Raw genomic sequence first — 576,716 nt, forward strand, 5'->3', positions numbered from 1 at the left:
TTTGGTACTCTCTTTCCTCTTGGTCTAGTCACTAATTTACCGCCTGGTGATGTCACCAGGCAGGCCAAAACTTGATCCCACCAAAACAGGCTGAAATTTCACACGTTCTTTTCAAACAGTTCTTACACTAAAAGGGCATTACTGTATTTTTCCAACCTCATAACGTGGACATGTAACTTTTTTGACAGCACTGGCCCTTTAAGAGATCTTTTCAAGTGGAGATCTCTGTGGTATAGCAAATATTGTCTATTATATCGACAAGATAGACATGTGACCGCTCTAACAATGGAAATACATGTCCTCAAATATGAAAGGTAGGCTGGAGAAGGCGAGATCAGATGGGACCATTCTAGCCAATGAGAGGGCAGATACGCATGTAGCAGGCTATAGAGATAGATAGAAGACTTATCTTTGTATCTGTGCCATTATAGAATCTATGACAAGACTGGCAGTGCCATTGAGGCCATATCTATTTTAAAGTAGTCAATTTTCTTCTTCTTCATTGGCTGATTGCTCCCAACTCATTGCTCCCACCCAGTTGACTACTTTAAAATGGTGGAAGTAGGGTGCCCGCATGTCCCAGATTGTGTAGGTCATTTTGGCGCTTTGTCCCACAACCAAATAAGGTTGATTGTCTCGTATTTCATTCAGACATTGCAACCTGTCTCTTGCAGTCACGTTGCGCTTCTGAAAATATGTATATCATAAGGATGTGGTACTGGTGATGTTAAACACTTCTCCAATAATTGTTGAGATCTGATATTTTGCGCAAGACAAGACGTAGGCCAATGACAAGCCTATAGTCAACCAATCCCATTTCTCAAATAATTTTTGGATAAATTCCAGCTAAACTTATAGAGGTCAGTTTGGCCTAACTACTTACAAAAAGTGAGCTTCAGACGAATAGCTACAAAAGTCAGTAAATAGCCGTGTTAGACTGAATGGTAATTTTGTCAAACTTGTGAGGCTCTCCATGCTCATTAGTTGCTCATTCAACATACTGTATTTGGTGCTACTTCATCAATCCCATAAAATAATTCTCCCTTAACTGTTTTACATTCCCTGAGACCAACCAAAATTGTTTTTCTTGGCCACATGTTCCCAGATTTTCATAAAACAGCCACTCGTTGTCTGTCGTTTCTGCATCACCAAATTTTGTGCAAGGCAAAAGAGTAGGCTAGGTTTGCTTCAATTAGCTAGTTGGGTGTAGCGGGAGCAGGGGAGTAGTCCTGGAATAGTGCTGCCAGAGTGCTGCCATTTTGATTTCAGGTTGGAACACAACAAAATGTGGAATAAGTCAAGGGGTATGAATACTTTTTGAAGGCACTGTATTGTATCTCTACGACAACAGGTACACTTCAGATATGTAGAATAATTTTTCAAAGATGCAGAAATGCTACATGCGTCCACTTATATCATAACAGCCTCACCATTACAAAACTTCTATTTGATCAAATAAGCCTCACATAGCAAATTATCAATTAAATATTTTGTTGACCAAATTCGACACCCAAGGTGTCAAAACATGTGAGGTTCTTTCATTGGAATTATATTGAATTCTGCCCATATCACGATAAATCACATTACACATAATGTTCAAAGCCTGAGACTCCGAGACCATTGAATGCTTTTTAAGTGACGTGAAATCTGTAGCCTATCTCCGCTGCAGTGCATCACAGCAATGAACAGTGCCTTACACATTAAAGCACGGCTGTTTTGGTAATGAATATAGGCTATAAGATAGTTAGGGTAATTCACCTATTATAAACAGCCTATGTGAATGCAGCCGTACACACATCTGTCTTACCAAAATAATGCAAACTAAATGCTAAAAGTAGCTGCCTAGTTATTCCTGCATACAAACAAGAATACTGAATAGCAGTTTGGCTTACAATACTGACACAACTGCTAACGCAAACAGAACAAAACATTGGTACTAAGTAGGCCTAGTAAACAAAATATCAGATCGATAAAGGCAAGGCACTATCTATATTTAGGCTAGTTACATTAACAGTAAACAAATGCAGTACACAAAAGGGGAATGGAGATCCAAAAACCCAAAACATGGCCTACAGTCTACTACAGTGAGATGCAGCCATGCACAGCTGTCTTGACAAATAAATAGGCTTATAGGTCAGCTTCAATCGTGGAAAATCATGCCACTCTTGACTTCAGCAACAAGTTGTGTTGTGTAATATACATATATACATACACACACTAGTTTCATTAAATAGTACCCGCAAAACACCAGTCTCAACGTCAACAGTGAAGAGGCGACTCCGGGATGCTGACCTTCTAGGCAGAGTTGAAAAAAAAAATACATATCTCAGACTGGCCAATAAATAGAAAAGATTAAGATGGGCAAAAGAACACAGACACTGGACAGAAGAACTCTGCCTAGAAGGCCAGCATCCCGGAGTCGCCTCTTCACTGTTGACGTATTTAATGAAGCTACCAGTTGAGGACTTGTGAGGAGTCTGTTTCTCAAACTAGACACTCTAATGTACTTGTCCTCTTGCTCAGTTGTGCACTGGGGCCTCCCACTCCGCTGTTCTGTGTGGTTTTCTAATGATCAATTAGCCTTTTAATATGATAAACTTGGATTAGCTATCACAAAGTGCCATTGGAACACAGGAGTGATGGTTACAGATAATGGGCCTCTGTACGCTTATGTAGATATTCCATAAAAGATCTGCCGTTTCCAGCTACAATAGTCATTTACAACATTAACAATGTCTACACTGTATTTCTGATCAATTTGATGTTATTTTAATGGACATAAAATGTGCTTTTCTTTCAAAAACAAGGACATTTCTAAGTGACCCCAAACTTTTGAACAGTAGTGTATATATATATATATATATATATATATATATATATATATATATATATATACACTAGCAGTTGTGTCAGTATTTGATGAAACATTGCATTTGGCCTTACTGCTATTAGCCCATAAAAATGCATTGAATAACAGATTCATACATTGAAAAACAGATCTGTCCTATATCTGAGATATATAAAAATAGATCAGGAAAATATTTAACACAACAATTTGGGCACTAAACTACTTCCATATGTAACAGTATAGCTTCCGTCCCTCTCCTCGCCCCGAACCAGGGACCCTCTGCACACATCGGCAACAGCCACCCTCGAAGTATCGTTACCCATCGCTCCACAAAAGCCGCGGCCCTTGCAGAGCAAGGGGAACAACTACTTCAAGGTCTCAGAGCGAGTGACGTCACCAATTGAAACGCTATTAGCGAGCACCCCGCTAACTAGCTAGCCATTTCACATTGGTTACACATATACACTAAATGTATAAAACATTAGGGAACACCTGCTCTTTCCATGACAGACTGACCAGGTGAATCCAGATGAAAGCTATGGTCCCTTATTGATGTCACCTGTTAAATGAATTTCAATGTAGATTAAGGGGAGGAGAGATGTTAAAGAAGGAAGCCTTGAGACAATTGAGACATGGATTATGTATGTGTGCCAGTCAGAGGGCAAATGGGCAAGACAAATTATTTAAGTGCCTTTGAACGAGGTATGGTAGTAGGTGCCAGACACACTGGTTTGAGCGTGTCAAGAACTGCAACGCTGGTGGGTGTTTCACGCTCAATAGTTTCCCGTGTGTATCAAGAATGGTCCACCACCCAAAGGACATCCAGCCAACCTGATACAAATGTGGGAAGCATTGGAGTCAACATGGGCCAGCATCCATGTTCCACGCTTTTGACACCTTGTAGAGTTCATGCCCGACGAATTGAGGCTGTTCTGAGGGCAAAAGGGGGTGAAACTCAATATTAGAAAGGTATTCCTAATGCTTTGAACAGTCATTGTAGACTTCCATAAATTATTTAAACTGGTACCTTCAGACGAGTCCTGTGAGGCTTGTGGGCGTCCTATTAGTGTGTAGCCCAAACTATTCAGACGCTACAGACAGAAGTTGGCAGATCGGTGGTGCCGACTTCAGACGCTTGTGGAGAACACCATCATGTTCGCGAGAGTCTCATCTTTCCATTCAGTGGTCATATTAGTTTTTAGGCCAAACCAGTCGGATGCTACAGACGTTTTTGGGAGAAGACAGATTTCCGGGATGTCTTAAGGTTCCCCAAATGCGGAAGACCATTGGTGGCTTCAGACGCAGCCCGTACAAAAAAATCTGATCTATAGCTCAAACAGACAGATTTTGATGGGAATTGTTTTATTATTCTAATTCGATTTTTCCACAGGCGCTTGGCCATGGACTCTAGAGGGACAAAGCCAGCCTACCATAAACATGTTTCCAAGTTCCATTAACAACCACGAAAACCAATAGGCTACCAAGAAAACCATAATAGAATATATCTATTTCTATGATTTAACATACCGATATGTAGTAATACCCATGGGGCGTCATTTTGGTTCTTGCATTGGAATTATGTTGAATTCTGCTTTATCACGCTATGCCACAATAAACATAAAAGTTCAAATGCAGAGACCATTGTGTGTTTTTTACCAAGAAGACATCGGTTGGCGCGAAACCTCCGCTTCGCTCTATCAGCACCATGGACATTGCCCTATACAATAAAGCAAGGCCATTGAAAGCCAGCCTAGGTTATGGAAGTAATTTTGCCATTACATTCCACTAAACTAAAGGGCAGCTCAGAAAAGCTGAAGATGGATTTTAAAGAACTGATTGGGTCACTGCTTGACACCAACAAATGCCCCATAATATCTGGCCCTCTGCCCTACCTAAATTGTGGCATTGAACATTTCAGCAGACATATAGCTCTCCATAACTGTCTACAAGACTATTGCAGCTCTGTGGATGTAACATTTATTGACAATTTTGAAACCTTCTGGAAACAAAGCTCGTTTTATAAGGGGGATGGGTTCCACCCAAATCATTTGGGTTCCTGGATCCTTTCACAGCATTATAAGGCTGTGTTGAGACAATGATTTATCATGACCCAAGCCCAGCTCAGTTAATCCCTACCATTGTGTCACTGAGTTGTCAAAATGCTTCAGCAAATGTACATTATCTCAGGGCCGTTGGAAGACACAATGTAAGTAACCTAATGTATGTCCCTCGAACTGCCCTGAATGCCTCTGCTGATCCCATAGTTATTGTATGCAGTGATCATGTGCCTATGAACCAGAGTTATACTGTTAGCACTGAGGTGGTGTGCCCTAGTAGAAAGTCCACTGTGTGCATTTCTCCCTGCACTAACATGAATAACATGAGCATGTCTTCTTCTGCTAAGCTTCCCAGTAAATCAGTGAAAACAATCAAGCATCCAAGAAAAGTGCTAAAAATAGCCCACATTAACATATGTGGCTTAAGAAAAAAAGTTAATGAAGTCAATAACTTGCTAGTAACAGATTACATTCATATTCTGATCTCTGAAACTCACTTAGATAATTCATTTGATGATACAGTGGTAGCAATACATGGTTATAACAGCTACAGAAAATACAGAAATGCCAATGGGGGCGGTGATGCAGTCTATATTCAGAACCACATTCCTGTAAAGCTTAGAGAGGATCTCATGTTAAATACTGTTAAAGTAATATGGGTACAGGTTCATCTGCCTCACCTAAAGTTCATTCTTGTGGGAAGCTGCTATAGACCACCAAGTGCTAACAGTCAGTATCTAGATAATATGTGTGAAATGCTTGATAATGTATGTGATATCAACAGAGGTATATTTTCTGCGTGATTTAAATATTGACTGGCTTTCATCAAGCTGCCCACTCAAGAAAAATCTTCAAACTGTAACCAGTGCCTGCAACCTGGTTCAGGTTATCAGTCAACCTACCAGGGTAGTTACAAACAGCAGAGGAATGAAATCATCAACATGTATTGATCACATCTTTACTATTGCTGCAGAAATTTGCTTTAAAGCAGTATCCAAATTCATTATATGTAGTGATCACAATATAGTAGCCATATCTAGGAAAACCAAAGTTCCAAAGGCTGGGCCTAATATAGTGTATAAGAGGTCATACAATACGTTTTGTAGTGATTCTTATGTTGATGATGTAAACAATATTTACTGGTCTGTGGTGTGTAATTAGAAGCAACCGCACTTGACACATTTATGAAATTGATTATTCCAGTTACTAATAAGCATGCACCCATTAAGAAAATTACTGAAAAAACTGATAAATCCTCTTGGATTGATGAGGAATTGAAAAATTGTATAGTTGAGAGGGATGAGGCAAAAGGTATGGCAAGTAAGTCTGGCAGCACAACCGATCGGCAAACATACTGCAAATTGAGAAATCCTCTGACTAAACTGAATTAAAAAAATAAGAAACTATAACATGAAACAAAGATAAATGATCTAAAGAATGATAGTAAAAAGCTTTGGAGCACTTTAAATGAAATGTTGGGAAAAAAAGGCAAACTGAGCTCCATCATTCATTGAATCAGATGGCTCATTCATCACAAAACCCACTGACATTGCCAACTACTTCAATTATTTTTTCATTGGCAAGACTAGCAAACTTAAGCAGGACATGCCAGAAGCAAATCCTGACACTACACATCAAAGTACAGTTGAAGTCGGAAGTTTACATACACCTTAGCCAAATACATTTAAACTCAGTTTTTCACAATTCCTGACATTTAATCCTAGTAACAATTCCCTGTCTTAGGTCAGTTAGGATCAACACTTTATTTTAAGAATGTGAAATGTCAGAATAATAGTAGAGAGAATGATTTATTTCAGCTTTTATTTCTTTCATCACATTCCCAGTGGGTCAGAAGTTTACATACACTCAATTAGTATTTGGTAGCATTGCCTTTAAATTGTTTAACTTGGGTCAAACGTTTTAGGTAGCCTTCCACAAGCTTCCCACAATAAGTTGGGTGACTTTTGGCCCATTCCTCCTGACAGAGCTGGTGTAACTGAGTCATGTTTGTAGACCTCCTTGCTCTCACACACTTTTTCAGTTCTGCCCACAAATTTTCTATAGGATCGAGGTCAGGGCTTTGTGATGGCCACTCCAATACCTTGACTTTGTTGTCCTTAAGACATTTTGCCACAACTTTGGAAGTATGCTTGGGGTCATTGTCCATTTGGAAGACCCATTTGCGTCCAAGCTTTAACTTCCTGACTGATGTCTTGAGATGTTGCTTCAATATATCCACATAATTTTCCTACCTCATGATGCCATCTATTTTGTGTAGTGCACCAGTCCCTCCTGCAGCAAAGCACCCCCACAACATGATGCTGCCACCCCCGTGCTTCACGGTTGGGATGGTGTTCTTCAGCTTGCAAGCGTCCCCCTTTTTCCTCCAAACATAACGATGATCATTATGGCCAAACAGTTCTATTTTTGTTTCATCAGACCAAACGATATTTCTCCAAAAAGTACGGTCTTTGTCCCCATGTGCAGTTGCAAACCGTAGTCTGGCTTTTCTATGGCGGATTTGGAAGCAGTGGCTTCTTCCTTGCTGAGCGGCCTTTCAGGTTATGTCGATATAATACTTGTTTTACTGTGGATATAAATGCTTTTGTACCAGTTTCCTCCAGCATCTTCACAAGGTCCTTTGCTGTTGTTCTGGGATTGATTTGCACTTTTTGCACCAAAGTACGTTCATCTCTAGGAGACAGAACGCATCTCCTTCCTGTGCGGTATGATGGCTGCGTGGTCCCATGGTGTTTATACTTGCGTACTATTGTTTGTACAGATGAACGTGGTACCTTCAGGCATTTGGAAATTGCTCCCAAGGATGAACCAGACTTGTGGAGGTCTACAATTTATTTTCTGACGTCTTGGCTGATTTCTTTTAATTTTCCCATGATGTCAAGCAAATTGAGTTTGAGCACTGAGTTTGAAGGTAGGCCTTGAAATACATCCACAGGTACACCTCCAATTGACTCAAATGATGTAAATTAACCTATTAAAAGCTTCTAAAGCCATGACATCATTTTCTGAAATTTCAAAGCTGTTTAAAGGCACAGTCAATGTAGTGTATGTAAACTTCTGACCCACTGGAATTGTTATACAGTGAATTTTAAGTGAAATAATCTATCTGTAAACAATTGTTGGAAAAATTACTTGTGTTATGCACAAAGTAGATGTCCTAACCGACTTGCCAAAACTATAGTTTGTTAACAAGAAATTTGTGGAGTGATTGAAAAATGAGTTTTAATGACTCCAACCTAAGTGTATGTAAACTTCCGATTTCAATGGTATGTTCTTCAGCTTTAGTAAATTAACTTAGACACTGCATTTGCTTAGTAGTAGCAGCATGTATGATTTTTTTGGGGGGGATACATTTTCTACGCTACACATAATCAAAAGACCCCCTGTAGAGGTAACCTCCCTCTGTGTGTGTGCGTGCTGTAGATCAACAAGGGGGACTATGAAGGTGAGGTGAAAATCTTCAGGAGCAGTGAGGTGCAGCAGAAGGCCCGAGAGATGATAGAGGAGCTGGTGGCCGGAGACAAAAGTCCCGGGTTTTCTGCAGCAGTAAAACCCACTTAAACCACTGTGAAAGGGAGAGAGCACTGAGTGGGATACTGTATACTGTTTGTTTATACTCTTTAACTATAGCTTTTTGATAATGGCTTCAGTATAAAGTTTTGATGGGCATTTCACCAACATCACATATTTTACTGAATCAAGTCGGTGTTCTTACAGTATAGATTTCTGTGAAGCTTTTCATTGTCTGCCTTCCATTGAAGCTTTCCCTGCTGTAACTAAGCTCCTGAATTGTCAGAGTTTCTCTGTGTGTGCTTTGTATTCTCTCTCAGGACCTGGGAGAGGTGTTAGATTTGGGGGTGGAGCAGGTGGAGGACTTGGGGGTGGAGGAGGTGGGTGTGGTGGGGGAGGCAGGAGCGGCTCCAAGTGGTAAAATTGTGGCCTGCAGGTGTCTGTGGATGAAAATCCTCCACAGGCTATAGACTGGAACTCCATGACGGAGAACCAGCAGAAATACGAGGAGATGAAGTGGCAGACACGCACAATAAGATGTCAACTAACTGACAACTGTTGCTCCACTCGATTATCCTGTGTTCTTACACGGCAGTATTCTGATTGGAGTTCTTAGTGTCTGAAAGAATATTGTTTTGGGACCCCTTGCAGATCTCTGCTCTTAAATTAGGATTTCAAAATTGAGTCAGAGACTGTAGCCATTTGGGGTGAAGATAACTTATAGGCATGCAAGTTGGGGATGAGGCCTTCATTTTGGGAGGTATATTTATTGTCCAGCAGAGGATGCTGTTTATCTATCCTACTTCCCTTTCTGAGTTAGATTTTCTGCTCAGTAAAATGTTTATCAGGTAATAACTCTTCTGTGGTTTGGTACCAACCAACATTAAACTAAAGTCACTATATTCCTGTCTAGTTATACACTCTCTTCCTGTAGGAAAGCAAATAACGATATCTTATTGTACACGACCTGAAGGATGGAGAAAGGGAGAAGCGTCCCATTCCCAACCCTGCAACCACCTTCGACAAAGCCTTCCATCCAACCTCACCACTAAAACCTTACTGTTGTTTGTGTACAACTTTTGTATCGGTCAACTTCTTCCGTGACAACAACACTGTTGATCGCCATTTCTTCCCCATGACTGTTATTTAAAGACTACAATGTCTGGTTCAATATAAATGTTTTTACCTGAATCAGCCATTTCCTCATCGACTGATTCATTTTCAGAGTCAGAGAGAGTCAGCATGGCATGAGCTTCCTCCAGAAATTGGAGAGCAGTAGCAACACTTTTGCAGTTCTTCATGATATCATTCAATAAAGCTACGGAAGAAAGGATTATCTATCTACACATACTGAGCAGCTCCTGTTATAGACAGAAGCATGCTACATGGCAGACCAATCCGAACTCATCTCTCAGCATGTCCAGCCCATCCATTATCTCAGCCAATCATGGCTAGAGGTAAGGTTCCTGGCTTTTTCCGTGGCTAAACCAACTAGGCTCGTAATTTAACAATTTTATTCATATTTAAGATGACATACAAGTTTTTTATTAAGGCACATGAAAGTTCAGAAGGCATTTCTTCCAAAAAAACGCATTTTGATTAAAAAAAATCTTTACGTTCAAATGCCTCTCCTGTGAAGTAGTGAAGTGCGACATACGGCTAGTTTCCTGAAACGAGTCACAAATGCATTCCTCGTTTATTCAAGTAATTCTTTGATTGACCATACGTTCATAATTGAGCAGGTCTATTGGTGAATATTATTTACACTACATATAGTTTATGCTTGGGTTCCACCTTGACATCCCTGGTCTACTTGACTCAATAACTTAATGCTAGAAATTGGTCGCCAGGATAAGCTATTTGAATCTAGCCTCTTAATAATTGCATGGCATTGCAAGATGGACACATGTTCGTTATAGTCATACTGAGAGGTGATGCAAGGCTCGCTACCTTGACTAGATCCTCAGAGAAGCACGCCTGTTGAATTTATTCACATAATAATGGAGTCAGATTGATTCATGTAGATTATTATTACTAAACATAATTTTCATTCAATTACATAATTGTGATCGCTCATCCTCAGTCGATGGGGATTTCCATCAAACTACAGACTCACTTCATACCCCTCAAGTTGGAGCATGATGGTTAAGATCGTTGAGGGAGGAACTACCCTACACACTTACAACATCAAACAGAAACCCTGGAAAAGGAGGGGAGAAGAACTGAACAGAGTTGCTATACAAAAAGAGGGTTTGATTGTTTCTATCAGTTATTGGGTCAGTTAGGTAAATGTATCTGGGGAATAATCGTGGTCTTGTCAAATCTTTGGACAAACCCACAAAACTGCAACCTTGAGGGCAGATGTAAACTATGGGTCAAAAGTTTTAGAACACCTACTCAGTCAAGGGTTTTTCTTTATTTTTACTATTTTCTACATTGTAGAATAATAGTGAAGACAACAAAACTATGAAACAACACATATGGAATCATGAAGTAAGCAAAAAAGTGTTAAACAAATCAAAATATATATTATATATTTGAGATTCTTTAAAGTAGCCACCCTTTGCCTTGATGACAGCTTTGCACACTCTTGGCATTCTCTCAACCAGCTTCATGAGGTAGTCACCTAGAATCAAATCAAATCAAATAACATTTATTTATATAGCCCTTCGTACATCAGCTGATATCTCAAAGTGCTGTACAGAAACCCAGCCTAAAACCCCAAACAGCAAGCAATGCATGTGAAAGAAGCACGGTGGCTAGGAAAAACTCCCTAGGAAGAACTCCTTAGAAAGGCAAAAATCTAGGAAGAAACCTAGAGAGGAACCTGGCTATGAGGGGTGGCCAGTCCTCTTCTGGCTGTGCCGGGTGGATATTATAACAGAACATGGTCAAGATGTTAAAATGTTCATAAATGACCAGCATGGTCAAATAATAATAATCATAGTAGTTGTCGAGGGTGCAACAAGCACGTCCGGTGAACAGGTCAGGGTTCCATAGCCGCAGGCAGAACAGTTGAAACTGGAGCAGCAGCACGGCCAGGTGGACTGGGGACAGCAAGGAGTCATCATGCCAGGTAGTCCTGAGGCATGGTCCTAGGGCTCAGGTCCTCCGAGAGAAAGACAGAAAGAGAGAAAGAGAGAATTAGAGAGAGCATATTTAAATTCACACACTCATGACGACGGACACAGGAACGGAAGACCCAGAGTTACCTCTGCTGCAGAGGATAAGTTCATTAGAGTTACCAGCCTCAGAAATGGCAGCCCAAATAATTGCTTCACAGAGTTCAAATAACAGACACATCTCAACATCAACTGTTCAGAGGAGACTGTGTGAATCAGGCCTTCATGGTTTAATTGCTGCAAAGAAACCACTAGTAAAGGACACCAATAAGAAGAGACTTGATTGGGTCAAGAAAAATGAGCAATGGACATTAGACTGAAGTCCAAATGGGAGATTTTTGGTTCCAACCGCCATGTCCTTGTGAGACGCGGTGTGGGTGAACGGATGATCTCCGCATGTGTATTTCCCACCATAAAGCTTGGAGGAGGAGGTTTGATGGTGTGGGGGTGCTTTGCTGGTGATACTGTCTGTGATTTATTTTGAATTCAAGGCACACTTAACCAGCATGGCTACCACAGCATTCTGCAGCGATACGCCATCAAATCTGGTTTGCGATTAGTGGGTCTATCATCTGTTTTTCAACAGACCAATGACCCAACACACCTCCAGGCTGTGTAATGTCTATTTGACCAAGAAGGAGAGTGATGGAGTGCCTCATCAGATGACCTGGCCTCCACAATCCCCCGACCTCAACCAAATTGAGATGGTTTGGGATGAGTTCGGAGTGAAGGAAAAGCATCCGACAAGTGCTCAGCATACGTGGGAACTCCTTCAAGACTGTTGGAAAAGCATTCCAGGTGAAGCTGGTTGAGAGAATGCCAAGAGTGTGCAAAGCTGTCATCAAGGCAAAGGGTGGCTGTTTGAAGAATATCAAATATAAAATATATTTTTTTTGGTTACTACATGATTCCATATGTGTTATTTCATAGTTTTGATATCTTCCCTATTATTCTACAACGAAATATAGTACAAATAAAGAAAAACCCTTGAATGAGTAGGTGTTCTCAAACTTTTGACCCGTAGTGTATACATATTTTTTGATGGGTACATTCCAGTTTATAATTTCCCCCAAGATATAAAAACACAAGGGATGAAGAAATAATAATAATACTTCCCAGTTATGTCTCCTTCCTCCGAAAGTGTGTACTTGTTACCTGTACTTTACTGATCTAAAAGGAAATGTCTTGTATAAGAAATATGTTGGAAACACTCTTTCCCATGCCTCCACAAATCCAATGCGTTTATATTTGTAGGAAATGTATTATTCTTTTTTTAAATTTCACCTTTATTTAACCAGGTAGGCCAGTTGAGAACAAGTTCTCATTTACAACTGCGACCTGGCAAAGATAAAGCAAATGCAGTGCGACAAAAGCAACAACACAGAGTTACACATGGGATAAACAAACGTACAGTAAATAACACAATAGAAAAATCTGTATAGAGTGTGTGAAAAATGAAGTAAGGAGGTAAGGCAATAAATAGGCCATAGTGGAGAAGTAATTACAATTTAACAGTTAACACTGGAGTGATAGATGTGCAGATGTGCAAGTGGTGTGGAAAAGTGCAGATAAACAAAAACAAATATGGGATGAGGTAGGTAGTTGGTTGGATGGATGGATGGGCTATTTACAGATGGTCTGTGTACAGCTGCAGCAATCGGTAAGCTCCTCTGACAGCTGATGCTTAAAGTTAGTGAGGGAGATATAAGTCTCCAACTTCAGTGATTTTTGCAATTCGTTCCAGTCATTGGCAGCAGAGAACTGGAAGGAAAGGCGGCCAAAGCAGGTGTTGGTTTTGGGGATGACCAGTGAAACATACATGCTGGAGCGCGTGCTACGGGTGGGTGTTGCTATGGTCACCAGTGAGCTGAAATAAGGCGGAGCTTTACCTAGCAAAGACTTATAGATGACCTGGAGCCAGTGGGTTTGGCGATGAATATGTAGCGAGGACCAGCCAACGAGAGCATACAGGTCGCAGTGTTGGGTAGTAAATGGGGCATTGGTGACAAAATGGATGGCACTGTGATGGACTGCATCCAGTTTTCTGGGTAGAGTGTTGGAGGCTATTTTGTAAATGACATCGCCGAAGTCAAGGATCGGTAGGATAGTCAGTTTTACGAGGGTATGTTTAACAGCATGAGTGAAGGAGGCTTTGTTGTGAAATAGGAAGCTGATTCTAGATTTAATTTTAGATTGGAGATGCTTAATATGAATCTGGAAGGAGAGTTTACAGTCTAGCCAGGTATTTATAGTTGTCCACATATTCTAAGTCAGAACCATCCAGAGTAGTGATGCTAGTCGGGTGGGCGGGTGTGGGCAGCGATCGGTTGAAGAGCATGCATTTCGTTTTACTAACATTTAAGAGCAGTTGGAGGCCACGGAAGGAGTGTTGTATGGCATTGAAGCTCGTTTGGAGGTTGGTTAATACAGTCTCAAAAGATGGGCCAGATGTATACAGAATGGTGTTGTCTGCGTAGAGGTGGATCAAAGAATCACCCGCAACAAGAGTGACATCATTGATATATACAGAGAAAAGAGTCTTCCCGAGAATTGAACCCTGTGGCACCCCCATAGAGATTGCCAGAGGTCCAGACAACAGGCCCTCCGATTTGACACACTGAACTCTATCTGAGAAGTAGTTGGTGAACCAGGTGAGGTAGTCATTAATGAAACCAAGGCTGTTGAGTCTGCTGATAAGAATACGGTGATTGACAGAGTCGAAAGCCTTGGCCAGGTTAATGAAGAAGGCTGCACAGTACTGTCTTTTATCAATGGCGGTTATGATATCGTTTAGGACCTTGAGCGTGGCTGAGGTGCACCCGTGACCAGCTCGGAAACCGGATTGCATAGCAGAGGATGATATCTATGACGGTGCCCATGTTTACGGATTTGGGGTTGTACCTGGTAGGTTCATTGATAATTTGTGTGAGATTTGTGTGAGATTAAGGGCATCAGTAATGAATGAATGTAGTGAACGTAGTGAACGAATGCACAATTCAGGATCATTGTTTGTCACGATACCATCATTTTGACTTTGATACCCATACCAGGTTTATTATTGCGATACTTGTTACCTAAACGATATTTGATACCAGATCCATACCATCTGCAAAAAAATTATGCGCATTTGCCGAAGTCACAGAATAACCTTTGGGCATCTTTTGAGTATTTGTCGTACTTTCTGTGAAGTTCTAAAAAAGATGGTGAATAAATGAAGATGTCCCATTCAGGCGGTTTACGATTGATAAAACAAAAGGTCAATTCGGTCTGCTTAATGGGGTGGATGTCCAATAGACGTGTTGGTTTTTTAGCAACAAAACCAATGCGTGCACAGCTATGGAGCAAAACAGATGGGTTTGGCTTAGATTGTTGGGAACATGTAAGCTATATTTCCTCTCCAATGTTTATTTAAAACATAGGAAACAATTGTGCAAATGTATTTATCAAATACATCTGTTGTATAGCACACTGTATTACTTATACAACTAACATAAGGACAGGAGTAGAAACTAACGTGGGCATTGTTTAATGAGCTTCACAGGAAAAACATTACAAGCATTCCAATGTATGTAAGCAGGGGAGTGTTACAGGTGCCCTAAAGGGCCAAACTAGAATATCAACACACAACATATTCCTCCCCCTTTACTTTTTATGCCTCATAAGGAAAAAGCAAATATTCACTGTTTTGCATATTATTTTATTTTTAACATAACAGTTCTCTTAATTTCTGAACTAGGGAAAGAGGGTAGATTGCCTCAGTTCCCAGACTTAACCCTGCGGTGTATTCTGCCCCAATGTTGGTGGATAGTCTGAACTAAATATTCAACTTTTCAGGGGGTAGTCTTTCTCTTGCAGGGTAATAACGACGTACAGGTGAGTTTACAGTCACATTGTCTCTGAGTCTGATTGATGATGGTGTATGCCCAGACTGGGGTGCAACAGCACCCTGAGTAGGCACTCTGGCTGGTTCAGGTGAGTCTGGAGCACTTTCCACATTTGTAGGTTGATGCAGTGGGTGTTCAGGTGATGACTCATAGTCATGGTAGGTCTCCAGTAGCTGATCTTGGTTTGTCACTTGAGTCATCTCTGAGGTTGGTTCCTGGCAACAGTTGATCTACGTGTCTCCTCCAGATGATGTTTTCCGGTGTGTGAACTGTGTAGGACACAGGTCCTGTTTGTGCGACCGCTGTTGCTGGTATCAACTTTGGACCTTTGCAGTAGTTCTGAGCAAGAACTCTTTCTCCAGCTCTAAAGCTTCTGTCTTTTGCTTGCTCTGTCTCTCCACCTGTGCTCTCTGTTGTGTCTGTATGACCTGTTTAATCATTGGAGGTCTCAGGAGGTCGAGTCGTGTGCGAAGCTGTCTTTTCATCATGGCTGACGCGGGTGCCACTTTGTTTGTAGTGTGGGGAGTGTTTCTGTAGATCAACAGGAAGGTGTTTAGTCGCCTATTGAGGGAGCCGTTCCGTTGTGATGATTTTAAAGCTTGCTTCATCGTTTGGACAAATCTTTCAGCTTGGCCGTTCATTGCAGGGTGATACGGGGCTGACTTGATGTGCTAAATTTCATTCCATTCCATTAATGACCGGAATTCTTCAGACACCAGTTGGGGGCCATTATTGCTAACGAGTTGCGTTGGCAATCCGAAGCGACTGAAGATTAACCGTAGTTCTTCCATGGTTCTCTCCACTGAGGTGCTCTTCATCACTGTGACCTCAGGCCATTTGATGTGTGCATAAACTACGACTAAGAACATACGATCCTCCAGTGGGCCTGCGTAGTGTTTGTGGACTCGCTGCCAAGGCTCCTCTGGGAAGTCCCATGGGTGTAGTGGCACTAGCTGAGGCATGTTCCTCATCTTTTGACATGCAGAACATGACCTGGCTTTGTCTTCGATAGCTGCGTCCAAACCTGGCCACCAAAAGTAGCTGCATGCAATCTCCTTCATTCGCACAATGCCACAGTGCCCTGAATGGGGTTCTTCAAGCACCTGCCTTCTCAGTGGCGGCGGTATGATGACTCGAAAGCCCCATAGCAAGCATTCAGACTGAGCTCGCTTCTCCTCACTAGGTAAGGTTTTAGGCTGTTCGACAGCTCTCCTCCTTTCCAACGAGTGACAATGTCCACAACCTCAGACATCACTGGATCAGTGTGGGTGAACTTTTTCACTTGGACAGATATAATTGGGGCGTAAGGGAAGCCTTGAGAGGCCATCAGCATTGTAGTGCTGCTCAGACATTCTGTACTTGATATCATACTGGTAAGCAGATAACAATAATGCCCATCGCTGCATGCGGCTGGCTGCAAGTGAGGGAATGTTGGTGTGGGAACCAAAGATGCAGGTGAGGGGTCTATGGTCCGTCAGCAGTGTGAATCGTCGGCCAAACAGAACTGATGACATTTCTTAACTCCAAACACGATGGCGAGTGCTCCACGCTCTAACTGTGCATAATTGCTCTTGGCTTTACCTAAGGTCCATGATGCGAAAGCAATTGGCCTTTCTTCATCTGATGGCATGATGTGTGAGACCCCAGCACCAACGCCATAAGGCAATGCATCACATGTCAACTGTAATGGCAAGTTGGGGTTGAAGTGGGTTAGGGCCTTTAACTGGGCTAAGGCTGTTTTCTCATTTTCTTGAAGGCCTCCTCACACCAATTTGTCCACTTCCACTGTTTGGTTTTGTTCAAAAGTTCATGCAGTGGCTTTGACATGTTAGCTAGGTTTGGCACAAACTTTGCATAGTATGTCAGTAGTCCTAAGAATAATCTCAGCTGACTCATGTTCTGTGGGGATGGAACTTCCGCGACGGCCTTCACCTTCGATGGCGCCTTATGGAGCCCCGAACTGTCGATGACGTAGCCCAGGTACTCAACAGAGGGCCAGAAAAGCTTGCATTTGTCCTTCCGGACCCTCAGACCGTACTCCTCAAGTCTCTGTAGTGTAGTGTTCAGGTTTCTCAGGTGCTCCTGCTTGTCTTTGCCGGTGATGAGTAGATCATCGAAGTAACATTGGACCCCAGTGAGCCCGCTCAGTGTCTGGTCCATAGCTCTCTGAACCAAGGCCGGAGCTGAGGTGATTCCAAAAGGAGGCCTCCGGGAACCTGTATAGTCCTTTGTGAGTCATTATGGTCAACAGTTCTTATGACTCTTGGTCCACATGCATCTGTAGATAGACTTAATGTCAGGCCTATCTTACTGAATTTCTGTCCTCCAGCTAAACCTTAAAAGAGGTTGTCAATGAGGGGTAATGGATATTTTTCAGCAGTCAAGACTGGGTTAATGGTGACTTTGAAATCACCACAGAGTCTGAGTGATCCATATTTTTTATGACTGGAACAACGGGTGTAGCCCATTCACTGGATCCAATACTCCACTCTCGACTAATCTGTTTAGCTCCGTTTCAACTTTTGGTTTTATGGCATATGGGACAGGTCTAGCTTTGAAGCATTTTCGCTTGCTGTCTGGTTTCACAGTCAGTTTAACTGTTATGTCCTTCATACTGCCAAGTTCTCCTTTGAACACATCCACATGTTTCCTCAATATTTTTTTTACTCTCAGTCAAAAGGCGTTTCTGAATTGCCTCGCTGCGCATGCCACACACTAACCTATCACGTATAGTGTCGCTCAGTGATCACCCAAATTCAGTGTTCAGATATCTGTTTCAATACAGCCATAAACTGTGAGATTGACTCCCCCTCCTCTTGATTTCTCTCATGAAACCTGAATCTCTCTGCGATTATCAGTGGTTTGTGAGAATAATTCCCTTTTAAAGTAGCCACAATTTCATCATATGATTTATCAACAGGTTTTTCAGGCGTTACTAGGCTGCGCAGCAGATTGAATGTTTTTCCTCCCATAACAGTCAAAAATGTTGGTACAACTACTTCTGCTTTAATTCCATTTGCCAACACAAAGTACTCAAAATGATCCGCGTAAGAACTCCATTGTTCCACAGATTCATCAAATGTTCCTTTACTTCCAACCATTGCAGACATTTCTGATGTATTATTCTTCTTTCTCACACTTTCAGACGGTCCCTTACTCACAGACCCTTTTTTTATTAAATGTTTTCCCACTCACAGTGAATTCACTGTCTCCTGAAGCGAAACTCTTCCTATCCCTTGAGGCTCTTGTTACTGTGACATCAGAAGCTAGCTAGCGTCCCTCGACTGGTTAGAACTCCACGTTTTCTTTGCTTCTTTTCTACATTCTCTGCTTAAGATAAGGAGCACAAATGTGAGAACGTTTCTTCCTCGTCGCTAGTTTTGTTGTGTAGCACACTATATTACTTATACAACTAATATAAGGACAGGACATGAGACTGGAGTAGAAACTAACGTGGGCATTGTTTAATGCATTTTACAGGAAAAACATTACAAGCATTCCAATGTATGTAAGGGCACCTGTGCCCTAAAGTGTTACAGGTGCCCTAAAGGGACAAACCAGAATATCAATACACAACAACATCCTTACGATTGTTGGTTAGCTAGCGAATTTGAGCCATATTAGTATTGACATGAAATTTGTCAAAACACCTCAAAACAAGACATTGTATCAAGAAGAAGATGAAACGAGCCACTTATGATACCCCATATATCAGTTTCTTGTCATCTACTTACATAGTTTTTGTGACATTGTCTGCTGACAGGTGTGGTTCGGTTGGTAGAGCATGGCACTTGCAATGCCAGGATTGTGGGTTCCATTCCTACGAGGGACCAGTACAAATGAAAATGTATGTGTTCACTATTGTAAGTCGATCTGGATAAGAGTGTCTGCTAAATTATAAAAAATGTGTAATAAACGTAACCCATCTATAGGCACCTATGCATTAGCAGCTGGGTCTGGTCTGCTTAGTTTATTGACTGTATATGAACCAGAGTATGTGAGCTGAGTGTGCCCAATTTGGCTGGAGCGTCGGCCTTCTCGCCCGCACCAGTAGCACTCACTTCACAAGCTCAGGGCATGCTCGGCCCAGCATGCATTCGTAGTCTACTTGTGTGCTGCTTTAGCCCCTTGCTTGTGCTACTGTCATGGAATTCGCTAAATATTTCATAAAGAAACTGATAAAACTCACAGGTGCTAAATCAAGGTAACTTACAAAGATGAGGACCAATAGCAAGAGAGGAAATGCGGTGATTTAGTGCCCACAACTAAAGAATCACACTATGCCAAAAGCATGCTATGTGCACATGCTAAAAAAAAGGAACAAGGTGGGTAGATAACTGTGTCATTGTAGCAAAGTATGTATTAAAAGTTCTATTATCTATACAATAGGACCACATTTTTGCATATTCTCACTTTCAAGGAGATTTCCGTTTTGATTTGGTTATTTTGCCTAAAAACCTTTAGGCCTACCTATAGAAAAATACAAAAACAACTGCATCTCTGCCCAGCCTGGCAAGAGTGGCCAAAAGGGTGTTTATCATCCCAGTAGCTCTGCAAGTGTGGAGAGGATATTTTCTGCTGCTAGCCGGCCCTCCAGGCACCATCGTATGAGCCTGAAACCAGACTGGCCAAACTCATGTTTCTAAAAATGCATTCTAAAAATGAATTCAAAGGCACTAATAAGTAATTTTTCATTTGATTTGTATTTAATTCTAACTAAGTCACATCCTATATGCGCAATTTATAGACTATAATGATTTAATTCAACTAAATGTTGTTTAAAAATGCTGAACGCTTTTTGTCCCTTCGAGCCTATTGTGTCACACTCGCAAATGCTTCACAATGTATTTCTTTGTAGGCTATAGCCTTGAAATGATTAAAATAATATAGACTAGATAATTCATTATCATTCCTTCTTAGGCTCCCTGTCTGGCTCCTGACCTATTTATAGTGTTTATATGCTGTTTAATATAACATGTAGCCTATTTGAAATGATGTTCGCTTCTTACATTCACCTTTTCATGTTTATTCAAATACTTAAAAAACAATTGGTAGGTCCATGCAGTCACAAAAATAGATGGGTGTTGGTGTTTTTTCCTGTGAGCATAGAGCAGTTTTTAGCTGAGCAGTAGGAAAGCAAACCGAGCACCGGAATGGTGCGCAAGCACCCCTGGATTTCCAACCTCTCAACTCTGCTCACATGCTCTGATATGAACCAGAAAGAAATGGGGGAGTGCGATGTTTCACTTCAGTCTTTGGTTCTTGCGTGGATGTAATGGTAGGCTGGAGTATGTTTACATGCACACTAATAATTTAATATTAAACAGATTGTGCAATAGTCGTGTAAACACCTTACTCTGTTTATCTTAATCGGCATAAAGTCAAAATCTAAGTAAACATACGCCGATTAAAATAACTGGTTTTCTTAGCAATCTTTCAAGTTATTAGGACAGTAAACACCTTAATCAGTGTTTCAGCAGTTTATTTGATCTGTGCATGTGCTAGCACCAGCCGACCGAGCCTCCCTCTTTAGCGTGAGTGAAGGGAGTTCGGGACTGAATGTATGCGTTAGAAGTAGTTTTCACATTCATACTTTATATTTCCGAACTCAGAATCAAATATGCTTCCAAAAATAGCATGTTTTCTGTGGTAGAATGTTTATTTTGATTGGCGATTTTCTGCATTTATCAGGTATTTATCAATGCCATCAGATAGCCTTTTCAGATGTGTCCATGTAATCAGGATTATTAGGGGAATCGTTTTTCTTGCAAAGCATGTAAACAATTAATGAAAACTATTACAGTGCATTCGGAAAGTATTCAGACCCCGTGACTTTTTCCACATTTTGTTACAGCCTTATTCTAAAATGGATAAAATATTTTTTTCCTCATCAATCTACACACAATACCCCATAATGACAAAGCCGCACGGCCAAACTGAGAATGGCCTTGGTCAGGGAGGTGAACAAGAACCCGATGGTCACTGACAGAGCTCCAGAGTTCCTCTGTGGAGATGGGGAACTATCTCTGCAACACTCCACCAATCAGGTCTTTATGGTAAAATGGCCATATGGAAGCCACTTAAAAGTGGCCATATTTTTTTTATTTATAAATTTGCTAAAATGTCTAAAAACCTGTTTTTGCTTTGTCATTATGGGGTATTGTGTGTAGATTGATGAGGGGGAAAATAAAAACAATTTAATTCATTTTAGAATAAGGTGGTAACGTAACAAAATGTGGAAAAATTCAAGGGGTCTGAATATTTTCCGAATGCAGTGTATATTAGTCTGACTATCCACAATAATCACATTATTGTGTGCATATAACTGTTCAATGTAGCTGATGGGGTGGTGGCACTTGACTTCTGTAGTTAAAATAAGAGAAACCAATAATGAGATGTGGGCATTTAGCCTAAAATCCTTCTGCAAAACCATATATTGGTCTTTTATTTATTATTTTATTATTTATCCCCATTAGCTGTTGCGAAAGCAGCAGCTACTCCTTCTGGGATCCACACAAAACATAAAACATGGCATGATAATAAACAATAACAGCTCAAGGACAGAACTGCATACATTTAAAAATGAGACTCAGAGCATACAACGGTAGCTAGCTAGCTGTACACCGGTAGACAGTGTCCTTTGGCACCGCCTGTCGGGCATGGTTTTCCCGCAGTTCTGTTAATGACGTTGAAGGCAGTTGTTCGGCAGGCGGGAGCGAAGGACACTGTGCTAGCTTAGCCAGCTAGTCCTAAGGAGGACTCTGGTAAACAGCAAGCAGGAGGTGGAGGTGACACCATGTGCTAACTATCAAGCTAGCTGGTACACAGTGTTACCCTCGTCTCCCGTCTTCTGTGCTAGATGGAGGTAGGGATGACCGGTAGACAGTTTTTCTGTGCGCTGGCAAGGATGACTCCGGTAGGCGGGGGCAAAAAAACAAAAATAATACTTTTATATCCCTTTTGACCCACATTCAAAACTGTCACACAAGCATGAAGATGTCGTGCTCCAGCCGAGGGGGTGCATTCATGAAGGAACCAAAGGGATGTTCGGGGGGGGGGGATGGAATGCCCACATGCAGGAACGCCACAAATTGCGGGCTGCAGTTGCACACTTTTGATCGATTTGGCTACAGTAGCCTAGACCAATGCTAGGTGTCTTTTTGTAGAGCTGACTTTTTGTAGACCACTAACAGTAACCTATTGCTAATTTGCTACTATGTTCACTATTGGAAGTTTACTTTTGTAAATAAATCACTTTCCCTAAAATAAATAAACTCAGTGAGTGGATTGATGGGCGCTTCTTTTTGCTAGTCTGCACTCTGGACAGCTTGCATGTGCCGTGCGAAGCGTGGTGGTGCATAAATGAATGGAAAACTGCGACAGAGCATCTCAATGTCAAACTAGAACACCAAATGCGCTGAGACGTTTCTGGCCTGGTTGACATATTACTAGACAGAATTGATCCTCTAAGTCATTACGCGACATGAGACACATTTGATAGAAGTACCGAAAGTAACTAAATTGTAGTACCAAACCATTTTTTTATGTTCGAGTATCAAAAAATTACAGAAGTATACTGTGCATAACTAGGAGAAAGGAGATGTTATTGGGACACACCCTTTGAAGCTCAATGAAGGATATTTCGTGAGAAAGCTTTCTGCCTGTAATGACTCATAGCTTCCTGTTATCTGTGGTTATATCTATTATGCTGACTACACTTCCTGCACCTAACATCAGTAAGGGCAGCATGCACCCATTCTGTGATGCCTGGGTTGGCATTGACAAGGTCTTTATTCTGAGATACAAGATTTAGTTTTAACAATAAACCCACTACCCATTACACTGTAACTCCCATGTTGTCAGTGTCATTCCCATGCTGATGACAGTTGTGTCCCTCTGTCCCAGTCTCAGGCCTGGCCTGTGTCACTGAAAGGAGATGACCTGATTGCGATCGCCCAGACAGGCACAGGGAAGACCCTGGCCTACCTGGCTTCATCCACATGGATCCGCAGTCTGTGTGAGTTTACCACCATTTAAAAAATAAAAAAAATATTCAACCTTTATTTAGCAAGGCAAGTCAGTTAAGAATACATTTTTTATTTACAATGACGGCCTACCCCGGAAAATGCTGGGCCAATTGTGCGCCACCCTATGGGACTCCCAATCACAACTGGATGTGATACAGCCTGGATTTGAACCAGGGACTGTAGTGACACCTCTTGCACTGAGATGTAGTGCCTTAGACCGCTGCCCACTCGGGAGCCCATACTGGTGTAATTTCAATCCATTGCTCAATCCAAAATTGACCTCTACCCCTTATGTTCTCGTTTAGTTCGGAGAGAATGGTATAGACATTTGCTGTATTTCTTACACTTATTGTATGTGTGCCCACAGAAAAAGAGATAAGCGGGACGGCCCTGGTATGCTGGTTCTGACTCCCGCTAGAGAACTGGCTCTACAGATTAAGTCAGAGTGCCTCAAGAACAGTTACAAGGGCTTTAAATGGTACCATACATACTACTAATGCACTATACAACTAGGGCTTTAACAAGTACCACATCCAAACTACTGTAATAACCTTATGCAACAAAACTTCTTCAAGGGATCAAATATATACAATGATCGTGGTGTGTCTGTATGTGAGTTCCTCTGTCCAGTGTCTGTGTTCATTTTCCCATCTTAATCTTTTCTTTTTATTGGCCAGTCTGAGATAAGGCTTTTTTTTACAACTCTGCCTAGAAAGCCAGCATCCAGGAGTCGCCTCTTCACGGTTGACGTTGAGACGTGTTTTGCGGGTACTATTTAATGAAGCTGCCAGTTGAGGACTTGTGAGGCGTTTGTTTCTCAAACTAGACAATTTAATGTACTTGTCCTCTTGCTCAGTTGTGCATCGGGGCCTCCCACTCATCTTTCTATTCTGGTTAGAGCCAGTTTGCGCTGTTCTGTGAAGGGATTAATACACAGCATTGTACGAGATCTTCAGTTTCTTGGCAATTTCTGAAGGTACCACATTCATCTGTACAAACAATAGTACGCAACTATAAACACCATGGGACCACGCAGCTGTCATACCACTCAGGAAGGAGACACATTCTGTCTCCTAGAGATGAACGTACTTTGGTGCGAAAAGTGCAAATCAATCCCAGAACAACAGCAAAGGACCTTGTGAAGATGCTGGAGGAAACAGGTACAAAAGTATCTACATCCAGAGTAAAAACGAGTCCTATATCGACATAACCTGAAAGGCTGCTCAGCAAGGAAGAAGCCACTGCTCCGAAACCGCCAAGCCAGACTACGGTTTGCAACTGCACATGGGTACAAAGATTGTATTTTTTTGAGAAATGTCCTCTGGTCTGATGAAACAAAAATAGAACTGTTTGGCCATAATGACCATTGTTATGTTTGGAGGAAAATGGGGGAGGCTTGCAAGCCGAAGAACACCATCCCAACCGTGAAGCACGGGGGTGGCAGCATCATGTTGTGGGGGGGCTTTGCTGCAGGAGGGACTGGTGCACTTCACAAAATAGATGGCATCATGAGGATGGGAAATTATGTGGATATATTGAAGCCCTGTATACCATCTTCTGTATGCATTAAGAAGGAAAGAAATTCCACAAATTAACTTTTAACAAGGCACACCTGTTAATTATAATGCATTCCAGGTGACTACCTCATGAAGCTGGTTGAGAGAATGCCAAGAGTGTGCAAAGCTGTTATCAAGGCAAAGGGTGGCTGCTTTGAAGAATCTCAAATATAAATTATTTTTGATTTGTTTAACACTTTTTTGGTTACTACATGATTCCATATGTGTTATTTCATTGTTTTATGCCTTCACTATTATACTACAATGCAGAAATTAGTGAAAATAAAGAAAAACCCTTGAATGTGTAGGTGTATCTAAACTTTTGACTCATGCTGTATATACTGTATATATATTTCCTCCAAATTCCTTACAATCTGTGTGTGTCGCTTCATTGGCCTGGGCTATTGTTTGTTTGAATTCAGACCAGATTGATCTCAGTTTGTCAGTGTCAGAGTAGCCACTCGTTTCAGTCATTTGTGTGGTATTAAAAAAGATTCAGGCAATGTCTTCTGTAGTGTAAATGAGGTAGAATTGCATGAAATATGTTTTTAAAATACATGTTTTTTCCCGGAACCTGATAAAAAAAGAAATCCCCACGTGTGGAAATCCTAAAAATGCCTCTGCTCAACTGTAGCCTGTACTACATAACACATGTTATTATGGCTTTACTATATAGGGGCATTTTCTTCAAAAGTACATTTACCACGCATGGAATTGCATCTTGGTGGACAGATTTGTTTACAGAAAATTATAGTGTGCGGGGGTCGGGGGATTGAGGGGGGAGGTATGTAAAGACCTAGAGTGGGATTCAATCCAATTGAGGATTTATATGAATTGTAGGTTTTAAAGGCAATTTCCGACTGAGCTGGCATACGCAGCATTTACTGTGAATGGGATTCCGCGCACGAGGGACAATTGCCTTTAAAGACCCAGTGCAGTCCAATCTTGATTTTAATGTGTTTTATATATATTTCCACACTATGAGGTTGGAGAAATTGTGAAAATGATGAACATTCCCTTTTAGTGTAACAGCTTATTGAAAAGGGCGCCTGAAATTTCATCCTGTTTAGGTGGGATGGGTTTTTTTTGCCTGCCTGATCCGCCCCCTTTTTTCAATTTTCGCCTAAAATGACATACCCAAATCTAACTGCATGGCCCTGAAGCAAGGATATGCATATTCTTGATACCATTTGAAAGGAAACACTTTGAAGTTTTTGGAAATGCGAAAGGAATGTAGGAGAATATAACACATTAGATCTGGTAAAAGATGATACAAAGAAAAACAAAAACTTTTTTTGTATTTTTTTGTACCATCATCTTTGAAATGCAAGATAAAGGGCATAATGAGGCGCAATTTAGACTTTGGCCACTAGATGGCAGCACCATATGCGCAAAGTTGTAGAGTTATCCAGTGAAATCTTGCATATATATAAAAAATGTTGTATCAAGACTGCCCAAATGTGCCTAATTGGTTAATTCATACATTTTCAAGTTCATAATTGTTAATAATTCTACAACTCATCCAGAACGCCGCAGCCCGTCTGGTGTTCAACCTTCCCAAGTTCTCTCACGTCACCCCGCTCCTCCGCTTTCTCCACTGGCTTCCAGTTGAAGCTCGCATCCGCTACAAGACCATGGTGATTGCCTACGGAGCTGTGAAGGGAACGGCACCTCCATACCTTCAGGCTCTGATCAGGCCCTACACCCAAACAAGGGCACTGCGTTCATCCACCTCTGGCCTGCTGGCCCCCTACCTCTGAGGAAGCACAGTTCCCGCTCAGCCCAGTCAAAACTGTTCGCTGCTCTGGCACCCCAATGGTGGAACAAGCTCCCTCACGACGCCAGGACAGCGGAGTCAGTCACCACCTTCCGGAGACACCTGAAACCCCACCTCTTTAAGGAATACCTAGGATAGGATAAAGTAATCCTTCTAACCCCCCCCCCATTAAAAGATTTGATACACTATTGTAAAGTGGTTGTTCCACTAGATATCATAAGGTGAATGCACCAATTTGTAAGTCGCTCTGGATAAGAGCGTCTGCTAAATGACTTAAATGTAAATGTAAATGTAAATAATTGTGTACTCTCCTCAAACAATAATATGGCATTCTTTCACTCTAATAGCTACTGTAAATTGGACATTGCAGATATATTAACAAGAATTTAAGCTTTCTGCCCGTATCAGATATGTCTATGTCCTGGGATTTTTGTTTTGTTTCTTACAACCTCATGCTAATCACATTAGCCTACGTTAGCTCAACCGTCCTGTGGACAGGACACCTTTCCTGAAGAAGTTTTAAAGGCAATTTCTGACAGCTGGCATATAGAGTGTTTACTGTGAATGGGATCCCGCGCACGAGGGACAATTGCCTTTAAAGTGCAGTCAAAACGTGATTTTACTGTGTTTTATATATATTTCCACACTACGAGTCTGGAATAATAGTGAAATTGTGAAAATAATGATAATTCCCTTTCAGTGTAACAGTTTATTGAAAAGGCCGCCTGAAATTTCAGCCTGTTTAGGTGGGATGGGGTTTTGGCCTGCCTGATGTCATCACTAGGATGTGCCAATAAGAGCTAGTTTTCAGTTTTCCCCTCCACACTCAGACCAATCCCAGATAATCCTAGCAAAATTCTAGTTTGAGAAATTGCTCTTTGCTAAGATTATTACTTTTTTGGGACCATTTTAATGGAAAACAATCACATTAAGGTATTTAATTGTTATCCAGAATTTTTTTAATATTGAGATAAAAATGACTGCATTGGACCTTTTACGAGCTGCAGTGCTTATAACCCACTATCAGATTGGATTTGCTAGATATGGCTCGGGAAACATACCTCAATCCTGGGATAAGAAATATGTTTTCCCTCCGAATTGTCCGATAATCCCAACTGTTACACGGAGAAGAATGAGCAACTGCTACATGGAGCCTCAGGACAAAGTTCTAATCTTCATAGGCAAGAATATAGTGTTGCACAACATGACACCTAGCAAGACATTAAGAGGAAACTATACATTTATTCCTTGCCCAATTCAAGAGGCACTTCATGTAAATCTGACCGAATTAGATAGGTAAACATTGGATAGGTGTAAAGGATATACAGTATATGGTAGTAGCTCTAAATTTCTGATAGGTTGTTGACTTTTCACAATGGCTAAGGGGGTAGGAGTCTTAACCGTGGCAGAGTGCCATGGCAGAAACACAACATGATGTGTGAACCAAGGACAAGGGAATAATCAAAACGGCAGAGACATGCCAAGTCATCATTTTAGCATTTCCTGTGTCTGAGTCAGGCACTCATTATATGGCTCAAACAAATATCAACTTGACTGCCTTTGGCTTGGATTAGACAATTGCATGTCCCAATGAACATTTGCAGGAAAACGAAACTTATCTCTCAGTCCTACCACCCGCCTCGCCCTTTCCATTCCAGTGCCACTCCCCATGTAGCAGAGACAAAGAGAAAGATGAGGATAGATAGAGAGATTATAGTTTCGATTTGTGTAATCATGTGTATAATCATGTAATCATGTTTGTAATCATGTAATTGTCACGAGTGCTGTCTTTGAATTCCCTGTCAGAAATTAGCAAAAACTCACATACATTTGATACTGCCATCCCACATTGTTTATGAAAATGTATAACACTCCAAAATATACCGTAACCCTAAAGATCTTTATTTATTAAATGCATTTTAAGTTATGAATGCATTTTAAGCTATGATTAATGAAAACATTCTTGGCAAATGCTTTTGCTTTCGTCCATATTTTAATTGTGAACTTGAACAAAACAATAAACAGGTGAAACTGAAACAAACGTGACGTTCTGGGGCTGCTCACACACAGCTGCACAAAAACAAGATCCCACAAAAACACAGGGAAAAACAGGCTGCCTAAGTATGGCTTCCAATCAGAGACAACGATAGACAGCTGCCTGATATGAAACCATACCTGGCCAAAACATAGAAAACAAAACATAGAATGCCCACCCACCTGTCACACCCTGACCTAACTAAACAGAGAAAACACAGCTCTCCTAGGTCAGAGCGTGACAGTAATCATGTCCTTAGTTCTCTGGTTGAGGTATGTTTGTCATGGGTTAGCTTTTTGTGATAGTTTTGTGCTTTGCCTTTGATTTTAAATTGAACCTTGATTTATTTGCGTGTGAAATAAAACAAATTTAAAAAAATTATTTGCATAGGCTCACAGAGGGAAGTCAAGTCTCAGTAAGCTCTGCTAAACAGGTGTATTAGTTTATGGTCTGGCATGAGGCAAAGGGTAAGTGTACCTATTAAGCCCACATACCCATTAAGACCATTTCAATATTTGGATTCAAAGAAAAAAATAAGAAATATTTAATGTTTCAAGCAGTTCATGTGGTTTTCTAAGCCGATCAGATGTTTTATTATTAAGTTATTAACAGTTATGTGTAAGTTCCTACTAGTGGCCAATTTCAAAGTTGCAAAAACACTCTCAGATAAACACATTTTCCAGATATAACTAAATATATCTGGAAAATGTGTTTATCTGAGAGTGTTTTTGCAACTTTGAAATTGGCCACTAGTAGGAACTGTCAAATTAAGAGATTAGTGTGTTGATTTATGCACATGATAACATACTACATGGGAATTCATTACTATTGCTTGCCAATTGAAAATATGGGCTTCTCATGCTAGAAGTTGTACCATATGTTACAGTCAATACAGTAGCAACATAACTTGGTGAATCACAACAATATGGCTGAGGCATGGCATGGGAGCCTGCCGAGCCAACCGATGCTTGTGAGTTTCTCAAGCCAGCTGAGGCATGGGAGCCTGACGAGCCAGCTGAGGCATCCCCGGTTGCTTCGGCAGCAGGACCCAACGTCACCAACAAAAAACAAAAACTCCCTGATGCTTCCAATTGTGGTGTCTGCATTCTGTAATGGTTCCATAACAACAGACACTGGGAGACGGAAAGCAAGTACAGGGTGAGGATTTAATAATAAATAGACATGAAACTAAACAAGAACAGCATCTGGACAAGAGAAACTAAACAACATCAATGCAGACAGGGGAATGAAACTGAAGAAGTGACAGATATAGGGGAAGCAATCAATGATGTGATGGAGTCCAGGTGAGTCCGATGAAGCGCTGGTGCACGTAACGATAGTGACAGGTGTGCGTAATGATGACCAACCTGGCGACCTCGAGCACCAGAGAGGGGGAGTGGGAGCAGACATGACAAAAAGCACCCTCTTTATATAGAATGCAAATGGAAATATATAAATATTGTTCAATATTATCATATTGTAATATATAGTTTATATTTATACCCCAGACCATTGGTTTCCTAATATTTTATGAGTAAACTTTGCTATTATTTGTTTTTACCATAAATCCTTGCTGTTACTGAGGAGTAACATGGAAGTGAATTCTACTTCCAAGATGAAGGATTGTCGCATTTTTCACACATATTGTCTACACATATTGTCACATATCTTGTCTATCTTTAAGTAGACAGATAATTCTATGGGAGTCTCTGGGATTTAGCAGTCATGGAAATAAAAGTTCTGAAAACATGATGCCTCACTATTTTAAAAAAAAGATGGAGAACAAGCTATACGATGAAAAATAGTGTAGGCAAACTTCACGCTGCTAACTAAATAGTGTGTTACAAAATGTTGCCAGAAGTTTGCAAATGTTTGCCACACGTGGTGAATCTGCAGAAAACCTTTGGCAACAATAATATTTATTGCCACAAGTGCCAAACAGTTCACCAGAGGTTTTTTTCTGGCAAACAATTCTCTTAAGAATCTTTTTGAATCTGTGGCAAACCTGTGGCAACAATATTTATTGCCACTAGTGTCAAACAGTTTACCAGAAGACGTTTCTAACCAATGACAAGAAATCACGGGGATTAGAGAAATCTGTAGGAAAATGGAAACCAAATTATCTAGCTAGCTACCTACCAAAGTTGTCCGGTGAGTGTCTAACTTATTAATTAAACTACCTAATACACTTTCAAATTGTGTTAGCTAATTCATGCCTAGTTAGCAATGTCATGTTTTATGGCATAGAGTGAAACACATTTTGTTGATACCAGTTTCAATCTGTCAGCGCCACTGACTGGCTAGCGCTTAGTTCGCTGTCTAGCGCTAACGTTGGCTATCATATTTTTGCACAACTAATGTGATAGCTAGCTAGGTAACTAATGATTTGCCTAAACACAGGTGAATACGTTGCTGTCTTTTAATAGCATGTCAGTATGGTAGTGTCACTGGTCAGTAGCACAACAGCTAAGGTAGAAACAATATGAGCTGACTTGACATCAAAACAAAACGTAACTTGCAGATGGATACCCTACTCGTGCTCTTGGAAGAGGTTGTATTGGGAGGAGGATGTATCAACACCCTGGAAAGATGTTTATGGCAGTGGTGTAAAGTACTTAAGTAAAAATACTTTAAAGTACTACTTAATACATTTTTTGTACTTTACTATTTATAGTTTTGACAACTTTTACTTTTACTTCACTACATTCCTAAAGAAAATGAAGTATTTTTTACCCCATACATTCCCCTGGCACCCAAAAGTACTCGTTACATTTTGGATGCTTAGTAGGACAGAAATTGACCATTTCACGCACATCCCTGGTCATCTCTACTGTCTCTGATCTGGCTAAACACTAAACACAAATGGTTTGTTTCTGAATGATGTCTGAGTGTTGGAGTGTGCCCCTGGCTATCCTTACATTTTAAAAACACAAACAATTGTGCCATCTGGTTTGCTCAATATAAGGAATTTTAAATGATTAATAATTTTACTTTTGATACTTTAGTACATTTTTGCAATTGCATTTACTTTTGATACTCAAGTATATTTAAAACCAAATACCTTTAGACTTTTACTCAAGTAGTAAGTTACTGGGTGACTTTCACTCTTACATTTCCTATTTAAGGTATTTTTACTTTTACTCAAGTATGACAATTGGGTACTTTTTCCACCACTGGTTTGTGGTGCACTCACTCATAACACTTTTTCTAGTGATAAATTAGTGTCATCTTCAAGCTTGATAAGGTAAGCAAATGCAGAAATCGTTCTCATAAATATAGCCCACACATTCATTCTTTGTAACAATTAGATATTTCATTGCTTTAAACTAGTAGCTAGCTCATCTTGATCATGTGTTGTTCCTTCTCTCTTTCTAGAAAGCAAAAAGAACGGTTGAGGCCTTCAATCAAACTGAGAACAGTGAAATATGTGTGCACTAGGTCAAGACTTCTTACATGCATGGTAAGTTATCAATAATACATTTTGGAAAAATAATATGAATTGTCATATTAGGCATAATAACTAAATGTTATGTTGTTTTTCTTCCACCCAGGCCTTATACACCTGAGTCAGGAAGAAGAGACAACAAGTAGACAACTGTCTCTTAAAGATGCAGAAATCGCTCTGGCATTTCCTGGTTACTAAAATTCTAATAGTTTGCCTAATTTCAGTTTATGTGACAAAACAAGCACGTATAGTGTAGAGAATCATTGTACCATCTCAACCACTGTGAAATATATTTTCCATAACCAAAAATATTGCATTTTCAGCTGTTTGAAGCTGGTGTACAAGCCTGAAAGTAAGAAGCAAAAAATAAACTTAAGAACGGGAAGCGTAGAAATAGCGCACATAGAACAGATCTACCACGTCCTAGACTTGCTTTCAATGAAAATGACAGATCTATAACTCACATTTCCTTTCGAATTTGGTCAGATTGCCCCAAAAGTTACATATTGCAGCTTTAATGATGAAGTCCCCAGTCTAGATTGAATATCATTATCAGTTTGAATCAGTTGTGTTGAGGCTTGGCTGTAGAAAAATCTTGTATACTGTGGCTCTCTATGAACAGTTGGCCACACATTTCAAGGTCGATTTACTAGGCCTAAGTCCCAGTTTATGCTAGATACATTGTTTGTTTAAATAGCATTCATACAAGTGAAACATTGTTTCCTTGCTGAAAGATATATAGAATGCCAGTTTCAGTGGGAAGCATAGCAACATCAAGGAAACTACAGTTGAAGTCAGAAGTTTACATACACCTTAGCCAAATACATTTAAACTCAGTTTTTCACAATTCCTGACAATTAATCCTAGTAATAATTCCCTTTCTGAGGTCAGTTAGGACTACCACTTTTATTTTAAGAATGTGAAATGTCAGAATAATAGTAGAGAGAATGATTTATTTCAGCTTTTATTTCTTTCATCACATTCCCAGTGGGTCAGAAGTTTACATACACTCAATTAGTATTTGGTAGCATTGTCTTTAAAATGTTTAACTTGTGTCAAACGTTTCAGGTAGTCTTCCACAAGCTTCCCACAATAAGTTGAGTGGATTTTGGTCCATTCCTCCTGACAGAGCTGGTGTAACTGAGTTAGGTTTGTAGGCCTGCTTGCTCACACACGCTTTTCAGTTCTGCCCACAAATTTTCTATAGGATGAGGTCAGGGCTTTGTGATGGCCACTCCAATACCTTGACTTTGTTGTCCTTAAGCCATTTTCCACAAATTTGGAAGTATGCTTGGGGTCATTGTCGATTTGGAAGACCCATTTGCGACCAAGCTTTAACTTCCTGACTGATGACTTGAGATGTTGCTTCAATATATCCACATAATTTTCCTACACAATGAAGCCATCTATTTTGTGAAGTGCACCAGTCCCTCCTGCAGCAAAGCACCCCCACAACATGATGCTGCCCCCCCCCGTGCTTCACGGTTGGGATGGTGTTCTTCGGCTTGCAAGCCGCCCATTTTTCCTCCAAACATAACGATGGTCATTATGGCCAAACAGTTCTATTTTTGTTTCATCAGACCAGAGCACATTTCTCCAAAAAGTACGATATTTGTCCCCATGTGCAGTTGCAAACCGTAGTCTGGCTTTTTTATGGCAGCTTCGGAGCAGTGGATTCTTCCTTGCTAAGCGGCCTGTCAGGTTATGTCGATATAGGACTCATTTTACTGTGGATATAGATACTTTTGTACCGGTTTCCTCCAGCATCTTCACAAGGTCCTTTGCTGTTGTTCTGGGATTGATTTGCACTTTTCGCACCAAAGTACGTTCATCTCTAGGAGACAGAACGTGTCTCCTTCCTGAGCGGTATGACAGCTGTGTGGTCCCATGGTGTTTATACTTGCATACTATTATTTGTACAGATGAACGTGGTACCTTCAGGCGTTTGGAAATCGCTCCCAAGGATGAACCAGACTTGTGGAGGTCTACAATTTATTTTCTGAGGTCTTGGCTGATTTCTTTTGATTTTCCCATGATGTCAAGCAAAGAGGCACTGAGTTTGAAGGTAGGCCTTGAAATACATCCACAGATACACCTCCAATTGACTCAAATGATGTCAATTAGCCTATCAGAAGCTTCTAAATGTAACAAGGTTGGTTATGTTTACACTTGCCTCTAAAGAAAGGCGTATTTAATGTTCAAGCATTCTTATTAGTTGGTTCAATTTCGATGACAATAAGGCGTGTTGTGATTAGCCCCGCTTGCAGATAGGTGGAGATCACGAACGTCAGGTCTCCCCAGTATGAAACTGTGATGCAAGGGGTAGGTCACGTTCTGAATACTGTTTTCTATTTTACAATGTGTACAGGTTTGCTGTACATTGCTTATTTATACATGTGTGGGTATATGGTACCTGTTAGGGATTGAGGGGCATTCTGGGATGTGCTTTGGTATATGATTGCTGTATATAAGTGTGTTAGCTAGCATGCTGGTCACATAAGTCCACTGCTAACACAGTTGTTTTCATGCTACAGATTTTACCATCGACAGCCATCAACATCATCAAGCCCTGCACAACTAACGTGCTGTTTCCTATTTAACAACAGCAGATAATAAATAATGCTCAACTGGGACCACTGGCCGGCTCCCCTATCTCCACTGGGATTCTCTGCCTCTGACCCTATTACGGGGCTGAGTCACTGGTTTACTAGTGCTCTTCCATGCCATCTCTAGGAAGGGTGCATCACGTCGTGCCAGGCTTTTTTGCATTATACTCGACTTGAGTGGGTTGAGTCACTGACGTGATCTTCCTGTCCGGTCTTGCTCCCCCTCAGGCTCATGCGGTGGAAGAGATCTTCATGGGCTATAATCAGCTTTTTCTCAGGGTAGTAAGTTGGTGGTCTGTTGATATCCCTCTAGTAGTGTGGGGGCTGTGGTTTGGCAAAGTGGGTAGGGTTATATCCTGCCTGGTTGGATGGGACCACAATGTCCCCCAACCACCCCTGTCTCAGCCTCCAGTATCTATGCTGCAATAGTCTATGTGCCGGGGGGCTTGGGGGCAGTCTGTTATACCTGGTGTAATTATCCTGTCTTATCTGGTGTCCTTTGTGAATTTAAGTATGCTACCTCTAATTCTCTCCCTCCTCTCCCGGAGGACCTGAGCCCTCGGACCATGCCTCAGGACTACCTGGCCTGATGACTCCTGGCTGTCCCTAGTCCACCTGGTTGTGCTGCTGCTCCAGTTTCAACTGTTCTGCCTGCGGCTATGGAACCCTGACCTGTTCACCGGAAGTGCTACCTTTCCCGGACCTGCTGTTTTCTCCCTCTCCCTCTCACCCTTTCCCTCCCCCCTCTCTCTTTCTCTCTACCGCACCTGGTGTCTCGACCTCTGAATGCTTGGCTATGAAAAGCCAACTGACATTTACTCCTGAGGTGCTGACCTGTTGCACTCTCTACAACCACTGTGGTTATTATTTGACCCTGCTGGTCATCTATGGATGTTTGAACATCTTGAAGAACAATCTGGCCTTAATGGCCATGTACTCTTTTAATCTCCACGTAGATACAACATTTCAATGTTGTTAACACACTGTAACCAAAAACCTGATCAAATTTGCAGAAAACAGTAGAATGTTCGCCACAAGTTTCCCAGAATTGTTTGCCAGAAGTTCACAAGTCGCCGCAAATTTGCCACAACAGTTTGCCATAAAACTACTTTGCATATGAAAATATGAGCTTGCAGCAAATTTGCCTAAGGTTTGCCACAACTGTTTGTCAGAAGCCTGATATTTTGGTAAGGGCATTACTGGAGACGTAAGCAGAATATTGTTTATGACCACACAAATGACCAAAATGACAGGCTACTCTGACACTGACAAACAATCGTGGTTTTAGCTATAGGCTATTGTTACAGAAACAGTAGGCTAGAGCTATCCAACCCTGTTCTTGGAGAGTTAACTTCCTGTAGGTTTGCATTCCAGCCCCAGTTGTAACTAACTTGATACAGCTTACAGTGCCTTGCAAAAGTTTTCATCCCCCTTGGTGTTTTCCCTATTTTATTGCATTACAACCTGTAATTTAAATTGATTTTTATTTGGATTTCATGTAATGGACATACACAAAATAGTCCAAATAGGTGAAGTGAAATGAAAAAAATACTTGTTTCAAAAAATTCTAAAAAATTAAAAATGGAAAAGTGGTGCTATGAAGCCCCTACATAAGATCTGGGGCAACCAATTACATTCAGAAGTCACATAATTAGTTAAATAAAGTCCACCTGTGTGCAATCTAAGTGTCACATGATCTGTCACATGATCTCAGTATATATATACACCTGTTCTGAAAGGCCCCAGAGTCTGCCACACCACTAAGCAAGGGACACCACCAAGCAAGCGGCGCCATGAAGACTAAGGAGCTCTCCAAACAGATCAGGGTTGGGTTATAAAAACATATCCTGAAACTTTGAACATCCCACGGAGCACCATTAAATCCATTATTAAAAAATGGAAAGAATATTGCACCACAACAAACCTGCCAAGAGAGGGCCGCCCACCAAAACTCACGGACCAGGCAAGGAGGGCATTAATCAGAGATGCAGCAAAGCGACCAAAGAAAACCCTGAAGGAGCTGCAAAGCTCCACATCGGAGATTGGAGTATCTGTCAATAGGACCACTTTAAGCCGTACACTCCACAGAGCTGGGCTTTACGGAAGAGAAAAAAAAACATTGCTTGAAAAAAGCCTTTACAGACAGAAAAAAAGCCATTGCTTAAAGAAAAAAATAAGCAAACACGTTTGGTGTTTGCTAAAAGGCATGTAGGAGACTCCCCAAACATATGGAAGAAGGTACTCTGGTCAGATGAGACTAAAATTGAGCTTTTGGCCATCAAGGAAAACACTATATCTGGTATAAACCCAACACCTCTCATCACCCCGAGAACACCATCCCCACATTGAAGTTGGCATGTTTGTGTAAATCAAATGATACAACCCCCCATAAAATCTATTGAATTTCAGGTTGTAAGGAAACAAAATAGGAAAAATGCCAAGAGGGCAAGCCACTGTATTTGTAAGGTAAAAATAAAATCTGTGTTCCGGGGAAATCTTGACACCATAGGAGTTACTTCTCAATTAGACTGTTCTAAGATTATTATTTTTTTACTTTGTCAGAATTACATGGCCAGTATTGAATAGAGGAGAATCTGAGCCAATTTTGAGTGCTTGAGAGACGGTTTTACAACCGGAGTATACAGCATTGGTTTCATCAAATGTGTACCCATATCAACTGCGTGTCGGCCCTTTTGCGGTTATACATGAGTGCCAGTAGAAAGTTATTTTAGGACACCGGACATGACAATGACATTAATACATGCTAATAGCTAAATAGGTAACTAGCGAGATAACCAGTCAAACTACACAATATGTTTTGAATTGGCTATCTAGTTAGTCTTGTATATTATTATTCACCCTGGTCTCAGAGCATTTCATATTATTCTGTATGTAAATCCGAGACACTCCATTTAGTATGATGTTACTTTTCATATGGTATGTATTATTTTGTGGATGTCCATCACCCATTTTGTATGATATGTTACAAATTACAATTAAAATGATATGTTACGAATTAGCAAAATGTACAATGTGGTACAATTTGCAAAAACGTACAATATGTTACAGAATTGCTAAACGTATGATATGTTACGAATTCTAGCAAGCTGTCTAGGTGGCTAACATTAGCTAGGCAATGGTTAGGGGTTAAGGTTAAGATTACGTTTAGGAGTTAGGTTAAAGTATTAAGGTTAGGGGAGAGGTTAGCTAACATGCTAAGCAGTTGAAAAGTACGAAAAAAAAGTAGTAAGCAGTTGAAGAGTTGCTAATTAGCTAAAATGCTAAGTGTTTTTGTGTTGCTAGACGTTCGTATTATACGCCAACCACCCTTGTGTTAATCTAAGTATCATAATACATTTTCAAAAAGCATCAAAATCCATCAGTTTAAGGTAGAGATATCATTTTTTTGCATGGGCTGCGTCTCAATCCACCACACCCACCTATGTCGGCCTTTCACATCTGCTACGGAAGGTGGCCGAGCTACAGCAGCCTTAGCTTGTGCGAGCCAAAATGTCTCGTAGGGCAGGAGCCTATCTCCTGTTTCAGTATCATGAGGCAGCTTAAAACTTCTCTGGGATATGTGGGTACCACCTCAACAACAGCCAGTGAAATTGCAGGGTGCCAAATTCAAAACAACAGAAATCTGATGATTAAAATTCCTCAAACATACAAGTATTATACACCATTTTAAAGATAAACTTCTTGTTAATCCAGCCACAGTGTCTGATTTCAAAAAGGCTTTACTGCGAAAGCATACCATATGATTATGTTAGGTCAGCGCCTAGTCACAAAAAAACATACAGCCATTTTCCAGCCAAAGAGAGGAGTCACAAAAAGCATAAATAGAGATAAAATTAATCACTAACCTTTGATGAGCTTCATCAGATGGCACTCATAGGACTTCCTGTTACACAATACATGTATGTTTTGTTCGATAAAGTTCATATTTATATCAAAAAATCTCCGTTTACATTGGCGCGTTATGTTCAGTAATGTTTTGCCTACAAAACTTCCGGTGATTTTGCAGAGAGCCACATCAATTTACAGAAATACTCATCATAAACGTTGATGAAAGATACAAGTGTTATGCATAGGATTATAGATAAACTTCTCCTTAATGCAACCGCTGTGTCAGATTTCAAAAAAGCTTTACGGTGAAAGCACACCATGCGATAATCTGAGTACAGCGCTCAGCCACCAAAACAAGCCATACAATTGCCCGCCATGTTGTGGAGTCAACAAAAGTCAGAAATAGTGTTATAAATATTCACTTACCTTTGATAATCTTCATCGGAATGCACTCCCAGGAATCCAAGTTCCACAAGAAATGTTTGTTTTGTTCGATAAAGTTAATCTTTATGTCCAAATACCTCCTTTTTGTTTGCGCGTTTAGTTCACTATTCCAAATGCACAAGGCATGGGCACTAAGTCCAGACGAAAAGTCAAAAAAGTTTCATTACAGTTCATTACAGTTTGTAGAAACATGTCAAACGATGTATAGAATCAATCTTTAGGATGTTTTTATCATAATTCTTCAATAATATTCCAACCGGACAATTATTTTGTCTTTAGAAATGAAAGGGAATGGCGCTCGTGCTCACGGCCACGCGTGCATGACTAAACTAAAGGCTAGTCCACTGGTTCAAACAGCTCTTATTTGCTCTCCTTTTGCAATAGAAGCCAGAAACAACGTTCTAAAGACTGCTGACATCTAGTGGAAGCCTTAGGAAGTGCAATATGACCAAATTTACACTGTATATTGGATAGGCAATCACTTGAAAAACTACAACCTCAGATTTCCCACTTCCTGGTTGGATTTTTCTCAGGTTTTCACCTGCCATATGAGTTCTGTTATACTCACAGACATCATTCAAACAGTTTTAGAAACTTCAGAGTGTTTTCTATCCAAATCTACTAATAATATGCATATCTTAGCTCCTGAGCCTGAGTAGCAGGCAGTTTACTCTGGGCATGCTTTTCATCCGAACGTGAAAATACTGCCCCCAGCCCAAAGAGGTTATTAATGTACAACTACACCCCCTAGCTAGTCTATCACAGGGCCTTACCTCCAATCTAGCTCCATGCCAAGCAAAGACACATCAGGTCTCATTTTTACAGTCTTTGGTATGACTCAGGCAGGGATTGAACTCACAAACTTCCCATCACAGAGTGGACACTCAACCACAAGGCCACTGAGTTGTCAAACTATGAAACATCCCAAAAATCAGTCTTCTCACAAAAACTATTATGACCACTCTAAGGGAAGACTCTCACGAACACGTTTTACTCTACAGCCCTCACAAATTTCTAAAAACCTGTTTTTGCTTTGTCATTATGGGGAATTGTGTGTAGATTTATGAGATAAAAAAAAACAATTTAACCCATTTTAGAATAAGGTTGTAATGTAACAAAATGTGGAAAAAGTAAAGCGGTCTGAATACTTTCCTGAATGCACTGTAACCCAAACAAACAAATGGAAGTATGGAGGTAGTTTTGTGCCAACAAAAATAAGGGATTAAATATGTGTCGCAAAAAATAAAGTACCTTAGCTTTCTTATATCTCCTAGATATAGGACAGACGTTTAAAAACCTTATTCTTTATGATACATTTTTGATTGTATTTTTTGCCATTTATGAATGTGAATGTTATTCAATGTGTTTCTATGGGCTATAGAAGTAAAGGCCAAATTCAATATTTTATCCCCCAAAAAATATATATTTTTTATACCTAAAGGAGTCCTAAAATTCTAAATCCTTATACCAACGTAACATATCATATTAATTGAGCTGTCCCAGATTTGATGTCCCGGATTCAGGTTTACTATGTTAAGTTTAGTCTATGAGACCAGGCTGCATTATTTTACCTGCCGTCGAAATATTTCTATTGCATTCTCTGTCCTGGATTTGTTTCCCGGATTCAGCTTTACTATATTACGTCTAGTCTTTGAGACCAGGCTGCATTATTTTACCTGCCGTCGAAATGTCTATTTCGCTCTCGCTTGCTCTATATCCTCTGGCTACGGCCCATTGGCACACGCAGTTGATGCACACACCATGAGTTTTCCAGGATTTTAATTGCTAACCAAAAAATTGCTATAGGCAAATAAATCGCTAACTCGCAATGATATCAACAAACGTGCACACTGTCATCTCAAAAACGCTGCATGATTGAAATAACGCGTGTGCCTGTCAATGCAGGCCTACAATAATTATACTGCAGAAATTGGGATGACAGAGTGCAACACATTGCATCCGGAGGTCACTGATTCAATTCTGATCGGAGTAGCATAATTGTTTGATTTTGTGATTTGTGCCTGAATTTTTGTACTTATCCATTCTGACAACTTATATCTATATTCTTCTTGTTCGACCTTTTTTTTACTTGCAGACAAGCATTAATGTCGAGTCCTAATAACCATCATATAGAAGTAAACTTTGAGTTGTGTGGGCCTCCCACTATGCAGTTTATTAGGCTACATATGAAATACGTTACAATGAACTTCACAGGGTGGTTAAAGTGCACGGTGATGAGCTTGATGTTCCTTTCCAATAAATATCGAGGGTCTTATTCTGGTGACATGTTGATCAATACCTGGCTGCCGTTTGACAAATACAATCTCCCTCTTGTCCATATTAATCTCATCATGTGGGGAGTGAGAGACAGAGGAGAGTCTAACTGGAAGTTCTAACCCACAACAGGTACACACACACCTGCCTATTGAACAGGTTAAGCATACATGTGTGAAGAAAAGGCTAGTCCTTTGGGTTCACAGAGATAAGAAAGACATCTTTGCCATTATGTATTCTGTTTTATTAAAAAGTAGGGTATTTCACACATGCACATTGCAATTTATTGGTATGCAGCTGAAAACACCTCTGCCCTCAGGCTTTAAATTCCAATGCATGGCTAATAATAAACTTGGGTGAACAAAAGCTGAACAGAAATACAAATATTGGGTAAACAGAGAGGCACCTGCAATGTGTTCACATCACACACACACACACACACACACACACACACACACACACACACACACACACACACACACACACACACACACACACACACACACACACACACACACACACACACACTCTCTCTCTCTCTCTCTGTTAGACAGTTTGAGTCAAAGAGAATGACCGTGGTTACAAAAATTATAGCTGGAGTTTCCCAGCATGCACCTGGACCAACTGTCACACAGTCAGTTTCTAACAACTCAACACAGCAAAACGTACACCAGGGAAAATCTGTTTCTTCCTCCTGGTTTGGCCAAGACAGACACACAGGTGGACAAATACTCTGCAAGGAATAGATGGTGTTGACATCCTGAGTAGGTAGAATTGAGTATGAAATAATTTTTAAGCGATTTAATTTTTTTTAATGGAAAATCCTCACTGAAAGCTCATGTTAGCTCCTAGTGCTAAAACTACTCATATTTTGTGGTTTAGAGTCCAATATCCCTTTGCCAATTGTCTTACGAATCTGTAATTTCTTTCCTCGGAAGAGGAAGAAGCAACTTACAACTTCCATGCTGGAACCTCCAGTGTTCAGCCTTTTTTTGTGTTGCACATTTTAATGTTTTTTTTTTTAATTGAACAATTAATAGTGTTGTACTGAGTTTGTTAACCTTTTACTGCAGTGGGCAAAATGTAGGGTCACACATAGTGATTCTTGGTAGTCTTAAACAAATATACTTTGAAACAAAAGTATGCACCTCAAACCTGGTTATGGGCTTAAAAAAAGACGCCTGTACCGTGTCAGATACAGAGTTGAGATGTATACATTTTTTACTTTGCATCCCAATATTACACTTATATACATCACAGAAGACTGAAATATAGCAAAACTGTTTGACATAGAAACTCCAGATTTTTGTTGGGTTTTAAAAAAAAATGATTAATAACATTCCACCCATGAGGCCTAAGAGTGCGCTTTTGGTCATTGACTGCAGGAAAGGGCTACATTACCTTTTATAATTTGTTGGAGGAGCAGTTGGCTCTCATTCAAAACTCTTCAAGTAAGATCTGAATTAAATTAAACTTCTGACTCCTCTGCTCTTCAATTCCTCCTGCCTATGCCTTTGCTTTAAGAATAGACAACATTATGCGACCACCACTGTACTCCACTTATGCCTATTGGGCCTCTGGGTGAGTCACTAAGGGGAGGTGATCGAGGTAGTCCCGACTGACTTGTGGAAAATGGGGAAACCATTGTTGCGTTCCTCCTCGATGCGCCGGGCTAGTAACTGACAGCTCTTGCGGTCATGGCTGGAGCTCAGTAGATTGTGTGAGGGGATAAAGAAGTTGGGGAGCATGCCATCTTTCAGGTGGACCTCAAAGTCCTCCAGCAGCTGCTGGAAGCAGAGTCCCAGCTGGGCCGCCTCCCAGTCGCTGTCCTTGGTCCTGGAGCAGCAGGCGTGAAGCAGGGTGGTCTTGGCGTGGTAGGAACAGAACTTGGACAGACTAGGGTTCTCTGCCTTCAGCAAGCCCAACAGGTGCTTCAGAAGCTTCAGACAGTCCTTCCTGAAGCAAGAAAACGGCAAGTCTAAGGCACACATGATAATACACAATTTATCAAAGGAAATGGGTTTAATGACACGTTCATAAAATGTGTAAATTCATACAACTAGGAAAAATCCACTTGATCGTTATGACTACAGTTTTCATGTTTGTAGATTTTATTCTATAGTAGGCTTACCTGCAGCAGCGAGTCCCGCTGGCCTCGCAGCAGGTCTTCTGGGAGCCATGATTTGTTAGGATACTCTTCTCCACATGCGAGAATGAGATGCGCCATACGTCTGTAGGTAACAGGACAAGAAAAACACATTTAGGAAACTCAGAAAAAGTACATAGCTACATGCCACTTCCCCTTTCTCTGGAAAGGGGGGAAGCAGTGCTGAATTTTTTTTGACACCTATAGGTGTCTTCTAATACAGGACTAGTAAAGGCCCTAATTTTGTGAGAAAAATATTTTATTCAACAATTTCAAAACGTTTTGTTTGGAGGGGGGGGTTACTGCAGGCATCCTGGTCGCCCTATGCTTTGCAACTGTCATTCATGAAGAAATCACAAATGAAAGTGATAGTTTTATTCAAGATGTGTTAGCTTTAATAGTGTTGACTTAATGTTTACAAAAAGGTTACCTCTAGCGCAGACACCTTCCCGTTCCACCGTGCCCTTTCCCTCGTACTTCGGAACGAGGTAGTACCCCTTAAACTTTTGTTCTTTCTTCACTTTGGTCCCGAGCCAGATGTCTATTTTGTCTATGCCTCCTTGGGTGAAAGGGGGCCAGCTCGAGCGGACCTCAAGCCCCAGAACAATGTCCAGTGAGATAGGGACCGTTCCCGTCCCGTTTATCAGTAAGGTCACCGCCGGGCAACCCTTCTTTTTCTTATCCAACTCCACATCTTGATAGAAGTATGGAAATAAGAAACATTTAATTAACAAATGTTTTGCATACATACGCTACATTACAGGCATTTGGGAAGCGCGCGCTACAGCCGTACACACCTTTGAGTATCTTCACACACTTTTTAACCTCGTTTCTGAACTCCGTAAGCATTCCACTGGCAGATATTGTGTTGTCTTCATCTAGAAAGCGATCCAACGAGTGTTTTCCTCGTTTGAACGTCACGCTGTAAAACGCCCCATCATCCCCAAACGCCCGAATGTTCACCCGCTCGACAGGCACAGTCAACATCACGTCAAATTCGTCGGGATTAGAAATCTATATTGATGAAAAGATCGTCAAACATTAGTGAAGCATGAACGAGTATTGGGTCACACTGGTGATGTATGATTGAATTCAATTAATAACCCACCTTTAAATTCTCGTAGTAACTTCCAGTGCGCAGAGCATTTACATCTTTGAAGCATTCTGTACACTTTTTCATGTGGTCCATTATACGCTTTACCATGTCATTGACAATACTTGCTGATTCCGATTTCTGTTTCTTCTTAATCGTCAATTGATCAATGGTTGTAAACAGGATCTTATTCGGATTTGAGTCAACGCTGTGACCTTTTTTGACCATCCTTGATCCGGTTTTAACTTCTACGCACTTCTGTGGCACAAGTGCCTTTTCCTCAGTTGTGAGCTTAGGCTGCTTAAGTTCCTTAGTTTTCTTGGGTTTGTTTTCATCAGTGATCTGTTGCGTTTCCTTCTTAGTGTCTTTCACTGGTTCCTTTGGAGGTTGCCGGGCACTCTTGGCCCGAACCGGATTCTTGGCATGCGCTGGTTCCGGACTCTTTGCGCGCACGCTTTGTGGTTTCCCTCGGCCGCTCATTGTAGTAAGTATGATCGTGATGTGACAGCGACGAGTTAAACTGTCTTCTATGCTAGCTAAATGATACAATCTTCACTGTTTCCGTGTGATGAAAAGTGAATGTGAACACTCCCCTTTCTACATACAGCATCCGTTCATCGCCGTCTTGTGTCGAAAGCTATTGAGACAGAGTAAACTAAAGCACATGCACGCCCACCTCTCACTTGTGTCATGTATGATTTCCCTGAAATGTGCTATTGTCAGGTAAATGACGTGATAGATGCTTGTCGCTCCAAATCCCTATCTTCCATCGAGTAAGTTAATGGACTTTACTTTCAGTATGATAGCGATAAATATGTAACTTTTACTCTTTTACTCTTACATGAATTAACTATATTACTAAACTAGGGCAAATGACTACCCTAAACCAGTTAAACAAGTATAATATATCTCTTGAGATATCCATGAACCCCAGAGGGGATCTTCAGGTCATCAGACTGTTAAACAGTCATCTCTACCCTGGACCATAGAGACTGCTGCCCTATCAACCTGGTCTCAGAGCATTTTGTGTTATTCTGTACGTAAATCTGAGACGCTCTATTTAGTGCCATATGTTACATTTTGTATGGTATGCATTAATTTGTGGATGTCCATCATCCATTTCTCAAATTATATGTAATGAATTTGTATGATATGTTACGAATTTGCAAAACGTACAATATGTTACAAATTTGCAAAACGTAGAATATGTTACGAATGTGCAAAACTAATGATATGTTATGAATTCAAATATGTTGTGGCTAATGTTAGCTAGGTGGCTAGATTGCTAATGCTAACGTTAGCTAGCTGGCTAGCATTAGGAGTTAGGGGTTAGGGTTAAGGTTAGGGTTACCCAGCTAGCAATGAGTAATTGGCCCAGAAGAGGCCCTCTTCCGGGGGACCGGAACTTATTGAATCGGCCCGGAATCAGGTGTCGGACTCGGCCCGGAATCAAAATGAATGACTGCCCAGAATTTCCGTCTACCAGAATTCAGCCGACTTTGCCGGCATCTTACCAGAATACCCCCAGAAGCGGCCTGATGCAAATTGAAATAAATGTGTACAAAATTACCTGATTTATTCATTTAAAATATTACTATTATACATTTTATACATACAAATTATACCCATCCACAAAAAAACATTTTGTGTCGGAGGAAACGCCATACACCTGGTGACCGCGTCAGCGTTCAAGCACCTGGCCCACCACAGGAGTCGCTACAGCGCGATGGGACAAGGACATCCCGGACGGCCAAACCTTCCCCTAACCCAGACGACACTGGGCCAATTGTGCATCGCCTCACGGGTCTCTCGGTCACAGTCAGCACGGGTCTCGAACCAGCATCTGTAGAAACGCAGTTTGCACTGCGATGCAGTGTCTTAGACCAATGCGCCACTCGGGAAGTTCCACCAACAAAGTTTTTAATGCTTATCAATTCCCTTACACAAAGTAACAAAATACTAAAATACTACACAGATCTCTTAAAGAATTTCATTTAAATGTTAATTGTATTTTTTGATCACTGAAACAATGAGGAAAATATGGAAAAATAAATAAATAATGAAATGTTAATTATATAAAGCAGCCCGTGTAATCATCTGCCAGAGAGTAGCCCCAATCGGTCCGAGCCCCAAGTAATAAATTTGGACCGGATAACTCACACCGGAATTGGCCCGAGCACCAAGTAATATATAGATTTGGGCCAGATAACTCTCACCGGAATCGGCCCAAGCCCCAAGTAATAGATTTGGGCCAGAGAACTCACACCGGAATTGGCCCGAGCACCAAGTAATATATAGATTTTGGCCAGATAACTCACACCGGAAGCAGCCCGAGCATGCTAGCCATAAGTAATACTGCCGATGGCGGCCCAGACTCGGGCCACATGACGTCGGCCGAGTCTGACTCTCAGCCGAGTGCCCCGACTCTCAGTCGGAATCAGCCCAGATCCACTGTGCTAGCTGGGTAAGGTTAGGAGTTAGGTTAAACGGTTAAGGTTAGAGTTAGAGTTAGCTAAAAGAGTTAAGGGTTAGCGAACATTCTAAGTAGTTGCAAAGTAGCTAAAAAGTAGCAATTAGTTGAAAAGTTGCTAATTAGCTAAAATGCTCAAGTTGGCCAAGATGATATTCAAACACACAACCTTTGGGTTGCTAGAAGTTCGCATTATATGCCTGTCCATCCACCATGACCAACCACCCTCCTTTTGTTTTTGCCTTAAATAATGTTCTGTCTTATGTAACCATACCAAACTTAACATAACATACTAATTTGAGTGTCCCGGATTACATTTAATGTTACTTCTAGTCCACAGGAGGTTGGTGGCATCTTAATTGGGCAGGACGGGCACGTAGTAATGGCTGGTGTTTAATGCCATTCACTCTGTTTCAGCCATTATTATGAGCTGTCCTCCCCTCAGCAGCCTCCACTGTTCTAGTCTATAAGAACAGGCTGTCCTATAGACAGTGAGCTTCAAAAGTATTGGGACAGTCAGTGACACATAATTGTTTTTTTTGTCTCTGTACTCCAGCACTTTGGCTCATTCTATATAACTACTGCTGTACACACCTTTTCTATTCATATAGGGGAGAGGGGGGTATTTTGAGCCATTTTTTACATTCAGCATCACTACTTCAAAGGAAATATAGTATTCTTTCTAACAAAGATATCTACATATATTTCAGAATGTTGTGAATCCTTGGAAATAATCAGAATTTATGCAAACATAACAGCTTTGAAAAGATAGCTTGTCCAAAAAAAAGTGGTCTCTTGGCACAACTTACCCCAGGTGTGGGGTAAGTTGAGCATAGGGACAGGATAAATTGAGCAGCCTTGGGATAAGTGGGTGATGGTGTCCTGTGACAGTGGGCGATGGTGCAGGTACAATGGCAAGAAAAAGTATGTGAACCCTTTGGAATTACCTGGATTTCTGCATAAATTAGTCATAAAATTTGATCTGATCTTCATCTAAGTCACAATAATAGACAAACACAGTGTGCTTAAACTAATAACACACAAATTGTTGTATTTTTCTTGTCTATATTGAATACATCATTTAAACATTCACAGTGTAGGTTGGAAAAAGTATGTGAACCCCTAAGCTAATTGGAGTCAGGAATCAGCTAACCTGGAGTCCAATCAATGAGACGAGATTGGAGATGTTGGTTAGAGCTGCCCTGCCCTGTACGAAACACTCAACATTTGAGTTTGCTATTCACAAGAAGCATTACCTGATGTGAACCATGCCTTGAACAAAAGAGATCTCAGAAGACCTCATTTTAAATTAAGAACTGTTGAGTTGCATAAAGCTGGAAAGGGTTACAAAAGTATCTCTAAAAGCCTTGATGTTCATCAGTCCACGGTAAGACAAATTGTCTCTAAATGGAGAAAGTTCAGCACTGTTGCTACTCTCCCTAGGAGTGGCCGTCCTGCAAAGATGACTGCAAGAGCACGGCGCAGAATGCTCAATGAGGTTAAGAAGAATCCTAGAGTGTCAGCTAAAGACTTACAGAAATCTCTGTAACACGCTAACATCTCTGTTGACGAGTCTACGATACGTAAAACACTAAACAAGAATGATGTTCATGGGAGGACACCATGGAAGAAACCACTGCTGTCCAAAAAAAATCATTGCTGCTCATCTGAAGTTCGCAAAAGAGCACCTGGATGTTCCACAGTGCTTCTGGCAAAATATTCTGTGGACAGATTAAACTAAAGTTGAGTTGTTTGAAAGGAACACACAACACTATGTGTGGAGAAAAAAAAAGCACAGCACACCAACATCAAAACCTCATCCCAACTGTAAAGTATGGTGGAGGGAGCATCATGGTTTGGGGCTGCTTTGCTGCCTCAGGGCCTGAACAGCTTGCTATCGTCGACGAGAAAATGAATTCCCAATTTTATCAAGACATTTTGCAGGAGAATGTAAGGCTATCTGTCTACCAATTGAAGCTCAACAGAAGTTGGGTGATGCAACAGGACAATGACCCAAAACACAGAACTAAATCGACAACAGAATGTCTTCAACAGAAGAAAATACACCTTTTGGAGTGGCCCAGTCAGAGTCCTGACCTCAACCCGATTTAAAATGCTGTGGCATGACCTCGAGAGCGGTTCACACCAGACATCCTAAGAATATTGCTGAACTGAAACAGTTTTGTAAAGAAGAATGGTCCAAAATTCCTCCTGACCGTTGTGCACCTCTGATCCACAACTACAGAAAACTTTGGTTGAGGTTATTGCTGCCAAAGGAGGGTTAACCAGTTATTAAATCCAAGGGTTCACATACTTTTCCCACCCTACACTGTGAATGTTACACGGGGTGTTCAATAAAGACATGAAAACGTATAATTGTTTGTGTTTCATTAGTTTAAGCAGACTGTGTTTGTCTATTATTGTGACTTAGATGAAGATCAGATCAAATTTTATGACCAATTTATGCAGAAATTCAGGTAATTCCAAAGGGTTCACATACTTTTTCTTGCCACTGTAGGTCAAAGTTTAATTCATGGAATGGGAGTGTGGTATATTGTATATCTTAAATTTATGCCTACATTCAGATATACAGTGCCTTCAGACTTTTTCCCCATTTTGTTGTGTTATAGCCTGAATTTAAAATGCATTAAATGTAGATATTTTTTGTCACTGGCCTAGACACAATACCCCATAATGTCAGTGGAATTATGTTTTTCGAAATGTTTACAAATTCATAAAAAATGTAAAGTTGAAATGTCTTGAGTCAGTACGTATTCATCCCTTTGTTATGGCAAGCCTAAATAACTTCAAGAGTAAAAATGTGTATAACAAGTCCAATAGTAAGTTGCATGGTCTCACTCTGTGTGCAATAATAGTGTTTAACATGATTTTTAATGACTACCTCATCTCTGTACCCCGCACATACAGTTAGCTGTAAGTTCCCTCAGTCGAGCAGTGAATTTGAAACACAGATTCAACCACAAAGACCAGGGAGGTTTTCCAGTGCTTCGCAAAGAAGGGCACCTATTGGTCAGTAGATGGGTAAAAATAAAAAAATCAGATATTGAATATCCCTTTGAGCATGGTGAAGTTATTAATTACACTTTGGATAGTGTATTAATACACCCAGTCACTACAGCGATACAGGTGTCCTTCCTAACACAGTTGCCGGAAAGGAAGGAAACCGCTCAGGGATTTCACCATGAGGCCAATGGTGACTTTAAAATAGTGACAAAGTTTAATTGCTGTGATAGGAGAAACTGAGAATGGATGAAAAACATTGTAGTTACTCCACAATACTATCCTAATTGACAGAGTGAAAAGAAGGTAACCTGTACAGAATACAAATATTCCAAAAATGCATCCTGTTGGCAACAAGGCGCTAAGCTAATACTACAAAAAATGTACTGGCCTGAAGATTCTTGGTATCTTTAGCAAGCGCAGCCTCCATGTCATCAGATAAAACTGTGTGTGCCTCTGCTACTCTATCATAGCCTCTCTTTCGCACAGATCCTCTTTCCTTTTTGTCAGTGTACCTCTTCTGTGTTATCCAGTCTATTTTTTCATACCTTGCTGCTGCTCGATTGGACTTCTTCCCTACTCTCACTTCCTTGACTGCCTCTCTCAAGAACCTCACTGGGGGGGGTAGACCCCTGCTTGTTTGATGTTTGTATACAAGGGGCATGATGATGTCTGCTTTGTAACAATAAAAATGCACTTAAGTTCATATGCATGACACATTGCGAAAATACCATGCATATTACTCATAAAACGGACTACATGTACTCATAATTTGTATGGGGTATGGTGACCATTGGCTCAATTTACCCCTTGGCTATTGGCTCAACCTACCCATAGGCAAAAACACATAGCTACAAGGATGCACTTTCATGCTGGGTTAAGGAACTCATATTGTAGCTTATAGAGACCCCAACTGATGTATAAAACAATCTTAAAAATATGTACTTTGGTTTCGATACAAGCATGAAACCTATACAGTGTCTTGCAAAAGTATTCATCCCCCTTGGCGTTTTTCCTATTTTGTTGCATTACAACCTGTAATTTAAATTTATTTTATTTGGATTTCATGTAATGGACATACACAAAAAAGTCCAAATAGGTGAAGTGAAATGATAAAAAAATAACTTGTTTCCAAATATATATATATATATATATATATATATATTTTTTAAACAGAAAAGTGGTGCATGCATATGTATTACCCCCTTTTCTATGAACCCCTTAAATAAGATCTGGTGCAACTAATTACATTCATTTGTCACATAATTAGTTTAAAAAAAGTCCACCTGTGTGTAATCTAAGTGTCACATGATTTGTCACATGATCTCAGTATATATACACCTGTTCTGAAAGGCCCCTGAGCCTGCCACACCACTAAGCAAGGGGCACCACCAAGCTAGCGGCACCATGAAGACCAAGGAGCTCTCCAAACAGGTCAGGGACAAAGTTGATGGAGAAGTACAGATCAGGGTTGGGTTATAAAAAAATATCAGAAACTTTGAACATCCCACGGAGCACCATGAAATCCATTATTAAAAAATAAATATGAATATGGCACCACAACAAACCTGCCAAGAGAGGGCCGCCCACCAAAACTCACGGACCAGGCAAGGACGACATTAATCAGAGAAGCAACAAAGAGACCAAAGAGCTGCAAAGCTCCACAGCGGAGATTGGAGCATCTGTCTATGGGATCACTTTAAGCCGTACACTCCACAGAGCTGGGCTTTACGAAAGAGTGGCCAGAAAAAAAGCCATTGCTTAAAGAAAAAAATAAGCAAACACGTTTGGTGTTCGCCAAAAGGCATGTGGGAGACTCCCCAAACATATGGAAGAAGGTACTCTGGTCAATGAGACTAAAATGTAGCTTTTTGGTCATCAAGGAAAACGCTATGTCTGACCCAAACCCAACACCTCTCATCACCCCGAGATTACCATCCTCACAGTGAAGCATGGTGGTGGCAGCATCATGCTGTGGGGATGTTTTTAATCGGCAGGGACTGGGAAACTGGTCAGAATTGAAGGAATGATGGATGGCGCTAAATACATGGAAATTCTTGTGTGAAACCAGTTTCAGTCTTCCAGAGATTTGAGACTGGGACAGAAGTTCACCTTCCAGCAGGACAATGACCCTAAGGATACTGCTAAAGCAACACTTGAGTTGTTTAAGGGAAAACATTAAAATGTCTTGGAATGACCTAGTCAAAGCCCAGACCTCAATCCAATTGATAATCTGTGGTATGACTTAAAGATTGCGGTACACCAGCGGAACCCATCCAACTTGAAGGAGCTGGAGCAGTTTTGCCTTGAAGAATGGGCAAGAATCCCAGTGGCTAGACGTGCCAAGCTTATATAGACATAGCCCAAGAGACTTGCAGCTGTAATTGGTGTAAAAGGTGGCTCTACAAAGTATTGACTTTGGGGGAGTGAATAGTTATGCACGCTCAAGTTTTCAGTCTTTTTGTCTTATTTCTTGTTTGTTTCACAATAAAAAATATTTTGCATCTTCAAAGTGGTTGGCATGTTGTGTAAATCAAATGATACAAACCCCCCAAAAATCTATTTTAATTCCAGGTTGCAAGGCAACAAAATAGGAAAAATGCCAAGGGTGGTGAATACTTTTGCAAGCCACTGTAACACAATACATTTATTTGACTGTGAAAATCAGTTTTTTGGACCTAACTTGCTTACCACTTTTTCGATGTGGTTTCTTCCTTCAGACACCATGTATATAGCCTCGCTATTGTTATCTTACTGCTTCTGTTTAATTATTTTTTTACTTTCATTTTCAATTTTTTACTTATCTATTTTTACTTAACACTATTTTTTCTTAAAACATTGTTGGTTAAGGGCTTGTAAGTAAGCATTTCACTGTAAGGTCTACACCTGTTGTATTCAGTGCATGTGACAAATCAAATTTGATTTGAAGATGACATCTTCCTTAATATTTGGTCAAGATTCATTTTGTGTATGGTTTCCTAGAAAAAGGTGGTGGCTCAAGTAACCCTTCGGCTCAAATTACTTCACTCCCCTACTGTCCATTCTGTCTATACACACCATTCAAATACATTCTGTATATATTTACATTCTGGTTCTGACATTGCACGTTCTGATATTGCTCAACCTGATGTCTTTATTCATTTTTTATTGTGTGTATTGTTATTGTATTGCTAGATATTGCTGCATTGTCGGAGTGAGAAACAAGCATTTTGTGCACCTGCGATTACATCTGCAAAAACTGTGTACGTGAACGTTCTGGTTGGTTGAAACATCTTTAATGTCATGAACAGGGCTTCTGCCATCTTGAACAGAGTAAGATGTAACAGCTTCTGCCAATTAAAACATTTTCCAGTGCAAAGTTAACAAAACGCCAATTAAAAGTGCTTGGAGAGTCAACAATTGGTCTGCTCAGTATGCCTAGAGTGAGACAAATGTAAAATGTTTAGCTTTTTTGTTTACTTTAAAGCTATAATAAAACATACACTTAACTTTTCTCAAATGTTCTACTTATAAGAGTTTTAAGTTGTATTACCATAGGCTGCTATAAAGCACCAGGTAGTTTACAAACAAACACTTAAAGCAAGACAACAGACTGTGTGAAGAGTGAGTTATAACTGCGCCCCTCTATGGTTAAAATATCTCACACGGGGGACATGGTCATTCACTTATTTAACAGTACACGTTTAAAACTAGCAATGTGCTATTACAACGTAAATACATATGAATCTAGCCACTTTGAAATGGGAGTAAGAACAAACACTGTCTTAAGGACTAGGCTTATCTTTTTCTTTCCTTCTGATACTTTTGCGATGCATTGTGATTATTAACCAGTCCTTGACTATGGAGTTGAAGCAGCCAATAGGGGGGTGGGGTTGGGTGACCACTGTCCTGCCATGGGTGACTCTGGAGTCGGCAGCGCAGCACAACATTCATTTGGTCTTCTGGGCCTTCTGGGCGGACTTGGTGACCTTGCCAGTGGAGGGAGCTTTCTTCTCCACACCCTTGATCACCCCGACTGCCACTGTCTGGCGCATGTCACGCACTGCAAAACGACCTGCAGAGAGAGAGAGCGAGCGAGAGAGAGAGAGAGAGGATGTCAGATCAATGGTAACTTCAAGGGAGAGTGGAATGATTTTCAAAGAATTCCAACCAGGCCCAAGAGAACTACTACCCAACAATACTCACCCAGTGGAGGGTACTCAGAGAAGCTCTCCACACACATGGGCTTCCCCGGGACCATATCCACAATGGCGGCATCCCCAGACTTCAGGGCCTTGGGGTTGTCCTCCAGTTTCTTGCCTGAGCGACGGTCAATCTTCTCCTTGAGCTCAGCAAACTTGCAAGCGATGTGGGCGGTGTGGCAGTCCAGCACCGGGGCATAGCCAGCACTGATCTGACCAGGGTGGTTCAGGATGATCACCTAAAGGAGGGAACATCAGACACAGTTAACATGGTTGTTCTGTCAACACCTGTATCAGCACTGATGTGGTAACCATGACATTCAATGTTGGCCCCTTTTCTGCCAAAAATAGTTCCCCACAGCTCATCACACTGTGCCACAAATATATATCTGTGAGAAAGAGAAATATGGGATATTAATAGTAACTATTAAGCTGTATCATCGCCACAAATACTTTTATCCATGTGATCAACTTGTAAGTCGCTCTGGATAAGAGCGTCTGCTAAATGACTTAAATGTAAATGTAAATGTAATCATTACTGTGTATCATACTTAAACATAATAATTATTTGTAGTTGTATGACTTTTGGTTCTATGGTTTTTACACCTCTACAGTAGTTTGTGTGTGTGTGTGTGTGTGTGTGTGTCTGGCCCTGCCCACCTGAGCAGTGAAGACGGCTGCCTCCATTGGGGGGTCGTTCTTGCTGTCTCCGGCCACGTTGCCACGGCGAATGTCTTTGACGGACACGTTCTTGACGTTGAAGCCCACATTGTCTCCGGGCATTGCTTCGGTCAAAGCCTCGTGGTGCATCTCCACAGACTTCACTTCGGTTGTCACGTTAACAGGGGCAAAGGTCACCACCATGCCTGGCTTGATCATACCCGTCTCCACACGGCCCACGGGCACTGTGCCAATTCCTGAGTGAGAGAGGATAAGAAAGTGAGCGTGACAGATGTATCATCATTATGGATGGACAGCCTCTAGGGTGGGTGTGATGCTCACCTCCAATCTTGTAGACATCCTGCAGGGGCAGGCGGAGGGGCTTGTCGGTGGGGCGGGATGGGGGCTGGATGGCATCCAGAGCTTCCAGCAGGGTGGTCCCGGACGAACTGCCATCCTTCCTGGTGATCTTCCATCCCTTAAACCAGGTCATCTGAGCATGCAGGAGACAGGAGTTAGCAGTATGTTCAAAGCAAAGTTATGAAGTGTGCTGTGCTAAACATTGACGTACTTTCTTCAAATTAAAGTGGAGAGCAGATTATATTACATATCGTCATAGATGGCTCACTGTGGTTGCAACGCTATCCTAGAATAATGACCAAAAATAACAAGAAATGCGCTTTAGTTTTGTGCTTACGTACGTTAGGACTGGCCTCTAGCATGTTGTCTCCGTTCCAACCAGAGATGGGAACAAAGGCTACCATATCCGGGCTGTAGCCGATCTTCTTGATGTAGGTGCTGACTTCCTTCACAATCTCCTCATAGCGCTTCTGGCTGTAGTTGGGCTCAGTGGAGTCCATCTTATTGATTCCCACGATCAGCTGCTTGACCCCCAGGGTGTAGGCTAGGAGGGCATGCTCGCGGGTCTGCCCGTTCTTTGAGATGCCCGCCTCGAATTCACCCACGCCGGCCGCCACGATCAGCACTGCACAGTCTGCCTGTAAACACCAGAACATGGGAATAATGCATACAATAAGTTTTCAAAAAAGTCATATGCTACGAAGGCACTTTACGACTACTGAAGTTGTCTGGGGTTATAGTACAGCTATAAGCTAACCTTGAAAACCAAAGCTGCAAGTTTAATAATAGACTTCCAGTCCCTGCAAGTGAAGACCTGGCAATTGTCTGTGTGTAAGGAAAGACTGTCATTGTGGTTCAGACCTGGGAGGTTCCAGTAATCATGTTCTTGATGAAGTCCCTGTGTCCGGGAGCATCGATAATGGTGACGTAGTACCTGCTGGTCTCAAACTTCCACAGTGAGATGTCAATGGTAATGCCACGTTCCCTCTCTGCCTTCAGCTTGTCCAGCACCCAGGCATACTTAAAGGATCCCTTCCCCATCTGAGAAAAACACACATCACTGGTTATAAACATGTTACTGAGGAGTAACATGGTAGTGAATTTTACTCCCAAGATGAAGGATTGTCGCATTTTTGACACATATTGTTAATATCATGTCTATCTTTAAGTAGCCTATAAAGATGATTGGATAATACAATATAACAGCAGTCTACAAACCCTTTTCATAACACGTCGGCTAACAGAAGAACGGACTATCAAGAGTTGATTGCAAAGTACAGTACGAACTCCTACTCACCTCAGCAGCCTCCTTCTCAAACTTCTCGATGGTCCTCTTGTCAATGCCACCGCACTTGTAGATCAGGTGGCCAGTGGTGGTGGACTTTCCAGAGTCCACGTGGCCGATCACCACAATGTTGATGTGAAGCTTTTCCTTGCCCATGGTCAAAGTGACAGTGAGAGAGTCTGCAAACGGAAAACGCAGCACGGTCAATGGATCTTAAGGGATTTCCTTGGCAAAAACACAGCAGGGAATAGATTGAATTATAGCACAAGGACACTACAACTGACTTGCCATTGCGTAACAGCCCCAGCAGCTACTGCCTCAGTATAACTTCTAAGGGCAAGCACAGTTTACACACACACAAACAATTTCACATATTTGTCACCACGAGACAAATAAGCAATCACTTAATGTCAGCAAATTGGGCATCACGTCAGTGGGCACAGAATTGTGTCAAGCTCAAGACACACTGACAGTTTCTTCCCTCGCCTCACATCCCTCCACATACCTCTCTTCTTCCACTTAGCAGGCCAGCTAGTTATCCCTCCTTTCCTCTGCCACCACAGCTCAGCTCAGTAATGAGACATTGAGACGATCAGATCTTATGTCACTGAATATCCTCCGCATTCCGTATCAATTTGCTAACTATAGCCTCACAGATAGTCCTCCATTTTGTCATGATCCTTGCCATTGGAAGTGCAGCAGCCATTTCTGAAGCCAGACAACTGCATTGGATGCATGCACAGGTTAAATGAAGGGGAATAACGTGTCAACAATTTCTGGCTTTACTAGGGCAGTAGTGTGGATTCCTTTTCATTGACTTACAACATGATAATGACAGATAAACAAGATCATCACAAATTCACCTAATTTTGCAATTGCCACAATCAACACCCTAGGTTATTTATTTATGACATAACATTTCATTAACTGAGTAATGTATGGAAATTGTTACAGTAGCCAGTTCTGCAAGATTATCTATGTGCACTGGGAGCTGATACCAGATATAATCACAACTGACAGTTATTTTTACTATAAAATTCTGGTAGCTTTGCAATAGTTTATTTTTCTTTGCAATAGTTTTTTTTCTCCACTGTTCATTTTCCTTTGCTGTCCATGTATTAAAGAATAGGTGACTAGAAAACGGGGGCGTGTGCTACAATTAGCAGCGCGACCAGATAATTCGAAGGAAGTCTAGGGGATTTATCAGGCTTTTCGAGCTCTCCTTCTGCCTCTGCCGCCATGTTCTCATCCCTCTGTTTACTGGAATAGACTATCTATGCGCATTAGCGGCCGACTGTCGGCTTCCAGCGTCAATACAATATTCACACGCACACAAACATTACGGACAACAATATTATAAGGACACATTGAAAATAGAAAAAGATAATTCAATCATTCGCCATTTACAGTATTGCATTTGAGAGCAATTTATCAAAGGGTGAAATATTATCGGGAACTGTTGCCTACCTGCTCAAACGACAGTCAAGTTCGGTGCTGAATGAAAGACCGTGTGTAACGAGATGCTGATCCGCTTATATCCCAGACAGTAGGGAGTTATGCAATTGCGCTCAATTCTCATGCCCCCTCCTAGACCGTTCTAGACAGAGCATCAGAGCAAGGGAACGAGTAGATGAGGCACACTCAACTCCGTTTTCTTACATTGAGCCACAGTTGAGTGATGATAACAGGTCCCGCGTTTTGCTAGCGACAACATTGAGCCGCCATCAGTCCATACTTGTAAAAATTGTAATTATGAAAACTCCTACCTGTACCTATGTTTGTCCTGTACAACCGCAGTCTTCCGCGTGGTGCTGAAATTCATACTTTTTATAAACACTTTTATCGAATACAACTCCTGACTTTTTCCTCATTTGTATTGCTCAACTTAATTTGAATTCGTCAATGAAAGTGTATTTTTCCTCAATTAGGGAACGAGCGATTAGGGATATAATCCGTACAAGTATTTTTTTAGATAAATAATAATTGTGTATAAACTAAATAAGGTCCTATAAATAAGACCGACCCTATAACATATGCATGGACTCCTGAACATGAGGTCCTGCTATGGAAGTAAATTAGAGACATAATGTATTGTGTAGGCATGTAAAGTATGACTTGCACATGTAAAATATGAGTTGCACCTGTAAAATCAGTTTTGTAGTTTCAAAAAATATTTGCAAACATGTAAATTATTTTGAGAATAAATGCAGCAAAACTCGCAAACACGTAACGTGATGTGTGAAAAAATACAACACTTGCAAACATGTAACTTGATATGTGAATAAATTCAATACGAGTTGCATGCATGCAACTCGATTTGAGAATGAATGCAACTCATTTACAACAATTGCAACTGGTGAATCTTCTGTTTCGTAAGAGCTGCTCTGCAAGCAAGTGTACCACATGGGGATGTGTGAAACGTACTCCTCAGCGGGCAGTGTCCCCACTAGCGCAAGCGAATAGCTAGCTTTTCATACTGTATATAAGACGCTTCAGGAGGGCGGTCACATGTGCTAGCGAGGCAGAGGTCCCGAGTTCTCGCCAGGTATGGACCAAATCGGAAGTGGAACCACTGATCAGTGGTGTAAAGTATTTAAGTAAAAATACTTTAAAGTATTACTTAAGTCGTTTTTTGGGGTATCTGTACCTTACTATTTATATTGTTAACAACTTTTACTTTTACTTCACTACATTCCGAAAGAAAATATTGTACTTGTTACTCCATAAACGATTTTTCTTTTGAAAAAACCCTAATGTTAAAAAAAGGATACAATAATGAGATGTATCCACCAATCCAAAGAAAGGATATGTGGGAGCTAGACAACACGCTGTGCCGCTTTGTGGACAAACGACTCTCATTGTTAGGGTGGAGAGACATGTATCTTGTCAGTATATCCATAATCTTTGGTGGTACTCGCTAACATGCTAACCAGACCGGACACGTCACGTGCACGAGCGTCACAAAATAAATTTAGAAATCCATGTTATTCAATTATTGCACCCACACTGCTCTCGCGCGCCAACGAGCGTCTGCGTTGCCAAGGGCTAAAATATAATTATTTTCTATTTGGGTCGCAGATCGCGCTGAAAGTCCTGCCTCTCCCATCTCCTCATTGGTTTATAGAAGCAGGTACCGTGCCATCTTCTCATTGATTATACCCATGTGGGTGATTGAAAGACGAACTGTTTTGGTCGTTGTGGTAATACTATGAAAGTTTAGATGCGATCAACATATAAGTTCAAAGATGAAAAAGTCTGGAAGGAGGAGAGATGACTAGAAACGATTCGGTTGGCTGTTTTATGTGTGGATTAATTGTCGGAGTAGAGGACCTTGTGCATTTCAGGTAAAATAACAACTCAATGTTTATATCCCAGGACAAATTAGCTAGCAACAGCAAGCTAGCTAAATAGGACAAATTAGCTAGCAAGTGCAAGCTAACTAGCTAAATTGCCATACATGTTTAGTGCTTTTTGACCTGTCCCCAAATTAATGTAATTGGTTCAAAGTTTGTTTTGATATTTTAACCTGCGTGTCGTGATCGCGTTTGGTGTGGGGGGACAAAATAAATGTATGCACGATAGCGCACGATGGCGCAGCGTGCAGCCGGTTTGGGTTCCATGTAAGTAAGCAGCATGACGTGCGGTGCCTAGTAACTCGGATCTACAGTTGCGCTCAGCGGCTGTTAATAACAAGTGTCAAGTCTGTCACTCAACCATGAACTGAATTTACTTGCGGTGTTTGTATAATGATTCCTAAAGAAACAAACAAGTAATTCATTGATTGTAAATGTTAATTACACATTAACAATCTCTCTAAAAAGTTAATATCAAATCATGTCCTTGAACAAGTAAACGTCAATTCGGCCTCTATGCAAGGAGTGTGATTTTGATTGTTTGTTGAGTATTTTCTCAACAGCCTTTGTGAAAGTGAGCGACCCGGCCCTACGTATTTCACTGGTTTGGTTTGTGACTCACTGACATCGCCGCTGGTTAGAGGGGAATAAGGCAGTCCAAGAGTTAACACACATACATAACTTTTATTCACACACATGTGGGTATATACATGGGTATGGTTCTGTAAAGGTACAGAAACAGAGAGATAATTAATATACACATGGAAAGCAATGAATAGAGCAGGATGAATGTCTGCATATGAAATGGGCTAAAACAGTGAATAAAAAAATGGAAGAGAACTGCAATAGCACAATAGGTAAGGACTGTCTCTAATAACCAGGTATTAAATAATAGTATAATAATAACAACAGCAGAGTTAATGTAAACATCTTACCTAATACTATACAAGGCTATACAAATGGGAAACATAAATAGCAAGCATTACACTAAAAGGTAATAATAGCCAATACTAATAAGAACTTCAGCATATAACATTGTAATAGCTACGTAGTGCTATACAAAGCCAAGCTAAACAACAATAATAATTTACTCAAGCATCCCATGAACATACTGTATGTCCACCCACAATCACAGACCGGAATACCACGTTAAGGTACAGTGTGGCAATATTTACTCCGTTTTGAGAGTGTGGGTCAGGCTGGCTAGCCAATCAGGACCTGGAGAGACTGCATGGCTAGAGAATGCACAGGGGTGAGACACATGGCTATTGTCTGATTGGCTGAAGCCATGAGCTGGAGGAGACGTGATCTCTCACTTGAGGGGGAGAAAGGGCGAGGAAGGAGGATGGGTGAGAGTCATTCAGCAAGGCTCCAGCCAGACATAAACAACAACACACACGCTGGAAATTAGTCCCACAGCACCCTCGGCAGGGACATTCTGTAACACTTGCTCAAAAAAAACTGAAGAATGAATCATTTGGGGTGCTGCTGTTCGAACTATACTGTGGTTATCGCCCTCATGGCAGTCAGGCAAAATCTTACAAAAAATATTGCAGTCACAGTGCAGTAAAACTGAATTACACTACAGTATAACTGCAGTTAGAGGGCAGTATAACTGTAGTATGCTGGAAATACTGTGTCCAAAATAACACACTTTTTTTTACTGCAGTAATTTTCCAGTGTAACTACAGTTACAGTTATTCTGCAAGTACTGCTTCCAAAATACCACAGTCGACTGCAGTTACTGCACTTTTACTGCAGTTTCAATACAAAAAAAGATTGCAGTTATGGTAGTACATTCCGCAAGTAGTCATTCAAAATCTTGTCCGGTTGCTGCCACAACTAGACCTTGTTTCAAATGTAACAAGAAATAATCTTATTTTTATGTCTAGCCATCAACAAATGTACATTGTTTAAAGCACAATTTTACATGTCTCAGTCACAAATGACATCCCTAATAAGCCCTTTATGCTGCACGACTTCAGGATTTTTGGAGTCGACTCCAACCAGGAGTTGACTCTTGCTCGACTCCCCAAACACTTGGAAACATGCCTATCTATGCCTGGTGGTGGCCCTTCCATCTCTCTCTCTCCCTCGCTAGCTCTCTCTTTCTTTGCTGTGAAAGATGCAAGAGTTTGTGTTCTCAAAGTATACTATGGAAATGAGTTTCCTCCTTTCAAAAATACAGAATCGTAGAAGTCTTGATACCCAGAAATAGGAGTCGACGGGCAAGGACTGGTGGAATCAATTCTTTAGGAGGCGACTCCCCACCACTACCCTTGTGTTGAACGAAAAGTGAATAAGAGGCTTGTAGCATCAATACTCTTTCTTCGCCGGTAGGCGGTCCTGTGTGCTCTGGGCATTACTTACTCAAATTAAGGAAATAAGTCGAGAGATTTGTTATTTTCAGTAGGCTAAAGTACTTAAGTAAAAATACTACTTAAGTCGGTTTTTGGGGTATCTGTACTTTTACTTAACTATTCGTATTTTTGAAAACTTGTACTTTTACTTCACTACATTCCTAAAGAAAATATCATACTTTTTACTCTATACATTTTCCCTGATACCCAAAAGTACTAGTTACATTTTGAATGCTTAGCAGGACAGGAAAATGGTCCAATTCATACACTGGTCATTCCTGGTCATCCCTACTGCCTCTGGTCTGGAGGACTCACTAAACACAAATGCTTTGTTTGTAAATTATGTCTGCATATTGTAGTGTGCCCCTGGCTTCCATAAATTAAATAAATATTTAAAAAGTGTTCGGTCCGGTTTGCCTAATATAAGCAATTAGAAATTATTTACACTTTAACTTTTGATAATTAAGTATATTTTTGCAATTACATTTACTTTTGATACTTAAGTATATTTAAAACCAAATACTTCAAGTAGTACTTTACTGGGTGACTTTCACTTGAGTAATTTTCTATTAAGGTAGCTTTACTTTTACTCAAGTGTGACAATTAGGTACTGTTTCCACCACCGGTTCATCTCACTGAATGAGTCGAAAAGAGCTGTGTCAGTAAAAAGAGCTGAACTTCCCAACCCTATGTGCTTCTTCCACTTGTGTACAGACTCATTCAAGGGTTTTTCTTTATTTTTACTATTTTCTACATTGTAGAATAAGAGTGAAGACATCAAAACTATGAAATAACACATATGGAATCATGTAGCAACCAAAAAAGTGTTAAACATATCAAAATATATTTTATATTTGAGATTCTTCAAAGTAGCCACCACTTTGCCTTGATGACAGCTTTGCACACTCTTGGCATTCTCTCAACCAGCTTCATGAGGTAGTCACCTGGAATGCATTTCAAATAACAATTAACAGTGTGCCTTGTGAAAAGTTAATTTGTGGAATTTCTTTCCTTCTTAATGCATTTGAGCCAATCAGTTATGTTGTGACAAGGTAGGGTTGGTATACAGAAGATAGCCATATTTGGTAAAAGACCAAGTCCATATTATGGCAAGAACAGCTCAAATAAACAAAGAGAAATGACAGTCCATCATTACTTTAAGACATGAAAGTCAGTCAATATGCATTGCATTTTATCGATGGAAATTTGAATGCAACAGAGATACCGTGAAGAGATCCTGAGGCCCAGTGTTGTGCCATTCATCCCCCGCCATCACCTCATGTTTCAGCATGATAATGCACAGCCCCATGCCGCAAGGATCTGTACAGAATTCCTGGAAGGTGAACATTTCCCAGTTTTTTCATAGCTTGCATATTCAGACGTCACCCATTGAGCATGTTTAAGATGCTCTGGATTGACATGTACGACAGAGTGTTCCAGTTCCCGCCAATATCCAGCAACTTCGCACAGCCATTGAAGAGGAGTGGGACAACATTCCACAGGCCACAATCAACAGCTTGATCATGAGGCAAATGGTGGTCACACCAGATACTGAGTGGTTTTCTGATCCACGTCCCTACCTTTTTTTAAGGTATCTGTGACTGACAGATGCATATCTGTATTCCCAGTCATGTGAAATCTATATAAACGTCTAATGAATTTATTTCAATTTACTGATTTCCTTATATGAACTGTAACTCAGTAAAATCTTTTAAATTGTTACATTTATATTTTCGTTTAGTATAAAAGTATTGTGTAATATTTGTTAAACGCATTTCCAACGTTTTCAGTCTGCCAGATTATCTGTGCCAGTATGTTTAACAACCTAGTGTCAAGTCTTTGTGTCAACAGTAAATCGATTTATTTTAATGAAAACTTTCTAAATGATGCAAATGTTTCTCGCTCAATTTCTCTGCTCAGCGATACAATCACTTAGACCTCACTACAGTGTCCAAAAAATTATTGAGCCAAACGTAAAGAATGTGTTGTGTTTTGTATAGTACTCACTGGTTGTGGCCTTGCTTCCTGACCAGTCTCTTCATGGCAGTCTACCCTTTTGTCTACGACTTGCACTACTTCTTCTCCAAGCTGCATATCATTAGCGTGGCTGCCGGCCACTACCATCCTCTACTTCATCATGATCGTGGTGCTCATATTCTTTCTCTTCACTGTCAACGCAGTGCCACACTACACAAGCCTAGACTCTGTAACAGGTTTTTGCAGAGGAACTCAAACAAATCTCCTGATTTTCACTTTAACAAACACAGTGCTGTAGCTTTTGTCAGTCTTTGGCAGATTCATCGGCTGTTTCCAGCTATCCCCTCTCAATAGGAATTTAATCTGCCTTTAATAAATGTACATTTGTGGAATAGCGAGCCAAGCCAGTTGAAAATGTTGATGTTTTTGGTGTCTGTGTGCTCCTGAAGTGCTGTGATCCTGTGTGCGCTTTCATTAGTTTAGTGTTTTTATTAATTTATTACTGGTACCCTCCTACCTGAGCGGCATGAGGCCTGTGTGGTGTCACACTGTTAAAATCATCCCAGTGTGGAGATGAAACATTTGCGTGTTGCCAAGCCACATGCTCTAAGTCCTCTCTGCTCTACCTAGGTGTTTAAATGGGCTGATGTGGATACAGTAATACTAATACAGAGATAACCATTGTAAATTTATTTTTTCCTCTTTAATGCTTTTTGCCTTATGACATTGTTTTTACCACTTCAATGCCCTTAAAAAATCTCTTAAGGATCTGACCCTTTAAAAAAAATGTTTTTGCCTCAAATGACATACCCAAATGTACCTGCCTGTAGCTCAGGACCTGAAGCAAGACACAGCAGGGGTTCAAACTGTAGAACCCAGTTCCTACATTTGAATATAAAAATTGATTTTATCAAACAAAACTATACTACATTTTATCTCTGGGACCATCAGGATGACAAATCAGAGCAAGATTACTGAATGTAAGTACATTGTTTACCTTCAGAGGTGAATGTATCAAACCAGTTACCGTGATTAAAAGTTTGTTGTTGTGCACTCTCCTCAAACAATAGCATGGTATTGTTTTCACTGTAATAGCTACTGTAAATTGGACATTTCAATTAAATTAACAATAATTCAAGCTTTCTGCCCATATAAGACATGTCCATGTCGTGAAACTTTGGCTGTTACTTACAACGTCATTCTAGTCACATTAGTGCACGTTAGCAACAACCGTCCCGGTATAGGGACACCGATCCCTTAGAGATTTAAATCTGTAGTCTGAAACATATGCATACATGCCATCAAAGTATCCACACCCCTTGACTTTTCCACATTTTGGAATGTTACAGACAGAATTTAGAATGGTTTTACGTTGAGAGTTTGTGTCACTGGCCTACACACAATACCCCATAATGTCAAAGTGGAATTATGTTTTTCGAAACGTTTACAAAGTAATAAAAAATGTAAAATTGAAATGTCTTGAGTAAATAAGTATTCAACCCTTTGTTATGTCAAGCCTAATTAAGTTAAGGAGTAAACATTTTCTTAACAAGTCACATAATATGTTGCATGGACTCACTCGGCATGCAATAATAGTGTTTAATTACACATTGGATAGTGTATCAATACACCCAGTCACCACAAAGATACAGACGTCCTTCCTTACTCAGTTGCCGGAAAGGAAGGAAACCGCTCAGGGATTTCACTATGAGGCCAATGGTGACTTTAAAACAGTTACAGAGTTTAACGGCAGTGATAGGAAGAGGATGGATCAACTGAGGATGGATCAACAACATTGTAGTTACTCCTCAATACTAACCTAATTTACAGAGTGAAAAGAAGGAAGCCTGCTCTGAATAAAAATATTCCATAACATGCAGTCTGTTTGCAACAAGGCATTAAAGTAAAACGGCCAAAAAATGTGGCAAAGCAATTCACTTTTTGTCCTGAATACAAAGTATTATGTTAGGTTAAGTCAAATACTGACACATTACTGAGTACCACTCTCCATATTTTCAAGCATAGTGGTGGCTGCATCATGTTATTGGTATGTTTGTAATTATTAAGGACTGGGGAGTTTTTCAGGATAAAAAAATAAACGGAATAGAGAGTTAGCTCTATTGTGCTAAATCTCTATTCCGTTTAGTCTGCTTTCCACCAGACACAGGGAGATGAATTCACCTTTCAGCAGAACAGTAACCTAAAAAACAAGGCATATCTACACTGGGGTTGCTTACCAAAAAGACAGTGAATGTTCCTGAGTGGTTGAGTTACAGTTTTGACTTAAATCTACTTGAAAATCTATGGCAAGACCTGAAAATGGTTTCCTATAAATTAACAACAATCAATTTGACAGAGCTTGAAGAATTTTGAAAAGAATAATAGGCAAATTAGTTTGCACAATCAGGTGTGGAAAGCTCTTAGATACAGTACTTACCCAGAAAGACTCAGAAACCCAGAAAGACCGCTACCAAAGTTGCTTCTACAAAGTATTTACTCAGGGGTGTGAATACTTATGTAAATGAGTTGATGCTGGAGCCATGGGTCAGTGAGACATGGGTGCCAGCCCACGTAAATGGAAACAGAAAAGTCAGTGTATTTTAAAATATATGATCACATATTTGAATAACATTTATAAATCTCACACCCCCCCATAACATGGATATGTATTTTCATCATGTACTCAGAAAAAAAGTCCATTCATTTATTGTTATGAAATGTGTTCCACAAACTTTTTTTTTTACATGGCATATAATTATTTTAATTTTAGTGTTAGGCAACTTTATGACTACTTTGTCTTATCTTTGTTTGTACTGTAGATGTTGCCATCTCATTTTGAGATTAGATTGAGATGTCACATCGACTTTTGTTGTCACACCCTGATCTGTTTCACCTGTCTTTGTACTTGTCTCCACCCCCCTCCAGGTGTCGTCCATCTTCCCCATTATATTTATACCTGTGTTCCCTGTTTGTCTGTTGCCAGTTCGTTTTGTTCATCAGGCCTACCAGCGTTTTTACCCTTGGTCCTGTCGGTTTCTAATTCCTGTTTTTTAGTTTTCCAGGTTTTGACCATTCTGAGCTTGCCTGCCTGCCGTTCTGTACCTTGTCACACTGGATTATTGACCTCTGCCTGCCCTGACCTCTGCCTGCCGTTCGGTACTTTTTGGACTCTGATCTGGATTAATGACCTCTGCCTGCCCTTGACCTGTTGATTTGCCTGCCCACTGTTCTAATAATACACTTTTGTTACCTCAACACTGTTTGCATCTGGGTCTTCCCGGAAACGTGATAATTGTAGGTTTATAATTTGTAATGTACAAGTTTTGAAAACGTACAGATATCTAAGTATGAATATTTATTTTTAGCAAACTATAGTTGTGGCTGCCCATAAGATTATGGAATCACATTGTATTTATAAAACATGGTTTAGATATTGTTGTAATCAATGACTGTATATGGTTGTAATCAACTATTTTGAGTCCTCCAAAGATTTCCATTGGGAATTGTTTATGCCCGTTGCAACCAGCAATTACCAATGGAAATCTTTGGAGGACTCAACCCAAAATAATAGCAGTTTACGTCCCCCCTCCCCTCAACAACACTCAAAGAAGACGCCTGTGACAATAATAACCTTTCTCCTACCCTTTTTTCTTTGTTATCTTAAACAGGTATGTGGTGTACAAAAGCACATTGTCTATAGAAAATGTTAGTGATACTTACCTTTAATGTTTAAATTGTCAAGTTTAAATGTGTAAATTGTTAGTATTCAGACCCCAAACTTTTTCCAGGTTTTGTTACGTTACAGCCTTATTATACAATGGATTACATAAAAAATGTTCCTCATCAATCTACACACAATACCCCCATAATGACAAAGTGAAAACTGTTTTTTTTATTTTTTTGCAAATTTATAGCAAAACAAAAACAGAAATACCTTATTTACATAGTTACTCAGACCCTTTGCTATCAGACTCAAATGAGCTCAGTTGCATCCTGTTTCCATTGATCATCCTTGATATTTCTACAACTTGTTTGGAGTCCACCTGTGATAAATTCAATTGATTGGACATCATTTGAAAAGGCACACACCTGTCTAATTAAGGTCCCACAGTTGCAATGCATGTCAGTGCAAAAACCAAGCCATGAGGTCGAAGGAATTGTCCGTAGAGCTCCGAGACAGGATTGTGTCCAGGGACAGGTCTAAGAAAGGGTACCAAAATATTCTGCAACATTGAAGGTCCCCAGAAACACAGTGATCTCAATCATTCTTAAATTGAAGAAGTTTGGGACCACCAAGACTCTTCCTAGAGTTGGCCGCCCGGCAAAACTGAGCAATCGGGGGAGAAGGGCCTTGGTCAGGGAGGTGACCAAGAACCCGATGGTCACTCTGTGGAGATGGGAAAACCTTCCAGAAAGACTCTGCAGTCTCCACCAATCAGGCCTTTATAGTAGTGGCCAAACGGAAGCCACTCCTCAGTGAAAAGGCACATGACAGCCCACTTGGAGTTTGCCAAAAGGCACCTAAAGACTCAGACCATGAGACACAAGATTCTCTGGTCTGAAGAAACCAAGATTCAACTCTTTGGCCTGAATGCCAAGCGTCACGTCTGGGGGAAACCTAGCACCATCCCCACAGTGAAGCATAGGGGTGGCAGCATCATGCTGTGGGGATGTTTTTCCATCGGCAGGGACTGGAACGCTGGTCAGAATTGAAGAAATGATGGAAGGCGCTAAATACATGGAAATCCTTGAGGGAAACCTGTTTCAGTCTTCCAGAGATTTGAGACTGGGATGGAGGTTCACCTTCCAGCAGGACAATGACCTTAAGCATACTTCTAAAGCAACACTCGAGTGGTTTAAGGAAAAACATTAAAATGTATTGAAATGGCCAAGTCAAAGCCCAGCCCTCAATCCAATTGAGAATGTGTGGTATGACTTAAAGATTGCTGTACACCAGCAGAACCCATTCAACTTGAAGGAGTTGGATCAGTTTTGCCTTGAAGAATGGGCAAAAATCCCACTGGCTAGATGTGCCAAGCTTATAGAGACATACCCCAAGAGACTTGCAGCTGTAATTGGTGTAAAAGGTGGTTCTACAAAGTATTGACTTTGGGGGAGTTAATAGTTATGTACGCTCAAGTATTCAGTTTTTTTGTCTTATTTCATGTTTGTTTCACAATAAAAAATATTTGCATCTTCAAAGTGGCAGGCATGTTGTGTAAATCAAACGATACAAACCCCCCAAAATATATTTTAATTCCAAGTTGTAAGGCAACAACATAGGACAATTGCCAAGGGAGGTGAATACTTTCGCAAGCCACTGTAAATGTTATATTTCAGTTTTCTTTCCTTCAAAATTTTTTAAAAATGCTCATTTTGCTTTGTAATTATGCGATATGTAGATTGATGAGGGAAAAAGGGTATTTAATCAATTTTAGAATAAGGCTGTAATGTAACAACATTTGGAAAACGTCAAGGGGTCTGAATAATTTCTGAATGCACTGTATACATATACATACATTTTTTACACTTTAAAAACGTTTTTTTAGTCATTTAGCAGACGCTCTTATCCAGAGCGACTTTTTTTTTTGTACTGGCCCCCGTGGGAATCGAACCCACAACCCTGGCATTGCACACACCATGCTGGCACACACACACACACACACACACACACACACACACACACACACACACACACACACACACACACACACACACACACACACACACAGTTGAAGTCAGAAGTTTACATACACCTTAGCCAAATACATTTAAACTCAGTTTTTTGCAATTCCTGACATTTAATCCTAGTAACAATAACCTGTCTTAGGTCAGTTAGGATCACCACTTTATTTTAAGAATGTGAAATGTCAGAATAATAGTAGAGAGAATGATACATTTCAGATTTTATTTCTTTCATCACATTCCCAGTGGGTCAGTTGTTTACATACACTCTAAGTATTTGGTAGCATTGCCTTTAAATTGTTTAACTTGGGTCAAACGTTTCAGGTAGCCTTCCACAAGCTTCCCACAATAAGTTGGGTGAATTTTTGCCTATTCCTCCTGACAGAGCTGGTGTTACTGAGTCAGGTTTGTAGGCCTACTTGCTCACACGCTTTTTCAGTTCTGCCCACAAATTTTCTATAGGATTGAGGTCAGGGCTTTGTGATGGCCACTCCAATACCTTGACTTTGTTGTCCTTAAGCCATTTTAACACAACTTTGGAAGTATGCTTGGGGTCATTGTCCTTTTGGAAGACCCATTTGCGACCAAGCTTTAACTTCCTGACTGATATCTTGAGATTGCTTCAATATATCCACATAATTTTCCTTGCCTCATGAAGACATCTATTTTGTGAAGTGCACCAGTCCCTCCTGCAGCAAAGCACCCCCACAACATGTTGCTGCCACCCCCATGCTTCACGGTTGGGATGGTGTTCTTCGGCTTGCAAGCCTCCCCCTTTTTCCTCCAAACATAACGATGGTCATTATGGCCAAACAGTTCTATTTTTGTTTCATCAGACCAGAGGACATTTCTCCAAAAAGTACAATCTTTGTACCCATGTGCAGTTGCAAACTGTAGTCTGGCTTTTTATGGCGGTTTTGGAGCAGTGGCTTCTTCCATTGCCGAGCGGCCTTTCAGGTTATGTCGTTACAGGACTCGTTTTACAGTGGATATAGATACTTTTGTACCTGTTTCCTCCAGCATCTTCACAAGGTCCTACCTATGCTGTTGTTCTGGGATTGATTTGCACTTTTCGCACCAAAGTACATTCATCTCTAGGAGACAGAACGCGTCTCCTTCCTGAGCGGTATGACGGCTGCGTGGTCCAATGGTGTTTATACTTGAGTACTATTGTTTGTACAGATGAACGTGATAACTTCAGGGGTTTGGAAATTGCTCCCAAGGATGAACCAGACTTGTGGAGGTCTACAATTTGGCTGATTTATTTTGATTTTCCCATGATGTCAAGCAAAGAGGGACTGAGTTTGAAGGTAGGCCATAATTTTAACATAACATAATTTTCTGGAGTTGTCCAAGCTGTTTAAAGGCACAGTCAACTTAGTGTATGTAAACGTCTGACCCACTGGAATTGTGATACATTGAATTATATGTGAAATAATTTGTAAACAATTGTTGGAAAAATTAACTGTGTCATGCACAAAGTAGATGTCTTAACCGACTCACCAAAACTATTGTTTGTTAACAATACATTTGTGGAGTGGTTGAAAAACAAGTTTTAATGGCTACAACCTAAGTGTATGTAAACTTCCGACTTCAATTGTATCTGCATGTCCAGGTCTTATATTTAGCCTCATAGCGAAGTGTTTTATCATTTTTCTTTTCAGGACAACCAGAGCTACACGTAGAATACAAAACAAGTTGACATAAATCGATGTATTCATGAGTTTTATTGACAAATGTCAATAAAAAAATAAGGCATGCCAAAGCAAAACCTGTTTAAAATGATACCAGCAGATAATATATGAGGCTAACCAACCTCCTTTGTTTTTTCTGACATGAAATTGTTTAGTGCAAATCCATCCCTTGTATCGTAGGTACATTATTGTATTTGAAAATAAGGAGCTGACAATTTGTAGGGTAATTGAAAATGTCGAAAAGGATCTTGGGGCGCGTAATTGTACCTTATTTGCTGAGAATGATTTGAGAGTACAAGGTCAATGGCATGGAGGAGGATTGCAGAGATTGCTGATGTTGAAGTTAGGTGAAGAGAGCTTTGCACAATTTTTGCAAGTCAAAACCACAATTTCCTTAACCTAAAGTACCCAGTACTTGTAGGCCAATGTATTTTACAGGAAGTGAGCTATAAATCATCCATATCAAGACACAGGTATAATGAAAGAGCCATAAGATATGATATATGAGAATCATGATGTTAAGATATCATAATTAAATTGGTAGCATTTGACATGGGAAATTCATACCCAGTGTTTCATTTACAATGTTGTGTGTTACTGGTGATTTCTACCCTTTGGTGGGCAAATTTAATAAAAATTAGTCAACACATTCACAAATATTGGCCTTGATCAGTTTTGAGGTTTAGATTGATTGAGTTTCATAGCTAGCTAACAGAACAAGCAAACATTGTTGTGCAAATCTCTCTTCACCCACCAACACTCTCTGCAATCTTCCTCCATGCCATTGACCTTCTGATTTTGTCTCTGTATTCTAGCAAAGCGAGATCATATAGAATTGGAAAACCAGACACAGCAATGATTGGCTTTCCTCCATCTTTTTTGGTCTTGCTTGCCCGGAACTAATGGCAGGTGGAACGGTTTCATGAACGGAAGTTTTTCAAGCACATTTGCTCCTCACCTGAAGAGTCTTACCAGTCGGTGCCATGCAAAAAGCTAGCTATTCGCTGGTGCAGTGGGGACACTTCAGGCTGAAGATAAGTTTTACACATCCCCATGTGCTATACCTGCATGCAGAGCACTTTTTTTTTTCACCTACAAAACTTTTGCCAGAGGTCAGTTGCTAAATTAGTGATACAACTATTGAGTGTGCAGATTCAAAATCGGCAAATGTAGTTCTGCTTCACAGAAGGTTAATCAGTCGCAAGTTTAGTGAATGAGTTGCATACATTCTGAAATTGAGTTGCATGCTTGCAAATCTTATAGAATTTATTCACATATCAAGTGACATGTTTGCAAGTGTTGTTGTATTTATTTCCACGTCACGTTGCGTGCTTGCGAGTTGCATTTATTCTCAAAAGCAGGAAATGTTCTTTTACATTATTAAAGACGCTCAGCATCATTGCAAAAATTTGTAGAAAATGATGATATTAGCTATAAAACGCACATTTTCCTCTCAGCCTCATGGCAAAATGTGTAGAATATCATGAAATTAGCTATAAAACAGAACATTTTTCTCTTTGACCCATGGTAACATTTGGAGAATTGTTGGAAGTTAGCTGCCCCCCCCAAAAAATCCTAAATTATTATTTTAAAAAAAATTGAGGGGGGGCTGCAAAACTGCAGTACGCCAGTGGGTCCAGCAATATAAATCAAATTGAATTAGTCACATGCGCCGAATACAACAGGTATTCAGTGAAATGCTTACTTACGAGCCCCTAACCGACAGTGCAGTTTCAAAAAATACTGATAAGAATAAGAGATAAAAGTAACAAGTAATTAAAGAGCAGCAGTAAAAAATAACAATATATACAGGGGGGTGCCGATCCTGAGTCAATGTGCGGGGGCACCAGTTAGTTGAGGTAGTATACCAGGCAGTGATGCAACCAGTCAGGATGCTCTCGATGGTGCAGCTGTAGAAACTTTTGAGGATCTGAGGACCCATGCCAAATCTTTTCAGTCTCCTGAGGGGGAATAGGTTTTGTCGTGCCCGCTTCACGACTGTCATGGTGTGCTTGGACCATGTTAGTCTGTTGGTGATGTGGGCACTAAGGAACTTGAAGCTCTCAATGTGCTCCACTGCAGCCCCGTCGATGAGAATGGGGGCGTGCTTGGTCCTATTTTTCCTGTAGTCCACAATCATCTCCTTTGTCTTGATCACGTTGAGGGAGAGGTTGTTGTCCTGGCACCACACGGCCAGGTCTCTGACCTCCTTCCTATAGGCTGTCTCGTTGTTGTCGGTGATCAGGCCTACCACTGTTGTGTCATCTGCAAATTTAATGAGGTTGTTGTCCTGGCACCACACGGCCAGGTCTCTGACCTCCTTCCTATAGGCTGTCTCGTTGTTGTCGGTGATCAGGCCTACCACTGTTGTGTCATCTGCAAATTTAATGATGGTGTTGGAGTCGTGCCTGTTCGTGCAGTCATGAGTGACCCCTGAGGGGCCCTGTGTTGAAGATCAGCATGGCGGATATGTTGTTACCTACCCTTACCACCTGGGGGCGGCCCGTCAGGAAGTCCAGGATCCAGTTGCAGAGGGAGGTGTTTAGTCCCAGGGTCCTTAGCTTATTGATGAGCTTTGAGGGCACTATGGTGTTGAACGCTGAGCTGTAGTCAATGAATAGCATTCTCACATAGGTGTTCCTTTTGTCCAGGTGGGAAAGGTTAGTGTGGAGTGCAATAGAGACTGCATCATCTGTGGATCTGTCGGGGCGGTATGCAAGTTGGAGTGGGTCTAGGGTTTCTGGGATGATGGTGTTGATGTGAGCCATGACTAGCCTTTCAAAGCACTTCATGGCTACAGACGTGAGTGCTACGGGTCGGTAGTCATTTTTGCAGGTTACCTTAGTGTTCTTGAGCACAGGCACTATGGTGGTCTGCTTAAAACATGTTGGTATTACAGACTCAGACAGGGAGAGGTTGAAAATGTCAGTGAAGACACTTGCTAGTTTGTCAGCGCATGTTCGCAGTACACGTCCTGGTAATCCGTCTGGCCCTGCGGCCTTGGGAATGTTGACCTGTCTAAAGGTCTTACTCACATCGGCTGGGGAGAGCTTGTTCACACAGTCTTCCGGTACAGCTGGTGCTCTCATGCCTGTTCGGTGTTATTTGCCTCGAAGCGAGCATAAAAGTAGTTTAGCTCTTCTGGTAGGCTCGTGTCACTGGGCAGCTCTCAGCTGTGCTTCCCTTTGTAGTCTGTAATGGTTTGCAGGCCCTGCCACATCCGACGAGCGTCAGAGCCGGTGTAGTACGACTCGATCTTAGTCCTGTATTGATGCTTTGCTTGTTTGAGGGTTCATCGGAGGGCATAGTGGGATTTCTTATAAACTTCCGGGTTAGAGTCCCACTCCTTGAAAGCGGCAGCTCTAGCCTTTAGCTCAGTGCAGATGCTGCTTGTAATCCATGGTTGGGGTATGTACGTACGGTCACTGTGGGGAAGATGCCATTGATGCACTTATTGATGAATCCAATGACAGATGTGGTGTACTCCTCAATGCCATTGGAGGAATCCGGAACATATTCCAGTCTGTGCTAGCAAAACAGTCTTGTAGCTTAGCATCTTCTTCATCTGACCATTTTTTTATTGATCTAGTCACTGGTGCTTCCTGCTTTAATTTTTGCTTGTAAGCCGGAATCAGGAGGATGGAATTATGGTCAGATTTGCCAAATGGAGGGCGAGGGAGAGCTTTGTATGCATCTCTGTGTGTGGAGTATAGGTGGTCCAGAGTTATTTTCCCTCTGGTTGCACATTTAACATAGAAATTTGGTAAAACTGATTTAAGTTTCCCTGCATTAAAGTCCCCGGCTACTAGGAGCGCCGCTTCTGGTTGAGTGTTTCCTTGTTTGCTTATGGCGGAATACAGCTCATTCAATACTATCTTAGTGCCAGGCTCTGACTGTGGTGGTATGTAAACAGCTACAAAGAATACAGATGAAAACTCTCTCGGTAGGTAATGTGGTCTACAGCTTATCATAAGAAACTCTCCTCAGGCGAGCAATAGCTCGAGACTTCCTTAGATATTGCGCACCAGCTGTTGTTTACAAAAATACATAGACCGCCGCCCCTTGTCTTACCAGACACCGCTGTTCTATCCTGCCGTACATCGTATAACCAGCCAGCTGTATATTGATATTGTCGTCTTTTAGCCACGACTCCGTGAAGCATAAGATGTTAGTTTTTAAAGTCCCGTTGGTAGTTTAATCTACCCAATAACTCGTCCATTTTATTGTCCAAAGATTGCATGTTTGCTTGCAGAATTGAGGGGAGTGGGGGTTTATTCGATCGCCTCCGACTCCTCAGAAGGCAGCCTGCCCTCCGGCCTCTCTTTCTCCGCCTCCTCTTCACTCAGATCACTGGGGTCGGGGCCTGTTCCCGAGGGAGACGTATATCCTTCGCCTTGGGCTCGTCAGAGTCGTGAAAGAAGAAAAAGGGTTCTGCTAGTCTGTGGTGAGTAATCGCAGTCCTGATGTCTAGAAGTTATTTTCGGTCAGAAGAGATGGTAGCGGCAACATTATGTACAAAAATAGTAAAACAATAAGTTACAACGCAGATAAAAGAACAAAAAAAACTATCGGTTGGGTGCACGTAAAACGTCTGCCTTCTGCTCCGGCGCCATCTTAGCCTATAGGACTGTTCTCCATGTTTTGCACAGCAGGTACATGAGAAAAAATTATAGCCACACCCTGGTTGGCTTTAGAATTACCCCAAATGAACCACTACCTGCTGTCAGTGAGTTTGTGTAATTAAGGGCTAAATGAAGAGTCAAGACCATGCATATTCAATACGATTTCATTAAAATGTTTTATTAAGGCTTCCCGAGTGGCGCAGCAGTCTAAGGCACTGCATTGCTAGATGCATCACTACATATCAAGGTTCGACCCCGGGCTGTGTCACAGACAGCTGTAACAGGGACACCCATGAGGCGGGGCACAATTGGCCCAGCGTCGTCTGGGTTAGGGGAGGGTTTGTCCGACCAGGATGTCCTTGTCCCATGATGCTGTAGCGACTCCTGTGGTGGGCCGGGCACATGCACACTGACACGGTCGCCAGTTGGACGGCGTTTCCTCCGACACATTGGTGTGGCTGACTTCGGAGTTAAGCAAGTCAGTGTATCAAGAAGCAGTGCGGTTTGGCAGGGTCGTGTTTCGGAGGACACAACGCTCTCGACCTTCACCTCTCCTGAGTCCGTACGGGAGTTGCAGCGATGGGACAAAACTAACTACCAATTGGATATCATGAAAAAGGGGTAAAAAGTAGCAATTAATAATTACAATTATAAACTACAACAAAAAAACGATATCAATAAAAACTTTTACATTGGTCATTGACTGAAATAAATGGTTTAATAATGTGCTGTTCTTTATTTTGCTTTTTCTTTCTAAAAGATCAAGCGTCAAATTCAACCTGGTATGCCAATATTCAAATTTAAATTCATTTTCCACATTGATTACTTTGAGGTGTATAAAGCTTATTCAGAAACTGACCATAAGGTCTCTCAGAAATATAAAAAGTACAGTTCCTTAAGGTGGGGGAAACAGCCTGTGCAATAAATGTCAGCCTCACATAAAGAAAACAAATTGGCCATAATAGTAACAATATACCATGATTAACATTGTATGTAGTGTGTAAAGAATGTTTGTGTTCAGAATATTATCTCATGAAAAAATTGAAACATTATCTAAAAAAAAATGTATTAAGTAGATAAGTCTCTTAAACTCCTTAATTGTAGTTGGACCAGCAAGTAAACATGAAACAATTGATCAGTAACAAAAAATGTTTTTATGACATTTGGATGGTAGACAGATTCACACAGGGAATACTGCTGTTTGTATCCGTTTTCTGTCACGTCTCAATTAGATGAGACACACTGGGTTGATGATGGTCATATTCCTATACACTCTAGCCCAGTAGTTCCCAACCGTTTTTGAACCGTTGCACACCTTGATGGGCAAAAAAACGAATCTGTGGCACGTCGTGGAAATTCTAACCAAAAGGAAGAGAGACTAGATTCTTCAAACATCTTTATTATAAGAATTGCAATTCTGGAGCAGTTAACAATCACTCAATTGTGCAGAGCTAAGAGCCCAATAAACAGAGTTGTGTCTCAGCTTATAGAAAAGTACAACCTCTGTCTACGTGGCAGTTAGTAGATGTGTGAGAACCTGGTGTGAACATAGCGTGAAAACAAGTAATAACACCAGTTTTGTTACTCTTTTCTAGGTGCTGCTGCTCAAGCTAGCTTCTGTTCTCTTCATATCTCCACAGAGTTGTGTCCTTCCTTGACAGATACCAAAAGAACAGGATGTACCAAAATTTAAATAAGGTTTTCTTTAAACTATTTTCATAGTTTCTTACTCATTATGGTTAATTTGTGTGTAAACCTTCAAGAGCGTCCCACAAATCTCCAATAGAAACAAAAACCATGTAGGCTAGCTCCAGTAAAACAGGTCTTACTTTTGAACAAAAAGGTCTAGAGACAAGTGGTTTTCTGCAATGTAAAATGTGCAACCACAGACACGAAGCCACTCCAGGTTCTTTTCTATGGCAGAGGCTGTGGTACCACTAAGCCTAATCAGACTTGCCTGTGCTAATGATTCTCACAGGCAAAGTAAAATTATACAAATTACTTTGCTTGTGATTTATGCCCCTCAAGTTATAAATGTAACAGATCCGTCGCACCAGACTTGAAACAACAATACAGATGTAACCATCTGTGCCATTTCATGTATTGTTCAGTGGATTGTCTTTGTAACGGCACTGGTGCTCAAGTCAAAATCCCACATTCATTCCACAGGTCACGTTTATATGTGAGTGTTTAAAAAAAATGTTCACCGGTTGAAAACCACTGTAGCCATCACTAAGACACAAGCGGAAGGGCAAAAAATGAGTTTCTCACAAGTAGAGAAACCCACCAGTGGGTGAACTGCACTTGGATTCTATCCTCTGAGATTGGGTTCTTTCAGTTGGCACTAACTGTGCTACATACAAGATCCTTAATTCATAGGGCTTGTTGTTGTTTTTTCCTCTGAGCATCTAGCGGAGGAAGCAACAAATGATGACTAAAAGTAGAAATGGTACTTGTCTGATGTCAGTCCATGCAAGACTTCATCAAGTGATTTTAGGCACAAGAGTCCAAAGTCCAGCGCAATCCCCTACCTGTCAACAAAGTAAAAAACTAAAGGGGTTATCATACCACACAAAAAGGCCTACATAAAGAGTAAAATCATTGATAATTGATTAAAAGAAATTCACTTATACCCATTATATTGGGTCCACTTAACAAAAATAACATACATTAAAATCTTAAAACGTTTTCTTTACAAGGCTGTTTTCCCAATAGCGTTGTGCGTAGAGCAGCTTGGTGAAGACTGACAGGAAACTGTGCCATGGCTGTGAGTTCATTTTGGTGCACCCTTTGTCCCCCTCAGTTGCCTTGGAATGGGGATTGTGGATGCTCAGTGTTGATCCTCGACTTGGCAAAACAGAGTGTAGAAAGCTGCTCCGAACAGGTTGATCCCAGTAGAGATGTAGGACACTGACTGCCACTCCTCTATAGTGTTCTACAATAGGAAGCATCTGTGAGCCCAATAAAGTAGGTTGAAGTTGCCCCTACCTAAACACTGGTCTAAGGTCAGTGTTGCCTTGTTCTCCGTAATACTAGTTAGGATTTGATGAGGGTATCTGGTAGGATTTGGATAGGATAGGATCAAAGGATAGGATTTTATGAGGGTATCTGATCCTAGATATGGGATAACTAGAAACTTCAACCTAGTCTCAGAGCATTTCGTATTATTATATATGTAAATCTGAGACACTCCATTTAGTATGATATGTTGCGTTTCGTATGATATGTATTAATTTGTGGATGTCCATCACCCATTTCGTATGATATGTTACGAATTACAATTCGTATTATGTTTTACGAATTTGCTAAATGTATCATATATGTTACAAATTCTAGCTAGGTGGCTAATATTAGCTAGCTGGCCAACATTAGCAAGGCTAGGGGTATGTTTAGAAGTTAGGTAAAAGGGTTAAGGTTAGGCAGGGCATAAAATTTACTTTTTGATCCACCAGCTACTGTGGCAGGTAGATAAAAAAAATCTACCAGCTCCAATATGATTTTTTTCACTCAAATTACACCAAAAAAACAGATGAGCATCCTACTTTGTAATGTTTCTGAAACAATAAATGTATTACTAGTAAGAAGTAATGTGGTACAGTATATTGTTTAATGAAATTATTTGTGACCCAAGTTTTTTAATCAAAATATCACAGATGAGATGACAATTTTTTTTTTTTTACTATAAATGTGATTACTATTTTTATAAAAAAAATGCAAGTGAAACGCTCACACTGTGGTGCCCTGACCACCCGCCAAAGTGGCTGGTGAAATAGACATTTTACCCGCCAATGCCAAAATCTACCTGCATTTGTCAGGTGTTAATTTTAGGCCCTGAGATTAGGGGAAGGGTTAGCTAACATGCTAAGTAGTTGCAAAGTTGCTAAACAGTAGTAAGTAGCTGAAAAGTTGCTAATTAGCTAAAATGCTGAAGTTGTCCGTGATGACATTCGAACTCGAAACCTGCCATCCACCATACTTTAGTTTTTGCCTTAAGTAACCATCTGTCTAATGTAACCATACCAAACGTAACATATCATACTAATTTGAGTGTCCCAGATTTATGTTTACTATGTTACGTCTAGTCTATGAGACCAGGCTGGCAACTTCTACCTGCATCCTCATTCATGTATGTGGGCAGCAGGGTGAGTAGCGTGTAGAAGGTCCAGTGGTAGGAGAAGTGAGCCAGCACTATGACCCACAGCGGCATGGACTTCCAAGATGGACCCCCAGGGGATGTGGTCCCGTCAGAGAGATCTGAACAAAAGAACATCAAACATGGCCATCTTAAAATAACACTAGACTTGCACATGTGAAATGTCACTTATCACAGGCTTATTTGAGGGTGGCTGAGAAAAGCACTTTGTGGATGTTTGGCTAGAAACACCTTTTTTTTTTTTAAATGTCTCAATGTCTGCCAAGTGTTGCATAACAAATGTGAAGTAAAAATAGAATAAAAGTTATGTGACCGCAGTAAAAGGGTTGCATATAACAGTGTTCATAAAAAGGCAGTCAGTTCCTCCTGTTGAGATTGCTGTCGCACCAAATAGTGTGCCAGTTTACACTGCTACTGTACTGAGGACAAAAAAAACCACAAAAAGCTGTACATAACTTCAGTGCGTATATGACCACTGTATTCTATATTTATGTACTTAATGTTCATGAGCCTGACACAACCATAGTCTGCCACTTTACAAAGAGATTGGGCCTTAGAGATAAAGATCAGACACTACAATTCCCAGCTGCTTTTGCAACATACCGCCTTACTCAGGGTAGAAGTGATGTAGAGTCTCTCCTGTTCTGAGATCCGCAGGTGTGTGCTTGGAGTGTTACTGACAAGGAGAGCCCACAGGATGAACCATACAATCCCCACAATACCTAAACACACACAGTCAAATAATGCACTAATGGTCAAACTGTACGTTTCTCTGGATAAGAGCATCTGCTGAATGACTAAAATGTAAACACACACACGGACGGACATGCCGCACAAGCTTTTCTTGTGACATGGACTTAAATTCCCCCCAATCATATTTCCCACCAAGTGTTTTCCCCTTTATGTTCCCTAAAAAAGGAATGCATCAAGGAAACCGTGTCTGTATTCATTGTAAGCATGAACAAAGACAAAACTGTACAAAGCCGACACTACGGAAAACCTGTGTGAAATGGGTCAAATGCTGAAACGTTCAGTTTCACATCTTCTCTGTTTCAAACTCTCTGCCGGCCTTACCAAATATATAAAAGACCCAGGTCCAGTCGAGGTAGAAGCAGATCTGACCAGACAGGGGAAGGGTGACCACTGTACCCAGCTGAGCACCTGGACAGAGGAGTTTTTTTATTAAGTTGCCATGTGAAGAAAATCACATCAACTTAAAAGGTGCAATATGCAGGAATCGCGCTGCCATTTCCTGGTTGCTAAGATTCTAATGGTTCGCCTAATTTCAGTTTATGTGACAAAACAAGTAGTGTAGAGAATCATTGTACCATCAAAACCGCTGTGAAATATCTTTTCAATAACCAAAAATATTGTATTGTCAGCTGGTGTACAAAACAAAAAGTAAAAGATGCAAAAACTAAACTTACATTCTGACCACACCACTCATGTCGCATGCGTGAGCGTTGCAAAATAAATGTACACATACGTTAGTCAATCATTGCACCCACACTGCTCGTGAGCGTCTGCGTAGCCAGGCGCTAAAATTGAACTTGGTTCTATTTGTGACGCTTGACGCTCTGCAAGTCCCGCCTCTCCCATCTCCTCATTGGTTTGTAAGAGCATATACCCACGTGGGTCATTGAAAAATGAACTGAGGTCCACACTCCAGTCCAGTTGGTGGTGGTAATGCTCCTTAAAGTTGGTTGCCAACTGCCATATAAAGTCCAAAGAAGAAGAAGAAGACTGAAGGAGGAGAGATTACTAGAATCTAACTTTTATCTGTGAATTAATTGTCAGAGTAGAGGACCTTGTGCATTTCAGTTAAAATAACATGGTGCACGTATGAGCGTTCTGGTCAGCCTCCTTTGGGCGCCTTGTCTTCCAGTTCTCTGCTGCCAATTACTGGAACAAAATGCAAAAATCACTGAAGCTGGAGACTCATATCTCCCTCACTAACTTTAAGCACCAGCTGTCAGAGCAGCTCACAGATCACTGCACCTGTATATAGCCCATCTGTAAATAGCCCATCCAACTACCTCATCCCCATACTGTTATTTATTTTGCTCCTTTGCACCCCAGTATCTCTACTTGCACACTCATCTTCTGCACATCTATCATGCCAGTGTTTAATTGCTATATTGTAATTATTTCGCCACTATGGCCTATTTATTGCCTTTACCTCCCTTATCCTACCTCATTTGCACACACTGTATATAGACTTTTTCTGTTGTATTATTGACTGTGTTTGTTTATTCCATGTGCAACTCTGTGTTGTTGTTTGTGTCGCACTGCTTTGCTTTATCTTGGCCAGGTCGCAGTTGTAAATGAGAACTTGTTCTCATCTAGTCTACCTGGTTAAATAAAGGTGAAAAAAAATAAAAATAAATGTTAAGCACGGGAAGCATAGAAATAGCACACATAACAGACTTGCTTTCAATGAGAATGACAGATCTATAATTCACATTTCTATGTGAATTTGGTCAGGTCGCCCAAAAAGTTACATATTGTAACTTTAAGAAAAATAATATGCTACACATGCAAACATGAGTGAGTCCCCAGAATAAGAAATGTATGTGCAGGGTGGGTTAGGTGTGCAATACCAGTGTAAGCAATGGTGAGCAATCGGCTCCTCTCCATTGGTGGGGCCCAAGAAGCCCACATGGCGGGAAACGTCAGTCCCTGGTTGACAAAAATATCCCTGGGTTACGACTGGGCACAGACTCAGGACACACTGAGAAGTAATCTGATTAACATGGCAAAGGAACCACACATTTTTTTAATATGTAATTAAGAGGTCATACAGATGCTATAGTGTGAGTTCTCATGAGTACTTAACAGAGCTTATAGCAGTCTTGTGTGTGTATACACACACACACACACACACACACACACACACTACCTCTCCGATGCCCTCTAGCACTCTGACAGCGATGAGGTAACCTGCGCCCAGGTCGGCAGCCATGGGGGTGAGGAGGGTGAAGATTACAGTTCCCAGGATTCCTAGGCCCAGCAGCCATTTGGCCACATACCGTAAATTCCGGACTATAAACCGCAACTTTTTTCCCAAACTTTGAACCTCGCGGCTTAAACAATGACGCGGCTCATATATGGATTTTTCCCGCTTTCAATTTTTTTTTCTAAAAAAAAAACACATTCTGTGATGTGCTCAGTTTTTTGGCGGCATGAAGCTTTCATTAGACCAATGAAATTGCCGAACAGGTTAAGGTCAAACAACTTTTTTGTTTACTGTTTAGATTAAATCGAGCGCTCTCAAACTTCCCATCATTCTGATTACGGTAGTCATTTTGTCACCCTCATCATGGCAAAGACACGGAGAAATGCATATGATGCAGCTTTCAAGTTGAAGGCGATTGATCTGGCTGTTGGAAAAGGAAATAGAGCTGCTGCACGGGAGCTTGGTCTTAATGAGTCGATGATAAGACGTTGGAAACAGCAGCGTGAGGAATTGACTCAGTGCAAAAAGACAACTAAAGCTTACTGCTAATTATTATTTTTTTGTTACAAGCCGTGTTTCGTTAAAGCCTATTTATTTTTGTTACAAGCCATGTTTCGTTAAAGCCTGTGTAAAGTTCATTTGTTTCAATGTACCGGAAGGAACCTGCGGCTTATAGACATGTGCGGCTTATTTATGTTCAAAATATATATATTCTTTTTAATTCAGTGGGTGCGGGCTTATATTCAGGTGCGCTTAATAGTCTGGAAATTACGGTACTTGCTTGCCAGGTAGCCCCCTGGGATCTGAGTCAGGATGTAGCCGAAGAAGAAGGAGCCCAGGATCCAGCCCTGGGTCTCAGAGTCCCAGTCGTACACACTGGCCTGGCAGACACACACACAAACACACAGACAATCCTTAGTCTGTCTGGCCAGAGCAAACAAGAGAGTCAACACAGATACGGTTGCTTATCATGTGGTGTTGTGATTAAGCGTCACAATCACAGTGAGGTGTGTAATGTGTGCAGTCATAGTGGTTGCAGTATTACATTATTTCTCACAATGTGGTTGTGTTTGGGGCAAGCAGTGCTGGGGCTGGTGATACTCACAGTGTGGTTGTGCTTGGGGCTGCCGCTGGCGTCTGTGTTGTTAAGCATGTCAACCATGGCAACGCTGAGGTTGACCCTAAGGGCATAAGTCACAAAGAAACCATAACAGGAGAGCAGGGACAGACCGTACCTCGACGAGCAGCATGCAGGGGCTGAAGGAGAGAGGGAGGGGAGAGATAGAAGGAGAGAGTGGAGGGAGACCAGAGAAACAGAGAGAGTTGTAAGATGCTGTAACCCGTTGGAAATGGACCAGGCACAGTAAAATATCACAATAATCAATTATTATTAAAATATGCTGTATTGTCACATACACCTAATGTTGATCATAGAGGACAGCTACAGTGTTAGTATCTTTTTTCCTTCACAATATTCTACAGCATCTCTCTTTTTTTAGTACCATTAACTATGGCTAAGAGCTGTTTATGAGACTGAAGGTTGTTATTGTTGAATCATGGCATCCTTTTATAACCCAAAGCATTCCTCTAGAACAGAAGCTCATTTAATGCAACCTGACAACTATTCCTCCCATGACCACTATTCAGAATGAATATGGCTGTGGGAATGAAATGGTGTCTCGTGTCTGTCTACCATGGGGGATCTAAACCAGGAACCTGAGGGTAAGTTGAGACCTGCAACTCAGAGTGAAGGGGATGGCTCCCTGTTCATTTAAATTGTTAGACCTATAGGCTACCTCTCACAGTCAGTTCAGGGCCAGGTCTAAAATAAATATTTGACAGCTGAATATGGTAGTATTGGTAAATAGTGCATAGGCAACAAATGCATGGCAAACCAGTTAAAAAAATGTGTTGTTTTAAAATAGACATGCAAGAATTGAAAATGACAGTTTGTTCTACAACCCATGGCACAAACAAACTGCTGGCCAGAAGAGAATGCAAAACATGAGACAGTGGAGAAATATTTAACAGTGATGGTAGGCCTACTAACAGTGGCACTGACTGACTACACAAAGCTGGCAGGGTGGTTGGTTAGCTAAAAGGTGAGACTGTGTCCCCCATATTCAACTGCTGTTCATATGGTAGACTGCTTGTAGACCCTAGCCCTGTTTGGGAAACACTGGATTAGGCTAAACCCGCCACTAACACAATTATATCAAGACGACAACTTTATAAACAAACGGGGCGACGTCCAGACATTGACATACTAAGCCTAACATGATGACTATGACAAGTCAGATATCCATTTCCACAATACACTTGAGTTTAATCACCATATGTAATTTAGGCTAGTTCTTGAACTCAATATGCCTGTAAAGGACATTTTCTTTGTGCATCTTATCTTTGGTGTCATAAACAACCCTTGGTTCCTACCTATATCTGGTCAAGAGATGGGGGAGGGGGGCGGCCCTCCGGAGGAACATTGTTAGAACGCCCCAGAATATGTTCTTTAAGTTAAAATAGGAGACAGAGCCAGTCACATGTAGGAACCTATCCAATGAATCATGTTGATGTAGGTTCAGATAGCAGTATATTAGGCTCTATGTAAGGAATTCCCTTTTGGGAGCGCACTTCAGACCGGTACTTATGCATCTAAGTTTAACTGTGACCTCGCCAACTTGCTGACAATCAAGTGTGACACATTTAATATTTCCGCAACATGCCTAATCAATCAATATTGAAAACTTTTCTGGGTTCTGCCCAGAAAAAAACTTTAATACCTTTTTACAGATTGACAAATTGGATGTGTAAAGGGTGGTAGATTCCTTCTTGCTAGCTCCACTTTGCTACAGGAGAAGCGTAGCCCCAGTACACTAATCAACCTTATTTTGTAGACATAAATCGATTTCTGGGGCTAACGGGAGGCAGAGTCAAGGAGGGGGAAAGAACACATCTGACTTAAATTTTGCTTGTTTAATAATAATTCTGAGTTTTTTCCCCTATTCAGAGAAATCTGTTTTTGAAGTTGTTGGTTTTATGGCCCATCCTGCATCCTGATATTACCAGCTTCTGACCACTAGATGTTGCTGTTCCTGCAATTAGGTGATTATTTTTTTTTAAAGTCCCCCCTTGTTATAGGAATAGTTCACCCACATTACATTTGTCTAACCTTGTAAAAGTGGCCAGTTAAACAAAACCAAAGCATGGGTTGCTGTTATACCTGGTCCATAGACTGCTTACAGCAGGGGTTCTTCAACTTTTTCAGCCTGGGACCCAAATGAAAAAGTCTGTGTTTTCCTGGGACCCAAAGCTTAGGAAAATATGCAACTATATGTAAATATCAGTACATTGCCCTTATGCCTAAAAATACAAATGCAATATAGACAAAAACAAACAATGAAATACCCATAAATATATTTTAAAGTTTATTTTTCCCAATTAAAAACACTCTTACATACCTGTCTAGGTTGGAACTGTTGCTGTTAAAATACAATAAATAATTTCATTCTAAACTGGACTAATTGATCACATCACACAAATGTATAACAGAACACACACACAGGCTTTTTGATCGTGCAACCCTAATTAACAGTACAGATTTAAAAAAATTCAGGCCTACTGTACATCTTACTGTTGATATTAGTGTTGATAGAAAGTTCCTGTTAAAATACAATACATATTATTTATTCTGAACTGGAATAAATTGATTGATCACATCACACAGATATAGACCAGAAAACACACACACAGTCCTAATGAGAGGTGTATGGCTGGTTGAAGTTTTCAACAAGCATGTCTATTTTGGGCTCAGGTTTTGACAGTGCAACACTGAGGTCATGATGACCTGCTGTAGATGAGCAACCCAGAACTGTGTGAGTGGGCTGCCATCCTGTTAGAATGTAACAGATTATTTTATTATAGGGAGAGCCCCCTAGTGGAGCTCTCTGGTACTTATAAAGACTGCACGGAAACAGGAAGTAGTCGTTTCTGCACGCAGAGAAGCGGCTAAAAACAACGCTACGGTGCAGTTCTTTCAGTGCAGCCATTTCTTGTCACGCTTCAGTCTCGGAAAATATTTGTTTCTAAGTTCGATTGAAGCATATTGCTACTGATGATATTGTTATTGGTAGAATTGCTTACTTATCAATGTTAGTTGGTTGCATTTACTCACGCAAATTGCCTTGCCTTTCATGTATGCCGTCAGCTATATTAGTTTGCTCGTGTGTCATGTAAACGAATTGTAAAACATAATACTGTCGTTTTGTTACTGTTTCTAGTGTAATATGCTTTGTTATTGTACGGAGGTGTTTGCACATCATTAGAGTAATGAAAGGAGTTGGCTAGTTGCTACTCATAATTGTCTATCTGGTTTGGCATCATGCCAGATGCATAAATACAAAGCATGTGCCAAGGTACCATGCAACTTCAACTTGAAATGTATAATGTACAGCTACAGTATGTCGATGTGAATTGATTACTAAAGTATATTATTGTTTCACAACAAACGCTTTCAATATATTCATTCAAGAAAAGTCACGCCTTGGGAGTTTATTGAAGACTCAGTTGTTAGCTATCTGTCTAGTTTTGAATGAGAACACACTTCCAGGCCAGAAAAGTGAGTATGTTTGCCTCAAAAAGCATCTTGCTTCAATCAGTTTATTCCAGTTCAGAATAAAATTAATTGTATTTTAACAGCAACAGTTCCAACATAGACATGTTTTCAACAATAATTTCTACAGTAAGATGTACAGTAGAATTTTTCATCAGAGAAACTTACATCTACTATGAGAGAGTACTCCCTTATTTCTGCTTATCATCACCTGTTATAAAATGACAACAATGCCTTGCTAGTTTACTTTTCCACTTTCGAAGCACTGTTTCCTGAAGCATTCTGCCCTGTTCTGAAATAACTCCCTGGGTTTACCGTCGCGTTGTGGATGTTTGGTCAGGACGTGTCGTTTTATTCATTTGTTCGTCCGCACAAAGCACACTGTGGGCGCTCCTCGTTATTTCTCAAAGTTTGTATGAAGGGGACAGAATGTCATCACTGTATTTGTGTGTCATGACAATTGAGCTCAGTCAGTGTCCAGCATGAATCAATTTCATGACAGCGGTGAGTGGGATTGACAAGTCAGTGGCTAACAGGGCATCGTCTGCTGCTGAATGACAGCGATGCAGCGTGTGGGTCGATGAGTGATCTTAAGGAAAACTTCCTAAAAAAGATCAGGGAAACCGCAAAGCACACGCGTCTTCCTCTCGCACTGGCGCAGCTGTCAAACTGAGCAGCTAAGCAGAGAGCCCACTTCATCTCTGCTGCTTACCTCATGTCAATATAAAAGTCCACTACAAGTTAGTCCTTTTTTGTTCACATATGGCGCACATGTAGGACTTTAATTTTGACAAGAAGTAAGCAGAGAGGAAGTGGGTCTACAGCAGGCCCACATTTGGAAAGTATGTTTAATAATAAGATCCTTTAGATATTTTGTGTCAAATTCCCCCCCCCCCGTCATAATGACCAACTGTCCTGCCCATCGTCACAGTAAGTTGCAATGGACTTGTATTTTACGTCTAGCTTCCCACGGGCTGTTTTTGTGCAACCCAATTGAAAGCAACACTAGTGTATGTAAATACACCCGCGTTGCTAAAATAACATTGCTAACATCACCTAGCACCAGGCTACTTCATCAGAGCCTTGGGTAAGAAAAGTTTGGAGGCACCTATGTAGCCTCGCAGGGGAGTGTCCCACTAGCCATGCCAATAATAAATGTCAATAATAGCAAATGGACATGGGCTGATCAAATAATCAGTCGATCCAAAAGGCCTTAATAAACAGCTACAGTGCATTCGGAAAGTATTCAGACTCCTTGACCTTTTCCACTTTGTTACGTTACAACCTTATTCTAAAATTGAATAAATAGGTATTTTTCCCCCTCATCAATCTACAGGATGGGGAGCGTCGCTGCACAGCTATTTTCAGATCTCTCCAGAGATGTTCGATCGGGTTCAAGTCCGGGCTCTGGCTGGGCCACTCAAGGACATTCAGAGACTTGTCCCGAAGCCCCTCCTGCGTTGTCTTGGCTGTGCGCCTAGGGTTGTTGTCCTGTTGAAAGGTGAACCTTCGCCCCAGTCTGAGGTCCTGAGCTCTATGGAGCAGGTTTTCTTCAAGGATCTCTCTGTACTTTGCTCTATTTAATCTTTCCCTCGATCCTGACTAGTCTCCCAGTCCCTGCCGCTGAAAAACATCCCCATGGCATGATGCTGCCACCACCATGCTTCACTGTACAGATGGTGACAGGTTTCCTCCAGACGTGACACTTGGCATTCAGGCCAAGGAGTTCAATCTTGGTTTCATCAGACCAGAGAATCTTGTTTCTCATTGTCTGAGAATCCTTTAGGTGCCTTTTGTGAAACTCAAAGTGGGCTGTAATGTGCCTTTTACCGAGGAGTGGCTTCCGTCTGGCTACTCTACCATAAAGGCCTGATTGGTGGAGTGCTGCAAAGATGGTTGTCCTTCTGGAAGGTTCTCCCATCTCCACAGAGGAACTCTGGAGCTCTGTCAGAGTGACCATTGGGTTCTTGGTCTCCTCCCTGAGTAAGGCCCTTCTCCCACGATTGCTCAGTTTGGCCGGGCGGCCAGCTCTAGGTTGTTCCAAACTTCTTCCATTTAAGAATGATGGAGGCCACTGTGTTCTTGGGGGCCGTCAATGCTGCAGAAATGTTTTGTTACCCTTTTCCAGATCTGACACAAATCCTGTCTTGGCGCTCTACGGACAATTCCTCCGACCTCATGGCTTGGTCTTTGCTCTGACATGCACTGTCAACTGTGGGACCTTACATAGACAGGTGTGTGCCTTTCCGAATCATGTCCCATTAATTGAATTTAGCACAGGTGGACTCCAATGAAGTTGTAGAAACATCAAGGATGATCAATGGAAACAGGATGCAGCTGAGTTCTACTTTGAGTCTCATTGCAAAGGGTTTGAATACTTTTTTAGTTTCCAATAAATGTACAAACATTTTTAAAAACCTGTTTGCACTTTGTCATTATGGGGTATTGTGTGTAGATTGAAAAGTAAATAATTTAATCCATTTTAGAATAAAGCTGTAACAAAATGTGGAAAAAGTCAAGGTCTGAACAGTGCCGGTTCTAGACCATTTCAACTGGGGGGGCCAAGCTGGGGCCAGTTGTACTGTTAGAGGGGCCAGTTACATTAGACATTGTTGTCATATTGTTTTCTTCACTGCATTGCAGGCATTAGCAGGCAAAAGACCATGTTCATAATCATTAGTGTTCCTTGTTGCCACTGTCTAATAACGGATGTAAAAAACAAACGATAGCAAAAATTTGTTATGTAAAAATGATTTCATACTCCACATTTAGGGGGTCCAAAATTGTTGTCACAGGGGCACTGCCCCCCCCCAGAACCACCCCTGGGTCTGAATACGTTCCCGAATGCACTGGATCTTTCTATTTTTCTTGCAAATGCTTTTTTGGTTTGTTAATTTCTCTTTTTGTTATTATTCAAGTGGAATGTTTGTGTAGGACTCTAGATTATTAACTTGTTTGATCAGCCCATGTCCACAAGCTATTAACGAAGTCCCTCAGTAGAGCACCAGCATGGGGTGTATTCACTAGGAACCAAACTGAATGAAATGGGTAGGGACCTACCTGAATTTGAAACTGTTGTTTTCGATGCAAATCGCAACTGTTTGAAACAGATTGGACTAATGATTACATCCCTGTGGTGCAATCGTTAGTCCAAACCGTAATAAATGGTAAACGTTTTGCATCGAAAACATGAGTTTCTATTGGACAAATTCAGGTAGGTCCCTTCACATTTTGTTCCATTTGTTTCAAAGTGACTATAGCCCTAGTACAGCAGGACACACCATTTTGGAATGTTCAGATAAAAGTATGTTAAGTAGAAAAAAACATGCCTCTCCAACATGTAAAACAAGTAATTATTTTAGCTCCATTTATAGCATTTCTATCTGCAATGTTCGACAACTGAACGTGGCGCAGATTCCCGTATTTATTTTTGCGCATTTGGGTATGCTTTCTTTCCATCAGCTGACTTTTGTCAATGAAGGGTTTGACAGTTTTGCAAGCAACAGAGGCATTCGTTGACTAACGTTACACACAGAATTTATCTGAGTAAATGTTTTGAAATTAGCTAGAAGCATAGTAGTGGGAAGTAGTTTGGGGTGTGGGGGGGTACGGGTACAAAAAATGATCTGCCTGCTACATCGGTCCGCCAATAGAGGAACAGTAAAGGCCCTGCCCTCACAAAAAAAAAAGTCAGTTTTGAAACTGCAGTAACTGCAGTCAACTAGTATTTTGGACGCTGTAATTGCAACATTCTGCAGTTATACTGCACTCTAACTACAGTTATACTACAGTGTACTGCAGTTATACTACAGCCTGACAGTATTTTTTTTTGCAAGAGTGAGCTACTTGTGAAAAAATTATTGAATAGTTTATTTTAATAAATGTTTTATATGAAAAACTTAATTCCGATTTTTCAGGGGGTGCCAGTGTGAAATTGGGTCAAGAAAAAGGCCTAGAATGCTCACTGTCCATCACAAAAGTTGCACGGTCACTTAGTTAACATATGCTCGTCATGCCTGTTATACGTTCTGCATTATTTTGATACGTAGATACATACTATTTCCATCGGAGGACAAAAAAAAACTTTCACCCACGCTAAATCATTGGTTGCTGTGAATAACAAAAATGGTTGCCATGCAGGCTCTTCTCACTTAGCCAACTAGTAAAGCTACAAACTCTACAACTGGAAGTGCAGGAAACGTGCCATTTGTCTGTTTTCATAGCTTTTCTATTGACATTTGATTGGATATAACCATTTTATTAATATTGTTTCATGATTTTGCCTGGATCAGAAAAGTTGATGTCTCGTTCGTGTACATCATTCTGACAGGAGCGAGGTCGAATTTCAAAAGTACTACATTGTTTACGAGGTCAGACAGGCAGTCAGCAAGGTTTATACAAACCACCACTGTTGGAAATCAAATGCTAGTGCAAGAGGCAATGTGTTAGTGTTAATAAATGTTTTATTGCTTTGCTTTTAACATTGGTTGCGTGTCAGAGATAGAATGTTGGTCGCATGTGTTTGTCAGTTAGCCCAGGGCTTTGGGATATAAGTGTGTATTAGGTCAGTGCTAAACCTTAGCCCAGGGGTAACAAATGGTTGTGTTAATACAGGCTAAGCTATTTCAGGGCCAGTCTAGCCTGGGGCAAAGATGAACGATGCAGTGTGAAAAGGCCTATTTAAAGGCTATTTAGAGAGTACAAAGTAAGATTGCTTCAAGCAGCTGTTCCAGCTTGCACTGACCTTTTTCAACTTTATCATCTTGTCGGCTGAGTAACAATGGTCGTTCTTGGTCATCGGTCTCCGATGCATATAGGTCCATTGCACATGACCATCAGAGTTAAATGTTTGTTGTATGGAAGTACGGCAACTACGGAGTTGTCATCCCATTCATTGCAGTCAGCATTGAATCACGAGAACTGAGCGGACGTTTTGAGGGGAACCCACTGAGGTATGAACCCGTGGCGAAATTTCTGCCTTGTTCATATGCTAGTCGGAACTAGGAAACTGACATTTCTGACTTACTAACTCGTTATAGTTTTACACTTGCTGCGTTCAACCAGTTAGCAAGTCGGGAATGTCCAAGTTTCCTAGTTCCGACTAGCACGTGAACGTGGCTTAGCTCCGGTAGAAAAGCGGTGGCAAATTGTATGAATATTCATGAGTCGCGAACCTGTCGGGTTGATTGAGCTTCTTGGGAGTGTGACGTCACTGACCCCTTACCAAAACATGCAGACCTTTTCTCTCGCTTCGGATCTGAAACCAGTACAGCAGTAACCACCAACTTCAGTGACAGTTAACATTTATATACAAATCAGAAATTCCAGTGCCCCAATAACATTGTCGCAGAGGGCTTGCTAGCTCAATAGTGTACAACTGCAGCCTACAATTCGGGCATTCCTGCATGCAGGCATTCCCCCCTCCCCTCATTCTCAAACATGTTACTGATGAGTTGTGAAGATAAAAAAAAGAATAATAATCATTTTGTAGTTGTATTCGCATTTGCAAACTTGTAAGTTAATATTTTTGAGCAATAATTGCATCTGTAAACCTACGCGTGTAAATTTTGCAGAGTTTGGGCAGTACTTCAGCGCCCGACCATAACAAATATTTGTAGATGTTCAAACCAGTGGCGCCGTTTAACCTGTTGGGGTGTAGGGGGCTGTATTTTCACGGCTGGATGAAAAACGTACCCAAATTAAACTGGTTACTACTCTGGCCCAGAAACTAGAATATGCATATTATTACTAGATATGGATAGAAAACACTAAAGTTTCTAAAACTGTTTGAATGGTGTCTGTGAGTATAACAGAACTCATACGGCAGGCAAAAACCTGAGAAAAATCCAACCAGGAAGTGGAAAGTCTGAGAATTGTAGTTCTTTTGATTCTCTATCGAAACTACAGTTTCTGTGGGGTCACGTTGCACTTCCTAAGGCTTCCATTGGCTGTCAACAGCCTTCAGAAAGTTATTTCAGCATTCTCCTGTCACTGGGCAGATAATAGGAGCTTAGTCAATCAGTGGACTGCCTGTGGACAAAGGGATTGGATATGTGCGATCCCGACAGCGTGCCCCTCCTTCTTTTTCTTCTTGAATGAATATGCTATTGTCCGGTAGGAATATTATGGCAATTTTACGTTGAAAATACCATAATGATTGATTTTAAACAGCGTTTGACATGCTTCTAAGTACGGTAATGGAACATTTTGACTGTCTCTGGTACCGCGCTCGCGCATTATGCCTTTGGATAAGTGATCTGTACGCACGAACAAAACGGAGGTATTTGGACATAAATATGGATTATTTCGAACAAAAACAACATTTATTGTGGAAGTAGCAGTCCTGGGAGTGCATTCTGACGAAGATCAGCAAAGGTAAGACAATATTTCTAATACTATTTCTGAGTTTACATTGCCCCGAACTTGGCGGGTGTCTGTATAGCTTGCTGTGATGGCGAGCTATGTACTCAGAATATTGAAAAATGTGCTTTCTCCGTAAAGCCATTTTAAAATCTGACACAGAGGTTGCATCCAGGAGTAGTCTATAATTCTTTAAATAATTGTTATATATTTGGTCAACGTTTATGATGAGTATTTTTGTAAATTGATGTGCACATTCATCGGGGGTTTTGGTGGGAATACATTTTCTGAACATCATGCGCCAATGTAAAATGCTGTTTTTGGATATAAATATGAACTTTATTGAACAAAACATACATGTATTGTGAAACATAATGTCCTAGGAGTGTCATCTGATGAAGATTGTGAAAGGTTAGTGCTTCATTTAGCTGTGTTTTGGGTTTTATTGACATGTCCTTGCTTGGAAAATGGCTGTGTGATTATTTTTGTCTATGTACTCTCCTGACATAATCTAATGTGTTGCTTTCGCTGTAAAGCCTTTTTGAAATCGGACAATGTGGTTACATCAAGGAGAAGTGTATCTTTAAAATGGTGTAAAATAGTTGTATGTTTGAGAAAGTTGAATTATGACATTTTGTTGTTTTGAATTTGCCGCCCTGATATTTCACTGGCTGTGTCCTGCAGGTGGGATGCTAGCGTCCCACGTAGCCCATAGAAGTTAAGAGGGAGGACTTTTTTTTAAGCGTATGGCCTTATTTCTATTACAGCATTTTGGATGACTCATTCATATTCCATTCACACAGCTCAATGTAACATTTATAGGTTTAGTCTACTACATGATACTCAAATTTTCCCTATACCCATCATGAGGTTGCTACAACAAAGGCCACGCATGAAAGTTTACAACGTAGGCGCACAGGTCGAGAGAAATTAGAGTAATCAAGGTGACAATCACACATTCATTACCGCCTTGCACATTATTTCCTGCATCTAGATGATCTACACTGCGTGCACAATTATTAGGCAAATTGTATTCCTCGGGATTAATTTTATTGTTGAACAAACACAATGCTCTCAGTCCATCCAAAATGTTATTGAACCTCAAACCTGAATGTTTAACAAAGGAAAAGTGAGTTTTGTGTTTTCAGGGAAATATATGGTGTGCACAATTATTAGGCAACTATTAGTGTGCACAATTATTAGGCAACTAAATTACAAAAATCATTTCTCAACTCACTTGTTTCTTCTCAATTTTTAGAGTAAGTGTAACAGATAAGTAACACAAAATGACAATTATATAACATTTTTGGCCTTTCAAAAATATTCAGTGACCAATATAGCCACCCTTATTTTCAATAACTGCCATGAGCCTTCCATCCATGGAGTCTGTCAGTTTCTTGATCTGTTCACAATCAATTTTTGCTGAAGCAGCAACCACAGCCTCCCAAATGCTGTTCAAAAAGGTGTATTGTCTTCCATCACTGTAAATCTCACGTTTGAGAAGGGCCCACAAGTTCTCAATAGGATTTAAGTCAGGTGAGGAAGGGGGCCAGGTCATTATTCAGGCATCTTTGAGGCCCTTGCTGGCTAGCCAAGCAGTGGAGTACTTGGATGCATGTGATGGAGCATTGTCCTGCATAAAGATCATGGCCTTCTAGAATGCTGAGGACTTCTTCCTGTACCACTGTTTGACGAAAGAATCTTCCAGAAACTGGCAGTTGGTTTGGGAGTTGAGTTTCAGTCCATCTTCAACCCGAAAAGGTCCAACTACCTCATCCTCAATGATAGCAGCCCATACCAGTACCTTCACCTTGCTGGCACCTGACTCAAAGTGTTGCCCTGTGTCCATTACTGATCCAGCCATGGGCCCATCCATTTGGTCCATCAAGAGTCACTTTCATTTCATCTGTCCATAAAACCTTCTGTCTTCAGGTATTTCTTTGCCCAATCTTGACGCTTCAACTTGTGAATCTTATTCAGTGGTGGTCTTGTTTCAGTCTTCTTGACCTTGGCCATGTCTCTGAGCAATTGACACCTTGTACTTCTGAACACTCCAGGTAGGTTGCAGTTCTGGAATACGGTGGCACTGGAGGATTATGGGTTCCTGGTAGTTTGATGTTTAATTCTTCTCAAGTCTTTTGCGCCTTTTCTTCCCCATGCGTTTTTTTGCGCCCCAGTTGACTATTCGCAAAACAAAATGTTTGAATGTCCGGTGGTCACACCTCAATAGTTTAGCTATTTAAAGAGTGTTGCATCCGTCTGAAAGGCATTTTACATTTTTGGCTTTTCAGTGTCAGTTAAATTTCTTTTTTGGCCCATTTTACCTGAGGTAATGAGGCTGCCTAATAATTATGCACACCTTGATATAAGGTGTTATTCACTTTCGCCACCCCTCCCTCATTTCACAAATACATATCACCTGAAAATGATTCAATCCAATAAGCATTCAAGTTTATATGGTTTGGAGTTCAAAAATGTGAATAGAAATAATGATAAGATCAGAATACTCACTTGCCCAATAATTGTGCACGTAGTGTAGGTTGTAATCATTAGGCCAACAGTTGCAAACAAGAGTTTCTATTGGACAAGTTCAAGTATGTTTATCCCAGTTGCGTTCCGTTTGCTTCTGTTAAAAAAAAAAAGTAAAAAAATCGGTAGGGCTGCCGTCTTATCGTCTCTTAACCAACCATGCTATTTTAGAAAAGAGCTTCTGGACATCAGAACTGGGATTACTCACCTCAAATTGGACAAGGAGTTCTTCAATGAGTCAGATGCGAGGGATATACTACGGACACCCAAGCAGGCCCAGATCCCCGTGATTCGCTGGAAAAGAAAATGTAGGTGTAGCAGAACAAGATCAGGATGCCTTGTGAGGATCAGGCGACAAGTGGCTAATCTGCCTTTGCCTTCCGTTCTGCTATCTAACGGTCAATCGGCAGAAAATAAATGGGACGAACTGAAAGCAAGTATACCCTACCAACGCGACATTAAAAACTAATATCTTATGTTTCAGAGTCGTGGCTGAATGACGACATTAAGAACATGCCGCTGGCGGGTTATACACTATCGGCAGGACAGAACAGCAGCCTCTGGTAAGACACGGGGCGGAGGCCTATGCATATTTGTAAACAATAGCTGGTACACGATATCTAAGGAAGTCTCAGGGTTATGCTCACCTGAGGTAGAGTATCTCATGATAAGCTGTAGACCACACTATCTACCTAGAGAGTTTATCTGTATTTTTCACAGCTGTCTACGTACCACCACAGATCGAAGCTGGCACTTAAACTCCACTCAATGAGCTGTACTCCGCCATAAGCAAACAGGAAAACGCTCATCCAGAGGCGGCGCTCCTAGTGGCCGGGGACTTTAATGCAGGGTAACTTAAAATCGGTTTTACCTCATTTCTAATCGGCATGTTAAATGTGCAACCAGCTGCCCAGTGACACGAGCGTACCAGACAAGCTAAATAACTTCTATGCTCTAGGCAAAGTGGCAAAGAAAAAGCCATATCTCAGACTGGCCAATAAAAATAAAAGATTAAGATGGGCAAAAGAACATAGACACTGGTCAAAGGAACTCTGCCTAGAAGGCCAGCATCCCAGAGTCGCCTCTTCACTGTTGACGTTGAGACTGGTGTTTTGCAGGTACTATTTAATGAAGCTGCCAGTTGAGAACTTGTGAGGCATCTGTTTCTCAAACTAGACACTAATGTATTTGTCCTCTTGCTCAGTTGTGCATCGGGGCCTCCCACTCATCTTTCTATTTTGGTTAGAGCCAGTTTGCGCTGTTCTGTGAAGGGTCTAGTACACAGCGTTGTACGAGATCTTCAGTTTCTTGGCAATTTCTCGCATGGAATAGCCTTCATTTCTGAGAACAAGAAAAGACTGATGAGTTTCAGAAGAAAGTTATTTGTTTCTGGACATTTTGAGCCTGTAATCAAACCCACAAATGCTGATGCTCCAGATACTCAACTAGTCTAAAGATGGCCAGTTTTATTGTTTCATTAATCAGAACAGTTTTCAGCTGTGCTAACATAATTGCAAAAGGGTTTTCTAATGATCAATTAGCCTTTTAAAATGATAAACTTGGTTTAGCTAACACAACGTGCCATTGGAACACAGGAGTGATGGTTGCTGATAATGGGCCTCTGTATGCCTATGTAGATAAAAAATAATAATATTCAGCCATTTCCAGCTACAATAGTCATTTACAACATGAACAATGTCTACACTATTTCTGATCAATTTGATGTTATTTTAAAATGGACAAAAGTCATTTTCTTTAAAAAACAAGGACATTTCTAAGAGTCTCTCTCTCACACACACACACACACTACAAAATATAGATGTAGCTTTGATAGATAGAGCTCTGATTACTATCAGAGCCACAAGAGCTCTGATAGTAATAACTTCCAAAGGACGTCCTCCAACCTATGTAAGTCTATGGAAGTGGGGTGAGAACCATGAGCCTCCTAGGTTTTGTATTGAAGTCAATGTACCCAGAGGACAGAAGCTAGCTGTCCTCCAGCCACACCATGATGCTACCCTACAGAGTGCTGCGGAGAATACTGTGTATCTTCATTGCAAAATAGTTTTATCAATTGGTGCCATTTTAATATATTTTGTATAGTTTTATCTAAAAAGCATAACTTTAATGTTTCCTCCCCTGGTCCTCCCCTTCCTCCTCTGAGGAACCGGCACTGGTTAATGAATAATCTTGCTTGCACGCCATCTCATGCCCTTTTGACTTTGAATAGGATTTGAAAATCAACAGAATGTCGGCCTAATTCCATCTCGCTCCATATGGCATAATTCCATCTCGCTCCATATGCTCCCACTGGGCTTCCTCTCTTCACCATATTTGGTGAGATGTGGGAATTCCAACCGGATGCTTCAGATTTATACATCTGGTGAAACATCGGACTCCTTGTTCTATCTGTAGCGCCATTGAGTCCATCTCTATTTTCAAGTAGTCAATTATCTTATTCTACTACTTCGGAGTTGGCAAACAAACTGAAACGGTGCACACTGCCACCTCGAGTGTTGTTTGAACAAGTATAAAAGCAAAAGGTTGTTGATTTACTGCTACCTGGAATGTTTGTTTTGAAGTATAATTCATTGGCTGATCCTTCCTGGTGACCTGGATGGAATTTTGTGATCCTTCCTTAACCTATATAAACGTCCCTTTTTCAGGACCCTGTCTTTCAAAGATAATTCATAAAAATTCAAATAACTTCACAGATCTTCATTGTAAAGGGTTTAAACACTGTTTCCCATGCTTGTTCAATGAACCATAAACAATTAACCTCTCTGGGGTATGTGGGACGCTAGCGTCCCACCCAATCTATTCAACATCCAGTGAAATAGCACGGCGGCAAATTCAAAACAACAAAAATCTCATAATTCAAATTTCTCAAACATACAACTATTATATCCCATTTTAAAGATACACTTCTCGTTAATCCAACCACATTGTCCGATTTCAAAAAGGCTTTACGGCGAAAGCATAACATTAGATTATGTTAGGACAGCACCTAAACAAGAAAAACCATACAGCCATTTTCCAAGCAAGGAGAGGCGTCACAAAAACCAGAAATACAGCTAAAATTAATCACTAACCTTTGATGATCTTCATCAGATGGCACTCATAGGACTTCATGTTACACAATACATGTATGTTTTGCTCGATAAAGTTCATATTTATATCCAACAACCCCATTTTACATTGGCGTGAAATGTTCAGAAATGTTTTGCCTCCCAAAACTTCCGGTGAATGAGCACATCAATTTACAGAAATACTCATCATAAACGTTGATAAAATATTAAACTGTTATTCAAAGAATTATAGATATACTTCTCCTTAATGCAACCGCTGTGTCAGATTTCAAAAAAACTTTACAGGGAAAGCACACTTTGCAATAATCTGAGTACAGCATTCAGACACGAAACCAAACCCGCCATTTTGTGGAGTCAACAAAACTCAGAAATAATATAAATATTCACTTACCTTTGATGATCTTTGTCGGAATGCACTCCCAGGAATCCCAGTTCCCCAATAAATGTTTATTTGTTTCGATAAAGTCGATATATAAGTCCAAATACCTCCTTTTTGTTTGCGCGTTTAGTCCACTACTCCAAATGCAGGAAAAGCGCACAAAATGTCACGACGAAAAGTCAAAAAAAGTTATATTTATGTTCGTAGAAACATGTCAAACGACGTATAGCATCAATCTTTAGGATGTTTTTTTTATCATAAATCTTCAGTAATATTCCAACCGGACAATTCCAATGTCTTCAAAAAAGAAAAGGAACACAGCTAACTCCCTCGTGAGTGTGCGCCACTGAGCTCATGTCATTTTCTCACTCATCTACTTCCAGGAGCTCTTATTCTCTCCCTATTCACAGTAGAAGCATGAACCAATGTTCTAAAGACTGTTGACATCTAGTGGAAGCCTTAGGAAGTGCAAAATGAACCCTAAGTCACTGTATACTGTATAGGCAATCACTTGAAAAACAACAAACCTCAGATTTCCACACTTCCAGGTAGGATGTTTCTCAGGTTTTTGCCTGCCATATGAGTTCTGTTATACTCACAGACATCATTCAAACAGTTTCAGAAACTTCAGAGTGTTTTCTATCAAAATCTACTAATACCATGCATACCCTACCTTCTGAGCCTGAGTAGCAGGCAGTTTACTACGGGCACACCTTTCATCCAGACGTCAAAATACTGCCCCCTACCCTAGAGAAGTTAATGAACATGCACCTATGGAACAGCTTATAGACGGTAGGCAATTGAAGTCACAGTTATGAAAACTAAGGACACTAAAAAGAGGCCTTTCTACAAACACCAAAAGAAAGATGCCCAGGGGTCCCTGCTCATCTGCGTGAACGTGCTTTAGGCATGCTGCAAGGAGGCATGAGGACTGCAGATGTGGCCAGAGCAATAAATTGCAATTTCCGTACAGTGAGACGCCTAAGACAGCGCTACAGGGAGAGAGGACAGACAGCCGATCATCCTCGCAGCAGCAGACCACGTGTAACACCTGCACAGGATCGGTACATTCGAACATCACACATGCGGGACAGGTACAGGATGGCAACAGCAACTGCCCGAGTTACACCCGGAATGCACATCAGTGCTCAGTCTGTCCGCAATAGGCTGAGAGAGGCTGGACTGAGGGCTTGAAGGCATGTTATAAGGCAGGTCCTCACCAGACATCACCAGCAACAACATCGCCTATGGGCACAAACCCACCGTCGCTGGACCAGACAGGACTGGCAAAAAGTGCTCTTCACTGACAAGTCGAAGTTTTATCTCACCAGGGGTGATGGTCGGATTCGCGTTTATCGTCGAAGGAATGAGCGTTACACCGAGGCCTGTACTCTGGAGCAGGATCGATTTGGAGGTGGAGGGTCCGTCATGGTCTGGGGCGGTGTGTCACAGCATCATCGGACTGAGCTTGTTGTCATTGGCAATCTCAACACTGTGTGTTACAGGGAAGACATCCTCCTCCCTCATGTGGTACCCTTCCTGCAGGCTCATCCTGACATGACCCTCCAGCATGACAATGCCACCAGCCATACTGCTCGTTCTGTGCGTGATTTCCTGCAAGACAGGAATGTCAGTGTTCTGCCATGGCCAGCGAAGAGCCCGAATCTCAATCCCATTGAGCACGTCTGCGACCTGTTGGATCGGAGGGTGAGGGCCAGGGCCATTCCCCCCCAGAAATGTCCGGGAACTTGCAGATGCCTTGGTGGAAGTGTGGGGTAACATCTCACAGTAAGAACTGGCAAATCTGCACTGCAGTACTTAATGCAGCTGGTGGCCACACCAGATACTGACTGTTATTTTTAATTTTGACCCCATCTTTGTTCAGGGACACATTATTCCACATGTCTGTGGAACTTGTTCAGTTTATGTCTCAGTTGTTGAATCTTATGTTCATACAAATGTTTACACATGTAAAGTTTGCTGAAAATAAATGCAGTTGACAGTGAGAGGAAGTTTTTTTTTTTGCTGAGTGTGTGTGTGTGTATATATATATATATATATACTGCTCAAAAAAAAGGGAACACTAAAATAACACATCCTAGATCTGAATGAATTAAATAATCTTATTAAATACTTTTTTCTTTACATAGTTGAATGTGCTGACAACAAAATCACACAAAAATAAATCAATGGAAATCCAATTTATCAACCCATGGAGGTCTTAAAGTGGAAAACCACACTACAGGCTGATCCAACTTTGATGTAATGTCCTTAAAACAAGTCAAAATGAGGCTCAGTAGTGTGTGTGGCCTCCACGTGCCTGTATGACCTCCCTACAACGCCTGGGCATGCTCCTGATGAGGTGGCGGATGGTCTCCTGAGGGATCTCCTCCCAGACCTGGACTAAAGCATCCGCCAACTCCTGGACAGTCTGTGGTGCAACGTGGCATTGGTGGATGGAGCGAGACATGATGTCCCAGATGTGCTCAATTGGATTCAGGTCTGGGGAACGGGCGGGCCAGTCAATAGCATCAATGCCTTCCTCTTGCAGGAACTGCTGACACACTCCAGCCACATGAGGTCTAGCATTGTCTTGAATTAGGAGGAACCCAGGGCCAACCGCACCAGCATATGGTCTCACAAGGGGTCTGAGGATCTCATCTCGGTACCTAATGGCAGTCAGGCTACCTCTGGCGAGCACATGGAGGGCTGTGCGGCCCCCCAAAGAAATGCCACCCCACACCATGACGGACCCACCGCCAAACCGGTCATGCTGGAGGATGTTGCAGGCAGCAGAACGTTCTCCACGGCGTCTCCAGACTGTCACGTCTGTCACGTGCTCAGTGTGAACCTGCTTTCATCTGTGAAGAGCACAGGGCGCCAGTGGCGAATTTGCCAATCTTGGTGTTCTCTGGCAAATGCCAAACGTCCTGCACGGTGTTGGGCTGTAAGCACAACCCCCACCTGTGGACGTCGGGCCCTAATACCACCCTCATTGAGTCTGTTTCTGACCGTTTGAGCAGACACATGCACATTTGTGGCCTGCTGGAGGTCATTTTGCAGGGCTCTGGCAGTGCTCCTCCTGCTCCTCCTTGCACAAAGGCGGAGGTAGCGGTCCTGCTGCTGGGTTGTTGCCCTCCTACGGCCTCCTCCATGTCTCCTGATGTACTGGCCTGTCTCCTGGTAGCGCCTCCATGCTCTGGACACTACGCTGACAGACACAGCAAACCTTCTTGCCACAGCTCGCATTGATGTGCCATCCTGGATGAGCTGCACTACCTGAGCCATTTGTGTGGGTTGTAGACTCCGTCTCATGCTACCACTAGAGTGAAAGCACCACTAGCATTCAAAAGTGACCAAAACATCAGCCAGGAAGCATAGGAACTGAGAAGTGGTCTGTGGTCACCACCTGCAGAACCACTCCTTTATTGGGGGTGTCTTGCTACTTGCCTATAATTTTCACCTGTTGTCTATTCCATTTGCACAACAGCATGTGAAATTTATTGTCAATCAGTGCTGCTTCCTAAGTGGACAGTTATATTTCACAGAAGTGTGATTGACTTGGAGTTACATTGTGTTGTTTAAGTGTTCCCTTTATTTTTTTGAGTAGTATATATATATATATATATATATATATATATATATATATATATATATATACACACACACACACAGTGCCTTGCGAAAGTATTCGGCCCCCTTGAACTTTGACCTTTTGCCACATTTCAGGCTTCAAACATAAAGATATAAAACTGTAATTGTTTGTGAAGAATCAACAACAAGTGGGACACAATTATGAAGTGGAACGAAATTTATTGGATATTTCAAACTTTTTTAACAAATAAACTGAAAAATTGGCCGTGCAAAATTATTCAGCCCCCTTAAGTTAATACTTTGTAGCACCACCTTTTGCTGCGATTACAGCTGTAAGTCGCTTGGGGTATGTCTCTATCAGTTTTGCACATCGAGAGACTGAAATTTTTGCCCATTCCTCCTTGCAAAACAGCTCGAGCTCAGTGAGGTTGGATGGAGAGCGTTTGTGAACAGCAGTTTTCAGTTCTTTCCACAGATTCTCGATTGGATTCAGGTCTGGACTTTGACTTGGCCATTCTAACACCTGGATATGTTTATTTGTGAACCATTCCATTGTAGATTTTGTTGGAAGACAAATCTCCGTCCCAGTCTCAGGTCTTTTGCAGACTCCATCAGGTTTTCTTCCAGAATGGTCCTGTATTTGGCTCCATCCATCTTCCCATCAATTTTAACCATCTTCCCTGCCCCTGCTGAAGAAAAGCAGGCCCAAACCATGATGCTGCCACCACCATGTTTGACAGTGGGGATGGTGGGTTCAGGGTGATGAGCTGTGTTGCTTTTACGCCAAACATAACGTTTTGCATTGTTGCCAAAAAGTTCGATTTTGGTTTCATCTGACCAGAGCACCTTCTTCCACATGTTTGGTGTGTATCCCAGGTGGCTAGTGGCAAACTTTAAACGACACTTTTTATGGATATCTTTAAGAAATGGCTTTCTTCTTGCCACTCTTCCATAAAGGTCCTATGGACAGAGTCTCCCACCTCAGCTGTAGATCTCTGCAGTTCATCCAGAGTGATCATGGGCCTCTTGGCTGCATCTCTGATCAGTCTTCTCCTTGTATGAGCTGAAAGTTTAGAGGGACGGCCAGGTCTTCGTAGATTTGCAGTGGTCTGATACTCCTTCCATTTCAATATTATCGCTTGCACAGTGCTCCTTGGGATGTTTAAAGCTTGGGAAATCTTTTTGTATCCAAATCCGACTTTAAACTTCTCCACAACAGTATCTCGGACCTGCCTGGTGTGTTCCTTGTTCTTCATGATGCTCTCTGCATATTTTAACGGACCTCTGAGACTATCACAGAGCAGGTGCATTTATACGGAGACTTGATTACACACAGGTGGATTCTATTTATCGTCATTAGTCATTTAGGTCAACATTGGATCATTCAGAGATCCTCACTGAACTTCTGGAGAGAGTTTGCTGCACTGAAAGTAAAGGGGCTGAATAATTTTGCACGGCCAATTTGTCAGTTTTTTATTTGTTAAAAAAGTTTGAAATATCCAATAAATTTCGTTCCACTTCATAATTGTGTCCCACTTGTTGTTGATTCTTTACAAAAAATGTATGTCCAAATAACACCAAGTACTTAGCGTTCATTATGCTCCCACAAAACGTGGTGGGGGGAGTGTAAAATCACGCCGAAAAGCTAAAAAAACCTAGTAAATAATCTATTTATGTTCGTTCAAACATGTCAAATGTTGTTTAGCATTAATCTTTTGGTCCATTTTTAACATTAAACATCAGTAATATTTTCACACAACCTATCCTATGTCTAGATAAACAATGATGACAAACTCACGTTTCTCAGATTTATGCGCAGGCGGAAAAAAATGAAGTGATGACATGTCAACTTCCTTGGATTCTAATTTGCTCTCTGTTTATCATAGACGCTTCAAACAACTTTATAAAGATCGTTGACATCTAGTGGAAGCCGTAGGTGTTGCGAAATGAATCCTTTCTCACTATGGTATCTATAAAACAATGACACTAAATAGTACAGTCACAAAATTCACATTTTTTTTTGATCTATTTTTCACAGGTTTTTGCCTGCAATATGAGTTTTGTTATACTTACAGACACCATTCAAACTGTTTTAGAAAATTCTGAGTGTTTTCTATTCGAATGTGTTAATAATATGCATATCCTAGCTTCTGAGTTGGTGTAGGAGGCAGTTAAAAATGGGCACATATTTTTTTCAAAATGTCTCAATACTGCCCCCGAGCCCCAACAGGTTATTAACTACTTCAAAATGGTGAAACTGGCTTTTGGACACTAGAATCCTCTATTTTTATGATCAGATCAAACTTTAGGGATGAATTTGGTTGAGGTCATTCATTTCAATCAAAGAATGGGGAAAATCATCAAAAAAAGAAATTACTTAAAAAGATAGACTCAGCGGAGATAGAGATGAGTGAGATGCAACACTTTGCTCTCACAGCAACATAGTTTCTGCACGTGTGCACAGGTTTGCGTCAAGCTGTTCACAGCGTGGTAGCCAGGCACCAAAATAGCACAGAAGTTGAGCATCGCGAGTCAACACTTTTAGTTGTTGCGGCAATTGACCCACTATGCTGTTTATGCATCTACATCCTATCGCAGTCTACCTTTTAAATTACTTTTTTCTAATAGTTTGAAATGGATCAAAGCCTATTGGCTTGACACTGATGCTGACCCTAAAGGACCCAGCCAGCATTATAACTACACCTTTCTGTTGAATCAGTCTTACTGAAAACTTGTCGGAGTAGAAACTACAGTTCACACAAAACAGACTGTTTCCACTGCGTGAGGGTGTACTGTTCACACACACAACGGACCGATGGTAATTAGTCATGACCAAAATGTATTGAGTGCAAAATAATATCATTCAATGATGCACAGACAGCATAGGAACATAAGGACATGTCTTGTTGATCTGGGACAACTGCAATATGACAGACATGTAAAAAAGCCATATGTGAAAAATCCCAGCACAGATGCATATAAATACTAACATTTGTATCATCTAAAATATCTTGTTAAAGTAGCAATTGTATTACAGTACACGTCTATTAAAAAAAGGATAACACCTATAAAAAGTCCAAATAGTTTAATATATTTGAACTAACATAAGCTACATAGTTTTTCTAACAATAATGCTACTGCTTAACAACCATGCTCTGGCTACTCACAAACTTCTCTCAATCACATTTCCCCATTTCACTTTTTTTGTTGTCTCTCTTTCAGCACCAGCAATGCCCATGTTTACATTTCATAATGTAAACATTAAAGTACTGATATAATAGAATACAATGTTAACATTATCTGTGTTAAGTTAAAGAACAGACTGTATTTCATTAATGAGTCAGTTCTACTTCTCTTCTTTTTCCTTTCCCTTCTCTTTCCATCTTTTAAATCTGCACCCTCTCATACCCAACGCTAAAAATCTTACCAGTCAAGAGTCTCAGACCAGTTTGAGAATCGACACACCAAATTTCACAAGGCAACTTGGGCCTACTTTTAATATTTGTCAGTAGTACAATATTTCATGACCTTGTCGGCGATTTGACGCTGGTGCCGTAGACCAAGCCAGTCAATCACATATCTTCTGATCACACCAATTATTACAGGAGGGATGACCTCGATTAACTAAGTATTAGCTATGAGGGAAGTACAGTATCATATCTCCTGGATAATCATAAAAACATTAAGTTCATAATTTCATCACTGGCAGACATGCCTGCTCCTAACATTGTACTTTAACAAAGAAAAGCAATGCTATAATATAGAAATTCCATAAAAACACACAATGCAGTTTACCAGCAACTGCAACAAGTAATTCATAATAGAAGTATCACCCAGATATATTTTCTGTAAAGACTTGAAGGCTATTTTCTGCCTGAAGAGGAACATTTTCGGTCTGAAGAAAAAGTTAATGGACTGAACGAGTACATCACTAGATGGGAACCAAAGCAGATAAAAGTGAACCCTATCCACCGATCTGAGATCAGCTTTCCATTTACTTAATCCTATGCTTCACCACTAGGAGTGACAAACCAAAAACTGACCCTGAATCTGCACTTTGACACTTTTGGAATTGAACTGTCTGGCTGTGTCTGTAACAAGACTATTTCAAAACCTTTATCCATCTTTTATGAGAGTTGCATTTTCCCCTCACGTGTGCTCCTCGTGTGCCATGTCCCAAAAGTTCAAAAATAGAGCTGCAAAATAACCATCTGTCGCATTTCCTTCCCTCTTCCTCTCCTTTCCTCGTGTACTCAGACAAAGCTTTACGGTGAGGATTCCCTGCAAGACCGAAGAATCACCAAAAGGGGAAGTTTTTTGGGGGCTAAGCTCAGCATGATGCAGCTTAACCCAGTTAGGCCCAGTTCAGCCTAGCTCAGCCCAGTTACACACAGTTCAGCCCAGTTTTGTTGGGGTACAGTAAGAATGATGGTAGTCCAGATGGGGGTTTCAACTCTCCAGCCCTGTAGTCTCAGATGGATATGGAGTTGCCATTGTGCTGGTTGGGGGGTAGACTGAGGCTGAGACTGGGACTGAGACCCAGGTTGAGGTTGGGCTGGGGGTCAGAAGGGGTAAAGGCCACACAATTAAGGTTGGGCTCAGATTCTTTGGTAAGTGTGATGTCATTGAGGTTGGACTGGGGTTCAAACGAGGTTGCGGCCAGGTCATTGAGGTTAGCCACCCGACAGAAGACAAAGTGAAAAGGTGCGGCCTGGGGTCGACTGTGGAGCTCAGCTTTGATCTTCTGGGGGTGTGTGTCGGGGGCTAGCTGCTGGCATGAGCCCTCAGTGAGCAGGATTAGGGCGTAATTCTCAGGGTCGGGAACTTTAAACTTGTAGGCGCAGATCTGGCAGATTTCTTCAGTGGTGGCATAGGGCTGCACCTGCAGAGTTTTGGCTGTGCAACCGCTGTCCAGCTCCTGGATCGCTACCCGCAGGTAGTTCTGAGAAAATTTAGAAAGATACGGTTGTTTAGCAGATGCATTTATTCAGGGACTTAGAGTTAAGCATCCAGTGTGTGTGTGTGTGTGTGTGTGTGTGTGTATTACCTGGAAGTCATTGACGGAGGGCGCACTGTGCTGGGTGGTGCGGCGACAGTGCCACTGGCGGAGTGTATTGCATGTTTCAGAGCTGAGTACACGAGCTGCTTGCTCCTCTTGGAAGTTCCTAATGAGGGACATGGCTCCGTACGCACTGGTCAGGTAGTATCCACCTGGAACAAGACAGGAGAGAGGAGGGTCAAACATCTCTGCAGCCTGACACTGCTACAACAGCGGTCAATGACAATCGATATTTCGTTTATTTGAACGTTACAATTTACAATAAAATGAAAGGGAAAGTTTAGGAAGCCAGGAAATGCATGTAAAGCAGATAGATGTGTGCTGTACCTTCTCCATGCAGCAGAGAAGGATCCAGAACCTCCATCATGTAGAGGATCTCGTTGTCTAGTTGAGGCATGTCACACTGGGCCAACACATAGGTCAGCATGGGCAGGAAGTCATCTGCCCCATACAGACAACCTGAGACACACACACACAGCATTGGTATTAGCTGTCATCAAGAAGGTGAGGTCTTGCAGGTGAATCAAAGCTGGGACTGAGAGACAGAAAAACAGCTTCCATCTCAAGGCCATCAGACTTAAATAGCCATCACTAGCCGGCCTCCTCCACCCAGCACCCTGCCCTTAGTCACTTTCACTAGCCGCCAACCACCCGATAACTCAACCCTGCACCTTAGAGGCTGCTGCTTTATGTACGTAGACATGGGATCATTGGTCACTTTAATAGTGTTTACATACTGTTTTACTCATTTCATACCATCTTACTGTATTCTAGTCAATGCCATCCTATTCAACTATTGCTGTGTATATATAAACACTATTCTATCCTACGTATTCTACAGATATACTAAATATTCTATCCAAATACTGTCCATAATGTCTATATATCACACACATATACACATTTATACTCCGGACTCTGACATTGCTCGTCCTAATATTTCTTAAATCCATTATTTTACACTACTGCACTGTTGGAGCTAGGATCACAAGCATTTTGCTACACCCGAAATAACATCTGCTAAACCTGTGTATGCGACCAATAAAATGTGATTTGAGAGTCGGTGTGTGTGTATGCGCATGCATCTACACTGAGTTTACAAACACTAGGAACACCTTCCTAATATTGAGTTGCACCCAGCCCCCTTTTGCCCTCAGAACAGCCTCAATTTGTTGGGCATGGACTATACAAGGTGTCGAAAACGTTCCACAGGGATGCTGGTTCATGTTGACTCCAATACTTCCCACAGTTGTGTAAAGTTGGCTGGATGTCCTTTGGGTGATGGACCATTGACACATTTGGGAAACTGTTGAGCTGTAAAAACCCAGCAGCGTTACAGTTCTTGACACTCAAACCCATGTGCCTGGCACCTACTACCATACCAGGTTCAAAGGCACTTCACCATCTGAATGGCACACATACACAATCCATGTCTCAAGGCTTGAAAATCCATCTTTAACCTGTCTCCTCCCCTTCACTGACTTGAAGTGGATTTAACAAGTGACATCAATAAGGGATCATAGCTTTCACCTGGTCAGACTCATGGAAAGAGCAGGTGTTCCTAATGTTTTGTACCCTCCGTGTACACTGTATGTGTGTATATACACACACACACACACACACACACATGTGATTGGTCTTGTTTATGCATACGCATGTTACTACGTACCTGATTTGTGCTCCATGATGGTATAGATGAGTTTACATACGCGCAGCAGCATGGTCACCTTCTTCTCAGGTGAATAGAGTTTACACATGGTGTGGAACTTGTGCCGGATTTTCTCTATGTTAACTGGATCTGGAGGGAAGGCGTTGGCCACGCCCATTTCATGGGGCTGCCGGGCCTTGGCCAATGAGAGGTTCTCCTTGAGCACCTGCCACGCCCCGTTGCGGACCTGGAACTCCTGGAGGGCCGCCGTCACCACACCTTTCAGGGGCTTCAGGACTATCTTATGCATGGCTTTTTCTAGGACATAGTCTGTATGGAGGAGAGAGGGAGAAAGAGACTATTATTTTTACAGCAAATACTGAAATGGCACCATCCATCTGTATGATTAATGAATTGCAGAAGTCTTACTCGATTCCTGGTTGCAGTAGGAGTGGGATTCAATCCATATCATGTCATAAAGACATTATGTAGACCTCAGCTTTACAAGCTTACTCAGAGACTGGCTAATAGGAGCCATGATATCATAATACACACAGGATAAATGCAGACAGGGAATCCAAACCACAGAGCTGAATAAGCCCCACAGAGAGAGATCGTACTGACTGTGCAGTTGAATGGGGCAAACTCAGCAGATTATACTGAAGACATCTGCAGACTGAGCCACAGCTTCCTCCAACACTGAATATTCAACTCGTTCCCTAATTCTCTCGACTCACTCAACACCCACTTTTCTTTCTTTCCTATCCCATCTGCCAGATTGTCAAAGGCGAGTCTCTGGTCCCAAGCATTTGTTATCTAAACTTCTCAAAAGTTATGACTCAGTCTCAGAATGTGCGCATCAACAAGTCCTTCTTCCTCGTTCCGTAAGTCAAGATCAGCAACACATTTCCTTGTAGGTGTTACATCACTGTATCATTATCAAAAGCATTGTTTAAAAAAAAATAGACTGATATTTTCCAGTAAGCAGTATAACTACCGAAACAGATTAAACCATTCTTGACACGTCACTGGCAATCAGACTTCAAAGCACAACTTGGATATTACCCTGTCATCTTTTATGAAGTCAGCCTCTCTCTGTCTCTGTCGCTTCCCTGTCTTTTCCATGCAGAGGTAGAGCACGTCTGGCATCCTATAGTTCTGTTAAAGTGGTTAAAAGCCCTGGAATGCAGTGCTAGCATTTCAAGACCTCAGGCCTGCAGTTGGGCTCAGCACATGAGTTTTCCAGTGGGAGCACATATGTACAGACACACGCAAGAAAAATCCCCTGTGGCCTTTGTTTTTGCATGCATGTTTTTCCACTTTCGCTGGACTTGGTCTTTAAACACTGTGCCTCCAGTTACTGTACCGGTACTGCTCATAACTCTGGTCATTAGCACTGTGGAATGTAATAACATGTAACCATGGAGTGGTTGCATGTAATCCTGTAGTGTAGGCCTACTAATGCAGTGGTTACACCGGCCTAACTGTATGGCTTATAGGCTATAGACATGCTAGATGTTGGGAGTGTGTGTGGGCATTAGTAGGGCTGGGAATTTCCAGGGACATCACAATATTATCACGATACTTAGGTGCCGATATGATATGAATTGCGATTCGATGCTGTGATTTTGAAGGTTCCAAACACATTGCTCACCATATGTCTGCTGCAGAGGGACAAGAGAGCCATGAGAAAACAAGTTTGATCAGTCAAAAAAAGTGCTGAAAATGAATCGGCTCCCTATTTAAAAAGAAGATGGAGAACAAGGTATGAAGGAAAATACTGGAGTTTCGGAACAGCCAACTGGCGTAAAAATAATATTGTGATAGTCAAAACTATACAATATATCGTCAAAAAATAATATCCCGATATGACTATATAGATTTTTCCCCCATCACTAGTCGGAGGTCAATGTGTGTAAACAGTATTGCTTCTATCTCTCTCCTCACCCCAACCTGGGCTTGAACCAGGGACCCTCTGCACACTGACAATAGTCACCCTCTTAAGCATAATTACCTATTGCTACACAAAATCTGTGTGAAGCAAGAGAAACAACTACTTCAAGGTCTCAGTGCGAGTGATGTCAACAATTGAAACGCTACTAGCGTGCACCGCTAACTAGCTAGCCATTTCACACCTGTCACACCTACAGTAAGTGATGAGTTGTATGGTGTGACAGAGGGGACAGAGACACAGAGGAGCAAGCCCACTTAGGAATGAGTTGGCGTCAGCCAAGGTCACGCACTTATTTATAGTTAGGCTACTTTCCAACCACACAAACATGCAGTTTGTACTATCTGAGAGGGCCCTTCCACTTCCAATAAACATCCTCCCTCGCCCCTAATCTCACTCAGAACATCCTCCCTGCACAGCTTCCGCGTGGACCTGAGTTATGTACTGTTATGTACAGGCAAGTAGACAAACAGGCAGACAGACAGAGCTGGAGAGGAGAAGTGAATCCATTCCCACATCCAACACTGATCGTGCCACCACAGTGACATATAGCCTCAATGTGCGTCACAGAGCAGCAAACACACACGGGCGCACACATGCAGCGCAAACATTCCATTTGGAATTGGGCAATAGCGTCTCCCTTCCGCAAACTTCTCACAAACAGAGCTTCAGAACATTATATTGCGCAACTTGGCACTGAGCATAGAAAATAAAGCAAATGAAGGGAAAAAAAACCTGCCGTGTGGGTTTAAGAGACAAGGGTCCTTATTCTCCCCCCCTCCTCCGCTCTCCATGCTCTTTCCTCACACACCCAGAGACACATGCGAGTGTTGAACACAAAAAGAGGGAGAGAAAAAGAGGGAGAGCTATTTAGGGGCATGCAATAAAGGTTTTATCTGTGATTGGAGGAGTGGGAGAGATTACTTCATTGTTGCTTACAGACGTACGAGATAGCAGACCCGTTCTCAGGGATGGCCAACCCTGGAGATTTTTGCAACTTACTTGTGGAATAATGTCCAAGGCTCTCTAAAATTAGATGAATTGGTGCCTATAGGGCAATTCAAAAGACTGATTGGGGACCTTTTTAGTGAAGAATGTTTTTTTGTAAGATTGTGTTTTGCTTTTCGTGTAATGGTGTATATATATTGATGTGTAGATTTGACACAGGACTCATCTCAGCCTGACTCTCTGTCAAAATAAAAAAGCTAAAAAATATATAATCCTAACCACAATGGCCAGCTCACACACACATGCGTACAGACTTGTGCACTGAGCTGCTCTCGCCCCGTCTATAGGCATACACAGTCTAGTCCAGTTCGTATATTTCCAGATCTGATCGTTTTTTAAATACTTTCTTTAGCTGTTTGGTTGTCTCAATGTCAACTAATTACCCATTTCAAAGATGACAATGGAACAACTTTGAAGTTCAATGTACATTTTTACTGTGACGTCTAGCAAATTAGCAATGGTTAATCAGCATCATGTCCAATAGTTGCAGAAATGTTGTAGAACAGTAAAAACGCACAAATTTGCACACACCCCTCCCCACTCACCAATTTGGTCCTCTGGGATGAGTGACTCGATGGGGGGGTCCAGCTCAGAACTCTGCCGTAGGTAGCTCTTCATCTGGGTGATGAAGTGGCGTAGCGTCTGCAGCAGCTCCAGCCCTGAGGCGTGGCACTGCCAGGCCTGGCAGCCCCCTCCCTCCTGCAAGAAGCTCAAGTAGTCCTGCACTAGGCAGCCAAAGTACGAGCCCTTATCCCTGGACAGCTCCAGGACTCTCCGTATGGCCCGTTTCTCAGGGGTTAGGAGAGAGCTGAACACCCCACTCATCTTACGGAAGTGGCCCCTGAGGGCCTGCTGGATGACCATGGCCCCGGCACTGGCTCGTCGTTTGGTGCGCAGCCCGGGAGGGGTGATGGTCAGGTCCTGGTCTTGGTCGTTCTCCATGCTCACACCAAAGACTGCTTCATCATCATCATCATCTTCCTCCATGCTGCTGTAGGGGTGGGTGAGGGGCAGCACCAGGTTATTGGTGGTGGGTGGGCTGGGTTCAGCGAGTGGGGGGAAGAAGCCCTGGGAGAAGTCTACTGAGTCAGTGGAGTCGTCGGTGGAAATGCTCATGTCGCTCAGGCGCTGGATGCTGTCCTCTTCTCTTCCGCCTCTTCCTCTTCTTCCACTTCCTCCTCCTTCCTCTCGGCAGGAGAGGGCTTGGTCTTGAGTGGACGGGCTGTTTCCCTCTGTGTTGTCATCGGGGGTGGTGGTGTTTCTCAGTGACCGCTTAGCCAGACTGAGAGCTATGGCATTCTCAATAGTCTGGTCATCGAGAGCAAGACGGCAGTCGACGTCGCTTGGGGAGGAGAGGGACAGGGGGATAGAGATGGGGGTACTGATGCTGCGCTTCTTGGGAGGGGAGGAGGAGAGGAAAGAGGAGGAGAGGAAAGATGAGGAAGGGCTGATGCTGAGAGAGGAGCCCAGGCGGGAGAGAAGGCCACTGCCCTTCCTCTCTCCCACCCTCTCCTTCTCTTTGGGGGGGTTGATCCAGGATATCTTCTCAGGCATGCTGCGCTGGCGTTGAGGGGAGGCAGGGCGACGGGGGGCACAGCAGGGAGGTGGGGGGGCGAGGAGGTGGCGGGAGGGAAACTCTGTTAGCCTGGCTCACGCTGCCACAGCTGTTATGATGCTGGGTGCTGTTGCCAGGGCTATCACTCTGAGGGCTGTCGCTATGGGGTTGAGGGCTGTCTTTAAGTCGCTCTGGGTTGCTGGTACAGTGCTGTTGTTGTACTTGTACAGTTGTAGCTGTACTGCTATTGTTTAGGTGCTGGGGGTTGTTGTTGTGGCTGGTGTAGGAGGGAAAGGTGTGGTTGCCACCCTCTGGGTGGTGAACCTTTAGGAAGAGGGGATTGATGAAGCAGAGAGCCCCGTTGGACTGGGTACACTTCAGCTGGGACGGGGTGCGGGTAACCAGGGGGGTGTAAACGGATCTCTGCCTCAGGCTAGGTGATTGGTCGTGGGTGGTTGTCCTGGGCAACGAGGAGAGAGAACTCCTCCTGCGGCACCGCTCAGAGTCCCAGAACCCTGCAGGAGAGAGAGAGAGAGAGAGAGAGAGAGGTTCAAACACTACAACAGCAACATTACTGTAACATAACACTAACATTACATTATCATCATGCCAATATTATTTCTATGTTGCCCTAACTCACAATAACATTACCGGTCAAACACTGCCAGAGTCAGCCTGATATTACACAACAGAAAAACATAAGGGTAACATGATACTGTAATATTAAACACGTTTAAGGGAGGGTTCAGGATTTTGTCAATGGCTCCCTTTATATACCTCCCCAGTATCAGATGAATTTGTGGATACCATTTTAATGTCTCTGTGTTCAGTTTGAAGGAAGTTGCTAACATGCTTTAGCGCAATGACGAAGTTTACAGGAACAGTCAGCATTGGCTCGGGAAACTACCTGTAACCTCCTTCATACTGGAGCAGATCAGTGGCGACCCGTCATTCAGGGCAGGTGGGGCTCGCCACTGATCTACTCCAGTATGAAGGAGACCATGTTTGTATGAGGCTTTATTAACTAAATTATTATTCTTTTTTTTTTACAAACTGATGACACATAATGCCAAAATAACATGAAAAACAGGCAACAACAAAAATTTAATATATTATTTATTATGTTATTTTGGCATTTATGTCACATATCAGCTTGCAAACAATGTAATTAATTTTTTAATCATCGAGTTAAAAACATGGTCACTTTCTTGCTTTCTTAAGGTAGCTCCAAAATGCAGGTGTTTCAGCCTAGCTCAAGTGCTTTCGGTGGTGGTGCAGCCAGCAGAAGATACGGAGTGTAGGGGCTGGTAATGTTCTCTAGTTGCGCCGTGATTGGCTCAGTGTTCTGTCACTCATGGGGACCCTACACACCGCAAAATCCATTGGACATAAACATTACACAAGTTCGAAATTCCAAATTCAACAATGAGTGGTTTGGAAGGAATCAGTGGCTAACTGAAAGCATTGCAAATGCTATTCAGTGGAGTGGGTGTGTGGTCCAAATCTGAGTTTAAGGGTCTCTTTTCTAAGTTTAAAAGGATACACATTCAACATAGGCCTTGCTGTCAATCCAGCATGACTTCTGCCGCGTTCAAGACAACTGGAAACAAGGGGGGGGGAAACTAGCTCCGACTGGGAAAATACGTTTTGAATGGTCATCCACCTCGGGAATTGTAAGTCGGAAACTCAGGCCTCTTCCCAGAGCTCCGACCTGAAGATCACTGACGTTATGATTCGACCTCGTTTTTTCCCCGAGTTCCCAGTTGTCTTGAAAGCACCATAAATCCAGAGAACGCCAGACTTTGATAACAAAGTTTGATGACAACATTTGCCCACGAAGGACCTCCTGTGAGTCCTAAATATATTGTATGCTGCTGCATAAATGATGTAATATGCCAGGTAGATATGTATACTGTAGCTAAAACTGTAATACTAAGTGTATGTTGTGTCGTAAACTGTTAGTAGCCCATGTGCCTCACCCTAATAATTGACATGCTAAAATCTCCACTAGAGCAGATGCATACAAATGGAAAGGTATCGAGAAGTTAATCTGACTGGGGAAGTAGATAAATCCTGAACTATCCATTTTAAAAACGGAGGCTACAATAGCCTGATAATAACACTGATACAGCTAAGTTACTGAAAAAGTAGGCACAACAATGCCAATACACATCAACGTTACACCATCGAGTCAATTAAGCTACTGTTATCATACCACGTTACCAATGCCTATTACCTACGTCACATATTAATACGCGTTGAAAATAAATACAGCCATACCTGCATAATGCCAACACAGTAACGTTCCAATCAGTACGATATAACGTTAACCATAAAGGACTAACGGAGAACAGCGCTGGACACCACTGTACACAGACAGCAACTTCGCAACCAAAGCCATATACCAAACAATGATACTCTATGACAGAACTAAACCTACTGCTATACGAGACACGTCCAACTGAAGAGCTCATACAACAGTGCTGTACCAGACAGAGAAAACTCACTCTGTAGAACAATAAAATACACAAAGCCGTACCAGACACAGCCAAAGTCACATCACAATGTAAGAGCAAACATTGACTTACTGTACTCACAGAAGACAAAGACCAGCTCTGATTTTAGTTTACCGTAGTTTTAGTAGTGTGACAACTTTAGAGCACACTGCAGCCTCTGTCCAGCCTTGCTGTCGTGTCTCACACACACGGATTGTGTTATGACTCACACATGCTAATAAGTGCGTGGGGGCGGGCTGTCAACAGAGCATTCTCTCCTCCCCCAGTCACCCCCTCACTCAAAGTTTTTCCTACCCAACTCCTCCAGACTTCTTTTGCTTGACTGGTTTTCGTCATTAAGCAGCTCTTCCATTTTTGTTAATCAGTTAACTTTACAGTCCATTTTTGTGCCTTGTCAACAATAGCACAGTGGCATTTAATCTGATATTTCTTGTGTTCTGGAAAATATTGTTATTGATAAAAGTTTGAGAAGTCAGCAGCATAGCACGATGCATCCCAACGCTGGCAAGGATCTTTAGTTAAGCAGGGATGGATGGGAGACGAGAGGTGGTATTGAAGGGCCAGTAAAGGGCACTCTTTCCTCTGGCCTTAAAGGACAACTGCCCCTTAGAACCGATTTCTCTGGTTGTAAACAGCCTGTGTGGCATCGATATGAGTCAGAAACAATGTGTGTCAAAATTGACTACAAAGTGTAAATAGGATAATTTTGGTCATAAAGTCACATCCAAAATTTAGTTTGGCAAGTGAATGCATCATGATTTAAGGGGGTTATTTTAGATTACAATTATATCAACAATTCATGCCCCCTTTTGCCTATTAACACGTGGTGGAACCATGTTTTCTGGGAAAAGACTGGGGTCGTTTGCTTTGCATGGCCCGATGCCCTGGGTAGGCAGAGACCTCTCCTGAGGAAGACTAATGGAATGGTTTTAAAAGGAGCAAACCCACCTACCTGGCAAATCTGGCCATGCAAAACAAATTCTTTGGCAGTAGCTTCAAGTGCAATGCACATATTGATCGGAAAATAGTTATTCTAGTGAATATGGTCTTCCGTAAAGTTGTTCAATCATATGGCCAGGATCTGGATTACATCAAACTCAATCTCCACGTTTGAACGTGTATCTAGTGCCTGGTGTTGTTGATGACAGCGAGTTGTTTACACTAGCTACATTATTGGATAATGCTAGCGAGTTGCAAGGTGTTGGAGAACAAGTGTCTCATGAAACACATTCCAGACACTGGTTCTTGCCATCTTGGCATAACTGTGATTTGACAGAAATATTCACTAGCTAATATTAGATAGGCTGTTCAGGAATCTTATGGCTTGGGGGTAGAAGCTGTAGAGAAGCCTCTTGGACCTAGACTTGGTGTTCCGGTACCGCTTGCCGTGAGGTAGCAGAGAGAACAGTCTATGACTAGGGTGGCTGGAGTCTTTCCTCTGACACCGCCTGGTATAGAGGTCCGGGATTGCAGGAAGCTTGGCCCGGTTATGTACAGGGCCGCACACACTACCCTCTGTAGTGCCTTGCGGTCAAAGGCCGAGCAGTTGCCATACCAGGCAGTGATGCAACCCATCAGGATGCTCTCGATGGTGCAGCTGTAGAACATTTTGAGGTTCTGAGGACCCATGCCAAATCTTTTCAGTCTCCTGAGGGAAAATAGGTTTTGTCGTGCCCTCTTCACCGCTGTCTTGGTGTGCTTGGACCATATTAGTTTGTTGGTGATGTGGACGCCAATGAACTTGAAGCTCTCAACCTGCTCCACTACAGCCCCATCCATGAGAAGGGGGGGGCGTGCTCGGTCCTCCTTTTCCTGTAGTCCACAATCACCTCCTTTGTCTTGATCACATTGAGGGAGAGGTTGTTGTCCTTGCACCACACGGTCAGGTCTCAGACCTCCTCCTTATAGGCTGTCTCATAGTTGTCAGTGATCAGGCCTACCAGTGTTGTGTCATCAGCAAATTTAATGATGGTGTTGGAGTCGTGCCTGGCCTTGCAGTCATGAGTGATTTTAGCTTATTTGTTGTGATTGAATGGCAAATAAACAACCACGTGAAACCACACCCCGAAGACAACTCGTTTGCCTTCATTCATGGCCGCTTGCATTTCTTAATGAGCATTGATGAAAAAACGACGCCAAATCAAGAAGTGCAGTTCTCCGTTAAGATCAAATCCCAATGCCCCTGTTCTGAACATAAAATAATGTAGAAAGTCACTTGTCTTGGATGAAAATCACACATTCATCCCTAAAGTGTTAATAATAACTGTTGTCTGCGAGGAGTGAACTTGTTGCATCTAAAATCCTGTCTCGCAGGTTACACACCTGAGGCACTGGGAGGGTGTGGCCTAACGGGGAAACGTTCTGGTCTAAAAAACTGTCACCTGGGAAAATCTAGTTTGAGCTGAGGAATATGAGGCGAGTGAAACCTGAAATACAGGCAGATGATGACAGAGTGAATAAATACTGCCAAAGTTCAACATCATGGTAAAGAGAAATGTCTGCTTATGGTTCACTGCTTGAAAAACTTACTTATCAAGCATCTGCTAGTATGTCCAACAAATGTGCACTTCCTTTTCAATCATGCTCAACTTCTGCTGGTCTGTTAACCAGACAAATGGTTGAATAGACAGAATGAAAGAAAGTCTACTTTCTCTGAAGCATAGATAGACACAGCCCAACTGTATTGAAATCAGACCCACATCACGGGTACCGATCTAGACGTCAGAACTGAGCACTGGTGTCTTTTGTTATGTCCAAAGCCATATTTCATTGACGCGACATAGCCTACCTACACACGGCTCATAGAGCATGGTCACCTATATGAACGTCATTAAAACACATGTGAACCTTCAGTGACGCGCATCTACCTCAACACACACACACAAACCCAAGCATTGTTTAAGTCTCAATGCGGTCTCCTCACGTTAATCAGAGGGAAAAGCTACACAGTGGGCCTGTTGTGTGTGAAGATCACTCGAAACCACACCAAAGGAAGTATGTTATCAAATCAGTGTGTCACCAAGGCTAGTATAGGGCCTATACATTGGCTCTTTCAGAGGCAGTGCGACATTACAGCTTTGGCACAGAGAGAGCACATTGCACAGTGACTGAGTTAGAGGTCTAAGACCCCAGTGAGGCCTACTCGTGGTTCCAGGGCCCCAATGCTCCCCTCATCATGTGCCTAGCAGCCACTGATTTGGGGCTCAGAGAGGCATTATTCCTATGGGTGACACACAGAGCTTTGGGCTTTTACTAATTTAACTTGGAGAATGTGGTTAAATGTGATTTACAAGAACAGCCTAAGGAAGAACATTTGCTTGGTTTTAAACAGAACGTGGGATTAGACCTAAAGTACTCACAAGACTTTTCTAAAGCGACTACAGTCAACTAGCATGACCATCCAGCTACAGAGTGAGGCTACACTTTTAATATTCATGCTTCAGATATGCATTAAATCAATACAAATGTACAGTATCAGTCTAGTGGACATTCACCTGCTCCTAGCTTGGCCACCTCCTCCAAGTCTGTTGGCGTCCTGGCTGCAGAGATGGCTTCAGGAAGCTTTAGAGTGAATGGCAAGACATCCCTAAGAGAGAGGCAGACAGAGTCATTATGTGAGATGAATGAGAGAGATAGAAAGAGTGAATTAATCCCTGTCCCATCTAGCTATACACACACACAACCAGTCAAAAGTTTGGATGCACTTACTCATTCAAGGGTTTTTCTTTATATTTTACACATTGTAAAATAATAGTGAGATCATCAAAACTCTGAAATAACACATATGTAGTAACCAAAAAAAGTGTTAAACAAATCCAAATATATTTGAGATTCTTCAAAGTAGCCAGCCTGTGCCTTGACAGCTTTGCACACTTGGCATTCTCTCAACCAGCTTCATGAGGTAGTCACCTGGAATGCATTTCAATTAACAGGTGTGCCTTGTTAAAAGTTAATTTGTGAAATGTCTTTCCTTCTGAATGCGTTCGAGCCAATCAGTTGTGTTGTGACAAGGTGGGGTGGTATACAGAAGATAGCCCTATTTGGTAAAAGACCAAGTCCATATTATGCCAAGAACAGCTCAAATAAGCAAAGAGAAACAAAAGTCCATCATTACTTTAAGAAATGAAGGTCAGTCAACCTGGAACATTAAGAACTTTGAAAGTTTCTTCAAGTGCAGTCGCAAAAACCATCAAGCGCCATTGTAGTTAAAATCACTGGGGAAGCCAAGCCAGAAAAAGCCAAGCTAGACAATAAGAATTTAGGAAAGGGCCAATTTAAGCTAGCTAGCCACTGGAGGACAACACAACAAGCTGCCACAATAGGAGTGACGACAAATCCAAACTGGCTTCCCTTGACACTTTTTTGGTGCGCCAGGAAAATGTTAATTGCTTAACTTGGGTCAAATGTTTCAGGTAGCCTTCCACAAGCTTCCCACAATAAGTTGGGTGAATTCTGGCCCATTCCTCCTGACAGAGCTGGTGTAACTGAGTCAGGTTTGAAGGCATCCTTGCTCACACACGCTTTTTCAATTCTGCACTCACATTTATGGGATTGAGGTCAGGGCTTTGTGATGGCCACTCCAATACCTTGACTTTGTTGTCCTTAAGCCATTTTGACACAACTTTGGAAGTATGCTTGGAGTCATTGTCCATTTGGAAGACCCATTTGCGACCATGTCTTGAGATGTTGCTTCAATATATCCACATAATTTTTCTTCCTCATGAAGCCATCTATTTTGTGAAGTGCACCAGTCCCTCCTGCAGCAAAGCACCCCACAACATGATGCTGCCACCCCCATGCTTCACGGTTGGGATGGTGTTCTTCGGCTTGCAAGCTTCCCCCTTTTTCCTCCAAACAATAACAATGGTCATTATGGCCAAACAGTTCTATTTTTCTTTTTCATCTGACCCTATGACATTTCTCTAAAAAAGTAAAAATCTTTGTCCTCATGTGCAGTTGCAAACTGTAGTCTGGCTTTTTATGGCGGTTTTGGAGCAGTGGCTTCTTCCTTGCTGAGCGGCCTTTCAGGTTATGTTGATATAGGACTCATTTTACAGTGGATATAGATACTTTTGTACCGGTTTCCTCCAGCATCTTCACAAGGTCCTTTGCTGTGGTTCTGGGATTCATTTGCACATTTCGCACCAAAGTAAGTTCATCTCTAGGAGACAGAGCGGTATGACTGCTGCGTGGTCCCATGGTGTTTGTACAGATGAACGTGGTACCTTCAGGGGTTTGGAAATTGCTCCCAAGGATGAACCAGACTTGTGGAGGTCTACAATTTGTTTTCTGAGGTCTTGGCTGATTTCTTTTGATTTTCCCATGATGTCAAGCAAAGAGGCACTGAGTTTGACGGTAGGCCTTGAAATACATCCACAGGTACACCTCCAATTGACTCAAATTATGTCAATTAGCCTATCAGAAGCTTCTAAAGCCATGACTGTTTAAAGGCACAGTCAACTCAGTGTACGTAAACTTCTGACCAACTGGAATTGTGATACAGTGAATTATAAGTGAAATAATCTGTCTGTAAACAATTGTTGGAAAAATTACCTGTGTCATGCACAAAGTAGATGTCCTAACCGACTTGCCAAAACTATAGTTTGTCAACAACAAATTTGTGGAGTGGTTGAAAAACGAGTTTTAATGACTCCAACCTAAGTGTATGTAAACTTCCGACTTCAACTGTAGATGGCCTACACATACAGAGACAGAGGGGCGCTGTTTCACTCACTCGAATGCTTTCTCCGATGAGATACTGTACATTCAGCCTCTTGCGAATGTAAGGAAAATCATGAAATACAGAGAGATGAAAAATGCATGTTTTTTTCTTGGTACATTTTTGCGAGAAGCCTGGCTTCCCTTGGCATCCATGAATACACGCCACTGAGTTAATTAACAGGTTTCTGTGCTGAAATAGCTGAAATATTTGCTTAAGTGAAAACAACAACTCCCTTCTGCCCAGTGTCCCATATAGTTTGACTTCATTTCTCTCATAAATTGGATTTCTCTGTAGAAAAACAGCATTTTGGTCTCACAAAAAACCCAAACAAAATGTAGTTAAATTAATTGAACCGTTGGTCAATTAGTTGTTTAATAACCCCCCCCCCCCCCCTCCAAATAATTGCTCAACAATAGTAATTGGAATTGTTATAGTGCAGACTAGAATGACAATGATAGTTTGAAGAAAACAGTGTAATAGTCTCATATAACATGAACTGATGAGGTGGCCAGTAAATGCTATTCTCTGAACTTCAACTGATTCAGGTTCTTTCAGTACCCTCTGGGCTCCATGTGTTTGTCTTCAAAAGGAATAGGTGATTTATAGCTGGGATGAGAAAGGGACAGTTCTTGGGGTGGGGTGTATGTGTGTGTGTGTTACCTGCTGATGCAGCAGAAAGCCACAAGATGAAACAGGTCTGCAAAGCTGAGGCCCGATCCCTCCAAGGAGAATGCTGTGGAGAAATGTATATTTAAGGAACCGTGAGACATTTCCATAGGCTATTCCCATAAATCAGAACAGCAATATTCCTAGATGAGAGAAGGAGTGATGTTTTCACTTGGGAACTACAGTGACATACCATACACACACAAGTTGCATTATCACAAGTAGTTAACTTATCACTGTTTCCCAATGTTATTCATTTCATTATGGTCTTCTGAGACACAACTTAATAGAAAAACTATTGCTCCCACGTTTGGGTCACTCTACTAAGACAACAGGGTACACATCTGGTGCCTTGCTGGTTCATTTGCCAAGGCATGAAGAGCCAGACACAAAGGCAACTGCATACAACAAGTCTTTAATAACCCATAAACGTGTCCCAGATCTGGAAAAAAGGGATGGACGGAGAGAGAGAAAGAAAAAAAAAGTACATTTTAATAGAGATTGGGGTATGCCGGATGTGATAGAGATGTAAGGAAAGAAAGAGGCAGAGAGAGTGAGGGAGGGGGAGAGAATGTGTATTTACATTTAAGAGGGGAAATTGGGGAAGTGGGTTAAATCCAGACAGCAGGCCAGCGAGCAGTCCTCATCTGTTACCTGAACTCCATTACTAATGCTTAACTTGGACGAATTCTGAGCTTGAGAAGAGCAACAGGATGTCAAAGTCTGCTGTGTAATGTCAAAACATTATGTCCACATTTCCATAAAAGTACTCTACATTTGCACATTTCTAGCCTGGATACTTGACTCTTGCTGCATCAAACAGTACTCAAGTTAGCGGGGGAAAAAAACAAAAAAAAGAACTTAAGATCAGCATCTACACTGAACAAAAATATAAACACAACATGGAACAATTTCAAAGCTTTTAATGAGTTACAGAGTTCATATAAGGAAATCAGTCAATTGAAATAAATAAATGCCTTAATCAATGGATTTCACAAGACGATCCCGCCGGTTGGATGTACTGCCAAATTATCTAAAACAACATTGGAAGCAGCTTATGATAGAGAAATTAACAATCAATTCTCCGGCAACAACCCTGGTGGACATTCTTGCAGTCAGCAGGCCAATTGCACGCTCCCTCATGCCGTTTAATCAGCTTCTTGATAGCCACACCTGTCAGGTGGATGGATTATCTTGGCAAAGAAAAAAAATGCTCAATAACAGGAATATAAACAAATGTGTGCACAAAATGTGAGAGAAATAAGCTTTTTGTGCATACGGAAAATTTCAGGGATTTTTTATTTCAGCTCATGAAACTACCACTTTACATTTTGCGTTTATATTTTTGTTCAGCATATATTTGGACAATGTCACTACTCTCCAACATGATTGTTCCATGGCTAAACAACGCCCAGTTAGCTGCCTATCTCAGTGAAGCTTTTTGCAGGAGAGATGCGTGTGTTTTCCAGGCATTTGCCTACGCCTAGTACAACCATTTACATATAATCGGAGAGCAAGCCGCAACAGGCCATCACACGTACCAGGCTGCATCACATTAAGAAACCATACAAAGTACCTGGTCAGCCATTTTCTGGGACAACACACCCAACAAATAGTTTTAATCAGATTGTTCTATTCAACCCAAGATCATCAAAAGAGAGGCAGCTATATAAAGCCTGGTTTCAGAGTGAATCTTTGTGTGACTTAACTGCATAACACATAAATACGTTCACTAAGGAAGTATTGGGAAATAGGCTTGGGGAAACACCTAGTGCTCTCTGCATCGACCTCAGAGTAGAGAGAGAAGAGAATAATGTTGAGGCCCAGGTAGAGAAACACCACATACTGTACTGTGACAGAAGCACATCAACACTGGTGTTGATTTAGAAGGGAGGAAAACCCGAGGGGAAATTAGAGCAAAAGGGATATAATAGATTAAAATAGAATATTCAAATAATCAGAGGAAAAATAAATGTGTGTTGAGACGCTTATAATAACAGGTCTACGGGGGATATATTTGGATGATAAAGATCCCTAATAGATAGGAATTGGTAGACCATGTGCTTACTGTATTGACACTCCTTCACAGGGAAATCTTTGAAGGGTGTCTCAGAGTCCTGGTCCATCCGCAGAGAGATCACCTTCCTCTGCAGGGTAGTCGACTTTCTCACCAGAAACGTCTGCAGCCAGGGGGGGGAAAAAGCCCATTGAGAAGCACAGACATCAATAAAACCGTTGAAATTGAAAAATCAGACACTTCTGAAGTATGTGTCTCATTTAGTCCTCCATTGTGTGAGATTGTAAGGGTGTCTGTGTATTGTGAGGTTGTTGCATAAATAGGAGCTTCATTTTTATTTAACCAGAAAAAGAAACCCTTGAGGTTAGAAACCTTTTTGTGAGAGGGGCCTGGCAAGGAAGTAGTCAGTGTGTACACGCAACACAAGAGCACAATACATTAAAAACAGTCACGATAGTTATTTTCCTCTATCAGAGCTTTAAACTCAGCAAGCGATACCCTCTCCTCCAGTTTTAAAGTATTTAGACAAAAGGAGAATTATAGGAACATTTATTTTTCCAATTTCATCCTGGCCTTAGGTACTGTGAAAGATAGTAGCAGCTGTTTGTGATGACCTTGTGAGGATCACAGATAAGTAGGAAATACTCCAAGCACTGCTTTGCACACAAAGATGTACCAGTGCATCAGCATTCTCATAGGAAGAGAGGGACACTTCACCATGTCATATACACTGAGTGTACAAAACATTCGGAACACCTCCTTAATATTGGGTGGAACCCTCTTTTGCCCTCAGAGCAACCTCAATTTGTCAGGGCATGGACTCCACAAGGTGTGGAAAGCGTTCCACAGTGATGCTGGCCCATGTTAACTCCAATGCTTCCCACAGTTGTGTCAAGTTGGCTGGATGTCATTTTGGCGGTGGACCATTCTTGATACAGACGGGAAACTGTTGAGCGTGAAAAACCCAGCAGCGTTGCAGTTGTTGACACACTCAAATCGGTGCACTGGCACCAACTACCATACCCCGTTCAAAGGCACTTCAATATTTTGTCTTGCCCATTCACCCTCTAAATGGCACACATACACAATCCATGTCTCAATTGTCGAGGTTTGAAAATCCTTCTTTAACCTGTCTACTTTTCTTCAACTAGGGGGCGTCAGGTAGCCTAGTGGTTAGAGCGTTGGGCCAGTAACCAAAAGGTTGCTGGATCGAATCCCCGAGCTGACAATGTAAAATAAATCTGTTGTTCTACCCCTGAACAAGGCAGTTAACCCACTTCATTGTAAATAAGAATTTGTTCTTAACTGGCTTGCCTGGTTAAATTTAAAAGAATCTACACTGACTGAAGTGGATTTAACAGGTGACATCAATAAAGGATCATATATTTTACCTGGATAATCTATGTCATGGAAAGAGCATGTGTTCCAAATGTTTTTTTACACTCAGTGGTTCTGAGTTCTGGGGGACGCAAGGGTTCGGCAGGGGCCAGTGATAGTGTCCAGTATCTTATGGGTGCTACTCTATGGAAAAGGGGAGACTCATGAACATGATGGTTTTACCGTTTTGCTCTACGACCCCCACAACTGTCACGGGACTCGTCTGAAGGCAACACGGTAATGGTTAAACATTTTATGGAAGTATGAAGGTAGTTTTGTGGCAAAAAAAAAAAAATGTTAAAATGTGTGTCCAAAAAAAAAAACATTATTTCCTGAGCTTTCTTACATCTCCAAGATATAGGACAGACACTTCAAAACCTTGATTCATTTTTTTACATGTATTAATGTGTTATTCAATGCATTTCTATGGGCTATAGTAGTGAAGGCCAAAAAGGCCACATTCAATATTTTTATGATGCCTACAGGGGTCCTAGAATTCAAAATCAGATAGCTAAATGATCCATGGTATGACCTTAAAAATAATTCCATATGTTAGCTTAGTAGAACATGAATTGGGTCCTGTGACTAGGTGAGTGCATCTGGTCTCACCCCAGTGGGCTGTGGTTGCAGTTTGCATGTGGCTTCTGCCCGGCTCAGTCCCAGCTGCAGCCACACAGTGTGCGTTTGCACCAGCCTGTCCAGCACACTCATCCTTCTACGCAAAGAGTCGTAGCCTGAATCCTTAACTCCAGCAAGCCCCGCCATCACGCCAACACAGGAAGGAGCCTGTAGGAATAGACCTCGCACCTGCCCATCTAGCCTGAGAGGGGGAGAAAGACCAAATTAGAAATATACAATTTAAATCCTCTATATGTTTACTGATAGTGATATCTAACGTACAGACACATACATGCACACACAGAGAACTATGCACAAACACAAGTGCACACAAACACAAAAAACTAGAACGTAATGGATCAGCATGAGAACCAAAAAGTATCATTGAGTTGAATCAGTTACAAATGGATTTCAAAACTGAGAATAGCATAATAGCCCAGGAGGTTCAGTATTTCAGTGTAAAACATGTACCCAATTAAATGACTCAACGCAAGCACGCCCACCGAGGCCTTTATCCGTCACCACTCATACTTCTTCAGACATAGGTGCTTTTTTCAATTCCACAGAAACTGCTTTAACATCATATCAGGGCAGAACAGACCCGCTAGCACCACTGATATTTACTAATCACCATTGGTGTGAATATTTAACAATCTTCATATGAGGCTCATTAGGGTATATTATACACTGTGTACAAAACATTAGGACCACCTGCTGTTTCCATGACAGACTGACCAGGTGAATGCTATGATCCCTTATTGATGTCACTTGATGAATCCACTTCAATCCTTATAGATCAGGGGTGTCAAACTCAATCAGGGCATACTGGTGAAAAATTTTTGCAGGCTAGACATAGCCCATTATGTTTGTTTTTACAAAAACATGTGCGTACAACTGCGTGCCATACTGGTCATTGCTTAATTTGAAAAAATATGGCCCTTTATAATGTCCATAGGACATAGGCTGCTGTGTATATAGCATTTTAATGGAAGAGATGGAGACCCGCACACTAGAAAAATAGGAATAAATCTATATAGCATTAACATATTAAAACAAAATAAGAAGCACTCAAAATGTGTTGTAGTTGAGTAGCCAGCCAAGGCTAGTGCTCAAATGTCGCTGTAATAGGTCTACATAATTCTCATTTGCATAGCGTTTTGTTGCAGGGTTTGTTTTTTGGTTATTCATTGTCACGCTTTAAAAACCGAAGTTTGCAACATTTTAGTAGCCTAGCTAGGACTGTGGTATATGTCTGTAAATTTTTCTACAGATGCGAGCTGTAACCAGGACACACGAAAGCAGCGCAATTGACGTTGAATTCACCGATGCAGGCTGTAAATTCATAACGTGGAGGACTCAACTGTTGACTCACTTAAACTCGCGTGTGTCCTATTTTCCATTAGTAGTAATGTATACCTACAGTGAGGGAAAAACGTATTTGATCCCCTGCTGATTTTGTATGTTTGCCCACTGACAAAGAAATTATCAGTCTATAATTTTAATGGTAGGTTTATTTGAACAGTGAGAGACAGAAAACAACCCGTAATCTAATCTACACAAACATGCTTGGTGTTCACTTTGGAAATCCCTGATACTCTATCCACCTTTCCCTCTGACATCTCTTCAACACAATGACATTGTGAAACTCAGCTACCTAAATGACCAGAGCACACTATCCCCACTTGCTGGTGGAGACAGGGAACTACAGAACACCAATCATCTTTACTCACTGGCACTCATCATCATGATCCTCAAATCATGCTCAAACATCCAGTAACAATGAATTCAACATCTGTTGTTAACACACACTTACCCCTGTAGTATTACAGGCTCTGGATCTCCCTCTGCTTGCTCAGCCTTTTGCACCATCTCCTTCTTCAGAGTCCCGATCTCCCAGACAAACGAGTCGATCAGCTATACCACAGAAAGACGAGACGATTAGTGACGAGGGATAGAGGGCGTAAGAGCCAAACAAGTTGAGAATGTGTGTGTATAGTTCATGTATTTTCGTGTGAGACAACTTTGCACTCATTCCTGCAGACTCAGGAGCTGGGAAAATTGTCACCTCTAGGGCTGTCCATGACCCCCCCAAAAAATATTTGTCGACTGAGTCGTCTGATGCTTTAAGTGCACCGTTTGATTAAATAAGACACACAAATAACCCAAGAGGGAGCCCGACAGCAATTGATTTAGAAATGAGAAGTGCTCCTGAGTAGAATGGAGCCTCCTTTTACTGCGACAGAATGTACAGGAAATTGTGTACAGTGCAATATGCATGTCCAATATAAAAGAAACAATTGGATTTAAGCAGATTGGCCACACTAAGTGACGCTCCTCAGTGTAAACTCTGTGGATTTGGAAACTAGAAGTGCTCCTGAGTAGAATGGGCCCTTCTTTTACTGCAACACAATTGTACCAGTCCACACGAGGGGGTTAAAGGGAGTTTAGCCCCCTCAGTTTTTTCCCATATATAATTAATGGGCATCTGGCAAGAAATCACATTTATTTGTCGGTGATTGTGGACATTATTGAGTTCCTTGTTTCAAACCAGCAACCACTGAGGGGGACATTGGAAGCAACAGAGTCAAGAGGCGCAGTGGATTTTTTTGTTGTCTATGATGGAATATACTCTTTGAAAAGACAAGGAACTTGCCAATGTGTTTAGCACCATACTCCACAATGCCACAAACACGTTACACGATATTCAAAATGAAATCATAGGGCTCACGAGTGAGACTGTCACTGAAGAAAGAGTTAAAGATATTGGAGTCTTAGTACACATTGAAGGTAGACGGGACTAAGGATCCTAATGGATGTGAAAATAGGAGAGCCATGACTTTGTATATGTGAAAAAGGTTTAGTGCTCCCGAGTGGCGCAGCGGTGTAAGGCACTGCATATCAGTGCTAGAGGCATTACTACAGACCCTGGTTCGATTCCAGGCTGTATCACAACCGGCTGTGATTGGGAGTCCCACAGGGCAGAGCACAATTGGCCCAGCGTTGTCCGGGTTAGGTCCAGCTAGGCCGTCATTGTAAATAAGAATTTGTTCTTAACTGACTTGCCTAGTTAAATAAACAGGTAAAAAAATTAAACCGCTGGCTGGATCATTATATACACTTGAGTACGAATGGGTGGCATATTCTCAAATACCTCTTTGTGTATGAGTCCGGATAATTAACAACGGACTGAGTCAGGCTGAAGAATGTATACTCCCTAGTCTCAAAGCTTCTCCTGACTGATAAGTAGACCAGGAGATGCGTGGAGGAGTACCAAAGGTTCCGTACTCGGGCTGGGATGATAACACCACCTGCCTAGCCACAGAGATGCATTGTGCAGCCTAGACTCTAGAGGGGGAGGTATTGTCTGGGAAGAGGGTACAAACGGAGGTTATAAACATATGTGCGTGTATAATCATACTTTGTCTTTGCAGCTGTTTGACCTAGTGTGATTTAATACATCTAGCTGGAGCTTTCTTCAGAGTCTGACTGGAATTTGTCCCAGAATCTTAGAACCTAACACTGATGACCTGGAATAAAATAAACATTTGAGCACAGGCCATTGTCTCTAGTTCATATTGTTTTTATAATGCTAACAATTTAGCAACGTGACTGAATGTTTGAAAATTGACGTTAGAATTATGCCTTAAAATCTATTTACTGGACGGATCAGCTTCTCACATAAGCTTTTAAAATCAACAGGTTAGTGGTTAAAAATCTATGATTCTGGGGGTTAATTACCTTATGTCAAGCTGTTGGAAATGTGATAAACATAATGAGTATGCCGTTTGTGACGAGAATAAAGACAGTTATTTTATCAAGACATGACAAGGACAGCTGGTAGGGCTAAGCATGAAAAGTCATTGAAAATTCCCATGAAAGTGAGATGAGAAAATGATGGTTGGTATAGCTTGGGTGATCCATTTTAGTCCAATTAATATTGTAAGGCAAAATATTGTGATGTTGATGCATGGTTCATTTTCATTAATTTCAAACCTATAGTATTAATTATTCAGATCGACACATGAAATTATGGTTGATAGTACATTTGTTGAAAGAGCCTTTATTACAGCATAGCAAAGATTTAAAAAAAAGCAGTTGTGAAACTGTTTTATCCGACATGTTGCGGTTGCATGAGGGTTGGAGAACACTAAATCAGTAGGCTATTAAACAAACACTCAAACAGGCAACAGAAGCAGGATCTGTCTTATTTCTGTAGATACAGTGCCTTCAGACAGTATTCACACCCCTTGACTTTTTCCACATTTTGTGTTCTTACAGCATACATTTTTATTTTGATGACATTTTTATTTTGTGTCACTGGCCTACTGTAACGCCTGTCATATAGAGGGAACCAAGGCGCAGCGTGTTGAGTGCTCATAATTATTTTTATTTAAACTCAGAACACTAAAGAAAATAACAAAGAGAAAACGATCAGCTCACAGTTCTGTTAGGTACTGAAGACTACACAGGATACAACTAAACAGAAAGCAACTGCCCACAAACACACTAGAAAAAACCCCCAACATAAATATGATCTCCAATTAGAGACAACGCGAACCAGCTGCCTCTAATTGGAGATCATCCCAAAAACCTCCAACATAGAAATAGAATACTAGAACAAAACATAGAAATAGAAAACATAGACAAACCACCCAAAACACCCACTGTCACGCCCTGACCTACTCTACTATAGAAAATGACATCTTACTAGGGTCAGGACGTGGCACCTACACACACACACACAATTCCATGTCAACGTGGAATTATGTTTACAAATTAAGAAAAAATGAAAAAGTGAAGTGTCTTGAGTCTTAAGTATTCAACCCCTTTGTTATGACAAACCTAAATACGTTCAGACGAAAAGATTTGCTTAACAAATCACATAATAAGTTGCATGACTCAGTGTGCAATAGTGTTTTACCAATTTTTTTGAATGACTACCATATCTCTGTACCCCACACATACAATTATCTGTAAAGTCTTTCAGTCCAGCATTGAATTTCAAAACAGAGATTCAACCAAAGACCAGGGATGTTTTCCAAATGCCTCGCAAAGAAGGGCACCTACTAGTAGATCGGTTAAATCTTTTTTAATTTTTTAAAGCAGACATTGAATATCCCTTTGAGCATGGTGACGTTATTAATTACACTTTGGATGGTGTATCACCCAGTCACTACAAAGATACAGGCGTCCTTCCTAACTCAGTTGCCGGAGAGGAAGAAAACCGCTCAGGGATTTCACCATGAGGCCAATAGTGACTTTAAAAATAGTTACAGTTTAATGACTGTGATAGGGGAAAACTGTGGATGGATCAACAACATTGTAGTTACTCCGCAATACTAACCTAAATGACAGAGTGAAAAGAAGGAAGCCTGTACAGAATTCAAATACTCCAAAACATGCATGCTGTTTCGAATAAGGCACTAAAGTAAAACTGCAAAAATCTAGGTCCTGAATACAAAGCTTTATGTTTGGAGCAAATCCAACACGTCACTTGAGTACCACTTCATATTTACAAGCATGGTGGTGGCTACATCATGTTATGCTTGTCATCAGCAAGGACTAGGGAGTTTAGGATGAAAAGAAGCAGAAGAGCTAAGCACAGGCAAAATCTGAGAGGAAAACCTGGTTCAGTCTGCTTTCCAACATATACTTGGTGACAAATTCAAATATACACTGGAGTTGCTTACCAAGATGACATTGAATATTCCTGAGTGGCCTAGTTACAGTTTTGACTTAAATCTGCTTGAAAATCTATGACAAGACTTCAAAATGGCTACCTAGCATTAATCAACAACCAGGTTGACTGAGCTTGAAGAATTTAAAAAAGAATAAAGTGCAAATATTGTACAATCCAGGTGTGCAAAGCTCTTAGTGACTTATCCTGAAAGACTAAGTTGTAATCACTGCCAAATGTGATTTTAACATGTATTGACTCAGGGGGTTGAAATCTTTTTATTTTTTAATTCCACTTTGAAAGAGTATTTTGTGTAGAGCATTGACAAAATATTACGATTAAATCCATTTGAATTCCACTTGGTAAAACTAAATGTGGAGAAAGTCAAGGGGTGTGAATACTTTCTGAAGGCAATGTATATCCACCAGTCGACTAAATGGGGTCAGCCCTAGTCACCTCCCAGTGTGTGTCAGAGGAGGCTGGTGAGAAGAGCTATAGGAGTAAGGGCTCATTGTAAAGGCTGGAATTGAATAAATTGAACAGTATCAAACAAACAAAAAATATGCAAACCACATGTTTCACTGTTCCATTTCATCAATTGACCCTGTATAACCATTTAACTGCATCCTTTTCTGTCACTGTAGTAGAAATATCCAATCAGGACAACTTAACACAGTTAATACACAACCAGCAATGGAATTTAGGTTACTCAACGTACAGGCATATTGCCATATTTTGACCATAAAATTATTCACAGAAGAGCCACTTCCCCTTTACTGACTGACCAAGACTACAAGGAAAGAGAAACAGAAAAGAAAAGCAAGACAAAATGCCCACTAAGACAACAAACCAGATGAGAAGCCAGACTCGCATAACATCCTCTAACCTAAAACATCTAACGCTGATACTAAAGTTAACTAGGAGAAATAAACAGCCATGCAAAACAAAGACCAAACCAGTAATCTTGAGTGGTGCAGTAGTCTAAGGCTCTGCATCTCAGTGCTTGAGGCGTCACTACAGACACCTTGGTTCGAATCCAGGCTGTATCACAACTGGCCGTGATTGGGAGTCCCATAGGGCGGCGCACAGGTCGTCCGGGTTGGGCTGGTGTAGGCCTTCATTGTAAATAAGAATTTGTTCTTAACCGACTTGCCTTGTTAAATAAAAACATCTCCAGAAGAGGTCACTGTTTCAAACACGAACATAATGAACCTAGCGGATTTCACACCACTGTGAAATCTGACTGGACTCACACACAACCAGAGCCCATCCTAGCACCAGAGTCTATGCTCCTACAGTGCCTTTTCATTTCACTACTACTCACAGGGTTGTTATAGTCTAACCCTAACTGAACCCCAGTCAGCAAACCACACGCATGCAAGCTCTCACGAACACAGGCAATGAAAACACACACAGCAGTGGGTCTGCCTGTCCCTCTCCAGTTTACTGCCAAGACACAGCCAGAAAAGCAAACTGACGATGTAGCTTTAACCCTAGAATCCAAAAGGGACTGCTAAATAACCACATTCTCCATGCATAAACTACTGTACATCAGCTATTCTAGTGAATTACTTACAATAGTTCACTATAATCAGTACAGTGTAAATCTCTGCTTACCTTGAAAGTGTAAAAAAATAATAGGTAAAATAAGCAAAAGTCTAACATCATTAGTAAAGAAATAAGACCCCAGTTTGCCAGCAGTCACCTCTGGGTTTTTTCATTTCATGTGAGGCGATAAATGTCTTCCTGTAAATCAAGTGATGCGATTGCTCAATTACATATCCACGAATGTGCATGGACACACTCACGAGCACGAGTGTCACTTGTTCCAAGGCCAGTTTTAGAATAGATGTTATGCAACTAGGTTCAGCTGCTATAGCGCAGGGTAGAGGGATTCAAACTATTTAAAGAACATCGTGAAAACCACAATTCTAAGAGTTTCCAAGAGCACAGCAAATTCCTTTCCTCCTGCACTAGGCAGCAGTTATACAGGAAGACAGTCAGTATGACACATTTACCAGGAGTTCTGCAACTAGCCTCCATGTTGGCAACAAATGCCCCATATGAGATCAGTAAAACTTGCATCCACACGTCGAATGAGATGTTTGAGATTTTAAAGGACAGTGAACTTGCATTCTCCATCAGTATTTCATTGTTTTTCCAATGACGGATACTGTGTGAAATGAAAGGGAGACCGAGAGAAGGGATAAACAAAGTAGGGCCAGCATGTGCCGGGATTCGTACGTACACAGGCGGTAGAATCGAACATGTGCAGGGGGTTGTGGCCTTAACAAGATCACCACTCAGGCACTCCAATGAGTTATTAAAAATCAAGGGTAAAAAGTACAGTTCCGCACTGTCATGCAGGAATCGCCAGGGACCTCCGATATGTATTGCCATCCCGTGGCTTTTACCAAATACCCCGGTATACCGCTTGAGCCTAGTGCGATGGGAACTGAGAGAAATGGAGTGACACATTCAGTACATGATGCCAGCTGGGTGTTGATAGATTACATTTGGTTGCTGCCACAGACATTCTAGCTGTAGGCCAATTCCATACTAGCATGGCTGAAAAATATTTTGGGTATCTCAGATTGTTCTGGCAATTCTCATATTACAATTCCATTGGGGGGAATTTGTTTAACATGTTTAAAATCATGATGAAAATGGCCATTTTAGGCCCTTTTTTTTACCTATACATACTTCCTGTCAAACCCTACGATCCATACATGGTACAGACATCTTGGTGTCATTATACTGAATATTCAGTGGGCTCTAAAATGGAGCATGGCTATATTCCGAAATAAATTTCACATGAACATATTCAACATTAAATATATTAATCTGAAAACTACAGTTTTTGATTACTACACAACTCCGCCAGGCCTTTATAGCCTATCGCCTACAACACAGAAAATAATGGTTGCGATAACTGAACTTTGATTTTAATTAAGTGGGGAAAATAACCGTTTTTCGATTAGGGATATTTCTTAACGTTAAGGATCCCAACTTTGTTTAAACGTTTTAATATTTAAACTTTCACAGCCCTAATTGGAACAATATAACATTTCCAGTGGGCTCTCTGCTACTTTTGTAGAAATTATACATTTTAATACATAGAAATGTACATTATAGATCATTAACCAATCACAGCACTCCAGTAGGATTGCACATTTCGCCAATCACCAGCAGAGGGAGATCCCTTTTATTTTCTTAGCATTATTCGAGGTCTGACAATACCGCATCTTTCAGTTGTCATTTTCTGCAAATAAATGCTCCAAATGACAATATTTTTATTCTGAATTTTGTGAGAAATGTTGTCAGTAGTTTATAGAATAAAAAAAATTAAAAAAAATGTTTTACCCAAACACATACTTAGAAATAGTAAAACCAGAGAAACTGATAATTTCACAGTGGTCTCAATTTTTTCCAGAGCTGTATATTTAGCTTCACTGTCCAAATACATATGGTAAGGACTGAATATAGCCTTCCATCTTTCTATTAGTCTGTGAAGCCACATGAACAGGAACTGATTGATGACTGGATTGATAAGACTCAGGTTGAAGTCAGACAGATTTCTGGAATTTCAGTCTGAAGTGGACCTAGTGTTCCTATTCCCTATTCCCATTTCCTAATTCTCCTCTCTATTCTCATCTCCCCTCTCCTTTCCTCTTGTTGACCCCTCATCCCCCATTCCTGCTATCAAACATCAGCCTTACAGTAACTCATATTGAATGCACAACCCTATCATAGCTTTGATTTACTATCTGAATTGAATGGCTTCAAAGTGTGAGCAATTGACTGGTCTCAAAATAGAGAGGGTGTGTTCTATGGACATACAGTTCATTAGAGAGTAACCTATTACCCTCCCATTCAGAGTTAGGATATATAAAGAGTTGATTTGGAATCAGTAGATATTCTACCCCTCTTCACAAACACTGACGATTGGTTTGGTGGTAGTGTGGAGTGTGCAGGTCTATAATTAGTTAGTGTGGTGGTGGTGTGGAGTGTGCAGGTCTATAATTAACTAGTGAGCTAGAGGCTCACTAGCTAAGCAGGTCCCAGCACATAACCAACCAACAGACCTATTGAAAGAGGCTCTTCACTGAGTTCACAGCTTAAATGTGGTTGATGTCGTTATTACAGAGAGATAGAGGCTCGAACCCACAACTCAGACTAATTATGGTAAACAGTGAGGGCTCAGCCACAGCTATAATGTAGGGTATATATCATAAATCTGTTGCATGGACTTTGAGAGGCAACAATGAAAGAACATGGGGACTTTTTAATTTCAATAACCTAACTAACCCCAACTTCCTCAAATAAGTATCAGTTGATTAACTTAACAGACAAAACTAGAACAGGCCGTTACAGACACAGATGGACATACTGACAACGACAGAACAAAAACCACAAGGACAGTTTAAAGAAGGCTCCTCCCCATCTCCCTCTTCTGCCTGCCCCCCCCCATAATTCATATTCTCCCTCATTAACTCCTCCCTCCCTCCCACCATACCTTGAAGAACCTCCCTTTCTTCTCCTCACTGTGTTCAATGACTGAGCAGATGGACATGCTATCCTCCTGTCCTTCGTCGTGCCTGTCTCTGTGGGGGAGAAAACAGAATGTAATTCTCAGTCCTGTAGGCTACACTCCAGTACTGTCTAGTAGTTAGTATATTCCAGTAAAGCCAAGTTCAACACAATATAACCCAGAATTATTATTTTTGAATGCAAAGATAAATACATTTTCGCTCTTCTCACTAATGGCAAATGATTGCATCTTGTTATTATATTTAGCTAGGCCTACCTGTTCTTTTCTTATGAATAAGAGGTATCCTATTTACCATTTGCATAAGGCTACTACTAGGCTACTTTTGCCTTCTTGCAATGCAAGATCTCAACCACTAGAAAACGTGTGTGTGCATGGTCTAAGCATGTTTTGGAGCATATTTTGTGCATATACAATGTTTAGAAATGAAATGCCAGCTCTCCAGCCCAGAGAGAGCAGGCATGAGAATGAAACATCATCACTGTGTCTATCTGAAAGGACTACAGTCCCTCGGTCTACATTGATGTACTATATTGTAACTGTAGGAGACTACTTCAGTCTCAGACCTGTCTATTTAATTGTAACTGCTAGTGGCTACTGTTAGGGGTTAGTAGGTGAAAGGGTAGCTTTACTTTTTTGGGGAAACCAGGACAAACACATGCAGCTCAGGCCCTACCCAGACTAGCTTTGATCTGATAGCCAGGACTAGGGCTGTATAAACATTCTCTGACTTTCTCACACACATCCACACTCTCGCTCAGATGCTGGTCTGTGACCAGACGCCTGTTGTCAATCATTGCATGCTGCTGTATGGACTCTCCAGTTTCTGGGACAGAAAACCCTCCCTGAAAAAACAAGATTATATTTCCATGTTATGGTGCATTGCTCAGGAAATACCAGAGGAGTGAGAGAAAGGGGAAGAGGAAGTTTGGTTTGAAGGTATTTGAAGGCATTTCCTAAAAAGCACCAACAGCCAGTGAGAGATTTGACCCAATTCTTAAATTTTTCTGTCTCTGATGTTGTTGCTGCCCTGAAACATCCCCATGTTTGTCCATCTTGTCACACACACATGGTAAAAACACACACTGCAAAGGGACGGGCAAACAGGAAAGCTCCTGCGGCTGACATTTTAGGCAAAATAAACTCTACAGTAACAAATGTAATCACTGACTCAAAGCCCTGCATGGGTATAAATAAATGACCAACTGAACAGAATGAAGTAAAAAACAAAACAGGCCTAAAGTTTTTCTAGGTTACGTAACAATGTCAGGAAAAAACAACCCTAGTTATAGCAAAACACAATTCACTGCCAGGGTTGGTGTCAATTCAGAAGTGAATCAAATAATGGAAAATAAATGGCACTTATTATTGATTGCTAGTGTTGACGGCATCAAAGGTAGGAACCTACACTGAGTATACCAAACATTAGGAACACCTAACATTGAGTTGCACCCACTTTTGCCCTAAGAACAGCTTCAATTCATTAGGACATGGACTCTACAAATGTCTCGAAAGCGTTCCACAGGGATGCTAGCCCATGTTGACTCCAATGGGTGGTGGACCATTCTTGATACACACGGGAAAACTGTTGAGCGTGGAAAACCCAGCAACATTTTTAGTAATGGCGCAGAAGGGGATGGCTGCCATTTTACTGGAGCCTAACCAATTGTGCTATCCTGTGTGTTTTTTTTTTGCATTGTTTGTAACTTGTTTTTGTACAATGTTTTTGCCACCGTCTAATGACCGAAAAGAGTTTCTGGCCATCAGAATAGTGATTACTCACCTTGGACTGGACAAATCATTTTTCTTTAACGAATCAGAGGCAAAAGATTTACATCTCCTCCCAGGACCAAATCCCCATCATTGGCATGAAGAGGAGACACCGATACAGGGGGCACAGATCCGGGTGCTTGGTGAGAATTCGTCGGCGAGTGGATAATCCACCTTTACCATCTGTCCTACTGGGAAACGTGCAATCACTGGATGAGCTCCATCGGAGTCTATCCTACCAATGGGACATTAAACTGTAATATCTTATGTTTCACCGAGTCGTGGCTGAACGAGGAAATGGATAATACACAGTTGGCTGGTTTTTGCATGCATTGGAAAGATAGAACAGCAACCTCCGGTAAGACAAGGGGTGGTGGTCTGTGTCTATTTGTCAACAACAGCTGGTGCTCAATCTAATATTAAGGAAGTCTTGAGGTCTTGCTCACCTGAGGTGGAGTGCCTCATGAAAAGCTGTAGACCACAATATTTACCTGGAGTTTATCTATATTTTTTGTAGCTGTCTATTTACCGATGCAGGCACTCAGACCGCACACAACGAGCTGTATAAGGCCATAAGCAAACAAGAGTTTTGCTAGCACAGAATGGAATACGTTCCGGGATTCATCCGATGGCATTGAGGAGTATATCACATCCGTCACCAGCTTCATCAGTAAGTGCATCGATGACACTGTCCCCACAGTGACCGTACGTACATATCCCAACCAGAAGCCATGGATTACAGGCAACATCTGAACTGAGCTAAAGTGTAGAGCTACCGCTTTCATGGAGCGGACACTAATCCGGATGCTTATAAGAAATCCCACTATGCCCTCAATCAAACCATCAAACCGGCAAAGTGTCAATACAGGACTAAGATTAAATCGTACTACACCAGCTCTGACGCTCGTCGGATGTGGCAGGGTTTGAAAACTATAACGGATTACAAAGGGAAACCCAGCCGCAAGCTACACACTGACGTGAGCCTACCAGACAAGCTAACTGCCTTCTCCGCTCACGTCGAGGCAAGCAAAATTGAACCATGCATGAGAGCACCAGCTGTTCCGGATGACTGTGTGATCACACTCTCCGTAGCCAATGTGAGTAAGACCATTAAACACGTCAACATTGAGATGGATTACCAGGACGTGTACTCCAAGCATGCGCTGACCAACTGGCAAGTGTCTTCACTAACATTTTCAACCTCTCCCTGACCAAGTCTGTAATACCTACATATTTCAAGCAGACCACCATAGTCCCTGTGCCCAAGAACACCAAAGTAACCTGCTTTCAATATACTTTGTATCCCTCATTTACTCAAGTGTTTCCATTATTTTGGCAGTTACCTGTATATGATGTCCTCTATAAATAAAACTGGAAATAAAGCAACAATGGGTGAATTCTGGATAACTATTGTGTGTTGGAGTGTCAACGCTTGGGGCCAAATGTGGCTCCCTCAAAAAGACACATTCAGCCTGTTTCCACTTGGATTAGGTGTGTGTCCCTGCTTGCATAGGAGGTCACAGCCACTAAGACTCATATGAATCACACACACACACAGATTGACAAGAGGGAGTTATCCTAAAACAGTGGTTGCCCCTTCTAAATTTCTAAAGACAGTACCAGCTATCAAAGCATCCCACCTAACACCCAACTCCCTGCACTTCTCTCAACACTGCAAACTGCTGAGCTCTGCATCTTCAGCTGTATTTCAGTAGGGTTGGATAAAAAATCTGTCCCCACCAAATTATGAACTGACTTGTTTTCTTGCTCTGACAGCAACAGATTTCCTACATTGCATCTACAGTAGTAGTTAGTTGTGGCTAGCAGACAGATGGGTGAGGTGAATGACTACAGGTTTATTGGCAGTACTGTTGTCATGGCTTGTTATGATAGGCTTTATGCCAAACTCTATATGACAGCATTTATGGCTACTATTCTCCCTCTCAATCAGAGCCAAATCCTAACTTGATATTCGAGTGTGAAACTCCAACTTCTGACCAAGTCTACCATAAAGAGCATTTTTTTTGTAGTAGTATATCTCCTAGGCTTTCTGTGGTTAGAGTCTGAAGTGATTACAAACATTTCTCTATTGGTGATCTGTACGCAACCACAGCAGACTTCTGGGGGAAGAAACTGACAGGTAAAAGAAAACTACAGCCAATTACAATATGGTAATGGGGAGAAATCCTGCCTTGGACAGTAAAATTCAGCTGACTGTGCATGGAAGCTTTGAACACAGGGAATCTGCAAGTCTGTAAAGGAGAGAAGGGGAAAACAAACTACTGGCTAAGTAATGAACTGCCAGTCTTGGCACACTTCTTCAAATTCTAACATGTGACTGAAGTTCCACGTAACACCAGTTACTAATCTTAAACATATTTCAGAGCATACTGGAAAACTGGAAGCTTAGTATGTATATGTAATTAAGAAAAAAGGTAACTTTTGCTGGAAACGTTTGAAATGATTGTGGTAAAATAATGAAAACAGGTTTTGAATCTAGTTTGGAAATCTACAGGGTGACAGCTACCAAGTCAAGATAATTTTAAAATCAGAAACTGAAATGGTTGAACACTAGAACACAGGTAATGCAGAAATTGAACCACTCGTTAGATCAAACACTCAACTGAAGGCTTATCAGTGAGTCCCTCTTATGACTCAACCTACTGAACAGAAAGCAAACCTCCCAGTACTGAGTCACAATGAGCTTGCACCTGTATAACTCCTTGTATTCTCCATGCTTATTCTGGGTTCACTTTGTGAATTAAGTTGCATCTAGGCGTTCCGCTAGCCAATATCCAATGGAACAGCGTGGCACGAAATACAAAAACCTCAAATATGCAATAATTTCAATTTTTCAAACATATGACTATTTTACACCATTTTAAAGATAAGACTCTCGTTAATCTAACCACATCGTCCGATTTCAAAAAGGCTTTACAGCGAAAGCAAAACATTAGATTATGTTACGAGAGTACATAGACCAAAATAATCACACAGCCATCTTCCAAGCAAGCATATATGTCACAAAAACCCAAAACACAGCTAAATGAAGCACTAACCTTTGATGATCTTCATCAGATGACACTCCTAGGACATTATGTTATACAATATATGCATGTTTTGTTCAATCAAGTTCATATTTATATCAAAAAACAGCTTTTTACATTGGCGTGTGATGTTCAGAACATGCATTCCCACTGAAAACTTCTGGTGAATTTACTAAATTACTCATCATAAACGTTGACAAAATACATAACAATTATTTTAAGAATTATAGATACAGAACTCCTTTATGCAATCGCTATGTCAGATTTTAAAATAGCTTTTTGGGGAAAGCACATTTTGCAATATTCTGAGTACATAGCTCAGCCATCACGGCTAGCTATTTTGACACCCACCAAGTTCGGGGCACACTAAACTCAGAATTGGTATTAGAAAAATTGTATTACCTTTGCTGATCTTTGTCAGAATGCACTCCCAGGACTGCTACTTCCACAAGAAATGTTGATTTTGTTCCAAATAATCCATAGTTATGTCCAAATACCTCCGTTTTGTTCGTGCGTTCAGGTCACTATCCAAAGGGTAACGCGCGAGCGCATTTCGAGACAAAAAAATTCAAAATGTTCCATTACTGTACTTAGAAGCATGTCAAACGCTGTTTAAAATCCATTTTTATGGTATTTTTCTCGTAAAATAGCGATAATATTCCAACCGGACAATAGTGTATTCATTCAAAGAGGGAAAGAAAAAAAACAGTGTGCTCGCGTGAACGCGCATATCCAATCTCTTTGTCACCAGGCAGACCACTGAGAAACTGAGCTACTATACTCTGCCCAGAGACAGGAGACACCTCAATCCGCTTTCTGAAGGCTTTAGGGAGCCAATGGAAGCCTTAGAAAGTGCTACGTAACCTCACAGATACTGTAGTTTCGATAGAGAATCAAAAGAAGAACTACAAATTCTCAGACAGGCCACTTCCTGCTTGGAATTTTCTCAGGTTTTTGCCTGCCATATGAGTTCTGTTATACTCACAGACACCATTCAAACAGTTTTAGAAACTTGAGTGTTTTCTATCCAAATCTGCTAATAATATGCATATTCTCATTTCTGGGCAAGAGTAGTAACCAGTTTAAATCGGGTACGTTTTTTTGCCCCCTATAGCGAAGAGGATAAAACACATATAATCACTTGGAGGCGATTTAGAGGGTAAATTGTGATAAGTACACACAATATCTATATTCTATTTCTATGATAAGTAAAAGTTGGTTAGAGCTTTCTTAGGACTATGTCTTCATACATCTTATCATAAAGGCCCACTACAGTAGGCCTACTTCAATATTCCAATGTACAGTAGGCTATAGACAATCCAGCCATGGTTAATAGCAACATACAGTAATGAGAGTCCCTTTTCCCTAGAGTGAATTGCAAAGAATATAAGTGAGCACATGGAGTAGGCTACTGTTTAAATTTACGTTTACAATATCACCATCCCTGACCGAAGAGTCTCGTCGCTCGCTACATTGTATTTCTCGATCGAAGCTGAGACACTGGGCAACAGGTGTTGAATAAGCTATAGCCAGGGTTGGCTAGGTTAGGCCTACTCTCTAAATGTAATACAGTTGCTAGTTATCTGTCCAAAATTGTAAATCAGTGATGTCACTTTTCAACCTGTTCTCAGAGCATTTTGTATTATTCTGTATGTAAATCCGAGACACTCCATTTAGTATGTTACATTTCGTATGGTATGCATTCATTTGTGGATGTCCGTCACCCAATTCGTATATGTTACGGATTACAATTCGTATTATATGTTATGAATTTGCTAAACTTATGATATATTACAAACGGGTATGACAAAACATTTATCTTTACATTGGTAACCAGTTTATAATAGCAATAAGGAACCTCAGGTGTGTGGTATATGGCCAATATACCACTACTAAGAGCTGTATCCAGGCACTCCATGTTGTGTTGCACATAAGAACAGCCCTTAGCCATGGAATATAGGCCATATACCTTACCCCCGCATGGCTTATTGCTTAATTCTAGCTAGGTGGCAAGCATTAGCTAGCTGGCTAATGTTAGCTTTAGGGGTTAGGGTTAATGGGTTAGGTAAGAGGGTTAAGGTTAGGGGAAGGGTTAGCTAACATGCTAAGTAGTTGCAAAGTAGCAAGTAGTTGAAAAGTTGCTAATTAGCTCAAATTAGCTAAAATTGTCCATGATAAAATTCAAACTCGCATCCTTTGGGTTGCTAGATGTTCCCATTACACACCCAACCAACCACTCTACTTTTTGCCTTTAAGTAACCATTTGTCTTATGTAACCATAGCAAACGTTACATATCACACTAACTAGACTGTCCCAGATTTGCTTTACTATGTTACCTCTAATCTGATACCAGGCTGCACTTTAGGATTACCCAAACTAAGTAAAAATCTGAATACTTTTGGATGACTTTCCCCTTAAGAGGCATTAGAAGAAGACAAAAATTATCCTTGAAACGCATTTGGTGTGTCATCATAGTGGTCTGTAACTTGTGGTCAGACTCATTTAGGTGGAACAAATTTAAATGTGCTTCTTTTTTAAATGCTGAATTGAATGTCATTGCAAAAACAGAAAGGTGTCAATGTATTTTTAAATAAAAAATGTTTAAATTGAAAAGTAATCCATTAAGTAATGTCGTTTTTCAAAAGTATTTGTAATCGGATGTTTTTATTATAGCTGCTAACTGTTTACTTACTGTTTCTTTGTAACGTTAATTAGATTACATGTAACTGAATGTAATCAGTTACTAGCGAAATAATGTTTGAGATATTCAGTTTCCATCCAAAAAGGAGGATAAGTGGGAAGTATTTTCTTTAGACTAAAATAACTGGCGACATAAATACATAGGGCCTATTATCATACTTTCTAAATATGCCGTTTATGATTTACGGACAGGCTTGCTGGCATGGAAATTGAGAAATAAATTGAGAAAAGTTCTATCGGCAATGCTGCAAACTGTCAACACAATGAAAACGTACCTCTTTCAAACGTACCCAGTCGGCAGTATTGAGCTCCTAAACCGACAGCTCTGATGTATGTTTATAATTGCCTGCCATTGTGAAGTAATAAGTCACGTTTGTGTCATTCAAATGATGGAGTATTCATAGTTCGTCGTAGAAAGTTTGCGCTAGTTCCTGTCTTTCCTTCCTCCACAGTCCAAAGCGTGCATTCGACATCTCTAGCAACAGCTGGAGAACTGAAGTAAAATCAGTGCTTTCCAGTGGCGGTTCTAGACCATTTCAACTGGGGGGGCCAAGCTGAGGCCAGTTGTACTGTTAGAGGGGCCAATTACATTAGACGTTATTGTTGTCATATCGTTTTCTTCACTGCATTAGCAGGCAATAGACCATGTTCACATTTTGTATGTGTGCGCAAGCGTGTAACTTGCGGGGGATTGGGTGGTCATGACCCCCTCCAATATTAGAGACAGGTCAGTTTGACCTCCTCAATAATATACCAAGATAAACATATCCCGCTGTAAAGCGCCTGGCAGCTTCTGGCTTTCTGTGTCTTCTTACGCTACACAGTTCTACTAAATTCATCATTTTATGATTGGATCCGCCCGCTGTCAATTATGCTTTTGGTTTGTGAAGGGAAAAAAGTTAAGCAAGGCTATGGAGAATGGAGAAACTCACAATATCTCCTCTCTTTCTCTCTTCTTAACAAACCCTCTAATCTGTGAGAAAACATGGAACAAATAAAATAGTACCGTCAAAATGAACATAGAATATTTATAGCCACGAATAAGAATGATGGAGAAAATTATATTTTATCAAATGGAGAATTTTTCTATTGCAAAGTGAAGAAATGCGCATCTTGTGTGTAAACACTATTTCTCAAAACGAGTGATAATTGATAACGGTTATATTGGGCTCAATTTGGAGAGTTCAAATACAACTATGGTAGTGAACCTTAAAATATATAATTTCTAGTAGGCTACAGAATTAGAGAAAGGTTGTTTCTATTAACCTCAGGCAGTCTGCTCTAGCAAGCCTGTTTCTCTCCCCAGTCAGAGGCAGTGGCTGTCTCCCCAACCTGGACTCAGGGGTAGACGTAACATAATAAAAGTAAATCCAGGGAACTCCAATTAGTAGATATATTATGTTTTGTATGGTATTAATTTGTGGATGTCCATCATCCTTTTCGGATGAAATGTTACAAATTATAATTTGTACATTATGTTACGAATTGCAATTCGTACAATATGTTATGAATTTGTAAAACGCATGATTAGTTACGAATTCCAATTTGTTGTGATTAAAGGTAGCTAGCTATGTGGCTAATGCTAATGTTAGCTAGGTAACAAACGTTAGCTAGGCTAGGGGTTAGGGTCAAGGTTAGGATTTAGGTTAAAGGTTTAAGGTTAGGGCTAAGTAGTTGCAAAGTAGCTGAAAAGTAATAAGTAGTTGCAAAGTTACTAAATATACAAACAAAAATATAAAAGCAACATGTAAAGTGTTCTTCCTATCTTTCATGAGCTGAAATAAAAGATCCCAGAAATGCTCCATAAGCACTAAAAGTGTATTCCTCTGAAATTGTATGCACAAATTTGTTTATGTCCCTGTTAGTGAGCATTTCTCCTTTGCCAAGATATTCCATTCACCTGACAGGTGTGGAATATCAAGAAGCTGATTAAACAGTATGATCATTACACAGGTGCACCTCGTGCTGGGACAATAAAAGGACACTCTAAAGTGTGCCGTTTTGTCACACAACACAATGCCACAGATGTCTCAAGTTTTGAGGGAGTGTGCAATTGGCATGCTGGCTACAGGAATGTCCACCAGAGCTGTTGCTAGATAATTTAATGTTAATTTCTCTACCATAAGCTGCTACCAACACCATTTTAGAGAATTTGGCAGTACGTCCAACCGGCCTCACAACAGCAGGCCACGTGTAACAACACCAGCCCAGGAACTCCACATCTAGCTTCTTCACCTGTGGGATCATCTGAGTCGAGCCACCCGGACAGCTGATGAAACTGTGGGTTTGCATATATTTTATATTTGAGATTCTTCAAAGTAGCCTTGATGACAGCTTTGAACACTCTTGGCATTCTCACAAACAGCTTCATGAGGTGATCACCTGGAATACATTTAAATTAACAGGTGTGCCTTCCTTAAAGTTAATTTGTGGAATTTCTTTCCTTCTTAATGCATTTGAGCCAATCCGTTGTGTTGTGACAAGGTGGGGGGTACGCAGAAGATGGTCTATTAACAAATAGGGCTAAGCCTATATTATGGCAAGAACAGCTCAAATAAGCAAACAGAAATGACAGTCCATCATTACTTTAAGACATGGCCAGTCATTACAGAAAATTTCAAGAACTTAAGTGCAGTCGCAAAAACCATCAAGCACTATGATGGAACTGGCTCTCATTAGGACCACCACAGGAATGGAAGACCCAGAGATACCTCTGCTGCAGTGGATAAGTTCATTAGAGTTAACAGCCTCCGAAATTGCAGGCCAAATAAATGCTTCACAGAGTTAAAGTAACAGACCTCTCAACATCAGCTGTTCAGACCTTCATGGTCGAAATGCTGAAAAGAAACCACAACTAAAGGACACCAATAATAAGAAGAGACTTGCTTGGGCCAAGAAACACAAGCAATGGACATTAGACCGGTGGAAATTTGTCCTTTGGTCTGGAGTCCAAATTCGAGATTTTTGGTTTCAACCGCCGTGTCTTTGTGAGACGCAGTGTGGATGAACGGATGATCTCTGCATGTGTGGTTCCCACCGTGAAGCATGGAGGAGGAGGTGTTATGGTGCTTTGGTGACACTGTGTGTGATTTATTTAGAATTTAAGGCACACTTAACCAGCATGGCTACCACAGCATTCTGCAGCAATACGCTATCCCATCTGGTTTGGGCTTAGTGGGACTATCATTTGTTTTTCAACAGGAAAATGACACAACACACCTCCAGGCTGTGTAACGGCTATTTGACCAAGAAGGAGAGTGATAGAGTGCTGCATCAGATTACCACAATCACCCGACCTCAACCAAATTGAGATGGTTTAGGATGAGTCGGATCGCAGAGTGAAGGAAAAGCAGCCAAGAAGTGCTCAGCATACACCTTAGCCAAATACATTTAAACTCCGTTTTTCACAATTCCTGACATTTAATCCGAGTAGAAATTCCCTGTCTTAGGTCAGTCAGGATCACCAATTATTTTAAGAATGTGAAAAGTCAGAATAATAGTAGAGAGAATGATTTATTTCAGCTTTTATTTCTTTCATCACATTCCCAATGGGTCAGAAGTATACATACACTCAAGTAGTATTTGGTAGCATTGCCTTTAAATTGTTTAACTTGGGTCAAACGTTTCAGGTAGCCTTCAACAAGCTTCCCACAATAAGTTGAGTGAATTTTGGCCCATTCCTCCTGACAGAGCTGGTGTAACTGAGTCAGGCCCTGCAGTGCCTAGCTCCACTCCTATTCCCCAGGCGCTCTCTTTTGATGACTTCTGTAACCGCAATAGCCTTGGTTTCATACGAAGTCTCCTCCCTAAGTTTGTTTTATTCACTGCTTTAGCACACTCTGATAACCCGGATGTCTTAGCTGTGTCTGAATCCTGGCTTAGGAAGACCACCAAAAACTCTGAAATCTCCATGCCTAACTGCAACATTTTCAGACAAGATAGAACGGCCAAAATGGGCGGTGTTGCAATCTACTGCAGAGATAGCCTGCAGAGTTCTGTCCTACTATCCAGGTCTGTACCCAAACAATTTGAACTTCTTCTTCTAAAAATCCACCTCTCTAAAAACAAGTCTCTCATCGTTGCTGCCTGCTATAGACCACCCTCTGCCCCCAGCTGTGCTCTGGACACAATATGTGAACTGATTGCCCCCATCTATCTTCAGAGCTCGTGCTGCTAGGTGACCTAAACTGGGACATGCTTAACACCCCAGCCATCCTACAATCTGAGCTTGATGCCCTCAATCTCACACAAATTATCAATGAACCTACCAGGTACCACCCCAAAGCCGTAAACACGGGCACCCTCATAGATATCCTCCTAACCAATTTGCCCTCTAAATACACCTCTGCTGTTTTCAACCAAGACAGAGCTGCCTCATTACCTGCATCCGTAATGGGTCAGCGGTCAAACTACCTCCACTCATCACTGTCAAACACTCCCTGAAACACTTCAGCAAGCAGGCCTTTGTAATCAACCTGGCCCGGGTATCCTGGAAGGACATTGACCTCATCCCTTCAGTAAAGGAGCCTGGTTATTTTTTTAAAATGCCTTCCTCACCATCGTAAATAAGCATGCCCCATTCAAGAAATTTAGAACCAGGAACAGATATAGCCCTTGGTTCTCTCCAGACCTGACTGCCCTTAACCAACACAAAAACATCCTGTGGCGTTCTTAGCATCGAACAGCCCCCGTGATATGCAACTTTTCAGGGAAGTTAGAAACCAATATACACAGGCAGTTAGAAAAGCCAAGGCTAGCTTTTTCAAGCAGAAATTTGCATCCTGCAACACAAACTCAAAAAAGTTCTGGGACACTGTAAAGTCCATGGAGAATAAGAGCACCTCCTCCCAGCTGCCCACTGCACTGAGGATAGGAAACTCTGTCACCACCGATAAATCCACTATAATTGAACATTTCAATAAGCATTTTTCTACAGCTGGCCATGCTTTCCACCTGGCTACCCCTACCCCGGTCAACAGCACTGCACCCCCACAGCAACTCGCCCAAGCCTTCCCCATTTCTCCTTCTCCCAAATCCAGTCAGCTGATGTTCTGAAAGAGCTGCAAAATCTGGACCCCTACAAATGAGCCGGGCTAGACAATCTGGACCCTTTCTTTCTAAAATTATCTGCCGAAATTGTTGCAACCGCTATTACTAGCCTGTTCAACCTCTATTTCGTGTCGTCTGAGATTCCCAAAGATTGGAAAGCAGCTGCAGTCATCCCCCTCTTCAAAGGGGGGGACACTCTTGACCCAAACTGCTACAGACCTATATCTATCCTACCCTGCCTCTCTAAAGTCTTCGAAAGCCAAGTCAACAAACAGATTACCGACCATTTCGAATCCCACCGCACCTTCTCCGCTATGCAATCTGGTTTCAGAGCTGGTCATGGGTGCACCTCAGCCACGCTCAAGGTCCTAAATGATATCTTAACCGCCATCGATAAGAAACAATACTGTGCAGCCGTATTCATTGACCTGGCCAAGGCTTTCGATTCTGTCAATCACCACATCCTCATCGGCAGACTAAACAGCCTTGGTTTCTCAAATGATTGCCACGCCTGGTTCACCAACTACTTCTCTGATAGAGTTCAGTGTGTCAAATCGGAGGGCCTGTTGTCTGGGCCTCTGGCAGTCTATGGGGGTGTCACAGGGTTCAATTCTTGGGCCGACTCTTTTCTCTGTATACATCAATGATGTCGCTCTTGCTGCTGGTGAGTCTCTGATCCACCTCTACGCAGACGACACCATTCTGTATACTTCTGGCCCTTCTTTGGACACTGTATTAACAACCCTCCAGACGAGCTTCAATGCCATACAACTCTCCTTCCGTGGTCTCCAACTGCTCTTAAATACAAGTAAAACTAAATGCATGCTCTTCAACCGATCGCTGCCTGCACCTGCCCGCCCGTCCAGCATCACTACTCTGGACGGTTCTGACTTAGAATATGTGGACAACTACAAATACCTAGGTGTCTGGTTAGACTGTAAACTCTCCTTCCAGATTCACATCAAACATCTCCAATCCAAAGTTAAATCTAGAATTGACTTCCTATTTCACAACAAAGCATCTTTCACTCATGCTGCCAAACATACCCTCGTAAAACTGACCATCCTACCGATCCTTGACGATGTAATTTACAAAATAGCCTCCAATACCCAACTCAATAAGTAGAAAGAGTAGGAAGGGAAGCGCTGCTGAGGTACACAATAGTACATTTTGGTAGACAGAAGGTGCTCTTTGGTAAAAGGGGTGAATTTGTCATCAAAATAAAGGAGAACCAAGGCACTCTTCATATAATTAATTAAAATGCCTTTATTTGTATGGCATGTTCAATAAAAACAAGGTTTTTAAAAAATCCGACGCATTTCGGCTGCAAGGCCTTCGTCAGGGAGTACAAAGAAATAATACAATGTCCTCTTTTGAACAGCTTTTCCAATTAGCCCTAATTTGAAGAGGGAGTGGTTACAAAATTGATTGGACACACCTAGTAAGCAAAACTATACACATTACAAAGTGAAACATTGTGCCATCACAAAAAAATACAACTGCAAGCTAGAAGCACCAGAACACCCAGAAAGGTATTTCCAACCCCAAACATGACTGGGAGAAGTGTCAAGAACAAGAAAGCAATATATTCCATAGTACACTAGAACACAACAAAACATGAACAACAACAGTCTAAACATAGCTGAGGGCAATTGAGCAAAATGACCACTAGATGACAGCAAATGGACCTATCACAACCCTACAGGAATGGTGAGAAATCCATACCTTCATTTAAACCAGGGTATTTAGTGGCCTGTAGTTTGTAAATCCAAAAACGTTCCCTTTGGTTAAGTGTTTAAGACGGTCCCCTTTTCTAACAGAGGCCGGAATATGAACAATACCCATACCTTGTAGAGAGGCAGGGTTGCCATGGTGTAAGGACTTGTAGTGCCTTGCAATGGGGTAGTCTTCATTGGAGTTGTATTTTTTTGTGATGGCTGTTCAAAAGAGGACATTGTATTATTTCTTTGTACTCCCTGATGAAGGCCATGCTGCCGAAACGCGTTATTTTTATTGAACATGCCATACAAATAAAGGCATTTTAATTAATTATATGAAGAGTGCCTTGGTCCTCCTTTCTTTTTGATGACCCTACTCAATAAACTGGATGCAGTCTATCACAGTGCCATGCGTTTTGTCACCAAAGCCCCATATACTACCCACCACAGCGACCTGTACGCTCTTGTTGGCTGGCCCTCGCTTCATACTCGTTGCCAATCCCACTGGCTCCAGGTCATCTACAAGACCCTGCTAGGTAAAGTTCCCCTTTAACTCAGCTCGCTGGTCACCATAGCAGCACCCACCTGTAGCACGCGCTCCAGCAGGTATATCTCTCTGGTCACCCCCAAAACCAATTCCTCCTTCGGCCGCCTCTCCTTCCAGTTCTCTGCTGCCAATGACTGGAACGAACTACAAAAATCTCTAAAACTGGAAACACTTATCTCCCTCACTAGCTTTTAGCACCAGCTGTCAGAGCAGCTCACAGATCACTGCAGCTGTACATAGCCCATCTATAATTTAGCCCAAACAACTACCTATTCCGCTACTGCATTTATTTATTTTGCTCCTTTGCACCCGATTATTTATATTTCTACTTTGCACTTTCTTCCACTGCAAATCTACCATTCCAGTGTTTTACTTGCTATATTGTATTTACTTTGCCACCATGGCCTTTTTTGCCTTTACCTCCCTTATCTCACCTCATTTGCTCACTTTGTATATAGACTTATTTTTCTACTATATTATTGACTGTATGTTTGTTTTACTCCATGTGTAACTTTGTGTTGTTGTATGTGTCAAACTGCTTGCTTTATCTTGGCCAGGTCGCAATTGTAAATGAGAACTTGTTCTCAACTTGCCTACCTGGTTAAATAAAGGTGAAATAAATAAATAAAAAGGTTTGTAGGCCTCCTTGCTTGCACACACTTTTCCAGTTCTGCCCACAAATGTTCAATAGGATTGAGGTCAGGGCTTTGTGATGGCCACTCCAATACCTTGACTTTGTTGTCCTTAAGCCATTTTAACACAACTTTGGAAGTATGCTTTGGGTCATTGTCCATTTGGAAGACACATTTGCGACCAAGCTTTAATTTCCTGACTGATGTCTTGAGATGTTGTTTCAATATATCCACATAATTTTCCTTGCCTCATGATGCCATTTATTTTGTGAAGTGCACCAGTCCCTCCTGCAGCAAAGCACCCCCACAACACAATGCTGCCACCCCCGTGCTTCACGGTTGGGATGGTGTTCTATGGCCTCCCCCTTTTTCCTCCAAACATAACGATGGTCATTATGGCCAAACAGTTCTATTTTTGTTTCATCAGACCAGAGGACATTTCTCCAAAAAGTACGATATTCATCCCCATGTGCAGTTGCAAACCATAGTCTGGCTTTTTATGGTGATTTTGTAGCAGCGGCTTCTTCCTTGCTGAGCAGCCTTTCAGGTTATGTCGATATCGGACTCGTTTTACTGTGGATATAGATACTTTTGTACCCATTTCCTCCATCTTCAAACCAAAGTACGTTTGTCTCTATTAAACAGAACGCATCTCCTTCCTGAGCGGTATGACGGCTGCGTGGTCCCATGGTGTTTATACTTGCGTACTATTGTTTGTACAGATGAGCGTGGTAACTTCAGGCATTTGGAAATTGCTCCCAAGGATGAACCAGACTTGTGGAGGTCTACACTTTTTTGTCCTGAGGTCTTGGCTGATTTATTTTGATTTTCCCATGATGTCAAGCAAAGAGGCACTGAGTTTGAAGGTAGGCCTTGAAATACATCCACAGGTACACCTCCAATTGACTCAAATGATGTCAATTAGCCTATCAGAAGCTTCTAAAGCCATGACATTTTCTGGAATTTTCCAAGCTGTTTAAAGGCACAGTGAACTTAGTGTATGTAAACTTCTGACCCACTGGAATTGTGACACAATGAATACGTGAAATAGTCTGTAAACAATTGTTGGAAAAAGTACTTGTGTCATGCACAAAGTAGATGTCCTAACAGACTTGCCAAAACTATAAAAATATAAAACTATAGTTTGTTAACAAGAAATTTGATGAGTGGTTGAAAAACGAGTGTTAATGTCTCCAACCTAAGTGTATGTAAACTTCCGATTTCAACTGTATGTTGGAACTCCTTAAAGACTGTTGGAAAAGCATTCCAGGTGAAGCTAGTTGAGAGAATGTCAAGAGTGTGCAAAGCTGTCATCAAGGCAAAGGGTGGCTATTTGAAGAATCCCAAATATAAAATATATTTTTATTTGTTTAACACTTTTTTGGTTGCTACATGATTCCAAATGTATTATTTCATAGTTTTGATGTCTTCACTATTATTCTACAATGTAGAAAATATTACAAATAAAGAAAAACCTTTGAATGGGTATTGTAGGTGTTATAAAACTTTTGAACGGTAGTGTATTGACCAAATTATAAGTTTTGGATGTATTTTCCCTTCAAAATTCACCAGTAGCAACCAAAAACACAGCTATTTCTTAAAAAAAATGCCTTTGTGTGTGCGTTTCTCAGTGCCCAGCAGAAACCATACCTGAATCAATGATGTCAGTGAGCTATAACAGTTTGGGCTGGTACCCCAATTACACATTTTTTCATTACAAAACAAGGAAACAGAAATGAATGAGAAATATGTATTTACAAATATCAATTTATGGACATTTACAATGTATGATGGTTGTCACAAGAAATAAGCTTATATGGACATTACTTTTTAACATATAGTAAATTGCTTTCGTGTCTTCAACATTCACTCACTCATAGTTATATATAGGAAAAACAATGTGCAGAAAGATGTCATCTGAATGACACGGAAGCCTGCGTCCTCGTAAGTATGAAAACATCAGACCTACTACAAACTGCAATGTTCATGGCCTATATTAACAGCCAAATTGATCAGAAATACAGTGGAGACATAGTTAATGTTGTAAATGACTATTGTAGCTGGAAACTGCTGATTTTTAATAGAATATCTACTTTTTCTTTGCAACTCTGTTTAGAAGGCCAGCGTCCTGGAGTCGCCTCTTCACTGTTGACGTTGAGACTGGTGTTTTGTGGGTACTATTTAATGAAGCTGCCAGTTGAGGACTTGTGAGGTGTCTGTTTCTCAAACTAGACACTAATGTACTTGTCCTCTTGCTCAGTTGTGCACCAGGGCCTCCCACTCCTCTTATGGTTAGAGCCAGTTTGCGCTGTTCTGTGAAGGGAGTAGTACACAGCGTTGTACGAGATCTTCAGTTTCTTGCCAATTTCTCACATGGAATAGCCTTCATTTCTCAGAACATGAATAGACTGACAAGTTTCAGAAGAAAAACATTTGTTTCTGGCCATTTCGACCCTGTAATCGAACCCACAAATGCTGATGCTCCAGATACTCAACTAGTCTAAAGAAGGCCAGTTTTATTGCTTCTTTAAATCAACCCAACAGTTTTCAGCTGTGCTAACATAATTGCAAAAGGGTTTTCTAATGATCAATTAGCCTTTTAAAATGCTAAACTTGGATTAGCTAACATATTGTGCCATTGGAACACAGGAGTGCTGATAATGGGCCTGCTGAAGTGCTGATAATGGGCCTCTGTACGCCTATGTTGATATTCCATTCAAAATCAGCCGTTTCCAGCTACAATAGTCATTTACAACATTAACAATGTCTACACAGTATTTCTGATCAATTTGATGTTATTTTAAATGGACAAAAAAGGTGCTTTTTCAAAAACAAGGACATTTCTATGTGACCCCAAACTTTTGAATGGTAGTGTATATTTAGCCATAATCTCATTAGTGGGGTAAAAAAAATCTGCCGGAAAGCTTTCTAATCAGTACGTTCAAAGCATTAACTGCAATAAACAACTTTTATCAACAGGTTTTGCAGCAGTATTTGGTTTGAATTACTCTGGGATAAACATCCAACCACACCTGACAGATCTGTGATGTGAGGAGCGTCATGGGATGTGTCTCTATTGGAGACTATACATTGTGGGCATCATTTTGAGAACTGTGTGAGAAACTGGACTTTGAGGATACATCTTCAATTTACATCAGGGGTGTCAAACTCATTCCATGTTGTGCCTAGTGTCTGCGGGTTTTTATTATTTATTTTCAATTAATACCTAGAAAACCAGGTGACTGAAGTTATTTACTAATTAGTGACCTTGATTCATCAATCAAGTACAAGGGAGGAGTGAAAACCCGCAGACACTCTACCCTCCGTGGAATGAGTTTGGCACGTGATTTACATCATTGCATGATTTATGTAGGGGTCCAAGTTACTTGAGCAGATCACAGGTTTGGCCCTGTATGAAGTAACATGGGCCAAACAGCATGTATTCACATTCAAATAGCATTTATTTTTTGCAATGTAACAAACTTAGGAAATAATACTAAAATGTTAAACAATATAATATATTTAGTAAGCTGATTGTGAGTTACTGTGGATGTGTAGGCTGATGTGTAGGCAGACCTACACATTCCTTTGGACACAGGAAGTCACCAGGTGGTTTATAATGCCGTCGACCACTCCCTCCCTGTCTGAACGGGGCGAACCGCAGCCACTTCTTCACCACGTCTGCAAACTGGTGATGTGTGGCCTCTTTGCCCACTGGGGTTCTTTTCAGAGCACCTACCGTGATAGAGAAGTAGTGAGGTCAGTGCTGCATCCCAATTCACTTCAGTGGTTTACTTTCCAAATGTCTATGGAGACTGATCTTCCGCATGATCCATCTAGCTAGCCATGCATCCCGCTCTCCAACCCTAACAGTACGTGTAAGATATGATACCGGTACTTACAAAAGAGAACCCCTTGGAGGCGGGTGTTTCTGAAGCTCCTTTTCTGGCCTCGGCCCACCCAGTTGAGCTCAGAGCCCACAGCAAAAGATAGCACTGCCTGCATGAGCCTTCGCACCGCATCATCAAACGTGGCCCCACCCATTCGTGACAGGTGAGACACCTGTCATAGATAGACACATACACCATTTATAACACAATCACTTCCCATTATTTAGCAGTATTATACTACAACAGTAGGTAGTGTGCTTGTCGCTGGTTCAAGCCTTTGCGGGTCACTCGGTCCACCTACCATTCTCTTCTGTGCTCCTGCATCCTCCAGGTGCCTCTCTGTGTCATCTAGCTGCTCCATGGTCCTCAGTGGGATGTCAATGTCTAGAGCCTCCACCTCTTCCTCTACCACCGGAAAGCTCTGGCCCTGAACCCTGGCCTGCATCTGCCTCAAAACGCCCCACTGTCTCTGCTGCTCCTCCTTAATCTCCACCAGCAGGGAGATGATTTTACGCTGGGCAGCCGTCTCTGAGGAACAGTGGATAGAAACTGATTTAGGATGACACAGGGTCAAGGTAGGGGCCAATTCCATACAATGGAGGAAACCTATTCCCCCTCAGGAGACAAAAGATTTGGCATGGGTCCTCAGATCCTCAAAAGGTTCTACAACTGCACCATCGAGAGCATACTGACTGGTTGCATCACTGCCTGGTATGGCAACTGCTCGGCCTCCGACTGCAAGGCACTACAGCGGGCAGTGCGTACGGCCCAGTACATCACTGTGGCCAAGCTTCCTGCCATCCAGGACCTCTATACCAGGCAGTGTCCAAGGAAGGCCCTAAAAATAGTTAAACTCCAGCTACCCTAGTCATAGACTTCTACCCCCAAGCCAAATGACCCCTGAACATTAAATCAAATGGCTACCCAGACTATTTGCATTGCCCCCCCACCCCCTCTTTTACACCGCCGCTACTCTGTTATTATCTATGCATAGTCACTTTAATAACTCTACCTACATGTACATACTACCTCAATTACCACAACTAACCGGTGCCCCCGCACATTGACTCTGTACCGGTACCCCCTGTATATAGTCTCGCTATTGTTATTTCACTGCTGCTCTTTAATTACTTGTTCCTTTATTTCTTATTCATAGTTTTTAAACTGCATTGTTGGTTAGGGGCTTGTAAGTAAGCATTTCACACCTGTTGTATTCAGCGTATGTGACTAATACAATTTTATTTGATTACAGCATAGGGACTATTAATTTCAGCTGGAGACTATAAAACATGTTTTTTTTCTACGAAGATGTTTCTTATTTTCAAGGAAGTGTCCTTTTCTTGAGAATTGGAGAGAAAAAAGAATTGGAATTTTGTTGATTTGTCGTATTTTGTGTCACATTTTGGAACAGTGACAGGCCTAACTGTAGTCATTTTCCCCATCAATCTAAAACAGCGAGTGAGTGTCATTGGCTACTGTAACTCTTCAGCCAATTAGAAATGTAGCCTGGGGTACTATGTTTCTCCTGAGAATCTGATTGGTCACACAACTGAATCATTCCTGGGATTCTTTGTTTTTTTCCCGATAGTTGTTACTTCCAAGAAAATACAAAACAAAGTAGGAAATTAACTTTAAAAACATAACTATAGTTAATCAGGCAAGGGTAAAACGTTACCTGCTGATGATGAGGTGCCTGGGATCGCCAACTTTTCCCCAACACCACCCGTGCTAAATGTTGCACTCAGTGACTCAACGTCAAAGTTTACATCTGTGCGTCTTGGAATATCATACTTGGGAACATCCTCCGAGCGTCTCGAGACATGTTCCGCAAGATGGTTCATTTCGTCGGACACAGCTGATAGTCTCTGTTGGAGTGTTTCTAGTGCTATGTCTGCCATGTGTTTGTTGACCAAACCTTCCATTCGTCGCTGCATCGACCAGCTAGAAGTATCTCCATTATTATGCTCCATAAATATCTCAACCTGTCGATCTCCTAAACGTGAGTTTTAACCAACAAAAACCTTTCTACAATGTCTTTACTGTCTTTCTAGGTAAACGCAAATATTGACCTGCGAGGAAAAAAAGCGGAAGTGGTTATCAAGCAGTCCACAGCCAGCGCATGATATCACGTTGCAACAACGTCACTGTAATGTTGCGAGAACATTGGGAAGGCCAGAAGAACTACAATTCCCACCGCAACAATAAACATATTCCTTTCCCACGGGTTGACTGCATATTTATCTTGAAAGTTTTTAGTTCATGGAAAGATGCCAATTAGCATGTATGCTGAATGTAACCATAACAGTAACCATAACAGTAACATTGTAGCCCGCTGATAGAAATTGTTACATTGTAGGCTACATTTGATGTATTTGACATTTGATTTAACTTTAACTAACACAATGTGGTGATCATCAAGGTTCCAACATTTCAAGTATAATTTTTTTTGTGCCAGCTGTGAGTGATTTGGAACCTTCAAGGGAATGGTCTTCGCCTTTCAAAGTGTGTTGCACTATGCTGTTAAACATGATGACTGATTTGCGCCTACATGTCGACTGAAATATATGATCTCAAAGATGGGAGGAGGAGAGAGCACGTGGGACCATAGAGATAGAGGACTCATCTTTGTATCTGTGCCATTATTTTAATAAAAAAATAAAATCACCATTATTTAACCAGGTAGGCTAGTTGAGAACAAGTTCTCATTTACATCTGCGACCTGGCCAAGAATAAAGCAAAGCAGTTCGACACATACAACAACACAGAGTTACACATGGAATAAACAAACATACGGTCAATAATACAGTAGAAAAAGTATATATACAGTGTGTGCAAATGAGGTAAGATAAGGGAGGTAAAGCAATAAATAGGCCATGGTGGCGAAGTAATTACAATATACCAATTAAACACTGGAGTGATTGATGTGCAGAAGATGAATGTGCAAGTAGTGATACTTAGGTGCAAAGTGGGTAGTATATGGGGCTTTGGGGACAAAACGGATGGCACTGTGATAGACTGCATCCAATCTGTTGAATAGAGTGTTGGAGGCTATTTTGTAAATGACATCGCCGAGGATCGGTAGTATGGGCCCATGTTGTCACAGACGCTATGCAATCTGGTTTCGGAGCTGGTCATGGGTGCACCTCAGCCACGCTCAAGGTCCTAAACAATATCATAACCGCCATTGATAAGAGACATTACTGTGCAGCCGTATTCATCGACCTGGCCAGGGCATTCTTATCGGCAGACAAAACAGCATTGGTTTCTCAAATGACTGCCTCGCCTGGTTCACCAACTACTTCTCTGATAGAGTTCAATGTGTCAAATCGGATGGGCTGTTGTCCAGGCCTCTGGTTGTCTCTGTGGGGGTGCCACAGGGTTCAATTCTTGGGCCGACTCTCTTCTCTGTATACGCTCTTGCTGCTGGTGATTCTCTGACCCACTTCTACGCAGACGACACCATTCTGTATACTTCTGGCCCTTCTTTGGACACTGTATTAACAACCCTCCAGACGAGCTTCAATGCCATACAACTCTCCTTCCGTGGCCTCCAACTGCTCTTAAATACAAGTAAAACTAAATGCATGCTCTTCAACCGATCGCTGCCTGCACCTGCCCGCCCATCCAGCATCACTACTCTGGACGGTTCTGACTTAGAATATGTGGACAACTACAAATACCTAGGTGTCTGGTTAGACTGTAAGCTCTCCTTCCAGACTCACATCAAACATCTCCAATCCAAATTTAAATCTAGAATTGGCTTCCTATTTTGCAACAAAATTACCTTCATTCATGCTGCCAAACATACCCTCGTAAAACTGACCATCCTACCGATCCTCGACCTCGGCGATGTCATTTACAAAATAGCCTCCAATACCCTACTCAATAAACTGGATGCAGTCTATCACAGTGCCATCCGTTTTGTCACCAAAGCCCCATATACTACCCACCACTGCGACCTGTACGCTCTTGTTGGCTGGCCCTCGCTTCATACTCGTCGCCAAACCCACTGGCTCCAGGTCATCTACAAGACCCTGCTAGGTAAAGTTCCTCCTTATCTCTGCTCACTGGTCACCATAGCAGCACCCACCTGTAGCACGCACTCCAGCAGGTATATCTCTCTGGTCACCCCCAAAGCCAGTTCCTCCTTTGGCCGTTCTCTCCTTCCAGTTCTCTCCTGCCAATGCCTGGAATGAACTGCAAAAATCACTGAAGTTGGAGACTCATATCTCCCTCACTAACTTTAAGCACCAGCTGTCAGAGCAGCTCACAGATCACTGCACCTGTACCTAGCCCATCTATAATTTAGCCCAAACAACTACCTATTCCCCTACTGCATTTATTTATTTATTTATTTTTGCTCCTTTGCACCCCATTATTTATATTTCTACTTTGCACTTTCTTCCACTACAAATCTACCATTCCAGTGTTTTACTTGCTATATTGTATTTACTTTGCCACCATGGCCTTTTTTGCCTTTACCTCCCTTATCTCACCTCATTTGCTCACATTGTATATAGACTTATTTTTCTACTGTTTTATTGACTGTATGTTTGTTTTACTCCATGTGTAACTCTGTGTTGTTGTATGTGTCGAACTGCTTTGCTTTATCTTGGCCAGGTTGCAATTGTAAATGAGAACTTGTTGTCAACTTGCCTACCTGGTTAAATAAAGGTGAAATAAAAAAATAAAAATAAAATGATAGTCAGGAAGTTAAAGCTTGGTCGCAAATTGGTCTTCCAAATGGACAATGACCCCAAGCGTACTTCCAAAGTTGTAGCAAAATTGCTTAAGGACAACAAAGTCAAGGTATTAGAGTGGCCATCACAAAGTCCTGACCTCAATCCTATAGAAGATTTGTGGGCAGAACTGAAAAAGCGTGTGTGAGCAAAGAGGCCTACACACCTGACACAGTTACACCAGCTCTGTCAGGAGGAATGGGCCAAAATTCACCCAACTTATTGTGGGAAGGTTGTGGAAGGCTATCCGAAACGTTTGACCCAAGTTAAACAATTTAAAGGCAATGCTACCAAATACTAATTGAGTGTATGTAAACTTCTGCCCCTCTGGGAATGTGTTGAAAGCAATAAAACCTGAAATAAATCATTCTCTCTACTATTATTCTGATATTTCACATTCTTAAAATAAAGTGGTGATCCTAACTGACCTAAGACAGATAATTTTTACTAGGATTAAATGTCAGGAATTGTAAAAAACTGAGTTTAAATGTATTTGGCTATGGTGTATGTAAACTTCTGACTTCAACTGTACATGCTCTGCTCTTGCTTATCAAATTTCTCTCGCTACTGCAGCATCGCGTTCGGATCTGTACGTGTCCTTCCAGACAAGTCAGTTAGAATTTCACATACCTGAGACCCGTAACAATCAGATCCGACCCAGACCTGTGACATTTTTTTGAAATCTGATATTGACCAGATGGGTATTTGAGTACAGGTAGATTCCTGAAGATCTCTACTATCAAGTATAAAAATGGAAAACCGTACTTCAGTAGCTCAGAACGTGAAACTGATTAGAGTAACATGGCGTTTGAAGGAGTTGAAGAGAGACAGAGGATGATGTTTAATAAAATGAAGGAGAGGATTTGGAGCTGCATGGTGTGGAGTTTGATGTCTGTGAAGAGCAGGAAGAAGGAAATGATGACAAAGATGATTCTGGCCCAGTGGGAATGTGATTTTATAAAAAATGTTTGAGAGAATGTTTCCTTGCCTTCAGGCTGATTCAGATTTGGTGTCAGGTTGGGTGGAGAAGAGTTTGGGGACTGTTGAGTTGTTGAAAGTAATTTGAAGTGAACTCGTGATGAGCAGCCACACCACACCAACTGCCCTGGGACATGAACTGTGACTTGCTTTGCTGTTCGGATCAGGGCGCTGTTGACAGGAGTGATAACTGGGGTTGCATGTTGAAACAGAGAAGACACTGTCTGTCCTGCTGAGTTTTGATGCAGAGGCTTATGGTCATGTTGCAGCCGTGTGTAGGAGGAAGATTCCTAGATGTGAGAAGTGTGCATAAGACTGTGTAGTATCGGTGGAAAAAGTTGTGAGTGTTAACTGTAGGAGTACCCATGGTGCTGGAGATCAGAAGTGTCCGGTGAGAGAAAGGCAGGTTGAGGTTGCCAGGGTTATAGTAGTACAGAAAGTGTTGTACGCTGAGGGACTGAAGACAGTAGTAGAAGAACATGGGTCCAGGGCGAGGGATCCTAAGAGGCTCCCATGGAGTAGGCATAGGCATATAGAGAGTGATAGGAATAACATGTGCTTCAGTAAGGTTGGTTTCTTAGTGTTCATTGCCATGGCTATCAACTGTTCCGCAGAACTGGAACGTAAATCACAGAAAAATGATGTGGTGGCAGCAGCAGACAAGTACTTGAGTGTATAAGATTGAGTTACAAGGTGTGTTGAATGATAGTGTCCCGTCCTCCTAGGCTGCCGGCCTGGTGTAGGATCAGATAGGGTAGTGGAATCGTAGTGACGTTTTAATGGGTGTAGGATTAGTTGGTAGGGTAACTTTTCTTCCCTTTTACCTGTCCTCTTTCCCTTCGCTTTTTTTTGTCACAACATGTGATGAATTAACACTCCAGGACAACAGGCGGAAGCACAGGGCTAGATTAGAGAAATTGATGAATAGGGAGGCCGTGACTGACCTCACACTCCAGCACGTAGGTGGCGGTGTATGCACCTTTTAGTTGGTTGCGATCCACCAATACAAATCTAAAAAAGAAGATGGAGTGGGATGTTTCGCTTCCTTTTCTGTCTCTGGCTCAAGCAGCTCATAGAACAAAGGAATGTTTTGAGGCAAAGAGGGTATGAGCCATAAAGATCCTATTAAATTACTTGAGTTCCAGAATGGGGTCAAAATGCCAGCCCTACTCAGAGGTAATAATAAGGAATTCCCCTCGAACGCACCCAGAAATTGGGGAAAACAAAAAATTTTCCCATTGACCCCCAGTGGAAAAGAGCCAACTTGGACGTAGATTTTTTTGTTATACAGAAATAACAAAAAATGCCGAAAAGCTGCTGTGTTTGTTCAAAAATACCGACCTACGGTTCGCAATGCTCCGACTTAGGGAAATATAGCCTGAAAGAAGAGCCCTATGGCTTCAGACTATTCAGCGTGGGAGAGTGGGAAATTGTGGAGACCCGATTTCCAAGTAGGCTACATGCAGGGGCGGAAATCCCGGGGGGGACGGGGGGGACACGACCCCCCCATCCTGGGAAAAATATGATTTGTCCCCCCCAATATATCACTGAAACATAACTATGTAATTTAAATAATATTAATAATACGCAATGAAAGCAATTGTGCTGATTATAGACACTTAATAGCGCGTTTTTAAGTTTCAAAAGATTGCGACCCCCCCGCCCTTTGCCTCACAATGGTTTGATCCACTACCAGTTCCTTAGTTTGCACGTAACTGCCGTGAGGTTCATCCAGTCAATCGCGCACACACACACTAGCTGAATATGCAGAGCTAGCGCGCAAATATTAACTATTAAGCTAGCTAGTACCTATTCCATTTATGTGGCCTCGTCAAAGATGGAATCTTTGCTATCGTCAATGTATTCCAAGATCAGCATGCATGTAAGTTAGTGCTTCAAAGTCCCTGTGATAAGGTTAGCGATAAACTGAACAGAACTACACTCTCTTCTACCATTGTTTTAAATATATTTAATGGTCTTGTTGCGAAAGCTAAATTGTCGCAAGGGAACTTTTATTTATTTATTTTATTTTACCTTTATTTAACCCGGGTAGCAAAGATTATAGCAAACACCACTGAATTGGTGCTCGCTAGCTTTGCAAATTCAGCTATTGTTGGAAGCCAGCCAATATGAAGCAAACAATTAAAATTACAAAAGGTTGCAGCATATGTTGTGTAAATGGTGAACTCATACAGCTGTCAACTCTTGTCACTGCAATCCGTTTCACATTTGCTAGCTACCTTTTAGAACGAAGCCCATATAGAATGATAGAAGATAAGATGATAGAAGCCCATCTCCCACTGTAAATAACCTACATACTGTGTGTGTGTAGCCAGCCAGGTAGAAAAATGGCAGAAAAAAGACGGACATCAGAGTATTTTTCAGTACACCAAAACGCAAAGTAAGAACCCTAGTAGCCTAATATCTCAGACTAGTTGATGAAATGTTCATAAGAAAGAAGTGAAATTCTAATGGAAATGTTTCACAATGATGTCATTAGGCAGAGCAGGCAACAGATGGCACACAGACAGCAGAGTTGGGGACAGATATGCAGGGACAGACTGGCAGAGACAGGGAGTCTCAGGTAAGTTTGTTGAGTCTTTGTTTGGCAACATTATGAAAGGTTCTCAATTTTTTTAACTTGTAAAATAGGAACATAATTGGAAAATGCCATGGATACCCCCACTCTCAACTTAAACTGGTGACTGAACTAAGATTTGTTAAAGGCAATGGTATTGCTGTTGTGATTAGTTGTGTAGTTTTGGGTACCGGTAGTTAGGAGTACGGCAAACACCTTATTTCTTTGGTTCCTCAATATACATTTACCATATTACAATGTAGGCTATGTGTTACAGCACTACTTTTGGTGTCCCCCTCAGGAATTGCTCTTGAGAAAATTTAATGTAATTGTCCCCTCCAAAGATGATATCAGATTTTCGCCCCTGGCTACATGTAGCTATGTGTGTGGAAAACATTTCATCACAGGTAAGACATTTAACTTGTTAAGTATAGTCAGTTTGTCACTCCACTTACTACTGTTAGTGGCATCTGTTTAGTCCGTTTATTTTGTGTTGTTGGTCTTGGCTAGCTTATGTTCTGGTCGGTAGCTAACTAGCACAAACTCTCACGTGGATGCTATCACCATCATGAAAACGGGCATGAGGAAAGCCCTACAATATTAAGTTTTTCTAAGTAGTGAGAATGTTCGGGAATAGGCAATGTTGAAAAATAATCTTTAGGAATGTTCTTAAATGTAGTTTTGTAATTGACTTTAACAAGCAGACAACAAGAACATTGTGTTTGAAAATGGTCACATTTTTGCTGTGAGCCAATGGGGTGACCATGGGTTGTTTCCCCCAAAGGCGGGCGGGGCCACAACGTTCTATTTAATATCGACTGTGCAATGTTCCTTCTAAAAGCCAATTTATTCTTGATCTGAAAATGTGGTCGAAGGCGCCATATGGATGGATATGCAGTAGCTCCGCATTGACATGATTGGTTGACGGTAGGTGAGTGTGGGAGGTCCTGTATTATTCAAACTCACTTCCTTGACAACGCTCTGCTGCGCAGCTCAACAGCTCTGCGCTGCGCCGCCAAGCCAAAGAAGTATGAATACCCTGATTTCTGCAGAGGCCATATCAGTGCAGTAACTGTTGACGACTGTGGTATTTTGGACCCAATAAATGCAGTGTACTGAGTGTAAGATGCTGACAGATATGGTAGCTCTGCTTCTAGCTCCTAAGCAACTTTGCAGTATTTTGTTTTTTTTGTGTGTTATTTCTTACATTATTAGCCCAGAATTTTTTGGGTGATATTACATACAGTGGGAAAGAACTTTTGGATATCAGAGCGGCGGTAACTCGCCAGCATTACGACCAGAAATACGACTTTTGTAACGTTCGTCGTAAGGAGTGGACCAAAATGCAGCGGGTATATTTATCATCTTCTTATTTATTGAAGAAAAACACTTAAACAAAACAAACGATGAAACCAGTCCAATAAGGGGCACAGACTATACTGGAAACAACCACCCACAAAACACAAGAGAAAACTAACCCAACTAAATATGGCCTCCAATTAGAGGCAACAACAACCAGCTGCTTCTAATTGGAGGTCGTACCAAAACCAACATAGAAATAGAAAAACTAGATAAACACATAGAAATAGAAAATGTAGAACATAAACCAAAAAACCCGAACCACACAAAACAAACACCCCCTGCCATGCCCTGACCAAACTACAATAACAAATAACCCCTTTACTGGTCAGGACGTGACAACTTTCCTGAATTTAATCCTTTGTTCGTACCCCCAGGGCAATTTAACTTATTCCAGAGGCTGCTCCAAAACACCGCTGGCTGAGAAGAGGTATTCAGAGTGCTTCTAGTCCGACTCACACCATCCAACACTTCCGAGTATATTACACGCTAATGTTCAGTCTCTGGATAATAAAGTAGACGAGCTCAGGGCAAGGATCTCCTTCCAGAGAGACATTAGGGATTTTAACATACTCTTTTTCATGGAAACATGGCTCTCTTGGGAATACAGATTTTAACAAAGCAAATTTGAGGAAACGCCACCGAAGTACTACCAACACATTGACTGTAATACTCACGCTGGTAAAACATTGGACCACTGCTACTCAACTTTTCGAAATGCCTACAAGGCCCTCCCCCGCCCTCCCTTCTGCAAATCTTATCACGACTCCATTTTTCTCCTCCATTCCTATAAGCAGAAACTCAAACAGGAAGTACCCATGCTAAGGTCTATTCAACGCTGGTCTGACCAATCGGAATTCATGCTTCAAGATTGTTTTGATCATGTGGACTGGGATATGTTCTAGGTAGCCTCTGAGAATAACAGTGACAAATACACAGATACAGTGATTGAGTTCATCAGGAAGTGTATAGGAAATGTTGTACCCACGTTGACTATTATAACCTACCCAAACTAGAACCCGTGGATAGATGGCAGCATTCGCGCAAAACTGAAAGCGCAAACCATCGCATTTAACCATGGCAAGGTGACTGGGAATATGGCCGGATACAAACAGGGTAGTTATTCCCTACGTAAGGCAATCAAAAAGGCAAAATGTCAGTACAAAGTGGAGTTGCAATTCAACGGCTCAGACACAAGACGTATGTGACAGGGTCTACAGACAATCATGGACTACAAAGGGAAAACCAGCCACGTCTCGGACACCAACGACTTGCTTCCGGACAAGCTAAATACCTTCACCCGCTTTGAGGATAACACAGTGCCAATGACAAGGCCCGCTACCAAGGACTGTGGGCTTTCCTTCTCTGTGGCCGACGTAAGACATTTAAGCATGTTAACCCTTGCAAGGCTGCCGGCACAGATGGCATCCCTAGCCGCATCCTCAGCGCATGCGCAGATCAGCTGGCTGGAGTGTTTACGGACATATTCAGTCTCTCCCTATCCCAGTCTGCTGTCCCCACTTGCTTCAAGATCTCAACCATTGTTCCTGTACCCAAGAAAGCAAAGGTAACTGAACTAAATGACTATCGCCCATAGCACTCACTTCTGTCATCATGAAGTGCTTTGAGAGGCTAGTTAAGGATCATATCACCTCTACCTTACCTGACACCCTAAACCCACTTCAATTTGCTTACCGGCCCAATACATCCACAGACAATGTATTCACCATCGCACTGCACACTGCCCTATCCCATCTGGATAAGAGGAATAACTATGCAAGAATGCTGTTCATTGACTATGGCTCAGCATTCAACACCATAGTACCTCCAAGCTCATCATTAAGCTCGGGGCCCCGGGTCTGAACCCCACCCTGTGCAACTAGGTCCTGGACTTTTTGACGGGCCGCCCCCAGGTGGTGAAGGTAGGAAACAGCACCTCCACTTTGCTGATCCTCAACACGGGCCCCACAAGTGTGCGTGCTTATCGCCCTCCTGTACTCCCTATTCACCCATGACTGCGTGGCCGCGCACGCCTCCAACTCAATCATCACGTTTTCAGACGACACAACAGTAGTAGGCCTGATTACCAACAATGGTGAGACAACCTGCAGGGAGGAGGTGAGGGCTCTGGGAGAGGTCTGCCAGGAAAACAACCTCTCACTCAATGTCAACAAAACAAAGGAGCTGATTGTGAACTTCAGGAAACAGCAGAGGGAGCACGCCCGTATCCACATCGACGGGACTGCAGTGGAGAAGGTGGAAAGCTTCAATTTCCTCCGCGGACACATCAGTGACGATCTGAAATGGTCCACCCAAAAAGACAGTGTGGTGAAGGCGCAACAGGGCCCAGTTGCACAGGGCAGGGTTCAGACCCAGGGCCCCAAGCTTAATGATGAGCTTGGAGGGTACTATGGTGTTGGATGTTGAGCTGTAGTCAATGAACAGCCCCTCTTCAACTTCAGGAGGCTGAAGAAATTTGAGAACATCCTGTCGGGCTGTATCACCACCTGGTGTGTGAACTTCACCAGCTGCAGGGCTCTCCAGAGGGTGGTGCAGTCTTCTTAACCCATCACTGGGGGCAAACTATCTGCCCTCCAGGACACCTACAGCATCTGATGCACCTGTCCAATCAATTTCATTTATCACATGTGGACTCTAATCAAGTTGTAGAAACATCTCAAGGATGATCAATGGAAACAGGATGAACCTGAGCTAAATGTCGAGTCTCATAGCAAAGAGTCTGAATACTTATGTAAATAAATAAAGTATTTCCATTTTCTTTATTTTTTATAAATTAGCATTTTCGCTTCGTCATGTTGGGGTATTGTGTATAGATCGATGAGGAAAAACACAAATGTAATACATTTTAGAATAAATAAAATAAAATCAAATGTATTTATATAGGCCTTCTTACATCAGCTGATATCTCAAAGTGCTGTACAGAAACCCAGCCTAAAACCCCAAACAGCAAGTAATGCAGGTGTAGAAGCACGGTGGCAAGGAAAAACTCCCTAGGAAGGCCAAAACCTAGGAAGAAACCTAGAGAGGAACCAGGCTATGAGGGGTGGCCAGTCCTCTTCTGGCTGTGCCGGGTGGAGATTATAACAGAACATGGCCAAGATGTTCAAATGTTCATAAATGACCAGCATGGTCAAATAATAATAATCACAGTAGTTGTCGAGGGTGCAACAAGTCAGCACCTCGAGTAAATGTCAGTTGGCTTTTCATAGCCGATCATTGAGAGTATCTCTACTGCTCCTGCTGTCTCTAGAGAGTTGAAAACAGCAGGTCTGGGACAGGTAGCACGTCCGGTGAACAGGTCAGAGTTCCATAGCCGCAGGCAGAACAGTTGAAACTGGAGCAGCAGCTCGGCCAGGTGGACTGGGGACAGCAAGGAGTCATCATGCCAGGTAGTCCTGAGGCATGGTCCTAGGGCTCAAGTCCTCCAAGAGAGAGAAAAAAAGAAAGAAAGAGAGAATTAGAGAGAGCATACTTAAATTCACACAGGACACCGGATAAGACAGGAGAAATACTCCAGATATAACAGACTGACCCTAGCCCCCCGACACACAAACTACTGCAGCATAAATACTGGAGGCTGAGACAGGAGGGGTCAGGAGACACTGTGGCCCCATCCGATGATACCCCCGGACAGGGCAAAACAGGCAGGATATAACCCCACCCACTTTGCCAAAGCACAGCCCCCACACCACTAGAGGGATATCTTCATTCACCAACTTACCATCCTGAGACAAGGCCGAGTATAGCCCACAAAGATCTCCGCCACGTCACAACCCAAGGGGGGGCGCCAACCCAGACAGGAAGACCACGTCAATGACTCAACCCACTCAAGTGACGCACCCCTCCTAGGGACGGCATGGAAGAACACAAGTAAGCCAGTGACTCAGCCGCTGTAATAGGGTTAGAGGCAGAGAATCCCAGTGGAGAGAGGGGAACCGCCCAGGCAGAGACAGCAAGAGATGAGTCTTCAGTAAAGACTTAAAGGTTGAGACCGAGTCTGCGTCTCTCACATGGGTAGGCAGAGCGTTCCATAAAAATGGAGCTCTATAGGAGAAAGCCCTGCCTCCAGCTGTTTGCTTAGAAATTCTAGGGACATTTAGGAGGCCTGCGTCTTGTGACCGTAGCGTACGTGTAGGTATGTACGGCAGGACCAAATCGTAAAGATGGGTAGGAGCAAGCCCATGTAATGCTTTGTAGGTTAGCAGTAAAACCTTGAAATCAGCCCTTGCCTTAACAGGAAGCCAGTGTAGGGAGGCTAGCACTGGAGTAATATGATCAATTTTTTGGGTTCTAGTCAGGATTCTAGCAGCCATATTTAGTACTAACTGAAGTTTATTTAGTGCTTTATCCGGGTAGCCGGAAAGTAGAGCATTGCAGTAGTCCAACCTAGAAGTAACAAAAGCATGGATACATTTTTCTGCATCATTTTTGGACAGAAAGTTTCTGATTTTTGCAATTTTACGTAGATGGAAAAAAGCTGTCCTTGAAACAGTCTTGATATGTTCTTCAAAAGAGAGAGCAGGGTCCAGAGTAACGCCGAGGTCCTTCACAGTTTTATTTGAGACGACTGTACAACCATCAAGATTAATTGTCATATTCAACAGAAGATATCTATGTTTCTTGGGACCTAGAACAAGCATCTCTGTTTTGTCTGAGTTTAAAAGTAGAAAGTTTGCAGCCATCCACTTCCTTATGTCTGAAACACAGGCTTCTAGCGAGGGCAATTTTGGGGCTTCACCATGTTTCATTGAAATGTACAGCTGTGTGTCATCCGCATAGCAGTGAAATGTAACATTATGTTTTTGAATGACATCCCCAAGAGGTAAAATATGTAGTGAAAACAATAGTGGTCCTAAAACGGAACCTTGAGGAACACCGAAATGTACAGTTGATTTATCAGAGGACAAACCATTCACAGAGACAAACTGATATCTTTCCGACAGATAAGATCTAAACCAGGCCAGAACTTGTCCGTGTAGACCAATTTGGGTTTCCAATCTCTCCAAAAGAATGTGGTGATCGATGGTATCAAAAGCAGCACTAAGATCTAGGAGCACGAGGACAGATGCAGAGCCTCGGTCTGATGCCATTAAAAGGTCATTTACCACCTTCACAAGTGCAGTCTCAGTGCTATGATGGGGTCTAAAACCAGACTGAAGAATTTCGTATACATTGTTTGTCTTTAGGAAGGCAGTGAGTTGCTGCGCAACAGCTTTTTCTAAAATTTTTGAAAGGAATAGAAGATTCGATATAGGCCGATAGTTTTTCATATTTTCTGGGTCAAGATTTGGCTTTTTCAAGAGAGGCTTTATTACTGCCACTTTTAGTGAGTTTGGTACTCATCCGGTGGATAGAGAGCCGTTTATTATGTTCAACATAGGAGGGCCAAGCACAGGAAGCAGCTCTTTCAGTAGTTTAGATGGAATAGGGTCCAGTATGCAGCTTGAAGGTTTAGAGGCCATGATTATTTTCATCATTGTGTCAAGAGATATAGTACTAAAACACTTTAGTGTCTCCCTTGATCCTAGGTCATGGCAGAGTTGTGCAGACTCAAGACAACGGAGCTTTTGAGGAATACGCAGATTTAATGAGGAGTCCGTAATTAGCTTTCTAATGATCATGATCTTTTCCTCAAAGAAGTTCATGAATTTATTACTGCTGAAGTGAAAGCCATCCTCTCTTGGGGAATGCTGCTTTTTAGTTAGCTTTGCGACAGTATCAAAAATATATTTTGGATTGTTCTTATTTTCCTCAATTAAGTTGGAAATATAGGATGATCGAGCAGCAGTGAGGGCTCTTCTATACTGCGCAGTACTGTCTTTCCAAGCTAGTCGGAAGACTTCCAGTTTGGTGTGGCGCCATTTCCGTTCCAATTTTCTGGAAGCTTGCTTCAGAGCTCCTGTATTTTTTGTATACCAGGGAGCTAGTTTCTTATGACAAATGTTTTTAGTTTTTAGGGGTGCAACTGCATCTAGGGTATAGTGCAAGGTTAAATTGAGTTCCTCAGTTAGGTGGTTAATTTATTTTTGACCTCTGACGTCCTTGGATAGGCAGAGGGAGTCTGGAAGGGCATCAAGGAATCTTGTCTGAGAATTTATAGCACGAGTTTTGATGCTCCTTGGTTGGGGTCTGGGAAGATTATTTGTTGCGATTGCAAACGTAATAATAAGGCTGTAACGTAACAAAGTGGAAAAAGTCAAGGGGTCTGAATACTGTAAATTCCCACTGTGCCCAATGTAAAATGCATTGTGAATTGTTGTATTACTGAATAAAACGGAGATGCACTCAGACCAGCCTTTGATTGAACTTACGTTATCTACATTACTTTAGTTGGCTGCTTTGAGCAAAACTTGAATGCAATATAACCTTTTCTAGGAGTCTGTCTGTCTATGATCTGTATTCATTTTTGTTTTTCAACAATGTCACCTACAGGCAGGGATGACTGGGGCCTTCAGCAAGTAAGACACTGTAAGACACTGGGTAAGAAAGAATTTGAACATCACAGTTATAAATTCCCACTGTGCCCTCTATAAAATGCAATTTGAATTGTTGTACTACTGAATGAAACTGAGATGCACTCAGACCAGCCTTTGTGATTGAACTTACATTACTTTAGTTTGCTGCTTTGAGCAAAACTTATATGTAATATAACCTATTCTGGGTGCGTTGTGTGTGTATGAACTATGTGACAGGAGGAGCAATATGAGTCTGAGGTCGTCACGTTGATGGGGATGGTGATGGAGGCTTTGGTGGTCCACACAACGAAGAAGCAGGGGTCCCTTCTAGGGATGTGGAGCTGACCTGGTGCCAGTAAAGATGGTCTTTATGGAGGCTGTAAGACCTTCCCTCCTTGATATAGAAATGCTTCGACTTTGCTTCCTCTTCAATGGTAAGGTTTCTTGCACCATAGGGACACTTGACCACCACCACTGCTGCTATGATGCCCACCAGACCATCCAATGAGGCACCCAGGATCCCAGACCTTGTGACCCAAAACCCTGACTCCTGCACATCCATCCCTGTACCCATTTGAATGCCTTGATGCCCTGCTCTTTTATCAGTGCCCCACATTACCAACAACACTTTATTCAATGACTGATCTGAGGACCCTTTTTAGCAGTGATAGAGTAACGCGCTTGGCCCGAACCACTGCTCCATAATTGCTCTCTCCTCATGATGTGCCATTTGGGGTTGGTGCACTGTCCTGTTAGCGTATAGCCTACTGCTCCTCCACTGACAGCAACATGCCAGCCAGGATGCCTGCATGCCCCAGGTGCCCTTGTTTTTTAACAATATCCGGTACAGACAGGGAGGGTAGCGGTTGTTCTGGCTCAGGTTCAAAGAAACATGCCGTTCCACTGAACCTGCCCCGGAGTCAGTTCCTTAGCCAAGATCCTCCTCTGTGGGCTCTCGGGAAAGAGGGTTGTAGTCTTCGGCCAGGTACAGGTCTTCCACTGACTGCACCTGGTTGGGCACGGCTGGCTTCCTCCACTCACATTCCACATCCGTATGGCTGATATGAACTGCCAAAATAGGCTGCATGGCTACATTCATGAGCTCCACGGAGGCATTCGCATGTGGTAGAGAGAATCCCCTGGTCACCTATAGAGACCTGCCTAGAGGAAGGATTTCGCTACACTTGCATTAACATCTGTTAACCATGTATATGTGACCAATAACATTTCATTTGATTCGATTTTTTTTAAGGAAAAATCCACCCAAAACCACTCATTCCTTTAATTTACAGTGTTAAATAACACTAATATGTAAAAACAATATATTTGGTGAACACATGTTTTATTTTGGCTTCATAATAAGGTTGGTAGCAACATGGAAAATCATTGTGGAAATCTGTTGCTCAAGTCGACTACAAAATCCACAATGCAATGCTCTCTCATGGGCTTGCTGGCTGGCTAGCTTTGAGCTAGCTAGCAAGCAAATGTAACCATACACAATAAAAAAACACAATATCAGCATGTAAAGTAGATAGTTAGTGCAGTTTCTTTTGGAAATTTTCGGGCTATCAATTTAGAAGTCTACAATCTCACCATGTTCCACCTGCAGATCGATGTGCGTCACAGAATGGAGTCTAGTATTTGCAAGGCAGATATACTTTTGAGGAGATGGGAATCGTTGCCCATGCTCGTCAATGGACCGCGCGGTGCATTCTGGGAAATGGAATTGTAACATGCTTTCGTGGAAAATTGGCACGTTCCTCGACATACTTTGAGAAGGGAGTGCATGACGATTAGCTTAGCAACCGCGTGATACAGCATGAAAATGTGAACGTGATTGGTCTACAGTCTGCTGGATGGGGCGTTATACGTTCCTTCATTCACGCTCCTTCATTTATCTCCTTTCTATAATATCTCTGGAAACAGCACCATGCAATGCACCCTGGACTGAACAGGCAGACAAATATGAAAAATGTGCTAGACACTATTAAATTACACATTTCTCGAGTTAGGTACAGTCGTGGCCAAAAGTTTTGAGAATGACACAAATGTTAATTTCCACAAAGTTTGCTGCTTCAGTGTCTTTAGATATTTTTGTCAGGTGTTACTATGGAATACTGAAGTATAATTACAAGCATTTCATAAGTGTCAAAGGCTTTTACTGACAATTACATAAAGTTGATGCAAAGAGTCAATATTTGCAGTGTTGACCCTTCCCCTCTGCAATCCGCCCTGGCATGCTGTCAATTAACTTCTGGGCCACATCCTGACTGATGGCAGCCCATTCTTGCATAATCAATGCTTGGAGTTTGTCAGAATTTGTGGGTTTTTGTTTGTCCACACGCCTCTTGAGGATTGACCACAAGTTCTCAATGGGATTAAGGTCTGGGGAGTTTCCTGGCCATGGACCCAAAATATCGATGTTTTGTTCCCCGAGCCACTTAGTTATCACTTTTGCCTAATGGCAAGGTGCTCCATCATGCTGGAAAAGGCATTGTTCGTCACCAAACTGTTCCTGGATTGTTGGGAGAAGTTGCTCTCGGAGGATGTGTTGATACCATTTATTCATGGCTGTGTTCTTAGGCAAAATTGTGAGTGAGCCCACTCCCTTGGCTGAGAAGCAACATGAATGGTCTCAGGATGCTTTACTGTTGGCATGACACAGGACTGATGGTAGCGCTCACCTTGTCTTCTCTGGACAAGCTTTTTTCCGGATGCCCCAAACAATCGGAAAGGGGATTCATCAGAGAAAATGACATTACCCCAGTCCTCAGCAGTCCAATCCCTGTACCTTTTGCAGAATATCAGTCTGTCCCTGATGTTTTTCCCTGGAGAGAAGTGGCTTCTTTGCTGCCCTTCTTGACACCAGGCCATCCTCCAAAAGTCTTCTCCTCACTGTGCGTGCAGATTCACTCACACCTGCCTGCTGCCATTCCATGTGTTTCCTTGCAGGTAACCATGGTTGAAAGAGAAAGAACAATGATTCCATGCACCAACCTCCTTTTGAAGCTTCCAGTCTGTTATTCGAACTCAATCAGCATGACAGAGTGATCTCCAGCCTTGTCGTCGTCAACACTCACACCTGTGTTAACGAGAGAATCATTGACATGATGTCAGCTGGTCCTTTTGTGGCAGGGCTGAAATGCAGTGGAAATGTTTTTGGGGGATTCAGTTCATTTGCATGGCAAAGAAAGACTTTGCAATTAATTGCAATTCATCTGATCACTCTTCATAACATTCTGGAGTATATGCAAATTGCCATCATACAAACTGAGGCAGCAAACTTTTGGCCATGACTGTATATCAAATAAATATGATCAGTGGCTCATTTGAGAGAAGACGTCCTCCCGAATTATGACATCGGCCAGTATTGAAATATGACATGTATGATAGACGTTTTTGCAAACTGAAAGTTGTATTCCTATTAACTTCGAGTGCAGTGAGAGCAACTTTATCACGGTACTTCGTCATACCGGATGGATTTCTGCCTGCTTGAACTCCAATAACTCAGATACACATGACAACATGAAATGACCCAGGAAATCGATAAAACATTATTCAGATATCCACAAAAACAATATAATATGAAAAATGGGTTAACCTTTCCTTTAAGTGCCACATGCCTTTCAGTGCAACACCTTGAAATGCGTTAGTTGTAAGAAATGTGCTATTTAAAATAGCTTGATTTGATTGACATTATAGCTGTTGAATATTTAATAAACTGTAATTTTCATGAGGACAAGTGCAGCTTTTCCATTAACTTTTAATTGATAACTTGGGATTTTATCACTTGACATATCAATCATATAGTGGGAAGGAGGCTATAAATCAAAACTATGAATGCGTGTACCACTCCGAATAAATAAATACTGTGCCTTTGAAGATTTGTCTCTGGTCATGAAACTACTGTACAGGCTGGTTGTTTTAACAAAGTCAATTCTGAATGTCAATAGATTTTTTGATTCGTTCTCATCAATGACAACATTCTAGAGCTGAGTTATCATTCATCGAAGTATGGTATCTGGGGTAATCTGGTTCATGATTATATAATTAAGGGGGCCTTTCCTTGTAGAATGTTGATAGCTGTATAGAACACATTGATTGCTAAGATGCTCAAACTTAATAGCTATACTTACCGACACAGGATAAACTTTATCTCTCATGCTGGCCCTGACCAAACCGGTAAGTCGCCCGTCACTATAGCTGCACTGCTGTCCAGACTTATAGTGGTCTTCTCCCCTTTTAAGGCTCTTATGCTCATCCTTGAAAAATGCCATGAGGTCTGAAATAGACACCGAAGTTGAAATACTGTACAAACAATTATCTAGGCTATTTTTTTATCTACTGCTCTGCTAACTAGTTAGCTTGTGTAGTCTGTGGCTAGCTAAAACAGGGGACGTAAGAAGTTAATGGATTGGACATAGGAGGTCTCTGATTGCGCTAGTAAACCCTAATAATGTAAACCCTGCCCATTTCTACAAGTTATCTTCTTACAATGTGATTTTAAACCTAACCTTAACCACACTGCTAACCTTATGCCTAACCTTGAATGAAGAGCAAAAAGCAACAACAAAAAAATCATAAATGTTTATGATGGCCAATTTTTACTTTGGCTGTGGTAACTAGTCAACACCGTTTTGCCTTTTGTTGAAACGCATATCTGCCCTCTCACTGGCTAGAATGGTCCACCTGATCTTGCCTCCTCGATACTATAGGCCGACAGTTTGTCAAAATTGATTTAGGAGAATGAACGTAGCAGGATAGAAAAATTAGGTTAAATTTAGGAAAAGGGTTAGCTAAAATCATCTTTATCCTATCAAGACATGACCGTGTGGGGGTAGCCTGCAACATTGTTTTTCAGCATTATGAGAGTCTGATAGCATTTTTGTAGAATAATGTCAAGAGCAGGCCAGAGTGAGCTGCATGGTCACTCTCTCTGCTAATTTGCCATGTGCATGTGCTCCAACAATTGTGAATGCCCAATATAATGCCACAACATTTACACAATAAAGGGGCAGTATGTGTTGTGAAATTAGACAGATAATTGACTAATGAAAATACCGGTTTAGTGAGTATCTCTGTTTCACATTCTCTTTCTCCTCTCTTTAATTTCACATCTAAAGTTACGTTATAGACTTTATGATAAAAGCTTTTCTGGTGGTAGTGTGGAAAGCAACACAAGGATACATGCATTACCTTAAGCAAATATACTTTATTTATGCGGAAGTACCAAAAGTATTCTAAATTACATCTGAAACACCGGCACACAAAGTAAACCATTCTGTTTTGATCTCCCTGTTCCGGAGGCATACTTCAGGTTATTTGATTAACATTACATCATCAAACTCAGCAATCCTATCAGAAACAACATGCAGTCATCTAGGAGGTCCAGTTCAACAGCCAAGTTTAGTGCCATCTTTAATATATATAATTCTGATTCGAATTACATTATAATTACCATAAATAATGTATTATATTAAAATATATCCATGCGAGTTAACAAAGAACAAGGTGATATCAAAATCTCAAACACAACACAACAAAGGACTAAGGAGGGTACCAAGGGGGACCTAAGATCATATTTATGAAAATATATTGAACAAATATACAGATTAAGACAAAATATATAAATACATGTATGTATATATGTACATCAGCAATATATCACCATGTGAACTTCACAAATTATTAAAATATTCCTTTCTTCAAGACCGCTCACCTGCAGATATGAGTCTTGGTGATAGTTTGGTGAATTTCAAGCACATGGTGGTAGAGCAGTTGAGGGGAGAACAGCTCATAATAATGGTCGGAATGGCGCAAATGGAATGACATCAAACAGATGGAAACCATGTTTGATATGTGATACCATTCCACCAATTCTGCCCCAGCCATTACCACGAGCCCGTCCTCCCCAATGAAGGTGCCACCAACCTCCTGTGTTGTATAGTACCTGTTTTCAGATCATAATCCTCATCAAACCAGGGACAAATGAACAGCAACATGACATCTGACCATATTTGTCAATGGTATTATGGCTAAGGATGAATATGTCACTGGTTAACATTTCAGTTAGATGTGCCACTGAAGATATCTTTTCAACTTAATGTATTGAATGCTGCATGGGGATATTTGTATGATAACGGCCAATTAAAACAAGTTAGGAGTCTTTGACTTATAGGCTTGGTAGATATGTCGATAAGTCACTTTTCATATCAAGCTTCCAGTGCAGACTTCTGTTAACCACTTAGTTTTAGTCTGCCCTACAATATACATTTTACTCTCTTGACAGAGGGATGTGCAACTGTACATACCATCTAGAAGTGTGCCTTCAATCAAACGAAAAGAAACAACATATTTACATTGTAAAGCTCATCATTATTGCATTATAAATGATTCTACATTTTAAAAACCGTTTTCCTTTGACATTAGAGTTGTGCTCCGTCTCTACTCATTTCCCAAGACAAATAAATATATGAACAAAAACAAACGATAAACATTCTTCAAAATAAATGCAACCCTAATACTTTGTACATTGAGACTTTTTTTAAAATCATAACTTATGTATTTGAGATATTGTGTTATTGGTCCATAAAATGAGTGTTCACAAGATGTCATTCAGAGCACTTTGTAAAGCAAGTTTTTCTCTCCAATAAATGTGTGTTATTTGCATTTATGAAAAAAACCTAGGAGATGAAAAAGCGTTGTTTTTACAGATAGTGTTAGGGCTCTATTCAATCTGTAAAACTTGAAGTGTTACAGATTCCGCAAGAGAAATGTAAAAGTAATTCCCGATTGAGTCAGACTATATGCAGCGTTTACCGTTTAATGTAAACTCTGCTGAAGCGGGAACATTGCCTTTAAATTTCAATCCCGCTTTAAAACTGAACTTCCGCGATGCGGATTGAATAGAGCCCTTAGTCTGCTGTGTGTTTACAGTGGTGTGATAAATATATTTTTTTAAAGGTGCGATGGTGTTACTAACATAGCAAACGTTCAATCAACGCCGACTGGTTGGCTTGCCTTGAACAAGTGTCCTAGAATCCCCTGCATGTCTACAGATTACGTATGATATAATCCCTAAAACTAAAGGCGTAAAGGACATAAGAACTGATTTAAATCTAGCACAACCTACCATCTGGACAAATCTAAACATTGTGCATTACAAAAAACGAATTACCGCAGCTCAACCAACACAAGGTCAGCATAAGTTCAGATGCTTTATTTAAAGTGCAGCACTACCTCTATGAATCATAACACTGGGAGTACTCATTAGTACAGAAATGCCTAAATTCCTCTGTGTGTCGGTGGAACAGGAAATCCATCCTTTACACAGGAAGTCCATCTAGGCAATGTACATTTGGTAAAAGTTACTTGGAACAAGAAAAAGTATGTAGGAATCCAATATTGTGCTGTAGTTCATGGTTGTGCCGCTATGTGGCAGCACATATTCTCTTGAGCTCCATGTGTGGGAAAAAAGGAGTTTACTGTTTCACAAAGCTTGCTTCATTTTACCAGATTGCCATAATAATCAGCAAGTAGAGACACTCATTGTCATTGAAACAGAGACCGTCTCCCACCTTGGACAGACACCACATATAATATACTTCAGTGCAGTCTCACTGAATAGGTTTGACTTTGCTAAGGATGCATTTTCTTCTGTAAATTGTGACGATCTAAATCAAGTCCATCATAGAGTAAATGCTCAGAATACCTTTAGTAGAGATTCCTCTTTTGCCAAGTCGAAAGGATGTTTCCCCTAAAAGTGACTTTAGACTGGAGTCTCATAACATGCCAAGGGCTGTTGGTGTCACTAAGCTCTACAGACAGTATCTCCAAAATTAGCTAATCGTCGAGGCCAATGCAGGTTGGTTTGGATTTAAAATAGATAATGTTCAATAAATTAATAAATAGAATATCTGCCTGCATGTATTTACAAAGCGGAAAACATTTCATTTAATATTGTTCAAACAACACTATTCCAGTACACATTATAGACTTGTATCAGACCGGCTTTCATCAAAGCCAGTTAGCAGCTAATAAACATATTACATCATAAATTGTCATCAAGATCACACGGTAGAATATAATGCAGTTTCAGACACCTTTACAAAAATCCTAAACAAATAAAAATCTTCACATCAAAGTAGGCAGTAGTCGACAAAAATTGCTTTGTTCACGAGTCCTGTGTGAAAGCTTTTTACAAGTCAGTTTGTGCTCCTGCATGTGTGCCCAGTTTGTCTCCTCTCCTCTTTAAACCACACACACGCTACTCCCTATTGCACTGACCATAAAGAAAATAATAATAATACAAATATCTGAGGTGCAGACAGATCCCTCCCAAGCCGGACCATCTCCTGGAGAGAGGGGGCGGGAGGACGGGGAGGAGAAAGAGAAGGGAGAGTGAGAACTGGGTCTCAGCGGTCTCTGCAGGTGGGCAGGTTGACGAAGGTGAAGACGTTGTACTCAATGAGGATGGAGAAGCAGAGAAAGATGCAGTACATGAGCAGACACACCAGGCCCAAACGACGGTCCAGTTTCCACCCATTCAGATGTACCCCCAGGACCTAAGAGAGCGAGGGAAGAGATTAAGGAATTACATTTATGGTTGCTCTACTCAAATGTTATTCTGCATAGACGGTAAAATACAATACACAAGTATATTTTATTCTTTAAAATCTTAGACATATACATGGAATGACTCACTGTGAGGAACACAGACCCCAACAGAAGTCCCACAGAGAAGATGAGCCCTTTGCTGTTCAGTTTAATCTAAGAGAAGAAAGGTTTAAACAGGCACAGAAGAAGTTAAACCATGGGGTTGGGAACTGATTTACAACACTTTTGCACCAGTATAAAGTGTACACCTGCTATTTCCAGAAGAGAATAATAGTTTCAAAAACACAAGTTACACCACCAAATGATTATATGGTCTTATGCCAGCTCTTTTTTTGGGGGGCCCTTTTGAAATGTATACAGTATCCATAAGCTGTTCTCTGTATGGTGCATTCGGAAAGTATTCCCCTTTACCTTTTCCACATTTTGTTACGTTACAGCCTATAGCTGCTTCATCGAGAGCATCCTGACTGGTTGCATCACTGCCTGGTATTGCAACTGCTCGGCCTCTGACCGCAAGCCAAAAAAGAGGGTAGTTCGTATGGCCCAGTACATCACAGCTTCCTGCCATCCAGGACCTCTATACCAGGCGGTGTAGAGGTAAATGGTCAAAGACTCCAGCCATCCTAGTCATAGACTGTTCTCTCTGCTACCGCATGGCAAGCGGTACCAGAGCGCCAAGTCTAGGTCCAAAAGGCTTCTTAACAGCTTCTACCCCCAATCCATAAGACTCCTGAACAGCTAATCAGATGGCTACCCAGACTATTTGCATTGTCCCCCCCCTCCCTCTTTTATGCTACTGTTTATCACTTTGACTCTACCTACATGTACATATTACCTCAATTACTCTGTACCGGTACTCCCTGTACATAGCCTTGCTACTGTTATTTCACTGCTGCTCTCAATTATTTTGATTTTTACTTAACACAAATTTTTCTTAACTATGTTGTTGGTTAAGAGCTTGTAAGTAAGTGTTTCACTGTAAGGTCTACACCCGTTGTGTTTGATGCATGTGACAAATAATACTTGATTTGATTTATTCCAAAATGGGTCAAATGTAATTTTTTTTCTCATTAATCAACACACAGTACCCCATAATGACAAAGCGAAAACAGGTTTTTAAAAATGTATGTAAATGTATTAAATATAAAATAGTATTCAGACTCTTTGCTATGAGACTCGAAATTGAGCTCAGGTGCATCCTGTTTCCATTGATCATACTTTGATCATACTATGTTTCTACAGCTTGATGGGAGTCCACCTGTGGTAAATTCAATTGACTGGACATGATTTGGAAAGGCACACACCTGTCTATATAAGGTCCCACAGTTAACAGTGCATGTCAGAGCAAAAACCAAGCCATGAGGTCGAAGGAATTGTCTGTAGAGCTCCGAGACAGGATTGTGTTGAGGCACTATCTGGGGAAGGGTACCAAAACATTTCTGCAGCATTGAAGGTCCCCAAGAACACAGTGGACTCCATCATTCTTAAATGGAAAAAGTTGGAACCACTAAGACTCTTCCTAGAGCTGGCCATATGGCCAAACTGAGCAATCGGGGGAGAAGAGCCTGGTCAGGGAGGTGACCAAGAACCCAATGGTCACTCTGACAGAGCTCCAGAGTTACTCTGTGGAGATGGGAGAACCTTCCAGAAGCACAACCATCTCTTCAGCCCTCCACCAATCAGGCCTTTATGGTAGAGTGGCCAGACGGAAGCCACTCCTCAGTAAAAGGCACATGACAGCCCGATTGGAGTTTGCCAAAAGGCACCTAATTGCCAAAAGGCACCTAAAGACTCTCAGACCTTGAGAAACAAGATTCTCTGGTCTGATGAAACCAAGATTGAACTCTTTTTGGGCTAAATGTCAAGCGTCATGTCTGGAGGAAACCTGGCACCATCCCTACGGTTTAGCATGGTGGTGGCAGCATCATGCGGTGGGGATGTTTTTCAGGGGCTGGGACTGGGACACTAGTCGGGATCGAGGGAAAGATGAACAGAGCAAAGTACAGAGAGATCCTTGATGAAAACCTGCTCCAGAGCGCTCAGGACCTCAGACTGTGGCGAAGGTTCACCTTCCAACATGACAACGACCATAAGCACACAACCAAGACAATGCAGGAGTGGCTTCAGGACAAGTCTCTGAATGTCTTTGACTGGCCCAGCCAGGGCCCGGACTAGAACCTGATCGGACATCTCTGGAGAGACCTGTGCAGTGACGCTCCCCATCCAACCTGACAGAGCTTGAGAGGATCTGCAAAGAAGAATGGGAGGAACTCCCCAAATACAGGTGTGCCAAGCTTGTATTGTCATACCCAAGAAGACTCGAGGCTGTAATCACTGCCAAAGTAAAGGCGCTGAATACTAATGTAAATGTGATATTTCCCCCCCCAAAAATGTATATAAATTTGCAAAAATGTATAAAAAACTTTTTTTTGCTTCGTCATTATGGGGTATTGTGTGGAGATTGATGGGGAAAAAATGATGTAATCAATTTTAGAATAAGGCCGTAACGTAACAAAATGTGGAAAAAGTCAACTGCTTCTACACCTGTATTGCTTGCTGTTTGGGGTTTTAGGCTGGGTTTCTGTACAGCACTCTGTGACATCAGCTGATGTAATAAGGGCTTTATAAATACATTTGATTGAAGGGGTCTGAATACTTTCTGAATGCACTGTATCTCACTCCTACATTAGCCCCCAATACACAGCTCAATTCCCTAACACACAGTCAAAGCCTTCATTGAGAATAATCATGTAACACGCCACACTACAAAAGCAGCAAGGCAGCAAAGCTTGTCTGTCTGCTCCTGGGAACAGATTAATGTAGGCATTCCTTCACGGCCACAGCACCCCGACGTGTGTTTTATCTAGTGTGATTCAGGCACACTGGGCTACAGGTGCACTCAACGCTGTATTTCTCTTGGACTGCTGACAGCTACTTTTCTCCTATTTCTTTCAGATGTTAGGACCCAATCACATGTCAAACTGGAATATATATGTTTATCTACAGTGATCACAAATAACAGATGCTCCAATGGCTACGTAAACATGTCATGACACTGACTAATACTGTACATAAACATACATAACATTGGTGCCATTTGACAGGAGCAGAGAGGGCTCTGGACAGAAGATCAATTGTGTCATCTCTCACAATAAAAAGCAACATCAATATTACCTTCACAGAATAGGCCTATCACGTATACGTTTCAGATGTCAGTTTTTATTGTGCATTTCTGATGGAGGTTTACTAAAGACCTTTCACAGCCAGGGTTAGGAGAAACAGTGTTTGTTACTTACATACGAGCCGTAGTTGATGGCCAGAGTCTGCAGTGCCCAGGGAAGGCCCAGTCCAATAAGGATATCAAACACATTACTGCCTATAGAGTTCGAAACAGCCATGTCCCCAAAACCTGAGAGACACAGCAAGAGGGAGCATGAGAGGGACAAAGAGAAAGGGATGGAAACAGGGAGAGAGAAGAAAAAGAGGAGATGCAAAGAAAGAGAGGGAGAGAGAAAGAGAAATCAATAGACTGAGATGTTGGTCAACATCGGTAACATCAATAAAGAATTCTGACTTGCTGAGGTAATCAGGTCGCCACAAACAACAAATACAACAACCACAAACAGACTGTCATGGAATGTGTTTCCATTTCTCTCTCTCAGACTCTGATACATTTTTGAAAGGGGAGCGATAATTAACACATAAAATAAATGGATGGAGGAAGGCGCCACGCTGGGTTCTCTTCAGTCCACCCGTCCCCGTCACTTCCACACGACTCAGTCACAGAGACAGATGACAACCTCTCCCCTCTTCCTCATCTCATCTCTCTATCGCCCTTCTCTCTGTTGACCATGTACACAGAGTGTGGAGCTCTTTGATTCCTGTGTGTGTTCATAGGGTGGGGGAGCAGCAGGGCAAACAGCACTGGAAAAATGGCACCGTTTTCATGCTCCTAACCAACTGTGCTATTTTGTTCGTTTTTTTGTGCCGACAACGTTGTCCCCACAGTGACTGTACGTACATATCCCAACCAGAAGCCATGGATTACAGGCACCATCCACATCGAGCTAAAGGCTAGAGCTGCCGCTTTCAAGGAGCGGGACACTAATCCGGACGCTTCTAAGAAATTACGCTATGCCCTCAGACGAACCTACTACACCGGCTTTGACGCTCGTCGGATGTGGCAGGGCTTGAAAACTATTACGGACTACAAAAGGAAACCCAGACGTGAGCTGCCCAGTGACACGAGCCTACCAGACGAGCTAAATGCTTTTTATGATTGCTTCGAGGCAAGCAACACTGAAGCATGCACGAGAGCACCAGCTGTTATGGACGACTGCATGATAACGCTCTCGGTAGCCGATGTGAGCAAGACCTTTAAACAGGTCAACATTTACAAAGCCGCGGGGCCAGACGGATTACCAGGATGTGTATTTAAAGCATGCGCGGACCAACTGGCTTCTCCCTGACTAAGTCTGTAGTACCTACATGTTTCAAGCAGACCACCATAGTCCCTGTGCCCAAGGAAGCGAAGGTAACCTGCCTAAATGATTACCGCCCCGTAGCACTCATCGGTAGCCATGATGTGCTTTGAAAGGCTGGTAATGGCTCACATCAACAGCATCCTCCCGGATACCCTAGACCCACTCTAAGTCGCATACCGCCCCAACAGATCCACAGATGACGCAATCTCAATCGTACTCCACACTGCCCTTTCCCACCTGGACAAAAGGAACACCTATATGAGATTGCTGTTCATTGACTACAGCTCACCGTTCAACACTATATTGCCCACGAAGATCCTGGGACTAAACATCTCCCTCTGCAACTGGAGCCTGGACTTCCCGATGGGCCGCCCCCAGGTGGTAAGGGTAGGCAACAACACGTCTGCCACGCTGATCCTCAACACTGGGGCCCCTCAGTGGTGTGTACTTAGTCCCCTCCTGTACTCCCTGTTCACCCACGACTGCGTGGCCAAACATGACTCCAACACCATCATTAAGTTTGCTGATGATCACCGACAATGATGAGACAGCCTGTAGGGAGGAGGTCAGAGACCTGACAGTGTGGTGTCAGGACAACAACCACTCTTTCAATGTGAGCAAGACAAAGGAGCTGATCGTGGAGTACAGGAACAGGTGGGCCGAACAGTCCCCCATTAACATCGACAGGGCTGTGGTGGATCAGGTCGAGAGTTTCAAGTTACTTGGTGTCCACATCACCAACGAACTATCATGGTCCAAACATACTAAGACAGTCGTGAAGAGAGCATGACAACACCTTTTCCCCCTCGGGAGACTGAAAAGATTTGGCATGGGACCCCAGATCCTCAAAAGGTTCTACAGCTGCACCATCGAGAGTATCCTGACCGGTTGCATCACCGCCTGGTATGGCAACTGCTCGGCATCTGACCATAAGGCACTACAGAGAGTAGTCACAGGGGCCAAGCTTCCTGCCATCCAGGACCTATATAATAGGCGGTGTCAGATGAAAGGCCAAAAAATGTAGGCTCCTGTCTCCCAGGTCATAGACTGTTTTCTCTGCTACCGCATGGCAAGCGGTACCGGAGCCCCAAGTCTAGGACCAAAAGGCTCCTTAACAGCTTCTAACCCAAGCCATAAGACTGCTGAACAATTAATCAAATGGCCACCGGACTATTTACATTGACCCCCCCCCCTCCATTCATTTTGTACACTGCTGCTACTCGCTGTTTATTATCTATGCATAGTCACTTCACCTCTCCCTACATGTACAAATTACCTCTGTCACGTCCTGACCATAGTAAGTTGTTATTTTCCATGGTAGAGTAGGTCAGGGCGTGACAGGGGGGTTTACTAGTTTAGTTTTTCTGTGTTATGTTCAAGTTTTGTATTTCTATGTTGGGTTGTTCTAGTTTTGTATTTCTATGTTGGGCTGTGTTTGGGATGATCTCCAATTAGAGGCAGCTGGTCATCGTTGTCTCTAATTGGAGGTCATATTTAAGTTGGTGTTTGTCCCACCTGGGTTTGTGGGAGATTAATTTTGAGTTGTGTATGTTTTACCTCTGCGTCACGGTTTGTTGTTTTTTGTCATTCAGTTTATTTATGTATTGCATAGTTTCACAGTATAAATAAAATGTGAAACGACACACACGCTGCACTTTGGTCCGCTCATTCCTACAACCGTGACAACCTCGAGTAATCTGTACCCCCACACGGTACCGGTGCCCCCTGTATATAGCCTCGTTATTGTTATTTTATGTTGTTACTTTTTATAATTTTTAGTTTTTTGTTTATTTGGTAAATATTTTCTTAACTCTTCTTGAACTGCACTGTTGGTACGGTAAGGTCTACACTTATTGTATTCGGCACATGTGACAAATGAAGTTTGATTTGATTTTGATTCGGTAGAGAAAGTACTCTGTGTGTCCTCACCTTGCCGTGCAACTATAAGACTGGCCATGCAGTCAGGGACACTGGTGCCAGCTGCCAGGAAGGTGATGCCCATGATGACGTCGGGGATACCCAGAGTAAATCCGATCACTGTCACCTGAAGGGAAGAGACACACACACATCAGTGAGTTTATTTTTTATTAATTCTCCCCAATTTCGTGGTATCCAATTGGTAGTCACAATCTTGTCCCATCGCTGCAACTCATGTACGGATTTGGCAGAGGTGAAGGTCGAGAGCCATGCGTCCTCCGATACACAAACCAACCGAGCCACGCTGATTCTTGACCCGGAAGCCAGCCGCACCAATGTGTCGGAGGAAACACTGTACACCCGGCGACCGTGTCAACGTGCACTGCGCCCGGCCCGCCACAGGAGTCGCTAGAGCGCGATGGGACAAGAACATCCCTGCCGGCCAAACCCTCCCCTAACCCGGTCGACACTGGGCCAATTGTGCGCTGCCCCATGGGTTTCCCGGTCGCGGCCGGTTGCGACAGAGCCTGGACTTGAACCAGGATCTCTAGTGGCACAGCTAGCACTGTGATGCAGTGCCTTAGACCACTGCGCCACTTGGGAGGCGTCAGTGTTGTATGCGTGTGTGTGTGTGTGTGTGTGTGTGTGTGTGCGTGCGTGTGTCCTCACCATCCAGACCATGACATAGGAAAAACCAGCAATCCAGAGGGTGGAAGTGACGAAGGAGACCATGAACCATCTCTCCCAGAGAGTGTTGGCACAGTTAGGTACCGTGAAGAACAACAGCAGGCACAGAGGCCAGGCCAACAGCCACTTGATCTTATTACAGCACCCAGCTAGAGAAAGAGATGGAGGGAGAAGGAAAGAAGAAGAGATGCAGTTTCAATTTGTGTTCTTTGCTGGATTTACATTAATTGATGTTTTTATTGAGGAAATCTAAAAATACCTTTAGGCGAGTGATGACCATCACAATAAAGAGAGCTCAGAGAGACTGAACATTTTTGAAACCCTGTAATGTTATATTGGTTTTTACCTGGGGCGTGAAAGGGCACGAAAGGTCCCTCCCCTACGTCCTCCTCCTCTTCATCGTTCTCATTATTCTCATTGTCTTCGTTCTCGTTTTCCGTCTCGTTGCCGGCCTCCACATCTCCCCTGTCGTCCTCTCCATGGTGACCACGGCGACCTTTGACTCCCTTCTCAGGCCCGCCCAGTCCGTTCTCCAGGCCCCGCCTACTGCCGACCTTTACTGTGACCTCTGAGTCTCCGTTACTGAACGGCCGGGTGCTAATCAGACGCTGTCTCTTCACAAATACATGCATACGCACATGTCATATGCTGTACAAAGATTTTCAAAATAAGTATGCTGTAAGAATACAGTTTATTCACACAGCAAACAGAAACACGACCACGTGTGCAGAAGGCATGTGTGGTCATACCTCAGTGATGAGCATGCGTGAGGCCATGGAGAGGCGTGTGCGAGGGGAGAAGTGGCTGGTGATCATGATCCTCATGCCGGCTTCAGAGAAGGACAGTTGGTGGGGGTAGGCTGACAGCAACTCATCTACCATCAACACTGACTGCTTTCTGTGGAAGTTAGCTACAGGAGACACACAGAGAGCGAGAGAGAGACGTGAGCGATGTGAGAGAGAGAGATGAGACAAACACACACAGACACATGTATGGCAGAACGGTCAGACCGTACTTTTCTTCAGCAGGACAGCGCTGGCATCACAGTTGTCATCCAGGTCAGCGTTACTGGCTGTGCCGTTCCCCAGGCTGGACGAGTTCTTCTTCCGCCTCTCCAGGAAATGCACAATGTTGGAGTTAAACCTATACACATAAAGGAACAAGAGTTAAACCTAGACAAAGAGGGACAGTACAAGGCTGTGGATACAATTTCATACCTCTACTCAGGATACATGAAATGGTTTTGAAGTGTGTTTGTGTGTGGTATTGATGGTTTCAGACACAGACTTACTTCATTATCAAAATATAGCCGAAATACATCAGAACCAGTGTCAGAGACTCCCACCTGGAACACAAATCAAGAGGGATTCAATTGAAGCTGATTTTTAACAGCTCTACAACACAACACAGGTGTATGTGCTGTATACATAAGAAACTGAAAGCCATACTTACCATGAAACCTTTTCATCATATATGAACTGTAAGGAGACAAAGAAGAATGACACTGAACACTTTGAAGAATGATTGGAAGTACAGTATTAGCTTTTGGGGTTCACTTTTCTCTGATGTAAACATTAGTATATGGATCCACTCTGTAGATACACCATCTGATCAGCAGGAGGCAACACACTAAGGCCCACTTCAATGGTTTGCAATGGTCAGGCTCCACTCACCACTATAAGAGCAGTGATGGACAGGGTGTAGTACATAGAGTCTCTCATAAGAGACCAACGAGACAGATGCACTGCCTGAGAGAGAGAGAGAGAAGGGGAGAGAGGAACGGTCTGTAAGAGTGGAAGAGCCAACATTTCACCCCCATGTATTCATCCCTTCCTGTGTGTGTGTCTGTGTCTGTGTAAGCCAAGGTACAGAAACCTACCTGGCCAGCAAATATTCCACACACTCCAATGATGCAGAGGATATTGAAGACAGCTGAGCCCACGATCGTGCCCACCCCCACATCCCCTTTAGTGATGAACACACCTGCACAGAGACAGTGAAAAGACAGAACACCCATGGGTTATACAATGGTTAGGAATGGAGGGCTACACACTTATATATGTAAACTATTGACATGGTTAACATATACAGTATGTATACAGTTTTTTAAAATATTTTTTTATTTCACCTTTATTTAACCAGGTAGGCCAGTTGAGAACAAGTTCTCATTTACAACTGCGACCTGGCCAAGATAAAGCAAAGCAGTGTGACAAAAACAACAACACAGAGTTACACATGGGATAAACAAACGTACAGTCAATAACACAATAGAAAAATATATGTACAGTGTGTGCAAATGTAGTAAGATTAGGGAGGTAAGGCAATAAATAGGCTACAGTGGCGAAATAATTACAATTTAGCATTAATACTGGAGTGATAGATGTGCAGATGATGATGTGCAAGTAGACATACTGGGGTGCAAAAGAGCAACAACAAAAAAATAACAATATGGGGATGAGGTAGTTGGGTGGGCTATTTACAGATGGGCTGTGCACAGGTGCAGTGATCGGTAAGCTGCTCTGAGTTATATTGTATATCACTGTCACTCATTAAAAATAAAGGGTTTTTGTCACATACACCAGATAGGTGCAGTTTTACAGGGTCAGCCATAGTAGTACAGAGCCCCTGGAGCAAATTAGAGTTTCGTGCCTTGCTCAAGAGCACACCAACAGATTTTTGGTATTTGAACCAGTGACCATTTCAAATCAAATCAAACTTTATTTGTCACATTCGTCGAATACAACAAGTGTAGACCTTACCGTGAAATGCTTACTTACAAGCCCTTAACCAACAGTGCAGTTCAAGAAGAGTTAAGAAAATATTTACCAAATAAACAAAAGTAAAAAAAAATAAAATAAGTAACACAATAACAAGACTATATACAGGCGGTACCGGTACTGAGTCAGTGTGCGGGGGTACAGGTTAGAGGTAATTTGTACATGTAGGTAGGAGTGAAGTGACTATGTATAGATAATAAACAATGAGTAGCAACAGTGTACAAAACAAAGGGGGGGGGGGGGGGGGGTCAATGTAATAGTCCGGTGGAATTGTAATTGTTCAGCAGTCTTATGGCTTGGGGGTAGAAGCTGTTAAGGAGCCTTTTGGTCCTAGACTTGGCACTCTGGTACCGCATGCCGTGCGGTAGCATAGAAAACAGTCTATAACTTGGGTGTCTCTGACAATTTTATGGGCTTTCCTCTGACACCGCCTATTATATAGGCCCTGGATTGCAGGAAGCTTGGCCCCAGTGATGCACTATCGTCTGTAGTGCCTTACAATCAGATGCCAAGCAGTTGCCATACCAGGCGGTGATGCAACTGGTCAGGATGCTCTCGATGGTGCAGCTGTAGAACTTTTTGAGTATCTGGGGACCCATGCCAAATCTCCTGAGGGGGAAAAGGTGTTGTCGTGCCCTCTTCATGACTGTCTTGGTGGGTTTGGACCATGATAGCTCGTTGGTGATGTGGACACCAAGGAACTTGAAACTCTCGACCCGCTCCACTACAACCCTGTTGATGTTAATGGGGGCCTGTTCGGCCACCTTTTCCTGTACTCCACGATCAGCTCCTTTGTCTTGCTCACATTGAGGGAGAGGTTGTTGTCCTGGCACCACACTGCCAGGTCTCTGACCTTCCTATATGCAGTCCCATCGTTGTCAGTGATCAGGCCTACCACTGTTGTGTCGTCAGCAAACTAAATGATGGTGTTGGAGTCGTGTTTGGCCACGCAGTCGTGGGTGAACAGGGAGTATAGGATTAAGTACACAGCCCTGAGGGGCCCCAGTGTTGAGGAGCAGCGTGGCAGACGTTGTTGTCTACCCTTACCACCTGGGGCGGTCCGTCAGGATGTCCAGGATCCAGTTACAGAGGGAGGTGTTTAGTCCCAGGGTCCTTAGCTTAGTGATTAGCTTCGTGGGCACTGGTGTTGAATGCTGAGCTGTAGTCAATGAACAGCATTCTCATATAGGTGTTCCTTATGTCCAGGTGGGAAAGGGCAGTGTGGAGTACGATTGAGATTGCATCATCTGTGGATCTATTGGGGCGGTATGTGAATTGGAGTGGGTCTAGGGTATCCGGGAGGATGCTGTTGATGTGAGCCATGACCAGCCTTTCAAAGATCTTCATGGCTCCCGACGTGAGTGCTATGTGGCAGTAATCATTTAGGCAGGTTACCTTCACTTCCTTGGGCACAGGGACTATGGTGGTCTGCTTGAAACATGTAGGTATTACACTCAGTCAAGGAAAGGTTGAAAATATCAGTGAAGACACTTGCCAGTTGGTCCGCGCATGCTCGCAGTACACTTAGTACTCGCGTTAAGCCGTCTGGCCCCGCGGCTTTGTGAATGTTGATCTGTTTAAAGGTCTTGCTCACATCGGCTACCGAGGGCATTATCACGCAGTCATCCAGAACAGCTGGTGCTCTCGTGCATGCTTCACTGTTGCTTGCCTCGAAGCGAGCATAAAAGGCATTTAACTCATCTGGTAGGCTCGCGTCACTGGGCAGCTCGCGTCTTGGTTTCCCTTTGTAGTCCATAAGAGTTTTCAAGCCCTGCCACATCCGAGGAGCGTCAATTTTAATCCTATATTGACGCCTTGCTTGTTTGATGGATCGTCTGATGGCATAGCGTGATTTCATAAAGGAGTCCGGATTAGTGTCCCACTCCTTGAAAGCGGCAGCTCTAGCCATTAGCTCGATGTGGATGTTGCCTGTAATCCATGGCTTCTGGTTGGGATATGTACATACGGTCACTGTGGGGACGATGTCGTCAATGCACTTATTGATGAAGCCGATGACTGAGGTGGTATACTCCTCAATGCCATTGGATGAATCCCGGAACATATTCCAGTTTGTGCTAGCGAAACAGTCCTGTAGCGTAGCATCCGCGTCATCTGACCACTTCCATATTGAGCGAGTCACTGGTAATTCCTGCTTTAGTTTTTGCTTGTAAGCAGGAATCAGGAGGATAGAATTATGGTCAGATTTGCCAAATGGAAGGCGGGGGAGAGCTTTGTATGCATCTCCGTGTGTGGAGTAAAGGTGGTCTAGAGTTTTTTTTCCTCTGGGTGCATATGTGACATAATGGTAAAAAATTGGTAAAACAGATTTACGTTTGCCTGTATTAAAGTCCCCGGCCACTACGAGCGCCGCTTCTGGGTGAGCATTTTCTTGTTTGATTATGGCCTTATAGAGTTGTTTGAGTGCGGTCTTAGTGGCAGCATCGGTTTGTTTTGGTAAATAGACAGCTACGAAAAATATAGATGAGAATTCTCTTGGTAGATAGTGTGGTCTACAGCTTATCATAAGGTACTCTACCTCAGGCGAGCAATACCTCGAGAATTCTTTAATATTAGACATCGCGCACCAGCAGTTTTGACAAAAAGACACATACCCCCACCCCTCGTTTTACCAGACGTAGCTTCTCTGTTCTGCCGGTGCATTGAAAACCCCTCCAGCTCTATATTATTTGTGTCGTTGTTCAGCCACTACTCGGTGAAACATAAGATATTACAGTTCTTAATGTCCCGTTGGTAGGATAAACGTAATCGTAGGTCATCAATTGTATGTTCCAATGATTGCATGTTAGCAAGTAGAATTGATGGCAGTGGGAGTTTCCTCGCTCGCCTACGGATTCTCAAAAGACAGCCTGATCTTCGTCCTCTTTTCTTCTGTCTTTTCTTCACGCAAATGACGGGGATCGAAGCTTGTTCCCGTGAGAGCAGTATATATTTCTTGTCGGACTCGTTAAAGGAAAACGCTTCTTCCAGTTCGTGGTGAGTAATCCCAGTTCTGATGTCAAGAAGTTATTTTCGGTCATAAGAGACGGTAGCAGCAACATTATGTACAAGATAAGTAAAATAAATGACGCAAAAAAATGAACAAAATAGCACAATTGGTTATGGCATGTAAAACGTCAACCATCCTCTTCGGCGCCATCTTAACTCATTTGAACTGGGTATTGGCCCAACCTTCTAACCACTATGCTATATGCCGACCTAAGACATAAAATATAGTGGGCCTGCTAACAAAGTAATGAAAAAGGTATCCAGCTGGGCACACCATGTCATTTCAATGTGGACATTTGGATGATATTTGGTTGATCAATAAGATTTCAACCTGTATTCACCCACTCAAAAAGACAGCCAGAACTTTATTGAATTATGAATGTGTTATCACTATGCTTTCAACCATCTAAATGCAAAACAAAGTTCAAATGGGAATACAATGTCAGATATTTTGTATTTATACCACAGCATTGTTGAATACTCATTTCTGATTGGTTAGAAGGGCATTCTAGAATGGACAATAAAACCAGATAATGGGACAGGTGAAATAGATATCGGGACACCTTGCAGTCATGATGCAATATGCGCCTACACACCTAGACCCTACTTACTACAAAGTTACAGAAAGCTAAACCAACAACCACACAAACCAAAATTGGATACATTGTAAACACAGGTCCAATGAGGAAAAAATTAACGAACAGCTAGCTAGCTAGCATTGATTTGTTTTTGCAGAGATGTATTTTTTTGGAACATCTGATGACCTAATTTGGTGAGTGATGACCATGAATTTCTCTGGTGCCTATGTTGCAGTCATGACGCAAGTAGCACTATGCTGTCAAATCCTCCTACATGTTTCTAGTTTGACAAGATGTTTTCAGCAACTGGTATTTTTTAATTTGGTTGTGAAATTGGCAGGTTTTCTAGCAACAAACTTTTCAGCTAGCTTCTAGCCTAGTGTTTGATATGCAATGCAATCTTCTTTTAATGACGGGCCAAGTGTCCTGGCGAGCTTTTCTATCTATGCCAGGCAAAATCAGTCATCATCAGCTCATTGTTATGGATGTATCCAAATGATTGTCAATAGAAAACAGCTTAAACATACGCAAATTCTGCGAATGTTGTTATTCTGGCTACAGAGGTCGTGACTGTGTTAGCCGTAGCTAGTTGACCAGCTAGCAAGCAAGGGACAAGAACATTGCCAGCGAGCATGGAAACAGAATATATACAGTACATTCAGAAAGTTTTCAGACCCCATGACTCTTCACACATTTTATTGTTACAGCCTTATTCTAAAATGTATTAAATAGTCCCCCCCCCCCTCATCAATCTACACACAATACCCCATAATGACAAAACAAAAATAGGTTTTCAAAAATGTTTTGAAATGTATAAAAAAATGCAATATCACATTTACATAAGTATTCAGACCCTTTACTCAGTACTGGAACAGGTCTTTCCAGAGATGTTCGTTCGGGATCAAGTCCAGGCTCTGGCTGGGCCACTCAAGAACATTCAGAGACTTGTCCCGAAGCCACTCCTGTGTTGACTTGGCTGTGTGCTTAGAGTCATTGTCCTGTTGGAAGGTGAACCTTCGCCCCAGTCTGAGGTCCTGAGTGCTCTGGAGCAGGTTTTCATTAAGGACCTCTCTGTACATCTTTCCCTCAATTCGGACTAGTCTCCCAGTCCCTGCTGCTGAAAAACATCCCCACAGCATGATACTGCCACCACCATGCTTCACCGTAAGGATGGTGCCAGGTTTCCTCCAGGCGTGACGCTTGGCATTCAGGCCAAAGAGTTCCATCTTGGTTTCACATTACCAGAGAATCTTGTTTCTCATGGTCTGAGAGTCCTTTAGGTGCCTTTTGGTAAACTCCAAGCGGACTGTCATGTGCCTTTTACTGAGGAATGGCTTCCGTCTGGTCAATCTACCATAAAGGCCTGGTTGGTGGAGTGCTGCAGAGATGGTTGTCCTTCTGGAAGGTTCTCCCATCTCCACAGAGGAACTCTGGAGGTCTGTCAGATTGACCATCAGGTTCTTGGTCACCTTCCTGACCAAGGCCCTTCTCCCCCGATTGGTCAGTTTGGCCGGGCGGCCAGCTCTAGGAAAATTCTTGGTGGTTCCAAACTTCTTCCATTTAACTTCTCGAGATCGATGTCCCTTCCATGGGACGGTTGAGCTAACGTAGGCTAATGCGATTAGAATGAGGTTGTAAGTAACAAGAAAATTTCCCAGGACATAGACATATCTGATATTGTCAGAAAGCCTAAATTCTTGTTAATCTAACTGCACTGTCCAATTTACAGTAGCTATTACAGTGAAATAATACCATGCTATTGTTTGAGGACCGTGCACAATTTTGAACATGAAAAGTTATTAATAAACAAATTGGGCACATTTGGGCAGTCTTGATACATGATTTTGAACAGAAATGCAATGGTTCATTGGATCAGTCTAAAACTTTGCACATACACTGATGCCATCTAGTGGCCAACATCTAAATTGCAGCTGGGCTGGAATAATACATTATGGCCTTTCTCTTGCATTTCAAAGATGTTGGTACAAAAAAATACAAAAGAACGCTTGTTTTTTCTTTGTATTATCTTTTACCAGATCTATTGTGTTATATTCTTCTACATTCCTTTCACATTTCCACAAACTTCAAAGTGTTTCATTTTAAATGGTTCCAAGAATATGCATATCCTTGATTCAGGGCCTGAGTTACAGGAAGTTAGATTTCAGTATGTTCTTTTAGGCGAAAATTGAAAAAAGGGGCGTATCCTTAAGAGGTTTTAAGAATGATAGAGGCTACTGTGTTCTTGGGGACCTCCAATGCTGCAGACATTTTAAGTTTGAATAAATACTGTTACATTAGTTTGTAAAATAGGCCTAACTTTAGGCTATATACTGTATTACAAAAGTAGAATGATAGAAGCCACCCTTCTTATGTAAATAAGGTATTTCCTTTTTTATTTGTAATACATTTCCAAAAATGTCTAAAAACCTGTTTTCGCTTTGTCATTATGGGGTATTGTGTGTAGAATGATGAGGAAAATAATACATTTTCATGAATTTCATCAAGGCTGTAATGTAACAAAATGTGTAAAAAGTCAAGAGGTCTGAATACTTTCCGAATGCACTGTGGAACGAACAACTGGTTCTCGTCCATAAATATTGAACTTATCGAACGAAAGACTGGGTCGCGTCTCTAGCAACCAAAAGATGATGACATCTCTTATAAATGACATCTCTTCTAAAAATATCCCCAAAATTGTTTTGGTTTGTAAATGTGTGCATTAGTATTGTTGTTTTTTGGCAACTTTGGTATAAGTGGAATAAACACCTCCGTTCTGTACTGTACATGAGCTGAGCAAAGGGGCTTGGCTCAGCCTCGTCCTGCTGCCTCGTCCATTATTTCCAAAGAATGTATAGAATGTCAGTGTTTATCCCTTACTTATACAACACTTTAATGTGTTATCACTGTGCTTCATCTAACAGCACAACCCCAAAATAAAAAAAAATGCCACATACACCCCAGCTACAATGAAATAAGTTGTTTTACAGGGTCAACCATAGTAGTATGGCATCCCTGGAGCAAATTAGAGCTTTCTGCCTTGCTCAAGGGCACGTCGACAGATTTTTCACCTTTTGGTTACTGGCCAAACACTCTAACCGCTAGGCTACCTGCCACCCTACATCACCCTACATGTCCTACACCCTAAATGACCTGGATTGCAGTTGAGATTACATTAAAAGTACATAGTGCAAGTTATCAATGCTGTTCCAAGATTCTGCACAGATTATTATAGCAATTGTGAAGATATCCACAGACCTGCAACCTTTACATGCCATCTTGAACATGCACGCTTTCTATGAATACATAAGTCTCATAGCAAAGGGTCTGAATTCTTATGTAAATAAGGTATTTCCTTCTTTTTTTAAATAAAAAAATGTGTTATACATTATATTGAATTGTGTTTGGTTGACAACGCTTCCAAATATCAACGTTTAAAGTACATTTAATGCTTGGATAGTTTCATCTGAGCCACTGGTTTAATCCTATTCTTAAATTTTTATTTTTGGTTTCGTTGGAGACGTGAATCCAACATATTATTTCTTAACTTGTCAACAAGTTAATAGGCTGTTTACTGTATTGAAGATGTTATATTGAATTGTGTTTGGTTGCCAACTTGTAAGTCGCTCTGGATAAGAGCGTCTGCTAAATGACTTAAATGTAAATGTCAACGAAACCAAATATCAACATTTGAAGAAGATGTATCTTTTGTGAGTTTATTAGTGGCACTTTACATAAAATTTGATTTAGTGCTATTCTTTAACTTAGATTTTTTGGTTGAGATGTAGACCAAAGATGGAGATCCAACCTATGATTAACTTGAAGATTACATTTGAAATCAACCAAAGTTTGAAATCCAAGGCCTATATATATGTATTGTCTATTTTCAGTTTCTGATCATGTACAGTATATAGCGTTGAAGATCTGATGTTGTTCCAAAGATAAAAATTCAACATAGACAAACCCTGTATAAAATATGTTGAAAATTGGTTACAATGATGACATAATCCTGTAGTTGAAATTTCACCCTCAAAACAACAGTTGATTACTTTTTTCCAAACCAATGTATTTTCCATGTAGATTCCACGTCACAATATGTTGACAAATGACGTTGAAAAAAACATTGATTCAATCAGTTTGTGCCAAGTGGAATGTGTCTAATAAATGACAAAGATGTGTCCATCCGTGTGTCTGTACATGTCTCACCGATAACAGAGGTGAAGAGTTCAGGAGCTGAACTGCCGGCTGCCATGAAGGTTGCACCTGCCACATCCTCACTAAGATGTAGACGCTGAAAGAGAGAGACAGAGAGAGCGAGAGAGAGAGAGAGAGAGACAGAGACAGAGAGTAGAAAGCACATCTTGAAAAGAAGAATTGTGTCCTTGAAATTCCAAATGAATTGACCCCGACCCTGCTACAGAATAGTGTATAACCTTCTTACCTCGCATATCTTCTCCAGAGAGGGAACAAAGTAGTCGTCACACACCAGAGCCAGTGCATAGAACATGTACATGGCCTACAGAGGAGTAGCACAAAACAAAAACAAAAACATACCCATGCATGAACAAACTTGGTGATCTCTGCAGTGTTCTGGAACCTTGAGTTTCTTCATGTGATGCACATATAGTCTCCCTTAGTTCAATGTGTCTGTCTTTTGCGCGAAAGTATCCTAAGCCAAGACACTCTCTGTGCCAGTGGCCTCGTATGTCAGCTAAGCCTCTGTCCAACATCTAGCACCCCAGCCAGCCAGAGATAAAAACAATCCTGCTTTTAAATGTATGGTCAGTGCATCACACAGTCAGTGGCAGGTAGCGTGGCAAAAGTGTATGTATAGTAGAGTGTGTGTACAGGTGTGTGTTGGTGTGTGTGTTGAGGGGTTGGACACTCACAAACAGGACGTGTAGGGCCACCGCTCCCTCTGTGCGCTCCTGGTTGGTGAACAGGTCTGTGGGGAACTCATGTAACGCTGGAGAGAAAACACACACACACACATATATTACTAAACAGGGAGAAACACAGTCTCATTTAGTGCAGCAGAGACACGTGCACTGGCACAACCATATACAGTCTATTTGAGTGACAGGACCTAAAAATAGCCTTGCCATGATTGCGTGTTTGTTTGTGTGTATTTGTGAGTGGAGCAGTGTGTGTGCATGCGTGGTGATGGCTGCTCAATGTGCGGTGACATTCTCACTCTGAACACCCAAGAGGTTGTGTGAGTCAGCCAGCTTCAGTCTGTCCTCAGTGCCCAAACACAACACAGCCATCTCAACTCATAGGAATTGACAAGGCCCCAGAGAGAGAGAGAGAGAGAGAGAGAGTGAGAGAGAGACAGAGGGGGGATGAGAAGAGAGAGAGCGAGCAAGAGAAAGCGAGAGAGAGAGAGTGGAGAGCGGGATGAGTGACAGAGAGAGCCAAGCCATGTGTGGGAGACAAAACAAGGGAAATATGACCACATTTGAGAAAAGATGAAGGAACACAGATGTACACTACCGTTCAAAAGTTTGGGATCACTTAGAAAGGTCCATTTTTTGTCCATTACAATAACATCAAATTGATCAGAAATACAGTGTAGACTATGTTAATGTTGTAAATGACTATTGTAGCTGGAAACAGCAGATTTTTTTATGGAATATCTACATAGGCGTACAGAGGCCCATTATCAGCAACCATCACTCCTGTGTTCCAATGGGGCACATCGTGTTAGCTAATCCAAGTTTATAATAAAAGGCTAATTGATCATTAGAAAACCCTTTTGCAATTGTGTTAGCACAGCTGAAAACTGTGGTCCTGATTAAAGTTAGCAATAAAACTGGCCTTCTTTAGACTAGTTGAGTATCTGGAGCATCAGCATTTGGGGGTTCAATTACAGGCTCAAAATGGCCAGAAACAAAGAACTTTCTTCTGAAACTCATCAGTATATTCTTGTTCTGAGAAATGAAGGCTATTCCATGCAAGAAATTGCCAAGAAACTGAAGATCTCATACAACGTTGTGTATTATTCGATTCACAGAACAGGGCAAACTGGCTCGAACCACAATAGAAAGAATGGGAGGCCCCGGTGCACAACTGAGCAAGAAGACAAGTACATTACAGTGTCTAGTTTGAGAATCAGATGCCTCACAAGTTCTCAACTGGCAGTTTCATTAAATAGTACCCGCAAAACACCAGTCTCAACATCAACAGTGAAGAGGCGACTCCGGGATGCTGGCCTTCTAGGCAGAGTTGCAAATAAAAACCCATATCTCATAATGGCCAATAAAAATTAAAGATTAAGATAGGCAAAAGAACACAGACACTGGACAGAGGAACTGGCTCTAACCAGTGTTCGTTGTCCGTAGCTTATGCCTGCACATACCATAACCCCACCGCTACCATGGGGCATTATGCTCACAACGTTGACATCAGCAAACCGCTCGCCCACACGACACCAAACACGCTGGGATTCATCCAGCGTGCCAGTGGCCATCGAAGGTGAGCATTTGCTCACTGAAGTCGGTTACGACAAACTGCAGTCAGGTCAAGACCCTGGTGAGGACAACGAGCACGCAGATGAGCTTCCCTGAGACGTTTCTGACAGTTTGTGCAGAAACTCTGGTTGTGCAAACCCACAGTTTCATCAACTGTCCGGGTGGCTGGTCTCAGAAGTTCCCGCAGGTGAAGAAGCTGGATGTGGAGGTCCTGGGCTGGCGTAGTTACACTTGGCCTGCGGTTGTGAGGCGGTTGGGCGTACTGCCAAATTCTCTAAAAGGATGTTGGAGGCGGCTTATAGTAGAGAAATTAACATTCAATTCTCTGGTAACAGCTCTGGTGGACATTCCTGCAGTCAGCATGCCAATTGCACGCTCCCTCAAAACTTGAGACGTCTGTGGCATTGTGTTGTGTGACAAAACTGCACATTTTAGAGTGGCCTTTTATTGCTCCCAGCACAAGGTGCACCTGTGTAATGATCATGCTGTTTAATCAGCTTTTTCTTTAAATCCCCCCCCCCAAAAAATGAGAGTATTTATTGAATATTCTAAACATACAATATACTTGCAGTGAAGCTGCTCAATAACGACATCATACCAGTCATCCAACAGATTCCCATTCAGAGCGACACACAGAAGCATCCAAGGTCAATGCCCTGCTCAAGGGTATGTTGACCGCTCTACCACCAGGCCAAAAAACGTGAACCCGAACCCTCCAAGATCCTCCCCACAGTTCCCCAATAGCTGTCCCTCAACCATTCAAGACCCCTCCCACAGTCCCCCCCCGGAAGAAAAAATAATAATAATAAAATGAATTCCATTCCCCACCCCCCAATGCACCAACAACCAAGAGAATGAACTAAAGAGAAAAAAGGAAAAGACAGAAGAAAACATCAGCTTCTTGATATGCCACACCTGTCAGGTGGATGGATTATCTTGGCAAAGGAGAAATGCTCACTAACAGGGATGTAAACAAATGTGTGCACATCATTTGAGAGAAAAGCTTTTTGTGCATATGGAAGATTTCTGGGATATTTCAGCTCATGAAACATGGGACCAACACATTACATGTTACGTTTATATTTTTGTTCAGTATAGCTTCATTCTTGTGTATTTTATTCTTCTTGTGTTACTATTTTTAACTGCATTTTTGGGAAGGCCTCATACTTAAGCATTTCATGGTAAAGTCTACACCTGTTGTATTCGGGCCATGTGACAAATAAAATTAGGTTGATCCCTCCCTTCCTACCACCATAAGTGCAGTACAGACACATTCTCCCAGTAGGCAACACACCGGAATGCATTTTACACAGTGGCTCTGCAGCCAAAGCAAGCAGACCCAGGGCTATTGTCCACTCTGTACCCAGTGCTGCCTACTCTTATCTAGGGTAACCACTCAGGGACCCACTCATCCAACCAACCCTGCTGCCAACAGCACAACTAACAAGTATGGCTTCACTACTCAGAACTCCACACACAAACACACAGACATATACAAAGGCACACACACATGGTGCGAGTCATTACAAATACTTCAACCACACGCCAACCAGAAAAAACAAACCAACAAATAACTATATCAACAACAACAAAACAAGATGATTAGATAAGCAAAATAGCAATCTCCATCAATAAAGAGAGGGCTTTTCTGCTGGAGTTCACTTCAGCTTATTTCAGTTCAGTGATTCTTGGTAGTGGCGAGGGTTGGGGTCCTTATTTGTCCATGAATCAACTGAATAAAGTCATTTTGGGGCATCTTTTACCATGTCTTAAAACACATAACAGAGGATCAAGCTCTATCCAGTATGATATTTTGCTCTTTGTTTTGAAGCAGTATGAAAGCATACAGTGCATTCAGAAAGTATTCAGACCCCTTCCCTTTTTCCGCATTTTGTTACGTTACAGCCAAAGTGGATTAAATAAAAAATTACCCTCATCAATCTACATTTACATTTACATTTACATTTAAGTCATTTAGCAGACGCTCTTATCCAGAGCGACTTACAAATTGGTGCATTCACCTTATGATATCCAGTGGAACAACCACTTTACAATAGTGCATCTAAATCTTTTAAGGGGGGGGTTAGAAGTATTACTTTATCCTATCCTAGGTATTCCTTAAAGAGGTGGGGTTTCAGGTGTCTCCGGAAGGTGGTGATTGACTCCGCTGTCCTGGCGTCGTGAGGGAGCTTGTTCCACCATTGGGGTGTCAGAGCAGCGAACAGTTTTGACTGGGCTGAGCGGGAACTGTGCTTCCTCAGAGATAGGGGGGCCAGCAGGCCAGAGGTGGATGAACGCAGTGCCCTTGTTTGGGTGTAGGGCCTGATCAGAGCCTGAAGGTATGGAGGTGCCGTTCCCTTCACAGCGCCGTAGGCAATCACCATGGTCTTGTAGCGGATGCGAGCTTCAACTGGAAGCCAGTGGAGAGAGCGGAGGAGCGGGGTGACGTGAGAGAACTTGGGAAGGTTGAACACCAGACGGGTTGCGGCGTTCTGGATGAGTTGTAGGGGTTTAATGGCACAGGCAGGGAGCCCAGCCAACAGCGAGTTGCAGTAATCCAGACGGGAGATGACAAGTGCCTGGATTAGGACCTGCGCCGCTTCCTGTGTGAGGCAGGGTCGTACTCTGCGAATGTTGTAGAGCATGAACCTACAGGATCGGGTCACCGCCTTGATGTTAGTGGACAACGACAGGGTGTTGTCCAGGATCACGCCAAGGTTCTTAGCACTCTGGGAGGAGGACACAAGGGAGTTGTCAACCGTGATGGCGAGATCATGGAACGGGCAGTCCTTCCCTGGGAGGAAGAGCAGCTCCGTCTTGCCGAGGTTCAGCTTGAGGTGGTGATCCGTCATCCACACTGATATGTCTGACAGACATGCAGAGATGCGATTCGCCGCCTGGTTATCAGAAGGGGGAAAGGAGAAGATTAATTGTGTGTCGTCTGCATAGCAATGATAGGAGAGACCATGTGAGGATATGACAGAGCCAAGTGACTTGGTGTATAGCGAGAATAGGAGAGGGCCTAGAACAGAGCCCTGGGGGACACCAGTGGTGAGAGCGCATGGTGCGGAGACAGATTCTCGCCACGCCACCTGGTAGGAGCGACCTGTCAGGTAGGACGCAATCCAAGCGTGGGCCGCGCCGGAGATGCCCAACTCGGAGAGGGTGGAGAGGAGGATCTGATGGTTCACAGTATCAAAGGCAGCAGATAGGTCTAGAAGGATGAGAGCAGAGGAGAGAGAGTTAGCTTTAGCAGTGCGGAGAGCCTCCGTGACACAGAGAAGAGCAGTCTCAGTTGAATGCCCTGTCTTGAAACCTGACTGATTAGGATCAAGAAGTTCATTCTGAGAGAGATAGCAGGAGAGCTGGCCAAGGACGGCACGTTCAAGAGTTTTGGAGAGTAAAGAAAGAAGGGATACTGGTCTGTAGTTGTTGACATCGGAGGGATCGAGTGTAGGTTTTTTCAGAAGGGGTGCAACTCTCGCTCTCTTGAAGACGGAAGGGACGTAGCCAGCGGTCAAGGATGAGTTGATGAGCCAGGTGAGGAAGGGGAGAAGGTCTACGGAAATGGTCTGGAGAAGAGAGGAGGGGATAGGGTCAAGTGGGCAGGTTGTTGGGCGGCCGGCCGTCACAAGACGCGAGATTTCATCTGGAGAGAGAGGGGAGAAAGAGGTCAAAGCACAGGGTAGGGCAGTGTGAGCAGGACCAGCGGTGTCGTTTGACTTAGCAAACGAGGATCGGATATCGTCAACCTTCTTTTCAAAATGGTTGACGAAGTCATCCGCAGAGAGGGAGGAGGATTCAGGAGGGAGGAGAAGGTAGCAAAGAGCTTCCTAGGGTTAGAGGCAGATGCTTGGAATTTAGAGTGGTAGAAAGTGGCTTTAGCAGCAGAGACAGAAGAGGAGAATGTAGAGAGGAGGGAGTGAAAGGATGCCAGGTCCGCAGGGAGGCGAGTTTTCCTCCATTTCCGCTCGGCTGCCCGGAGCCCTGTTCTGTGAGCTCGTAGTGAGTTGTCGAGCCACGGAGCAGGAGGGGAGGACCGAGCCGGCCTGGAGGATAGGGGACAGAGAAAATCAAAGGATGCAGAAAGGGAGGAGAGGAGGGTTGAGGAGGCAGAATCAGGAGATAGGTTGGAGAAGGTTTGAGCAGAGGGAAGAGATGATAGGATGGAAGAGGAGAGAGTAGCGGGAGAGAGAGAGCGAAGGTTGGGACGGCGCAATACCATCCGAGTAGGGGCAGAGTGAGAAGTGTTGGATAAGAGCAAGAGGGAAGAGGATACAAGGTAGTGGTCGGAGATTTGGAGGGGAGTTGCAATGAGATTAGTGGAAGAACAGCATCTAGTAAAGATGAGGTCAAGCGTATTGCCTGCCTTGTGAGTAGGGGGGGAAGGTGAGAGGGTGAGGTCAAAATAGGAGAGGAGTGGAAAGAAGGAGGCAGAGAGGAATGAGTCAAAGGTAGACGTGGGGAGGTTAAGTCACCCAGAACTGTGAGAGGTGAGCCATCCTCAGGAAAGGAACTTATCAAGGCGTCAAGCTCATTGATGAACTCTCCAAGGGAACCTGGAGGGCGATAAATGATAAGGATGTTAACCTGTTAGGGCTAGGGGGCAGTATTTGCACGGCTGGATAAAAAAATGTACCCGATTTAATCTGGTTACTAATCCTACCCAGTAACTAGAATATGCATATACTTATTATATATGGATAGAAAACACCCTAAAGTTTCTAAAACTGTTTGAATGGTGTCTGTGAGTATAACAGAACTCATTTGGCAGGCAAAACCCTGAGACATTTTCTGACAGGAAGTGGATACCTGATGTGTTGTATTACCTTTAAACCTATGCCATTGAAAAACACAGGGGCTGAGGAATATTTTGGCACTTCCTATTACTTCCACTAGATGTCACCAGCCTTTACAAAGTGTTTTGAGTCTTCTGGAGGGAGATCTGACCGAACAAGAGCCATGGAACGATGATGGCCCATTAGACACCTGGCGCGCGAGTTCATGTTGGGTACCCTCGTTCCAATACGTTATAAAAGAGAATGCATTCGTCCACCTTGAATATTATTCATGTTCTGGTTAAAAAAGGCCCTAATGATTTATGCTATACAACGTTTGACATGTTTGAACGAACGTAAATATATTTTTTCCCCTCGTTCATGAAGTGAAGTCCGGCGGGCTTAGATCATGTGCTAACAAGACGGAGATTTTTGGACATAAATGATGAGCTTTTTTGAACAAAACTACATTCGTTATGGACCTGTGATACCTGGAAGTGACATCTGATGAAGAGAATCAAAGGTAATGGATTATTTACATAGTATTTTCGATTTTAGATCTCCCCAACATGGCGGCTAGTCTGTATCGCAACGCGTATTTTTCTGGGCGCAGTGCTCAGATTATTGCAAAGTGTGATTTCCCAGTAAGGTTATTTTTAAATCTGGCAAGTTGATTGCGTTCAAGAGATGTAAATCTATAATTCTTTAAATGACAATATAATATTTTACCAATGTTTTCTAATTTTAATTATTTAATTTGTGGTGCTGACTTGAATGCCGGTTATTGGAGGGAAACGATTTCCTGAACATCAACGCCACAGTAAAACGCTGTTTTTGGATATAAATATGAACTTGATAGAACAAAAAATGCAGGCATTGTCTAACACAATGTCCTAGGAGTGTCATCTGTTGGAGATTGTAAAAGGTTAGTGCATAATTTTAGCTGATTTTATGGTTTTGGTGACGCCTGTCTTTGAATTGGCACAACATTACACACAACTCTTGTAAATGTACTGTCCTAACATACTCTAAATTTATGCTTTCGCCGTAAAACCTTTTTGAAATCGTAAAACGTGGTTAGATTAAGGAGATGTTTATCTTTCAAAGGGTGTAAAATAGTTGTATGTTTGAAAAATTTGAATTTTGACATTTATTTGGATTCAAATTTGCCGCTCTTGAAATGCACCTGCTGTTGATGGAGTGCACCACGGGTGGGACGCTTGCGTCCCACCTAGCCCATAGAGGTTAAGCTTGAAAGGGCTGGTAACTGTGACAGCATGGAATTCAAATGAGGAGATAGACAGATGGGTCAGGGGAGAAAGAGAGAATGTCCACTTGGGAGAGATGAGGATTCCAGTGCCACCACCCCGCTGGCTCGATGCTCTAGGGGTATGCGAGAACACGTCGGCAGACGAAGAGAGAGCAGTAGGAGTAGCAGTGTTATCTGTGGTAATCCATGTTTCCGTCAGCGCCAGGAAGTCTAGGGACTGGAGGGTAGCATAGGCTGAGATGAACTCAGCCTTGTTGGCTGCAGACCGGCAGTTCCAGAGGCTGCCGGAGACCTGGAACTCCACGTGGGTCGTGCGCGCTGGCACCACCAGGTTAGAGTGGCAGCGGCCACGCGGTGTGAAGCGTTTGTATGGCCTGTGCAGAGGGGAGAGAACAGGGATAGACAGACACATAGTTGACAAGCTACAGAAGTGTTGTTTCTTGTATTATTGTCTCTTGTGTCTTTAGAGAACTGTTTCACTTTGATATCCTTTTTCTTCTGTCCTGATTTTCTCTTTCTTTTCTTCTGTTAACTAGATATTCTTTGTTGTTCTTCGTTAGCTAGCTAGCTTCTTCCAAAAGAGTCCCTAGCAACTGCTTAGCAACTGGTAAACAATTCAGCTAGCTAAGATAACTACAATTTTATGAAAAATAGTTATTTTTCAAAAGCCTATCTTCTTTGTTTGTTGCTTGTTTTTTCTCCTATTCAGTCTTGCAGTTTTCGTTTGCTTTTTTCCGATGTACTTCACTCTAAAAACCATGTAAATTTCAATATTTGTAGGAGCTCATTTTTCAGCTGCTGCTGCTCAAATTGGAGTTCCGGAACAAAACAAAATCTACACACAATACCTGATAATGACTAAGCAAAAACAGTTAAAAATTTTTTGGGGCAATTAAATAAATGTATAAAAACAGAAATACTTCATTTACATAAGTATTCAGACCCTTTTATATGAGATTCGAAATTGAGCTCAGGTGCATCCTGTTACCATTTTTTTATTTTTTTTTTAATTTAACCTTCATTTAACTAGGCAAGTCAGTTAAAAACAAATTCTTATTTACAATGACGGCCTACCCCGGCCAAACCCTAACCCGGACGACGCTGGGCAAATTGTGCTCCGCCCTATGGGACTCCCTATCACGACTGGTTGTGATACAGCCTTGAATCAAACCAGGGTCTGTAGTGACGCCTCTTGCACTGAGATGTAGTGCCTTAGACCACTACGCCACTCGGGAGCCCCATTGATCATCCTTGAGATGTTTCTACAACTTGATTGGAGTCCACCTGTGGTAAATTCAATTGACTGGACATGATTTGGAAAGCCAGACACCTGTCTATATAAGGTCCCACAGTTGACAGTGCATGTCAGAGCAAAAACCAAGCCATGAGGTTGAAGGAATTGTCTGTAGCGCTCCGAGACAGGATTGGGTCAAGGCACAGATCTGGGGAAGGGTACCAAAACATTTCTGCAGCATTGAAGGTCCCCAAGAACACAGTGGCCTCCATCATTCTTAAATGGAAGAAGTTTGGAACCACCAAGACTCTTCCTAGAGCTGGGCGCCCTGCCAAACTGACCAATCGGGGGAGAAGTGCCTTGGTCAGTGAGGTGACCAAGAACCTGATGTTCACTCTGACCGAGCTCCAGAGTTCCTCTGTGGAGATGGGAGAACCTTCCAGAAGGACAACCATCTCTGCAGCACTCCACCAATCAGGCCTTTATGGTAGATTGGCCAAACAGAAGCCACTCCTCAGTAAAAGGCACATGACAGTGTAACGGCCGTCGTCAGAAAGAGACCAAGGTGCAGCGGAGGATGTGTGTTCATCTTAGAAATTTAATGAAACAAGAGAACACTTTACAAAAATAAACCAAAGACGACGGCAAAACAGTCCTGTCAGGAAAAACTCCAAACAGAAAACAATCACCCACAAACCCCAAAGGAAAAACAGGCTGCGTATGTATGACTCCCAATCAGCAACAACGAACTACAGCTGTTCCTGATTGGGAGCCACACACGGCCAACCAAAGAAACAAACCAACATAGAAAAATAAACATAGAACGCCCACCCATGTAACACCCTGGCCTAACCAAAATAGAGAACAAAAACCCCTCTCTGTGGCCAGGGCGTTACAGACAGCCCGTTTGGAGTTTGCCAAAAGGCATCTAAAGGACTCTCAGACCATGAGAAACAAGATTCTCTGGTCTGATGAAACAAAGATTGAACTCTTTGGCCTGAATGCCAAGCGTCACGTCTGGAGGAAACCTGGCACCATCATGCTGTGGGGATGTTTTTCAGCAGCAGGGACCGGGAGATTAGTCAGGATCAAGGGAAAGATTTTTTATTTTTTTATTTCACCTTTATTTAACCAGGTAGGCTAGTTGAGAACAAGTTCTCATTTGCAACTGCGACCTGGCCAAGATAAAGCGTAGCAATTCGACACATACAACAACACAGAGTTACACATGGAATAAACAAAACATACAGTCAATTATACAGTAGAACAAAAGAAAACAAAGTCTATATACAGTGAGTGCAAATGAGGTTAGTTAAGGCAATAAATAGGCCATGGTGGCGAAGTAATTACAATATAGCAATTAAACACTGGAATGGTAGATGTACAGAAGATGAATGTGCAAGTAGAGATACTGGGGTGCAAAGGAGCAAGATAAATAAATAAATACAATATGGAGATGAGGTAGGTAGATAGATGGGCTGTTTACAGATGGCCTATGTACAGGTGCAGTGACCTGTGAGCTGTTCTGACAGCTGGTGCTTAAAGCTAGTGAGGGAGATATGAGTGTCCAGCTTCAGAGATTTTTGCAGTTCGTTCCAGTCATTGGCAGCAGAGAACTGGAAGGAAAGGCGGCCAAAGCAGGAATTGGCTTTGGCCGTGACCAGTGAGCTATACCTGCTGGAGCGCATGCTACGAGTGGGTGCTGCTATCGTGACCAGTGAGCTGAGATAAGGCGGGGCTTTACCTAGCAGGGTCTTGTAGATAACCTGTAGCCAGTGGGTTTCGCGACGAGTATGAAGCGAGGGCCAACCAACGAAAGCGTACAGGTCACAATGGTGGGTAGTGTATGGGGCTTTGGTGACAAAACGGAGGGCACTGTGATAGACTGCATCCAGTTTGTTGAGTAGAGTGTTGGAGGCTATTTTATAGATGACATCACCGAAGTCGAGGATCGGTAGGATGGTCAGTTTTACGAGGGTGTGTTTGGCAGCATGAGTGAAGGATGCTTTGTTGCGATATAGGAAGCCGATTCTAGATTTAATTTTGGATTGGAGATGCTTAATGTGAGTCTACAGCACAGATGAAGGGAGTAAAGCATAGAGAGATCCTTAATGAAAACCAGATCCAGAGTGCCAGGAACTCAGACTGGGGCGAAGATTCACCTTCCAACAGTACAACGGCCCAAACTTGAACCTGAACGAACATCTCTGGAGAGACCTGAAATAGCTGTGCAGCGACGCTCCCCATCCAACCTGACAGAGCTTGAGAGGATCTGCAGAGAAACTCCCCAAATACAAGTGTGCCAAGCTTGTAGCGTCATACCCAAGAAGACGGAAGGCTGTAATCGTTGCCAAAGGTGTTTCAACAAAGTACTGAGTAAAGGGTCTGAAAAGTTATGTAAATTTCATATTTGATTTTTTTAAAATAAATTTGCAACAACAAAAAAACGTTTTGTTTTGTCATTATGGGGTATTGGGTGTAGATTGATGAGGGGAAAAAACAATTCAATCCATTTTAGAATAAGGCTGAAATGTAACAAAATGTGTAAAAAGTCAAGGGGTCTGAATACTTTCCGAATGTAATGTACACATACAGTGCCTTCAGAAAGTATTCATACCCCTTGTCTTATTCCACATTTTGTTGTGTTACAGCCTGAGTTCAAAATGTATTAAATATATTTTTATACCTACACACAATACCCCATAATGACAAAGTAAAAACATGTTTTTAGAGATTTTCCAAATCTATTGTAAATGAAAAACGGAAATCTAATTTACAAAGTCAATACTTTGTAGAAGCACCTTTGGTGGAGATTACAGCTTTGAGTCATCTTGGGTATGTCTGAATCAGCTTTGCACATCTGGGTTTGTGGATTTTCTCCCATTCTTCCTTGCAGATTTTCTCAAGCTCTGTTAAGTTAGATGGGGAGTGGCGGTGAACAGCAATCTTCAAGTCTTTCAACATATTTTGAAGTCTGGGCTTCTGTCCTTACCAGTCTCTGCATCTGAAAAACATCCCCATAGCATGATGCTGCCACCACCATGCTTCACAGTAGGGATTGTGTTAGACGGGTGATGAGCTGTGCCTGGTTTTCTCCGAACATAGCGATTTGCATTCAGGCCAAAGAGTTACATTTTGTCTCATCAGACCACAGAATATTTTGCCTCACGCTCTCAGAGTCTTTCACGTGCCTTTTTGCAAACTCCAGGTGTGCTGTCATGTGCCTTTTTCTCAGGAGTGGCTTCCATCTGGCCACTATCCCATAAAGCCCAGATTGGTGAAGTGCTGTAGAGACAGTTGTCCTTCTGACAGGTTCTCCCATCTCAACCAAGGAACACATATATCTTTTCAAAAAAACTACCGGTAGTTCCAAAACTTGACATCATATTTCTTTGTTGTCAATTCCAACCACACCGTGCCACGGGTATTCAGCCAATCAGCAGCAGCCACTGGTTTCCCAGTTAAGATTAAGCCTTAAGAGGTGTGAGTGTGAAGGGTTGGAGAGGAGAGGGGTGTGTGGAGGGCTGGAGAGGAGGAGGCCAGACTGACAGGTCATGCCAGCAGAGACACTCCTCAGCCTGGCATCGGGGGACACCCCTGCAGGAAGGACAAAGCTACACGTCCACATACATTACAGCAGTGTTTTCCAACTCCAGTCCTCAAGTACCCCCAACAGTACACCTTTTTGTTGTAGACCCAGACAAGCACACCTGATTCAACTTCTCAACTAATCATCAAGCCATCAATTAGTTACATAGGGTGAGCTAATCCGAGGCACAACAAAATTGTGCTGCACATTTTGGGGAAAATTCAGAGGTGGAAACTTTCCGTGGGAATTAACGGGAATATATGGGAATTAATGGAAATATATGCAAATTAATATTACTACCATTTAAATGTAGATGTGTTTTTTCCATTGGATATATTTACCATATCATAAGGAGACAGAAACATAAACCTTTTACCTTATCTTAAGTAGACATAATTGCAAATGATTAAATTTTTCCAGTACAAATTTTAAAGAAATATTTAGTTAAGAATTGAATTTCAATTAAATGAGTTGACTCTTCACATGGGATGATTTCACTGAACAACAAAAATAAGGGAATATTGAATGATCCCCAATGATCCATCGCATCTCCCAAAATGTTTTCAACATACATCTGTAAAATGATAGTCTAGAAACTAAAGCTTTGGTTGTCTTCCTCTCAGGCTTCCATGTCTTCTCCCTGGAACTCCTCAATGTTTACCTTTTGAACATCAGACTCTGAAGCCCCATCTTTACTGTCACTTTCCAACCTGGTTGAGGATGGCTCGTTGTCAGGCTCAAAAAGCTTCAAATTTGCCCGGATAGCCACCAATTTTTAAACCCTTGTATTGGTCAGCCTGTTGCGGGCTTTGATGTGTGTGTACCCAAAGAAGGACCAGTTGCGCTCTGAGGCGGCTGATGTTGGTGGGATTTGGAGGATGATGGAGGCAACAGGGGAAAGAGCCTCAGATCCACAAAGTCCCTTCCACCAGGTGGCTGATGAGATATGTTGGCACGACTGCCAAATTGCATCTCCATCCCAAATCCCTTGCATGGAAGTGTACTTCGCCAGACTGCCAAGAACCTTGCCCTCATCCAGGCTAAGGTGGCGAAACACGGTTGTGATGACACCATAGGCCTGGTTGATCTCTGCACCAGTCAGGATGTTCTTGCCAGCATACTTGGGGTCCAACAAGTACGCTGTGGCGTGATTGGGCTTCGGGCAGAAGTCTTCATGCTTTTTGATGTATTTCAGAACAGCAGTTTCCTCTGCTTGGAGCGACAGTGAAGTGGGCAGGGCAGTAAGGATATCTTCTCTTACATCTGCAAGCAGAATCTGAACATCAGACAGGATGGCATTGTCTCCCTCAATCTGTGCAATGGCTACTGCTATAGGTTTCAGGAGTTTCAGGCTGCTTACCACTCTCTCCCAAAATACATCATCCAGGAGGATCCTCTTGATGGAGCTGTCCATATTGGCAGACTGAGATATGGCCATTCTTGGAGAGACTCCTTCCCCTCCAGGAGACTGTCAAACATGATGTCAACACCACCCCAACGGGTGTTACTGGGCAGCTTCAATGTGGTGCTCTTATTCTCCTCACTTTGCTTGGTGAGATAGATTGCTGCTATAACTTGATGACCCTTCAAATACCTAACCATTTCCTTGCCTCTCTTGTAGAGTGTATCCATTGTTTTCAGTGCCATGATGTCCTTGAGGAGCAGATTCAACGCATGAGCAGCACAGCCAATGGGTGTGATCTGAGTGTAGGACTCCTCCACTTTAGACCAAGCAGCCTTCATGTTCGCAGCATTGTCTGTCACCAGTGCAAATACCTTCTGTGGTCCAAGGTCATTGATGACTGCTTCAGCACATCTGCAATGTAGAGACCGGTGTGTCTGTTGTCTATTGTGTCTGTGCTCTTGTAGAATACTGCTTGAGGGGTGGAGATGATGTAGTTAATTATTCCTTGCCCATGAACATTCGATCACCCATCAGAGATGATTGCAATACAGTCTGCTTTCTCTATGATTTGCTTGACCTTCATTTGAACTCTGTTGAACTCTGCACCTAGCAAATGAGTAGATAAAGCATGTCTGGTTGGAGGGGTGTATGCTGGGCGAAGAACATTCAGAAATCTCTTCAAATACACATTGGCTGTGAGCATCAGAGCTGAACCAGTTGCATACACAGCTCGATCAAGACATTCATCAGCATTTCTCTGACTACGTTCCTCCGTTGAGTAAACCAAAAAAACATGAGGACCATGAGCTGTTGCTATCGATAAGGTGTCTGATTCATCATTTTCACCTCGAAAGAAGTAGAGGGACTTTTGTCAGAGGTTGCTTGTTGTGATAGCTGAGGGAACTTTGTGCACTTGGCCAGATGATTCTGCATCTTTGCTGTATTCTTCACATATGATTTGGCACAATATTTGCAAATGTACACAGCTTTTCCTTCTACGTTAGCTGCAGTGAAATGGTTCCACACATCAGATAGTGCCCGTGGTATTTTCCTGTAAAGATTAGAAAAAATATTGTAAAGAAAACAACAAATACAATTCCATGTACAGATAAATAGTTAAGCAGTTAGATTATCCTTTGTAAGATAAATGAAACATGTATGGAAACAGTTGAATTAATACTCCTCTGTTTGCTGGCTCAAGCAAGCTAAAACCCACATGGTATCAAAAACTAACTTCAGAAATTGTTAACAAGTTAGAAAAAATATAAACACATTTTGCTGTAGGCTACTATTTACTAGTTAACCTGTTGGGGATAGGGGGCAGTATTTGCACGGCCGGATAAAAAATGTACCCGATTTAATCTAGTTACTACTCCTGCCCAGTAACCAGAATATGCATATAATTGTTTGATTTGGATAGAAAACAACCTAAAGTTTCTAAAACTGTTTGAATGGTGTCTGTGAGTATAACAGAACTCATTTGGCAGGCCAAAACCTGAGAAGATTCCAAACAGGAAGCGCACTCTCTATTTCTTGGCCTTCTTGATCATCTCTAACCAAAACAGGGGATCTTTGGCATAACGTGACATTTTCTAACGCTCCCATAGGCTCTCAGAAGGCGCCAGAACGATGAATGGTGACTTTGCAGGCCATGGCTGAAAAACAGTAGTGCATTTGGATAGTGGTCGATCTGAGAACAATGAGACTGAGGCGCGTGCACGAGCCGACACCATGTTTTTATTTTTTGGTCTTTGAACGAAAACAGGGTTTCCCGGTCGGAATATTATCGCTTTTTTACGAGAAAAATCGCATAAAAATTTATTTTAAACAGCGTTTGACATGCTTTGAAGTACGGTAATGGAATATTTTGACATTTTTTGTCACGAAACGCGTCGGGCGCGTCACCCTTCTTTACCCTTCAGATAGTGTCTTGAACGCACGAACAAAACGCCGCTATTTGGATATAACTATGGATTATTTGGAACCAAACCAATATTTGTTATTGAAGTAGAAGTCCTGGGAGTGCATTCTGACAAAGAACAGCAAAGGTAATCCAATTTTTCTTATAGTAATTCTGAGTTTGGTGAATACCACACTTGGTGGGTGTCAAAATAGCTAGCCTGTGATGGCCGGGCTATCTACTCAGAATATTGCAAAATGTGCTTTCACCGAAAAGCTATTTTAAAATCGGACATAGCGATTGCATAAAGGAGTTCTGTATCTATAATTCTTAAAATAATTGTTATGTTTTTTGTGAACGTTTATCGTGAGTAATTTAGTAAATTCACCGGAAGTGTTCGGTGGGAATGCTAGTCACATGCTAGACACATGCTAATGTAAAAAGCTGTTTTTTGATATAAATATGAACTTGATTGAACAAAACATGCATGTATTGTTTAACATAATGTCCTAGGAGTGTCATCTGATGAAGATCATCAAAGGTTAGTGCTGCATTTAGCTGTGGTTTTGGTTTTTGTGACATTATATGCTAGCTTGAAAAATGGGTGTCTGATTATTTCTGGCTGGGTACTCTGCTGACATAATCTAATGTTTTGCTTTCGTTGTAAAGCCTTTTTGAAATCGGACAGTGTGGTTAGATTAACGAGAGTCTTGTCTTTAAAATGGTGTAAAATAGTAATATGTTTGAGAAATTGAAGTAATAGCATTTCTAAGGTATTTGAATAACGCGCCACGGGATTCCACTGGCTGTTGAGTAGGTGGGACGCAAGCGTCCCACCTAGCCCATAGAGGTTAACAAAAAATCACGTATGTCATATAAAATATATCACCCCACCCAGTATTGTAATCAACACTTACCAGAAAGCATGTAGTCCTTCGCTCAGGCAGTGTAGTAGTGTGGGCTCAATAGCATCTCAGTAGTGTGCAAGATCTTGAGAATCAGCTGTACATGTGATGAAAGAATGCACTGTGCATGCGGAGGGTTGCTTTTCCATTGAATTAGGGATAATTTAACCAAAATATGCCACAAGACCTATAATTGCCTTATGTGTATCGCTAACTTTTTTGATGAATTTATGCATAATTCTCCAAATTCCCAGGCTTCACTTCCCATGGAAAATTTCCAGGAAATTTAGTGGAAAGTTTTCGAACCTTTGCAACCCTACTTGGGGTTACTCGAGGACTGCGGTTGGTAAACATACTACCAGTTAGAGACCGGCGACCCATGCCCCCTATGTGAAAAAGTGATATTGCTACCATGGGGATGAGGTCATTCATAGAGTAATCTCAGCATAGATTCTGTGAATATTCTGATGCCACACTAATAGCTTTGAGTGCTCTGTCCCTTATTTAGCCCTACACTAAAGTCTATTCCATGTTCTTTCTGATGGCTCAAAACAATATGCTTTTGGTTACATAAGCCATTGCTGGAAATACAAGTCATATACACCAAGTCACTTGGCTCTGTCATATCCTCACATGGTCTCTCCTATCATTGCTATGCAGACGACACACAATTAATCTTCTCCTTTCCCCCTTCTGATAACCAGGCGGCGAATCGCATCTCTGCATGTCTGTCAGACATATCAGTGTGGATGACGGATCACCAGCTCAAGCTGAACCTCGGCAAGACGGAGCTGCTCTTCCTCCCGGGGAAGGACTGCCCGTTCCATGATCTCGCCATCACGGTTGACAACTCCCTTGTGTCCTCCTCCCAGAGTGCTAAGAACCTTGGCGTGATCCTGGACAACACCCTGTCGTTCTCCACTAACATCAAGGCGGTGACCCGATCCTGTAGGTTCATGCTCTACAACATTCGCAGAGTACGACCCTGCCTCACACAGGAAGCGGCGCAGGTCCTAATCCAGGCACTTGTCATCTCCCGTCTGGATTACTGCAACTCGCTGTTGGCTGGGCTCCCTGCCTGTGCCATTAAACCCCTACAACTCATCCAGAACGCCGCAGCCCGTCTGGTGTTCAACCTTCCCAAGTTCTCTCACGTCACCCCGCTCCTCCGCTCTCTCCACTGGCTTCCAGTTGAAGCTCGCATCCGCTACAAGACCATGGTGATTGCCTACGGAGCTGTGAAGGGAACGGCACCTCCATACCTTCAGGCTCTGATCAGGCCCTACACCCAAACAAGGGCACTGCGTTCATCCACCACTGGCCTGCTGGCCCCCTACCTCTGAGGAAGCACAGTTCCCGCTCAGCCCAGTCAAAACTGTTCGCTGCTCTGGCACCCCAATGGTGGAACAAGCTCCCTCACGACGCCAGGACAGCGGAGTCAATCACCACCTTCCGGAGACACCTGAAACCCCACCTCTTTAAGGAATACCTAGGATAGGATAAAGTAATCCTTCTAACCCCCCCCCTTAAAATATTTAGATGCACTATTGTAAAGTGGTTGTTCCACTGGATATCATAAGGTGAATGCACCATTTTGTAAGTCGCTCTGGATAAGAGCGTCTGCTAAACGACTTAAATGTAAATGTAAATGTAAAATACATAATATACTACTGAACATAATGCAGAAGTCTGGATAAGTGCATTATTGCCATACTGGAAAAAGCGCGATCCTCTGTTATGGATTGGTAAAACTAAGAAGAATGACACAGTATTAGGACATCATAAGTGCTGTAAGGGGTGTTAGAGGAGCTACGGCTCTTGTAACTACTGTTAAAAAACGTTAAGTGGGTTAGAATACAAAATGGTTTTACTCAAAAGAACATTACACAACATATAAGTAAATTCTTGTGAAATTTGGTCAGCTTCCTTATTTAATTCTGGGTCCAAACATGTTAACAATTGGGATTTCTGTATGTGTGTGGTGCTAATTTTTCTCCATGTGACACTTGACAGTATGTGACCTTAAGATGACCTATCACCGCTGTGTATGACATCAAAGTGTGACCTAAGTGGATGGCGTGTTACCCATGAGACCCTCACACTCTGGCCACATCTGTCCCTTTAGGGCTTTGGTTGTTGTCATGACTTTGGTGGATGGTCATATCTCAGATGTACTCTATACATAACTTAGATACACAAAACAGGATGCTCTTTATTGTTTTTCTAATCTATTCAGTCTTAAGCCAAACCTGACACACACATAAGCACGCACCCATGCTTGTGCGCACACACACACACACACACACACAAATACACGCACGCATGTGCACGCACACGCACATACCTAAAATCCCTGACTTTTAAATCTGGACTGGATCAGGCAGGATTGACCTAGGCGCTCCGGGAGCTGTGATGGCTTGCTGGGGGCAGAGAGCTGCTGAGAAACAACAAAGACTTGACTACTCTCTCTCTCTGCTTACATAAGCATCACAATCATTACATAAGGCTGTGTGCTGGAGAGAGTGTAGGACGAGTCCTCCAAATCCTCTACATCATTAAAGAGATCTCAGATCTCAGGAGGGGCATTCTTTTGAGAGCAGTAGAAAAAAACACACTGAGTGCAGACAGACACCACACAACAGATGGTTTTCACCTGGCGGTGTAGTTTGTTTTCCTTTGTGATGGGAATATGGGAGTGTGTGTTGTTAGAGAGACAGCACTGAGCTTAGCTGTCTACATTCCAGAAGGCACATACACACACTGTTCACCTATTCATAGTTTCCTCCTTTCGCGTGAAGCACATTGGATTGCACTCGCTTAGTTTGAAATGTGCTATATGAGTACAGATTAACTTGATTGGCAGTTATGCACGCACGCACGCACATATCACAGTGGCATTGTAGCTCCAGTCTTGGGTCACACAGCTGCTTTCACCACAGCTGATGTTGTTGGTGGGACAGCTGGGAAATACAGTCTTCAACATGTATAAACACAACATTCTAATGCAGTGGTCACACACCTTTTCTGAGTCAAGATCACTTTCTGAGTCAAAATGCAAGTCAAGATCTACCGATCAGATTTTTTTTAAATCATGACTTAAAAAATGTAAGGCTATGCATCATTAAACAATTAAAAACAGTTATGTAGCAAGGAGGTATGTGCAGTAGGCTATAGGCCCAATACACTATCACTGCATATTAGCTATGCTTGAATTGCCCTGCCAATGTTGTTCTTCTCAGATCATTTTGAAATTTTATTTCAAAAATCAAGGTATATGATCACACTGGAAATAGATAATTTGTTGTATTACTTGTGAAGCACAGCTGAGTGAGAATAATAATTAGCTTCTTTTTTTTACTGGACTGATGGCCTGCACATCTGATGGTCAGACTGAGGGAAGTGAGGGAGGGAGCAGCAGTGAGGCTGCCTCTCACCCGACTCACCGTCCCTCCTCTCCCTTCCTCCGCTGAGAAAAGGGGACAGTCTTCCACAGTCTTCTGCCTCATGCACCAATTCATGTTGTTACTCCTATGACCAGAGAAAGCAAAATATTCCTCCATATTAAACCTTTGAGGTGTACGATCATATATTTGTGATCATTGTTGACTCGTGCCTGCAGCGTACCATCACAAATATGTGATTGGAACAGTAGCAACAGGACGTATGATGCAACAAATGCGTCTAAACAGCATTGTCTGAAAAGCATCAAAACAATGTTTTGTACTACTGGGAAATAAAGGTCTTCACAACTTTATGCCTCAATTTCACCTTTTATTGTAAAAGATAAATGCAAAACTTTATCATACAAACATCACACGGAACACATCCACAGCCAAACTCATTCCATAAACCAGTCTAAATAACAGGTTGTGCTGACAAAAAAACAAAACATAAGTTAGCCAGCTAACAGCTAGAGTTGTTTACAATGTACCACATCTCTTGTGAGTACAAGGGAGAAATGAAATATTATTTAGAAAAGAGATGCGTGTCAGCTAGCTAACAGCAGGTAAATTCTTTATGATGGCAGCCATCTTTGGTTATGTTAGACAAGAGAACTCCCTAATCCCAGAATGCCATTCACCATAAGACGCAAACAAACAAGGTCAAAGTCAAAAATAGCAGTGCCCATTGTCTGAAAAATATGAATTTAGTTTGGCCACTTTTCAGCATATTACAAATCTTTGATGTACTTGTTACAGTGTATACAAGAACCGGAGCACATTACTTAACAATGTGTTTACCATTTTTGACAAATCACAAAGCAAATAAAATGTTATCACCTCACAGATCATCACCCCAGATGTGGGGGAGGGTTCATTTAATTTGTGTTTTTTTTTTTAAGTCTATGGGGGGCAGAAATGGGGGAAGGTATCGTGGGGGGATATGATGCAGGAAATATTACTATGATGGGGGATTTATCAATAAATGGGGGGCAAACACAGGATAAGTTTATACGCTAAATAAAAAGAAAACCCCTGGAAAGGGCGGTCTGAGCTGGCAACCCTGTGGTACCATCCTTACAATCTGATGCTGCGTTCAAAACAACTGGGAACTCGATAAAAAAAAGCTCCATCTGGGAAAAATAGTTTTGAACGGTCCTCCAACTCAGAATTCCAACTCAGGAACTCAGGCCTCTTTCTAGAGGTTCGACCTTCCGACCTGAAGATCACTGACGTCATGATTTGACCTTGTATTTTTCAGAGTTCCCAGTTGTCTTGAAACCTTCAACCTTCAAAAAAGTATTTTACACCATTACAATCTATGCAGGATTCAGAACGCATGATTTGTCACCAGTACTTGAAAACGTGAATAAAACAGTAAATACATTACGATCCATATATACATACGGAATGCTACAATAGAAACAACAACACAATATACAGAAAATTAGGCAGTTTGATAGGAACGCACACATTTACAAAGTTATTATTTGTCTTAAGTCCAATTTGTAAGGAAAACAACATTGAAGGCAATGCGGGCGCTAGCCATAAAACGTGCTGAGGGAAAAACTTTGAACAATCCTGACTCGAGATGTGCAATGTCTTCATACTTGATCTGGGGAAACACTGGGGAAGTGTTTGGGCTCTGGTTGAAGAGAGAAGTTTCTCTGGCTCAGTAAAGCCTCAAACATAAATTGTCCGCAACAGTGAACTGGGCTACTTCTTATGTGAATTAATGAGGACGCGGAACACACCTTAATTCAAACTGTTGTTTAATAATTTTTTTATTAATAAAAAAACCTGTTATAAAATAATTTGAAATTGACAAGTTGAAACATAACCTATAGATAATTAGCAGGCAGCGTGCTTTGGTTTGAGGGCAGCACAGGTTAACTGTCCTGTTGCATAACAAGTATGTTACAGTCCCTGATGTCTCTCTGGAAGGAGATTTTCGCCCCGAGCTCATCTACTCGGCCTGAGCTCATCAGAGTGTGTAGCTTAATAACATTGTAAGCTGGAAAACACTCGGTTTGTTATCTTTGATTGAAACAAAACCGATATTCATTAAATACGAATAGAGGAGGAAGTGGGGGACTTCCGGCAATGGTGATGCTCTAACAAGACGCATCTGCGTAGAGTCCTCGAACTTTCAAACAATTTTAAGGCATTTTGACACGGTTTACCTGTTCGTTAACAGTGAGTTGGAAGTTACAATAGATGTTTTATCGCCAAAGCAAAAGATGCCCAATATGTCAAAACCTCAGATGAGGCATGGAAAAATGCCCCTCTCTTACAGCCCTCCTTCGGCCTCGGCGGATGCTACCTCGGAAGAAGCACTAGCATGGTTCAGAATGGAGATAGACAAGGGTATAACAAAAATCCAAGAGACACTTTCTGAACGCCTCAGCAAAATTAATGTACTGGTCGATAAACTCCACGAAGACCAGAAAGTCACAAAGGGACGAGTGATAAAGTTAGAAAAAGACCATGCTGACCACCAGGCTGCCATCCTGGATGTCCGCGAGGAAGTGGACCAAAAATACAAGAAGTTGGAGGACGCCATCTCTAAACTCGAGGAGAAATTTGATTATCATGAAAATTTCCAAAGGCGCTCGAATTTGAGACTTCAAGGTTTCCGAGAGGCCGTGGAGGGAAGAGACGCAATCTCCTTTCTACAGGAATGGATTCCCAAAATTCTGGATCTACCCCCTCCCGCACACCCACTGGAGATCGAGAGGGCCCATCTCACCCTACAGAGGCGGCTGCTTGGCCAGGTTGCACCCAGGGCATTTGTCATTAAATTTATACGGTACCAGGACATTGTTCGCATCCTCTCTGCTGCCCGAGCAAAGGGAGAGCTCAAGTACAGAGATGCCAGAATCATGATCTTTCCGGATCTTCCTCCCACACTACACAATAGGAGGATGGCTTTCTCCCCACTGAAGAGACTTCTGCTTCAGGCTGGCTTGGCATACGGCCTGCGCTACCCAGCGACTTTGTGGATCGAAACCAAGAATGGTGAGCGTACATTTGACTCTGTGAAGATGGCTGAAACATACATGAGGAAAGAACTCCATGACTTGTTCACGTCTACTACACCCCGAGGAACTGTCTTTTGAACTTGGATACAGTGGACAGTGAACTGTTAGCACATGAGGAAACAACAAAATTACTCATTGTAACGGTTGTCGTACGTAATGGACCAAGGCGCAGCGGGTTGAGTGCGCATCTTAACTTTATTTAAACACGTAATAAACAAAACAAGAAAACGATCGAACGAACAGTGTTGCAGGCTAACACACAGCAGTACAACAACAACTTCCCACAAAGGGACAGGTGAAACAGGGCTACCTAAGTATGACTCTCAATCAGCAACAACGATGTACAGCTGTTCCTGATTGAGAGCCATACCAGGCCAACACAAAGAAATACACAACATAGAAAACCATAGAAATACAAAACAAGAAAAACCCCGGAACACATAAATGAAACACCCCTCTTACATAAATACATATCCCATTAAACCCCGAACCACATAAAACAAATACCCCCTGCCACGTCCTGACCAAACTACAATAACCAATAACCCCTTATACTGGTCAGGACGTGACACTCATATGATCGACTGGCTGGCTGGCTGGATGGCCTGCTAGATGGCTAGCGGGATAATGATTGGCGAGGTAAAGTTGGATCATAGCTAATGTTGGCTGTGCTATTTAGGCAGCTCGCTAAGTTTACAAGGGTGTAGCTATAGCTACTATACATCCACACTATGCCAGGTAGTTACATTTTTGCTGTATACTTTTATTTTACGCAGAGAGGTCCAGTCGGGTTTGGTTAAATAGTTATGTGGCTTTTGACTGGGTTTCAAGACTAACTATGTTGTTTATATTACTTCAGGGAATTTTAGCTACTATTACGTTTGCTGTCTTGTTTATTGTTAGAGATATATGCTAGCATTAGTGATACTGAGACAGGGATAAGCTACTCACTGGCTGGCCGCCTAATTGCCAGCTAGCTGATAGCTTTACACTTGCGTATGTGCGTACATGTGTGTATATATAATATTTTTGGGGGGAGGGTGAACTCAGGAGGATGGTGATTGTTTAACTACTTGTCCCTATTTTATATTTGAGAGATGATAGTTATCGTCTGGTAAAGGTTTTCATTTATACATCATAGCTTGATGTCTTTTTTCCTGACCTGCGGGGATGCGTTTGTGGTCATCGCTTTTGTCGCCGCGAGGCACAGGGTTTGTGGTAGGGTCAGGGTATTAGCTCACGAGATGTTTACTACTTTATGCTTTCATAATTTCTTTTTATACACATTGTATACACTCAACGCAATTTTGTTTCTTTCCTTTTACCTATTTCTTATTTTCTTTAAAGATGTCGGTACCTAATAACTATACATTTATGACACTTAACATTAGGGGTACTAAATGCCCAGTCAAGCGCAAACGTATTCTGAATTATCTAAAGCAGCATAAGGTTGATATAGCTCTTCTTCAGGAGACACACCTGACTGACTCTGAGCATGATAAACTGAAGAGAGAGTGGGTGGGTCAAGTGTACTATTCATCTTTCACCTCTCGGGCAAGAGGGGTGGCCATACTCATTAATAAGCATTGCCCCTTTCAGATACAATCTCAGATTAAAGACAAAGGGGGTAGGTTTGCGATCATTCAAGGTTTCATTAACACTGAACCCATTACCATTGTGAATGTGTATGGTCCTAACCATTTGAATCCTACATTTTACCAAGACATCTTTTTGAAGTTAACGTGCCCATCATCAGGGATTTTAATGCCAGGGGATTTTAACTTGGTACTGGACCCTTCCAGTGATAGACCTTCCTCTAATAGTGTCAACCTCACACAGGCAGCTAAAATGTTAAAAGCAGAAATGAAACATTTTGGACTTGTAGAAGTGTGGAGATTTCACAACCAAAAGGTTAAAGAATACTCATTTTACTCCCCTGTCCATAATAGTTACTCTAGAATTGACTTATTTCTTATTCCTCCAGCCAAGGGAAGTTTAACTACTGGGTGTAAGTACTTACCAAGATGTATATCAGATCATTCTGCCCTGCTGGCTTCAGTGCCAGTCAGTAGAGCACAGCCACCCTCAAGAAAATGGAGGCTTGGCACATACTTACTAAATAATCCCACATTTGTAACATTTCTGAACACTCATTTTGACATATTTTTTAGCACCAATAACAACTCTGCCTCTCCTTTAATTTTATGGGAAGCTCTCCTTGTATATCTGAGGGGGTAAATCATATCCTTTAGTTCAGGTGCTCGTAAGATGTATAAGGCTCAAGTAGATTCGTTGGAGAATGAAATTAGAGATCTGGAAAATGAACATAGTGCAACATTTGATGACTCAACTCTACAAAAATTAGACTCAAAGCGATTGGAATATATCACTCTGACGACCCATAAAGCGGAAAATGCTCTCAGGAGAACAAAACAAAACCACTACGAACATGGAGATAAAGCAGGAAAGTTGCTTGCTTGGCAGATAAGACGAGAGGATTCTAGTAGTTATTAGCTCTATTAAGATACCCAATAACACAGTTGTTCACAATCCTGAGGAAATTAATCTAGTCTTCAGAGAGATTTATGAAACATTGTAAAAGTCTGAGGGGGTTGCCCCTGTCACAATGCAAACTCAATTTACAAACTTTAACTGATGAGGATAGAGAGCACTTGGAGAAAGAGATTACATCAGAGGAAATTAGGGAATCCATTTTCAACACTGCTGGGGGAAAATCACCAGGGTTAGACAGATTCCCTACTGAATTCTATCGATCCTTTTTACCCAAACTAATTGAGCCTCTTTGCAGTATGTTTAATTATGCCATAGAGACAGAAAAGCTCCCAGACACACTTGAACAGGCACTGATGACAGTTTTGTTAAAACCTGTGAAAGATCCTCTGCTTTGTGGGTCTTATAGGCCAATATCTCTATTGAATACTTCGTATAAGATTCTTGCAAAACTAAACTCTTAGACCTGTCACGACACCTACGGAAGGTGGCGCCCCTCCTCGCCCAAGCGGCGCCCGGCGGTCGTCGTCGCCGTCCTACTAGCTGCCATCGATTTATGTTTCACGTTCTGTTAGTTAGGCCTAGGTTAGTTGCGCACCTGTTTTGTGTTAGTTGTTAGTGGGGAGGGGTATTTAGGCTAGTTAGTTAGGTTTGTTGTTTGTGCGAGATTGTTCGTTGGTCAGGGTGTGTTTTTCATGTGGTTCTGTATGTTTGGAGTTACGCTATTCCTTTTGGGCTGCGTCCCTGGTTACGATCTTTTAAGGGTGGTGCGTTTCTTTTTGCACACCTTGCACTCCATACCTTGCATATTTTCCGTGTGGATATTTTATTAAATTCATTAACGGAATCTTTCTGTCTCCTGCGCCTGACTCTTCGGAATCCTCAAGCTATCCATTGTGACAAGACCGGATAAGGTTCTTCCGACTTGGTTGATATGACCAAACAGGCTTTGTAAGAAACCACTCATCTCCTGGTAATATCAGAAGATTATTTAATATTATGCATTATGTAGAGAATGACCAAGAATCTGTAGTGGCGGCTTCATTAGATGCGGAAAAAGCTTTTGACCGCATAGAATGGAACTACCTTTTTGAAGTTTTACAGAGGATGAATATTGGACCTAAGTATGTAGGTCTGATTAGATTACTGTACACATGTCCGGTAGCTCAGATCCTGACTAATGGAAACATTTCCTCACAGGTCTCTCTATCACGTGGCACAAGACAGGGTTGTCCCGCTACTTATTTCCCTCATTAAAATGCAAATCATTTTATAACATTTTTGACATGCGTTTTTCTGGATTGTTTTGTTGTTATTCTGTCTCTCACTGTTCAAATAAACCTACCATTAAAAGTACGTTCAAAATGTACAAAATCAGCCGGGGATCAAATACTTTTTTTCCTCACTGTACAGGTTAGGCATTATATTGCCACACAGCAGGGAGGTAGGATTCAGCCCATGGGTAAACCTAAAACTGATAAACTGTTGCTGGAAAGGAAAGGGGTAAAAGGTTTTTTCCTACATGTACTCTGGTCTTCAAGCTCTGTTGGGGAATGATGAACCTCTGAAAGCTTGCATGAAGTAGCAAGATGACCTTGGTCTCATTTTTGAGGATGAGAAATGGGGAAAGCTCTTTTTAGATGGTCAGTCATTGCAGCCAATAAATGCACAAAAATTATATGGAAGAGTGACACTCCGCCAAGCAAGCAGATGTGGCTAAAATAACTATCTTCCTATATTCCATCTGAAAAAATAACATACCATTTGCGTAATAAACCCTTTGAATTTACTGATGTCTGGGGGGACTTTCAGCAGTTTCTAGAGACGTCACCTTAGCTGCCTCATTACTACTTTCTTCATTAATGTATTATTATTATTTGTTTTTGTGATGAATAATTTATTTTCTATTATGGAATGTGAAGGTCATTCTGTTTCTTTTTTTGTTGTTAATCAGTGAAGATAATACCGGTTGTCACACCCTGACCTGAGAGAGACAGTTTATTTCTCTATGTTGTTAGGTCAGGGTGTGGGGTGGGCATTCTAGGTATGGTTTCCAATCAGAGGCAGCTGCCTATAGTTGTCTCTGATTGGGAACCATACTTAGACAGCCCTTGGGAACCATACTTAGGCAGCCCTTTTCCCTCCTTGAGTTGTGGGATCTTATTTTTGTACTGCTGTGTAAAGCCTGCAAGACGTGACGGTCGTGTTCCATTTGCTTATTATTTTGTTTAAGTGTTCAGAGTTCAAATAAATTCAAGATGAACACATACCACGCTGCACCTTGGTCCCCTCATTGCGACGGATGTTACAGAAGATCCCACCACCAAAGGACCAAGCAGCGTGCCCAGGAGGAGCAGGGATCCTGGGCTAGAGAGAAGAGAGAGTGGAGGACGTCCTGGACCTGGGAGGAGGTAATGGCAGGGGACAAGACCCTGCCATGGAAGCAGGTGGAGACGGTGCAAGCGGAACGGCGATGCTATGAGGAGCTAGCCCAACAACGGAAGCCCGAGAGGCAGCGGCAAAACATTTTTTTGGGGGGGGGCACACGGGGAGATTGGCGAAGTCGGGGTTGAGACCTGAGCCAACTCCCCGTGCTTACCGTGGGGAGCGAGTGAGTGTTCAGAGTTCAAATAAATTCAAGATGAACACATACCACGCTGCACCTTGGTTCCCTCATTGCGACGGTCGTTACACCGGTAGAGGGGAAGGAGGGTGTTCCTGTGTTGGGGAGGGAAGGGTTTGTGCCCCCATATAGCATGTAGCATGGTGTTTTTTGGAAGGAATAACGGGGCATTATCTGTGTCATATTTCGATGATTGTTAAATTATAAAAAAATAAATGCCAATAAATATATTCTACAAAAATAAAATACAGAACTTTTTGCATGGATTCCGCGATGCAGTTAGCTTTTAACAGCAAGGACCGCTATTTCTTGTCCCGGAATCCCGCTTAACAGACAGGTTTAAACCTGCTTGACAGAGACGCTAAGCTGATAGCCATCTAAGCTAACGTAGTTGGTACCAGATTAGTTTTGCAATGGAGCCCTCTTTGCCTGGAGAAATAAATGATCAGTTCCAGCACTGGATAAATAAATGAACGGTTCCAGCGCTGTAGGAGCTGTAACTATTACACACTGTTTTGGGACAAACCGGACCACTCGGAGTTCCAATGCGGCAATTGTTTACTTGCCGAGGATTATAGGCTTGAGGTGGCTTCATTGATCATGCAGGTCGCCTGCCTACGTAAGAAAAGAAAGAGTGGAATGTTTACATTTTCTACGCTGGTGGCTGGACGGCGTTCACGCTTGTTGCATGCATCTCCACCTTGTCGTTTGTCATTATCCGACTGGCCTGTGTTGCCCGGAGCTCCCCCTTCTGATAGCGGAGTCGAAGGAGCACAGCAAGAGGAGCAAGACAATCAACGATGGTCGCATGTTACGAGCCGTGGAAGCCGAAGACAGCGACTTCCCGCAAAGCAGTCTACACTCCAAACAAGTGGCCCAGAGAGGATACAAACAACAAATAGTTTTGCCGTCCTGGAGCCTGATCTTCCTGCACCTTCGTCGGGTGCCTGTGTCTGCGGCCCCAGTGCCTACAACTACGAATTCGGCGTCGACAACCTTCCGTCTCTGTTCTGGATCAAGCAGGGCTTCCCCATCTGTCGAAGGCCTACCGCAGGCGCTGGGAGCAACGGGCTCAAGTTATCCTGCCTCTCGCCTATCCATAAATGGTTCTCGGAATCCTGAGAAGAGTGGGAGTGGGCAGATTTCCTCGTCCTTCTCGCCAGCGGTGATTCTGGGCAGCTCCATGGTAAGAAATGTGACCGTTCCTGGTGCAAAAATAATGTCTTATCCCGGAGCTCAAATAAATGACATTACTAAGCTGCTCCCGAATGTACTACGCCAGGACATGGATATTGATTCTATCGTAGTCCATGTGGGTTTTAATGACATTATGAAGGGCAGTTCTGAAAAGTTTAAACTGGATTTTAAAGAGTTGATTGACTCTCTGCTAAACACTAACAAAAGACCCATCATATCTGGCCTGCTGCCATCTCTGAATCATGGCATTGAGCACTTTAGCAGGATTCTTTGTCTTCACAACTGGCTATGTGATTATTGCAGCTCATTGGGTGTAACTTTTGTTGACAATTTCGATACCTTTTGGAAACAAAACACGTTTTATAAGGAGGATGGGATCCACCCAAATCATTTTGGATCCTGGATCCTTTCACAGCACTATAAGGCTGCATTGAGACAATGACTTATCAATGACTCAAGCCTAGTTCAGCTATTCCCTAACATTGTGACGCAGAGTTGTCATAATGCTTCAGCAATTGTACATTACACCAGGGGCGTCAGTAGACACAATATAAGTAACCTAATTTATGTCCCTTTAACTGCCCTGAATGCCTCTACTGATCCTACAGCTATTGAATGCAGTAATCATGTGCCTATGAACCAGATTTATACTGTTAGCACTAAGTCGGTGTGCCCTAGGAGGAAGTCGACTGTGAGCAGCTCACCCTGCACTAACATAAAGAACATGAGCACATCTACTGCTGCTAAGCTTCCCAGTAAAGCAATGAAAGCAAGTAAGCACCCCAGAAGAAAAGTGCTTAATATAGCCCACGTTAAAATATGTAGCATAAGAAACAAGGTTCATGAAATCAGTAATTTGCTAGTAACATTTGACATTCATATTCTGATCTCTGAAACTCACTTAGATAATACCTTTGACGATACAGTGGTAGCAATACAAGGTTATAACATTCATAGAAATATAGAAATGCCAATGGTGGAGGTGTTGCTGTTTATATTCAGAACCACATTCCTGTAAAGATTAGAGAGGATCTCATGTTAAATACTGTTGAAGTAATATGGCTACAGGTTCTTCTGCCTCAACTAAAGCCCATTCTGGTGGGAAGCTGCTATAGACCACCAAGTGCTAACAGTCAGTATCTGGATAACATGTGTGAAATGCTTGATAATGTATGTGATATCAACAGAGAGGTATTTTTTCTGGGTGATTTAAATATTGACTGGCTTTCATCAAGCTGCCCACTCATCAAGCTGCCCACTATCAACAATGACAAGCCACTGACAATTTGGATGGAAAATTACTGAGCATAATAGTGGATGATATTGCCACTCCTATTTTCCACATCTTCAATTTAAGCCTACTAGAAAGTGTGTGCCCTAGAAAGTGTGTGGAGGGAAGCAAAAGTAATCCTGCTACCTAAGAATAGTAAAGCCCCCTTTACTGGCTCAAATAGCCGACCAATCAGCCTGTTACCAACCCTTAGTAAACTTTTGGAAAGAATTGTGTTTGACCAGATACAATGCTATTTTACAGTAAACAAATTGACAACAAACTTTCAACATGCTTATTGAGAAGGACATTCAACAAGCACATCACTGATGACTGATGATTGGCTGAGAGAAATTGATGATAAAAAGATTGGGGGGGCTGTTTTGTTAGACTTCAGTGTGGCCTTTGACATTATCGACCAGAGTCTGCTGCTGGCAAAACGTATGTGTTATGACTTTACACCCCCTGCTATATTGTGGATAAAGAGTTACCTGTCTAACAGAACACAGAGGGTGTTCTTTAATGGAAGCCTCTCTAACATAATCCAGGTAGAATCAGGAATTCGCCAAGGCAGCTTTCTAGGCTCTTTACTTTTTTCAATCTTTACCAATGAATTGCCACTGGCTTTGAGGAAAGCCAGAGTGTCTATGTATGCGGATGACTCAACACTATACATGTCAGCTACTACAGCGACTGAAAGGACTGCAACACTTAACAAAGAGTTGCAGTTAGTTTAAGAGTGGGTGGCAAGGAATAAGTTAGTCCTAAATATTTCTAAAACTAAAAGCATTGTATCTGAGACAAATAATTCACTAAACCCTAAACCTCAACTAAATCTTATAATAAATAATGTGGAAATTGAGCAAGTTGAGGTGACTAAACTGTTTGGAGTTACTCTGGATTGTAAACTGTCATGGTCAAAACATATTGATACAATAGTAGCTAAGATAGGGAGAAGTATGTCCATGATGAAGCGGTGCTCTACCTTTTTACCTTTATTTAACTAGGCAAGATAGTTAAGAACAAATTCTTATTTTCAATGACGGCCTAGGAACAGTGGGTTAACTGCCTTGTTCAGGGGCAAAACGACAGATTTTTAACTTGTCAGCTCAGGGATTCAATCTTGCAACCTTTCGGTTTCTAGAACAATGCTCTAACCACTAGGCTACCTGCCGCTACCTCCTTGACAGCACTGTCAACAAGGCAGGTCCTACAGGCCCTAGTTTTGTCTCACCTGTAATACTGTTCAGTCGTGTGGTCAGGTGCCACAAAAAAGGTAATTGGTTCAGAACAGGGCAGCACGGCTGGCCCTTGGATGTACACAGAGAGCTAATATTAATAATATGCATGTCAATCTCTCCTGGCTCAAAGTGGAGGAAAGTTTGACTTCATCACTGCTTGTATTCATGAGAGGTATTGACATGTTGAATGGACACACATGCATACCCCACAAGACATGCCACAAGAGGTCTCTTCACAGACTCCTAAGTCCAGAACAGACTATGGAAGGCGCACAGTACTAAATAGACCCATGACTACATGGAACTCTATTCCACATCAAGTAACTCATGCAAGCAGTAAAATTAGATTTAATAAACAGATAACAAAAAACACCTTATGGAACAGTGGGCACTGTGAAGTAAGACAAACATAGGCACAGACACATGCATACACACACACACACACGATAGCATACGCACTATATATACACGTACACATGGATTTTGTACTGTTTATATGTGCTAGTGGTGGAGTAGGGGCCTGAGGGCACACCGTCTGTGAATGTATTGTAATGTTTTTAAAATTGTATAAACTGCCTTAATTTTGCTGGACCCCAGTAGCCAAGGCAGCAGCTAATGGGGATCCATAATAAATACAAATACAAATGACATTTTGGAGCAGTGAGTGCATTCTGACATCACATGCATAAAAAAAACTCACGCTGACGCGATCGTTACAGATATTTGGAACTCACACTTGAAAAGGTTTAAAAAGACACAAGCCAGGCCCTCCCGAGTGGCGCAGCGGTCTACAGCACTACATCGAAGTGCTAGAGGCGTCACTGCAGACCCAGGTTCGATCCCAGGTTGTGTCGCAGCTGACCGTGACTGGGAGACCCATGAGGCGGCGCACAATTGGCCCAGTGTCGTCTGGGTTAGGGCAGGGTTTGGCCGGCCGGGATGTCCTTGTCCCATTGTGCGCCAGTGACTCCTTGTGGCGGTCTTGGTGCATGCTCGCTGACTTTGGCCGCCAGCTGTATGGTGTTTCTTCCGACACATTGGTGTAACTTTACTTATGTAAATAAGGTATTTCTGTTTTTTAACCGATATGTCTCGGAGCTCTACAGACAATTCCTTTGACCTCATGGCTGGGTTTTTATTTTGACATGTACTGTCAACTGTGGGACCTTACATAGACAGGTGTGTCTATGTAAGGGAGGGCCTGGCTTGTGTCGGGAGGGCCTGGCTTGTGTCTTTTTCAACCTTTTCAAGTGTGAGTTCCAAATTAGCTCAAAATTGAGCTCAGGTGCATTCTGTTTCCATTGATTATCCTTTCCAAATCATGTCCAATCAATTTAATTTACCACAGCTGGACGCCAAGGATAATCAAGGATAATCAATGGAAACAGCAGGCACCTGAGCTCAATTTTGAGTCTCATAGCAAAGGGTCTGAATACTTCTGTAAATAAATAATAAATAAGTAAATAAGGTATTTCTATTTGTCTCGGCGCTCTACCGACTAAAATTTCTAAAAACCTGTTTTCGCTTTGTCATTATGGGGTATTGTGTGTAGATTGATGAGGAAATTGTTTTATTTAATCCCTTTTAGAATAAGGTTGTAACGTAACACAATGTGGAAAAAGTCAAGGGGTCTAAACACTTTCTGAATTATCAACTTTGCTGTGCGTTCGAGGCTTCTATTTACAGTCTATGGCGCTAGGAATCTGTGCAGACACGGTGATCTTAGCTATCTGATTGACCAACAGAATGCCTATAAGTGCACTTGATTTGCTCTCTGGGCCTGTCGGGTAGGGGGATTTCTACCTTCAGACACATTAAATGGTTAAAAATGAGAACAATTTGCCTTCCCAGTGCTAGAGCTTCTGAATCAAGTGCACCTACCGCCAACAGCGTGAAACAAATAAAAAAATAGGAACACAATGCTTTATCATTGGGTTTTTACAGAAATGTTTGGTGATCGAATAGGAATGGGGTACCATTGCACTGGGGAGGGTTCTCTAGAATGAGGAAGTACAGAAGACGTGGCTGGAACACATTGCCTGAACAGATTGTAAGCTGTATCAGGAATATTTATCAAAATATTGCACTTCTCTGCCATTGCCATAAAAGGGGTCAGTTTCTTAGTCCTTTGGTTTGATGCCTTTTAAATGTATATATGAAAATAATAATTTTGTTGACAATTGAAGTATAAAAGCAATGAAAACATGTTGTGATGAAATCATAAGGAAGACTTACTGTTAACATTAAGGCCCAAAATTGACCATACAGCCTAAGTAATATTTTCTGTGGTAGCAGCTTGTATCAACTCCCTCTCTCGTGAAACAACGTTAAGATGGGCTTGCTCGACCTGGACAGCAGATCCTCGTTAAAGTCACCACAGACGATGATCTGTTCAGTGCCTTTAAAATATAACTATGGAAGGAGTGTGTGTTTGTGTGTACTGGTTTCAATGTGTTTGTGACTTCTTACCTGTAGAAAACAATAACTGTGGCACTTCAAACAGACTGAGGTAGCAGGGCTATTAATGCACCTTAGAGGTCTTCATGAATCCACCTGTACCCGAGCACCTGACACCCGATCCGGGACCCGAGCCGGTCCGGATCCAGAATTGTAAATAATGTCACGGGTCTGGGTCGGATGTGATATAATTGTCACGGATCTTGGGTACGTGTAATTTTAACAGACTTGTCCAGAAAGGCCTGTACATATCAGAACACGACTGCTGCAGTAGAGTATAATTTATGTTGCTGCTCTTGCTTTTCATGAGAGTTGAGTGTAGCGCTTGTTGTTGTTAGCCAATTATAAGTCATCAACGAGGCAATAGGAGACGGTCAATAGCTTCAAATTCCTCAGATTTCACATCTCAGAGAAGCGGAAATGGTCTAACCACACGGACACCGTGGTGAAGAAGGCACGACTGCGACTCTTCAACCTCAGGATGCTGAAGAAATTTGGCGTGTCCCCGAAGGCCCTCACAGTGATCTACAGGAGCAACATCGAGAGCATACTGTCGGGCTACATCACAGCCTGGTGTGGCAACTCTCCCACAAGGCGCTTCAGAGGGTGATACGTGCAGCCGAACGCACCAACTTTTTGGACCTCGTGAAGTCCTTTAATGCACAGTGAGACCAAATGTTGCTATGGTAACCAGGTAAGTGTCACCAACGAATTTACATGACAGTGGGCGGTTAGCTTAAAGGTTGAGTAAGTAAGAATGTTGTAATTACCACACATAACATTTTCTGATAGTGATTTATTGATACAAATGGCGCGTGCATGCAGTCAATCACATAACCTCTCAATGCCACTCTGAGCCATTCAGTGTTGTTGTTTATACAGTGGGGAGAACAAGTATTTGATACACTGCTGATTTTGCAGGTTTTCCTACTTACAAAGCATGTAGAGGTCTGTAATTCTTATCATAGGTACACTTCAACTGTGAGAGACGGAATCTAAAACAAAAATCCAGAAAATCACATTGTATGATTTTTAAGTAATTCATTTGCATTTTATTGCATGACATAAGTATTTGATACATCAGAAAAGCAGAACCTGTTAGGGATAGGGGGCAGTATTTTCACGGCCGGATAAAAAAACGTACCCGATTTAATCTGGTTATTACTCCTGCCCAGAAACTAGAATATGCATATAATTAGTAGATTTGGATAGAAAACACCCTAAAGTTTCTAAAACGGTTTGAATGGTGTCTGTGAGTATAACAGAACTCATATGGCAGGCCAAAACCTGAGAAGATTCTATATGGGAAGTGCCCTGTCTGACCATTTCTTGTCCTTCTATAGCCTCTTTATCGAAAATACAGGATCTCTGCTGTAACGTGACATTTTCTAAGGCTTTCATTGGCTCTCAGAAGGCGCCAGAACGTTGAATGATAGCTCTGCAGTCTCTGGGAGAGTGGTCCTTCTGAGAACAATGGCACTGGTGCGCGCGTGCATGTGACGACTCCATGTTTAACTTTCAGTGTTTGAATGGATACAACGTCTCCCGGTTGGAATATTATCGCTATTTTACGAGAAATATCGCATAAAAATTGATTTTAAACAGCGTTTGACATGCTTCGAAGTACGGTAATGGAATATTTTGAATTTTTTTGTCACGAAACGCACCGGCGCTTCACCCTTCGGATAGTGACTTGAATGCACGAACAAAGCGGAGCTATTTGGATATAACTATGGATTATTTGGAACCAAAACAACATTGGTTGTTGAAGTAGAAGTCCTGGGAGTGCATTCTGACGAAGAACAGCAAAGGTAATCCAATTTTTCTTATAGTAAATCTGAGTTTGGTGAGTGCCAAACTTGGTGGGTGTCAAAATAGCTAGCCGTGATGCACACACTGCTATCTACTCAGAATATTGCAAAATGTGCTTTCACCGAAAAGCTATTTTAAAATCGGACACCGCAATTGCATAAAGGAGTTCTGTATCTATAATTCTTAAAATAATTGCTATGTTTTTTGTCAACGTTTATCGTGAGTAATTTAGTAAATTCACCGGACGTTTTCGGTGGGTATGCTAGTTCTGAACAAAACATGCTAATGTAAAAAGCTGGTTTTTGATATAAATATGAACTTGATTGAACAAAACATGCATGTATTGTATAACATAATGTCCTAGGAGTGTCATCTGATGAAGATCATCAAAGGTTAGTGCTGCATTTAGCTGTGGTTTTGGTTTATGTGACATATATGCTAGCTTGAAAAATGGGTGTATGATTATTTCTGGCTGGGTACTCTCCTGACACAATCTAATGTTTTGCTTGCGTTGTAAAGCCTTTTTGAAATCGGACAATGTGGTTAGATAAAGGAGAGTCTTGTCTTTAAAATGGTGTAAAATAGTCATATGTTTGAAAAATTGAAGTTTTTGCATTTTTGAGGAATTTGTAATTCGCGCCACTTTATACCATTGGATATTGGTGAAGCGTTCCGCTAGCGGAATGTCTGTCCCTAACAGGTTAATATTTGGTACAGAAACCTTTGTTTGCAATTACAGAGATCACACGTTTCCTGTAGTTCTTGACCAGGTTTGTACACACTGCAGCAGGGATTTTGGCCAACTCCTCCATACAGACCTTCTCCAGATCCTTCAGGTTTCGGGGCTGTCGCTGGGCAATACGGACTTTCAGCTCCTTCCAAAGATTTTCTATTGGGTTCAGGTCTGGAGACTGGCTAGGCCACTCCAGGACCTTGAGATTCTTCTTACGGAGCCACTCTTTAGTTGCCCTGGCTGTGTGTTTTCATCTTCAATGCTCTTATTCAATGCTCTTACTGAGTCCTGGTCCTGCTGTTTGCTTTGATGAGTCCCAGTCTGGAGTGCAACGCCCCTTGCCATTTCCATCTGAGGCAGAGTGCTTCAAGTTGTTTCTGACAGAGGAGCTAGTGGGAGACATAGCAGAGACCAATCGCTATGCCTTGGAGCTACAGGAGAAGAGAGAGCCAGGAGTGGGAGGGACAACCACAATTAGTGAAATGTATACTGTCATGAAGTTGGCCTATTGGGGAGGTTTATGACCCCCATAAATACCTTCCCCCGTTTCTCTCTCTCTACTCTATAGAGTTGACTCTTGAAAAGCCCTTTGTTAACATAGAGAGTCTGGGAACATCAAAAGGTTGGGGAAAGGAACCATATTTCAGTAATCTAACCAGCTGAAAATATGCGTTGGTACTTAGAGAATATGATGTCAGATCAGTTGGCGTCTGAAACATTATTACTGATGATAGGACGACATAAACTCTATCTTGGAAAGTCTACACATTCTATCAGATTCACATGTAATTGTTGTGCAATTTAAATGTTTAAATATGAAACTATTTGTGAAAAGATGAAATGTAATTTTCGCTTCTAAAGGAGAGAATTGGTTGTCATAGTGTAAATTCTGCTCACTCAGAGGCCCCGCCCAATTGAACATACATTGGTTATAAACTATGAAACATGCCCTTCTCTTCACCACTATATAAACCCGTTGACGAAAATTCAACTTGGTGTTCCAAGGACGAGAGGACAGTGGTCCCCACGTTGAAAGGGCTAAGACAAGAACCTAACGAAATTAGCATCGAATTTCAACGTGAAGATGACGATCAACACGCCGAAAGGATGAATTTCGACATACCAGCCAGAATATAGCATGAGCTTAAAGTATGGCAACTTGGTGTGAACTTTGAACTCTTATTCAGTAAAGAAGTGATACCTCCTAGCCGACTGAGTTAGCCACAGCAACGGTAAACGTGGGCTCGGAGAGGATGGATAGAGTATCCATTCTACCACGCTCCAGTTCACCACTAGACATTCTTCAGAGGACAAGAGATCCATGCTGGACAACCCGGCCTTCTATCTACGACCAATCTACCGAAGCGCAGCTCAGAGTAAATATTTATTGCGTTTTCCTTTTTCAAATGGGCGGCTATTTAGATAAGATACTGTATTTACGATAGCATAGCTTCTCCCTTTGTTACTCAGTCTTCACACTCTTTCACTTAAACCCAACCCCCTTTCTTTGTGTAACCAGCCGTCATATCTGTTCCGTCCGCTAGAGACGTTTTCCTTCATGACAATTAGTATTCAATGTATGATCTATTCTGTGTACATGTAATTCTGTGTGATTATTTAGGTATTTAGTAAATAAATAATTAAACCAAATTTTGTATTGCTTATTCAACTTGTTAGCCAGGGTTCGTGAAGATAACAAGTATTTACAACTTTCAGAAGAGACTGAATATGGTGAGGATGAAATATTGACTGCTACTGATGTAAAAGATTACTAGGTCTTTAAGAGTTTATTTGGAAGATAACAGCTCTATAAACATTATTTCGTGGTGCCCCAACTTTCTAGTTAATTAAATTTACCTGATTAGCTTAATCAGGTAATATTAACTACAGAGAAATGATTTTATAGAATAGCATGTCATATCACTTAATCCGGCATAGCCAAAGACACAACAATACCTTCCTGGTGACAGTCCTTCTCATGCGGATAGTAAAGAAGAACTCCCTATGTTTGCAACTCCCTTCTTTGCCACCCTCTTTTCCCAAGACTGCATTTCATCAACAATGCTACTGCCATCCTAAACGACCCATTATACAAAATAAGAAATGTCAACAGCTGGTAGTAAAGTGGCATGACAAACGAGACATCCATGTCCTCTCCACTGTCCATACACCAACCATGTCGGCCACAGGGAAGGTGGACCACCTGATGGCAGAGAGAAAAATCTAACCAGACTGCATGCTTCACTATAACCTCACAATGGGGACAGTGGATAAGGCGGACATGATAAACAGCTTTGTGGAATGCACTCAGAAAACGACCAAGTGGTATAAGAAGACATTTTAAAGATTTTCCAGGGTAGCTTCAGAATACAACACGCCAATACTACAATTAGCATTGTTTTACAGAGCTAATAGAAGAATGTAACTAGCTACATAAGCATGATTGAATATAACACCATAAAGGTTATGAAATGAGTAACTTTACCTCGTGTGTCCGCGGTTATAAGGAATATACACAAAAATATTATGCTACAGTAGAAACGACATAACAGACATGCACAAACTATTATAACGTAATAAGGCACTTACTTTGATAGAAACGCACACATCTCCAAAGTTATTATTGGTAACGAAAACAACTATGACTGCGATGCAGGCAACAGACCGAAAATGTGAACACGTGTGTGCAGGACGGGAGATGAGCAAATGTCTGCAGACTTGATGTCACGCTCTGACCTAGGAGAGCTGTGTTTTCTCTGTTTAGTTAGGTCAGGGTGTGATAGGTGGGTGGGCATTCTATGTTGTGTTTTCTATGTTTTGGCTGGGTATGGTTTCCAATCAGAGGCAGCTGTCTATCGTTGTCTCTGATTGGAAGCCATACTTAGGCAGCCTGTTTTTCCCTTGGTTTTCCTGGGATCTTGTTTTTGTGCAGCTGTGTTTATTGCAGCCCCAGAACGTTACGTTTGTTTCTGTTTCACCTGTTTCTTGTTTTGTTCGGGTTCACTAAATAAATATGTGGAACTACCGGCAGGCAGCGCCTTGGCTGATTTATGACAGGGAATTCGAAGACAGCACTAGTGACAAATAATCACACCAAAAGAAAGCCAAGCAGTGTGCGCTCCACCAGGAAGACGAGCGGGACCAAGCAGTGTGGATCAGAGGTCTGGACCTGCGAAGAGATCCTGGATGGGGCAGGACCTTGGACAAGGCCGGGAGAGTATCGCCGCCCGCCGGAGGAGATAGAGGCAGCGAAGGTGGAACGGCGATACTGGGAAGAACGGCTAAGAGAGCTACAGGAGCCCGAGAGGCAGCGGCAAACATTTTTTTTGGGGGGGCACACGGGTAGATTGGCTAAGGCGGGTTTAAGACCTGAGCCAACTCCCCGTGCTTACCGTGGGGAGCGAGTGACTGTACAAGCACCTTGTTATGCGGTGGTGCGCACGGTGTCACCCATGTGCACTCACAGCCCGGTGCGCTCGGTGCAAGCTCCTCACCGTTGTCGTGCTAAGGTTGGCACTCAGCCAGCTTGGAGTATGCCCGCTCAGCATTCCTGCCCTCCAGTGCGCCTCCAGAGCCCAGTACGTCCTGTGCCTGCTTCGCGCACTCTCCCTCCAGTACGCCTCCATAGCCCAGTACGGCCGGTGCCTGCTTTGAGCACTCGGTCCTCAGTGCGTCTCCCCAGTCCGGTGAGACCTGTTCCAGCTCAACGAATAAAGCCTCCAGTGATAATCGATGGCCCGAAGCCTGTAGAGATGATCCATGGCACAAAGCCTCTAGTGATGATCCATGGCCCGGAGCCTGTAGAGATGGTCCATGGCACGAAACCTCGAGTGATGATCCATGGCGCGGAACCTGTAGAGATGATCCATGGCATGGAGCCTGCAGCAACGGTCCCTAGTCCGGAACCTATAATGACGCTTCCCAGTCCGGAGCCTCCGGCGACACTCCTCAGTCTGGAGCCTCCAACGACGCTCCCCAGTCCGGAGCCTCCAGCGATGCTCCCCAGTCCGGAGCCTCCAGCGATGCTCCCCAGTCCGGAGCCGCCAGCAACGCTCCTCAGTCCGGAGCCTCCAGCGACGCTCTCCAGTCCGGAGCCTCCAGAGATGCTTCCCATTCTGGAGCCTCCAGCGATGCTCCCCAGTCCGGAGCCTCGAGCGACGCTCTGCAGCCCAGAGTCTTCAACGGTGGTCTGCAGCCCAGAGTCTTCAACGGCGGTCTGCAGCCCAGAGTCTTCAACGGCGGTCTGCAGCCCAGAGTCTTCAATGGCGGTCTGCAGCTCAGAGTCTTCAACGGCGGTCTGCAGCCCAGAGTCTTCAGCGGCGGCCTTCAGCCCAGAGTCTTCTGCGGCGGTTGGCATTCCAGAGCCTCCAGCGATGATCCACGGTCTGGTTCCTCCGGACACACAGAAGCGGGGGGATCAGTGGGCGGGGGGATTGCTACGCCCGGAACCAGAGCCGCCGCCAATTATAGATGCCCACCCGGGCCCTCCCCAATAGGTTCAGGTATGCGGCCGGGAGTCCGCACCTTTGGGGGGGAGGGGGGGGTACTGTCATGCTCTGACCTAGGAGAGCTGTGTTACTGAAAGAGCTGCTTCCTGTGCTTGGCCCTCCTATGTTGAACATAATAAACGTCTCTCTATCCACCGGATGTGTACCAAGCTCACTAAAAGTGGCAGTAATAAAGCCTCTCTTGAAAAAGCCGAATCTTGACCCAGAAATTATAAAAAACTATCGGCCTATATCGAATCTTCCATTCCTCTCAAAAAAAATTTAAAAAGCTGTTGCACAGCAACTCACTGCCTTCCCGAAGACAAACAATGTATACGAAACACTTCAGTCTGGTTTTAGACCCCATCATAGCACTGAGACTGCACTTGTGAAGGTGGTAAATTACCTTTTAATGACATATGACCGAGGCTCTGCATCTGTCCTCGTGCTCCTAGATCTTAGTGCCGCTTTTGATACCATCAATCACCACATTCTTTTGGAGAGATTGGAAACCCAGATTGGTCTACATGGACAAGTTCTAGCCTGGTTTAGATCTTATCTGTCGGAAAGATATCAGTTTGTCTCTGTGAATAGTTTGTCCTCTGACAAATCAATTGTAAATTTCGGTGTTCCTCAAGGTTCCGTTTTAGGACCACTATTGTTTTCACTATATATTTTACCTCTTGGGGATGTCATTCGAAAACATAATGTTACATTTCACTGCTATGCGGACGACACACAGCTGTACATTTCAATGAAACATGGTGAAGCCCCAAAATTGCCCTCGCCTTGCCTGTGTTTCAGACATAAAGAAGTGGATGGCTGCAAACTTTCTACTTTTAAACTCGGACAAAACAGAGATGCTTGTTCTAGGTCCCAAGAAACAAAGAGATCTTCTGTTGAATCTGACAATTAATCTGGATGGTTGTACAGTCGTCTCAAATAAAACTGTGAAGGACCTCGGCGGTACTCTGGACCCTGATCTCTCTTTTGAAGAACATATCAAGACTGTTTCAAGGACAGCTTTTTTCCATCTACGTAACATTGCAAAAATCAGAAACTTTCTGTCCAAAAATGACGCAGAAAAATTAATCCATGCTTTTGTTACTTCTAGGCTGGACTACTGCAATGCTCTACTTTCTGGCTACCCGGATAAAGCACTAAACAAACTTCAGTTAGTGCTAAATACAGCTGCTAGAATCCTGACTAGAACCAAAAAATTTGATCATATTACTCCAGTGCTACACTGGCTTCCTGTTAAGGCAAGGGCTGATTTCAAGGTTTTACTGCTAACCTACAAAGCATTACATAGGCTTGCTCCTACCTATCTTTCCGATTTGGTCCTGCCGTACATACCTACACGTACGCTACGGTCACAAGACGCAGGCCTCCTAATTGTCCCTAGAATTTCTAAGCAAACGGCTGGAGGTAGGGCTTTCTCCTATAGAGCTCCATTTTTATGGAATGGTCTGCCTGCCAATGTGAGAGACGCAGACTCAGTCTCAACCTTTAAGTCTTTACTGAAGACTTATCTCTTCAGTAGGTCCTATGATTAAGTATTGTCTGGCCCAGGAGTGTGAAGGTGAACGGAAAGGCTGGAGCAATGAATCGCCCTTGCTGTCTCTGCCTTGCCGGTTCCCCTCTTTTCAATGGGATTCTCTGCCTCTAACCCTATTACAGGGGCTGAGTCACTGGCTTACTGGTGTACTTCCATGCCGTCCATGGGAGGGGTGCGTCACTTGAGTGGGTTGAGTCACTGACGTGGTCTTCCTGTCTGGGTTGGCGCCCCCCCCTTGGGTTGTGCCATGGCGGAGATAGTTGTGGGCTATACTCGGCCTTGTCTTAGGACGGTAAGTTGGTGGTTGGAGACATCCCTCTAGTGGTGTGGGGGCTGTGCTTTGGCAAAGTGGGTGGGGTTATATCCTGCCTGTTTGGCCCTGTCCGGGGGTATCATCGGATGGGGCCACAGTGTCTCCTGACCTCTCCCCTCTCCTGTCTCAGCCTCCAGTATTTATGCTGCAGTAGTTTGTGTGTCGGGGGGCTAGGGTCAGTCTGTTACATCTGGAATATTTCTCTTGTCTTATCCGGTGTCCTGTGTGAATTTAAATATGCTCTCTCTAATTCTCTCTTTCTCTCTTTCTGTCTTTCTCTCGGAGGACCTGAGCCCTAGGACCATGCCTCAGGACTACCTGGCATGATGACTCCTTACTGTTCCCAGTCCACCTGGCCGTGCTGCTGCTCCAGTTTCAACTGTTCTGCCTGCGGCTATGGAACCCTGACCTGTTCACCGGACGTGCTTGTTGCACCCTCGACAACTACTATGATTATTATTATTTGACCATGCTGGTCATTTATGAACATTTTAACATCTTGACCATGTTCTGTTATAATATCCACCCTGCACAGCCAGAAGAGGACTGGCCACCCCTCATAGCCTGGTTCCTCTCTAGGTTTCTTCCTAGGTTTTTGGCCTTTCTAGGGAGTTTTTCCTAGGGAGTTTTTCCTAGCCACCGTGCTTCTTTCACATGCATTGCTTGCTGTTGGGGGTTTTAGGCTGGGTTTCTGTACAGCATTTTGAGATATCAGCTGATGTACGAAGGGCTATATAAATAAATTTGATTTGATTTGATTTGTTTTCTCTGTTTAGTTAGGTCAGGGTGTGATAGGTGGCTGGGCATTCTATGTTGTGTTTTCTATGTTTTGGCCGGGTATGGTTTCCAATCAGAGGCAGCTGTCTATCGTTGTCTCTGATTGGAAGCCATACTTAGGCAGCCTGTTTTTCCCTTTGTTTTCGTTGGATGTTGTTTTTGTGCAGCTGTGTTTATTGCAGCCCCAGAACGTCACGTTTGTTTCTGTTTCACCTGTTTCTTGTTTTGTTCGGGTTCACTAAATAAATATGTGGAACTACCGGCATGCTGCGCCTTGGCTGATTTATGACAGGGAATTCGAAGACAGCACTCGTGAGACTTGAACTGCACAAACAATTGGGAAGTGTTTGGGGAATTTTGTCCAGGTCAGAAATGTCCAAAAAATAATTGGTCCGCAAAAGTAAAAATGACTACTTTTATGTGAATGAATGAGGCGGAACACACTTCAATTCAAAGTGTTCGTAGAAAATAAAAAAACTTGTTAGAAAATATTTTGAAATTGACAAGTTGAAAACAGCCTATAAATTAAAACAGGCCTTGGTTTGAGGGCGTTGCGGATTAAATGTACTGTTGCGTAACAATCACATTCTGGAATGGAGAGAACGTTCTAACGTCAGGTGCATCAAAAAACTCACCCTGGGGCGACCGTTAGAGATATTTGGAACTCACGCATGAAAGGGTTAAAACGTTGTCTCCCTCAGAGGGACGTGTTACTAGGCAACCCCACTACACTTGCCTTGGCAGGCCCGCCGTAGCTAAAGGCAGTATGAGAAACGTGCTAACAAACATTTTTGCTATGAAACTAACTAAATACTGCACACTGAACCACAAAACGTATTTGCTAGATTCACAATAGAGTTCTTATACAAAACAAGGAAAGTGAACTTCAAAATGTGATGCAGTTTTATTAGAATTTACAGCTGTTGTTAGTAAGTAATGAATCTGCTAGATTCTGACATGGACTGACATTGCTTTAAAGAAAGCGGTTGATGCAGTTACTAAAACAGCTCTACTTCTTCATTGATTGATTTCAGAATTGAAAAGCAGAGAAGTACAGGAAAATATCATACGCTCGAAATGTTTATCTATTTCGTTGGGAAAATGGTCAAAAGGGCAGTTGTTTCAAAAAGTTTGGATGAAAAGCAGTTAATGCGGTTACTAACACAGCTGTACCATTTGATTGGTAGAAGATATTTCTGTTATTTATTTGAATTGCAGGGAAATAGATGAAGATGTCATACTATCTAAGTTTTTGTCTGTCCTGTTATGATATTCGAAATTTCAGCTGTTTATAAAAAGTTTGAGGAAATGTCGTTGATGTGGTTACTGAAACAGCTGTATTGTTTGAACAGTGGAATATATTTTTGTTCTGATTTCAGATTTGAACAGCAGAGTAGAGGAAGATTCCAGATGCTCTAATTGTTGTTGGAAAAGTGGTCAAAGTAGTTGATTTGTGTCAAAAGTTACATTGTTTACAGGGAATAGAATAGAATGTTGGGAGTCATAATGTCACAATGAGCCCTTTAAAATGCTGAGGAAATCCTGTGAAAGTGGATGGAGGACAAAAAGAAGGACAAAAAGCTTAATAGTTTCAGAAGTATGTGGACACCCTTTCAAATTTGTGGATTTGGCTATGTATACAATCGAGCACACAGCCATACCATCTCCATAGACAAACATTGAATGGCCTTACTGTAGAATGGCCTTACTGAAGAGCTCACTGAATTTCAACGTGGCACCGTCATAGGATGCCAAGTTGGAAGCAACGTCAGCACAAGAACTGTTCGTCGAGAGCTTCACAAGCCAAAGATCACCATGCGCAATGCCAAGCGGCGGCTGCAGTGGTGTAAAGACTGCCACCATTGGACTGGAGCAGTGGAAACGCGTTCTCTGGAGTGGTGCATCACGCTTCACCATCTGGCAGTCTGAAGGACGAGTCTGGGTTTGGCGGATGCCAGAAGAACGCTACCTGCCCCAATACATAGTGGCAACTGTAAAGTTTGGTGGAGAAGGAATAATTGTCTAGGGCTGTTTTTCATGGTTCGGGTTAGGCCCATTATGGGAAATCTTAACGCTACAGCATATAATGACACTGTAGACGATTCTGTGCTTCCAACAGTTTGGGGAAGGCCCTTTCCTATTTCAGCATGACAATACCCCCGTGCACAAATCAAGGTCCATACAGAAATGGTTTGTTGAGATCGGTGTGGAAGAACTTGACTGGTCTGCACAAAGCCTGACCTCAACCCCATCAAACACCTTTGGGATGATTTGGAACGCCGACTGCGAGCCAGGCTTAATCGCCCAACATCAGTGTCCAACCTCAATAATGCTCTTGTGGCTGAATGAAAGCAAGTCCCCACAGCAATGTTCCAACATCTAGTGGAAAGCCTTCCCAGAAGAATGGAGGCTCTTATTGCAACAAAAGGGGACCAACTCCAAATTAATGCCCATGATTTTGGAATGAGATGTTTGATGCGCAGGTGTCCACATACTTTTGGCCATGTGGTCCTTATGCTCCCAGATGGGACAAGAGCGACCGCCAACAAAGAAATAACCAAGGTAATTGAACCAAGGCAGCGATGCCACACACACGCACACGTACACACACACGCACATGCACACAGTCACCCTCGAAAAGGGATCAAAGTCTCCCATCCTTTAAATTTCCCACCTCTCTCCATAGCGCTCCTGAAAACATGTGTAAATGGAAACATGTGGTTACACTTCACAAGAGCTTAAAAACAACTGGGTGGCATTACCTAATGTGTTGGACATGTATCTAATTGTGCAGAAAAAGGAAGAGGGGGGAAAAAAATGGGAAAGAGTGACTAAGTGAGTTTAGAGATGGTGTGGTCTAGTTGTGACATTAGGACATGAGCATGATCATCCCTCAGGAAAGGAATTAAATGAGAGTAAAGGGAAAAGGAGAGGAGAGGGGCAGCCACACAAGTTGAGTAGCTTCAGGCTCTACCACCCTGTAAAGTGCTCCTACAGTTTGAGTGTCTCCAACTATGAGCTGCAATTAGCACCAGGGGTGGTACTGAGAGGGGGTGAGATGGTTAATCTTAGCCCACCTCAGAGCTCCTCTGGCTGGGGTACTGATCTCTAGTGCTGAGCGATTATATATTTTTTTTCAGTATGGTTTTGGTTAGACTATTAAAAAAATAATCATGGTTTTCGATTTAAGTTTTGACAATTTTTAAACAATAAATGCACTATGCATTAGTGGGTTGAATGTTGTAACAACACAGAATAAAACAATTAATAAAAGTCCCATGATGATAGTGACTGACCATGCAATTTGGACTATTTTGTGTATGTCCATTACATGAAGTCCAAATAAAAATCAATTTAAATTACAGGTTGAAAATGCAACAAAATAGGAAAAACGCCAAGGGAGATTAATACTTTTGCAAGGCACTGTACCTCGGCATTCTTCTCTTTTCTCTCCCTCTCAGTTTCTTCCCCACACAGACTGGACAAGTAGGCATGCAATGGATTATGGTCATTGTAGTTAATTACAACATTTTCTAAACTATGTCATATATTGGTCTGTTGGAAACTTCAACTCCCAGACTACTATATTGCACAGTTCGGGCTTGATCTGATGTCTCTCTAGAGAAACTGCACAATATAGCTCACAGCAAAAACAATTTTAAAAATAAAGGAATTTAATCCATGTAGGTCAATTAGTTGTTTAAAAAACTAAAGAATAACCAACATTTCAGTTAATCACTCAGCACTATAACTGACATTTCGGTTAATCCCTCAGCACTACTGACCTCACACAACCCTGCTCATTAACTTAGCCATCCAGACCGCAGACCATGCTAAAACCAACACTCCTCAATTAGCTCCTGTCAATCATTTAGTCACTCATTCAATGCATTGGGTAGCTGTGTTTTGATATTTTTTACCCAGCTGAGTAACAGTGGTGTAAAGTACTTCATTCGTTTGGGGTATCTGTACTTTACTTTACTATTTATATTTTTGACAACTTATACTTTTACTTCACTACATTCCTAAAGAAAATAATTGACTTTTTACTGCATTACATTTTCCCTGACACCCAAAAGTACTCGTTACATTTTGAATGCTTAGCAGGACAGGAAAAGGGTCCAATTAATGCGCTTATCAAGAGAATAGCCCTGGTCATCCCTACTGCCTCTGATCTGGTGGACTCACTAAACACAAATGATTAGTTTGTAAATTATGTCTAAGTGTTGGAGTGTGGCCCTGGCTTTCCTCAAATAAATAAAAACAATAAAATGGCGCCATCTGGTTTGCTTAATATAAGGAATTTGAAATTATTTGTACTTTGACTTTTGATACTTAAGAATATTTTAGCAATTACATTTACTTTTGTTACTTAAGTATATTTAAAACCAAATACTTTTAGACTTTTAGCCAAGTAGTATTTTACTGGGTGACTTTCACTTTTACTTGAGTCATTTTCTATTAAGGTATCTTTACTTTTACTCAAGTATGACAATTGGATTCCTTTTCAACCACTACAGAGAAACAATGAATGTTAATCTCTCGTGTGAGATTTTAAAATAATATAATACCCATTTTCCTGAACTAATTAAAGCAAGTGAGTGATTCAGTTTTTTCCTTTTTATATTGTTTTGTTTGCATAATTAATTTCCTCATTGAGGATAACAACATTTGTGATCTAATCTAATGTACAATATCACAGGCTCAACAACATACTTATCTAATGTTCCACACTTATTATGATTCACTTTTCCACATCGTCCTCAATGGAACAGCTAACATCTAAATTAGAGTAGTGCGTCATATGATTTTTAACACAACCTCTCAGTCAATTATCAGCGTCTCCTTAGCGACAGGTTTACAGCACCAGACCGCTCCTGTGCCACAGCCTGAAATAGGCACTACTCCTCGTCGGAAGTTACAGCGTTCCGGTCTCCAAGGAGGCTTGTTCCCTAGAGACGTCATATTCATGGAAACGTGGCTATTTCTGACTCAGAGAAGGGAGAGGGCATAAATCATGCAACACAGGGATCAGGTCAGCAGCAGCGCACCAGGAGGGATGTGTGTGTGTGTGTCTGTGTACGTGTGTGTTTTAGAGAGAGAAAGAAATAGAGAGAGAGGGATTGAGTCTGTATCTGTGTGCACATGCTTGTGTGCGTGTGAAGAAACAAACCAAGCAGGGGGGAGAGAGGGAGAGCGACAGGAGAAGGCGCTGGGTTTGGTGGGACCATCAACCAGCGAAAGGTTACATGGTAATGCTGGCATTTAATCAGAACGCCTTCCAACGTGGGCAGAAAGAAATCAGGGTGCCAAGGTTGCTCCACTGACCCAGGCCAAAGGAACACAGTCGAAGAGCATAGTCTCACAAAGCGAGTCCCTGCTAAATCCTGTTGCTCCGTGGTGTGATGACAGGTATCTTCAGCAGTATTTCCCAAAGTTATTCCTAGGCAGGGCACACATGCCCCTGACAAAACATTATAGGATGCAAACCCCTATGTTTCAATGGACAATATTGACTTTGTCTTGATTGCATGATTTAGTTGTCTTTATTAGAATACATCGCTTTGGGTTTTCCTGCAGGTGAGTGACGTCACTAGCATACCAATGGTCTCTCTCTACGGAAGTCCCAACAGCCTAAGTAATGATAGAGGAAATACTGCTCTTTGATCTCAATCTACCTACATTCAGAATACTGTTTGCATAAATGTTTAATTGATACAATAGAATAATATGAGAGAGATCGAAATCAGAAGCGCAAGCCAATTCCAATTACGTTGTTTCAACGTAAGTTGTCAATGTATTGTGACGTGGAATCTATGGGGAAATACGTTGGATTCGAAAAAAGTAAACTGTTGTTTTGAGGGTGAAATTTTGAACCACATGATTATGTCATCATGGTAACCAAACTTCAACATAGACAAACCTTGTATAAAATATGTCTAATTTGTACCTTTAAAACAACGTCAGATTTTCCACGTTATATCCAATATCAGAAAAAAAATAGGCTGGGCAGCACCTCCTACTGGAGAATTGATCTATCTACAGCTACCCTTTGGTCTCCCGTCTAAAGGTTTTAACCAAGCCCTGTTTAGCTATGATGTCACTGACTTTGACCAATGTGCTCTCATGAGAATGATTATTGCGAGATCTCCACTTAAAAAATGAAATAGATTCACTGTTACTGTTGAAGTCATTCCAAAAGATGCAAATGAAATGTGACCATACTTTATCACTCAAGTATCATCAATGAGGCTATTTCGGCCTCTAGCATTTGCCAAGTCATCAACAGCATTTGTTTCAATTCAATCCAGAATTCAACTAAAAAAGACAATACAATAGGCTCTGGTTTATTTCAAATGTAATGATATTTAGTGATATTTAATTTTGTTTGATTGTCAAAGCAACCAATGAGGTAGAACGGCGCCGTAGGGGATGGCTGACGTTTTACGGGCTCCTAACCAACTGTGCTATTTTGTTAGTTTCTTCGCATTGTTTGTAACTTATTTTGTACATAAAGTTGCTGCTACCAACTCTTATGACCAAAAAGAGCTTCTGGTCATCAGAACAGCGATTACTCTGTCACATCTGCTCCCACTACGCCCTCTGGTGTCCATCCGATGTCGTCCTAACCTGCAGTATACCCTGTATCTCTCTCTCTCTCTCTCTCTCTCTCTCTCTCTCTCTCTCTCTCTCTCTCTCTCTCTCTCTCTCTCTCTCTCTCTCTCTCTCTCTCTCTCTCTCTCTCTCTCTCTCTCTCTCTCTCTCTCTCTCTCTCTCTCTCTCTCTCTCTCTCTCTCTCTCTCTCTCTCTCGGTGTGGTGGGAGACAGGTGTGCTGGAGTCAGAGCAGATCCCTACCAGCTGCAAATCGTCCCATAAATCAAGACCTCTACATATGCTCGTTCCTGCCACCTCCACTCTGCCAGATCGTAATCTCTGCTCAGTCAGTTGTTACCCTAGCCTTTTGTCAGTTCTCAAGATCCTATTGCCCTGCTGTGCTTGTTTCCCTGCCTTACACAGTTTTGTCCTCTTGTTGCAGTACCGCTCTGTCTCCTGTACCACATCTCACCACCAACCACCTTGCTCGGGACATCACTCAACACCACCACCTTGGATTCCCCTCAGGACATGTTTACCCTATTCAACTCAGTCAACTACAAACTCACTCTACACTTCGGGTTTTTCTGCAACTGGTCTGAGCTACCCCGGTTCTGCACTCCATATCTCTCTGTGTACAATAAACATTTTGGTTCATTCATCCCTGCTCCTGCATCTGTGTCCGCTCAGATGCAGAAGCAGGGAGTAATTTTTCCAACAATTGTTTACAGCCAGATTATTTCACTTACAATTCACTGTATCACTATTCCAGTGGGTCAGAAGTTTACATACACTAAGTTCACGGTGCCTTTAACCTCTTATGGCTAGGGGGCAGTATTTTCACGGCTGGATAAAAAACGTACCCGATTTAATCTGGTTACTAATCCTACCCAGTAACTAGAATATGCATATACTTATTATATATGGATAGAAAACACCCTAAAGTTTCTAAAACTGTTTGAATGGTGTCTGTGAGTATAGCAGAACTCAAATGGCAGGTCAAAACCTGAGAGATTCCTTTACAGGAAGTGGCCTGTCTGACCATTTCTGGAACTTCTTTGCCATCTCTATCTTTTACAAAGGATCTCTGCTCTAACGTGACACTTCCTACGTCGTCCATGGGCGCTCAGAGCCCGGGAAAAAACAGAATGTCGTCATCCCAGCCCCAGGCTGAAACACATTATCGCCTTTCTCAAGTGGCCGATCAAGGGACTGTGGGCTTAGGCGCGTGACCTGGCCGCCCCCGTCTTTGTGATTTTTTCCTCTGTTTGCCGAAAAGGAGATTCCCGGTCGGAATATTATCGCTTTTCTACGAGAAAAATGGCATAAAAATGGATTTTAAACAGCGGTTGACATGCTTCGAAGTACGGTAATGGAATATTTAGAATTTTTTTGTCACGGATTGCGCCGTGCGCACGACCCTTATTTACCATTTCGGATAGTGTCTGGGACGCACGAATAAAACGCCGCTATTCGGATATAACGATGGATTATTTTGGACCAAACCAACATTTGTTATTGAAGTGGCAGTCCTGGGAGTGCATTCTGACGAAGACAACAAAAGGTAATCAAACTTTTATAATAGTAAATGTGATATTGGTGAGTGCTAAACTTGCCGGGTGTCTAAATAGCTAGCCCGTGATGGCTGGGCTATGTACTTAGAATATTGCAAAATGTGCTTTCACCAAAAAGCTATTTTAAAATCGGACATATCGAGTGCATAGAGGAGTTCTGTATCTATAATTCTTAAAATAATTGTTATGCTTTTTGTGAACGTTTATCGTGAGTAATTTAATTAATAAATTGTTAGCAAATTCCTCCGGAGGTTTGCTGGGGGTATGCTAGTTCTGAACGTCACATGCTAATGTAAAAAGCTGTTTTTTGATATAAATATGAACTTGATTGAACAAAACATGCATGTATTGTATAACATAATGTCCTAGGTGTGTCATCTGATGAAGATCATCAAAGGTTAGTGCTGCATTTAGCTGTCTTCTGGGTTTTTGTGACATTATATGCTAGCTTGAAAAATGGGTGTCTGATTATTTCTGGCTTGGTACTCTGCTGACATAATCTAATGTTTTGCTTTCGCTGTAAAGCCTTTTTGAAATCGGACAGTGTGGTTAGATAAAGGAGAGTCTTGTCTTTAAAATGCTGTGAAATAGTCATATGTTTGAAAAATTGAAGTTTTTGTATTTTTGAGGAATTTGTAATTCGCGCCACGCCTATCATTGGATATTGGAGCAGGTGTTCCGCTAGCAGAACGTCTAGATGTAAGAGGTTAAACAGCTTGGAAAATTCCAGAAAATGATGTGATGGCTTTAGAAGCTTCTGATAGGCTAATTGACATCATTTGAGTCAATTGGAGGTGTACCTGTGGATGTATTTCAAGGCCTACCTTCAAACTCAGTGCCTCTTCTCCTTGACATCATGGGAAAATCAAAAGAAATCAGCCAAGACCTCAGAAAAAAAATTGTAGACCTCCACAAGTCTGGTTCATCCTTGGGAGCAATTTCCAAATGCCTGAAGGTACCACGTTCATCTGTACAAACAATAGTACGCAAGTATAAACACCATGGAACCACGCAGCTGTCATATCGCTCAGGAAGGAGATGCGTTCTGTCTCCTAGAGATGAACGTACTTTGGTGTGAAAAGAGCAAATCAATCCCAGAACAACAGCAAAGGACCTTTTGAAGTTGCTGGAGGGAACAGGTACCACAGTATCTATATCCACAGTAAAACGAGTCCTATGTTGACATAACCTGAAAGGCCGCTCAGCAAGGAAGAAGCCACTGCTCCAAAACCGCCATAAAAAAGCCAGAATATGGTTTGCAACTTCCCATGGGGACAAAGATTGTACTTTTGGAGAAATGTCCTCTGGTCTGATGAAACAGAAATAGAACTGTTTGGTCATAATGACCATCGTTATGTTTTGGGGGAAAAGGGCGATTCTTGCAAGCCGAAGAACACCATCCAAACCATGAAGGTGGCAGCATCATGTTGTGAGGGTGTTTGCTGCAGGAGGGACTGGTGCACTTCACAAAATAGATGGCATCATGAGGTAGGATGTGGATATATTGAAGCAACATCTCAACACATCAGTCAGGAAGTTAAAGGTTGGTCGCAAATGGGGCTTCCAAATGGACAATGACCCCAAGCATACTTCCAAAGTTGTGGCAAAATGGCTTAAGGACAACAAAGTCAAGGTATTGGAGTGGCCATCACAAAGCTCTGACCTCGATCCTATAGAAAATGTGTGGGCTGAACAGAAAAAGCGTGTGCAAGCAAGGAGGCCTACAAACCTGACTCAGTTACACCAGCTCTGTCAGGGGGAATGGGCTAAAATTCACCCAACTTATTGTGGGAAGCTTGTGGAACACTACCTGAAACATTTGACCCAAGTTAAACAATTTAAAGGTATTGCAACCAAATACTAATTGAGTGTATGTAAACTTCTGACCCACTGGGAATGTGATGAAAGAAATAAAAGCTGAAATAAATCATTCTCGCTACTATTATTCTGACATTTCACATTCTTAAAATGAAGTGGTGATCCTAACTGACCTAAGACAGGGAATTTTAACTAAGATTAAATGTCAGGAATTGTGAAAAACTGAGTTTAAATGTATTTGGCTAAGGTGTATGTAAACTTACGACTTCAACTGTACATATGATGAGTAATGAAAAATAAGTCAACATTATTAAAGTGGCCAGTGATGATTTCAAGTCTATGTACATAGGGCTGCAGCCTCTAATGTGCTAGTGATGGCTAGTCTGATGGCCTTGAGATAGAAGCTCTTTTTCAGTCTCTCGGTCCCAGCTTTGATACATCTGTGCTGACCTTGCCTTCTGGATGATTGTGCGGTGAACAGGCAGTGGCTCAGGCTACCTGGATAAAGCACTAAATAAACGTCAGTTAGTGCTAAATACGGCTGCTAGAGTCCTGACTAGAACCAAAAAATTTGATCATATTACTCCAGTGCTAGCCTCCCTACACTGGCTTCCCGTTAAGGCAAGGGCTGATTTTAAGGTTTTACTGCTAACCTACAAAGCATTACGTGGGCTTGCTCCTACCTATCTTTCCGATTTGGTCCTGCCGTACATACCTACACGTAAGCTATGGTCACAAGACGCAGGCCTCCTAATTGTCCCTAGAATTTCTAAGCAAACAGCTGGAGGCAGGGCTTTCTCCTATAGAGCTCCATTTTTATGGAATGGTCTGCCTACCCATGTGAGAGACGCAGACTTGGTCTCAACCTTTAAGTCTTTACTAAAGACTCATCTCTTCAATAGGTCCTATGATTGAGTGTAGTCTGGCCTAGGAGTGTGAAGGTGAATGGAAAGGCTCTGGAGCAATGAACCGCCCTTGCTGTCTCTCCCTTGCTGTCTCTGCCTCCCCTCTCTCCACTGGGATTCTCTGCCTCTAACCCTATTACAGGGGCTGAGTCACTGGTTTACTGGTGCTCTTCAATGCCGTCCCTAGGAGGGGTGCGTCACTTGAGTGGGTTGAGTCACTGACGTGGCGCCCCCCCCTTGGGTTGTGACGTGGCGGAGATCTTTGTGGGCTATACTCGGCCTTGTCTCAGGATGGTAAGTTGGTGGTTGAAGATATCCCTCTAGTGGTGTGGGGGCTGTGCTTTGGCAAAGTGGGTGGGGTTATATCCTGCCTGTTAGGCCCTGTCCGGGGGTATCATCGGATGGGGCCAAAGTGTCTCCTGACCCCTCCTGTCTCAGCCTCCAGTATTTATGCTGCAGTAGTTTATGTGTCGGGGGGCTAGGGTCAGTCTGTTATATCTGGAGTATTTCTCCTGTCTTATCCGGTGTCCTGTGTGAATTTAAGTATGCTCTCTCTAATTCTCTCTTTCTTTCTTTCTTTCTTTCTTTCTTTCTTTCTTTCTTTCTTTCTTTCTTTCTTTCTTTCTTTCTTTCTTTCTTTCTTTCTTTCTTTCTTTCTTTCTTTCTTTCTTTCTTTCTTTCTTTCTCTGTCTCGGAGGACCTGAGCCCTAGGACCATGCCTCAGGACTACCTGGCATGATGACTCCTTGCTGTCCCCAGTCCACCTGGCCGTGCTGCTGCTCCAGTTTCAACTGTTATGGAACCCTGACCTGTTCACCGGACGTGCTACCTGTCCCAGACCTGCTGTTTTCAACTCTCTGGAGACAGCAGGAGCGGTAGAGATACTCTCAATGATCGTCTATGAAAAGCCAACTGACATTTACTCTTGAGGTGCTGACTTCTTGCACCCTCGACAACTACTGTGATTATTATTATTTGACCATGCTGGTCATTTATGAACATTTGAACATCTTGGCCATGTTCTGTTATAATCTCCACCTGGCACAGCCAGAAGAGGACTGGCCACCCCTCATAGCCTGGTTCCTCTCTAGGTTTCTTCCTAGGTTTTAGCATTTCTAGGGAGTTTTTCCTAGCCACAGTGCTTCTACACCTGCATTGCTTGCTGTTTGGGCTTTTAGGCTGGGTTTGTGTACAGCACTTTGAGATATCAGCTGATGTAAGAAGGGCTATATAAATACATTTGATTTGATTTGTTGTCCTTGATTATCTTTTTGGCCTTCCTGTGACATCCGGTGCTGTAGGTGACCTGGAGGGCAGGTAGTTTGCCACCGGTGATGCGTTGGGCAGACTGCACCACCCTTTGGAGAGCTCTGTGGTTGTGGGCGGTGCAGTTGTCGTACCAGGCGGTGATACAGCGCCTTCTTCACCACACTGTCTGTGTGGGTGGACCATTTCAGTTTGTCAGTGATGTGTACGTCGACGAACATGAAGCTTTCCACCTTCTCCACTGCGGTCCCGTCGATGTGGATAGGGGGGTAATCCCTCTGCTGTTTCCTGAAGTCCACAATCAGCTCCTTTGTTTTGTTGACATTGGGTGACAGGTTATTTTCCTGGTGCCACACTCCCAGGGCCCTCACATCCTCCCTGTAGGCTGTCTCGTCATTATTGGTAATCAGAACAACAACTGTTGTGTCATCTGCAAATGTGATGATTGAGTTGAGGTGTGCGTGGCCTCGTAGTCATGGGTGAACAGGGAGTACAGGAGGGGGTTGAGCACGCATCCTTGTAAGCCCCCAATGTTGAGGATCAGCAAAGTGGAGGTGTTGTTTCCTTCACCACCTGGGGGCGGCCCGTCAGGAAGTCCAGGACCCAGTTGCACAGGGTGGGGTTCAGACCCAGCTATAGTCAATGAACAGCATTCTTACATAGGTATTCCTCTTGTCCAGATGGGATAAGGCAGTGTGCGCTGCGATGGTGATTGCATCGTCTGTGGATCTATTGGGGCGGTAAGCAAATTGAAGTGGGTCTAGGGTGTCAGGTAAGGTAGAGGTGATATGATCCTTGACTAGTCTCTCAAAGCACTTCAGGATGACAGAAGTGAGTGCTACGGGGTGATAGTCATTTAGTTCAGTTACCTTTGCTTTCTTGTGTACAGGAACAATGGTGGACATCTTGAAGCATGTGGGGACAGCAGACTGGGATAGGGAGAGATTGAATACATTCGTAAACACTCCAGCCAGCTGGTCTGGGCCGGCAGCCTTGCAAGGGTTAACACGCTTAAATGTCACAGAGAAGGAGTCATCACAGTCCTTGGTAGCGGGCTGTGTCGGTGGCACTGTGTTATCCTCAAAGCTGGCGAAGAAGGTGTTTAGCTTGTCCGGAAGCAAAACGTCAGTATCCGCGACATGGCTGGTTTTCCCTTTGTAGTCTGTGATTGTCTGTAGACCCTGCCACATACGTCTTGTGTCTGAGCTGTTGAATTGCAACTCCACTTTGTCTCTATACTACCGTTTTGCCTGTTTAATTGCCATACGAAGGGAATAACTACACTCTTTGTATTCGTCCATATTCCCAGTCACCTTGCCATGGTTAAATGCGATGGTACACGCTTTCAGTTTTACGTGAATGCTGCCATCTCTCCACGTTTTCTGGTTAGGGAAGGTTTCAATAGTCACAGTGGGTACATCTCCTACACACTTCCTGATAAACTCAGTCAACGTATCAGTGTATTCATCAATGTTATTCTCGGAGGCTACCCGGAACATATCCCAGTTTGTGATCAAAACAATCTTGAAGCATGGATTCCGATTGCTCAGACAAGCTTTGAATAGTCCTTAGCACAGGTACTTCCTGTTTGAGTTTTTGCCTATAGGAAGGGAGGAGCAAAATGGAGTCATGATCATATTGTCTGAAGGGAGGGCGGGGGAGGGCCTTGTAGGCATCCCGGGAAATTGGAGTAGCAGTGGTCGAGTGTTTTAGCAGCGCGAGTACTACAGTCAATGTGTTCATAGAACTTCGGTAGAGTTTTTCTCAAATTTGCTTTGTTAAAATCCCCAGCTACAATAAATGTACCCTCAGGACATGTGGTTTCCAGTTTGCATAATGTCCAGTGAAGTCCTTTGAGGGTCGTAGTAGTATCGGCTTGAGGGGTAATATACACGGCTGTGACTATAACATAATTCTCTTGGGAGGTAATGCGGTCGGCATTTGATTGTGAGGTATTCTAGGTCGGGTGAACAAAATAACTTGAATTCCTGTATGTTATCACAATCACACCATGAGTAGTTAATCATGAAACATACCCCCCCCCCCACCCCTTCTTCTTCCCAGAGTGATATTTATTCCTGTCTGCGTGATGAACTGAGAACCCAACTGGCTGTACAGACTCAGACAGTATATCCAGAGAGAGCCAGGTTTCTTGGAAACAGAGTATGTTACAATCCCTGATATCTCTCTGGAAGGAAATCCTCACCCTGAGCTCATCAACTTTATTATCCAGAGACTGAACATTAGCGAGTAATATACTCGGAAGCGGTGTGTGGTGTGTGCACCTCCTGAGTCAGACTAGAAGTCCACTCCTCTGCTGCGGGAGTTTTGGGTCAGCCTCTGGAATGAGTTCAATTGCACTGGGGGGTGCGAACAAAGGATCCGATTCGGGAAAGTCGTATTCCTGGTCGTAATGCTGGTAATGCTGGTGAGTTACCGCCGCTCTGATACCCAAATGTTCTTCCCGGCTGTATGTAATAACACAGAAAATGTTCTGGGCTAATAATGTGAGAAATAACACATTAAAAAAATACTGGAAAGTTTCTTAAGAGCTAGAAGCATGGCAGCCCTATCTGTTGGTGCCATTTTCCATCTGTTGGCACCATTTTCCATGTTCCACATCAACACCATCATTCTGGAAACCCTATACCCACTCCAATACGCATACCGCCCCAACAGATCCACAGATGACACAATCTCAATCTCTGATTCAGAGGGGTTGGGTTAAATGCAGAAAAGTTGAATTCATTCAGTTGTACAACTGACTAGGACTCCCCTTTCCCTTCAATCACACTCCACACTGCCCTTTCACACCTGGACAAAAGGAACACTTATGAGAGAATGCTGTTCATTGACTACAGCTCAGCGTTCAACACCATAGTGCCCACAACGCTCATCACTAAACTAAGGACCCTCAGAATAAACACCTCCCTCTGCAATTGGATCCTTGACTTCCTAACGGGCCGCCCCCAGGTGGTAAGGGTAAGCGCCAACACATCTGCCACGCTGATCCTCAACACCAGGTCTCCTCAGGGGTGTGTGCTTAGTTCACTACTGTACTCCCTGTTCACCCACGATTGCGTGGCCAAGCACGACTCCAACACCATCATTAAGTTTGCTGACGACACAACAGCGCTAGGCCTGATCACCGACAACAATGAGACAGCATATAGGGAGGAGGTCAGAGACCTGGCATTGTGGTGCCAGGACAACACCTTCTCCCTCAATGTGAGCAAGAGAAAGGAGATGATCGTGGACTACAGGAAAAGGAGGGCTCAACAGGCCCCCATTAACATTGACTGGGATGTAGTGGAGCGGGTCGAGAGTTTCAAGTTCCTCGGTGTCCACATAACCAACAAACTATCATAGTCCAAACACAACAAGTCAGTTGTGAAGAGGGCACGACAACACTTTTTCGCCTTAGGAGACTGAAAAGATTTGGCATGAGTCCCCAGATCTTCAAAAAGTTCTACAGCTGGCCAATCGAGAGCATCCTGACCTTTACATCACCGCCTGGTATGGCAACTGCTCGGCATCCGACGACAAAGCGCTTACAGAGGGTAGTGCATACGGCCCAATACATCACTGGGGCCAAGCTTCCTGCTATCCAGGACCTATATACTAGGTGGTGTCAGAGGAAGGCCTCCAGTCACCAAAGTCATAGACTGTTCCCTCTGCTACTGCACGGCAAGCGGTACCGGAGAGCCAAGTCTAGGACCAAAAGGCTCCTTAACAGCTTTTACCCCCAAGCCATAAGACTGCTGAACAATTCATCAAAATGGCCCCGCGGACTATTTACATTGACCCCCCCCTATTATCTATGCATAGTCACTTTACCTCTGCCTACATGTACAAATTACCTCTGTACCCCTGCACATTGTACCCCCGCACATTGACTCGGAACTGGTATATACAGTACCAGTCAAAAGTTTTAAATAGCACATATGGAATCATTTAGTAACCAAAAAATGTGTTAACTTGTTATGGATAGGGGGCAGTATTTTCACGGCCGGATAAAAAACGTACTAGATTTAATCTGATTATTACTCTTGCCCAGAAACTAGAATATGCATATAATTATTAGCTTTGGATAGAAAACACTCCAAAGTTTCTAAAACTGTTTGAATGGTGTCAGTGAGTATAACAGAACTCATTTGGAAGGCCAAAACCTGAGAAGATTCCTTACAGGAAGCAAATACAACCCATATTTATGTTAATTTATTTTCCCTTTTGTACTTCAACTATTTGCACATCATTGCAACACTGTATATAGACATAATATGATATTTGAAATGTATTTATTATTTTGGAACTTTTGTGAGTGTAATGTTTACTGTTAATTTTTATTGTTCAGTTCACTTTTGTTTATTATCTACTTCACTTGCTTTGGCAATGTTAACATATGTTTCCCATGCTAATAAAGCCCTTGAATTGAATTGAGAGAGAGAGAGAGAGAGAGAGAGGCAGACAGAGTGAGAGAGTGAGAGAGAAATATGTACTGTATCTGTGTCTGTGGCAGAGGTGTTATTCTGACGAGACTTTGTGTGTTGTGCTAACTTCTAGAAATAAGCATTCAGAAAACATCCTGAACACAAACATCTTATATTTATTTCCCTGTTATAGAGTAACTAACAGAAATCTCTCACTGTCTCCTGACCTATCCCCTCTCTACCGCGTAGCCCACTCACTAATTCATTGGAGAGAAGTGGGAGCATCAATAAACATGGTCTTGAGGAAACCACAAGCACCCCAATCAATCCCTGCAGTTTAAATATAGCACGCATAGTCCTTAGTGAATTAGCAACACACATGCACGCACACTCATGACATGATTTAATCAGCTCAAAATGGGCCTGGCTCGTTTGCAAGCCACTAGGAGCATTACATATCATTGATTATTAAGAGGCTACAGTTCTCTTCTGGGCAGAGGGTACAGGGCTTGGAGAGCTATGTTGGTTTTCACGGGGACATTTACAATGGAAATGAATGAATCCTAAGGGACTAAGAGTACATGTGATAGAGAGGAGGATGGAAGTGTGTGTACTAACGTGGATGGACATAGACACATACATACGTAACGCACGCGTAGCACATAATGCTAGCAATAATGCTGGCACATACAGACAACACACACACACACACACACACACACACACACACACACACACACACACACACACACACACACACACACACACACACACACACACACAGTGGGAGCAGGAAGAACAGTGTCCCCATAAGACTCAGTTCATAATTCAGAGGTGTTAATCATGAAGAATTGTTTTCATTTCAAATCATGTAGCTACAGTCCAACACTCCACTACAGCTGAGCCCTTGCAGCTCTAACCATACTGGTTAGAGAGATCACGATGTGCTGTGCAGTCAGCCCGTGTGTGTGTGTGTGTGTGTGTGTGTGTGTGTGTGTGTGTGTGTGTGTGTGTGTGTGTGTGTGTGTGTGTGTGTGTGTGTGTGTGTGTGTGTGTGTGTGTGTGTGTCGGTGTGTGTCGGTGTGTGTGTGTGTGAGACAGCGCATATACTCGGTTTTACTCGAAGAGAGCCTACAATAATTGAACAGGGTAAACCCATTTGAATTCAATCACATTTTGACAGCACCCCTTTTGACTTGAACACAACCTTCCATACATATTTGACCATTGCAGAAGTGCTCAGAAAATGACTATTTGGACCTGAATGCCAAAACATTCAAGAGATAAATGTACTTGTTTCAGGAAACTAGGCGTATGTCACGTGTCACTACTTCGATGGGCTGGACATGCCGAGAGATGAGTTTGGATTGGTCTGCCGTGTAGCACGCTTCTGCCTATAACATGAGCTGGTCAGTATGTGTAGGTAATCCTTTCTAATGCGGTTTTTTTGAAAGATATCACGTAGTAGTTCTTTAAGTGTTGCTCTCCACTTTCTGGAGGACTGAGTTTTGAAGTCAGTGGAATGCCCGGTGGAATTAAGAGTATGATAGCTAAGGAAATTGAGAAAATTCTGGAGTTTGATTGCAAATGTGCAGAGGGAGTCTAAAAGAGAACACACAGAAGGCTGTTGTATAAAACACCTGTCTCTCTGGATTACATCTTCAAACTAAGGGCAACCATGGCATCCGTGACAGAGAGGGAGAAGCGTCCATCCACGTATACGGGTAAGATAGTCTAGCTAGATACATATTCAGATATTATATGTTTAAAATTTTGTCAGAAAGTTGTTTTCATTTCAAGTTAAAGCATACTGTTAGCTACCTAGCTAACGTGAGCTGGCTGGCTCGCTAGCTAACATTACGTGTATGATATGTGTAGTAATATTATTCATATCTCAGATCCATTTGCATTGCTAGTTATAGCCTAATGTTACCTAGCTAACATTAAACCTGGTTGGTTAGCTACCTGCAGATTCATGCAGGGTAGTAATGTTATGAGTTGGGATTATGGTTAATTGTTTAGCTAGCTAGCCACATGTCTATACAAAAGACTCCACTATGGAACGAACCATTTCACTACATCTTCTGTGTCCTGTGCATGTGACAAATAAACGTAGATTTTATTTGATATAGTATATGTTTACCAGAGACGGTAATGTGAAGAACATGACCTGCACCAAAGTCAAATTAGGATATATTGTTAGGCCAACGAGACAGTGTCCAAGTCCTAAAATTCTCCAGTAGAATGCCTTACTTTTATTTTGTCACACTTACAACCGGCATAAGCTATTTTCTGTAATTGGCTCGCCATCTACTTGTAAATAATGATCTTGTTGTGAGTTTATCTTCCTGTAATAATGAAGACAAATTAGCTAAAGTGAAGACATTTTCAGCTATATGATATGGTCATTATTTGAACTGGCTAGCCAGCTAACTTAACATTAACTAGCTAGCTAACAAGCTAGAAACAAACCAAAACATTGTTTAGATAGTTGTTTTTCATTGCCTGATCTGCTAGATTGACATATACTAAATTCATTTTTAAACGTGTGGATTTATTGTTGTTAAAATACACTAGCAATGCTATTTTGGACCAGCAGGGTGCTGATGTCATGCAGCCTGTCGTTTTTGTGTTTATACTTTTTCATAATGACAATGACAAGTTTAATGTCGGACAACATCAGTCTTGAAATATTTGGTTGTTTAGTCTTGAAATCTTTGGTTGTTTAGTACATGGCCTTACATGTCAAGCCTTAAAGGGATGGGTGGGGCTAAGGCTGAAGAGGGTGTGAACGATGCTGAATGGGTGTAGACAAAGAAGAGCTCTCCATTAGGTTTACCAAAACATTCAAGGGCCTATTTTACATTATCTAAAGTTTTTGTGTTGTGCCCGCTATCGGTTGAGACACAACATGCTCTTGAATACAGGGTGGGTGTCATGTTTTGGCTGATAAATGTATTCAAATGGCAATCAAATCGAAACTTCAACTTTCAAATGGTACCACAAAGATGATACACACATCAGATCATTTTTACTTGAATGGGAATATATGTTGTTTTAAATTATACCATCAATCCTCCATAGGAAACCTATTTATATCATATACATATAGATAATAGAATAGACATGCCAATTTAAGTTGGCATTCTTCTTTGTGGTAGTAATTAGAAGTTAAAAGCTAAATTGCAATGTCTGAAGGGATAGGTCCATTCTATTAATTCTATTTCTATGATTGAAATCATAGATTTCTGTACTTTGTATTCAAGAGCATGTGTCTCAACCGATGGCGGGCATAACACAAAAACCTCAGATAATGTGAAATAGGGTCAAAGTTACAACATACGCGACTATGATTTGTTTTTACACGTTTTTAAATTGACGTTAAAGGTTTAAAAATGACAATCTACGTATTTTTTTTATAATTCAAGAAATAATAAAATAGTTTGACGACACTGTTTGTAAGCTTTGAAATGATATCAAACTCAACAGCTGATATTTTCCAGTGATGACGACATGGATGTATCATCGTATGGTGTGGTACGCAAAATAGGTCAACATTGAGCACCTTCATCTCCTGAATGTTTTGTCATTCAGGTCCAAAAAGTCACTTTCTGACTACTTATTCCATTGGCAAACATGTATGGAAAGCTTTGTTTAAATCAAAAGGGATACTGTCAAAAAGTGATTGAATTCAAATGGATTTACCCAATCTAGTTATGACAAAATCCTCTTTAGAAAACACGGTCAAACCAATAGATTATTCTTGACAACGAATGACATCACTAAGTAGGTCCTCCCTATACTATACCATTTGCTCTATTGTACTATAGCATTTGCACTCATACATTTCACATGACCATTAGGATAATCACTAAACCCATGCAAGTGCATAGTTAAATTAGATCTATATTAACAGATAATATTACATATGACATTTTATTCATTTTAGCAGACACTCTTATCCAGAGCGACTTACAGTAGGGAGTGCATACATTTGTGTATTTTTTTGTATTATTGCATAATAATAATCATATCTAATGTGCCTTTTAATCCATCCAGTCCCTCCCTACTCCCGTCCTCGGCTCTCTTAATGATGACATCATCCTAGCGTTGAACTTTGGTGTGTTGCGTAATCACAGTTGTCTGATCTGGCTACTTGGCACAGACGGTTTAAACAGAGCTGCGATGGTGATGACATTTTACTAGAACTGGTTGTCTTGGTAACGCACACGCAATGAACAAACGCTCGGGCGATTTGAAGGACAGGATCTTATAAGGGATATTGAAAATAACCTAAAATAGAAGAGGGGGAGAGGCACAGGGAGAGAGAGAGAAAGAGGGGGAGATGGAGAAAACAAGAGGGATGGACAGGTAGAGACTAATAGAGACATCTTCACAAGTACAGTACACCATGTCTTCAAATCCACAGATCCCTTTTCCTTTTTTCTTGGATCCTCTACCCTTTACAGTTCTACCTCCCTTCTGCAGTTGTGAGTTGCTGAAATGAAAACATCTGCCGTAGGAGAGACACATCTTCACAAGTACATGAACAGTACAGTATGTCTTAAAATGCACAGATCCCTAGGTAGAAGGTTAAGACAATCTAATACCTAACCACATCACACACAATTGAGACAAGCAAAGGGTCAAGCTGCAGTGCAGCGCCCCTGGATGGAGAGCATGTTGTGGGGATAAGGGTCTTGCTCAAGGGCTCAACGGTAGTGGAATATCTTTTAGGATGTGAACCCAGCTGCCCTCCTATTGCCAGAGAAATTCAGCCCTTTTTCCATTGCCTGGCCCGGGATCCGGCCACCCTTCAGATCCAACTCCTTAGCCGCTGGGCTACCTACCTATTAGAATCCTCTAGTCTTAACCTTCGTTATAGGGAGATCCCTTTTTCTTTTGTCTTGGGTCCTCTACCTTCTCCAGTTCTACCTCCCTTCTGCATTTGTGAGTTGCTAAAATGAAAAGGCCAGCATGGAGGTGGAATGTAAAAAGGAGAGGCCCGGCAAGAGGGAGAGATAGTGAATGCCAGGGTGCGTGAGTAACACACACACACAGCTGAGCACGTGCACAATTGGCACTCTGCAGTGGCGTGAGGGTCGTGTCCAGTAACTGATGTGCCAACACACACAAACACACACACACACACAAAAACACTGGATGGAGACTAGGGTCATGGCAGGTTGCCATGGTAACTGGAGGGGAATGAGGGGGTTGTTCAGTGCATCGGCCAAGCTGCCCGTGTGCATACCTGATGGGAGATGCTGACTCGTCTGAGCAAGGGAATAGAATATACTGTAGAGTCCTTAGATCAGTCACATACACACGCAAGCAGCACACGGCAATTTGAAGAAAAAGAAACTCAGAAGTCCTCTAAAGAGAGGGAGAGAGAGAGAAGGAGAGAAATAAAGAGCGTGTATAGGTCATTCTGACAAGAACATGTGTTAAAGATCAACAGACATAGAAATCCTGACCGAGTGTGGACAGACGCAGAAGAATAGATTGTGAGGGGGCCGTAATGTTCGACAGTGCAGGAACAGGTGTGTGTGTGTGTGAGGGGAGATGTATTGCTCTAGTTTAATAGCAGATCATGACCCTAATTAAGATCAAGATCCTAATTAGACACTCCTGTGGCCGAGATTTTTTTTCCAGATAACCTTGGTGTGTTGCCGGTATATAGGCCGAGGTCACATGATGCAATACACCTACCAGAGTGATGATGGATGTTTAATCATTAATACATGCATGAATCGGATAAATAACTACATTCAACAGCAGAGGCCTGAGCTGGTGTTCATGGGTGAAAAGCTTTATAGGAGACCTCTGCTGACCTCTTCTTGATATGTTAAAGGTGTCATCTGTTTCAGTATAGCAGCAGTTCCATTTGCCAAGACAAGAACGAACCCCCACTGTTTACAAACAAGTGCAGGGGCAAAACTTTGAACTGGATATGTAAATAGCAGATTGTTCACTTAATGTGGTGAGGTGTGTTGTGGGCAGTGGTTTTGGCTGCTCATACTCCAAATTTGATCTGTCTTATAAGCTCAAGGCTAGAGAAAACCAATATGTATGTCCATTTTACATGTACCTCTCTGGCTGTATTTGTGATGATTGTATATATATATATTTTGTTTTGTTTATTTGTTGCAATAAAACTACACACACACACACACACACACACACACACACACACACACACACACACACACACACCTCACAGTGACACATCTCATAATAGTTTGCCTTGCTTTCTGTCACTGTGCTGAGTAATATGAAATGTAAGCCTGATACATACGCACACACGCACACCCCTTAGGGGTTCTATCCCTCTACCTCACAGTGTAATGTGTATTTTAGCCAACGACAGCTAATAAAAGCTAACATAGTCATGTCAAACTCTGAAATGACACCTAACTAAGTGCCTTTTCCTTTGTTTTAGCTGTTTTGCATGACATTGACAGGCTATCCATATTAATGATGCTACTGTATGATCTCGCCTGGTCAGAAAAATGGCTAGCTGTCTCGTCCGACACAGTTCAAATCATATAAAATCACATTTTATTGGTCACACACACATGGTAAGCAGATGTTATTGCGAGTGTAGCGAAATGCTTGTGCTTCTAGTTCCGACAGTGCAGTAATATCTAACAAGTCATCTAACAATTCCACAACAACAACCTAATGCACACAAATCTAAGTAAAGGAATGGAATAAGAAAATGTATATATAAATATATGGATGAGCAATGACAGAGCAGCATAGGCAAGATCCAATAGATGGTATAAAATACAGCATATACATATGAGATGAATAATGCAAGATATGTAAACATTTTTAAAGTGGCATTATTATTAAAGTGGCAGGGGGAGATCAAATTCTTATTTTGCAACATTGTTGCAGAGGTCAGAGAGGCAAACAGCAAGGTTAATACAAACCGGTGCTGTTGCAAACTAAACTGACACTGGCAATTAGCCAATTGTTACTTTTATTTCAGTATTTCAGTGTGGAGTCAAATGAGGGTGTTATGTTTCATGAAGCCATTACAAAACTGTTGCTGACCTCTGTTGAATGCGCGTGATGGGCCGTGGCCTAAGAGGAGGTATGTACTGCATCTACATTAGTTAGAAGTCTTGGTGATTCAATAGTTAATCATTACATGACTTTTAAAATACTATCTATGTGTTTTGCTCAGGGTCTGGCAGTAACCCAACTATCAAAGGCAGAGGAGGTGCTCTTTCGGCTGCTGCTGCTGATGACAACAAGTTGTTCTTCTACATCATCATAATTATATGTCTGCATTTTGTCTTCATTTTAACTCATGTTTTAGCTCCTTTTTTCTTCTTCTCAGCAACCAGCCAGGCAGCAACTGTAGCCTACTGTTCCATAAAGAAGTCAGTCAGAGTCGGTACCAATGACTGGATACATGAATTGACAAAGCCCTCGATCATTTGACACGATTCATTCCTATGTGAAGACTCAATAGCGCATTGAAGTCAAACGAAGTCGGTTAAGATTGCGTCTTATTGAGACATAACATGCGCAATTTGAGCTACTCCAGAAAGTGACTTTGCAGGCTAGTTCAGTCCTGCCCCCTCTCATTGAGTAAGTCAAGTTGTAGGCCGACCGGGGTATGCAGGCTGCCATTAGCAACTAAATGATCCTTATAACTTCTGCATGCGATTATAAACGAATCGGTTCAAGGACATACATCTGATGTATTAGAAGCAATTATTGGTACTATGATTGACTTCAAATATACTTTTTTTTGTACAGGAAGATTGTCATTTTCCATTCACTATAATGTGGGATCCTGTTTTCTGCTAACAATGCCTGCAGTAACATGGTTGGTCTTGAACTTCCGTGGCTCCAATGAGAGGGGGCAGTCGTTCTCCCGTGGTTGGTACCAAGATTGTCGGCCATCATTCAAACAAAGAGATGCCTCCCTGGCCACCAGTGCATATTTCCAAACTATGTTTGCATATATATAGTGACAATAAAATCCCAAAATGATGCTGGTATTCTTTTGTCCATTATTTAATTGTTTATTATATTATATTCTTAGCTGGAAATATATTTACAAAAATGTATAGTAGTCATAATTCATAAATGGACCCATACAGGGTTCTATATGGAGCCAATGTTGGTTCAGTGAAGAAGAATCCTTGGGGTTCTATATTTTGGTTCAGTGAAGAACCCATAGGGTTCTGAACAAAGAACCTCATAAAAGGGTTCTACTGTATATAGAACTTTTAGGGGTTACATATATGAAGAAAGTAATAGAACCCTGTCTTTCTAGTCTAGTGGTTAGAGCGTTGGGCCAGTAACCGATAGGTTGCTGGATCAAATCCGAGCTGCCAAGGTAAGAATCTGTTGTTCTGCTCCTAGGTAGTTAAGCCACTGTTCCTCAGGTGCTGAAGACATGGAAGTTGATTATGACAGCCCCCTGCACAGCTCTGATTCAGAGGGGTTGGGTTTAATGTAGAAGACACATTTCAGTTCAAGGCATTCAGTTGTACAACTAAGTATTACTTTTTCCTTTCTAACAAGAAGCCAACTAGCACTGTTAGCATGCCCTGGCTATTCCAGTCAACACAGTAAGGACAGACACACAACATGCAATGGTAATGCACAATCAGATCATCCAGTTTGTAGTTTCTGCATGCTCTCTGTGTGTCTTTCCTGTCTCTTTTTATTTCCTGCTGGCGTGATTTCTTGCAGGATGTGATGCGATGGGAAGTGACATTGTAACCCCCCCCCACCCCCTTCCAGTCTGTGTCAGTGAAGTTTACCGGAGTAACAGGTTTGCCCAGGGCTAGGAGGAGACTGAGCAGACACACGAAACACACACACACACACACACACACACACACACACACACACACACACACACACACACACACACACACACACACACACACACACACACACACACGCACACACACGCACGCACACACACACACACACACACGCACATACACACACGCACGCGCACACACACACGCACATTTCCATGCTGGTACACACATAGCACAAGTACCTCCATCACTCCATTCTCTCACAGGGCCCTCTTCCTCAGAATCTCCTTTTCAGGGAGACTGAGTTTTTCACAGGGAATGGAAAGCCTAACTGGTGGGGGAAAACACATTGTTATGGGGGGATGCTGTGAGCAGAACATGACTTGTGTGCCTTTAAAACTGTGTTTGTTCTCTGTCAGATGCACCATGGGGAAGAAAACAAATACCTTTGTCCCACAGTCCCATGAATCATTAATAAAATACACTGAAAAAGAGGAGAACATTTGTGGAGAATTGTATCTCTGGCATTCATCTTTTAGTGAAAGTACACTACATGATCAAAAGTATGTGGCCACCTCATTCTCATTCCAAAATCATGGGCATTAAAATGGAGTTGGTCCCCCCTGTTGCTGCAGGGACTTGCTTCCATTCAGCCACAAGAGCATTAATGAGGGTGTGTTGGGTGATTAGGCCTGGCTCGCAGTCGGCATTCCAATTCTTCCCAAAGGTGTAAGATAGGGTTGCGGTCAGGGCTCTGTGCAGGCCAGTAAAGTTCTTCCACACCGATCTCGACAAATCATTTCTGTATGGACCTCACTTTGTGCACAAGGGCATTGTCATGCTGAATGCTGAAACAGGAAAGGGCCTTCTCCAAACTGTTGCCACATAGTTGGAAGCACGTCTAGAACGTCATTGTATGCTGTAGCATTAAGATTTCCCTTCACTGGAACTAAGGGCCCTAGACCGAACTATGAAAAACAGCCACAGGCCATTAATCCTCCTCCACCAAACTTTAGTTGGCACTATGCATTCGGGCAGGTAGCGTTCTCCTGGCATCCGCCAAACCCAGATTCTTCCGTCGGACTGCCAGATGGTGAAGCGTGATTAATCACTACAGAGAACGCATTTCCACTGCTCCAATGGTGGCGAGCTTTACACCACTGCAGCAGACGCATGGCATTGCGCATGGTGATCTTTGGCTTGTGTGCGGCTGCTCGACCATGGAAACCCATTTCATGAAGCTCCCGACGAATAGTTATTGTGCTGACGTTGCTTCCAGAGGCAGTTTAGAACTCAGTAGTGTAAATTGCAACAGAGGACAGACAATTTTTACGCGCTAGGCGCTTCAGCAAACTGGCGGTCCTGTTCTGTGAGCTTGTGTGGCCTCCCACTATGATGGTGCCACGTTGAAAGTCACTGAGCTCTTCAGTAAGGCCATTCTACTGCTAATGTTTGTCTACGGATATTGCATGGCTGTGTACTCGATTTTATATACCAATCAGCAACGGGTGAGGCTGAAAAAGCCGAATCCACTAATTTGAATGGGTGTCCACATACTTTTGTATATATAGTGTAGCTATAACACAGATACAGTTGAAGTCGGAAGTTTACATACACCTTAGCCAAATACATTTAAACTCAGTTTTTCACAATTCCTGACATTTAATCCTAGTAAAAATTCCCTGTCTTAGGTCAGTTAGGATCCCCACTTTATTTTAAGAATGTGAAATGTCAGAATAATAGTAGGGAGAATGATTTATTTCAGCTTTTATTTCTTTCATCACATTCCCAGTGGGTCAGAAGTTTACATACACTCAATTAGATTTTGGTAGCATTGCCTTTAAATTGTTTAACTTGGGTCAAACGTTTCAGGTAGCCTTCCACAAGCTTCCCACAATAAGTTGGGTGAATGTTGTCCCATTCCTCCTGACAGAGCTGGTGTAACTGAGTCAGGTTTGTAGGCCTCCTTGCTCACACACGCTTTTTCAGTTCTGCCCACAAATGTTCTATAGGATTGAGGTCAGGGCTTTGTGATGGCCACTCCAATACCTTGACGTTGTTGTCCTTAAGCCATTTTGCCACAACTTTGGAAGTTTGCTTGGGGTCATTGTCCATTTGGAAGCCCCGTTTGCGACCAAGCTTTAACTTCCTGACTGATGTGTTGAGATGTTGCTTCAATCTATCCACATCATTTTCATCCCTCATGATGCCATCTATTTTGTGAAGTGCACCAGTCCCTCCTGCAGCAAAGCACCCCCACAAAATGATGCTGCCAACCCCGTGCTTCACGGTTGGGATGGTGTTCTTCGGATTGCAAGCCTCCCCATTTTTCCTCCAAACGATGGTCAATATGGCCAAACAGTTCTATTTTTGTTTCATCAGACCAGAGCACATTTCTCCAAAAAGTACGATCTTTGTCCCCATGGGAAGTTGAAAACCGTAGTCTGGCTTTTTTATGGCAGTTTTGGAGCAGTGGCTTCTTCCTTGCTGAGCACCCTTTCAGGTTATGTCGATATAGGACTCGTTTTACTGTGGATATAGATACTTTTGTACCTGTTTCCTCCAGCATCTTCACAAGGTCCTTTGCTGTTGTTCTGGGATTGATTTGCACTTTTCACACCAAAGTACGTTCATCTCTAGGAGACAGAACTCTTTCCTGAGCGGTACGACAGCTGCGTGGTCCCATGGTGTTTATGCTTGCGTACTATTGTTTGTACAGATGAACATGGTACCTTCAGGTGTTTGGAAACTGCTCCCAAGGATGAACCAGACTTGTGGAGGTCTACATTTTTTTTCTGAGGTCTTGGCTGATTTCTTTTGATTTTCCCATGATGTCAAGCAAAGAGGCACTGAGTTTGAAGGTAGGCCTTGAAATACATCCACAGGTACACCTCCAATTGTCTCAAATTATGTAAATTAGGCTATCAGAAGCTTCTAAGCCATGACATAATTTTCGGGAATTTTCCAAGCTGTTTAAAGGCACAGTCAAATTAGTGTATGTAAACTTCTGACCCACTGGAATTGTGATATAGTGAATTATAAGTGAAATAATCTATCTGTAAACAATTGTTGGAAAAAGTACTTGTCATGCACAAAGTAGATGTCCTAACCGACTTGCCAAAACTATAGTTCGTTAACAAGAAATTTGTGGAGTGGTTGAAAAACGAGTTTTAATGACTCCAACCTAAATGTATGTAAACTTCCGAATTCAACTGTCTATACTGCTATAGGGAGTTGTGAGAAGAAAGGAATCTTTACTATACTATGAAAGTGAATGTGTCATTTTGATACTGCACACACCTTGGAGACACTTACCGTTTATGGTCATTTGAGAAGAAATGACAGTTAATTTTGTTTTGTCTCAATCATGTATTCTTGCTATGGACGTTGCCAGAGAAGGTTAAGTGCCTTCTACTATAGTCCAAGTTAATTCCATTGTAACAAGTATTGTAACAAGTTAATGTGTGCTGACTAACTGTCTTTAGTTTGGGGGGAATGATGTTAGCAGCTGTTAATGTGAAACTTGCAGCAAGGAAAGGACAAGTACACACACACACACACACACACACACACACACACACACGCGCACACACGCACACACACACACACACACACACACACACACACACACACACACACACACACACACACACACACACACACACACACACACACACACACACACACACACACACACACACACACTCAGAGAGGCATTCTAATGAGGTGTCTGCCTCTTTTTTGTTTGCAGTAAGTGAGGAGAGGAGAATCTAGGTGACGTAAACATGTTTATCTCTAATCTGAAAGACCACACTGAGATCCTGCATAATGAAGGAACGGTGGTGGGGGCTCTGTATGTTGTAGATGTCTGTGAGAGATGCTAGAGGAGAAAAGGGTGTCATTGATCAAGCCACTGTGAGGCCAATTACAGGGATACACAGCACAGAGCAGAGTCACTGCACAACTCTCTGAGAATCTAACATAGAGCCACTTCACACTTACTACACGTTTTGTAAAAATACAGTCGGCTACACATAATACTCAAATGTATACTTGGGTACTTGCTACGTCTCGACCACTACCTAGAGTGCGACATTCACCCGACAGTTGCCCACCTTGAAGCAGGAGGCAATCAGCTGTAAGGGAAAGTACTATGGCCCTCTGAAGAAGAGTCTGAGTAGCATGATGGCAAATAGTATTTTTCTTTTCAATTCACATTACCACCTGACCTTTACACAATTACATAATAATTGTGCCAGCCCTAGGTAAATAAAGTCAATTTTTTAAAAATACTTACATACAATACAATGGGTATCATAAGTATTGGATTTAAAAAAAAAACATTTTGTTGCTTTAAAAAGTCGGAATGAAATAGATTCAATTTCAAAAAAATCATTGATCTCCACAAAATACTGCATAACAATTACAAATGAATACAAATTAAATAACTAAAATATGGTAATTACATAAGTATTCACCCCCTTTGTTTAGGCAAGCCTAATTAGTTCAGGAGTCAAATTTTGTTTAACAAATCACATAATATGTTGGACTCACTCTGTCAAATAAGAGGGGTTGACATGATTTATTAATGACTACGCCTTCCTCTGTCCCCATTCATACAACATCTGTAAGATCCCTCATCTAAGTATTGAATTTCAAGCACAGATTCAACAATAAAGACGAGGGAACTATTCGAAAGCCTCATAAAGAAGGGCAGTGATTGTTAGATGGATAACAATAACAAATCAGACATTGAATATCTCGCTAAGCATCATCAAGTAAATCATTATTCTGTGGATGATGTATTAAACCACCCAGACACATCAGATTTATTTAGTCGTTTTTCTGAACTGAGCTGCAGGACAAGAAGGAAACTGCTCAGGGATGTCAGTTGTGTGTGTGTGTGTGTGTGTGTGTGTTAGCATTATGTGCTACGCATGCGTTACATCAGAGTTGGGCTCAATTCGAATTGAATGCAGTTAATTCAGGTGATATGATTTTTTATTTGTAATTTTATAAATACATTTTTTAGAATTTTTGTAAATAGCTTCTACTTTTCAGTTTATGGAGACGTCAATGAAAATAAATGCCCTTTTTTCGATGTTTGAATTGTAATTTAATTATTTTACTTCCTGAATTGACTGCCTTCAATTGGTGGGTGTTGTGAGGATATGCAGATATGTAAGCAGTATTCTAACTCTGACAACGGCACTCTGTGTGTTTGCATTGCATTGCCCGTGGGCGTGTGTTTGCATTGCCCGTGGGCGTGTGTGTGTTTTTCCGTGGGCGTGTGTGTTTTTCTGGGCCCTTGTATGTGTGAGGGTTTTCCATGTGGAATCCTGGGGCTTTATGAGACTGCATTCTGCCAAGCAATCTCTTGATCTCACTGTTAACACACCGCCTCCCAAAACTCGCCCTTGTCCTAGATACAACGCGCACACACACAAACCAAACCCACACCTAAGCCGAATGCGCGCACACACACACACACACACACACACACACACACACACACACACACACACACACACACACACACACACACACACACACACACACACGCACACACACATTCTCATATGCTCTAGACAGCTCTTTATCCTATTGCCTGCTTCCAACCCCTGCTCTATCTGAGTAAGTTATATGGGAGTTATATTTAGACAGAAATACTTAATAGCCTGTTTTCCGCTTAATCACGCTTTGCATCCTGAAACGCTGGAATTATTTTAATAGGGATTCTTCCTGCTTTCTGCACAAAAGAGCCCGTCTCATCTATCTCTCACCCCCTCTTGATCATTGTCTCTGTCTCTCTTCCTCTCTCATTCTCTCACTCCCTCTTGATCATTCTCCCCCCTTATCTCTCTAGCTCTCGCTCTCCTTTCCACTACTCCTCCAATCCAACATCCTTAAACATCTCTCAACTTGGGCCATTAGACCAGGCTATGTATGTATAGAAAGCGAGAGATCAGAGATTCATCATCACAGATTAATGTGGACGTCCATTCGCTTCATTAGTAATGATTACACATTGACGATGATCTCACAACATATCAGATCTCATTCTACTCACTGGATCCAGTCAAATGTCAATTCTCATTGAGTCTTTTATAGCTTGTGGCCTTATTCCTTCCAGAACTTTTTCAAGACCTCTGCAATCCACCCTGGCATGCTGTCAATTAACTTCTGGGCCACATCCTGACTGATGGCAGCCCATTCTTGCATAATCAATGCTTGGAGTTTGTCAGAATTTGTGGGTTTTTGTTTGTCCACCCGCCTCTTGAGGTTTGACCACAAGGTCTCAATGGGATTAAGGTCTGGGGCGTTTCCTGGCCATGGACCCAAAATATCGATGTTTTGTTCCCCGAGCCACTTAGTTATCACTTTTGCCTTATGGCAAGGTGCTCCATCATGCTGGAAAAGGCATTGTTCGTCACCAAACTGTTCGTGGATGGTTGGGAGAAGTTCCTCTCGGAGGATGTGATGGTACCATTCTTTATTCATGGCTGTGTTCTTAGGCAAAATTGTGAGTGAGCCCACTCTCTTGGCTGAGAAGCAACCCCACACATGAATGGTCTCAGGATGCTTTACTGTTGGCATGACACAGCACTGATGGTAGCACTCACCTTGTCTTCTCCGAACAAGCTTTTTTCCGGATGCCCCAAACAATCGGAAAGGGGATTCATCAGAGAAAATGACTTTACCCCAGTCCTCAGCAGTCCAATCCCTGTACCTTTTGCAGAATATCAGTCTGTCCCTGATGTTTTTCCTGGAGAGAAGTGGCTTCTTTGCTGCCCTTCTTGACACCAGGCCATCCTCCAAAAGTCTTCGCCTCACTGTGCGTGCAGATGCACTCACATCTGCCTGCTGCCATTCCTGAGCAAGCTCTGTACTGGTGGTGCCCCGATCCCGCAGCTGAATCAACTTTAGGAGACGGCCCTGGCGCTTGCTGGACTTTCTTGGGCGCCCTGAAGCCTTCTTCACAACAATTGAACCGCTCTCCTTGAAGTTCTTGATGATCCGATAAATGGTTGATTTAGGTGCAATCTTACTGGCAGCAATATCCTTGCCTGTGAAGCCCTTTTTGTATAAAGCAATGATTACGGCATGTGTTTCCTTGCAGGGAACCATTGTTGACAGAGGAAGAACAATGATTCCAAGCACCACCCTCCTTTTGAAGCTTCCAGTTTGTTATTCGAACTCAATCAGCATGACAGAGTGATCTCCAGCCTTGTCCTCGTCAACACTCACACCTGTGTTAACGAGAGAATCACTGACATGATGTCAGCTGGTCCTTTTGTGGCAGGGCTGAAATGCAGTGGAAATGTTTTTGGGGGATTCAGTTCATTTGCATGGCAAAGAGGGACTTTGCAATTAATTGCAATTCATCTGATCACTCTTCATAACATTCTGGAGTATATGCAAATTGCCATCATACAAACTGAGGCAGCGGACTTTGTGAAAAGTAATATTTGTGTCATTCTCAAAACTTTTGGCCACGACTGTACAGTAACAGACATATTCACGCACACATGCACACACACATACTCCGCCTGACTGCTTGACTGCCAGTGTGCGAGAGTTTTCCTGTGTGTCAGCTGTAGCCATGCTGACCGTGGGAATTGAAAGTGCTAATTGTTCAGGTCTTGTTTCCATTGACCCGTGTGGACATGGAGCATTAAAGGGAGATTTGTGTTACTCTGGACCTGATTCAGAATTTGGGTTTATTTTCAGTGTTATAGTCAAGGTTTTTGTCTATATTTTTTTCTATATTTGCTACATGAAACTGTCACTCAACGAAAAAACTGTTGAAAAAAATTCTAAGTGTCAAACGCATTCCTGTTGACTTGTAAGCATCAGCAATAAATGAATTCCATAGAGACTCATCTGATTGCAGGGCTCCCGAGTGGCGCAGCGGTATAAGGCACTGCATCTCAGAGCTAGAGGCATCACTACAGACCCTGGTTTGATTCCAGGCTGTATCACAACCGGCTGTGATTGGGAGTCCCATAGGGCAGTGCACAATTGGCCCAGTGTCGTCTGGGTTAGGGTTTGGCTGGTGTAGGCCATCATTGTAAATAAGAATTTGTTCTTAACTGACTTGCCTAGTTAAATAAAGGTAATAAAAAACAACAGATGGACAGGAGGCTATCAGCTGTAAAGCTCTACTTCTTGGGAAGGTACTATGGCCCTATGAAGAAGAGTCTGAGGAGCAGGATGGAGAAAGTGTTCTTCTTTTCAATTCACATTACAGCTTGACGGTTGCACAATTATACACACACAACTGACATCCCAGAGCAGTTTCCTTCTTGTCCTGCAGCTCAGTTCAGAAGGATGTCTAAATACATCTTTGAAGTGTCAGGGTGGTTTAATACATCATCCACAGCATAGTTATTAACTTGATGATGCTTAAAGAGATATTCAATGTCTGATTTGTTATTGTTATCCATCTAACAATCACTGCCCTTCTTTATGAGGCTTTCGAATAGTTCCCTCGTCTTTATTGTTGAATCTGTGCTTGAAATTCAATACTTAGATGAGGGATCTTACAGATGTTGTATGAATGGGGACAGAGGAAGGCGTAGTCATTAATAAATCATGTCAACCCCTCTTATTTCACAGAGTGAGTCCAACATATTATGTGATTTGTTAATCCAAATTTTACTCCTGAACTAATTAGGCTTGCCTAAACAAAGGGGTGAATACTTATGTAATTACCATATTTTAGTTATTTAATTTGTATTAATTTGTAATTCTTATGCAGTACTTTGTGTAGCTCAATGAAAAAAAATACAATTGAATCTATTTCATTCCGACTTTGTAAAGCAACAAAATGTAAAAAAAATCCAAGGGGGGTGAATAGTTATAATACCCACTGTATTGTATATAAGTATTGTATAATTGTGAAACCGTCAATTATGGACAATAACCGTGAACTTAAACAAATAATTGTCATAATAATCTTAATAAATTCATTTTAGGATAAGGGGGGGATTCAAATAGATATATTTTACCTAATAGTATTTTTTCTTTTTTAAATAAAGTGGGAAATGTTGATTATCATTTCATGAGCAGAAAGGCACAGCCAGGAGGAGAAGCTTAATTACCAAATGTTCTGAGCGGTTGAGATAGGGGTGTGTTGTATTCATTAGGTATGTTGAGGCACATTTTTAAAGATGCATTATGATGTATTACAAGCTCCAAACATTTTTCAAAAAAATGACAGTGATGACAATAACCATGGTAATTTGCATGACAATGAATCATTACCAAAAATTCCATAATCGTCACAGCCCTATCTGTAAGTCTATCCCTACCTGTCTGAATTTACAATCCCCCTTAATTTATTTTATTTCATCTCTACTCCAGTCTTCCCTATATCCTGCAGGAATCCCACATGGGACTCCCATGTATACTAATTCCAAAGCTTCAATTTGACTCCACTACAGAATTTCTCGCTTGGCCAATAGTTTCACCAACCTGGCAACCAAAAGTTGAATCACAACTTCAAAAGCGGGGCCTGCCCTACCTGGCTCAGTGCAGTTTTTGGACGGGGGGTCCAACAGAAGGTCTGTCTCGTTGTCCCAGGTCTCCTGTAGTAGCCTCCGACTCTCCCATCTGGCACCCTCCTCAGTAGTAAGGCTGGAGATGTCATAACCTGGGATGGAAAGATAGAGCATTGTTAAGAGTTAAAATTACACTGTAAGTTTTGCATACCATAAAAGAGTGGGCCACCAACAAAAATGTTAACAATGGAGCTAATGCTTTCCATGATAAACAACTGGATATATCTGTTGTGTGAGGCTAGATTGGAGCTGCAAGGCACACAGTTCATGGAATGTGTCACATAGGACACATAGCTCAGAGCTCACACAGAGCTCAGCCCAATTCGAATTATCAGATACCAGAACTCAGAAACTCAAATTCCAACCAATCCTAGCTTGGTATGTCAGAATAAGATGAGACACTGTAGTTATGAAATCATTAGGAGCGTTCCTACGACAACACAGTCAGCAGTGGAATGCTCCAGAGGCCCTGGGGTGATCATTCCGGCGGCTCATTCATCTGGGTCACCATGTCCTCAAGCCACCGCCTCCAATTCAACGCAGCTCCCAAGATGCAACAGGGCACGACATTACGATTTGGCGATGCCTGCTAATAATAGCCCTTACTATATTGATCAAAACCGGTAAAATCACAGCTTTGCTCGCCTGTCTACTGTAAATGTTGAGGAGCATGCGGATAGGATGAAGACACATCGACACTGAGCAGGGAACCTAGGAAGGGTCCATGTTGTGTGACTGTAATCATAGATTATGAATACAGATCCTATAAATAAATATAATGGAATATGTCTGTCCTTGTGTGTTTGTAAGACTGCAGAGAATTTCCTCTTTGTAGGACAATATTCTATTTTATGATCTGAAGTGTTTATTTCAACCTTGGCTACATCAGAAAGTCTCTCTCTCTCTCTCTCTCTCTCTCTCTCTCTCTCTCTCTCTCTCTCTCTCTCTCTCTCTCTCTCTCTCTCTCTCTCTCTCTTCCTCTCCTTTACTTCCCATACCAAAACACTGTAGAGGCTCTCTCTGTTTGAAGACACATGTCCCATTAGGCTGGACGACTGAGCACTGAACAGTCAGAGCTGACTTTACAGTGGGGGGAAAAGTATTTGATCCCCTGCTGATTTTGTGTGTTTGCCCACTGACAAAGAAATTATCAGTCTATCATTTTAATGTTAGGTTCATTTGAACAGTGAGAGACAGAATAACAACAAAAATATCGAGAAAAACGCATGTCAAAAATGTTATAAATTGATTAGCATTTTAATGAGGGAAGTAAGTATTTGACCCCCTCTCAATCAGAAAGATTTCTGGCTCCCAGGTGTCTTTTATACAGGTAACGAGCTGAGATTAGGAGCACACTCTTAAAGGGAGTGCTCCTAAGTGCAGCTTGATACCTGTATAAAAGACACCTGTCCACAGAAGCAATGAATCAATCAGATTCCAAACTCTCCACCATGGCCAAGACCAAAGAGCTCTCCAAGGGTGTCAGGGACAAGATTGTAGACCTTCACAAGGCTGGAATGGGCTACAAGACCATCGCCAAGAAGCTTGGTGAGAAGGTGACAACATTTGGTGCGATTATTCTCAAATGGAAGAAACACAAAAGAACTGTCAATCTCCCTCGGCCTGGGGCTCCATGCAAGATCTCAGCTCGTGGAGTTGCAATGATCATGAGAACGGTGAGGAATCAGCCCAGAACTACATGGGAGGATCTTGTCAATGATCTCAAGGCAGCTGGGACCATAGTCACCAAGAAAAAAATTGGTAACACACTTCGCCGTGAAGGACTGAAATCCTGCAGCACCCGCAAGGTCCCCCTGCTCAAGAATACATATACATGCCCGTCTGAAGTTTGCCAATGAACATCTGAATGATTCAGAGGACAACTGGTGAAAGTGTTGTGGTCAGATGAGACCAAAATGGAGCTCTTTGGCATCAACTCAACTCGCCGTGTTTGGAGGAGGAGGAATGCTGCCTATGAACTCAAGAACACCATCTCCACCGTCAAACATGGAGGTGGAAACATTATGCTTTGGGGGTGTTTTTCTGCTAAGGGGACAGGACAACTTCACCACATCATTTGACGGGGCCATGTACTGTCAAATCTTGGGTGAGAACCTCCTTCCCTCAGCAAGGGCAGTGAAAATGGGTCGTGGATGGGTATTCCAGCATGACAATGACCCAAAACACACGGCCAAGGCAACAAAGGAGTGGCTCAAGAAGAAGCACATTAAGGTCCTGGAGTGGCCTAGCCAGTCTCCAGACCTTAATCCCATAGAAAATCTGTGGAGGGAGCTGAAGGTTCGAATTGCCAAACGTCAGCCTCGAAACCTTAATGACTTGGAGAAGATCTGCAAAGAGGAGTGGGACAAAATCCCTCCTGAGATGTGTGCAAACCTGGTGGCCAACTACAAGAAACGTCTGACCTCTGTGATTGCCATCAAGGGATTTGCCACCAAGTACTAAGTCATGTTTTGCAGAGGGGTCAAATACTTATTTCCCTCATTAAAATGCAAATCATTTTATAACATTTTTGACATGTGTTTTTCTGGATTTTTTTGTTTTGTTATTCTGTCTCTCACTGTTCATATAAACCTACCATGAAAATTATAGACTGATCATTTCTTTGTAAGTGGGCAAACGTACAAAATCAGCAGGGGATCAAATACTTTTTTCCCCCACTGTACATGTTATGGGACTGAGAGGTGTTCTCCATGACGGGACTGAGAGGTGTTCTCCATGACAGGACACAGCCATGGGTAACAGGAACACAACAAGTCAAACACAGCTGACATCATAGACTTCAGATAGGTTCCTGCTGCTTTTTGGATGGGCGCACGCCGATCACACACACAAACACATGCAAGCATGCACGCACACACACATACAGTGCATTCGGAAAGTATTCAGACCACTTGACTTTTTCCACATTTTGTTACGTTACAGCCTTATTCTAAAATTGATTAAACGTTTTTTTTCCTCATCAATCTACACACAATACCCCATAATGACGAAGCAAAAACTGTTTTTTAGACATTTTTGCAAATGTATTAAAACAAAATAACTGAAATATCACATTTACAAAAGTATTCAGACCCTTCACACAGCACTTTGTTGAAGCACATTTGCCAACGATTACAGCCTCGAGTCTTCTTGGGTATGACGCTACAAGCTTGGCAAACCTGTATTTGGGGAGTTTCTCCCATTCTTCTCTGCAGATCCTCTCAAGCTCTGTCAGGTTGGTTGGGGAGCGTCGTTGCACAGGTATATTCAGGTCTCTCCAGAGATGTTTGATTGGTTTCAAGTCCGGACTCTGGCTGGGGCACTCAAGGACATTCAGAGACTTGTCCCGAAGCCACTCCTGCGTTGTTTTGGCTGTGTGTTTAGGGTCGTTGTCCTGTTGGAAGGTGAACCTTCACCCCAATCTGAGATCCTGAGCACTCTGGAGCAGGTTTACATCAAGAATTTTCTGCACTTTTATTTTACTCTGTTCATCTTTCCCTCGATCCTGACTAGTCTTCTAATCCCTGCCGCTGAAAAACATCCCCACAGCATGATGCTGCTACCACCATGTAGGGATGGTGCCAGGTTTCCTCCAGACGTGACACTTGACATTTAGGCCAAAGAGTTCAATCTTGTTTCATCAGACCAGAGAATCTTGTTTCTCATGGTCTGAGAGTCCTTTAGGTGCCTTTTAGCAATCTCCAAGTGGGCTTTCATGTGCCTTTTACTGAGGAGTGGCTTCCATCTGGGCACTACCATAAAGGCTTGATTGGTGGAGTGCTGCAGAGATGGTTGTCCTTCTGGAAGGTTTTCCCATCTACACAGAGGAACTCTGGAACTCTGTCAGAGTGACCATCGGGTTCTTGGTCACCTCCCTGACCAAGGCCCTTCTCCCCCAATTGCTCAGTTTGGCCGGGTGCCCAGCTCTAGGAAGAGTCTTGGTGGTTCCAAACTTCTTCCATTTAAGAATGACGGAGGCCACTGTGATCTTGGGGACCTGGCTGCAATGCTGCAGAAATGTTTTGGTACCCTTCCCCAGATCTGTGCCTCTACACAATCCTGTCTCAGCACTCTACGGACAATTCCTTCAACCTCAGGGCTTGGTTTTGCTCTGACATGCACTGCCAACTGTGGGACCTTAAATAGACAGGTGTGTGCCTTTCCAAATCATGTACAATCAATTGAAATTACCACAGGTGGACTCCAAACAAGTTGTAGAAACATCTCAAGTATGATAAATGGAGTCTAATAGCAAAGGGTCTGAAAACTTAAGTAAATAAGGTATTTCTGCTTTTTATTTTTATAATGTGCAAAAATGTATAAAAACCTGTCTTCACTTTGACATTGTCTGTAGATTGGTGAGGAAAATGTTTTATTTAATCCATTTTAGAATAAGGCTGTAACGTTGGAACAAGTCAAGGGCTCTGAATACTTTCTGACTGCACCTTACACGTACATACACATATTCACGCAAAATTATTTTCTGTTGTGGAGTAGAGGCAGTAGAGGCCTGTTCAATGAGCCAGAATGCACTCAGGAGCTGGAGTTACTATGGAGATATGTATAGGGCTGTAGCTGTGACCATACCATATTACAGCCACACCAGCAATCATGAGTCATGACTGCAGTAAAATTCCACGTGACCATTTAAGTAATCTCCTTTTATGCACTCTGGACACGTGTTAGTAGTACCCAACTTGCTAACGATCATCAGGTCCTAATGGCCTGGTACTCAGGACTCTATTGTCCCTCTAACCACTCTGACATCAAGGCAAATGCAATCGAAAATCACATCAAACACTTACCAGCAAAACAGTAGGCCTATCGTACGTTTAAAACACCTCACTATGATGATAATTTGAATAAAGAAGTTCAACAGCAGGTTGAAACTGAGTGTAAAACATGGTTGTTGTGGATGTTGTTTCAAAGCCTGACAACGAAATGGACAGCGCATTCCAAGGTGATGATTAATTCAAAACCCCATACGCATTTTAAATCTTATGCATATGTATAGGCTTATGAGCACAAGCCAGAACACAAAAAAAAAAAAAACGGAATAAAAATTATGATTGTGTCTTGGGTTGCACATTTTGGGGAATATTCAGAGATGGAAACTTTCCGTGCGTATTAAAGGGAATATATGGGAATATATGGGAATTAACGGAAATATATGCAAATTAATATTAATACCATTTAAATGTAGATGTTTTTTTGCGTTGGATATATTTACCATATCATATGGTGACAGAAACATAAACCTTTTACCTTATCAAAAGTAGACATAATTGCAAATGATTATATCCTTCCAATAGAATTAAAAAAATATATTTAGTTACGAATTGCATTTCAATTAAATGAGTTGACTCTTCACATGGGATGATTTCACTGAACAACAAAAGTAAGTGAATATTGAATGATCCCCAATGATCCATCGCATCTCCCCAAAAAGTTTTCAACATACATCTGTAAAATGATAGCCTAGAAACTAAAGCTTTGGTTGTCTTCCTCTCAGGCTTCCATGTCTTCTCCCTGGAACTCCTCAATGTTTACCTTTTGAACATCAGACTCTGAGGCCTCATCTTTACTGTCACTTTCCAACCTTGTTGAGGATGGCTCGTTGTTAGGCTCAAAAAGACTCACATTTTCCCGGATGGCCACCAATTTATAAACCCTTGTATTGGTCAGTCAGTTGCATGCTTTGGTGTGTGTGTACCCCAAAAAAACCCAGTTGCGCTCTGAGGTGGCTGATGTTGGTGGGATTTGGAGGATGATGGAGGCAACAGGGGAAAGAGCCTCTAATCCACAAAGTCCCTTCCACCAGGTGGCTGATGAGATATGTTAGCACGATGGCCATATTGCATCTCCATTCCAAACCCCTTGTTCGGATGTGTACTTCGCCAGACTGCCAATAACATTGCCCTCATCCAGGCCAAGGTGGCGAGACACGGTAGTGATGAAACCATAGGTCTTGTTGATCTCCGCACCAGACAGGATGCCCTTGCCAGCATACTTGGGGTCCAACATGTACGCTGCGGCATGTATGGGCTTCAGGCAGAAGTCTTCACACTTTTTGATGTATTTCAGAACTGCAGTTTCCTCTGCTTGGAGCAACAGTGAAGTGGGCAGGACTGTACGGATATCTTCTCTTACATCTGCAAGCAGAGTCTGAACATCAGACTGGATGGCATTGTCTCCCTCAGTCCGTGCAATGGCCACTGCTATAGGTTTCAGGAGTTTCAGGCTGCTTACCACTCTCTCCCAAAATACATCATCCAGGATGATCCTCTTGATGGGGCTGTCCATATTGGCAGACTGAGATATGGCCATTCTTGGAGAGACTCCTTCCCATCCAGGAGACTGTCAAACATGATGACAACATCACCCCAATGGGTGTTCCTGGGCATCTTCAATGTGGTGCTCTTATTCTTCTCACTTTGCTTGGTGAGGTAGATTTGCTGTTGTAACTTGATGACCCTTCACATACCTAACCATTTCCTTGGCTCTCTTGTAGAGTTGATCCTTTGTTTTCAGTGGCATGATGTCCTTGAGGAGCAGAAATAAATGCAAGGGCAGCACAGCCAATGGGTGTGATGTGAGGGTAGGACGCCACTTTAGACCAAGCAGCCTTCATGTTCACAGCATTGTCTGTCACCAGTGCAAATACCTTCTGTGGTCCAAGGTCATTGATGACTGCCTTCAGCTCATCTGCAATGTAGAGACCGGTGTGTCTGTTGCCCCTCTTGTCTGTGCTTTTGTAGAATACTGGATGAGGGGTGGATATTATGTAGTTAATTATTCCTTGCCCACGAACATTCGAACACCCATCAGAGATGATTGCAATACAGTCTGCTTTCTCTATGATATGTTTGACCTTCACTTTAACTCTGTTGAACTCTGTATCTAGCAAATGAGTAGATAAAGCATGTCTGGTTGGTGGGGTGTATGCTGGGCGAAGAACATTTATCAGCATTTCTCTGACTACGTTCCTCCATTGAGTCCAAAAAACATTTACATTTACATCATTTAGCAGACGCTCTTATCCAGAGCGACTTACAGTAGTGAATGCATACATTTCATACAATTTCATACATTATTATTTATTTTTTTTTTTCTGTGCTGGCCCCCCGTGGGAATCGAACCCACAACCCTGGTGTTGCAAACACCATGCTCTACCAACTGAGCTACAGGGAAAACTTCTGATTCCAGGAGGACCATGAGCTGTTGCTATCGATAAGGTGTCTGATTCATTATTTTCACCTCGAATAGAAGTAGAGGGACTTTCAGAGGTTGCTTGTTGTGACTGCTGAGGGAACTTTATGCACTTGGCCAAATGATTCTGCATCTTTGTTGCATTCTTCCCATATGATTTGGCACAGTATTTGCAAATGTACACAGCTTTTCCTTCTACATTAGCTGCAGTGAAATGTCTCCACACATCAGATAGTGCCTGTGTCATTTTCCGGTAAAGATTATAAAAAAAATTGTAAAAAAACCCAAATACAATTCGATGTACAGATAAATAGTTAAGCAGTCAAAATGAACAACTCCTTTGTAAGATAAATGTTTTAAAATGAAACATGTATGGAAACAGGTGAATTAACACTCCTCAGTTAGCAGGCTCAAGCAAGCTAAAATCCACATGGTAGCAAAAACTAACTAGCAGAAATTGTTAACAAGTTAGAAATGATTTAAACAGATTTTGCTGTAGGCTACTATTTACTAATTAGCAAAAAATCATGTATGTCATATAAAATATATTCACCCCATCCAGTATTGTAATCACAACCAGAAAGCATGTAGTCCTTGGCTCAGACAGTGTAGTAGTGTGGGCTCAATAGCATCTCATTAGTACATGCTGTACATGTGATGGAAGAATGCACTGTGCATGCAGAGGGTTGCAATTCCATTGAATTGGGGATAGTTTAATCAAAATATGCCACAAGACCTAGAATTTCCTTATGTGTATCCCACAAAAAAGGTTCACTGTTATAAGCTAACTTTTTCGATGAATTTAAGCAAAATTCCCAAGATTTCCGGGCTTAACTTACCATGAAAGATTTCCGGAAAATTTCCAGAAAAATTTACTGGAAAGTTTCCGACCCTTTGCAACCCTAATTGTGCCGTTATACAATACATAGCATAACAGCATATTACGCATGGCAGGAACACATAAAACACAACTGATTTAAGATAATTGGTCTAGCCTATGCTCCAAAATTAGTGTGGACTGTATTATTATGCATACTGGATGGACTGGTTACCTTATGCTACTCTCCAAAATGTCTATCCATGAGTCTGGGAGAGAAGGTATAGCCCTAGGCGATGTTGTTGGTTCATGTTTATGAACCAACTGTCAATTACCGTGACACCGGCAATCTTTTGCATGACAATAACCGGCTGACATCTCACAGGCCTAGATGTGATGTAATTGCCAATCCTGGGACCAGGGAGAGTAGTGATGACATCACACACACACACACACACACACACACACACACACACACACACACACACACACACACACACACACACACACACACACACACACACACACAGAGCGAGAGAACAATAAAGCCTCACCCATCGTATCAGTTACATGGAAGATTCTCTTTTAAACTAGACAGAGATATTTGCTATCATTAGACATGTGCTTGATAGTAACCTTTTAGTGTCTATGGACAACATCCACCTACACAGCATACATAGGAGTTTACATAAGGCACATTCACACTTTAGCCCAGGGCTATGGGAGATTTTAGCCCCGTGCTAAGTGAGTGTTCACACCTGCACATTCTAAAGTGGGCTAGCTGGCCCTGCTCCGGACTTTTAGGGTCTAGCCCCGGAAACACGGTGCCAAAATAGCCTACAATGCTCACTGTCCAATTACAAAAGCTGGATTTAGGACAGCATGAACACCACAGAGCGTGCTGCTTTTTCTCCAAATTGTAAAAGCAAGCAGAGCATAAACTGGCTACTCTTTAGTTGACTGATATAGAGGACAAGGTAACTGCTGTTTGACAGAAAAAAAGTATGTATTCCAAGTGCTGAGCTAGTAGTGTAACTGACAGGTTATGTTAGCTAATGTTTCATCCCCTTTTGACTGAAGTGAATGAACTCCCAGCAGCTAGTTAGCTAGCTAGTAGCTACCACAGCCACTTTAGCTCTACCTAGCCTCTAGCTATCTGTCAGGTAGCAGTATCTAACAGCTGTACTGTATATGTAAATGTTTTGTAGCCTTTGTTTCATCCCGTTTCAACAGAAGTAAATTTGATGATGTACCATTAGCTAGAGCTAGCCAAAAGACAGATATTTTGACGTTTTTTCAGCACAATATGAGTTTTTATTGTTCAGTTATTGATTTGTCAGTTTCCCTAGCTAATTACTTACTTTTCACACTGACATGGTATAAACAGGTTACAGGCGTCACTGTCATGGTGCACAGTCAGTACACACCACTATTCTCATCATGTCTTAGCAGGATCAGATAGTGACAGGTGTCCCTGTAGGGTCAGATAGCCAGAGAAAACCAGTCTACGGAGCTCAAGTGAATTCTGTAGTATATTGTAACAATCAGTGAATGGATATAAAGTTCCATCTTGAGCTCATGGCTAGGCTACAGTCAGGGATCTGGGAATATTGAACCATTGATTCTATTCATGGATAATATAATGTATAAATGTACACCAAGGTAATTCTTTGTCATGCCTCATCTGAGCAGGATCAGATAGTGACAGGGGTCTCATCAGGGTCTGGCAGCCAGGGAAGACCAGTCTGTGACAGCGCAGAGTGGGGTTTTTGCCAACATAACACTTCATTTTCTCTGTGCAGCAAACACTGGAAAAGCAAGAAGCTTCAAAGATTGAAACTATTTTAAGGCAGTCTGACAAACCTCTAAAGTTGATATCCAAACTGATATGCTTTTCCTGATGACACAAAACACGTCATACAAAACTGTGAGGAAGACCTGGGAGACGCTATTGATGATGATAAATGGATACAGATATTTTAGAATGCCCAGTCATGTTCATATCATCTCAGACATAAAGTACTGCAGTTTAAGACCATCCATAGAACGTACTATATGCCAATGACACTGAATATCATGCAATATCATGCACTCAGAAATTGTATTCTTCTGCTGCATAAGTCATGGTCTTGTGAAGGCTGGCAGAATTCTGGCAAAGAGTATGTTATTTTATGTCAGCATGTCTACAGATTCTCCTATTTTTGTTTGCTTGGAAATGTTGATACTGGAGACTGTTAACAGAAGAAACTGTGTAACCTAGCAGTTATAGCAGCTAAGAAATCTATGCCATTAATTGGAAGGTTGGTCATCTTAAAACAATGGATGGAAGAAATGTCAAGTTATGTACAGTGCATTCGGAGAGTATTCAGACCCCTTGACTTTTTTCCCATTTTGTCAGGTTATTTTTTTTCCCTCGTCAATCTGCACACAATACCTCATAGTGACAAATCGAAAACAGGTTTTTAGACATTTTAGCAAATGTATAAAAAAACTGAAATACCTTATTTACCAAAGTATTGATACCCTTTGTTATGAGACTCGAAATTGAGCTCAGGTGCATCCTGTTTCCATTGATCATCCTTAAGATGTTTCTACATCTTCATTGGAGTCCACCTGTAGTAAATTCAATCGATTGTACATGATTTGGAAAGGCACACACCTGTCTATTTAAGGTCCCACAGTTGACAGTGCATGTCAGAGCAAAAACCAAGCCATGAGGTCGAAGGAATTGTCCGTAGAGTGCCGAGACAGGGCTGTGCGGAGGTAGAGATCTGGGGAAGGGTACCAAAACATTTCTGCAGCATTGAAGGTCCCCAAGAATACAGTGGCCTCCATCATTCTTTACTGGAAAAAGTTTGAAACAACAAGACTCTTCCTAGAGCTGGCCGCCCGGCCAAACTGAGCAATCAGGGGAGAAGGACCTTGGTCAGGGAGGTGAGTTCCTCCAGAGTTCCTTTGTTGAGATGGGAGAACCTTCCAGAAGGACAACCATCTCTGCAGCACTCCACCAATCAGGCCTTTATGGTAGAGTGGCCAGACATAAGGCACTCCTCAGTAAAAGGCACATGAAAGCCCACTCTTAGACCATGAGAAACAAGATTCTCTGGTCTGATGAAACCAAGATTGAACTCTTTGGCCTGAATTCCAAGCGACACATCTGGAGGAAACCTGGCACCATCCCTAAGGTGAAGCATGGTGGTAGCAACATCATGCTGTGTGGATGTTTTTCAGTGGCAGGGACTGGGAGACTAGTCAGGATCGAGGGAAAGATGAACGGTGCCAAGTACAGAGAGAACCTTGATCTAAACCTGCTCCAGAGTACTCAGGACCTCAGACTGGGGCGAAGGTTCACCTTCCAACAGGACAACGACCCTAAGCACACAGCCAATACAATGCAGGAGTGGCTTGGGGACAAGTCTCTGAATGTTCTTGAGTGGCCCAGCCAGAACCCGGACATGAACCGGATCAAACATCTCTGGAGAGACCTGGAAATAGGTGTGTACCGACGCTCTCTGTCCAACCTGACAGAGCATGAGAGGATCTGCAGAGAAGAATGGGAGAAACTCCCCAAATACAGATGTGCCAAGCTTAAAGCATCATACGCAAGAAGTCTTGAGGCTGTAATTGCTGCCAAAGGTGATTCAACAAAGTACTGAATACTAATATTTTCGTTACATTTTTTTCATAAATGTGCAAAAACGTCTAAAAAAACCTGCTTTGTCATTATGGGATATTGTGTGTAGATTGATGACAATTTTTAAAAATATTTAATCCATTTTAGAATAAGGCTGTAAAGTAAGAAAATGTGGAAAAAGTCAAGAATGCACTGTATCACTAGATTTGTTTTATTACAATATTAAGGTTATACTGTGCAACTTTCATAAGGTCTGGGTGGCTTATATGGAATACTGTATGACAAAAGGAGTCTGTATTGAAAAAATGCCATCGTCAGGGGATACACTATATATACAAATATATGTGGACACCCCTTCAAATTTGTGTATTTGGCTATTTCAGCCAGACCTGTTGCTGTCAGGTGTATAAAATCGAGCACAAAGCCATGCAATCGCCATAGACAAACATTGGCAGTAGAACAGCCTTACTGAAGAGCTCAGTGACTTTCAATGTGGCACCGTCAGGGGATGCCACCTCTCCTACAAGTCAGTTCATCAAGTCAGTTCTGCCCAGCTAGAGCTGCCCTGGTCAACTGTAAGTGATGTTATTGTGAAGTGGAAACATCTAGCAGCAACAACGGATCAGCCACAAAGTGGTAGGCCACAACAGGTTAACAGAAAGGGATTGCCGAGTGCTGAAGCGCATAGCAGCCGCACACAAGCCTAAGGTCACCATGAGCAATGTCAGGCGTCGGCTGGAGTGGTGTAAAGTTCGCCGCCATTGGACTCTGGAGCAGTGGAAACGTGTTCTCAGGAGTGATGAATCACGCTTCACCATCTAGCAGTCCGAGGGACAAATCTGGGTTTGGGGTTCTTTTTCATGATTAGGTGCTAGGCCCCTTCGCTCCAGTGAAGGGAAACCTTAACGCTACAGCATACAAGGACGTTCTAGATGATTCTGTGCTTCCAACTTTGTTGCAACAGTTTGGGGAAGGCACTTTCCTGTTTCAGCAAGACAATGCCCCCATGCACAACGCGAGGACCATACAGAAGTGGTTTGTCGAGATTGATGTGAATGAACTGGAAAGGGTCTGCACAGAGCCCTGACCTCAACCCCATCAAACACCTTTGGGATGAATTGGAACGTCGACTGTAAGCCAGGCCTAATCGCCCAACATCAGTGCCAACCTCACTAATGCTCTTGTGGCTGAATGGAAGCAAGTCCCCTTAGCAATGTTCCAACATCTAGTGGAAAGCCTTCCCAGAAGAGTGGAGGCTGTTAAATCAGCAAAGGGGGGACCAACTCCATATTAATGCCCATGTTTTAGGAATGAGATATTCGATGAGCAGGTGTCCTCATACTTATGCATATGCATAAGCTCTAATATGCTTATGGGTGTTTTGAATAAATTATCACCTTAGAAAGCGCTGTCCATTTCAGTGTGTTAGGCATTGAAACAACATCCACAACAACTATGTTTTACACTGTTTCAACCTGCTGTTGAACTTTCTTCAAATTGGTCATCACAGTGAGGTGAGTTTTAAAAGTATGATATGCCGATTGTTTTCATGATAAGAGTTTGATGTGATTTTCGATTGCATTTGCATTGATGTCAGAGTGGTTAGAGGGACAATAGAGCCCTGAATAGACAATAGAGCCCAGGCGAATAGGCCCTGATGGTAGTTAGTAAATTGGATACTACCAAAGCATATCCAGAGTACATAAAAGGAGATTACCGTGACTCAACGGTCATGTGGAATTTTACTGCGGTCATGACTCAGGAATGCCGGTGTGGTGGTAATATGGTCACCACAACAGCCCTAGTAAAAGAAAGAACGTTGTGTGGAGTAAGTGGAGTTACAAACAGACTATACTAAACAAGTTAAATGCCTTACCTGTGATTAAATATTTTCCACACATAGCGACTACATTTTGTCGACCTGGACACTGTGTCCCCACATTTCCCACAACGAATAACCTGACCCCACAGGGCTCTTCTTGCAGGCTCTATTTCCCTATGTGGGAGTATTGCGAAACATAGGTTGGGATTGTTTACCTGGCTACATGTACACTACCATTCAAAAGTTTGGGGTCCTTGTTTTTGAAAGAAAAGCTAAAAAAATGTGTCCATTAAAATAACATCCAAATGATCAGAAATACTGTTTTGTGTGTACTATTTAATGAATCTGCCAGTTGAGGACTTGTGAGGCGTCTGTTTCTCAAACTTGACAATCTAATGTTCTTGTCCTCTTGCTCAGTTGTGCACCGGGGCCTCCCACTCCTTTTTCTATTCTGGTTAGAGACAGTTTGCTCTGTTTTGTGAAGGGAGAAGTACACAGCGTTGTACGAGATCTTCAGTTTCTTGGCAATTTCTCACATGGAATAGCATTAATGTCTCAGAACAAGAATAGACTGACAAGTTTTTGAAGAAAGGTCTTTGTTTCTTGCCATTTTGAGCCCGTAATCAAACCCACAAATGCTGATGCCCCAGATACTCAAATAGTCTAAAGAAGGCCAATTGTATTGCTTCTTTAATCAGAACAACAGTTTTCTGCTGTGCTAACATAATTGCAAAAGGGTTTTCTAATGATCAATTATCCTTTTAAAATGATAAACTTGGATTAGCTAACACAACGTGCCTTTGGAACACAGGAGTGATGGCTGCTGATAATGGGCCTCTGTACTCCTAAGTAGAGATTTTATAAAAAATCTGCCGTTTCCAGCTACAATAGTCATTTACAATATTAACAATGTCTACAGTGTATTTCTGATCAATTTTATGTTATTTTAATGGACAAAACATTTGCTTTCTTTCAAAAACACGGACATTTCCAAGTGACTCCAAACTTTTGAATGGTAGTGTATATTGAACAACACAGCAGCTTTTCATCACGTTTAGTTATTTCTGTATAACAAAAAAATCGACGACGATATTGCCTCTTTTACAATGGAGGTCAATAGGAAAGAATGTTGGTTTTGCCCAATTTGTGGGCGTGGTCGAGGGGAATTCCTTATTATTATGTGAATACCGACTGGGACTATACAAGCACGGCAGGAAGTAAAAGCTGGAAGTCTACCCAACAACATGGGCTGTGATTCATTGATTCAACTCAACTGACATAACAAAGACGTGTGACGATGCAGCATTTGACCCAGTACTTTTCAATCTGGTGTTGCGTCGCCACACCACTTTCAAAGCAGGTTATTGGACAAGTTGACATACCTCCACCAATTTCAGCCCGTTTGCCTTTGTTTTGTCTAGTGAAAACAACCCTGTCCCTGTGATTTCTCTCGGGAACCCACACACTCTCTGCGACAGGTGGATTCACCTGTCAGTCACAGTAGTTTCCTAGCTACAGCCTGCTACAGAGAACTTTTTTAAAAGCTTTGTGGCTGTGGTAATTAGTGACAACCCTCCTCTCCTGCCTGCATGATTGCCTTCCTCATGAGAGAGCGAACACATATTTTAATGGAAAACAAGGTAGCTATGTATTAATAAAGGCAGTTAATACAAGTAGTTTAGTCATCCTCTAAAACTATCTAGATCAGTGGTTCCCAAACTTTTATAGTCCCATACCCCTTCAAACATTCAACCTCAACCCTCTAGCACCAGGGTCAGCGCACTCTCAAATGTTGTTTTTTGCCATCATTGTAACACTATACGATACATTTATTAAACATAAGAATGAGTGTGAGGTTTTGTCACAACCCGGCTCGTGGGAAGTGACAAAGAGCTTTTACATGACCAGGACACAAATAATAATAATCAATCATTTTGCTCTTTATTTAACCGTCTTACATATAAAATCTTATTTGTTCATCAAAAATTGTGAATAACTCACCACAGGTTAATGAGAAGGGTGTGCTTGAAAGGATGCACCTAAAACGGCAATGTTGGGTTGTATTGGAGAGAGTCTCAGTCTTAAATCATTTTCCACACAGTCTGTGACTGTATTTAGTTTTCATGCTAGTGAGGGCCGAGAATCCACTCTCACATAGGTACGTGGTTGCATCAGTGTCTTAACAGCTCGATTTGCCAAGGCAGGATACTCTGAGCGCAGCCCAATCCATGATTAAATACATTTTCACAGAACCGCTTGTTGCAATTTCGATGAGGCTTTCTTGTTCAGATATCAGTTAGTGGACAGGAGGCAGGGCATGAAAGGGATAATGAATCCAGTTGTTTGTTTCATCCGTTTCGGGACAGTACCTGTGTGCTGCCATCCTGTTAGAAGGTAACAGATTATTTTATTACAGTGGTTAAAATGGATTTTCATTGTGTTCCATGGTATTTATCGCCCCCCAGTGGAGCTTTCTGGTACTTAGAAAGAATGTAAGGAAACAGGAAGAGACATGCAGAGAAGCAGATAAAAACAACGCTACGGTGCAAGTCTTTCGGTGCAGTTATTTCTTGTCACGCTTCGGCCTCGGAAAATATTTGTTTGTACGTTCGATTCAAGCATATTGCTAGTGATGATAATCTTGTTATTGATAGAATTGCTTACTTATCAATGTTAGTTGGTTGCATTTACTCACACAAATTGCCTTGCCTTTCATGTATGCCGTCAGCTGTATTACTTTGCTCGTGCGTCATGTAAACAAATTGTAAAACTCAGAATACTGTAGTTTTGTTACTGTTTCTAGTGTAATATGCTTTGTTATTGTACAGAGGTGGTTGCACATTATTAGAGTAATGAAAGGACTTAGCCTATTACCATATGAGTAACAACTGGCTATATGGTTTGGCATCATGCCATATAGTACATGGTACCTTGGCACGTGCTTTGTATTTATGCAACTTCAACTTGAAATGTATAATGTACAGTTACAGTATGTCGATGTGAATTGAATACTAAAGTATATTATTTTCTGTATTTTGCAGTTACACAACATAAACGTTTTCAATATATTATTTCAAGAAAAGTCATGCCTTGGGAGTTTCATTGAAGACTTAGTTGTTAGCTATTTGTCTAATTTTGCATGGGAAAGCAATTCCAGGGCAGAAAAGTGAAAAAACATCATCACGGCGGGATCAAGCACAAGAATAACCGCACACGGTGGTTATGTTTCTACGTTCATCAGCCAACAAAGCCTCTGATCCTACGGAAGACCAGCAGTCTACGATGCAACAACCAGAGCCAAGTGTTCAACAGAGAGAGATGGAGGAGCCTCTTCAACACATTGGGACCAAGTTTCAGTCTACAAGATCAAGGTCATCAAAACAGTCAAGCAGATCCTCAACGGCGAGTTCTGCAGCCGTCAAAGCACGCACCAAGGCAGACGCAGAGCGTGCTCAAGTCTCCTATGCTGAGAAGGAAGCTTCTATGATGCAGAAATAGAGGCCAGCTTGCTGAAGCAAAAAGCTGACCTCGAGGCTTGTTTATATGTTCTCCAAGTTGAGAGAACAGCTCCTGCTGCGTTGGCTGAAGCTGCAGCCTTTGAAGAAGCTGTAGGATCAGAACGCACAGAGCTTCGCAAAGAACTGGATACAGGGACACAGCCCTTAAGTCCAGTCCAATGTACTTGTGAGTATGTGCAACAACATGCTAGGCCCTACTTTGTTAAACTTCCGTTTGAAGTAGAGACACAAGAGCTTAGTGTTGACCCAGCTACATGCCACAATCTAGAAAGTAGCAAACAACGGAGCATGAGCAGAGACTCTCAGTTCAACAGAAATGAACAGCAGCATGGTGGAAATGGAAAACAAGCTCACTTTCAGTCACACACACAGAGCTTCCCTGAGTCACAAGTGGCACCAGACCTCATCAAGTACCTCCTACGCCGTGAGATGGTGAGTTTCGGACTCCTGAAGTTTGATGATCGCCCTGAAAATGATTGGGCATGGAAAGCATCCTTTCTCAATGCGACCAGAGACTTGCATTCATCAGCCAGGGAAGAGTTAGATCTAATTACCAAGTGGCTAGGGGCAGAGTCGTCTGAGCAAGCAAAGAGAATTAGATCTGTCCATATTTTCAACGCAACAGCAGGGCTTAACATGGTCTAGCAACGACTAGAAGAGTGCTATGGTACACCCAAAGTGATCGAGAATGCACTGTTGAAGAAAATTGATGATTTTCCAAAACTGTCTAACAAAGACAATCACAAACTAAGAGAACTAGGTGACATTCTTCTCGAACTGGAGTGTGCTAAAGTAGAAGGGTACCTTCCAGACCTCGCTTATCTGGACACATCTCGGGGGGTAAACCCTATAGTAGAGAAACTTCCATTCAGTTTACAAGAAAAATGGATAGCACAGGGATCCAAATACAAGGAGGACTATCGGGTAGCATTCCCACCATTCTCGTTCTTCTCGAGATTCATCAGGAACCAGGCAAAAAATAGAAATGACCCCAGTTTCACCCCCTTCACCTCAACTACTCAGGCGTCTACGAAAAGTGAGAAACCTGCCAGGTACAACAGCAAGACACCTGTGACTGTATCCAAAACAGACGTGTCATCTGAGCCCTCAGACCACCAAACCAAACCCAGTAAGACAAAGGTTGAAATCCCTGGCCATCACTGCCCAATACATAACAAGCCTCATCCTCTTTAAAAGTGTTGTGGGTTTCATATCTCAAAGAGAATGGCATATGATTCCGATGTTGTGGGTCAACTCAGCCGAGAGCTAAAGCCTGTAAGGTGTCAATCAAGTGCTCTGAGGGCGACAGCGACAGACATCTTTCTGCTCTGCATCCAGGCCCAGCCCCTTCAAATACAGACACCACTACAGCAGAGAAAGAGCATGGCAGGGAGAAAGATGACGATGCTCTTCTATCTATCACTTCAAAGTGTACCGAGATCTGTGGTGAAGCAGTCAATCCAAGATCATGTTCAAAAATATGCTTAGTCAAAGCTTATCCAACTGGGAAAAGAGAGAAAGCTGTCAAAATGTTTGTAGTGCTTGATGAACAGAGCAACAAATCTCTGGCAAACAGTTTTCAATCTCTTCAACATCAATGACAACTCTGCTCCATACACCATGAAGACCTGTTCTGGGTTAACAGAGACTTCAGGCAGGAGAGCCGTCAACTTCATAGTGGAGTCTATAGATGGACACATGCAGCTCACTCTCCCTACTCTGATAGAGTGTGATATGATGCCAGACGATAGGATGGAGATTCCCTCCCCCGACATTGCGTATCAACATCCCCATCTGCAACCAGTGAAGGACAAAATTCCAGCTGTGGACCCAGATGCTCCCTTCCTCCTGCTCTTAGGACGAGACATCTTAAGGGTACACAAGGTACGAGAGCAAATCAATGGGCCCCACGACACTTCTTATGCACAGCGACTTGACCTCGGGTGGGTCATCGTGGGTGAGGTCTATCTGGGAACAGCTCACCGACCAGCCAGTGTCAACGTGTTCAGGACAAACAAACTTCAAAATGGTTGCACATCCTATCTGAGCCCTTGCCCTAACATCATTCAGGTGAAAGAGAACTACAACAGCGTAGCTCAGAAACACATCTCTCCATCTACAGTGCACTCTAGAGATCCAAGCACAACTGTGAACACAGACAGCCTGGGATGTTCCGTGTTTGACAAAACACAAGACGATGATAAACCAGCACCATCAGTGGAGGATAAAGCCTTTTTGGACATTATGGACGAACAGGTTTTCCAGGATAATGGAAACAACTGGGTGGTTCCACTACCCTTTCGCCCCACTAGACATCGCCTTCCTAATAACAGGGAGGAGGTCATGAACCGTCTCACATCACGTTGCAGGACTTTAGACAAAAGGCCTGACATGAAGCGTCATTTTATTGACTTCATACAAAAGATGCTGGATAACGACCAAGACGACCCTTCTCCTCCACTAGAGAGAGACAAATAACGCTGGTATCTGCCCATATTTGGTGTTTACTATCCACAAGAGCCTGAGACCATACATCTTGACCTTGTAGAGCCTCACGCAGATGCAGAGATTCGACCAGACGTCACTGCCTTTGCCACTAAGGTTTCTGGAGCTCAACTGGAGGTTCTCAAGCTGGAAAGCTCTCAATCGAGTCACAGCACGACTCATTCATGTTGCCAGATCCTTCCATTAAGGTGCGGACAACACCAGCTGCAGAGGCTGGCATGACTGTAATAAATCATGCAGTACAAGTGAGTTGTCACAAGCCAAAACAGCAATCATTCACTGTGTGCAACATGAAGCCTTCAAAGAGGAATTCAAATGCCGTGAAAAAGGAAAAGAGTTCCCAAAACAAAGTACACTCAAAAAGCTGAACCCAGTGATTGATGAGGATGGGTTGCTGAGGGTGGGAGGCCGCTTATCCTCTGCCGACATGTTACAAGACGAAAAATATCCTCTCATCATCCCATGGACACATCATGTCGCCACTCTGCTGGTAAGACATTATCACGAGCAAGTGGCTCACCAGGGCCGTCAGTTTTCAGATGGAGCTATTCGAGCAGCAGGCTTCTGGAATATTGGGAGCAAACGTCTGGTCTCTGGTATCATTCACAAGTGTGTCACCTGCTGCAAAGTTAGAGGGAGGTTGGTTGACCAAAAGATGGCTGACTTGCCTGCAGACAGACTCACATCTGAACCACCATTCACCAGCGTTGGACTTGATGTGTTTGGACCATGGAATGTCATAACTAGTCGCATTAGAGGTGGTAGTGCAGACTCCAAGTGCTGGGCGGTGCTTATTACATGTATGTCTACCAGAGCAGTCCATATTGAGCTTATTAATCCACATCTAGCTTCATCAACACGCTGAGGCGTTTTTTCTCTATCCGTGGTCCAGCAAAAGTGCTATGCTCTGATCAAGGTATAAACTTTAATGGTGCCTGCAGGGAACTGGGAATTGGCACAAATGACTCAGAACTGACTAAATACCTCTCAGACAAGGGATTTACTTGGATATTTAATCCCCCACACTCGTCTCATATGGGTGGTTCTTGGGAGAGACTCATTGGGGTTGCCAGACGTATCCTAGATGCTATGCTGTTTCAGATGGGCTCCACTCGTCTCAAACATGAGGTCTTGAGCACTCTTATCTCTGAAGTTATGGCAATAATCAATGCGAGACCCCTAGTGTCAGTGTCAACCGACCCTGACATGCCGGCCATTCTCACACCCTCAATGTTACTGAAACAAAAGACCATCACTACCTCAGCCCTTTCTGGATACTTCAACAAGACAGCCCTTCATGGAAATCAGTGGAAGCAGGTCTAGTGTCTCGCTGACAGCTTTTGGAAAAGGTGGAGACAGGAGTACCTGACAACGCTGCAGAGACGCAGAAAATGGACAGGTATGGTAGCGCACAGGTTTGTGGCAATCCCCAAGAGCAGCATCAGCGGGTCCGAGTCCTCCGACTCTGACGTCAGTTCATCAGACAGTGAGTCTCTGGGCCAGAGTGTCATGGCGGAGTGTCATTTTCCAGAGTGTCATTTTCCAGCTCCAGTGAGGAGGTGCCCCAGAGCCCACCATACAGCCCCATGTCCTCACCCCAGCAAGGGGAGAGTGACAGTGGCCGCAGCAGTCCAGATGAGAGCCTCTCCTCCAACCCCAGCTCCAGATATCAGGCTGGGTCCTGTAAGATGCCCACCGCTGCCCCCGAGGTGCCCCCGTTACCCAGAGCCCAGGAGATCCTGACCAGGTGTACCACCACGACCTGCAAGGCTGCCCTGGCTTCCAGTGGATGGCTGTTCTCCCTGCAGGACCCTGTCCAGACCCACTAGAAAGGCTGGCAGTGATGGTGGGGGAACCGCGGGGAGTGGGGTTTTTGGGTTTAGGGTTAACTTCTATGGGCTAGGTGGGACGGTAGCATCCCACCTGCGTGACACAGCCAGTGAAATATCAGGGCGGCAAATTGAAAAACAACAAAATGTCATAATTCAACTTTCTCAAACATACGACTATTTTACACCATTTTAAAGATACACGTCTCCTTGATGTAACCACATTATCCGATTTCAAAAAGGCTTTACAGCGAAAGCAAAACATTAGATTATGTTAGGAGAGTACATAGACAGATAGAAAACACCCTAAAGATTCTAAAACTGTTTGAATGGTGTCTGTGAGTATAACAGAACTCATTTGGCAGGCCAAAACCTGAGAAGATTCCAAACAGGAAGCGCTCTCTCTGACTATTTCTTGGCCTTCTTGATCATCTCTAACCAAAACAGGGGATCTCTGGCATAACGTGACATTTTCTAACGCTCCCATAGGCTCTCAGAAGGCGCCAGAACGATGAATGGTGATTTTGCAGGCCATGGCTGAAAAACATTAGCGCATTTGGATAGTGGTCGATCTGAGGACAATGAGACTGGAGGCGCGTGCACGAGCCAACACCATGTTTAATTTCTCAAACATAAAATAGCCTTTCGGTGAAAGCACATTTTGCAATATTCTGAGTAGATAGCCAGGCCATCATGGCTAGCTATTTTGACACCCACCAAGTTTGGCACTCATCAAACTCAGATTTACAATAAGAAAAATTGGATTACCTTTGCTGTTCTTCGTCAGAATGCACTCCCAGGACTTCTACTTCAACAACAAATGTTGGTTTGGTTACAAATAATCCACAGTTATATCCAAATAGCTGCGTTTGTTCTTGCGTTCAAGACACGCGCCGGCGCATATCGTGACAAAAAAATTCTAAATATTCCATTACCGTACTTCGAAGCATGTCAAACGCTGTTTAAAATCAATTTTTATGCAATTTTTCTCGTAAAATAGCGATAATATTCCGACCGGGCGACGTTGTTTTCGTTCAAAGACTGAAAATGTAAAATGGACTCTTCACGTGCACGCGCGCACCCGTTTCATTGTTCTCAGATCGACCACAATCCAAATGCGCTACTGTTTTTCAGCCAGGGACTGCAGAGTCCTCATTCAATGTTCTGGCGCCTTCTGAGAGACTATGGGAGTCTTAGAAAATGTCACGTTACAGCAGAGATCCTCTGTTTTCGATAAAGAGGCTATAAAAGGCCAAGAAATGGTCAGAGAGGGCACTTCCTGTTTAGAATCTTCTCAGGTTTTGGCCTGCCAAATGAGTTCTGTTATACTCACAGACACCATTCAAACAGTTTTAGAAACGTTAGGGTGTTTTCTATCCAAATCAAACAATTATATGCATATTCTACTTTCTGGGCAGGAGTAATAACCAGATTAAATCGGGCACGTTTTTTATCCGGCCGTGAAAATACTGCCCCCTACCATAAATAGGTTAAATCTACGTATTCCTCCAACGCTCCGTTGTCCTGAGTCTTGTCAACTCTGCCAGGATCTAGGATCAAGGGAGACACTAAAGTGTTTTAGTAGTATATCTCTTGACACAATGATGAAAATAATCATGGCCTCTAAACCTTCAAGCTGCATACTGGACCCTATTCCAACTAAACTACTGAAAGAGCTGCTTCCTGTGCTTGGCCCTCCTATGTTGAACATAATAAACGACTCTCTAACCACCGGATGTGTACCAAACTCACTAAAAGTGGCAGTAATAAAGCCTCTCTTGAAAAAGCCAAATCTTGACCCAGAAAATATAAAAAACTATCGGCCTATATCGAATCTTCCATTCCTCTCAAAAATTTGGGAAAAAGCTGTTGCGCAGCAACTCACTGCATTCCTAAAGAAAAACAATGTATACGAAACGCTTCAGTCTGGTTTTAGACCCCATCATAGCACTGAGACTGCACTTGTGAAGGTGGTAAATTACCTTTTAATGGCATCAGACCGAGGCTCTGCATCTGTCCTCCTGCTCCTAGATCTCAGTGCTGCTTTTGATACCATCGATCACCACATTTTTTTTTTGTATCCTGTGTGGCTCAGTTGGTAGAGTATGGTGTTTGCAACGCCAGGGTTGTGGGTTCGATTCACACAGGGGACCAGTACGGAGAAGGAAAAAAAGATGTATGAAATGTGTGCATTCACTACTGTAAGTCGCTCTGGATAAGAGCGTCTGCTAAATGACTAAAATGTAAATGTAAAATGAGTCAATGGAAACCCAAATAGGTCTACACGGACAAGTTCTGGCATGGTTTAGATCTTATCTGTCGGAAAGATATCAGTTTGTCTCTGTGAATGGTTTGTCTTCTGACAAATCAACTGTAAAGTTTGGTGTTCGTCAAGGTTCCATTTTAGGACCACTATTGTTTTCACCTCTTGGGGATGTCATTCGAAAACATAATGTTAAATTTCACTGCTATGCGGATGACACACAGCTGTACATTTCAATGAAACATGGTGAAGCCCCAAAATTGCCCTCGCTAGAAGCCTGTGTTTCAGACATAAGGAAGTGGATGGCTGCAAACTTTCTACTTTTAAACTCGGACAAAACAGAGATGCTTGTTCTAGGTCCCAAGAAACAAAGAGATCTTCTGTTGAATCTGACAATTAATCTTGATGGTTGTACAGTCATCTCAAATAAAACTGTGAAGGACCTCGGCGTTACTCTAGACCCTGATCTCTCTTTTGAAGAACATATCAAGACTGTTTCAAGGACAGCTTTTTTCCATCTACGTAACATTGCAAAAATCTGAAACTTTCTGTCCAAAAATGATGCAGAAAAATGTATCCATGCTTTTGTTAATTCTAGGTTGGACTACTGCAATGCTCTACTTTCCGGCTACCCGGAAAAGCACTAAATAAACCAAAAAATGTGATCATATTACTCCAGTGCTAGCCTCCCTACACTGGCTTCCTGTTAAGGCAAGGGCTGATTTCAAGGTTTTACTGCTAACCTACAAAGCATTACATGGGCTTGCTCCTACCTATCTTTCCGATTTGGTCCTGCCGTACATACATACACGTACGCTATGGTCACAAGACGCAGGCCTCCTAATTGTCCCTAGAATTTCTAAGCAAACAGCTGGAGGCAGGGCTTTCTCCTATAGAGCTCAATTTTTATGGAATGGTCTGCCTACCCATGTGAGAGATGCAGACTCGGTCTCAACCTTTAACTTTTTAAGGTATAGGGGGCAGTATTTTCACTTTCGGATGAAAAGTGTGCCCAGAGTAAACTGCCTAATACTCGGGCCCAGAGTCAAATATTTGCATATTATCAGTAGATTTGGGTAGAAAACACACTGAAGTTTCTAAAACTGTTTGAATGATGTCTGTGAGTACAACAGAACTCATATGACAGGCAAAAACCTGAGAAAAATCCAACCAGGAAGTGGGAAATCTGATGCTTGTAGTCTTTTCAAGTCATTGCCTATCTAACACACAGTGACTTAGGGTTCATTTTGCACTTCCTTAGGCTTCCACTAGATGTCAACGGTCTTTAGAACCTTGTTTCAGGCTTTTGCAGTGAACAGAGAGTGAACATGAAGGCCGGGAACTTGGTGACTCAGAAAATGACATGAGTTCAGTGGCGCTCATTCACGTGATGAGGTAGCTGTGTTCCATAACATTTTTTAAGACATTGGAATCGTCCGGTTGGAATATTATTGAAGTTTTATGTTAACCTGTTATGGCTAGGGGGCAGTATTTTCACGGCTGGATAAAAAACGTACCCGATTTAATCTGGTTACTACTCCTGCCCAGTAACTAGAATATGCATATAATTATTGGCTTTGGATAGAAAACACCCTAAAGTTTCTAAAACTGTTTGAATGGTGTCTGTGAGTATAACAGAACTCAAATGGCAGGTCAAAACCTGAGAGATTCCTTTACAGGAAGTGGCCTGTCTGACCATTTCTTGAACTTCTTTGCCATCTCTATCTTTTACAAAGGATCTCTGCTCTAACGTGACACTTCCTACGTCTTCCATTGGCGCTCAGAGCCCGGGAAAAACCTGAATGTCATCATCCCAGCCCCAGGCTGAAACACATTATCGCCTTTCTCAAGTGGCCGATCAAGGGACTGTGGGCTTAGGCGCGTGCCCTGGCCGCCCCCGTCTTTGTGATTTTTCCTCTGTTTGCCGAAAAGGAGATTCCCGGTCGGAATATTATCGCTTTTTTACGAGATAAATTGCATAAAAATTGATTTTAAACAGCGGTTGACATGCTTCGAAGTACGGTAATGGAATATTTAGAATTTTTTTGCCACGAATTGCGCCATGCACGCGACCCTGATTTACCATTTCGGATAGTGTCTGGGACGCACGAACAAAATGCCGCTATTCGGATATAACGATGGATTATTTTGGACCAAACCAACATTTGTTATTGAAGTAGCAGTCCTGGGAGTGCATTCTGACGAAGACAACAAAAGGTAATCAAACTTTTATAATAGTAAATCTGATTTTGGTGAAGGCTAAACTTGCCGGGTGTCTAAATAGCTAGCCCGTGATGGCTGGGCTATGTACTTAGAATATTGCAAAAATGTGCTTTCACCAAAAAGCTATTTTAAAATCGGACATATCGAGTGCATAGAGGAGTTCTGTATCTATAATTCTTAAAATAATTGTTATGCTTTTTGTGAACGTTTATCGTGAGTAATTTAGTAAATTGTTAGCAAATTCCCCGGAAGTTTGCTAGTTCTGAACGTCACATGCTAATGTGAAAAGCAGTTTTTTGATATAAATATGAACTTGATTGAACAAAACATGCATGTATTGTATAACATAATGTCCTAGGTGTGTCATCTGATGAAGATCATCAAAGGTTAGTGCTGCATTTAGCTGTCTTCTGGGTTTTTGTGACATTATATGCTAGCTTGAAAAATGGGTGTCTGATTATTTCTGGCTTGGTACTCTGCTGACATAATCTAATGTTTTGCTTTCGCTGTAAAGCCTTTTTGAAATCGGACAGTGTGGTTAGATAAAGGAGAGTCTTGTCTTTAAAATGCTGTGAAATAGTCATATGTTTGAAAAATTGAAGTTTTTGTATTTTTGAGGAATTTGTAATTCGCGCCACGCCTATCATTGGCTATTGGAGCAGGTGTTCCGCTAGCAGAACGTCTAGATGTAAGAGGTTAAAAAGGCCCTAGAGATTGATGCTATACAACTTTTGACGTGTTTCTACGAACGTAAATATAACTTTTTTTTACTTTTCGGCGTGAAATTCTCGGTGCGCTTCCTACATTTGGAGTAGCTTACTGAACGCGCAAACAACAAGGAGGTATTTGGACATAAATTATGGACTTTATCGAACAAAACAACATTTATTGTGGACCTGGGATTCCTGAGAGTTCATTCTGATGAAGATCATCAAAGGTACGTGAATATTTATGATGCTATTTGTGATTTTAGATGACTCCAAAATGGTGGGTATCTGTATTGCTGGTTTGGTTTTCTGAGCGCTGTACTCAGATTATTGCAAAGTGTGCTTTCCCCGTGAAGCTTTTTTGAAATCTGTCACAGCGGTTGCATTAACCTGTTAGGGCTAGGGGGCAGCATTGACACGGCTGGATAAAAAACATACCCGATTTAATCTGGTTACCACTCCTACTCAGTAACTAGAATATGCATATACTTATTACATATGGATAGAAAACACCCTAAATTTTCTAAAACTGTTTGAATGGTGTCTGTGAGTATAACAGAACTCAAATGGCAGGTCAAAACCTGAGAGATTCCTTTACAGGAAGTGGCCTGTCTGACCATTTCTGGAACTTCTTTGCCATCTCTATCATTTACTAAGGATCTCTGCTCTAACGTGACACTTCCCACGTCGTCCATAGGCTCTCAGAGCCCGGGAAAAAAGAGAATGTCGTCATTCCAGCCCCAGGCTGAAACACATTATCGCCTTTCTCAAGTGGCCCATCAAGAGACACTAGCTTATGCGCGTGACCCCGATCGCCCCCGCCTTTGGGATTTTTTCCTCTGTTTGCCGAAAAGGAGATTCCCTGTCGGAATATTATCGCTTTTCTACGAGAAAAATGACGTAAAAATTGATTTTAAACAGCGGTTGACATGCTTCGACGTACGGCAATGGAATACTTTGAATTTTATTGTCAGGAATTGCGCCAAGCGCGACACTTCTTTACTATTTCGGATAGTGTCTGGAACGCATACGAACAAAACGCCGCTATTCGGATATAACGATGGATTATTTTGGACCAAACCAACATTTGTTATTGAAGTAGACGTCCTGGGTGTGCATTCTGACGAAGACAACAAAAGGTAATGACATTTTTATAATAGTAAATATGATTATGGTGAGTGCTAAACTTGCCGGGTGTCTAAATAGCGAGCCCGTGATGCCTGGGCTATGTACTTAGAATATTGCAAAATGTGCTTTCACCAAAAAGCTATTTTAAAATCGGACATATCGAGTGCATAGAGGAGGTCTGTATCTATAATTCTTAAAATAATTGTTATGCTTTTTGTGAACGTTTATCGTGAGTAATTTAGTAAAATGTTAGCGAATTCCCCGTAAGTTTGCGGGGGTATGCTAGTTCTGAACGTCACATGCTAATGTAAAAAGCTGTTTTTTGATATAAATATGAACTTGATTGAACAAAACATGCATGTATTGTATAACATAATGTCCTAGGGTTGTCATCTGATGAAGATCATCAAAGGTGAGTGCTGCATTTAGCTGTCTTCTGGGTTTTGGTGACATTATATGCTGGCTTGAAAAATGGGTGTCTGATTATTTCTGGCTTGGTACTCTGCTGACATAATCTAATGTTTTGCTTTCGTTGTAAAGCCTTTTTGAAATCGGACAGTGTGGTTAGATTAACGAGAGTCTTATCTTTAAATGGCTGTAAAATAGTCATATGTTTGAGAAATTGAAGTAATAGGATTTTGAAGATTTTGAAAATCGCGCCACAGGCTGGCAGTGGCTGTTACGTAGGTGGGACGAATTCGTCCCGCCGGTCCCATAGAGGTTAAGGAGATGTTTATCTATAATTCTTTGAATAACAGTTTAATATTTTATCAACGTTTATGATGAGTATTTTTGCAAATTGTTGTGCTCATTCACCGGATGTTTTGGAGGCAATAGAAGTTAATTCTTTACTGAAGACTCATCTCTTCAGTGGGTCCTATGATTGAGTGTAGTCTGGCTCAGGAGTGTGAAGGTGAACGGAACGGCTCTGGAGCAACAAACCTCCCTTGCTGTCTCTGCCTGGCCGGTTCCCCTCTCTCCACTTGGATTCTCTGCCTCTAACCCTATTACAGGGGCTGAGTCACTGGCTTACTGTTGTTCTTCCATGCCATCCCTAGGAGGGGTGCGTCACTTGAGTGGGTTGAGTCACTGACGTGGTCTTCCTGTCTGGGTTGGCGTACCCCTTGGGTTGTGCCGTGGCGGAGATCTTTGTGGGCTATACTCGGCCTTGTCTCAGGATGGTAAGTTGGTGATTGAAGATATCCCTCTAGTGGTGTGGGGGCTGTGCTTTGGCAAAGTGAGTGGGGTTATATCCTGCCTGTTTGGCCCTGTCCGGGGGTATCATCGGATGGGGTCGCAGTGTCTCCTGACCTCTCCCCTCTCCTGTCTCAGCCTCCAGTATTTATGCTGCAGTAGTTTGTGTGTCGGGGGGCTAGGGTCAGTCTGTTATATCTGGAGTATTTCTCCTGTCTTATCTGGTGTCCTGTGTGAATGTAAGTATGCTCTCTCTAATTCTCTCTTTCTTTCTTTCTTTCTTTCTTTCTTTCTTTCTTTCTTTCTTTCTTTCTTTCTTTCTTTCTTTCTTTCTTTCTTTCTTTCTTTCTTTCTTTCTTTCTTTCTTTCTCTCCGAGGACCTAAGCCCTAGGACCATGCCTCAGGACTACCTGGCATGATGACTCCTTGCTGTCCCCAGTCCACCTGGCCGTGCTGCTGCTCCAGTTTCAACTGTTCTGCCTGCGGCTATGGAACCCTGACTGTTCACCGGACGTGCTACCTGTCCCAGACCTGCTGTTTTCAACTCTCTAGAGACAGCAGGAGTGGTAGAGATACTCTCAATGATCGGCTATGAAAAGCCAACTGACATTTACTCTTGAGGTGCTGACTTGTTGCACTCTTGACAACTACTGTGATTATTATTATTTGACCATGCTGGTCATTTATGAACATTTGAACATCTTGGCCATGTTCTCTTATAATCTCCACCCGGCACAGCCAGAAGAGGACTGGCACCCCTCATAGCCTGGTTCCTCTCTAGGTTTCTTCCTAGGTTTTGGCCTTTCTAGGGAGTTTTTCCTAGCCACCGTGCTTCTACACCTGCATTACTTGCTGTTTGGGGTTTTAGGCTTGGTTTCTGTACAGAACTTTGAGATATCAGCTGATGTAAGAAGGGCTATATAAATACATTTGATTTGATTTGATCAAGTCTCTGGTTGCCTATGCAACACCCCCCACAATGCAGCAGCAGCACACATAGAAATAGAATTAATAGAAAGGTTTTGGAACCTCTAACCCTGGCAATTTGACTGATAGATACTTGCACCATGGCATTGCTCTCTCTCGCTCTGCTGTGTGTATTTTGCTGAAGCTCATTGCCTAGAACTGAAATTACAGCACAGATTCCAGAAAAACATTTGCTTTCAAACTAGGGTTTTTGTGGTTAATTGAGGTAAAACAGTCATTCTGCTCATAGATTATGCATGTATGAACTACACATTGATAGTCTGAGTACCAGTCTCTTTTACTAACATTCCACCCCTTATCACTCCTCGTTATTGTCAAATAGACTGGCGAACTCTGTGTTCAATATGCACTGGATAGAGGGCGGAATTGCTCATTGGTTGTGGGAAATAACATACATATTTTCCAGGACAACATCTGGAGCCTCGAAAACAGAATTAGAATTTATAAAAAAGTAAAAAACAAACATTTAGCTGTTAGCGAGGCAAGTTGTTGCATTTTGAGATTTAGACGTTTTGTGGTTGGAATTGCAGTATGTATTTAGCTTGGAGAATGTAGACATGCGCTAACAACTTTGACAGATTGGTTTCGTTTGGACAAACAAAAAATGGTTGCTTAGCAACTGGATACCAATGTGTTCTGTGGAGTTCCAATATTTGCATAATCGTTGTGATTGGAGGATAGTTGTGAGGATGATCGAATCAGGATCAAACCTTCTGTTCTCCTCGAGCTAATTAATTATAGAATGTTCATATTTGAAGATGGTAGAATGGCCAGTCTCTTTGGTACATGACATGGAGTATAGTGAGTGGATAAGCTAAAGATACATGTATCCAGGCTAACACATTGACACATCCAGCCCTAGGTGGGAGGTTTAAAAAATTCTTAATGGTGGCCAAAGTTCCCGGAGCATGTCTTTAACATCATGAATATTCTACATTCATCATGAATATTCTACATCAGAATGAATATTCTACATTACCATGGAAATTATTGTATCACAATACCAGAAAGCCAATGCAAGTGTACCCATGAGTTTACCAGTCAAATTTCCAGGGTTAGAGGCTCCAAGCATGTTCTTTTCATGCTATTTCTATGTGTACTGTGGCTGCATTGTGCGGACTAGTTTCAACAGTGTTGGGTAAGCTACTCTGAAAATATAGTTTACCAAGTTACCAATTACTTCACACTGGATGAAGTTAATGTACAATAAAGCTTAACCTAAGTAACATATAGTTTACTTAACTAAAGTAACTTTGAAAAAGTAGTTTACTACATCCAAACTACTTCATGAAAAATGATCATATCTAAAACTGAGATGTCATAGACTACAAATTGCAAGAACAGATCACTCTGGAGTGAGATGTTAACAGAATGTGTAATTCATCCTATTAACTTCTTATGGGCAGGTGGGACAGTAGTGTGGGCAGGTGGGACAATGGGCAGGTGGGACAATGCATCCCATAACATTTTAACATGGAAATAGCTGTACTATCATTCAGCCTAAGGTAGTAGCCAAAGTGTGGTGTTCAATCTACACCTACAGTACATTCCATTAGACTTCTGAAAAAAACATGCAGGGCCTGACATTAACATGCTTATCCACTTGTCCTTCAGACAAGAAGGTGACTGAAAGTGTTGTTGTGTTGTTTGATGCAAGAAACCACTTTACAAAATAAAATGCATTATTATTTCCATACCATTATTACAGAGAATCAGACAAATTATGCTACCCTCTGCCTATTGGCTACTTAGTTTATTCAAGCCTGTCTCAAAATACAACACTTTAAGACAAAAAAAAGCTATTTAACCAACTTGCTTTTCAAAGATGTCTAGAAATGTACACGTTTTGTGCTCTTGTAGGAAGCAATCACTCCCCCATTGCTGACTACAAATGATCTATAACTGGGCTAATAACTCACTAACTAGCAAAGGATATGAACAAATGTGTACACGTGGCTACATGCAGCTCTCACTTTGATCTCAAAACAAGCGCATCTACTCATGACTGCTAATGCTGTAAACACAGTCCAGTTCAAAATGAATGACACAGATCCATATACAGTATGGCAATGTTCACAATTCCCACAGTAAAGGGAAATGTTGATAGTGTTAAGGTGGAAAACTCTAAAAAGTTGAGTGAAGTTCAATCTCATGTTTCTCTACACGGGCTGATATTACTTCTGTGCAGCAGCTGTGCTACTGCACAGCATAGAGGGAACATTGTTAGGGAGTGTATACATTTCTTTTAACTTTTTCATACTGGTACCACTTGAGAGTCAACCCCACAACCCTGGTGTTGCAAGACCCATGCTTTACCAACTGAGCCACAGGAATAGCCACAACCTAGACTGGTTGGTAAACCACAACCTAGCCTCGCCGAGAAACAGACTTCCCTATTATGGTAACCTGAGGAAGTCTATGGCCAAAAGTAGCTATAGGGGTGGAGACCCAGGTTAAATCAGTGACTCCTCACAACACATCAACTCAATCAAAGGCTTTGCTTGGGCAGAGTTTAACACGCAGGAGGGTTCTTGAAATGTAACATCCAACAAAAAATGTAGTTGCTGGAAGTCAGCAGGCCAACGAGTGAGTTTGTTTTGCATGACCCGGTTCCCCAAATAAGAAGTTTGTACATTTAGACCATTCCATTGGTTGTTAAGCGAAATCTCCACCCACGCGGGGCACCGGGCCATGCAAAACGAATTTGGCCATTCAAACCGTTTAGTATAATCCAAAATTCTCTGGACCTCCAAAGGAGGCGTGACAACAATGTTTTTGGAGGTATGGCAACATGAGACTAACAACAACCTGAGTCTCAATGGAATGGACAGGTTTGCCTGCTTCATTTTCATTATGAAGTTATGGGAAGTTTGCAAATATAATTTTGTTAATATTGCCAGTTGCACCTGTAGACCACCACCTTCAAAAGTAAATTAAAGCACAACTTCTGCACCGGATCCTGCCTGTCTCCTGCAACATTTCTGCTCTTACAAGTGTTACAAGGTCCCCATATCACAGCGCGAATAAAGGAAAGGAGGTGACCAAATGAATACAGGTGGTGCTACATTTTCCTGTTTGCTTATTTTATAATGTAAGCATGTGCTGAACCTACAGGTCTTTCCCAATAGGAATCTGGGGCAGCTGATTGTGTACTATTTGTGTCAGCAGGCAAGCTGTATGTGTTCTCCCTCTGTGCTTTGTGACCATTGTCGGACTGATCGTCTCACTTTAGCTTCGCACACACACACACACACACACACACACACACACACACACACACACACACACACACACACACACACACACACACACACACACACAAACAAACAAACAAACAAACATGTCCCAGATCTCTATAGTGTCCCCACCCAGCCCTATAGGTTCAGACTGACCCCATAACGTCAGTGTTGGGGTATATTTGATGCGCCCCCCTGCTGCCTCCTGTCCTGCCCTGCCATGCTTAAGAGCTTATGTTCTGAGAACATGGCAACCATGTTCTGTGTATGTTTGGTGGGACAATGATGGAATATTTTCCTAACCGTCCAAAAACTTGACACATGAATGTTCTTACATTGTCCCATGAAACATTTTTAGAACATTAATATTGGATATTCTGAGAACATGGTAACCACGTTCTGGGTATGTTCTGTTTTCCTAACTCTAATTCTATAACATACTAAAAAGGTTCTTAGAAGATTTTTGCTAACATAGATAGAATGTTCCGATAACTAACAGAAAACTGGACATTCAAACAGGGTAAGTTTACAAAAACGTTCTCTCTCCCTAGAATTGTTAGCTAGGGACATGTACTGTAAGCAGCTTTTCTCTAACTAGATGTGGCACAAATGAAGACACACATGCCTGGGTTACTAATGAATATAAACTACCTGATTAATGTTCTGTACATTTATGTGTATCAGTTGTCAGGATGTCACCTAATGGTCTCCCCAAAAATAATAATTACACATCACCCCTTGTTACTGTTGCCAAGTCAATCAAGGTCCTGGATGGTGAACCACTGATCCATTCATAGCTCCTTGTCTGTTGGCAAGGTTTTAACATACAGTGTATTAAGCCATCACATTTTACATACTTTAACACACATGACCACATTGTGCATGTTCATTTATACAGTAATTATTATTCATCATGTCTTCACCTGGGATTTGAACTCACAACCTCTCAGTTCATGGTACTCGTCTTCCTGCTACGCCCCCAAATCTGTGTCATGTGTCAGTTAATCTGAAACCGTCTCAGGGAAGCTCATATGCGTGCTCGTCATCCTCACCAGGGTCTTAGCCGGACTCCAGTTTGGCGTCGTAACCGAATTCAGCAGGTAGGTGCTCACCTTCGATGGCCACTGGCACGCTGGAGAAGTGTGCTCTTCATGGATGAATTCCGGTTTCATCTGTACTGGGCAGATGGCAGACAACGTGTATAGCGTCGTGTGGGTGAGCAGTTTGATGTCAAAATTGTGAACAGAGTGGCCCATGGTGGCGGTGGGGTTATGGTATGGGCAAGCATAAGCCACGGACAACGAACATCATTGCATTTTATTAATGGAAATTTGAATGCACAGAAAAACCATGACGAGATCCTAAGGCCCATTGTCATGCCATTCACCTCATGTTTCAGCATGATAATGCATGACCCCATGTAGCAAGGATTTGTACACAATTCCTGGTAACTGAAAATGTCCCAGTTCTTGCATGGCTTGCATACTTACCAGACATGTCACCCATTGAGCATGTTTGGGATGCTCTGGATCGACATGTACGTGTTCCAGTTCCCGCCAAAATCCAGGAACTTCACACAGGAGTGGGACAACGTTCCACAGGCCACAATCAACAGCCTGATCAACTCTATGCGAAGGAGATGTGTTGCGCTACATGTGGCAAATGGTGGTCACACCATGTGCCTGACTGGTTTTCTGATCCACGCCCCTACCTTTCTTTTAAGGTATCTGTGACCAACAGATGCATATCTGTATTCCCAGTCATGTGAAAACAATAGAGTAGGGCCTAATGAATTTATTTTAATTGACTGATTTCCTTATATGAACTGTAACTCAGTCAAATCTTTGACATTGTTGCATGTTGCATTTATGTTTTTGTTCAGTGTATATCTACCTCTATCACTCCAGTATCCCTGCACATTGTAAATATGATATTGAAACTGACCTTGTATATAAACTCAGCAAAAAAAACAATTTCAGCAAACTTATCATGTGTAAATATTTGTGTGAACATAACAAGATTTAACAACTGAGACATAAACTGAACAAGTTCCACAAACATGTGACTAACAGAAATTGAATAATGTGTCCCTGAACAAAGGGGGGGTCAAAATCAAAAGTAACAGTCAGTATCTGGTGTGGACACCAGCTGCATTAAGTCCTGCAGTGCATCTCCTCCTCATGGACTGCACCAGATTTGACAGTTCTTGCTGTGAGATGTTACCCCACTCTTCCACCAAGGCACCTGCAAGTTCCCCGGACATTTCTCGGGGGGAATGGCCCTAGCCCTCACCCTCCAATCCAACAGGTCCCAGATGTGCTCAATGGGATTGAGATCTGGGCTCTTTGCTGTCCATGGCAGAACACTGACATTCCTGTCTTGCAGGAAATCACACACAGAACGAGCAGTATGGCTGGTGGCATTGTCATGCAGGAGGGTCATGTCAAGATGAGCCTGCAGGAAGGGTATCACATGAGGGAGGAGGATGTCTTCCCTGTAACGTACAGCGTTGAGATTGCCTGCAATGACAACAAGCTCAGTCCTATGATGCTGTGACACACCGCCCCAGACCATGACGGACCCTCCACCTCCAAATCAATCCCGCTCCAGAGTAGAGGCCTCGGTGTAACGCTTATTCCTTCGACGATAAACGCGAATCCAACCATCACCCCTGGTGAGACAACACCGCAACTCATCAGTGAAGAGCACTTTTTGCCAGTCCTTTCTGGTCGGTGGGTTTTTGCTGAGTTTAGCTTCTTACTTTCTCGTGTTCTTCTTATTTCGTATTTTAATTTCTGTTTTTGACTTTGTTCTACCTTATGTTATTTTTATTGCTACATTGATATTGATTACTGCATTGTTGGGTTTGGTGCTTGTAAGAAAGGCATATCACTGTACTTGTGCGCATGACATAAAAAACATGAAACTAAACTTGAACTTGAATACGAAAAAAAACCATAGCTTCTTAACAGGCTACACGGCTCACTGTATGTCTCTAGGAATCGTCAGCAGCCGTTGCTCACAATTTCTCCATCAATAAATAATTTTGTGCTTAAAGGGATAATCTACCCCCAGAAATAAAAATCATGAAACTCCTGTCAATTTGGTGAAAGCCAATGTTCTGTCAGTGGGTAAAATACAACTTTTCACCATGATTTAACTTCTAAGTGGTCCATCTGTGAAAATCAGGAAATCGTGTAGGAACACATCATAGCTACATAATTCTAGTCACTGAAGATAGGGGATAACACCCTATCGCATTTCATAAGGCTTTTATAACAATTACCTGCAATCCAGATCGCCAAATCAGCAAATAGATGGTATGGGCATACTTGTATTGAACACATCCATTCGTTTATTTGAGATTTGCTCAATCTAAACAGTGTACCAAATTATTGAACTCCATTTTACCTTTAAGTACCATGTATCAATGCACCCTGTCTCTGTGTGAAACAGATATATTACAGAAAGGAGGAGAATGGATAATTGCCCCACACAACTGACTTTCGACCCATTGCATTCACGTTGTCATGCTGCGTCACATGGTTGCTAAGCTAATCGTCAGATAATTCCTTCTCAAAGTCAGGGTATGAGTCAAGAAAGCTGCCTATTTTCCTCGAAAGTACGTAATGTCACGATTCCAAAGATATACGATATTACAGAGAACAAGTTCATTAACCCACATCTTGGAAAATATTTGCAATGTTGTTCTTCTTGTTCACAAAACTGATGCTAATGTAAAACTGATGCCAAAAAACTGATGCCAGTTGACTCCCATTCACTCCTTGAAGGAAAGCTCTTCTTGTCTCAGAATCACCCAGGATGTGCCACATGACTCATTGAGGACTTATGGGCAACGTACACAATAGGCGTTAATACGATTCTAAATGGAGTTTCCCTCCTCAAAACTATCTCTGTGAGAAAGCAACGTCACTCTGCTCTCGCTCTGGGCAGAGACGCTGTTTACAGCTCAGTGGCAGAGAAGGAGCTGCAAGTTGAACTTGGTGAGTAAGACTCCTAAATTGATAGTGCAGTTTGTTTAGGCGATTTTAGCTAGCTACTAGCTAGCTAGCTACTTCACATGCTGATATTGACTTTAGTATTATTGTGTGTAGCTATGTTTTCTAGCTAGCTAACCAGCCAGCCCAGAGAGAGAGCATTGCATTGTGGGTTTTGTAGTACACTTTAGCTACAACAGATTTCCAAAAAACGAGTTTCTACCAACCTTGTTATAACGACGAAATGTTCACAAATTTTTTTGTTTTCACATATTAGTGTTATTTACCACTATTTACCACTATTTAATCATAGGAATTAGTGGTTTGGCCAAGATTATCCCTTTAAGTGGAATGAACGACCTTGTAAAAAAAATATGCAAGCGTCCTTCTTGGCCACCTAAGCCTTAAATGATTTCACTACAGGCGGCCGAGGATGAGCCTGAAAACACACTAAAAAAACAAAATCACATCAACAGTGGGTCAAAAAATGAGGCCCATCTGAGGGCTTCCATAATTGGCAGATTACGAGTATGACAGTTCATTAATGGGTACGTTAATAGGCTCGTTAGCTGAAGGTGTCAGGAGCCCTCCCACTGTGTGTGAGAGTGTGTTGTCAGTTTGAAGGTTTTCCAATGGTCATCTATCTCTCCATCAGAAGCTCTAGGACAGGCAGGCTTTGAAGAGTTGCTTCCCACAGAGAGGGAGAGGAGTTTCATAGGCTATACAGGCTCTGTGAAGTCCCCAATCTCTCTCCCCTGTGGAGGTCATGGAAGGCAAGGTACATTGCTGTCACGACTTCCACCGAAGTTGGTCCCTCTTCTTGTTCGGGCAGTGTTCGGTGGTCGACGTCACCAGCCTTCTAGCCATCGCCGATCCACTTTTCATTTTCCATTTGTTTTGTCTTTGTCTTACACACCTTGTTTCAATCCCCCAATTACTTGTTCATTATTTAACCCTCTGTTCCCCCATGTTTGTTTGTGAGTGATTGTTTATTGTATTGCGGTCCGTATTTGTAGCCTTTGAATTATTGACGTGTATTGTATTATAATTGAGTAAAACTGTGACTTTACTCATATCTGCTGTCCTGCGCCTGAATCTTCTACACCAGCTACACACAGACGCATTACAATTGCCTTCAGAAAGTATTCACACCCCATGACTTTTTTCAAATGTTGTTGTTTTACAAAATTTTATTAAAATGGATCTACACAAAATACTTTGTAATGTGGAAGAAAAATGCTAACATGGTTTTTAATATAATATAGCATTAATAGATAAGTATTCAACCCTCTGAGTCAATATATGTTAGAATCACCTTCGGCAGCGATTACAGCTGTGAGTCTTTCTGGGTAAGTCTCTCAGAGCTGTTCACACCTGGAATGTACAATATTTGCCCATTATTCTTTTCAAAATTCTTCAAGCTCTGTCAAATTGGTTGATGATCATGGCAAGACAACAATTTTCAAGTCTTGCAATAGATTTTCAAGTCGATGTAAGTCAAACTGTAACTCTGACACTCAAGACAGTCATGGAGAGGGCATGATAAAACCTAAAACAAAACCATCTTCTTGGTAAGCAACTCCAGTGTACATTTGGCCTTGTGTTTTAGGTTATTGTCCTGCTGAAAGGTGAATTCATCTTCTAGTGTCTGGTGGAAAGCAGACTGATCCAGGTTTTCCTCTAGGATATTGCCTGAGCTTATTCATTATTTTTTTTATCCTGAAAAACTCCCCAGTCCTTAATGATTACAAGCATACCCATAACAAGATGCAGCCACTGCTATGCTTGAACATATGAAGAGTGGTACTCAGTAATGTGTTGTATTGGATTTGCCCCAAACATAACACTTTGTATTCAGGAAAAAAAGGGAATTGCTTTGCCACATATATCACTTTAGTGCCTTGTTGCAAACAGGATGCATGTTTTGGAATATTTGTATTTTAGACAGGGTTCCTTCTTTTCACTCTGTCAATTAGGTTATTATTGTGGAGTAACTACAATGTTGTTGATCCATCCTCAGTTTTGTCCCATCACAGCCATTAAACTCTGTAACTGTTATAAAGTCACTATTGGCCTCATGGTGAAATCCATGAGCAGCTTCTTTGCTCTACGGAATTAATAACTTCACCATGCTCAAAGGGATATTCAATGTCTGCTTTTTTTTACCCATCTACATATAGGTGCCTTTCTTTGCGAGGAATTAGGAAACTTCCCTGGTCTTTGTGGGTGAATCTGTGTTTGAAATTCATTCATTCAAAAATCATGTTAAACACTATTAATGCTGATGGTCCACTTTAGCTTTCATATTTTAATTTGTATTTGTTTTTAATTTTTTTTAGGGGTGGATCAGCTTAATATTGCTTCCATCAATGTAATTGTCTGCATTATTTCCAATCCCCCATATATTTTTGGGGTAAATATATATATCCACACACGCATGCATACATATACACATATTTACATACACATACCTATATAGACATACATACTTTTTTAAAGAATATACCTTTATTATTATTCTCCGCAAACCCTACCACCGATCCCCTAATTGGAGTGCTCTAATAAACACTTCGGCTTTTACCTTAAATTTATTTATCTTATACACATTTTACAGACTATTTTACAATAGTTCTATTTTGTTTGTTTTTAGTCCTTCCTCTATTTCTGATGTCTATCCAGTTTGATTTCTATTTGTAAGTGTGTTATTTCACAAAAATTCTGAACCTATATACATTTTACAGACCCGTATGTTTTACATTGTTTATCTTGTTATTAGTCCCACCCTTCAGCTCCATTCAACCCCTCTCATCTATCTCTCAACATCATCCATTTCGGATTTCTATTTGCCATATATTTTTCAACTGTGCTGTGATGCTTCACAAAACAATTGAACCTTTCTATTCTCATAGCTTCTACAGATTGTAAATTAAAAATATTTTTTTTTGCTAAAATAATTATAATAATATTGATTGATTGACTATGGCATTTCAAATCACCCAGTATTTATATCTGCAGCGTTAGTTCTAGGCAAATGTTGCAATTCTTCAGCCATTCCTGGACCTGTGACCAAAAACGAGCTACATATGGACAATACCAAAATAAATGATCTAATGACTCTGCCTCCTCACAGCAGAATCTGCAGAGCTGGGAAGATTGTATCCCCCATATATATAACATTCTATTAGTTGCAAGAATTTTGTATAGTAATTTAAATATAATTTTTTTTGAATCCGTTGTTTTGCGTATCAATTCATAAACCATGTGCCATTGGATGGGTACATCGAAAATCTCTTCCCAACTATTTTGCAATTTATATGGCACAGCTGTCAGATTTTTGGTCCTTAAATGAAATTGGTATATGTTTTTATTTATCACACTTTTCTTTAACCATTCATGTTCTTTAATACAGGGCCGACATACAAGTTCCTTACTTTTTTCCCCTTCTACTTGCCTCTTCCATTTTTGTGGTAATGCTGCAATTAATTGCTTGTTATTTTGGGTAGAGCAGACATTTCCATGTCTGTGTTAGCTGCATGTGTGACATCACTCCACCAGTCCTATTTATAATATCATTCACTAAAATTAGACATTTTTTAAACATTTCTTCGAAAAATACATTTTTTTTTATCAATTAGTAAATTTGAGTTTAACCACAATATTTGTTGTATTATTTGTTCTGTCTTTTCAGGTGGATTACACTGAAATTGCAACCAACTTTCTAAAGCTTGTTTAAAAAATAAAGATATCTTGGAGATTATTTCCTTTTCAAACAACCTAAAGTGGGCAGGTGTTATCTGAATAAAGGGAAAAAGGCCCTTCTTGAACATAGGATGAGACATTCGTACCAATTTACTAGAAAACCAGTTTGGATTTAAGTATAACTTTGGTATGACTGATGCCTTTAGTGAGAGGTCTAATGCTTTAATATTTAATAATTTCTGCCCTCCGAATTCATATTCGTTATATAAATAGCCCTTTTAATTTTATCTGGCTTGCCATTCCAAATAAAATGGAATATTTTTTGTTCATATAATTTAAAAAGCAGGTCACTAGGTGTAGGCAAAACCATAAGCAAATAGGTAAACTGTGATACGACTAAAGAGTTAATCAGGGTGATTTTTCCACAAATAGACAGGTATTTTCCTTTCCATGGTAGCAAGATCTTATCTATTTTTTCTAACTTTCTATAAAAATGTATTGGAGTGAGATTATTTCTTTCTTTTGGGATTTGTATACCGAGTATGTCCTCATCTCCGTCAGACCATTTAATTGATAAACTACATGGCAATGTAAAATTTGCATTTTTTTAGTGATCCAATACGTAATATAATACACTTATCATCATTTGGTTTTAATCCAGAGAGGATAGCAAAAGTATCTAGATCCTCTATGAGGCCGTGGAGTCTAATTGTGGTTTTAAAAGAAAACACGAATCATCGGCGTACAATGACACCTTAGTTTTTAAGCCACGGATTTATAATCCCTTAATATTATTGTTTGATCTAATCTTAACAGCTAACATTTCGATGGCAATAATAAATAGATATGCCGATAGTGGACAACCTTGTTTTACTCCTCTAGATAGTTTAAAACTTTCTGAGATGTAGCCATTATTTATTATTTTACTCCTAGGGTTACTATACATAACTTTAACCCATTTTATGAGATTCCCCAAAATTGAAATATTCTAGGCATTTATATATAAACTCCAGTCGTACTTTATCAAAAGCCGTTTCAAAATCAGCTATGAAAACCAGGCCTGGCGTCCGTGATATTTCATAGTATTCTATTGTTTCCAGTACTTGTCTTATATTATCTCCAATGTATTGTCCATGTAAAAAACCTGTCTGATTAGGATGAATAATATCTGACAATACTTTTTAAATTCTATGCGCCAAGCATTTTGCTTGTATTTTTGCTAGGATTTTTGCATCACAACACTGTCTCCAATTTTTTAAATGGACTGGATCTTTATATATACCACTTATATAATAATGAGTAATAATGATATCAGAACCTTCTTGTTGCGTGTCTGATAATCTACCATTTATATAGGAGTGGTTATAACATGCTAATAATGGTCCTTTGAGTATATCAAAAAAAGTTTTGTATACTTCCACTGGTATGCCATCCAGCCCTGGAGTTTTCCCATCCTTAAAGGCCACAATTGCATCAAGCAGTTCCTCTGTAATTTGGCCTTCACATGAGTCTTTCTGTACAGATGTTAATTTTACATTATTATTAGGAAACAAATCCATACAATTAGTTTCAGTTTGTGGAGATGGAGGAGCCTGAAACGAAAACATATTCTTAAAGTACTTTACTTCCTCTTACAAAATATAATTTGGTGAATCATGCGTGACTCCATCATTTGTAACAAGTTTTAATACATTTTTTTTGGTAGCATTTCTATATTGAAGACTGAAAAATAATTTGGTGCATTTTTCCCCATATTCCATCCAGTTCACTTTATTTTTTATAATATATTACACTGGATCTTTCTTGAATAAGTTCCTCCATTTCTTTTTGTTTTTCCTCTAACTTATTCTGTGCTTCTATGGTACCGTTTTTATTGCAATCTAACTGTACTGTTAGTCCTTCAATTTCCTTTGTTAATATGGACTCTTTTGATCTAAATTGCTTTTGTTTTATAGATGAGTACTGAATTGCATGGCCTCTAAAGGCACACTTAAAAGTGTCCCATACAATAAGGGGATCTGCTGTACCTATGTTATGTCTGAAAAAGTCAGTTATAAAGTCTTCTGTCCTAGTTCTAAACAATTTATCATCTAGTAGGCTTTGATTCAATTTCAAATATCCTCGCCCACGTGGAAATTCTGTAAGAGTAATATATATGCCAATTATGTGATGATCCGACCGCATTCTGTCCCCTATCAACACTTTTTAAACTTTTGCTGCCAGAGAGAATGGCATTAGAAAGTAGTCAAGACGACTAGCTTGATTAAGCCTCCGCCATGTATATCTCACTAGGTCAGGGTATTTAAGTCTCCATATATCCACTAATTCCAATATATCCATGACATTCATGATTTCCTTAAGTGCCTGAGGGTGATAGTTTGCAGTGTGATTTCTTTTCCGGTCCATAGAGGTATTTAAGACCGTATTAAAATCTCCCACCATAATAATAGAGTCTAGTGTTGCTTGTAGAGTTGATACATTCTTATATATATTTTCAAAGAAGCTTGGATCATCATTATTCGGACCGTATAGGTTAATAAGCCATATCTGTTTATTGTCCAATAACATATTTAAAATAATCCATCTACCTTGATAATCTGTTTGGACAATTTGCACATTTGGATCAAAATTACTGTTAATTAAAACCATCACCCCTTTTGAATTTCTTTGCCCATGGGAGAAATATATTTCACCCCCCCAGCTCTTTTTCCATAAAACTTCATCTAAAATTGTTGAATGAGTTTCCTGTAAACAATAGATATTATATTCCTTCTCTTTTAGCCAGGTAAATACTGATCGTCTTTTCTTATTATCTGCTAGGCCATTACAATTGTAACTGGCTATAGTTATTTCACCACTTACCATGAGACACAACTTTAAATTCTATTTATGAAATATATGTTTGTAAACGTACCATTAAAAGGTAACATGATGATTGAGTGTCTATATAGCTGTACCATGATATTTGCATTGCTACTAAGTAAACCTCCAATTGGTCCCTACTATTCCACCCGCTAAAAGCCTTCCTCATCCCTAGTTGGGTTGTCATCCCAATGCCCGGCAAACCACCCCCGATCCCCCGTATCCCATAGCCCTGAACAGACTGGGATGCATCCTTCGAAAAGAGCACACAGTGCCATTTACCGAATTGAAGTAAATCAATTGCCAAATTTATTTCCATCGCCCTCACCTCGATTTGTATTATATATAGCTGTGGATCATCCTCTATTGTCCCTAACATATTTTACTCCTTCGCAACAGTTGTGGGATACACACATACACCCACACACACTCAACCCTTTCCCCCCACACAACCATAAGCTCACATTCTCAACAGTTGCACCATCCCAGAGCCCAACTCAAGAAAGGGATTGATTTACAAATGCGCTTACAGTTGCAGCTGCATTAGAAGGCCTGCAAGACTGCGCAAAAAAATTGTAGAAATTGAGAGATTTTATTAACCATTGTCACATCCCAGATGATGGAGGTCAAATGTACACCTTTCCCCTGAAACACCCACAATACGGTCACCCGTATTGACCATATTCCCAAGCATCTCCATGCAGTCAGACTTTTGATTTTGTGCCACCAGGGTCACAATAATATACCCCCTCTCTGAATGTCCGAGTGTGACCCCCTCCCCATGGGTTACTGCAGCTAGTGTTGCCAGCACTGCCACTGCTTGGGTGGGGGCACCCCACCGGAATCCCCACCGGCTAGGTACAAGGTCGTCAAGGTTCTCATTAGCAGCTTTGAGAATTTCCTTGTGTAGTATGCTCTCCCTTTAGGGGGCTTTGGCTTTGCAGGACCAACCCTGCCAAGTGGGCTCAGAATCTTGAGGGGGCAGTGCTGCTCTTGGTCTCTGACCGCATTTTGTCTGCATACAGACCGCTTACAGCAGGCCCATAAAACAGTTAGGGACTTCTCCTTAGTATCTGGGTCGTTCAGGTGGGTGTCTAGGGTATAGGGTTGTGGACCGTACCATTAAATTAGGATCATAAATAAATAATTAGATATAATTTATTTAAAAAATGTAGTTCCCCATGATAGGACAATAAATAAATTAAATGTATAATTTATTTTAAGACTGTTCCACCATGATAGGACAATAAATAAATAAATAAATAAATAAGAAGTATAATTCATTATACAAGTATATCCATAATCTGAACAACATTGAAAGCTCTCTCATACCCCGCCTCACAGCAATACATTGGTTCTGGGATATGAAACCATTTCATTACTCACTCACTCAACTTTCCCAAACATAACAAATAAAATAAAAAGATAAACACACACCCACCATCCACACATACTGTGCCTTCTGTTTACTTAGATTTTATCTTCACCATAGCTTTTCATTTGTATTAATTTGTTAAACTTTGACATTATGGGGAATTGTGTGTAGGCCAGTGACCCAAAAAATATATATTTAGTCCATTTTAAATTCAGGCTGTAACACAACAACATTTGGAAAAAGTCAAGGGGTGTGAAAACTTTTTGAAGGCATTGTTGCAGCATCCGACAATTGGTGCCTTCAGAAAGTATTCACACCTTTGACTTTTTCCACATTTTGTTGTGTTATAGCTGAATTTCAAATAGATTCATTTCAGATTTTGAGTTACTGGCATTTTTATGTGACATTCTTTATAAATGTATAAAAAATAAAATCTGAAATATCTTCAGTCAATAAGTATTCAGTCCCTTTGTTATGGCAAGCCTAAATAAGTTCAGGAGTAAAGCTTTGCTTAACAAGTCGCATAATAAGTTGCATAAACTCACTCTGTGTGCAATAATTGTGTTTTAAATATGATTTTTGAATGACTACCTCATCTCTGTACCCCACACATACAATTATCTGTAAGGTCCCTCAGTCGATTAGTGAATTTCAAACACAAATCCAATACAGCACATTACTGAATACCAATCTCCATATTTTAAAGCATTGTGGTGGCTGCATCATGTTATGGGTATGCTTGTTATCGGCAAGGACTACAGCGTATTTTTAGGATAAAAATAAATGGAATAGAGCTAAGCACAGGCAAATACCTAGAGGAAAACCTGGTTCAGTTTGCTTTCCAACTGACACTGAGAGACAAATTCACATTTCAGCAGGACAATAACCTAAAACACAAGGCCAAATATACACTGGAGTTGCTTACCAAGACGACATTGAATGTTCCTGAGTGGCCTAGCTACAGTTTTGACTTTTGGCTTGAAAATCTATAGCAAGACATGAAAATGGCTGTCTAGCAATGATCAATTTGAAGAATTATAATAATAATAATGTGCAAATATTGTACAATCCAGGTGTGAAAAGCTGTTAGAGACTCACAGTGGTAATTGTTGCCAAAAGTGATTTTAACATGTATTGACTCAGTGTGAATACAAATGCAAATGATGTGGAAAATGTGGATTAAGTCAAGGGGTATGAATACTTTCTGAAGGCACATTACAGGAGTCTGCTCAATCTCACACACAAACAAACATACACTCTTGCTGCCTCTTATCTCATTCTGTCTCTCAGACACAGATACACAACACACTCACACATGCACGCTCACGTACCCGCTCACCCACACACACATACACACAAGCACACACAAGTACACGCAGGCGCGCACGCACGCACGCACACAGGGAACATGCGAAAGCCCATGTTGTATCTGTCCTGCTGACTAGGAGGTTTGGCTCCCCACTACAGATGAGGAGATGAATCCTCTACAGCTTTAGAGACTAGCGGCCCTTTAACAGACCTTTTAAGGGATCAGCCAATTTACAGACAGTATCGTACTGTCCAAGCAGGTTTGTTTTCTCCTTGTTTTGTTTTCTGGCAATGGCACTAATCAAATTAGATGTCCACATGCAATCAAGATGATGTCAGATGATGTCAGATGTCAATCACGGTGAGAGCAGACACCGGAGCAGAGGTGGTTGTTAGAGTTTGAACACAGATGGGTTCGATGTGTTGCCTTGATAGCATATAGTGACAACTCCATGGCCTAGGACTGTGGGTAGGCAGTTTTTTACTGGCCCTGTACAGTCACATAGTGGGTGACTGTGTGGGTGTGTGTATGTATGCGTGTGTGTATGTATGCGTGTGTGTGTGTGTGTGTGTGTGTGTGTGTGTGTGTGTGTGTGTGTGTGTGTGTGTGTGTGTGTGTGTGTGTGTGTGTGTGTGTGTGTGTGTGTGTGTGTGTGTGTGTGTGTGTGTGTGTGTGTATGTGTATGTGTGAGAGAGAGAGAGAGGTGAGGTCCTCTCTCCTGCAATTCCAAAAATACTCCATTGTCGGATGTCACATCTGGGCTCAAACCAATCACACACTGTAGATTCAACAACCAATCATATAGATTCATGGGACGTGACATGTCCAGGTGACGACCGTGATAAAGAATGTCACACCTCACTTCCCAGAGAGAGTTACATCTCCTTGACCTCACAGAATGACACCACACCCCAGCACAGCTAATTCTTACAGCACAGATTCGGTTTAAACAACTCCCCATACAAAAATGACTTCAGACAATAGATTCATGCAGTCAAGCAGGACATCCAAAAAGGGATTACCTGATTTCTACTTTCCCGAAATGATACTACACCCCAGTACTGCTTTAGCTTATCTTGTAGGCTCACACATATTTTTAAACAATTATGACTTTTGGTGGCTTGACAATAGATCAGTGCAATCTGCATATCTAAACGTGGATTCTAATAATAAGGAGCAGTCTGAAGACAAGTCTCTCCATTATATAGATTGATATTATACACAAATGTGTCTTTTCATAGGGAGGAGATTGCTGGTAGAGAACCCTTCTAATCCCTACAGTAATGTAATGAACTATACACACACACAAACACGAGCACACAGGTCAGGTACACACACTCTTTCTCTCTGTCTCTCTCTCACACACTCACGCACGCACACACACACTTAATTTTCCCTCCAAGACTCTGATCAGACGATTCATGTGCTCTGAGTAATTAAAAAGCTAATGGGTTCCTCTAGCCCTGGAAGTGCAAGTGAAGAGATCTCTGATTGTGTTTGCTTTGTTCAAGTGAACAAAGGCTCCGGGCTAATCTCAATTGGAGAGCTCTGGCTATTTCACACACAGTGAGAGACTTCTGACTTTAGGAGGTGAGGAAGACAGAGCGGAGTGATGATTGTTGGGAGATAAGCGTCTGTTGTCTCAGGCTGTATACAATATGCACACCCTTCCCTTCCCTTCCCTCCCTACCACACACACACAAACACAGGTCCTCAAACAATCCCTCTCTGTGAGTGTAGTACCTACTGTGTGCGTCATCCAGTCACAGATGGGACCTTGCTGGCAGTACAGTATACTTGCCATTCCACTGTTTTGTTGTCTGGGAAACTCTTTCCTCATCTTCACTTCCAATACAGTTCTTCTCCAATGGACGATGTTATACATTCCAAAACATCATGGATTGTCTCAAAGCTCAATCGCCAAATGGTCAAATCTGACAGAAGTGAATTACGTAAAGTGCATGTATGCGAGTGTATAACAGTATGTGTATCTCTGTGTCTGTGTCTGTGTTGAGTGTATAAAAGAGCTTTGCACATCAGAACCCAGGCATGTAGTCAAGGAGCTTGTTGCAATACTCATGATACCGTGAGTGTGTGTCTATGCGTGTCTATGCGTGTGTGTGTGTGTGTGTGTGTGTGTGTGTGTGTGTGTGTGTGTGTGTGTGTGTGTGTGTGTGTGTGTGTGCCTGTGTTTACACTCAACACACCACATCTTTACACAATTACAGTTGCGTTCTGTTTCTCCTCCTGTAGCGTCAGAGCTATTCAAACCAGCTGCCTGCCATCCATCCCTACTTTGCCTCAGACTTAAAGAGTTCAGCACTCTTACCAAGGTTAAAGGTCCAGGTTTAAATCAACAGAGACCATAATAGAGTCGTGGCTGGTTCATTGGATGAGGATGGATGTAGAGGCCAATAGAGAGGCATAGCAGGACTCACCCAATCTCATCAATCACCTGCTTAATGAGGACATTTATGGGACTTGTATATATAACAGGCGGGGATATGGGATGGACCTCACAGTCAACAAACCACCACCCCTCTCAGGAATTACTGGTGCGAGGTACAAGACCACTACTCTCCCCATCAAGGGTTGGTGTGAAAGGGGGGAACAAGAGAGGAGATGGAGGCAGAGAGGAGAGGATAAACCCTTTTCTCACCTCATCTACAGTGCATTCGAAAAGTATTCAGACCCTTTGAATTTTCCACATTTTGTTACGTTACAGCCTTATTCTAAAATGTATTAAATTGTTTTTTCCCCTCATCAATTTACACACAATACCCCATAATGACAAAGCAACAACAGGTTTTTAGAAATGAGTGCAAATTTATAAAAAATACAAAAACTGAAATATAACATTTACATAAGTATTCAGATTTTTTACTCAGTACTTTGTTGAATCACCTTGGGCAGAGATTACAGCCTTGAGTCTTGTTGGGTATGACACTACCAGCTTGGCACACCTGTATTCTGAGATTTTCTCTCATTCTTCTCTGCAGATCCTCTCAAGCTCTGTCAAGTAGGATAGGAGCATCGCTGCACAGCTATTTTCAGGTCTCTCCAAAGCCGTTAGATCGGTACAAGTCCAGGCTTTGGCTGGGCCACTCAAAGACATTCAGAGACTTGTCCCATAGCCCCTCCTGCGTTGTTTTGGCTGTGTGCTTAGGGTCGTTGTCCTGTTGGAAGGTGAACATTGGCCCCCAGTCTGAGGTTCTGAGCACTCTGAAGCAGGTTTTTATCAAGGATCTCTCGGTACTTTGCTCCACTCAGCTTTCCCTCAATCCTAACTAGTCTCCCAATCCCTGTCGCTGACAAACATCCCCACAGCATGATGCTGTCACCGCCATGCTTCACCGTAGGGATGGTGCCAGATTTCCTCCAGAAGTGATGCTTGGCTTTTAGGCCAAAGAGTTCAATCTTGGTTTCATCAGACCAGATAATGTTGTTTCTCATGGTCTGAGAGTCCTTTAGGCGCCTTTTGCAAATTCCAAGCGGGCTGTCATGTGCTATTTACTGAGGAGTGGTTTCTGTCTAGCCACTCTACCATAAAGGCCTGATTGGTGGAGTGCTGCAGAGATGGTTGTCCTTCTGGAAGGTTCTCCCATCTCCACAGAGGAACTCTGGAGCTCTGCCAGAGTGACCATTGGGTTCTTGGTCACCTCCCTGACCAAGGCCCTTCTCGTCCGATTGCTCAGTTTGGCTGGGCAGCCAGAAATAGGAATCGTCTTGGGGGTTTCAAACTTCTTCCATTTAAGAATGATGAAGGCCACTGTGTTCTTGGGAACCTTCAATGCTGCAGAAATGTTTTCTCCAGATCTGAGCCTCGACACATTCCTGTCTCGGAGCTTTATGGACAATTCCTTCGACCTCATGGCTTGTTTTTTGCTCTGACATGCACTGTCAACAGGTGTGTGCCTTTCCAAATAATGTTCAATCATCTGAATTTATCACAGGTGGAATACAATCAAGTTGTAGAAACATCTCAAGGATGATCAATGGAAACAGGATTCCCCTGAACTCAATTTCAAGTCCCTTAGCAAAGGGTCCGAATACTTATGTAAATAAGGTATTTCTGTTTTTTATTTGTAAAAATATCTAAAAACCTGTTTTCGCTTTGTCATTATGGGGAATTGTGTGTAGATTGATGAGGAAAAATATTTTTTTAGAATAAGGCTGTAATGTAACAAAATATTTAAAAAGTCTAGGGGTCTGAATACTTTACAAATGCACTGTAAGTCTTCAGCTACAGAACGCTATCCCCCACCTCCTATCCATTTCTCCTCCTGTCCTCCTGTCCTCCCTCTATTCTTTTCCAGGTCCTATGGGTTCCCAGAATACATGTAAAGTCTAAATCTGGGTGGGGGTGATGAATTAGGCACGGTGTATTTGGGGAGCTGGGAGCAGAATAGTTCAGTGTTTAATCACATCCAGAGCTAATACTGTACTGCAGAGCATGAATAGACTCAACAGACTCTGTGTGTGTGTGTGTGTGTGTGTGTGTGTGTGTGTGTGTGTGTGTGCATGCGTGCGTGTGTGTGTGTCTGCTCGCGCAGTGACAGAAATGAATGCTCTTCTCCATAGCTAATATTATCTAAGATTTAAAAAATGTTACTCCCACTTCAAATCAGTCCAATTCCCTGACTTCAACCAAACAGAGTCAATTGCTGTTTGCAAGTAAAGAAACCAACACAGTTTTCCCACACACACTCTTACAAACCAACTCCCATAAGTATTCATTATCCATATCAGGGACCAAATTAGTAATAATCTGGGACTTCCATAGAATCAACAGGTTTCTTATAATAATGACATTGGAGCTGACTGGACATAATCAGAGATATGCTTAAGAGAGATATAAAAATAGTGTGGGTGCATGTGTGTGTGTGTGTGTGTGTGTGTGTGTGTGTGTGTGTGTGTGTGTGTGTGTGTGTAATTGTGTGTATGTGAGTGTGCATCTGTGAGAAAGCAAGAGAATGGGAGGGCACTGGGCAAAAATATTTTAGGTATCTCAATTTGTTCTGGCAATTCTCACATAGAAACTTAATTCGGAGGAAGGATGTTTGACATGCAATTTTTATCTTACAAATCATGATGAAAGTGTCCATTTTATGCCCTTTTTAGACCTATACATGCCTGCTGTACAACAACACTGATTCCCTCCATTCTACTGGCTAATGTACAATCCCTTGATAATAAAATGGATGACCTCCAATTGCGGATTACCAACCGGATTCTCGGAACTGCAAAATTCTTTGCTTTTCAGAAACATGGCTCTTGGACAATATACCCCCCCCCCCCCCACGGCTATCCAACTCGATGGATTCTTCATTCACCGGGCGGACAAAACAGTGAAGTCAGGGAAATCGATGGGGGGAGGTGTTTGCCTCTTCATCAACTCCAACTAGTGTGCTAATTCCAGCGTGGTGGAAGTGTCGACCTACTGTTCACCCGTCTTGGAATACCTGATGGTCAAATGCCTACCCTTCTACCTCCCGAGGGAGTTTTCAGCTATTATCGTGATTCGGCGTCACTAAGACACGTGATGCCCAACTTCCATCAACACCTCCAATGCCACTAGGGGTGATAAAGTCCTAGATCACTCCTATTCTACCCACAAGCAAGCATATAAGGTCCTCCCTCATCCGCCATTCGGCAAATCAGATCACGACTCCTTACTCTTGCTTCCTATTTACAAGCAGAAACTTAAACAGGAAGTACCCGCGATTCGCTCTGTTGACAAATGGTCACCATAATCAGAGGTTATGCTACAGCACTGCTTTGCTAGCAGGAATATGTTTAGAGACTGTGCCGACAACATTGCCGAGCTAACCACCTCCATCACCGGCTTCATTAGAAAATGCATCGGAGACGTTGGTGAGGGTTCGCTGCTTCCCCAATAAAAAGCCCTGGATTAACACAGAGGTTGCCGCTAAACTGAAGAACAGGGCAACCGCACACAGAGCTATCGTAGACAACCCTGATGCTACGGCTGCAGACAGGAATAAGTACAATAAGGCCCGCCATGATCTCCGCAGAGTCATCAAACGAGAAAAAGGACAATATAGGAATAAGGTGGAATCTTATTACAGAAGCTCCGATGCCCGCCGCATGTGGCAGGTGCTACAGTCCAATCAATTTAAATTACAGGTTGTAATGCAACAAAATAGGAAAAACGCCAGTGGGGATGAATACTTTTGCAAGCCATTGTAAATGTACAGTACCAGTCAAAAGTTCGGTCACACAAGTTCGGTCTTTATTTTGACTACTTTCTACATTGTAGAATAATAGTGAAGACATCAAAACTTTGAAATAACACATGGAGGCCAGGTCATCTGATGCAGCACTCCATCACCCTCCTTCTTGGTTAAATAGCTCTTACACAGCCTGGAAGTATGTTTTAGGTCATTGTCCCATTGAAAAGCAAATGATAGTCCCACTAAGCGCAAACCAGATGGGATAGCGTATCGCTGCAGAAGGCTGTGGTAGCCATGCTGGTTAAGTGTGCCTTGAATACTAAATTAATCAATCACTCTACACACCCACTCACATACAAGCTGCTGCTACTCGGTTTATCTTATATTCTGTTGCCTAGTCCCCGTACCCCTATACGTATCTACCGCCATCACTCCAGTATCCCTGCACATGTAAATATGGTATTGGAACTGACTTTTTTAAATATTTCCTGTATATAGCATGCTTACTTACTTTATTGTGTATTTCATATTTCCTATTCTAATTTCTTGTGTTTTTTTCTAGTAATACATTGTTAATGATTATTGCATTTTTGCGTTTTGAATTTGCAAGAAAGGCATTTCACTGTACTTGTGCATGTGACCTTAAAACTTAAAACTTGATTTAAGTCATGACGTGGGAAATCTGAAGTGGAAACTATGGAAATCCATGTCAATGACGTGTAACTTTTTCTGACTTAGGTGTCAGTTATAGGGCTGTTCTCTACAAACATGTTAGAGAACACATGTGGGCTCATTACTTCCTGTTTACAATCTGTTGCTATTGTGGCTGCGTTCTGCAATGCATTTAGACTGTTGGGAGATGTTGGAAGGGCTGATGCCAGTGAAACGGAGAGTAAGAAAATAGCTATATTATTCTGATGAGTGGGTTAAGTGAATACGTGAAATGCCAACACAACACAAGTGGAAAACTGAATCGTTTCTGAAGACACATTGTGCACGGCGGCGCTACTGCAAGAGTGTAGCTAGCTAGCTAGCAAGTAGCAGTTGCTCGCTAACAATACACGTTTGATTGGCTAGCTAGCTAAAGCTAGCATAGCTAACTGTGCAGTGAAGTAAATCCATATGAAGGAAGTTAATATATAGCTCAGTGTCTCCAAAACTTCAAGGTGTCTCTACAGTAATAAACCTAGCTGTCAAAGGGAATGTGCTTGCTGGCCAATGTGATACAAAATGCTGCCAAGCAATGTCAAAACGTGCAAACAAAACAATGTGCAAAGAGTTGGGCTATGGTAGTAGCTAGCTATATTGCTATAAAAGTATGGTCTATATTCTAGCTAGAGTCCATAACTAAAAGCTATATTGGTCGTCTAGTAGCTAGCTAGCGGGGATACTTGTAAACATTACAGATAGGTCGTTCCAACTGTTGTTTAGTTAGCTAGCCGGGCAGCTAGCTAGCTAGCTAACAAGCTAGCAAAATGTTTAGTACATTAGCTACAGTAACTACCTAACCTTTATTCTTTAGATAATCAGAAAAACATCTGAATGGTAGCTAGCCTGCATAGTTACAGGAACTCTGATGCTTGAAACAACTTTGGAACCAATTATCCACTGTTGCTAATAGTTACCGGTCCAAGGAGTAGGTTAGCTAGCCTCTAGCTTTACCGGTAAAACTCCAGTATTACAGCTAAACGCTATATTTATCTTTGACCATTCAATTCCATTGCAGAAGCGTGAGGAGGAGAGTGGATGTTCCTCCGCTTTGTCGTAGCTACTGTTAGCTGTGCTGTGCTCCATAGCGATTAGCAAAGCTACCCTGACCCTGGCTTTTATAAATCGCAGAGTCCGGGCTGTGCCAGAGACCATACACTGGGCAAAAAGGGTCCATATCAGAGGATATCTTTACATGACACATTTTTGATATTCTAGAGAATACAGAGCATTTCCATTGTATATTTTGAGTTTTGTGGATATGCACCATATCCTGACAAATTCTGAATCCAGATGTGTCTTCTAGACATATATGATATTGGGATTACTCTGCATATCACACATGGATGGACATTTCCTATGGCCAGATATGGACTCATTAAATATCCTAAGATATGGGACATCCTATTTCTCTCATCATGTTGACAAAAATGTACTGTATACATCACATCTGTGTTTTCTCAGCCCATTCCAGATATGAAGCTATATTCATTTCAGATATGCTTCTCTTGGCTGAGGTCCGTATCCGGATCTTGATATGCTAAAAATAAGGACAGCGCATGCTCAGCACATGCTCGATAATTTGACAAATATGAAATCCATATTTTTCTTTCATGCACAAATCATTTTTGGAATCCCTCCAGATATCATACATGGTATTGCCAGATATTTACTCATAAGAAATTCTGAGATAGGCCTATGTGGACATCTTATTTTCTCTATATGGCGACAAATACTGACAGTAGGCCTACACAGTATATTTTCTCAGCACATACAATGCATATTCTCTTGACCGAGGTCCAAATCAGGATCTTGATATGTATTTTGATATTTAAATAAGGACAATTTCTGATGCTTATTTGAGTTTTGAGGACATGCTCAATAATTTGACAAATATTACATCTATATCATTCTTTCAGACACTAGCTGTAATTTTTGTATTCCATCTGGATAAAGGCGTGCGCAAACCGCAAGCTAAAAGCACTGTAACTGGTAGCCTAGCAACAATAATCAACTTTAATTTTTGAATTTGGGGACCACAAATTAGTGTGTAAATGGTGGGTGGTTGACCTGACATCTGGAGAAACAAAGAAATGAAAAGCTGTTTAGAAAATACCTAAAAGAAGTTAACGCTAAAGTGAGTTGCTAATTTGAGATGTTTCTACAGCTATTCTTGCTAACCGCTGTCTTTGTTAGTGGGCCAGAGGCTATACTGTATCAGAGGGCCAGCTTTTTTCTGACAGAAAGGCAGATACAGCAGACTAACAAGGTCTGTCCTTACCCAAGCCCACATCCTTCCCTCTACCATGTTTCAAAGAGAATAGCCAATTATTATATTTTGTTGTTTTGGGGATGGGGGTATGTGTATAATATCTAATTGACAGAAGAGAGACAGTGTGTGTATGTATGTGCGTGGGCATGCGTGGGCGTGCATGTGTGTGTATACGGCAAAGGCTGCTCTCTTCTTTGGTGGAGGAGATAAAGTTGTTGTTCTTATCACTGGTTGTTATATCAGTATATAAAGCATGGTGGTGGGAACCTCTAGCTACACTGGGAGAGTTGATTCAAAAGTGACAGTAGAGTGCTCTCTCTAAAATTAGCTTACATTCCCCAGTCCTAAACCTTAACCATTACGGAATGGAGAAAATGCAAAACCTTAGATCAGGGTCTCTAGGGGGCAACTTTACCCCAATCTGTCCTTCTCTCCTGTTCAACAAACCCCACCTGGTAGGTACTGTGCCTTGCAAAAGCATTCATCCCCCTTGTCGTTTTTCCTATTTTGTTGCATTACAAACTGTAATTTAAGTACATTTTTTATCTGGATTTCATGTAATGGACATACACAAAATAGTCCAAATTGGTGAAGTGAAAGAATAACGTGTTTCAAAAAATTAAAAAAATTTCAAACATAAAAGTGGTGCGTGCATATATATATTCACCCACTTTGCTATGACGCCCTTAAATAAGATCTGGTGCAACCAATTACCTTCAGAAGTCACATAATTAGTTAATAAAGTCCACCTGTGTGCAATCTAAGTGTCACATGATCTGAGTATACATACACCTGTTCTGAAAGGCCCCAGAGTCTGCAACACCACTAAGCAAGGGCCACCACCAAGCAAGCGGCTCCATGAAGACCAAGCTCTCCAAACAGGTCAAGGACAAAGTTGCGGAGAATTACAGATCAGGCTTGGGCTATAAAAAATATTCGAAACTTTGAACATCCCACGGAGCACCACTAAATCCATTATTTAAAAAAATGAAAGAATGTTGCACCACAACAAACCTGCCAAGAGCGGGCTGCACCTGAAAACTCACAGACCAGGCAAGGAGGGCATTAATCAGAGAGGCAACAAAGAGACCAAAGATAACCCTAAAGGAGCTGCAAAGCTCCACAGCGGAGAAGAACTGGGCTTTACGGAAGAGTGGCCAGAAAAAAGCCATTGCTTAAAGAAAAAAATAAGCAAACACGTTTGGTGTTCGCCAAAAGGCATGTGGGAGACTCCCCAAACATACGGAAGAAGGTACTATGTTCAGATGAGACTAAAATTGAGCTTTTTGGCCATCAAGGAAAACGCTATGTCTGGCACAAACCCAACACCTCTCATCACCCCGAGAACACCATCCCCACAGTGAAGCATGGTGGTGGCAGCATCATGCTGTGGGGGACTGGGAAACTGGTCAGAATTGAAGGAATGGAAACTTGTTTCAGTCTTCCAGAGATTTGAGACTGGGACAGAGGTTCACCTTCCAGCAGGACAATGACCCTAAGCATACTGCTAAAGTAACACTCGAGTGGTTTAAGGGGAAACATTTAAATCTCTTGGAATGGCCTAGTTAAAGCCTAGACCTCAATCCAATTGAGAATCTGTGGTATGACTTAAAGATTGCTGTACACCAGTGGAAGCCTTCCAACTTGAAGGAGCTGGAGCAGTTTTGCCTTGAAGAATGGGCAAAAATCCCAGTGGCTAGATGTGCCAAGCTTATAGAGACATACCCCAAGAGACTTGCAGCTGTAATTGCTGCAAAAGGTGGCTCTACAAAGTATTAACTTTGGGGGGTGAATAGTTATGCACGCTCAAGTTTTCTGTTTATTTGTCTTATTTCTTGTTTGCTTCACAATAAAAAATATTTTGCATCTTCAAAGTGGGCATGTTGCATAAATCAAATGATACAACCCCCCCCCCCAATCTATTTTTATTCCAAGTTGTAAGACAACAAAATAGGAAAAATGCCAAAGGGGGTGAATACTTTCGCAAGCCACTATAGATTTTATGTAAATAATCCCTGTTTACCTGTCCAGGGCCTTGTCTATCACATAACAGCCTCCACTTTACTGATGAGGTAGATTGTGCATTTTAGGTTGAAGAGTGTGAGACAGAGGTAGTGAGAGAGCATAGATAGAGAGATAGATAAATAAAATAAGGAGAGATCATCAAAAAGGGAGTGGAAAAGACAAAAATTAAGAGAGTGACAGAAAGTGAAAGCGAAAGACAGTGATAAAGTTTGAGAGAGATGGAGACAGAGTGAGTGATGGAGGAAAGAAGATGTTGTTTGCATCTGTGTTCTCCCAGTCAGAATGGAGAAGAGCTCTGCTCTCTGTTCAAACCGGCTGATCCAGATGCAGCTGAATTAAAGACAGCCTCAGAGAGAGAGAGCGAGAGAGAGAGAGAGAGAGAGAGAGAGAGAGAGAGAGAGAGAGAAACAACATTGTAAATACCACCAATCTGTTTATTTATCTTCCCATATTCGTACTACAACTATTTGCACATTGTTAAAACACTTTACATAGCTGATAATATAACACTTGGAATGTCTTTTTTTTAATCTTGAAAAATATTTTTTAAACCTTTTTGGGTGAAATGTTTACTTGTCAGTTTTGTTTTCTAGTTTATTTCACTTGCTTTGTCAATGTAAACATGTTTCCCATGCCAATAAAGCCCCTTTGAATTTAATTGAGAGTGTGTGTGTGTGTGTGTGTGTGTGTGTGTGTGTGTGTGTGTGTGTGTGTGTGTGTGTGTGTGTGTGTGTGTGTGTGTGTGTGTGTGTGTGTGTGTGTGTGTAAAACAGGAAGTGAGAGATGAAGAAACTAGCTAAAGTGCAGGCTACCTCTCTCGTTCCCACTCTACCTCCATACATATGTCACATTCTCTGTTTTTTCAGTGTTCTCAATCATAGCAACCTCACGGTTCATAGTCACAAAGTACTCCTTTGCTCTGTTTACTGTTTGTAAGTGTTCTGCCTTCATTCATAGCGTCACCACACACAACCATGTTACACGATGAGATGATCAACAAACTGGAAGAGTACATTAGTGCCCAGATGACACTCCATACATCGAGTGTGTCCATTTGTATCAGTGACATCTAGGCATTGAGATCCTAATAGATTACCAGAGGGGGTATGTCATTAACCTTCAAAGGTCCAGAATGGGGTAAAAAATGGCAGCCATATTGCTCAGGAAGAAATGCTAACTAGTCTGATTGGAAGGAATGGCAGTTGAGCAGTGTTTCCCAAACTCGGTCCTGGGGACCCTAAGGGGTGCACATTTCGTTTTTAATCCTAGCACTACACATCTGATTCAAATAATGAACTCATCATTATTTGAATCAGCTTTGAACCCTTAGGGTCCCCAGGACCGAGTTTGGAAAAACGCTGCAGTAGAGATATAATCCTGATTTTACTTATTCAGAAAAATTAAAGTAAGGCATGTGGTAAATTAGCAATTGTGTAATAGAAGTATTGTCAACCTAAAATATAGTAATATAATTATAAATACAGTTTCTACATGTTTTATACAAACGTTCTGTATACAGTGCATTTGTAAAGTATTCTGACCCCTTGACGTTTTCCACAATTAGTTCTATTACAGCCTTAACTTAAAATGTATTAAATATTTTTTTCCCTCATCAATCTAAACACAATACCCCATAATGACAAAGCAAAAACTTGTTTTTTGAAATGTATCCAAATTTATAAAAAAGAAACATCTGAAATATCACATTTACATAAGTATTCAGACCCTTCTCAGTACTTTGTTAAAGCACGTTTGGCAGCGATTACAGCCTTGAGTCTTCTTGGGTATGATGCTACAAGCTTGGCACACCTGTATTTGGGGAGTTTCTCCCATTCGTCTCTGCAGATCCTCTCAAGCTCTGTCAGGTTGGAAAGGGAGCGTTGCTGTACAGCCATTTTCAGGTCTCTCCAGAGATGTTTGATCGCCTTCAAGTCCGGGCTCTGGCTGGGGCACACAAGGACATTCAGAGACTTGTATCGATGCCACTCCTGCGTTGTCTTGGCTGTGTGCTTAGGGTTATTGTCCTGTTGGAAGGTGAACCTTCGCCCCAGTCTGAGGTCCTGAGTGCTCTGGAGCAGGTTTTCATCAAGGATCTCTCTGTACTTTGCCCTGTTCCTCTTTGCCTGGATCCTGACTAGTCTCCCAATCCCTGCTGCTGAAAAACATCCCCACAGCATGATGCTGCCACCACCATGCTTCACCGTAGGGATGGTGCCAGGTCTCCTCCAGATGTGATGCTTGGCATTCAGGGCAAAGAGTTCAATGTTGGTTTCATCTGACCAGAGAATCTTGTTTCTAACAGTCTGAGAGTCCATTAGATGCCTTTTGGCAAACTCAAAGCAGGCTGTCATGTGCCTTTTACTGAGGAGTGGCTTCCGTCTGGCCACTCTACCATAAAGGCCTGATGGTGGAGTGCTGCAGAGATGGTTGTCCTTCTGGAAGGTTCTCCCATTTCCAAAAAGGAACTCTGGAGCTCTGCCAGAGTGACCATCGGGTTCTTGGTCTGACCAAAGCCCTTCTCGCCTGATTGCTCAGTTTAGCTGGGCGGCCAGCTCTAGTCTTGGTTGTTCCAAACTCCTTTCATGATGGAGGCCACTGTGTTCTTGGAGACCTTTAATGCTGCAGACATTTTTTGGTACCCTTCCCCAGATCTGTGCCACACAATCCTGTCTCAGAGCTCTAAGGACAATTCCTTCCACCTCATGGCTTGTTTCTTGCTTTGATATGCACTGTCAACTGTGGGACCTTATATAGACATGTGTGTGCCTTTCCAAATCATGTCCAATCAATTTAATTTACCATAGGTGGACTCCAATCAAGTTATAGAAACATCTCAAGGATGAACAATGGAAACAGGTTGACCTGAACTCAATTTTGAGTCTCATAGCAAAGGGTCTGAATACTTATGTAAATAAGGTATTTCATATTAGTATTATTTTTTATATATTTGCAAACATTTTTAAAAACCAATTTTTGCTTCGTCATTATGGGTTATTGTGTGTACATTAGATTGAATAGGAAAGTGTTTTATTTAATGGATTTTAGAATAACGCTATAACGTAACAAAATGTGGAAAAAGTCAAGGGGTCTGAATACTTTCCGAATCCACTGTAATAAAGTACAAAAATAATATTGCAATATGCAACTATATCGATTTTCTCCCCCATCACTACCATCATGTCAGTCATTGATTTTTTCTTTGACACATTCAGCTTCCCTATAAGATAAAACTTAATTCTGTATTTGGTCAGTAGCATTATGTGAAAATGATTTATTGTTTTATGATATTTCTTGCTTTGACAGTGTGTAAGGGGAATAATGAAGGAAGATGTCACCAGAATTGTCAGTTGTTGGGATAGACGGACCAAGAATCAGCGTGGTTCGAGTTCCACATCTTTTATTAGTGAAACTTAAACCAAGCAATAAACAAACAATGACCGTGAAGTAACAGAGCACACATCAGCACTCAACAAAACAATATCCCACAACCCGTTTGGGAACAACGGAGAACTTAAGTATGATCCCCAATTTGAGACAACGAACATCAGCTGCCTCTAATTGGGAACCATACCAAGAGCACCAACATAGAAATGAAAAAACTAGAACACCCCCTAGTCACGCCCTGACCTACAACACCATAGAGGGCTCTCTATAGTCAGGGCGTGACAGTACCCCCCCCCCCAAAGGTGTGGACTCCGGCCGCAAAACCTGAAACCAAATGGGGAGGGTGGGGGGGGTGACTAGTGTCGGTGGCAGCTCCGGTGCGGGTCGCTGCCCCCGCCCAGAGCCCGGATCCGGCCATGGCGCCTGGCTGAACGCCGTGCCTGGACTGGGCATCGGCGCAGAGGAAGGCTCCGGCCTTGGAGCGGTACTGGATGCCGTGCCTGGACTGGGCACCGGCGCAGAGGAGGGCTCCGGCCATGGAGCTGGGTTGGATGCCGTGCATGGACTGGGCACCGGCGCAGAGGAAAGCTCCGGCCTTGGAGCGGGACTGGATGCCGTGCCTGGACTGGGCACTGGTGCAGAGGAAGGCTCCTGCCATGGAGTGGGACTGGACGCCGTGCCTGGACTGGGCACCGGCGCAGAGGAAGGCTCCGGCCTTGGAGCAGGACTGGACGCCATGCCTGGACTGGGCACCGGTGCAGAGGATGGCTCCTGCCATAGAGCGGGACTGGACGCCGTGCCTGGACTGGGCACCGGCGCAGAGGAGGTTCCGGCCTTGGAGCGGGACTGGACACCGTGCCTGGACTGGGCATCGGCGCAGGTTGCACCGGACTGATGACACGCTCCTCAAGTCGAGTGTGTGGAGCCGGCACAGGATGCTCCGGGCTGGAGAGGCGCACTGGAGGCCAAGTGCGGGTAGCCGGTACAGGTGGCACCGGACTGATGACACACACTTCAGGGCGAGTGCGGGGAGCTGGCACAGGACGTACCGGACTGGGGAGGCGCACTGGAGGGCAGATGTGTGAAACCGGCACAGACTTCACCAGACTGCTGACAGGCTCTTCAGGTCGAGTGCTGAGCAGAACACACTTGACCAACATCTCTCTCCTCTCTCTGTCCCCCAACTTCTCCATCGCCTCCCTGACAGTCTCTGGCTTTTCAGGGCGAGTGTGGGGAGCTGGCACAGATGGCACCGGACTGGTGTCACGCTCTTCAGCACGCCTGCGCTGCAGCATACTCCTCGCCAAAGTCATTCTCCAATATCCCTCCTCACACTGCTCCAACGACTCCCAGGCGGCCTCTGGCTCTCTCCTTGGCTCGGCCGACCACCCCTCGTGCCCCCCCCCAAAAGAATCTTGGAGTTTCTGTGGCCGCGACCCCCGACGTTGTCACTGTCCTTCCTGATTTCCTGGCAACTCCCGCCAAGGAAGGGTCTCGCATCCTCCCATGATCTCTTCTCAGGTCCAACTCACTTTTCCCTTCGTTGCACGCTGCTTGGTCCTTGTTTGGTGGGATATTCTCTCACGCTTGTTGGGATAGACGGACCAAGGCGCAGCGTGATTCGAGTTCCACATCTTTTATTAGTGAAACTTAAACAAAACAATAAACAAACAACAACCGTGAAGTAACTGAGCGCACATCAGCACTCAACAAAACAATATCCCACAACCCAGGTGGGAACAATGGAGAACTTAAGTATGATCCCCAATTAGAGACAACGAACATCAGCTGCCTCTAATTGGGAACCATACCAAGAGCACCAACATAGAAATGAAAAAACTAGAACACCCCCTAGTCACGCCCTGACCTACAACACCATAGAGAATGAAAGGCTCTCTATGGTCAGGGCGTGACAAGAATCCCACTTCCCTCTTGGTAAAATCTTTTGACTTTGCAAGAACGTGCATTTTTTCACATTTCTTCAGTTTATGTTCAGGTGAAAATACTAAGGTCATCTTATGCTCAGATCCTCTTTCAATAGACCCATATTGCACCAAGGGTTAAGTCATTTGGTGACAGAGCAACAGACGCGCAGCTACCAACTCCAGAGGATTATTAAATGCACATGTTTAGCTGCAGTTCTTGTGCCACACAAGCCTAAAGCTGTGTTCGTAACCAACTGGGAGTTGGGAATTTACAAGTTGTGAAGTCGTAAATACCAGTTGGATGCATTTAGTGCTTTGAACTGGTTGACAAAGGCTAATTGGCTAATGGCCAACAAGCTGCGTAAACAGGATGTAAATACACGTAAATGTAGTTTAGTCACCTTTTTATTTTTTAAATAGCGTTTAGTCACCTTTTTATTTTGTTAATTATCATTCACCCACTTATTATTGCGTTCCCAGCATGATTCCACGAACAAGTGGAATCATGATTCAGGTATGCTCGTTTTGTTTGCCTACCCCCCCGGATTTTCCTTGTTAGCAGCGCATTCATTCACCACTCTGTCCAATGGCAAACTCCAGCCAAGGCACAGGCCGAGACGCGAAACGAACTACCTCAGCCCAGACCAACGCTGACAGTGGCCTTGCATAATGCCGGACATAAGGCCATTTTTTTTAACTTCCCTCGACTCCTGCTGTGTCAACAGACTCTCTGAGAATGAGTGTAGACTACAACTGGTAAATAGTCGCTGATATTTCAGTCAGAAGCCATGTAAAACCTTAACAAAAGATAGGCTACTATAAGTTCTCATATAAAAATAACTTTGCTTTACAGAGAGTAGTGTGAGACAGACAGTTGTGAGGCAGGCTGCAATGCAAAGAAGACACAGAGAGAGGAAGCAAGCAGAGAGAGGTTTGTAGTACAGTGGTTCCCAAACTTGGGGTCGGCGACCCATATGGGATCCCCAGAATTTTAAATAGGGTCCCCTGAGAGAATATTTCATTTTATCAAACAGATTAATAACTTGTTTCTCTTCAAATCGGTATAGAATACAACATTTTAGAGTCAACTAAGGGCCTTTTACACTGGTGCACTTTAGCGGCATACAATACAGAAAACTGAATTGCAGTGCAGCTCACATGGGATGCTGTAAACATGAACGTGATTAAAAAGATAACCCCTTTTCTAGTGTCCAGTCCAAATGAACTATTTTGAGAGGGCGACCTGATGTGCATTTTGTGTAATTTTTAACTACAGAAAATTACATTAGGCCTTTTACATAGTTGTGGATTGTTTCAAATCACAAGTTTGTTTGGGAAGCCCGTAATTTGGGTAATGTGCGTGGCAATAGGTCTAGCTGATTGAGCTGCGGCTGTCAGTGAAAAGCATCTAAAATATTTGTGAAGATAACGTGTCTTGAGTATAATTGAAAATATTGCATCAAGAAGAAGGGGAGGGGTGTGTGACAAAGATATGGTGTGTCTCTCTCCAGAATGCATGCATACAGTATGTAGGAAAGTGCCCATTTGGCAATGTCTTATTTCTGATTGTCTTAACTCACCACATACACCACACGTTTTTTTCCCGCCTCACACAAGTCAACAAAGTCTGTTTTTTAGAATCCATTGCGAATGATAGTTCCTCAGTATTTGAACAATCTTTCCAACACACACCTTGATAATCACCAAGCCTCAGTGTGAAAGAGCAAAATATTATGAACTGATGATCCCATACAGTATATCAAGTGGAAACGTCATAAAAAAACTGCTTTCTGTCCTGAGCAAACTGGCACAGGAAACTTTGAGGGCCCAGAAATGGCTAGTTGATAGAATGTTGCAAGTTTATTAGCAATAGCTTCAGCCCGGACCCTGTGATGATTTGCTACAATATTGAACTTGACTAGCAATAATTCAAGTCAAGACAGATAGAAAGGGAGGCAGACAGGTGGACAAGAGAGATTCATGTGATTGAAAGAACCAGAATTTTCATCAGGATATTTTCTACTGTTTTCATTTCTAGGCTTTAGGGCGGCCTATGTATTTTACTTAGTTGACGATGAAGTAATTGGCTTACTGATGCATTGGTTATAGGATATCTCTTAGTTCTATGCTCTCATTTCTTTAGCCGCCAATGGATCACAGTGTATCAATGTGTCCATATGGCAGAGGCTAGTGCTCTCACCATAGTTTAATTTTAAAGTTCAGATTTTTATGATTAATAACCACGTGACAATGATTTTGAGAAACTGAAACGTTATTATTTCAATGTAACTGTTCCATGAAAATGTGCATATAAAAGTAATCATAACTGGCACACAGATTGGTAGAAATGGTAGGATAAATTGTAAGCTTCCCCAAACTTGAAACTCAGGAGATGACTATGGTCTTTACTATTCCAGCCATTTAAAAAATATGCACAAGCGCGTGCACACATAGGAGGTCCCAGGAAAAAAACATGCCCGCCAATGGAAATCAAACGCCTCCGCAACTGATTTGTCCAGGCGCCAGGTCTGTGGAAACCATGTGTTTGATGTATTTGATACCATTCCACTCATTTTTCTCCAGCTATTACCTCGAGCCAGTCCTCACCAATTAAAGTGCCTGAGACTAAACACCTCCCTTTGCAACTGGATCCTGGACCTCCTGTGTTCTGCATTGACCCCCCCCCGCAGTCTTTTGACTCATCACATGCGCTGCTGCAACTGCTTATTAGCCTATTTATCCTGTTGCCTAGTCACTTTACCTCTACCTACAGCATATGTATATCTACCTCAATTACCTCTTACCACTGCACATCGACTCAGTACTGGCACCCTGTATATATAGCCAAGTTATCGTTACTATTTGTGATCTTATTCCTCGTGTTATTATCTTTCTATAATTTTTCTATTTTTCACTCTGTATTGTTGGGAAGGGCCGTAATTATGCATTTCACTGTTAGCCTATACCTGTTGTTTACAAAGCATGTGACACATATGATTTGATTTGTTGCAACTCATTTATGGACAATCCTTGCTTTAGGCCTACATAACAACAACCATTTCTTTGAAAACGTAAAGGTCAAACTCAGATTATGAAGCGCAAACCCACTGAGAGGAAACGCACTCAAAAACATCATTGCCTATATGGATATTAGTGAACAACATAGTCTAGCATCGCTTTATGTCACTTCTTAGGAGCCTCACAAAATAGTGAAACTGAAAAAAACATACCTCTCGCAAATTCTCGCAAATAAGTAACTGTTCAACAAGACATTCTGACAACAAGCATCTCACCTGCTTTCTCGACCAAATACGAGAGCCCCTTTACAAGAGCGAGCAGCACCCCCATGAAGAACATCTGCCCACCGAACAACTCCTTTCGCTTTTTCCGCTGAGCTTTGGTCTTCCGCTGGTTCAGCATCCCTTGAAGCGGCTTACTCCGCACCCGGACGGTTCCTGGCATCATGCCAAAGGCTATCCCATCCATGGAGACGTTTTCACGGGGACAGAGTTTCTGGGAACCCGGACAGGGAACGCGGAGGAGTCGAAGGAAGCGGGGAGGAAGAGGGGCTCGGAAAGTTACACAATGGAAGAGGTGGGTTGTCGACGCGTGAAAGACGATGTTGGTATTCTATCTTGAGTCGGTTGCGATGTTGTCTTCTATATTACTTCGCATGGAAGTGTTGCTGTGTGTTGTGGATGTTGTGATAGGACGGAGCGCTCCATGGATGCGTCAGTTCTGTGCCAGTTTTCGCAGGACACGGTCAGCAACGAGGCTGGCGATGTAGAAGAGAGAGCGCGGAAAGGAGGATGTAGAGGGGCATGTGTGTGTGTGTGTGTGTGTGTGTGTGTGTGTGGATGAGAGAGAGAGATAGAGAGAGAGAGAGAGAGAGAGAGAGAGAGAGAGATTATAAAGCTATAGAGAAATAGTAATTGAACAATGTAGCGAGATGGGGAGACAGGACAGAGCGAAGAGAGAAATCCCACTGTGCATAAACTGTATTTCAACAAATATTATATTTCACCCAAAAATGTAATGGGATGACGTTGAATCAACGTGGAAAACTAATTGAATTCGCAAAGTCATCAATGTTAAGGAATTGTGGGGATTTTTGTGTCTTTTTTTCACCCAACTTTTAGCCTAAATCCAATAACATGCATCAAATGTATGTTGATTTCATGTTAAATTCAGATTGTTGAAAACAATCAAATGTAAATTAAACTAGACCTTGAACTGGCATCAGTGTCCAGTGGATACATTTTTCAAGCAGCAGGCTTCATTGTGAACGACAAACTACACGTTCATCGTTGCCCTCTCCTGGATGTAAACTCAGCAAAAAAAGAAACGTCCCTTTTTCAGGACTCTGTCTTTCAAAGATAATTCGTAAAAATCCAAATAACTTCACAGATCTTTATTGTAAAGGGTTTAAACACTGTTTCCCATGCTTGTTCAATGAACCATAAACAATTAATGAACATGCACCTGTGGAATGGTAGTTAACCTCTATGGGCTAGGTGGGACACTCACCTACTCAACAGCCAGTGTAATCCCGTGGCGCGTTATTCAAATACCTTAGAAATGCAAAACCTTCAATTTTTCAAAAATATTACTATTTTACACCATTTTAAAGACAAGACTCTCGTTAATCTAACCACACTGTCCGATTTCAAAAAGGCTTTACAACGAAAGCAAAACATTAGATTATGTCAGCAGAGTACCTAGCCAGAAATAATCAGACACCCATTTTTCAAGCTAGCATATAATGTCACATAAACCCAAACCACAGCTAAATGTAGCACTAACCTTTGATGATCTTCATCAGATGACAACCCTAGGACATTATGTTATACAAAACATGCATGTTTTGTTCAATCAAGTTCATATTTATATCAAAAACCAGCTTTTTACATTAGCATGTGACTAGCATGTGACTAGCATGTGACTAGCATTCCCACCGAACACTGCCGGTGAATTTACTAAATTACTCACGATAAACGTTCACAAAAAGCATAACAATTATTTTAAGAATTATAGATACAGAACTCCTCTATGCACTCGATATGTCCGATTTTAAAATAGCTTTTCGGTGAAAGCACATTTTGCAATATTCTCAGTAGATAACCCGGCATCACAGGGCTAGCTATTTAGACACCCAGCAAGTTTAGCACTCATCAAAGTCAGATTTACTATAAGAAAAATGTTATTACCTTTGCTGTCTTCGTCAGAATGCACTCCCAGGACTTCTACTTCAATAACAAATGTTGGTTTGGTCCAAAATAATCCATCGTTATATCCAAACAGCGGCGTTTTGTTAGTGCGTTCAAGACACTATCCGAAAGGGTAAATAAGGGTGGCGAGCATGGCGCAATTCGTGACAAAAAAATTCTAAATATTCCATTACCGTACTTCGAAGCATGTCAACCGCTGTTTAAAATAAATTTTTATGCCATTTTTCTCATAAAAAAGCGATAATATTCCGCCCGGGAATCTGCGTTTAGGTAAACAGACAAAAGAAAAGAAAGCATTCGGTCGACGCGGGCACGCGCCTAAGCCCATAGTACTCTGAGCGGCCACTTGCCAAAAGCGATAATGTGTTTCAGCCAGAGCCTGCCTCGATATCCTTCAGCTTTTTCCCGGGCTCTGAGAGCCTATGGGAGCCGTAGGAAGTGTCACGTTATTGCACAGATCCTCAGTCTGCAATAAAAAGAGCCAAGATGAAACACTACTTCTCAGACAGGCCACTTCCTGCATGAAATCTTCTCAGGTTTTGGCCTGCCATATGAGTTCTGTTATACTCACAGACACCATTCAAACCGTTTTAGAAACTTTAGGGTGTTTTCTATCCAAAGCCAATAATTATATGCATATTCTAGTTACTGGGCAGGAGTAGTAACCAGATTAAATCGGGTACGTTTTTCATCCGGCTGTGTCAATACTGCCCCCTAGCCCTAATAGGTTAAAACACTAACAGCTTACAGATGGTAGGCAATTAAGGTCACAGTTATGAAAACTTAGGACACTAAAGAGGCCTTTCTACTGACTGAAAAACACCAAAAGAAAGATGCCCAGGGTCCCTGCTCATCTGCGTGAACATGCCTTAGGCATGCTGCAAGGAGGCATGAGGACTGCAGATGTGGCCAGGACAATAAATGTCCGTAATGTCCGTACTGTGAGACGCCTAAGACAGCGCTACAGGGAGACAGAACGGACCCATGATCGTTCTCGCAGTGGCAGACCATGTGTAACAACACCTGCACAGGATCGGTACATCCGAACATCACACCTGCGGGACAGGTACAGGATGGCAACAACAACTGCCCGAGTTACACCAGGAACACACAATCCCTCCATCTAACTTTGCTGTTAAAGTATAGACACCCGAGTTGCCTAACCTGTTCAGAGGATTGGTTAACTCTTGAGGCTCCTAGGGTCTCCACCGTGCTAGGTAAATCTGCTTTTAGTTTTAATGCACCATATTGCTGGAACAAAATGAAAAATGTAAATCATCTTGATGTTCTGGTGCCTTTCTGCAATTTAAAGTATTGATTGGGTACTTATTTCAAGAGGAATGAAACAGTTTTTCTGGGTGATTTTTGACGTTTTATTTGTGCCTCCCACGACTGTGTTTTTGTATTTTAACATATATATACAGTGCATTCGGGAAAGTATTCAGACCCCTTGACTTTTTCCTTATTTTGTTACGTTACAGCCTTATTCTAAAATGGATTAAATCGTTTTTCCCCCCCTCATCAATTTACACACAACACCATAATTTGGGCTCCCGAGTGGCGCAGTGGTGTAAGGCACTGTGTCTCAGGGCTAGAGATGTCACTACAGACACCCTGGTTCGAATCCAGGCTGTATCACAACCAGTTGTGATTGGGAGTCCCATAGCGCAGCACCCAGCATTGTCCCGGTTTGGCTGGTGTAAGACGTCATTGTAAATAAACATTTGTTCTTAACTGACTTGCCTAGCTAACTAAAGGTTACATTTAAATAATGACAATGCAAAAGTAGTTTCAGAAGCCTCTTGGACCAAGACTTAGCACTCCGGTACCAATTGCTGTGCGGTAGCAGAGAGAACAGTCTATGATTAGGGTGGCTGGACTCCTTGACACTTTTAGGGTCTTTCTCTGACACAGCCTGGTATAGAGGTCCTGGATGGCAGGAAGCTTGGCCCCAGTGATCTACTGGGCCGTACGCACTACCCGCTGTACTGCCTTGAGGTCGGAGGCCGAGCAGTTACCATACCAGGCAGTGATGCAAACCGTCAGGATGCTCTCGATGGTGAAGCTGTAAAACCTTTTGAGGATCTGAGGACCCATGCCAAATCTTTTCAGTCTCCTGAGGGGGAATAGGTTTTGTCGTGCCCTCTTCACGAGTGTCTCGGTGTGCTTGGACCATGTTAGTTTGTTGGTGATGTGGACGCCAAGGAACTTGAAGCTCTCAAACTGCTCCACTACAGCCCAGTCGATGAGAATGGGGGTGTGCTCGGTCCTCCTTTTCCTGTAGTCCACAATCATCTCCTTTGTCTTGATCACGTTGAGGGAGAGGTTGTTGTCCTTGCACCACACGGTCAGGTCTCTGACCTCCTCCCTATAGACTGTCTCATAGTTGTCAGTGATCAGGTTGTTGTGTCATCAGCAAACTTAATGATGGTGTTGGAGTTGTGCCTGGCCGTGCAGTGGTGAGTGAACCGGGAGTACAGGAGGGGACTGAGCACGCACCCCTGAGGGGCCCCCGTGTTGAGGATCAGCGTGGCAGATGTGTTGTTACCTACCCTTACCACCTGGGGGTGGCCCGTCAGGAAGTCCAGGATCCAGTTGCAGAGGGAGGTGTTTAGTCCCAGGGTCCTTAGCTTAGTGATGAGCTTTGAGGGCACTATGGTGTTGAACGCTGAGCTGTAGTTAATGAATAGCATTCTCACGTAGGTGTTCCTTTTGTTCAGGTATGAAAGGGCAGTGTGGAGTGCAATAGAGATTGCATCATCTGTGGATCTGTTGGTGCGGTATGCAAATTGGAGTGGGTCTAGGGTTTCTGGGATAATGGTGTTGTTGTAAGCCATGACCAGCCTTTCAAAGCATTTCATGGCTACAGACGTGAGTGCTACGGGTCGGTAGTCATTTAGGCAGGTTACAGCGCCACTGTCCGCCTCACGGCTGTCATTGTTTAAATTTTGTTGACGAAGCAGAGCTGGGGAGCGTTGCGCATCGTGGTAAAAACATTTCAGTACATATGCTGCTGTTCTATCACGCATAACGTGGCATTTTCATCATTAAGGATTCCAGCTTTAAGATGTGGCCCTGTAAAGTGCGTAAGATCATGCCCAGTGAGCACCGTTAAACACCAATGTCTAGACTTTGAAAAGACGTTGAAATTTGGTCTGTCCGCAGATGTTGCTTTTTGGTCCGGTCCGGACCGGCCTTGAGTTCAACATCCACAGATGTCTGGACTTGATTTAGCCAAAACTTAGACATCTATAATTGGTTCAGATTTTGTCCGGATCAGCCTCGAACATAAACGTCTATGTTTCACATGTTTTGACAGCACAGTACAGTACAGTAGAGCACAGCATAGTACAGTACAGTAGAGCACAGCAGAGTACAGTATTGTACAGTATAGTGACAGTATATTAGAGTATAGTTCAGTACAATACAGTAGAGCACAGTAGAGTAAAGTACAGTGTAATGTACTATATTGTATTGTACTGTAACCTACTGTACTCTACTGTATTGCTGTACATTACTCTACTGAACTATACTATACTTTACGTCCGTAAATTACATTTATTCATTGTCCGGAAAATACGTATTTTCAACATCCGGAAAATACACCGTTTTAACTTTTGCTCAGAACTGAAAATGAACCTGATTTAAGCGTCTGGAAAATACATATTTGATATGTCTTTTCAACATCATTTTGAAGTAGTTTTGATATTACTGAATCGGAGTACAGGCAACATTGATGTACCTTTTTTGGTGAGCCTGTTGCAGCATAATCTTGTATGATTGGCAGAGATACTTGATAATGACATCATAGGATGGAGGCATCCTCAGGCCCAGCTATCCCATAATGCCCTCTGATGTAGGGTGTGTTGTTAGCAAAGAGCTATAGCTCCTTGGCCCATACTCACACAATCTCACTCTCACACACTCATATGCTCACACAAACACACAGCACATGCACACACTTCTTGTTTGTGGGATTGAGCATCATCCTAGTCCAGAGCGCATCATAGCAGTGATTCAGGACATTGAGTGTGTGATATCTCTCGCTCGCTCTCTCTGTCTCTCTCTCTCTGTCTCTTTCTCTCTCTTTGGCATGATTTATCTTTGTCCAGTCTTTGATGTGCTGTTAGCCTTGCATTGTCCTCTAACTCAGTGTGATTCTGTGTGAAGCTGGTTTCAGTTCAATTCAGCTCAGTTTTTTCCTTCTTTTGATCAATAGAGACAGAGGTTTTGTTTGCCAAGTTAAAAGGCTTCATACTGTATCAGAGTGGCCAGCTGTGTAGGTGAATGCATCACTCAGACGCATCACTCAATGCATCACTCAGTGGCGGCCATGTAATTTCAGACAGCCTTAGGTAGATATTGTCATTAACCTGTCTGAACCAGGGATGGGCAACTTTGATGGGGGTGGGGGCCACAAAAAAAACGGATCTCATCATGAGGGACTGCAGTGGCTCGTGGGTCTATGTACCCACATCCATAATTACTTTTATTTCTTTTTTGCTCTTGTAAGTTGCTCTGGAAAAGAGTATCTGTTAAATGACTAAAATGTAAAACATTTAAATGCCAGTAAACAATGAATACGCAGTATCACAGTGTTTTACCAGTAGCAGACAAGTCTTTATTTTTCTAGCATGTGTTGTGGTAAATACCATCCATATTCATGTGTTGTTAATGCCATCAACTCTCAATGGACCCCAAGTTTCTTCCCTCACTGTACTCTGGTGTGAGAGATCGATTACAACTAAATCCTATGAATTAATTAGTTCCTATAAATTAAAATGGCCAATTCGGGTGCAATCAATTAGCTTAATTTCTCATCAAATTATATTTAAACAAAATAATGTTGGAGGAATACTGATCTTATCTGTTTCTAATGGCGGAAACGATTTCAGAACAATATGAGATGGTTGGTGTCATGGCTTGTTGAATTGAAATGGAACAACCCAAAGGCCAGACAGCTTTGTACAGTACGTCGACAATTATATAATTCTGTGTATCAAATGGAGCAATGGTAAACCCATGAAATGACATCTGTGCTCTCCATTTCCACATGACAGTGCCAACTCGGGGATTAAATGAATAAGAGGTGTATAATGACTTGACACCCGCGTCATATTAATGCTACTGTCCTCGCTATCCTATTGCTGCCTCCCCTGAATACCAATGTCTCCAGGTTTTGCAGGACAGTCAGAGAAGTAACTGGAGTAACTGGAGTGACAAGCTAGCTTCTTGCTTTAGAAGGTTGAAAAGTCGGCGTGAGTGTGTTATTTACTTGGGGATGCGGGTTCGTATGCACATACACAGTGCACATACACAGTGCACATACACAGTGGACATACACAGTGGTGCTCATTGGGTGACTAATCCAGAAATGACCTGCCACTGGCACTGAGTAAAACCTGTGTGTCTATGTATGCTGATGACTCAACACTGTACACATTAGCTAGCACAGGAAGTGAAATCACTGCAACACTTAACAAAGAGCTGCAGTCAGTTTCAGAATGATTGGCAAGAAATAAGCTGGTCCTAAATATTTCAAAAACAAAAAGCATTGTATTTGAGCAAGTTGAGGAGATTAAACTGCTTAGTGTTACCCTAGATTGTAACTGTCATGGTCAAAACAAATTGATGCAACGGTAGCTAAAATGGGGGAGAGGTCTGTCTGTAATAAAATGCTGCTCTGCTTTCTTGACATCGCTATCAACAAAACAAGTCCTATTGGCCCTAGTTTTATCACACCTGGACTACCGCCCAGTTATATGGTCAAGTGCCAGGGGACGTAGGCAAATTACAATTGTCCCAGAACAGAGCAGCACGGCTGGTCCTTAGATGTACACGGCGAGCCAACATTGATAATATGCATGTCAATCTCTCCTGGCTCAGGACTTTTCTTTGTGAGAGGTATTGACATTTAGAAATTACCAAGCTGTCTGTTTAAGCAACTAGCGCACAGCTCAGACACCCATAAATGCCCCACAAGACATGCCACCAAAGGTTTCTTCACAGTCCCCAGGTCCAGAACAGACTACAGGAAACGCACAGTACTGCATTGAGCCATGACTACATGGAACTTTATTCCACATCATGTAACTCACTCAAGCAGTAAAATCTGATAAAAAAAAAAAGTTAAAACTACACCTTATGGAACAGTGCGGACTGTGAAGAGACACACATAGGCACACACACAGCATTTGCAAACGCATGCTAACACACACTCTACACACATACATTTGAATATTGTTTTTTAGCTGTATTATTGATTTTGTATTGTATATATGTTATGGTAGAGTAGTGTGTAATGTGTTGTGTTACGTATTATGTAATTGTGATTGGACCCCAGGAAGAGTAGCTTAGACCTTATGTAACCGATGTGAAATGGCTAGTTAGTTAGCGGTGGTGCGTGCTAATAGCGTTTCAATAAGTGACGTCACTCATTCTGAGACTTGAAGTAGGGTTTCCCCTTGCGTTGCAAGGGCCGCGGCTTTTGTGGCCCGATGGGTAACGATGCTTCGTGGGGTGTCAGTTTTTGATGTGTGCAAGGGTCCCTGGTTTGAGCCCGGGTTGGGGCGAAGAGAGGGACGGAACCTACACTGTTACATTGATGCTGTTGACCCGGATCATTGGTTGCTGCGGAAAAGGAAGAGACTGTTACATTGATGCTGTTGACCCGGATCATTGGTTGCTGCGGAAAAGGAGGAGGTCAAAAGGGGGGTGAGTGTAACCGATGTGAAATGGCTAGTTAGTTAGCGGTGGTGCGTGCTAATAGCGTTTCAATCAGTGACGTCACTCGCTCTGAGACTTGAAGTAGGGTTTCCCCTTGCGTTGCAAGGGCCGCGGCTTTTGTGGCGCGATGGGTAATGATGCTTCGTGGGTGTCAGTTGTTGATGTGTGCAAGGGTCCCTGGTTCGAGCCCAGGTTGGGGCGAAGAGAGGGACGGAACCTACACTGTTACACTTGGCCTCAGCTAATGGGGATCCAGAATAAAATCTGTTGAGCTACAACAGATTATTAACGTTTTTACTGGTTCCTGCTATTATTCACATGTGCACACATGCGCAGGCACGCACGCACGCACTGTCACTCGCACTCGAGCACGCCGCGCGCGCGCACACACACACACACACACACACACACACACGCGCACAAGCTAGCAGCAACATGCTAAGCTAATCAGAGCAAGCTAGATACCTTAGCATTTAGCAACGTCTTCTACTCATGTTGAATTAATAAATAGAGCTAGCTAGCTACAGTGCCTTCAGAAAGTATTCATACCCCTTGATGTATTCCACATTTTGTTGTGTTAAAGCCTGCATTGAAATGTATTAAAAAAGAAAAAATCTCATCCATCTACACACAATACCCCATAACGACAAAGTGAAAACATGTTTACATTTTTTTTTATATGTATTGAAAATGAAATGTTGAAATATATAATTTACTTAACTATTCACACCCCTTCACTATGACACTCCAAATTGAGCTCAGGCGCATCCAATTTGCCTTGTTCAGGGGCAGAACGACAGATTTGCTTTACCTTGTCAGCTTGGGGATTTGATCTTGCAACCTTTCAGTTACTTGTCCAACGCTCTAACCACTAGGCTACCTGTCGCCCCAAAGGGTGGCCCATTAGATAAGGGCAGCTATTGGTAGATGGGTAAAAAAAGCTGACATTGAATATAAGCATGGTGAAGTTATTAATTACACAATGGATGGTGTACCAATACACCCAGTCACTACAAAGATAAAGGAGTCCTTCCTAACTCAATTGCCGGAGAGGAAGGAAACCACTCAGGGATTTCACCATGGTGACTTTAAAACAGTTGCAGAGTTTAATGGCTGTGATAGGAGAAAACTGAGGATGGATCAACAACATTGTAGTAACTCTACAATACTAACCTAATTGACAGAGCTAAAAGAAGGAAGTCTGTACAGAATAAAATATTCCAAAACATGCATCCTGTTTGCAACAAGGCACTAAAGTAAAATTGCAAAGAATTTGGCAATGTCACGTCCTGACCAGTATAAGGGTTATTTGTTATTGTAGTTTGGTCAGGACATGGCAGAGGGTATTTTGTTTATGTGGTTCGGGGTGGTGATGTATGTAGTAGGGTGTTAGATTTATTATTTCTGGGTTTTGGTTTATGTTCTATGTTTTGTATTTCTATGTTCTTTCTGGTTTGTGGTATTTCTATGTGTAGGTTAATGGGGGGTTGGACTCTCAATTGGAGGCAGGTTCTTTCTCGTTGCCTCTGATTGAGAGTCCTATATATGGGTAATTGTTTGGTGTAGTGTTGTGGGAGATTGTTTCTTGTTTTGCCTGTGTGAGCCTGACAAGACTGTTTTGTTGTTAGTGCGGTTTTTCGGTTTATTATTTTGGTGTTCTCTTTATTTAAAAATAAACAACAAGATGAGCATCCACATTCCTGCTGCGTATTGGTCCTCTATTCCCGACGACAACTGTTACAGGCAAAGCAATAAACTTTTTGTCCTGAATGTTATGTTTGGGACAAATCCATTACATCACATTACTCAGTACCAGTCTCCATATTTTCAAGCATAGTGGTGACTGCATCATGTTATGGGTATCCTTGTAATTGTTAAGGACTGGGGAGTTTTTCAGGATAAAAAAGAAAAGGAAATATCCTAGAGGAAAACCTGGTTCAGTCTAGAATCTAGTCTAGAAATCTAAGATAACTCAAGAAATATGTAATTAAGTTTGACGTTTTTGCCGAGGATGTTTTAGTTGTGCAATTTTACATATAACTAAGGTGTTTGGTGCAGTATTTCTCATGTTAAAAAATGTGTAAACAAAGTCGGAGCTGCTGTTAGGGACAGACGTTCCGCGAGCAGAACGCCTCACCAATATCCAATAGTATAGCGTGGCGCGAAATACAAACACCTAAAGAATGCTATAACTTCAATTTCTCAAACATATGACTATTTTACACCATTTTAAAGATAAGACTCTCGTTAATCTAACCAAACTGTCCGATTTCAAAAAGGCTTCACAGTGAAAGCAAAACATTAGATTATGTCAGGAGAGTACCCTCCCAAAAATAATCACACAGCCATTTTCAAAGCAAGGATATATGTCACAAAAAACAAAACCACAGCTAAATGCAGCACTAACCTTTGATCTTCATAAGATGACACTCCTAGGACATTATGTTATACAGTACATGCATGTTTTGTTCAATCAAGTTCATATTTATATCAAAAAACCAGCTTTTTACATTAGCATGTGATGCTCAGAACTAGCATACCCACCGCAAACTTCCGGTGAATTTACTAAGTTACTCACGATTAACGTTCACAAAATACATAACAATTATTTTAAGAATTATAGATACAGAACTCCTTTATGCAATCGCGGTGTCCGATTTTAAAATAGCTTTTCGGTGAAAGCACATTTTGCAATATTCTGAGTACATAGCCCGGCCATCACGGCTAGCTATTTTGACACCTACCAAGTTTGGCACTCACCAAACTCAGATTTACTATAAGAAAAATTGGATTACCTTTGCTGTTCTTCATCAGAATGCACTCCCAGGACTTCTACTTCAACAACAAATGTTGTTTTGGTTCGAAATAATCCATCGTTATATTCAAATAGCTCCATTTTGTTTGTGCGTTCAGGTAACTATACGAAGGGTGATGGCGCGTTTTGTGACAAAAAATATTCCATTACCGTACTTCGAAACATGTCAAACGCTGTTTAAAATAAATTTTTATGCGATTTTTCTCGTAAAATAGCGATAATATTCCAACCGGGAGACGTTGTACTCGTTCAAACAGTGAAATAAAAAAATGGAGTCGTCTCGTGGACGTGCGCGCCAGTGTCATTGTTCCCAGAAGGACCACTCACAAAAACCCCTGCTATTTTTCGCCCAGAGACTGCAGAGCTATCATTCCACTTTCTGCCACCTTCCTAGAGCCAATGGAAGCCTTAGAAAATGTCACGTTACAGCAGAGATGCTGTATTTTTGATAGAGATGCCCAAGTAGGAGAACAAATTGTCAGATAGGGCACTTCCTGTATAGAATCTTCTCAGGTTTTGGCCTGCCATATGAGTTCTGTTATACTCAAAGACACCATTCAAACAGTTTTAGAAACTTTACAGTGTTTTATATCCAAATCTACTAATTATATGCATATTTTAGTTTCTGGGCAGGAGTAGTAACCAGATTAAATCGGGTACATTTTTTATCCAGCCGTGAAAATACTGCCCCCTATCCCTAACTTAAACAGTGCATTAAAATGGCTTCCCCAATGTCAGTTAAGACTTTTAAAAATGTACTTTTGTGCTTGATGTCTGCCCTTATGGCCTCAAGTGATCTTGACCCTAACTAACATTTCTGCATAAACAGTCAGTTTTTTCTTTTTTTATATCGCTTATTAAAGTAAAGTAAAAAAAAAAGTATAAATGTTAACTGACCTACTGGCAGATTTGAGATCTAACTTGCAAGCTATTTCTATTTCATAATTCAACATTAGTATGATGTAGCTCTCTGCATTTAGCTTAGCATTTTATGTTTCTGCCCCCAGGGAAGCATAATAGTCCATTCCAATTTGTAAGTGTATATATCTTATTCTACTAAATATTTTGCTAAAGTAAGTGGGATCTGATTTAATGGTATTTTTGAGACCTATCTAGCTAGCTAGCTCTATTATGACTCAACATTAGAAAGAGTTTGCTATCTGTTAGCCAACTAGCTCTGTTTAGCTTAGCATTTTATGTTGCTGCCCCCGGGGCAGCTTAACTGTCCATCCCCATTTTTTAAAGTTCATATAGCTTATTCAACTTAACATTTAAATAAAGCAAATGTTACCTGACTTACTTGTATATTTGACACCTAGCTAGCTAGCTAGCTCTATTTTTTTATTCAACATGAGTAGATACGTTGTTGCTAAATGCTTAGCTAGCTAGCTTGCTCTGATTAGCTTAGAATTTTTCTGCTAGCTTGCTACATTTTACTCTTTGCTTCAAGTCATGGGACCGGTTGTATCTTAGAGATATTGTCACATTTGTCTAACTACTGTAATCTCTGCTGAGTCCCCAACAACCGGATGTCCTGGTTTTCAGGAGAAATGGAAAAAGAGCCTATGACGAGTCTTCTGATTTTGGACTTTAACAAGGTGACACTCCATCTTAACTCATCCTACTGGACATTTACTGGATTTTTTTAACAGTACTTACAAATGGAATTTAGAATGGTCATACCCACAGAAAAAGTGTTATTTATCAAACAATCCTACGAGTGTCAGACACACACCGGTAGGAGATAACCATTGATAAACACCAATTGCTCTCAGCCTCTGTCCTCGTGCATGACCTTGGCTGTTTGCATTTCGAAACGCCCAGGTCCGGGGTTGTGGATGTGCCTTGGGGGCTTGGCCCGCCCTACCGTACCTCCTTGCCCGTCCAAATAAAATATTGAAATATTGATCATTTATTTGACCGAGATGCGCGCCGACAAAAAGAAGCATCAATCTCAGTTAAAGCATCCTCGCAAGTGAAACAGCGCCCCTCAGTCTCAGTATGTGTAGACCATGTATCTGATGCTGTCTGGACCAAAAGAGTATGGCACGTCATACTATTTCTGCCCAGACAGCATCAGATACATGGGCTACATACAGAAGGTCACTGTTTCGCTCACTCGGATGCTTTCTCAGGTGACATAGTTTCAGCAGAGAGGAACTGACAAAGCAAGAGGGTTAACTCGCCAAAATCTGTCCAGAATAAGCCCAATGTGTTTTTATGGTAATTATATGCAGACTTAAGCTTGTCAAAGACTCCCATTATTAGAGCGGAGACATGAGCATCTCATCATTATATACTGATCTCTAGTTTCAGCCTCTTGCGAACTGGAAAGGAAAGTTGGCGGGTGCACAGTGTGCTGTTAGGATTCTGGATTCCCCTGAAGTAAATTGATATTTCACCAAAATGATACACAGTAATTACTCCTGTCTAAATAAAGTCATTTATAATACTTCATCAGGGCGCATGACTTAGCCACATTAGCTTTTTTTAATAGCTGTGGATTGTTTCAAATCCCAATTGTGTAGGCCTACGCCTATTTGGGAAGACCACAATTTGTGAGTGTGCATGGCAATAGGTCTAGCTGATTGAGTTGCAGCTGTGATAAGCATCTAAAATATGTGTGAAGATAATATGTCTTCAGTATAATATAAATGTTGCAACAGGAAGAAGGGGATGTGGTAAAGATATGGCGCGTCTCTTCTCCAGAATGCATGCACTCAGCTCTCCAGAATGTGCTCAGCTGTCTCCCACCAATTCTAGCACGTTCTTTGTTTCTTTGTGGGGATTGTTTGCCCTTTGATTGTTTACTTTCGATCAATTCCCCATTACAAATATCACCAGTAGGCCTAGTAAATGTACCGTTAATCCCTCGTCATTTGGTTACATTCATTTCTGTTAATGCATGTATTAATTTCAGTCATTTACCATTGTCATTCTCGGACTGTAAACATTGTTTGGGGAGTTCACAACATGCTACACTTGTGAGAAACAAGTTTTTTATTTCATAACCATTACGAGTTTTGTAAATGTTTTCATTGTCTTTTGTTTGGACTGCTCCATGTGAGCAATGAGCATGTGTCTGGTTTTTCTTCCATTACCAGAAAAAACAGGCTCCTGGCAAACAGTTAAACCCAACCTTTGCATTAGTTTTGTGGAAAACCGTTGCGGAAAATTTGCAGCAACTTGTGAACTTCTGGCAAACAATTCTGGGAAACTTGTGGCAAATATTCTGTTTGCTGCAAACTCAGTATGAATATGCAAATTAAATCAGTTTTTTGTGTGTTAAACAACATTGATATGTATGTACATAAACCAAATCACATAACTTTAAATGAACTTATATCACAGAGATAAAAAAGTAAACATACTAAATGTACTAAATATACTAAACAACATGTATTCAATGTCTTTAACAGATGAAAAATGAATTCAATACAACTTGAAATAAACAGTATGCTAATGAAGAAAATAGAAAAGACTGGCTATTTCCCAAATAAATTGTTTATTACATTTTGTTTTATGTAGCTACAACATTTACATGAGAGAAATGTGAACACTATGGGGATGTTGACCATAGGATGTTTAAAGAGACAACTACAGAATTATTTACATGAGCCAAGTGATTACTGAGCAATACATTAACCAATGGAAGTTTAAAAGATAATTAACTAAATGTTAATAATTAAAACAACAAAAACTAAATTTAAACCCAGTTCAGAACTATTGCCTTTCTGAGTGAACTTTGGAGATGGCGTCCCTGCAGAAGTCATTCGACCAAAGCTGGTTGAATGCATGCACTGAAATAATCAGAAAACAAAACTAAATGAGGATACTGAAAACAATTACTTATTGGTTTAATTCAAACCAGCGAGCTTCTAACCCAGCACCTTGGGTTGAGCGCTTGACCCAACTGCTGGGTAAATTAGACTATATTGCTGCGTTACCCCAGTGTGTTAGGTTCTGACATTAACCCAGCACTTTGTGTTGGGGGATTAACCCAGCAGCTGGGTAATTTATGTAATCCGTGGGTTATTTTCAGTATCATCTTAATTTCTATTTTGTTTGCATATTCTTGCCTTCTCTACCATCCCACCCCTCCCCTTCCCCCCCACACACAATCAAGCTACAATGTTGAAATTCAAATAATGCATTTTTATTGCCTGCATTTCAGAACATAAATCACATCAGAGAATGTACAAGAATATACAGTACCAGTCAAAAATTTGGACACAGCTACTCATTCAACGTTTTTACATTTTTTACATTGCAGAATAATAGTGAAGACATAAAAACTATGAAATAACATATCTGTAATCATGAAGTAAACAAATCAAAATATATTTTATATGTGAGATGATTCTTCAAAGTAGCCACCCTTTGCCTTGATGACAACTTTGCATACTCTTGGCATTCTCTCAACCAGCTTTATGAGGTAGTCACCTGGAATGTATTTCAATTAACAGGTGTGCCTTGTGAAAAGTTAATTTGTGCAATTTCTTTCCTTCTTAATGTGTTTGAGCCAATCAGTTATGTTGTGACAAGGTAGGGTTGGTATACAGAAGAAAGCCCTATTTGGTAAAAGACCAAGCCCATATTATGGAAAGAACAGCTCAAATAAGCAAAGAGAAATGACAGTCCATCATTACTTTACGGCATGAAGGTCAGTCAATTTCAAGAACTTTGAAAGTTTCTTCAAGCGCAGTCGCAAAGACCATCAGCGCTATGATGAAACTGGCTTTCATGAGGACCACCACAGGAAAGGAAGACCCAGAGTTACCTCTGCTGCAGAGGATAAGTCCATTAGAGTTTCCAGCCTCAGAAATTGCAGCTCAAATAAATACTTCATAGAGTTCAAGTAACAGACACATCTCAGCATCAACTGTTCAGAGGAGACTGTGAATCAGGCCTTCATGGTTCAATTGCTGAAAAGAAACCACTACTAAAGGACACCAATAATAAGAGACTTGCTTGGGCCAAGAAAGACGAGCAATGGACATTAGACCGGTGGAAAACTGTCCTTTGGTCTGCAGTCCAAATTGGAGATTTTTGGTTCCAACTGTCGTGTCTTTGTGAGACGAGGTGTGGGTAAACGGATGATCTCTGCATGTGTATTTCCCACCATAAAGCATGGGGGAGGAGGTGTTATGGTGTGGGGATGCTTTGCTGGTGACATTGTCTGTGATTTATTTAGAATTCAAGGCACACTTAACCAGCATGGCTACTACAGCATTCTGTATCGATACGCCATCCCATCTGATTTGGGCTTAGTGGGACTATCAATTGTTTTTCAACAGGACAATGGCCCAGCACACCTCCAGGCTGTGTAAGGGCTAATTTACCAAGAAGGAGAGTGATGGAGTGCTGCATCAGATGACCTGGCCGCCACAATCCCCTGACCTCAACCAAACTGAGATGGTTTGTGATGAGTTCGGACCGCAGAGTGAAGGAAAAGCAGCCAACAAGTGCTCAGCATATTTGGGAACTTCTTGAAGACTGTTGGAAAAGCAGTCCAGGTGAAGCTGGTTGAGAGAATGTCAAGAGTGTGCAAAGCTGTCATCAAGGCAAAGAGTGGCTATTTGAAGAATCTCAAATATAAAATACATTTTTATTGTTTACCACTTTTTTGGTTACTACATGATTCCATATGTGTTATTTCATAGTTTTGATGTCTTCACTATTATTCTACAATGTAGAAAATAGTACAAATAAAGAAAAACCCTTGAATGTGTAGGTGATCTAAAACTTTTGACTGGTAGTGTATTTATATTCTGGACTCTGACATTGATCGTTCTATTATTTCTATATTTCTTAATTCCTTTCTTAAATTTTTTTGGGATTCGCGTGTATGGTTTTGTATTGTTAGGTATTACTGCACTGTTGGAGCTAAGAACATTGTCACACTGATCTGTTTCACCTGTCTTTGTGCTTGTCTCCACCCCCCTCCAGGTGTCACCCATCTTCCTCATTATCCCTGGTGCATTTATCCATGTGTTCTCTGTTTGTCTGTTGCCTGTTTGTCTTGTTTTCTCAGGTCTTACCAGCGTGCTTTCCCGTCTTCCTTTTTCTCATGTTCTGTTTCCTAGTTTTCCCGGTTTTGATTATTCTGCCTGCCCTGACCCTGAGCCTGCCTGCCGTCCTGTACCTGCATGACTCTGACCTAATAACAAAGTCTGCCTGCCCTGACCCCGAGCCTGCCTGCTATCCAGTGCCTGCCTGACTCTGACCTGATCACGATCCCCTGCCTGTCCTCAACCTGCTCTTTGCCTGACCCTGTGTTTACAATAAATCATTTGAGAACTGTACTATCCGCCTCCTGTGTCTGCATCTGGGTCAAATCCTGAGTGGTGATAGTACGAACTGGCCATGACTGACCCGGCAGACTCAGACCAGCTCCACAATGCTGTCTCCCAGCAAGGTGCCACCATTGGAAGACACAAGGAGTTACTGCATTGCCTTATGGAGGGGCTCTATACCCTGGCAGTGTCCCAAGAACCCCGCTTACCTCCTCCGGAGGGTTACGCTGGAGATTCTGGAAACTGCTGGGCCTTTCTCTCCCAGTGCTCCCTCATCTCCCTCACCTAGGGCAACCTGTTGAGGAAATCAGGAAAATGGCAGAATTCTTTCCCTCATCACGTCTGTTGCCATGTACAGGAAACTGCCAAAATATAGGAAACACTTGAGTAAATGAGAAACAACCAATCACATTTGTTTGCCTAAAGAGATACAGTATATCCGCTACACTCTCAGAGAAAAAAAGTAGCACTGGATGCTTTTACACACTCAAATGTTATAAATAATTACATTAATAAGGAACTGGACAAATGATACATTTGTGACATCAATATATGTAGAAAAATTTTGCAATAATGTGAGATCTGGGTTCTGGTCAAAAGTAGTGCACTACAGGGAATAGGGTGCCATTTGGGATGAGGCTTAACTAACCACACACTATAGCATGAGCCTATATTCTTGATGTGTTGACTTTATGTTAAATATACAGGATACGAACATTCCATTCCAGCTGAACAATGGATATGTAGCATTTTGAAACAAAATCAGTTCTAATGCACATCTAAAATCTGTTAATAAAAAAGTCTAAGGACAGTAATATTTTACACACACATAAAGGTACCCATAAGCATTCATTTCTGATGAAAAAAACACAAATGTGAAACATTTGTGGATATAGCATTTTGGAAATGAACTCTGCATATCCTCTCACAGGATGTAAATACAACATAAGACGTTTCACATAGCGACCATCTGTAGTTTTTCAACAACAACATTCTGCCTTTTAATATACTAAGTGTGCACAGACGGGTATTGTAACAGTCTCAAAATAATAGTGTCTCACAAGTAAATCACTGTGGGGCCTGGGGAGCATATCAAGTTCGGACATTGTGCTTTTTTTCATATGTGATTTCCGTCCACCAGCTGTAACAATGGGAGGTTATAATTTTATTTTCCATTCCAAATAAGGGTTGAATGTCACTAGTTGTTCAGCGGCTCTGCTAGACCGGCATAAAGCAAAGTGGTGCTTGGGGGCAGTATTTGTGTTTGTATGTACAGTACCAGTGAAAAGTTTGGATACACCTACTCATTCAAGGGTTTTTCTTTATTTGTACTATTTTCTACATTGTAGAATAATAGTGAAGACATCAAAACTATGAAATAACACATATGGAATCATGTAGTAACCAAAAAAGTGTTAAACAAATGAAAATATATTTCAGATACTTCAAAGTAGCCACCCTTTGCCTTGATGACAGCTTTGCACACTCTTGGCATTCTCTCAACCATGCATTCCAGGTAGTCACCTGGAATGCATTTCACTTAAAACCCTACAGGATCAGTGGGTCCCCGTGGGACGGTTGAGCTAACGTAGGCTAATGTGATTAGGTAGTTGTTTTTCCCACCTGTGTTTGTGGGAGATGATTTTGAGTTAGTGCATGTTGCACCTCTTTCGTCACAGTTTGTGATTTGTTTATAGTTTTTTGTTTGTTTGGCTAAGTTCCACAATCAAATAAAAGATGTGGAAAGATATTCACGCTGCGCCTTGGTCCGTTCCTACACACTTGCGTGAAATGGATAAAGGGAAACATATTACATTTCCTGGACGTCTGAATGTTATTCCAGTCACCCAAATCATAGACTGTTCTCTTTGCTACCACACGGCAAGCGGTACCGGAGCGCCAAGTCTAGGTCCAAAAGGTTCCTTAACAGCTTCTACCCCCAAGCCATGAGGCTGCTGAACAATTAATCAAATCGCCCCCCCCCAGGCTATTTACATTGGAACCCCACTTAGTTTTTACGCTGCTGCTACTCACTGTTTATTATCTATGCATAGTCACTTTACCCCTACCTACATGTACAAATTACCTCGACTAACCTGTACCCCAGCACATGAACTCGGTACAGGTACCCCCTGTATATAGCCTCGTTATTGTTATTTTATTGTGTTACTTTTTATTTTACTTTAGTTTATTTTATTTAGTAAATATTTTCTTAACTATATTTCTTGAACTGCATTGTTGGTTAATAAGGGCTAAGGCCTACACCTGTTGTATTTGGTGGACGTGACAAATAACATTTTATTTGAAATTGCTCTGCCTGTGTCATTGGATGATGAGAGGAGAGAGAGGAATGGAGGAGGAGAGGAGAGAGACACACTGAAGGCTAGGTTTGAGGTATGCCAAATCCCCACATACAAACATCAGCCAAGTTTGCAGGAAATTGAGATTCCTTTCACGCACTGATGCAGCATAGACATATAATGTAACATAATTTCCCATTTTAATAAGTTCACTGTGTGTGTGTGTGTTTCTCTGATGAACTGAATAGCTGTGGTTTGGGGCCTTTCAAGAAAGGCCAGTGTGATGGACCATTATATGTCTCTCTCTCTCACACATCATCCCCCTAACACACACACACGCACAGTAAATACCTCAACATTGTGCTCCCATAGCTCTCTTTCACAGACCAAACTATGTATGCATCTACTTTCCTCAGGCTGACTGTGACTTATCTTTTCTGAATGACGCTTCATACATTTTACATTTTAGTCATTTAGCAGATGCTCTTATCCAGAGCGACTTACAGTAGTGAATGCATACATTTCATACATTTTTTTTTCTCCGTACTGGTCCCCCGTGGGAATCAAACCCACAACCCTGGCATTGCAAACACCATGCTCTACCAACTGAGCCACACGGGACCGTTGGAACATGCACACACATCTCCCTCTCTATCTCTCTATCTCTCTCTGTCTCTCCCTTTCTCTGTTACACACAAACATTGAAAAACACAAGGACAGCAGTGGGAGAGTAGGTGAGCCATTTACTAACAGGTCTGTTTTAGCTAGTCATTACCTAGTATTCACATAGATAATACTTGCAAACTGCCTGTTGACATTGGGAAACCCAAACAAAGATACAATGCTGAAGATAAAAATGTAGGCCCGGATTCAATCTGATTGCAGGTTTTGAGCATTGCTGCTTTTATAGATGGAATCAGCATTAGGGGAAACATTGCCACTGTTCGCCCCTTTGTTTTTGTTTTGTTGCCTAATTGGAGGGGAGGAGTGAGGGGAAAAAAATTGCAGTACATATTCTGCTGTTCTATCACATGTGCAATGGTGTCTGAAGGGGGAAAAAACAGTGTTTGTTGTTTGCAGTAGCTTCTTTGTGGCTGTAATATCCCAAGCAGACGTGGCAGTTTCACCATTAAGTATTCCAGCTTTAAAAGCAATTTCCGATTGACCTACATATGCAGAATTGACCGTGAATAGGATCTCTGTGAACACGGGAACATTACCTTTAAAAGCCACAATGCCTATAACCCGCGATCAGATTGAATCCCTTAGACCTTAGACCTATCATTCAGACAATGGAAAGCTGAGTTGAGTTGGCTTTCAGAACATATACTGTTTTAAGCACACTCCCTATGATAAGTCCCGATTGGTCGATCCACTGCCACATCCAATGGGTTCAGTGACAACATTATCCATGACTGCACAGCATAACAATCCCAGGTGTGTGTGCCAGAGCACTCTCTCTTTCTCTTATTTACAATGACGGCCTAATGATGGCACAGATTCTGTAGATTAATAATTGGAAAAATAATAAAACTCAATGAGTAGTAACAATTAACAGTACACAGTAATAATTTAAAAAGACACAGGTAGCAATGTTAATCTCTGGTTGGTCATTCCTCTGGTTGGTTAATCTCTGATTGGTCATTCCTCTGGTTGGTCATTCCTCTGGTTGGTCATTCAACTGGCTGTCCCTACGGGTGTGGCAGGAAGCTACATATTTTGTAGCTAATATGGCACAAATGGGTTTTTCTCCCAATGCTGTAGATATTGGATTTTCTCATTTTCTGTTTTGGTTTCAAATGTTACATTTTTTGGGGAAAAGAGAACTGCCCGTAAATCATTATAGTCCTCGCAGTGTAGGAGAAAATGCAGCTCTGTCTTGACCTCTCTCCGAGGGCAGAGTGGGCACAACCTGTCCTCTCTGGGTAGCCAGATTTGTCTGTGACGGCCAGCTTCTATGGCCAGGCTGTGTTCACTGAGCCTGTACATAGTCAGTGTTTTTCTCCGTCTTCTATCAGTCACGGTGGTTAGATAGTCTGCCACCATGTAATGTCTGTTTAGAGCCAAATAGCATTGAAGTTTACTTCCATTTTCTGTGGTGTCTTTCCAGTAGGTGATATAATTTTGGTTGGGACAGACATGCTGAGTGCTCGCCTGAGGCTTTGTTGGGTTGGTAGGGGTTAGTGAACTGAGCCTCAGAACCAGCTGGCTGAGGGGACTCTTTTCTATGGTCAACTCTTGGCGTTTAAGGGCTTTGTAATGGTAGGAGTGGAGGTGAGTTGTTTGCAATTGGCATTTGGTGGCTCTTTTTTGGATATTAATCAGAAGATGGAATTGTGTGTCTCTCTCTCTCTCTCACACTCACAACAAAACGAAAAAATAATCACCAGTACATTGTTTTACCCATTGTGTTTGTAGGCCAATATTTAATGTGAAAGTAGAGCCAGAGACATTGTGTACAGGGGCTCCTCTGCTCCCCCTGCTCCCTCTCTCTGGACCAGGGCTATCGGTTAAAGCTGTGGAGCCATTCAACAGGAACACACACAGGAGGACTCTAATGATAAAGACACAGGGAAGCCTGTTTGAAGCAGAAGCGTGTACAATGAATTGGTGGATAAAGTCAAGGATGGATGGTTGCGTCATCCAGCAAGTTAGAGTAGCTTTATACTCCTGGTGTGTCAGTTTCCTCTTAGATCTCAGTCAGAAAGGTAGTGTGCCTGTGTGCCTGTGTGCCTGTGTGTGCCGTACTTTGTCTGAGATGCATGTACAAGTACTAAAATATGTCTCTTCATTTCTGTCCTGTTAAATATAGAGCCACTGATCCAGTGTGTGTCATCTGAACAGTGCTTTCAGAAAATATCCACACCCCTTGACTTTTTCCACATTTCGTTCCACTTTTTGCAGACACAAAATACCCCATAATCTCAAAATGGAATTATGTTTTTCAAAATATTTACAGATTCATTAACAACTCTGTAAGGTCCCTCAATCGACCAGGGAATTTCTAACACAGATTCAACCACAAAGACCAGGGAGGTTTTCCAATGCTTCGCAAAGAGCACATATTGGTAGATGGGTAAAGACATTGCATATTCCTTTGATCATGGTGAAGTTATTAATTACACTTTGGATAGTATATCAATACACCCAGTCACTACAAAGATACAGGTGTCCTTCCTAACTCATTTGCTGGAGTGGAAGGAAACTGCTCAGGGATTTCACCTTGAGGCCAATGGTGAGTATAAAACACTTACATAATTTAATGGCTGTGATAGGAGAAAACTGAGGATGGATCAACAACATTGTAGTTACTCCAAAAGACTAACCTAAATGACAAAGTGAAAAGAAGGAAGCATTTACAGAATAAAAATATTACAAAACATATATCCTGTTTGCAACAAGGCACTAAAGTAATACTGCAAAAAATGTGGCAAAGCAATTCACTTTTTGTCCTGAATACAAAGTGTTATGTTTGGGGCAAATCCAATACAACACATTACTGAGTACCACTCTCCATATTTTCAAGTACAGTGGTGGCTGCATCCTGTTATGGGTATGCTTGTAATAGTTAAGGACTGGGGAGTTTTTCAAGATAAAAAACAAACGGAAATCAAATCAAATGTTATTGGTCACATACACATGGTTGGCAGATGTTATTGCGAGTGTAGCGAAATGCTTGTATTTCTTGTTCCGACACTGCAGCAATATCTAACAAGTAATCTAATAATTCCACAACAACTACCTAATACACACACATCTAAGTAAAGGGATGGAATAAGAATATATACATATAAATATATGGATGAGCAATGACCGAGCGGCATAGGCAAGATGGTATAAAATACAGTATAAACATATCGGATGAGTAATGCAAGATACGTAAACTTAATTATTAAAGTGGCATTAATAAAGTGACTAGTGATCCATTTATTAGAGTGGCCAAGGATTTCAAGTCTGTACAGTATGTAGGCAGCAACCTATCTGTGTTAGTGATGGCTGTTTAACAGTCTGATGGCCTTGAGATAGAAGCTGTTTTTCCGTCTCTCGGTCCCAGCTTTGATGCACCTGTACTGACCTCGCCTTCTGGATGGTAGCGGGGTGAACAGGCAGTGGCTCAGGTGATTGTTGTCCTTGATGATCTTGTTGGCCTTCCTGTGACATCAGGTGCTGTAGGTGTCCTGGAGGGCAGGTAGTTTGCCCCTGGTGATGCGTTGTGCAGACCGCACCAGGAACGGAACTAAGTACAGGCAAAATCCTAGAGGAAAACCTAGTTTAGTCTGCTTTCCATCAGACACCTTTCAGCAGGACAATAACCTACAACAAAAGGCCAAATCTACACTGGAGTTGCTTACCAAGAAGACAGTGAATGTTCCTGAGTGGCCGAGTTACAGTTTTGACTTAAATCTACTTGGAAATCTATTGCAAGACCCGACAATGGTTGTCTAGCAATGATCAACAACAATTGTTGCCAGAGGTGCTTCTACAAAGTATTGAGTCAGGGGTGTGATATTTTTGTATTCAATTTCAGTACATTTGCAAAAAATTCTATAACATGTTTTCACTTTGTCATTATGGGGGTATTATGTGTAGATGCGTGAGAACAATCTTTTTTTATAACAGAACACAATGTTGAATAAGTATGAATACTTTCTGAAGGCACTGTATATGCAGGCATACAACAACACACAAACTCACAATCCCTCTGTGTGGTAACATTGCAGCATTCCACAGAGTACCAGTGAAGCATAACATTGCTAACCTCAATCCAAACCAAACGCTTGGAGAAATGACACTTAAACTTTCATGAGAGCAACAGAAATATTTATAACTGAAGTGTCATGTTGAACATCCCTTTGAAGAAACACATATTTATTATTAATTACCCTAAATTCTGAGATTTAATATGGGACATTTTTTCAAATATGGAATGAGATTAAGGGAAATTGAGAGAAAAGTACAGTGGAGAGGACATATCCATGTAAAAGAGCATTAGCTAAAGCTAGATTAACACCTAGCTGTTGCTATGAGCCTCTGCTGTCACACTGATCTGTTTCACCTGTCTTGTGTTTGTCTCAACCCCCCCACCAGGGGTCTCCTATTCTTCCCCATTATCCCCTGTGTATTTATACCTGTGTTTTCTGTTTATCTGTTGCCCGTTTGTCTTGTTTGGTCAGGTCTTACCAGCGTGTTTCCCGTTTCTCCAGTTCTTGTTTTCTAGTCTTCCCGGTTCCGACCTTTCTGCCTGTCCTGAGCCTGCCTGCCGTTCTGTCCCGGATTGACTCCGCCTTGAATAACGAACCTCTACTTGCCCTCGACCTGCCCTTTGCCTGTCCCTTTGTAATAATAAATATTCTAAGAACCGAACTATCTGCCTCCTGTGTCTGCATCTGGGTCATATCCTGAGTCGTGATAGTACAAACTGGCCATGACTGACCCAGCAGACTCGGACAATGGCTCCCTCCAAGGAGCCACTATTGGAAGACATGAGGAGTTACTGCATAACCTTGTGTAGGGACTCCATACCTTGGCGGAACGCCATGACCATGCCTTCCATGCATTGTTGGAACAATTCTGTTGACTATCTACTAGAGAGCAAGCCACAACGGTAACCTTCCAGACACCCAGTAATATATGTATATATATATTAATGAATTAATTTGGTGCATTTTTCCCCATATTACATCCAGATCTCCCATTACTCACACTCCTCTCCATGCTATCCTGCTGTGGGGTGATGGTCTAAATCTCTCTGGGGAGATTCTGGGGCCGACGAGAGCTTTATGGATGCCCCCTTGATCGACTAGGTTACGGGTTCTATCCTGGGTTGAAGCCTGTTCTGTCAGGCACATTGCCTCAAGGCGGCGTAGCCTGCCCATGGGCGTTCTCCTGCAGGCTTGGGAAAAGCCTCAGACCTCTCATCCATTCTCACAGAGTACGAGGACCTCTAGGAGGTTTTCAACAAGGCCCGCACCGCATCTCTTCCTCCTTATCGACCCTACGACTGCACCATTGACGACCTCCAGGTCACTACACTGCCTCAGGGGCTTCTTTATTCCCTGTCTGGTCCGGGGACCAAGACCATGGAAGTGTACATTGAGGACTCTCTGGCTGCAGGGATTATTCGTCCTTCCGCCTCCCCGGCCTTCGCATGGTTCTTCTTTGTGGAGAAGAAGGACAAGAATTGTATATTGTGTATTTATACCTGCTTCTTCTGTTTGTCTTTTGCCAGTTTGTCTTGTTTTGTCAGTGTGTTTTTCCAGGTATCTAGTTCTTGTTTTCTAGTCTTCCCGGTTCCGACCTTTCTGCCTGTCCTGACCCTGAGCCTGCCTGTCGTTCTGTCCCTGATTGACTCTGCCTTGGATTACGAACCTCTGTCTGCCCTCGACCTGCCCTTTGCCTGACCCTTTGTAATAATAAATATTCTAAGAACCAAACTATCCGGCTCCTGTATTTGCATCTGGGTCATATCCTGAGTCGTGATATCAGATCAACAACCAAGCATCCATAATGCGTACAGTACATGGAGTAGAAATGGGGCACAGTACCAACTGTTAGGGATTGACACAATAAAGACCAGGCCCCACTACAACTCTCCATGTTCTGTGTCTGGAGCCAGGAGGGTTCTGTTCAAGTATATGTGTCCACTGAATCTGAAGCCTGGGATGCATAGTGATGGACCCAGACTATAGTCAGACAAGGCAAACTACAAGGACAGAATAAGCAGCAGAAGATAAGCCAAACTCAGGGTCTGTGTTTTGAGATGAGTGTAGTTGTATTAAAGAGCCAGAGAGCATTTCCAAAATCAGAATACTCTTATGGTGAAAGCAGGCTTGTCTTATTTGACTTCATTTTTTTATGTTTTAGTGGTATTACTTCTGGTTTTGCTGGGAACACATACAAGGAATTCATAAATAATAAGCAGGAAGTGGTATTCAGGAGAGGCTGCTTTTAGTTTTGGACATGGAACCCTGTTATATGTTTAGCTGCAGCATTATATGTGCAGGAAGTTGGAGCTCTGTTCAGTGTTGACCTACTTTCAAATGGTGGTTTTTGCAAGTCATTCTGGGTTAGAGGTAGAACCATATTACCAAGTCCGGAGTGACAGGAGTGGAGAGAGAGTAGATGGGAGGAGGAGCTGACAGGGAGGAAGTGCCTGGGGGAATAGAGATGCTTGAGAGATTGAAATGGACACAGAGATACAGATAAACACACAGAAATCCAGAGGAAAAGAGAAATATAGGGATAATGAGGTAGACAGAAAGAAATCCACTCAACACTTACAACACCAGCACGAAATACAATGATAGACACTTAAAGTGAAAGAAGAGAGAGAACTTCCCATATAGTTAAAACAAAACATCCTTACTCAGGTCTCAATGGTCTTGCATGGCTTCGTCCTCAGTTATATCTGGTCTGGAGGAGACTTTGCCTTTACACCACTGTCTGAGCCTGTCTAAATATAGCTCTTGGTCTTAAACGTCCTGCTTTCTGGATCGTTTAGGATTACATGGCAGAGTTGAGATAGGGCGGTCGAGCATTGACAGCGTGCAATAGCTGCTCCTCTCACCAGCTGTTATCACTGGGAAAAGGATGCTCAGGCCATTTCTCAGTAAACCTGCCCCTGATACAGTAAATCCCTCATGAGCCTCAGCCAACAAGCTCCCTGTGCTGACAGATTAACCCTCTGGAGTCAAAGCCCTGTCTAAGATGGGGGGTTCTAAGCTAACAATACCAAGGAGAATTTGGATATTTGATTTTGAATATTAAGACCCCTTAGATGTAAAAAAAAAAAATACCCAAAAATTATTGGATGAAACATTGAATTTGGCCTTACTGCTATTAGACAATAGAAAAGTGTTGAATAACAGATTCACTACATGGAAAAACAGATAGTCCCAAAAACAAATCTAAACGAAGTTTGTTCTGAAGTGACTGTCCTATATCTGAGATATATAAGAAAGTTCAGGACTATTTAAAAAATGTGTATATATTTGTACATGTATTTATCCCCTTATTTTAGGCACTAAACTATCTCCATATATACTACATTAACTATTTTTATTTTTACATTAATTAATTATTTTCAATTATTTTAACCATTGGACCTTCAGATGAGTTTTGTGGGGCTTGTGGGCGTCCTAGGGCAAAACGAATAACACCATCATGTTTGTGAGAGTCACAGCTTTCCACAGAGGAACATATAAGATCTCCTAAGCCTGTGTTTACCACAAACTGTATTTCCGGCATTTATCCAAAAACCCAATTCTATCCCCATAGGCTTTGGCCAACGAGCCATGGGGGAGTTAGTGCGAGTAAGTGCCTATAAAAAGACTCCATAACTATTGCTCTCTATAAAGGACAAACATTTCTGTATAATCAGAATTGATGAGCAGGTACTGCACATGAATCATTTGTTCTCAAACTCACTACAGATACAATAGGCCATTAATGAATTCCGTTTCAGGGGTAAGTCAGGTGGATTGTGTACAGGCAGGGTGCTATTTCTGTGATGAGCAACTTCAATATGAACAGCCAGGGTTCCTGTCCATATAAGATAATTTAATATGCAGATATACAGTTTCAGTGAAAGTTAGATTAGGTTTGTACATGGCAGTGTGAATCTCAAGTTAGCGTTCAGCTCGTAGTACAAGACAGTCAATAATATTGAAAAGGGTCGGTAAAAGTATTTAGCACAGCCTAAAAGGAATGTCCAAATATAAAATATAAACATAACACATTCAAATAACATTTTACTGTAATGCATAAAAAAATGCACATTATCCAGATAGGCTATTGTGAGGGTGAGGGTTGGATGGTCAGAACAGAAGTAGTTGATCTGGTATGGTGGGGTACTTCAGGATAAATGTCAATCACTTTGGTGAAAAATAAAAAACAGCACAACATAAATGGTCATGTCTGACATGAATCCATCCACTTTCTTGTTCCTTGTCAACACAACAAAAGATTCTGAAAGCAAAGCTGAGTATATTGATATTTTTTTTATTGATTTACTTCAATATATACGTAAAGTAATTTGCAGGTACGAAAGTACATCTGTCTGTAAGTATCATTACTTTGAGTTGATATAATATGGAACATTCTCATCTGTCTTTACTTCTCTTGCCGAAGTTGAGAATGGTATTCTGAGAAGGTGGCTGGATACATTTGAAGTTGCTGTACTGCATTCCTAAAACCAGTTGCCTTCTAATCACTCTGGCAGAGTATTAACCTGAGACTGTGGACTGACTTGACTTCCAAATACAGCATTATGTTATCGTTCTTATTCTCATCTGTACTTTATTTACCGAGGAGAAGGCCATTGAGATTGCAAAATATATTTTACAAGAGAGACTATGAATTAAAGTGGCAGTAGAAAAAACTAATAATTTATAGTGCAAAAAGAACACTGCTGATATAATGCTACAGATCAATGTTGAAAAAAGTGCAACTTGTGTTTGTGGAATACAATACTTAATCTATATTTCACTAAACCTGCTCTGTTTGACTTGTGACAGATGGTTTGAAAGATTAACATTTTAACAGAAAGGTTGACCAAAATGTTCAAAACTACCAGTTCATAGATATCCACTAGCAGGAGTATATTTTGCTGGTAAAAGTATTTAAATCCATACATCCAAAGTGAGGAAACTAGTATGTTTATCTTACAGGCACAGTAATGGATTCACAATTATATAATTAGACCTAGTACACTATAAATAGTGGGACGGCGCTGTTGTTCATCTGAAATGTTTTTACTGATTGGTATGATCAAAAATAACACTTTGGTTCATTCAACCTATTCTATTCACTTTGTCTGAAATCAAATTTGACAGATACATGTGATTTTTTTATTTGAATGAATTCTTCTAAATTGCATCAACACATTGCTGAATTGCTTCATTGCATAGCGTACTGGGCAATATAGTGGTGGCTGCCTATTAGAAGAGTTAGTGGCACTGCTTACTGGGGCGTGGCTTTCAGTTTGTTATTTTTGGCCACCCGTGAGAGTGAATGTGGTGTTGTGTTTGTTATTTAGGGTTAACCTTTTACACTGCCAGCATTGCATCTCTAAAGACACTTGTGTAAGTTAATGTGATAGTAAAGAGCTTGGTAAGGTTTCCATTTTTAAGATGGTGAAATGTGAAAGAGTAAGAATGTTTTTTAAGTAATTATTTAATGTTATTGAACCAACTGACATTCTTGATTTATGGGGAATTTATTTAATTGCTTGTCCCATGTGGCTCAGTTGGTATAGCATGGCGCTTACAAAGCCAGTGTTGTGGATTCAATTCCCACGGGGGACCAGTATAAAAATGCATCCACTCAGTATTGTAAATTGCTCTGGGTAAGCATGTCTACTAAATTATGTAAAACTGCTCCAGCTCCTTCAAGTTGGATGGGTTCCGCTGGTGTACAGCAATATTTAAGTCATACCACAGATTCTCAATTGGATTGAGGTCTTGGCTTTGACTAGGCCATTCCAAGACATTTAAATGTTTCCCCTTAAACCACTTGTTGCTTTAGCAGTATGCTTAGGGTCATTGTCCTGCTGGAAGGTGAACCTCCGTCTCAGTCTCAAATCTCTGGAAGACTTTCCCTCAAGAATTTCCATGTATTTAGTACCATCCATCATTCCTTCAATTCTGACCAGTTTCCCAGTCCCTGCCGATGAAAAACATCCCAACAGCATGATGCTGCCACCACCATACTTCGCTGTGGGGATAGTGTTCTCAGGGTGATGAGAGGTGTTGGGTTTGCGCCAGAAATAGCATTTTCCTTGATGGCCAAAAAGCAACATTTTAGTCTCATCTGACCAGAGTACCTTCTTCCATGTTTGGGGAGTCTCCCACATGCCTTTTGACGAACACCAAACGTGTTTGCTTATTTTTTTCTTTAACCTCTTACATCTAGACGTTCAGCTAGCGGAACACCTGCTCCAATATCCAATGATAGGCGTGGCGCGAATTACAAATTCCTCAAAAATACAAAAACTTCAATTTTTCAAACATATGACTATTTTACACCATTTTAAAGACAAGACTCTCCTTTATCTAACCACACTGTCCGATTTCAAAAAGGCTTTACAGCGAAATCAAAACATTAGATTATGTCAGCAGAGTACCCAGCCAGAAATAATCAGACACCCATTTTTCAAGCTAGCATATAATGTCACAAAAAACAAAACCACAGCTAAATGCAGCACTAACCTTTGATGATCTTCATCAGATGACACACCTAGGACATTATGTTATACAATACATGCATGTTTTGTTCAATCAAGTTCATATTTATATCAAAAGACAGCTTTTTACATTAGCATGTGACGTTCAGAACTAGCATACCCCCCGCAAACCTCCGGAGGAATTTACTAAATTACTCACGATAAACGTTCACAAAAAACATAATTATTTTAAGAATTATAGATACAGAACTCCTTTGTGCAATCGAGGTGTCCGATTTTAAAATAGCTTTTCGGTGAAAGCACATTTTGCAATATTCTGAGTAGATAGCCCAGCCATCACGGCTAGCTATTTAGACACCCAGCAAGTTTAGCCCTGACCAAACTCCGATTTACTATTAGAAAAGTTTGATTACCTTTGGTGTTCTTCGTCAGAATGCACTCCCAGGACTGCTACTTCAATAACAAATGTTGGTTTGGTTCAAAATAATCCATAGTTATATCCAAATAGCGGCGTTTTGTTCGTGCGTTCAAGACACTATCCGAAGTGTAAATAAGGGTCACGAGCACGATGCATTTCATGACAAAAGATTTCTAAATATTCCATTACCGTACTTCGAAGCATGTCAACCCGCTGTTTAAAATCAATTTTTATGCCATTTTTCTCGTAAAAAAGCGATAATATTCCGACCGGGAAAGCGTGTATACGTACAAAGAGAGAGAAAATAAAAGCATGGGATCCCCTCGTGCACGAGCCTGAGTCTCACAGTACTGTGACCAGCCACTATCCAAACGCGCTACTTTTTTTCAGCCAGAGCCTGCAAAGCCACAATTCAGCTTTTTGCCGCCTTCTGAGAGCCCATGGGAGCCGTAGGAAGTGTCACGTAACAGCAGAGATCCCCTGTAATGGATCGAGATAATCAAGAAGGGCAAGAAATGGTCACACAGGGCACTTCCTGTAAGGAATCTTCTCAGGTTTTGGCCTGCCAAATGAGTTCCGTTATACTCACAGACACCATTCAAACAGTTTTAGAAACTTTGGAGTGTTTTCTATCCAAAGCTAATAATTATATGCATATTCTAGTTTCTGGGCAGGAGTAATAATCAGATTAAATCGGGTACGTTTTTTATCCGGCCGTGAAAATACTGCCCCCTAGCCATAACAGGTTAAGCAATGGCTTTTTTTCAGGCAACTCTTCTGTAAAGCCTACCTCTGTGGAGTATACGGGTTAAAGTGATCCTATGGATAGACACTCCAATCTCCGCTGTGGAGCTTTGCAGCTCCTTCAGGGTTATCTTAGGTCTCTTTGTTGCCTCTCTGATTAATGCCCTCCTTGCCTGGTCTGTGAGTTTTGGTGGGCAGCCCTCTCTTGGCAGGTTTTTTGTGGTGCCATATTCTTTAAATTTTTAATAATGGACTTAGTGGTGCTCCGTGGGATGTTCAAAGTTTCAGATATTATTTTATAACCTAACCCTGATCTGTACTTCTCCACAACTTTGTCCCTGACTTGTTTGAAGAGCTCCTTGTCTTCATGGTGTTGCTTGCTTGGTGGTGCCCTTTGCTTAGTGGTGTTGCAGACTCTGGGGCCTTTCAGAACAGGTGTATATATACTGAGATCACGTGACAGATCATGTGACACTTAGATTGCACACAGGTCGTCTTTATTTAACTAATTATGTGACTTCTGAATGTAATTGGTTGCACCAGATCTGGTTTAGGGGCTTCATAGCAAAGGGGGTGAATACATATGCCCGCACCACTTTTCCGTTTTTTATAGAAGTTCTTTTTTCCATTTCACTTCACCAATTTAAACTATTTTGTGTATGTCCATTACATGAAATCCAAATAAAAATCTGTTTAATTACAGGTTGTAATGCAGCAAAATAGGAAAAACGCCACGGGGGATGAATACTTTTGCAAGGAACTGTATGGGAAATCACCCACTATTCAGCCTATTGTGCATATTGAACATTCATATTGCAATGTTCAGCTTTACCTATGGATCTTGGGTCCATGAAATGGCATATCAGCCTACTTAGTGACACCAACAGAACAAAACTTTTAGGAGTTTACACAAATATTAGCATTGTAGCTCCTATTTCAAGACTTTGACTGTCAGAAATCACCTCACCAGTCAATCTATTGTGTGTATTGGATATTCATGTTGCAATATACAGTCTTACCTATGGATCTTGGGTCCATGAAATGGGATATCAACCAACTCAACCTACTCAGTGAGACCCACATAACACAACTGTGAAGAGTTTACACAAATATTAAAGTCATAGCTGTTATTACAGGACTTTGACACCTCTGTGAAATGAAACCACTTTGAAATGAGCCATAATTTCTCACCAGTCAAAAGGCTGAATAGTGAGGTGGTTTCCCACAGTCAAAGTCCTACAATAAGAGCTACCACACTAATATCTGTGTACACTCACAGTTGTGTTCTGTGGGCATCACTGAGTAAGCTGATACCCAATTTCATGGACCTAAGATCCATAGGTAAAGCTGTACATTGCAATATACATGTCCAACACGCACAATAGACTGCAATATGAGCTAAAATGCTAATATTTCATGTTCACTCTTCACAGTTGTGTTCTGTGGGTGTCATTGAATGGCTGATACCCCATTTTATGGATGCAAGATCCATAGTTAAGGCTGTACATTGCAATATGAATGTGCAATATGAACAATAAGTTCTGCAATAAGAGCTACAATGCTTATATGTGTCACAGTTGTCACTGGTCACAGTTGTGTTCTGTGGTGTCACTGAATAGGCTGATACCCCATTTCATTGATCCACAATGTATAGATAAGGCTGTACAGTGAAATATAAGTATAACCCCAATGCAATTATGAGGTCTACATCCACAGTCCGATTTCAACTGATCTGTCATTTTTTGTCAAATAAACAAATTATTGTCTTTTGTTGAATTTATATAACAATATTGAAAACTTGTTAAGCATTATCTAGTCCAAATATGGCATGATTCCACTATTTGTCACGTCCTGACCAGTATAAGAGTTATTTGTTATTGTAGTTTGGTCAGGACGTGGCAGAGGGTATTTGTTTTATGTGGTTCGGGGTGGTGTTTTTGTAGAAGGGTATTTGATTTATGTATTCCGGGGTTTTTGGGCACTGTTCCTTGTTTATGTATTTCTATGTTTAGTCTAGTTGGTTGTATTTCTATGTTTAGGTTAATGGGGGGTTGGACTGTCAATTGGAGGCAGGTGCTTTCTCGTTGCCTCTGATTGAGAGTCCTATATATGGTTATGTGTTTGGTTTAGTGTTTGTGGGAGATTGTTTCTTGTTTTGCTGAGTGTGCCTGACAAGACTGTTTCGTTGTTCGTGAGTTCGTTTCGTTTTGTTCTGTTGTTTTTTGGTGTTCTTGTTATTTAAATAAATATACAAGATGAGCATCCACATTCCTGCTGCGTTTTGGTCCTCCATTCCAGACGACAACCGTGACACTATTTGTAACCGTTTGCATCAATTTCAATGCAGGTCTTTTATTTTGAAGGCAAACTGAAAATTCCACTCTTGTGGCTAAATGTTATTGTGGCTAGCTTCACATAGGTTGCTCTGGGTCTTCATGGTAGGGCTCTGAAGAGGAATCAAATCAAATCAAATGTATTTGTCACATACACATGGTTAGCAGGTGTTATTGCAAGTGTAGCGAAATGCTTGTGCTTCTAGTTCCGACCATGCAGTAATATCTAACAAGTAATCGACCAATTCCACAACAACTACCTTGTACACACAAGTGTAAAGGAATGAATACAAATATGTACATAAAAATATATAAATGAGTGATGGCCGAACGGCATAGGCAAGACGTAATAGATGGTATGGAGTACAGTATATACATATGAGTTGAGAATCATGGAACAAGAAAAGGAATATTGGGACAGGGACACAGAAACTTGGATTTCTGAGGAGGAATGGATGCAGAAAAAGAGGAAGACGAGGTTGAAGACAATGAGGAAAGAAGAGGTTGGATTTGAATCTGAGAAAGATGGCGATAATAATGGAGATGGGGTGTCGAATAAGATTGGTGTCAATTGCAAACAGAATGAGCTCTGGAGGAGAGATGGAAGTGAATGAGGGCAAATTAAGTGAGGTGGAAGGTGTGGTGCTTGGAACCCAAGCTTGGCATCGTTGGACATGATAAAAAAATAATTTGGTCCAATAGGAGTAAAATATTTGGAGAAAGTGGACCCTTGCCTTTGGCGTATCCATTTGTGGTTTCAGGGTGGGTGGATAATTAAAGGTAAGATGTAGTGGACTTATTTGTTTGTGTTTCTTCTGAACAGAGTGAGCAGGCGCACCATGTCCCGCAATTTCGGTCAAGATCTGTTTGGTGCTTTGCTCTTAGGAACAGGGAACCATTGAAAGGAGTGATTTCTAGTGTCGTGTTAAGTGTGGAGGAGGGGCAATTGAATTGGAAGATTCCTGGTGTTTGTGAAGCCTGCCATTCGGCGCAACACAGACCCGTTGGGGAGCGTAGTGAAACAGAGGAGTCACTGTCAGTCCTTTTGAGGTTTGAGTCAGAGTCTCTACCCGACAAAGTCATGTTAGGATATATCAATTGTCCTGTTAGAGCTTTTTTGCTGAATCCATTGCACTGTTTCAGGTGCAACATGTATGGTCATGTCGCAGCAGCATGTAGGAGGGAGATTCCAAGATGTGGGAAGTGTGCAGGAGGGCATGGGACAGAGGATTGTGTAGTTTCGGTGGATAAAGTTGTGTGTGTCAACTGTAGGGGTGCCCATGTTGCTGGGGATCAGAAGTGTCCGGTTTAAGAGAGGCAGGTTGAAGTGGCCAGAGTCAGAGTAGTGCAGAAGGTGTCGTATGCTGAGTTAGTGAAGAAAGCAGAGGATGATGGGTCAAAGATTTTAAAAATCTTGATCCCAGTGAGTGGTAGATTTGTTTCAGCACAGAGGGATCAAGTGTTTTGAGCTTCAGTAAGGTTGGCTTCTTAACGTTAATAGCAATGGTTTTCAACTGTACCACAGAAATGGAACGTAAATCAGAGAAAATAGATGTGGTGGTGGGGCTAGGGTCAGTCTGTTATATCTGGAGTATTTCTCCTGTCTTATCCGGTGTCCAGTGTGAATTTAAGTATGCTCTCTCTAATTCTCTCTTTCTGTCTTTCTTTCTCTCTCGGAGGACATGAGCCATAGGACCATGCCTCAGGACTACCTGGCATGACTCCTTGTTGTCCCCAGTCCACCTGGCCGTGCTGCTGCTCCAGTTTCAACTGTTCTGCCTGCGGCTATGGAACCCTGACCTGTTCACTGTGATTACTATTATTTGACCATGCTGGTCATTTATGAATATTTGAACATCTTGGCCATGTTCTGTTATAATCTCCACAGCCAGAAGAGGACTGGCCACCCCTCATAGCCTGGTTTCTTCCTAGGTTTTGGCCTTTCTAGGGAGTTTTTCCTAGCCACTGTGCTTCTACACCTGCATTGCTTGCTGTTTGGGGTTTTAGGCTGGGTTTCTGTACAGCACTTTGATATATCAGCTGATGTAAGAAGGGCTATATAAATACATTTGATTTGATTTGGTGGCAGCTGAAGAGAAGTATCTGGCTATACAAGATTTTATTTCAGAAGAGTTATAAGATGTTTTGAGATTTTTTATGAAATAGGGGTATACAGTGCATTCTGGAAGTATTCAGACCCCTTGACCTTTTCCACATTTTGTTACATTTCAGCCTTATTAAAAATGTATTAAATTAATTGTTTCCCTCATCAATCTATGCACAATACCCCATAACGACAAAAGTATAACCAGGTTTTTAGACATTTTTGCAAATGTATTAAAAATAAAAAAACGAAATACCTTATTTACATAAGTATTCAGAACCTTTGCTATGAGACTTGAAATTGAGCTCAGGTACATCCAGTTTCCACTGATCATCCTTGAGATGTTTCTACAACTTGATTGTAGTCCACCTGTGGTAAATTGAATTGATTGGACATGATTTGGAAAGTCCCACCTGTCTATACTGTATAAGGTGGCGCAGTTGACAGTGCATGTCAGAGCAAAAACCAAGCCATGAGGTCGAATGAATTGTCCGTAGAGCTCCAGGACAGGATTGTGTCGAGGCACAATCTGGGGAAGGTCTGGGGAAGGGTACCAAAATATTTCTGCAGCATTGAAGGTCCCCAAGAACACAGTGGCCTCCATCATTCTTAAATGGAAGAAGTCTGGAACCACCGAGACTCTTCCTAGAGCTGGCCGCCTGGCAAAACTGAGCAATCGGGGGAGAAGGGCCTTGGTCAGGGAGGTGACCAAAAACCCCATAGTCACTCTGACAGAGCTTCAGAGTTCCCCTGTGGAGATGGGAGAACCTTCCAGAAGGACAAACATCTCCGAGGCACTCCACCAATCAGGCCTTTATGGTAGAGTGGCCAGACGGAAGCCACTCCTCAGTAAAAGGAACACATGACAGCCTGCTTGGAGTTTGCCAAAAGGCACCTAAAGGACTCAAACAATGAGAAACAAGATTCTCTGGTCGGATGAAAGCAAGATTGAACTCTTTGGCCTGAATACCAAGCGTCACATCTTGAGGAAACGTAGCACCATCCCTACTGTGAAGCATGGTGGTGGCAGCATCATGCTGTGGGGATGTTTTTCAGAAGCAGGGACTCAGAGACTAGCCAGGATTGAAGGAAAGATGAACGGAGCAAAGCACAGAGATCCTTGATGAAAACCTGCTCCAGAGCTTTCAAGCCCAGCCAGAGCCCAGACTTGAACCCGATTGAACATCTCTGTAGTAGAGGTCGACCGATTATGATTTTTCAACGCCGATACCGATTATTGGAGGACAAAAAAAAGCCGATACCGATTAATCGGACGATTTTTATGTATATATATTTGTTATAATGACAATTACAACAATACTGAATGAACAATTATGTCACAAAAAATGTCATACTCGTCACAGAAAATGTCGTACTAGAGAGAAGAGGACCAAGGCGCAGCGGGAATGTGAATACTCATACTTTAATAGACTCAAGTAAGGCATCCACAGGAAAACAATAACACGACAGCAACAGTTTGCAGACTAACAAACGCAGTGCAAAACAACTACACACAACCCCAAAGAAAAACACACACACCTATATAGGACTTCCAATCAAAGACAACTCAACACACCTGCCTGCAATTGGAAGTCCCAATCACCAACAAACATTCACACACACAAAACTGCCACGTCCTGACCCCAAAACTACTACAATAGCTCCATCTGCTGGTCAGGACGTGACAGTACCCCCCCCCCAAGGTGCAGACCCCGGAATGCACCTACCAACAGAAAACACCAACAAAAAAAATCCCCAACAAAACCCATTAACCTCTTGGGGCTAGGTGGGACGCTAGCGTGCCACCTGTGGTGCACTCCATCAACAGCAGGTGCATTTCAAGAGCGGCAAATTTGAATCCAAATAAATGTCAAAATTCAAATTTTTCAAAAATACAACTATGTTACACCATTTGAAAGATAAACATCTCCTTAATCTAACCACGTTTTACGATTTCAAAAAGGTTTTACGGCGAAAGCATAAATTTAGAGTATGTTAGGACAGTACATTTACAAGAGTTGTGTGTAATGTTTTGTCAAGTCAAAGACAGGGTCACCAAAACCATAAAACCAGCTAAAATGATACACTAACCTTTTACAATCTCCATCAGATGACACTCCTAGGACATTATGTTAGACAATGCATGCATTTTTAGTTCTATCAAGTTCATATTTATATACAAAAACAGCGTTTTACTATGGCATTGATGTTGAGGAAATCGTTTCCCTCCAATAACCGGCAGTCAAGTCAGCGTCACAAATTAAATAATTAAAATTAGAAAACATTGGTAAAATATTATATTGTCATTTAAAGAATTATAGATTTACATCTTTTGAACGCAATCAACTTGCCAGATTTAAAAATAACCTTACTGGGAAATCACACTTTGCAATAATCTGAGCACTGTGCCCAGAAAAATACGCGTTGCGATACAGACTAGACGTCATGTTGGGGAGATCTAAAATCGAAAATACTATGTAAATAATCCATTACCTTTGATTCTCTTCATCAGATGTCACTTCCAGGTATCACAGGTCCATAACGAATGTAGTTTTGTTCAAAAAAGCTCATCATTTATGTCCAAAAATCTCCGTCTCGTTAGCACATGATGTAAGCCAGCCGGACTTCTCGTCATGAACGAGGGGAAAAAATATATTTCCGTTCGTTCAAACATGTCAAACGTTGTATAGCATAAATCATTAGGGCCTTTTTTAACCAGAACATGAATAATATTCAAGGTGGACGAATGCATAGCCTTTTATAACGTATTGGAACGAGGGTACCCAACATGAAGTAGCGCGCCAGGTGTCTAATGGGACATCACCGTTCCATGGCTCTTGTTCGGTCAGATCTCCCTCCAGAAGACTCAAAACACTTTGTAAAGGCTGGTGACATCTAGTGGAAGCAATAGGAAGTGCCAAAATATTCCTAAACCCCTGTGTTTTTCAATGGGATAGGTTTAAAATCAATACAACACATCAGGTATCCACTTCCTGTCAGAAAATGTCTCAGGGTTTTGCCTGCCAAATGAGTTCTGTTATACTCACAGACACCATTCAAACAGTTTTGGAAACTTTAGAGTGTTTTCTATCCATATATAATAAGTATATGCATATTCTAGTTACTGGGTAGGATTAGTAACCAGATTAAATCGGGTACATTTTTTTTATCCAGACGTGCAAATGCTGCCCCCTAGACCCAACAGGTTAACCAATAACCCCTAAACAATAAGGGAGGGAAGGGAGGGTGGCTGCCGTCAACGACGGCACTGTGCTACACCCTCCCTCCCCAACCCACCTATCCTGGAGGTGGCTCAGGTGCAGGACGTGGACCTCGCTACACCTTCGGCGTCACCCACTTCGGTGGCGCCGCTAGCTGCGCCGGGCAGACGGGCCACTCGGGCTGGGCCGGAGGACAGGAGGGCCACTCGGGCTGGGCCGGAGGACAGGAGGGCCACTCGGGCTGGGCCGGGGGACAGGAGGACCCCTCGGGCTGGGCCGGGGGACAGGAGGGCCCCTCGAGCTGGGCCGGGGGGCAGGAGGGCCCCTCGGGCTGGGCCGGAGGGCAGGAGGGCCACTCGGGTTTTTCCGGGCAGTCTGGCCACTCTGCCAGCTCCGGGCAGTCTGGCCACCATGGCAACTCCGGGCAGTCTGGCCACTCTGGCAGCTCCGGGCAGTCTGGCCACTCTGGCAGCTCCGGGCAGTCTGGCCACTCTGGCAGCTCTGGGCAGTCTGGCCACTCTGGCATCTCCGGGCAGACGGGCCACTCTGGCGGCTCCTGACTAGCGGTCGGCTCTGGTGGCTCCTGACTAGCGGGCGGCTCTGGCGGCTCCTGACTGGCAGGCAGCTCTGGCGACTTACGACTGGCGGGCAGCTCTGGCGACTCTTGACTGGCGGGCAGCTCTGGCGACTTACGACTGGCGGGCAGCTCTGGCGACTTACGACTGGCGGGCAGCTCTGGCGACTTACGACTGGCGGGCAGCTCTGGCGACTTACGACTGGCGGGCAGCTCTGGAGACTTACGACTGGCGGGCAGCTCTGGCGACTTACGACTGGCGGGCAGCTCTGGTGACTGTTGACTGGCGAGGCTGGGCTGACGCACTAGACGCCTGATGCGTGGGGCTGGATGTGCCAGCCTGGAGACACGCACCTCAGGGCTAGTGCGGGGAGCTGGACTGGGGCTCCATCCTTGCCCCGTCAAACAGCCCTTGTGCCCCCCCCAAAAAAAATTATTGGGGTTGCCTCTCGGGTTCCCTTAGCTCCCCTAACTTGTCCTCCCAGGTCCATCCTTCCTCCTCGTTCTTCCGCTGCTTGGTCCTTTGGTGGTGGGTAGTTCTGTCACAAAAAATGTCGTACTCGTCACAGAAAATGTCGTACTGGAGAGAAGAGGACCAAGGCGCAGCGGGAATGTGAATACTCATACTTTAATAGACTCAAGTAAGGCATCCACAGGAAAACAATAACACGACAGCAACAGTTTGCAGACTAACAAACGCAGTGCAAAACAACTACCCACAACCCCAAAGAAAAACACACACACCTATATAGGACTTCCAATCAAAGACAACTCAACACACCTGCCTTCAATTGGAAGTCCCAATCACCAACAAACATTCACACACACAAAACTGCCACGTCCTGACCCCAAAACTACTACAATAGATCCATCTGCTGGTCAGGACGTGACAAATGAACACTTTTATTTTAACTTAATATACTGCTCAAAAAAATAAAGGGAACACTTAAACAACACATCCTAGATCTGAATGAAAGAAATAATCTTATTAAATACTTTTTTCTTTACATAGTTGAATGTGCTGACAACAAAATCACACAAAAATAATCAATGGAAATCCAATTTATCAACCCATGGAGGTCTGGATTTGGAGTCACACTCAAAATTAAAGTGGAAAACACACTACAGGCTGATCCAACTTTGATGTAATGTCCTTAACCTGTTGGGTCTAGGGGGCAGCATTTGCACGTCTGGATAAAAAAAATGTACCCGATTTAATCTGGTTACTAATCCTACCCAGTAACTAGAATATGCATATACTTATTATATATGGATAGAAAACACTCTAAAGTTTCCAAAACTGTTTGAATGGTGTCTGTGAGTATAACAGAACTCATTTGGCAGGCAAAACCCTGAGACATTTTCTGACAGGAAGTGGATACCTGATGTGTTGTATTGACTTTAAACCTATCCCATTGAAAAACACAGGGGTTTAGGAATATTTTGGCACTTCCTATTGCTTCCACTAGATGTCACCAGCCTTTACAAAGTGTTTTGAGTCTTCTGGAGGGAGATCTGACCGAACAAGAGCCATGGAACGGTGATGTCCCATTAGACACCTGGCGCGCTACTTCATGTTGGGTACCCTCGTTCCAATACGTTATAAAAGACTATGCATTCGTCCACCTTGAATATTATTCATGTTCTGGTTAAAAAAGGCCCTAATGATTTATGCTATACAACGTTTGACATGTTTGAACGAACGGAAATATATTTTTTTCCCTCGTTCATGACGAGATGTCCGGCTGGCTTACATCATGTGCTAACGAGACGGAGATTTTTGGACATAAATGATGAGCTTTTTTGAACAAAACTACATTCGTTATGGACCTGTGATACCTGGAAGTGACATCTGATGAAGAGAATCAAAGGTAATGGATTATTTACATAGTATTTTCGATTTTAGATCTCCCCAACATGACGTCTAGTCTGTATCGCAACGCGTATTTTTCTGGGCACAGTGCTCAGATTATTGCAAAGTGTGATTTCCCAGTAAGGTTATTTTTAAATCTGGCAAGTTGATTGCGTTCAAAAGATGTAAATCTATAATTCTTTAAATGACAATATAATATTTTACCAATGTTTTCTCATTTTAATTATTTAATTTGTGACGCTGACTTGACTGCCGGTTATTGGAGGGAAACGATTTCCTCAACATCAATGCCATAGTAAAACGCTGTTTTTGGATATAAATATCAACTTGATAGAACTAAAAATGCATGCATTGTCTAACATAATGTCCTAGGAGTGTCATCTGATGGAGATTGTAAAAGGTTAGTGTATCATTTTAGCTGGTTTTATGGTTTTGGTGACCCTGTCTTTGACTTGACAAAACATTACACACAACTCTTGTAAATGTACTGTCCTAACATACTCTAAATTTATGCTTTCGTCGTAAAACCTTTTTGAAATCGTAAAACGTGGTTAGATTAAGGAGATGTTTATCTTTCAAATGGTGTAACATAGTTGTATTTTTGAAAAATTTGAATTTTGACATTTATTTGGATTCAAATTTGCCGCTCTTGAAATGCACCTGCTGTTGATGGAGTGCACCACGGGTGGCACGCTAGCGTCCCACCTAGCCCCAAGAGGTTAAAACAATTCAAAATGAGGCTCAGTAGTGTGTGTGGCCTCCACGTGCCTGTATGACCTCCCTACAACACCTGGGCATGCTCCTGATGAGGTGGCGGATGGTCTCCTGAGGGATCTCCTCCCAGACCTGGACTAAAGCATCCGCCAACTCCTGGACAGTCTGTGGTGCAACGTGGCATTGGTGGATGGAGCGAGACATGATGTCCCAGATGTGCTCAATTGGATTCAGGTCCGGGGAACGGGCAGGCCAGTCCATAGCATCAATGCCTTCCTCTTGCAGGAACTGCTGACACACTCCAGCCACATGAGGTCTAGCATTGTCTTGCATTAGGAGGAACCCAGGGTCAACCGCACCAGCATATGGTCTCACAAGGGGTCTGAGGATCTCATCTCGGTACCTAATGGCAGTCAGGCTACCTCTGGCGAGCACATTGAGGGCTGTGCGGCACCCCAAAGAAATGCCACCCCACACCATGACTGACCCACCGCCAAACCGGTCATGCTGGAGGATGTTGCAGGCAGCAGAACGTTCTCCACGGCGTCTCCAGACTCTGTCACATGTGCTCAGTGTGAACCTGCTTTCATCTGTGAAGAGCACAGGGCGCCAGTGGCGAATTTGCCAATCTTGGTGTTCTCTGGCAAATGCCAAACGTCCTGCACGGTGTTGGGCTGTAAGCACAACCCCCACCTGTGGATGTCGGGCCCTCATACCACCCTCATGGAGTCTGTTTCTGACCGTTTGAGCAGACACATGCACATTTCTGGCCTGCTGGAGGTCATTTTGCAGGGCTCTGGCAGTGCTCCTCCTGCTCCTCCTTGCATAAAGGCGGAGGTAGCGGTCCTGCTGCTGGGTTGTTGCCCTCCTACGGCCTCCTCCACGTCTCCTGACGTACTGGCCTGTCTCCTGGTAGCGCCTCCATGCTCTGGACACTACGCTGACAAACACAGCAAACCTTCTTGCCACAGCTCGCATTGATGTGCCATCCTGGATGAGCTGCACTACCTGAGCCACTTGTGTGGGTTGTAGACTCCGTCTCATGTTACCACTAGAGTGAAAGCACCGCCAGCATTCAAAAGTGACCAAAACATCAGCCAGGAAGCATAGGAACTGAGAAATGGTCTAAGGTCCCCACCTGCAGAACCACTCCTTTATTGGGCGTGTCTTGCTAATTGCCTATAATTTCCACCTGTTGTCTATTCCATTTGCACAACAGCATGTGAAATCTATTGTCAATCAGTGTTTCTTCCTAAGTGGACATTTTGATTTCACAGAAGTGTGATTGACTTGGAGTTACATTGTGTTGTTTAACCTCTTGGGGCTAGGTGGGACGCTAGCGTGCCACCCGTGGTGCACTCCATCAACAGCAGGTGCATTTCAAGAGCGGCAAATTTGAATCCAAATAAATGTCAAAATTCAAATTTTTCAAAAATACAACTATGTTACACCATTTGAAAGATAAACATCTCCTTAATCTAACCACGTTTTACGATTTCAAAAAGGTTTTACGGCGAAAGCATAAATTTAGAGTATGTTAGGACAGTACATTTACAAGAGTTGTGTGTAATGTTTTGTCAAGTCAAAGACAGGGTCACCAAAACCATAAAACCAGCTAAAATGATACACTAACCTTTTACAATCTCCATCAGATGACACTCCTAGGACATTATGTTAGACAATGCATGCATTTTTAGTTCTATCAAGTTGATATTTATATCCAAAAACAGCGTTTTACTATGGCATTGATGTTGAGGAAATCGTTTCCCTCCAATAACCGGCAGTCAAGTCAGCGTCACAAATTAAATAATTAAAATTAGAAAACATTGGTAAAATATTATATTGTCATTTAAAGAATTATAGATTTACATCTTTTGAACGCAATCAACTTGCCAGATTTAAAAATAACCTTACTGGGAAATCACACTTTGCAATAATCTGAGCACTGTGCCCAGAAAAATACGCGTTGCGATACAGACTAGACGTCATGTTGGGGAGATCTAAAATCGAAAATACTATGTAAATAATCCATTACCTTTGATTCTCTTCATCAGATGTCACTTCCAGGTATCACAGGTCCATAACGAATGTAGTTTTGTTCAAAAAAGCTCATCATTTATGTCCAAAAATCTCCGTCTCGTTAGCACATGATGTAAGCCAGCCGGACTTCTCGTCATGAACGAGGGGAAAAAATATATTTCCGTTCGTTCAAACATGTCAAACGTTGTATAGCATAAATCATTAGGGCCTTTTTAACCAGAACATGAATAATATTCAAGGTGGACGAATGCATAGTCTTTTATAACGTATTGGAACGAGGGTACCCAACATGAAGTAGCGCGCCAGGTGTCTAATGGGACATCACCGTTCCATGGCTCTTGTTCGGTCAGATCTCCCTCCAGAAGACTCAAAACACTTTGTAAAGGCTGGTGACATCTAGTGGAAGCAATAGGAAGTGCCAAAATATTCCTAAACCCCTGTGTTTTTCAATGGGATAGGTTTAAAGTCAATACAACACATCAGGTATCCACTTCCTGTCAGAAAATGTCTCAGGGTTTTGCCTGCCAAATGAGTTCTGTTATACTCACAGACACCATTCAAACAGTTTTGGAAACTTTAGAGTGTTTTCTATCCATATATAATAAGTATATGCATATTCTAGTTACTGGGTAGGATTAGTAACCAGATTAAATCGGGTACATTTTTTTTATCCAGACGTGCAAATGCTGCCCCCTAGACCCAACAGGTTAAGTGTTCCCTTTATTTTTTTGAGCAGTGTATAATACATAAATAAAATCTATTTAGTCTCAAATAAATAATGAAACATGTTCAATTTGGTTTAAATAATGCAAAAACAAAGTGTTGGAGAAGAAAGTAAAAGTGCAATATGTGCCATGTAAAAAAGCTAACGTTTAAGTTCCTTGCTCAGAACATGAGAACATATGAAAGCTGGTGGTGCCTTTGAACATGAGTCTTCAATATTCCCAGGTAAGAAGTTTTAGGTTGTAGTTATTACAGGACTATTTCTCTCTATACCATTTGTATTTCATATACCTTTGACTATTGAATGTTATAATAGGTACTTTAGTATTGCCAGCCTTATCTCGGGAGTTGATAGGCTTGAAGTAATAAACAGTGCAATGCTTGTAGCATTGCGAAGAGCTGCTGGCAAACGCAGGAAAGGGCTGTTTGAATGAAAGCTTACGAGCCTGCTGCTGCCTACCACTGCTGTCAGACTACTCTATCAAATATCAAATCATAGACTTAATTATAATATAATAACACACAGAAATACGAGCCTTAGGTCATTAATATGGTCGAATCCGGAAACGATCATTTCGAAAACAAAACGTTTATTCTTTCAGTGAAATACGGACCCGTTCCGTATTTTATCTAACGGGTGGCATCCATAAGTCTAAATATTGCTGTTACATAAGTCTAAATATTGCTGTTACATTGCGCAACCTTCAATGTTATTTCATAATTACTTAAAATTCTGGCAAATTAGTTCGCAACGAGCCAGGTGGCCCAAACTGTTGCATATACCCTGACTGCGTGCAATGAACGCAAGAGAAGTGACACAATTTCCCTAGTTTAATATTGCCTGCTAACATGAATTTCTTTTAACTAAATATTCAGGTTGAAAAAAATATACTTCTGTGTATTGATTTTAAGAAAGGCATTGATGTTTATGGTTAGGAACATTCGTGCAACGATTGTGCTTTTTTCACAAATGCGCTTTGTTAAATCATCCCCCATTTGGCGAAGTTGGCTGTCTTTGTTAGGACGAAATGGTCTTCACACAGTTCGCAACGAGCCAGGCGGCCCAAACGGCTGCATATACCCTGACTCTTTTGCACAGAGCACAAGAGAAGTGACACAATTTCCGTAGTTAAAATAAATTCATGTTAGCAGGCAATATTAACTAAATATGCAGGTTTAAAAATAGATACTTGTGTATTGATTTTAAGAAAGGCGTTGATGTTTATGGTTAGGTACACATTGGTGCAATGACAGTGCTTTTTTTTGTGAATGCGCTTGTTAAATCACCCGTTTGGCGAAGTAGGCTGTGATTCAATGATAAATTAGCAGGCACCGCATAGATTATATGCAAAGCAGGACAAGCTAGATAAACTAGTAATATCATCAACCATGTGTAGTTAACTAGTGATTATGTTGAGATTGATTGTTTTTTATAAGATACGTTTAATACTAGCTAGCACCTTACCTTGACTCCTTGCTGCACTCGCATAACAGGTAGTCAGCCTGCCACGCAGTCTCCTCGTGGAGTGCAATGTAATCGGCCATAATCGGTGTCCAGAAATTCCGATTACCGATTGTTATGATAACGCGAAATCGGCCCATTCCGATTAATCGGTCGACCTCTACTCTGTAGAGACCTGAAAATAGCTGTGCAGCGACACTCCCCATCCACATGACAGAGCTTGAGGATCTGCAGAGAAGAATGGGAGAAACTCCCCAAATACAGGTGTGCTAAGCTTGTAGTGTCATACCTAAGATGACTTAATGTAATCACAGCTAAATGTGGTTTAACAAAGTACTTTCCGTATGCACTGTGAATTCATTTTTATAAATTTTTCCTGTTTATGTCAAATTGTTTTGTGTTGTACTTGTAGCCCTGGTTGTCCTGAAAAGAAAAAGGTAAAACACAATCTTTATTTAAATAGGTAAGCCAGTTTATGAACAAATTCTTATTTACAATGACAGCCTACACCGGGCAAACCCTAACATGGACGGCACTGGGCCAATTGTGCGCCGCCCTATGTGACTCCCAATCACAGCCGGTTGTGATACAGCCTGGAATTGAACCAGGGTCTGTAGTAACACCTACCACTGAGATGCAGTGCCTTTGACCGCTGTGACACTCGGAGACCACAAAAAAAATGCATTTTTATACCAATACTGGTCATTTATGAATATTTGAACATCTTGGCCATGTTCTGTTATAATCTCCACCCGGCACAGCCAGAAGAGGACTGGCCACCCCTATACCAATTTTTGTTATACTGTGTCAATGTGTATAGGCTGCAAGTACATTGGAATTAAATTGTTTTCTAGTCGTTAAAACAACGACCAGAAAAATAAGTATTTTCAACTATCACTTTCGAACAAAACCTAACGTGGCTTGGATGTCGGGCATAGTCGTCTTTTCAACATCTTTTTAACAAAATGTTACTAGGTGGACTGTTATATGTCTACTGGTATGACTTTGACTGGGGTGACTTATTCTCAACAGACAAGCAATGCTGGCTGAATTGATGGTGAGACAAGGTATAAAGTCCATGGTTGCTAATCAAATGTTTTGGTCTTGGTGTCTGTGGATATACATGACTTTGTTTGGGCCATTATTGCCCCTGGCTTACCCTTGATGGATTGAGCATGGGGAGAAGAACAAAAAACCACCAGACATGTCAGACTTCATTCAGAAGTGATTTGAGGCTCCATCCTTGATGTAATTACCAGTTTAAATATCATGACAGAGATGACCACAAGACAAACTGTCTAATACCATGTAGAATGTAAATGCCTAAATGTGGTATGTAAAAGATGGTGTTGAAAAATAATATATTACATTAAAATGGAGGTAGATTATATTTTATTCCAACTATTAATATATGTTGATAAAATTCTTCCACTGTGATGCTCAATTTCTCATAAATGTATTTACTCACTCAGCTCCTGACCTACAGTATATATACACTGAACACAAAAATAAATGCAACATGTACAATGCTGGTTCCATGTTTCATGGGCTGAAATAAAAGATTCCAGAAAATTTCAATTTGCACAAAAAAGCTTATTTCTCTCAAATGTTGTGCACAAATTAGCTTACATCCCTGTTACTGAGCATTTTATCCATTGTCAAGATAATCGATCAACCTCACAGGTGTGGCAATAAAAGGCCACTCTAAATTTGGCAGTTTTGTCCCGCAACACAATCCCACTAATGTCTCAAGTTTTGAGGAAGCGTGCAACTGGCATGCTGACTGCAGGGATGTCCACCAGAGCTGTTTCTTTTCACAACCATAAGCCCCCTCCAACGTCGTTTTAGAGAATTTGACAGTACGTCCAACATGCATCACAACTGCAGACCACGTGCAACCAACGCCAGCCTAGGACCTCCACATCCGGCTTCTTCACCTGTGGGATCAGCAGAGGGGGTGTGGAGCTGCGGAGTATTTCTGCCTGTAATAAAGCCCTTTTGTGGGGAACAACTCACTCTGATTCGCTGGCCTTCAACAATAGCTATTCATTCTATCATTTTTTCCCCATTCTCTATTTCATTGTTAGTTCATTTGAACTGTAGCCTATGCCTGTCACACGGATGACTAGGTAAGTGTTGGTAGTAGGCCTGTAGTAAGTCTGCTTGTATGCCTTTGTATACATTTGTTAATCTACCTGTTCCTTTTGTTTGTTTACATTTTGCACCTACACTTTTGAACCACTGACAACAGCAGTAAATAAAATCATCCACTCCTCAACACACCTTACTCCCTGCTTTGTCTTGCCATGAAGTCCACCTCTCTGGCCCACATAGAATTCTGCCCAACCATGGTAAGAGAGCTCCCCTCAGTGGTCAATAGAGCAACTAAGTATCTTCTTCTATGGCACAGGGGTTCCCAAACTTTTAATATCAAGGCACCATGAATATAATAAGCCTCCAAATTATGGAAGCTCATTCCTGCCACAATTTTCAATTTTTTATGTTGATACTATCGAAAAATGTTGAGATACGTAACAAAATGTTGTAGATACAATATAAAAATGTTGAGATAGTAGATCATACATTTAGCATATGTTTCTTCTTTTGTAGCATTGTGTGGCGATTTCCATCTACAGTATACATTTTACAGAGATCAGCACAGCATGGCTGCCAGCAAAAGTATGGCGAGCTGGCATTTGCCCAAGTACTTTGATTTGGTTTAATAAAAAATATTGACATAAAAGCATTGGAAATTGGTACAAAGTACTGTTGTTAAGACTGATTTACCTCATGATTTGTCAACTTGTGTACAATCTGTGCTTCAGTCTGAACTGTAGCCTATTGACAACCACAGCTGCAGGTAGCCTAGAAAAGCCTATGCACTCTGATCTCCTCTGGCCAGGGGAAATCAAGCGGTAATGTCATGTATTTACAGCCTAAGCCTGGGGCATCACGCACCCCATAAATCTGAGGGGTGCATGGCTGGGGGTGGTCTGGATTTCATTTTTCAAACACCTGAAACCTTTTCCTGCAACCTAGAGCCACAATCAATATATAATAATATATATATCAATAATATATCAATATATATAGAATAAATACATGTATTTTTCTACATGTCTAAGTATATCTCTTGAGCTGTCTGTATCCTCCTGACTGGTGGATATTTTTTTAAAGAAACAAAATATGTTTCTCTGCATCTCTGTTAATTGTTAGAATTGTCTAAAATGTCATTGTATACTGTAGATTTCCCTTCACTGGAACTAAGGGGCCTAGCCCAAACTACAAAAAATAGCCCCAGAGCATTATTCCTCCTCCACAAAACTTTACAGTTGGCACTATGCATTCGAGGTAGCGTTCTCCTGGCATCTGCCAAACCCAGATTAGTCCGTCGGACTGCCAGTCCAATGGCGCCGAGCTTAACACCACTCCAGCCGATGCTTGGCATTGCGCATGGTGATCTTAGGCTTGTGTGCGGCTGCTCGGCCATGGAAACCCATTTCATGATTTAAAAAAATCTCTTTTAGTCCCCATTTGGACTAATCTTCCAAGAGTCCTTAAACATTAAAATACAATTTATAATACGAACACATTTTCACATATAACACACTATTACAAACATACATAATATACTAACATAATGACCCAATAAATACTCAATCTAAAAAATATTGATTCTTCATCTACAATAGTCCCACAACATTTCTATGTATTATATTTAAATCGTTTTAAAATAATGTTTAAATTTATATATAGAAAGGTTTCTGATTTGCTCAGTTAATTTATTCAATTTCTTTATTGCTCTAAATTGAAATGTTCTTTTGCCTATTTCTCTTTTCTGTCTGGATAACGCATAGATGGTGGACAATCTATTCCTAGTTGTAACATGGGTCGTATAAAGGGGACCAAGGCGCAGCGTGTAAAGTGCTCATATTTCCTTTTAATGATAACACTTAAACAAAATAACCAAAACGACAGCCAACAGTTCCGTCAGGTACATAGACAAAACGGAAAACAACTACCCACAAAAACCCAGGAAGAAAAACCCCTACTTAAATATTATCTCCAATCAGAGGCAATGAGGACCAGCTACCTCCAATTGGAGATCAACCCCCCAAAAAACAACATAGAAATAGAAAACCTAGAACACAAACATCGAAATAGAAAACATAGAAAAACACAAAACACCCCCTGTCACGCCCTGACCTACTCTACTATAGAAAATGACATCTTACTAGGGTCAGGACGTGACACTAGTATTTACGGAATGTCTGTTTTTTACCAACTGAATACCATTGTGAATAGAACTTGGCCGTTTCAAATTATGTATATTATGAAATAAAATAAGCATGTTTTTTTTCAATTATCTTGTCGATTGATGACCATCCAAGAACATTGCGCATGACTGCAACAGAAGAACCATATCTCCACCTTAAAACAATGCTTGCTGATTTGTTCTGTGCAATCTGCAACCTCCTAACTTCACTTGATGATGCATTTCCCCAGACCACAGAACAGTAGTTCACCTGACTCTCAATTAATGCTTTCCTGGTAAATATTTAGCTATCCTTCTGATTAAGCATGCTGTTTTAATATATTTTTTTTACATGGATTAGTTATTTGAGACGACCATGATAAGCAGTTGTCTCGCTGCACTCCCAATAGTTTGGTTTCTGCCACTTCTTCAATTAGTACTCCTCCCATACTTAATTGTATCCCATGCTGTTTTGGCTTTTTCCTAGTGGAACAGACCAAAATAACTTTGGTTTTCTTGGTGTTTAAAACAAGTTTGTTTTGGCAAACCCACTCCCTCATATTCTCCAAATCTCCTTGTAAAGCTTGCTCTACCTGTTGAAGCGATTGTCTTGCTGCATAAATGGTAGTATCATCTGCAAATATAGTAGCTTGAGTTTCAGCTAAGGCATCGGGAAGGTCGTTGGTATATATTAAATAAAGAAGTGGCCCAAGGCAGCTGCCCTGCGGTATTCCACAGTTTAACACATGAGGGGAAGAAAATAAACCATTGATATAGGCGGACTGTTTCCTCTCACTTAGATATGACTGTACCCAATTCAATGCTACCTCCTTAAAGCCATAATGCATTAATTTTGTCAAAATTATTTAATGATCCACTAAATCAAATGCTGCACTGAAATCTAAAAATAGTACACCCACAAACTTGCCATTATTCATAGCACTGAGCCACTGGTCAGTCATGTCAACCAATGCAGTGGTAGTGGAATGGTTTTTGCGATGGGCATGCTGATTGGCTGTAATCAGATCATTCTTTTCCATGTACTCCCATATTTGTCTACTCACAATACCCTCCAATATCTTACTGAGTGTAGGGAGTAGACTAATTGGTCAACTATTGGCAGGAGTAATGGGTTCTTTGCAGTCTTTCGGAATAGGACACAGTTTCGCATGCTTCCATACATTTGCAAACATCCCCTTTTCCAGTGAACAATTAAATATGTATCTCAGTGGAACTGCAATCTGGGAAGCAGCACTGCGAAGCAAAAAATTGTCCATAAGATCATAACCTGTAGATTTACCATCAGGTAATGACTTCAATAGATTTAACACCTCCTCCACTGACACCATTTGCAGACTAAAAGAGCAGACCTTGTTGCTCATAATATGATCATCAATCCATTGGACAATAGCTTGTTTGGAAGAATGTATGTTTACATTGTTGCTCAGTAAATTAATTTTCTTTGTAAAAAAAATCTGCAAAATGATTGGCAATATCAACTGGTTTTGTTATTATTCTCCCGTCAACCTCCACACTTGATGGGCATGATGAGATAGATGTACCAAGTAAGCCCTTAACTGTGTTCCATACCTTTTTAGAATCATTTTTACAATCAATAAAAACATTGTTGTAAAATAACTTATTTCTCTCTTTCGATTCAATTTAACTGCATAATTACGTAATGTTCTATAATTCTGTTCATCAATTTCTAATTTTGACTTGGCTGCTAAGACTTTTGCCATATTTCTTTGAGAAAATGCCTTACCCAGTTCATCATCAATCCATGGAGATGGACGAGCACCAACTGTACTCTTTCTTACTGGGGCATGATGGTCCATTACCTCAGTGAGCAAATCAATAAAACATTCTGTAGCGTGATTTAAATCATCCTCTAGATAAGTCAGCTCCCAGGGTACAGCAGCCAAATCATTTAGAAATAGCTCATGATGAAATGTTTTAAAATTTCTCTTGACCACAATCCTAGGGGGTTTCTTTGGAACCTTGGTGTTCATGGTTATGGTCACAATATTATGGTCTGTCCAGCCCACTGGCATTGATCTGGCTTTTAAGCATTGCAATGGTATATTACAGAAAATCAGATCAATGCATGTGTCTGAACGATGACCCAACTTAATTGATGATCTAGTAGTATCATTAACCATTTGTTTCAAACCACAGTTCATGGCATATCTCATCAATTTTGTTCTATTCGAATTATTGTGATCCTTCCAATTTATATTAAAATCACCCAAGATAAATACATCTCTGTTGCTATCTGTGGCCTGGTCAAACCCAGTACATAAGTCATCCAGATAGGACACCTTAGAGCTAGGAGGTCTATACACACACCCCACCAATATGGCTGCCTGGTGAGGCAGATGTACCTGAGGCCATAGTGCCTCTACTTGACATACATTAAGGTCATCCCTTCTCTTAAAAGGTATCTGATTCTGAATGTACAGTGCTACACCCCCACCATTCCTATTCCTGTCTCTTCTCAGTAGACTATATCCATGAATGTTCATTTGCCCATCATTTACAGATGCATCTAAATGCGTTTCGGTCAAAGCCAAAATATGAATATTATTTATCTTGACCAAGTTAAAAACCTCATGTATTTTGTTAGGAAGGCTACATACATTAACCTGAGCTATATGCAACCCTTTCCTTATCAAGTGACGATCAATAGAGCATGTATTCGTTATAGTTGAAGTTGTCATGATACACTACATCACACAAAATCAAATTCGAACATTAAATTAAAATAGCCAGGGAGTTACTCTAGAGTCCCGATACAATTGTCCGCTGATATAAAGTTTATCCATCACCATGGAGACTCGTTGATTCAGGCAACGCTGGGATGGGACATAGCTTTTTCCTCCTTTCATTGATCTCGGTGGGAAGTGATCATTCATTCCAAAATCAGTGTTTCTGAGTTCTCTGCCCATGTTCTTCGTCATTTCTTTTTGCTTAAATTTGTCAAAACATGCAATAATAGCCCGTGGCCTATTTCCAGAGGCCATGAAGGTCCCGACAATCAGTTATTGTGCTGACTATGCTTCCAGAGGAAGTTTGAAACTCGGTAGTGAGTGTTGCAAACCAAGAACAGACGATTTTTACGCACTACACGCTTCAGCACTCGACGGACCCATTCTGTGAGCTTGTGTGGCCTACCACTTTGCCGTTGTTGCTCCTAGATTTTTCCACGTCACAATAACAGCACAGAGTTGACCGGGGCAGCTCTAGCAGGACAGAAATTTGACGAACTGACTTGTTGGAAAGATGGCATCCTATGATGGTTCCACGTTAAAAGTCACTGAGCTTTTCAGTAAGGTCATTCTACTGACAATGTTTGTCTATGGATTTTATACACCTGTTAGCAGCTGTTGTAGCTGAAATAGCTGAATCCACTCATTTAAAGGGGTGTCCACATACTTTTGTATATATAGTGTAGTTATGAGGTTGGAAGATTGGGGAACCTATCTGAGCTAGCTAAAGCCAACTTCATAAAATTGCTAGGTGACTAGTAGTGTTAGAGATAAACTACAAAAACGCTAACTATCTTAGCTGGCATGCCTGCTGGCAAGGTTGGTAGACATCTCAAGAAGTGCTTAAATATGCAGAAAAATAAACATGTTTTCATTTTTTCAAGGTTAGTAGTCATCTCAGGAGGCGCTTAGATATGCAGGAAAATGTACATATATTTTTGTTTACATAGAATTAAGTATAATTATTAACAAAAACAGAATGCTCCTGCTAAAGTTTAAAGCAGTCATACAGCAGATGGCGCGAGAAGACAACGCATCCTCGCCACTCTGAAGAGGGAGAGAGAGGGGCACGAGTTTTCCAGTCAGCCAAATTTTTCTCAGAAACTGCAGTCACGCACCCTTGCTTCTCGAATCCCCAGCGCCAGCTGCTATGCATCTGCAGCAGCCACTCCCTATTCTCCCTTTTGGCCGAAACCCGGGAGTGCCCTAGGCAACAGCTGTATGCGCGAGGAGGCAGGCATGCCCAGAAGCCGCGGTCTAGCCGGCGAGGGGCTCTGCTGAAGAGACCTCGTGCGGACGACTTTGAGAAAGGCGGGAATATAGGAGAACACCGCTCTTTTCGGAGAGCTTCAAAATGGGCGTCTGAGAAATAGAACAAACATGAATTTGGTATAATTATATGGACGTTAGATAAAGAGTGTATATTTGGGTCCATGTGGGAAGTTAGGATTGGTTGGATTGTGCACTGAATTCGTAGGTTACTGACTGTTGTAGGATAGATACTTTTATCCTCCCATTGGAGTAGCCTAGTACAACGATGGAAAAGGCGACGCAGCCCCAGCTGATGGTCAATAGCGCAGAGAGTTCGACGGAGGAGCTCTCCAAGATAAGCGACGAGGAGCTGCTCAAGTGGAGCAAAGAGGAGTTGGTGCGGCGGCTACGGAGGGCAGAAGCAGTGAAGATGGGTTTTATGCTTGACCACGGGAATTTGATCCGGGAGGTGAATCGGCGACTCCAGCAGCACCTGACCGAGATCCGGGGTTTGAAGGTGAGGCAAGTGTGATAATGCCGGGCGCGCAAGTTTGCGCACTGCTCTATGGATGTATAACGGTCTCATGTTGTGTAGCCTTTGTAGGTATGTTTCCTAATAAAAAACAATGGACTAATCATGCGTTATAAAAGCTGTAGCCTATAGGGTTACCTCTGCAAACTCCTTGAAAATAATGAAGGTAGGTGGTTCCAGTGGCGGTTCTAGACCATTTCAACTGGGGGGCCAGTTGTACTGTTAGAGGGGCCAGTTACATTAGACGTTATTGTTGTCATATCGTTTTCTTCACTGCATTGTAGGCATTAGCAGGCAAAAGACCATGTTCATAATCATTAGTGTTCCTTGTTGCCACTGTCTAATAACATGTAAAAAAAGAATGATAGCAAAAATTAGTTATGTAAACATTATTTCATACTCCACATTTAAGGGGGCCACAAGGGGGTCCAAAATTGTTGTCACAGGGGCACTGCCCCCCCCAGAACCGCCCCTGGGTGGTTCGAAGGTAGCAAGTAGCCTATATCATAATCCAACACAAAGATCCACTTGTTGCTTTTATGCTTTTCCTATTACAGATGGAGCTGCTGAGGATATTTAAACACAACCACAAAAGTACATTTTAGAAGGCCTATGATTTGTTTCAAAATCACAGTAAATCATCAGTAAAATACATCACCATCACACGCACACACATGCTCCCCCTCAATACAATATTGCGTGCTCAACATTTGTTATCCGAAATCCTATATGATAAATTATATATCACCTCTGTGCTTTATCCTATTTGTGTGTGTGTGTGTGTGTGTGTGTGTGTGTGTGTGTGTGTGTGTGTGTGTGTGTGTGTGTGTGTGTGTGTGTGTGTGTGTGTGTGTGTGTGTGTATCCAGGATGTGAACCAGAAGCTGCAGGAGGATAACCAGGAGCTGCGGGACCTGTGCTGTTTCCTTGATGACGACCGTCAGAAGGGCAAGCGTGTGTCCCGGGAGTGGCAGCGTCTGGGCCGCTACAGCGCCGGCCTCATGAGGAAAGAGGTGGCTCTCTACCTGCAGAAACTCAAGGAGCTGGAGCAGCGCCAGGGAGAAGTGGTCAGAGAGAACCTGGATCTCAAAGAGCTGTGTATCCTACTGGACGAGGAGAGAGGGGGAGGAGCAGGGCAAAGTGCAGGGTGTAGAAGCTCCATCGACAGCCAAAGTAGTCTGTCTCAAACAGGGGGGGCTACACTGGGCTTGCTCCGAGACGTGGGGGATGGGAGCAGCACCTCGAGTGCGGGAAGCACGGACAGCCCTGACCACCCCCACCGTAAGCCCCCTCACCAGGGCTCCGGCCTGGGCTCCAACCCTGGCTCCAACCATGACAAACCAGAGGGCCCGGGCCCCGAATCTACAGGCCGCCGCCACAGCTCCACCCCGGACTACCACACCTTCCCCCAGGCCTGCAGGCCCCGCGGGGGGTCCCTCACCAGCCCTGATCCCAGGGGCCTCCGGGGGCCCTGCAGCCCAGAGAAACACTGCATATTCCCTACCCGACTGGCGGCTGAGGCCCACTCCAAACCCAGCAGTGCTGGCATGCTGGCACAGAAACCACTTTTGGGGTCTGGGCCAAACCAAGTTTCGGGCCAGTCAAGTCCTGACCTCTCACAGAGACACAGGGTTAATGCGGTCGGGGTTGGGGCTGGATGTTGGACCCCTGAGCCCAAACAGGCACTGACGGGGACGCCAGAGCACCTGAGGAAGGGTCGGGTGATTGTGGGGAGCCCTGAAGTGTTAAGACACCACAACCACAGCCCCAGTTCAGAGTACTGGAAGGGGAGGTACGGCAGCAGCCCCCCAGCAGGCAGGGAGTGGGGACAGATGAGGACCACTGGAGATGAGTTGTCCCCTCACCACAGCAGCATCTACAACGGCATGAACGGTGAGTTTTTATCCAGAATAGTAATAATGCTTTATTTAATAATTATTTATAAAGGACAATATGTAGCTGAGGTGGTTCAAGAAACTATGCTTGTGTGATGGGTCTGAGACATTAACCCCATCTGAGACATAATACTCATGCCTAGGCTTTAGCTCAGTGGGCTTACACAGGCTATGTGGGTTAGCACACCCTGTAGCCCTCTAGGACTAGGGTTGGTGACCACTGTATATGGCTAGGTCAACCGTATAAATCAAATATAATTTTATTTGTCACATGCACTGAATACAAAAGGTATAGACTTTACCGTGAAATGCTTACTTACGAGCCCTTCCCAATGATGCAGAGTAAAAAATAATGCAAAATATTAACAAAAGAGGAATAAAATACACAAGAATTAAGCTATATACAGGGAGTAGCAGTACCAATACCAAATCACTGTGCAGTGGTACAAGGTACTTGAGGTAGATATGTACATAAAGACAGGGGTAAATTGACTAGGCATGTGTAACAAAACTGTCCTTGCAATTTGTGTCTAGTAGCCAATGGGTAGGTTAGGCTATGGCAGGTTCAGTCACCGTGGTATCTAAGCTTGGGCAATATACAGTTTATACTATATACCGGGGTATTTCGAAATACCGATGGTATGATTTTTTATATCGTAAAAAACAAAAAACTAGCGGGGGCTGCGTGGGTGCGTGCTACGCCACTGCTTATAACTTTAAGTTAAGTTTAACTATAAGAAATCTCAAATCTGTCAATTAAATTATATCCAGCTCAGGGCTCCAGCTATGCATTTGCTTTGCTAACTTGCTAGCTAAGTGGCTAAATTTCAAGATCAAGCTTGGTTCCATTCAGCCACAAGAACATTAGTGAGTTCGGGCACTGATGTTGGCCGATTAGGCCTGGCTTGCAGTCGGCGTTCCAATTCATCCCAAAGGTGTTCAATTGGGTTGAGGTCAAGGCTCTGTGCAGGCCATTTCTGTATGGACCTCGCTTTGTGCACGGGGACATTGTCATGTTGACTTGTTGGAAAGGTGGCATCCTATGACGGTGCCACTTTGAAAGTCACTGAGCTCTTCAGTAAGGCCATTCTACTGCCAATGTCTGTCTATGGAGATTACATAGCTTTGTGCTCGATTTTATACACCTATCAGCAAGGGGTGTGTCTAAAATTGCTGAATCCCCGAATTTGAAGGGGTGTCCACATACTTTTGTATATATAGTGAGGTTTGTACTTTAAATTTTTTTTTATTAGCGCCCCTTGTGTGCACTTTCGGTAATACTGTATACCCTGGTATGATACAGAAACAATATGATGGTTTCAAAATCTGTGGACTGCACAACGCTAGTGGTATCACCAATGTGGTTCAGCAGTAGTTACGGTGTTAGCAAATCAGCAGTGATGTCACCACTCTGTGGGATTCTCTCTCTGTGGAGTTGTGGTGGTGTTTGTGCGTGCATGGGTGTGTGTGAGTGATTGGGGGAGGGCATATGATGTAACACTCCCCAGGGTGTCTGAAGTCAACACAGGTAACACAGCGCTCAGGGCTGTGATTCAGGCAACACACACGCACACAGCCTGCAGTTGTGCCACTAAGCACAGCAGGGTCCTGCCTCCTTGGTTCATTATTATTATTATCAGCATCTTGTAGTTATTTTTACCCACAGTTCCAGGGGCATTTGTGTGTGTGTGTGTCTAAGAGTTCAGGGAGTTATTTTGCTGGACTGTGTGTCCTGGATAAACACACAGAGAGAGAGAGAGAGAGGGAGTAGGGTTGTCCACTTACTTAAATAAGAGGCTTTTATTTTACATTTAAATAACATTAAATCAAACAGATTTTTATAATAACCTAGACAAATGTTCCTCTTTTCATAGTAAAAGCCTAATCTATACATACAAATACTGTGAGGATCGACGCTGGAGACGAGACGCACGAGTGAACATTTAATGAAACAGGGACATGAAACATGAACAGTGTCTGGACAGGGGAAAAATAACAACATCAATACTGACACAGGGAACAAACTGAGGAGCAGACAGATATAGAGGGGGTAATCAACAAAGTAATTGAGTCCAGGTGTGTCCAATATTGCGCAGCTGTGCGTAATGATGGTGATAGGTGGGCGTAATGAAGGGCAGCCAGGCACCCACGAGTGCCAGAGAGGAGGAGCGGGAGCAGGCGTGACAGTACACCCCCCTCTAGGGGCGCCACCCGGCATCCCACCTGGACGAGCCTGACGGGCCGGCCGAGGCATTGGCACTGGACAAGCTGGCTGAGGCGTAGAAGCCCGACGAGCCAGCTGAGGCATGGGAGCCCGACGAGCGGGCTGAGGCGTGGGAGCCTGGCGAACCGGCTGGGGCGTGGGAGCCTGCTGACCGGCTGGGGTGTGGGAGCCTGACGAACCAGGTGAGGCGTGGGAACTGACGAACCGGTTGAGGCGTGGGAGCCTGATGGGCCGGCTGAAGCATGATGTGGAGTGGGCGTCTGTCGAGCCAACCAGGGCAAAAAGACCTCTCGAGCCAGCTAGGGCGTGGAATCCCGACGAGCTAGCTGAGGCACCCCCGGTTCCATCGGCGATGGCACCCAGACGCAACCTCACCAACCAAAACAAAAAACAAAAACTCCCTGATGCTTCCTTTAGTGGTGTCAGCATTCTGTGAGGATAGACGCTGGAGATGAGAAGCAGGTACAGGGAGTGAACATTTAATGAAACAAGGACATGAAACAGAACAGGAACAGCGTCTGGACAGGGGAAAAATAATGACATCAATGCTGACCCAGGGAACAAACTGTGGAGCAGACAGATATGGAGGGGGTAATCAACAAAGTAATGGTGTCCAGGTGAGTCCAATATTGCGCAGCTGTGCGTAATGATGGTGACAGGTGTGCGTAATGAAGGGCAGCCTGGCGCTGGGGGGAGCGAGAGCAGGCACTATACATGTTTTGGGGATAAATTATGTGAGTGTGTCTTTCCTTTTAAGAATGAATGTGCACATGTTTAAATGTGCGTGAGACAGAGAGAGAAAGCGACAGAGAGAGAGAGAGTGAGTGAGTGTGTGTGCGTGCAGCTCTAAATTGGTAAAGATTACTGTAGAGTGCTGAGTGGATGCTGTTTGAGTCCTGGAGGTGAGCAGTTTGCCTGACACTGCGCTTATCACCCCAGAACTACACTCTCATTTACACACTACTGTCTACTCGGTAGGAAAGACACTACAATATATACTGAACAAAAATATAAACGCAACATGCAACAATTTCAAAGATTTTACTGAGTTACAGTTCATATAAGGAAATCAGTCAATTTAAATAAATTCAGTAGGCCCTAATCTATGGCAGTGGTGGAAAAGTACCCAACTGTCATACTTGAGTAAAAATAAAGATACCTTCATAGAAAATGACTCAAGTAAAAGTGAAAGTCACCAAGTAAAATACTAATTGAGTAAAAGTCGAAATGTATTTGGTTTTAAATATACTTAAGTATAAAAAGTAAATTGAATTGCAAAAATATACTTAAGTATCAAAAGTAAAAGTATAAATCATTTCAAATTCCTTATATTATTAATCAAACCAGATGGCACCATTTTCTTGTTTTTTATTTTATTTACGGATAGCCAGGGGCACCTACCAACACTCAGACATCATTTACAAATAAAGAATTTGTGTTTAGTGAGTCCGCCAGTAGGGATGACCAGGGGATGTTCTCTTGATAAGCGTGTCAGAAGGTGGGTGTAGCTGGTGCATGAAGTCAGGCGCAGGAGAGGAAAATGAGTGAGCAACGTACTTTACTCAATATAAAGGCACAAGGTAACAATACACTTGACCAACAATAAACGGTAATCAATTACACATGGGTGAAAACAGCACCCGTCGAAATACCAGCCATAACGTACCGAATGAACATAGAAACAATCATGCACAAAAAACTTGGGGGAAACAGAGGGTTAAATACATGAACATGTAATTGGGGAATGAAACCAGGTGTGTAGAAAACAAAGACAAAACAAATGGAAAATTAAAGGTGGATCAGTGATGGCTAGAAGACCGGTGACGTCGACCGCCGAACGCTGCCCGAACAAGGAGAGGGACCGACTTCGGCGGACGTCGTGACAAAGCGTGTGAATTGGACCCTTTTCCTTTTCTGCTAAGCATTCAGAATGTAACGAGTACTTTTGGGTGTCAGGGAAAATGTATAGAGTAAAAAGTACATTATTTTCTTTAGGAATGTAGTGAAGTAAAAATACAAGTTGTCAAAAATATAAATAGTAAAGTAAAGTACAGATACCCCCAAAACCTACTTATGTAGAACTTTAAAGTATTTTTACTTAAGTACTTTACACCACTGATCTATGGATTTCACATGACTGGGCAGGAATTGTGTACACATCATTGTGACATGAGCCGTGCATTATCATGCTAAAACATGAGGTGATGGCTGCAGATGAATGGCATGACAATGGGCCTCAGGATCTCGTCACGGTATCTCTGTGCCTTCAAATTGCCAACAAAGACCGTTGAAGCGCGAGGCTCAACTTCTCCGCTGTTTTGGTGCCCTGGCTACCATGCTGTAACAGTGTGACGGCGAAACCGTGCACATGAGCAGATACTGTGTGTGACCGTGTGAGAGCGAAGTGGTGCATCTCGCTCATCTCAATATCTCCGGTGCTGCTCATGGCAATGTCATTTCACTAAGGCTAACATTAAGATCCATTTTTTATGAGAGGATTGATCATTTAGAGGCATATTGAACAGGGATTAGAGTGTAATTGAGAAGTTTATTATAAGGCTTTGAAGGCACATCACTGTCAGAACAGGGTGTACAGTAAAGTATGAAGAGCTTGCATTGTGTTCATATTTCTTTCTCTCTCTCTCTCATCCTTCGCTCTTTCTCTTTTTCTGTCATCCTCTCACTCTCTCTGCTCCCTCCCTCCCTGCTGTGGAAGCTGAGTTTATTGGGAAATTAATGTCTGGTGCTCACTCACCCCTCTGACACCATGAGCAAACAAATGGGAGAGCAGTCTTCAGGAGCTGCCACCGCTTAACACTGCTCTCTATATCCTCCTGCCTCTCTGTTTTTATTCCCATTCTTCTTCCATCCTTCATCCTCTCACCCCATAGTCTCAAATCACCCTATCTCACTCTCTTCCTCCCAGCGCTTTCTTCTTTCTCCCCCTCTGCCTCCCCTCTTTCTGTCTCCAGCCCTCTCTTAATGTTACAGAAGTGATTGGGGTCTCACATACTGTGTGTGGTCTGGTCTGTTGGTCTCAGGCACATAGAGGCACCAGTTAGCCTGGCTGGTGTTTTGCCATTGTTCTGCCATTAATAATTTTGTAAAAATCTTTATTTAACTAGGCAAGTCAGTTAAGAACAAATTCTTATTTTCAAAGACGGCGTAGGAACAGTGCCTTGTTCAGGGGCAGAATGACAGATTTTTACCTTGTCAGCTCGGGGATTCAATTTTGCAACCTTTTGGTTACTAGTCCAACGCTCTAACCACTAGGCTACTTGGCTACTTGCCGCCCCGTATGTGTCGGTGACAATCCAGTTCCCTATGTCTGTGTGCATTGTGTGTGCCTTGTGTTGTGCTCTATCAAATTGAATTCAATTCTATTGGCATGACTGTTGTCCAATATTGCCATAGTGGTAAATAACATGGTTAATCACAACAAGCAATTAATGAATGCTTTATCACATTTTTCAAAAGCCTGAAGGCAACATGCTTCCTGTCTGTATGGTTTCCATGGGCTCTAGCCATGTCTGTGTGTCTGTGCTCTCTCTGGTCTCCCTCTGTCCTGCCTGCTACTCCTCTATTCTTCTACTTAGATTTTTTTATCTAAGGTCAGCAATGTCCTCTCTCTTCCAAAGAACCAACAGTACATGTACATTCAGCATGGCGTTATGTGCCGTAGTCTCTGGCATGGGTAAATCTTCATTATAAAACAGAGCTTTGTCGACAAGAGCCAGCACCTTAACAAATGATGGCCGTCAACACTATGGCTGTGCTGTGTTCAATAATTGAGAAGGCCAGCCTTGTGGCAATCAGTAAACATTTCCGAATGGTAAGAGTTTTTTTATGCATTGTAGTTGCTTTATGGACATCAGCTGGGCCTGTACAGGTCAGACCAGCTCCACACACACCTCACTGGGACTGCCTCTGGGGGGCTTTAACCTTTTTTCCAGTTAGAAAAGTGTTAGCGGGGTCAGGGATGTGTTTGTCTGTGTTTACGTGTGTGTGTGTGTGTGTGTGTGTGTGTGTGTGTGTGTGTGTGTGTTTGTGTGTAACTGCACAGCGCATACCTCCTGACAGAGTCCCCTTGAATCTGCCCTCTACCCTAACGCACATGCACATATGCATGCACGTAGGTACACACACACACAAACACACACACGCACACACACACTCTCCCGAGGGGCAACTAATCCAGTGCTAGGGTGCTCATCTGAGAGGACATGGGCTGTGACCTGGACTACCTTGAATAAGCACCTTCCAAATAATTGCATTGTTTGGTCTATTACCCATTAGAAATGCATTCATAAGCTATACCACTGTGATATAAGGCCAACAAAAATAGCAACCCTAACACTGTTCTTGCTTGTGACACTTGTTTTATAAGCCCAGAATCACTTTGCGCACCCCGCAACAGTCAGCAAGGTTAGTTGGGGATAAAATATGTTCTCTTTAATTCTTTTCCATTCCATTATATGCCTATTCTTACTATAAAATATAAAATATATGTGTGTTGTTGACTGTGATAAAGGCAGGGGATCACAGGCAGCGCGAGTTTCAAGTTTGGGGAAGCTAATTTTCACTATAAAAATGTACCTTTATCATAAAGCATTCCATTCATCATCGCATTTGCAGACTTACAGTATGTAAGAGCCCACTATTCGTAATGTGATGAGTAGATTGGATAGTCATAATCTAGACTAATAATATAACTCAATAATGTTTTGCAAAAAAGACCGTTCAGTGCATGGTTGAGCGCATATAGCGTACAGTAGGCTTAGGCTATAGGCTATATCAGATAGCCTACCTTTCTTCTTTCTCTGCACAGGAAATATTTTGACATGTTTCATGCAATTCTACTACACTTTATATGGCTAGAGGTCGACTGATTATGATTTTTCAACGCCGATACCGATATTTTTTCAATTTGGTTTAAATAATGCAAAAACACAGTGTTGGAGAAGAAAGTGCAATATGTGCCGTGTAAAAAAGCTAATGTTTAAGTTCCTTGCTCAGAACATGAGAACATATGAAAGCTGATGGTTACTTTTAACATGAGTCTTCAATATTCCCAGTTAAGAAGTTTTAGGTTGTAGTTATTATAGGAATTATAGGACTATTTCTCTCTATACCATTTGTATTTCATATACCTTTGACTATTTGATGTTCTTATAGGCACTATAGTATTGCCAGCCTAATCTCGGGAGTTGATAGGCTTGAAGTCATAAACAGCGCAATGCTTGAAGCACAGCGAAGAGCTGCTGGCAAACGCAGGAAAGTGCTGTTTGAATAAATGCTTACGAGCCTGCTGCTGCCTACCACCGCTCAGTCAGACTGCTCTATCAAATATCAAATCATAGACTTAATTATAAAATAATAAACCCACAGAAATATGAGCCTTAGGTCATTAATATGGTAAAATCCAGAAACGATAATTTCGAAAACAAAACGTTTATTCTTTCAGTGAAATACGGAACCGTTCCGTATTTTATCGAACAGGTGGCATCCCTAAGTCTAAATATTGTTGTTACATTGCACAACCTTCAATGTTATTTCATAATTATGTAAAATTCTGGCAAATTAATTACGGTCTTTGTTAGTAAGAAATGGTCTTCACACAATTCGCAACGAGCCAGGCGGCCCAAACTGCTGCATATACCCTGACTCTGCATGCACAGAACGCAAGAGAAGTAACACAATTTCCCTAGTTAAAATAAATTAATGTTACCAGGCAATATTAATTAAATATGCAGGTTTAAAAAAATATACTTGTGTATTGATTTTAAGAGGCATTGATGTTTATGGTTAGGTACACATTGGTGCAACGACAGTGCTTTTTTCGTGAATGCGGTTGTTAAATCATCACCATTTTGGCGAATTAGGCTGTGATTCGATGATAAATGAACATGCACTGCATTGATTATATGCAATGCAGGACAAGCTAGCTAAACTAGTAATATCATCAACCATGTGTAGTTAACTAGTGATTATGTTAAGATTGATTATTTTTAATGCTAGCTAGCAACTTACCTTGGCTCCTTACTGCACTCGCGTAACAAGTGGTCAGCCTGCCACGCAGTCTCCTCGTAGAGCGCAATTTAATCGGCCATAATCGGTGTCCAAAAATGCAGATTACCGATTGTTATGAAAACTTGAAATCGGTCCTAATTAATCGGCAATGCCGATTAATCAGTCGACCTCTACTAGAGGCATTAGTAGAATATTTTTTTATACAACAAATTACAGGTAGCCCCCTTTGCTGACACTGACAAACATGTCAATGAAAACGACGTTGTCCACATAATAGGTCTACAAGAAGGGGAGACACAAATATAATATGAGGTTCATCTAAACTGGAGGAGGAAATGATTGCCCAAAAACACATTTTTGGTGGCACTTACCCAACAATGATAGTGAATATGCGCAGTACGCATTCACCTGGTATATAACCGATGCTCTCCGCTGGTGTCAATAAAATAGGCTATACTGTTGTTCTCTCAATTAATTTTATAACTAAAAGACAAATTGGAGTCCTTTCATTGCCTTCTCTTTGCCACAATTGCCATTTGCTTTCCAAACTATGTTTCCTGCGATTGTATTTGGAAATATTGCGATATGCCTGGCTGGGCCTTTACTTTTCACTGACAGTCACAACTCAACAATAATCTTCCCATATTGTGCGCGCTGCCTTTCCTTCCAACTGTAGGCAATGCGATTTAAAACAAGACACTATTATTTTTAAAGAAGCGAATGTTCCTCTGTAGCTAAATCATGCTTTAGTAGCCTATTTTGAATTATTTTATTTATTTCTGTATAGACAGGAGTAGGGTAATTAGGCTATACCATTTTTGCTATTTCATTACATTTACTTTAGGGAAAGCTTAGCTTCCCCTAGCCTTATGGATGCACTGCCTATGCATGGGATTATAGGCGTGTGTGTGTTCTCTAAATAAACAAATGAAATACGGCCTTGGCTACAATACAGCACAGTAAAGCAGAACATTTATACGTTTGATTTTCATTTATTTATTATGCAGTTCATTTTTTAAATTAATTAATTAAGCAGTTTATTTTTTTTATTAATCAATCAAGGCAGGGCCCTCCAGTTACCTACTTGGGCCCCCTACCTCCTCTCCTGCCCCCATCTGAGGATTTGCAGAATGGCAACAGGCAGAGGGCAGGCTCCTGAGTCCTCCTGTGGTTGACGGTTGCAGTAAAAAAACAACAACATACAATTCTACGTATATACTGGATAGATAAGATATAATGTAAATATTTAATCTTTTTTTAAAGTAAAAAAAAATATATATATATATATATATATATTCCATTTTTTTGCTGCCTCTTGGGCACCCCACGAGGTAAGCCCCTGCATTAATCTTACACTGTTATAGTTACATATTGAGATATTATTTTTGGACGATATATATATATATATATATATATATATATATATATATGACTCCAAGTATTGATTTGCCAATAACAACAAGAAAAAATGTGTTTTTATTTATGTTTTTATTTATTGCTACTGTACTGAAGGCAGTGATAGCTAAGGCTAGTCGGCAGTAACTGCGCCAAAACATCCTACAGCTTGATCTCCATCTTCTTTTTAAATAGTGAGCCAACATGTTTTCAACACTTTTATTTCCCTGACTGATCAAAAATAGTTTTCTCATGCTCTCTCTTGTCTCTCTGTAGCAGACAAACTATATAGTGAGCAATATGTTTGGAACATCAAATCGCAATAAAATCACAGTATCGAATCATGAAAATCGTGGGAATCGCAATACATATTTTATCGTCACTTAAGTATCATGTAAGGTCCCTGGCAATTCCCAGCCCTACTTCCAAACACAACATCATAATAAGTGTCTCTTCTTCTTTGTCCCCTTCGATTTGCATCATGGCTCTTGCTTGTCATCCACAGTTAGTATAGCACCATAACGTTCCTATTTATTCACTAGGTATGGTGTCTGCCACAGGGGGTTGCTGAGAGGAGAACCACTCATAATAATGGAATGGAGCAAATGGTATGGCATCAAACACCTGGAAACCATCTGTTTGATGTATTTGATTCCATTCCACTGATTCCGCTCCAGTCATTACCACAAGCCCGTTCTCCCGAAGTAAGGGGCCACCAACCTCCTGTGGAGTCTGGGTATAGTTTTGTTGGTGCTTGATAGCCAGTATGCCCTTTCCCTATAGGTGTAAACCTCAGACTAATGACACAATAAACACCATTGATCTCAAAGGAAACAATGCAATACTGGGTTTATTTGGCGGACATAATGCACTGCATATGATTTCCATTTAGTTTTTACGCCGCACGATAATTCATGTTGACCTGCAGGTGTAATAAGGACACCATTGTATTTTATTAGACCAATGTAACAACAACATATCAATATATCGGTACAAATCAATGTTCTGCTACAGCCATACAGCCCTAGAGTAGCACTATAGATGTGTAGTCGATGTCTTTTGACAGCACTTACTTAATATTCTGTGGGCCTTAGTGGAGGGATCTCAATCTGTCAGCCAGTCAGTCAGTGAGGCATGGTGTCAGTTACTGTGTAAATAGGGCATCATTCAACATATTGTGTGCCCAGGGTAAGAGGCATTAGCATTGGAGATGTGACACCCAACATGCCCTGCTGAATGTTCAGGCTGCTTCATGGTCCATAGGTTTCCCCTCCTGTATTCTGCTCCTGTACCTCTGGACCTGATGTGACATCACCGCACTGCTCTGGTCTGTCCTGTTCTTTTCTGTTTAGGACATTTATATTGCAGTATTAACTAATTGAATTTAGAGGGATTTTGAATTGCTCTCTGGGTTTCAATGAGTGTTGGAGGGAGGGGGTGGTGGTGTAAAAGGGTACATATCGGTTGCTTTAGCGTCAAACTGTTTCTCTGCCTCTTTTGCTCTCTTGCTCCCTCTCTCTTTCACTCTCTCTTTCATTTCCATCCTTCCATCTCCCTCACCTTGAGAAGCTGAAGTCATTTTCCGAGAAAACCTCTTATGTGCCCAGCTGTTGGTAAGAGGAAGCCCAGTTCTCTGAATAATCAGTCTGGTACACTGAGCAGTAGGGCCATGTTTCTTCCTTCGCTTGTTAACACCCTGACCAGTGTCTCAAAATACCTTGGGATTTTAATAAAGGTGGTCCAATGCATACAACGTTATTAGCAGTTGTCCAATAAAGATGAACATGTCTGATATCATGGTAGGGAGTCATCAGTGTGACAGGCCTATTATGGCTCATTTAAAAGGCCCAATGTTGTTATTACCAGAGTTGCATTCATATTCCATATGGAAATGGGATTAGGGAGAGTGAAAAAGCATTGGCTGAATCCCCCATAAAGCATTGCCAGGACAGCCCTTATTTTTTTGTGGTGAAATTCTGAATAAATTTACTTTCACACACCTGAGCCTCTATTCAGAACCAAGTCTCTATTCATTCCCAGGTGTGTAAGAGAGGTAAAACAGTAGATTAGAGGAATGAGAGTCCAGCAACCACACAATAAGGTATGCTTGAATATTTTCAGTCACATACAGTCCTTGGTCTAGGCATTCTGGCAAAATTCCCCAGTGCCATTTGTGTGTGTTCCCCAGTGTTACCCCTTCACTGCTGCTGCCCGTGGATCTGTCCCGTGGAGAGTGCCAGTGGAGGGGCAGGAGGGGACAGGGAGGGCATGAGGCTTTTGTCAGATTTGAATAATGTAGCGTAAAATACATCCCAAATGGTATTATTCTAATTATATGTTTAACTGCCCTCTTAAAGGGTATTTCCACCACTTTTTAACCTCATAATCATTATCTCCAGCACCATGCAAATGTTTACATATGTGAAAACTGCACATGTCTATGTTCTGTAGTTAAAAAGATAAGAATAAAGGTTTTGAAAAGTGCTACTTGATGACATTTACATTTACATTTATAATTTACATTTATAATTTACATAAATATTCACACCCGAGTCAATACTTTGTAGAAGCACCTTTGGTAGCGATTACAGCTTTGAATCTTTCTGGTTAAGTCTTTAAGAGCTTTCCACATCTGAATTGTACATTTTCCCATTATTCTTTTCAAAATTCGAGACAACCATTTTCAGGTCTTGCCGTAGATTTAAGTAAAAACTGTAACTCGGCTATTTACTGTCTTCTTGGTAAGCAACTCTAGTGTAGATTTGTCCTTGTGGTTTAGGTTTTTGCCCTGATGAAAGGTGAATTCATCTCCCAGTGTCTGGTGGAGAGCAGCCTGAACCAGGCTTTCCTCTAAGATGTTTCCTGTGCTTAGCTCTATTCAATTAATTTGTTATCCTGAAAAAGTCCTTTATCCCCAGTCCTTAACAATTACAAGCATACCCATAACATGATGCAGCCACCACTATGCTTGAGAATATGGAGTGTGGTACTTAGTAATGTGTTGTATTGGATTTGCCCCAAACACAACACTTTGTATTCGGGACAAAAAGTCAATTGCTTTGCCACATTTTTTGCAGTATTACTTTAGTGTCTTGTTGCAAACAGGATGCATGTTTTGGAATATTTATTTTCTGTATAGACTTCCTTCATTTCACTCTGTCAATTTATGTTACTATTGTGAACTACAATATTGATCCATCCTCAGTTTTCTCCTACCACAACCATTAAACTCATGGTGAAATCGCAGAGCAGTTTCTTTCCTCTCCGGCAACTGAGTTAGAAAGGACACCTATTACTTTGTAGTAAGTACGACGTCTGTATCTTTGTGGTGACTGGGTTTATTGATACACCATCCAAAGTGTAACTAATAACTTCACCATGCTCAAATTGATATTCAATGTCTGCTTTTTTAATTAAAAATATTACAATTTTAATTTATACCAATAGTTGTCCTTCTTTGCAAGGCATTGGCGGCAGGTTGCCTAGTGGTTAGAGCGTTGGGCCAGTAACCGAAAGGTTGCTAGATCAAATCCCCAAACTGACAAGGTAAAAAATCTGTTGTTCTGTCCCTGAACAAGGCAGTTAACCCACTGTTCCAAGGCTGTCATTGTAAATAAGAATTTGTTCTTAACTGATTTGCCTAGTTAAATAACGGTTAAAAAAGTAATAAATTGGAAATCCTCCCTGGTCTTTGTGATTAAATCAGAGTTTGAAATTCACTGCTTGACTGAGGGACCTTACAGATAATTGTATGTGTGTGGTACAGAGATGAGGTAGTCATAAAAAAATAATGTTAAGCACTATTATTGCACACAGAGTGTGTCCATGCAACTTATTATGTGACTTTTTAAGCTAATCTTTACTCCTGAACTTAGCTTTTCATTTGTAATTCATTAACTCAATTCAGGCTGTAACACAACAAAATGTGAAAAATTGTCCGAAAATAAGAATATAAACCTACGTTTTCCAAATAGACAAGTAAAAAAATATATTTTAAGCTGAACGGTCTGATCTATTGCATCAGCCTCATTGCTTAAAAAAAGAAGAAGATGTGCAGTGGTGGTATGAATTTTGGATCTGTCATCCCAGAACTGTCCCAGAGTTTTTTCCCAGGGATGATGGGACGCACTTAATTTCGAGCCCTGGAGGGAATTATTTTCTAAAGACATAAAAAGTATTTAGTTGTAATTGTAATGTTGCAAATTTTATAGGCTACCAAGGGTGGCTAACCATCCTCTATGAGGGACCTTAAAAGGGGCAGTTGTGTATTTTGAGATATGCAAAGAAGGCAATAGTGTAGCCTACATTTCTGTCTGATTCTCTGTGGTAAAAAAGCTAGTAATGCTTTTTATTTTGTAAAGGGGTCCCTTCATCATACAATGATGCAAAAATTGTGTTACAGACAATTTTTATTTTGGGAAAAGTTACTTATTTTCCTGCTCCCCGGCAAATCTCATAGTGTTTGAAAATCACAGTTTTTTCAAATGTTTTTACTTTAGATGACATCATCAAATTGCACTTTTTAACTTGATATTTTTAACAAAAAAACAATTTGCTCTTTTCACTGGTATGGTGCTGCGCATGTACTAATGTGGATTGGATTGAATCCCAGCCCAAGTAGGCTATGTGTTGTAGCTCTCAACAGACATTATTCATCTTATAGATCTATCAGTTTTTCAGAGACAGTGCATGACTATCTGTCAAATACTCATCTCTGCAATGGTAGTTGTCTTCTGCAGAGACAGAGACCATTATATTGTTGTTCAATGTTAAAGTGTATGTGTGTGTGTGTGTGTGTGTGTGTGTGTGTGTGTGTGTGTGTGTGTGTGTGTGTGTGTGTGTGTGTGTGTGTGTGTGTGTGTGTGTGTGTGTTTGTGTGTGTGTGTGAATTAATTAATTAATCACAGCTTTAATTTATGCTGTCAGCCCTCAAATAGCATAATTAATTATGTTTATTTTTATGTTGAATATGTATTTTTAGATAGTGATTGTATGGATGGGAAAGGCATGACTGATTTGATGTGGAGAAGTGTGTGTGTGTCTGTGTGTGTGTGTGTTCTGTTAAAACCAAAACACTGACATATTTGATATTTTTCTGTTTGTTTGTAGGGGTTAGAGGTCTTCACGGATGCACCTGTACCTGTATACCTGAGACCCGATCCGGGACAGGAGTGGGTCCGGATGTAGATTTCTAAAGAATGTCACAGGTCTGGGTCGGATATGATATGATTGTCACCGGTCTCGGGTTTGTGTAATTTTAACTGACTCGTCCGGAAGGACCCGTACAAATCCAAACGCAACTGCTGCAGTAGAGAGAGAGGGACATTTTATAATTTATGCTGCTGCTCTTGCTTTTCACGAGATGGCGCGTGTAGCTTGTTGTTGTTGGTGGCTAATCATCAAAGCGGAAATAGGCTACAGTCATAGAGCCCCGGTCCGTGTGTGGAAAAAGTTAGGAGATATCTAATCAATGGAAGATGGAAATAAAATTATTGTATTAAAAGTTAAAGGAAAAGGATAGGCTACAACGACCAGGAGCCAACAGGTAGGCTGCTACTTAATATTCTGAATGGAGTTGTTGTTTCCCGCTGGGCACACTATCAGGAATCAAGGTAAGACCCAGATGCAGACACGTCAAATTAACACTGGTTTAATAATCCAACAGGGGCAGGCAATAGACAGGTCAAGGCAGGCAGGGGTCAGTAAACCAGAGGTGTGGCAATGGTACCGGACGGCAGGCAGGGTCAGGGAAGGCAGAGTGGTCAGGCAGGCGGGCTCAGAGTCAGGACAGGCAAGGGTCAAAAAACCAGGAGGGCAAGAAAAAGAGAGACTGGGAAAAGCAGGAGCTGAGAACAAAAACGCTGGTTGACTCGACAAACAAGACAAACTGGCAACAGACATACAGAGAACACAGGTATAAATACACAGGGGATAATGGGGAAGATGGGCGACACCTGGAGGGGGTGGAGACAATCACAAGGACAGGTGAAACAGATCAGGGTGTGAAAACACTGGTTGAATTAACGTTGTTTCCACCAACATGGAATAGATGTTGAATAGACGTCTGTGCCCAGTGGGTAGTAACTATGTAAGATGAGAAAGTGCATGCAGCCTCAATAAGCCTAGCTAGCTAGATAGCTTATCCAGCTTCTCCCGGTTTGATGCTGTCAAGACAGGCACTACTTCATCATATCGGATGATAAATAACCTAGCTATGGCAGCAATCAGTCTACTATAGCGCGTCTCAGCCTGGTTTGTTGCTCTCGTCTCGTCTCTCCCTTCCTCCTCCCCATGTCACTCACTCACACTTACAGTAGCCTACACACACAGCACGGCCCCCGCTATTCTGTCACCTTTCTACCTTCTCTCCCTCACACTTTTTTTATCTCTGGTTAATAAAGTCACTTAAAAATTGACTTTTCTGCAGCCTCCCTCACTTGGACCGTATCAGAGAGGGTCTGGATCCAACCAGGTCTATACGGAATGGGTCTAGTTGTCCTCGAGTCCATTCGGAATGGGTCTTTATTTTTTTTTAAACAAATGTATGCATATCGGGTTTGGGTGGGAAAGCCCCAGGTTAATTTCGGAACGGGTCCAAAAAGTGAAGGCCTCTAGTAGGGGTCAGAAGTGACGTGAGCAACAACAGATTCTGCTCCATTTGCTTGAGCAAGAAATGTTGTGTGTGTATGTGACAGTGTGTGTGCGTGGGTGGTGTGTGTTTGTCACAGAGAATATAATTATGAACGCATGTGTCTGTGTGTACGTGCTTTACAGTGCAGTTAGTGAAAGCACTGCTGTTTGGGTCTCAGCTGGCCTAGCTCTCATTGTTGTTCATAGGTTGAAAGAAGTGTTTGCTCTGAACAGAAGGCAACTCTTTTGTTTTTGATGAGAGGGCGCACATCACTCTGATGTCTCTGCTCTTTCTCTGTGGCCATCCTAGACTTTGCATACTTGGACCATATTACATTGAAGGAAGTAGTAGAAGCATCAGGTTAGGGAGCTTTACGTACACTACCGTTCAAAAGTTTGGGGTCACTTAGAAATGTCCTTGTTTTTGAAAGAAAAGGACATTTTTTGTCCATTAAAATAATATAAAATTGATAAGAAATACAGTGTAGACATTGTTAATTTTGTAAATTACTATTGTAGCTGGAAACGACCGACTTTTAATGGAATATCTACATAGGTGTACAGAGGCTCATTATCAGCAACCATCACTCCTCTGTTCCAATGGCACGTTGTGTCAGCTTCATTAAATAGTACCCGCAAAACACCAGTCTCAATGTCAACATTGAAGAGGCGACTCCGGGATGCTGGCCTTCTAGGCAGAGTTTCAAAGAAAAATACATATCTTAGACTGGCCAATAAAAAGAAAACAGTAAGGTGGGCAAAAGAACACAGACACTGGACAGAGGAACTCTGCCTCGAAGGCCAGCATCCCGGAGTCGCCTCTTCACTGTTGACGTATTTAATGAAGCTGCCAGTTGAGGACTTGTGAGGTGTCTGTTTCTCAAACTATACACTTTAATGTAATTGTCCTCTTGCCCACTCCTCTTTCTATTCTGGTTAGAGCCTGTTTGTGCTGTTCTGTGAAGGGAGTAATACACAGCATTGTATGAGATCTTCAGTTTCTTGGCAATTTCTCGCATGAAATAGCCTTAATTTCTGAGAACAAGAATAGACTGGCGAGTTTCAGAAGAAAGTCTATGTTTCTGGCCATTTTGAGGCTGTAATCGAACCCACAAATGCTGACGCTCCAGATACTCAACCAGTCTAAAGAAGGCCAGTTTTATTGCTTCTTTAATCAGATCAACAGTTTTCAGCTGTGCTAACATAATTGCAAAAGGGTTTTCTAATGATCAATTAGCCTTTTAAAATGATAAACTTGGATTAGCTAACACCTGTACGCCTGTAGATATGTAGATATTCCATAAAAAAATCGGCCGTTTCCAGCTACAATAGTAATTTACAACATTAACAATGTCTACACTGTATTTCTGATCAATTTGATGTTATTTTAATGGACAATTTTTTTTGCTTATCTTTCAAAAACAAGGACATTTCTAAGTGACCCCAAACTTTGGAACGGTAGTGTCGATCTAAATAACATATGCACCGTGATGTGAATATTTAGTACATGTTTTAAGAAGTGAATAATGCTGGCCTAGCCACAGCAGAGAGAGACAGAGAGAGACAGAGAGCGAGATTCTGCAATGGACTGTGTTCGCTCACTGTGAATTAATGAGTGTGGGATGCACATAGAGGGTATGATGAAGACTGAGCAGTTGTATTTGAAGTACTCTTTGTGGTCTATGCCAAGCTGAATATCATTATGTCTTTCAGGAGCTGGCTGTATGCACAAGAACACACACACACACACTGCTCTAGATTCTTCTGCTACTGTTATCAGCGATGTTCTTTGTTCAGGCTCTTCTTTTGAGAACTTGTTCACCCAGACAGCTGCAGAAGCCTGGCGAAGCAAAGAACACAAAGACAGGACCTTGACTCTCTGTTTTCACTGAGAGAGAACATCCACACACCCAATGGAAATTTGCACGAACCTCACCTGTTTGAATCCCAATCCTGGTAAATGTTTCCTTTTTGCGCAAGTACTATGCACATTAATTGTCTCCCAATCTGGATGTTGGTGTCCCTTTAAGAAGTCTGAATTAACCATGTGATAATAGTGTTGGTTGGCAATGTGTCACCGGACTAGGGCTGTTACGATGACTGTATTACTGCCATACCGGCGGTCACGAGTCATGACGGCAGTCAAATTCCAAGTGACCGTTTAGTCCCAGCAATTAGACTTTTCCAAGCTCTGATGCTGCTGATGGTCATTAGTAGCCTACCAAACTAGCTACCTACCTGGTACTCAGCACTCTATTGTCCCTCTAATCACTCTGACATCAATGCAAATGTTATGTAAAATCTAATAAAACACTTCATGAGAGCCCATAAGCTCATGTTGCACAACATTTCTATAGGCTATGCAATTGTGCGAGAAAACAGAGTTTTGATGACCTGTATTAAAAAGAGGAGGATCCCATCAGCTTTCTATAGGCTAGGCCTGCTATATTTATTTATAAATGTTCCTAATATTAAGCACATTGCTTCGCTTTCCAACAGGAGTATAGCCTACCTCGCTAGCATGAAAATCAACCACGGGAAACAAATCCTCCATTCGCATTTTAAGTGTATTGATGACATGTGTTCTTTTTCCCATGCCACTGTTCCGAGACAGGTATATGATAATGGTCCATTCTAAATCAAAACTAATTTCACACATATATTATTTAGTATATGTAAAGACAACATTAAATTAATAATAGTCTGATGGGTGACAATATTAGCCTATCACTTGTGAATTATGTATTATCACTTGTGAATGATTCCCAGCTTGTGCAGTGTGGAAAGAAACAGCGCATTCCTTTTTTTTGTGACTTTTTCAAATCATAGTCGCACACCTCATGTAGCCTAGCCCATAGGCCTATATGTTTTGATAAGGTTTGTATCACTAAAGTGGCCAAATAACGTCTTCAAATTGAGCACATTAATCTGCTTTATAAGCAGTGTAGAGTCTAACTGGCATAAATAGGTTGCGGGTGAGTTTCAAGTTTGGGGAAGATAATTTTCACCATAAAAATGCACCTTTATAATAAAGCATTACATGTGTAATTGCATTTGCTGCCACTTTCTAGAAAAAAATGAATGCCAATTGATTGCATTTTGGAACATTCACGCTTATAGCCTACTGCTGTGTGTGCATTGTTGCGCTTATAATGTAAAGAAATAGCCTAATCATTTATCAGCATTTTAAGCTAAACATTCTGATCTGTTGCATCAGCCTCATTGCTTTTAAAAGTTTTTATGATGCGAGTGGTTGTATTAATTTGGGATCTATCGCATCCCAGAACTGTTTCAGAGTATGTTTGGAACATGTATTTCAAATCAAATCAAATTCTGTCACATGCGCCGAATACAACAGGTGTAGACCTTACCGTGAAATGGTTCCTTACAAGCCCTTAACCAACAATGCAGTTTTAAGAAAATATGGTTAAGAAAATATTTACTAAATAAACTAAAGTAAAAAATAAAATACATTTTATAAAGTAACACAATATAATAACAATAATGAGGCTACATACAGTGGGTATCTGTACCGAGTCAATGTGCGGGGGTAAATCAGTGGTGGTGATCAGGCCTACCACCACTGTCAGAAAAGTTAATGATGGTGTTGGATTCGTGCTTGGCCACGCAGTCGTGAGTGAACAGGGAGTACAGGAGGGGACTAAGCATGCACCCCTGAGTAGCCCTCAGGTTGAGAATCATTGTGGCAGATGTGTTGTTCCCTACCCTTACCACCTGGGGGCGGCCCGTCAGGAAGTCCAGGATCCAGTTGCAGAGGGAGGTGTTTAGTCCCAGGGTCCTTAGCATAGTGATGGGCTTTGTGGGCACTATGGTGCGGAACGCTGAGCTGTAGTCAATGAACAGCATTCTCACATAGGTGTTCCTTTTGTCCAGATGTGATCGGGCAGTGTGGAGTGCGATTGAGATTGCGTCATCTGCGGATCTGATGGGGCGGTATGCTAATTGGAGTGGGTGTAGGGTTTCCGGGATGATGGTGTTGATGTGAGCCATGACCAGCCTTTCAAAGCACTTCATGGCTACCGACGTGAGTGCTACGTGTCGGTATTCATTTATGCAGGTTGCCTTCACTTTCTTGGGCACAGGGACTATGGTGGTCTGCTTGAAGGTATTACAGACTCGGTCAGTGAGAGGTTGATCCGCGCATGATCTGAGTACACATCCTGGTAATCCGTCTGGCCCCGCGGCCTTGTGAATGTTGACCTGTTTAAAGGTCTTGCTCACATCGGCTACGGAGAGCGTGATCACACATTCATCCGGAACACCTGGTTCTCTCATGCATGCTTCAGTGTTGCTTGCCTCGAAGTGAGCATAAAAGGCATTTAGCCCATCTGGTTGGCTCACGTCACTGGGCAGCTCACGACTGGGTTTCCCTTTGTAGTCTGTAATAGTGTGCAAGCCCTGCCACATCCGACGAGCGTCCGCGTCAGTGTAGTAGGATTCAATCTTAGTCCTGTATTGATGCTGTGCCTGTTTGATGGTTCTTCTGTGGGCATAGCGGAATTTCTTATAAGCGTCCGGAATAGTGTCCTGCTCCTTGAAAGGGGCCTTTAGCTTGGTGCGGATGTTGCCTGTAATCCATGGCTTCTGGTTTGGATATGTACATACGGTCACTGTGGGGGCGACGTCGTCAATGCACTTATTGATGAAGCCGGTGACTGAGTTGGTGTACTCCTCAATGCCATTGGATGAATCCCGGAACATATTTCAGTCTGTGCTAACAAAACAGTCATGTACCGTAGCATCTGCGTCATCTGACCACTTCCGTATCTCTCTCTCTCTCTCTCTCTCTCTCTCTCTCTTTTTGACTGTCAGACTTAACTGCAGAGTTTGCCAATGTCAGCTGATTAGTTACGAAGCTGGGACAGTTTCCAAATGAATTGCATCGGTAGAAACTGGATAAAACAAGCAACTTGTTAGCTTTCTATGTAAATAAATATCCAGCTCATCATATGAGGTTCACTGCGCGGGCATGTACTAGCCTAAAACGGCAGCTAAGCTGTCAAATAATAGGAAAACGAGGTAATGTATAGCCTGTGAATATCTGCACCTAGCAAGCATGACAAACCATAACCTAAGCCCAACAGATAAAAATGAATTTCTCTAGCCTTCATTTTGGTGGCTAGTTAGCTGGTTGGCTAGCTTGTGAAAGTGACAGCTGAGGTTGACACATTTTACATTTATGTCATTTAGCAGACGCTCTTATCCAGAGCGACTTACAAATTGGTGCATTCACCTTATGATATCCAGTGGAACAACCACTTTACAATAGTACATATATATATATTTTTTTTTGGGGGGGGGGGGGTGTTAGAAGGATTACTTTATCCTATCCCAGGTATTCCTTAAAGAGGTGGGGTTTCAGGTGTCTATGGAAGGTGGTGATTGACTCCGCTGTCCTGGCGTCGTGAGGGAGCTTGTTCCACCATTGGGGTGCCAGAGCAGCGAACAGTTTTGACTGGGCTGAGCGTGAACTGTGCTTCCGCAGAGGTAGGGGGGCCAGCAGGCCAGAGGTGGATGAACGCAGTGCCCTTGTTTGGGTGTAGGGCCTGTGTGTAGGTCCTGACCACGTAGCCAGTGGTCAAGGATGAGTTGATGAGCGAGGTGAGGTAAATGAGAAGGTCTCCGGAAATGGTCTGGAGAAGAGAGGAGGGGATAGGGTCAAGCGGGCAGGTTGTTGGGCGGCCGGCCGTCACAAGACGCAAGATTTCATCTGGAGAGAGAGGGGAGAAAGAGGTCAAAGCATAGGGTAGGGCAATGTGAGCAGGACCAGCGGTGTCGTTTGACTTAACAAACGAGGATCGGATGTCGTCGACCTTCTTTTCAAAATGGTTGACGAAATCATCCGCAGAGAGGGAGGGAGGGGGGGGATTCAGGAGGGAGGAGAAGGTGGCAAAGAGCTTCCTAGGGTTAGAGGTAGATTCTTGGAAGTTAGAGTGGTAGAAAGTGGCTTTAGCAGCAGAAACAGAGGAGGAAAATGTAGAGAGGAGGCAGTGAAAAGATTCCAGGTCCGCAGGGAGGTTAGTTTTCCTCCATTTCCGCTCGGCTGCCCGGAGCCCTGTTCTGTGAGCTCGCAATGAGTCGTCAAGCCACGGAGCAGGATGGGAGGACCGAGCCGGTCGGGAGGATAGGGGACATAGAGAGTCAAAGGATGCAGAAAGGGAGGAGAGGAGGGTTGAGGAGGCAGAATCAGGAGATTGGTTGGAGAAGGCTTGAGCAGAGGGAAGAGATGATAGGATGGAAGAGGAGAGAGTAGCAGGAGCGAGAGAGTGAAGGTTGCGACGGCGCAATACCATCTGAGTAGGGGCAGAGTGAGTAGTGTTGGAGGAGAGCGAGAGGGAAAAGGATACAAGGTAATGATCGGAGAGTTGCAGTGAGATTAGTAGAAGAACAGCATCTAGTGAAGATGAGGTCAAGCATATTGCCTGCCTTGTGAGTGGGGGGGACAGTGAGAGTGTGAGGTCAAAAGAGGAGAGGAGTGGAAAGAAGGAGGCAGAGAGAAATTAGTCAAAGGTAGACGTAGGGAGGTTAAAGTCACCCAGAACTGTGAGGGGTGAGCCATCCTCAGGAAAGGAACTTATCAAGGCGTCAAGCTCATTGATGAACTCTCCAAGGGAACCTGGAGGGCGATAAATGGTAAGGATGTTATGCTTGAATGGGCTAGTGATTGTGACAGCATGGAATTCAAAAGAGGAGATAGACAGATGGGTCAGGGGAGAAAGAGATAATGTCCACTTGGGAGAGATGAGGATTCCAGTGCCACCACCCCGCTGACCAGATGCTCTCTGGGTGTGCGAGAACACGTGGTCAGACGAGGAGAGAGCAGTAGGAGTAGCAGTATTTTCTGTGGTAATCCATGTTTCCGTCATCGCCAAGAAGTCGAGGGACTGGAGGGTAGCATAGGCTGAGATGAACTCTGCCTTGTTGGCCGCAGACCGGCAGTTCCAGAGGCTGCCGGAGACCTGGAACTCCACGTGGGTCGTGCGCGCTGGGACCACCAGGTTAGAGTGGCAGCGGCCACGCGATGTGAAGCGTTTGTATGGCCTGTGCAGAGACACTTCATGAGCGCAGCCCTAATTTACCGCAACACACAACTTTTCTTGCCTGACAGACAAACTAGTTAGCTAGCTAGCTATAGCAAGCATCTTGGGTGGTTTCCATATGTATTACTTTGGTAGAAACAAGACAAACCAACCAACTAGTTAGCTGATGATATAAAGCTAAACACTGCAACTATTTCCATGAGCTCCACTGCTGATGTTCTTGCCTGTACCAACCAAGTTATTATGGCTTGACTTGCTAATCTGAGAGCTATTCCCCAAGTTTCACAGCATCAAACATCAACAACACCAAACATATAGCTGCTGTTTACTTATTTCACTCACCTCAACATCATCGCTTTTCAAAGATCATGGATGTGGCCAAATCCGTATCACCAACCAATAGATACAGCATCTTTCACAGTAAAAAGTATTGTCCCTCTTGGCGCAATCATTTTCAGTAATTAAGTAAAAAAAGATATTAAAGGTCAAATGACAGCATACCATGTTTCCTGTTTCTGGTTGATGACAACAGCCACGTGGATACGGCAACAGGTTGTTAGCAAGTTCATTTGCTATATTGACACAGATATTATTGTTATAAATCAAGGCCATTCGCGGCCACTATAGTAATTTAAAGAAATGCCGTTGACGGCCGCTATGGGTTCTAAAGGGTTAATTAACAGTAAATGACCGTGTGACCGGCAGTTATTTGCTTGTCAATCACCTGCTGCCAAAATGTCATGACTGCCACAGCTCTACACCTGATCAACATGAAGTTCTAACGGGAAGTCCTATAGAGTGAGCAGAAAAGCTACTGAGGCAGACTGTTAACAGAACTGATGACATGGCTTCTCCACTCCTTCAATAAAGGGTTAACCACACCTACCTCTCCTCATGGCAGTGTGCGTGCATGCATTCGAGCATGCATGAAAGAGAGATTGGAGTGGCGAATAGAGGAAAAACAGTGGCTGTTTATTCTCTAGGGTCTCATACAGTGTTTTGTGCTTGGGCTATTTTTAGGCCTGAGATTTGAGCCCTGCTGTAGCTGTGAATAAAGACGCTGAGAAAGAGGATATGATGTCAGCATATGATCTAAATCCTGTTTTCACTGTCAATCACACTTCCTGTTGTCATGACAGGCGTGCTAACGGGGCTGCATTCACTTTAAATGATAAGCTGTGTAAACATTTCAGAATAGCAATAGTGCTGAACTCAATATAGCGTTGCACAACCCAACAGCATAGTGACAAGGAAGATGTTATTGTTTTTATGTGTGAATGTGTTTCTGGTGTATGTAGAGCAACAATACTACTACAGTTGAAGTCGGAAGTTTACATACACTTAGGTTGGAGCCTTCCCTGTAGCTCAGTTGATAGAGCATGGTGTTTGCAATGCCAGGGTTGTGGGTTCGATTCCCACGGGGGGCCAGCACAGAAAAAAAATGTATGAAATGTATGCATTCACTACTGTAAGTCGCTCTGGATAAGAGTGTCTGCTAAATGACTGAAATGTAAATTAAAACTCATTTTTCAACCACTCCACACATTTCTTGTTAACAAACTATAGTTTTGGAAAGTCGGTTAGGACATCTATTTTGTGGACAACACAAGTAATTTTTCAAACAATTGTTTACAGACAGATTATTTCACTTATAATTCACTGTATCACAATATCAGTGGGTCAGAAGTTTACATACACTAAGTTTACTGTGCCTTTAAACAGCTTGGAAAATTCCAGAAAATGATGTCATGGCTTTAGAAGCTTCTGATAGGCTAATTGACATCATTTGAATCAATTAGAGGTGTACCTGTGGATGTATTTCAAGGCCTACCTTCAAACTCAGTGCCTCTTTGCTTGACATCATGGGAAAATCAAAAGAAATCAGCCAAGACCTCAGAAAAAAAAAATTGTAGACCTCCACAAGTCTGGTTCATCCTTGTGAGCAATTTCCAAACAACTGAAGGTACCACGTTCATCTGTGCAAACAATAGTACGGTCATTCTCGTGTGTGTAGGTGGCAGGGAAGTCAGGCGCAGGAGAAACCAACTTGGTGTAACTGGAGTATTTTAATAAAGATAAAACAAACTACAAAAACCAACGTACATAAAAAATAACATGGGTGAAATAACCCGTCGTGCGCCAATACGAAAGACACGAGCACATAACAACAAGCAATCTCTGACAAGGACATGAGGGGAAACAGAGGGTTAAATACACAACATGTAATGAATGGGATTGGAACCAGGTGTGTAGGAAGAGAAGACAAACCAATGGAAAATGAAAAATGGATCAATGATGGCTAGAAGGCCGGTGACGTCGACTGCCAAGCACTACCCGAACAAGGAGGGGCATTGACTTTGGCAGAAGTCGTGACAAGTACGTAAGTATAAACACCATGGGACCACAGTCGTCATACCGCTCAGGAAGGAGACGCGTTCTGTCTCCTAGAGATGAACGTACTTTTGTGCAAAAAGTGCAAATCAAATCCAGAACAACAGCAAAGGACCCTTTGAAGATGATGGAGGAAACAGGTGCAAAAGTCTCTATATCCATAGTAAAACGAGTCTTATATTGACATAACCTGAAAGGCCGTTCAGCAAGGAAGAAGCCACTGCTCCAAAACCGCCAGAAAAAAGCCAGCCTACGGTTTGCAACTGCACATGGGGACAAAGATCGTACTTTTTGGAGAAATGTCCTCTGGTCTGATGAAACAACAATAGAACTGTTTGGCCATAATGACCGTCATTATGTTTGGAGGAAAAAGGAGGAGGCTTGCAAGCCGAAGAACACCATCCCAACCGTAAAGCACGGAGCTGGCAGCATCATGTTGTGGGGGGTGCTTTGCTGCAGGAGGGAGTGGTGCACTTCACAAAATAGATGGCATCATGAGGTAGAAAAAATTATGTGGATATATTGAAGCAACATCTCAAGACATCAGTCAGGAAGTTAAAGCTTGGTCGCAAATATGTCTTCCAAATGGACAATGACCCCAAGCATACTTCCAAAGTTGTGTCAAAATGGCTTAAGGAGAACAAAGTCAAGGTATTGGAGTGGCCATCACAAAGCCCTGACCTCAATCCTATAGAAAATTTGTGGGCAGAACTGAAAAAAACGTGTGCGAGCAAGGAGGCCTAGAAACCTGACTCAGTTACACCAGCTCTGTCAGGAGGAATGGGCCAAAATTCCCCCAACTTATTATGGGAAGCTTGTGGAAGGCTACCCGAAACGTTTGACCCAAGTTAAACAATTTAAAGGCAATGCTACCAAATACTAATTATTCTTAAAATAAAGGGTTGAGCCTAACTCACCCAAAGAAGGGAATCTTTACTTGGATTAAATGTCAGGAATTGTGAAAAACTGAGTTCAAATGTATTTGGCTAAGGTGTATGTAAACTTCTGACTTGAACTGTATGTACCATTTGGTTCCAATTCTGATTAATTCTCTGTGGTAGTATATAAAGTACCAACACGTGCTTTTTACCACACTATCTCTCAGTACCATGGCAGGCAAACAGTAGCTAGACCAGGACTTTATATACTGTATTGAGTGTTCCCCAGTACCCCTGCTGTGTTTCTGCTGAGAGAAGAGAAGAGAGAGAACATTGCTCTGTGGTGGGTGGATGTTCTGGGTAGAACTAGCCTAATTTGCCTCCAGAGAAAACACACACAGCATAAGTGTGTGAGTGTGTTTGATCTTAAGGGTTTTAAATAGTAGTTTATCCTCCTAACAGCGCTGATTCCCTGACGTGCTCCAATCACTTACATTTACTCCGTCTCCAGGCTCCGTCTCTAGGCTCCCGGCTGTGAGCGCTAGGAAACAACAAACAACTACACCTGGAAAGTGTGTTTGGAAGTGTGAGAGTGTGTATGTGCTGCCACTGTTGGGTATTTTTCACTCTTTTGGTTGCTAGCAGGAAGGAAGTAGGCCAATAAGGTGGTAAACCCACCACAGATATTTGGTAAAAAACTCATTAAGTGTTGACCTGGGGTGCTGTTGGATTGTCTGTCTGTGTCTGTCTGTCTGTCTGTCTGTCTGTCTGTCTGTGTGCAGGGTTGGGGAGTCACGTGTTACATGTAACGGATTACAAAAAAACCAGTAATTGTAATCTGTTACTTTACCAGCAAAAATATTGTAATCAGATTACCGATTCTTTTGAAAAAGTAGATGATTACTTCGAGGATTACTTTTAAATTCAGAAAGGATGTTTGCGAAAAAAATATTTTGACACTTTTCTGTTTTCTCAATCACATTCAAATCAGCATTGAAAAAAGGCGCAAGTTTAAATTTGTTCGACCTGAGCGAGTCTGACCAGAAGTCAGAGACCAATATGATGACACACTAAATGTGTTTGATGGTTTGTGGGAAAAGATGATTTTGTAGGCTACAGTCCAAGCTATGTCTTCCAATGGTGCGGCTGCTGTCGGCATCCAAAGTTATCCAAAGATAATTGAATGAACGCTTGGAGGTAAGGATGACAATAGTGGTGTAGTCTTCAGCGATACGGATATCACTTATTATTGATATCTACATAGCTCATTGATGTGAATCACACTGCTGCTCTCTCATTTAGCTATTTGCTGCTTACGGATTGTGGCTGTTGTTTTATAGCTGTTCACAAATCTAAATGTGTATTTGAACCCAATAATGGTTGGATTCAAGAAGTTTAAACTACCTGTCAATCATTATTTTTTAAACCAGTGGACAGCCAGTGAAAAATGCCCTCTTGCAACAGCTGCATAGTGCGGATCCAAGCCTATGGAATAAAAGTGGGGCTTTTATTGCTCAATGTAATTCATGCTGAAAATCCATAGGCCTAATGGACACATACTCAAACTTGCACACTTTTGATAGACTTAAAGGGGCAATCTGTAGTTACTACATCCATTTTTTGATGTATAAATTATACATACAATACCAGTCAAAAGTTTGGACACACCTACTCATTGAAGGGTTTTTCTTTATTTTTGTAGAGTAATAGAGAAGACATCAAAACTATGAAATAACACAAGGAATAATGTAGTAACCAAAAAAGTGTTCAACAAATCAAAATATATTTTAGATTCTTCAAAGTAGCCAGCCTTTGCCTTGATGATAGCTTTGCACACTCTTGGCAAAGCATGCAATTCCATGAGCGCAGCATTTATTTTTAAACTCGAATCAATGAGCCCAAGCGGTTCTCCATGACAACAAAATCATAAACAACAGAGTAGGGCTGGCTAATAAGTCCTTAGTTTTGGGGTCATGCTCAGTTAAAACAATTTGGCTAGTCCATACTTCCATATTTCCAAGTCTTATTCTTGAAGATCAAGGGGAATAACATTGATTGGAGTAGTAGAAAGCGATGGGTTAGAAGACGCCTACATAACCAACCCGTAAAGTAACATTTTACATCCATATATGGCCGGCTATGTACACTTTAACATTGATTTATCCTGATTTATCCTGAGGCACCTTATCCAAGGCAGCAGCAACTCTTCCTGGGGTCCAGGACAATTAAGGCAGTTAAATACAATTTTAAAAACATTACAATGCATTTCACAAATTATTTCAAAACACATTAAGTGTGTGACCTCAGGCCACTATTCTACTACCATATACACTATATATACAAAAGAATGTGGACATACTAGTGGATTTGGCTATTTCTGCCACACCTGTTGCTGACAGGTGTATAAAATCGAGCACACAGCCATGCAATCTCCATTGACAAACATTGGCAGTAGAATGTCCTTACTGAAGAGCTCATCGACTTTCAACGTGGCACCTTCATATGATGCCACCTTTCCAAGAAGTCAGTTTATCAATTTGATGCCCTTCTAGGGCTGCTATGGTCAACTGTAAGTGCTGTTATTGTGAAGTGGAAACGTCAAGGTGCAACAACGGCTCAGCCGTGAAGTGGTAGGCCTCACAAGCTCACGGTACGGGACTGCCAAGTGCTGAAACGCGTAACGCGTAAAAATCGTCAGTCCTTGGTTGCAACACTCACTACCGAGTTCCAAACTGCCTCTGGAAGCAAAGTCAACACAAGAACTGTTTGTCAGGAGCTTCATGAAATGGGTTTCCATGGCCGAGCAGTCGCACACAAGCCTAATATCATGGCTCGCCGCCATTGGACTCTGGAGCAGTGGAAACGCGTTCTCTGGAGTGATGAATCCTGCTTCACCATCAGGCAGTCCGATGGACGAATCTGGGTTTGTCGAATGCCAGGAGAACGCTACCTGCCCGAATGCATAGTGGCAACTGTAAAGTACAACAACATTTTAGACGATTCTGTGCTTCTAACTTTGTGTCAACAGTTTGTGGAAGGCCCTTTCCTGTTTCAGCATGACAATGCCCCTGTGCACAAAGCGAGGTCCATACAGAAATAGTTTGTTGAGATTGATGTGGAAACTTGACTGGCCTGCACAGAGCCTTGACCTCAAACCCATTGAACACCTTTGGGATGAATTGAAATGCCGACTGAGAGGCAGGCCTAATCGCCAAACGTCAGTATCCGACCACACTAATGCTCTTGTGGCTGAATGGAAGCTGGTCCCCGCAGCAATGTTCCAACATCTAGTAGAAAGCCTTCCCAGAAGAGTGGAGGCTGTATAGCAGCAAAGGGGGAACAAACTCCATATTAATGCCCATGATTTAGGAATGAGATGTTCGACGAGCAGGTGTCCACATACTTTTGGTAATGTAGTGTACTTACAACACCTCGTGCAGTGTGTATGTGTGTGTGATAGTGATCATAGGTCCTCTACTGGGGACAGCTCCTAATCTAGGCCAACAGCTGCTTCCCTGGCTTCTCATTTACATTTCCACTTTGAAGCATTTTTTTCTGCAGAGGAATATTTGACACATTAAGTGCTTACCTGTGAAGCTAACCCACCCACACACACACACTTTCATGAGCAGATGCATGCACTCACGTACACATCACACATGCGAATATCTGTCTGTGCATGCACACGCACACACACACACACACCCCACGTTGGGAAATGGTTTGCGAGGCAGGTAGCCTAGCGGTAAGACCGTTGGGCCAGTAACCTAAAGGTCACTAATTTGAATGTCTGAGGGAATCTCAGGGGTAGTTAGGATATGCAAAAAATCTAATTGCACGTGTATAAAACACACTTGTGTAAATTGGGCAAATATAAGCACCAATCAAATTATTATAATTATAATACACACTCCCCTATCAATGTCAGCTTCAGGATTCTGACTGTTCCTAGTGTACGCTGTGTTATGTATTCAAATAGATGCAGGGAAATCACTGTTTATTTGCTAGTGTAAGCAACACTTAGGGGTTGTTCCTGGTGCTTTGAGCTTTTTGGCCCCCCACAAGGGAAATAGCCTAATGCAGGGGTTCAGTTTCAGAACAGACCTTCATTGACACTGTGTCTATTGGCTGCCATGGAGGGATTCAGGAACATAATGAATATTGTTGATGTGGTGTGTGTTGTTTTGCGTGTGGATCGGTGTGTGTGTGTGTGTGTGTCTTTACCTTGGTATGTATGTTTGTGTGTGTGTTTACTCTTTGTATGTGTGTTTGTCTGTGTGTGTGTGTCTTTACCTTGGTATGTGTGTGTGTGTGTGTGTGTGTGTGTGTGTGTGTGTTAACTCTTTGTATGTGTGTTTGTCTGTGTGTGTGTGTCTTTACCTTGGTATGTGTGTGTGTGTGTGTGTGTGTGTGTGTGTGTGTTAACTCTTTGTATGTGTGTTTGTCTGTGTGTGTGTGACTTTACCTTGGTATGTGTGTTTGTCTGTGTGTGTTTACTCTTTGAAATCTTCATAGATGCACGGTGCTGTTAATCAAAGAGTCACTTCTTTCTATGCTCCCTTCTATCTTCCCCTCACAATGAGGCTATGCCTCAGAGGACCCTAACAAAGGAGAGCCAAAACACACACAGACACACACACACACACACACACACACACACAGGTGCAGCAAGGCAGAGCAGATAGCTGTGGACTAGCCAGAGGTCTTTGTCCCCGTCTCTGGCTGGACCAGTGGAAGTGCAGGAGGAAGCAGGTCAATAGGGGCAGAAAGGGGAAAGAGGACCAGGGTCTCTCTGCTCAAAGGGGATGTATTTAGTAAACGCAGACTCATATGTACGCATATGTGGTCATTCGTCACCTCTTCTTTCTTCCTGCCTCTCCTTCTGAACACCTGTTCTGCCACATGCTCACTGGAAGTTTGATCTGGTCCTGCATGAATAACCAAGATGGCTGAGGGCTCTGAATGCTACAAATTTACTGCCTAACATCGACAACACATTACATTTACATTTTAGTCATTTAGCAGACCCTCTTATCCTGAGCGATTTACAGCTAGTGCATTAATTTCAAAATATCTAGGTGGGACAACCACATATCTCAGTCATAGTAAATACATTTTCCCTCAATAAAGTAGTTATCAGCAAAGTCAGTGCTAGTAGGGACAAAAAAATGGGGTGGGTGCTGTGTGATTATTTAAGATACTCTTTGAAGAGGTAGGGTTTCAGACATTTTCAGGAAGATAGGCACGGTCTCTGCTGTCCTAGTGTCAGGGGGAAGCTTGTTCCACCATTGGGGTGCCAGGACAGAGAAGAGCTTGGACTGGGCTGAGCGTGAGCTGCCCTCCCTTAGGGGAGTGTTGCTTAGGGCCAAGAGGCCAGAGGTGGCAGAACAGAGTACTCGGGTTGGGGTGTAGGGTTTGAGCATAGCCTTCAGGTAGGGAAGGGCAGTTTCCCTTGCTGCTCAGTATGCAAGTACCATGGTGTTGTAGTGGAATGCGAGTAGATGTGACGACACACATGCTGAAGTAATAGTGCTTTAAGGAGTTATTTTTACCATTGATACCCAGGTATTGGGTTTTTAAGTACCTAGCTCCACATAGAGAGTCAGTGTAGTGTTGTGTTGATAATTGCTTTCAAAGTAGTGCCTTGCCTTTATCTCTGCCCCTGCCCAAGGACATTCATATGTAGTCCTGTCATTGGTTGACAATCAATTTAGCTCAAAGCCAAAGTGTGACCATGGCAACCGATACTCAATAATGGTAATTTGTAGTTAATAGAGGCCTAGGGTCACAGTTAAAATTTATAAGTGATTTATGGCTAAATGGAATGCTATTTGTCACTATGCGTGTGTACGCTGTGTGTGTGTGTGTGTGTGTGTGTGTGTGTGTGTGTGTGTGTGTGTGTGTGTGTGTGTGTGTGTGTGTGTGTGTGTGTGCCTGCATGTGTGCCTGATCTAGTGTGACTGAACATACAACCGATATGGACAGGGGCATATCTCAGCCCTAACAGAATAACACCTTTATTATGATGAGAGAGGGAGACAGAGATGAGAGACAGAGATGAGAGACAGAGCTGAGTGAGTGAGTGCATGAGAAGGGGTGAGTGAGTGAGTGAGTGAGTGAGTGAGTGCGTGAGAAGGAGTGAGTGAGTGAGTGAGTGAGTGAGTGAGTGAGTGAGTGAGTGAGTGAGTGAGTGAGTGAGTGAGTGAGTGAGTGAGTGAGTGAAAGTGAGAAGGGGTGAGTGAGTGAGTGAGTGAGTGAAAGTGAGAAGGGGTGAGTGAGTGGTGGTGAGTGAGTGAGTGGTGAGTGGTGGTGAGTGAGTGAGGTGGAGTGAGTGAGTGGTGAGTGAGTGAGTGAGTGAGTGAGTGAGTGAGTGAGTGAGTAAGAGAGAGGGGGTGAGTGCGGGAGTAAGAGAGAGGGGGTGAGTGCGGGAGTAAGAGAGAGGGGGTGAGTGCGGGAGTAAGAGAGAGAGGGGGTGAGTGCGGGAGTAAGAGAGAGGGGGTGAGTGAGGGAGTAAGAGAGAGGGAGTGAGTGAGTGAGTGAGTGAGTGAGTGAGTGAGTGAGTGAGTGAGTGAGTGAGTGAGTGAGTGAGTGAGTGAGTGAGTGAGTGAGTGAGTGAGTGAGTGAAAGAAGGATAGACAGGTGGAGCTAGATTGACATACAAGAAGACAGAGAGAAGGAAATACATGTGATGTGTGAGGAACAGACAGAAAAGCCAAAAAGGATGACATCTCTCTCTTACTCCCAGGCAGATACACAGTGCTATGTTGACAGTCACTAAAGCACAGGATGATGGGTAACAGGAAGTGGCACCCAGAGGCTGGGGCCATCCATGCTGTAACAGACATGGAGAGAGATCTGAGAGTAACATCACTCTCATACATCCACTTCATTTATGCCTCAACCACACATCTGAGCCTTTCACTATGGGTCTTCACACCTTTGTGTGTCAGAGGGCACTGTGTCAGAGGGCACTGTGTGTGTCTGTGTGTGTGTGTTCTTCTTACTCAGTGTATCGAACATAATTAAGAGGGCATTATAAGCTAATTAAACCAGCAGACCCTCTCATTGTAAGTGATGCTGCTAAATTACAGAACACTTGAATTAGTTGGTTGTTTTCCACCTAATGACTGTCATTACTACAATTACTCACTGCTATGGCCACACACACACACACACACACACACACACACACACACACACACACACACACACACACACACACACACACACACAGTGCTCTGGATATACTGTGGGAATCAAGAGTCCCCATTGTCTTGTACCATAACAATGAAGTCATTTAACAGACACACTATTACAACAATACTCTTTTCAATATTTTCTATTCTATTATTTGCTGGTATTATTGTCAGGATGTTGTGCTTGTCCTTGGTCATATAAATAATGTATCATATTTATTGATGTTGTTTGCAGCTCTCATATCTGCTGGCTGCTGCACCAACACCTGTAAGAGTGTGAAGCTTTGGGACAGGTAAGACATACATACACAGGTATGCACACCAGTGGAGGCTGATGGGAGAAGCTATAGGCGGACGGGCTCATTGTAATGGCTGGAATGGGATGAATGGTATCAAACACATCAAACGTATGGAAACCACGTTTGACTCTGTTCCATTTATTCCATTCCCGCCATTTGAATGAGCCCGTCCTCCTATAGCTCATCCCACCAGCCTCCACTGATGCACACACACAAACACACGCTCGCTCACAGGCATACTGCACAAATATTTTCGGGAAAGAGATTGATGACAATGGACTCTTTCATGTGTCTTGAGTGTGTGTGTGTACGTGTAGTCGTCTACTGTATGCTTGCGTGTCTGCACGTGTGTCTCTGTGTGTGTGTGCGTGTGTGTGCATGTATTTGGGCTCCCTCTGCTCCGTCCCCAGTCTTAATGTGCTGCCTGTAGGGTGAGTGATGGGCTGGGTTAATATTTAATGATGAAGCACTTTTAATGGCCGAATATATCAGCCCTCAGGTTACCTAGAGAGGTTTGCTCTCCTCATTCTGCTGAGCACAGGCTCACTGTCACGGCCGTCGTATGAATTGGACCAAAACGCAGCGGGAATGTGTATGCTCATTATCTTCTTTTATTGAAGAAACAAAACAAAAAAAACACACGAACAAAAAGAACGACGAAAAACAGTCCTGTCAGGCACACAGCTAAACAAGGAACAACTACCCACAAATCCCATAGAAAAAACACCACTACTAAATAGGACCTTCAATTAGAGACAACGAGGAACAGCTGCCTCCAATTGAAGGTCAAAACAATGAACTAGACATAGAAATAGAAAAACTAGAACATAGAACATAGAAATACAAAACATAGAACACAACCCAAAAACCCCGACAACACAAAACAAACACACCCCTGCCACGTCCTGACCAAACTACAATAACAAATAACCTCTTTTACTGGTCAGGACGTGACACTCACAAACACACGAACACACGCATGGACACGGGTATTACCATTACTGTGTATGCATGTGTGTGTGCCAATTTTCCATTCTTGTCTTTCAGCTTTGATGCCTCCTGACCACCACAAGCCTCAGTCATACATGCTGCTGTGACCAGAGTCTCTAAAGGGAAGGGGGAGAGAGAAAAACAGTATAAAGACAGGTGCAGTAGAGAAAGATCAAGATAAATAAAGAGAGAGAAAGAAAGACGGACAGAAAGATACAAAAAAGAATGAAAGACAATGTCTTGATGAGGGTGACTGTCCGACTTCAGCCATGATCTTTCTTGACTTCAAAAATAGGAAACATGATGGTTTTAGAGGCAAAGCCAAACACTCCATGATTGCCAAATGAATATTGCTGTCAGTGAGATATGATAATCTTTCTGTTGCCAACAGAATAGTCCTACCTCCTTTGAGAAAGAAACCTTATGAAAGAGAAAGGAACAATACTTGTCGGCCATGGGCCCTTTACAGACCAACACATGCTCCCCATAATACAGTGCAATACTCTGTTCCCCTTTCAACTTTGTGTGAAGTTCCAACCAGTGTTACAGTACATAAACCTTGTGTCAAAGTTGAACTGAGAAGATTGCATCATATTGGCCCCATATTATACATTTACAAATTCCCAAACGTTGAAATACCTGCTCATATGACAATGGCTGTGGAGAAAACATATCAAAATCCTATCCTCAATTAATGTGATATGTGCAGGGCCACACACACACACACACACACACACACACACATTTCATTATTACTAATGGACTGCTGTATAACCTTGCCTCCCTGTGACTTGATGCATTTGTGGTGATAGAACTAAGATAGAAATAAGATAAGTCAAGAGTAGTGTACATCTTCTTAGTTTTCTATATATATATATCTAAATAAACAATGACAGTTATTATTTTTGATGTACTGGTATTATTATATCTATAAATATCATATCAGGAGATGTATGCATAAGATAATAAAGTGTCTATGTAAAATACCTAATCTAGAGAGTCTTCTGTTTGGTCCCACACACACACCATACACTGGCACTATGTTTGTGTTTGTGTGTAGGAGTGCATGGATTCATGTTAAGGATAAAGCGAGCGACGATTTCACCTCAGCAGAAGGAACCACAACAGAGGTATTCAGCACTTATGCACTTAACCCATCGATCTAGGACCAACACAGCTACACAGAGCAGATAGGAGCTTATCAATCTCACCTCTCCGCTTGACTGAGGATGATATGATTTTCAGAGGCTTATCTGATCAATATCTCTCTATGGTCAACTTGTTTTTTGTGTGTGTTTTCAAAACACACTATATGATACAGCCTGCTGCAATGGGTAATGGTCTCACATTATTTATTTACTCAGATGGCATCGGATCAAATACATTCGAATAAAAACCACCCACCCCACTCACTCACAGTTATAAACACACATACACCTCTACACTCTCCAACCCAACACACACACAAATACACACACAAAGGACATCACACAAAGGATTTTTTATTTATTTCATCACACACAATTATTTGTACTCGCAAAAACGCAAACCTGTGGGTGGCGTAGGCGAGGGGAGTGGTGTGGTGTGCTTATTGCCACTATCTCTGTCAGCAGGGCCGAACTGCCTGCCTACTGCAATGGTCCTACTGCAATGCACCAGTAGTGGGCCCTAATGGGATTGCCTTCACTACTGCCTGCATGCTGTGTCTCTGTGTCAGCCTACCTGACTACTGTACACACCGTCTATCTGTCTATCCTTCTGTACTTACATAGACATCAACAGGCTGGGAGGCTGAAGAGGATGGCATAGATTTCTTAACTGCACTATTGTTCAAAGAAAATAAGACAATTCCTAAAGACTGCGATTGTCTACTTTGCAACATGCCTTCGCTAGCACTTTAATACCTGGTTTGCATGTGTGTGTGTGTGTGTGTGTGTGTGTGTGTGTGTGTGTGTGTGTGTGTGTTTTTGTGCATCAGTGTGTGTGTGCGTGTGTGCATGTGTGAAGATGCCTGGGGATTTCCCGTTATAGGAGAACTACCTGTGTTCTACACATTCTACATTTGATCCAGCATAACAGTCACACTATTCTCAGAGCCTATAGATTTGGGAATTACATTGAAAAGTCCTGGATTTCGAGTGGATTGTTCCCCTTAACTGTTACTCTCTGTCTGTGTATAAATCAGCGGTTCTCACTAGGGATTGACTCAAGCTTCTTTTCCTTTAGCTCTGTTTTATTTATTATTTATTTATTTATCCATCAGCTATGTGGCACACTGGAAGTCTACTTGGGGTGCGTTCAAAGTTTGGTACGTTGCGTGATGGTTTGTACTGAAGGATACATTTCCCCAAAATGGTGCACGATGTTCTTCAACAGTATTTGAGGTACACTCTTAGAAAAAAGGGTTCCAAAAGGGTTCTTCTGCTGTCCCCATATGAGAACCCTTTTTGGTTCCAGGTAGAACCAAAAGGGTTCTACCTGGAACTAAAAAGGGTTCTTCAAAGGGTTTCTCCTTTTGGGACAGCCACAGAACACTTTTAGGTTCTAGATAGCACCTTTTTTTTCTAAGAGTGTACGTTTGCACCCGTTTGGTGGATGTGGCAATTTGTGGCCTGATCAATATGGGTGTGACCATTTGAAATAGCAAATTTAGCAAAGTGCAGCACACCATACACAATCGCCCTCTGGGCCACCATAATCAGAACGTCTTTCAACTGGTCATTCACTAGGCCTACAGGACCGTTTTGTTTCTGTCTAATTAAGCATTTCACACCGTTCAGTCATACTGAACGCGCCGCTGGCCTATGTCTTAGAGGGGCTGCTTGCACAAATATAATGCAAGACCCCAGTGCATATGTATTGGATTTGACCACTTACAGTAGCTATCACAACGCGAGGATAACCAATTTGATCTAATGGATTCTGGGTTAAGTTTGATGTTACCACCACCATCTAAATATTTTCTTATACATTTGAAACCAGTTAAATATGTTTGATAGCTGTATGAAGTCGTGAAAAGTGCTGTGTGCGCACTGAATGGACAACTGTGGGGAGTCGACAATGAGGCAGATTGACAGACAAAATATGGGCATATATCTTGAACACATTTAGCACCCTACATCAATTATAATCCTAAATCATCTCCACTGTTAGGTCACACGAACACACACACAGACGAACACACACGTTTCCCTTTCCACTGCTTTGCCTTGTACCATGTTGCCTATGTTGTATTCAACCCCCATCCCCACCACTTACATAACACTGCCCTGTTGTGTACAACCATGGAAGACATGACCTCATCACCATGGCAACAAACCTAAACGTTCAGATGCTATTATGATTATCTGGGTTTCCACAGTTTTATACTGTGTTTCAGTGAGTGTGCCTGTCTAACTCAGCAACCTAGCTACGAGCGACCAGTCATTTATAATGTAAGGATCACACGAAGAGACACACAGCAATGGCAGTGCACATGGCAATGGTCAGTGATGAGAGGGCTAGTGACCAGAATCGAAAACACGCTATGAAAGTGACACGACATTACGTCATACTTCCAGGGTCAGTCCCCTAATCTTTTGAATGGGCTTGACAAATATATCATAACATTTGTGGAAACGCTGTCATGAAGTATAGTGCATTCGGAAAGGATTCAGACCCCTTCAGTTTTTCCAAACCGCCTTATTCTAAAATTGATAATTTTTTCCCCCTCATCAATCTACACACAATATCCCATAATGACAAAACGAAAAAACAGGATTTTACAAATATTTGCAAATGTATTCAAAATAAACTGAAATACCTTATTTATAAGTATTCAGACCCTTTGCTTTGAGACTCAAAATTGAGCTCAGGTGCATCCTGTTTACATTGATCATGCTTGACATGTTTCTACAACTTGATTGGATTTTTGATGAACATTTTTGATAAGGAAAACACTGTTCACTTCTGGTCCAAACATATGTGATGAAGTAGATGATTATAATAATGCATTTAAAGCGTTGTCGATGTAAGTGTAGGCCAAACGTCTATGTAATATAGCCTATAGTAGTAATGATTATTTATGTAGTAGTGCCAGTAGCCTGTGTCAGACTCTAACAAGAAGCTCCTTATTAAATGAATTCATAATCTTCAGTTACAACACGCTAACACAATAAATGTAATTCTACATTTCAAAGGAAAAAAACTACAGTTGAAGTCGGAAGTTTACATTCACCTTAGCCAAATACATTTAAACTCAGTTTTTCACAATTCCTGACGTTTAATCCCAGGAAAGATTCCCTGTCTCAGGTCAGTTAGGATCCCCACTTTATTTTAATAACATGAAATGTCAGAATAATAATAGAGAGAATTATTTATTTCAGCTTTAATTTCTTTCATCACATTCCCAGTGGGTCAGAAGTTTACATACACTCAATTAGTATTAGGTAGTATTGCCTTTAAATTGTTTAACTTGGGTCAAACGTTTTGGGCAGCCTTCCACAAGCTTCCCACATTAAATTGGGTGAATGTTGGCCCATTCCTCCTGACAGAGCTGGTGTAACTGAGTCAGGTTTGTAGGCCTCCTTGCTCGCACACGTTTTTTCAGTTCTGCCTGCAAATTTTCTATAGGATTGAGGTCAGGGCTTTACGATGGCCACTCCAACACCTTGACTTTGTTGTACTTAAGCCATTTTGCCAGAATTTTGGAAGTATACTTGGGGTCATTGTCCATTTGGAAGACCCATTTGCGACCAAGCTTTAACTTCCTGACTGATGTCTTGAGATGTTGCTTCAATATATCCACATAATTTTCCTTCCTCATGATGCCAACTATTTTGTGAAGTGCACCACTCCTTCCTGCAGCAAAGCACCCCCACAACATGATGCTGCCATCCCGGTGCTTCACGGTTGGGATGGTGTTCTTCAGCTTGCAAGCCTCCCCCTTTTTCCTCCAAACATAACAATGGTCATTATGGCCAAACATTTCTATTGTTGTTTCATCAGACCAGAGGACATTTCTCCAAAAAGTACAATGTTTGTCCCCGTGTGCAGTTGCAAACCGTAGTCTGGCTTTTTTATGGCGGTTTTGGAGCAGTGGCTTCTTCCTTGCTAAGCGGCCTTTAAGGTTATGTCGATATGGGACTCATTTTACTGTGGATATAGATACCTTTGTACCTGTTTCCTCCATCATCTTCACAAGTTCCTTTGCTGTTGTTCTGGGAGTTTGAAGGTAGGCCTTGAAATACATCCACAGGTACACCTCTAATTGACTCAAATGATGTAAATTAGCCTATCAAAAGCTTCTAAAGCCATGACATCATTTTCTGGAATTTTCCAAGCTGTTTAAAAGCACCTGTCAACTTAGTGTATGTAAACTTCTGACCCACTGGAATTGTGATACAGTGAATTATAAGTGAACTAATCTGTCTGTAAACAATTGTTGGAAAAATTACTGGTGTCATGCACAAAGTAGATGTCCTAACCGACTTACCAAAACTATAGTTTGTTAACAAAAAATGTGTGGAGTGGTTGAAAAACGACCTAAGTGTATGTAAACTTCCGACTTCAACTGTATCAGCTGGGATTCAAACTTGCTGCAAACAGTGAAAATCACCAGGAGCCAGGCTCTCAACACTGTCAGCTAATCGTCCAATTGAAAATTGGAGTGTGCTTTAGTAGCTTTTATTAGCAGATGGTGCCGTTTGACTGCTGTTAAGGACGGTCTCATGGAAAAGTGTTCTAGCACGTTCAGCTATGTCAATGATTTTAATTGGCTGTTATGTAATTTGAACCGCATATAATCATGGCCACCTCGTGAGGATAGCATTGGTCTAAATGGGCCAGGTTATGTAATGGGAACAGCTAACATGTAGCCTTTGATTGGCTGATGCTTAAACTTAAATTAAAACAAACTTTTTCTAATGTTCACAAGTATGTACCCAACAGGGTTGGGTCAAATCCAATACAACACAACACAGCAGCATCATGTTATGGGTTTGCTTGTCATCGGCAGGGATGGGGGAAATTGTCAGGATGAAAATAAATGCGAAGGTATCAAAGCCTAGGGAAAAAGTTAGAGGAAAACCCTAGGATAGTTTTATTTTTCAGCAACACAATTACAAAAGAAACGTTTGCCAAAGACACACCAGAATGGCTTTCCAATAGGTGTTGAGTGTTCATGAGTTGTCCACTCTCAGTCCTGACTTAAATTTGTTTGAAAATCAGAGACAAGGTTTGAATATTGCTGTCCATCAATGATTCCCAACTGAATTTACTAAGCTTGAGCAATTTTGACAGAAACAATGCATACACAGTATGTTGCCCTAAAAGTTGTGCAAAGTTGGTATAATCTTGTTAAAAATTATTCACAGCTGCTTGCTTCCTCCAAGTATTAACTCTAGGGTGTGAGGACACACGCAATCAAGACTTCTTCGCTTTACATTTTTTTAGGAATTTGGAAAATGTTTGTGGATTAATTTACTTGTGCCAGATGCCTTTTATGGAGACCATTACACAACGTTCTTGCCCACTGAAGACCATTCAAAGAGCCTCCATAAGTTCTACAACTATAAGGCTACTTCCTGGAAAATGTTGTGTCAATTTCATAGCATATAAATCCCAATATTATGCAAGTTTCAGCGACGCAACCGCACGACAGCCAATCAGGAGAGGGCTGCTCGTGTTAGATAGCTTTATCATTGACTAACAACAAAACTGTGGTCATGCATGCTGTTTGCAGGCTATACCCATCACGGAAGAGCTCAATGACTTGATCGCTGAGGTCTGAATCCCCTGTAATACTCACACATACATGGATAGAGGTTTCCTGTAAGCACAGATCTATGGGGTAGTATACAGTAGAATGCCAATGCCAATTACATGGTGAAGGAAATGGGGTTGGTCTATCTAGTAAAGATAGGAGGGGCTAAGAGGACAGGACATGATAGTTCAATGTGTTAGCATCCATCATGTTTCCTAACAGGGTCAGCAAATCATGATCAGGGAGAATCAGGAGCGGTCTACTGGGCATCTCAAATCAAAATCAAATCAAATCAAATTGTATTGGTCACATACACATGTTTAGCAGATGTTAATGCGAGTGTAGCGAAATGCTTGTGATTCTAGTTCCAACTATGCAGTAAAATCCAACAAGTAATCTATCAAATTCACAACAACTACATTATACACACAAATACACACAAATGTAAAGGGATGAATAAGAATATGTACATATAAATATATGGATGAGCGATGGCGTGCGGCATAGGCAAGATGCAGTAGATGGTGTAGAATACAGTATATAGATGAGTAATGTAGGATATGTAAACATGATTAAGGTGGCGTTATTGAAAGTGACTAGTGATGCCTTTATTAAGTCAGTTTATTTAAGTGGCCAGAGATTTGAGTCTGTATGTTGGCAGCAGCCTCTCTATGTTAGTGATGGCTGTTTAACAGTCTGATGGCCTTGAGATAGATGCTGTTTTTCCGTCTCTCAGTCCCAGCTTTGATGCACCTGTACTGTCCTCGCCTTCTGGATGTTAGCGGGGTGAACAGGCAGTGGCTCGGGTGGTTGTTGTCCTTGATGATATTTAGGTATCCTGGAGGGAAGGTAGTTTCCCCCGGTGATGCGTTGTGTAGACCGCACTACCCTCTGGAGAGCCTCGCGGTTGAGGGCGGTGCAATTGCCGTACCAGGCGGTGATACATCCCTGACAGGATGCTCTCGATTGCGCATCTGTACAAGTTTGAAAGTGTTTTAGATGACAAGCCAAATTTCTCTCACCTGCTGTCTGTGTCTCTCATTATAAACTGTACACAGCAAGACCCTGCTAAAGTCCACTCAGTGTGCACTAAACCAGAGCATTCAGAAAGCTGGAGCAAATAAGAAAGTATGTTTTTCTTGGTGAACTGCAGTTAAATCGAGTTTGAATGTATCTAATGTGCACTTATCAGGATTCGATTGTACTTCATTCCTTAATGTTTTGAAGTCAAATAATCTCTGCATTATGTCTCGAACTTGAATTATCTGTCTATGCGTGTCACTTGAAGCATTTAGTCATGAATAAGGCACTGATCCTTCAAACCTGCCACTGACTCCTGTAAAGACATGAAAGCTCATTGAAAAGATCTGGAGAACAGAGACAGGTTGACACCTTCAGAAATACATCAGTAGCCACACACACACACACACACACACACACACACACACACACACACACACACACACACACACACACACACACACACACACACACACACACACACACACACACACACACACACACACACACACACACACACACAATTCTCCATTACCTGCTAATTGAAAGATAAGCATTAGCTAATGCTAGTCTTCATTATACCAGTACAAGGCTACAATAGACAGCTCATTAAAACCCAGCGCAGCCCAGCTACAATATACTCATCATTATAACTGGGGACAGCAATTATAGAGAGAGAACATCTTAGGGGCTACAGATGCAGGATCTTAATTTGAGTCAGGTTGCTACAGCAGGAAAATAATCCCATAGCAACAGGACATGTTAATTATAATGTGTGTTATAATTAATTGACATCTTTGTAGGGGTTGATACATTGTTTGTAAGGGGAAATCAAGCCTGAAATTTTAAAGTGGAAACAAACTTCAGAAGCCTATTTAAACCTAAAATACACTACAAGTTTTACATTTCCTGCATTGCAGGAAAGTTCTCCTGCAACAGGGTGATCAAATTGACATCATACATATGTATGGAACTGTACAAGCACCTAACTGACCATAATATGAAGGGAAATGTTTTTTCTACGTCTCTCTTTTCCTCTCACTTCCTCTCCTTGTCATGCAGTTTGGAAACTGTAAGAATGACCAAGGATAAAAAATTACTGTAACATTGGATCATGCATGCAATTAAGATTACCCAATCACATGCACACACACACCCCCAGGCTCGTCAATCACCAGCAATTATCATCTGGATTAAACACATTTAAAACGCCACTTAATACCCACTGTCTGCTCACTGATTACAAGTGTATCTCCTCTCCCCTTTCCTGGCTCTGTGCTATCTCTCCCTCTCTCCCCCAGTTGTCACTTTTTGATTAGATCAGGGGTGCACCTCAGCTGATGTGGTGGGGGTGGTATGTGTGTGTGTGTGTGTGTGTGTGTGTGTGTGTGTGTGTGTGTGTGTGTGTGTGTGTGTGTGTGTGTGTGTGTGTGTGTGTGTGTGTGCAGCTTTATTGCTTTCTCATCCCTCAGCGCCAACAGTGCCGCCACTGTCTTTCAATTTTCCAGTTTGTCTCCCAGGTCTGTGTGTGTATGTGTGGCTTCTAGGAAGATATATCAGATCAGAGTCTCATAAATGTTCCTCTGCTCTAGTCTGAGACAGTGGCGTGAATTCCCTAAATGTTTCCAATCAAAGAATTGCAATTATAAAATAATTATCTATGTGTTTTCATACTTTTCCGTCAATTCGCAAGTGGCTGAATCTCACTAGAGAAATCACTAGAGAGTGAGGGAAACAGCACCCCTCTGTCTCAGTATGTGTAGCCCATGTATCTGATGCTGTCTGGACCAAAAGAGCAAGCAAAAAGCAAAGTGTCATTTTCAGAAAAACATGTCTGTTTCTGGTCTGCTTGTGTTGATGTCCCACAATAGCTAGCTTGCTAAATAATACCCGCAAAACACCAGTCTCAACGTCAACAGTGAAGAGACAACTCCGGGATGCTGACCTTCTTGGCAGAGTTACAAAGAAAAATACATATCTCAGACTGGTCAACAAAAAGAAAAGATTAAGAAGGGCAAAAGAACACAGACACTGGACAGAGGAACATCCCGGAGTCGCCTCTTCACTGTTGACGTTGAGACTGGTGTTTTGCGTGTACTATTTAATGAAGCTGCCAGTTGAGGACTTGTGAGGTGTCTGTTTCTCAAACTAGACACTCCAATGTACTTGTCCTCTTGCTCAGGCGTGCACCGGGTCCTCCCACTCCTCTTTCTATTCTGGTTAGAGCCAGTTTGCACTGTTCTGTGAAGGGAGTAATACACAGCGTTGTACGAGATCTTCAGTTTCTTTCTGGCATGGAATAGCCATCATTTCTCAGAACAAGAATAGACTGACGAGTTTTTGAAGAAAGGTCTTTGTTTCTGGCCATTTTGAGCCTGTAATCAAACCCACAAATGCTGATGCTCCAGATACTCAACTAGTCTAAAAAAGGCCAGTTTTATTGCTTCTTTAATCAGAACAGCAGTTTTCAGCTATGCTAACATAATTGCAAAATGATTTTCTAATGATCAATTAGCCTTGTAAAATTATAAACTTGGATTAGCTAACACAACGTGCCATTGGAACACAGGAGAGATGATTGCTGATAATGGGCAGAAGTTTACATACACTTATGTTGGAGTCATTAACATTCATTTTTCAACCACTCCACACATTTCTTGTTAACAAACTACAGTTTTGGCAAGTTGGTTAGGACATCTTCTTTGTGCATGACACAAGTAATTTTTCCATCAACTGTTTACAGACAGATTATTTCACTTATAATTCAATGTATTACAATTCCAGTGGGTCAGAAGTTTACATACACTGACTCTGCCTTTAAACAGCTTGGAAAATTCACAAAAATTATGTCATGGCTTTAGAAGTTTCTCAGAAAAGAAAGAAGCTTTAGACATCAGAAAAAATGGTAGACCTCCACAAGTCTGGTTCATCCTTGGGAGCAATTTCCAAACGCCTGAAGGTACCACGTTCATGTATACAAACAATAGTACGCAAGTACAAACACCATGGGACCACGCAGACATCATACCGCTCAGGAAGGAGACGTGTTCTGTCTCCTAGAGATGAACGTACTTTGGTGCGAAAAGTGCAAATCAATCCCAGAACAACAGCAAAGGACCTTGTGAAGATGGAGGAAACAGGTACAAAAGTATCTATATTCACAGTAAAATGAGTCCTATATCAACATAACCTGAAAGGCCGCTCAGCAAGGAAGAAGCCACTGCTCCAAAACCGCCATAAAAAAGCCAGACTACGGTTTGCAACTGCACATGGGGACAAAGATTGTACTTTTTGGAGAAATGTCCTCTGGTCTGATGAAACAAAAATAGAACTGTTTGGCCATAATGACCATCGTTATGTTTGGAGGAAAAAGGGGGAGCCTTGCAAGCTGAAGAACACCATCCCAACCGTGAAGCATGGGGGTGGCAGAATCATATGGTGGAGGGGCTTTGCTGCAGGAGGGCCTGGTGCACTTCACAAAATAGATGGCATCATGAGGTAGGAAAATGATGTGGATATATTGAAACAACATCTCAAGACATCAGTCAGGAAGTTAAAGCTTGGTCGCAAATGGGTCTTCCAAATGGACAATGACCCCAAGCATACTTCCAAAGTTGTGTCAAAATGGCTTAAGTACAACAAATTCAAGGTATTGGAGTGGCCACCACAAAGCACTAACCTCAATCCTGTAGAACATTTGTGGGCGGAACTGAAAAAAACATGTGCGAGCAAGGAGGCCTACAAACCTGACTCAGTTACACCAGCTCTGTCAGGAGGAATGGGCCAATATTCATCCAATTTATTGTGGGAAGCTAGTGGAAGGCTACCCGAAACGTTTGACCGAAGTTAAACAATTTAAAGGCAATGCTACCAAATACTAATTGAGTGTATTTAAACTTCTGACCCACTGGGAATGTGATGAAAGAAATTAAAGCTGAAATAAATCATTCTCTCTACTATTATTCTGACATTTCACATTCTTAAAATAAAGTGGTGATCCTAACTGACCTGAAACAGGGAATTTTTTTTAGGATTAAATGTCAGGAATTGTGAAAAACTGAGTTTAAATGTATTTGGTTAAGGTGAATGTAAACCTCCGACTTCAACTGTAGATATTCCATCACAAATCAGCCGTTTCCAGCTACAATAGTCATTTACAACATTAACAATGTCTACACTGTATTTATGATCAATGTGATGTTATTTTAATGGACAAAAAATTTGCTTTTCTTTCAAAAACAAGGACATTTAAGTGACCGCAAACTTTTGAACTGTAGTGTATGTGTAGTCGAATTTATTCAGCCACTGTTCAGCCACTGTGTGACTTGTCTTTTTGTTTTCTTTTTGTTTTAATGGCCTGAAAGACATGCACATTCTTGACCATCCACTGAATGACCTGCTCCCTCAAAAAATAGGTAACCGCACCACCATGCTCCTGAGAAACAGACACAAACTGTCCTGTTTAACTGCCCGTTCGAACCAACTGCGAAATGCCACTCTATCCACTGCTATCTGTATAATAACTATATTTTTTTAAATCACATTTTAATATTTACATTTCCATCATTAAAATGTCCAATGTTTTTCAATTGTTCAAAATTCTATTTATGTCACGTATTATGTGTTATGTATTTTAAATGATTGTTTTGCAACTATTAGTAATGTAAATTCAGAATTTCTTCAGTTTTATCTGTGAGCAAGAGTAAATAAACTCAAACTTATTGTATATCACGGTGACTCATGAACTAATTGGTTATAGAGCAAACAACTCAATTATTACAACATAGGTTGTAAAATTGCTTTTTTACTGGCTTGGCTTCCTCAGTGATTTTACCCACGCAGCCTACTGGTCTGAGATAGAATGAGAGAGAGTACAGAGAAACAATGAGGAAAAATGTGGTTTAGAGTTTTTTGGAATGATTTAGTTATTATTGAGTTTCCCTCTACCTTTTTTAGGATAATGTTGGTTGAGTGTTAGTACAACACAACTAGAATTGACTTCCAAAAAGATAGTAACTGCTTTTAGAAACCTCTAGGCTAATCAACAAAAAAACAGTTATCAAATAATAATATATATATATTTTTTTTTTTGAATTATAATTAAATTGTTTCATATTACAGTATAAAGTAAAGCAAACATATGAAAGAAAGAATCCAGAAAGAATCAAATAATCTTTGTACGCAAGAACCCTCGTTCATTCATTATGTTCATGAAACATTGCAGATGGCTTCTACTGCAATTCCAACTGCAGCTTTGGGGTTGGTTGGCTGAATCATCATGGTAATATTTCCATAACAACCTCCTACTTTTAACTTTAAGGTAACATAATTTGTCTAAGAAGTACTTTTAAAGTGATTTTCAGGCTCTGAGCAGCCTTGTAAAACACGACCCCTAGTTGCAGGGGTGTGTGTTAACAGTCTAAACAACAAGTTTGGAATATTTTGCTTGTTTGGCTGAAAAACAAGACATTTGCTTTTTTTACCAACTGTATGTGCAACTTCATAATTTAGGTTTTGTTATTATTAATCCATCATTATTTGACCCTATAGGACAGTGTCCTCGGAATAAGTTGCATTGTACACTACAAACCTATGAAAACAGGACGAATGAAAAGACAGAAGACCAAGGAGTTGTCATACCCTATTAGTACTATATTTGCTTGTACAGTATATGGAGGAGTTTGTGTTTTTCTCTCTGGATCTCCAGTGTGTCGCTATTACCTTTAGTTTCCCAGTGAATATGCTCACATGCCGAGATGAAAGCTATACAATATTTGATCTGTTAGTATTTCACATATCTCTATCTCCCACCCTCAAATCTCCTGTCTGTAGCACGGCTGCATAATTCATTCAACTTCTATTTTAATTCTTTTAAACAATTAGGGGTGCACCACCCTCTTGAAAATTCTTGGGAAATGATGATATCAGTATATTTTTAGCAGAAAGACACGCGTTTGCTCAGCTCTTTCATATTGGTCTGTGATGTGTCGACAAGGCGGAGCAGGACACAGATCATGTGTTCTGAGGTATTCAAAAATGCACACTAAATTGTCATTTACAGATGACAAAATGTATTTCAGATTGGCTATTTCTTCAATGAACAACGGTGTTACTAGCAATAGAAGTGTGCAGATTTCTCTTCTCTTCTAAGATGAGCTATTTCTGAAATGAACATTATATTGCATCTTTAGCAGATAAACTAAGCATTTGTGATAACAGAGAGCAAATGTTGTGTCTGTTCAGTTATGCAGATGATATGTGAGCCCTCATGTGTTGAACACCCACACTACTTACTAAACAGAAGACGGATGGTATGACATTTTTCCCACCTCTCCTGGAGTATTGGCAAGACAACGGGGATAGAGAACATTGTTCATTTGCATCGGACAAAGAGCGGAAATTAGATTCCCGTGATGATGGATTGGCTTTGTCTTACTCAGACTTAAACAGACTTAGTGGAATTCCAGATCGGAATTCTCAGAGTCACAGTTTCCCATTTTACACATCCTCCCTCCACAATGGCAAATGTATTTCATCCTGAGGTTGTCTGAATGAGAATTTAATATAAGGTGAAATGATGGTTGTTCTCAACCTCGCTAATGCTCATCACAATAGCCCATATGAATATAGTGAATTTGGATTTCTACATGACAAAGGCAGTTACTGATTTGCTCATACGAAACAGCTACTCCATTTTGGCTCTATTTTAATCCATCAACTTTACATGTCAATGAAGAAATGCTGAAACCACAAACTCAACCTGTTGCATAATTTATGTACGTTCAAGATTGTGTTTCTGCTGTTTGGAAGCATTAGTTACATTATTTACATGACAGATTTCTTCTGACAGGACAATGTAAAACATCCTATTAAAATCATAATACATCTGTGCAGCCGGACAGGAATACCTGGTACATGTATCAACCTCATTGACTCAGGTCATTCATTCACAGAATCCTTAATTTTCTGTTGATGTGATTTGCCACTTGCTGTGAATAACCAACATGGCCATACTCCAGGATGACTCAGCTATGCCAGTATCAGCATGACAGTGGAAGAGCAGGTGGGACACACTGTCTGCTGACTCAGAGAGGCTGAAGGACACACTTACACTTGCACACACACACACACACACACACACACACACACACACACACACACACACACACACACACACACACACACACACACACACACACACACACACACACACACACACACACACACCTGCATGCACTGCCAAATCCTCACACAGGGTTTCAAACTTAACAACTATTTGGTGTGTTGAAAATATTTTGTGGAACCAATTTTCAAACCATATGGGGGTTCCCAGGTTAACCTATGGGACTTACCTTATTTGAAAGAGTTTACTTAGCCAATTACACTCCTTTCATTTGAACCTTGCACAGAACACACATGACCCCTATTTTCAACTTCAGGGAGGGCTGAAAAGCATAAAAAACGACATTCATTTCTAACTATAATCAATAACATGAGCCCGGTGTGAATGGCGGTGTGGTGACCACTGTAATTATATTCTTACACTGTGTGCACAAGACAGGAACATAATGAATGGACGAATTCACCAACCAACAAGAAATCAACACTCAGTATTAAATGACAACACTATTGTTCTACAGCACACTAGTCAATCATAGGGTTCACAAAGGAGCTTCCTCTGCACATGCCAGTGTTCTCCCCAGCTGTTTGTTCCAACAAGTTCTCTTTGTTCCTGTAACAACACAATTGCATTGTTTTTAGCAGACGGATATTATGGAGTTCTAAGCGACAATGAAGGGAGTAAGCATTACTTTAAAGCCATTGCTATTAGAAACACAACCAATTATAGCATGCTTATGTGATAGAACATGAACACAGTTACAGAAAGCCATATTACCATCTCCACAAATTGTCCCAAGAGTTCCATCATTATTTTCTATAATAGAAGGTAAGCAGAAGAAGAGATTGTGGTGAGAGGGAAACTACATCTGAGGCAGCTAACGAGTAAACAGTGTGGTTTCTTAATTGGTTCTATATTGTTGCTGTAGCTGAGAGTTATTGGTTTTATTGGTTTATTCTGATCCCTATTAGCTTTTGCAGAAGCAGCAGCTACTCTTCCTGGGGGGTCCACACAAAAACATGGTCAAGTAACAAAACACTGATAAACTGACAGACAAGAGCAGCAACACAAATGTAAAATACAACGATATACAAACAATACAACTAAAGAATGACATGTGTGTAGATTGTGTGTTAGTGTTTGTGTGTGTGTCATTTTACAGTCCCTACTGTGCCATACACACATTGCCTCCCAACTCTCTCTCTTTCTACTCACAGACATGCACGCGTGCGCACACACCTCACACACATGCACACGCGCACACACACACACACACACTATACTGTAGACACTAGAAGCTGGTAATGAGACTGATTTAGAGAAACACAGAAGTTGTAGAGAATGTTTTACAGTTTCAAGAATAAGCAATCCCCTTAATCTTAGGCAAATGACAAGAGAAATGCTTGCTTCACAACAGAAATATAAAATCTTTGTGAAACATTATTTGTCATCACTCATTGAGTAGATACCATGTACTGTACATACACTACATTTTCATGTTTTATTTCAAAGCCTTTATTTATTATGTCAGCACAAACGCAACAGCAAATCATCTCTTAGTCGTACACATTCATTAAAGGTACTGTAGAGTAAGTCTAGCACTAAGCTAGGAGGCAGAGTGAGGAGGAGTGGTTTGTTCGCTTTAGAGTCTAAACTTACAGCTCTATACCAGAGGACACCTCTGCTTTTGGGCGGTTCCTCCTAGTTGTGCACACTGCAATTACAATTACCATCCAGGGCAGTGCCACACAGAGCCCTATGCGACTGATTTGCAACTAATTGATGTTGTTGTTACCTGAATGAGAGGGCTTTGGAGGACTTTGAACATCAATAGGTTGTTTTGGGGAGGTGATGATTGTCCCGACAGGATCCATAGTACCACCTGAGACCTTAAAAGTGAGGTAGACAAATTAAGAGTTTATTTCCAAAATGCTACTTCCACCAATTTTTTACATTGGTATTTTTTCCCCAGAAATGATTGGTTACGTTTCTAGGATGCTTTATATCTGTCTCTGGTGTGGACACGGATATGTTGAGAACAGACATATTGCATTCTCTCCAAGATGTGCTTCGCCCTCTGTAAGGTATTGTCGGCTACGTAGACTCCAGTATCCTCGGCGCTGATGTTACAAACATGTATAGAGCAGTAAGACACCACTCTCAGTCTCTCACTGAATTCATTTTCTCACTTTTGAAATACCTTCTCAATAGCAGTTCTGCTGTAGAGCCAAACTGTAGAGGAGCAGTCAGGGTGGACCACATTGGCACACGGCAGACTGACATCATCCCCCACACTAGAGTACAGAGAGAAGGGAACCTCCACTGACACCTGGATAGACAAAACAGGTATCTAACAAAAACATACATTTTGAACACAATTTGTTAAAAACCGAGAATTACAACAAAGTCCGTATTTATGAATTAATGTCATTTATGTTCCAAGCCCCCTGCTCCCCATAACATGGGCTACAGTACTGGTCAAGAGAAGAGCAGTACTGATCACGAGATCCATCAGAAGTCCATTGTGTGTAACCACAGCCGTTCTCTCTGTGTCCTGTGTTCTGTGTGTGCCGTAGGCCTAGTCTCTATATAAAACACCCTGATATCTGTTAGTTTGAGGTTGATTGATTGGGCAAATATGTGACTTCCTCTTTTTTTTTGACCAGCCCCGGGCCGTCGGCCAACTACATTGCCTCTATGTATTTGTTCCCCCAGTAACAGTACAGTTCCTACGGATGATGAGTTGCAAATTCGGACTATTTGGAAATAATATATTTTATAAATTGAGGACTCTGTGCAGGCCAGTCAAGTTCTTCCACATCGATCTCGACAAACCATTTCTGTATGGACCTTGCTTTGTGCACAGGGGCATTGTCATGTTGAAACAGGAAAGGGCCTTCTCCAAACTATTGCAACAAAGTTAGAAGCATAGAATCGTCTAGAATGTCATTGTTTGCTGTAGTGTTAAGATTTCCCTTCACTGGAACTAAGGAGCCTAGCCTGAAACATGAAAAACATCCCCAGACCATTATTATCTTCCACCAAACTCTACAGTTGGCACTATGCATTCTCCTGGCATCCAATAAACCCAGATTCATCTGTCGGACTGCCAGATGGTGAAGCGTGATTCATCATTCCAGAGAATGTGTTTCCACTGCTCCAATGACTCCAATGGCGGCAAACTTTACACCATTCCAGCCAACGCTTGGCATTGCACATGGTGATCTTAGGCTTGCGTGCGGCTGCTCGGCCATGGAAACCCATTTCATGAAGCTCCCGACGAACAGTTCTTGTGCTGACGTTGCTTCCAGAGGCAGTTTGGAACTCTGTAGTGAGTGTTACAACTGAGGACAGATGTTTTTACGTGCTACAGCACTCAGCTGTCCCATTCCGTGAGCTTGTGTGGCCTACCACTTTGCGGCTGAGCCGTTGTTGCTCTTACACGTTTCAACGTCACAATAACAGCACTTACAGCTGACTGTGGCAGCTCTAGCAAGGCAGAAATTTGACAGACTGACTTCTTGGAAAGGTGGCATCCTATGATGGTGCCATGTTGAAAGTCACTGAGCTATTCAGTAAGGTCATTCTATTGTCAATGTTTGTCTATGTAGATTGCATGGCTGTGTGCTCGATTTTATACACCAGTCAGCAACTGGTGTGGTTGAAGTAGCCAAATCCACTAATTTGAAGATGTATCCACATACGTTTGTATACAGTGCATTCGGAAAGTATTCAGACCCTTTCCTTTTTTCCACATTTTGTTACGTTACAGCCTTATTCTAAAATTGATTAAATCAACATTTTCCCTCATCAATCTACACACAATACCCCATAACGACAAAGCGAAAACAGAAATACCTTATTTACATAAGTATTCAGACCCTTTGCTATGAGAATCAAAATTGAGTTCAGGTGCATCCTGTTTCCTTTGATCATCCTTGAGATGTTTCTACAACTTGATTGGAGTCCACCTGTGGTAAATTCAATTAATTAGACATGATTTGGAAAGGCACATACAATACCTGTCTATATAAGGTCTCACAGTTGACAGTGCATGTCTGAGTAAAAACCAAGCCATGAGGTCGAAGGAATTGTCCTTAGAGCTCACAGACAGGATTATGTCGAGGCACAGATCTGGGGAAGGGTACAAAAAAATGTCTGCAGCATTGAAGGTCCCCAAGAACACAGTCGCCTCCATCATTCTTAAATGGAAGAAGTTTGGAACAACCAAGACTCTTCCTAGAGCTGGCTGCCCGGTCAAACTGAGCAATTGGGGGAGAAGGGCCTTGGTCAGGGAGGTGACCAAGAACCTGGTGGTCACTCTGACAGAGCTCCAGAGTTCCTCTGTGGAGATGGGAGACCCTTCCAGAAGGACAGCCATCTGTGCAGCACTCCCCCAATCAGGCTTTTATGGTAGAGTGGCCAGACGGAAGCCACTCCTCAGTAAAAGGCACAAGAAAGCCTGCTTGGAGTTTGCCAAAAGGCACCTAGAGGACTCTCAGACCATGAGAAACAAGATTCTCTGGTGTGACGAAACAAAGATTGAACTCTTTGGCCTAAATGCCAAGCATTACGTCTGGAGGAAACCTGCCACCATCCCTACGGTGAAGCACGGTGGTGGCAGCTTCATACTGTGGGGATATTTTTCAGCGGCAGGGACTGGGAGACTAGTCAGGATCGAGGGAAAGACGAACAGGAGCAAAGTACAGAGAGATCCTCGATGAAAACCTGCTCCATAGCGCTAAGGACCTCAGACTGGGATGAAGGTTTATCTTCCAACAGGACAAGGACCATAAGCACACAGCCAAGACAACGCAGGAGTGGCATCGGGACAAGTCTCTGAATGTCCTTGAGTGGCCCATTCAGAGCCCGGACATGAACCTGAAAATAGCTGTGTAGCGACGCTCCCCATCCAACCTGACAGAGGTTGAGAGGATCTGCAGAGAAGAATGGGAGAAACTCCCCAAATACAGATGTGCCAAGCTTGTAGAGTCATACCCAAGAAGACTCGAGGCTGTAATCGCTGCCAAAGGTGCTTTAACAAAGTACTTAGTAACGGGTCTGAATACTTATGTAAATGTGCTATTTCATTTTTCAAAAATGTATTCAAAATTTGTTGCTTTGTCATTATGGGACATTGTGTGTAGTTTGATGAGGAAAAAATACAGTTTAATATATTTTAGAATAAGGCTGTAACATAATAAAATGAGGAAAAAGTCAAGGGGTATGAATACTTTCCAAATGCACTGTATATAGTGTCTTTGCCTCAAATACCTTGTGCATCTGCACATTGATCTGGTACTGGTACTCGTAGCTCCAGTCTTGTGTATTTTATTTTATTCCTCTTGTTACTATTTTAAACTCTGCATCGTTGGGAAGGGCTCGTAGGCAAGCATTTCACGGTAAAGTCTACACCATTGGTATTCAGCGCGTGTGACAAATAAAATTTGATTTGATTTGTGGGTCCAGGTCCTTAATTACCCTCAAATTAGTGTGTGTGAATACGTGTGTTTGTGTGTGTGTGCGTGTATGGGGGGGTGTCACACCTCAGATGTAATTTGAGGTCATATTTCAGGAACCTTCAGACCATAGTGTGATATGTAGTCCAAACCAACCATATTTAGAATATAGTTATTGTAGTGTCACACCTCAGATGTAATTAACAGATACAATCTTGGTCAGCACAAAAAGGACAACACATGAGGTTATGGGTGGCTGACAATTATGGAAATGCCTTTTTGTTTAGTTTCTAACACTGCTAATCTAGCCACACCAATGAGTGAAGAGGAAGAGGAGAGAGATTCTGATTGTTTATTTCACTTGCTTTGGCATGTGTTTCCCATGCCAATAAAGCCCCATTGAATTGATTTGAGAGAGAGAGAGAGAGAGAGAGAGAGAGCTATGACTTTGCATTTTTACTCATCATCAGAAATCTAGGTGCCTAAATTGTCAGGGGCCTTTCCCTGTCTGTGAGCTTACTACTGTTGTTTTACTGTAGTAAGGCATTCCCTGCCTCTACCACTAATGACAGGATTAGTATCAGGGCATCCCCATACTACGTGTGGTATAAATATTGAAAGCATACTTTGAGATCTTCTGTGAATAAAGTGATGAGGAAGGGCAAAAAAGCATCTAACGATGCACTTTGGCGAATGGATTGGATCACTTGTAGATGTACGAAGTGTTTTAAGAGCCACGTTACTAACGAAGGCTTTGGGAAACACCTCGGCTACTAAAGATACATCGTAAGAAGGTTCTAAAGATGATCTTAACGCTACGAAGGCTCTGGGAAACTATGCCCTGACCACTATTTTCAGGACACTCACAAGAGACAACACCTACTGTAATTGGAATTCTATGGATTAATGCATTTATGGCATTTTCTTTTGAGGTTGCCTTGCCTTACTTCTATGGAGTAGGTATTTAGGAAGAGACTTGAGGTAAATCTGCTGTTCCAAAATCATTGGGCTAGAGAAAAGCAGTGAAATTAAGAACAGCCCAACTGTGGCACATACAAATCAACATATTCATTGTTTAGTGTTTGTGACAACAATCTACACTATGTCTATACTATGATAATCTCAATTTGTGGTGTCATAAATGATTTACGACAGGTCTATGGTCATAAAAATGAAGTCTTCACATTTTGGCTCACACTCTGTATCTGAGTGATTGGCAGTTATGTGAATATTGTATTGTATTGTATTGTATATTGTATTAGTCATGAATTGCAGGTTAATCTTGGTTAACCCAGAACTGAAATCTTGCATAAATTGGTTAGCTGCATGAATAAGTTCTGGGTCTATATGTGATAGAAATTGATAGTTCCAGTTTGCGAAGTCTCCACCTTTGCAAAAGTAAATTCTCAGCCAAGTCTGAAGTCTTTCACAGTACAACATAGCATCAGCATACTGCTCCTGGGATATCGATGTTCCCAACTTTTTTGGATCTTTCAGTAAAATGGCAAACATTTGGGTCTAGGAGTTTTCCTACAATCCAACATGACAGGTAGAGTATGCCATGGGCAGTTCTCATAAAATCTTCTTCTTCTACCCCAATGTCTGCTTGACATATACCGTTTTTTGTAGGTGGTATCTCTTTTTTGTTTCTTTATTGTCTGTCTCATTTTCATCAGTGTGGTTTATACATACTGTATCACGCCTCTATATTGTGTGTGTGTGCTGGCGCTGTGATTTAGTATCTACTACACTGAGAGTGCTGTTAGGGAGAGCTGATTTAGCTGTCTCATTCCTCTGCCTAGCCGGAGGGAAGGGTTTTTTATGACAGATGTGATTTGCTGCAGCCAGTCTGATACAGACACAGAGACACATGCACACACAATCTCTTTCTCCATCATGATTATTCATATGTTGCATGTTTCGTCACAATATTGTTTTGAACATTCGTTTTAGGACTGATGCCCAACTAAGTGTTCTATTCAGTGCATTGTAAATTGAAGCTGATGAAGCTGTAATCAAAAGTGCATTACAGTCACTGGACCAATTAGGTTACATTCGTACTTGCAATCATTAGTACCCACTGGGCACACACTGGTTAAATCAACATTGTTTCCACTTCATTTTCAATGAAATTACGTTGAACCAAAGTGGAATAAACGTTGAATTGATGTCTGTGCCCAGTGGGTACTTATCGTGTAACTTCCTGACCACTCTGAGGATTTAAATCAAAATCAAATCAAATCAAAATCAAATTTTATTTGTCACATACACATGGTTAGCAGATGTCAATGCGAGTGTAGCGAAATGCTTGTGCTTCTAGTTCTGACCATGCAGCAATATCTAACAAGTAATCTAACAATTTCACAACAACTACCTTATACACACAAGTGTAAAGGAATGAATAAGAATATGTACATAAAAATATATGGATGAGCGATGGCCGAACGGCATAGGCAAGATGCAGTAGATGATATAGAGTACAGTATATACATATGAGATGAGTAATGTAGGGTATGTAAACATTATATAAAGTGGCATTGTTTAAAGTGGTTAGTGATACATTTATTACATCAAATTTTTTATTATTAAAGTGGCTAGAGATTTGAGTCAGTATGTTGGCAGCAGCCACTCAATGTTAGTGATGGCTGTTTAACAGTTTGATGGCCTTGAGATAGAAGCTGTACCTGTACTGACCTCACCTTCTGGATGATAGCGGGGTGAACAGGCAGTGGCTCGGGTGGTTGTTGTCCTTGATGATCTTTTTGGCCATCCTGTGGTATACAGGGCCATCCTGTGGAGTACAGGGAGTACAGGAGAGGGCTGAGAATGCACCCTTGTGGGGCCCCAGTGTTGAGGATCAGCGGGGTGGAGATGTTGTTTCCTACCCTCACCACCTGGGGGCGGCCCGTCAGGAAGTCCAGGACCCAGGTGCACAGTGCGGGGTCGAGACCCAGGGTCTTGAGCTTAATGACGAGTTTGAAGGGTCCTATGGTGTTAAATGCTGAGCTGTAGTCGACGAACAGCATTCTTACATAGGTATTCCTCTTGTCCAGATGGGTTAGGGCAGTGTTCTGTGTGATTGTGATTGCATTGTCTGTGGACCTATTGGGTCGGTAAGCAAATTGGAGTGGGTCTAGGGTGTCAGGTAGGGTGGAGGTGATATGGTCCTTGACTAGTCACTCAAAGCACTTCATGATGACGGAAGTGAGTGCTATAGGGCGATAGTCATTTAGCTCAGTTACCTTAGCTTTCTTCGGAACAGGAACAATAGTGGCCCTCTTGAAGCATGTGGGAACAGCAGACTGGGATAAGGATGATTGAATATGTCTGTAAACACACCAGCCAGCTGGTCTGCACATGCTCTGAGGACGCGGCTAGGGATGCAGTCTGGGCCGGCGCCTTGCGAGGGTTAACACGTTTAAATGTTTTACTCATGTTGGCTGCAGTGAAGGAGAGCCCACAGGTTTTGGTAGTGGGCCGTGTCGGTGGCACTGTATTGTTCTCAAAGCGAGCAAAGAAGTTGATTAGTTTGTCTGGGAGCAAGACATCATGGTCCGTGACGGAGCTAGTTTTCCTTTTGTAGTCCGTGATTGACTGTAGACCCTGCCACATACCTCTAGTGTCTGAGCCGTTGAATTGCGACTCTACTTTGTCACTATACTGACGCTTAGCTTGATTGATTTCCTTGCGGAGGGAATAGCTACTCTGTTTGTATTCGGTCATGTTTCCGGTCACCTTGCCTGATTAAAAGCAGTGGTTTGCGCTTTCTGTTTTGCGCGAATGCTGCCATCAATCCACAGTTTCTGGTTGGGGAAGGTTTTAATTGTCGCTGTGGGTACAACAACACCGATCCACGTGCTAATAAACTCGCTCACCGAATCAGCGTATTCATCAATGCTACTGTCCGACGCTATGCGGAACATATCCTAGTCCATGTGATCGAAGCAATTTTGAAGCGTGGAATCCAATTGGTCGGACCAGCGTTGAACAGACCTGAGCACGGGCGTTTCCTGTTTTAGTTTCTGTCTATAGGCTGGGAGCAACAAAATGAAGTTGTGGTCAGATTTTCCGAATGGAGGGCGGGGGAGGACTTTGTATGCGTCGTGGAAGTTAGAGTAACAATGATCCAGGGTTTTGCCAGCCCAGGTCGCGCATTTGATATGCTGATAAAATTTAGGAAGCCTTGTTTTCCGATTAGCCTTGTTAAAATCCCCAGCTACAATAAATGCAGCCTCAGGGTATGTGGTTTCCAGTTTACATAGAGTCCAATGAAGTTCATTCAGGGCTGTCGATGTGTCGGCTTGGGGTGGATATACACGACTGTGATTATAATCGAAGAGAATTCTCTTGGTAGATAATGCGGTCGGCATTTGATTGTAAGGAATTCTAGGTCAGGTGAACAAAAGGACTTGAGTTCCTGTATGTTGTTATGATCACACCACGTCTTGATAATCATAAGGCATACAACCCCGCACTTCTTCTTACCAGAGAGATGTTTGTTTCTGTCGGCACGATGCGTGAAGAAACCAGGTGGCTGTACCGACTCTGATAATGTATCCCGTGTGAGCTATGTTTCCGTGAAACAAAGAACGTTACAATCTCTGATGTCTCTCTGGAAGGCAACCCTTGCTTGGATTTCGTCTACCTTGTTGTCAAGAGACTAGACATTTGCGAGTAGTATACTCGGGAGCGGTGCGCGATGTGCCCCTCTACGGAGCCTGACCAGAAGACTGCTCCGTCTGCCCCTTCTGCGGCGCTGTTGTTTTGGGTCACCGGCTGGGATCCGATCCATTGTCCTGGGTGGTGGACCAAACAGAGGATCCGCTTTGGGAAAGTCGTATTCCTGGTTGTAATGTTGGTACTCTAAGTTGACATTGCTCTTATATCCAATAGTTCCTCCCGGCTGTATATAATAAAACTTAAGATTACCTGGGGTAACAATGTAGAAATAATATATAAAAAAAACTAAATACTGCATAGTTTCCTTGGAACGCAAAGCGAGGCGGCCATCTCTGTCGGTGCCGGAAGTTGACTGGTAATGACAGGTATCTGTGCTCACTCAAAATATTTTTTTCGTATTTTACCCCCTTTTTCTCCCTAATTTCAATCTTGTCTCTTCACCTCAACCCCCCAATGGGCTCGGAAGGTGAAAGTCGGGTCATGCGTCCTCTAAAACATGACAGCCAAACCGCGCTTCTTAACACCCGCCCACTTATGCCGAATGCCAGCTGCATCAATGTGTCGGAGGAAACACTGTTGTAGTCAGCCTGCAGGAACCCAGCCCACCACAAGGAGTCGCCAGAGCGCGATGAGCCAAGTAAAGTACCCCCAGCCAAACTCTCCCCCAACCCGGACGACACTGGGCCAATTGTGTGCCGTCCTATGGAACTCCCGATCACGGCCAGTTGTGAAACAGCCTGGGATCAAACCCGGGTCTGTAGTGATGCCTCAAGCACTGCGATGCACTGCCTTATAACGCTGCGCCACTCGGGAGGAACCAAAAGCAGCTATTCTGATGTGACTCTGCCAGAATGGAAACAGAAGTGTGAAAACCACTCAATGGGTACAACAGACCCTGACCATCTGAGACACCCCTCTACTTGCTGAGAAGTGCTGACACTAAAGACAGTGATAGAGGTTGTTGGTTCTCTTGACACTCACACCTCACTATTGTTACAGACCTCCACCCTTCTCCCTTTATTGTATTCATGGCACAATCAGATGTTCTGGGTAGGGCTTCTGTGGGAGTGACAGGTTACTATGGTTTTCACTGTAGCAGCATTTTTTTCTCCTGATACACTAACAGAAAAAAAAGTTTCCAGAAGGGTTATTTGGCTGTCCCCATAGGAAAACCCTTTTTTGGTCCCATGTAGAACCCTTTTTGGTTGCTGGTAGAATCCTTTTGGTTCCATGTAGAACCATTTTCAATTCAAATCAAATTGTATTTGTCACATGTGCCGAATACCACCTTACAGCAAAATGCGTACTTACAAGCCCTTAACGAACAATGCAGTTTTAATAAAAATGTGTTAAGTAAAAAATAGATGAATAAAAAATAAGAACTAAAAGTAACAATAATTAAAGAGCAGCACTAAAATAACAATAGCAAGTCTGTATACAGGGGGTACTGGTACAGAGTCAATGTGCGGGTGCACAGGTTAGTCGAGGTAATTGAGATAATATGTACATGTAGGTAGAGTCAACGTGACTATGAATAGATAATAAACAGAGAATAGCAGCAGCGTAAAATGGGGAGGGGGGGGGCAATGCAAATAGTAGCCATTTGATTAGCTGTTCAGTAGTCTTATGGCTTGGGGGTAGAAGCTGTTGAGAAGCCTTTTGGACCTAGACTTGGAGCTTCGGTAGTGATTGCCATGCGGTAGCAAAGAGAACAGTCTATGACTAGGGTGGCTGGAGTCTTTGACAATTTTTATGGCCTTCCTCTGACACCACCTCGTATAGAGGTCCTGGATGGCAGGAAGCTTGGCCCCAGTGATGTACTGGGCCGTACGCACTACCCTCTGTAGTGCCTTGCGGTCGGAAGCAGAGCAGTTGCCATACCAGCCAGTGATGCAACCAGTCAGGATGCTCTTGATGGTGCAGCTATAAAACCTTTTGAGGATCTGAGGGCCCATGACAAATCTTTTCAGTCTCCTGAGGGAGAATAGGTTTTGTCGTGTCCTCTTCACGATTGTCTTGGTGTGCTTGGACCATGATAGTTTGTTGGTGATGTGGACACCAAGGAACTTGAAGCTCTCAACCTGCTCCACTACAGCCCCGTCCATGAGAATGCGGGTGTGCTCGGTCCTCCTTTTCCTGTAGTCTACAATCATCCTTTGTCTTGATCACGTTGAGGGAGAGGTTGTTGTCCTGGCACCACATGGCCAGGTCTCTAACCTCCTCCCTATAGTCTGTCTCATCGTTGTCTGTGATCAGGCCTACCACTGTTGTGTGGTGAGGTAGATTGCTGGAATAACTTGATGACCCTTCACATACTAACTGTATGAAATGTATGCATTCACTACTGTAAGTCGCTCTGGATAAGAGCGTCTGCTAAATGACTAAAATGTAAATGTAAAATGAATAGCATTCTCACATAGGTGTTCCTTTTGTCCAGGTGTGAAAGGGAATTGTGGAGTGCAATAGAGATTGCATAATCTGTGGATCTGTTGGGGCAGTATGCAAATTGGAGTGGGTCTAGGTTATCTGGGATAATGGTGTTGATGTGGGCCATGACCAGCCTTTCAAAGCCCTTCACGGCTACAGACGTGAGTGATACGGGTCGGTAGTCATTTAGGCAGGTCACCTTAGTGTTCTTGGGAACAGGAACTATGATGGTCTGCTTGAAACATGTTAGTATTACAGACTCAGACAGTGAGATGCTGAAAATGTCAGTGAAGACACTTGCAAGTTGGTCAGCGCATGCTCGGAATACACGTCCTGGTGATCCGTCTGGCCCTGTGGCCTTGTGAATGTTGACCAGTTTAAAGGTCTTACTCACATCAGCTACAGAGAGCGTGATCACACAGTCGTCCGGACCAGCTGATGCTCTTGTGCATGCCTCAGTGTTGCTTGCCTCGAAGCGAGCATAGAAGTAATTTGGCTCCTCATGTCACTGGGCAGCTTGTGGCTGTGCTTTCCTTTGTAGTCTGTAATAGTTTGCAAGCCCTGTCACATCCAACGAGCGTCGGAGCCGGTGTAGTACGATTTGATCTTAGTCCTGTATTGACGCTTTGTCTGTTTGATGGTTCATCAGAGGGCATAGCAGGATTTCTTATTAGCTTCCTGGTTAGTCTTGCTCCATGAAAGCGGCAGCTCTACCCTTTAGCTCAGTGTGGATGTTGCCTGTAATCCATTGCTTCTGGTTGGGGTATGTACGTACAGTCACTGTGGGTATGACATCATGGATCCACTTATTGATGAAGCTAGTGACTGATGTGGTGTACTCCTCAATGCCATCGAAAGAATCCCAGAACAAATTCCATTCTGTGCTAGCAAAACAGTCCTGTAGCTTAGCATCTGCTTCATCTGACCAGTCTTTTTATTGACCCAGTCACTGGTTCTTCCTGCTTTAGTTTTTTCTTGTAAGCAGGAATCAGGATGATGGTCAGATTTGTCACATGGATGGCAAGGGAGAGCTTTGTATGCGTCTCTGTGTGTGGAGTAAAGGTGGTCTATAGTTTTTTTCCCTCTGTTTGCACATGTAACATACTGGTAGAAATTAGGTAAATCGGATTTAAGTTAACATTCAGTAGATCCCAGCTAGCTAGCTGCCTTCTATTAAAACAGCAAATTGACAGGATTTGAATATACAACGTCACCACCAAGTTGTTGTAAAAAACGATTGAACTTATGAATAGCTCATTCCATCTTGGTCGATGAACGCTCCTCACCCATTCCGATGCAGTCGCTGGAGCCAAAGTAATAATACATAATGGCTGCCCTGGCAAGAAGAGATCCCTACAAGGTCCTCGGGTCTCACAAACTAATTGGATCAATGAAAACATAAACAGTCAATAGCCAAGTGTCTCCTTTGCTGTATTTTACTAGGTTTAACATGCTAGCTAAACCGTTCTTCCACAAATAACATTGGGTAGCTAGCTAGCTAACGTTAGCCAACTTTGCATTGGTAGCCAGTATGCTAGCTAACAATAGCTAGCAACCTTTTTGCCAGCTACCATTACCTTGCTTTAGTTAAAACAGTAATGTGCAATTTCATACTCCTATAACTTATGTAAAATCCATGTAACATGTTAGCTAAGTAGCTAGTAGTTATTGGCTACATTGGCTGTAACGTTAGTAATTTAACCAGCTAACTTATCTAGTAAGCTAGCTACCTTTTAGCTACGCTAGCTACCGCTGCTAGCTGTAGTATAGATAACTAGCTAGTTAGCTGAGTTAGTTTGTTGATAATATTAGCTAATAAGACTGCTTCTTACCTTGTTGCAGAGTTTCATTTGCAAGGATGTGGCTGTGAGGTGTTCATGAGTAATGCAAAGAATGAACACTATCTGCAACTATTTCCATGGCCTGGTGTTGCAAGTAGAAAGTCCTGGAGTTGTTCATTGCTAGCTAGCTCCAGAAAAAATACCACCAGCAGAGATACTGGAATATAATGAATATGTCACCAGTATTCATAACTAACTAGCTCCTAGTTAGTTATAAACTAATTGCCATATTTCCTGCCCATAGTCATGGCTGTAGTGGACCCTATGCATTATCTTTTACTGCAGACAGAAAAACACACTTTTACTGTGTGGAAGAATATTGGTGTGCTGGATGATGGAACAATAAGAAATATTCAGCTTAAACTTCTCATTACGATTTTCTCATTTCAATGCACAAAAAATGGAAAATTATGTTTACTCCATATTTTCTCTGAAGGGACTTGTGGAGGAGGCCCATTATGATTGCTGGACCCATTTTGTCAAAGCCTGTCACATCTTTTGTACAAGATGTATCAAAATTGATCGAGTTGGAGAGGCTCATCGACACTTTATACAACAGTTCTGTGAGCGATTTGTAAGTGGTATGGAAAACAACATTGCACACCAAATATGTACCTCCATAGCCACATGAGGAAATGTGTTTTTGACCAGGGTCCTGTATATGGTTTCTGGTGCTTTACATTTGAGCGAGCTAATGATTTCATAGGTAAACACAATACCAACAACCGCAGCATCTGTGTGCAGTTAATGAGAAAGGTTTTAACTGCCCTAGAGGTTATTAAGAGCATGGTCTGGCCAACTGACTTTGGAATTTGAGACATTTGTTTTTTGGTCATGAGCAATGTTCCCTCTAAGCTGTGTGTGTGTGTAGGCATGCAGTAGCCTCAAGACTACCGTGCAACTCCCCCAGGACTGCTGCGCAGAAGAAATATCTGCCCATGAAGAGAAGCACAAGATTGAACTTCACTCAACTTTGTAAAGTTTTCACCGTTAGTTAAAACTCTCAACGTTTCTCTTTACTGTGGCAATTGTGATCGAATCAATGCAATATTAGCCATTTTCAATGAAACATTCAGATGGAAAATGAACAATGCAAGACTTAGTATGCAAAACTAACTATGCAAGAGATTTTGTTGTAGGCAGAACACATCGGAGTAGATAGACACAGGACTCAGCCTTACTCTATACAGACCGGTGCAGCACAATAAATCATAGCTGCAGTAGACCTATATGAAAATAGACATTGCCATATATGGATCTGTACCATTTACTTTGAACTGGAATGTATTTACAACATGAACGGTTATGAGTAGATGCGCTTGTTTTGAGACCAAAGCGAGAGCTGCATGTAGCTACGTGTGCACATTTTGTTCATATCCTTTGCTAGTTTGTGAGTTATTAGCTCAGTTATAGATAATTTGTAGTCAGCAATAGGGGAGGGATTGCTTCCCACAAGAGCACAAAATGTGAGCATTCCTAGACATCTTTGAAAAGCAAGTCAGGTAAAAAGCTTTTTTTCCCTTAAAGGGGCAGTGTTCTATTTTATTAACTAAGTAGCCAATAGGCAGAGCGTAGCATTATTTGTCTGATTCTCTATAATAATAGTATGGCAATAATAATGTATTTCATTTTTTGGTGGTTTCATGCTTCAAACAACAAGAAAATGTTCAGTCACCTCCTTGTCTGAAGGACAAGAGATAAACAGGTTTTTAAGGATCGGCGTCCCGTCAACGGTACAGTTGTAAATCATGCAGCGCGTTATGTCAAGATCACAGATTTTAGAGAAACAAAAAATGTCGGTACATATAAGTGTCTTATATCGGCTGAAAGCTTAAATTCTTGTTAATATAACTGCACTGTCCAATTTACTATAGCTATTACTGCGAAAAAAATGCCATGCTTTTGTTTGAGGAGAGCTCCTAACAACACAGTTTTTTGACCGCGACAGATTTGATCAATTCCCCTCTGTAGATGAAATGTGTACTTAAATCAAAGCAAGATTTCAGAATGTACCACCCAAAGGGTCCCAGAGATGATATTAAGTGTCGTTTTGTTAGATAAAATCATTTTTCATATCAAAAACGTCCATATAGCATGCGCAATCGATTTTGTATTTCCACTCCTTCAATTTGCAAAGAAAGGAATCTGTGAAAATCTCACCCTAAATGTTGTTTCAATTAGTTAAAGCACGTTCCTATTCCTCAGCGATCCTAGAAGGTAACAAGACTTCACTATTTCATTAGGGGTGTAGTATATCCGATAGGACACCATATTTGGTCAGAGAGCGACGCCTTCATGGCCCGCCGATGACGCGGGCGGCCATAACTTGAACGACAGTATCTTTGTCAAATAAGCACCAATCTGGGTCAAACAAAGCTAGCTAGATAGCCAATGAGCTGGGTATCATGTATAACCATGTATATGTCATAAAATGTAACTACTAACCTTGCCTTTTCATTTTGGACAAAAGTTCTAAGGATATTCAGAGTTATGAAGTTATGAAAACTGGTTGTTTTGCAAATGTTGAACTTATAATATGGCTACTAATACTTGGAAAGCTAAATCAAAGTCCAAGTATACAGATTTGATGATATTCTTGCAGAAAAATGGAATATGAATGTGAATGTCTACTTCACAATTTGCCCAAATGTACCTGGGGACTTCACTCTAAAGGTCTTGAGGTTCAATCATACTTCAAGTTATCCATGTGAAACTTTGCACATACACTATCGGAATTACAAACAGAGTGATGGCTATAACTGTGACCTTTCTCTTGCAATTCAAAGATCGTGCTAAAAAAACACCTGTTGGTTTTTTCTTTGAATTTTCTTCTAGCAGATCTATTGTGTTATATTATCCTACATTCAATTTACATTTCCACATACTTCAAAGTGTTTCCTTTCAAATGGTCCCAAGAATATGCATATCTTTGCTTCAGGGCTTGAGCTTAAGGCAGTTAGATTTGGGTATGTCATTTAGGCGAAAATTTAAAAAAAGGGGGCTATCCCTAAGAAGTTTTAATGTCAAGCCCTGCATGTTTTTTCAAAAGTCTTATGGAATGTAGTCCTACATTGAACATCACACATTTGCTGATACTGTAGGCTGAATGATATAACAGCTATTTCCATGTTAAAATGTTATGGGATGCATTTTCTCCATTGATTTTGATGGTAGGCCACTCTGGTAGGCCTACATTATGATCAAATAGCCACAGTAGCCTACTTGGTCACTGTTAAAACTGTATCTTAAAGCGGGTACAGCCTCAGTGTTCACAGTAAACACGCTGGAAGTTGCACAGCATTTTCACAACTTTCAAGCTTGGACTCAGCAGACCTGAAATTTGCTCTGTGCCGAAAATAATTAGAGGGAACATTGGTCATGAAAGAGATGACATACATGTAGGTCCTGATCCAAGTAGTTACATGCAGTTGATCAGAGTGAGAATAAGGATCTTACCGGTGTTGAATTTGCAGTATGGTGAGTTCAGGCATTATTTGTCTGTCCCTTAAAGAGCTGTTTGTTTTAGCAAGTGAAGATAGGAAGGACCTGTGTAGTGTCTTCAAATTAATGTATCCAAACAAGGAGATCTCAATTGTTCAGCTGACAGAACAACACAATAACATAGACATGTTTGGAGAGGTTATAATCACAGATGAGAGTAGAAGTTTTCATTCATCATGTGTACTGGCAAAGTGGTTTGCCACTGACGGAAGGACGGGCGTGCCACGCATTTAACCAGATGCAGAGCTTACTCCAGGCATAGTAACAGCATTGTTCTCTTGTGATATGGTTGTTGGTCCAGCACATTGGTCCAGCACACTCACATTTCTCATGTCATGGCTCACGTAAATTGGTTCCAGAAACACCCAAATCTATATCACTTCAAGCTCCTTGTTAAGGTTTGGGGCAAGGCATGGGAATCTGTATCAGGGGCACAGTTTATTCCGGTTCAGAGGATTATGAAGTGCTGTACATACTGCTGGTATAAAGTGCAGTTTACAAGGACTACAGAGACAGTAACTGTGATAGTACTACTTTTTTTAGGCAGGCCATTATGCTACTTGGAGGTGAAAGTATAAGAAATCAACAAGCCTAGCGCTGGAAATTTGAGAGTAAAGCAAATGTTTATTTCTTGTATTTTAGCAGGAAAAAATGCCTGATTATTCATAGTTTCTTTATATTTTATAGTGTATTTGTATTTGTTTTTTATATGGAACTTTCCATTGTACAGTGAAACTGTGTTTAAGCACTAATTGACAGTCTGCCATTTTACAGTAGCTTGGTCTAATGAAGCCAACTTTATTGTTATTTTGACATCCTTTGTTTATGTTCTTTTATTATTTATTGGTTTTTATCTTTCATTTTATCGTTTTATGCTAAAGTGTGAAAATAAAATGTGAAAATAAAAATAATGTTTGAGTTTGATTTGATATTGGATCTTGAAATGATGAAATTACAATAGTCGTATGCATATAGATTCTAATAGACTTATAAGTTATCATTCATATTCAGACTTCTAAAATACATTAACCAATTCCAAAGACTAGGCTACTATGCACAGGTTTGCAAAAGATTGCTGCTGAACTGATCGGGATGAATGAGTACAATGACAAAGGTGTTAGGAGCGATTAGCATGTGTGAAAATCCATGTCCTTCCAGAGCTGATGACTCGGACTGGTGAAGTTCACAGAAATTCCAAATTTGTGATATGTTTTATTGTGACTTATGAAAACATAGCTTTTACTTGTCATGATTAAAGATATTTGTTTGTAGATCTAATCACTTGGGAACAGGCCACTTCACACAGTGAGTTGCTTGGAAACACGAGGGCATTTCAAAAGGAGGCAAATAATAAGTAGGAAACCGTTTGTAATCATTGTGATGTCACCAGACCGACTTTAGATGAAGTATACCTAAGATTGATGGGACAGCACCGAATTGTAGTTTACAAACTTTGCTAGCTATGGCAACATTACCATCTCTCTAAAGTAAATTTGATGACATAATATGGCATAGTTGTTTCCTACTATTTATTTTCCTATTTTAGCAATGTCATCGTATTTCCAAACAACTAATGTGTAATTTAGTCTAAATAGTCAGTAGCCCCCGTTCAGAATGACTGGGCATCAGCCTACTTTTGTGCATCAATACGGCTGCTGGATCTGTAAAACTTTGATAACAATGGCAACGACGTGACCGAGTGATGGAGGTGCAACCCATGAATAGTCACAGCTATGCAGTTGTGGTTTCGACTTTGCCTTAAATCCTAAGCTGTGATATAAACATGATTTTGGCTCAACCTCTTTTGTCATTGCTTTATGATGGTACAATACCTTATTCAAGAAATTAGTTCCAGTTAAAATGTTCAACATTGTTAACACAATTGTCTGTGTTTTGCTGAGGCTGACAGTGTTAGAGTCCTTTCTTTTGCCAGAGTAAGTGCTTGGTGAACTGGAGTTCAGTAGTAATTGACTGGATCTTCTCGTTAGATGTCTGCTGTGAGCTAATTAATGACTCTTGTTACAGTATTTGTGTTAGATGAAATCACATGAATAAAACATTATTTCAACATGCTCAAGGTCGCACTCAATTTTACAACAACAGTTTTCCTCTCTTCCGTTTGCCACTAAGAAAGGGGAGCACTACACAGCTATTTCCATTGTATTGCTATTATGACACTGTCACGGCTTTCGGAAGGATCGGACCAATACGCAGCGTGTTCGCAGTTCCACATCTTTTATTCAATCGTTAAACTAATGCAATAAACCATAAACTTGAAATACAAAACCAAGAAAGCCGTGACGCAGAGCAGGCATACACTACTCACAAAATAATCACCCACAAAACACCAGTGGGACAAACATCAACTTAAATATGGCCTCCAATTAGAGACAATGACAACCGGCTGCCTCTAATTGGAGGTCATGCCAAACAAAAACTAACCTAGAAATACAAAACTAGAAACTAAACATAGAAATACAAAAATGGACAAACACCCCCTGTCACGCCCTGACCTATTCTATCATAGAAAATAACAACTTACTATGGTCAGGACGTGACAGACACCCTCATTCTGTAAAAAGCCAATCTTTACCATTTCTTCTCAGTCTCCAATGTTATAGTCAGTGTGATAAGGAGGCAACGACACAGCCATTGCTAGTGATCCTATAGGTTACCAATACATGACCCTATGATTTCCATTTTAACATTTGCAGTGCTACTTGGCTTTGTCAGGGAGATACTGTACTGTGTGAATTCTAAACTGTGCATTAGACATGTGCAAATGAGATCAATCTAACAGAATATTATGTTATATCTGTAGGTTTCAAGACTGCCGTTAGCTCTGTAAGATATTTCCCATTTGCAGGTTTTAACTTGATGTCTGTGGCAGATTGCATTCGTCTGGCGTGCCCCTGCAAATGTCCACCAGTCAAATGTATTCAGATCATTGATGTACTGGTGTCACATCAATGTTGAGGTGGTTGGTTCACCCTGGGAGATAAGGTTGAGACAAGGCTAGTGGGAAGTCAGTACGAAAGGGTGAGGAAGAAAGAAGGAGACACCAGTATACTGTATGTTGACAACTTGTGCTGTCCAAAGGGTGTGGATAGTACTTGTGTGTTCCTGTGTGTTCCTCAAGAACATTGCCATAAAAACTTTCTCTTTAGGGAACCCACAGACTGCCAAATATGATACAGTTCCTTCAGAAAGTATTTACACTCCTTGTCTTAACTCAATACGTATTCAACCCTTTTGTTTGGCAAGCCTAAATAAGTTCAGGAGTAAATATGTGCTTAACAAGTCAGTTGCATGCAATAGTGTTTAACATGATTATTAAATGACTACCCAATCTCTGTACCCCACTATTACAATTATCTGTAAGGTTTTTATTTTTTTATTTAACCTTTATTTAACTAGGCAAGTCAGAAAGAACAAATTCTTATTTACAATGACGGCCTACCCGGCCAAACGCAGAGCCAATTGTGCGCCACGCTATGGGACTCCCAATCACGTCCGGATGTGATACAGCCTTGAATCAAACCAGGGATGATAGTGATGCCTCTTGCACTGAGTTGCAGTGCCTTAGACCGCTGCGCCACTCAGGAGCCAAATTTAAAGCACAGATTCAACCACAAAGACATTGAATATCCCTTTGAGCATGGTGCATTTCTTAATTACATGTTGAATGGTGTATCAATACACCCAGCCACTACAAAGATAAAGGAGCCCTTTCTAACTCAGTTGTCGGAGAGGAAGGAAACCGCTCAGAGATTTTACCATGAGGCCAGTAGTGATTTTAAAACAGTTACACAGAGTTTAATGGCTGTGATAGCACATAACTGAGGATGAATCAACAACATTGTGTTACTCCACAATACTAACATAAATGACAGAGTGACAAGAAGGAGGCCTGTACAGAATAACAATATTCCAAAACATGCATCCTGTTTGCAAGAACACACTAAAGTAATCATGCGAAAAATGTGGCAAAAAATTAACTTTTTTATCCTGAATACACATCATTGAGTACCACTCTCCATATTTTCAAGCATGGTGGTGGCTACATCATGTTATTGGTATGCTTGTCAACGGCAAGGACTAGGGATTTTTTTTATGATAAAAAGAAATGGAATGGGGCGAAGCACAGGCAAAGTCCTAAAGGAAATCTTGGTTCAGTCTGCTTTCCAACAGACACTGGGAGACAATCTCACCTTTCAGCAGGACAATTACCTAAAAAACAAGGTCAAATAGACACTGGAGTTGCTTACCAAGACGACATTGATGTTCCTGAGTGGCCTAGTTACAGTTTTGACTTAAATCGACTTGAAAATCTATGTATGTCAAGACTTGAAAATGAAAATCTAGCAATTATCAACAACCAACTTGACAAAGCCTGAAGAATTGTAAAAATAATAAAATGGGCAAATATTGTACAATCAAGGTCTGCAAAGCTCCTAGAGACTTACCCAGAAAGACTCACAGCTATAATCGTCGCAAAAAGTGATTCTGTATTGACTTAGGGGGTTGAATACTTATCTAATCAAGATATATTAGTGTTTTATTTTCCATTAAAAATATATATTTTTTGCATTTTTCTTCCACTTTGACAATAGAGTATATTGTGTAGATTGTTAACAAAAAACAACAATTAAATAGATTTAAATCCCACTTTTTAACCCAACAAAATGTGAAAAAAGTCAAGTGGTGTGATTGAATACTTTCTGAAGGCACTGTAAATACTGACACATAATGATAGTGGTTTTTATTTAATATTTCAATTTCACATAGATCGAGCAATGATTGTTTCTCTATGCAGCTAGCCACCTGTGAATCACCATTGCCAGTAAAGTTGAATACTTGTCAACACTCTTCAGAAAGTATTTTTATAGACTTCAATACCCTGACAGACATGACAGGAAGGATGACCTTGCCAAGCGATCAAATCAAAGTTTTCTATAAGCATACAGATTTAAAGCCATTCTCATGCAAGGGTCTATTTTTCTCCACTTCCTGTCTGACTGACGTGCCCAAAGTAAACTGCCTGTTACTCAGGCCCAGAAACCAGGATATGCATATAATTGGTACCATTGGATAGAAAACACTTCGAAGTGTGTAGAAATGTTATAAGAATGTATGAGACTATAACACAATTGATATGGTAGGATACAATCCAAAGAAAAACCAAACTGAATTTTTTTTTTTGAGAGCTATGTGTCCTATGCAATTCCAGCTCCCAGATTGCAATTCCTATGGCTTCCACTAGATGTCAACAATCTTTGTTCAAGGTTTCAGGCTTGTTTCTTCCCAAACAAGGAAGAAATTTGAGTTTTGGTACTGGGAGTCAGAGTTGGAAATCAGTCTGTGCGCGTCGCAACGAAGAGGACGGGCACTTGCTAATTTTACTTTTCTATTGAACATACTTCTTTCTGTATGAAATATTATAGTTTAATTACATTTTAGGGTACCTGAGGATTAAATAGAAACGTAGTTTGACTTGTTTTAACAATGTTTAGTGGTAGCTTTTTGGATTCATTTGTCTGGATGTTTAACGAGTGGATTACTGAAATCGATGGCGCCAACTAAACAGACTTTTTGGGATATAAAGAAGGATTTTATATAACAAAACGACCATGCATGTTGTAGCTGGGACCATTGGGATTGTAAATCAGAGGAAGATTTTCAAAAAGTAAGTGAATATTTAATCGCTATTTTTGATTTTACGAAGCCTGTGCTGGTTGAAAAATATTTTGATGTGTGGCCCGTCCTCAAACAATCGCATAGCATGCTTTCACTGTAAAGCCTATTGTAAATTGGACAATTCAGTTAGATTAACAAGAATTTAAGCTTTTAACCAATATAAGATACTTGTATGTACCTAGTTGTTTAATATCCATAATTTTTACGATTCTTTATTTGAATTGCGCGCCCTCCAATTTCACCGGAAGTTGTCGACAGGTGTCCCGCTGGCGGGACGCCTAGCCCTAAGAAGTTTTTAAAGCGTCTTAAGATTACAGCCTGATCGCTCTAACTACACGTAACATAGTAGCTTTGTGTCCCTCCAATTCGTATGATATGTTACGTTTGGTATGGTTACTTAAGACAGAAACAAAAGGATGGAGGTTGGTCGGGGAGGATGCATGGATGGGCATATAACGTGAAAGTCAAGCAACTCAATGGTTTTGTGTTCAAATCCCATTGGGGACAAATTTAGCTAATAAGCAACTTTGCAACTACTAAGTACTTTTTAACTACTTTTCAACTACTTAGCATATTAGCTAACCCCTACCCCTAACCCCTAACCTACCTAACGTTTGCCACAAATTCATAACATATCATACAAAAACGTTAGCCACAATTTCGTAACATATCATATGAATTGGAGGATGTAACATATCATGTGAAATGAAGGGACAGCCACAAATTTGCAACATATCATACCAAAACTAACATATACTAAATGGAGGGACACATAAAAGCATCACAAATCATAGCAATAGTTCAGGTTGAACATTCATCATATTTCAAACGCTTTTGCCTATGTTCACGCAATTCACTCCTTGTTGTATTGGGGCCCGTTATTTGTCTTTGACATCAGTCACACACCCAAGTAGGGATGTAGGCAATAGCACATAGCCTACATCTCTATGTGGGTGTGTGACTGATGTCAAAGACACAAACTTGACGAACCATTGCTTTTCTCATCATGTGTGAACTGGCTTACCAGAGTCAGTATCATTCCCAGAATGTAAGAGTAATTTCTATGCTTGTTAAGAAATACAGAACCAATTTTTCAGAATGCCTTAATAAAATAAGGAATTAATTAGCTGTGAATATATAGTGGCGTTAGGCAAGACTTAGGTGTCTATTTCAAACAACACTGCACACAGTTGAAATAAACCTCCATATGCTATCATTCCTGATCTGTTTTGCATAAGCAGTCTCTTATTTTTTGAGTTTCAGGTTATTGTTTTTATCAAGGCACAAGGCGAGACCCTAATGCAGACACAGGAGGCAGATGGTTGGAGTCTTACAATGTTTATTAATCCAAAGGTGTAGCCAAGAGAATGGCTGTGGACAGGCAAAAAAGGTCAGAACCAGTTCAGAGTCTAGGAGGTACAGAGTGGCAGACAGGCTCGTGGTCAAGGCAGGCAGAATTGTCAGGCAGGCGGGTACAAAGTCCAGAAACAGGCAAGGGTCAAAACCGGAGGACTAGAAAAAGGAGAATGCAAAAAGCAGGAGAACAGGAAAACCGCTGGTTGACTTGGAAACATACAAGACAAACTGGCACAGAGAGACAGGAAACACAGGGATAAATACACTGGGGAAAATAAGCGACACATGGAGGGGGTGGAGACAATCACCAGGACAGGTTGAACAGATCAGGGCGTGACAGTTTTGCTGATTGACATCTGGTGAGAATGTGTTAATGTTGTAACAATCAAAAACTTTGAGCAAAGTTTCTCCTCACAGCACAAACACTCCCTCCATTTCTCTCTCACACACACACGCACGCACACACACAAACGCTCACACAAACTCTGTTGTGAGTGACTCAGGTGGGTGATGAGCTAAGAGACGCAGAATTCACCCATAGCTTCACCTTGGTTCTCCAAGAATCACATTTTCCAGTTTTAAGTTAGTATAGATAATGACAGAGAAAATGCTCAATAATAGACCTGTCCTACTTTGAATTGTGATCGAGATATACCTAATTATTTTCCTACTCAGGTTCTCTCTATCCTACTCAGGGTCAGACACACTCCAGTCAGACAACATTGCTTTTAGTTAGTCTTTACCTGTAGTGGGACTTTACCTTTATTAAAAAGCTACCTGGCCCGCAACCTCTCCTCACCCACTTTGGAAAGCCAGACTGAGGTAACTGAACAACCTTTCTGACTTTGATTGAAGTTATTGATTTGTCATGTTTTGAGGAACAGACACTGGAGCTCAGAGAATACATGTTCAATCTATCTTCCCCTCTCTAGCTGATCAGGATCTGCAAAGGGGTTTGTGTGCCCATGCACTCCTAGGTTTCCATGGTAACCTGAAATCCCCCTTGGAAGATGAGGGTGGCTCATAATCTTCATTGTTATCTCTCTGTTAGCAGTTGGCATTACTTTTCAATAACACAGACCCCAAAGTAAATCAGGGAGAGAAAAATAGGTTTATACAAAGAGGAGATGTTATGCTAAGAGGCAGATGTTCATTTCCCCTGTCCTTTGTGATTCTCTTAAGAAATAATTTCTCATCACGTTTTCTTACTTTGGCTAATACAGTTAAAGACCATCGTGTCTTTGTCAAGGAATTAGACATTGTCTGTATTTTTCACCAAGCTTTTTGTATATAAGACAGATTCCATAGTCCATCTTTGTCAACAATGACAGAATATTTCTTTATCTCTTGACTACACTTCTCTACTTTGAAATGGTCCTTCATATCACTAGACAGTGAATTTAAAATCTTTTTCATGCTCACATCCGGAGGAGCTGTTCCCCATTTTCCAGAGTGGTTTTCTCACTTAACAATGTCTCACTTAGAAATGTACTTGGTTTTGAAAGAAAAGCACATTTTTGGTCCATTAAAATAACATCAAATTGAGTGTAGACATTCTTAATGTTGTAAATGACTATTGTAGCTGGAAACTCTGCCTAAATCAAATCAAATTTATTTATAAAGCCCTTCTTACATCAGCTAATATCTCAAAGTGCTGTACAGAAACCCAGCCTAAAACACCAAACAGCAAGCAATGCAGGCGTAGAAGCACGGTGGCTAGGAAAAACTCCCTAGAAATGCCAGAACCTAGGAAGAAACCTAGAGAGGAACCAGGCTATGAGGGGTGGCCAGTTCTCTTCTGGCTGTGCCGGGTAGAGATTATAACAGAACATGGCCAAGATGTTCAAATTTTCATAGATGACCAGCAGGGTAAATAATAATAATCACAGTGGTTGTCGAGGGTGCAACAGGTCAGCACCTCAAGAGTAAATGTCAGTTGGCTTTTCATAGCTGATCATTCAGAGTATCTCTCCTGCTCCTGGTGTCTCTAGAGAGTTGAAAACAGCAGGTCTGGGACAGGTAGCACGTCCGGTGAACAGGTCAGGGTTCCATAGCCGCAGGCAGAACAGTTGAAACTGGAGCAGCAGCACGGCCAGGTGGACTGGGGACAGCAAGGAGTCATCAGGCCAGGTAGTCCTGAGGCATGGTCCTAGGGCTCAGGTCCTCCGAGAGAGAGAGAGAGAGAGAGAGAGAGAGAGAGAGAGAGAGAGAAAGAAAGAAAGAAAGAAAGAAAGAAAGAAAGAAAGAAAGAAAGAAAGAAAGAAAGAAAGAAAGAAAGAAAGAAAGAAAGAAAGAGAGAGAGAATTAGAGAGAGCATACTTACATTGACACAGGACACTGGATAAGACAGGAGAAATACTCCAGATATAACAGACTGACCCTAGCCCCTGACACAAACTACTGCAGCATAAATACTGGAGGCTGAGACAGGAGGGGTCGGGAGACACTGTGGCCCCATCTGACGATACCCCCGGACAGGGCCAAACAGGCAGGATATAACCCCACCCACTTTGCCAAAGCACAGCCCCCACACCACTAGAGGGATATCTTCAACTACCAACTTACCATCCTGAGACAAGGCCGAATATAGCACACAAAGATCTCCGCCACGGCACAACCTAAAGGGGGGCGCCAACCCAGACAGGAAGATCACGTCAGTGACTCAAGCCACTCAGGTGACGCACCCCTCCTAGGGACGGCATGGAAGAGCACCAGTAAGCCAGTGACTCAGCCCCTGTAATAGGGTTAGAGGCAGAGAATCCCAGTGGAGAGAGGGGAACCGGCCAGGCAGAGACAGCAAGGGCGGTTCGTTGCTCCAGACTACACTCAATCATAGGACCTACTGAAGAGATGAGTCTTCAATAAAGACTTAAAGGTTGAGACCAAGTCTGCGTCTCTCACATGGGTAGGCAGACCATTCCATAAAAATTGAGCTCTATAGGGGAAAGCCCTGCCTCCAGCTGCTTGCTTAGAAATTCTAGGGACAGTTAGGAGGCCTGCATTTTGTGACCATAGCGTACGTGTAGGTATGTACGGCAGGACCACATCGGAAAGATAGGTAGGAGCAAGCCCATGTAATGCTTTGTAGGTTAGCAGGAAAACCTTGAAATCAGCCTTTGCCTTAACAGGAAGCCAGTGTAGAGAGGCTAGCACTGGAGTAATATGATCAAATTTTTGGGTTCTAGTCAAGATTCTAGCAGCCTTGTTTATCACTAACTGAAGTTTATTTGGTGCTTTATCCGGGTAGCTGGAAAGTAGAGCATTGCAGTAGTCTAACCTAGAAGTGACAAAAGCATGGATACATTTTTCTGCATCATTTTTCGACAGAAAGTTTCAGATTTTTGCAATGTTACGTAGATGGGAAAAAAGCTGTCCTTGAAACAGTCTTGATATGTTCGTCAAAAGAGAGATCAGGGTCCAGAGTAACGCCGAGGGCCTTCACAGTTTTATTTGAGACGACTATACAACCATCATGATTAATTGTCCGATTCAACAGAAGATCTCTTTGTTTATTGGGTCCTAGAACAAGCATCTCTGTTTTGTCTGAGTTTAAAAGTAGAACATTTGCAGCCATCCACTTCCTTATGTCTAAAACACAGGCTTCCAGCCTGGAAGGCCAGCATCCCGGAGTCGCCTCCTCACTGTTGACATTGAGACTTGTGTTTTGCAGGTACTGTATAATGAAGCTGCCAGTTGAGGACTTGTGAGGCGTCTGTTACTCAAACTAGACACTAATATACTTGTCCTCTTGCTCAGTTGTGCACCGGTTGTGCACTCCTCTTTCTATTCTGGTTAGAGCCAGTTTGTACTGTTCTGTGAAGGGAGTAGTACACAGGATTGTACGAGATCTTTAGTTTCTTGGCAATTTCTCGCGTGAAATAGCCTTCATTTCTCAGAACAAGAATAGGCTGACGATTTTCAGAAGAAAGTTTTGTTTCTAGCCATTTTGAGCCTGTTATCGAACCCACAAATGCGGATGCTCCAGATACTCTAAAGAAGGCCAGTTTTATTGCTTCTTTAATCAGAACAGTTTTCAGCTGTGCTAACATTGCAAAATGGTTTTCTAATGATCAGTTAGCCTTTAAATTAACTCTGTATGCCTATGTAGATATTCCATTAAAAATCAGCCGTTTCCAGCTACAATAGTCATTTACAACATTAACAATGTCTACACTGTATTTGTGATCAATGTGATGTTATTTTAATGGACAAAAGTGCTTTTCTTTCATAAACAAGGACATTCCTATGTGACCCCAAACTTTAGAACGGTAGTGTTTCTCTATGTTTATATATTTATTTAGCCCCAAAATATATCCCTTTTTGAGGACTCAAACCTCTTCTAGAACACATTGTTTCTGTAGGGCCTGGCTACGAATAAAACTTATGTTCACTTCAAAAAGCTTGTTGAGACTTACATTAACCACACGTGTAAAAATTGCTACTCAGCTAGCAACTCACTTCTATGCAACAAGAAGGTTTCACAAAAAGAAAGGACTCTAACCTTTTAATAGAGGACTTGAACCCCTATAATAGAGAACAAAGACAAAGGCCTCAAACCTTTTAATAGAGAACAAAGGACTTGAACCTTATACATCACAGATACATATCACTCATTGCATGCACAAATTTTAACCTGATTTGATTCTTTTAAAATTATATTGGTCTAGTCTCAATTATGCCATCAATCAGGAGATTAAGAGTTTACTCCCCAAAGTAGGATGCACTCAACTCTTTCTTCTGGATCAACACACAGTTTTGTTTTTCTTGTAGTTGTTCAGACCAATTCATCCGGGTCAAGGCACCAAATGTTAGCAGTTGATGTTACTCTTCAATAACACAAACCCCAAATCAAATCAGGGGGAGGAAAGTAGGTTTATTCAAAGAGAACAAATCGTGCAGGGAGGTAGATGTTCATGCTCCCCTGTCCTCAGTGATTCTCTCCACAGGGATTCTCTCCACAGAACAAAGGGATAGGATGTAGTTTTATAACCCAGCCCTAGCCTGTGGTTGACCAATCAGAATTCCTTGCAATAAAACTGGGCCAATGGCCAAATAACAAGTATCCTATTTCAGATTCAATGTATAAACAATTTGGACCAAAGAGAACTTGCCATGTAGCTATGAGTCCCGGACTGAAATTCCCCCCATGTCTCTGACCCATTGATATTACATAACAACCACTATTTCCATTGATCGTTAGTACTTTATTGACCTCTCGTCCTCTGCGTTGTGTATTATCTTAAAAATATTCTTACATCTCTCTCTCTCTCTCCCAAACAGGTTCTCTCATCTTCCCACCTCCCTCATTCTGCCCATTTTCTCGCTTCCTCTATCTTTGCCTTATCTTTATTATACCGGTGTTTCTTCCTCTGATATCTTCATCTTTTCCTCTGTCTCTCACTCTCCCTTCCCTCTGTCTCTGAGGCTTTTTCTCTAACTGCTGGTAGCAGAACTATAGCCTCTCCTAACAGCTTGTGTATTCGCCTGAGGCAGAGTAGCTCATGTCACTGCCTCGGCATAAGTGCAAACATTTCAGTGTAAGCAACAGCCTGTTGTATTCCTCTGAGTAACTGTACAACACTTCACTTACTTCGGTAAGACCACGAGACACATGCATATTTGGATTCACTTTATTTGAAGGTAAAAATGTGCCTAGAAATCCTAGTTTCCATGCAATCATTCTATATGTAACAGCCACAAAGATATGAAGACACATGATACGTGACTGAGGCTATACCATCTCATGTCTGTGCTTCGACTTCTCCAGGAATTTCCGATCCTTTGAACCAGCGGGGAGGGGAGTACCAGAGCTTGATTAATATAACTTTGCGTCACACATTTTGGTAACACTGATGAAACAAAATGTCCATAATTACACTGAATGGTTAATCTTCCCTAACAGAGAGTCCCAGTATGACAGTTCATTCAATAACATAAATGAGGACTGTACCAGTTAATTACCAAGTTAATGAACTGGATAATCCAAGGCGTGACGTGTTTAGGGATCTCTGTACAGGAGAAATATGGCCGCACATTTTGTTACTCATCAATGATTTCATCATCCAGCATGATTTTCTGTGCCACTCCAAAGATGGTCATCAACATGTAACAATTGTAATCAGAGTATGAATATGGAGGAATCACAGCATCACACAGACCAAAGTGTGTTAGTATTAAGTTCGTATTTAACACATGCTGGGCGTAATGAAACCATATCAAAACATTGGTACCCAGCCTATCTCTCCCTGTAGCCCTCCAGATGTAAGATAAGGAGAGGAAGTCAGATAAGAACATTTGGTAGCCAGGCCATCTCTCCATATTTATTGCGTGTGTGACAGGGAAGGCCGCAGGTGGTTAACGCCACCATCCCTCATTGCCGCGGCGGGAACTCGGACTCTGACACCTTCAATCTGTTGGGTAATCACAGCTCAATCAGCACGGCATCGCGTGTCACAACATTACCACCATCTGTCATCTACAGCAACACCATGCCATCAGTCACTTGGTTCTTAGAGAGGTCCAGGTCAAGCATCAACAATAGGTTGCTGCTGTCACAGAGCCTCCCAACAGAGCCTCTCACAGAGCCTCACAACAGTGTAGTCTCTTTTTTACCTCTCCTCTCTTTTGTTATTTTCTTATCTCTGTGCCTCCTGTCCAGACTTGTTCTTTTATCTCTCTCTCCCTGCTTCTTTCATTTATACCCTCTCTACTTCACAAACTCCAACATATACTAAAAACACAAAGTACTAATCATAGGGGACCATCATTCCTCGGTCTTCAAAATTGTATAGGTTTTTAATGTGCAAAAGTAAAATGTAAGTCATTTCAAAGACATTGCCCTATAGGGTCAAGTAATGATGACTTTATAATAATCAAACATAAATTAGGAAGTTGCACATACTGTAGATAAACAAGCAAATGTTTTGTTCTTCAGCCAAACATTCCAAACTTGTTGTTTAGGATGTTAAACACAAGGAGCCTATTGCAACAATTGATTGGCACCAGATTGTCGCCAGCTGATCTCTCGTTAAATCATCAATACGTGCTAAAATCACCCACAGAGCTGATCTCAATTGCAATCATTATTGGCTATCATATTACTGCTTCCTAAAGCTAATGACAGTGTTAACTGTTAGGGCAGGATTCAATCCATATCTCAGAAGTATCGCGATAAGATCCACATTATAGCTCAATTTAAATTTAAAGGAAATGTTCCTGTGTTTGCAGAGACTGCATTCATGGTAAACGATGCATATGTTGGCTCAATCGGAAATGACCTTTACATTTTAACACGGATCTTCCGCGATTCTTTGGATTGTATCCAGCCCTTAGTCCTGCTTTCAACCAAAATAATGTTGTGGTCAATAATAATAGCAGATGGACTGAGAACATTGTGTGGTAGAAGTATGGGAGACTGTATTATGCTCCTTGACCCTTGCACTTATTGATTACCATTAATCATTGTGGTTAAAGGTGTGTTATGAGTCACATTTACATAATTGTTTATGGCATGAACTGCTCTTCCACATGCTTGCATAAAAATATATAGGCAAATGGGGCTGGTGACCTTTCAGGTCAGGGTTCATCGGTGTGTCTAGTGGGTGATCGATCCCGGGTGGACAGTCCTTCACCGAGGTGATTTATGTGGAGAGTTAGTGAGGCCTATGATAGACTCTGGTCATAATTATTTAATGCGGGGTGGGGAATGGTGTTCTCTGCTGTATATATATGTCACCTGTAGTATCATCTGTAATGATAAGTATTTGGCCCTATAAGGAAGACCAATAAAGGTGTCAGTAAAGAAAAGGGCCAGATTTACTAAACTGACAAGGCAGTGTACTAAAGGTTGGCTACTTTGAAGAATCTCGAATGTAAAATATTTAGATTTGTTTAACACTTTTTTGGTTACTACATGATTCCATATGTGTTTTTTCATAGTTTTTATGCCTTCACTATTATTCTACAATGTAGAAAATAGTAAAAATAAAGAAAAACTCTGGAATGAGTAGGTGTGTCCAAACTTTTGACTGGTACTGTATATATATTTGTTCAATTTCGTGATATCCAATTGGTAGTTACAGTCTTGTCCCATCGCTGCAACTCCTGTACGGACTCGGGAGAGGCGAAGATCGAGGGCTGTGCGTCCTTCCGAAACACGACCCAGCCAAACCACACTCCTTTTTGACACAATGCTTGCTTAACCCGGAAGCCTGCCGCACCAATGTGTTGGAGGAAGCACTGTACACCTGGCGACCGAGTCAGCATGCACTGCGCTCTGCCCGCCACAGGAGTCGCTAGAACATGATGGGATAAGGACAACCCAGCCGGCCAAACCCTCCGCTAACCCAGACAACGCTGGGCCGATTGTACGCCACTTCATGGGTCTACTGGTCGCGGCCGGCTGCGACACAGCCTGGGATCGAACCAGGATCTGTAGTGACGCAGCGAGAATCATGTAGTGTATTTGAGTTTAAAAAGGCTTCTAAAGTTTGGAATTTCCACTTTGAAACTTCAGACTTGATTTGGCCTTTCGAAAAAATGTTATACCCTTAACAAAATGTCCATTAATTATAATCCAGAAAATAATTATAATTTCCTGTTGCAGCAGGATTATTTTCCTGGCTAAAATTGACATCTTACATCTGTACCTCTCAACACAATATCTTGTCCAGACACACACGGTCTACCATCATTGAGTGTATGAAAGAAGTGAAAAAGAGACCTATGAGTTATTTTTTCTTCTTCTAAATAAGACCCCTAGACACTCCACTATTTAAGGTGGTTTCTCTAAAATTGTGTGCACAAATTTGTTTACATCCAGGTTAGTGAGAATTTCTCGTTTGTCAAGATAATCCATCCACCTGACAGGTGTGGCATATCATGAAGTTGAATAAACAGCATGATCATTACACAGGTGCACCTTATGCTGGAGATAATGAAAGGCCACTCTAAAATGGGCAGTTTTGTAACACAACACAATGCCACAGATGTCTCAAGTTTTGAGGGTGAATGCAATTGGCATGCTGACTGAAGGAATGTCCACTAGAGATGTTTGCCAGAGAATTGAATGATAATTTCTTTACCATAAGCCACCTCCAACATCGTTTTATAGAATTTGGCAGTATGTCCAACCGGCTTCACAACCACAGACCACGTGTAAGCACGCCAGCCTAGGACCTCCACATCCGGCTTCTTCACCTGCGGGATCGTCTGAGGAAACTGGATTTTCACAACTGAAGAATCTTTGCACAAAATGTCAGAAACCGTCTCAGGGAAGCTCATCTGCTGGTACGCTGGAGAAGTGTGCTCTTCACGGATGAATCCCGGTGCAAATACAGTGCATTTGGAGTATTCAATATTCAGACCCCTTCAGTTTTTCCGCATTATGTTACGTTACAGCCTTATTCTAAAATGGATAAAATAAATGTTTTTCCTCATCAATCTACACACAACAGCCCATAATGACAAAGTGAAAACAGGTTCCTTCCAAAAGGACAATGACCCTAAGCACACAGCCAAGACAATGCAGGAGTGGCTTCAGGACAAGTCTCTGAATGTCTGAGTGGATCGAACATCTCTGGAGAAACCTGAAAAAAGCTGTGCGGTGACGCTCACCATTCAACCTGACAGAGCTTGAGAGGATCTGCACAGAGAAACTCCCCAAATACAGGTGTGCCAAGCTTATACCGTCATACCCAAGAAGACTCAAGGATGTAATTGCTGCCAAAGGTGCTTCAATGATTTAAAAAAAAAAATATTTAATACATTTGCAAACATTTCTCAAACTGTTTTTTTGCTTTGCCATTATGGAGTATTGTGTGTAGATTGAAGAGGATAAAAAAAATATATTTTAGAATAAGTCTGTAATGTAACAAAATGTGGAAAAAGTCAAGGGGTCTGAATACTTTCCAAATGCACTATATACATATTTTCTAAAGGTCTCTTTTGATCAAAACATCTGCCAGCTCCTCTGTGAACGTCACACAGAGCTCTAGCTTGGATTCCTGAACTCGTTAGGAACTCGCCTTTTATCTCATATTAATCTTGTCCATCTGAAGCTGTGACATAAGGTTCAGCCAGGAGTTGATGGACAGTCGGAAGAGCAAATTAAATGGTAGGAGGGACATCCCAGTTTCAAAATGAGAACTTGTTCTCAACTGGCCTATCTGGTTAAATAAAGGTGAAATAAAATTTAATTTTTTTAAATTGGTTTCAGATTTCACATCTTACGTCACACAGGCGGACAAAATATACTATAAAAGCCAGGGCTTTTGCTCAATACAAGCCACTTCGGTCTACAGTGTCCACAGATCGGTCGGAACCGGTACCAGAACCACACCGATCCCTAAACAGATACTTTACATCTAATAGGATTTATTAACAAACACAAACACAAGGCAAGGTAAAATATCACAAATAGAGCTAGATAAAGCCAGAAGTATAACATACTTGTTGAACATAGCTATAGCCATCAGTCTTGCATGTTTTCATGGTCATCAGTCACTCACTGTTAACCTGTTTGGGCTAGGGGCAGTATTGAGAATTTTGGAAAAAATATGTGCCCATTTTTAACTGCCTCCTACAACAACTCAGAAGCTAGAATATGCATATTATTGTTCAGGTTTGGATAGAAAACACCCTAAAGTTTCTAAAACTGTTTGAATGGTGTCTGTGAGTATAACAGAACTCCTATGGCAGGCAAAAACCTGACAAGGTTTCATGCAGGAAGTGGCCTGTTTGACAAGGAGTCGTGCGTCTTGCATCTGTTTATTGAAGAGTAAGGATCTTAGCTGTAACGTGACAATTCCCAGGGCTCCAATAGGCTCTCAGGACACGGGAAAATCATGAAGGTTGACGAGGCAGCCTCAGGCTGAAACAGATTATCACCTTATCCAAGTGTCCCATTAGGTGACAATGGAATGAGGCGCGTGCGCGATTAGCCCCCGTGGAGTATTTTAATTCGGCTGTTTAGTTTATTGCAGATTCCCGGTCGGAATATTATCGCTTTTCTACGAGATAAATGGCATAAAAATTGGTTTTAAACAGCGGTTGACATGCTTCGAAGTACGGTAATGGAATATTTAGACATTTTTTGTCACGCCATGCGCCATCCGCGCGACCGTGGATTACCATTCGTATAGTGTCTAGAACGCACAAACAAAACGACGCTATTTGGATAGAACTATGGATTATTTGGGACCAAACCTACATTTGTTATTGAAGTAGAAGTCCTGGGCGTGCATTCTGACGAAGAACAGGAAAGGTAAGAACATTTTTCTTACAGGAAATGTTATTATGGTGAAGGCTAAACTTGCCGGGTGTCTAAATAGCTAGCCGTGATGGCTGGGCTATGTACTTAGAATATTGCAAAATGTGCTTCATCCGAAAAGCTATTTTAAAATCGGACATATCGAGTGCATAGAGGAGTAATGTATCTATAATTCTTAAAATAATTGTTATGCTTTTTGTGAACGTTTATCGTGAGTAATTTAGCAAACTGTTAATAAATTCCCCGGAAGTTTGCGGGGGGTATGCTTTTTCTGAACGTCACATGCTAATGTAAAAAGCTGTTTTTTGATATAAATATGAACTTGATTGAACAGACATGCATGTTTTGTATAACATAATGTCCTAGGTGTGTCATCTGATGAAGATCATAAAAGGTTAGTGCTGCATTTAGCTGTGGTTTGGGTTTTGGTGACATTATTTAAGCTAGCTTGAAAAATGGGTGTCTGATTATTTCTGGCTGGGCACTCTCCTGACATCATCTAATGTTTTGCTTTCGTTGTAAAGCCTTTTTGAAATCGGACAGTGTGGTTAGATAAACGAGAGTCTTGTCTTTAAATAGCTGTAAAATAGTCATATGTTTGAGAAATTGAAGTAATAGTATTTCAAACGATTCAAAAATCGCGCCACTGAATTCAGGTGGCTGTTACGTTCGTGCGTTCTAGACACTATACGAATGGTAAATAACGGTCGTGCGCATGGCGCATGGCGTGACAAAAAATGTCTAAATATTATATTACCGTACTTCGAAGCATGTCAACCGCTGTTTAAAACCAATTTTTATGCCATTTATCTCGTAGAAAAGCGATAATATTCCGACCGGGAATCTGCAATAAGCTAAACAGCCGAATGAAATTTCTCCACGGGGGCGAATCGTGCACGCGCCTCATTCAATGGTCCTCTGGTCGGCCACTTGGATAAGGCGGTAATCTGTTTCAGCCAGAGGCTGCCTCGTCATCGTTCAGGTTTTTCCCGGGTTCTTAGAGCCTATTGGAGCCCTGGGAATTGTCACGTTACAGCTAAGATCCTTACTCTTCAATAAACAGATGCAAGACGCACGACTCCTTGTCAGACAGGCCACTTCCTGCATGAAACCTTGTCAGGTTTTTGCCTGCCATAGGAGTTCTGTTATACTCACAGACACCATTCAAACAGTTTTAGAAACTTTAGGGTGTTTTCTAACCAAACCTGAACAATAATATGCATATTCTAGCTTCTGAGTTGGTGTAGGAGGCAGTTAAAAATGGGCACATATTTTTTCCAAAATTCTCAATACTGCCCCCTAGCCCAAACAGGTTAACATGTAGACATTACAGCCATTTGACATTAACATTCTTTGGATTTTCACCTACCATATCAATTGTGTTATAGTCCCACAGATTAGTTTAACAATTCTACAAACTTCAAAGTGTTTTCTACCCAATGCTACCACTTATATGCATATCCTGGCTTCTGGGCCTGAGTAACAGGCAGTTTACTTTGGACACGTCAGTCAGGCGGAAATTAAGACAAATAGACCCTAGCCCTAAGAAGTTAACACATTTGCTGCTATAAAATCCTCCACTCTTCTGGGAAGGCTTTCCACTATATTTTGGAACATTGCTGCGGGGACTTGCTTCCATTTAGCCACAAGAGCATTAGTGAGGTTGGGCACTGACGTTGGGCGATTTGGGCTGGCTCGCAGTCAGCATTCCAATTCACCCCAAAGGTGTTCGATGGGGTTGAGGTCAAGGCTCTGTGCTGGCCAGTCAAGTTCTTCCACACCGATCTCGACAAACCATTTCTGGATGGACCTCGCTTTGTGCATTGTCATGCTGAAACAAGAAAGGGCCTTCCCAAAAATGTTGTCACAAAGTTGGAAGCACAGAACCATCTGGAATGTAACATTAAGGTTTTCCTTCACTGAAACTAAGATCCTAGCCGGAACCATGAAAAACAGCCGCAGACCATTATTCCTCCTCCACAAAACTTTACAGTTGGTACTATGCATATCAACCTCATTCAAACATTGTGGAAGTGTTATGGGGTATTCAGGGTACATTCACGTGTCCTTTCAACCTCTCCATGTTTTTCAAATGTGGTAATTGCACTGTTTTTGCACGCTGGATGTGCCTAAAATGTATTGTTCACTATAGAAAACATTTCTACAACACCAACCTCTCTCAAACATTGTGGTGGTGTCGGGGGACATACAAGGTATATCCGATGCACAAAGATATAGTCACTCGGTGGACATTCGATGTTGCCATTAAGTCTTTCATCATCAGATAACATTGGCAATAAGATAGATTTGTTCCTATCAACTTACGGATTAATTTGATAACCCCCATGTAGCTATAGCTCAAACACGAGCATTGCAAAATAAATGTACACATGCATGTTATTCAATCATTGCATCCACACTGCTCGCATGCGACTGCAAGTGTTAGTGTGGCCAGGTGCTAAAGTAGAAGTTGGTTCTATTTGTGATGCTCAACGCACTGCAAGTCCTGCCTCTCAAATCTCCTCACTGGTTTTTAGAAGCACATACCCACGTGCCATCTCCTCATTGGATTTTAGAAGCATATACCCACGTGGGTGATTGAAAGAGGAACTGACGTCCACATTCCATTCGATTGTAATAATGCACCTTAAAGTTGGTTGCTAACCGCCAAAAAAAGTCCAAAGACGAAAAAGAAGCCTGTAGAAAGGAGGAGTGATGACAGGAAACACATTTTTGGAGTGGAGGACCTTGTGCATTTCAGGTACAATAACAACCCAATGTTTATATCCCAGGTCAAATTAGCTAGCAACAGAACGCTTGCTATCTAAATTGCCATAAATGTTTAATGCTTTTCGACCTGTCCACAAATTAATATAATTGGTTCAGAGTTTGTTTTGATATTTCAACCTGCGTCTCCTGATCGCTTCTGGTGTGGGTGAACAAAATCAATGTGCGCGCGATGGCTGGTTTGGTCAGCAAGTATGATGTTTGCTGTTTAATGAAAGCATGTCAAATAAAAAATGTCACTCTCGGGACTGGTGATCAATAAGCGTAGGTCACAGGCAGACAAATAAGATATCCTCATGATATGTGGAGTCACGGCTTTCGGTGAGTATCAACATATTTCGTGTTAATGAAGTTTATGCTTCACAATGCTAACCAGAACGTAGGTAGCAGCCATCTTGAAATGAGATCATCAACTCGGGCTGCCCTTATACATTAGTATGCCCATAAATAGGTACTAAGTCAGACCAAAGATTTTAAGGCAACGATCAATATCCAAGATACTCAGCTTTCCACAAACCCTGCATTTGCAGATAGGGGCTACCGTTCTCATACCAGACTAAATTTAATAAAAAATCTAATAGAGTTCCCAAATATGGGGACTTTACATTTAAGATGAATTCATAGTTTGCATTATCAAAGCATTCTGTCATTTGTTGATTATCTAGCAAGCATAGCAGCCGTGGTAATTTTCCTTCTGTTTGACTGCCGTTACTAAGTTGTAACGCCCTGGCCATAGAGAGGGTTTTTTTGTTCTTTATTTTGGTTAGGCCAGGGTGTTACATTGGGTGGGCGTTCTATGTTCTTTTTCTAGGTTTTTGTATTTCTTTGTTTTGGGCCGTGTGTGGCTCCCAATCAGGCACAGTTGAAGTTCATTGTTGTTGATTGGGAGTCACACATAAGGAGCATGTTTTTCCTTTGGGTTTTGTGGGGGATTGTTTTCTGTCTCGTTCGTTTTTGACCAGACAGGACTGTTAGCTTTCGTTGCTGTTTGATGTTTTGTTTATAGTGGTTCATTTTATTAAATATTTATAATGAATCCACAACCTCCGCTGCATCTTGGTTTTCTTGCGACGACAGCCGTTACAGAATCCCCCACCAAGAAACGGACCAAGCAGCGGAGGAAGGAGAAGAGCTATCGGGACTCATGGACGTTGAAAAAAATGGAGAGGAACGTTCAGGATTCCTGGAGATGGGAGGAATTACTGGATGAAGGTGGACCATGGGATCAAGCTGGGGAGTATCGCCGCCCGCAGTGGGAGATCGAGGCGGCGATAGCTGAGAGGCACTGGTACGAGGCAAGGGAGCGTGACGGACACGAGAGGCAGCCCCCCCCCCCAAAAAAATGGGGGGGGGGGGGCACACGGGAAGTGTGGCAGAGCCAGGATTTAATTCTGGGCCAACTCCCCGTGCTTACAGGAGGCAGCGCAGTACTGGTCAGGCACCGTGTTATGCGGTAAAGCGCACGGTGTCCCCAGTACGCGTTGATAGCCCGGAGTGCTACATGCCAGCACCCCGCAAGTGCCATGCGAGAGCAGGCATCGAGCCAGGACGGGTTGTGCCAGCTCAGCGCGTCTGGTCTCCAGTGCGCCTCCTCGGTCCAGGATATCCTGCGCCGGCGTTGCGTACTGTGTCTCCAGAGCGCTGGGAGGGTCCAGTTCACTGAATGCCTGCTCTCCACCCGTGCCGGGCCAAAGTGGGCATTCAGCCTGGAGTAAGCATGTCGAGCGTACATACCAGAACTCCAGTGCTCCCCCACAGCCCGGTTTATCCTGTGCCTCCTCCTCGGTCCAGGCCTCCAGTGGGTCTCCCCATCCTGGTCTGTCCTGTGCCTCCTCCTAGGTCCAGGCCACCAGTGGGTCTCCCCATCCTGGTCCGTCCTGTGCCTCCTCCTAGGTCCAGGCCTCCAGTGGGTCTCCCCATCCTGGTCCGTCCTGTGCCACCTCCTAGGTCCAGGCCTCCAGTGGGTCTCCCCATCCTGGTCCGTCCTGTGCCACCTCCCAGGACTAGGCCTCCAGTGGGTCTCGCCAGTCCGGAGCCGCCAGAGCTGCCCACCAGTCCGGAGCCACCAGAGCTACCCACCAGTCCGGAGCCACCAGAGCTGCCCACCAGTCCGGAGCCGCCAGAGCTGCCCGCCAGTCAGGAGCCGCCAGAGCCGCCCACCAGTCAGGAGCCGCCAGAGCCGCCCGCCTGTCCGGAGCCGCCAGAGCCGCCCGCCTGTCCGGAGCCGCCAGAGCCGCCCGCCTGTCTGGAGCCGCCAGGGACGCCCGCCAGCCGGGCGCAGCCATCGCCGCCCGCCAGCCGGGCGCAAAAAGAGTCGCCCGCCAGCCGGGCGCAGCCATCGCCGCCCGCCAGCCGGGCGTAGCCATTGCCGCCCGCCAGACCTTCGGCGCGGCCAGGTGCGCCACCTAAGAGGGCGACGCCAAGGTTGGAACAGACGCCACGTCCCGCACCTGAGCCGCCGCCGTAAGAAGGCCCACCCGGACCATCCCCTTCAGTGTCAGGTTTTGCGGCCGGAGTCCGCACCTTGGGGGGGGTACTGTAACGCCCTGGCCATAGAGAGGGGTTTTTTGTTCTTTATTTTGGTTAGGCCAGGGTGTTACATTGGGTGGGCGTTCTATGTTCTTTTTCTAGGTTTTTTGTATTTCTTTGTTTTGGGCCGTGTGTGGCTCCCAATCAGGCACAGCTGAAGTTCGTTGTTGTTGATTGGGAGTCACAAATAAGGAGCATGTTTTTCCTTTGGGTTTTGTGGGGGATTGTTTTCTGTCTCGTTCGTTTTTGACCAGACAGGACTGTTAGCTTTCGTTGCTGTTTGATGTTTTGTTTAAAGTGGTTCATTTTATTAAATATTTATAATGGATCCACAACCTCCGCTGCATCTTGGTTTTTTGTGACGACAGCCGTTACATAAGTTTGTATGAATCTACAACGCTCTCTGGGTGCACTCTGTGTGTCCTGGGCGTGCACTGTGTCAATATAGCCTAGGCCTACTGCTGAAATTAGCTGAATTAATTGAGGAACATGACAATGCTCTGAATTTATGAATGGCCTGTTTTGCAATTCACAACAATGTAATTGCCGTTCAAAGTTACTCTATAATTAATAAATATCAATTTCACTTGCTATGAAATCTTTTTGCGGTATTTCCTGGGACTCTCCGGATAAATATGAATTACTCTCGATATTGAAACTTTCTAGATTTTGGTGGAAATATTAACCTGTTAGGGCTAGGGGGCAGTATTGACACGGCTGGATAAAAAACATACCCGATTTAATCTGGTTACCACTCCTACCCAGTAACTAGAATATGCATATACTTATTACATATGGATAGAAAACACCCTAAATTTTCTAAAACTGTTTGAATGGTGTCTGTGAGTATAACAGAACTCAAATGGCAGGTCAAAACCTGAGAGATTCCTTTACAGGAAGTGGCCTGTCTGACCATTTCTTGAACTTCTTTTCCATCTCTATCATTTACTAAGGATCTCTGCTCTAACGTGACACTTCCCACGTCGTCCATAGGCGCTCAGACCCCGGGAAAAAACAGAATGTCGTCATTCCAGCCCCAGGCTGAAACACATTATCGCCTTTCTCAAGTGGCCGATCAAGGGACACTGGGCTTAGGCGCGTGACCCGACCGCCCCCGCCTTTGGGATTTTTTCCTCTGTTTGCCGAAAAGGAGATTCCCTGTCGGAATATTATCGCTTTTCTACGACAAAAATGGCGTAAAAATTGATTTTAAACAGCGGTTGACATGCTTCGAAGTACGGTAATGGAATATTTAGAATTTTATTGTCACGAATTGCGCCATGCGCGCGACACTTCTTTACCATTTCGGATAGTGTCTTGAACGCACGAACAAAACGCCGCTATTCGGATATAACGATGGATTATTTTGGACCAAACCAACATTTGTTATTGAAGTAGCAGTCCTGGGTGTGCATTCTGACGAAGACAACAAAAGGTAATCAAACTTTTATAATAGTAAATATGATTATGGTGAGTGCTAAACTTGCCGGGTGTCTAAATAGCGAGCCCGTGATGCCTGGGCTATGTACTTAGAATATTGCAAAATGTGCTTTCACCAAAAAGCTATTTTAAAATCGGACATATCGAGTGCATAGAGGAGGTCTGTATCTATAATTCTTAAAATAATTGTTATGCTTTTTGTGAACGTTTATCGTGAGTAATTTAGTAAAATGTTAGCGAATTCCCGGAAGTATGCTAGTTCTGAACGTCACATGCTAATGTAAAAAGCTGGTTTTTGATATAAATATGAACTTGATTGAACAAAACATGCATGTATTGTATAACATAATGTCCTAGGGTTGTCATCTGATGAAGATCATCAAAGGTGAGTGCTGCATTTAGCTGTCTTCTGGGTTTTGGTGACATTATATGCTGGCTTGAAAAATGGGTGTCTGATTATTTCTGGCTTGGTACTCTGCTGACATAATCTAATGTTTTGCTTTCGTTGTAAAGCCTTTTTGAAATCGGACAGTGTGGTTAGATTAACGAGAGTCTTGTCTTTAAATAGCTGTAAAATAGTCATATGTTTGAGAAATTGAAGTAATAGGATTTTTAAGATTTTGAAAATCGCGCCACAGGCTGCCAGTGGCTGTTACGTAGGTGGGACGAATTCGTCCCGCCTAGCCCAGAGAGGTTAATCCCTAGTGCCGAGGAGTGGGATGACATGGGAGAACATACATGAATTGCACAGGTTTTATGGCACAAGCGGGGAGCCCAGACAACAGTGAGTTGCAGTAGTCCAGATGGGAGATGACAAGTGCCTGGGTTAAGACCTGTGCTGCTTCCTGTGTGAGGTAGGGTCGTACTCTTTGGATAATGTAGAGCACGAACCTGTTGGGGCCAGTCACTGCTGTGATGTTTGCAGAGAATGACAGGCTATTGTCCAGGGTCACGCCAAGGTTCTTTGCACTGGGAGGGGGACACCGCAGAGTTGTCAACCATGATTGAGAGGTCTTGGAGCGGGCAGGCCTTCCCCGGGAGGAAGAGTTGAGCGTCATCTGCATAGCAATGATAGAAGAGACCATGTGAGGATATGACAGAGCTGAGTGACTTGCTGTATATAGAGAAGAGGAGAGGGCCTAGAACTGAGCCCCGGGGGACACCAGTAGTGAGAGCAGGTGGTGCAAAGAGATCCCCACATCACCTGGTAGGAGTGGCCTGCCAGGTAAAATGCAATTCAAGAGTGTGCAGAACCTGAGATGCCCAGCCCTGAGAGGGTGGAGAGGATCTGATGGTTCACAGTTTAAAAGGTAGGGGATAGATCTTGGAGGATGAGAACAGAGGAGAGAGTCAGCTTTGGCAGTGCGGAGAACTCCGTGACACAGAGGAGAGCAGTCTCGGTTGAGTGACCCATCTTGAAGCCTGGCTGGTTAGGCACAGGAAGATTGTTCCTGTCTTGATTGTGGTGAATATACTATTTGCTTGGGGAATATAAATTGATAAGGAGTTCAAGTCAGTGATGCTGTATTTGAGAAGATTTGTCCTTGCTCTGGGGCATATCAGATGACCCAAATTTGCCTGTGTGCATTGTTTGGTGATTATGTCTATTGCCAGTATACACAACTTGATCAGAAAAATTATGGGGTTTCTTGAACAGGAGTATAAAAAAATATATATATACACTGAATTTTTTTATAAACGCAACATGTAAAGTGTTGCTCCTATGTTTGTTCCCATGAAATAAGTGATCCCAGGAATGTTCCATATGTACAAGAAGATTATTTCTCGCAAATGTTGTTTACATGTAGGGGTTTCTGTTGGTGCTACCACAGTGGAAAGTCCAGACCAGGTCTCCACCGTGCGCATCCCCCCAGAATATGCTGCTTCGGCTCTCTCCTTCTGTAAAAAGAAGGCAACTCAATTACCACCTCATCAACGGGGTGATTGTGCGATAAATCTCCTGGCAGACGCTGCGCTTCCCAGGAGGCACGTGTATCCCCTGTCGCAAGCGGAGACGGTGGCTATGGAGACATATGTCTCTAAATCCCTGCGTCAGGGGTACATTCGGTCCTCCACTTCACCCTCCTCGAGATTCTTTTTTGTGAAGAAGAAGGATAGAGGTCTACGCCCGTGCATTGACTATAGAGGTCTCAATCAAATCATGGTGAGGTACAGTTACCCGCTACCTCTTATCGCCACGGCGATTGAGTCAATGCATGGGGTGCACTTTTTCACGAAACTGGATCTCAGGAGTGCGTATAACCTGGTGCGTATAGTGCGTTTAGTACCACCTCAGGGCATTATGAGTACTTAGTCATGCCGTACGGGTTGATGAATGCTCCAGTTTTCCAATCCTTTGTAGACAAGATATTCAGGGACCTGCATGGGCAGGGTGTAGTGGTGTATATCGATGACATTCTGATATACTCCGCTACACGCGCCAAGCATGTGTCCTTGGTACGCAAGGTACTTGGACGACTGTTGGAGCATGACCTGTACGTCAAGGTCGAGAAATGCCTGTTCTTTCAGCAGGTCGTGTCCTTCCTAGTGTATCGCATTTCCACATCAGGGGTGGAGATGAAGAGTGACCGCATTGCAGCCGTGTGTAATTGGCCGACTCCCAGCACGGTAAAGGAGGTGCAGCGATTTTTAGGGTTTGCCAATTACTACCGGAGATTTATCCGGGGTTTTGGCCAGATGGCTGCTCCCATTACCTCACTGCTGAAGGGGGGTCCCGTACGGTTGCAGTGGTCGGCTGAGGCGGACAGGGCTTTAGGGCAGCTAAGAGCTCTGTTTACTTCGGCTCCTGTGCTGGCCCATCCGGATCCCTCTTTGGCATTCATAGTGGAGGTAGATGCATCTGAGGCTGGGATAGGAGCCGTGCTCTCGCAGCCACCAAAACTCTGCCCCTGTGCTTTCTTCTCGAAGAAGCTCAGCCAAGCGGAGCGTAACTATGATGTGGGGGAGTGGGAGCTGTTGGCTGTGGTTAAAGTGTTGAAGGCGTGGAGACATCGGCTTGAGGGGGCTATACACCCGTTTCTCATCTGGATTGACCAACGCAACCTGGAGTACATCCGGGCAGCGAGGAGACTGAATCCTCGTCAGGCAAGGTGGGCCATGTTCTTTACCCGTTTTGTGTTTACCCTGTCCTACAGACCAGGTTCCCAGAATACGAAGGCAGACACACTGTCCTGGCTGTATGACACAGAGGAGCGGCCCATGGATCAGACTCCCATACTCCCGGCCTCTTGCCTGGTAGCGCCGGTCATGTGGGAGCTGGACGCGGACATTGAGCAGCCGTTGCGTACAGAGCCTGCGCCCCTCCAGTGTCCTGTCGGGCGTATGCACGTTCCGTCTGCTGTCCATGACCAGTTGATCTATTGGGCCCACACGTCACCCTCCTCTGGTCATCCGGGGATCGGTCGGATGGTGCGCTGTCTGACTGGGAAGTACTGGTGGCCCACCTTGGCTAAGGATGTGAGGGTTTATGTTTCCTCCTGCTCGGTGTGTGCCCAGTGTAAGGCTCCAAGACACCTGACCAGAGGTAAGCTACACCCCTTACCCGTTCCACAATGACCTTGGTCACACCTGTCTGTGGACTTTTTAACCGATCTACCTCGTTCACAGGGAAACACTACAATCCTGGTCGTTGTGGATCGTTTCTCTAAGTCCTGTCGTCTCCTTCGTCTGCCCGGTCTTCCTACGGTCCTACAGACCGCGGAAGCCCTGTTTACTCACGTCTTCCGGCACTACGGAGTGCCTGAGGACATAGTGTCTGATCGGGGTCCCCAGTTCACGTCGAGAGACTGGAAGGCGTTCATGGAATGTCTGGAGGCCGCCCATGTTCACCTCCAGAGAGCCGCGCTTCGCCAAAAGAACAGCGTGGACCGTCACCACAGTGAGACCGGGTCTGGCTCTCGACCCGAAACCTGCCCCTCCGCCTGCCCTGCCGGGTCCGCGGGATGTGGGGCCATTCAAAGTACTGAGGAGGGTGAACGAGGTGTGTTACAGATTACAGCTTCCCTCTGATTACCGTATTAACACCTCGTTCCATGTGTCTCTCCTCAGGCCAGTGGTGGCTGGCCCGCTCCAGGAATCTGAGGTGCGGGACATCGAGGGGGCCCCGGTGTACTCCATTCGTTCCATCCTGGATTTGAGGCATCGGGCAGGGGGCCTTCAGTACCTCGTGGAGTGGGAGGGTTATGGTCCGGAGGAGAGGTGCTGGGTTCCGGTTGCGGATGTTTTGGACCCCGAACTGCTGCGGGAGTTTCACTGTTGACGGCCGGATCGCCCTCCGGGTCGTCCCCGAGGCCGGTGTCGACGCGCCGCTGGAGTCGCGCGTCAAGGGGTGGGGGGGGGGGGGGGGGCACTGTCACAACTTCAACCAAAGTTGACTCCTTTCCTTGTTCGGGCGGCGTTCAGCGATCGACGTCACCGGCTTTCTAGCCATCGCCGCTCCATTTCTCATATGTCCATTTGTTTTGTCTTGTTCCATACACACCTTGTTTTCATTCCATAATCACACTGCATGTATTTAGTCCTCTGTTCCCCTCCATGTCTTTGTGTGTAATTGTTTATTGTTGTGTGAGATGTTCACGCGCTATACTTTTGTACGTGTTCCGTGTTTTCTTTAGGGCACTTTGATGTCATTTTGTGCCTATTTTCTGACCGGAATAAAAGGGCGCCTGTTAAATCTACTCTGCTCTCCTGCACCTGACTTTGCCTCCCGTACACAGCCATAACACATCTGAACGTCGTAAATTATTGGTTATCTTTACGAACCCTGGCTAACAAGCTGAATCAGCAATAGAAAATTTGGTTTAATTATTCATTTACTAAATACCTAAATAATCACACAGAATTACATATACACAGGATGGATCATACATTGATTACTAATTATGTCATACAAGAAAACATCCCTCGTGGACGGAACCGATATGACGGCTGGTTACACAAAGAAAGGGGGGTTGGGTTTGCATGAAAGCGCGGGAAGACTGAGGAACAAAAGTTTTGGGTCTCTATCGGATTGCAATGCAGCTATGCTATCGTAAATACAGAATCTTATGCATTCTAAATAACCGCCCATTTGGAAAAGGAAAATGCAAGAAATATTTACTCTGAGCTGCGCTTCGATAGGTTGGTCATAGATGGAAGGCTGGGTTGCCCAGCAGGGATCTCTTGTCTTCTGAAGAATGTCTGGTGGTAAAGTGGATATGTTGTAGTACCGTCGTCGTGTGGTAATTCTGTCGTTGATATTAGCCCTTTTAACGTATGGACAGCAGTCCTCACGTCCTCGGGAACAAGAATGTTACATTTTCGTAAAGGGCTTATATAGTGGCAGAGAGAAGAGCGTGTTTCATAGTTTACAACCAGTCTGTTCACTTGGGTGGGGCCACTGAGTGAGCTGAGTTTTTACTTTATGAAAACAATTCTCTCATTTAGAAGCTAAAATTACATTTCATCTGTTCACAAATAGTTCCATATTTAAACATTTAAAATTGCACAACAATTCCATGTCAATCTGATAACTAGAATGTGTAGACTTTCCAAGATACAGTTTATGTCATCCTATCATCAGTAATAATGTCTCAGATGACAACTGATCTGACATCATATTCTTTAAGTACCAATGCATATTTTCAACTGGTTGGATTACCGAAATATGGTTCTGTTCACCACCCTTTTGATGTTACCAGACTCTCTCTATGTTAACAAAGGGCTTTCCAAGAGCCACTCTGTAGAGTAGAGAGAGATGAAAGGGTGAAATGTATTTATGGGGGTCATAAACCTCACGAACAGGCCAATGTCATGACACCTGGAACTAACACTGCAGATATCAATACTGGGTGATTTGAAAAGTCATAGTCAATCGATCAATAATATAATAATACTTTTAGCAAAAATGTTTATCTTTAATTTACAATCTGTAGAAACTATGAGAATAGAAAGGTTCAAAACTTTTGTGAAGCATCACAGCGTAGTTGAAAAATATATGGCAAATAGAAATCCAATATGGATGGTGTTAAGAGATAGATGATTTGAATGGAGCTGACTAATAACAACAAATATAAAATATACTGTGTCTGTAGAATGTATATAGGTTCAGAACTTTTGTGAAACAGCACAGTTAAAAATATATGGCAAATAGAAATCAAACTGGATGGACATCAGAAGTAGATGGGAGAGGTTCAGGGTAGAGGAAGGACAGGACTAAAAACGAACAAAATATAACTATTGTAAAATAGATTGTGTTCATAAAATGTATATAGTATGTATAATCTGGAAGTAGAAGCCTAAGTGCTGTTGTTCATTAGTTTACTCCAATTAAGGGAGAGGAAAATAATAAAGGAAAATATATTTTTAAAAGTTATGTCTATACACTACCAGTCAAAGGTTTGGACACACCTACTCATTCCATGATTTTTCATTATTTTTACTATTTTTTACATTGTAGAATAATAGTGAAGACATCAAAACTATGAAATAACACATATGGAATCATGTAGTAACCAAAAAAGTCATAAACAAATAAAAAAACATTTCATATTTGAGATTCTTCAAAGTTGCCACCCTTTGCCTTGATGACAGCTTTGCACACTCATGGCATTCTCTCAACCAACTTCATGAGGTAGTCACCTGGAATGCATTTCAATTAACATTTGTGCATTGTTAAAAGTACATTTGTGGAATTTCTTTCCTTCTTAATGCGCTTGAGCCAATCAGTTGTGTTGTGACAAGGTAGGGGTGGTATACAGAAGATATATTATGGCAAGAACAGCTCAAATAAGCAAAGAGAAATGACAGTCCCACATCAATTCGGAACAAAAACAATCAAAGACCCAGAGTTACCTCTGCTGCAGAGGATACGTTTATTAGAGTTACCAGTCTCAGAAATTGCAGCCCAAATAAATGCTTCACCGAGTTCAAGTAACAGACACATCTCAACATCAACTGTTCAGAGGAGACTGCGAGAATCAGGCCTTCATGGTTGAGTTGCTACAAAGAAACCACTACAAAAGGACACCAATAAGAAGAAGAAACTTGCTTGGGCCAAGAAATACGAGCAATGGACATTAGACTGGTTTGAAATCTGTCCCTTGGTCTGATGAGTCCAAATTTGAGATTTATAGTTCCCACTGCCGTGTCTTTGTGAGACGCAGTGTAGGTGAACGGATGATCTCCGCATGTGTGGTTCCCACCGTGTAGCATGGAGGAAGAGGTGTGATGGTGTGGGGGTGCTTTGCTAGTGACACTGTCTGTGATTTATTTAGAATTCAAAGCCCAATTAACCAGCATGGTTACCACAACATTCTGCAGCGATATGCCATCCCATCTGGTTTGCGCTTAGTGGGACTATCATTTGTTTATCAACAGGACAATGACCCAACACTAGGGATGTTGCGGTGACCGTATTACCGCCACACCGGCGGTCATGAGTCATGAAGGCAGTCAAATTCGACATTACCATTTAGTCACAGTAATTAGGCTTCTCCAAGCTCTGATGCTGCTGATGGTCATTAGTAGCCTACCAAACTTGCTAACTGCCTGATACTCAGCACTCTATTGTCCCTTTAATCACTCTGACGTTAATGCAAATGTTTTCGACAATCTAATCAAACACTTCATGAGAGTCCATGGGCTCATGTTGCGCAACATTTCTATAGGCTATGCAATTGTGGGAGAAAACAGAGTGATGGACACTACTAAAAAGACGAGGATCCCATCAGCTTTCTATAGGCTAGGCCTACTATATTTATTTAAGTGCATAAATGACATATTTTTTCCCACTGCCCCTGTTTCGATACAGGTGCATGATAATGGTCCATTCTAAATGTTACACATATATTGTTTAGTATATGTAAAGACAAGATTACATCAAGAATAGTCTGATGGCTGACAATTTTAGTTTGTGAATTATATATTATCACTTGTGAATGATGCCCAGCATAAGAAACAATGCCTTTTTTTTGCGACTTTTTCAAATCTTAGTCGAACGCCTCATGTAGCCTAGCCCATAGGCCTATATGTTTTGATATGGTTTGTACCACAACTGAAGTGGCCAAATAACTTCTTCAAATGAAGCACATTAATCCGCTTTACAAGGGGTGTAAAGCCTAAATGGCATATATAAGCAGCATGAGTTTCAAGTTTGGGGAAGATAATTTTCACCATAAAAATGCACCTCTATAATAAAAGCATTACATGCATAATTGAATTTGGGTCACTTTTGATAATGGTGTTTTCCGCTAATGGAACATTGGCACTTATAGCCTACTACCATGTGCACATTGCTGCATTTATAATGTGAAAAAATAGCCTAATAGTTTCTAAAAATTTTAAGCTAAATGTTTTGATCTGTTGCGTCAGTCACATTGCATAAAAAATGTTTTTGGGATGCTGATGGTTGTATTAATTTGGGATCTATCGTATCCCACAACTGTCCCAGACTATGTTTGGAATATTTATTTCTCGCACAGAATAGAATAGGTTGACTTTTGTACTATGGGGATAGCAGAATAACATAGGCTAGTGCTTTTGCTGTTCGTTAGGCCTACTCATCTTGTTGGCTGACACTCAGGTAGAAGGGCACAATGCAGCACTCTGGGCAGCAAAAAGCATGGATTTCTTTAGGGTGCATTACGGCCACAAAGGGGATGCCGCTGTGAAATTCGAGGCATTATCAAGTGCTTGTCAAATTGTGAATGAGAGACTATTGGCGTGTGTACTGCCTGCACAAAAAAACAAAGCAGAGCTCATGCCTTTTAAGCAACTTTTTTTCAAATCATCATGCAGCCTAGCAATGTATTAAAAATCAAAACATATAGCTCAACGTTTGTAGAACATCTAAAGTTACATTAATAACTCTAAATTAAGCATATAGGTGTAACTATTTCTTTGTTAACCTCTCGACACAGAATGTGCGCACTCCCTCAAATCATTTGGAGAAAATATTTATATTTTATTCAGCTTTGTTCAATTGTATTCTTCATACTATAAAATAATATAAAATAATGCCAAGGAATTATAAGCAAATAATGTCTGCTAAATTAACTAGTGTAGCCCACCACCATTTGGCATAGCCACATCAGGACAACTAAGAGTATGCTATTATTTATTTATGAAATAGACTACATTTTCTTCATATAATGCTTCTTTAGACATGTCTAAAATAAATAATGGGTTTAGGCTATATTACATGGATTTATTAGACTTTTTAAAATGTCTTGTTGGCTATCTGTGGAAGCCAGGAGATGCAAAGTGTGTTTATGTTAATTAACGGTCAATTACCGTGAGACCGACAGTAATTTGCTTGACAATCACCGGCTGACAAAATTCCGTGACCGCCACAGCCCTACCCAATACACCTCCAGGCTGTGTAATTTGACCAAGAGGGAGAGTGATGGAGCGCTGCATCAGATGACCTGGCCTCCACAATCACCCCACCTCAACCCAATAGAGATGGTTTGGGATGAGTTGGACCGCAGAGTGAAGGATAAACAGCCAACAAGTGCTCAGCAAATGTGGGAACTCCTTCAAGACTTTTGGAAACGCATTCCATGTATTTTTTTTACACATTTTTGGTTACAACATGATTCTTTGGTTAAACATGTTTGATTTCATAGTTTTGATGTCTTCACTATTATTCTACAATGTAGAAAATAGTACAAATAAAGAAAAACCCTTGAATGAGTAGGTGTGTCCAAACTTTTGACTGGTACTGTATCCGAACATCTCACTGTACATCAATCACTTGCTTCACATACTGTATGCACAAATTGTCACTATTATCTTGCAATGTATGGGGGACCCATCTCAAAGCTGCATCATTATGTTAAATAATAGAAGAGCCAGCACGACCGCCTGGGCTGTTAATGGTTCTGAGCTGAAAGCACACAGCTGCAAGGCATTCTGGGATTGATGAGGTGCGTGGATACCTGTGAAAAGTTTAGTGACGTGGTAACAAAGGGATACTGCTTATGCAGCACATCTGAAGGTTACTAAACTCTCGGTGTGTGTGTGTGTGTGTGTGTGTGTGTGTGTGTGTGTGTGTGTGTGTGTGTGTGTGTGTGTGTGTGTGTGTGTGTGTGTGTGTGTGTGTGTAGTGTAGTGTAGTGTAGTGTAGACAAAGTGATAGTCACTTAGGAGAGAGGTAATCACCCTGGGATCAGGTAGAAGTGGTCTGACGGTTTGTGTTAGCAATCCTACCCTTGAGAAAATGAATTTGGTTATTGGTTGGTCCAATTTAGCCAGCTAGCCCAGTAGCTAACTGGCTAAACCAGCATGGCATTAATAGAAAGAGATAGGGAGAGAGAGACGATAAAAATAGTGCGGAGAGAGAGGAAGGGAGAGGAAAAGGGAGACAATGCAAAATGAGTGGCAAAAAGAAAGAAAGAAAGAAAGAAAGAAAGAAAGAAAGAAAGAAAGAAAGAAAGAAAGAAAGAAAGAAAGAAAGAAAGAAAGAAAGAAAGAAAGAAAGAGTCAAAGAAGGGATAGAGAGAGAAAAGAGTGTCTGGTGGGGAGTGAAAGAGAAATAAAGAGAGAGGAAGAGAGGAGGAAAAAGAACAGAGTTACCTAATGCCCTTATATCCCCATTGTCATCCATGTAAACTGAGATTAAATGCCTCTGCACAGACAGCCTGGTCTCATAGTATTTCAAAAAAGGTACTTTTTACCATTTTTGTGGTATTCAACTGGTAGTTACAGTCTTGTTTCATCGCTGCAACTCCCCTACGGACTAAGGAGAGGCCGAAGGTCGAGATCCATGCGTTCCTCGAAACACGACCCAGCCAAGCCGCGCTGCTTCTTGACACACTGCTTGCTTAACCTGGAAGCCAGCCGCACCAATATGTCGGAGGAAACACCGTCCAACTAGTTTGCAGGCGCCCGGCCCGCCACAGCACTGCGATGCAGTGCATTAGACCACTGCGCCACTCGGGAGACCCTAGATGTAACATAGTAAACAGAAATCCAGTAAACTGAAATTAGTATGATATGTTATGTTTGGTATGGTTACATAAGACAGAAGGTAACTTAGTAAGGTGGTTGATTGGTCGGTACTTAGCATGTTAGCTAACCCTTCCCCTAACCTTATCCTTTTAACCTAACCCCTAACCCTAACCTTAACCCCAACCTTAACCCTAACCTTAACTCCTAACCCCTAGCCTAGCTAATGTTAGCCACCTAGCTAATGTTAGCCACAACAAATTGGAATTCGTAACACATCATACTTCGCAAATTTGTAATATATTGTATGAATTGCAATTGGGAACATATTGTACGAATTGCAATTCGTAACATATCATACGAAATGGATGATGGACATCCACAAATGAATGCATACTATATGAAACGTAACATACAGTTGAAGTCAGAAGTTTACATACACTTAGGTTGGAATCATTAAAACTCATTTTTCAACCACTCCACAAATGTATTGCTAACAAACTATAGTTTTGGCTACTTTGTGCATGACACGAGTAATTTTCCCAACAGTTGTTTACAGACAGATTATTTCACTTATAACTCACTGTATCACAATTCCAGTGGGTCAGAAGTTTACATACACTAATTTGACTGTGCCTTTAAACAGCTTGGAAAATTCCAGAAAATTATGTCATGGCTTTAGAAGCTTCTGATAGGCTAATTGACATCATTTGAGTCAATTGGAGGTGTACCTGTGGATGTATTTCAAGGCCTACCTTCAAACCCAGTGCCTCTTCGCTTGACATCATGGGAAAATCAAAATAAATCCGCCAAGACCTCAGAAAATAAATTGTAGACCTCCACAAGTCAGGTTCATCCTTGGGAGCAATTTCCAAACGCCTGAAGGTACCACGTTCATCTGTACAAACAATAGTACGCAAGTATAAACAACATGGGACCACGCAGCCGTCAAACCGCTCAGGATGGAGACGCATTCTGTCTCCTAGAGATGAACGTACTTTGGTGCGAAAAGTCAAATCAATCCCAGAAGAACAGCAAAGGCCCTTGTGAAGATGCTGGAGGAAACAGGTACAAAAGTATCTATATCCACAGTAAAATGAGTCCTATATCGACATAACCTGGAAGGCCGCTCAGCAAGGAAGAAGCCACTGCTCCTAAACCGCCATAAAAAATCCAGCCTACGGTTTGCAACTGCACATGGGGACAAAGATCGTACTTTTTGGAGAAATGTCCTCTGGTCTGATGAAACAAAAATAGAACTGTTTGGCCATAATGACCATTGTTATGTTTGGAGGAAAAAGGTAGAGTGTGTAGAACTGAAAAAGCGTATGCGAGCATGGAGGCCTACAAACATGACTCAGTTACACCAGCTCTGTCAGGAGGAATGGGCCAAAATTCACCCAACTTTTTGTGGGAAGCTTGGGGAAGGCTACCCGAAACGTTTGACCCAAGTTAAACAATTTAAAGGCAATGCTACCACATACTAATTGAGTGTATGTACACTTCTGGCACACTGGGAATGTGATGAAAGCAATAAAAGCTGAAATAAATCATTCTCTCAACTATTATTCTGACATTTCACATTCTTAAAATAAAGTGGTGATCCTAACTGACCTAAGACAGGGCAGTTTTACTAGGATTAAATGTCAGGAATTGTGAAAAACTGAGTTTAAATGTATTTGGCTTAGGTGTATGTAAACTTCTGACTTCAGCTGTATCATACTAATTGGAGTTTTATAATGTTATTTCTACCCCTGATTCAAGGTTGGCATAGAGGACCTGACAAATGTTCAGTAACATACTGTAGGAATTCAATGATAAGGGAAATACAACAGGTCTCAAATGAGCAGGGTACAACATGTGACACTAGCTAGGTTTTCATCCAATTGGCCACAGATTTTCATGCAAATATTCATAAAGAAAATATGTACATTTTTCCACCAGTGATATGTTTTCACCAAATGGACTAGTTGGGCATACATATCTGTTAGTTTTGTCACAAATACAGTTGTGATAAATAGCTAAATTGCCCACTCTGGTTATGGCAACTGCGCTCTACCCATCAGCTCACAGATACAGTGCGATAGGCTGTGCGTGTTGGCTAATCTACACGATGAGATTATTATGGATAAGAACGAGAATATTTTTAGTTGTCAAGCGGCAGTCAAGCATCGATCATCATGTCACCAGAATAAGATCCTCAATATTTATTGAAAAGCGGCATCAAGCTCAAACCGTGCACTTTCATCACCCTGTGAATTTCATCATAATGTATCTGTATCTTAATAAACTCCATGGTTTCCCGAGACGTAGTGGGATGACAACACATCATATCGTCGCATGACTCCAAATTTACTTTGATTTTATGGTTATTACATCAGTAGTTTCCACAGCTATTTCCCGCATAATTAATTTTACAGACACAAAAAGATCCCACCATGTCGAATTAAGAAATGATCTGTCGGCATTTATGCAATTACACCGAAACTTCCTATGTCCATCACAGCTGTTGTGATTTTGTTTTATACGATATGACCAAAGATTTTTTATAACCAACGCAAGATAGACCACAGCCTGTCGTTTTCAATGGGAGCAAATAAATCATACTGGGCCGAACAAGCAAGGAGGTGCGCAGAGCCAAGCACGAGCTAGCAAGCACCGATTGGTGGGTTCTCGCATGTATTTGCATATTTCTGTTAAGGAACGTCTACTCTGTGAATTGTGCGTGTGCAATAACTCAACTCGCCCTTGCACTCCTTCTAAACAACACCATTTTTTGTACTTTTTCAAACGGTAAAGCCTACAAAACTTAGTTCACTCTGTTTGTAACAGATTCTAGTTTAGGAAATAAAAAACTGTATTGAGATCAATGTTTCAACGATGAGAACATTTGCAGAATGATGGCCAAAATCCTTCTCACACTGCCGGCCTCTGGGCTTCCTCTCACCGCCATATTTGGTAGTGAGTGGAAACGCCAACCGGATGCTTCACATTTATACATCTGGTGAAATATCTGTCTTTACTCGCATAAAAACTTTGGATGGAAACGTACTTTGTAATGACCATACTGAGTAAAAAAGACATGGCTATATACAGGGAGTGCCAGTACTGAGTCGATGTGCAGGGGTGCGAGGCAATTGAGGTTGGGGCAAAAGTGACTAGACAACAGGATAGATAAGACGCCTCTACCCCTTTATTTCAAATCCATAATATCCCCCACCTATCTCTAAAAACCTTATATGTACTCCTTCTTCTGAGGGGGAAAATATTGAACAAGATCATCAAGGGGCTGTGAGAGCGTGATGGTATAATATGGTATGGTAATCAACTAATGCCAGACTTTCAAAATCCTTACATCGCTGTTCCTCACATTAAACGACAGTCTTTCCTGTAGTTTATTTTGTCTTGCCAATGTAGTGTGGCTCACATTAAACAATGTGGCACAGACGGGGTCACACACTACAAGATTCTTCACTTGGTCGGGAGGATTCTCAATACCACGCTGTCTCACGAAAATAATGATGTGATGTGATTCTTAGATAGAACGAGCTGTGGCTCAAAGCAGCCTCATGGATGTTTTCAGACATTCACGCTTGCCACACAGGGTTGACATTTTTAGCCAATACATTTCGAATTGAATAACATTGCTTGTGAACGTTAAAGCTGTAAACTCATACTAGTAGTCATCGCTCCTGCTCGAGAGTCTACACATTCTGGGTGATGCAATATAATAATCTCACTGGCTTCTTCTCTGGTGAGCTCTCATTGGCTATTGCTAATCAGTGTTCTCAAAATTTGTAGTTGCACATCTCACACCACAAGAGCATAGGAGATTTTGTGCCGATCACATTAAACAAGCATCGTGACGGCATCTCGCCCCGAGTAGGCAACAACATGGGGATTTTGCCACCAATCTCAAAAACTTGTCTGGGACAGCTAAATTAAAGGTGATTGATAAGCCTGTGATTAACATACAAACTAAAGAGTGGTTAATGTGGTTAAAAAAATGATTACATTTAGATTTTGTGTCACAGGCCTACACACAATAATCCATAATGTCAAAGTGGAAATATGATTATAGACATTTCAACAAATTAGTTGAAATGTCTTGAGTCAATAAGTAGTCAACCCTTTTGCTATGGCAAGCCTAAATAAATTCAGGATAAATAATGTGCTTAACAAGTCACATAATTAGTTGAATGGACTCACTTTCTGTGCAATAATAGTGTTAAACATGCTTTTTGAATGACTCCCTCATCTCTGTACAACATACATACAATTATCTGTATGGTCCCTCTGTCGAGCAGTGAATTTCAAACACAGATTCAACAACAAAGACCAGGTAGGTTTTCCAATGCCTCACAAAGAAGGGCACCTATTGGTAGATGGTTAAAAAAACAGACATTGAATATCCATTTGAGCATGGTGAAGATATTAATTACACTTTGGATGGTGTATCATTCATTACAAAGATACAGGTGTCCTTCCTAACTTATTTTCCAGAGGAAAGAAACTGCTCAGGGATTTCACCTTGAGGCCAATGGTGACTTTAAAGCAGTTACAGAGTTTAATGGCTGTGATAGGAGAAAACTGGGGATGGATCACCAACATCATGTTTACCCCACAATACTAACCTAAATGACAGAGTGAAAAGAAGGAAGCTTTTAAAATAAAAATATTCCAAAATATGCATCCTTTTTGCAATAAGGCACTAAAGTAAAACTGCAAAAAATGTGGCAAAGAAATGAACATGTCCTGAATACAAAGCGTTATGTTTGGGGCAAATCCAACACATTATTGAGTACCACTCTTCATTTTTCAAGCATGCTGCTGGCTACATCATGTTATGGGTATGCTCATCATCGGCAAGAACTCGGGAGAAACAGAATAGAGCTAAGCACAGGTAAAATCCCAGAGGAAAACCTGGTCCAGTCTGCTTTCCAACTGACACTGGGAGACAAATTCACCTTTCAGCAGGACAACAACCTAAAACACAAGGCCAAATATACACTGGAGTTACTTACCAATATGAAATTGAATGTTCCTGACTGTCCTGGTTACAGTTTTGACTTAAATCGACTTGAAAATCTATGGCAAGACTTGAAAATGGATGTCTAGCAATGATCAACAACCAATCTGACAGAGCGTGAAGAAATATTGTTCAATCCAGGTGTGCAGGGCTCTTAAAGACATACCCAGAAAGACTCACAGCTGTTATTGCTTCGAATGATGTTTCTAACATGTATTGACTCAGGGGTTTGAATACTTATGTAAATGAGATATTTCTTTATTTCATTTTTTATACATTTATAAAAATGTATAAAAACATGTTTTTTTCACTTGTCATTATGGGGTATTGTGTTTAGTTTTGAATGCATGTTTTAACATAACAAAATGTGGATAAGTCAAGGGGTATGAATACTGTAGGTCCAATGGATTTGAGCAGGTGCTGGAGAAAAGAAAGAGTCAACACAGTGTGATCTATACTCCCCTCACTGAGTCTTTATTGGAATGTTTCTACAGGTTGAATTTGGAATTGGACGTACTTCTGCTAGAGAAAACCCCTCACTCTACTCATATACTATTTATATGCTATCTTTAGTTCTCAGTGGAATAGGGCAGGAGTCTCTAATGATGACTAACCTAGAGACCTAGGGTAGGAATTGCTGACACAGGTGATGGAGTCAGCTCTCTCTGGACCGACCTATTGGTTTGTCTGTGCAGGCTAGGTCCTCCTACACCCCACACCTGTCTACCCCTGGAGTCCTCTCGCGGGTAACCCCACTCTCCACAGTGCCTGGAACTTTGAATCTTGACCCCTACTCAGGTATACAGTAAGAGGTCAAAGAGGGAGTTCAATATGCGGTGGGTATGTAGTCCAGTTGACCTTTCTTTGCACATACTCAAACATATAAAATAGCATGTATTTCCCCAAACAGGGAAGACAAACGCCCTTCAAAAGGAGAATAATGTTATTGCTGCAAATCACGGCAGATGGTACAATGGCATATGTTCAAAAATTAACAGCCTAACTTACCAGTTTACTGCTCTTTTCTTCGCCCTTGAGAGTAGTTAACATGACCGCATGCAGGACACACTTCTGACTCCTTTAGCCAAGGTAAACAATCTTCAAAGTAGAAGTGAGAGCAACTCCACTGTCTTCTGTAAACAAGACAATTTTAACAAATGTATTATTATTATTATTACTACTACAATATAGTAATTTACATAGCATCACACCACTGTTCTACTAATTACAAGAAAATATGTATTGGCTTACGTGTGTTATATTCAAGAAAAATGAAAACTCCATCACACAAGGTCACCTAGTCTTAATAAGTATGTTCCACGACACTGTTAGTTAAATTAATTACAAAAGAAGTAAGATGAGTTCTTCAAAGCGAAACAGAAAGTGAAATGCTACTTCTGGTGTGCGGTAGATGGGCGAGTGCCTTTTGCGTCCCTTTGATATTTCAAGTAGAAGTTGTGCATCAACATTGAATTTGAAAAGCCTTTAATATTAAATGAAGTGCCCTGGAGAGACCTGAAAATAGTTGTGAAGCGACGCTCCCCATCCAACCTGACAGAGCTTGAGAGGATGTGCAGAGAAGAATGGGAGAAACTCCCCAAATACAGATGTGCCAAGCTTGTAGCATCATACCCAAGAAGACTCAAGGCTGTTATCGCTGCCAAAGGTGCTTGAATAAAGAACTGATTAAAGGGTCTGAATACTTATGCAAATGTAATATTTCCATATTAGTTTTTATTTATACATTTTCTAAAAAATCTAAAAAACTGTTTTTGTTTAGAACATTAAAAGAAATGAACATGTAATACATTTTAGAATAAGGCTGTAATGTAATAAATGTGAAAAAAGTCAAGGGGTCTGAATACTTTCCGAATGCACTGTATATATTTTTTTCATTCAGATTCTTCAAGCATTGCTGCAGCACCTTCAGCTCCCCTACTGTGGATAAGAGCAATACAATTTGTATTTGTCAAATGGCAGCCAAGCATCAATCATTGCGTCACTAGAATAAGACTGTCACGCCCTGATCTGTTTTACCTGTCCTTGTGATTGTCTCCACCCCCTCCAGGTGTCAGTTATTTCCCCCAGTGTATTTATCCCCGTGTTTCCTGTCTCTCTGTGCCAGTTCGTCTTGTATGTTTCCAAGTCAACCAGTGTTTTTCCCGTTCTCCTGCTTTTTGAATTCTCCTTTTTCTAGTCCTCCCGGTTTTTACTCTTGCCTGTTTCTGGACTTTGTATCCGCCTGCCTGACCATTCTGCCTGCCTTGACCACAAGCCTGTCTGCCACTCTGTACCTCCTGGACTCTGATCTGGTTTTGACCTCTTTGCCTGTCCACGACCATTCCCTTGCCTACCCCTTTGTATAAATAAACATTGTAAGACTCCAACCATCTGAAATCCTGTGCATTTGGGTCTCGCCTTGTGCCTTGGTAGTACAAACTGGCCATGACAGACCCAGCAGACTTGGACCAGCTCCGCCAAGCTGTCTCTCTGCAGGGAGCCACAATTGGGAGACATCAGGAGTGGCTACAGGGCCTTTTGGAAAGGCTCAGATCCTTGCCGGAACGCCACAACCATGGGTTAAGGAGCAAATCAGGGAATTATCTCAGAGACTGCCTGCCACCTCTGGAAAACCCCAATCACCCAGTAATTTTTTCCCTATCTGTGATGAGTTTGTACTGCCTATCCCGACTCCCCGTGAACCCCGCTTACATCCTCCAGAGCGATATTCGGGGAACCCTGGTACCTGCCGTGGTTTTCTTTCTTATTTTTCGCTTATTTTTGAGCAACAGCCATCTTCGTTTTCTTCAGACCGATCGAAGATAGCATATGTAATTACGCTAATGTCGGGAATGGCGCTCTCTTGGGCTACAGCAGTTTGGGAACAACATGTTGCCATTTGCGGGCATTTGGAGGAATTCATGGCAGAAGTGAGAAAAGGTTTTGAGTCTACGGTATCCGGGAGAAAGGCGGCCAGCAAACTACTTGACTTACAGTTGAAGTTGGAAATTTACATAAACCTTAGCCAAATACATTTAAACTCAATTTTTTACAATTCCTGACATTTAATCCTAGTAGAAATTCCCTGTCTTAGGTCAGTTAGGTTCACCACTTTATTTTAAGAATGTGAAATTTCAGAATAATAGTAGAGAGAAGGATTTATTTCAGATTTTATTTATTTCCCAGTGGGTCAGAAGTTTACACACACTCAATTAGTATTTGGTAGCATTGCCTTTAAATTGTTTAACTTGGGTCAAACGTTTCAGGTAGCCTTCCACAAGCTCCCCACAATGTTGACCCATTCCTCCTGACAGAGCTGGTGTAACTGAGTCAGGTTTGTAGGCCTCCTTGCTCTCACACACTTTTTCAGTTCTGCCCACAAATTTTATATAAGATTGAGGTCAGGGCTTTGTGATGGCCACTCCAATACCTTGACTATGTTGTCCTTAAGCCATTTTGCCACAACTTTGGAAATATGCTTGGGGTCATTGTCCATTTGAAAGACCCATTTGCGACCAAGCTTTAACTTTCTGACTGATGTCTTGAGATGTTGCTTCAATATATCCACATAATTTTCCTACCTCATGAGGCTATCTATTTTGTGAAGTGCACCAGTCCACCCTGCAGCAAAGCACCCGCACAACATGATGCTGCCACCCCCATGCTTCACGGTTGGGGTGGTGTTCTTCGGCTTGCAAGCCTCACCCTTTTTCCTCCAAACATAATGGCCAAACAGTTCTATTTTTGTTTCATCAGACCACAGGACATTTCTCCAAAAAGTATGATCTTTGAGGCATTGGTTCACAACAGCACCCATCCTCATCCATCTGGATCCCTCGCGTCAATTTGTGGTGGAAGTGGATGCTTCGGATGTTGGAGTGGGGGCTATCCTGTCCCAGCGATCTGCCTAGGACCAGAAGCTTAATCCCTGTGCCTTCCTGTCCCATCGTCTCAATCCTGCTGAGAGGAACTACGATGTTGGCAACCGAGAACTCCTGGCAGTGAAGATGACGTTGGAGGAGTGGAGGCACCGACTGGAAGGAGCAGAACAGCCATTCCTGGTCTGGACCAACCATAAAAACTTGGAATATATCCGTTCAGCCAAGCGCCTCAACTCAAGGCTGGCCCGGTGGACCCTCCTGTTTAACAGATTCAACTTTACCATTTCCTACCGTCATGGGTCTAGAAATGTGAACCCTGATGCTTTCTCCTGCCTATACAGTTCCTCTGCTACACCCTCGACCTCTGAAACCATTCTCCCTACCTCATGTTTTGCTGCCACTGTGGATTGGGGTATTGAGAACCTGGTTCGCAAGGCGCAATGCTCCCAACCTGGACCTGAAAGGGGCCCAGCTAACCGGCTCTTTGTCCATAACCCAGTCCGATCCCGGGTCCTGGAATGGGCTCATTCCTCCAGGCTGACCGGTCATCCAGGGTCTCGTCATACACTAGCCTTCCTTCGACAATGTTTTTGGTGGCCGACAATGGTCCCTGATGTCTCTGCCTTCATCACCGCATGCACAGTGTGTGCTCAAAACAAGATTCCACGGAAAGCTCCTTCTGGCCTCCTGCAGCCACTACCGGTTCCTCATTGTCCCTGGTCTCATATATCTCTGGACTTTGTCACTGGGCTCCCTCCGTCTGATGGCAACACTGTCATTCTGATGGTTCTCCAAGGCCGCCCATTTCATCCCTCTCCCCAAACTACCTTCTGCCAAGGAGACGGCCCAACTTATGGTGCAGCATGTCTTCCGGAACCATGGACTCCTGGTAAACATGGTCTCTGATCGGGGTCGTCAGTTCTCCTCTCAGTTCTGGAAGGCATTCTGCACCCTTATTGGGTCGTCGGCCAGCCTGTCATCCGGATTCCATCCCCAAACTAACGGTCAGTCGGAGCGAGCCAACCAAGACCTGGAGACCACCTTAAGGTGCCTGGTCTCAACTAACCCCACTACCTTGAGCCATCAACTGGTCTGGGTGGAGTATGCACGGAACACTCTTCCCAGTTCTGCCACGGGACTCTCACCTTTTGAGTGCTCCATGGGGTATCAGCCTCCACTCTCCCCTGAATAAGAGCAGGAGGTCAGCGTACCCTCGGCCCAGATGTTTGTCCCCCGCTGTCGACGTACCTGGAGAAGAGCCAGGGCGGCTATTTGTCCTTTGTCTTCTGTCTCCAGGCCCATCCCTCCCCACCGGGTATCGGTGGCCAGCCAGCATATACGGTGAGACGCCTCCTGAGGTTTCGACCACGGGGCAGGGGTTTCCAGAACCTGGTTGACTGGGAGGGTTATGGCCCGGAGGAGAGGTGCTGGGTTCCTGCTAAAGACATCTTGGACCTTGCCCTCATTGACGATTTCCACTGCCAACACCACGGTCAGCCAGGTATGCACCCAGGTAGGACGCCAGGTGGCATCCGGGGGGGTACTGTCACACCCTGATCTGTTTCACCTGTCCTTGTGATTGTCTCCACCCCCTCCAGTTGTCGCTTGTTTTCCCCAGTGTATGTTTCTTTTTGCATTCTCCTTTTTCTAGTCCTCCCGGTTTTTACCCTTGCCTGTTTCTGGACTTTGTACCTGCCTGCCTTGACCACGAGCCTGTCTGCCCCTCTGTACCTCCTGGACTTGACCTTTTGCCTGTCAACGACCATTCTCTTGCCTACCCCTTTGGATTAATAAACATTGTACGACTCCAACCATCTGCCTCCTGTGTCTGCATTTGGGTCTCGCCTTGTGCCTTGATAAAAGGAGCATCAAGCTCATCCCCTTGCACATTCACCACCCTGTGAAGTTCATAATTTATTTCATCTGTAGTCTGATAAACTGCAAGCTTTCTCGAGCCATAGTGGGAGGACCACACAACATATTACTGCGTGACTCCAAGACATGATGGTAATTATATCAATATTTGTGCAAAAAGGCATTTCCACCGCCATTTCTTACATAATTCATTTTACGGACACAAAAAGATCCCACCATGTTGAATGAACAATTTGTCTGTCGGCATTTATAAAATTGTACCAGCATTTCATTTTTCCATCAGCCAGTCATGGCTTTTTTTCAACAGTTAGAAAATTAATTCACATGAAATGTTGGGATGGAAACATGGTTTATGAAATGAAACTATCAAGTGATAGATTTGAAACAAATACATATGTATCATTGAACAACCCCATGCCATGATTAGATAGTGAAAAAAACACCAATTGCTTTCATAATTTCTTTAAACAGTTAAAGCAAATTTGCCAACATTACTGAAAATGGATATATAGCATTTTGGAATGAAACTCTTCATGTGCACCACATCAATGCTCTCTCGCACTGCTGTGTGTGCATCTTGCTAACAGTCTTGCAAATGGTGAGGAGCTGAAGCTCATTGGCTAGCCTCTCTAGGCTAGGCGGGACGAATTCGTCCCACCTACGTAACAGCCACTGCTATCCTGTGGCGCGATTTTCAAAACCTTAAAAATCCTATTACTTCAATTTCTCAAACATATGACTATTTTACAGCCATTTAAAGACAAGACTCTCGTTAATCTAACCACACTGTCCGATTTCAAAAAGGCTTTACAACGAAAGCAAAACATTAGATTATGTCAGCAGAGTACCAAGCCAGAAATAATCAGACACCCATTTTTCAAGCCAGCATATAATGTCACCAAAACCCAGAAGACAGCTAAATGCAGCACTCACCTTTGATGATCTTCATCAGATGACAACCCTAGGACATTATGTTATACAATACATGCATGTTTTGTTCAATCAAGTTCATATTTATATCAAAAACCAGCTTTTTACATTAGCATGTGACGTTCAGAACTACCATACCCCCCGCAAACTTCGGGGAATTCGCTAACATTTTACTAAATTACTCACGATAAACGTTCACAAAAAGCATAACAATTATTTTAAGAATTATAGATACAGACCTCCTCTATGCACTCGATATGTCCGATTTTAAAATAGCTTTTTGGTGAAAGCACATTTTGCAATATTCTAAGTACATAGCCCAGGCATCACGGGCTCGCTATTTAGACACCCGGCAAGTTTAGCACTCACCATAATCATATTTACTATTATAAAAGTTTGATTACCTTTTGTTGTCTTCGTCAGAATACACACCCAGGACTGCTACTTCAATAACAAATGTTGGTTTGGTCCAAAATAATCCATCGTTATATCCGAATAGCGACGTTTTGTTCGTGCGTTCCAGACACTATCCGAAATAGTAAAGAAGTGTCGCGCGCATGGCGCAATTCGTGACAATAAAATTCTAAGTATTCCATTACCGTACTTCGAAGCATGTCAACCGCTGTTTAAAATCAATTTTTACGACATTTTTCTCGTAGAAAAGCAATAATATTCCGACAGGGAATCTCCTTTTCGGCAAACAGAGGAAAAAATCCCAAAGGCGGGGCGGTCGGGGTCACGCGCATAAGCCAGTGTCCCTTGATCGGCCACTTGAGAAAGGCGATAATGTGTTTCAGCCTGGGGCTGGAATGACGACATTCTGTTTTTTCCCGGGCTCTGAGCGCCTATGGACGACGTGGGAAGTGTCACGTTAGAGCAGAGATCCTTAGTAAATGATAGAGATGGAAAACAAGTTCAAGAAATGGTCAGACAGGCCACTTCCTGTAAAGGAATCTCTCAGGTTTTGACCTGCCATTTGAGTTCTGTTATACTCACAGACACCATTCAAACAGTTTTAGAAAATTTAGGGTGTTTTCTATCCATATGTAATACGTATATGCATATTCTAGTTACTGGGTAGGAGTGGTAACCAGATTAAATCGGGTATGTTTTTTATCCAGCCGTGTCAATACTGCCCCCTAGCCCTAACAGGCTAGAGCTTGAATTGCTAGGGGGTTTGCCCACGTGGGGGAAAATGTAGTTTTGAGTTTTATTAGTCGTATGTACAGGATACACTGTCCAAGGAAATACTTACTTGCAGGTTCCTTCTCGACAATGCAACAACAATAAGAAATAATAAAATAAGAACATAAAGTAAATGGCTCAGTTGAACAGAATAGACATTTTACCATTAGTAAAATACAGGAAGGCACAACTTATAGGACAATATTTACACATCTTAAATAAGCATGCCCCATTACATTTTTTTAGAATTAAGAACAGATATAGCCCTTGGTTCACTCCAGACCTGACTGCCCTTGACCAGTACAAAAACATCCTGTGGCGTACTGCATTAGCATCGAATAGCCCCCGCGATATGCAACTTTTCAGGGAAGTTAGGAACCAATATACACAGGCAGCTTTTTCAAACAGAAATTTGCATCCTGTAGCATAAACTCCAAAAAGTTCTAGGACACTGTAAAGTCCATGGAGAATATGAGCACCTCCTCCCAGCTGCCCACTGCACTGAGGCTAAGAAACACTGTCACCACCGATAAATCTATGATAATCGAGAATTTCAATAAGCATTTTTTCTACGGCTGGCCATGCTTTCAACCTGGCTACCCCTACCCCGGTCAACAGCTCTGCACCCCCCCACAGCAACTTGCCCAAGCCTCCCCAATTTCTCCAACCCACCAAGCCTCCACAAATCCATATAGCTGATGTTCTGAAAGAGCTGCAAAATCTGGACCCCTACAAATCAGCTGGGCTAGACAATCTGGACCGTTTCTTTCTAAAATTATCCGCCGTAATTATTGCAACCCCTATTACTAGCCTGTTCAACCTATCTTCCGTATCGTCTGAGATCCCTGAAGATTGGAAAGCTGCCGTGGTCATCCCCCTCTTCAAAAGAGGAGACACTCTAGACCCAAACTGTTACAGACCTATATCTGTCCTAACCTGCCTTTCTAAAGTCTTCGAAAGCCAAGTTAACAAACAGATCACGACCATTTCGAATCCCACCATACCTTCTGGGCTATGCAATCTGGTTTCCGAGATGGTCATGGGTCCACCTCAGCCACGCTCAAGGTCCTAAATGATACCATAACCGCCATCGATAAAAGACAGTACTGTGCAGCCGTATTCGTCGACCTGGCCAAGGCTTTCAACTCTGTCAATCACCGCATTCTTATCAACAGACTCAACACCCTTGGTTTCTCAAATGACTGCCTCACCTGGTTCACCAACTACTTCACAGACAGAGTTCAGGGTGTCAAATCGGAGGGCCTGTTGTCCAGACCTCTGGCAGTCTCTATGGGGGAGCCACAGGGTTCAATTCTCGGGCCGACTCTTCTCTGTATACATCAGTGATGTCGCTTTTGCTGCTGGTGATTCTCTGATTCACCTCTACGCAGACGACACCATTCTGTATAGTTCTGGCCCTTCTTTGGACCCTGTGTTAACAAACCTCCAGACGATCTTCAATTATATACAACTCTCCTTCCATGGCCTCCAACTGCTTTTAAATTCAAGTAAAACTAAATGCATGCTCTTCAACTGATCGCTGCCCTCAACTACCCGCCCGTCTATCATCACTACTCTGGACGGTTCTGACTTAAAATATGTGGACAACTACAAATACCTAGGTGTCTGGTTAGACTGTAAACCCTCCTTCCAGACTCACATCAAGCATCTCCAATCCAAAATTAAATCTAGAATCGGCTTCCTATTTCACAACAAAGCATCCATCACTCATGCTGCCAAACATACCCTCGTAAAACTGACTATCCTACTGATCCTTGACTTCGGCGATGTCATTTACAAAATAGCATCCAACACTCTACTCAGCTAATTGGATGCAGTCTGTCATAGTGCCATCTGTTTTGTCACCAAAGCTCCATATACTACCCACCACTGCGACCTGTATGCTCTCGTTGGCTGGCGCTCGCTTCATATTCGTCGCCAAACCCACTGGCTCCAGGTCATCTATAAGTCTTTGCTAGGTAAAGCCCCGCCTTAGCTCACTGGTCAGCATAGCAGCACCCACCCATAGCACGCCCTCCAGCAGGTATATTTCACTGGTCACCCCCAAAGCCAACTCCTCATTTGGCCGCCTTTCCTTCCAGTTCTCTGCTGCCAATGACTGGAACGAATTGCAAAAATCACTGAAGCTGGAGACTCATATCTCCCTCACTAACGTTAAGCATCAACTGTCAGAGCAGCTTACAGATCATTGCACCTGTACATAGCCCATCTGTAGATGTCCCACCCAACTACCTCATCCCCATATTGTTATACATTTTTTTGCTCCTTTGCACCCAAGTACATGGACATTCATCTTATGCTCATCTATCACTCCAGTGTTAATGCTAAATTGTAATTATTTCGCCACTGTGGCCTATTTATTGCCTTACCTCCCTAATCTGACTTCATTTGCTCACACTGTATATAGACCTTTCTATTGTGTTATTGACTGTACGTTTGTTTATTCCATGTGTAACTCGGTGTTGTATGTGTCGCACTGCTTTGCTTTATCTTGGCCAGGTCACAGTTGTAAATTATAACTTTTTCTCAACTGGCCTACCTGGTTAAATAAAGGTGAAATAAAATAAATAAATAAATAAACACATGTATCAGTGAAGAGGGGATTGGGATGCAAATGTTTAAATTGTGCAGTATTCACAATAGTAAATAAGAGTCTTGTAGCAGCAGTTGTAATGTGTGTGTAGCATGAATGTATGTGTGTCAAATCAAATCAAATGTTATTGGTTGCATACACATATTTCACAGATGTTATCTCAGGTGCAGCAAAATGCTTATGCACCTAGCTCCGACAGTGCAGCAATACTGAACAATACAAAACAATACACACAAATACCCCAAAATTCAAAGAAAGTAATCAAGAAATATCAGAGCGAGCCATCCGGATTTGAAATATATACTGTATGTTTATGACAGTGTGTATAGACAGTATGGACAGTATATGAATATAAATGTTTGTACAGCAGTAGTTATATAAGATGAGCCTTGACTCTAATACAGTATATACACCCCCACCGGACAGTTTATTATGTACACACATCAAGTACCGGGCCAGACAACCTTTGCCTCCAGGACAACCTGAAATCTTCGGGGCATGGTTTCCACAAGGTGTCGGAAAAGTTTGTTGTTTCAATGGCCCTAACGTGTGTCAGGAAAATATTCCCCACACCAGTACACCAGTATGCCTCTGCCACCAGCTTGTACCAGGCAGGATGGGTCCATGGACTCATGCTGTTTACGCCAAATCCTGACTCTGTCATCAGCATGAAGCAACAGAAACGAGGATTCATCTGACCAGGCAATGTTTTCTCACTCCTCAATTGCCAGTGTTGGTGATCGCATGCACACTAGAGCAGCTTCTTTTTGTTTTTAGCTGATAGTAGTGGAACCCAGTATGGTTGTCTCCTTCAATAGCATTCTCGAGATGCCGTTCTACACACCACTGTTGTACTGTATCGTTATTTGTCTGTTTGTGGTCTGACTGTTAGCTTGCATGATTCTTGCTATTCTCCTTCGACCTCTCTCATCAACGAGCTGCTTTCACCCACAGGACTGCCGCTAACTGGATGTTTTTTGTTTGTCGCACGCAAGACACTGTCGTGCGTGAAAAGCCTCAATGGGCCAGCCGTTTCTGAGATACTGGATCTGATGATCCAGTGGAGGTCGTTGCCATTTAAGATTAGGGAGGACTTTTTTTTTCTTCTATTACAGCATATTGGATGAATGTCATTCGTATTCTATTTTTTCCAGCTCAATGCAACATCGATAGGTTTAGGCTGCTACTCCTACTCACATTTTCCCTATACCCATCATGAGTTTGCTACAACCTAGCCTACGAATGAAAGTTTAAAACGTAGGTGCACAGGTCGAGAGAAATTTGAGTTATCAAGTTGACAGACAGTGACACAGTCAATACCGCCTTGCACACTCTTGCCTGCATTTAGCTGATATAGGGTGTAATCATTAGTCAAACAGTTTCAAATGAGAATTCTATTGAACAAATTCAGGTATGTTTATCCCTGTTTTGTTCTGTTTGCTTCCATTTAAGAAACATTTTAACAGAATCGGTGGAATGAATACACCCCTGATCACCACCAAACACTGTTCACTTTCATAGCAGTCAAAAACAAACAGCATGATCTCTTTGTTCGTTGTATAATTTAATCTCACATCTAAGCGCTATTCTGTGACCATGCAAAAAAGCCTTTCCAAGCTAAACCTTCATATCATAACTTCTAACCGCTACACACAGTCTACTGTATATCGTTGTCACCATATTAGCAAAGGTCATAGTCAACATAGCTACTAGAACTAATGCGTTAGTAAATCCGCTACAATCATGCACTACAGTGTTTAGCAACCAGTTTAGCAGTTTCACCATGCGGGCCTTGGTAGCAATAAATGAATAAAACTAAAAGCTTACCTTGACTTGGAAGAGTTCCAGTATTGAATAGCCATAGCCAGCTAGCTAACATAGCATCCCTCTCTGTTTGAGACAGGTGTTTGAGTAGGCTAAATTAGCTAGCTGCGTTTGCTAGCTAGCTGCAATTTGTAACTTTTCGGCCAACCCGACCAAATTCACATAGAAATGTGTGTTAAAAAAATGTTGTTATCATTGATAGCAAGTCTAAGAAGCGGTAGATCTGTTCTATGTGTGCTATTACTATGCGCTAGCACTATGCGCTATTACTATGATACTATGCGTCTTTTACTTTAAATTTTGTACACCAGTTTCAAACAGCTGAAAATACAATATTTTGGGTTATGGAAAATATATTTCACAACGGTTTAGATGGTAAAATCATTCTCTGAAATTAAGCAAATTATTAGAATTTTAGCAAGAAGGAAATGGTGGAGCAATTTCTACACAGTGCATCTTTAAGTGAAAGAAAATACAATGAAATATAGCTCTCCCTCTTTTGCTTGTCCTTAGTTTTTGAAGAAAACAAATGGTTTCAAAACTGTTCAACTATTGTTTTTCTCTTGTTGAGTCAACTACTCACCACATTTTATTCACTGCAGTGCTAGCTAGCTGTAGCTTATGCTTTCAGTAGTAGATGAATTATCTGATTCTTTGATTGGGTGGACAACATGTCAGTTCATGCTGCTTGAGCTCTGATTTGTTGTAGGATGTCCTACAGCGGGTGAGAACCATGAGCCTCCTAGGTTTTGTATTGAAGTCAATGTACCCAGAGGAGGACGGAAACTAGCTGCCCTCCGGCTACACCATGGTGCTACCCCAGAGAGTACTGTTGAGGCTACTGTAGACCTTCATTGCAAAACAGTGTGTTTTAATCAATTATTTGGTGACATCTGAATATATTTAGTTTAGTTTTATCTAAAAAGGATAACTTTAAAGTTTCACTATTTTTATTTTTATTAAATTAATTGAGGAGGTTCGTCCTCCCCTTCCTCCTCTGAGTAGTCTCCACTGCAATGATCAAACAATGCTCAAAGTTGCATAGATCTAACGTTTAATCAAACAGTAACTGAATGCCTTGATGCATGTCTGCCTGTGTTATATAGCAAGTCACAGCCAAGTGAGTCTCTGTCTGTAGGAGCGATCCATTTCCGTGAATAGGGTGGTGTTCCTAATAAACTGTACATATGAAGTGGGTAAAACAGTATGTAAACATTATTAAAATGAGCAGTGTTCAATGACTATGTACATAGGGCAGCAGTCTATAAGTACAGGGTGTTAGCCTGCTAGTAACTGAATAAGTTCAGAGCAGGGTACTGGGTGGAGGCTGGCTAGTGGTGACTTTTTAAACAGTCTAATGGCCTGGAGATAGAAGCAGTTTTTCAGTCTCTCTGACCCAGCTTTGATGCACCTGTACTGTCTCTGCCTTCTAGATGGTAGCGGGGTGAACAGGCCGTGGCTTAGGTGGCTGAGGTCCTTGATTATCTTCTTGGCCTTCCTGTGACACCGGGTGCTGTAGATGCACCTGGTAATGCGTTGAAGAGCCCTGTTGTTGCAGATGGTGAAATTGCTTACCAGGCGGCGATACAGCTCAACAGGATACTCTCAATGGTGCATCTGTAGAAGTGTGTGTGTGTGTGTGTGTTTGTGAATGAGTGCGTGCGTGAGTGCATGTGTGCTAATGTGCGGAGAGTCAGTGCAGGTGGTAAGTCCAGTTCAAGTGTAAGGTGGTTGGGTAGAAAATAACATTTGGGACAATGTGTTCGCACCTGGAAATAAGCTTATGAAATCCTGCCATTTACATTTAAACTGTGTCTTAAAATATTCTACAGGTAAACACTATTTTGTACACCAAATATGGCATATCAAAATAATATACAATTTCTCAGAATACATCAGAAAGGCACGTTTATTTTGCAAGATGGTGTGATTAGCAGCAATTAAAAGAACATTCCTAATGGCACACTCAGTACCAGAACCAGTGTGCCGTTCCACTAATTAATCAGTAATGCTACTGTTGAATCAAATAGAAATCAGATATTCCCTTTGTGAGCAAGGTATTCTTTATTCAAGAGTTCTCTTTACATTAGATGTGAAGGCAAAATGTAGATTTCCGCCTAAATAGACATACCCAAAAGTAACTTCTATTCATGTGTAATTACATGATTCTGACATGCAAAAACTTGGTGTATTTGGAAAGAAGACATCTGGGATATTATGAGGAAATTATCAGAAGATAGAAGATATTAATATTTCATTGACAAGCTATAAGTGAATTATTGATGCTCACAGCTGGAAACATATCAGATTGCTTCCACAACATGTGAACAATATCAGAAAAATAAATGGTATTGATAGATCTAACAACTAGAAATGGGAAGATGTTTTAGTAAGTGGTGTCAGGTGTGGTCACGGGATGTTTCCAAGTGTCCCTAAACCTCTCCAAAGTGGCATATGTCTGTAAATGAGATAATTCCAGTGCTATTACATATTTGCAATCCCTGAATGCTATTTGTTCAGTATAAAAACACAATTTCTACCATATCAACCTCACTCAAACATTGTGGAAGTGTTATGGGGTATCCAGGGTACATTCAAGTGTCGTTTCAACCTCTCCAAAGTGTTCGAATGTGGTAATTGCACTGTTTTTGCACACTGGATGTGCCTAAAAGTTATTGTATACAACACCAACCTCTCTCAAACATTGAGGTGGTGTCGTGGGACATACAGGGGATATCCAAGTGTTTTCATCATATTATTAACGCGCAAAGATATAGTCACTCGGTGGACATTCGATGTTGCCATTAAGTCTTTCATCATCAGATAACATTGCCAATAGAATATATTTGTTCCTACCAACGTACGAATTCATTTCATACCACCCATGTAGTGATAGCTCAAACACAGACCAAATCGAAGCTTACCTTTTAAGATGTTTGCTATTTGGTGAAAACGTTGTGTAAAATAAACATTTTGAGTCTCAGGGCGGAGGATCAATAACGGTAGGTCACAAGCAGACAAATAAGACATCCTCATGATCTATGGAGTCCCGAATTTTGGTGTGAATCAACGTATTCCGTGTTTATTTAGTTTATGCTTCACAACGCTACCCGGAATGTAGGTAGCAGCCATCTTGAAATGAGGTCATCGGCTCGGGCTGCCCAAACACATTTGTATGCCCATGTATGGTAGTAAGTAACACAAAAGATTTTAAGGCACAGATCAATAGCCAAGATTCTCAGCTTTCTGCAGACACCCTGCCTTTACAGATAGGGGCTACCGTTCTCATACCAGACTGAATTGAATACAAACAAATCTAATAGGGTCCCCAAATATGGCGACTTTAGATTTAAAGGGGTTATTAACATGCCTTTGCTTCTCTGTGGACTCCATTCAGTGTGCTTAACTGAAGAAAAAAAACATAATGACAATGAGTGAGCTGATCTCCTGAAGAAGGTAGTGCTTCAACTGATGTGAGTCGAGATGTAGCTGAAGGTCGAAATTCAGTTGATATAGTCAACAATGATCGGACAGAAAAAGGTAAAGCACACAGCTAAAATGTGAAGCACTGAGTGCGAATACTCAAACACTGCCTTCCAGTAATTCTAAACACAGCCTCTCATTTTGCGCTTAGAGAGGGGTACATTTTACTCTAAGCACTGACAACAAGGTCCCCCTCTTCTCCAGAGGCATCCAGGGCTCTTGCCACCTCATCTCCCCCAGCACGTCTCACAAGTCTGGGCCATCCACTGGGGGAGAGGGTTGCGGGGGTTGGATAAAGATATGTGACATTTGCCAGGCTGTGTTCTCCCAGAACAGGTCAGGAAGTCAGAGAGGAGAGGAGACAGGTGCTGTCATGTTCTCCCCCTCTGGCTGTAGCTAGTGGTAATAGACTTTCACCTCTCCTTTTCTCAGGGCTACACTGTCTTGTCTGAGCATGGCTCTAAAGGACATATGTTACATTTCTCCTTCATTCTATTTTTCTACATTTAAATTGGCTGATGAGCTCCTCAAAGCCCAATCAAAGTGACAAGAATGACCTTATAGGATATAATGTACGCGGAACAAAAATATAAACACAACATGTAAAGTGTTGGTCCCATGTTTCATGAGCAAAATAAAATCCCAGAAATTATCCATAGGCACAAAAAGCTTATATCTTTCAAATGTTGGCAACACAGTTTACATCCCTGTTAGTGAGCATTTCTGATTTGCCAAGATAATCCATCCACCTGACAGGTGTGGCATATCAAGAAGCTGATTAAAGAGCACAATAATTACACAGGTGCACCTTGTGCTGGGGACAATAAAAGGCTACTTTAAAATGTGCAGTTTTGTCACACAACACAATGCCAAAGATGTCTCAAGTATTTAGGGAGCATGCAATTGGCATGCTGACTACAGGAATGTCCACCAGAGCTGAGGAGTATTTTTGTCTCTAATAAATCCCTTTTGTGGGGAACTCATTCTAATTGGCTGGACCTGGCTCCCCAGTGGGTGGGCCTATGCCCTCCCAGGCCCACCCATGGCTGCACCACCACCCAGTCATGTGAAATACATAGATTAGAGCCTAATTAATTTCTTTCAATTGACTTTTTTCTTAACATGGAGTGTAACTAGGTGAAAGCTTTGAAATTGTTGCAAGTTGCGTTTATAATTTGGTTCAGTATAGTTTATGAATGTTCAATCAGTACGGCTGGTTTGAATGGATCTTTACTTTCCATTCATCTAGTTAAGTCATATAATTCACATCGTTTCCCATCTCACTCATACACATTGCAGGTATTTATATATATATTTTACTTTTATTGAACTTTGATTTTAACAGGGAAAACATTTTGAGACATAGGTCTCTTTTTCAAATGCGTCCTGTAATATAACATAAATATACACATTTTACACTATATATACAGTTGAAATCGGAATTTTACATACACCTTAGCCAAATATATTTAAACTCAGTTTTTCACAATTCCTGACATTTAATCCTAGTACAAATTCCCTGTCTTTGGTCAGTTAGGCTCACCACTTTATTTTAAGAATGTGAAATGTCAGAATCATAGTAGAGAGAATGATTTATTTCAGCTTTTATTTCTTTCATCACATTCCCAGTGGGTCAGAAGTTTACACACACTCAATTAGTATTTGGTAGCGTTGCCTTTAAATTGTTTAACTTGGGTCAAACTTTTCAGGTAGCCTTCCACAAGCTTCCCACAATAACTTGGGTGCATTTTGGTCCATTCCTCCTGACAGAGCTAGTGTAACTGAATCAGCTTTGTAGGCCTCCTTGCTCGCACATACTTTTTCAGTTCTGCCCACAAATGTTCTATAGGATTGAGGTCAGGGCTTTGCGATGGCCACTCCAATACCTTGACTTTGTTGTCCTTAAGCAATTTTGACACGACTTTGGAAATATGCTTGGGGTCATTGTCCATTTGGAAAACCCATTTGCGACCAAGCTTTCACTTCCTGACTGATGTCTTGAGATGTTGCTTCAATATATCCACATAATTTTCCTACCTCATGATGCCATCTATTTTGTCAACTGCACCAGACCCTCCTGCAGCAAAGCACCCCCACAACATGATGCTGCCACCCCTGTGCTTCATGGTTGGGATGGTGTTCTTGCAAGCCTCCCCCTTTTTCCCCAAAACATAACGATGGTCATTATGGCCAAACAGTTCTATTTTTGTTTCATCAGACCAGAGGACATTTCTCCAAAAAGTACGATCTTTGTCCCCATGTGCAGCTGCAAACCGTAGTCTGGCTTTTTTTATGGCGGTTTAGGAGCAGTGGCTTCTTCCTTGCTGAGCGGCCTTTCAGGTTATGTTGATATAGGACTCGTTTTACTGAAGATATAGATACTTTTGTACCTGTTTCCTCCAGCATCTTCACAAGGTCCTTTGCTGTTGTTCTTGGATTGATTTGCACTTTTCGCACCAAAGTATGTTCATCTCTAGGAGACAGAACGCATCTCCATCCTGAGTGATATGACGGCTGCGTGGTCCCATGTTGTTTATACTTGCGTACTATTGTTTGTACACATGAACGTGGTACCTTCAGGCTTTTGGAAGTTGCTCCCAAGGAAGAACCAGACTTCTGGAGGTGTACAATTTTTTTCTGAGGTCTTGGCTTATTTCTTTTGATTTTCCCATGATGTCAAGCAAAGAGTCACTGAGTTTGAAGGTAGGCCTTGAAATATTCTCTTCGTAGCTGTCTATTTACCACCACAAACCGATGCTGGCGCTAAGACCGCACTCAACGAGCTGTATAAAGCCATAAGCAAACAAGAAAATGCTCATCCAGAGTGGTGCTCCTAGTGGCTGGGGATTTTAATGCAGGGAAGCTTAAATCTGTTTTACCTCATTTCTACCAGCAACATGTGCAACAAGAGGGAAAAAAAACTATAGACCACCTTTACTCCACACACAGCGACGCCTACAAAGCTCTCCCTTACCCTCCATTTGGCAAATCTGACCATAATTATATCCTCCTGATTCCTGCTTGCAAGCAAAAACTAAAGCAGGAAGTATCAGTGACTCGCTCAATACGGGAGTGGTCAGATGACGCAGATGCTAAGCTACAGGAATATTTTGCTATTACAGACTGGAATATGTTCCAGGACTCATCCGATTTCATTGAGGAGTATACCACATCAGTCACTGGCTTCATCAATAAGTGCATCGATGACGTTGTCCCAACAGTGACCGTATGTACATACCCTAACTAGAGGCCATGGATTACAGGCAACATACTCATTGAGCTAAAGCGTAGAGCTGCCGCTTTCAAGGAGTGGGACTCTAACCCAGACACTTATAAGAAATCCTGCTATGCCCTCAGACGGACCATCAAACAGGCAAAGAGTAAATACAGGACTAAGATTGAATCCTACTACACCGGCTCCGATGCTCATCGGATGTGGCAGGGCTTGCAAACTATTATGGACTACAAAGGGAAAACCAGCCACGAGCTGTCCAGTGACACAAGCCTACCAGACGAGCTAAATTACTACTATGCGCTCTTCGATGCAAGTAACACTGAGCCATGCATGAGAACATCAGCTGTTCTGGACGAATGTGTCATCATGCTCCTCGTAGCCGATGTGAGTAAGACCTTTAAACAGGTCAACATTCACAAGCCCGCAGGGCCAGACGGATTACTAGGACGTGTACTCCGAGCATGCGCTGAACAACTGGCAAGTGTCTTAACTTACATTCTCAACCTGTCCCTAGCTGAGTCTGTAAAACCTACATGTTTCAAGGAGACCACCTTAGTCCCTGTGCCCAACAACACCAAGGAAACCTGCCTAAATGATTACCGACCCGTAGCACTCACGTCTGTAGCCATGAAGTGCTTTGAAAGACTGGTCATGGCTCACATCAACACCATCATCCCAGAAACCCTAGACCCACTCCAATTTGCATTACACCCCAACATATCCACAAATGACTCAATCTCTATTGCACTCAACACTGCCCTTTCCCACCTGGACAAAAGGAACACCTATGTGATAATGCTGTTCGTTGACTACAGCTCAGCATTCAACACCATAGTGTCCTTAAAGCTCATCACTAAGCTAAAGACCCTGGGACTAAACACCTCCCTCTGCAACTGGATCCTGGACTTCCTGATGGGCCGTAATGTAGCAGGTTGAGAGCTTTAATTTCATTGGTGTCCACATCACTGTTGTGTCTGTGACTATCATTAAATGTGCAGACTGTTATTTTATCAAATAAATTCTCTATGTGTAATTATTATTACGTGATTAAACTAATCATGTAAACTTTAACTAGGAAGTCGGGGCACCACGGGAAAATGTTTATAGAGTCTCTATTTCAAAATCGACTCTTCAGATATTTTCATATCTTATCGAGTACAGTCTTGTATTAATATATTATTATTACCTCATCAGTTCTCATTACTGAACGTCGCAAACCCTTGGATATCTGCACGAACCCTAACCTAAATCATGAATCAGCTATATACAATTTAGCTTAATTATTTATTTACTAACTAACTAATCAAATCACAGAAATACATAAACAAACAATATAGTTATTGGTTACTAACACAATGCATTGATAAGTCCCTAGTGGGCTAAACAGGTATGATGGCTTGGTAGACAATGGAAAGGGGTGGGGACAGATAAAGAGCGGGAGAGACAAAATGGATTCACTACACACAGTTGATAATTATATTAATTGAAATGCTAATTCTTTGCACATGAACGGTCGCTCATTCGAAAATAATTGCAATTTATATATTTACGCCTGTATGTTGCTGTTGTCTTCTCTGTTGGAATCGCCGGTCCATCTGCTGGAGAGTCAGTTCATCAGAGAGTCTCTGGTTAACTTCCTCAGAAGTCACAATGTATTTCATAGTTGTAGCTTTCTCAGCGGCTCTGGAGAGTGTCTGTTGTAATGGACACGTCAGGCGTACAGATGTTCGTTGCATAGAATAGATGGTTGTCAGTATTCTTGTACTAGACTTCCTTAAATTCCAGCTGAAGACTAGTAATTATACGTCTAGGATTTGCTCTTATTCTGTAGTGATCGATAGTCTCAGAGTTTAACCATTTCCAGCCATGTAGCCAACGCTACACGCTGTATGGTCTCCGTGGCCTATGGAGTTGTAGTTCTTAACCATTTCAACATGTAGCGACAGCTCCATATTTTCTGGTCTGATGGCCTATAGAATTGTAGCCATTCTAACGTGGGGAATCTGTCCCGGCGTTCTCTGACTTAATGTACATTTTGTAGGAAGTGGGTTTTATACTCTGTGGAAGAAGGGTCGGTTCTATGACACCTAATGTGATGTCTGGGCTCACGGGGGTGTTGCCACTGACTAGTTAAACTTCATATGAAAATCCATACTCTCATTTAGAAGGCTAACATCACATTTAATCTTTTCACAAATAGTTCCACATGTAATCATATATTTTACACAATATTTAGATGTAAACCTGACAGCTGGGAAATGTACACTTTGAGAGATACAGTTATGTGTGTTTCCTGTCCTCCATGGACCACACCCACGTTCTCAAAAATATTAATATTGTTTAATTATTCAAACTTTTGATATCCAAGGTTTTCTCTGTGTTCCACAGTTTACATTCCAATCACGAACACTACAGAGCATAGAGGCAGCGTATTTTATGACCGCCATAAAACAGTCGACTTCCCGCTCTCCCCCCTATGAGAGAGAGCACGCTGTAGAGCGGACCCACTGTAACCTGATCCTTCAGATCATCACAGGAGAGTTATGACATCACAATCAAACTAATATGGTCCAAACACACAAAGACAGTTGTGAAGAGGGCAGAACAACGCCTATTCCCCCTAAGGAAACTGAAAATATTTGACATGAGTGCTCAGATCCTCAAAAAGTTCTACAGCTGCACCATCGAGAGCATCCTGACTGGTTGCACCACCACCAGGTATGGCAACTGTTCAGCCTACGTCCAAGGCGCTACTAGGGTATTGTGTACAGCCCAGTACATCACTGGGGCCAAGCTTCCTGCCATCCAGGACCTCTATAGCTGGCGCTGTCAGAGGAAGGCCCTAAACATTTCCAAAGACTCCAGCCACCCTAGTCATAGACTGTTCTCCCTTCTACCGCATGGTAAGCGGTACTGGAGCGCCAAGTCCAGGTCCAAAAAGCTTCTTAACAGTTTCTACCCTTAAAACTTCTTCAGTATAGGGTCTATTTTTCTCAATTTCCGCCTGACTGACGTGCCCAAAGTAAACTGCCAGTTGCTCAGGCCCTGAAGCCAGGATATGCCTATAATTGGTACCATTGGAAAGAAAACACTCTGAAGTTTGTAGAAATGTTAAAATAATGTAGGAGACTATAACACAATAGATATGGTAGGAGAAAATCCAAAGAAAAACCAACCAGAATTTTTTTTTGAGAGCCCATGCTCCTCCGATGGAACGTATAGGTGAACATTTTAATCTAGCTCCCAGTATGCAATTCCTATGGCTTCCACTGGATGTCAGTAGTCTTTGTCAAGCTTTCAGGCCTGTTTCTTCCCAAACAAGGAAGCATAATGAGTTTTGATATAGGAACACAGACTTGGAAATCAGTGTATGCACGTGCGATGAAGAGGACACGCACCTGCTAATATCGTTTTCCTATTGAACATACTTCTTTCCATATTAAATATTATAGTTTAATTACATTTTAGGGTATCTGAGGATTAAATATAAATTACATTTACATTACATTTAAGTCATTTAGCAGACGCTCTTATCCAGAGGGACTTACAAATTGGTGCATTCACCTTATGATATCCAGTGGAACAACCACTTTACAATAGTGCATCTAAATATTTTAAGGGGGGGGTTAGAAGGATTACTTTATCCTATCCTAGGTATTCCTTAAAGAGGTGGGGTTTCAGGTGTCTCCGGAAGGTGGTGATTGACTCCGCTGTCCTGGCGTCGTGAGGGAGCTTGTTCCACCATTGGGGTGCCAGAGCAGCGAACAGTTTTGACTGGGCTGAGCGGGAACTGTGCTTCCTCAGAGGTAGGGGGGCCAGCAGGCCAGAGGTGGATGAACGCAGTGCCCTTGTTTGGGTGTAGGGCCTGATCAGAGCCTGAAGGTATGGAGGTGCCGTTCCCTTCACAGCTCCATAGGCAATCACCATGGTCTTGTAGCGGATGCGAGCTTCAACTGGAAGCCAGTGGAGAGAGCGGAGGAGCGGGGTGACGTGAGAGAACTTGGGAAGGTTGAACACCAGACGGGCTGCGGCGTTCTGGATGATTTGTAGGGGTTTAATGGCACAGGCAGGGAGCCCAGCCAACAGCGAGTTGCAGTAATCCAGACGGGAGAACTACAAATTCTAGAATGCCCACCCAAATCACACCCTGACCTAACCAAAATAGAGAAATAAAAGGGCTCTCTATGGTCAGGGCGTGACACCCCCATCCTTCTTTTTACGCTTCTGTTACTCGTTGTTTTTATCTATCATCTAGGCATAGTTACTTTACCCCTACACACATGTACATATTACCTCAATTACCTCGACTAACCTGTAACCCAGCACATTGACTCAGTACTGGTACCCCTGTATATAGCCTCGTTATTGTTATTATTGCTCTTTTATTTTTTACTTTAGATTATTCAGTAAATATTTTTCTTAACTCTTATTTTGCTTAAAACTGCATTGTTGGTAAGGGCTTGTAAGTAAGCATTTCACGGTGAGGTCTACACCTGTTGTATTCAGCGCATGTGACAAACACAATCGTGGTGCAACTAGTTTGATGCCAGCCTGTCATCAGCATCTGGCTCTGAGGAGCATTCCTCGGTGATGAGGCTACCCCAAACTATTCAGTAAAATTCCATATTGTATTCTGTCTCTGTTGTCATTCTGTACTTGATTGAACGGTAGCTAGCAGATTAAACACTGTACAAAAATACAATTTCAAAGATTTTACTGAGTTACAATTCACATAAGGAAATCAGTCAGTTTTAACAAATTCATTAGGCCCTAAACTATGGATTTTACATGACGGGGAATACAGAAATGCATCTGTTTGGTCACAGATACCTTTAAAAAAAGGTAGGGGCGTGAATCAGAATACAAGTCAGTATCTGGTGTGACCACCATTTGCCAAATGCAGTGTGACAGATCTCCTTCATATATGGTTGATCAGGCTGTTGATTGTGGCCTGTGGAATGTTGTCCTACTCCTCTTCAATGGCTGTGCGAAGTTGCTGGATATTGGCGGGAACTGGATCACGCTGTCGTACTTGTTTATCCAGAGCATCCCAAACATGCTCAATTGGTGACATGTCTGGTGAGTATGCACGCCATAGAAGAACTGGGACATTTTCAGCTTCCATGAATTGTGTACAGATCCTTGCGACATGGGGCCGTGCGCTATCATACTGAAACATGAGGTGATGGCAATGGATGAATGGCACGTCAAAGGGCCTCAGGATCTTCTCATGGGATCTCTGTGCATTCAAATTGACATTGGTAAAATCGAATTGTGTTTGTTGTCCTTAGCTTATGCCTGCCCATACCATAACCCCACCACCACCATGAGGAACTCTGCTCACAACCTTGACATCAGCAAACCTACCACCCACACAACGGTACTGTATACACGCTTTCTGCCATCTGCCTGGTACAGTTGAAACCGGAATTCATCCATCAAGAGGACACTTCTCCAGCATGCAAGTGGCCATCAAAGGTGAGCATTTGCCCACTGAAGTTGGTTATGACGTCAAATTGCAGTCAGATCAAGACCCTGGTGAGGATGATGAGCATGCAGATTCTCTGAGCTGTTTCTGACAGTTTCTGATGTTTGTGCAAACCCACAGTTTCATGTAATTTGCTGGTGGCTGGTCTCAGATGATCCCACAGGTGAAGAAGCCAAATGTGGAGGTCCTAGGCTGGCGTGGTTACATGTGGTCTGCGATTGTGAGGCCAGTTGGACGTACTGCCAAATTCTCTAAAACAACGTTGGAGGCAGCTTATGGTAGAGAAATTAACATTGGATTAACTGGATACAGCTCCGGTCGACATTCCTGCAGTCAGCATGCTGATTTCACGCTCCTTCAAAACTTGAGACATCTTTGGCATTGTGTTGTGTGACAAAACTGCACATTTTAGAGTGGCCTTTTATTTTCCCCCGGTACACCTGTGTAATGATCATGCTGTTTAATCAGCTTCTTGATATGTCACACCTGTCAGGTGGATGGATTATCTTGGCAAAGGAGAAATGCTAACTAACAGGGATGTAAACAAATTTGTACACAACATTTGAGAGATAAGCTTTTTGTGCGTATGGAACATTTCTGCAATCTTTTATTCCAGCTCATGAAACATGTGATGGAAATGTTATACTTGTGCTTTTCTATTTACCAATTTCTATGTTCTATGTTTGTGCTTTTCAATAAACCAATTTCTGTGTTCATGCAAGAGACTGACTGAACGAATCATCACAATCAGTAGCTGCAATTTGGAACTACACCCAGACCTTGTTTTTAGAACGGAAGATATCTCAGTTTCAAGGTCTCAGCTTAGAGAGAAGAAGCCTTGTGAGGTATTGGTCTGTCACATGTTATGAACCAGTATTTGTCAGTCACATGAACGAAACAAAACGGTAATGATTCATTTATTATGCTAAATCATGCAAACATAACTTGTCTGTGTATAGACGTATATAAGACAACTTCTGGAACTGCCCCAGCAGAGCTCCTGATTGACATGTGTACTATGGTGCATTGAGTTGGTTGGAAGCTCTCCAGCGCGCTGATAATAAGCAATGATTTATTTAAGATTGACTTTGAGTGGCCATGTGTAACAATTTCCACAACACATGGGACCAACACTTTACATGTTGCGTTTCTATTTTTGTTCAGTGTACATATACAGGCAGTGGGGCTATAGGAGAATGGTATGCATTTTGGATATGGACATGTACCAGTGAAACCTCCAATATAAAGCTAATCAGAGAGAGGAACTGAAAACTGAAATATTGTGTGAAAACCAACAAAGCCTCAACATTTGCTAATAAAGTAGAAGCTGCATAATGGTCTCATATAAAATCTTAATTAGGGGTGTTGAGTCATTGCATGAGTAAATAAAACTCTCCTGAGTCTGCTCTCTTTACTGTTCTCTCTCTCTCTCTATCTCTCTCTCCACATCCCATTTGAAATCTCTTCACATTACCATTTGACCTCCCTCTTCAGTACCTGAGCCAGGACAAAACAAATGACAGTAAATAGCACTCCGTTACATTCCCTTATGAGAAGAGCTCTCTCTTTGTATCTAAGTGCCTTCCTTCCTCTTATTCTTTTCAGTGGAATGTCCATTTCCACCTAACATGCCCCACTACGATGAGATCACACACATGGTTGAATAAAGGACTACTTCACACATTTACACCGCCCAATGACACATGCTGTCTTTTTATCTCCCTCTGCCTCTCCATTAAACAGGTTGGTAAATGCTGGACTCTTCCACACACACCATATCAGATCAGTTCATTAAGCAGGTGAGTAGATGTGAGCCTCCTCTATATGACTCCATTACATCTTCACAGCTGAAAAGGTCAGTTGGGATTGGGTGAGATGGTCTTGAAGGTCACAAGTGTTATGAAGATATCATATAAGGAGGGATGGAAATGTCAGTGCTCTCTCATTCCCCCAGGGAGACATACACTACCGGTCAAAAGTTTTAGAACACCTACTCATTCAAGGTTTTTTCTTTATTTTTACTATTTTCTACATTGTAGAATAATAGTAAAGACATCAAAACTATGAAATAACACATATGGTATCATGTAGTAACCAAAAAAGTGTTAAACAAATCAAAATATATTTTATATTTGAGCTTATTCAAATATCTACCCTTTGCCTTGATGACAACTTTGCATACTCATGGCATTCTCTCAACCAACTTCACCTGGAATTCTTTTCCAACAGTCTTGAAGGAGTTCCCACATATGCTGAGCACTTGTTGGCTGCTTTTCCTTCACTCTGCGGTCAGACTCATCCAAACCATCTCAATTTGGTTGAGGTTGGGGGATTGTGGAAGCCAGGTCATCTGATGCAGCACTCCATCACTCTCCTTCTTGGTAAAATACCCCTTACACAGCCTGGAGGTGTGTTGGGTCATTGTCCTGTTGAAAAACAAACGATAGTCCCACTAAAAACAAACCAGATGGGATAGCGTACTATATCACTGCAGAATGCTGTGGTAGCCACACTGGTTAAGTGTGCTTTGAATTCTAAATAAATCACAGACGGTGTCACCAGCAAAGCACCCCCACACCATCACACCTCCCCCTCCATGCTTTACAGTGGGAAATAAACATGCAGAGATCATCCGTTCATCTACATTGCATAACACAAAGACACGGCGGTTGGAACCAAAAATCTCAAATTTGGACTCCAGACCAAAGGACACATTTCCACTGGTCTAATATCCATTGCTCGTGTTTCTTGGCCCAAGTAAGACTCTTTTTCTTATTGGTGTCCTTTAGTAGTGGTTTCTTTGCAGCAATTAGACCATGAAGGCCTGATTCACACAGTCTCCCCTGAACAGTTGATGTTGAGATGTGTCTGTTACTTGAACTCTGTGAAGCATTTATTTGGGCTGCAACTCTAATGAATGTATCCTCTTCAGCATAGGTAACTATGGGTCTTCCTTTCCTGTATTGACAGACCTTCATGTCTTAAAGTAATGATGGACTGTCATTTCTCTTTGCTTATTTCAGCTGTTCTTGCCATAATATGGACTTGGTCTTTTACCAAATAGGGCTATCTTCTGTATACCACCCCTAACTTGTCACAACACAACTAATTGGCTCAAATGCATTATGAAGGAAAGAAATTCCACAAATTAACTTTTTAAGAAGGCACACCTGTTAATTGAAATGCATTCCAGTTGACTACTTCATGAAGCTGGTTGAGAGAACGCCAAGAGTGTGCAAAGCATCAAGGTAAAGAGTGGCTATTTGAAGAATCTCAAAAATAAAATGTATATCAAACACTTTTTTTGGTTACTACATGATTCCATGTGTGTTATTGCATAGTTTTGATGTCTTCACTATTATTCTACAATGTAGAAAATAGTAAAAATAAAGAAAAACCCTTGAATGAGTAGGTGTTCTAAAACTTTTGACCGGTGGTGTACATACTTTGAGTTGTCAACTAAATTTAGCCACTAGATGGTTGGTTGGATGGATGGATGGATAGGGGACGTTTACCACCGAAATCAAATCAGTCAGTGGCAATTGCATTCTACTGTATCTTTCTGCCTGTTTGGGTGGGTCCACAGCTCATTTGCGTATAGAAGACAACACTTAATCTAAAGTGAGGAGAATTATGAAATGTGTCAGCTCCCCACAGCTCATCTCAATATCCAACCCCTCTCTCCACATTACCTCCTTGTCTACAGTGGCAGGGATCTAATGACATAATTTCTCACAACTACTCCCTTCTCTAGTCCCAGCCGCTTCGCTCCACACTCAAGGTCTTGCCTGCCTAAGATACACAGCAGCACAACACAACTAAACTACACTACACAACATCCCCATACACTGGCTCTATACCACTATAGTGTGTGCATAACGCAAGGTGGTGGTCCTCTCAAGATAGTATACTGTGCCTGACTACTGCATTAATCACGTACCAGAACACAGATAGCATGAAACAGTGATTACTGTACAGGCAACACACATAGCCAGAGATGGGAGTCTCATTTTATCATATGGCCTTGTCTCTCGACTGGGCCAAAGTCTCATACCAACCGCCTATTGTATATTATAAGAACATGCATCAGCAGACCAAGTGCCATTCTTCCTCCAACTGTCGGCCTATCGGGCGCTGACATACTTCTCTCTTCCCATCTGCCCCTCTGCCTGGGGGTGTGATCCTCTGATGGGCATCATGGGTAATTCATGCTGAAGTGGAGAGGCTGGGAGGTTTTAATTGGGACTGTTTTAGCCTTAGTCAGCATCAGACAACATGTCCTATTACATTTCTCTAATGACTGAGGGGAGACTGAGGTATGTCTCCCATGTGCCAAATTCTAATTGTTATGAGTATTTATATTACAGGATTTTATTTTCTGAACAAAATTATCCACACCATATTATTTTTGTGGTCTACTCTATCATTGGTGAGTATAGTAGTTGAAAATGTAGAGAAAACCATAAAAAAATCATAATGCCAATGTCACGTCCTGACCAGTAGAGGGTGGAGTTGGTTCAGGACGTGGCAGAAGGGAGTGAGTGTTTTATTGTTTCAGTGATTTTGGCCGTGTGACTTCCAATCAGGCACAGCTGTAGAGGATTGTGGTTGATTGGGAGTCACACATAAGTTGCCTACGTTTCCTTTGTGTGGTGTGGGTAATTGTTCTTGTCACTGTGGTTGCACCTGACAGGACTGTGTTGGCGGTCAGTTTTTGTTGTTTTTGTAAATTACATAGTGTTCGTTCAATTAAACATGACGAAACCTAACTCCGCCGCATTTTGGTCCACTTCTTCCATAGACAGCCGTTACAGCCAATCAGAAATGTGCCATAAAAAACATAATATAGAAGTTATTTCCATTGATGATTGAAAAGGCTCACCAGGCTTTGCTTATCTTTAATGAAGAGGAAGCTGATTGGATAACTTAGCAGAACTTGCAAGGGAGAAATCCAATATTTATTATTATTTCCATCATTCCATTTCATGATGGGCCAGAGGATTAGTTACAAAGGCACATACCGGTGTATGGCTTTTATTGGTTAAGTTCTACAGTATACTGCTGTATGATGCTATACTGGTTTGGAGTGACTAGGGTAGCTAGTGGATTTCAGGCTCTGATTGGCCCTGCTTCTAACCTGTCCTTTTCTGTTCAGCAGTACAGTTAGTTTAATCCGGTGGGTGGGTGGGTGGGTGTGTGTGTGTGTGTAGGGGTAGATGCTCCAAAAGTGGATGCTCACAGTAGGGAGGTCAAAGTGCTCCACTAGCCCTTGGATCCAGGCTACACCTATTGGAGCATTTGGTGGAACATTGTGACACCATATGTCTCTCCCAGACTGTGTGTGGGCGAGTGTGTGTAGTGGCTGGGTGAGGCAGGGTAGAGCCTAACGACAATCTGGTGCCAGAATAGAGAAAGCATGATTTATACACCGAGGACAGTTACACAGCCAAACACCAACAGTAAACAGGAAATCACCATCAATATGACTTATACAAAAAATAATGCACACACATCCTGAGTGTGATGGATAGAGTGGATTGAAGTCATGTTTGTGGTTGACACTGTCACGGATCCCCCCGGTACTCCTGCTCATTCCGTTCACCAGCTCCGGAGGTCTACGTCACCGGCCTTCCAGGCGTCACTGAACTGGATTCATTACATCCAACCCCGGACTGGCTTGTCTTGTTACGCACACCTGGTTCCCATTCCCCCTGATTAGTATATACGTATATATATATACATTTGAAGTTTACATACACCTTAGCCAAATACATGTAACTCAGTTTTTCACAATTCCTGACATTTAATCCTAGTAAAAATTCCCTGTCCTAGGTCAGTTAGGATCATGACTTTATTTTAAGAATGTGAAATTTCAGAATAATCGTAGAGAGAAGGATGTATTTCAGCTTTGATTTCCCAGTGGATCAGAAGTTTACATACACTCAATTAGTATTTGGTGGCATTACCTTTAAATTGTTTAACTTGGGTCAAACGTTTCGGGTAGGCTTCTACAAGCTTCCCACAATAAGTTCTGACAGAGCTGGTGTAACTGAGTCAGGTTTGTAGGCCTCCTTGCTCGCACACACTTTTTCAGTTCTGCCCACTAGTTTTGTATAGGCTTGAGGTCAGAGATTTGTGATGGCCACTCCAATACCTTGACTTTGTTGTCCTTAAGACATTTTCCACAACTTTGGAAGTTTGCTTGGGGTCATTGTCCATTTGGAAGACCCATTTGTGACCAATCTTTAACTTCCTGACTGATGTCTTGAGATGTTGCTTCAATATATCCACATCATTTTCCTATCTCATGATGCCATCTGTTTTGTGAACTGCACCAGTTCCTCATGCAGCAAAGCACCCCCACAACATGATGCTGCCACCCCCGTGCTTCATGGTTGGGATGGTGTTCTTGCAAGCCTCCCCCTTTTTCCCCAAAACATAACGATGGTCATTATGGCCAAACAGTTCTATTTGTGTTTCATCAGACCAGAGGACATTTCTCTAAAAAGTACAATTTTTGTCCCCATGTACAGCTACAAACCGTAGTCTAGCTTTTTTATGGCGGTTTAGGAGCAGTGGCTTCTTCCTTGCTGAGCGGCCTTTCAGGTTATGTTGATATAGGACTCGTTTTACTGAAGATATAGATACTTTTGTACCTGTTTCCTCCAGCATCTTCACAAGGTCCTTTGCTGTTGTTCTTGGATTGATTTGCACTTTTCGCACCAAAGTACGTTCATCTATAGGAGACAGAATGCGTTTCCTTCCTGTATGACAGCTGCGTGTTCCCATGGTGTTTATACTTGTGTACTATTGTTTGTACAGATGAACGTGGTACCTTCAGGCGTTTTTTAAATTGCTCCCAAGGATGAACCTGACTTGTTGAGGTCTACAATTTATTTTCTGAGGTCTTGAGTGATTTATTTTGATTTTCCCATGATGTCAAGCGAAGAGGCACTGGGTTTGAAGGTAGGCCTTGAAATACATCCACAGGTACACCTCCAATTGACTCAAATGATGTCAATTAGCCTATCAGAAGCTTCTAAAGCCATGACATCATTTTCTGGAATTTTCCAAGCTGTTTAAAGGCACAGTCAACTTAGTGTATGTAAACTTCTGACCCACTGGAATTGTGATACAGTGAGTTATAAGTGAAATAATTTGTCTGTTAACAATTGTTGGAAAAATGACTTGTGTCATGCACAAAGTAGATGTCCTAACCGACTTGCCAAAACTATAGTTTGTTAACAAGAAATTTGTGGAGTGGTTGAAAAATGAATTTTAATGACTCCAACCTAATTGTATGTAAACTTCTGACTTCAACTGTATATGTGCCCTTTGTTTCCCATTGTACTTGTTCGTTATTGTTACCTTGTCCGTTCGTCGTGTGAGTACCTGTGCTATTGTATCGGCTTCCATGCTACGTGTTATTGGGCATTTGTTTTACGGATCTCGTCCGGTATATTTGTTATGTTCACTTTTACTAGGCTAGCTAGTAGCTAGCTTCGTTAACCTCTATGGGCTAGGTGGGACGCAAGCCACCTACTCAACAGCCAGTGTAATCCCGTGGCGCGATATTCAAATACCTCAAAAATGCAAAAACTTCCATTTTTCAAACATATTACTATTTTACACCATTTTAAAGACAAGACTCTCGTTAATCTAACCACACTGTCCGATTTCAAAAAGGCTTTACAACGAAAGAAAAACATTAGATTATGTCAGCAGAGTACCAAGCCATAAATAATCAGACACCCATTTTTCAAGCTAGCATATAATGTCACAAAAAACAAAACCACAGCTAAATGCAGCACTAACCTTTGATGATCTTCATCAGATGACAACCCTAGGACATTATGTTATACAATGCATGCATGTTTTGTTCAATCAAGTTCATATTTATATCAAAAACCAGCTTTTTTACATTAGCATGTGACGTTCAGAACTAGCATAGACCCCCGCAAACATCCGGTGAATTTACTAAATTACTCACGATAAATGTTCACAAAAAACATAACAATTATTTTAAGAATTATAGATACAGAACTCCTCTATGCACTCGATATGTCCGATTTTAAAATAGCTTTTCGGTGAAAGCACATTTTGCAATATTCTCAGTAGATAGCCCAGCCATCACGGCTAGCCATTTAGACACCGACCAAGTTTAGCCCTGACAAAACTCCGATTTACTATTACAAAAGTTTGATTACCTTTGTTGTCTTTGTCAGAATGCACTCCCAGGACTGCTACTTCAATAACAAATGTTGGTTTGGTCCAAAATAATCCATCGTTATATCCAAATAGCGTTCAAGACACTATCCGAAGTGTAAATAAGGGTCACGAGCATGGCGCAATTTGTGACAAAATATTTCTAAATATTCCATTACCGTACTTCGAAGCATGTCAACCGCTGTTTAAAATCAATTTTTATGCCATTTTTCTCGTAAAAAAGCGATAATATTCCGACCGGGAATCTGCGTTTAGGTAAACAGACGAAAGAAAACAAAGCATTCTGTCGACGCGGGCACGAGCATTAGTCTCACAGTACTGTAACCAGCCACTACCCAAACGCGCTACTTTTTTTCAGCCAGAGCCTGCAAAGCCACGATTCAGCTTTTTGCCGCCTTCTGAGAGCCCATGGGAGCCGTAGGAAGTGTCACGTAACAGCAGAGACCCTCTGTAATGGATCGAGATAATCAAGAAGAGCAAGAAATTGTCAGACAGGCCACTTCCTGCATGGAATCTTCTCAGGTTTTGGCCTGCCAAATGAGTTCTGTTATACTCACAGACACCATTCAAACAGTTTTAGAAACTTTGGAGTGTTTTCTATCCAAAGCTAATAATTATATGCATATTCTAGTTTCTGGGCAGGAGTAATAATCAGATTAAATCGGGTACATTTTTTATCCGGCTGTGAAAATACTGCCCCCTAGCCATAACAGGTTAAGTGTTCACTCTCTTTAATAAATATACGAAGATGAGCACTATACCCGCTGCGTTTTGGTCCCCTTTCATCGAAGCTAATGACAATTTGATATTAATTTCAAACATTAGCATGAGAAGATTTTACCAGTCCAGCATGGCATCCTCTCCGTGCAGAAACATGTCTTCTGCCTTGGAGTCAAAACTTGCCTCGCTGAAAGATTCATCTTCCTGAAGCAACTCAATCTCGCTTTCTCTATCAATTTCCTCAATAATTTGGGTTACATCTGTATATCTAGACTTTGTTTTAGCTTTTCCTGATTTATTCGCCATAATTTAAAACCTGTTAGGGACAGACGTTCCGCTAGCGGAACGCCTCACCAATATCCAATGGTAGAGCGTGGCGCGAAATACAAATACCTTAAAAATGCTATAACTTCAATTTCTCAAACATATGACTATTTTACACCATTTTAAAGACAAGACTCTCGTTAATCTAACCACATTGTCCGATTTCAAAAAGGCTTTACAGCGAAAGCAACACATTAGATTATGTCAGGAGAGTACCCTGCCAAAAATAATCACAGAGCCATTTTCAAAGCAAGCATATATGTCACAAAAACCAAAACCACAGCTAAATGCAGCACTAACCTTTGATGATCTTCATCAGATGACACTCCTAGGACATTATGTCATACAATACATGCATGTTTTGTTCAATCAAGTTCATGTTTATATCAAAAACCAGCTTTTACATTAGCATGTGATGTTCAGAACTAGCATACCCACCGCAAACTTCCGGTGAATTTACTAAATTACTCACGATAAACGTTCACAAAAAACATAACAATTATTATTATAGTTACAGAACTCCTTTATGCAATCGCGGTGTCAGATTTTAAAATAGCTTTTCGGCAAAAGCACATTTTGCAATATTCTGAGTAGATAGCTCGGCCATCACAGGCTAGCTAATTTGACACCCACCAAGTTTGGTGCTCACTAAACTCAGAATTACTATAAGAAAAATTGGATTACATTTGCTGTTCTTCGTCAGAATGCACTCCCAGGACTTCTACTTCAACAACAAATGTTGTTTTGGTTCAAAATAATCCATAGTTATATTGAAATAGCTCCGTTTTGTTCGTGCGTTGAGGTCACAATCCGAAGGGTGACGCGCGAGTGCATTTCGTGACAAAACATTTCAAAATATTCCATTACCGTACTTCGAAGCATGTCAAACGCTGTTTAAAATACATTTTTATGCTATTTTTCTCGTAAAATAGCGATAATATTCCAACCGGGCGATGTTGTATTCGTTCAAAGACTGAAAGAAAAACATGGAGTCGTCTCGTGGACGCGCATCTCCAGTGTCATTGTTCCCTGCCTGACCACTCACAAAAACTCCTGCTGTTTTTCGCCCAGTATTAGAAACTTTAGAGTGTTTTCTATCCAAATCTACTAATTATATGCATATTCTAGTTTCTGGGCAGGAGTAGTAACCAGATTAAATCAGGTACGTTTTTTATCCGGCCTTGAAAATACTGCTCACTGTCCCAAACAGGTTTTAAGGATTTTTTCCTCTGTTTGCGAAGGAGATTCCCTGTCGGAATATTATCGGCGCTTTTCTACGAGAAAAATGTCGTAAAATTGATTTTAAACAGCGGTTGACATGCTTCGAAGTACGGTCATGGAATACTTAGAATTTTATTGTCACGAATTGCGCCATGCGCGCGACACTTCTTTACTATTTCGGATAGTGTCTGGAACGCACGAACAAAACGCCGCTATTCGGATATAACGATGGATTATTTTGGACCAAACCAACATTTGTTATTGAAGTAGCTGTCCTGGGTGTGTATTCTGACGAAGACAACAAAAGGTAATGACATTTTTATAATAGTAAATATGATTATGGTGAGTGCTAAACTTGCCGGGTGTCTAAATAGCGAGCCCGTGATGCCTGGGCTATGTACTTAGAATATTGCAAAATGTGCTTTCACCAAAAGCTATTTTAAAATCGGACATATCGAGTGCATAGAGGAGGTCTGTATCTATAATTCTTAAAATAATTGTTATGCTTTTTGTGAACGTTTATGTGAGAAATTTAGTGAATTTTATTGGGGAAAAGCTGCATGTATGATATAAGTCGGGGTCATCTGACAGATAAGGTGATTCATGCTTTCGGGTTTTGGTGACATTATATGCTGGCTTGAAAAAGATTGTGCTGATTAATCTGGTGTCTTGTCTTGCTGATAACAGTGCTTGCTTGAAGCTTTTGAAATCGGACAGTGGGAGATTAACGAGTCTTATCTTTAAAATGGCTGTAAAATAGTCATATGTTTGAGAAATTGGAGAAAGTTTTTTTGATACGTGGCTATTGGTCGGGGGATTTTTAAATATATAAAATTGCTGAAAATGCTCTTCACTATGTACTGCTATGCATAACACTCGTGGCTCCATGGCTTGTTTTAAATATTGCGATATTTTGGAGATTGTTTCATTTTCAAATAACTGGGTGAGCCATTCTTCTACTAGAGAACCAGTTCGAATTTAACCCCTGTGTAGTCTTAACATTCTGTATACTCACCTTGTCCTAAGGGTAACAAATTACCCACCTTAACTAAACCCCTAAAATAATGCAGCTTAGTTGAATTTTAAACCCCACATCTGTTTTGCATGAAGAAACAACCTGTCATTCATCACAAACTTTGTGAATATCTGAGTTTTCCCTCTTCACAATGCAGAAAGACTGCATTTAATCAGTGGAGACCACTCATTTTTATTACAAAACACCTGTCAAAATGTCCTTCTTTACTAAATTAGAGGTTAGTTATTATTATTATTGCTAAAGGTACTGCATAGGTGTGAACATACATTTCTTTGCAAGAGATAGCATTTATATAGCCTAAGAAAGTTGCAGAAAGTAGTTTTGAATGCATTTTATTGAGGAGAAACAATAACAGTCTTGAACTTTTTTGGCAACATAGTGATATATTCTTATATACTGCACAATAAGGAATTCAACTACAAAATACCAGTCTTCTCCCATTTTTTTAACCATTGCTCCACCCACAAGGTGTATAAAGAACGACAATAAATAAGAAAAAAAAGATAATAGATACAAAACAAAAACGTGAAGAATATAAATCAATCAACTCTAATTAGCACATGTAGGACAGTATGCAAGTGTGTGTGCATGGACTTTGCAGATGTATTTCTCACATGTGCAGCACATAGTATTTGTTTTACAGTCCTCCTTCTTTTGGGGGGGCAGAATTGGCATCTCCTCCTCTTGCCTGCCCCAGCTGCAGTCTCACGTGGATCAGGACAAGATTCAGCCCCCTGAACAGCTTTCACAAGCGCTGCAGAGGCTGCTGTGATGGGGAGGTGCTCCCTTTGAATGTGTGAGGTTACAAGTGACATCCCAGCTGCTCCAGGAACACCCTCCTCTTGTACCGCTTATCAGGCATCCAGGTAGGGTTGATCTTGTTCCATATCACGAAGGCATTGTATGAGGGCACTCCTGCAGCTGTAAGTTCCAATCACTTCGTCCATTCTGTCCACGCCCCCTTGGTTTTAGTCCAGGATGATGCCTGGCATCCTGTCCTCATTATCACTGATCTCAGCCATTTTGTGCAGTGTGCTCAGGAGGACCACATTCTTGTTCCTCTTTGGGAGGTAAGAAACTAGAGTGGTGGTGGGGTGAAGGCAAACTTTGATAAGAAGGCCTCTCTCCCCCTTGTTGCAAGGAGTGCGGGGGGAGCTCAGGCTTGTTCTTTCTAACTGTGCCAACCTTGGTGATCTTCCTCTTCAGGAGCTGCTGGTTGAGCTCATAAGAGGTGAAGAAATGGTCACACGTGACATTGTGCCCTCTCAGTCCATCTGTCACATCAAGCACAACCCGCAACCCCTGGTTCTTCTCTGGGCCTCCAATGGTCAGCTTCCCTGTGTAGACTTGCATCTTCCAAGCGTAGCTGGATTTTGCATCACAGGCCACCCTACTTTGCTGGCTTGCTGGGAATAGACTGCCGGAAAGGACAGCAACCTTTTGACAAAAGAAATTACTATCAGTAATTAGTATCAGTGTCACAGAAAACAATCACATAAATCAATGATATTACTACAATACATAATACAATTAACAGTGAAAATCACTTACATTGCAAATAAAAATGTACCTCTGAATGGAACCAGTTGCTCATCCACTGTTACTTCAGGCCCAGGGTTGTAGAGGTATGGCAGACGCTCCACCCACTTCTCCCAGACCTCTCTTACGGCCGCCAGTTTGTCTCTCACACATCTCGCAGGTCTTGACTCACAGTTATCAAATTGTAGCACTCTTGAGAAAGTGTGAAAGACTTTCAGTGGCATCGTGGCACGGAAAATCTCCCTTCCACTCTGCATCCCAGAGACTACATGTAGCCTCGCCTCGGGACCTATACACACCCGCTAAGATTAGCAGCCCTATGTAGGCACGCAGGTCAATCTCATCCATCCTTTTCCAGTTGTCTCCATATTTACTGAAACACTCCAAATTTCATCTCCAGGATGATTTTTTTTTGATAGCTGGTGTGATGAACAAGTAGTATGTTGAGGCAATGTCCTGGGCATGGGCAATTGCATGTCTTGTGGGTCCTGGGGTCATTCTTAAGACATTCTGTGCTGCCATCCTGCTCTGGTTGTCATATGGTGACAAGGACCATGTTATTTTGCTGTTCTTTGACAAAAATGTCTCTCTTTCAGCTTGGGGGATTTCTTCTTCATCTGAAGATGATGCATCGTTCTCTGGGTTGTATTCTTCCCTATCTTCTTCTTAAGATACCTCCTCTTCTAAATCATTGTTCTCTTGTTCCTCCTGGACATCTGAAAAAATCTGATCTACAACCTGTTGTGCACTCATGGCTTCAGCATAAAGAGAACTGGGGGGACTGTCATCTGCAGCACCTTTATAGCCTCTGACTGCATTCCCCATTAGTAAACACTGCTTTCAAGAAATGTTTATTTTGTCTGAATTTGTTTTTATTTTGTCTGAAATTGTGGAGGGGAGATGTTGCACATGCACAAGAAAGTTTTAGTTTTGTCTGAGCTCAGTAGCACAACTAATCTCAATTTCTCATTGTGTGTGTGTGTGTGTGCCTTTGTAGTTTTTGTGGTGTGTAAATGACTTTATAACTGCTGGGTCAAAAATGACCCTAAGACAATATTTTTACCCTGGTGTTGTACAGCTTTCATTGAAATATGAGCAAAGGCGATGTTTCACATTTTCTAATGTTGCGGTCACTCTAGAAAAAGTCATAAAATATCAAGTTGAAAAAATATCATTTAGGGAGTTTTCTCTGCTGTTAAACATAGTGGCGGGTCATTTTTTACCCTTAAGACAACACAAGGGTTAAGTATATTTTTTGGATGACTGCAGCCTTAAGTGAGAGGTCCAATGCTTTAATATTTCAACATTTCTGCCCTCCGAATTTATATTCATTATATAAATAGGCCTGTATAATTTTGTCTGTCTTGCCATTCCAAATAAAGTGGAACATTTTTTGCTCATGTAATTTAAAAACACGTTGTTAGGTCCAGGCAAGGCCTTAAGTAAATAGGTTAAATGTGATATGACTAAACCATTAATCAGGTTGAAAAATAGACAGGTGTTGTCCTTTCCATGGCAGCAAGACCTTATCTAATTAGGCTAACTTTCTATTAAAATGTATTGTAGTGAGATTATTTATTTTGAGATATCAATACCAAGTATGTCCATTTCACCGTCTGACCATTTTAATGGTAAACTACATTTTTACATTTACATTTTAGTCATTTAGCAGACGCTCTTATCCAGAGCGACTTACAGTAGTGAATGCATACATTTCATGTACTGGCCCCCTGTGGGAATTGAACCCACAACCCTGGCGTTGCACACACCATGCTGGCGTTGCAAACACCATGCTCTACCAACTGAGCCACAGGGAAGGCTACATGGTAATGTCACATTTTTATATTTTAACGATCCAATGCGTAATATTGTGCATACATCATAATTCGGTTGTAATCAGGAGAGATTAGAACATTTTTCTAGATCCTCTGTGAGGCTGTGCAGGAATCCTAGATTTCTAGCCCCTTGATATTATTATAGGATCTGACATTTCTATGTCCATAATAAATAGATACATTATTTTGTAGCATTTCTATGTTGAAGATTAAAAAATAATTTGATAGTTCGACCGCATTCTGTCCTATATTAACAATCTTTAAACTTTTGGTGCCAGCAAAAATTACATAAGAAAGCAGTCAAGACGACTAGCATGATTGAGCCTCCGCTTTGTATATCTCAGGATATTTAAGCCTCCTTATATCCACTAGTTCCAATATAGCCATAATATTTCAGATTTCCTTAACCTGTTTTGGAGACTGGTTTTTGTTCGGAGTTTTGGATGACTGACGTGCCCAAAGTAAACTGCCTGTTACTCAGGCCCAGAAGCTAGGATATGCATATTCTTGGTAACATTGGATAGATACTCTGAAGTTTCTAAAACTGTTAAAATAATGTCTGTGAGTATAACAGAACTGATATTGCAGGCAAAAACCTGAGGAAAGTCCACCCAGAATTTTTTTTTTGAGTTCACAGGCCATTTCAGTGCTAGCCTATGGGAAATACAAATAGATAGGACACAGATTGCAGTTCCTATGGCTTCCACTAGATGTCAACAGTATTTAGAAAGGGTTTCAGGCTTGTATTTTGAAAAATGAGCAAGTAGTTGGAAGAACTACAAGGTGTCTCTCATTAGAAAAATAGTCTTGTTAGCCTGTGAATGAGGTGCGCGCTTCTCAATGTGTGCGCTACTGGTGGAGAAGTCAGGTGCAGGAGAGCAGAGAGTTGTGAACAGGCGCAGACGCCACTGTGTCAAAACCTCCAGCCAAAGGTAAAAGTGCAAGGCGGAAACAGTCACAAAAATGATCAAATGTTTTACGATAAACATCCTTAGTGGAAAAACCACGGAATAACGGGGAAAAAACCCAGCCTGGCGTGTACACACGAAACACGTAACAAAAAACAATTCCACACAAAGACATGGGGGGAACAAAGGAATAAATACATGCAGTGTGATTGGGAATGTAAACCAGGTGTGCAGGGAACAAGACAAAACAAATGGAACAATGAAAAATGGAGTGGCGATGGCTAGAAAGCCGGTGACGTCGACCGCCGAACGCCGCCCGATCAAGGAGAGGAGCCGACTTCGGCGGAAGTCGTGACAGTACCCCCCCTTGACACACGGCTCCAGCGGCGACGGTGGAACTCCTGCAGCAGTTCAGGGTCCAACACATCCGCCACTGGAACCCAGCACCTCTCCTCCGTACCGTACCCCTCCCAATCCACGAGGTACTGAAGGACACCGCACGACGCCTCGAATCCAGGATGTAATGAACGGAGAATGCCGGGGCCCCCTCGATGTCCAGAGGGGGCGGAGGAACCTCCCGCACCTCAGATTCCTGGAGCGGACCAACCACCACCGGCCTGAGGAGAGATACAGGGAACGAGGGGTTAATACGGTAATCGGGGGGAAGCTGTAACCTGTAACACACCTCGTTCACTATCCTCAGGACTTTGAATAGCCCCACAAACCGCGGGCCCAGCTTCCGGCAGGGCAGGCGGAGCGGCAGGTTTCAGGTCGAGAGCCAGACCCAGTCCCCCGGTGTTCGCACTGCGGTGACGGTCTGCACCCACTTTCTGGCACAGCACGGCGCGCTGAAGGTGGACATGGGCGGCATCCCATGTTTCCTCAGCGCGCCAAAACCAGTCGTCCACCGCAGGAGCCTCGGTCTGATTCTGATGCCAAGGAGCAAGAACCGGCTGATACCCCAATACACACTGGAAGGGGGTGAGGTTAGTGGAGGAGTGGCGGAGCGAGTTCTGGGCCATCTCTGCCCAGGGCACGAACACTGCCCACTCCCCTGGCCGTTCCTGGCAATAGGACCTCAGAAACCTACCCACATCCTGGTTTACTCTCTCCACCTGCCCGTTACTCTCGGGGTGAAAACCTGAGGTAAGGCTGACCGAGACCCCCAGACGTTCCATGAAAGCCTTCCAGACCCTCGACGTGAACTGGGGACCCTGATCAGACACTATGTCCTCAGGCACTCCGTAGTGCCGGAAGACGTGTGTAAACAAGGCCTCCGCAGTCAGTAGGGCCGTAGGGAGACCGGGTAAAGGGAGGAGATGACAGGACTTATACAAACAATCCACAACGACCAGGATCGCGGTGTTACCCTGTGAGGGAGGAAGATCGGTCAGGAAATCTACCGACAGGTGCGACCACGGCCGTTGTGGAACGGGTAAGGGTTGTAAACTTACCTCTGGGCAGGTGCCTAGGAGCTTTGCACTGGGCGCACACCAAGCAGGAGGAAACATAAACCCTCACGTCCTTAGCCAAGGTCGGCCACCAGTACTTCCCAGTCAGACAGCGCACCGTCCGACCGGTCCCCGGATGACCAGAGGAGGGTGACGTGTGGGCCCAATAGATCAACTGGTCACAGACAGCAGACGGAACGTACAGACACCAGACGGGACACTGGAGGGGAGTGGGCTCTGTACGCAACGCCTGCTCAATGTCCTCGTCCAGCTCCCACACGCCTGGCGCTACCAGGCAGGAGGCCGGGAGTATGGGTGTCTGATCCATGGGCCACTCCTCTGTATCATACAGCCGGGACAGTGTGTCTGCATTCACATTCTGGGAACCTGGTCTGTAGGACAGGGTAAACACAAAACGGGTAAAGAACATGGCCCACCTTGCCTGAGGAGGATTCAGTCTCCTCGCTGCCCGGATGTACTCCAGGTTGCAGTGGTCAGTCCAAATGAGAAAAGGGAGTTTAGCCCCCTCAAGCCAATGTGTCCACGCCTTCAAAGCCTTAACCATAGCCAACAGCTCCCGGTCCCCCACATCATAGTTCCGCTCCGCCGGGCGGAGCTTCTTCGAGAAGTAAAGGAACACCCCCTGAAAAGGAGAAAAATTAATGGGATCTTATTGGCACCGTACGAAACATATACACGCTGTACAATACAAGTGAAATGGATGTCGTTTCATTCAAACTGATTGCAAATGCCATATGGCAAATGCCAGGTGTCACACAGCAAAATTCCAGTAGATGGCGAGCGCGCTCCACCGTAAATTTTCTTATTGCAAATGTAACACAAGTCAAGACCCAAGACTCAAATTTAGAAATTTGAAAAAAAAATCTAAAACTTATCACCCCCTTAAGAACTGACTGATTTACACAGGGTTGAATTCACTATTTATCACAAACTGCAGGTTGGGTATGGAAAAAAACTTTTAGGGTGATATTAACCACTTCCGGTTGCTCCAGCAACCTTAGAATCAGCACAGGTAGACCTCATAGTGGCCTGATGAATTGTCATCGAAGACAGGTTCATAAGGCATTCATAACCCACATAGGCTTCAGGTTGAATTTAGAGGAGCAGGCAATGTATTCCTATGGGGAGAGAAGTTATTGCAAACTGCTTGATGTAAACACCTTCTTTTCACTGTTAACCTGTTAGGGCTAGGGGGCAGCATTTGCACGTCTGGATAAAAAAAATGTACAACACTCTAAAGTTTCTAAAACTGTTTGAATGGTGTCTGTGAGTATAACAGAACTCATTTGGCAGGCAAAACCCTGAGACATTTTCTGACAGGAAGTGGATACCTGATGTGTTGTATTACCTTTAAACCTATCCCATTGAAAAACACAGGGGCTGAGGAATAGTTTGGCACTTCCTATTGCTTCCACTAGATGTCACCAGCCTTTACAAAGTGTTTTGAGTCTTCTGGAGGGAGATCTGACCGAACAAGAGCCATGGAACGATGATGTCCCATTAGACACCTGGCGCGCGAGTTCATGTTGGGTACCCTCGTTCCAATACGTTATAAAAGAGTATGCATTCGTCCACCTTGAATATTATTCATGTTCTGGTTAAAAAAGGCCCTAATGATTTATGCTATACAACGTTTGACATGTTTGAACGAACGGAAATATATTTTTTCCCCTCGTTCATGACGAGAAGTCCGGCTGGCTTACATCATGTGCTAACGAGACGGAGATTTTTGGACATAAATGATGAGCTTTTTTGAACAAAACTACATTCGTTATGGACCTGTGATACCTGGAAGTGACATCTGATGAAGAGAATCAAAGGTAATGGATTATTTACATAGTATTTTCGATTTTAGATCTCCCCAACATGACGTCTAGTCTGTATCGCAACGCGTATTTTTCTGGGCGCAGTGCTCAGATTATTGCAAAGTGTGATTTCCCAGTAAGGTTATTTTTAAATCTGGCAAGTTGATTGCGTTCACGAGATGTAAATCTATAATTCTTTAAATGACAATATAATATTTTACCAATGTTTTCTAATTTTAATTATTTAATTTGTGACGCTGACTTGACTGCCGGTTATTGGAGGGAAACGATTTCCTCAACATCAATGCCATAGTAAAACGCAGTTTTTGGATATAAATATGAACTTGATAGAACTAAAAATGCATGCATTGTCTAACATAATGTCCTAGGAGTGTCATCTGATGGAGATTGTAAAAGGTTAGTGCATAATTTTAGCTGGTTTTATGGTTTTGGTGACCCGGTCTTTGAATTGACAAAACATTACACACAACTCTTGTAAATGTACTGTCCTAACATACTCTAAATGTATGCTTTCGCCGTAAAACCTTTTTGAAATCGTAAAACGTGGTTAGATTAACCTCTCTAGGCTAGGCGGGACGAATTCGTCCCACCTACGTAACAGCCACGGCTATCCTGTGGCGCGATTTTCAAAACCTTAAAAATCCTATTACTTCAATTTCTCAAACATATGACTATTTTACAGCCATTTAAAGATAAGACTCTCGTTAATCTAACCACACTGTCCGATTTCAAAAAGGCTTTACAACGAAAGCAAAACATTACATTATGTCAGCAGAGTACCAAGCCAGAAATAATCAGACACCCATTTTTCAAGCCAGCATATAATGTCACCAAAACCCAGAAGACAGCTAAATGCAGCACTCACCTTTGATGATCTTCATCAGATGACAACCCTAGGACATTATGTTATACAATACATGCATGTTTTGTTCAATCAAGTTCATATTTATATCAAAAACCAGCTTTTTACATTAGCATGTGACGTTCAGAACTAGCATACCCCCCGCAAACTTCCAGGGAATTCGCTAACATTTTACTAAATTACTCACGATAAACGTTCACAAAAAAGCATAACAATTATTTTAAGAATTATAGATACAGACCTCCTCTATGCACTCGATATGTCCGATTTTAAAATAGCTTTTGGTGAAAGCACATTTTGCAATATTCTAAGTACATAGCCCAGGCATCACGGGCTCGCTATTTAGACACCCGGCAAGTTTAGCACTCACCATAATCATATTTACTATTATAAAAATGTCATTACCTTTTGTAGTCTTCGTCAGAATGCACACCCAGGACAGCTACTTCAATAACAAATGTTGGTTTGGTCCAAAATAATCCATCGTTATATCCGAATAGCGGCGTTTTGTTCGATGCGTTCCAGACACTATCCGAAATTGTAAAGAAGTGTCACGCGCTTGGCGCAATTCCTGACAATAAAATTCAAAGTATTCCATTACCGTACGTCGAAGCATGTCAACCGCTGTTTAAAATCAATTTTTACGTCATTTTTCTCGAGCAGAAGCGATAATATTCCGACAGGGAATCTCCTTTTGAAATCAGAGGAGATGTTTATCTTTCAAAGGGTGTAAAATAGTTGTATGTTTGAAAAATTTGAATTTTGACATTTATTTGGATTCAAATTTGCCGCTCTTGAAATGCACCTGCTGTTGATGGAGTGCACCACGGGTGGCACGCTAGCGTCCCACCTAGCCCATAGAGGTTAAGGGTTAATGCCACATGGTCAAGGTTAGGCTTGCACAGATCGGGAGGATCTCAGGAACGTTCCTGAGGTCGAATTGTGCTTCTAACACTAACGGTTCTCTCGCTGTCACCCAAAAGCAGCTGAAATTTAGGGCCAGGCTTATTTTTGGGCCTTCTTTTTTTCACGGTCGCTGAGCTCAGACCGAGCGAGCTACGGTCAAGCGGAGCATCTCGTTAAACTCAGCACAGCCTAGAGATTATGGTAATGTCGTTGCAGGCTCTGTGTGTCTTTAAGCCCCGCACTGTGTCACTCCATCCTTGCTGTGTGTGTGTGTGTGTGTGTGTGTGTGTGTGTGTGTGTGTGTGTGTGTGTGTGTGTGTGTGAGAGAGAGATAGAGCTTTTCTTTGACATCTGTTGGGAGAAATGACTGATTTACAGTTCATGAGGGTTGCCTAATCTCACACATGAAGTTTTGAAAAGATCTGACCTTTTTAACCCTTCGAAACAGCCCCTATGACACCATTTTAATAGACACTGTGGGTACGACATTGCCGATGCACTTGTTAATGAACTCGCATACCGAATCAGCGTATTCATCAATGTTGTTGTTCGCAGCAATGCGGAACATATCCCAGTCCACGTGATCGAAGCAGTCTTGAAGCGTGGTTGGCCGGACCAGCGTTGAACAGACCTGAGGGCGGGAGCTTCCTGTTTTAGTTTCTCTCTATAGGCTGGGAGCAACAAAATGGAGTCGTGGTCAGCTTTTCCGAAGGGAGGGCGGGGGATGGCCTTATATGCATCGCGGAAGTTAGAATAACTGTGGTCTAGGGTTTTACCTGCCCTGGTAGCACAGTCGATATGCTGATAGAATTTGGGGAGCCTTGTTTTCAGATTAGCCTTGTTAAAATCCCTGGCTGCAATAAATGCAGCCTCAGGATATGTGGTTTCCAGTTCACATAGAGTCCAATGAAGTTCTTTCAGGGCCGTCGATGTGTCGGCTTGGGGGGTGATATACACGGCTGTGATTATGATCGAAGAGAATTCTCTTGGTAGATAATGCGGTCGGCATTTGATTGTGAGGAATGAACAAGGTGAACAAAAGGATTTGAGTTCCTGTATGTTGTTATGATCATACCGCGTCTCGTTAACCATAAGGCATACACCCTTCTTCTTACCAGAGAGATGCTTGTTTCTATCGGCGCGATGCGTGGAGAAACCAGGTGGCAGTACCGACTCAGATAGCGTGTCTCGAGTGAGGCATGTTTCTGTGAAGTAGAGAACGTTACAGTCTCGGATGTCTCTCTGGAATGCTACGCTTGCTCGGATTTCGTCTACCTTGTTGTCAAGAGACTGGACATTGGCGAGTAGTATGCTCGGGAGTGGGGCGCGATGTGCCCGTCTACGGAGCCTGACCAGAAGACCGCTCTGTCTGCCTCTTCTTCTACGGCGTCGTTGTTTTGGTTCGCAAGAAACTTTAGGGTGTTTTCTATCCATATGTAATAAGTATATGCATATTCTAGTTACTGGGTAGGAGTGGTAACCAGATTAAATCGGGTATGTTTTTTATCCAGCCGTGAAAATACTGCCCCCTAGCCATAACAGGTTAATCCCGGTAAGCACCAGTTTACAACCTTTATGGTACTTGCCGCAATGCCAGAATGATTAATTAATTTGTTTTGCCTCATGTAGGCCTACTGCTTGTTTGGCAGAATTTTTTTATGTAGGCTAGGCTCACTTTAGTTTAGGCTTTTGCTTTTAATTTAAATACATATTTTAGATTTATCTTTGAGTCTTGATGGCATTGCTTGCTTTTGTGGGTGTAATTGCTATAGATATTGCATTTTGCGGTATTTGATGGGTATGTACAGTACATTGTAGAATAATAGTGAAGACATCAAAACTATGAAATAACAGTATGGCATCATGTAGCAACCAAAAAGTGTTAAACAAATCAAAATATATTTTATATTTGAGATTCTTCAAAGTAGCCATCCTTTGGCTTGATGACAACTTTGCACACTCTTGGCATTCTCTCAACCAGCTTTATAAGGTAGCCCCCTGGAATGCATTTCAATTAACAGGTGTGCCTTGTTAAAAGTTAATTTTAACATCCCATCCGAAAGATGGCACCCTACACAGGGCAATGTGGATTGAATCCCCGAGCCAACTAGGGGGAAAATATGTTGATGTGCCCTTGAGCAAGGCAGTTAACCCTAATTGCTCCTGTAAGTTGCTCTGTATAAGAGAATCTGCTAAATGACTACAATGTAATTATAAACTGGATGGTTCGAATGATGATTGACTGACAGCCGTGGTATATCAGACCATAACTGTTCTAATTATATTGGTAACCAGGGCTGTATACAGGCACTCCACATTGCGTCGTGCATTAAACCAGCCCTTAGCCGTGGTATATTGGCCATATACTACACCCCCTCGGGCTTTATTGTGACCTCGCTCTCTGTAACCGATGGACAGTATATTAGACCTTTAAACAGCAGACCACCATAGCTGCCTTGCCCGATAACGCCAAGGTAACCTGCCTAAATGACTATCCAGGACAGGACGACAACCTCTCCCTCAATGTCAGCAAGATAAAGGAGCAGATCGTGGACTACAGGAAATGGAGTGATGAGCACTCCCCCATCCACAATGATAGGGCTGTAGTGGAGTGGGTCAAGAGCTTCAAGTTCCTTGGTGTCCACATCACCAAGGAATTAACATGGTCCACACACACGACAGCACCTCTATCCACTCAGGAGGCTAAACATATATGGAATGGGCCCTCAGATCCTTGAAAAGTTCTACAGCTACACCATTGAGAGAATCTTGACTGGCTGCATCACCGTTTGGTAGAGCAACTGCCAGGCACTACAGATGGTAGTGAGTACGACCCAGTACATCACTGGGGCAGAGCTCCCTGCCATCCAGGACCCATATACCAGGAAGTGTCAGGAGAAGGCCCAAAACATTTTGTTTCTATTTCTTTCTCTGCATTTTTGGGAAGAGCCCGTAAGTACGCATTTCACTGTTGTTTATGAAACATGTGACACGACACAAGAACACATGCACACACACATGCACACACTTTTACACTCATCATATGTTCTTTATTTTACTCTTATTATTCTGATGTCTAGTCACTTTAACCTGCCTTTATGCACATATCTTCCTCAAATACCTTGTACCCCTGCACATTGATCTGGTACTGATACTCACTTGACTTATTCCACATTTTGTTGTGGTACAGCCTGAATTCAAAATGTATTCAATAGATATTTTCCCTCAACCATCTACACACAATACCCCATAATGACAAAGTGACTTTGCAGAAGCACCTTTGACAGTAATTACAGCTGTGAGTCTCTAAGAGCTTTCCGCACCTGGATTGTGCAACATTTGTCCATATTATTTAAAAAAATGTTTTTAAAGCTCTTTCAAATTGGTTCTTGATCATTGCTAGTCAACCATTTTCAGGTCTTTCAATTGATTTTCAAGTAGCTTTAAGTCAAGACTGTAACTTGGCCAATCAGGAACATTCACTGTCTTCTTGGTAAGCAACTTCAGTGTAGATTTGGCAAATGTGTTTTAGGCTATTGTCCTGCTGAAAGGTGAATTAATTTTCCAGTGTCTGGTGGAAAGCAGACTTAACCAGGTTTTCCTCTAGGATTTTGCCTGTGCTTAGCACCATTACATTTCTTTTTTTATCCTGAAAAACTCCCCAGTTCTTAATGATTACAAGCATACCCATAACATGATGTACTCAGTAATGTGTTGTATTGGATTTGCCCCAAACATAGCACTTTGTATTCAGGACAAAAAGTGAATTGCTTTGCCACATTTTTTGCACTATTACTTTAGTGCCTTGTTGCAAACAGGATGCATGTTTTGGAATATTTTTCTTTGGTACAGGCTTCCTTCTTTTCACTCTGTCAGTTAGGTTATTATTGTGGAGTAACTACAATGTTGTTGATTCATCCTCAGTTTTCTCCCAGCCATTAAACTCTAACTGTTTTAAAGTCACCTCATGGAGAATCCCTGAGCGGGTTCCTTCCTGTCCGGCAACTGAGTTAGGAAGGATGCCTGTATCTTTGTAGTGACTGAGTGTATTGATACACCCTCTAAAGTGTCATTAATAACTTCACCATGCGAAAAAGGATATTCAATGTCTGCTTTTTTATAAAATAAATGGCCTATCTACCAATAGGTGCCCTTTGTGAGGCATTGGAAAACCTCATTGGTCTTTGTGGTTGAATCTGTGTTTGAAATTCACTGCTCAACTGAGGGACCTTACAGATAATTGTATGTGTGGGGTACAGAGATGAGGTAGTCATTCAAAAATCATTTTAAACACTATTGTTGCACACATAGGGAATCCATGCAACTTATTATGTGACTTGTTAAGCACATTTTACTCCTGAACTTATTTAGGCTTGTGATAACAAAGGGGTTGAATACGTATTGACTCAAGACATTTTAACTTTTCATTTTGTGTTAATTTGTAGAAAATCTCAAAAAACATAATTCCTCTTTGACAAAAAATCTCAATTTAATCCATTTTAAATTCACACATCAAAATGTGGAAAAAGTCAAGGGGTGTGAGTATTTTCTGAAGGCACTGTAGCTCCATTCTTGTGTATTTTTTTCATTTTGTGTTACTCTTTCTTTTTCTTATATATATTTTTTAACTCAATCATTGGGAAGGGCTTGTAAGCAGTGGTGGAAAAAGTATCCAATTATCATACTTTAGTAAATGTATAGATACCTTAATAGAAAATGACTCAAGTAAAAGTGAAAGTCAAGTAAAATCCTACTTGAGTAAATGTCTAAAAGTATTTGGTTTTAAATGTACTTCGGTATCAAAAGTAAATGTAATTGCTCAAATATACTTAAGTATCAAAAGTAAAAGTATAAATAATTTCACATTCCTTATATTAAGCAAACCAGATGGCACCAATAATTGTTTTTATTTTTTAATTTACGCCTAGCCAGGTGCACACTCCAACATTCAGACATAATTTACAAACGAAGCATGTGTTTAGTCAGTCCTCCAGATCAGAGGCAGTAGGGATGACCAGAGATGTTCTCTTGATAAGTGTGTGAACTAGACAATGTCTTGCTAAGCAATATGCATCCTGTGTCCATGTTCCGATTGTGTCCACATTTTCAGACAGGTGCAGATGATTCAAAAAGGCATTGTAACCTGATTTTGATCAGATATAGGTTTATTAAAATAAACAGTGTTAGAGACTCAACCACTGGCCGTTGAGGACAACCACACCTCCACTACATCTGTAGTCAGGGGAAGTAACAAAGCTGTGGGGAATCTCCCCATCCACACACAGTGGATAAGATCTGTCCACTGCCCCTGCTGCTCTATGGAAGGTCTTATGCTGTCCCAGAGTGGGCGTTTCCATAGTGACCTGCTCATAGCCATCTACCTTGGGACATGGTACCATTAGGGGGAGAGACAGGGAGGCAGAGTAAAGAAAGGAATTGAGAGAGAGAGAGAGAGAGAGAGGGATTAGCTCAGTGTCAAGGTGTGGTGTTTTACCCTTTATATTAAGCTTAGTGTGCACACAACACACACACACACACACACACACACACACACACACACACACACACACACACACACACACACACACACACACACACACACACACACACACAGTTACGTATTTACAAACACAGGAACTGAGTGCAATGACAAACAGCATTGATTTTCCTCTCCCCCAAGATGAGGTTAAGAAATCACTTCAATACAAACGTAAAAATTACGACTCCATTTAGGCTCAGAGATACTGTGAACTTAAGGACATCCAGGAGACAAGGGGACACTTAGCAATGCCTCTGAACTGTCATACGACAGTCTCGTTACACCACATACTGTCCTCTGACAGCAAAGTTCGCTGCTGACGTGGATTCAATCTTGGTTCTTGGATCAGAGTCATGTAGTTGGAGAGAGATGGTTTGAATGTGTATGTTCTGTGCGTGCATGCATGCTCTGTCTGTGTGTGCATGTTTTGACCTGGGCATCTGTGTAGGCCAATATGAATCCGTATTAGTGTACAGTATGTTTGTGTAGGTACAACGCTTTCTGTTAAAGATCCCCCTGCTATACAAACCCCTCTCCCTTCTCTTCTGGAGAGCAGTCAGAACAAAGTGATGTCCATCCATCTCCATGTGTCTCTCAGAGTGCCTCCCGAGACTGACTCAACAATCATTGGCTGGACGGACATGCAACATGGGACAGTCATAGAGAGTGATGGAGAGAGAAAGAGAGAGAGAGAGCTTGATCATGGAGAGAGCGAAAACTTTTAAAATTGGGTATGACGTCATGGATTGAAAACCAGGGGATCACACAACTGAGATGAGATATGTGAGAGAGATGTGAGAGACAGAGGAGGAAGGGAGATGAGCTTTTCATAAAGGGTCCTACTGCCATCTTCTGATCACAGAGTGATAACACCATGTAGACGTATAAGACCAGTGGATCGGTTCTTTACATTTTTCTCTTGATTTCCACAAACCTCACAATGTGTTCATATTCCTTGGCCATCATAGAGTTTTGGCACATTTTTATGGTAGAAAAGTTTGAACATTGTCCATATTTAAATATTGTTGAAAGAAGATCAGATTATCAGAATATAACAGCTAAAAGAAGTAAGACACATCATCTAAAATAGAAGTGATGCAATTTAAATTCTTATTTGTACGGAGAAGAAAGAGAGGAAATGAGGGAAGGAAGCCACTTCATACAAATTTAGATGCACCCTGTCACTGCTCACACAGAGCCCTCTGGTGGTGAAAGAGTAGACTGGCATGCTATACAGGCCTGACTGATTCCTGTCTCTCACGTATGGATTTCCTTAGCTCAGTTAGATACTATAGTATTCAATCGCTGTGTCATTGAAAAAGTTATAATGCTAAAGTAAAGAAAAAAGCTAATAGCCGTGATTTAGCACCACTCAAGTGGACAGCTAAGGATTCGGAATACCGAAGTTCAGCACCCCATGAGCATGGACAGCAATCATCTCACTAGTGCTGTGACATCACATCTCCCTGGTAGAATCCCTGGTTGAAGATACATGGGAAGTTTGAAGCCGTGAAGCCTGGAAAGAGAATTATTCCCTAGGAATTGTCTGCTAGCCCACTAATGTAATGTTACCCATAATGTTCCCCTGATGCTTGAATGTCCAGTTCTTTGTTAATTAGGGGAACATTCTATGTATATTAGCAAAAACCTCCCGAGACCCTATTTATCATGTTTTGGCATTAGAGTTAGGAGAATATTACCTAAATGTCAAACAAAACTTACCCAGAACATGGTTCTCGGAATATAAGATATTAATGTTCTACACACTTTTCATGTGAACGTTACAAGAACATTAATGTGTCCAGGTTTCTAAAGGTTTGAAGAATATTCCATCAATGTTACACCAAAAATACACATACCAGGGTTCTACACAATAGATTACTAAGGTGTACTCACTCGTTACAACTTCAACTTTAAGCACAATATGATTTTGTCCATTCGTGACCAAGAGAAAGTGGTCTTAGTTAAATTCTATGAAATGATTTAGTATATTTTCATGTTGAGAGCTCTAAATCCTGCTCAGAATATCACAGCGAGAAGAAACTAGTATTGTTGCATCCGCTAGATTATCCAGTTTCAAATGCACTATTGCAAGAGCAGCTGTGAATTTCACAAACGCAGGAAATCATTCCTTTATCTGGATAGGCCAGAAAATGTGACACATTTGTATGTGTATTTGGATTTATTATGGATCCCCATTAGCTCCTGCCAAAGCAGCAGCTACTCTTCCCGGGGTCCAGCAAAATTAAGGCAGTTTATACAATTTGAAAACATCACAATACATTCACAGATTTCACCACACGCTGTGTGCCCTCAGGCCCCTACTCCACCACTACCACATACAGTATCTACATTACTAAATCCATGCGTATGTTATCGTATGTGTGTGTGTGTGTGTGTGTGTGTGTGTGTGTGTGTGTGTGTGTGTGTGTGTGTGTGTGTGTGTGTGTATACATGTGTCTGTGCCAATGTTTGTGTTGATTCACAGTCCCCGCTGTTCCATAAGGTGTTTTTTTATGTGGTTTTTTTAAATCAAATTTTACTTCTTGCGTCAGTTACTTTCCTGAATTTCCGCCTGACTGACGTGCCCAAAGTAAACTGCCTGTTACTCAGGCCCAGAAGCCAGGATATGCATATAACTGGTAGCATTGGATAGAAAACACTTTGACGTTTCGAAAACTGTTAAAATAATGTCTGAGACTATAACATAATTGATGTGGCAGGCAAAAATCCGAAGAAAAACCAACCATATTTTTTTTTGGGGCCCCAGGCTCTTATAATGGAAACCTATTGTTCCTATTTAATTCTGTCTCCCAGATTGCAATTCCTATTGCTTCCTCTAGATATCAACAGTCTTTATTTAAGGTTTCAGGCTTGTTTTAAAAAAAAACGGAACAATATAAGTGCTTTAGAGCACGAGGGAGAGGGCGTGCGCTTAGTAATTTTGCTTTTCTATTGAACATACTACTTTCGGTATGAAATATTATAGTTTATTTACATTTTAGAGTACCTGAGATTTAGAAATGTCGTTTGACATGTTTGGACAATGTTTAGCAGTAGCGTTTTGGATTCCTTTGTCTGCATGTTTACATTTACATTTTAGTCATTTAGCAGACGCTTTTATCCAGAGCGACTTACAGTAGTGCATGGATACATTTCTTCTCTGTACTGGTCCCCCATGGGAATCAAACCCACAACCCTGGTGTTGCAAACACCATGCTCTACCAACTGAGCCACACGAGACCAGTAATAATATCAAACATTTTCAAAACAATTTGTCATAATCATTATACATGAATAGATTCCAAAATAAATCATGTTTTTAATGATCTAACAACTTGATTTATAACCTTTCTTCAATAGATTCAATGATAAAAGAACCGTCACTATATAATGTATTTTAAATCAAGAACTGTTGCTTCACCCATCAAGACCCCAAAAAATGCATGGGTTTGCAAAGTGCCCAATGTAAAAAAATATACATTTAAGGTACTTTCCGATTATATTGAATGACAGAGGATGACAGTGGGGAAAGATAAAGGGCAGTAGGCCAGATTCTAACATATACCGACACCGTAGACGTGTGTGCCGGAGACTGTGGCATTACTACTAGACCAGCCAGGCCACAGCAAGGTGCCCAACCTAATGACGCATGTAACGCAATAGGATGTGACGTCCCCTCTGACTTTTTAGTGTGGGAATTGCGTCATATTCACTATTTTGTTCAGCTTGCAGTGGAAAAGGCTTAAAGCTATAGTGCTGTGTAGATTCCCTAGTCTGGTATGTTTTCATTTACAGACTCACTTGTTGAAGGAGTGGATTACTGAAATCGATAGTGCCAACTAAACTGACTTTTTGGGATATAAAGAAGGATTTTATCAAACAAAACGACCATTCATGTTGCAGCTGGGACCCTTGGGATTGCAAACAGAGGAAGATCTTCAAAAGTAAGGGATTTATTTAATTGCTATTTGTGATTTTATGAAGCCTGTGCTAGTTGAAAAATATGTTTATGTGGGGCACTGTCCCCAGACAATCGCATGGTATGCTTTCGCCGTAAAGCCTATTGTAAATTGAACGCAGTAATTTAAGCTTTTAAATGATATAAGATTCTTGTATGTTTATGAATGTTTAATATTACGATTATTTATTTATTTGAATTGCGCGCCCTCCAATTTCCCCGGATGTTGTCGAGCGGATGTTGTCCCTAAGAAGATTTACAATACATTCACAGATTTCACAACACACTGTGTGCCCTCAGGCCCCTACTCCACCATTACCACATACAGTATCTACATTGCTAAATCCATGCGTATGTTATTGTGTGTGTGTGTGTGTGTGTGCGCGCGCGTGCGTGCGTGTGTGTGTGTGTATACATGTGTCTGTGTGAATGTTTGTGTTGATTCACAGTCACCGCTGTTCCGTAAGGTGTTTTTTTATCAGGTTTTTTTTATCAAATTTTACTGCTTGCGTCAGTTACTTGATGTGGAAAAGAGTTCCATGTATTTATGGCTCTATGTAGTACTGTGTGCCTCCCATAGTCTGTTCTGGACTTGGGGACTGTGAAGAGACCTCTTGTGGCATGTCTTGTGGGGTATGCATGGGTGTCCGAGCTGTGTGCCAGTCGTTTAGACAGACAACTCGGGGCATTCAACATGTCAATACCTCTCATAAATAAAAGTAGTGATGAAGTCAATCTTTCCTCCACTTTCAGCCAGGAGAGATTGACATGTATATTATTAATATTAGCTCTCTGTGTACATCCAAGGGCCAGCTGTGCTGCCCTGTTCGTAGCCAATTGCAATTTTCCTGTCCTTTTTTGAGGCACCTGACCACAAGACTGAACAGTAGTCAAGGTATGACAAAACTAGAGCCTGTAGGACCTGCCTTGTTGATAGTTGTTAAGAAGGCAGAGCATCGCTTTATTATAGACAGACTTCTCCCCATCTTTGTCACAGGCGTCGTAGTGAACAGACCAAGGCGCAGCGTGTTTATTACACAATTTAGTTGAGGTTTAGGGTTTAGTGAGTGTTTTGTTCCAAATACAATGTTTTATAGTTTGAGAAATATTTAGGGCTAACTTATTCCTTGCCACCCACTCTGAAACTAAATGCAGCTCTTTGTTGAGTGTTGCAGTCATTTCAGTCGCTGTAGTAGCTGACGTGTATAGTGTTGAGTCATCCGCATACATAGAAACTCTGGCTTTACTCAAAGTCAGTGGCAAGTCGTTAGTAAAAATTTTAAAAAGCAAGGGGCCTAACCAGCTACCCTGGGGAATTGCTGATTCTAACTGGATTATATTTGATAGGCTTTCATTAAAGAACACCCTCTGTGTTCTGTTAGAAAAGTAACTCTTTGTTTACATTATAGCAGGTGGTGTAAAGCCGTAACACAAAAGTTATTCCATCAGCAGACTATGATCAATAATGTCAAAAGTTGCACTGAAGTCTATTCAAAAGTGGGGTCTGAAACCTGACACTTCAAGTCAGCTTAGCTGGGAGAGTGGGAGCGGAGAGCAGAGAGATGGGGCTTTCTTAACCTCTTGACGGTCGCCTAGGATAGGGGGCGCCACGGCGCATTTTGACAAAAATGTGTTCCCATTTTAAACGGCCTACTACTCAAACTCAGAAGCTAGGATATGCATATAATTAATACCTGTGGATAGAAAACACCCTAAAGTTTCTGAAACTGTTTGAATGGTGTCTGTGAGTATAACAGAACTCATATGGCAGTCAAAACCCCGAGACAGATCGAAACAGGAAGTGGAATTCTGAATTGCGGACTCAACTTCATCACGTTACCTATTAATCACACCGTGAGCTATGGTTCATTGAGCACTTCCTATTGCTTCCACTAGATGTCCCCAGTCTTTACAAAGTGATTTGAGTCTCCTACTGTGAAAACTGACAGAATGACACGCTGTGGAACGTGGTCACACGGAGAGGGCCATCACCATTATGACGCCGGCGCCCCTGGTTACCCTCCCCTTTCGAAACGTTTTGAAACACAATGCAATCGTCCTCCTCGAATCTTATTGGAGCTCTGGTTGAAAAATGCCCTAAAGATTTATGTTATACAACGTTTGACATGTTTGAACGAACCTAAATAAGAAAAAAATGCATTTTGTTGAAAGAGTAGCCCCGCGCACGTTGGAACTTTTGGTGCAGCCTTCAGAACGCGCTAACAACAACAAGCTAATGGAACATAAAGGATGAACTTTTTCGAACGAAAATACATTTGTTGTGGACCTGGGATTCCTGGAAGTGCCTAAGGATGAAGATAATCAAAGGTAAGGGATTATTGACAATAGTATACAAGACTAGATTTGATATGCGATTGTTCCAAGATGGCTAGCCTATTGCTATTGCTAGCCAATTGTTCTGAGTATCGCATCCCCTTTTATCGCAAAGTGTGATTACCCAGTAAAGTTATTTTTAAATCTGGCATTACAGGTGCTTTCAAGAGATATTCATCTATAAATCTTAGAATGACAAAATTGCATTTTAAAAATGTTTTCGAATAGTAATTTAGTAAATTGTAGCGCTGTTTCATCGGATGCATTTGAGGGAAAATAGTTAGTCAACGTTACGCACCGATGTAAAATGCTGTTTTTATATATAAATATGAACTTTATCGAACAAAAGAATGCATGTATTGTGTAACATGATGTCCTAGGTGTGTCATCTGATGAAGATTGTCAACGGTTAGTGCTGCATTTAGCTGTTTTTTGGTTATTTGTGATGCATGTGGTTGGTCGGAAAATGGCTATGTGGCTACTTTTACGATATACTCCTCTAACATAATCTAATGTTTTGCTTTTGCTGTAAAGCCTTTTTGAAATCGGACAACGTGGTTCAGGAGAGGTGTATCTATAAAATGAAATACAATTTGAAAAAAAATGTGAATTCTTTTTTTTAATTAAATTTTGTTATGCTAATGGCGATAGGATTTTTTGCTGGATGTCCGTCCCGCCGCACAGGGGTTAAACTTTTGGATACGGGAACCTACAACTTTCACAGAGCTCTTTGTCCAAAATGTTAGTCGGAACCGGTCCAGAACCGCTCAATGTCACCCAAATAGTGGACTTAACATCTAAGAGGTTTTAACCTGTCTGGGAACGTGGTCAACAGCCAGTGGAATCGCGTCGCGCGAAATACAAAACCTCATAAATGCTATAACTTCAATTTCTCAAACAAATGACTATTTTACACAATTTTATAGATACACCTCTCCTGAATCGAACCACGTTGTCCGATTTCAAAAAGGCTTTACAGCAAAAGCAAAACATTAGATTATGTTAGGAGAGTACCCTGCCAAAAAAATCACACAGTCATTTTCAAAGCAACTAGATGCATCACAAATACCCAAAACACAGCTAAATGCAGCACTAACCTTTGACAATCTTCATCAGATGACACTCCTAGGACATCATGTTACACAATACATGCATTTTTTGTTCGATAAAGTTCATATTTATATATAAAAACAGCATTTTACATCGGCGCGTGACGTTCAGAAAATATTTTCCCTCAAATGCTTCCGGTGAATCAGTTTACAATTTACAAAATTACTATTCGAAAACATTGTTAAAATGTAATATTGTCATTCAAAGAATTATAGATTAACATCTCGTGAATGCAACCGCATTGCCAGATTTAAAAAGAACTTTACTGGGAAATCACACTTTGCAATAAACGACGTGTGATGCTCAGAAAAATAGGCTAGGCGATACATGTTAGCGCCATCTTGGAACCATCTAAAATCAAAAATACTATTGTAAATATTCCCTTACCTTTGATTATCTTCATCAGAAGGCACTTCCAGGAATCCCAGGTCCACAACAAATGTAGTTTTGTTCGAAAAAGTTAATAATTTATGTCCCAATAGTTCCTTCTTGTTAGCACGTTCCGAAGGCTACTCATAAATTACTGAAGCGCGCGGGACTTGTCGTCACGAATGTGCAAAAAATATATATTTACGTTCGTTCAAACATGTCAAACGTTGTATAACATAAATCTTTAGGGCCTTTTTCAACCAGAGCTTCAATAATATTCAAGGCGGACGATTGCATTGTCTTACTAAACGTTTCGGAACAAAAGGGTTCCCATGGGCGCCCGCGTCATAGTAGTAATGGCCCTCCCCCTGTGACCAACTTCCCAAGCCTCTCTTTGGGTCAGTTTCTACCATAGAAGACTCAAACCACTTTGTAAAGACTGTTGACATCTAGTGGAAGCCTTAGGAAGTGCTAATTGATTAATAAGTCCCTGTGTGTTTCAATGGCAAAGGTTTGAAGTGATTCCACACATCAGATTTTCACTTCCTGTTAGGATTTGTCTCAGGGTTTTGACTGCCATATGAGTTCTGTTATACTCACAGACACCATTCAAACAGTTTTAGAAACTTTAGAGTGTTTTCTATCCAAATCTACTAATTATATGCATATTCTAGTTACTGGGCAGGAGTAGTAACCAGATTAAATCGGGTATGTTTTATTATCCGGCCGTGCAAATACTGCCCCCAATCCCCAACAGGTTTTAAGGGAATGTTTTTTGGAAATAGTTCTTGCACATCACTGGAACATTCCTATGAAAATGCTAATGCCCTAATGAGACTGAGAATGTTCTCTAAAGTTGTGGGAATGTTTGATGTTAGCTGGGCTCTCCCCTTCCTCTGTTTCCTCATGGGACTTTGATTACCTGGCCTGTTGTGTGTCTCTGACTATGGAAGGTAATTTATGTAGCCAATCTAGCGTTCATTTGTCAACCATCACTCTTCATTTTGACGCCTGCAGGACAAACACACTCAGGTCTCTGGGGCCTTGACATATGTTGTTTTGTTATTTTGATTGCAATTAGTGGATGTGTCGGCATAATAACAAATGATGGAACGGGGCCATGGCAATTCGGCCATCTAGCCGAGAGACTGGAGGGTGACAGAAAGAAGAGAGGGAGAAAGACAGAGAGAGAGAGTCAGAGATGTAGAAACAGAGAGAGAAACAGGCAGAGACAGAGAGAGTGAAGGGGAAAAGAGAGCAAAACATCTAGATAAAGGAGGACCAAAACTCTACCTGCTTCCACAACATACCCCTTCACACTCACAAACTGCCATGTTATCTCTCTCATTCACACTACTTGGTCCATAACAACACACCACCTACTCGCTCACACATACTCTCAGTTCCACAGCATGTCCCTTACAGGAGACGTTTGCCCTCTCTCCAAGTGTGTCCTCTTCCAATCATCTCTCCTGGCTCACCTGACCAGCTGCTGCAGGCAGGCTTGAAAATGTGTCCAGTGGGGACCACCCCCACCTTCCTAGACACACACACACAATCTCCTTATTACTCGCCCCAGATTGCCCATCGTCGGCCCAGATGCCTGTATCCTCCCTCTGCCCCCTAAACACAGAATTATTGCGATTAGAGTGTGATTGACAGCACTGGTTATTAATTCTAATCTTGGGCACATATGTGGGGTGGTGGGCAGAGGGCAGGCGGCTGTGTGTGCCAAGCGGATGCCACTCGGAGGCTAATTCACTTTGACATGCTATCAGAGCACGGTCACATCCACTCCCCTGAAGCTGGCACTGCCTATAGGAAACACTAACTTTCTCCTAGAGTAGAGGAGAGAATCATTGTCTCAAATGGGCCTCAAATGCACAAATCACTTAGCAACCCTCTTTCAGACACACACAGACTACTCTATCTCTAAATCAGGGTCACAGAGTATTCTTAGGTAGTCAAACAAATATATTTTGTAAGAAAAGTATACACCTCACACATAGTTATGGGCCCACCCATAACCACGGCCATACTCGACCTGGTTATTACCAAGGGGCTTTCTATTGACATATCCTCTATTGTTTGTTGGCTTTACCTGATCACCAATGTGTATTTTTTTACTACCTTGATGCCCATAGCACAGGATAATACTGAACGCATTATTAAGAAACGCTATCTTACCTCTGAAGTTGCTAGAGATTTTATTGAGTCTATGAACAATACTCCATCACATATTCTGCCTTCCTCTTGTGATGATTTAGTTAATAACTTTAATAGCAAATTAAGGGCAACCATTGATGCTAGTGAGGTTGAAAAAGGCCACATCCAAACAGAGTGAGTGATGAGTGAGGAAACTAATCAATTAAAGAGAAATTGCAGAAAGGCAGAGTGTAAGTCGAGAAAGTCAAAGTTGCAAGTTCATTATGATATTCTGAGAGTGCAACTTGGCATATATAACAGAGCAATTTGAAATGCCAGGTTGGCTCCTTTTCCTAACCTGATCACTAATAATCAGAATAATTTGAGAGTGCTCTTCTCGACCATTGATGGCCTGATAAATCCTACCCCAGATCCTAAAACCCCAAATCCTACCCCATGATCTTAAAAACAACACAGATGCCAAACAGCTCTCTGTCCTTGTACTCTTGGATTTATGTGCTGCATTCGACAGTGTTGAGCATGTTGTCCTTCTGGAAAGACTGGAGAGGCGGGTTGGCCTCTCCGGTCCAGTTCTAAAATGGTTTAGGACCTATTTATCTGGTCGAGAGTTTTTTGTCAGCCTTGGTGAACATAACTCAGAGGAAATACATATCACATGTGGCACAAGGTTTGATTTTGGGTGTGGTATTGTTCAGTTAATATATTTTATCCCTTGGCAGCATTATCAGAAAGCACAGCATTGATTTTCATTGCTATCCAGACGATACGATAACTTTACATTTCTGTGTCACCAGAGGATATTAGCTCTACGCACAAATTATTAGACTGTATTACTGATTTAAATACTTGGATGGCTCACAACTTCCTCCAGATAAAGATTGAGGTATTTATTGTTGGAGCCAAAGCACAGAGAGAGAATCTGTCAGCACAATTTAATTCAGGGGCAATTAAGATAAAACACCAGGTAAAAATCTTAGCCGCAGGAAGTAGGGGTCCGAGCACCCCCTGAAAAATCGTAATATAAAAAAAATATATATATATATATAAACTCAACAACAAAAAAGAAACGTCCCTGTCTTTCAAAGATAATTTGTAAAAATCCAAATAACTTCACAGATCCTGAACATGCACCTGTGGAACAGTCGTTAAGACACTAACAGCTTACAGATGGTAGGCAATTGAGGTCACAGTTATGAAAACTCAGGACACTAAAGAGGCCTTTCTACTGACTCTGAAAAACTCCAAAAGAAAGATGCCCAGGGTCCCTGCTCATCTGCGTGAACATGCCTTAGACATGCTGCAAGGAGGCATGAGGACTGCAGAGGTGACCAGGGCAATAAATTGCAATGTCCGTACTGTGAGACGCCTAAGACAGCGCTACAGGGAGACAGGACGGACAGCTGATAGTCCTCGCAGTGGCAGACCACGTGTAACAACACCTGCATAGGATCGGTACATCCGAACATCACGCCTGCGGGACAGGTACAGGATGGCAACAACAACTGCCCGTTTTACACAATGAACACACAAGCCCTCCATCAGTGCTCAGACTGTCCGCAATAGGCTGAGAGAGGCTAGACTGAGGGCTTGTAGGCATGTTGTAAGGCAGGTCCTCACCAGACATCACCGGCAACGACGTCGCCTATGGGCTCAAACCCACCGTCGCTGGACCAGACAGGACTGGCAATAAGTGCTCTTCACTGACGAGTCGCGGTTTTGTCTCACCAGGGGTGATGGTCGGATTCGCGTTTATCATCGAAGGAATGAACATTACACCGAGGCCTGAATGTCAGTGTTCTGCCATGGCCAGTGAAGAGCCCGGATCTCAATCCCATTGAGCACGTCTGGGACCTGTTGGATCAGAGGGTGAGGGCTAGGGCCATTCCCCCCAGAAATGTCTGGGAACTTGCAGGTGCCTTGGTGGAAGAGTGGGGTAACATCTCACAGCAAGAACTGGCAAATCTGGTGCAGTCCATGAGGAGGAGATGCACTGCTGTACTTAATGCAGCTAGTGGCCACACCAGATACTGATTGTTACTTTTGATTTTGACCCCCCCCTTTGTTCAAGGACACATTATTCCATTTCTGTTAGTCACATGTCTGTGGAACTTGTTCAGTTTATGTCTCAGGTGTTGAATCTTGTTATGTTCATACAAATATTTACACATGTTCAGTTTGCTGAAAATAAACGCAGTTGACAGTGAGAGGGCGTTTCTTTTTTGCTGAGTTTATATTGTTTTAACAAAAGCAGTGCACTGGGCCTTTAATAGTGCTGTATTAGCGGAGCGATGTAGACCTCCGCAGCGTGAGCAAAATAATTTACGTAGAACACCCACCCTAAAATGACTTCCCGTGGCTATGAAACCTACCTGTTCTTTTTTATTATGAACTCAATTTCGAATCACACATTAGGAATGTGACCAAAATAGCTTTTTACCACCTGAGGAACATTGCCAAGGTGCTGGTACAGAGAGACTCATCCATGCTTTTATTACATGCAGGCTTGCCTACTGTAATGTTCTCCTGTTTGGTCTTCCCAAGAAAGCCATTGGTCGATTGCAAAACATACAGAATGCTGCAACACGGGTACTGACCAAGACCAGACGGAGAACACACATTACAACAGTTTTAAGGTCTCTGCACTGGCTGCCTGTGAGTTTTAGAATTAATTGTAAGATTCTTCTATTGTTTTTTTCATTATGCACCCCAATACATGTCAGATATGCTTATAAG

General features: G+C 42.0%; 6 protein-coding genes, 1 long non-coding RNA gene and 1 pseudogene across 8 annotated transcripts; 2 read left to right on the plus strand and 6 right to left on the minus strand.

Moving 5' to 3' along the window:
- Positions 1-41,682: 41,682 nt before the first annotated feature.
- On the minus strand, positions 41,683-45,319 carry LOC106606998 (cyclic GMP-AMP synthase). The gene is made up of 5 exons (XM_014203532.2): positions 44,710-45,319; positions 44,399-44,615; positions 44,032-44,295; positions 43,587-43,686; positions 41,683-43,411 (listed from the first exon to the last, which is right to left on the minus strand). Exons 1-5 carry the CDS (start codon positions 45,172-45,174, stop codon positions 43,045-43,047), a joined length of 1,413 nt encoding a protein of 470 aa, XP_014059007.1. The 5' UTR covers positions 45,175-45,319; the 3' UTR covers positions 41,683-43,044.
- An 8,125-nt stretch (positions 45,320-53,444) lies between these two features.
- LOC106607006 (elongation factor 1-alpha, somatic form) lies at positions 53,445-58,379 on the minus strand. 2 transcript variants are annotated; one of them, XM_014203539.2, is made up of 8 exons: positions 58,139-58,379; positions 56,684-56,850; positions 56,248-56,427; positions 55,728-56,024; positions 55,369-55,519; positions 55,027-55,283; positions 54,371-54,605; positions 53,445-54,239 (listed from the first exon to the last, which is right to left on the minus strand). In XM_014203539.2, exons 2-8 carry the CDS (start codon positions 56,825-56,827, stop codon positions 54,115-54,117), a joined length of 1,389 nt encoding a protein of 462 aa, XP_014059014.1. In that variant the 5' UTR covers positions 56,828-56,850; positions 58,139-58,379; the 3' UTR covers positions 53,445-54,114. The 2 variants fall into 2 exon arrangements, with proteins under 2 accessions (XP_014059014.1, XP_014059019.1); XM_014203544.2 differs by lacking the exon at positions 58,139-58,379 and adding an exon at positions 57,177-57,495.
- A 22,061-nt stretch (positions 58,380-80,440) lies between these two features.
- Positions 80,441-92,912, minus strand: LOC106605618 (sialin-like; annotated as a pseudogene).
- A 13,938-nt stretch (positions 92,913-106,850) lies between these two features.
- LOC106607022 (ras and Rab interactor 2) lies at positions 106,851-146,432 on the minus strand. The gene is given in 13 exon segments (XM_014203557.2): positions 106,851-108,973; positions 109,079-109,242; positions 109,418-109,549; positions 110,760-111,068; positions 114,243-115,239; positions 115,241-115,767; positions 121,263-121,354; positions 124,151-124,223; positions 126,225-126,336; positions 128,160-128,370; positions 129,982-130,082; positions 138,362-138,449; positions 146,188-146,432. Coding segments are annotated over 12 exon segments (3,246 nt in total). The 5' UTR covers positions 138,419-138,449; positions 146,188-146,432; the 3' UTR covers positions 106,851-108,502.
- Positions 146,433-157,300: 10,868 nt separating this feature from the next.
- On the minus strand, positions 157,301-159,863 carry LOC106607043 (uncharacterized). Its single transcript, XM_014203606.2, has 4 exons — positions 159,424-159,863; positions 158,050-158,276; positions 157,761-157,920; positions 157,301-157,593 (listed from the first exon to the last, which is right to left on the minus strand). The coding sequence occupies exons 1-4, from the start codon at positions 159,716-159,718 to the stop codon at positions 157,400-157,402; spliced, it is 876 nt and encodes a 291-aa protein (XP_014059081.1). The 5' UTR covers positions 159,719-159,863; the 3' UTR covers positions 157,301-157,399.
- LOC106607052 (uncharacterized) lies at positions 159,531-175,951 on the plus strand. The gene is made up of 3 exons (XR_001329155.2): positions 159,531-159,747; positions 173,856-173,903; positions 174,116-175,951. It is a non-coding gene; the product is annotated as an uncharacterized lncRNA (long non-coding RNA).
- A 3,153-nt stretch (positions 175,952-179,104) lies between these two features.
- Positions 179,105-346,556, minus strand: LOC106607058 (sodium/potassium/calcium exchanger 3). The gene is made up of 17 exons (XM_014203625.2): positions 346,017-346,556; positions 279,864-279,992; positions 200,830-200,906; positions 200,382-200,456; positions 200,147-200,231; positions 191,462-191,565; positions 191,256-191,330; positions 191,035-191,060; positions 190,874-190,927; positions 190,598-190,725; positions 190,332-190,492; positions 189,929-190,196; positions 189,565-189,731; positions 188,908-189,022; positions 185,791-185,903; positions 182,582-182,647; positions 179,105-182,442 (listed from the first exon to the last, which is right to left on the minus strand). The coding sequence occupies exons 1-17, from the start codon at positions 346,207-346,209 to the stop codon at positions 182,293-182,295; spliced, it is 1,986 nt and encodes a 661-aa protein (XP_014059100.1). The 5' UTR covers positions 346,210-346,556; the 3' UTR covers positions 179,105-182,292.
- Positions 346,557-401,603: 55,047 nt separating this feature from the next.
- LOC106607061 (coiled-coil domain-containing protein 85A) lies at positions 401,604-440,256 on the plus strand. Its single transcript, XM_014203649.2, has 4 exons — positions 401,604-402,267; positions 403,151-404,174; positions 438,217-438,274; positions 439,328-440,256. Exons 1-4 carry the CDS (start codon positions 402,037-402,039, stop codon positions 439,341-439,343), a joined length of 1,329 nt encoding a protein of 442 aa, XP_014059124.1. The 5' UTR covers positions 401,604-402,036; the 3' UTR covers positions 439,344-440,256.
- Positions 440,257-576,716: the final 136,460 nt, after the last annotated feature.

The sequence above is a fragment of the Salmo salar genome, chromosome ssa01 (genome assembly GCF_905237065.1).
Source record: "Salmo salar chromosome ssa01, Ssal_v3.1, whole genome shotgun sequence".
Taxonomy (NCBI): domain Eukaryota; kingdom Metazoa; phylum Chordata; class Actinopteri; order Salmoniformes; family Salmonidae; genus Salmo; species Salmo salar.

Excerpts from the sequence above, each read along its gene's own strand:
- LOC106607006 (XM_014203539.2), bottom strand. The coding sequence starts at position 56,827 with ATGGGCAAGGAAAAGCTTCACATCAACATTGTGGTGATCGGCCACGTG. Across the intron at positions 55,520-55,727 it reads TGCTAGAGGCCAGTCCTAAC|ATGACCTGGTTTAAGGGATG; the intron begins GTACGTAAGCAC and ends CTGCATGCTCAG. Across the intron at positions 54,606-55,026 it reads CAGCCGTCTTCACTGCTCAG|GTGATCATCCTGAACCACCC; the intron begins GTGGGCAGGGCC and ends TCCCTCCTTTAG.
- LOC106607061 (XM_014203649.2), top strand. The coding sequence starts at position 402,037 with ATGGAAAAGGCGACGCAGCCCCAGCTGATGGTCAATAGCGCAGAGAGT. Across the intron at positions 402,268-403,150 it reads CCGAGATCCGGGGTTTGAAG|GATGTGAACCAGAAGCTGCA; the intron begins GTGAGGCAAGTG and ends GTGTGTATCCAG. Across the intron at positions 404,175-438,216 it reads CATCTACAACGGCATGAACG|CTCTCATATCTGCTGGCTGC; the intron begins GTGAGTTTTTAT and ends TGTTGTTTGCAG.
- LOC106606998 (XM_014203532.2), bottom strand. The coding sequence starts at position 45,174 with ATGAGCGGCCGAGGGAAACCACAAAGCGTGCGCGCAAAGAGTCCGGAA. Across the intron at positions 44,616-44,709 it reads GTTACTACGAGAATTTAAAG|ATTTCTAATCCCGACGAATT; the intron begins GTGGGTTATTAA and ends TCATCAATATAG. Across the intron at positions 44,296-44,398 it reads GTGTGTGAAGATACTCAAAG|ATGTGGAGTTGGATAAGAAA; the intron begins GTGTGTACGGCT and ends ACTTCTATCAAG.
- LOC106607043 (XM_014203606.2), bottom strand. The coding sequence starts at position 159,718 with ATGGAGCATAATAATGGAGATACTTCTAGCTGGTCGATGCAGCGACGA. Across the intron at positions 158,277-159,423 it reads AGGCACCTCATCATCAGCAG|AGACGGCTGCCCAGCGTAAA; the intron begins GTAACGTTTTAC and ends ACTGTTCCTCAG. Across the intron at positions 157,921-158,049 it reads CAGGAGCACAGAAGAGAATG|GTGTCTCACCTGTCACGAAT; the intron begins GTAGGTGGACCG and ends TATCTATGACAG.
- LOC106607058 (XM_014203625.2), bottom strand. The coding sequence starts at position 346,209 with ATGGATGGGATAGCCTTTGGCATGATGCCAGGAACCGTCCGGGTGCGG. Across the intron at positions 200,457-200,829 it reads TGGCCCTACACGTCCTGTTT|GCCATGTACATGTTCTATGC; the intron begins GTGAGTGTCCAA and ends ACTCCTCTGTAG. Across the intron at positions 185,904-188,907 it reads TCTTATAGTTGCACGGCAAG|GTTTTGGGGACATGGCTGTT; the intron begins GTGAGGACACAC and ends TGTGTCTCTCAG.